Genomic DNA, 504110 nt, shown 5'->3' with positions numbered 1-504110 from the left:
ACTTAATGCCACTAAATAATACAGTTAATTAAAATGGCAAGGCCAGCATTGTGGCACAACACATTAAGCTGCTGCTTACAATACTGTCATCCTGTGTGAGAGTCTTCTTCCAGGCCAGATTCCTGTAAATCCACCTGGGAAGGCAGTGGAAGATGGCCCAAGTACTAGGAACTCTGCCAGCTACATGGAAGACCCTAACAGGGTTCCTGGCTCCTGCCTATGGCCTGACCAAGCTCTAGCTAGGGCCAGGCCAGGCCAGGAACCTAAAACTCTATCTGGGTCTCCCATGTGAGTGGCAGGGGCCCAAGCACTTTGAGCATCTTCTACTGCTTGTCCAGGCACATCAGAATGGAGCTGGAATGAAAGTGGAGCAGCTGGTACTTGAACCAGCAACACTTATTTGGATGCTGCTGTCGCATGGCAGCCATTGTACTTTGCTGTACCACAATTCAACCTCTACCCCAATTTTTAAGAATTTAGTCATGGCAAAAACATCAATACCTTATTGAGGACGATGGAAACATTTTCAATAAGGAGAATGGAGGTTGTTTCTAGACAACCCACAGCTCCTATCATCTAGTTTCAATCTGCATGCTATATATTCTGTCCCCAAAATAGTTTAGTTCTGAGACATGAATGATTTTTCTAGAGACCACTTCAGAAATACATATAAAGCAGAACACCTGGCTTTATAAGAGTGTTCCCATAATATTCAATTTAAATCAAAGTTTAACTTCATCATAGATAATACAATATAGAAGTTAAGAGTGCTCTGAGAAAAGAAAAAAAAAGTGCTCTGAGGATTAGCTATATGGTTTGGGACCCACTCTGCATACAGGATCTGAGCTTCTTTACTGTGAAACAGGCACAATAAATGTGTTCAAATTTTTTGGTTGTTAAGTACACCCAGTAATGTATAAATAATAAATTGTACCCAGAGCCCGGCGCAGTATCCTAGTGGCTGAAGTCCCTGCCTTACATGCTCTGGAGCCCCATATAAGCACTGGTTCTAATCCCGGTGGCCCTGCTTCCCATCCAGCTCCCTGCTTGTGGCCTGGGAAAGCAACTGAGGACAGCCCAAAGTCTTGGGTTGCTGTACCCATATGGCAGACCTGAAAGAAGCTCAGGGCTCCTAGCTTCAGAATGGCTCAGCATTGGCCATTGCAGCTGCTTGGGGCGTGAATCAGCAGACGGAAGATCTTCCTCTGTCTCTCCTCCTCTCTGTATATATTTGACTTTCTAATAAAAATAAAATAAATCTTAGTTATAATAATAGTAAATTGTACCCAGCACAAAGCAACCAGTATAAAAGTCTACTATTATCTACATCATCACATGATTATCTTCATCATTAACAATTGCTACTTCCATGCTTGTCCTCATGAAAGTTGCATTGAATCCGTTAAAAAAAGGTATTCATGTCCTTTAAACTCATCCTGTCCTCATAGTTTGCTATGTAAATGTTGCATAAATTTTTATATTTATAGATTAAACATAGATTTTCTAAGAATAATTACTACTGTGTAATTTTTAGATATGTGTTCTAAGCATCACTTCATTTGGCTAGTCACCCCCCCTACATGCACCAGGATCCCCATAGGGACACCAATTTGTGTCCCAGCTACTTCATGGTTGTGGTCTGGAAAAGCAGCAGAGGGTACCCTTATGCCTCAAGACCCTGCACCCACCCAGGAGACTGGAAGAGGCTCCTGGCTCCTAGCTTCAGATCAGCTCTGCTTTAAACATTGCAGCCATTTGGGTGTGAAATAGTGGATGGAAGATCTTTCTCTCCTTTTCTTGTAAATCTGCCTTTCCAATAAAAATAAATCTTTAAAAAAAATTTAAGCAATAGTTTGTTTTCCTCTCTATATTTATGTAGAAACTGTAGTGATCCCAATTGGGTAAATCTCATGGATCTTTTTGTAACTCACCGCCACAGCACAAGTAATTTTAGACTTAGAGGCCAAACCTTTGAATTCATCTCGAAGCCTCAGGCTCACTGGTTTGGGACACGTGGATGAGTCACTGGTTCTGTTTCTTTATCCACATTGCAATGTTTTCTTGATTCCTACCACTTCCTTGTCCTATCAGTTACATGGAGAAGCATATTAAAACCTCCAACTATGAGGATGGGCTTACCTGTTTCTCCTTTTGGTTCCCATTTCTTTCCTTTGTTACATGGAATTAATGGCGTTAAGATTTCCATTGTTACTTTTGGTGTCATGCTCATAAAGGAAAGTCAATTTCTGTAGTTTAAATATTTATACAATGGGACCCTGAGCAATAGCCTAGTGGCTAAACTCCTCACCTTTCAACCTCCAAAGATCCCATATACATACCAGTTCGCGTCCCCACTGCTCCACTTCCCTTCCAGCTTTCTGCTTGTGGCCTGGGAAAGCAGTAGAGGACAGCCCAAAGCCCTGGGACCCTGCACCCATGTAGGAGACGCAGAAGAAGCTTCTGGCTCCTGGCTCCTAGCATCAGATCAGCTCAGTTGCACTGTTGTAGCCACTTGAGGAGTGAACCAGCAGATAGAAGATCTTTCTGTTTCTCCTTCTTGCTGTAAATCTTTCAAATAAAAATAAATAAAATCGTCTAAAAAATACAAAGAACGAAAAGTACAACTTGGCTCCAAGTGCTAGCCTAAACACATTCAGTGCTTCACTGGTTATGTCATCCTGTTACATTAATGACTATGACTATGAAATGCTTTATGTCTTAATATCTATCATGGCTATTGTTAGTGTGGTTGTTCTAGCTTTCTGTTGTTTGATTTCTGCACACAGCATCATTTCCCTTTTTTTTTCATTTTTAAATACATGGCCTCTTATAATTTTTCAACCAACAGGGACAATATTAGACTTTTGAAATATTTTATTTGAAAGAGTTATAGAGAAGGAGAGTCAGAGAGAGAAATCTTCCATCCATGGGTTTCTCCCCAAATAGCCTTAATGGCCAGAGCTGAGTCTTTCCAATGCCAGGAGCCAGAAACTTCTTCCAGGTCTCCCAAATAGGTACAATGTCCCAGTCTATTTTTAAATAATAGATTTATTTTATTTCTGAGGATGCTTATATAGTTAAAAAAAAAAGGATGCATACTCATGTGAACCACTGATTAGGATGGGAAGGATTTAGGAATCGGGGAAAGTGGATGATGAAACTGCTTCCAATCTTCCTTTTTATTCTTCCAATTTCTGGGGGAAGAGGAGAGAGACAGGAAGAGATGGCCCCTCCCTGCAGCCTAACCACACCAGTATCTGAGGATCTGGGATGGCCACTCAATGTCATCCCAGGTTCCCCAATGTAGATTATGTTCTGAGGATACTGCTTAAGTGGTTTGGATAGTTCTGATATGCAGGTGATTTCATTGCACCAATGATGAGGAAATCCCTCCAAGTTCCATTGGCTGGCATAGTCCACCTTAGAGTCTCAATTTACCCAGATACTTGCTGTCAAAACTTGGCAGGAGTGTTGTATATTTTATCTACCCTCCATAGTACTAGACATCCCTTGCAGGCCTCAATGAACTAACTGGTTGTCATGTCCTCCATCAGCTTCTGGTCATGTCATCTACTGCACAGGCTTCAGCAACCATGGAGATCCAGTTCTGGCACATGCCTTCCATGGTCAGACCACAGATCCCATGAATTTCCCTGTAGTTGGAGTTTTGAGTCCAGTAGTCCAGTTGGGGAAGGGGCGGTCCCCAAACAAACCTCATTCAAGAAGATGCCAGATCTGATTCCTGTGTGTTACAGCCAGTACGGGGTCAGGCTCAGTCCATCACCCACATCAACCCACACAGACATTTGATGTTTGTATTCACCTGGTCAGTTTTGTCTCCAGCCCCATTTCACATGCAAACCAATGGATGCCATGGCCCATTCCAACCCTGCCCAAAACACGCTCAACCTTCATACACACAAGCAGGAACTGCAGTCCTCTTGGAACAACCTCCAATAACCCCCACCAGGCCTGCCCCCAGCCACATGCCAATATGTGCAGCAAGCTGGTCTCGTCTGTCCAGCATCCCATTAGGCTCTTGTACACATCAATAAGTGCTGCAGTCTAGCTCAGCCCAAGCAGACTGATTATCCAGAACACATTTATGCTGATGGGTACTACCGCCTGTCCAGCCATGCCTGCCCCCAGCCCTGGTCCTCATGCTCACCAGTGGGAGCTATAGCCCATCAGAGAGGTGCCCACAGTTTCCCTACTAGACTACTCCCAGCCCTAGTTCTTGCACTTTCCAGCTGGTACAGCAGTCCAGCCAACCAGATCTGTCCACGTTACTATCACTTGCCAGCTGATGCACATTGTTGGGTGCTTGACCTAGCCTGATTTGGTCCACCTTATGTCCTGGTAGATCCAGCAGCCTTACCCACCCAGCAAAAACCCATTCCAGTTCTTATTGTTGAGTCTTAAATTCCAGCTATGCCTGGCCCACCACCACCAAGGTCTTGCATGGCTGAATGGGTGCCAGGACCTAGCCCTACGCATACTACAACCACTCTGGCTTTTGTGAGCACCAGTAGATTCTGGAGTCTAGCTGGGTCTGGCTTACCCTAAACTCAGTCCACACTCATGTTGAGGAATACTATAGCCATGTCCAATCCAGATTGCTGCACTCATTCTGGCTCTCACATTCATCAGTGGAAACTACAGCCCAGTCAGGAAATCTCTTTAGCTCTGCTACCAGGACGGCTCCCAGCCACAGATCTTGTGTATGCTGGTGGATGTTCCAACCCAGGCTGGCATGGTCTAACTCCCATCTTGGCCTTTGTTATCAAATGTTGCAACCTGACCTGGCCTCATCTGCCCCCATCCCAACTTTGGCTGGTGGTTGCTGATTCCCAGTCCTGCCTAGCCTACCCTCATCCCTGGCTTTCATGCCAACCAGTATGTATGATAACCTAGCCTACCCTGTCATGGCCTATACCCTATCCTGGATCCCGTGCATGCCAGTGTGCTGTGGTGTTTGGCCTGCCCTTGCCCAGGATAGGTTCTCCCTGTCCCACAACAGAGCCAAGCCACACAAATGCTGACAAGTGAAACAGCCTTACCCGGACTGACCAATACCTCAGTCCTGACTCACATGCTCACCAGCGGGAGTAATGGCCTACCAGGAGACTCCCACCAGTTCCCTCACCAGGCCCACTCACAGACCCAGATCTCATGCATGCCAGTGGATGCTAGGCCCTTACCCAACACAGTCTTCCTCCTCAGTCTTGGGCTTTGTGTGTGCTACAGGATGTTGCGGCCTGGCCTAGCACACTCCCAGTTCTTGGGTGTGCATGTGGTGCTACAGCATGTACCACTCAGCCTGTTCCCACTGCAGTGCCCATGAGTGTTGGTGAGCTCCGTGGTTACACCTTGCTCAGCCCATCAGCACCCCTAGCCCTCAAGCAAGCCAGCTGGTGGCAGTCCCACAGGGGTGAGCCCATGAGCCCTCCCAGAATCTGCTTCCAGGCCCAGTTCTCTTATGAGCTCGTTAGTGTCATGGCCAAGCCTAACATGATTGAGCCCTGCTAGGCAAGCCCGCCACCAATGACTTAAGTGTGTGCTGGCAGACATTTGTTGATACCAACTAGACCACCTCACGTCTCCCACGTGGGGTGGTGTATCCATTCAGCCCCATAAAGGTCTTCTGGTTTCGCGATGTAAAATTCTTAGTTACATTTTTCCCCCAGCAGTTTTGATATGTCTATCCAGTGTCTTCTGGCAGCCAATATTTGTATTGAGAAACTAGCCATTAGTCATATTGTTGGTCTCATTTGTAAAATATCATTTTTCTCATGCTTCTTTCAAGATTTATTTTTATCTTTGTCTTAATTTATCTATGTCATGTCTCTGTGTTTGCTCTACAGTTCTACTTAGGCACTGTTCTGCTGAGTTCTTAAAGGATCTATGTTATAATGCAGCATTTTTCATCTTTTTGTTTATATTAATTTTTACAGAGCTAACAGTATGGATATCCAAACAAAAAATATACTTACACACTTAGAGATAGGTAATAATCAGTCAAGAGTAAAATGTAACCTCTCACAGGAAACTCCAAGGCCAGAAGAGAATGGAGCAACAGACTCCAGATTCTAAAAAAAAAAAAACTGTCAGCCCAGGGTAACGTACCCAACAAAGCTTTCCTTTGTCTTTGGAAATGAAATAAAATTATTCTACAGCAAAGAAAACCTAAAATAATATGCCTTTCCCAAACCTGCCCTACATATGATACTTAAAGATGTTCTCTTGACAGAGGAATAGCACCCACCAAAACCAAAGGCAAATATGAAGAACATCCCAGTGAAATAACAACAGCAGAGTAAATCAATGAACAACCCATTGCTAAAATGACAGGGCCAAATTACCACCCATTCATGCTAACCCTGAATGTAAATGGATTAAACTCATTGATCAAACACCATAGATTAGTTGACTGGATTAGAAAAACAAAACCCATCTATTTGTTGCCTACAGAACACATATCTCACCGACAAAGATCAGTGGAAACTCTATCTCATGAATTTTATTTATTTATTTTGTTTCATCTCTTCAAAACACTGCTTTCCCAGGCCACAAGCAGGGAGCTGGAAGGAAAGTGAAGCAACGGGGGCATGAATCAGTGCCTACAAGGAATTCCAGTGGTTGCAAGGCGAGGATTTAGCCACTAGACATCATGCCAGGCCTGAAACCTAAATTTTTTTACAAAACATATTGAAAAGACACTAGTTGGAAGTGAGAATTAAAAAATAAAATTAAAAATAAGTAAGAACTCTTTAATTTCATTTTATAACCAAATGTTTTCTGTTATTAAATCTTGCTGCTTCTGTCAATGTTAACAAAAATAATAGCAAGAAAAAATTTTTTAAATTTTTAAAAAGTCTTCTTAGAAATCTGCTTCACATACTTTTCTATAGAAAATATTGTGCCTCTGTATCAAGCTCTGAACTCCTCTAATAGTATCAGTTAGACCCTTCTAAAACCTCATCAGTTATAACTGAACCTCCTAAATTATGACGTATTTGTTTAGTGCAAATAATGTTTTCCAGCAACAGATCCAGCCAATTCTTTGGAAATAGTTCCATGTGTTGTAATAACAGGCCCATCCAAATCATAGTATAAGTCACAATCCCCTGCCTAACAATAATTACATCCAGACCCATCCTGTGGTTTCATCCCTGACCAATTCTGGGACTCAGTCTTGGATTCCAAGTCAGGAAATGAATCTGGCTTTTTGTCACCTACAGTATGAAGAAGTGCAATCTTTTCTTCAAGGTCTACATGGTCTTAATAACTTGGTCTGTGATTACTAGTCAGCTGTCTTTTCTCATCAGAACCAATGCATAGCAATCTTACCTGATTTGCATTCCTTGAACATACCATGCTTTCTAATTCCTGTGTCTTTTCTCTTGCCTTTTTTTTTTTAAAGAGATAAAGACAGTGAAATCTTCCATCTACTAGTTCATTTCCCAAATGGTCGCAAGGGCTAGAGCTGAGCTGATCTGAAGTCAGGATCCAAGAGCTTTTTCCTGGTCTCCCATGTGGGTATAGGAGCCCAAGGACATGAACCGTCCTCCATTACCTTCCCAGTCCAGAATGAGGGAGCTGGATTGAAAGTGCAGCAACCAAGCCTAGAACCAGAACTCATATGGAATATCAGTACTGCAGGAAGAGGATTAAGCTACTGAGCCACCATGCAGGCCCTGAACTTACATTCACTTCAGGAAGCTTTTCCTAACTTCTCTTCAAAGGCATTCATCCCACCTTCACTTAATAATCACTTTATGGATTTTTACAACACTGGTTTCAGTGTTTTGCTTTTGCTATTGACACATTTGTACCCTGCACTAAACTGTGAACTCCCTGAAGCCAAGCTGCACACTTCAATCTTTATAATCACACAGCCTAACTCAGTATCTGATATATCAGAGGTGCCAAAATCCTTCATGTATCTGTTATTGGCTGCCGTGGCTAGTCACCATGTTCCATATTGGCAGTTCAAGTTAGGTAGGAGCCAAAAGCTCCTTGTGCTCAATGAGTATACTATATGGGGAAGAGGCAGGCTATAATTAAGTGATAACAGCTTTAATAAATATATACCTTCAATAAGTGCTCTTAAAAACATACAGAGGCAAGAAGTTGTCAAGGAAATTTCCCTATCAAAGTACTATTTGTCACCATTTGAAGGATGAGTGACTGAAGGAAGATCCAGCCAGAAAACGAGGAAGTAAATAGCAAGTACATAATAGAGATTATCCTCAGAACAACAGTCAGGCATTCAAGGTTTTTAAGGAGATTACTGGCATTATCAGACTGATCTACAGAGATGTTCCGGCACCAGGTTAAAGAATAAACATGGAAAGGCATACTTATTGACAGAATTAGCAGGATCATAAATAAACTAATGTAAATAGATAATTCTTGAGAATTCACATTATATGAACTACATTTAATTAAAATTTGAGTTTTATTAACATTTAGTTTAGCTCTGTCCAGTTTGAATATAATATGTAGATCATGTACCTAACTTCTGTTTTTAAAATTTCTATTTATTTAATGAAGGGCAAAGTGATAGACAAAGATATCCCATCTACTGATTCCCCCTGCAGATGCCTATGCCAGGGCTTAGTCAGGCCAAAGCCAAGAATTCAATCTGGTCTCCCAAGCAGGTGGCAGGTATCCAATTATCTGAACCATCACTGCTGCTTCCAAGAGGATGCTGCAGCATAAAACTTGAGTCAGCAGTTGGGATCAAGAATCAAACCTATACACTTTGACACAGAACACAATTCTTACACACAGGCCAAATGCCTTTACTCACTTAGAGAATTTCAAATTGTCTAATAGTTGCATTTTAAAAGTAAAGATATAGTAAGAATGTGCATATATCACATATGTGATATGTATCCAAAATGCCATCATTCAAACATATAATCAGTTATTAATCAGATATTTCATGTTTTTGAAGATTTATTTATTTACTTGAAAGGTGGAGTTACAGAGAGAGAGAGAGAGACTAAGAGAGACTGATCTTTCATCTGCTGATTCTACCCATCACCTGAATGGACAGAAGGCCAGGACACAGCCAGAGCAAAGTCAGAAACCAGGACCTTCATCAGGGTCTCCTCCTTGCCTTGCAGGAGCCCAAACCCACGTTCCACTGATTTACAAAATCATTAGCAAAGAGTTAGAGCTGAAGTGGAGCTGCCAAGACATGCAGCCCTGCAGAAAAACACTTTATACCTTAATGCCAGCCCAAAGAAATTTTACATTTTTATGAAATCTTTGAATTCAGTACGTATTTTATACTTAGAACACATCTCAGTTCTAATAATCCCACCAATTGCTATCACCTTAGAAACCGCCATGGCAGTGCCTACACTCAGTGGTTCCAACCCTGTGCATCACAGAAACCACCTATAAGCACTTATTAAAAGCAAAGATTTCTCAACAACTCCTTCCATTTTATTGAGTATTTCTAAAGATACATTCAGAAATGTGGCTTTGATCAAGTATACCAGGTGATGCTGACAGTCACAGACAAGCATAGCATAATTAATACAAAGTTATAAGTATTATGAAATCTTTAGTTATCCTGAAATACATTGAGCAATGTTATTAGAAACGTAGGAAGAAAAATATTTGGGACAACTCTCAAATAATTCAGAAATTCCCATCTGTACAGAATTGCTAAAGTTTATTATGGAAATGAACGATTCCTGAAAAAAAAATAGTAAGCAAAGCTCTTGCCTCCTGGAATTCCAAAGTTCAACCCTGACAATGCTATGTACATGAGAAGCAGTAATGGATTTAGAATCTAATAAGAAATATCCAAGAAAGCTTATTTGACTGGCAGGATCCCAGAGAGACAGAAGGGACTTGGGTCTCTGTGGTGAGGTAAAGAATGATCTGGACCAAAAAAGGAGGCATTAAAAGTGACAGTGATGAGCCTGGCAAGGTAGCCTAGCAGCTAAAGTCCTCGCCTTGAATATGCCAGAATTTTATATGGTCACTGGTTCTAATCCAGCAGCTCTGCTTCCCATCCAGCTTTTTTCTTGTGGCCTGAGAAGGCAGTCGAGGATGGCCCAAAGCTTTGGGACCCTGCCTCTGTGTGGGAGACCTGGCAGAAGCTCCAGGCTCCTGGCTTCAGATTGAGCACAGCTTCAATCACTGCAGCCACTTGGGGAATGAATCAACAAACGAAAGATCTTCCTCTCTGTCTCTCCTCCTCTCTGTATATCTGCCTTTCCAATAAAAATAAAATAAACCTTTTTAAAAAAGTGATAGTGTCGGAATGGAAGGATAGAATCTTAGATTGTGAACTTTTCTGCAACAACTTGGGCCATCTCAGGGCCCACCTCAACTCAAGGATGACATAAAATCTGCAGAGCCAGCCTAGCATCTGCCCAGGAAGGAAGGAAACATCAGAAAAGCTGGCAACTAGGGGTATATGTAGGCCTGAAACTATTTTCTTCTCTTCCTTCCATCTAAAAGTCTAGTAGATTACTAACAGCTAGTAGATTACCAACAGAAGCTAGTGGCTCTTAGAAAAGGGATGGAAAATGAAAGGGCTCCGAGGGTTAAACTGGAAACAAATGTTCTTCAGGGGAGTGCAGACTGGGTCAAGTAGAGCCAAGCTTTCAGCTCTAAGGCTCATCTGACTCTCCTTATCGTTTCCCTACTCTTCCTCACGAAAAATATCACTAGAAGAATCACAAGCCCAATCCTTTCAAATATGAATTATAACCATGGTTGCTTATAGTCCCAAAGGAATATGAGATAATAGAGGAAATTGTTTCAATATCTGAGGAGTATGAAGTGTGAAAAACTTTAAAAATTTCAATACTAGAGAAAATTAATAGACAAAAAACCAGAAGGGTTTTATATGAGTGAAAGAAAGAGCTCTCAGGAGTTAAGGAAAAACATTAGAAATGAAACTGAATAACATGCTGGAAACAATGGTTTTTAAAAAACAGTGAATGGGGGCTGATGTTGTGGAAGAGCCTGTAAAGCTGTCCCCTGCATTGTCTGTACCATTTGGAGTCTCAGCAGCCCCACTCTTGATCCAGCCCCCTGCCAACATGCCTGGGAAGGCAGTGAAGATGATTCAAATGCTTCTGCCCCTGAACTCACATAGGAGATCTGGAAGAAGCTCCTGGAAACTGATCATCCAGCTCCAGCTATTGTTCCCACCTAGAAAGTGAATCTGTAGATGGAAGATCTCTCTATGTATCTGTCATTCAAGTAAATAAATAAATCCTTTAAAAGATATATATGGTGACTGATGAGGGCAGTGTTTTACAAGAGTGAGTAAAGTTGTTACTGATGCCAATGGCATGCCCGGTAGGTACCTGTTTGTATCTCAGTTATTCTACTTCCAATCCAACTCCCTGCTAATGGCCTAAGAATAGCAACGAAAGATGCCCCGAGTACTTTGGCCCCAGAAACCCATTCAGGAGGCCAGAAAGAAAATCTGGAAGAGTGGAGACGCTAAGGTGGACTATGCTGGCTAGTGGATTCTGAAGAATTTTCATGGTGCTTGGAATGGTGAGATCAGCAGCAATTCAGAACAGTTGAACTATGGAAACCACTTGAGCATGCCCCACATCGGGGACCCTGGGATGGCTGGGAGGCTGGGTGGGGCTTCTCCCTTTGTCTCTCCCCTTTACCTCAGATGCAAGAAGGAAAAAAGACAATGTGGAAACAATAGTCTTACCCACTTTCCTGTATGTAGTCCTTGCCTCTTTGAGCCCTAATCAACGTAAAGATCAGCTATATATATATATGTTTTAATTGTTGAATCATATTCGGTGTCTAAATCCATGCAGATTCCTACTACTATGGGCCACTAGGGCACGGTTTCACAGCAACACTTCTCTCATAGACAAAACTAAAGCTTGAAAAGGTCAAACCTGGTGTGTTGGACTTAACTGTTAATACAGAGGAGGGTGAGTCTTCGTATCTCACTGCCGTAAGTTAAGCACAGGAGGGCTGGACCCTTCCAGGTCAAGCCTGCGCGACGCCCCGCCCCCGACGCTGGAGTCTGGGCGTGGTCTCGAGCAGCCCCGCCCAGCCGTAAAGAGCTCTAAACGTCGTGAAGCGGCGAGGTGCGGCAGCGTTGCTTTACAGCAGCCTGGCAGTCTCCGCGGCCGGCTTCCGCGGCTCCTGAGCACGTGGGAAGAGGCCGGGCTGCTGCGGGTGATTGTTCCGCCCGCCTTGCAGGACGGCGTGACAGCGGATGCCTTCGCTCGTCAGCTGATGGAATCTCTTGCGGAAAATGAAGGGACCCCAGAGAGAGGTCTCCAGAGGGTTGCCGAAGGGACGCGGCCATGTCCGGAGTCAGGTGGGGAGAGAGACGGGGACTTGACTGGGATGCCGGAGCTGGATGGACAGAGCGCCAGAAAGACCGAGGCCGGAGAGGGAGCACGTGGACCAAAGAAGGAGGAGATGGGAATGGACTTGGCGGTGGTGAAGCGGTTAAGCATGGACGGGTCGGGTGGCCCTTACGTAAGGCGGGAGGCGGACCGTGGGGCTGAGGTGAGGGACAAGAAGGTAGTCGAATCGGAGCTGAAACCGCAGGTGGATCATGCTTTGGTGGTAAAGGAAGACAGGGCGGATGAACTGGATGATGTCAAGGAAGAGAAAGTGCAGATGAAGGAGGAGGAAGTGGGCTGGCCAGACGTGAAGGGGAAGCAGGAGAACCAGGTGGAGGTAAAGCAGCAGGTGTTCGCCGGTCCGAGCATAAAAGAGGAGGGAGCGGTGGAAGGGGAGCAGGTGAAAGACAAGGCAGTCCTGAAGAAACAAGTGGTGGATGAGTCCAAGGTGGAAGAAGAGACGCAGGTGAATCCGCGAATGGGCTGCAAGCGGAAGCTGGCCATGTCAAGGTAGGGCGGGGAGAAATCGGGGAGAGGGGCTACCCCTGCGCGGACCCCTTAACTGAAAATTCGGCTAAAATGCACTTGAGCTCAGCTGGGAAGCTTCCATGCAGGTATGGATTTAATTCCCTTAGCGCGCGATCTTGTGACAACCTAGGAAAGCAGTAGCTGTCAGAATCATGGAACATTGGTGACTGGAACACAGTGGGCCAAACGGGAGAATCTGCTGTGTCGTTAGGATTGCGAACTCTTAGAAGAGCAGGTGAAGATGGTTGATGGGTAATAGCAGTTCTAGAATATTTTGATTGCCATTCTAGGTTAGGCTTGGAGCCGAGGAAGAAAGATGCCACAGATACTTTAAATTTGGCTGGCTCTTATACATCGGGTTATTTTATTTCTTGCGTGTATGCTGCTGTTACAGTATAAAAGCGTAACCCGTGGATTGGTTACCATTAGCTTGCCAGGAATGACAGTTTAAAATACTCTAAACAATTTCATTCTTTAATTGTAGTAGAAAAAAAAGAGTCCAAAACAAAGTGATTTTTAAAATAGCTTGCTTCCACATTTTCTTACATATCCTTAGATATGATCAGTGTAGTGGTTACTTGGACACAGTTTCAGAGGGTTTTCAAGGAATATTTGAAAGGAATTAAGTAGTTTACCAATTACTTACACTTTTTTCCAATATATCTAGAACTTGTGACAAATCAAAATTTATAAATAGATTAATAGAATTAATACTTCATAAGGCAGTAAGTAATGTGTGAACTTTTCTAGGTGTGAAACTTGTGGTACAGAAGAAGCAAAGTACAGGTGTCCACGTTGTCTGCGCTATTCCTGCAGGTAGATGGTTATGTCACTTCTTTGCTTACTACCTGTGTCTGCATCCTCCTTGCACAGGCTCTCAAAGCACATCCTCTTTGTTTATTCAGCTTGCCCTGTGTCAAGAAACACAAAGCAGAGCTGACGTGCAATGGAGTTCGAAATAAAACTGCGTATGTCTCAATACAACAGTTTACTGAGATGAATCTCTTAAGTGGTAAGCCACTTTATACACGTAGATTCATGTTTCCTGGCTGTTGGCAGATGTCATTTGTTTATTTCCTATTTTGAAATTTTTAGATTATAGATTCTTGGAAGATGTGGCAAGAACAGCAGACCATATTTCTAGAGATACTTTCTTAAAAAGACCAATAAGTAACAAACATGTGAGTATTCTAATGTCTTCCTGTTAGAATTTCTTCTAATTAGTTTTTTTTTTTCAGTTAATGAATCTGTATTAAGTGATTGCTATTAATAGTTATTCGAATGCAATAGTAATCAAAAAACTTCTGGAGTTCTTACTATATTGAGAGGGGAAGAAATGAGAGAGAGACAAAGATGAGTAGAGAAACACAATTTCAGAGCAAGCTAAATGCATGTAGAAAATAAAGTTCAGGGCTTTGATGCCATGGCTCAATGGCTAAATCCTCGCCTTGCAAGTGCTTGCATCCCAAGCTGGTTTGTGTCCTGGTTACTCTACTTCATGTCGAGCTCCCTACTTGTGGCCTGGGAAAGCAGTGGAGGATGGCTCAAAGCCTTGGGACCCTGTTCCTATGTGGGAAATGTGGAAGAAGCTCCTGGCTGCTGGCTTTGGATTGGCTCAGCTCTGGCCTTTAATCCATTTGGGGAGTGAACCAGCAGATGGAAGATCTTTCTGTCTTTCCTTCTCTCCGAAGTTTGATTTGCCTTGCCAATAGAAAGAAATAATTCTAAATAATCAATGAAGTTCAAGAGCTTAAAGAGAATGAAAATGTTGTTTGTTGGAAGATTATCAGAATGCTGTTTTCAATACAGTAGTCAGAAACGGTGCTGAGGGATATTTCAGTTAATGATCTGAATGACAGGAAAGAGATCCTCCAGTGATGTTGGGGACCAGCTGTTCTACATAGAGACAAATGCAAAAGTAATTACCTGAGAACGAAGGTGGGTAGCTCAGGCGTTCAAAAGGAGCAAAGTGACTGAAGCCTAGCATAAGGAGAATGAAACAGGAGCTTGGAGAAATCAGAGTGTTCTGAATGCATTCAAGGAAAAATGGAAAGTTACAGTTATTGCTGCATGAGTCCATTCTAGTTTTGAAGGAAATATTGTCAGTATTTATTGTTCTGATACATTAGATTTTCTTACCCTTTTTATTACAAGTGTTTATGTAAATTTTGGAATTTTTTCAGCTAGTATTGTTCTAAAACATTGTTCTTGGTCTTTTCAGATAACCTCACAGAATTGTGGTTATTTTAAGTATTAATTGTAGAATTTTATTACCAGTTAAATAACTAGTTTTCTTAGTATTTGGTACATATATGGCATCACATATATCTCCAAAATGCTGTTCATCAAGTTTAAACAGTTAAAATTCTACCTGAGGACAGATTATTTTCTTTTTTTTGTGAAATAAGCATGCATGTTAAAAAACAGGTAGAAATACAGTTGAATGGATTGCTATAAAGAAAACATGTATGTAGCCACCCGCGTGTAGAATTAGAACATCACCAGCTTTCCAGAAGTTCCCTGCCCCCTCCTGTGCTCGTCTTTTATCTCTTCTCATTGCTGAACACTTTCTCTTGGGTACATGGCTCAGTTTATCTGCTCTTTCCTTCATGGACTTTATTTTCTGTGTAATGACAAAAAATTTAGAAAACATGGTACTACAAAGTTCTGTTTATTAATTACAGTTCATATATGTACAGGTTTTTCTACCATTTATATTTGAGGAATTTCTTTGCTGTGGTATATTCGTATCTTCAGATTGACTAAAACTCTTTCTAAAGTGGTTATACCTTGGTTAAACCAGTTTATAGACCTGCCAGTAGTGTGTAAATCTATATGTATAGCCATATTCTGCCAGTTTCTTAATTTGATCAGAACTTTTATCAGTCTAATGACTAGGTAATTTTTTTGTGGTTTTTACAATTTTTTGTTTTGTGGTTCTTCTGAAGGCTTATTTGTTTATTTGAAAGGCAGTTACAGGGATTGGGAGCTATCTTCCATCTGCTAGTTTGCTAAACAGCTACAATGGCCCAGTCTGGGCTGGGTTGAGAGCTCAGTATTAGAACTCCATTTGGGTCTCCCACATGGGTAACAGGAACCCCATTCACATGAACTGCCTGTTCCCATGTTACTATGTTTTTGTAATCACTAACCTGTATCTCTTTTCTTGTATTTTTTAAATTAAAACTTTGTATCTGATAGAAAACTCCTGTTTTATACTTTTTTGAGAGTGTAACTATTCAGTGCTATTTACATTTTTTCAGGTCTTATTAAATATCTCTGTATATGTAATTTTCAGAGTAGATATCTTACATGTGTTAGAATTCTTCCTGAGTGAACAACAGTGTTAGAGAGATGAAGGAAAAGAGGGAGAGACACTCAAAGGGAGGTTGGGCCAACTGGTGCTAGGAGCTTCATCCAGGTTCACATATGAGTGTGGGGGCCCAAGCACTAGGGCCATCCCCCTCCACCCTCCCAGGCACACTGGCAGGGAACTGGATTGAAAGTGGGGCATATAGGACACAATTGGCATTCATATGGGATCCCAGTGTTGCAGGCAGTGACTTAACCCATTATACCACAATATGGGCAGAGTAGTTATGCTTTTGAATGTTGTGTTAAAGTGTTTTAAAATTAACTTATGTTTGTTTTGGTTATTAGATGTACTTTATGAAAAATCGTGCCCGAAGGCAAGGTATTAATTTAAAACTTTTGCCCAATGGATTCACTAAGAGGAAAGAGAATTCAACATTTTTTGATAAGAAGTAAGTTTCTTAATTCTTTTCTGATTTGATGAAAATATCCTTGAAGATTTGGTGTGTTACAGAATATTCCTCTCCAAAGTGTGACTCTAAAATTTACAAAATAACTTGGAATTTCATGTCATGTGACTAGCAAAAATGTTGGGCTTTCGTTGTGTATGTGTGTCCTTTGAGAAACTGCTGAGCCAAAAGGTCAAGAAGCGATTCAAGTGTTAATATGCATTGCCAATCAGGCATCTTGTGCCATGTGCTTTTTACAATTTATTTTCAATAGGCATGGGTTAGAGTTTGATTTTTACATTTTCAACCAGCTCCTCGGTGGTGACTAAACTTCAAGTGGCAGTGCCTTGAAATCTCTTAAACTTGTCTATTTTTGAGTCAGAACAGTTCAGCTTCTTCCATTGTTCCTATGTTGGGATTCCAGATAATATTTCACTTCAAAGCCAACTTTTTAAATACTTATTCTGGTATTGAATGAATATGTGTCTATATATAATACAACAGATTAATTTGCTGCTCTTTGAAAGAGTTGGATATAGACTCCAGTGTAAAGGAGAGAATAGCATTCCAAAGCGTAAGGGTACTTCAGAAAACTTACGGAGAAATGAAAGTAATAAAAGACCCTTTAGGTACAAAAACTTCTGGAAGTCCATTCATAGATATGTGCATTTCCAGTGAACTTTTTATGTCTCCTCTCTCAGCTAGCTTTCCATATCAACAAATTCCTTCAGTCATGTCTTAAAAATACTTGGGCATAAATAAATGCACCTCTCTCAAAATGTACAGATTTTTTTCTTTTAATAATAATTTATTTTGTTTTTGATGACGTTCACATAGGTAAGGGATGCATGCCCATATGGACAATAGACTAGGGTCGAGGAGTGTGGGAAAGTGGATGAGACAGCTGCCACTAATCTCCTTTTTTCTTCCTGTATGTGGAGAGAGAAAGGAACAGGGCCCCCTCCCTGTAGCCCAACCACATCAGTAACCAGGAATGGGGGATGGCCACACAGTGTTAGCCCAGTGTCCTGGACGTGGAGCATGTTCTGAGAGTACTGTAGAGATTTTGATAGTTCTGAGATGCTGTTGATCTCATTGCTCCAAGGTTGAGAAAATTCTTCCAAGGTCTATTTGCTGACATGGTGCACTATAGAGTCTCGATTTGTCTGGATACTCGCTGCCAAAGCATGACTAGGAGTTCTATCTAATTTGTTCTGTCCTCCATAGTACTAGATGACGTCCCCTGCAGGCCTCAATGAACTGATTGTAATATCCTCCATGAGCACCTGGCCATGTCATCACTGCACAGGCCTCAGCAGCTATGGAGACTCAGTTCTGACACAGGCACTCCACGGTTTTGTAATTTTTGTTGTGGTTGGAGTTCTACCATCAGGTGATCCAGCTGGGGGAGTCCCCAAAGAAACCTTAGCAGAAGTGACCCACAACCTAATTTCCTGTGTGTGCCAGCCAATGTGGGGTCAGGCTCAGTCCATCACCCACATCAGCCTACAGTGGTGGCTGCAGTGACCTAGTCAGTTCTGTCCCCAGCCCCATCTCTTACACAAATCAGTGGATGCTGCGACCCAGCCTATGCTGCCTGCCACACACTCAATCCTCACACACACACACCAGTGGCAACTGCAGTCCAGTTGAAGCAACCCACCCCACCCCGGTTCCCGCACATTGTGGTATGTGCAGCAGACTGGTCCGGTCTATCTTGCATATATCAGTGGTTACTGGAGCCTAGCTCAACTAAATGACCCCACTATCCAACCTACATTCATGCCAGCAGGTGCCATTGCCTGTCCAGCCAGGCCTACCCTTAGCCCTGGTTCACATGCTCACCATTAGGAGCTGTAGCCCATTACAGGGGTGCCCATAATTTCTCCACTAGGACTGCTCTCAGCTCTGCATCTTTCATTTTCTAGGTGGTTCCGCGGTGTAGCCCTACAGGACTTGCCCCCAGTCCCAGCATCTGCTAGTTGATGCTGTGGCAAATCCCAACCAGCCTGCACTTAACTCTGGCTCATGTGAGCTTCCGAGGATGTAGTTGCTTACCCCAGCTTGGTTCTCCCCATAACCCAGCTCACATGCAGGTGTACGAGCCTTGTAGTCCTGCCCAGTGGGAGGAGTGGGAGCAGTGGATCAGCAGGGGCACCCTGCAGCTCACCTACAAGCTAGCCCCCCCATCCCAGATCTCACGTGTGCTGGTGGGAGCTGCAGACCAGATTGGCATGGCTCCCCTCACCTTGGCATTCACCTGTAGCTGCTGTGGCCTGGCTCAGCCCGGCCTACACCCAGTTCTAGCTCGTGCTAATGGGTGCTATCACCCTACCTATGCCAACCAGCCCCCGGTCCCAGCCCTAATGTGAAATGGTTAATGCTGTGGTCCAACCCAGCTTGTCCTGCACCCTGTCCTGGTTCTCACATCTGCTAGTGGGTGTTATGAACTGGCCCAGCCTGGCCCGCCCCCTAGACCTGACCCAAATGCATGCCAGCGGGTACTGTAACCTGGCTTGGTGTGAGTTGCCCTCAGCCTTGGTTCTTGTACTCACCTGTAGGGCCTGCATCCTGAATAGGTGTTCCCTAAGTTCCGTTATCAGATCACATCACAGTGGCAAATCTCATGCATACCAGTGGGTTCTTGGCCCAGCCTGCCTTGGTTCACCTTCTGTCCTGGCAGATACAGTGGCCTTGCCTAACCAGCCCATTCCCATTTCAGCTCTTACTGTTGGGTGCTGCAGCCTAGACCCATCTCATATGATTCAGTAGTTACTGAGACCTAGCTTAGCCTTTCCTATATGCACTCTGGCTTTTGTGAGCACAGTAGGTGCTGGACCCTAGCTCAGTCTGACACATCCCAGACCCAGTCCACACACATGCTGAGGGATACTTCAGCTGTGTCCAGCCTAGTTCACTGCCCCATCTGGCTCTCACACTCACCAGTGGGAACTGCAGCCTAGTCAGGGTATCCTCTTAGCTTCTCTGTCAGCCCAGCTGCCTGCCACAAATCTTGTGTATGCTGGTGGTTGCTCTGACCCAGGCTGGCATCACCCATCCTAGACTGTGCCATTATATGCTGCAGCCTCACTTGGCCTGGGCCACAACTCCATCCCAACTTTGGCTGGTGGTTGCTGCAGCTTAGCCTTTCCCAGGCTGCACGCATTCTTGGCTTTCATGCCAACCAGTAACTGTAATAACAACCTAGCCTAACTCAACGTGATCTGCACTCCATCCTGGATCCCATGCTTGCCAGTGTGTAGTTTGGCCTGGCCCTGCCTGGTTGGCCCCTACCAGAGCCAAGCCATACACCTGCTGACAAGTGAAACAGCCTTACCCGGACTGACCAATACCTCAGTCCTGACTCACATGCTCACCAGTGGGAGTAATGGCCTACCAGGAGACTCCCACCAGTTCCCTCACCAGGCCCACTCATAGACCCAGATCTCATGCATGCCAGTGGATGCTAGGGCCTTACCCAACACAGTCTTCCTCCTCAGTCTTGGGCTTTGTGTGTGCTACAGGATGTTGCAGCCTAGCCTAGCCCACTCCCAGTTCTTGGATGTGCATGTGGTGCTACAGCATGTACCACCTAGCCTGTCCCCAACTGCAGTGCCCATGAGTGTTGGTGAGCTCCGTGGTTACACCTTGCTCAGCCCATCAGCACCCCTAGCCCTCAAGCAAGCCAGCTGGTGGCAGTCCCACAGGGGTGAGCCCATGAGCCCTCCCAGAATCTGCTTCCAGGCCCAGTTCTCTTATGAGCTCGTTAGTGTCATGGCCTAGCTTAACCTGGTCCACACTCTGCTCTGACACTTACTGGCAGGTGCTGTGGTCAAGCTTTGCCAGGCAGGCCCACCAGCCATGACTTTTGTGTGTACCAGTAGGCCGTGGTTGATGCCAACAATCTCAGTTCAAGTCTCCTGCATGGCCGGGTGTATTCATTTGGCCCCAAAAGGTCCCCTGTTTCCTTCCTTTAAGCCACCCAGTTTTAGCACTCTCATTTACCTGCAGATGCAGTAGCCTGGTTGATGGAAGTCCCCAGATTGCACTCCTCACCTGTCACGTTCTCCCTCAGCAGTCTTCTCATACATCTACAGACCTGCAGCCTGCTAGTGTGCAGATCGCCAAGCCCGGTCCTCCAGTGGTATGTCATGCCAGTCTGGAGCCCTATCTGCCTACTCAAGGCCCATGCACACTTTGTGCGGGTCCCCAGACTCTGTGTGCTGGCATACAGGCATCTGCCCCCCATGTATCTTTAAAAAAAAAATAATATGCTGGCAACCTGATATTTGTAGCACAAGTTTACATTAACCGGGCCCAGCATGCCTGCCAGCAGTATAACATCTGCCTAGGTACAAAGCAACCTAGGGCCATTGCCTACAGCTAGGGAATTGTACAGATTTTATACATTATTCTCTAAATAGCACAATGTAACAGTAAAACACATTAATTGTAATGAATCCTGGCATTTGCAGGCAAGGATTTAGCCATTAAACCATAATGCCAGGTCCAGAATACCTGTGTTTTATCAACCATTCACATGAAGATAACCAGGTGTTAAAATATGTGGTATGTGCTAGAAAGGAGAAAGAAGAGGATGCCAGATCTTTACAAAGAGTTTTGTCCAGCTTCTACATTCTCAAATTTCTGTTAGGAGACTGGTTTTCTATGCTTGTTTTCAGCCAACTTTCACAGATGGTATAACTCTGACCCAGGCAAGCCTGAATTTGTCTATTTTTCTACCATTTAATCCTCATTTGGTGACCTGGAGTGTGATCTAACTTACTTGACTGTTGAGAGCATTAAATGAAGGAGTAACTGGCACATAGTAATACTCAACTGTTGAAGATCTGCATGCTCATGTCTGAAATACAGAAACTTATGCTACATTTACTGTATACTGTATCCACATGTGTTGAAGGTCTGATACAACTTTCTTTTCTTTTTTTAAAGACTTATTTATGTGTTTATTTGAAAGAGATACAGAAGGAGACGGGGAGTGAGTTCTTGCATCCATCAACTCACTCCCCAAAAGGCTGAAATGGCTAGGGCTGGGCCAGGGTGAAGCCGTGAACCCTGAATTCTGCCAGGGTCTTCCATAAGAGTGGTGGGTCCAAGCACTGGGATCATCCTCCACTGCTTTCTCAAGTGCATTAGCAGAGAGCTTGATTGGATATTGTGCAGCCAGGACTCAATCCAGCACTTACGTGAATACTGGCGTTGTGGCTTTACCCACTGGACCACAATGCCAGCCCCTAAACAATATTTCTATAGTAAAACCTGCAAATGTTCACACTACAGTGAGCAGATAGACTGTAAACTGAGTCAATCAGGTTAGACTGCCAAGGCAGCTATAACAAAGAATTATCTCAAGGATTTGGGGATTTTAAAATTCCTGGTGTCAAATTTTGGCCTAATATACATTCCTACTCCAACATCTAAAATCTTTGGACACACATGACACCATAAGTAGAACATTTCACAGTTAATCTGATATGGGTTGCAGCCAAAGCACAGGTGCACTAAGACTGCTGTATATATGTCTGTGATGCATCAGTGAAATTTCCTGTTATTTCTACCCTATGTTCTAAAAATCTGAAACAATCTGAAATCTGAAGCCCTTCTGGTTCCATGACAGGAGGTGTTTGACTACTATGACACTGTCTCCTAAAATCATAGGCAAAATAGAAAAATGTGAAGCTTTCTAAGAGTTAAAAACAGTAATTTTCATTGAATAATCAAAGTGGTATAGAGCAATATGTGAAGTAAGCACTGTGCTTAAAGGAGATGAGTGTTAAAGTACTAGTGAGTTGCAAGAATGTCGGAAAGGGTAGCTTTGGTGGACAAAGAAAAGTTAAGGGATACTTGTATTAAGTTGAACCAAAGCAGAATTGGTGTTATCTTTGTTAGGAATGTATGAACGTACCCAGTAGAAGACTTCCTTGAACTCGCTTTGGAACGAGTATCAAGCTACTTTGAAAAATTGGCTTTTTTCTTTTCTTTTTTTTAAATAATGGCTCTTCCAAAGTAATTCCCTCATCTTTTGTAGGGTTTACAATTTTATCTTTACTTTGACCCATAACTAATCAAAAACTTGAAAGAGAGCAGGTATTGTGACACAGAATTTTAAGGTGCCGTTAGGGCTGCTGTGTTTCATTTCAGAATGTGTGGGTTTGCAGGCAGCATAATTCTTCAGTTGACTACCATCCACCTGGAAGCACTAGAATCCCATATGGGCACTGATTTGTGTCCAGGCGGCTTTACTTCAGATCCGGCTCCCTGCCTGTGGCCTGGGAAAGCAGTGAAGGATGGCCCAAAGCCTTGGGACCCTGCTCCCACATGAGAGACCCTGAGAAACCTCGTAGCTCCTGGCTTTGGATTGGGCCATTGCAGCCATTTGAGGAATGAACTGGTGGATGGAAGATCTTTCTGTCTCTCCTTCCAATAAAAATAATCTCTAGAAGAAAAGGAATGTCTAGGTTTGAGTCATATGCCTGCTTCAAATCCAGCTTCCTGCTAATTTGCACCCTGGAAAGCAACAGATACTTGGATGCTAACCACATGTATTGATTTCCTGGCTCTGGCTCCTGGCTTTGGCATGGGCCAGACATTTACTTCCATGATTTGGGAAGTAAAGCAGTAGCTAGAGGATCTCCTTCCCTCACTTCAAATAAATATGTAAATAATAATTTAAAAAAAAAAGTGAAAGAAATGTGGGAGATCTACGCGAAGAAAATTCAAACTTCACTGAAAATAATGCCTTGTTGATACACTCAATATCAGTACCCAGGGGACAAAGATAAGGAAATTATTGCATTGTAAAGTGTACTTTCAAGGAGAATGTCTTAGCCTATTTTCTGATACTATAACAAAATACCACAGTTTTAAGTAATTTAGTATCGCAAATTTAGTTCATCTTCTGTCTTTGGACACCAGGAAGTCCAAGACCATGGCTTCAAAAACTACTTAGCCTTTAGTTAATGTCTTGATGCCATAACCAGCTAGAAGGCACCACATGGTGAGAGGAAGAATGTAGATTGAGTCTTTCTGTTTCTTCTTTTTTTTTTTTTTAAGATTTATTTTATTTTTTATTGCAAAGTCAGATATATAGAGAAGAGGAGAGACAGAAAGGAAGATCTTCTGTCCGATGATTCACTCCCCAAGTAACCACAATGGCCGGTGCTGTCCCCATCTGAAGCCAGGAGCCAGGAACTTCCTCCGCGTCTCCCATGTGGGTGCAGGGTCCCAAGGCTTTGGGCTGTCCTCAACTGCTTTCCCAGACCACAAGTAGGGAGCTGGATGGGAAGCAGGGTTGCCGGGATTAGAATCGGCACCCATATGGGATCCCAGCACATTCAAGGCAAGGACTTTAGTCTCTAGGACACTGTACCGGGTTCTAGTCTTCCTCTTAAAAAACCACTAATGTCATTGAGATTCCCACCGTATGATTGATCCTAATTAGCTCCCAAATACCCCATCTCTGTATAGTGTCGGTATGAATTTGGTGATAATGCTACCAGAGGAAAGTTGGGTATTGGAACAGGACAATTTGTACTTTTAATTTTTAAGCCAGGCTCATTAGTGCTTATTTTAAGAATAAAATACATTTAATATAAGATTTGAGTGCGAACATTATAAAGTTTAGTTGTAAATTTTTTTAGAGATCTGTTTGAAAAGCTGGCAAAGAGTGTGGAAAGACAGATCTTCCATTTACTATTTCACTCCCCTAAATGGACCCATTGGCCATGGCTCAGCCAGGCTGGAGTGATGAGCCAGTAATCCCATCCTGACCTCCTACATGGATGGCCAGGCTCCCAAGCTTTGGGGCCATTCTCTATGTCATCCTAGGTGCTTTTACAAGAAGCTGGACCAGAAGCAGAGCAGTTGAACTGGCACTCTGATTTGGGATACCTGCATTGCAAGCAGCAACCTGACCCTCTGTGCATCAACGTTGGCCCCTGGTTACAAATTTAACTTTTAAAAAGTATTCTGGAACTATATTATGGAATGTTGCTGCCTTTTTCATTTCTGTTTAGTGTTTGGAGAGCGTAAATATCAAACTCAGAGACTGGTTGGTTGTTCTCTGATAACAGGTTTGATTTGATTTGTAAATCCCTCCTGTTATCTTCCTACCTGTTTTAGTCAGAGGTCAAGTTTAGAGGTAGTACACTTTGACTTTTCAGACTTTGGGACATTTGCTGAGTTTACTGATAGAGCATCTCTAATTAGGAAATCTAAAATTTGAAAAGCTCTAAGGTGACACTTGTGAAGTCTCAAACACTGGGTTTCAGATTAGGGATTTTAACCTACGTGTTTAGTTCACCTCCTGATTTGGACTCTGCAGACTAACCAACCTTTCCTCAGATCAGAACCCAGCTTTTGACTTTTTTATATCTTTCTTCATGACCTTGACCTGCAGTTATAAGCCACTCAGTCTTTCTGCTTACCATGTTGCTATGGTTCTCAATCCATCCTTTTATCTAGGGCTCATTAGTTCTTGAGTTCTTGCCCATTGTGAAAACAGTGTGAATTAATATTAAGTCTTTCAGTCTGCTTTAGAAGCTAAGCCACTAGGTGGCCCTCTTGGAAAGGAATAGCAAATCTTTCACATATTTAAAAATATTTTGTTTTTGGATAAAATTACAGCATTCTAATTATACTACAATGGTATGATACATCCATCCACTACTGTATTAATGCCAGTAAAACTTGATTCCTTCAGTAATTATGTAATGATGAACTTTAAAGTATAAAGATACATGGTCTTTAAAATATTTAGTATAGGCTTGTGCTTTCCTACAAACTGGCTTTAGACAAAAAGCAAAGAAAGTGAAGTGACAAATTTAGAAATTATGTTCATAGGGGACAAGTGAATTTTGCTGTGAGCTTTTGTGGATTATGCAGTATGTGCTCAGTACAGACTTGTTGACGGATTGAAATGTTTAGCCCTGTGGTTTTTCTGCTGTTACAGTGCTGAAAGAATCTCTGAGCAGCAGCAGGGACATAGAAGAACAAAGTGGAAGAATAGAAGCATAACGATCCCCCAGTCAGGGCTTTACAGGCATGGCCAGCGGGCAGTGGTGCAGCAGTTCTTGTGGCATAGTTTCACAGAGTGTGTGATCATCTTGACATCCCCAGCCTGATTCAGGGGAGTCCTTAACCTTAATGGCCACCTACTCGGAATGTTGATAATTCTGTGCTCGTACGAGTCATCAGTCCAGGGATTACCTCCTTTGGCCATTGGCAGAGTTTCTGATAGGTAAGATTTGTCATGTCCTTTCCTGGCCTTGTACTGTCTGCTGCTCTCAAGTATTGTATCCCAAAGCTCCTCTTGAAGCTTACTTCTTCTCCCCATCACCTCTCATTTGAAATTACTGCCTTACAGGAAGAGAGAGGCATAATACTTAAAATAGCTTTTATTAAGTAAGATAATGTGATTCTTCAGTATATTTGCTTTTTAAAAGAGGAGTAGTAATTGGGCCCCACGCCGTGGCCTGGCGGCTAAAGTCCTTGCCTTGAATGCACCGGGATCCCATATGGGTGCCGGTTCTAATCCCGCAGCCCCACTTCCCATCCCGCTCCCTGCTTTTGGCTTGGGAAAGCAGTTGAGGACAGCCCAAAGCCTTGGGACCCTGCACCCGCACGGGAGACTCAGAAGAGCTCTGGGCTGCTGGCTTTGGATGGGCACATCACCGGTCATTGCGGTCACTTAGAGAATGAATCATTGGGTGGAAGATATTTCTATCTCTCCTCCTCTCTGTATATATCTCACTTTACAAAAAAAATAAATCTCTAAAAAAGAAGAGGATTGATAATGTAGCTAATATATCTTGAATGTCTAGTTTTTAAATATGACAAAACTTTATGTGTGTTAAGAATTTTCTCAGCAAATTATTTATTTCTGTGCAATTTGCCCTATCTGTAAGATGGCAGCAGTAGTGTCAGCTTTATATATAGTAATGCTTAATTTAGAGTGTGTGTCAAAATTAACTGCAGTTGTTTCAAAATGGAGATTCCTAGATTTAACACAGAATGCTAACCCATTGGGACTTAGGGCATCTTTACTTTTTAAAAAACACCAGATAATTTCAACATTTACTTTTTTTTTTTAATTTATTCATTAGTTACATTGTATTATGTGACACAGTTTCATAGGTACTGGGATTCTCCCCATCAACATTTACTTTTACTGGAAGCCAGTAAGTCACTGACTTCATTCTAATTAAGTCCATCAGTGGGGGGACATGCTGGTAAGTTCTTTCAACATAGGATGGATAATGCCGTGAAAGTACACAAGCAGCACAGAGGAGGGAAAACTGCATTAGCCTTGTGGTGGAAGAGTGCCATCCGTTGAGAGTGGAAGACAAGAAAGACTTGCCCAAAAGGAGAATTTGAGAATATTTTTGAAGCACAAGGAATGGCTTTTATGTCTAGTTTTTTTTTATTATTTCTGTTTGATTTTTAAGGTTTGTTTATTTGAGTCATAGAAAGGGACAGATAGGAAGATCCTCCATCTACTGGTTCACTCCCCAGATGGCCTGAGGTCAGGGGTAAGCCAGTATGAAGGTAGGAGCCTCGTCTTGGTTTCCCACATCAGCAGCAGGAGAAACACTTGGGCCAGCCTCTGCTGCTTTTCTCAGGCCATTAGCAGGGAGCTGAATAAGAAACGCAGCAACAGGAAGAAAACTGGTGCCTCTGTGGGATGACAGCGTGACAAGCTTTATGCATTGTGGCATAGTACATGCTGGGCCCTATGTTTTGGTTTCTGTGTAGGCAGAAGGAAAGGATTGTCTGGTGGCAAGAATATCACATAGCAAATTTAGAGTACCATAAGTAATTTGTTGTTTCTAGAGCTGCAGTGGGAGTTAATGAGTTTTAGTAGATGCCCTGAAGAAAGTCTCAATTTGCTGGAGTTAAGGTAAAGTTTTACTTTGAGTAGAGAATCTTAAAGTTCTTCAGTTGATCCATATCCAAGTATGAATTATTATGGTCTGTTCCTACCTGATTCCTAATGTAGTCAACTACATGGACCCAAACTGGTCACTCTCCTCAACCCAGGCTGTCTGGCATATTTCCTAGCCATCTGTGAAGGTGCACATGCTAGCGCCTCTTCTCTGCATGTCTCCTTTGCATGAGGTCCTGTACTACATATTTTCTCCATGATTAATATAAAACGGATGCTGACCAGTGCTGGTATTCATTTTTGGTATGCATGTATCTACTCTCTTTTCTACATTCTAGTGTTTGTTAGAAGGGACTCTGTTGGCATTTGAAATTGATGATGATTTGTTACTCTGTAGGACTTCTGCATTTTAGAAGACTAGGTAGCATTCTTTCGCTTTCCCTATTAAATGCCTCAAATGTTCACTCGTCTTGGAACAATCAGAATTATCCCGCTACTTCAAAGTCCTCCACTCCTATGACCGCATTGCCAACAGAGGACTGTTTTAAGTGCTCGAGTATTTATCAGTTACTTGAAGCAAAACTGTGTTTTTTTTTAAGTTCATTTAATTTCAGTCTTTACCTGCTACATCCATTTTCTGAATCTACTGTCTACTAAAGCCAATACCACGTAATTAACCTGTTTTCCATTGTGATTATATAGTAGTAGTACTAATTTTTCAAACAGCAGACTATATAACTAGAACTTTTCATAACTAGTATTTTCACAATGGTGCTATACAGAAGTATGGTTTTAATTTTCCTAAATGCTGGTCCTTTTAATCTGTACTACATAGCCAAATAATCTTTCATATCATATTTCCAAAAATACTTTATCAGAGGAATAATCCTAATAGAATAGATTCTATGGAATAGTTTTATTTATTTTTGAAAGACTTTGAATATTCATCTTTAGATACATTTCAAACATTAAGTGCTTGTGCGGGGAAGGATTGTGTCAATATTTTATTTGAATTTTTCCCTTAGATAGTTTCAAGATACTGTACATTTTATTTTTTTTGTTTGTTTTGTATTGCTGTTGATATTGTACATTTTCTTTCAGTTTTAAATTTATATTTATAGCTGATAGTGAAATATTGTTTTTCTCTTGAAATTCTATTAGTTATTATTTGCCACTTCCACATGTTGTAACAGTTATCAATTTTAGTCTCTCCTTTTCTGTTTCTAATAAATAAAGCTTTATTCCTTTGTATAAGTTAGTATGTTTTCATCTTTGTGCTATAGAATAGTCTATATTATGTTACTTTGAGCTATTTTAATAGTGCATTTTGGCTCTCATACATTCTGCCTGTGAATGTCCTAAGGTAGACTGAACTGTGTGGGAGATCGCCCCCGGATCTCTGTCTGCTACCTGGTGGGCATAACGTATGGCCTACGTGCCCATGGTCTGAGGCAAAACTTCCAGGCTGCGTGCAGAATGTGATCTGTGACATGACTAGAGGGTCTAAAGGGTTAGATGACATGCCTTCTAGCCAATTGGAATGTCATTTTTGGGTTGGGAAACTGTCGGGAGCTGCCCTTCTGCCTACCCCTTTCCTTGTCGATATAAATTGTGCTTGCTTTACAATAAATGGACATGCCCCAACAGAAGAATACATTTGCCTCACCCCCTTGGTGATCTCGGGACCTGCCAGCAGGAAACCCCCCCCAAAAAACAGTAACTTGATATGTTTATGCAAGTTATTCTGTTTAAATAGTATAATAAAGATATTTATTTCTGACTCTGCATTATGTCCTCTAGAAAGCTTAATCCTCATGGTTTGGGGATGTTACTGATAACAGTTTGAATTATAGTGAATACTCAGAAGTGTTTCTCAGCAGTATTGAGCAGGAAAGCTGAAATTCACCATGATTAGACCATCGTTGGGTCATCAATACTGAGCCATTATGTCCTTTAAATGTGTATTGCCCTTGTTAAGCTAATAGCACACACATTTTGAGGGTGGAATGATATCCATTCATCAGAGTACAGTTATAGGTTAGGAAGGATGTTGCTGCATTGGGAGATGATCACCAGCCTGCTTGGGCTGTGAACCAACTGATGGAAGATCTCTTTCTCTGTCTTCTCTCTGTAACAGTGGAATTCAAGTAAAAACAAACTTTTGTTGTTGTTGTTAAGAACATAGTACTATCAGATGAAATTTGTAAAAAGGAAGGAAGAAATGAAGAACTTACTGCCCTAAAAAGTTTAGCTTGGGCTCATTCTTTCTTCATTCACTGTGTCTTAATGCCTAGCAAACTTTCAGGGATATATGAATAAATACCGGTTAGTCGATGATACAGTAGAATGAGAATTGTTTTTTTCTAAATACACATATTCAAGCCCCTTAAAATTTTGTATTAGAAATTTTTAAATTTTTAATTTGTGCCATATTTCTTAGGATGAGAGCTCTGAGGCTATCAAAATGATTAGAACCCTAGTTCTGTTTCTTCAGTAGTTTCTAAAGTTTAAAAAAAAGGAGATATCAAATATTCCTAATAAGGAAATATTTGTAGTTTTAGGAAGGGTTAAAATTCACTTTTATTACTGCCATCCAGTGCTTTCCATGGAAACATCTTTGATTTTGCTGATTTTAAAAGATAAATAATTGTGTGAAAGATGTACTTTATTCAAACATGATCTTAAGAAAGAATTCTTTCATAATGTCAAGAAATAACCATTGTTGGGCCCAGCGGCGTGGCCTAGCGGCTAAAAAGTCCTCACCTTAAATGCCCCAGAATCCCATATGGGCGCCGGTTCTAATCCCGGCAGCTCCACTTCCCATCCAGCTCCCTGCTTGTGGCCTGGGAAAGCAGTCAAGGATGGCCCAAAGCTTTGGGACCCTGCACCCGTGTGGGAGACCCAGAGGAAGTTCCTGGTTCCTGGCTTTGGATCGACACAGCACCAGCCATTGCGGCTCACTTGGGGAGTGAATCAGTGGACGGAAGATCTTCCTCTCTGTCTCTCCTCTTCTCTGTATATCTGACTTTGTAATAAAATAAATAAATAAATAAATCTTTTAAAAAAAAAAGAACCATTGTTAAAATCTAGGGCATCTTCATCATAGTTTTAAAGCACATGTATAAATCTGTATTTTAAATATAAATGCTATCATATAACACCCATTTTCCAATACCCATTCTGTACATTAGTGCATATAGTTCTGCCTCATCTTTTATGAGTGTTCAGTATTTCATTGTGTAGATGTGCCGTGATTTATAATGAATTTTCAGGTTATGTACAGCTAAGTTGTTTCTAATTTTTTTTTCTGTTGCAAAAAGGGATGCACTGGACATTTTGTTCCTGTCTTACTGCTTGCCTTATTATTTCCTTGGGTTAAATTCCTCGGAATAACACTGATAAAACTGTGATAAAACTGTTGAGACAAAAATACATACTTCTACTGTAAGTTACTTGTAGCTTTTGTGAAGTTGAACTGCTAGAGGTTTGTACCAGTGTATACCCTGATTGGCAGTAGAGTATCCATCTTGTCACAGTTCCATAGCAACCTTAATTGTAAAACTTTCCATGCAAGTCTGCATTTCACTTCTTCCTTACTTTTGGTTGTTGATGAATTTGAACATTTTATAACAGGAGTAGTGCCATTTCAAAGAAAGTGATTTTTTAATTTATATCTTCAAAATCATTAATTATTTTAGATTGTACTGCTACAGAGTATGCCTCTAGGCGACATTGGTCCTTGTTTGGTGGAGATGCTGTTAAAGTTTTTTGTTTGAAGATTGATTTTATTTTACTTTGTTTGAAAGGTAGGGTTATGAAGAAAGAGGGAGAGAGAGATCTTTCATCTATTAGTCCATTCCCCAAATAAAATTGCTCTATAAGTCGGCTGGCCCAGGGCGAAGCCTGAATCCTGGCCCTCTGTGCAGGGTCCCAAGCTCTTGTGCCATCTTCTATTCTCTTCAAAGACACATTAACAGGGAGCTAGACTGAAAGCGAATGAAGCAGCCTGGACTTGAATTTGAATTGGTGTTCATATATCAATAGAATGGGTAGTGATTAGACATGCTTTGCCACAATTCTGACTCCAGAAGTAACTTATGAGGAAGGAAAATTTTGGTAAAACTATAACGAGGTAAACATTTAAATTTCTGTTGTGGATTGAGTATTTCAACACTAGATTTAAAAGAAAAAAAATGATGTCTAGTACCTCTAAATTTAGGTGTTAGATAGGCATATGCTCATTTTTCTAAAGTTAGACTTTTAGTGGACTGTAACTATTGCTTTTAGATCATACCAGAGTTTGGATCTGAAAGCAGAAGGAGTCTGGGTCAGTCACTCTGCTTAGCAACCAGTTTGTTGTCTACTGTTTTGCTACTGAATGCACGTACTCATGCCTCAGAAGTGTCTGCAGCCAGCTGGACTCAACTGGACAATACTTCATTCACCTCATTTCCAGACTAGTCGGGCAAAGACATCAGCTCATTGTGTTTAGTCATGAGGAAATTGATTTGTAAACTTCAAGTAGTAGCACACTGATCTCAGAAGCTCCTGAAACTTTGAGAAATTGCCTCCAAACTCAGGAATGTGAAATTCTTGGAATTCAGAACTGCTTCACTTTTTTTTTTTCTTTCTTAACAACCTTTACAAGTGTAGTCTTTCAAAAACATAGCTTCCAAAGTCCTAGAAAAAATAGATGCTAGTAAGAGATTGTCAATTCTCAGAATATTTTCTAAATAATTTTTAAATGAAAATTTACCAAGTTTGATTTGCAAGCTGTCATTGCTTACCTTGATCTTTACATGATTATTTTCTTTTAGAAAACAACAGTTTTGTTGGCATGTGAAGCTATGCTTTCCTCAATGTCAAGCTGAATATATAGAAAAAAGGTAAAGTATATCATTGTCTATTAAGAACTGAATTCTTTTTTGAACCCTATTCTTAAAATATATGTTTATATAGAACAAAATTTAAGTTGTGGATATTTACTCAATGAATTATTAGCCATCACTATAAGATGAACTACAACTGTGCAGATATTGAGGCAACCAAGTTAAGCAAGAATAGAGTATGATTCTGCTTATGAGCAGGAAAAGTAAAAACCTCCAGAAAATGCAAGTTTACTTTTTAGGAATATCTATAAAGTAATGGAAGGCTAAGGGATGTAATGAAATAGAAATCATGCTTCTAGTTAAGGAAAGGGGTACAAGGAGAACTAAGGGAGCCAAAGCGTCTCTCTGATACTGACTAGTTGTATAGTGAGAAATGACCCCAACAGTTCTGTGCAGAAAGTACTAATAACATTACGTGTAACTATCAGAAAGCACATTATTTTAGAACCATATATTTATATTTATACTTTGAATGAATTTGCATGAGATTGTCTGCTTTTTTATCTCATAAATATTTTCACCATTTAAAAATTTAATGGTTGCATACTAAAAGGGCAGTTTTAAAGTTGGTAAGTAAGTATGGCTACCAGGTGTCCATCTTATAAGTAAATGTCTTTAGCGTAGTCACACAGATTCTGTTGAAGAACTTGGTTATTTGAAGTTACATACCAGAGAAAACATAGAAAAATAAGTCCTTTTACAGCAATACGTGGCCAGGACCCAGCACAATGGCTTGGTGGCTACATCCTTGCATGTGCAGGGATCCCATAAGGGTGCCGGTTTATGTCCTAGCTGCTCCATTTCCCATCCAGTTCGTTGCTTGTGACCTGGGAATGCAGTAGAGGGAACATAAACATACACAGGATAGTTGGAAAACTTAAAATTAATATCAGTTTTTTAATGAGGTCTTATGATTGAGAATTAAGAAACATGAATATGTACTGAAATTAACATCAGCTTAATGCTTTTTTGATTTCTTTTATTAAAGCTTCAGGTATATTTCATACTGATTGCTTTTCATGTTTGAACACAGGTGTGAGTTAAAAGAGGCTTCATTTTTATGTTTGATTTATAAGAAGCTTCTCAAAAATAGAAAAAGAAAACATGTTGAGGAGAAAAAAAAACGACCTTGTGAGTGTGCTCAAGAAGTCTCTTATATTTTCTTAATTTTTGCCAATGGTAAAACAAGAAGTCATTCTTTGATTATTTAAAGAATGTACAAAACCAACACAAACTACCACTTATAATTCTAACATCTTCAGTAGAAAATTATAGATTGTAATACAGTTTTCTTCTTTGTTTAATAGGGTACCAGATGATAAAACTATTAATGATATCCTCAAAACTTATATTGATCCTGAAAAATCTGATCCTGTAATTCGTCAAAGGTATGGTTCAAACTCAAGTAACTTTCTTAAGTAACTGAAAAACTTGAAATGTTTGTTAGATGCATGTTGTAGTAAAGCCATGACTTGATGAAAATTTGGCTTATCATTGTAGTTTACTTTCTGTGACATGTCCTTGGTATTTACCGAAAATTAGCCAGTATCAGTAACAAGAGCAGCTAGCACTCACTGCTTACTGTTTCAAAGGCTCTTCAAAGAAGATAATATTAAACTTATTAGTTAAAATTCTCATGCAACTCAGGTATATTCCTCTGTTCATTTTGCAGATGAGAAAACTAAGCCATAAAGTGGTTAAGTAACTTTGTATAGCTAGTAAGGAGGGAACCCAGAATTCAAATCAGGCAGTTCTGAGACAGTGTGCACTCTTAACCCTATGTTAAGCTGCCTTTTTGAGTTGGACCAAAAACTCTGGAAATTAAAACTTTCCAACTGACTGTTAAAGACAGGAAATTCTGTGTCAGCCAAGTGTTTTTAGAACTAAGTAAGGTACACTTTGCCTCATGTCCAGAAATACAGCATGAATGAAAGTGCTTCAGATAGAATGGTGAAAAAAATTTGGTCATGGATACTGGCATTAGAACAGTTGGCTTTGTCCATTGTTAGCTATGTGATCAGAAGCAACTTACTGAGCTTTGAGGTCCTAGGTTTTGTCATCAGTGAAACAAGAGCTAGGTAAGTGTTGTGTTGCTGAGAAGAAATAGTGAATGTGAAGATCCTTGTACAGGGCCTAGCATGCAGTAGGCAGTACTCCAAAAAGAAAACAATATTATTAGAATCTAAGTTATTAGCATGCCTGGGCAGGATAAAGGTGACTTTATTTTAATTAGATGGTAACTGCTTAGGATGCGAATGTTTGGCTTGGTTCTAAAGTAACCTGGTGTTTCAAAATTTAAACTGAATGGCTTCTAAAATGTCTGATGCAATTCTAATTAATTTTCATTCTTTTGATTAAAGGTGATGCCCACACTGAACTAAACACATGTCATATATCAACCAATATCTTTGAGACAGTTGTGATAGTTGGTTTTCCTTTCTTACCACTAATAACTTAGTTATTCTTAGTTTTACATTTGTCATTGGGTACATTTTTTAATTTAATTGTCTGAAACAGGTATGTTTTACTTTAAGATGTTTAATTGTATAGAGGGAAAATGTGGTTTTATTTAAGATCCTTTCTGAAACATTTTCTGTGCTAGGACAGATGCATCTGAAGAAATATTAGGTGTTGAGAAATGCTTACTCCTCACAAGACAGTCCTGAAATATACTAAAAGCCAATTTCACTTCCTTCAATATGGTGTTTTTATTTCAGGTTGAAAGCCTATATTCACTCTCAGAATGAGGTGCAAGTTTTAATGAAGGTTGAAAATATGCAGCAGAATTTAGTAAGGTAAAGTTATTTCTCTCCCCATTTCTTCAAATATTTCTCATTTAATTTGATTAAGGAACAAATTAGCATTAAGTAGCTAGTTATACTGAGCATCTGGCTATCAGTAATGTGAAATTATAAAAATAAGTTTTTAAATTTGAATTCTGAAATAATCACACACCATGCTATAAAAATCAATGGAAAAATTGCATTGGTTAGAATATTTTAAATTACCATCATATATGTCTAAAACATTTGTATATCTCATCTCAACATTTTTCAAGAAATACTCTGCAATACAGTTCCAGTTTTCAGGTTTACACTGTAGAAATAGAAAAATTCATATAATCACTTAACTGTTGAATAACTTGTATTGGGAAGAAGGAACACAGCACAGAATTATAAAGAGAGCCAGGTTCTAAGAAACCATTTGAGTAAGAAAGTTTTTAATATTATTGGACTTTTCTCTTGCGTTAATGGAACAAAGTTTGGACTACTCTGAGTGAGCTCAAAGTTTTAAATGCCACTTTGTGTATCCACATATTGCATTACAAAACGTTGATCTTCAGTGGCCTCTGAAGCTTTTTTCCTCCTTCCTAATTAACAAAACTACTAAATCCAATTCAAGCTGGATCTAACTGCTTCTTCCATGATTTGATTTTTCTAGTGTAGCTTTGAGCAGTGTTGGGAAAGTTCAGGATTGCCAGCCATATAAGGCCCGTGAAAACATTTGGCCTGGCCCTGCCACAGCAACTGTTTGTGGGATTCAAAATTCAGTAAATCTATAGCAGCCTACTTTTCAAGTTGATAATTTTGTGTGGTCCGTGCATGTTATGAATACCCAAATGGCCCTTGGCAGAAGGAAAGTTCCCCACCCCTGGCCTTAGAGACTTCAGCATTCAAGTTGTGAAAGCACGGCAGAGTTTTAATCCCAGCTCTGCCTGCTTCTAATTATGTTAACTTGAGCAAATTACATTGCCTCACTTGCCTTAGTTTACTCATCTCTAAAATTGGAGTGATGACAACAACCATAGGCTGATACGAGATGTTAAAATAATTAACACATGGTAAGTGCCTGTTATTATGATAGTACTTACAATTACTACTACTACCAACACCAGTATTACATTTCTACTGTTACTGCTGACAGATGAGTTCTTACAGAATATCTACACAAAAGATGATAGGACTTAGAGCTAAGAAGGATTTTTTAAAGATTTATTTATTTTTATTGGAAAGGAAAGGCAGATTTACAGAGAAAGAGAGAAAGATCTTCCTTCTGTTGGTTCAACCCCCAAATGGCCTCATGGACAGAGCTGAGCCGATCCAAAGCCAGGAGCTAGGAGCTTCTTTTGGGTCTCTCCCACGTGGATGCAGGGTCCCAAGGCTTTGGGCTGTCCTCGACTGCTTTTCCAGGTCACAAGCAGGAAGCTGGATGGGAAGTGGAGCAACTGGGACACTTACTGGCACCCGTTTGGGATGCCAGCGTGTACAAGATGAGGATTTAGCCACTGGGCCCATTGCACCAGGCCCAAGAAGAAATCTTAAACAACAAATATTGACTGCTTTTCTTACTTAGTGGAAATACTCTCAACTTTATATTTTTATCATGTCATTTATGGAAAACAAAAAAAAAAATGTGTTTCCTATCATAGGGTTCTTTTTCCTAGATTTCTAAATTCATTGTATATACATGTTATGCTTTGAACTCCACCTCACCTCACCTTCTCTTGAAAGATTTGGGGTCCCTTGGGAAAGAAAACTCTGGATCTCCCTGAAGAGTGACAGAAGTCACTGCTTGTTCCCAGAGTTTCCAATGTCAAAACGTTGGAGTCCAAAGCCAAGGCCAGGAATCCAATCCTGGGACATGGGAACCCCAGCTCCTGGGCTGAAAGCCTGCTCCAGTAATCCTCTTTTTAATTTTCTGGTTTTTTTCTTCCAAATTTGGTTCCTTTCTTGACATGTACTGTAGTTTATCTAATTGGTTCCTTTAACTGTTACTCATGTTTTATACCATGGTGCACATTTGATGAATATAGTGTGACTTCCCTCTCCCTACGTTACTGAGAAAACACCTCTGAGAATCTTTAGGAAAAGTGAAATCACTCTTTGGTTAATTGTCTCATCTCCTCTAAATCATTAACTAATATGCAAATATACTCTCCCAGTCTTGTAACAATTTGGTGACAATCTCTATCCCGCCATCTCTAATACGTCTTTATCATTCTGGACAATTGCCAGATCTTTGTCATAGACATCCAATGCAGGGATGATATAAATGCCTTCAGAAGAAATACAAAAGGGGTGATATAAATGTGCTTTACATCTTTGTTCAGTAGGAAGACCTGAATACCTCATCATTTCCTTTATATGCTTACCTGACCTTGAATGATTGTAAGTAGTAATCATCAGCTACATGAATAGGATTGTTTATTTTACTTTTTATGCATCTGAAGTGCCAGATTGCTGGCATCAACTAAATCATGGATACCTTATTTACCTATTCTGATACTAGATAATTAAACTTACTTACCAAAACTAAGTGCTATGCTTTCAATATTTGGTATTCCTCAAAGGCCCACATGTTCAAAGATAGGTTTCCCCGGTTGGCATTTTTGGGAGTGGAACCTTTAGGAACTGGGACCTTGTGGGAGGCCCTGCAGTCGTTGCAGTCACCACCCTTGGAAGACAATTCTTTTGCGTATAGTAGAGGAACCTGAGTTATGGGGCCTGCGTTGTTGCATAACAGGTAAAATTCACTGCCTACAACACTGGCACCCCTTGCTGGTGCTGATTCAAGTTCCAGCTGTTATACTTCTGATCCAGCTCCCTGCCTAGTGTGCCTGGGAGGACAACAGAGAAAGACCAGTGTACTTGTGCTCTCCTACCCTCATGGGCGACCCAGAAGAAAGTCCTGGTTCCAGGCTTTTGGCTTCTGTGTGGCGTGGCCCTTAAGGCTGTTTGGAGAGTGAACCAGCAGATGAAAGACTTGTCTCTCCCTCTGTTTCTCTATAGGCTGTGCAAAACAAATCTTTCGTTGTTGTTGTTAAAGACAGACAAAACTGACATTTTGGTTTGACTCCTGTCTTTACATGATATTTCCAGTGCATACACTCCACCATTGCCATTTGCTGCCCTCACCGAAGGCCAGACTAAATGGGGATAAGTGATCTTGGGCTTGTACATCCGTTTATAAAATTAGTTGTCTCCAATTTTTTTGGTAGTGATGCAAAACCAACTATTACACTGAGAAAAGCTATTTTTTATATATAATCCTTAAGAAAAAATTTCGTATTTTCTTGTGATTTTTCTTGTTTGTGCCAGTTCACTGAACCAAATTGACCTGGGCAAAATATCCTTTTCTTCCGAAGTTCAAGAAAATAAATATTATGTGTGGAACATGGTAATTTGGGTAGATAAGTTTGCTTCAAAAGCTTGATAGAAAAATGGGATTAAAAAGTATGAGTTTATTTTGGCCCCCAGTTTTTTTCATGATGTATGAAAAAATGCATATTAGAAAAAACTGTGTATGAATTTCAGAAAATAACTACTTCATACCAAAATAAATACATAATTTTTATTTTTATTTTTCTATGAATTTGTTCCAAGTGTAATCATTAGTCTTGTTGTTGTTGTTGTTCTTATTACCTAAAGAAACACTGAAGCAGTCTAACTTTACAAAGGGAGGTGTTTGTTCAGCTTACACTTTTGGCAACTGAAAGTCCAACATTAAGAGGCCCCTGATTCAGTTTTGGTAAGCACCTAACAGCTATAACAGCCATGTATACAAGATCAAAAGATCATATTATGTAATAGGAAGTCATAGAGTGGAATCCCATTGTTCCTTCTGAACACAGGCCCATATGGACCCAAGGATTTGCAACAGATGTCACAAAAAAGTTCCACTTCCTGACCTTAGCCTAGCAGTTAGCATTCTGGTTAAGATGCCCTGTAACATTTGAGTGCCTGGCTTCAGCATCCAACCCCAATTCCTGACTCCAGCTTCCTGCTGATGCAGACTCAGAGAGGCAGTGGTGATGACTCCAGTGGTTGGGTTTCTGTCACCCACATGGGAGATTAGGAGTGCCTTCCCAGCTCCTGACCTACACTGTGCCATTCATTGCAGGCATTTCATGGATGAATCGGCAAATGGGAATGCACATTTGCACGCTTACTGTCTCAAATAAATGATAAAAATTTTAAAATCCATGATTCATGAATGGTGGTGGTATCGTTGAAGACAGTAGTATCAAATATTCCAGTTGAGGTAGATTTTCTTTTGGAGGTTATTCTAAATTGACAAATGATACTTCTTTGTGTTAGTGATATTATTACATCGATCTGAAGACATAGTTGTCTTAATTTCAAAAAATCACTCAGTTTTCTAAGTATTTTTAAATCATGAATGATGAAATTACTGTGGAAATATATTTAGACATTTCTAAATCAGAAATGTTTTTAAAAGTGTTCTGTATATAATGTGTTCATAGGTATGATAATTTACCTTTGATTGTATACATAATTACAGTTACCTCATTAAAGGAAAATATATTCAGAGAGCATCTTAAGGTTGTTACAGATCGGGCCTGGCATGGTATCCTAGCAGCTAGTGTTAACCTTGCAAGTGCTGGGATCCCATATGGGCACCAGTTCTAATCCCGGAAACTCCGCTTCCCATCCAGCTCCCTACTTGTGGCCTGGGAAAGCAGTTGAGGACGGCCCAAAGCCTTGGGACCCTGTACCTGCATGGGAGACCCGGAAGAGACTCTAGGCTCCTGACTTCAGCTCAGCTCAGCTCTAGCCATTGTGGCCACTTGGGAAGTGAATCAGTGGACAGAAGATCTTTCTGTCTGTCTCTCCTCCTGTCTGTATATCTCACTTTGCAATAAAAATACAGTAAATCTTAAAAAAAAAAAGATTGTTACAGTCATCAAATCATAGGCTCTAATTGAATAGAAGTTCTGTGTAAGAGGATTTACGTAATTTCCTGGAAAATGCTTAGAAGGCAGAAGAAACATAATGTATAGTTTCCTGGTGGAAGCTTAATTTGAAATATATCTTACATTTTAGTTTTCTTATAACATGGAAGTCTTTTTACCAAATACTTGATCTTGCCAATTTCCACTGGTTTTGTTTTCCATTCCTGGAAGGCTTTTGGCAGTTATCTCATAGTATACCTGATCAATTATAGCAAGTTCACTAAGCATTTTCCAGATTTTAGATTTGTGGGTTTGACCTCATTTTAAAATTGTCGTCCTACAAGGCATGTTCAGGGGCTTGCTGCTGATCTTTGTGAGAATTTTCTTTCCAGAATACTTAGGAGTTTTTCTTTCCTGATAAAACTTACTGTGGTTCCTTAAATATTATTTATTTACTTAGAAAGCACTTAGTTCCCGCCACAATCCAGGTACTATTTTAGATGTTTTGACTGTACCAGTAAGAAGAGTTTCTGCCTCTGTAGAGCATACACTTCCAGTGGAGATCACTCACGTTACAAGGTTCTTCTTTTGCCCGCCCACTGCCTTACTGACTTTGTCTTCACAGAAAGTACACTAGTGGTTTTGAACTTAAAAAGCCTGTATTGGTAATGACAAGGCACCATCAGAGTGGCAGCCACTGCATTTCTATTCACAAAACCGCAGGTTTGTCCATTTAATTGCAATTTTCTAAATCTGTTTTATTTTAATCCTAGATTTTAGCTATTGATAGTTACTTTTCATAAAGTTTCTTTCTGTTGCTGCTTTGAGGTTTGCATAACATCCTGATTTTGACTGTTTAAGAAATTGTAGGATGAATCTTGCAAATGAATCAAAAAGCCGTTGATTTAGGCCAATGTTGTGGCATAGCAAATTTAGCCACCACTTGGAATGCCAGCACCTTATATCAAGTGTCAGTTTGAATCTTGGCTGCTCCACTGTTATTCCAGCTTCCTGCTGATGAGCCTGGTGAAGTAGTGGAAGATGGCTCAAGTGTTTGGGCTCCTGCCACCCATCTGGCAGAACCCAGTGGACTGTTGACTCTGGCTTCAGTGTAGTCCAGTGTTGCTGTTGCGGGCATTTGGGGAGCGAACCGTTGGATGGAAGCACTCACTCTTGATCTGTGTCTTTGCCTTTCTCTCACTGTGTTTCTGTATGTGTACCTCTATGTTTAAGTTAGTCTCTTTTTAAGTGTTGATTAACCATGTAGAATATTTTAGTCATATAAGTAAAACATAAGTAAAACTTTGTAATTATGCATGAGTAAGGCATAACTCTTCTGTGGGAGAAGACACATAAATGCTGACATACATAAAGGCTACACAGAGGGTAGTAGCTGTTCTTGCATCTTTAAAGAAAGTATTCTAGTGTTATGATATTTAATTTACTAAATGTGAGTAGTTATGGCAAGAGAAAAGTACAGAGACCCCAAGATACAAAAGGACTTTAAATCACAGTTAAAAACAAGCAAGTAGGTTATCTGAGAAGGTTGAGTGTATTTATGTCTTCAAAGCAATAATTCATTTTTTTAAATGAAGTTGAAGAGTGTGTCCCAAGATCCACCACTATACCAAGTTTGTATTTCAATAAATCAGTAGTAGGTGTCTGTAGAAAGCAAGCCAGAAATTCAGTGAGATTTAGTAACCATTTGACTAAATAACCGGTGGGTACCAGTGGGGTCTGAGGCTTTTACATGAATGCTATGGATGAAGAAATGACAGTCCCAGACAGGTGTAGAGCACGTTGAATTTATACAGATGCACCTTTGTTTTCTGGAAATTATTTTCAAAAGAGAGACTTTTTTATACCAGTCCTTTATTATTAGATTATTTTTTTTGTAGTGGGATTATAGTACAGAAAGAAATAGTAATATTTTCCTTCCAGAATGTACAGTCTGTGGAGATGTAGACCTTTTGTTTTACTTAAGAGCCTCCTGATTAGACCGTGTGGGCCAAATCTCTCACCATTGCAGATACTAAGTATGTTAAAAAATAAGTTAAGTCACTGCTTCTTAAACTTTATCGTAGTTTATGAGATGTTCTTGCTTTCGTCCAAAACAGTCTTTATTGAAGATTTTCTAAGAAATGACCAGATGGAAAGTGACTAAGCCTCTTTTCCTATCTGAAAACAGGAACTGAAGCAGCAGGCATGATGTTGAACTGTTGTGAAGATAAATTTGAGTGTCACCTACTTATTTAGCATAGTTCCTGGCACACAACAAATCACTCTCACTGGATAGATGCTTGAGTATTTTTGGTAATAATTTTTAAAATATTCACAAGTAACTTCATCTTTGTGAAATCACTCAATGAATGCAAAATTTTGTTTGTATCTTAATTCTTGAGATTATTTTCTTTAAAAAGTGAGGAGATATATCTGAAATAAAGAGTTCCACATGGCTGGCAATTGATCGCGTTATCTGTTTTTATTTTTTCTTAGTGCAGTTTCTTGTAGCCAAATAATTTCTTGTGCTGGAATTCTGGAAAGTTTGTTCAAGTTCACGATTAGCTATACTCCCAAAGGGCCACTCACCATTAACAAGGAAGCAGATTCACAGTCATGTTAGTTTACTTTTTTAACATAAGTTAGATATTGAATGAATATGAGGTTTCAAGAGCTTAAGTTATTAGCTGTTACTTATGTACAAATGACTCCCAAACCTAGATATAATTTCAGCTTTTCCAAGTCTAAAATCCTAGTATGCAGTTATCTTCATTCACTCTTCTGTAAGTCTTCATCTATAGATCTCACTATATCACATCCATTTCTTCCTGGGAGGTGTGTGTGTCTGTGTCTTCTTTTAAATGGGCTAACTCTGTGTTATCTGTCTTACTGAATGGGCTGGCAGTGCATGTGTATATGCTTTAAATGACTTGTTTACGTGTTGTGGACGGTTCTTAAATGAGTTTTCTGTGATGTGTGTATCTGGTATTAGACGCACCAACTAAATAGTCAACAAATCTTGGTACTCATTTCTGTTAGTAAGCCAGATGTAAGAACTTGCAACCTATCAGCTTTGCCTTCTTGACTTCTCCCTTGTCATCCTTCCAAACATAATTGATGTCCAGAATGTCTTTCTTTCCCTTTTGCCACCCTTCCTGAAATAGCAGCTTGCTCCATGTCTCTGCTGTGTCTGTTAGAAACCAATTCCTTCCCCTAAACTGGATGTATTTTCCTTATTCTTGACTCTCATGAGCTGTTCTTTTAATTCCTCCAGTCCTGTCTCATATTTTGTCCCGATAAAGCATTTGGAGGATAAATTTCCTGCTTGAGGACAGTGACTGCCTTAGATATCTTTGCATTTCTGCAGTGCTATATGAGTGACTTTCCCATAGTAGGATTTTCATCTTAATTATAGATTCTGTGTATACCCACTGTTTGCTGCATGTTGATGCCATTTCGGGATACTAAAGCAAATGGCTAGCTAGTAAATGTTACTGTTTTTGTGGGCTCTATGGTCAAAAACAGTTCTCCCACTGTAGCACATACGCAGCTATAGCATAAACAACGGGCATGGGAGCTGCTGTTACAGTGCAGCAAGTAAAGCTGACACCTGCAGCTCCAGCATTTTATGAGTGCAGTTTTAGTCCAGAATACTCCATTTCCAATCCGTTAGCTCTGCTAATGACCTCGAGAAAACAGAAGATAGTTCAGGGGCTTGTGTCCCTGCCACTGTTATCAGTCCCTGGTGGAGTTAACGGGTTTTTACCCCAGTATTTTCTGTTAGTGGTCAGGCAGTTAGAAAAGCACGCGCACGCGTTCTCTCTCTCTCTCTCTCTCTCTCTCTCTTTCTCTCTCTCTCTCTCTCCCCCCCCCCCTTCCCTCTCCCCCCCCCTTCTCTCTCTCTCTCTCTCACTCTCTGTAGCTCTACCTTTAAAATCAGTAAGATAGGGCCAGGAGCAGTAGCCTAGAGGCTAAAGTCCTCAACTTACAAGCATCAGGATCCCATATGGGCACTCATTCTAATGCTGGCAGCCCCGCTTCCCATCCAGCTCCCTGCTTGTGGCGTAGAAAAGCAGTCAAGGACGGCCCAAAGCCTTGGGACCCTGCAACCACGTGGGAGACCTGAAAGGGACTCTGGGCTCCTGGGTTCAGATTGGCTCAGCTCTGCCCGTTGCAGCCGTTTGGGAAGTGAATCAGTGGATGGAAGATCTTCCTCTTTGTCTATCCTCGTCTCTGTATATTTGACTTTCCAATAAAAATAAAAATAAATCCTTTAAAAAGTTACCTCAGAAAAAGAAGTACTGCCCATCAGAGATCCTAAGATGGCATCAAGTGATCGTCTGCCATCCCTGGGTATTGATGAGGTGTTGAGGTATTGTGGGAGGCTGCTAGGAACTACCCTTTTCCCTCTCTTCCTCCCTTCCCAGATATAAAAAGAAAAAAAAATGGGAACCGTTGTCTTATCTACTTTTCCCTGCATACCTCTACCCTTCCCACCCTAATCAGTGTCCACGTGGACGTACACCCTTCTCAACTAAACATCATCAAAAATAAATAAAGTGCCCACCCAGAGAGCAAGATTTTTGATAAATAGATTGATGAAGTTTGTGTTTTCACTTATTGTAGTTAAATGCATTGAGCCACTTCCATGTACTAGTATGTGGGGTGTGTAGACATCCAGAAGACCATTCCTCAGAGGCTGACACGGTAAAACTGCTACCTGCAGTTCCAACATCCCACACTGGTACGTGCACACTGGCCCTACTTTCAACTGTTGGCAGCCATCTGGGGAGTGAACCAGTGGATGGAGGATCTCTCTTTGCCTCTGTCTATCTTTCTCTTTCCCTTCCTCTCCCTCTCTCCCTTCCTCATCCCTCTCTTAGCTCTTTCAGGTAAATAAGTAAATCAATCTTCATTAAAAAAAAAAACAAAACACAGCCATCAAGGAGCAGGTCTAGAAGGAAAAGTAGATATGTGGCAAATACTACAAAGATACCTCGGTTTTTTTTTTTTTAAGATTAATTTATTTTTATTGGAAAGTCAAATATACAGAGACAAGGCTAGACAGAGAGGAAGATCTTCCATCCACTGATTCACTTCCCAAATGGCTGCAACAGGCAGAGCTGTGCCAATCCGAGCCCAGAGTCCCTTTCGGGTCGCCCACGTGGTTGCAGGGTCCCAAGGCTTTGGGCCGTCCTTGACTGCTTTCCCAGGCCTCAAGCAGAAAGCTGGATGGGAAGCAGGGCCACCGGGATTAGAATGAGGGCCCATATGGGATCCCGGCGTGTGTAAGGCGAGACCTTCAGCTGCTAAGATAGTATGCCACGTCCCAGATTGCTTTTTAAAACAAAGGGTGCCCAAAGCAGGTATGAGTATCTTTGCATGGGCATTCCAAACATATATTAATGGAAAGACATGCCAGTTAACCTTTACTTCTAGAAATTGACACAGAAATCTGAGATTTTAGATTTTAAACACAATTTAAGCATTATCTAGGTTTTAATTTCATAAATGTTACAGAAAATTATTGCCCTTCCTGGGGGTACTACCATGCTGTTCTCACACAGATTCTACTAGCAGTCTCCTGCTGTGCTAACTTTAATGAATAATTTTGGAGCACTTTTTGTTTAAAAAGCAATCAAAGAAAAGTATGAGCTATTTCTTTGGGGTAATTTTATTTTCATGCTGAGAGGATGTTTTTTAACTTAAAAATATATATATGTATGGGCCCGGCGGCATGGCCTAGCGGCTAAAGTCCTCGCCTTGAAAGCCCCGGGATCCCATATGGGCACCAGTTCTAATCCCGGCAGCTCCACTTCCCATCCAGCTGCCTGCTTGTGGCCTGGGAAAGCAGTGGAGGACGGCCCAATGCATTGGGACCCTGCACCCGTGTGGGAGACCTGGAAGAGGTTCCTGGTTCCCGGCTTCGGATCGGCGCACACCGGCCGTTGCGGCTCACTTGGGGAGTGAAACATCGGATGAAAGATCTTCCTCTCTGTCTCTCCTTCTCTCTGTATATCCGGCTTTCCAGTAATAATAAAAAAATCCTTAAAAAAAAAAAAAAAAAATATATATATATATATATATATGGTGATTTTGCTTTCTTTGTATCTTTATGGTTCTTTAATAGGAAATATTTTTAAATCATTTTCAATGAAATTGAAAGGTAAGATTTTTTTTTCCTATACCCTTCTAGAGAAGCTGATTTTGCATACCTCCATTGAAGCTCAGTTGACCTCTTTATGGCTTTCGTGGACACCCTTTTAACCAGAAAGCAGACACACTCCTCAGCCATACAATAGAGCTAACCTCTTAGCTTGGGCTGCTCTTCAGGCTATTATTCCTAAGCTCTGCCTGCCTGGTACACCAGTTCTCAAACTTACTTGGTACCGATAGGTCTGTTACCTGCCTTACTATAATGATGTCACTCCTTGCTTTTCACCACCCTCAAAGGTTCTGGTTTAGTAAATCTGATGGATGGATAAGCCTACATTCCTTAAAGTTTGTTCCCCATAGGGCATGCTGACGCTGATAACTTATTTCTGAGACCACACTTTGACAAACCATGACCAAGCTAGCAAACTTCTTAAAAGCATTTTTGGACTCCAGATATATCTGACATTTTTAAAAATATAATAAATATTTTCTAGATGTTTATTCATTTCAGTTGTTGCATTTATGCAATGAAGTATATCAATATTAGAATGGATTTTCTTTAAATCATATTTTTACTTTTTTTAAGATTTATATTTTTACTTTTTTTTTTAAGATTTATTTATTTTTATTACAAAGTCGGGTATACAGAGAGGAGGAGAGACAGAGAGGAAGATCTTCTGTCCACTGATTCACTCCCCAAGTGAGCCGCAAAGGCCAGTGCTGTGCCGATCCAATGCCGGGAACCAGGAACCTCCTCTGGGTCTCCCACATGGATCCCAATGCATTGGGCCGTCCTCCACTGCTTTCCCAAGCTACAAGCAGGGAGCTGCATGTGAAGTGGAGCTGCCGGGATTAGAACCGGCACGCATATGGGATCCCGGGGCGTTCAAGGCGAGGACTTTAGCCACTAGGCCACGCCGCCGGGCCCTATTTTTACTTCTTAAAGGTTCAAATCAGGCCCGCAGTGGTGGCCTAGGGACTAAAGTCCTCACCTTGCACATGCTGGGATCCCATATGGGTGCTGGTTCTAATCCTGGCAGCTCTGTGTACCATCAGGCTCCCTGCCTGTGGCCTTGGAAAGCAGTCAAGGATGGCCCAAAGCCTTGGGACCCTGGATCCATGTGGGAGACCCGAAAGGGGGTCCTGGCAACTGGCTTCAGATCGGCACAGCTCCAGCCATTACAGTCACTTAGGGAGTGAATCATTGGATGGAAGATCTTTCAATAAAAATAAATAAGTTAAAAATAATAAAGATACTAATCTATGCCTGTTTGCTGATTAAACTAGGAAAATTGGATTATCTTGTTTTGGGCTTACAGAAAATAATTGAAAAATGCCCTTCAAAGATATCCTAAATAGGAAATGTATATGTGTTAAAAGCTAGGGTTAATTTTTTTTCCTGAGGCACAGCATGATAGCCTAGTGACTACATGCTTGCCTTAAATGTACTGGCAGTCCATATGGGTGCCAGTTCATGTCCCAGCTACTCCACTTCCATCCAGCTCCTTGCTTGTGACCTGGAAAAGCAGTGGATGTTGGCCTAAAGCATTGCGTTCCTGTACCAATGTGGAGACCTGGAGAAGCTCCTAATTCCTGGCTTGGGATCAGATCGACTCAGCCACTTGCCACCACTTGGAAAGTGAACCAGCAGATGAAAGACCTTTCTCTCTGTCTCCTCTGTAAATCTGCCTTTCCAATAAAAATAAATAAATGTTAGGAAAGAAAAAAAAACCCTCCAGGACCAGAACTATGGCATAGTGCTTAAAGCTGCCTCCAGCTGTGCTGACATCCCATACAGGCAGGCAGCAGTTCATGTGCCAGCTGCTCCAACTTTTTTTTTTTTAAGATTTATTTAATTTTTTTTATTTTGACAATCTTTACATAGTTAATTTGGGTAAAAACGTTCAAGGGCTATAGGAAAGTGGGTAAGACTATTATTTCCATATTGTTTCCTTCATGTATCTAAGGTAAATGGGGATATTGAGGGAGAAGCCCCACACAGTTTCCCACCCACCCCAAGTCCCGGATGTGGGGCATGCTCTTAGATACTTGCTCAGGTGGTTTTGATAGTTCACCAGTTATGAATTGCTGCCGATCTCGCCATTCCAAACACGATGAGGTTGTTGAAGAATCCACTGATTGACATAGTCCATCATAGCGTCTCCATTTACCCAGTATTTCGGTGCCAACATATAGCTGAGGTGGTTGATTGACTTGTTCTGTCGTCTGTCTTTTCTTGGTTAGGGTTCTGAGTCCGGCAGTTCAATTAGATTTATTTAATTTTATTGTAAATTCAGATAAACAAACAGGAGAGACAGCAAGGAAGATCTTCTGTCCACTGGTTCACTCCCCCAAGTGGCTACAGTGGCTGGAGCTGAGCCCATCTGAAAGAGTCTCCCAGGGGCGTGTGCAGGGTCCCAAGTCCTTGGGCAGTTCTCTGCTTTCCCAGGCCACAGGCAGGGAGCTGGAAGGAAAGTGGAGCAGCTGGGATATGAACCAGCACCCATGTGGCATCCCAACAAATGCAAGGAGAGGACTTTAGCCACTAGTCTGCTATGCTGAGCCCAGAACAGTTTAATTTTTTAATCATCAACATTTATAGTAAACTGTTTTTGTGTGTTTAGTAAGGAAACTGTGTAATATAAAATGAAATTTTTTATCTAAAAACTTGCAAAATATTTTAGCTGTCAAATATACTAAATGCTTTTAATGCTAGTTGTGTTATAGAAGATCTTGCACTCAATTGTATATTCTCTTTAGAAGAAATAATGACATGTACTTGATTTTAGTTTCAACCTCCAGTGTAGAAACTTTTCGCAGGTAGGTTTTTATAGGCTCCAGAAAGGTTTGTATTTTACATTTATTCCCATATCTGCCTGCTAATGTCTGCTCGGTACTGTGGAACAAGCTGACTTTCCTATCGCCATCATACATATAGACTGTTTTCCTGGAAAGTCTTTACCCTTTCACCTCTGTTGATATCTGTGGTTCATTATTGTAGTCCTAGTACAAAAACAGTGCCTAGAATATGGTAGACTGTGTAATATTCTTGAATAAGGAATAAATGATCAGTTAGGTATAGGAGCTGACAAGATCTGCTTTATTGTCCAAAGTCTGCATTTGCTTGAATTATGTTAAGAAGATATCTAATTGTTTAACTTACCAGTTTTTCAGGACTTTAGTGTCTCTCCAGAAAGACCTTTCCCTCCCCTCAAAAAAAGTTCCTGCTAACTCTAAAATGCTAGGATATAGTTAATTCATGAACTGTTTAACCAACCTTTGAGCCAGCGTTTCTCTAGTGAACCTAATCATGTTTTGTAGAGTGTTACATCCTAATAAAGGTTAAAAGTGTAAAAATCTATGTTAATCAGTCATGTGCATCAGCTCGGGAGGAAATGTATGCTTTGTTGACAGACTGATGAAAATTCCCTACACTAACATGGAGAAGCAATTTGAAAAAAAATCAATAGCATATTAGATGCTTGAAACTTGCCAAGAATATAGAACTTAGATGTTCTTACCATAAGTGAAAAGAAAAGTTTAATTATATGAGGTGATAGGTATGTTTATTAGCTTGATTGTGCAAAATCATTTCATAATGCAGATTATATCAAAAAATTAAGTTGTTAGACCTTATATAATTCCCGTTTTAACCCAGCAGCCTAAATACTGAAAACATTGTGCAGCGTAAAAGAACATTTCAGTGTGGTTACAAAACACAAGGTCATGTTTATTGAGTACCTACTTAGCTGTGGATTTCTAGAATGACTCTTGTCACAGTGAAATTCAGTAGTTTGTGTGATGCCCTCAATAAACTATAGAGTTTAGTTCTCTGAACTTTAATTACCTAGCAGATTGCCTGTATGTGTTAAACACTAAATAAGTATAAGAAGAGTCAATTGATGAACAAGTACCAGGCACTATATTTATGTTTTCATATGTATCCTATTAGCATATATCCTGTGTTTATGCTTTATCAAATTGTACTCTGGTTCTGAAAAATTAGTTTAGCTGAAAAGGCCATGTTACATTTACAAAGCCAAGATTTTAACTCGAGTCTGTTCATAAAATTAGTGTTTTGTGTTTTTTTCTTCCAATTGACAACTTATCAGATCATAAATATAATTTCTGATGAGTATGTAATTCTGTACTAGGAATACTCAAGTTACTTTTTGAAGTATAAGATCTATTATTGGTACTAATTTGACAATTTACAATTTTATGTTATTTCAAAGGAATTTGGTGAGTGAGTTAGTGTTTCATGTATCTTTGGTTCCAGAATACTAATGAACTTCATTATGCTAGAATGAGCCATACTTTAAAACATTTAGCTGGGACTGATACAATGACTCCACAGGCTGACCTCCACCTACTAGCACCTGCATCCCAAATGGGCACTGGTTTGTGTCCCAGCTGCTCCACTTACATAGCCTGAGAAAGCAGCAGAGAATGGCCCAAGTCCTTGGGTCCCAGCATCCATAGGGAAGACCCGGAAGAAGCTCCTGGCTCCTGGCTTTGAATCAGCTCAGCTTCAGCCGTTGCAGCAATTTGGGGAATGAAGCATCAGATGAAGGATTTCTCTATTTCCTCTCTTAAATCTGCCTTTCAAATAACAATAAATAAATGTTTTTAAAAAATTTAGCTGTCAGATTGCAATCATCTGGTCTGTATTGTATTAAGGTTATTTTAAACCAAAGTCTCAGCTTTGTGCTTGAAGAATGAATTATTTGTACTTTTTTACCCAGAAATCTAAATTGAAAAATAAATACAACTGTACAAGTATGTAGGTTTAGTGCTACCTCTGTGTCACTCTGCCTTTCAAATAAATAAAAATACATTGTTAAAAAAAAATTCTTAAATTTTAGAGCTCGAAGGATCCCATGACTATGGTGGGCTAGGGATTGCAATTAGATGGCTAAATTTGAAGAAGTTTCAGCTTTTCATGTTTTTGGGGATTAAGAGGGATGGTAAAACCAAAAAGTAGCAGTAGTCAGAAAGGAAATTGACTTGTTAGCACCCCATCCTTTTAAAAATCTGTCCCATTTTGAGTTTCAAGGAGGTTTGCATGTGGGGGGCAGTTGTTTTTAAAACTCCCTTATTTTATGATAAAACACAGACAAAAAAGTTCAAGAATTTCATCTGTTTCTTTGAAAGTTAGTAACAGAACCAAGGTTAAGAGTGCACCCCCGAATATCAAGACAGTGTTGTCTATGTAATGTCAGTCTCACACCTGTTTAGCCTGCTATTTGTAATAGCCCTGTGAAACTGCCCAAGACAGAGGTCACCAATGAACCTGTGAGGGTGAGCAAGTGAAATAACAAGAGAAAATGCCTGAGAGTTTAAGGGTAAAAGAAAAGACAAATGTTGGTATTTTACTTCTTAAATTAACTAGTGTGTCTTGTGGTAGCAGAATCATTCTAATGGAAATACCAGAGCTGATGAAAATTCCAAAAAGATAAAGCTGTCCCTTAGGGATTAATGACTTATTGCTGGCAGGGGAGCTAAAGCCTAAATATTTTAGGCAGTGCAAACAAAGCTAGACTCCTAAAACTTGTCTTATGATACTAGAAATGCAGATTTAAGGCACTTTGGGCCTCTTTAAAGTAAATGTGACAATAAAAGAATGGCTTGAAAGTTATATTGGCCATGGTAAGGCTATACTTAAAATGCATAGAAAGGAAAATGCGAAGGGTGTTCAGAAAGTTCACAAAATGTGCTTTATGAAAAACTATGGATTTCAAATTTTTTAAACCGAAATAATTTTTAGTTGCTTTTTTCACAATCTTTGAAGTCATAATGTGCTCAATGCCTGCAATTTCTTATTTGTAAGAAAAATATATTGGCTATCCTGAACTAAAGCTGATTTCTTGTTTGTTAATTTGAAAGGCAAACTTAGAGAGAGAGGGATGAATAGTGGTCCTCCATCTGCTGGTTTACTCCCCAGATGACTGCAGTGGGCCAGGGCTGGGCCAGACTTAAGCCAAGAGCCAGGAGTTTATTATGGGTCTCCCACATGGGTGCTGGGGCCTAGTGGCCAAAGTCTTTGCCTTGCATACACCAGGATCCCATATGGGCCCTGGTTTGTATCCCAACTACTACATTTCCCATCCAGCTCCCTGCTGTGGTCTGGAAAGCAGTCTAGGATGCCCCACAGCCTGGGACCCTGCACCTGCCGGGGGAACCCTGCACCTGCCGGGAAGACCCAGAAGAAGCTCCTGCCCCTGGCTTTGGGTCACTGCAGCCACTTGGGGAGTGAAGCAGTGGATGGAAGATCTTTCTCGCTGTGTCTCGTTCTCTCTGTGAATCTGCCTTTCTAATAAAATCTAATAAAAATAAATAACTCTTTAAAAATGTGCTCAGGGTTATGTGATGGGTTTTATTGAATAAATGAGCTAACTTCCTGTGTTTTATTATGTAACTCTAAGATGGGACTATCATTATTCCTATCATCAAGCACAAATTCCACATCAGTGAATGAGCTAGGATTATTGCTCAGTGACTTCAAACCTATATAACCACTAAATGTTACTGTTTCATTAAATTAAATTTTATGTCCATGAAAAGTTAAGCCCATATAGTTTGATAACTTTTCTTAATGAAGAGTTTACATAATTTGCTTTTAAATTGCTGGTATTAATGGTTGGCTGAGTAACTACTAGTAAAGGAAAAAAATCTAAGACACTGAGCATTTAAGCTGAAAGGGTATTAGTGTGAACTCTGACTTTTCAGGTAGCAGGCTAAAAACCTACAGCCTAAAGCATGCTGCTGCTCACTAGCAGGCAGTGTTGTCTCTATTAGAAAAGGGCAGCATTCTGATACTAGCTAAAATCCGGTGATGCTGATCAACACATGTAATGGGCATTTAGCCTATCAGAATGTCTAGTTCAGTGACCAACTCCCGCCTCCCTAACTCCAGGTTGGCAGCATTTGTGGCTCAAGTAACTGGGTTCCCATATGATACCCATTTAGGAGATGTGGATTGAGTTGCCAGCTCTCAACTTTGGCCCAGCACAGTCCCGGCCATTGTGGACATTTAGAGAGTGAACTAGCAGATGGGAGGTCTCTTTTATCTGTTTTTTGTTGTTGGTTTTTTTCTGTCTGTCTCCCTCCTGTTAAGTAAGCAAAATTTGCATTTCTTTAGCATCAAAATGGTGCATTAGTTGTTTTAAATCTTTACATTCCGAGTGCCTTATAAAATGCCTGCTTGACACATAATATTGGAGCCAAAATCCCCCCAAGTAAAAAAATGTAATTATTACAGTTTTAGAATTGAAAGAATGTATAACATGTCATATGCTTGTATTTTTATGTTTCTCTGAACATTTTCCTATGTTGGCAGCTTGTTTTACACAGTATCAGCAATAACATTAGACTCAAATTGCCATGTGACTTTTGAACCTTTTTTGTTATGCCTGTTTCAGCTTTGGGTATCTAGAGGATTTTAGCAAAGATTTAGTGTTAAAAAAGTAAAATAGCCGAAACATGAAGTGTACACTGAAAATTATATACAAAAAACTGAAGTAAGAGGAAAGCATTCTTAATTTTTTGAAATGTCTCTTTATGGAAACCTTATGATGCAGTTACATGCACAAGATAAGCTGTGCTTGCAGGATAAAGAGAAATGATGCTTAAAAGATGTGAAGCTATGGGATCTTTTCTTCCTTAGAGTTGCCCTCCAATCACTTTGGCAGGAAACCTCTCTCTCCCTTTCTTAAATAAAGTTTGCTTCAAAAAAAAAAGTAAAAGACTAAGAACATCTGTATCATATTACCCATGGACAAGAATGTATATGTGTATATATTCTGTGATCTCTGGACCCTCGGATACTAGTTTAGAAAAATTACATTTCAGCGTTTTTATCAACATAAAGCATTGAGTGATTCTAGATTTTATCATTTAATTCCAGTGGTGAAGTAGGTGGTCAAGGAAGCAATTCGTTTTCATAGTAGGTTGACCTGGCTTTGCATTTTGTTTATCATTGCTATTCTGTTTGAACATTGTTGCATGGCACTGATTTGGAGCACAAAAAAGTTACTACACCAGAGCACTTAGCAACTGCTGCTTATCTGCTGAGATCTGGTGCAAATAATTTGTTGCTAATTCAGAAACATGCAAGTTTGTAAATGATTTATTTACTCTTTAAATTGCACAAGATTCAGCTATATCCCAGAGATAACCTCCGTCTTGAGCACTCTGTTTCAGCGTGTTAAGGGTGGCTTTGCAGCTGTCAACTGGGTATGCCATGGAATGTGCATTTTGCACATAAATATCATGTGTCATTTGTAGACATGAGTAAGAAAGCTGGGGACGTTCTGCACTACATCTCTAAGCTTGTTCCCAGCTTCCTCCCTGTTGACTGACATGAATGTTCACATGCCAACATATTCCCACGTGCACCCACTGATGAGCTAGCTAAAATTCTGCCTTTCTCTCCCACCCCAGAAAGAGTTATAGGAATGCCTCTTTAATCAACCCAGACTTTGAGATTTTTAAGTAATAACATAAGAATTGTACAGTTTAATGAATGTTAGTGTCTACCTGTGGTAGATTGAACAGCTGTGCCATGGTATGTGACTTATAAAGTCAGTTTTAGTTTCAAAATGAAGGAGTCCATATTTCATTGCATGACATTACAAAGTTACAGAAACCAGTTACTATTGGCATTATTATAAGAGTATTGTGTAACCAGGTCTTTTTGCTACCTTATGATACTAGAAATTATCACCTAATAGGGTTTTTGTTTTGTTTTGCTTTGTTTTCAAGTAAGGTTTAAAGTTAATATATTTGAAGAACTTGGATATTCATCTATTTCTTCTTTATATATGACAGAGAGATTCATGGCACAATAAATATAGATGTTATAGAAGACCAGCTATTCTGTTAGTAAATATTGATGACTTGTCCTAGAGTTCTTATGTAGGCATATCTTACATATTTTTTATTTAAAGATCCTCAATAATGCCTCTTTTTAAATTTTTGTAGAAGTTATTAAACACTTTATCCTAAGGTAATAGCTACTGAATTAATGTTGTCGCCTTTAAATTTTTTAATGCAGTGTGCTCTTATTTTGCTTTTTTATTAAAAAGGTACTATGAACTGGATCTTTGTAAAAGTCTCCTAGACAATCTGAGGAACAAAGTGATCATTGAATACCCAACATTTCATGTGGTGTTGAAGGGATCCAGTAATGACATGAAAATTCTTCAACAAGGTAGACATAAATTTGTTTCTGCAGTGCTTAAAGTATCTAGAGAATCTGAAACATTTGTAAGACTGACCTTACATCTTTTCGTATGTTTTTCTCTTATGTTTTCACTTTTCTGTAGTTGACTATATTTGTTAATAATGTAAGGAAACAAATGAGTGTGCTGCCTCTTCTGTCCTGCTGGAGAGCGTCTAAGCTTGTGGTGCCCATTTTGCATGAATGAGTAAAACTGAATGTCAAGCTGTAAAAGATAACGGCCTCACTGGGATTCTGCTATTTTCTCTCTCAGTCATTCATTTCCTCATTTATTGATGAAGCCAGTAGTCTTTAAGGAGCAATCTTAGTCCAAGATCAGATAAGCTTATTCCCTAATTAAAACTCCTTTTAAAAAAATTGTTGAACTTGAAAGAATTATATATAGAGAGAGAAACAAAAATTTCCATCCACTGTTTCACTCCCCAAATGCCTGCAGTGGCCAAAGCTGAGCTGATCTAAAGATAGAAGCCAGGAGCCTCCTCTGAAACTTGAATGTGTGTAGGAGTGCAAGAACCTGAGTCATACTCCTCTACTTTCCCAAGCCACTGCAGGGAGCTGGATCAGTACACTGAGCAGCCAGGACCTGGACTGGCACCCATATAATGTCAGCACTTCAGGTGGAAAATTAGTTTGCTACATCACTGCACTGAAACTCTTGACAGAATCCTAATTGATGCATTACAGAAAGGTTTTATTGTCCTTCTACCTTATAACAAAATGTAAGGTGGCAAGAAATATTTTGTTGTAGAATTGTAGTTGTATTTAGACCAAGCTACTGCCATTAACCCTCAACATCATCTTTTACACATATTTTCCTCTTGATTTTGTGTCCTTGGCCATATGGAGGATGGTTTGAGTTAAAGAAGGAAAGAAACATAAAGGCCTATCAACAGAAAGTTTTTTTGGAAGTGAAGCAACTGGAACCATATCAGCGCCCATGGTCACATGAAGACCTGCACCATAGGCAGCAGCTTAATCTACTATGCCACAGTGCTAGTAGTGGATAAAATGACATTTCTGAATATAATTCCAGAGCATGAATAAAATTCAGTTAAAAGATGAATAAAGCTATCGGACACTACTTTGAGCTAAGAACTACAGATCCAGGCCAGGTTTCATTCTAAGCTCCCTCTGAGAAATGTGAAATCCTTTGCCTTAAACTGAACTCTTTAGAACAAAACAAACAATATGTATAAACACACACACACACACACACACACGCATTGCTTGAAATGTCCAGGTTTCGCTGCTAAACTGGTGCATGGGCTGTCAGAAGCAGTAAACTTACATTATAAAATATTTTCTGGGGCCCGGCGGCATGGCTTAGCGGCTAAAGTCCTCCCCTTGAGCGCGCCCGGATCCCATATGGGCACTGGTTCTAATCCCGGCAGCTCCACCTCCCATCCAGTTTCCTGCTTGTGGCCTGGGAAAGCAGTTGAGGACGGCCCAAAGCCTTGGGTTCCTGCACCCGTGTGGGAGACTGGAGGAGGTTCCTGGTTCCTGGCTTCAGATCAGCGCAGCACCGGCCGTTGCGGTCACTTGGGGAGTGAATCATAGGATGGAAGATCTTCCTCTCCGTCTCTCCTCCTCTATGTATATCCGCCTTTCCAATAAAAATAAATAAATCTTTAAAAAAAAAGATATTTTCTGTATATGTGCATAGCTTTTTATTGCTGGTAAAAGTTAACAGAATACATTTTTTTCCCTCAAGGTAGCCTAAATTTTGTCAGGGGCACAGACTGATACCAGATTGTAATCAGCAAATATGAATTATTCAGTTATAAATATGAGCCTCTAAATCTTGTATTTGTTCTTTATATTTTTCATAATTTGAGGGACAGTTTTGTTTCTTAAAATACATTAGGGGTTGTAGCTTTAAATGACCAGTTCCATTTTTTTTAGAGCTTTATAAAACCTTACTTTTTCCTTAATATATTCCCTCTCTCTAAATGTTAGTTTCAGGGAAAGTTGTTAGTAATGTCAGTTACCAGCCAGGGCAAACATTGTCTGTGTAAATAAACACAGCTCACACAGCTCCTCTTTCACCTTGTTTAGAAATGCATGTCCAAGTAAGGCTTCCTGTAATGAAGCAATAAGAAAAACCCACTTTCGTGTAGGTTCTTGGAGCCTTATTAAATAAGCTTTGATCTTGGTAGATAATGTTAAACTTATTTACAAGAAAACAGGCAACATGTACTTTTAGTACAGAGGAATTATTTAGAACTGCTGTAGCAAAGAACTGAAGATCTGACAGGATTTTAAGACTGCTGTCAATGTTATCATTGAAGCTAAACATACCTTGACAGTAGTGCCAAATCTTCCTATATTCACATACAGTCTTGGAAACTATTCAGGGTGCCTCTTCCTTTGTCATTCTCATAGCATCAGATAATTTGCAGGTGATCACTTAATGAGGGAGAGGATTATATATGAACAAGGCATTTTCTTTGGAAAGCCTTAAAATTCTCTCTCCAGAGGCAAAAAAAAAAAAAAAAAAAAATTGGATTTTGATCCTGAGTTTATAGTACAAGGTGTCTCTTTTCTAGTTGGGGGAAATGTGTGTCTGGGCTGGAATTCAGTAGTTTCCACACTCGATGGTTGTTACAATGTTTATTATGATTTTAGATTGCCATAATTTATTTTTTTCAAATGTCCGCCTGTATAAATCGACACTGGGCAGGATTTTTTTAACACCTTGTCTATTGCTTTTTAAGGAATGAAGGGAAGTGACTGAAAAAGAGTAAGTAGTTAAGGTGGGCCACCAGATTAGATGTAATAGTTACGGAGTACCTACCTTGCTGCCAGTAGGAAGTGCTCAGAATGGTTTGGCTTAGGAGAGGTATTTGAGCTAATGATTAAAATGCTGACGTTCCGTATCAGTGTACCCCAGTTCCATAAGTGGAGCCGAGTCTTGACTCCAGCTTTTTGCTAACTGCAGACCTTGGGAGGTAGTGGCCGTGCCTGAAGTTCATTGGGTTGCTGGCTTGGCAAACCAGGATTGAGTTCTTACCTCCCAGGCTTTAATTGCATCCCATTCTAGCCATTTCAGACATTGGAGGAGTGAACTAGCAGATGGGAACTCATTCTGTCTCTGAAGTAAATAAATGGAAAAGAGGAACTGGCTCTGTGGCACCGCATGTTAAGCTGCTGCCTATGGTGCAGGTCTACATGTGACCGTAGGTGCTGCTTTAATTTCAACTTTGCTTCACTTCCTAAAAACCTTTCTGTTGATAAGCCTGGGAAATGCATGAATAATGGCCTGAGTGCTCGAGCCCCTGCACCCACATGAAACCTGGAAGAAGCTCCTGGTTCCTGGCTTTGGCTTGGCCCAACCCCAGCTTTTGCAGCCATTTATGGAGTGAACCCATTAATGGAAGACTGCCCTCTATAACTGTGTCTTTAAAATGAAATAGCACACCGGGTCTGGCACAATAGCATAATGGTTAAAGTCCTTGCGTTTAACATATTGGGATCCCATATGGGCACCGGTTCTAATCCCAGCAACCCTGCAACCCTGCTTCCCATCCAGCTCCCTGCTTGTGGCCTGGAAGTGCAGTTGAGGATGGCCCAAAGCCTTGGAACCCTGCACCCGTGTGGGAGACCCGGAGTAAGCTCCTAGCTCCTGGCTTCAGATTGGCTCAGCTGCAGCTATTGTGGCCACTTGGGGAGTGACGGAAGATCTTCCTCTCTGTCTCTCCTCCTCTCTGTATATCTGCCTTTCCAATAAAAATAAATGAATCTTAATAAATATAACTTAAAAATAGAAATAGAAAAACTTGCATCAATATAGTGCTTTTAAATATGGTGCAAATTGCTTGACCCTTATCTCTCACGTGGGTGGCCAGTGTGCACACTTGGGTCATCTTTTGCTGCTTTCCCAGGTCATTTGCAGGGAGCTGGATCAGAAGTGGAGCAGCAGGAATACAGACTGACCTCGGTGTGGGATGCCAGGATCTCAGATCGAGGCCTTACACATTACACCACAGCACCAGCCTAGACTAGCAGATTTAAATGACTACATTTCAATTTAAGGAAAGAAGAGCAAATTGCTGTTAAATAATATTACTATACATGTTTGCGAGCCAAAAATCAGTGAACTAATTCTGCTAAGCTGTCCATTTCTTTTTGGTCCAATAAATCCTTCCTTCCACTCATTTTTCTCTCCTCATTCCTTCTTACCCTCTTTTCTCCCTTTAAATGGGAGTCTCAGACTCATGAACACAGACATAAACTTTATGGCAAGTAGGTGTTACAATTGAAATTGCATACATATTACATATAAATTATGGAGGAAGCGTAGGAAAAAAACTGCTATTTAGAGAGAGTTTTCTGGGTAGAACTTAATTTGGTGCATTACTCACAGGAAAGACACACAACTTTGCTGTTACAACATGAGACCTAGGTACCATCAGTTGAATATAAGACAAAGTCTAGGGTTACAGTTCCAGTAGGAATGTTCATAAGTTGTGAGCCCTTGATTATTCACTTTGTGAATCCAGTCTTACGTTCTCAAGGAACTCAGTGTGATCCGTCTGCTAGTTAGTCTGCTCACTCAGGCAAGAGAGGAGCATCCAAGGAGTTCCCTCTGTTCTGAGTCATTTCCCTGTGAAAAGAAGATGGTGATTAGCTAGGCTTCTGCCAGCCCAGTGTCACTCAGTGTAAACTGACCTACAGTTGTTAAGTTCATACAGAATATCGTGGAAAAATCTGTTTTGCTACGTGTGGCCAGCCTGTGTGATACTGGTGACCCAGTGGCATGAGAGTGCGGTCAGAACCCCACGTTGCAGTGACCATTCTCAAGTCTTCCACACAGTGAAGAGGGATGTTACCTCACAAGATATAATTGCCACTTTGACATCTCTATCCTGGCCATGATTGTATATTCTAGCTGCCATGAACATGACACAGTTTGTCTGTCCTCGTGAGCTGTGCTGTTGCTATGCATCAGAAGGGAGGAGAGAAGAGGAAAAAACAGAACAGGCTAAACAGAAACAGTATAAACATTTGACTGTATGTTTACTTCTTTTTTTCCAGTGAAAAGTGAATCTACCAAGAACTTTGGCAAAGAAAAATTGAGCACTCTTTCTGGAAGAAATTGAAAATTCCCAGACAGTTGGAGAAGGACAATGCACTGTTAGACTGTTAAGTGATTGTGATGTTGTGGTTGTAATTTTTTGGTTTTTTTTTTTGAAAATTAAACAGTCCAAATTTTAAAAGTGCATTTTATAACCTTTTTAATAAACTGACTTGTAAATTTTCCATTTATGTTTATAACCCCTTTTTGCATCTGAAGAATATAGTGTGTGCTAAGTCTTGGCTTTCAGCTATGCTTAATTCTACAGGCTGAAATTTTTAATTCGTCAGTTCAATACACTACCAAACCCCTAGTGGTAACCTGTGTTAACTGCAAAGTTGGAATTCCCCTTAGTGGAATCTCTAAACAGAAAGATGGTGTCAAATGCACCATCTTGTCAAAGAGAACTGCTCCTCCCTCAGCATTCTATATGTGGGTTTTTATACATAACTTAACTCTATTAAGACAGCTTTTGTACTTAGGAAACTTCCAATACAGTGTCTTGTGTAAAGGCTGAATAAATTCTTGCAACCACAGTTTCCTACAGTCTACTCAGAAAATCAACAACTTCACATTGTTTGACTCTTGAGTGCCAACAAATTTGACTCTACTTTTTCACAGAATAAACATTGTCTTACAAATTCATTCCTCTGATCCCAGCCCAAATCCATTCACATGACCACACCAGGGATGTTGTAGTGACCAGTTGATGTAGTGTTTTGATGTGTTAAGCAATAACTTAACAGAATACTTGGAGCTCTTCAGTGTGTTATAAAATGTATATGTACTTATGTGAGTGTGTGTGTGTATATATATATACATATATATATGGCTTAATTTGTACCTTCTGAAAGTTCACATTAAAATTAAGGTTTCCTGATTTTACTGATGTTTATGTAGTTATGACGTTACAACATAAATATAAAGGATTATTAATCTGTATTGCATCTGTGTTCTTAATGTTTAAAAAGCAGTGATAACATTGGATATTAATAAAATTCATTTCCAGGGTTTTTTTTTTTTTTAATTAATCTTAGGAGGTTTATTCCAGCAGAGCAGGAGCAGGACCAAGGTGGTGGGAAGGCGAAGTGGAAGGGGAAGAAAGGGGTCGGGGAGGCTGGAAGGAGCAGAGAGAGCAACCCGCACCTGGGGGGCTGTTTTATGCCATTCAGGTGAGTCTGCAAGGTGGGGGGGGGGGGGGGGCGGGCAGGGATTAGGAGGGATTGAGGGCCGGCCCCAGGGGATTGATTCCTGAGACTGACACAGGTGATTGCCTAAGGATGATTGGTAAGTGGACGGGGTTGGAGAAGAGGCTGGGAGATTGAGGGTGGGATTCTCAGGTGAAATACTGGGTTACATCTGATTGGTGAAAGGCTGGACTGGCGCGAATTTCATGAGCTATGAGGAAGATGAAGCGGTTCTGGGTCCAGGGTGGGATATTCGAGTAACTCCTTACATTCCTCCCTTTCGTTATATATAAAGGAAAAGGGGGCATTTCCTCTTTGGCTTCTTCAAGCTGAGATTTCTCTTGGCAGTGGTTGCAGCCTGGTGGGAGGAGTGGGAGATGGAAGGATGCTCTTAGTCCTGCAAAAGAAACTGGTTAATGGTTTGATTAGAAAAAAAAAATTTATATTTGAGTGGATGACACAGGAATGGAGGGAGGGGTTATTACTAAGAATGCTTTTGAAAAGGTGGCTTTTCAGTTTAAATACTGAGTAAATTTTAGACCAATAGGAAACGCGAAAAAGAAATGACAGTCATTAAAGAAACTTAGAGTAGAGTAGTAAGTTGAGTGTTGATACAAACTCATGGAACACAAAAAAATACATAACTAGGGTTAGAAAATAGAAAAGATAATCCAAAAACAATGGTGGTAAAAAGATGTCATAAAATTACTAATAGAAATGTGATTAATCAAAAGGAGGGCCTTGCAATTTCAGAGATTCATTTACATCCTAAAGCAGCTTTTGCCAATCTTCTAGGATGATAAAAATTTACATGGAGTTACATACACTGTAATACTGAATATCAAAACTAAATAGGATTTCAAGGGATCCAAGTTTAAGGTAAAGATTCAGTGTGTCTTACTGGAAACAGGCAAGAAATAGAGTGAATTGAATCAAGTATGCCATGAAGTTGTTATTGGGAAAAGTAGGGTAAAGTACACAAAAACATGTGATCTGAATGTCAGGGTGGAGAGGAATTTGCTAACTGAAGTCTGTTGTGATGTAGTCTCATTTCCAAGAAAAGCGTTGAGTTCTATCCTTTCTAGACTTTAAATTGAAAGCTGGTCAAAAACCAGAGGATTTGTCCTGTACTTTCCTCTACCCAGGAGGGAAAAGAGAGATTAAAAAATTATGCATGAGCTAATGCATCTCTGCCAGCTCTATTTTCTAGAATTCCGTTAAACTTTTCAATTACAGGCTATTTTTTTTAGGAAAGAATTTAACCAGCAAAGTTCACCTAAATATAACTACCACTTCATCTGATTAATATTCACATTCATCCCCACAGGGTTTGCAATAAACATGTGTTTTAGTGAAAAAGCATGTCAGAGACTTGGAAAGGGTGAAATTGGAATAATTCACCGAGAGTCCTAGAATTCTGTAGGACCTAGAGGCCCTCTCCATTCTTAGTTCTTCACAAATTCTGATGAATAAACAATTCCTTGACCCGAGTTAAGTTCAGAATTCTGTATTTTATTTATGAATCCCATTTTAAAAAGAAAAATTCCACCTGGCTTTCTTTGTTTTTTAAACAATGATTTTAAAGGGAAGATAGGCCTTTCATAAATACTAATTGTTGCCTGTGCAATTAATAGTCACAGAGTACAGTAAACAAAACTTGCACCTGTTCTATTATAAATATGAATTAAAGACAATGATTGTAATAGATATTGAAGATTCCAAAGCGTAGTTGAGCAATTTTGTTTCTCTGCAGGAAGCAGTGAGATTCAGGTTTCACAGTACATAATAAAATGTTAAGCACATAGCTGTAGTGCCAACAGTTTCCTTTATACATTTTATGTAATTAGGTTGACATACATTGTGTGTCACATCCAATTTCATATTGCTAGATTTCTATTACATGATATGCTTCACCTGAATTAATACTACTAACTTTTCCATAAATTGCTAGCCTACTCTTATTTAATTATATTGTACTAATTGTGTCAATTATATTCAGGTAGATATTAGGACTTTTGATTTTTTTTTTATTTCGTTTTATTCAAAAGACTGAAAACCCAGCAAGAATTGATCCAGGCCAGAGCCTGGAAGCCAGAATACAATGTGGGTGGTGAAATGGATCCTTATTCTGGAGTTCTTACCTGCCGTCTCTCAAGGTATGTGTTAGCAGGAAGCTGGGTTGAAAACAGAGTCAGACCTGGATGTGAATGTCCCAAATAGCATCTTGAGCATCTTAAACACCTGCCTCAGGTGCTTTTATTTATTAACCAATCCTTCAGTTCCAAGTGATAAGAATTCATCTCAACTGTCAGCATGAAGGACAATTTACTGACTTTTAAACGGGAGTGCACACATAGTTATAGCCAAACATGTCCCCAATCTTGGCTCTGATTTTTTTTTCCCCCTTGCTTGGATTAATTTTCGTTTCTAAGCAAGTTGATTTCTGTAGGGATATTTTCTTTGCAGTGAGTGTGAAGGGTGAGGTGATGATGGTAATAGACACTTTCAACTTAACTCATAACAAAAGCATGGCAGCAAATGATATAAAACCCTGGAGAAATACTTTAATTTTTTTCCATACTTGGTCGCATTCCATCCCTGAGCTGATCCAGAAGGGGACATTATGAGAAGAAAAAGGAGCAGGCAAGGGAAGGTGGTTTTGAGAAAACAAAGTATCCAATGTTCACTGTACTCTGAGTAGAGTTTTCTAATTTCAACTAACACAAGGAGCAAAGATCAAAATTAGCCTGCAAGTCCTCATTGGCTTTAACTAGAGATTTTTAATTCTTCCTGATAATTCAATTATACATTTGAGATAACATCATCAATTTTTTTTATTTCAATTTGTAATTTTTTTAATGCTGTCCATTTATGCTGCTGGTTTGCTGCACACATCAGCTGCTTTCCATCATTAATTTGGATCTTTTTTGTCTCATCAGTTTTGAGAAACACTGATTTTTTTTTAAGGTTTATTTAATTTTATTGTAAAGTCAGATATATAGAGAGGAGAGACAGAGAGGAAGATCTTCCATCCATTGATTACTCCTCAAGTATCCTCAACAGATGGAGCTGCACCAATCTGAAGCCAGGAGCCTGGATCCTCTTCCAGGTCTCCCACACAGATGAAAGGTCCCAAGGCTTTGGCCCATCCTCAACTGCTTTCCCAGGCCACAAGCAGGGAGCTGGATGGGAAGCAGGGCTACCGGGATTAGAACCAGCGCCCGTATAGGATCTCGGCATGTGCAAGGCAAAGACTTTAGCCAGTAGGCCACAGCACTGGACCCTGAAATCTCTTTCCTCTATGATTGATCGATTGATTGATTGATTGATTGATTTGAAAGGCAGAGATAGAGACGGGCAGTGTTCTTTTATTCTCTGGTTCACTCCCAGGTCTGAGTCAGACCAAAGCCAGGAGTCAGGAGCTTCTTCCAGAGTTCATCCACAGGGGCAGAGGGGCCAAAGAACCACAGCCATCTTACCCTACTTTCCCAGGTGCATTAGGAAGCCGAGTCAGAAGTGGAGTAGTTGTGACTCAACCTGGCCACCCATATGGGATGGCAGCACTGCAGGTGGTAGCTTAACATACTGCACTACAGCACCAGCCCTGAAATACTGATTTCTAAATGAAAAGTGTGCCTGGCAGGGCAAATAGTCAGAAATGAAGAATATTTGAATAAAAATTGGATTTAAACCTTTGGTTGTCTATAGTTCACAACAAAGTGTTTTCTTTCAGTTGTGGTTATTAAAGTGATACATAGCATGTATCTGCGTTTAATTAAAATAAACTATAGTGTAGCTATTTTCCATGCTGCAGTATAATGGATTGCACTCATTTTGAACTTTAGAACCAAATTCATCCTTTGGCCTTTATAAAAAATTACATAGCTCCATGATCTCCAGTTTCATTTCTTGCCAAATAAAATACTAAAATTTCTGGTGCCCTTCAATGGTGTGACATTAACCTAATTTTACAGCCTTCTTTCTTACTCACTTTTACTCATTTTTTTTTCTTTCTTTTCACTTTGGTTTTAAAAAAAAAAAGGGGTGGTGTGGAGGGAAGGGTTCGGTTCTTCTTCTTGTGGATACCAGTTTTCTCGACACCATTTACGAAGGAGACTGTTCTTTCCCCACCGTGTCACTTGGTGGCCTTGCCAAAGGCAACTGACTGTATGTGTAGGTCAACATCTGGTCTCTTTCCTGTTCCATTTCTCTGTGTGTGTGAATACATGCTACTTTGATTACTGTTTCTCTGTGCAGTAATTTTAAATCAAGAAGTGTGATGTTTCCAGCTTCATTTTTCTCAGTGTTATTTTTGCTATTTGGGAGCTTTTGTAGTTCTATGTGAATTTTAGAATTTTTGTTTTCTATTTCTGTGAAGAATTTCATTGGAATTGTGATAGGGGTTACATTGAGTCTGTGTATATCACACTATAGGCATTTTTAACTGTTCCTCCAGTATATTAGCAGTATATTATTCTATTCATTTGTTTCTTTATTATTTCCAATGGAAATCTGTCACCTTCTTGGTTAATTTTATTCCTACATATTTTATTGCATTTGAAGATATCATGATGATATATTTTGTTTTTCAGGTAGTTCATTGTTAATGTAATATAGCTGAGTTTGGTTATCTTGATTTTGAATCTTCCAGCTTTACTGAATTTTATTTATTAGTTATAAAGGTTTTTCGGGGACTCTGGAGTTTCTGTGTATTAGATTCTGTCATTTGCAAACAGATTATTTTTTCCTCTCTGATTTGCATGCCGTTTCATTTGCTTGTCTTGTTCCTGATCTTTGAGGCCAAGATTCACATTTTCACCATTGAGTGTATTACCTGTGGACCTGTATACCCTATGTTATGTTTAGGTATGTTTCTTTTATATCTAATTTGTTGAGTTCCATCATAACAGGATGTTGAATTTTGTGAATTTGCCTTTCTTCATCCATTGAGATGATCTATGAATTTCATCTTTTATTCTGTTAATATACCACTTTCATTGATTTTTGTATGTCGTGCCATCTATACATCCCAGTAATAGATTCCGTTTGGCTATGGTGTACAATCCTGTTTATGTGCTGTTGAATTTGGTTTTCTAGGATTTTGATGAGAATTTTTACATTGTTTATGGATGTTGGCCATTTAAAAGTTTTTACTTCGAGGAGCCAGTGTTGTGGCACAGCAGGTAAAGGCCACTGCCTGTGACACCAGCATCCTAAATGAGCTCTGTTTCAAGTCCTGGCTGCTCCACTTCTCAACCAGTTTCCTGCAGATGAGCCTGGGAAAACAGCAGAGTATGACCCAAGTGCATGAGCACATTTTCCAAGCTGGGAGACGCTGTAGAAGGTGTAGGTTCCTGGCTTGGGCCCGTCACCGCCCTTGCCCCAGCCATTGAGGCCATTTGGGGAGTGAACCAGTGGATACAAGGTCTCTGTCTCTCCCTTTCTCTGTAACTCTACCTTACAAATAAACAGGTAAATTTTTTAGAAAGATTTTGCCTTTTTAAAATATTGTCACTTTGTTACACCATTATCTTAGGGATTTTTTTTTTTTTAAGTTTATATAAGGAACAGAGCAACAGAGGTCACATTCACTGCTTGATTCCACAAATGCTTACAACAGCTATAACTGGGTGGGCCTACTGCCAGATCAGGAGCCAGGAACTCAATTCAGGATACAAACCCAATAGCCAGCCTCTCAGGGCCTGTGGTGGCAGGAGGTGCCAGTCAAGGTGACCGCCAGGAGTCACACCATGATCATCCAGTGTGGAGCCATGGGTATCTGAGCCAGCAGCTCAAAACCCACCCTGAGGATACAGGCCCTTAATTTTCTGTTCTTGTTATGACTTTTATTCAGCATTGGTTTCGGTGTAATACTGGCCTTGTAAAGTAAGATTGGAAATGTATGCCTCTTCAGTTCTTGGAAAGAACTTGAGATGTATTGACCTTTTCTTAAAAACATTTGATTGAATTCACCAGTGAAGCCATCTGGTTCTAGGTTTCTGTGTTGGGACACTTTAAATTACTGAGTTTTTTACTTACATTATTAATCTATTTAATATTTTCTATGTCCTTATGATTTCTATTTCTTCAGTCTGGATAGATATTTCTAGAAAAGCATATATTTCTTCCATTTGCCCAATTTGTTGGCATATAGTTGTTCATCATATTATCTTACGGTTCTGTGTGTTTCTGTGGTATTAGTAAGCTCACCGTTTTTCTTCACCAGGGTAATTAAAAGTTTATCTTTAAAAATTGATGAATTGATTATTTTTATTGTCTTTGTAGGCCCTATTTTGCTTATATCTGCGCTCATAAATTATTTCCTTCCATCTGCTAACTTTGAGCTTATTTTATTCTCCATTTTCTAGTTCCTTGCAGAACAAAGTTATCTTATTTGCCATATTTTTCCTTCCTTTAGTGGAAGTGTTTATCACTATAAACTTTCCTCTTAAAAGTACTTTTACTGCATTCTATAAATTTTAGTATGCCATGTTTCCATTTTTGGAGGGTTTTGGGGGTTTTTTGTGTGTCTGTATGTATTTATTTCCCATTTGATTTCTTCTCTGACCTTTTTGATTCTTGAATGTGTTTAATTTTCACATATTTGTGAACTTTCCAGTTTTCCTCCCTGTACTGATTTCTAGTTTCATACCATTGTGGTCGGAAAAGACGCTTGATATGATTTCAGTCTTCTTGAATTTGTTAACGTTTGTTTTGTGGCTTAACATATGATCTGTCCTGGGGATTGTTCCATATGTACTTGAAAAGAATGTGTGTTCTGCTGCTGGTGGATGGAATGTTTCCTATGTGTCTGTTGCATCTGTTTAATCACAATACTGTTGTTCAGGTCCACTGTTTCCTTATTTTCTGTCTGGATGATCTATTGATTGTTGAGAGTAGGCTGTTAAAGTGTTCTACTGTTATTGCATTGCCATTTAGTCCTGTTTTCATTTGCTTTATGTATCAGTTGTTCTGACATGTATCAGTACTTACAGTATAGTTGGTGCAATGTAAGTTTAGCACCTTAAGTTTATTTAATCAGTGTCTTTTTGACTCTTGTGACAGCTTCTGACTGAAACTGTATTGCAGCTACTGTAGGTAGCTATCTATTACTGCCTTTGCTTCCCATTTGTATAAAATAATATTTTCCTGTCCCTTCATTTTCAGCATCTTTATCTTTAAAGCTAAAGTGATTTATTTGTAAACAGTCTATTATTGAATCCTTTTTCATTATCATTATGGTACTCTGTCTTTTTATTGGAGAATTTAATCCATTTACGGTTGAAGTGATTGCTATTCTAATTGTTTTTTATTTTATACTTTATTCTTTTCTTCCTCTCCTTCTGTCTTGTTTGTAACTTGATGAGTTTGTGATGGCATGCTCTGATTCCTTCTCTTCATCATTTGTGTATCTGTAACAGGTTTTCTGTGACTACCATGAGACTACTACAGAATAATTATACCAAGCAATTTTGGGTTGATAACAATGTAATTTAAATCATATACAAGGTTATTAATGTTATAAAGTTTTTCTATTGCAATTTATTAAAAAACAGTTATAGCTATATTTTAGTGTGTTTGTCTTTATTATGTTAAAAGTATTTTCTAACTCTACAATATTAATAAAATTAGAATATTACAATATTAATAAGATCTTGGGCCCGGCGGCGTGGCCTAGCGGCTAAAGTCCTCGCCTTGAACGCCCCAGGATCCCATATGGGCGCCGGTTCTAATCCCAGCAGCTCCACTTCCCATCCAGCTCCCTGCTTGTGGCCTGGGAAAGCAGTTGAGGAAGGCCCAAAGCTTTGGGACCCTGCACCCGTGTGGGAGACCCGGAAGAGGTTCCAAGTTCCCGGCATTGGATTGGCGCGCACCGGCCTGTTGTGGCTCACTTGGGGAGTGAAACATCAGATGGAAGAGCTTCCTCTCTGTCTCTCCTCCTCTCTGTATATCCGGCTTTCCAATAATAATAAATCTTAAAAAAAAAAAAAAAGAAGAGCTAGGCATGACTGTTAGATTTATCCTTACAGATGGATTTTATACATTTGTATGTTTCTGTGTTGTCAAAGAGTTGCTTTTTCATTTCATCTTGAAGAGCAGCTTTTAGTATTTCTTGTAAGTCATGTCTAATGGTAACAAACTCCCACAGTTTTTCCAGGTGTTTGTGTTACAGAAGGTTTTCTGGTTTGGGGTTTTTTGTTGTTGTTGTTGTTGTTTTCTTAAAATTTTAAATGTCTCATCTCATTCTCTATTGACCTGTAAGGTTTCTGATAAGAATGAGTTGCTAATCTTTTGGGAACCCCTTGTATGTGATGAGTTCTCTGCAAGTTTTAAAACACTTTGACAGTTATATCATACTTTGTCTTAGAGTAAACCTCACTTAACTTCAGTCCATTTGGGGACTTTGGATATTCAAGAATCTGATGTGTACCTCTCATCCCAAGTTTGAGAAAATTCTAGTCTTTTATTTAATAGTCATTTTGCTCAATTCTCTGCTTTTTCTGGAACCCCTATTATGGATAAACTGTTTTGCCTGGTGGTGTGCAATAAATCCCTCAGACATTTCTAAATTCTTTTGCTCTTTTGCTCCTGTGTCTAAGTTACTCTAAATGATCCGACTTTGAATTTACTGACTCTTTGTTCTGTTGGTCACTCCTAACATTGAAACTATTGGAATTTTTCACATCTATCATTGTATTCCTTAGTTCTAAGATTTCTGTCCTTCAATTCATGGACCTCCATCTTTTTTTTCTTTTGTTTTTTTGGGGGGTTAATTCTTATTTTATTTTGATAATCTTTACATAGTTAATTATGACACAAAGGGTCAAGGGCTTCTGGAAAGTGTGTAAGACCATTGTTACCACATTCTCTCTCTCTCTCTCTCTCTCTCTCTCTCTCTCTCTTTTTTTCTGTATCTGGGTTGAGAGGGAAGACAAAGTGAAACCCCCCCCCAACCTCTCACCCATCCCAGGGTCCCAGGGTCCAACATGGGGCATCCTCCAAAGGCACTGCTCAAGTGGTTTTGATAGTTCAGCAGTCCTGAATTACTGCCGATCTCACCATTCCAAGCATGGTGAAATCTTTCCAGAATCCACTGGCGGACATGGTCCAGCTTAGAGTCTCCATTTGCCCAGATTTTCACTGCCAACACATCCCTGGAGTAGCTGATAGATTTGTTCTGTCCTCCATTCTCTATTGTGGTACTAGGTATCCTCTGCAGGCTCCAATGGACTGCCACATCCTCCATGTGCACCTAGATATGCTGTCCACTGCTCTGTCTGAGCCTCTGAGGAGGTTCAGCTTTGACACATGCTCTCCATGGTCAGACCATGGAACCTGCACTTCTCTTCATGGTTGGGGTTCTGAGATCACTGGTTCAGTTGAAGGAATCCCCAAAGAAACTGCCTCTGAGGTCATCCCAGAACTGATTCTTGCGTGTGCATGCCAGTACAGGGTCTGGAATTGCTGGGTCAGTTCTGTTTTCAGCTCCATCTCCTACACAAACCAATGGGTGTTAACGTCCAGCATGATACTGCCAAGCACACACTTAACCCTCACACAAACCAGTGGGAGCTACAACCTAGTTGGGGCGACCCACAATAACCACCACCAGGCCTGCCCGCTACCCTGGTTTCCATGCTTGCCAGTATGTACAGCAGACTGGTCTAGTCTGTCCCACATCCCATTCAGCTCTCCTACTTGTCAATAGGCATTGAAGCTTAGTTCAACCCAACTAGTCCCTCTATCCAGTCCACACACATGCTAGTGGGTACCATTCTCCCAGCCATGCCTACCTCAGTGCTGGTTTTCATGCTCTCCAGTGGGAGTGGTAACCCAAGAGGTGCTGACCACTCTTTCCATACTGGGCCCACTCCCGGATTATGCACTCTCCAGGTGGTTCTGCAGTTTAAATTGACAGTTTAAATTTGCCCCAATGCCAGCATCTTCCAGCTAGCTAATGCTGCACCAAAGCCCCCCCAATCCTCACCCACTCTGCTTTATCGTTGCACCTTTGGAGTAGTCAGGCCAGCCTGGCTTTTCTCTGACCTAGCTCACATGAGGCCCACAGGTGTTGTATCCCTGCCTGGTCTGTAATGCTCCCATCCCAACTCACACGCTCCAGTGGGAGTGATGATCCAGCAGGGGAGCCCTCCATATTCCCACTACTCTGTTTGCCCCTTCCCCTCTGGTTCTCATGTGTGCTGGTTGAGTGCTGCAGGCTAGTCTGGCAGGGCCCGCCTCGCCTTGGCATTTGCCAGTGGGTGCTATAGCCTGACCCAGCCCAGCCCAACCACCCCCATTTCCAGCTCACACTGGTGGGGGTTACAGACTAGCCCAGCTCAGCAGGCACCAGTCCCAGCCCTCGTGTGTACTGGTACATGTTGCGACAGAGTCTGGCCTGACCCCCACTATTTTGGTGCCGGCCGATGATGTGAACTGGTTCAGCCTGGTCCACCCCCGATCTGTGACACATATATGCTGTTGGATACCTTTCCCTGGCCTGATCTGGGTTGCTCCCTATCATGGTTCTCTTACACTTACCTGCAGGGACTGTGTCCTGACAGGGAGTTTCCAAAGCTCCTTCATCAAAACCTCTCCCAATGTCAAATCTCGCACACACCGGTGGGTCAATGGGCCAGCCCTACTTAGTGCACCTCCTCTCCTGACAGGATCACTGGCCTTTCCTGACTGGCCTTCAACCCATTCTGGTTCTTACTGTTGGATATTTCAGCCCAGCCAAGACTGGTCCATACGCAGACACAGCTTACATATGGCTCAGTGAGGGCAGAGACCTTGCCTAATCCATCCTACACCTACCCTGGTCCTGCAGAGCTCCAGTTGGTGCTGGAGTCTAGCCTAGTCCCATGCACACAGCCCCAGTCCACACTTGTGCCAAGGGACATTGCAGCCATATCCAGACCAGAACACAGATCCCATCCCAGCCCCTGCACTCACCAGTGGGAACCCCAACCCAGCCATGGTGTCCCCTTCCTCCGTAACCAAGCCTGTTCCCAGCCATAGATCGTGCATATGTCAGTGGTTGCTCTTACCCAGCTTGGTATAGTCCCTTTACCTGTCTTGGCCTTTGCCTTAGATGCTGTAGCCTGGCCTAACCCGGCTTGCCCCCATCCAGATTCTCACTGGCAGTTGCTTGAACCTGGCCCTCCTCAGTCTATTACCATCCCTGGCTCATGCAAACCAGTAGATGTAAGAGCCTAGCTCAGCATGACATGTGCTCTAGCTTGATTTCTGTTCTTACTGGTGAGCTAAGGTTTGCTTGTCCCTGCCTGGTCGACCCCTTTCCGTAATTAATCCACACATTAGCCAGGCGTTGGAGCTACTTTGCCCAGCTTGCCCAACCCCCAGACCTTAACCGTGTGATCATGTGAGAGTTATGATCCACTAGGGGAGTTTCCCAAGTCCCCCCACTTGTCCCACTCCCTGACCCAGATCTCATAAATGCCAGCTGGTGTTAAGCCAGTGCCTGGCATTGTCTACCCTTCCATCTTGGCCTTGTATGAGCTGGTGAACATTGTGATCTAGTTCGCCCCACATCCTGTTTTAGGATGCACATGCAGGTGCTGCAGCCTGGACCTGCCCCAACTGTTATCTGTCCCTTTACCCATGAGTGATGGCAGGTTCTATGGTCACACCTAGCTCAGCACATCACCACCCCAATCTTGGGCTAACTAGCGGGACTTGTATTCTGTGGGGGACCACACATCCCCCATAGAATCTACCCCCATATCTGGTTCTCTCACATGCTGGTTAGTGTCATGGCCCTGTCTAATATGACCCGTCTCCTGATCCGACATTCTATCAGGTACTAGAATCTTGTCCTGCTAGACAGGCCCCCAGCCCTACCTTTCACATGGATTGGTATGTGGTGGTCAGCATTGTCCGGTGGTAACAAGTCCTACACCAGACTTACCTGCAGGCTCATGTATCAATCTGACCCATACAGATAGTACTGTCTCTGCCCTTCTAACTACTAAGTCTCAGTACCCTCACTTACCTTCAAGTTACCCTGTCATTGGGAGTCCCTCAGATTGATTCCTCACCAACACACACAGTGGCCACATTCATGGATGTACCTAGGCAGCAATTCCACACCCCCAAAACCCCATAGCTTGCTGCCAGCACACGGAATCTGATGCCAATTGACACACTGACTGCCCTAAGCCCAGGACTCGCTCATCCTGTTGGCAGTGGCGGCTGTAGCCAGGACCCCACGCATTGAGCTCAACCTGACTTGGGTGTTCCCAGCAGCTGCCAGGCTGCTGGAAGCTCTCTGCTCTCAGGCCCTGAGGTCAAACTCCTCTAGGTCCTGCCCATTGCACGATGGTGGTGGCCGGAGGAGCCAAGGCCCCCCTTTGCTCCCAAGAGATCTCCTCCCAGCGTACTCACCAGGAAGGGAGAATCCTCTTGGGCCCAGGCAAGCCCAGGACTTGCTCACCGTGTGGCAGCAGTATCTGTAGCCAGGGCCCCAATCATTGAGTTCAAACTGGCTTGAGTGCTCCCAGCAGCCACCAGACTGCTGGAAACTCTCTGCACCCCAGATCTTCATTAGTTTTTTCTACCTGGTAACATGTTTCCTTGATTATTCTTCTTATTAGTACTACATTACTAATTTTTTAAAGATTTGTTTTTTATGGGAAAGTCAGATTTTGCAGAGGGAAGGAGAGACAGAAAGATCTTCCATTTGCTTCACTCTCCATGTGTCCACAATGACCAGAGCTGAGCTGGAGCTGAGCTGATCCAAAACCAGAAACCAGGAGCCTCCTCCAGGTCTCCCTTGTGGGTGCAGGGTCCCAAGGCCTTAGGTCATTCTCTACTGCCTTCCCAGGGCACAAGCACAGAGCTGGAAATGAAGTAGAACAGCTGGGATTCGAACTGGCACCGATTTGTAATCCCCGCACATGCAAAGCAAGGGGTTAGCCACTAGGCTGGTGCACTAGGCCCATGTTTCCCTGATTTTTTATGAGCTTTGTATCTTTACATTGAGATATATTTATGTTTGAGATCATAATAATGTCTTCAAAATCATGATCTCAGGAATAGCACTGGTAAGCCCAAGCTTGAGTTATAGCTGGGCCAACTTAACATCCTTGGACAAAGCAGTTTTTGCTGCCAGGATATCTGGTCAGGTTGGACCATTGGCTGTGCCTTAAGTCAGGTAGGCTATTGGCTAGGCTCCATCTACAGTTGCCTGTTCCATGCAGGATCGTAAGCTGGAGTCCCATGTTCAGTTGGAGCCACAAACTGGGATCCCTGAAAGATCAAGGCCCACTTCTATCTCCCCTCATGGAATGTGCACCCCAAACTTCTGGGGAAGCTGAATTCTGTGGGCTCTCTTGTATACTCGCTGAAGGAACTATAAAGCTTGGTGGATCCCTGGGAATGTGCCAGCCTGGCATTTTTAATGCCCCTTCTTATTGTTTGTTTTGTCTTTGTGCTCCAAAGGTGTGCCTTATCTGTACCTTTATGTCCTAGGATTATCCAAAGGTGTGCCTTATTTGTACCTTTATGTCCAGGTATTCTCACAAAGGAGTTCGGGAAGCTAAAGTCAGGGACTTCTATCCCACAAATTTGGTGAGATTCAAACTGGTTCCAGATTCTTAACCACTGCTATCTATAGGATTCTCTTCAAAGTCACTTACACTTTTCCTGCTGGCTTCTTCTTGATCAGAAGGTGTTATGGGAGGATTCAGATAAGCGATGAAGTCAATGATTTATAAGTTAAACTTGAGAAGTTGCACTTGTCCATTCATGCCTCTAGATTTATCCAGGTCCATAAATGCACAAATGGTGTCAACTGCATCATGACTATGGACTGGCCAGTGGCAGTATTAACACTCCCAAGATTTCCAAGGTGCTAAATTCTGAGCCCTTGTGTCAATTCAATAACAGTGTAATTGTCCCCATTTTGCAAAAGGGAACAAAAAGGAGCTACCATCCTGGCACAGCAAGTTAAGCCTCTGCCTGAGAACTCCTGCATCCCATGAGCACTAGGTTGAGTCCTGGCTGTTCCCATTTGATCTAGCTTCCTGCAAATGCACTGGAAGTTAGCCCAAGTGCTTGGTTCTCTGCCACCTGTGGGAGAGCTGGTTAGAATTCTAGGCTCCTGATAATGTGGCCTGGCTCAGCACCTCTCACTGTGGTCATTTTGAGAGTGAGCCAGTCGATAGAGGATGTCTGTCCTCTTTTTCTCTGTTCTTCTTCCTCTCTCTATGACTCAATCTTCCAAATAAACAAATCTTGAAAAATAAAAAAAAATAACATGAGCTTCCACCATACTGGGGAATATGCTCAAGATCATACTTGAGCTGAGCAAGCCATGACTGAATCAGAATCAAATTGGATTTCAGAGATCCTAACTGTCAGGTTGCACGTCCTCTGAATGGGCACTGTACAGGTTACTAGGCTATCCAGAATTCACACTGTGGTTTTTTTTAAATAATTTTTAACAAATGCCTAGTTTACTGAAAATTAAAAATGGAAATAAATATTTCGATAGTCTCATACAACTTTTGGGGGGAGGGAGTATGATTTTTCTGTACAATTTGTGAAGCAGCCTTTTTTCATTTTTTTTCCTTAATGGTAGGCAACAGATTATTTTTCCTAGTGCTTTAGCCCTGTCCTAATATTCTACCCATATTATCCATGTTTTTGCTGGTTTGGACATAAAACTGCAGTCATTCTGGGATTCAGTCACTTCAATTCATTTGAAATCATATGTTCATATTAATGGCATTTTCATTTAGTGGGTTCCAAGTGTATGGATGGCAGGTCTGTTTCACTCTTGTTGCTGCACTGAGCACAGACCAAGGCTGTTCCTACGGACCTCTTGCAATATGGCTACCTAGAACCCCTTGCTTAGGAGACAAAGGAAAGGATGCAAAGATACAAAGACAAATGCAATAATTGTCACATTGACATTATGCTGAACCACAGGAGGGTCATCAGCCTGAAATATCAGTGAATTCAATTGCAGTTCTTGTGTGCTGCCTCTGGACAAGACAGACTTAGAGTTTCAACCTTGAGAGCTGCTAGAAAAAACACACGAGAAAAGGCAAGTGTAATTTCAAGCCCTGTTGGAAATCTTGGGAATGGCTTCAAAATGGTATAGGAGTGATTTGAGAAAATCCATGAGAACAACAGTGCAGAGAGATGAAAGACCTTGAAAATGTATGTCTTAATTTCATGCAATGGAACCAAGTGTTTTTGATCTGAACTATACAAGAAGTAAACTGAGTCATGTAGTTTTTCAAAAGAAAAGCTTCCCATCTATCTCAGATAATGCAGGGACTATCACCTAATGGATTTGCTTTCTGTTTCTGGAAATTTCACTTCTCCCAAGTTTCTGCTAGGTTATTTTTACTGTGAGAAGATTGTCACATACCACCTCTTCATATCATGATTCTTTTGGCTCAGTGAAGAGTTAATTCCAGTTGAAGTCCATATGGTATAAATCTGTAGTGCAAAGATAGTCCCTAGGGCCCAATAACTTCTTATTTTTCCTAGAACCCTGTGGTCCTACTCTTGACTGTGCTGCTCTGTGTTCTTAAAGAAAAACAGTGGCGTCTACTCTGAGTTTTGAAGTATCAGTGGCTGGTTAACCAGACGCTGTGATGCTGTGCTTTTAGGGCCTTTGCCAACATGAAAGAGACAGCAAGTTTTTCCATGTTTCTGACAGATTGGAAGGTGTTTTCTCAAATTCTCTGCCTCAGATCCGTCCTTGGAAAAATTGGTCAGTTATTCAGCCAACATCTTTGGCCTCTGCGGCTAGTACAGCTTGGAAGCCTATCAAGAGTTTCTGCCACATTTGGACCCTCACAAACAAAACTTCTAAGCGTTGGAAAAGGAAAACTGCAGGTGGTGAAAAAAAGCTAAATGAGAGCAGGCATCCAGACTTTCAGGTAATGGACCCTGTAAGAAGGAAGCTACTGTTGTGGCTGACCTGTATGTGGACAGTCAAAAGGAAAAGGCTCCAAATGTTCTTTCCTCACATTCCTAAGTGGCAAGGAGAGTAATTGGGGAGGTTTGATTCTAAAATTTTAAAGCAATTAAATTCTTTGCCCTGACCAATTTGTGTACCCCTTAAGAATGAGAGGAAAAACAATTCTTAACTCATCTATAAGTACATTATGCAAAGTTCTGTTGCAGCCTACCAAAAGGTACTTTGTAATACTGTGATCTCCTTTGCAATTTAGTGGCATTCTTTTTCTTTTCAAAAAAATAGTACTGAGTCTGTGACTCTTTGGCCAAATGATGGCACAAAGGCTAAATTAAAGAACATGATAAAAAAAAATCTAGTGTTCCAGGCTTAGCGCAGTGGCCTAGTGGTTAAATCCTCTCCTTGCAACCACTGGCCCATATGGACACTGGTTCATGTCCCGGCAGCCCCGCTTCCCATCCAGTTCCCTGCTTGTGGCCTGGGAAAACAGTCAAGGATGGCCCAAAGCCTTGGGACCCTTCACCCGTATGGGAGACCCAGAAGACGTTCCTGGCTCCTGGCCTCGGATTGGCTCAGCTTCAGCCATTGCAGCCATTTGGGGAGTGAACCATGCCAGAAGATCATTCTCTGTCTCCTCTCTGTACATCTGACTTTCCAATAAAAGAATAAATAAATCTGTTTTGAAAATATCTAATGTTCCTAACCAACATTCCTTGAGTTCCTTCAGGAAACAGCCAGACCCTACCTTACTCAGTCATCTGCTGCGGATGAGACTGAGCCCACCATAGCCTAAACTGATGAGTTTCCCAGTCTTATTAAGCAAGTGTTTCCTTTAAAACTATGCAGGTGACCCAAGCTGGTGCAGTCTGAGGGGACTAGAAAAATAACCTATTTCTGTAGTTCCCCCAGCATAAATTCTGATAAAGTGGTACAGCTGAAAGTGGGTTAAGTTAACCTGTTCTGCATTGTGAAGAGAGCCAGCCTGGGATAGTGAGGATTCAGAGGAAGTCAGCTGGGTCTAGATTAAACTATCAACCCCTGTGGAATGTTCAGTTACATTATCTAGTACATTTTTGTTTCAAGTTTGGATGAGCTGGATTTTTTTTATCAACTACCACAAATATAACCCCAGGAAATACGATCCCAGACATGTGATAGCTTCTGGGCTGTAAAATGGTCCAAATCAAGATCATGAGAATTTCAATATCCTGGGCCCGGCGGCGTGGCCTAGCAGCTAAAGTCCTCGCCTTGAAAGCCCCGGGATCCCATATGGGCGCCGGTTCTAATCCCGGCAGCTCCACTTCCCATCCAGCTCCCTGCTTGTGGCCTGGGAAAGCAGTCGAGGATGGCCCAAAGCTTTGGGACCCTGCACCGCATGGGAGACCTGGAAGAGGTTCCTGGTCCCGGCATCGGATCAGCACAGCACCGGCCCGTTGCGGCTCACTTGGGGAGTGAAACATTGGATGGAAGATCTTCCTCTCTGTCTCTCCTCCTCTCTGTATATCTAACTTTCCAATAATAATAAAATCTTTAAAAAAAAAAAAAAAAAGAATTTCAATATCCTAATTGAACGTATTGGTGAGTGTCCAATCCAGCTCCTTACTAATAGATCGGAAAGGTAACAGAAGATGGCCCAAATATTTGGGCCTGTGCCGGCTAAATGAGACCTGGATGGACTCCTAATTTTGGCCAGGCCCAGTCATGGCTGTTGTGAACAGTTGGAAAGTGAGCTAATAGACAGAAGGTTGTGTGTGTGTGTGTGTGTGTGTGTGTCCCTTCCCCTTCCCTCTTTCTCAAATAAATAAATCTTAAAGAAATAAATGTAGTCACTAGTGTGTAGGCTGGGCATGCAACCATAAGACCAGGCCCAGGACCTGCACCTGGTGTGCAGTCTGTGGATTGCACAGAGAGGTGAATTTGAGGATGTGTCGTATTGAGGCCCACCAAGGGAGTACTTTACAGATGTGGAGTGACTTCTGAAGACTCGATGGACTATGCCACTGCATTCACACTTGGGGATTGACTTCGTGGAGCTTCCATGGATCAGACGGCTTCACTTGCAGATAAATGAGGGGGCTGAGACAGTAGTTTGGAAGGGAAACAAAAGCATGTCTTAGACAAAAACACCTACCCAGGTGGTAGACCTGGGCTGGGCTGGGTATATAATGCACTACCCACTAATGCACACAAAAGCTGGGACTCAAGGGCCTGTCTTTCAGGACTTGGCTACAGTATACACCAAGTCAGGGCAGATGATGGGCCATGCAGGGTTGGGCCATGACACGGGCCCATAAGAAAATTGGATCTGGAGGAAGATTCCATAGGGGATTTGTGGGCTCACTCTCATGGGACTCTGGAACCACCTGTTTTGTGTGAGAGCTGGGTGCGGTGATGAACCAAGCCAGGCATGACCACAGAACTAACCAACATGGGGACTGGAATTGGGAGCAGACTAGGCTGACCCAGAATGAAGCACTCATGGGTACACTTGAGAATCAGCTCTAGGGACAGGGCAAGCCACAAAACCCACCAGCACATAGGCAAAAGCTGAGACATGGAGTAAACTATGCCAGGCAGGGGCTTTACACCTGCCTGCACCCAGAAGATCTGCGTCTGGGAGCAGATCTGGTGGGGGAATTTGGATCACACCCCTAATAGTTTATAGCTCCTACTTATGAGCATGAGAGCCAGGCTGGGCCAGGTCAAAGGTAGGAATAGGTGCGCCAGGCTGGACAAGGCAGCAGCACCTGTCAGCATACTTGTGGGCCTGGTCTGTGGGCAGGTTGGGCTGAGTTAAGCTGTAGCATCCATGGGTGTCGACAACATCCAGACAGGTTGCAAAGGGGCTGAACTAGCCTCCTTGGACATGCCAGCATGTGCAGTAATCAGCACTGGGGATGGGCCTGGTTGGGGTTATTGGAATTCGCCCCAACTAGGCTGCAGTTCTCACTGGTGTGCATAAGGGCTGAGTTTGTGGTGGACTAGATTGGGCTAAACCCATCAGTTTACATAGGAGAGGGGGCTGGGGCCAGAGCTGAACAGCTTTATTCACTGGTGTGTGCATAAGCTGATGTGAGTGTCAGACTGAACTGGAACTCAAATTAGTTGATGCACACAACACTCAGCTGGAGTCACCCCAGGTGAGGCTTCTTGAGGGACTCCCTAACTAGACCACTGGACTCAAACTCTGGCCACAGGGAAAATCACAAAATATGTGGTCCAGCCTTAGAGTACATATTTGTTGGGAGTGAGCCTTCTCAGTTGCTGACGCCTGCCCAAATGCACACGAGGGACATGAGAGCCAGCTCATCTAGGCCAGCAGAGGATGTTGAGTGCCTTGTCAGAGGATGGAAGGTAAATTGGACACTCTCCTGGCCTAGCTTTGGCAGCAGATGTCTGGGTGTGTGGATGCACTAATGTGGACTTGGCCAATCAATAGGACTTGGAATGGTCTTTCTCAACCATGGAGCAGTTAAGTCACAGAATCTCAGAACTATCAAAACCACCCGAGTTACACCCTTGGAACATTCTTCCTCACAATGGGGTCTTTGAGATGACATCAAGTGGCTGTCCCCCAACTTCTGGGTGCTGATGTGATTTCACAGCAAGGAGTGGCTCCCTTCCCTCCCCATCCCCCTGCAGATACAGAAGAAAAAGAAAAAATTCGGAAACATTTGTTCTACTCACCTTCCTCCAAATCTCAATCCTCCTCACTTTAATCTGTTCCCAACATGGGTGTGCATCCTCTCAACTACGTAAACATTAAAAATTAAAATTTTTTAAAAAGTAGATCCACCATTTGATAATACTGCCAGGAAGATACAGAAACTCCAATTTACGCACATGCACACTACGTGTTCTCATTTTCATTTTAACCACGCTAATGGGTGAAAAGTGATAATACATGGCAGTTTGAATTGCATTTCCTTAGTGACTAACAATTTAAATATATCTTTTAAAAAATAAACATAATATGTTTGAGGTTCCTTTAAGAACTCCTACTGGAAGTTGAACATAGCACTTCTGTTTATATCCCATTTGCAGAACCAGGCCATCTACCAACTTAAAGAATTAGAATGAATGTCTTAATTCTGCATGACCATGCACCTACCTTAAAAAAAAACATGGTTCTTTTTACTAAGAAGGAGGATTAAATAGCTAGTAATGGACAAATAACATTCTTAACCACACTTGATCATTTGCAGTTCCTAACCTTGTACCTGTGTTATTCTGTTGTTTAATGTACCTCCTACACTGCGCATTAAAAAATTTGGACAAAAATTTCAGGCTGTCAGAAGGTACTGGTTACAGTTGAAGCCACTGCAAATGTCTCAAGAAAAGAAACAGATTTATTTTGAAAGTAACTCCTTTCAAAACCAAGAAGAAAGGAAGGAAGTTTTGCTGCAGGAGACACTTTCTACCTGTGACCTGTAATCCAAGACAACTGAGAGCGGTAAACTGGACCTTTGCACGGGAAAGCCAAGATTCTTCCCAAAGCCAAATTAATTTGAATGAAGGGAGAAGTAAAATGGGACCTGGAATAAGTGAATCCCCTCTAGGTTTCATTCCGTTCTTCCTGTTTCTCAAAAAGTTCATCTACGCCCCCCTGAAGAGGTGCAGTTGGTGCGCAGCCTTCCAGCCAGGAGTGGTTTCCGTATTCAGGTCACTGTGTTGACCCCAAACGGAGGTCAGTGTGCAGGCAGAGCGCTAAGTTACCACCATCTCAAACCTCTTTCCTGGATTTTGAAAACCATGAACAAACCACATTTCTTTTACAGCTAACCCATGAAGTTGACCAGTGTGCTAGAATTCTCCACAGAAACAAAATAAATAGGATACATAAGGAGGAAAAGATTTATTTTGATAAGTTGGCTCACATAATTGTGGAGTCTGGTAAGTCCCAAGACCTGCAGGGTTTTTCAGTAAGCTAGACACCCAGAAGAGCCAATATTTGCTTAAAACCAGAAAGAAATCCCAGTTAAGACTCTCAGGAAGCAAGAATCCTCTCTGACTTAGGATGGCTAGCATTTTTTTTTTCCTATATAGCCCTTCAGCTGGTTGGATGAGAGCAAATCACATTGAGGACAACTTGCTTATTCAGTGTCCCAATGTAAATGTTAATCTAATATAAAAATGCAGAAATACCCGGAATTATAGTTGACAAAAATCTGGGCATCCTATAGCCCACTTAAGTTAACATATAAATTTAGTCATCATGTGGATCAAGTAATTGTATCCCTGCCACTTAAGTGGGTGACCTGGTGGGCATTCCTGGCTTCTGGCTTCAAACTCAGCCCAGCTTTACATAGTGAACCATTCAATGGAAGCACTTTTCTCTATCTCTGTTTTCCTGTCCTGCCCTCCCTCTTTGTGTGTGTGTTTCTGCTTCCCAAAATTAATATTTTTTTATGAATTATTTTGCATTATGTGACAGTTTCATAGGCTCTGGGGTTCCCCCCCACCCCTCCCCATGCCCCTCCCCCACGGTGGACCCCCCCACCCCATTGCAGCATTACAGTTCAAATTCAATCAAAATTCTTCCCTTGCAAACAGATGTTAAGCACATAGTCCAGCTGCTCATTGTCCAGATGGACTGTACAGCTTCTTGGGGAGACTATTTAGCTCCCAAAATTAATATTTTTAAAATTAATCATCACAAGCAATGCTATATAAATGGGAGCTGCCTGAAATGGTAAGGAATATCCTTTTTAAAAAAAAAAAAGATTTTATTGTTATTGGAAAGCCGGATATACAGAAAGGAGGAGAGACAGAGAGGAAGCTCTTCCATCCGATGTTTCACTCCCCAAGTGAGCCGCAACAGGCCGGTGCGCGCCGATCCGATGCCGGGAACTTGGAACCTCTTCCGGGTCTCCCACACGGGTGCAGGGTCCCAAAGCGTTGGGCCGTCCTCGACTGCTTTCCCAGGCCACAAGCAGGGAGCTGGATGGGAAGTGGAGCTGCCGGGATTAGAACCGGTGCCCATATGGGATCCTGGGGCGTTCAAGGCGAGGACTTTAGCCGCTAGGCCACACCACCGGGCCCAGGAATATCCTTTTTTTTTCTTTTTTTTTTAAGATTTATTTATTTATCGGCCTGGCACGGTGGCGTGACGGCTAAAGTCCTTGCCTTGCAAGCACTGGAATCCCAAATGGACGCCGGTTCTAATCCCGGCAGTCCCACTTCCCATTCAGCTCCCTGTTTGTGACCTGGGACAGCAGTTGAGAATGGCCCAAAACCTTCAGACCCTGCACCTGCATGGGAGAACTGGAGGAAGTTCTTGGCTCCTGGCTTCAGATCCGTGTAGCACCGGCCGTTGCAGTCACTTGAGGAGTGAATCATTGGACAGAAGATTTTCCTTTCTGTCTCTCCTCCTCTCTGTATATCTGGCTTTGCAATAAAATTAATAAATCTTATTTTTAAAAGATTTATTTATTTATTTATTTATTCATTTGTTTTTATCAGAAGGGCAGATATACAGAGAGTAGAAACAGAAAGATCTTCCGTCCACTGGTTCACTCCCCAAGTTGCCGCAATGGCTGGAGCTGAGCTGTTCCAAAGCCAGTAGCCAGGAGATTCTTCAGTTCTCCCATATGGATGGTGAGTCCCAAGGCTTTTGCCATCCTCTGTTGTTTTCCCAGGCCACAAGTAGAGAACTGGATGGGAAGTAGAGCAGCTGGGACACGAACTGGCATCCAAATGGGATACTGGAGGATGCAAGGCGAGGATTTAGCCACCAGGCTACTGTGCCGGGCCCATTAGGAATTTCGATACTAAAGAAATCCTCAGCTCTGAAATGAATACTTCAGGAATGCCCAACTGCTATTTCTCCGATTCCCATCCCCTATCATGCATACTCACCTGATGAGACCCATAATGCAGTGGATTGGTAATGCTCTTCAGGTCTGTAAAATGGTCCTTTCACACACATACAGGACAAGGAAGTTCCTGGGAAATGAAATCAAGGAAGCCCCAGATTTTCATTTCACTACAAAATATCAAGTCTGTCATTTATGTCCAAAAGGATTACTATAACAAGAAGAATGTTCTATGTCCTCCCCTTTGCAATTAGGAATTTTTATTTCAGTTCTGTTTTCTCTCACCTATCATGTACAGGGTGTGGTTTAAATTATTTACTCACAGATCACTGAACCATGAAGAATCACTTAGCATGACTTATCCACTGATGTGAAAATATTGGACCTGGATCTACCAACATAATTAGATGAAGTTTCATTTTGTCTTCCGTTGGGAAGAGAATGTGACTGTTTTATTTGTGAAAGCATAGATTGATGTTACGCAGCCAAAGGCTGGATTGTCCAACATGGCTTGCTCATATCTGGGGTATTCTAAACTTCTTTCTTCCCATTCTCAACTATATTGGTTGGCCTTGATACATGACTCTCAATTACTCTTTTAACTAGTATTAAATCCACAGTGAAATTGGGTTTCTAGATATGTACTAGGAATCCTGGAACTTTCTCTTCCTCACTGGGCTTATCCATGTGGGGATATGAGCTTTAGAACTGCATTAACCATTGTTGGTGTTACAAGGGGAATTAGCCTAAGCACCAGAGTGGAAGTGGAGGTGAGATACAGATCCCAGAAAAATTTCACAGTCCTGCCAGAATAACTTTTCTTCATTTGTGACAATAACAATGAAGTTTAGGATCATTGCTGTGGCAGATAAAGCTGCCACCTGTAGTGTCAGGATCCCATTTGGGCATCTGTTCTACTTCCCACTAGCTGTTCCATCTCCCATCCAGCTTCCTGCTAATGTACTTGGGAAAGTAGTGGAAAATGGGCCAATTACTTGGGCCCCTGCACCCATGTGGAAGACCCAGAAGATGCTCTGGACTTTGGGCTTCTACCTTCACTCCAGGAATGATGGAATATGAAGGTTTTCTTACAAACCTAAAAAAAGGCGTGGCGTTTACATAAAAACAATAGATCAATGTGACCTACTATAGAAGAAATTGATACAGACTAAACACACTGGTGGGTTTAACATGATTCAATGTGAGATTAGGAGAAACTTAGATCATTCCACTTCTCCAATCAGTGCTCTGAGCTTGTTCAGCAAATACCATTGCTGCTTGATATCAGAAGCAGAACACTGAATTACACTATAATCAAAGATCTAACTCAGCATAAAATTTCTTACTGACTTCTCCTTGCTGCGGAAATAGACCTATTTTGGCCTGTGAACTAATCCAGTGTACTGGTTAAAGAAGTGATTTGGGAGTTAAATAGACCTGAGTTTAAATCCTAACTCCATGATTACTAGTTACATATCTTCACATAAGCTATCCAACCTCTCACCTCCAGCAACAAAATGATCCCTATTTCATAGACTCGTTAGGAGTTACACAGGCTAACACGTGTAATGATTTGGTTCATAGCATTCAATATACTATGACTACAATTGTTTCTAAACCCATCAATACACATACAAAATAATTTGAAAAATTGAAAGTGAAACCAACCAATGGAGTCTCCTATTTTGTGACTTGCATAATTTCTTTTTTTTTATTTTTATTTATTTATTTTCAATAGTTTTAAATTCTTGAGGGATACAGCATCACTCAGATTCTGTGTCCAATGACCTTCACAGGCAGGTTGATTCAGAACTTGGCACACACCATGCCACTGTTTCCATGAGCACGAGTTACCTTTCCCCAGATGACTCTGGTTTTGTTAGGTTTGCCGCCAGGAGTCACTGTGTTGTTCTTTGCTTTGTACACGTAGGCACACCTCTTGGTCAAGTAGAATTCAGTTTCATCCCGGGCATAAACACCTTCGATTTTCAGCAGGGTCGTGTGCTCCCTTTGGTTCTGGACACCTCGCTTGTAGCCAGCAAAAATGGACTTGCACCACAGCCTTCCAGACATTGTTGCCTTCTAGAAGTCCTGTTCCCAGCAGGCCTCCACAGGCTCCAAGATGGCAGAAAGAGACTTGCATAGTTTCTGTCCTGAAGTACTCAGTGGATGATATGCTGTGTTCAGTGAAGAAAATTCCCAACCTTCTTGGAACATTCCCTGTTGGGAAGGAGCAGGCCTGTGAGAACATCGAACAGCTTTAATGGAGATATTTCTTTCTCAGATAACTATCATAGCTATCTGAAAGGCACAGAGCTAGCCTTCTCATTAAGAGGCCATTCACTGGGCGTGTCACCTCCAGCAGTGTTAGAATCTGATATTTGTCAATGAAAGGAGTGAAGAGACAGAAATAAAGTAATAGACCAGTTGCTCTCTCCCAGTATATTGTTTTCTAAATGCTATGATCCGTTATTCTACCTGAACACTGTTTTGTAATGTGTAGAAGTTGTTGGTGCATGTGTCTGGGCACGCATAAGTCTCCAAGGGTTGTGCTTTCAAGCACACACCAGGCATGCCAGAGTTGGGTGAGAATAGCTCCAGCTGATCTGGGGATTATTGTGAAGCGGTAGTTTTTTTTTTTTTTTTTTTTTTTTAATCAAATCCCAAATTTCAATCAGGCAGGAAAACACCTGGCTCCTATCCAGTGAAATGGGCAGTCCAGTTGGCTTCCTCCCCTCTGCTTTTTGGAAGAGGTTCTTTTTTTCCTCTTCATCAACAAATGAGAAATCGGTGCTTTAGATATCCATGGGCCCGAACTAATGAGTCTTCAAGACTTCCAGATTTATACCTTCCCCTGACCCCACAGAGCACCAACTCTGCATTTTCCTGTAGCATTCAGTGCAATTTACTGAGCCAGGAATACTTACAGACACTTTATTCACATGGAAGTTTCAGGCTTGTCACTCATCTTTAGATATTCAAAGGGGTGTGTGTGTGTATGTGTGTGTTTCCCCCTTGGCCACCACAGCAGATGGTGTGAAATTTTTTTACTTTTTTTTTTTTTTTTCCTGTCTGCACAAGGTCACAGTCAGCGCTGTTCCTGCCCTAGGAGAGGCTGCACATTCGTCACTTCGTCTCCCTCCCATTTCCTTCAGTTGGGATCACACAGCCCTTCCTGAGCTATTACCATTTTTCCATTTCTTCTTTGCTCCCCTCCTTTCTTTTAATAACTCTGGGAGACAGGGAGGCACCTTGTAAAGCTAATTTCCTCCAAAGCTTTCAAAGCAAAGGCATCTCCCTCAGCCCAGACACCACCACCCCCTCCACCCCTCTGCGACTCTGCTCACCCCTGGGCTAGGCCTTAGTCACCCTGGGCTGTGCCCGCAACCGAGAGCCCGCCAGGCCCCAGCTCTGTCTGGGGGACACAGTGAGTCGCTCTGTCCACTGGCACTGTCCGTGGGGACCCTAGATGGGTAGAAACCCTTTATTTATCTGCCGCGTCGCTTCCTCCCCCTTTTCACTTCCTAACTCTGCTTTCCCCCTCCCCTCCATGGCCTTCTGCTTCTCTCTGAGACTTTCAGGGGCTGGCCGTCTGCCTGTGCCAGGGATGGCATTTCCTCTTCAAAGGCCTGCAGCCACCGCCACCCAGCTCCACTAAGCACACAAACCTTTGGAATGGCTGCGGCTTCGCTGCCTGCCTACCTGCAGAGCAAGGGCCGTTTTTCAAACACCCGGGTGGTTTCTTGGGACGAAGCTTCTCTCAATCCTATTTTATTTATGTGAAAACGATCTGTGGCTTTTGAATGTTTGTGTTAATGGGACTAAGCTGAAAGTGTTCCCTCTTACCGGAGGGAGGGCACAGCACAGCTGGGGGCCAGGCCCGGCTCAGTCAGGAAGAGCTGTCCCAAGACGAATAAGTCTCCAGCCAAGGAAGTCTGGAGGCTCAGAGAGGAATTCATTGGGGCCTTCATGGCAGAGTGGTCAGGGCTGAGATTGCAGGCTGAGCCATGGAGCTCAGCAATGCGTTTGATGAATAGGAAGGGCTGGACCGGAGACACCTAGATTTTTGTAAATATGTTTTTTAAATTATGAATACATTTGCTACAACTCTGTATGGTTTTCTGCAGGTTGGGTGTCTGATATTTCTCTGAGTGCTTCCAGCCCTCTAAAGCCCTCCTGGCAGTCCTCAGAAACCCAGGACCTGGCTGATCCCTGAATTGTTTGACTGTAGGTGACAGGGCATCAGAAAGTATGGGCAACTTCTAGATCGGCCTATGAATCTGCCTCTGCTGTTGTTTTTTTCCCTCCTACTCTCTCCCTGGTACCTAAGGGTACCTCACAGAGCAAAGAAAAGAAACCACAACACTAAATGCCTGCTTGTTTCCATATCCTGTTACTAGGTAGCCTGGTCTTAGGGGAAGGAAACGAAGTGAACAGCAAGAAGGTGGGAGAGGAGTGTGTGGTGGGAGCAGGGTCCTCAAATCCAGAAGCAGAGTCAAGGGACTCATTCAGGCTGTGCTATTTTTATGGGTGGATCCTACAGTTCGACCACCATTGCCACGTAGCCCATGCAGCTCTGAGTCTAACGGCCCTGGGAAACTGTAACCCCGTCAACAAAAGTGGAAGATTGATTAGGGCAATATCTATGTGAGTATGAGATGATGAGCAATAGCTCTCCCTCTCTCTGAACAAATGCAATTGAACTTAGTTGGGAATCTCTACAAACTAAACCAAGTGATGGCTCCACAGGGAATGTTGCCTAGACACCCAGGATCAGGTTGTTTTTAAAGTCTGTAGGTAAGTGCTTCAGAGGAGAACTGATGCAGGGCTTATAAGGAATACAACAGCTATAGTTAAAGACAAAATAATTCAGCGTTCCCTCTTTTAATTTTGTGAGTTTAATGTTGGTGATTCTGCCTAGTCAGTCTGCATTTTCTCATTGGACAATATGCTTTAATTTCTGAGACCACTGGTGACTACATTCTAGACCTCTTCTCTGAGTCAGACGCAAAATCCCTACTGCATACCTGATTTAAGAATCACACAAGTGCTTGATGTGACCCAAAGCCAACTCCTCCTTTTCTTCACTTGCCCTCAAGCCAGGTCCTCTTGGTTGCTCACTGTAGTCACCATTCACCCAATTGCTCATTCCATAAGCATCAACACTGTCTTTGTCTCTTTCCTGTTCTGTACCACTGCACTGGTTTGAATATGATTTTACTCTCAAATTCACGTGGGATTTTAAATCCCAAAGTACTAAGTTAGTGGTATGAAAAGGGTAGACACTTAATCCAATTATCATTCTTAGGAAGTGAGGCCTGGGAAGGAGCCTGTTAAGTTACTGGGGGTATGCCCTCAGAAGACAATTCTTGTGAGAAGGTTATTATAAAAGCCCAAGTTGAGCCTAGTCTCTCTCTCTCTCTTGCTGGCTTGTGATTCTTCTTCTGCCTAAGATCTCCCATTGTCATCTATTCCCTTCTTTGAAGCCCAAACCACTGCTGCTGGATGATCCTGGACTAGAATTACCAAAACTCTTTTCTTCATAAGTACTTTATTTCAGGAATTTCATTATAGTAACAAAAAGGTGACAAGAGACCAGCATGGTAGCCTAGCAGCTAAAGTCCTTGTCTTGTACATGCTGGTATTCCATATGGGCACCAGTTCTAATGCTGGCAGCCCCACTTCTTATCCAGCTCCTTACTTGTTTCCTGGGAAAGCAGTCAAGGACAGCCCAAAGCCTTGGGATCCTGCACCCACGTGAGAGACACGGAAGAGGCTCTGGGCTCTGGCTTCCTATTGGCTCAGCTCCAGCCATTTGGGGAGCCACTTGGGGAGAGAATCAACGGACGGAAGATCTTCCTTGCTGTCTCCTCTCCTATCTGTTTATCTGCCTTTGCAATAAAATTAGATGAATCTTAAGGAAAAAAAGCTGACAAATAGAACCACCAAATCTTGTGCATTCTACCACCCAAGTGTATCTCCCCTGCCCCCAATTTCCTTTAGCCTTTGAACACCTTAGTGCAAGCTACCATCTTTTCTCTGCTATCTACTGTTGGGGCTCAAAATGCAATATCTCTGAAACCAGTTAAGCCACCATCAGCATCTCATATCATTGTGCTTCTTCCAATCCCAGCAGCTCCACTTCCAATCCAGATTCCTGTTAATGTACCAAGCAAGGCAGTAGAAGATGATTTAAGCTTTTGACTCCTTGTCATCCATGTGGAAGACAATGATAGAGTTCCTATCTCCTGGCACTTGTCTTTGACATGGCCCAGACAACCATCTGGGCAGTGAACTAGAGGATGGTTGGGATAGTTTGTCTCTCATCTCTCTCTCTGCCTTTCAAAAAAATAATCTTGAAAAAAAAAAAAAAACGAAAGAAAGCAAGAAAGAAAAGGGAAGAACAAGATCCCAAAGATTGGTCCATTGATAAGTTCAGAGCCCTCAGATCCGCTTCAGAATTCAGATCCTCGTGACTTTTCCTGGATTCTCCCCTTTCCAGAACAAGCAGAGAGGCTTTCTGCAAGATTCCTGTACCTGCCAACCAGCTCAGCCCAATGACTGTAGCGTATTTTGCTGAAACATCATTAACAAAATACTAAATGCATAAGAAGAAACATAAGAGGCGATCGATACACCTGGAAAGACTTTTGTCATACACCACTTTTTCAGTCCCATTTGTCCTCCCAAAGACAATCACCTAGAAGTCATTATCTGTTCTGTAAGTCAAGCAGGCTTTGTTTTAGGCCACTCACTGTATGTTCCTCAAGCCCACTGAGGTCCCCTAAAGGGGAACCTAAAAATTATCTGATTTCCCATATTCTCCTCTCTCCTATTGAAAAAAATAAAAGCATGTAAGTTTCTGAAAACTGTTGAGCTGGTGGGTGGTCACATTCCAGTGATTTTCCCCTGCGCTATGCTATTTCTCCTTCTGTAGGTGAATAAGTTTATAAGGCTTTTCTCCTGTTTAATCTGTGTATTGTCAGCTTGTACCAGCAAGCCTTCATGAACAAAGGGAAATTTCCATTCACCCTTACACCATCTACAGCCCTGGTCCTCTGTTCTCTTAACCTCTGTTCTTACCCCCTTACAGTTCTTTCTCAACAAACTGGTTTGAATAATGTATATAAAATATAATTTGATCATGTTTCCTGTTCATCCAAAACATTTGAGTGACTTTCTTTAGCATCTGAGATAACATCTAAGATCCAAATTCTTACCTTGATTACTTCTTTCATCCTGGTCTGTCCCCAGGGCAAAGAGCTTGTCTTTCTACTTCACTGCTATTTCCCCAGCATCTAGAGCAATGGCTAGATTGGGATTTCTATCTGTATATACCAGTTGGACAAGCAAGAATGAGCAAACGAATGAATGAATACACAGGACTTATATGCACTTCAGGATGAATAAGGAGATTGGAGAATGAGTAAAGATCAATATTAAAACTTCTCAGAGTAGTTTTCTTTGTTCTTAAACATAAATATTTTGCTCCTAGGTCTGGTATCCTGGAGTGCACTTGAGAAAACACTGCACAAAACAAGGAATGGGCTGGTTTCCATTATTCTGCTCCATGTGCTCCCATTCTGCTGTGGCTGTGGGAACTGGCAGGGTTACAGGATAAAAAGGAAGAAAAAGGCAATTGGTAAGCTTACTGTCAGAGACCATTTTGATTGTTTGGTTTATTTAAATTTTTTTTTTTTGGCTGATCAGCAACTATTTCACTTCTTAACAATAAGTCAATTTCCTTTTGAAGGAAGATCTCCTTCCTGTTGACCCATCTGTTGGGACTGTAGCTAATAGCCTGACCTCCCTTGAGGACCAAACTAGTCCCATAGGATGTTTATTTCCTAATATTAAGCTCTTAGACACACAGACCCAGAAACTAAAAACATTTGCTGAGTGAAGAGGACCTCCCAGCCACATGCTACTGTGGGACCACCATGTTGGTTCCTGGCAACCTATCATCCATTAACAAACCCAAGAATGGGCTTCTAATAATCTTCTAGTACATTTTTTTCTCCATAATTTTATCAGAGTTGTTTATGTTGCTTGCAGCTATTAGAGTGGTGACATTGGTAAAGGAACACTATCAGAGTAAGTTCTGGCATCCTTCAGTGCTTTGAGCCAAAAACAATTATATGAATACCAAAAATGAACAAACAAAAAACAAAGCATAATATATAATTTGCCTGCTGAGTATTCAATTATAGCTGAAAAATACATGATTTTATGATTTCCAAATACCTAGAAATTAGAAACTCAAAAGATTACTGTTCGGATCAGTCACCTGTATTTAGAGGGAATAAACTCAAACCACACATTTAGCTGTCTTTTGTAGTAAGGTGCACACCCAATATAGGCACACAGATGGCAGAGTAAGAGAGACCATCCGTTCCTCGTCTTGTGCAGTGCTTGCTCCTGGATAGTCCAGTAATAGGATCAAAGCATTTAAGCATTAGAAGGAGAAAAAACACTCTGAGAAGTTTTCGCATTGACCTTCACTCATTCTCCATTCTCTTTATTTATCCTCAAATGCAAAGAAGTCCTGTGGGTTCATTCTTTCTTGAAACCACTATAAACAGAATAATCCTGTACTAGACACTGCTCTGGTATAAAGGAATGAAGATAAGGATGATAAGTACATATCAGTTATAATGAGTACCATGCTCTTGCCAATCAGTTATACTGAAAATTAGACTGATAACACCCATTCTCTCTGGAAGACAGATAGGCAGTGCCTGTCAAAGTGAAGCATGCATTCCCTTTGACCTGACATTGCTGTTAGAAATAAATAACAGCAAAAATAAGGGGAGAAGTGTAAGAATTTGGTGTGGTATTGTTTAAAATACCGGGTATTAGAATCATTGTAAGTGTTCCTTAATAGGCTGAATACATTAATATATTTTCAAAAGTTTTTTTTCTAAAAAATTTTTTTATTGTGATTCTACAATTCATTCTGCAGTCGTTAAAAATACCTAATTGATATATATGTAAAAGAAATATAGTCCATAGCACACTGTTTCATTAGTGGCTAAAAGTAAGATACAGAATAATTTTAATAAAAAAAAACCTTAAAAAGCAAAAAGGTTAGGCATATGATCTAATCATTAAAGCTGTCACTTGGGATATCCACATTCCAGTATTAGAGTGCCTGCGTTCAAGTCCTGGCTCGGCTTCCAAATCCAGCTTTTTGGTAATGTACAACCTGAAAGTAGCAGATAGCAGTTCAAGTAGTTTGGTTCTTGCCACCCATATGGACACCTTGGGTTGAGTTCTGAGATCCTTGTTGTAGCCTGGCCCCTATTTTGCTGTTGCAGGCATTTGGTGGGGTGGGGTGGGGTGGGGGCAGAGGGGAGAAACTAGCAAATAGGAACCTTCTGTATCTGTCTATCCGCCAGTATCTATGATCTACATCATCTAACAATCATTTATGTCTATCATCTAGCTATACCTATATTTATCCCTGCTCTTCCAATAAAATAAGTAAATGAATTTTAAAGCCATACACAGACTTTATAAAAGCACATGTATTCACCCAGGCTGACCAAAGGAGCTCATTCTGCAATCCACTCTTGGGCTATGTGGAAATCAATCCCTACAGGTGTTGGAATTGTGCATTTGGTTATTTTTATTAGCTCTGCCCATCTCACCTTGAATACCACCTCCTGTTGTCCCTGAACATTTAATTTGCTGTCTTGTTATGGTTGCAGTGAGATTCCTCTGTCTAATGAGCTTAATGATTCTGATGTAGGTGTCATCAGAGGATAATTAGAACCTCTTCAGTTCATTGAAATGTCATAACACCACCACGTACGTGCTTTTCATGCTGCCTTGTTTGGGCAGAAACTGCATTCTATTTCATTTCTAAATACATGATTTGTGAAATATACTATATTAAAAGCCAGGAAAACTGAAATAAGAGAAAGATAAACATGCAGAAATAAAATTAAACCCAGAGTGGCACTATTGTATAAGCTACATGCTACCTAAAATTTAATAGATTTGAGAAGTTAAGGAGAGGTCATATGTTGGGTTTGAGTCCTCTAATAGCCAATGCAAAGTGGACATGAGCAGATTCAGGATTAAAGTGACAGCCCAGGTTTTTATGAGCAAAGAAAGAAGGGAAATTCTCAATGGGCCTAAGTGTGTATACATATGTGTATGTATGTTATTCTTATACAAGTATATGTACAGTGTTTTTGAGAAACTTTTATACAGAACATTGTGATCTTAACTGACTTGAGGGCTGAATCCTGAGTGCTGCCGGATGTCAGTTAACTTACCAGTATGTTTTTTACAGAGGCAGGAGTTTGCTTCTCATGTGAACTACTGGAAGTTCTTGGCCCCCTGTGAACTGTTTCTTTTCTCAAAGCTGTAAGCCTGAGGAAGAAGGCTACTTTGCTTAACTTCTTGATTCTTTTGGAACTTTCCCCAATGTTTCTGTCATGTGGCTCCAAGTTCAGCCCTAGTCATTTTGGACATGATTTTGCTTCCACAATGATATACGTCAGCAACCACAGACTGAGCTTCTTGTATTTTTATATCAATATGATACCCTTTGTTTATATGTTCCTCAGGTTTCACTTTCGCTTATGTAATGGGCATTTTTCAGTCATTACCTCATGCTGGGATCTCCTTTTCCTTTGTGCCTCCTGATGCGTCATTTTCTTGACTCTACTCCCTTACATCTTGTGGGTACAGTGCTCTCAGCTGGTGGGCGGGAGTGGGTGGAAGCCTGATTACATGAGGACTTCTCCACCCTTCCCCACACAACAGCTGCTTGGGTTTGTCACTGAGGCATATTCTGTATTCAGTCTTTTGGCATCCCCCAGAAAGCACATTGACTTAAAACTACAGCAGCTACTCTTGTCATTTAACTCCATGGTGTTGTAAATGTTTTATTACTGTTCCTGTTGTTGATTTTGATTCATGACTTTTCATTTAAGGGGAAGTATAGTAACTGTGTAATAGAAACTATCATAACCAGTTGTGAAGATGTAATGCAGTATATATCTCTATTTCCAAACCAAAGATGAACTCCCAAAGAAACTGATAAATATGTCCTGAGACTAGGACACTGGACTGTCTACCATTGTCCATACCTAAAATGAAAGATTACACTTGAATAACAGGATGATGGATATGTGCCTGTCTATGAAGCCTGTCTATACACTACTGTAATAATATGGGGAAATCAGTGAGGGGAGGGGATTTTGGAAGGGCAAAGGGGAACCCAAGAACCTATGGAACTGCATTGTAAAATAATGATGATGATGATAATAATAAATTATAGCAGCTACCAAAAGTATCAGGGTTAGACATGCTTGGAAAAATCCACTCAGTAAATCTGAATGTCTACTAATTCCTGAAGTCTTCCATAGAAAGGTGCTTCAAAAAAGTCATGAAAAATTGAATTATAAGTTTTCATTTTGTTGAAACACAAACATATGAAGACTCCTCAAAAAGTTTATGAAAATGAATACTTTGAAAAAACTATCCATGGATTTCAAAACATTTTATACCAAAATACCTTATTTTCGCTTAATGTTTGGAAGATATTCACTTGTATATTTTACATATGTATATTAGATATAGCTTATAGTTACACACACAGATGTAAATTCCAAACACACACACAGAAAGAGATACATACATATACACCTGTCTACTTGGACATGTGATGAGCGTCTCAAGCTTGACACCCTCCTAACAGAGCTGCCGCTTCAGATTCCCACCCTACCCCACTCACGTGTTACTCTTTTACTTGTCTCCACATTTTGAATGTTCGCATCATGCAGTCAGTTGCTCAATAGAAAAAAGTGAAGAATCATCCTTAGTTCCTCCTTCCTTTACTTATACCTTTCGTGTCTACTTCAAAATATATCTGAGTCTATCTGCTTCCCTCCATAGTCATGGTTACCTTCCTGGTCCACACTGCTGTAATTCCCACCTGGACAAGTGAAATCATCAAGCAGGGTGCCTGCTCCCTTTCTTAGCTATCCTCTCCCCACTCCCCAGCACCCCCTGCAATCCATCACCCAGAGTAACCAGAGTCACAGGACATTATTCTTAGGTATGAACCTCTCCATTAACTTCCTGTTGCTGTTAAAAAGTTATCCCATTGACTTCTCCACCTCTCAGCCCACATCTCAGCTCACTGTCCAGGTCAGTCTCAGACCTCCATGCCCAGTGACTTCTCACTGAACTGAGGACCTCTGCATTGGCTGTATCTGAGGTAAGAATCCTTTCACATGACTTCTCCTCCTCCTCCTCCTCCTCCTTGTTTTTCTTAAAGTTTTTATTGGAATGGCAGATTTACAGAGAGAAAGGAAAACAGAAATATCTCCCATCCATGGTTCACGCTCCAAGTGGCCACAATGGCTACAGCTGAGCAGATGCAAAGCCTGGAGTCAGGAGCTTCCTCCAGGTTTCCACCTGGGTGCAAGGTCCCAAGGCTTTGGGCTGTCCTTGACTGATTTCCCAGGCCATAAGCATAAGCATAAGATGAGATGTGGAGCAGCTAAGACATGAAACCAGTGCTCACATAGGATACTGGCAGTTGAAGGAGAGAATCAGCCAGTTGAGTCATTGAGCCAGGCCCTTTCATAAGACTGCTTCACTGAGATTCTATCCACTAAATTTCAATTCACATTTTTAAATTTCCTTTATGCCACTTCTTAAGTCTAAATGTATCTTAAGTTTTCTTTTATTCGTGTATATTGTTATCCTCATCCAGAGTGCAGGAGTTTTTTTACTCACTGCTGAATTTGAGGTGAATACTTTTAAAATATGTATGCGAGGTAGAAGATAAGCAATTGCTAGAGCTCCTGTGTCAACCCAACTCAGCAAATATTTATTGGGCATGTATCACCATGTGCCAAGAACTTTTAAGGCAGTGTAGATTCAAAGATGAAAGAAATCCTGCTTTATCCTGCTTACTCCTGGAAATATTTTCACCATTCTAAAAACCATCTTTCTCATAATCTGTTTCCTGACATCTGTATTGTTTCATCTTTCTCATTCCTTTGCCAGTCTCCTTGTTATTGCCATATCCAAATTTCTTCAGATTTATCTTCCAGTTCCCCAATTCTCTTTTATCTGTGTCTATTGTACTTTTACTCACTCACTACATTTATAGCTTTAATAATTTTACATATATGGATATTTATACATGTACATTTCTAGAAATATTATGTAGTTCTCAATTATGTTTGCCCCTTTTTAGATCTTATTTAATTTTTAAAGCATGTTTAATTATTTTTCTTTTTAAACATTTTAAGCAATTCACAATAACTTACATAAGGTCTACTGTTTGTTGTGGTTTTTGCTTTTTCTCCCTTGTGGTAACTTTTTCTTAATGTGGTTTCTCATTCAGGATTGTGACCTCATGTTCAGTGCTCTTCATCTGTTAGACTCCTGTGTGCCTGTCCTTCTGGAAAAGATCTGCTTCTGCCAGGTGTCCTGGGCTGCTACCCACCTGAGACAATTCTGAATTAATTTTTCAAGTGAAGTTTCCCAGTTCATACAGGTAATTGAAAATTATACCATAATCCTGTTTGCAGAAACGTCTGTGACTTTAACTTTATGTGCCCAAACCAAGGCAGACATACTTGCTTGTTTTCTTTTGTTCATTAGGATGGGTCTTTCTAGTCCTCCCTTTCACAAAGTATCTTTTTCTTTTCTCTCTGAGTCTCACTTTTGTGCAGAGCTTCAGTTGCAACTCTCCCTCCTTTGAAGTCCCTAGGTTTTTGTCTTCCATCCTTCAAAGAATGTTTAAAACAAAGCCTCTAGGTTAGTGAAATAGGCCAACATCCAACACAGGGAGCACTTCAGTGGCAGTTTACGATTCTGCATCGTGTGTGTGTGTGTGTGTGTGTGTGTGTGTGTGTGTGTGTGTGTGTTCCCCAAGGAGATTTCTAGGATTTACATGAGAGTTTGCTATGCATTTAAAAGTACATACTTTGCTCCATTGTCTAGGACATTCAAACGTTTTATCTGCCTTGTAACTAAAAGCACAGTATGCCTTACCTTCTGTGAGCATGTAATTTAGTTCTGGGTGACAGAATCATCCATTCATCCAGTCATCAACATGAAGTGAATGTTTTTCTAATGTAGTAACCAGGTATACACAAGAAGGTGGTGAGCGGCATACCCATAGTGATGTGCAGCTGCAGAAATCAGAGACCAATCATTGGCGGAAAATCTGAGAAGCCTTTACAGACAACAGGTTGGGTGATGGTGATGTTGATACCTACCTTTTCTCTAGTGCCTACTCTGAACCAGCCACTGTGGCAAGTTCTTCACATGTTATGGTCACCATACCCTTACAACAAAGCATAAAACTGGAACTAATTGTATCCTTTTTTTATAACCAGATCACAGAAAATCTGAATAATTGACCCAGAGTCATGCAAAAAGTAATTGGCAGTGTGTGGATAGAAATTCAAGCTGTCCAAGCCATGGTCTAAGGCTTTTAAGTTACTATGATGCAATGTGCCCAAGTAGATAAGGGTTGACGACCTACTAGGTTGTTCTGAGGATTATTGCTATAATACTATAAGGAAAGAAGGATAACACTATGCATAGTACATGATAGGTACTCTATAAATGCTTTCTTCCCTCTTTTATTGTATCACTAACTTCATAAGTTCCTTCAAGGATGGATTTGTGTTGTATACAAAGGCATATGTCACTTGCAACAGAACCCATTATTAATTAGTAATTGATCCTTGGAATAATTAATTGATTGAATTAATTGAGCACTTACTGGCTTTGGTACTTAGGTTTGTACTGCACAATAGTTTTCAAAATACTGTTACATCTACCAGCTCAACATTACATCTATGAGTACAACAATCCTTGCAGGAGGATAGGACTGATGTCTGACTTTCAAGATGAATGTGAATTCTGAGGTAAGAATAGATAAACACTAAAAGGAACTACATGGACTTGGATTTGAGAAAGAACCAGAGAAGGCTCATACGCCAGGGTTCTGAGAAGTTTCAAGAGTGAGTTGGTAGCAAGAGGTCAGGCATTTTTGTTCTTTTTTCTTTTAAGATTTGTTTATTTTCATTGGAAAAGCAGACTTACAGAGAAGAGAGAAAGATCTTCTGTCTGCTGGCTTACTCCCAAGTGGCTGCAATAGCCACAGCTTATCTGAAAACAGGAACCAGAAGCTTCTTCTGATCTCCCATGTGGCTGTGTAGGGTCCCAAGGCTCTAGGCCATCCTTGACTGCTTTCCCAGGCCACAAACAGGAAGCTGGATGGGAAGTGGAGCAGTTGGGACGCAAACTGGTGCCCATATACGATCCCAATGCATGCAACATGAGGATTTAGCCACTTGATCCATGCCCTGGGCCCCTGGTGTATTTGTTCTTTGATCTCATTGGCTTTAACCATGTGGTTAACCACTTGAAAGTGCTTAGGTAGTCTTCAGTGTTTGAGTCTCAGCTGTCTCATCACTTAGTGCCTGGGTGTGAGTTCTCCCATCACTTGATGCCATCACATTTTATCACCTGGATCCCCCGTCAGGCTGGTGAGCTCCCCAAGAGTAGATGTTTCTTATTCACTAGCTATAACTTAACCACCCAGCACCAGCTTGACACACAGAAGATGCTCAATATCTATTGAACACATGATTCAATGATTTGGATAAAAAGAGGAAAGAAGGGAGGACAAAAAGGTTCAATGGCATAGATTCACATCTAAGACAGCAAGCAGAGACAATGACAAAGCTGAGCAAGAGATGGTTCTGCTCATGATGGAGCATTCAATGACCTGGATGTGGTTGTGTCTGATTATAAAAGCAACTCAAGATTCAGGGACTCCTCAACAGCTTTCTCTGCAGCTTTATTTCTGGACATGCGCAAAAGTTAACTTTGCCCTTGGATTTGCCCAAAGAATTACAATGTCTAGACAGTTGTGAGATTTGGATTTGTGGAGCATGTATCAGTGAGGTTTTTACACCAGTGAACACAACCTTGTTGCCTCTCATCAATGAAATAAGTCTCCCTTTCTTTGAGGGCCTCTTGATTTTACCATTCAGGGTTCTGTTCGTTTGACCAACCACCAGCCTCCTTACTAACTTCAACAGTTACGTACAAGTATAGGTTCACTCTGCTCCCTCTTCTCCATAACTTTCCTTCTCCTTGCCCAGGGTCTAGCTCCCCAGGGTTGCCATGGGCCACAATGCTGGGAAACAATCCTTTCTTCTGTCTGAGGCATCACAGCACAGATTTAGAGTTGGCTCAAACAATAATGTGATTTAATCGGTTAATCAACTCAAAGCTTACAGAAACAAGATGTGTTCACCTCCCAACACAAGGCGATGTTGGAGCTCTTGGTAGTCAGAAGGCTTAGATCAACGCATTCGGCTCCTGGGTGCAGGTAGGGTCAATTAGATCATCGGGAGCAGGATCTAAATGCATATCCCAGAGAAGAGCCAGTCGTCAGCTGTAGCTCATCTCACTTTTGCGGCGTCTGCTCACCCAACTAGGAAAATGACCTAATTGTGTACAGACAACAGCAATTGTACAGGGAAAATAATACAGTAATACAAATATTCAAACCAAATTGGAAAAGCGAAGTAAGAAGGAGCCAGAACACATGAGCTCATTCCACTTGCAACCTGGCCAAGACAGCATCTGGGTGTGCATCCTCTGTCCAGCTTTTGTTCCCAAACCATTCCGAATGTGTCTTTGCATTCATAGGATAATGGCCCTGTATTTGCACAAAACCCTTTGTGTGAGTGCCTGCTGAGGAACAAGGTTTCTCACAGTGTCCTTTTAGAGCAGATGGGGATTTCCCCAGTGGAATGCTTTCATAGGCTTCCGGGTCAAAAGGGCCCTTCTCTCTCTGAAGGAATGGGTGGAGGAGCAATAGACCTTTGGCCAGCCTATATGTTTTAGTTGTGTGACCAGGCCAAGCCATCCTCGTTTTCCTTCCTCACTGGGTCCTTTCCACTTTAGTTCTGAAAACAAAACAAAAACCTCGGTTGATTAAACAAAGAGCTTTCCTGGCTGAACCTTGGGTCCCCTCTTCAGGTTTGGACACGGAAGGGGAGGGGAGTACACTCCTCTCCACTCCCTGCCCTAAAGCGGGTTCCAGTCCGCCCGCGAGTCTGAGGGATGACGCGGTCTCTGCTGGCACGGCTTTATTTGGATTTGTGCTTGAGGTGGCCCCCACCCCATTCTCTGGAAAACCATCCTGTTTGATAGGTTTCCAAGTCTCAAGTCCCTCTGAGGAGGAGTCTGTCACAGCAGAATTGGTGGTCTCTTTAAGCCATAAGTCTCTCCACCAGCCTCCCCTGGGTTTGGGAGGGGTTGGGATTAGGAAAAAGCCTTCTGAGCACAGAGCACCCTCAGAGCAAGAGGAAACGCAGGTTGTCACGGTCCCATCTCAGTCCCACCATTGCTTCCACCGCAGGTCGCGGACGCTTCCGGCCCAGCTCAGCTCAGCGGGCCCAGGAGCAACTCTGTGCCCACTACGGCTCGGCGGCGTTCCTGACTGTGCAACCGAGCACTGCTGGTCCCCGCGACAACTGCCGCCATCTCCGCCACCTGTGCGTGCTGCACCTGCTCCTGCACCTTCGTGGCTGGTGCTCTGAGCTTTAGGCCTTCCTTTCAGGTATCTCCTGTTGTCGGTGTCTAGAAAGCGTTCAAAAGCCCGGGCTAAGAGGAGAAAGGACAATCAGATGGGAGAATCAAGCACCGCAGAAGGAATGGCCTGATCTGACCTGATCTGGCCTACAGCACAGAGGACCTCCAAATCCGCTCCTGCCCCTGTCGCAGCGCCCAGAGAGAGCTCAGGCAGGACTCTGGCCCGGCAAGGATGAATTCCACAGAGCCCTGCCAAGGGCCACACACCCTGGGTTCAAATGCCTCTCCTGCGCTTCCTAACCTGGCGGCACACCAGGTGGTAGGGCAGCTGGGCTCTGGGAGCCAAGGCACAGGGCACGGCCCTCGGCCCTCGAGTGCAAGGAATCCTGAGGAAGCCCGCGGTGGTGGCCAGGATGGGACGTCACCACGTCCGAGCCGCCTGGCCGGGAGGGGGCGCCGCATCTCTCGCACCCAACTTCCTGCTCCGCGGGTTGCGCCGGGCCGCCCCCGGGGACCTGACCTGGCTTTGTCGTGTGAGCGGCTCTCGGGTTGCCCAGGGCCATGGGGCGCGGCCCCAGGTCTCCGCGTGCGTCAAGCGGCAGCAGCGAGAGCGCGGGGACCCGGGTGGCCTTGGCACATGGGCCGGTGTCTCCCAGGAGGTTCACGCGGGGCCGGCGGCTTGTCTGTCACAGCCTTGGAGCTCTGCTTAATCCCAAGTGTTGTAACCCGGTTTCTGATGTTCCAAAACCGTTACCTGTAGAGGAAAGAGAAGGAAATTAAAAAAAAAAAAAAAAAGGCAAGAACTCAACTTTGCATCTGTCTTGGTTGCCATGGGTTTGGTTCATTGTATACGAATGCAATTTCTTTTCTTTTAAAAGAAAACAACAACAAGTAAATTAGTGAAACAAGCTGTGTACTGCAGTGGACAGAGATTACACCATGTTTGTGTCGCAGTGTTGCTATGGCAGTGCATATGGTTTTATTTCATGGAAATCTGTAGAGAAATTGACAGAAGTCTTATGCGTGTGGGACAAAGTCTCAGAAACATTCCAAACACGGGAATCAGGAAGACTCTTTACAAGAACTTAAAACCTAAAACACAGGGAAGCAAGGGCGTTAGATTAGGAGGATTAACCCAGCCCTGTTACTTTCTAGCCATGTGTCCTCAGGTGACAGGGAGTAACCACCCACTGTATACCACAGTGCTCAGGATGGAAGCAAGGTGGTAAGTCTCTCTCCCTGTCAATGCTAAGGACTCCATCCACACATCAGAGGTTCTGAAGTGGGGACAGCCATCCCAGTCACACTGGAAGGATCTGGGTTCCTATGTCACATGGTCTGTATTCAGAAACCAGAGGAAACCATTCTGTAGAGGTTATGCTATCATCGAGGCCTTGAAGTTTGGAGCGCTTTTGGGAAGCCAAGGTTGTCCTATCTTGGCTTTGTGGAGAGTTGTTATTAGACTGGACCATCACAGACAAGGATGAACTGGAAGATCTTCTGCTTTGAACTCTACAGGTATTGGGTTTGCACTGCAAGCTGGGGCATTTGTCAGATGTAGCTCTAATGGTGTCTCAGCATGGGGCTTTGCAATCTCTCCTTAGTGCTACAGCAGCCACCTAACCCTGCTCTGTTCCAGCACATTGGGGAGGCCAAAAGACCCATCTCTGAAGTGCTTACACCTGTTACTGGCTCCAACTGAATGCTGTTGGAGGACTGGATAATTACTTGAAGCAAGTTAACATATACATATTCACACTCATGCTTGGAGATTGAAATACAAAACACCTGTTGGAATGCTCGCTATCCCCATGATGCACATACTTGAGGTTGGCAAGACCATTCTAAGAGCTGGTACCAACCTGAAGTTGTTGACTCTAGCCGAGATTCTGGGCTTCGACCTGGAAAATGAAGATCCTAGATTAAGTAACTTTGGAAGTCCCTTGGGAACTAATGAGCTACAGCCAGATGTCACCTGTCTATCTTGAAGAGGGCCCTTTCATACTGCTGAGGTTCTAACCTACATTAGGAACAATGGGGAGAAAAGCTGGTATTCTGCCTCAACCTGGCATCTTAGTTCCTCTTAGCCACTGGGTAATCACTCCAAAGTCAGCATCTGCAATCAGCAGCTCACCTTGCTTTTCCTGGAGCTGCCCTTCTTCGTTGGCTCACACTGTAGACTCTGCAGTTGGTCAGAGCATTCCTCCCGGTAAGAGTGTGCAGTGCTGGTTGACTGGGCTCTTGCCTTTGCTCCTGCTTCTTCACCACCTTCTTTGTGCTTCAAGTCTCTGTTTAAAACGAATGAATTGGGGGCCTGGCGTGAGGGTTCAGTGGCTCAATCCTCATCATGCGGGCGCCAGCATCGCATCTGAGCACCGGTTTGAATTCCTGCTGCTCTGCTTTCCTTCCAGCTCCCTGCTTGTGGCATGGGAAAGCAGTTGAGAATGGCCCACAGCCTTGATACCCTGCACCCATTTGGGAGACTGAAAAGAAGCTCCTGGCTTTGGATTGGCTCATCTCCAGCTGTTGCAGCAATTTGGGGAGTGAGCCAGCAAATGGAAGATTTTTTCTGTCTTTCTCTCTGTAAATCTGTCTTTCCAATTAAAAAAAATCTTTTAAAAAATGATATCAGGGACCTCCAAGCTGCTTACTACTGAAAGAAGTGTTTGCCTCTTCATCTGCTGTTCTGAATATCTCCAGGAAGGGTAATACAAGTTGCTTTTAAATCTTTCCCACAGGAACCCACTTCAGTGAGTCTGTTATTTTATGCCTTCAACAGTGTGTCTCTGGTTGGTTCAATAGCTCAGCTGGTTAATACTCAATCTCCAAGTGCCAGCATCCTGTATGGGCACAGGTTAGTATCCCAGCTGCTCCACTTTCCATCTAACTCCCTGCGTATGGCCTGGAAAAAGCAGCAGAGGATGACCCAAAGCCTTGAGACTCTGTACCTTTGTGGGAGACCCAAAAGAAGCTCCTGGCTCCTGCCTTCATAACTCAGCTCTACCCATTTAGAGAGTGAACCAATGGGTGGAAGATATCTCTCTCTCATTCTCCCTGTCTTTCCTTCTCTTCGTAAAATCTGCCTCGCAAATAAAAATAAGCAAACATTTAAAAACAAATTAAGGGACTAGTGGGTTAACCTGCCACCTGTGATACTTGCATCCCATATTGGCTCTAGTTCCAGTCCCAGCTGCTCCATTTCCAGTCCAACTTCTTTCCCATGTTGGAAAGGCAGTAAAAGAAGTCCCAAGAGCTTGGCCTCTACCCTGTACATGAGAGACCTGTATGCAGTTCCAGACTCCTGGCTTCTGTCTATCCAAGTTCTTGCTGTTGTGACCATTTGGAGAGTAAATCAGATAACATATCTCCTCCTGTCTCATCTCTCCTTCCTCTCTGTGCATTCTTTATTTCAAATAAATCTTTCAAAAAAATGAATGAACAGTGGGAAGGTAAGGTGGGTAATGATGCAGTATATGCCAGTCTGTGTATATTGCAAGTAAAACTTGTTTTTCTGGCAAAATGGCTAAGATGTGTGTTCAGACTAGAAATAGGTCATAAAAATCTCTGTCACTCTTCTCTCTCCCTCTGTGTGTGTGTGTGTGTGTGTGTGTGCGCGCGCTAGGGTCTAATAGGAAATTGGCATTATCTTTAAACTCCATATTGCCATGAGATTTTGAATCCCTCTCAAATATTTTAATGTATATAATTGCTATAAATTTTCTGTCATAAATAATTAATGGTAGTAGTCATTTCAGTAGGGCAATGGTTAGACACATTTAGGATATTTGTGTATCTAACTGGCAAATGATATGAACTATGAATCTAAAAATGGGATTACTAATGACTTTCAGGGTTCATAACTTTTCCCCTTTATTCTGTTTTCCAACTGTTTTGATCTTGAGTTATCCATGACTAGAGGAGAAGGAATGGCACTGCCCCTGGATCTGCCATTAAGTGGCTATGTGACCTCGGACAAGCTTTCTACACTCTCTGAACCTAGATTTCCTCTGGAAAACAATGGCAGGCCTTGGGTCCTCTAAGATCCCCTGCACTAATGGCCAAAGATCCTCCTGTCTTGGAGAAGAGGACTCTGCTTCCAGCTCCTGTTGACTCACTGTGCTTCTCTTGCTAAGAGTCTGCTTCTCAGCCTGACCTGACCTAAAACTCCTCATTCCTCATGCTCCAGGCTCTTCTTCTGGGATTCCAGATGGAAGTTTTTGCTCAGGCTTGCGTTCCAAATCCCAGAGTCACTGACAACCTCCTTCCCTTTAAAGACTAATTCCAGAACTCTTGCCCTTCCCAGGGTAGATCATATTTTCTCTGTGTTTGCCCTGTTATCTGATGTTTATCTTCTGTTCAGTCATTCCGTTTCTTTGCCATTTTCAAATTCCAACCAGTTGAGCTTTGTGCACCTGTGAGAGCCTGCCCTGAAGGTACTTCTCATTTCTGTTCTCTTATTGAAGTGGCCAGGAAGGAACAGCTGAAGACTGACAACTCAGTATCCAAAAGAAGTTGCCAAAGGTTCCTGTCCTAGAGAAACAGCAACCCTGGAGATCTGGACCGAAAGTGGGCTCTGGCCTTGGCACACTCTTTGTCTCAGAACCACTGTGGTGGTCAGTGGGCTCCCCTTCATTCTTCTATTGGCTGCCATGCATATAACTAACTTTTGATGGATGCAAGATTGGAAAGCCACTGAAAAGTAACATACCTAATCCACTACTCATCAAAGAAACTTGCTGTAACACATTGACTTGGACTTCATAGAGTTGGATGTTTTGTTTCCAATTTTTTCCATAATCTCTTTACAATCTTTTTTTTCCCCTGTTAATATTTGTTCTTCATTTCTTCTTTTTTTTTTCTCTCTCTCTATCCTCAGTGAAAGCCAGGGAAAAGGTTTTGAGATGTCTTGATTTTTCAGTATCTTTTTTGTTAATAGAATACCTGAATGAGATCATGACCAGTTTGAAAGGAAGTCTGGCAGCCACTACAATTCTTTCTTACATAGGCTAACAGGCCAATAGAAAAGAGGTCTTTTGAGGCTCATGTGACAAAACCTTTCAGGAGAAGTCCCCATAATTGCATAGGAATGCAATGAGTGGAAGCAAGAAGAACCCTGTGATTTTGGTGAGATAGTTTGTAGAACTATGCAGCATGTCCTTGCCTCCCCCTCTTCTGCTGGACCCAGTGCAAGCAGCATGTGGTCCATGGGGAAGGCCTTTTCTGAAGGGCAAACCACAAGAATTCAGCTCTGCATGTTGCCTGCTGAGCCAATCAGAGCAGTGATGATTGGCCCCACACAGATGTACAGATGGGTTCTGCTGCACAACAACTGCTAAATGCAATTAGATACTCCTGACTTTGCCAGGCTAGGGGTGGGGGTGAGGATGAAGATGGCTTTGAAGATTGTTGGAAATTTCAAGTTCATAAGCTTATAAGTAGACAGATTGTCCATCTGTGCGTTATTGATGCCTCGTTCCTTCACCCGTGTGTTAGGACTCCTTTGCCACACTGGGGTTTTACCCTGGGTCATAGGACCCAAGAAAGCAGATGGAATGCATTAGCCACATCTCTTTTCTGAGGCTCTTTGCTGATACTAGTTAAATCTGCTTTGCTCTTTACTTAGAAGTAGTTTGGACTCTAAAAGTAGCGTTTGCAAAGAGAAGGCAAATCGGTGCTTCCTCATCATTCCTTGCGTGAGGGGAATCTGAGATTTGATTTCCTGGTTGAGTGGGTGAGTCCTCAACGAGCATGTCTTACTGAGTTGTAATTGCAAAACTGCTCCTGGGAAAGAAAGACTCCTGTCCCCTTTGCCCTCATCACACCCACATCACTTTCTACACAAATCTCCACACAGGGCTTCTGGTTTTCATCATCAGCTACAGCTGGAGGTGAATTGGGGCCATATGTGGACTCTCGGAGGCATTTACAAAATCATTGAAAGAAATCCAAGAGTTGTGAGGTCAAAATTAGGAAAATGAATGTGTGTATGTGTGTGTGTGTGTGTGTGTGTGTGAGAGAGAGAGAGAGAGAGAGAGAGAGAGAGAGAGAGAGAGAGAGAGGCAGGCAAGCAAGACCTCAAGCTAGCAAGAATGGCAAGGGCCTCAGTGTACCCCAAGATTTTACATGCTTAATGGTTACAGTCACATGACTGAATAGCACGCATTTGGTAAGCAAAATATGCCAACCACAAGCATCTATGTAGTGTGATTCTTTTAATAAAAACTACATAAACAGACAAAACTAATCTAGTCTGTTGCAAAGTCAGGACACTACTTACCCTCAGTTGGGAGAAGTATGCATAAGGTATGGAGAGGAGCATGAGAGGGACCTTGGAAACTTGTAGTGCTGGGAGTTGTTTCTTCTCAGAGAATTGGTCATGTGGGTCTGTTCAGTTTGTCGAAATTTGTTTAGTTGTACATATTGGTATGTAATTTTCTGGGAATGTGTTCTAGTTCAACAAAAAATCATCAAGTCAGCTCCCTCTATATTCTGACATGGAATTATCTCCAAGGTCTCTGCTTAAGTGAAAGGCAAGAGACATGATCAATGTACTATTACTTGTATGAGAAATACAAGCATATAATTACGTAAGAGGACTCCTAAAGTTCCTGGAAAATGCACACTATTTTTCAATTTCTTTTTTATGAGCTTTAAATATTTTTTTTATTGCTTACATGAGGTTGAGAGACTGAGAAGGATAGAAACAAACACCCAGGCAGGGAAGGAACTTCTGTTTGCTGGCTCACTTTCCAGATGTCCCCAGTGCCCTGGAATGGCCAAAGATGAGAGCCAGGGAACTCAGATCTCCCATGTAGATATCAGGAACACAGCTATCTAAGCCATCACTTCTGCCTCCAAAGGTCTGAGTTAGCAGCAAACCAGAGACAAGGCCGGAGTCACGCATCAAGCCCAAACACTCTAGTGTGGAACAGAAGCATCTTAACCTCTACACCAATTGCCATTCCTTTTACCGCTGTTTGAAGCCGCCTGATATGGGATGCATGGAGCATCTCTGGAAGGATACAAGGGAGAATGGTTGTTCCTAAAATGTGAGGAGACACAGGAAGAAGCAGAATTTGCTTTGCTTGTCAGGTCCTTTAGTGCCTTTTGAATTTTGTAACGTGTCCAAACAGTTTATTCAACAAATTATTTGTTAAATAATTACTAATTAAATATGTCAATAATTAAACAACTAAGAAGGTATCAATGGGCCAGTGTGGTGCTTCATTAGCTAATCCTTCCTGTGTAAGCACCAGCATCCCATATGTATAACTGTTTCATGCCTTGGCTGCCCACTTCCCATCCACTCCATGACTAGTGGCCTGGGAAAGCAGTGGAGGGTATCTCAAGTCCTTGGGACCCTGCATCCGCAGGGAGACTTGGAAAAAGCTCCTGGCTCCTGGCTTTGGATCAGCTCAGCTTCAGTTGTTGAGACCATCTGGGAAGTGAACTAGTGAATGGAAGATCTTTCCCTTTGTCTCTTTTTCTTCCTGTAAATCTGCCTTAAAAAAAAAAAAAAAAAAGAAAAAAAAAGACATTATCCTAGGTGAAATAAGCATTCATAAAAGGTTAAACATTTTATGATTTCACTTTTGTGAGGGACCTCCAGTTATTACATTTGGAGAGACACAAGGCATAACAGTGCTTGAAATTGGGAAGTCAGTGTTTAGTGGGTGTTGAGTTTCAATTAGTAAGAATGAAAAGGTTCTGGAAATGGATACCACTATTTGATGGCCTTCCAACAATGTGGAAGTTGTGAATGCCATTTAACTAAACACTCAAAACACATTAAAATGGGTGGGCATTTGGTCTTGGTTTACAGCACTGATTCGAACACAAGCGTCCTGGAGTGGGAATCATGGTGCAACCAATAAAACCACTGTTTGGAACACCCACAGCCTGAATTGATATGCCAGTTCAAGTCCTAGTTGCTCTGTTTCCAATCCAGCTTTCTGGTAATGCACATGGGAAAGAGCAGATTCAAGCACTTGGACCCCTGCCACGCGTGTGGAAGGGTTGGTGGAATTTTGGTCTACTACTTCAGCTTGGCCTACACCAGCTGTTGCAGGTATTTGGGAAATGAACCAGCAGATGAAACACTTTGTGCATACACGAGCTCTTTCTATCTGCTTTTAAAGTAAATGAAAAGTAGTATTTAAAAAAAAAAAAAACAGATCCCAATATCCTATATCAGAGTGTCTGGGTTCAATACTTGGGTCGGGCTGCTGACTCCAGATTCCTGCTAATGCGGATACTCAGAAGCAGCAATGATGGTGCCAACAGTTGGGTACCTGGACTGAGTTTTCAACTCCCAGTTCAACCCAGCTCAGTCTTGGCCATTGCAGGCATTTGGGGAAGTTAACTTGCAGATGAGAACACTTTCCGTTTTTAATGCCTCTGAAGTAAACACATTTTTATGAAAGAATATAAATTAATTTTTAAAATTTGTTAAAACAATTCATTATGTATACTTTGTTATGATGAAAAAATTGTAATACATTAAAGCCAAACAGCTATTTTAAGATCACTGTAATTTCACATATATTGGCTATCCCCTTTGGAAGCTGTAAGATATTAGGAAATACTTAACTTCCCCATGTCTTCCCTTCTTGGTTTCCTCATCTGGAAAGTCAAATAGTATTGATGCCTATCTTAGGGGATTGTTGTAAGAATTAAGTGAAGGAACACATAAAAAAAATCTTAGAACACTCATTGGTATATACGTACATGAGAAATATTATTTACAATTGTCATTTTTAATTATTGGTTGTAAAACAGAGGCAAATTACCAAATTCTATGTATAATACCACCCCATTTATATTTTGTGCAAAGGGGAAATAGGGATGCCTATGTACACATATACTTACAGCACTCCCTCAAACATTTGCCATGCCTTTACTAAACACTCCCTGTATATGTGGCATTGTGCTGAGGACTTGGCAGACAGTGTCAGGGTTGGGACTGGTGACGGCAGTGGCATTGTTTACACAAATAGATCACAGAGGGGGGTGACAGTTCAGAGTGAGCCATAGCAGAATACTGAGGTAGGCAGCCATGCAGAGATGAGAAGGATGTAGCATGGTGTAGGATCCCAAGCTGGACAGACTCCTGTGGGTCAGACAAGTGAGAGGAGGTTGAGCTGTTCACAGCTAATTCTAGAAAGATGGAAAAGAAAATGTTGATGGTGGTTTTCATTAGGGTGTTGTGCTCAGGAAGGTGGAGGGTGGGCAAAAGGAACTTAATTGCCCATCTCATTATATTTTCAACATTTTAATTAGTGACCACAAGCATGTAGTTTAGTATCAACAAGAAACCTGATTAATAAAAAATTAGTGGTGGAATTTTAATGATTTTTAGTAAAGAATCCAGTAACTTTTCTTTCTTTCTGAAAGCACCTGAACTGCCCTGCTACTTTTCATGAAGTAAGAAGATAACATGATTGGCTGGAGTGAAAGGAACCTTCTGCAGTATGGCTGCTGCAGGGGGTGTCCCAGCCAGGCTGGACCCCAATGTTTGGGACTCAGACCATGGTCACTTGGTGACCAAGTCCTAGGTTTTGGGTGGTCAGTGCACCCACAGGGTGGCTGGCTATGCCTGCTGGCCACCTGGTGGCAAGATCTGGGGACTTTAGGGTATGTAATTGTTGCCTAAGGACAGCCATGAACAAGGTCAATGTGAGTGTAGGTGAGGAATGAATCCTGGGAGATTCCCAGCAATGTGGTCACGAAACTTTCTGGCAAGTGTGGGGACTGAGACCTAGTGGTTTGGAGGGGAGAGTCCATAAGATCTGTTTGGGTCAGACTGATTAATCAGCCCACATGGGAATCCCGAGATGGGATGTTAGTGTAGAGCATCACTGAATGCCACATACCAGTCCACACGAAAACTATGGCTGCAGGCCTGTCTGGTAGGGCAAGATACCAGTAACTGACTGATTGGTGGAACAGGGGATGGGTCATACCTGGCAGGGTCAAGACACTAACCGGCACATGACAGAACCAGGTTCGAGGGTAGAATCTGTGGGGGAAGTGTGGGCCCAGCCCTGTGGAAATGCAAGTCCTGCTGGTTAGCTCATGAGTTGGGATGGTGATAGGCTGAGCTAGGTGTGACCATGGAATCTGCCATCATTTACAGGTAAAGGAACTGACAACAGTCTGGGCAGATCAAGGCAGCAGCACCCAAATATGCATTCTAAAACAGATGTGGGGTGGGCCGAGCTGCAACTGGAAGGGGGTGGACTGAGCAGGGCCGAGCAAACCTTAACTCACAAGCAATAACAGGAATCAGGACAGAGCACGTCATGCTGAACTAGGCTCTTAATCGACTGGTCTGCATAAGCCAGGGATACTAGGCCACAGCATCGAAGGCAAAGGCTAAGGCAGGTGAGGGGCTAAGCCAACAGGGTCAGAGCAACCACTGGCACATGCATAATCTAGAATTGGTTGGGAAGCTGTGAAAGTACACCGTTGCTGGGTTGGATTTCCCACTGGTGAGTGCAGTGACCAGAGAGGGGGCGGTGTTCTGGTCTGGATATGGCTGCAATCTTCCTTGGCACAAATGTGAACGGGGCTGGGTGCACCAAGCTGGGCTAGACGGCAGCACCATCTGGGACTCTGGAGAACCTGGGAGGATGTAGGATGGACTAGGCAAGGTCTCTGCCCCTACTGAGCCATGTGTAAGCTGTGTCTGGGTATGGACAAGCCTTGATGGGCTTAAACATCCAATAGTAAGAACCGGAATGGGTTGAAGACCAGTAAGGAAAGGCCACTGTTCCTGCTAGGACAGGAGGTGCACTCAGTAGGACTGGCCCATGGACCCTCCTCTGATGGAGGAGCCTGGGCAACTCTTCCAGCAGGTCACAGTCCCTGCAAGTGAGTGCAAAAACCACAATAGGGAGCAACCCAGACCAGGCCAGAGAAAGATACCAACTGGCATACATACGGCATAGGTCGGGGGCAGATCAGGCTGAACCAGTTCACATCATCCGCTGGCGAATCCGAGCACCAGGACAGAGTGTGGGTCGGGTCAGGTTCAGTCGAAACACATACCAGAGCACATTAAGGAATGCCAAGGTGAGGTGAGCCATACCAGATGCGGCTGTAGCGCCCAACCAGCACACCTGAGAACCAGGGAGGGAGGGGGCAAAGCTGGCAGGGGGAATGTGGGCTCCCCTGTTGGACAGCACTCTCATTTGAGAGTGTCATTTGGAATGGGGGCAGACCAGACCTGGCAAGGCTACAACACCTGTGGGCCTCATGTGAGCTAGATGAGGGGAAAGTCAGGCTCAGCTGACTATTCTGACTGGTGCAAGCAAAAATTAGAGAGGAGAGCATGGAAACCAGGACAGGGGCAGGGGTGGCTAGACAGAAAGGCACTTGCCAGTATGTGTATGGGCTGGATAGTAGAGCTGGTGGGGTTAAACTAGGCTTCAATGCCCACTGATATGTTTAAGAGCTAAATGGAATGTGGGACAGACTGAACAAGTCTGGGGTACATAGTGGCAAGCTTGGGAACCAGGGTAGAGGGCAGGCCTGGCAGGGGTTATGGGGAGTCTCCCAGACTAGGCTGCAGCTCCCACTGGTTTGTGAGAACTCCCACTGGTTTATGAGTATTAGGCTGGACTGCAACAACCATTGGTTCGTGTGGATGACAGGGCTGGAAACAGAACAGACCCTGCAATTGCAACAACCAGAATGTGCATAAGCTGATTGGAGCACGGACTGTACCAGACTTTGTGCTGGTAAGCACACAGAAGAATCAGATCTGGGATCACCTTAGATGAAGTTTCTTTGGAGATCCCTGCAACTGAACTGCTGATCTCAGAACCCCAACCATGAAGAGACTATGTCAGCCAGTGGATTCTGAAGGGATTTCATTGTGCTTGGAACGGCAGGATTAACAGCAATTCAGAACAGTTGAACTATCAAAACTGCTTGAGCAGGACCCTCGAAGCATGCCCCACATTGGGGACCTGGCATGGGAGGGAGGCTGAGTGGGGCTTCTCCTTTTGTTCCTCCCCTTCCCCCAGATACAAGGGGAAAAAATTAGTGTGGAAACAATGGTCTTACCCACTTTCCCGTAACCATTGACACTTTGTGCCTTAATCAACAACTTAAAATTATCAAAATAAAAAATGCATTTAAGAAAAGAAGATAACATGATTTACATATGTTCATTTGTCTAAAATGAAAATGCATAAGAACGGCTATCTGCCCAGCCATCTTTTCTTTTCCTTTGCATTAGTTTCTTCCAATTCCTTGGAGTGATGCTCATGAATCATCTCTTAGAACTGTTTTTACTTTCTTGAAAAACTTTCAAATTCATGCAGGATTCTTACTTTTTCTGTCACTGCAATGTGAGTGCGAGGAGAGTTGGGAGGCAGGCAGGAACACCTGTAGGCACTGAGGAGGCTCTGCATTGAGTGCCCTCGGCTTTTCCAGGAGCTCCCCCGGGCCTGACTGGGCTGCAGAGGAGGCAGGAGGCATTCCCTGTGCAATGTTCTCAAAGGCAAAGAAAGATTTCATTTGTCCAATAGAATCCTGGCAGGTGTCAGGATGCCTAGATCCAAACCCTTGCGTTGGGATGGATTACTGAGAATGTTGTCTAGGACGGACCTCAGAATGAACTTTGACCTAAGGTGCAGGATGAAGAGGGCCAAGGGAGGCTGTTCCAGCAGTCTCATGCTGGAATTTTCAATCCTCCAAAGTGAGCTTGGAGTAGGTGGGAGGGACACACAGGGACTCCATGGCCTATGTGGCCACAGCAGGTATCAGATGACCATCACCAACTGGGAAGCACATACCACAGTATGCCCAGCCCACATTCACAATCACCTTTGCTTATTCCCAGGATATTTGGTGATTGTTTCTTTCTTTCTTTCTTTCTTTCTTTTTTTTTTTTTTTAATGAAGGAAAGGGCCCAGGACAATGGCTCAATGGCTGAATTCTTGCTTTGCAAGTGCTAGGATCCCATGTGGGTACTGGTCCATGTCCCAGCTGCTCCAATTTCTTTTTTTTTTTTTAAGATTTATTTATTTTTATTACAAAATCAAATATACAGAGAGGAGAGACAGAGAAGAAGATCTTCCGTCCAATGATTCAACGGCCGATGCTGTGCTGATCCAATGCCGGGAACCAGGAACCTCTTCCGGGCCTCCCACGCAAGTGCAGGGTCCCAAATCTTTGGGCTGTCGTCGACTGCTTTCCCAGGTCACAAGCAGGAAGCTGGATGGAAAGTGAAGCCGCCGGGATTAGAACCGGCGCCCATATGGGATCCCGGTGCGTTCAAGGCTAGGACTTTAGCCACTAGGTCACGCTGCCGGGCCCTTAGTGATTGTTTCTAAGCAGGGAGTACACGTTAGATGGCGTTGTGTCTTCAGTGCTTGGTCAGATGTGATAGGGGTTTTCTACTCTTTCCAACTGCAAATCTGTCCTTGACACTGTGTGTACTGTTGTGCCAGGACCTGCCATGGCACAGAGTGGCAGGTGCCACCCACTGCCAGCCTCCGAAGCAGCTCCGGGACGCCTGCTGCAACCCACTGCTGCCTCCAGCTGTAACGGTGCTACAGCTCAGTGGCAGCTTGTCACAAAAGTGGCAAGGCGCCACGGTGGAGACTGCTGGCCACATAGCCGGGCTTATATGAGTCCTGATTCGGCTGGGGCAGTGTCAGCCACTGTGATAGTGCTGCAGCTCTGTGCACAGCTTGGTGGCAGGTCTGGTGGTAGCTCAATGGCAGGCTTCGCAGTAGGCTCCAGTCGACAGCAGCTCTGGTCTCTCAGCCTTGGGCCTTCCCCAAATGAACCAGCAGGAGTCGGACTTTGATGCAAGCGCACAAGGGCAGTTTATTTAGGCTTGGCATGTCTGAGCTTGGGCTTCCAACCATACCTACCAATGCAGTGGTTCTTGGTTGAGAGCCCCAAGGTAGAAAATTGCAGGGGTATTCCACACAGTCACACTTACGGTTAGTTAACTGTATTTCAGTCAATCAGAATTGCAACTATCAATCCCTCGTTTACATGGAGTCTTACCTCTAAAGGGGACTTTGCCTTGAAGAATGTCCTGTCATCGTGACTCAGCACTTGTGCAACTTCAGATTAGAGTGCTCAGAGTTACCTAGGCTAAAACAGGAGTCGCTTAGGCTAAGCAAATGGAGTCACTTAAGCTAATTAGGATTCTGAGGTCTTTCAGTATCAACTCCACCTCTCCCAGAAAGCTCCACACACAGATGCTATCCTCTCAGGGCTATCCAGGTAGTCCTGTTTCAACGGGACTTCCTCCCCTCTCCACCATGGTGTGTTTAGGAAACTCACCCTTCATCAACCATGAGTTATAACATTAGCAATAAACTAGGGTTGGTTGCGCACTGGTTAAATCCAGACCATATTCCTTATCACACTCCTTTGAAGTAGGGGTGGTGGTTGTCTCATTTACAGATGAGGAAACTGTAAATGAGACAAATGAGACAACTCAGGCTGGCTTTCATGGTGTTTCCTTTCTGCCAAGGGTCTCTACTTCCCCAGGGCCGACCCGCCAGTTTGGTGCCGGCCCTGCCGGTCAAAGCAGCCTGGTGGCCTGGCCCATGCTGCATGACCAATCTCCTGAACTCCTCCTCTACTTTCATATCATGAGAAAAAAAAGAAGCGTCCCCAGATTCCTGCTGCCGGCCCAGTCTGTGAAGCCTGTGGGCTGATGTTTGAATAAGAATGACTAAAGGGGAAAGCGGCTTTGTGAACTTCAGACTGTGAACTCAAGGAAAAGAGTGAGTCAGGCCTCCGCATTCCTGAAATACTTGCAGGAGGCTCCATGACCTCAGACAATAAGAACCTGAAGCAGAATGTCCTTGGGAGGCCCCGAGCCAGGAAGAACACGAGGGCAGAAGCCCAGCCTGTACTTCTCTCTCTGCACCTGGTCCCCACTGCGCAGTGTGTGGGGGTGGAGACAGCTGCCCCAAGTGCCTTGTTGCACATTGGCCCAGGCTAGGGGTGCTTGCTCCCCACCCCCAGACTGCCTTTTCCCAAGCCCTCAAAAGCTTATCCTGAGCATCCTGGGGCTGCTCAGGCCCCAGCTGAGGCTCTGTGGTGGGAGCTTCCTGAGTTCTGTGTACACCTGCAGACTATTGGCATGTACAAAGGAACTGCTTTTTGTGATTCATCCCAATGCACTATGACAGTTACCGAGATTGACTGCTCTCAGCCTGAAAAGGGGGCGGGGCGTTATGTGACTGCTGGCCTGGTGAGTATCTGACCTTGGCCTTGCCATAAAACTTAGCACTTTTCACATTCCTCTCAAATGATGGACCTCTGTCACAGAGGATGACCTTGAACCGCAGGAACCATTCTCAGCGAGGAATGGGCACACATCCACTAAATCTGCTCAAATAATCACAGACATTTTTTTTCTCTCCCTGCCTTGTATCCTTTGTCCTGACCAAGCTGAATCCCATAGGTAGCATGAAGTAGGACATTCACAAAAGGAGAATGTGTCATCCGCCAAGTGAAAAAAACAGTGTGAGTATGTGTACCTGTGTGGACAGAGCAAGCCAGAGGCTGCTGCAGAGGCTGCCCCCAGGCGAGTTCATTACCCCGGGGCAGATGGTCCAGAAGAACTCTCACTTGACACATACGCAAACTACATAAGAGACCTGCGATTAGGGAGGGAGTGAGAAGTTGTACTGGGAACCCATTTTGTGGATGAAAACAGCAGAGACAGAGCAAATTCAGAGAAATATGAATCTTCCAGGAGCTGCACCGCTGTCCAAAAGGAGCAGCAGTAAAGGGAAGATGAAGTAAAAACCACAAGGCAGTGGCTCACAGCCCCAAGGCCAAGCTTCAAACCCTCCTGCCTCCTGGCCACTTGAGAAAACTGCTTCCAGTGTCTTCCCAATACACTCGTGCAAACTGTTGAGATGGCTGCCAGCATGCATGTAGAGGAGAAGTCCTGGCCTGGAGATGGGAGGGTGGGGACCGGAGATCTTGTCCGTGTCTAGTCATGTCATACGACTGCCCAGGCAATTTGTTCAGTATAGTGAAGGGCATGGGCTGGTGAAGGAGTTGACAGGAGTTCTTTGCTGTTGTATGCCATCCACACGAACCTTCCCGGTGACCCATCTGGTTCTTGTCCTCATGTATTGCTTCCCCAAGTGACAGAGCTCTTACCCAGTAGATTCATTCTCAAGAGAAGAGTGAGAGAATGTGAGCAAAGCCTGTTGCAAAGGGCACACAATCAGACAAATGGGATACAAATTACCTAATTTGTTGAAAAGCTGTCTCCAGACTGGTAATAGCAGGGGATGCCCTCTTTCTCCACCCATCCTTGCCTCTGTTTACACGCTGGTCCCATTACAATCCATCTCCAGCCCCCATGAGATCACTGGAGATCTTACCTTTATTTTGGCTGGCTAGGAGAAGCTTCCTGAGGAAATCCTGCTGCCCAAACCAGACCTACCCTGTTCACCTCATTGTACCTTCCAGATGCTTTCTGCAATCTCCTGGGTAGTTAATGATCTCCTTCTGGGCAGAAGAGCCCTTTAATCATTGACCACAGTAGATAAAGAAAAAAGCATAGCTTTCTACTTGGAGGCCAATTAGACTTGCAATCCAGACAAGGATGCAGTTCAGAAAGCCAACTTCAAGTTCAAATCCAGCTTTTTTTGTAAGGGTACCCTGCCTTACAGCTATGTATATGAAGTCTGGAAGTCTTATCAGACTCCAGATATTTAAACATCCCAGCTCCATGGTGTGCTCAACACTCTTGGGAGCTAGCTGCACAAAGCCAAAGGAACCAAACTACCTGAGAACAAAATGAGATTCAGACGTTTAAAGAATTCCCAAGAGAGGTTATGTTGCCTGTTTCAGCTTCTGAGTTTGTTATTAAAATGTGAAAAACATCTTTAAAAAAACCCAGAAAATCATGTTTTCTTAAATCAAAAGTACAAACTCCACAAGAAAATATGGTATAGCGGGGAAAAGCACATGTTTTAGAATTGACGAGATCTAGGCTGAAATCAGTCTTGCCTTCAGCTGTGTTAGGCTTTCCAAAACTTACTGAATTTCATTGAAACTTACTGGACCTTCTCTCTGAAAGGGGACTGACAAGCCTGTCCTTTGGGTTCTTACATGAATCATGAACACGTAAAGAACAACTTGACACACATTAGAAAATAAAGACACTACACCAGAGCAGGCATTTGGCACGGCAGTTAAGATGTATGCCACACTGGAGGGTCTGGGTCTGACTCCCAGTTCTGCTCCAGATCCCAGGTACCTGCTGGTGCAACCACAGGAGGCAGCCATGATGGATTGGTAGTTGAATCGCTGCCACCCATAGGGGAAACCTGCATTAGCTCCTGCTTTCCAGCTTTGGTCTGGCTCAGTCTCCAGGCTCTTGTGGGAATTTGGGGAGTGAATCCACAGAAACAACATTTCTGTCCCTCTGTGTTTCAAATAAATAAAAATGAGCATTTTACATGAGAAATTTTTAGAAAATAAGGAAATTAAAGTGGTATTGCATCATCATCATCACCCAGCTTGCTATATACAGAAAAGCAAGAATTTTGTCAAAAAATGAGAAATTTCCCTCTCCCAAGCACAGCAGCAAAATTGCACGAAGATAAATGAAATAGACTATAACACTGCAGGCCCCCCAATGAACCTCATGTTGCAGTGTTTATGACTTTGTATAGTTTCTATCCCCCAGGTTTGAACATGTGGTTTCATCTGAGCAAGGAAGCTTTCACACAGGTGAAGTAGAGGTTGAAGAGATGCCCATACATTGCAGCTGTCCAATTGGAACACTCCCTCTTGGAAGCCTAACCTGGGCTGTGAGGAAGTTCAGGCTGGGATGCTGAACAATGAGCAGCGAGACAGCCCAGGGTGAGAGGTCATCTGGGATGGTCCAGCCTTACCGGAGGAGCTGCCCAGAGAAACTCTGCTGACTGCTGGCATTGTGACAACTAATCAAGAAATGTGCTCTTAAGACACCAAATTTTAGGGCCCGGCGGCATGGCCTAGCGGCTAAAGTCCTCGCCTTGAATGCCCCGGGATCCCGTATGGGCGCCGGTTCTAATCCCGGCAGCTCCACTTCCCATCCAGCTTCCTGCTTGTGGCCTGGGAAAGCAGTTGAGGACAGCCCAATGCATTGGGACCCTGCACCTACGTGGGAGATCTGGAAGAGGTTCCTGGTTCCCGGCTTCGGATTGGCGCGCACCGGCCCGTTGCGGCTCACTTGGGGAGTGAATCATCGGATGGAAGATCTTCCTCTCGTCTCTCCTCCTCTCTGTATATCCGGCTTTCCAATAATAATAAAATCTCTAAAAAAAATAAATAAATAAAATTAAAAGACACCAAATTTTAAAGGATTTATTTATTTATCTTTATTGCAAAGGCAGATAAGATTATGGAGGGGAGAGACAGAAAGATCTTCCACTCCCCAAATGGCCCCAAGAGCTGAAGTCAAGTCAAACTGATCCAAAGCCAGGAGCCAGGAGCATCTTCTGGATATCCCATGAGGGTGCAGGGTCCCAAGGCCTTGGGCAGTCCTCTACTGCTTTCCCAGGTCACAGGCAAGGAGCTGAATGGGAAGTGGAGCAGCTGGGACATGAACTGGTGCCCATATAGATCCTGACACTTGTAAGGGGAGTATTTCATCATTGAAATATGATGCCAGGCCCAAGCCAGCGAATTGTGAAAGGGTTTGTTACACACACACTAAGACCTAAATTTACATCAAAGAAAATCAATAGCACAAATAGAAGAGTTAAATTCTCCTAGTAGAGAGCATATGAAATGCCATAAATCACAAGATATGCCATATAGCTATAAAACTCACTCTGTTTTCAGTCCACAAATGTATTGTCTCATTGCTCATACAGTTATGGGACATGAACCAGCACCTATATGGTGCCCATTTATCACACCAGGCTCATAGATATTTTTATAAAGATTCACTGGGCCCAGCACCATGGCTTAGTGACTTAAGTCCTTGCCTTGAATGCACCGGGATCCCATATGGACTCCGGTTCTAATCCAGGCAGCCCTACTTCCCATACAGTTCCCTGTTTGTGGCCTGGGAAAGCAGTCAAGGATGGTCTAAAGCCTTGGAACTCTGCACCCATATGGGAGACCTGGAAGAAGTTTCTGGCTCCTGGCTTAGAATCAGCGCACTCTGGCCGTTGCAACCACTTGGGGGAAGAGACTAATCAGATAGAAGATCTTTCTCTCTGTCTCTCTTCTTCTTTACATATTTAACTTTTCAATATATAAACTAGGGGGCCCAGCATAATAGCCTGGTGGCCAAAGTCTTCACCTTGTATGTGCAAAGATCTCATATTGGTGCCAGTTTGTATGCCAGCTGCTCTACTTCCCATCCAGCTTGCTTTTGTGGCTTGGGAAAGCACTAGAGGATGGCCCATAGCATTGGCTCCTGGCTTTGGATTGGCTCAGCTCCAACAGTTGCGGCCACTTGAGGAGAGAACCAGAGGATAGAAGACTTTTCTATCTCTGTAAATCTGACTTTCCAATAAAAATAAAAAAGAATCTTTGGCCTGGCATGATAACCTAATGACTAAATTCTTGTTCTTGTATTGACCAGAATGCTGCATGGGCAGCAGTTCGTGTCCTAACTGCTCCACTTTCCATCCAGCTCCCTGATTGTGGCCTGGGAAAGCAGTGGAGGACGGCCCAAAGCCTTGGGACCCTGCAGCAGTAAGGAATACCCAGAAAAAGCGACTGGCTCTTGGGTTCAAACTGGCTCAGCTCCAGTCATTGTGGCCACTTGGGTGTAAACCGGTGGTCAAAACATCTTTCTCTCCATCTCTTTTTTTTCTCTGTAAGTCTGACTTTCCCATAAAACAAATAAATATTTATAAACAAATAAATAAGAAATAAATAGATTTACTTGGGATGTAAAAATTGTGAAATCCATGCATATTAGGAGTCTTCATAAAATTTGTGAAAAATACATTTTTAAAAATCCACATGAGGATGAGAATCAAGATTGCGGAATAGGGTAAGGACAGGTTTAAACAGACGGAGAAACATTAGCCACTGTGAAGCAGGGAGGACACATTCCAAGAAATAGGAGAGGACACAATGACAGCAGAGGGGCACTTGGAGACTGACAGACACAGGAAAGCAGCGGGCACAGTGGTGTAGTGTTGCAGTGACTGATACCCCAGCAGCATTCAGCAACCAGTGATCTGAACTGCACAGACAGCTGGAACTCCACCACAACAAGATGGAAAGGGGCATTCACTGGGAGCTAAAGAACTGCCGGTCCTGCTGGTTTGTTTGATTTGACCAGGAGCAGAGACAGAGCAACAGGTCTCAGACTGGCAGTGCAGGGTGGATTTTACAGCCCAGTCAGCCCCCTAGAGCTGAATTGGGCATCATTTTGCTTAAGGAGGCAAAGTCTATGGACTGCGCATGCACTGAGCTGGGATTGAACTCATTTCTGGCTCAGTGAATTGGAACAATGTGGCATCCTACAGGTTCCACCCAAGATAGATCTGGGTAGCCCTCAGATCTGATGGCCAGCAGATCAAGAACTCTAGTAGTGGCACATCAGGTATCATTTTCTACGGTGTGGCAAAGGTTTTAAGACTGCAGGGGAAAACAGTGAGCTGCACGTGTGCTGAGCTTGGCGAGAACTCAATGAGCTCAGTACATTGCACTATTGCCACAGGGAAAATAATACTGACTTTGGCATTGTACATGTCAAAATAGGTTCGTGTGGCCCTCAGACCTAATGGCCAACAGGTTCCTGCAAGACCACCACCAACAGCAACGTAGTTGTACTGAATACTTGGTGTCTCCCTAATCCTGGGACCTGCTCCAATCGGAAGTGGGAGAAAGGTTGTAGAGACAACGGTGCAGCCTTAGCATGGGGAAGCAGAGAGTGGTGATCCAGGAGCTGCTGCTACAGAGACCATGGCAGAAGTCTAACAAAAGAAATCAGACCTGAAACTGGCTAGAGGGAGGGGCACAAGTGACTGCAAACAAATAGCCATATACCAACCAGAATAAGCAAAATCAGATTGTAGACCTGTGGGTGATGTAGCTTAAAAACTTGCCCCAAGGAGAAGACTCCAATAACTAAAGTACAATGACCAAGGGTAAAAGAAGAGACAAAGGCACAATGAATATTCCTGAAGACTTCCCTGCAAAACAGCAAAAGCCTTTTGCCAACTTCAGAGTTAACTGAAGGAGACATTGAGAAAATGGGCGATACAAAATTAAAAACACTTGTTATTTAAACTTCTTATCAACGAGAAGCACTAATAAAGAGTTCAAGGAATTTAAGGATTCTATCACACAGGAAATAAATCAAATGAAAGGTGATAAATCAGAAATTAAGAATGCATTGGAGCAAATTAAAAGTACAGTGGAGAGTCTCCAAAACAGAATGAATGAAGCAGGGGAAAGAATCTCAGAATTGTAAGATATTTCCTATCACCAGGGCGAACTCAACAAAAAGCTGGAAGCAGAACTGGGTCAAGCTAAAAAAAAAAGATTCAAGAATTGAAAGGCACAACTAAAAGGCCAAATAAAAGAGTTATGGGAGTCCCAGAAGGTGCAGAAAGAGAAGCTGGGTTTACAAATTTTTAACTTCTTTTTCTTCCTGTTGTTGATTTTTCTTGGCTTTTCAATTAAAGGGATGTACAGTAACTGTATGATGGAGACTATTATATTCAGTAGTATGTTATTTAACTTTATGGTGTTGTAAATTTCTATTTTTATTCATGTTGTTGTTTTTCTATTGTGGCTTTTCATTTAGAGATGTATGGTAACTGTGTAATGGAGACTATATCCAATGTGCATATCCAATGCAGTGTGCATATCCAATGCAGTGTGCATCTCTCCTTCAGATCAAAGATGGACTCCCAATGAAACTGTTGACTATATCTTAACAATAGGATGCTATACTCTTTGCCATTGTCCACGCTCCCAATAATGGACATATGGCCATTTATGAAGAACTATATACTACAGTAATAAAATAGGGAAACTCAGTGTGTTGGGGGGAGGACTAGGGGAGGAGAAATTCCAAGACCTATGGAACTCTATTCAATAATGATAATTAAAAAAAGAAGCTGAAAAAAATCCATGTGAGGGCCCAGAGTGGTAGCATATTAGGTTAATTCTCTGTAGCACTAGCCTCACACAGGTGCTGATTTGAGTCCCAGAAGCTTCACTTCAGTCCAGCCCCCCTGCTTGTAATTTAGGAAAGCTGCAGAGAATGACTCAAGTTTTTGGACTCCTGCACCCACATGTGAGACTCAGAAAAAGTTCTTGGCTCCCAGTTTTGGACCAGCCCAGCTTTGGCCATTGTGCCATTTGGGCAGTGAACTAGCAGGTAGAAAACCTCACTGTGTCTCTCCATCTCCCTGTCTATAATTCTGACTTTCAAATTAAAAATAAATAATTAAAAAAACCCCTGGGAATTAGGCAGGAAAAATGAGTTTGAAAAAAAATCTTGTGTGAATTTTAAAATGAGAAAGTCATATAACATTCCATCTTAAAAATTGTTTGAAAGCCTGGCACCATGGCATAGTGGGCTGAATTCAGTTTTTGATGCCAGCATCTCATATGGATGCTGTTTTTTTTTAAATTATTTTTATTTTTGGTAATGATTATGGTTGATCAGGATGGGAAGGATCGAGGGTTAGGATAAAGGAGGTGAAATCATTGCTTCCATGTTTTCTATTTCATCTCTCTGGGAAAGGGGATAGATAAAGTGGGAAGCTACACCCAGTCTCCCAAGTGTCCCAGTACCCATGGATGGGAAACCACCACCCGATATCAACTCAGGGTCCCAATGTGCTTGTTCCAAGGATTCTGTGCAAGTGGCATGGATAGTTCTGAAATGCTGTCGATTTCACCAGTCCAAGGGTGTGGAAACTCTCCTAATGTCCATTGGCTGACATAGTCCACCTCAAGTTTCCATTCACCCAGATTTTTGCTGTCATTGTTACCTTGGGTAGTTGTTCAATTTGCTCTGTACTTGTTCCTCTCTACAGTACCAAATGGGCTGCCGTATTCTCCATGTGCATCAGGGTCTCTGTCCACTAATCTGCCTTTTTCACATGCAGGCAGGCCCAAACCCCAGGCCGGGTGACCCAAATTCTGCCAGGTCCTCTGCCCACAGGGATCATAAACCTGGCACCCACCATGCAGGCAGGCCAACAGACCAGGGCCCCACCAGAATGGATGCTGGTTTGTATTATGGCTACTCCATTTCCAATTCAGCTTCCTGCCTAAAAACTGGGAAAGCAGCAGAAGACAGCCCAAAGCCTTAAACCCCTGTGCTTGTGTGGGAGACCTGGAAGAAGCTCCTGTCTCTTGGCTTTGGATTGGCTCAGCTCCAGTTGTTGAGGTCATTTGGAGAGTGAACCACCGAATGGAAGATCTTTTCCTCTCTGTCTCTTCTCTCTGTAAATCTGCTTTTCAAATAAATCTTTTGAAAATTATTTGTTTGAGAGGCAGAAAGAGTTTTCATGCGCTGGTTCATTCAAATTCCGATAATGACAGAGGCAAGGATCCCAGCCCAGATCTCCTGTGTGAGTGGCAAGAACCCAGGGTCTTGAGCTGTTACCAGCTGCCTCCCAGGGTGTGCATTAGCAGAAAGCTGGAACCAAGAATCAGAGCCCAGTGCTCTGTGATGTGAGATTTGGAAATCTTTCTTACTCCGCTGGATGCCTGCGCCTTCTCACACTTGTGATTGTGTGTTATAGCCCCACCCTGCGGCCATCCTCAGGACTCCCTAGGGATCATCTCTTTCTGATTCATTCTGCAGATTGTAGAGCTGTGGGGGAGAAGATCTCTTCAACAAAGTCAGGCTCGGGCCCGGCGGCATGGCCTAGTGGCTAAAGTCCTCTCCTTGAAAGCCCCGGGATCCCGTATGGGCTCCAGTTCTAATCCCGGCAGCTCCACTTCCCATCCAGCTCCCTGCTTGTGGCCTGGGAAAGCAGTCAAGGATGGCCCATGTGGGAGACCTGAAAGAGGTTCCTGGCTCCTGGCTTCGGATCAGCGCGCACCGGCCATTGCAGTCACTTGGGGAGTGAATCATCGGACGGAAGCTCTTCCTCTCTGTCTCTCCTCCTCTCGGTACATCTGACTTTGTAATAAAATAAATAAATCTTAAAAAAAAAAAAAAAGAAAGAAAGTCAGGCTCAATTCCTTGTAGACTGCTGAAGCACCAGCAGCACCAGCACCAAGACAGGCGTGCAGGCTCCCAGGCTTGTGGGAAACAGGAAGCCTAGATGGTTACTTGGATATTCTCTTGAGTCACACCTTTAATAACGGTGGGCCCACTCAGTTTAAGGAAAGCCTTCTGTGTCACCATGGAAAGTCCCAGGCTAGTCACTGACGGGGTTGCTGGGTCTTGGCACACACTGTGTCACCACCTGCTTGCCCTTTATGCTTCCCTTTTGATCATGACCCAGCTTCCAGATTCTACCCAGTGTAAAGTCATCCTTGACTCCCTTAGGTGAGGCAGTGTCCGGCCCCGACTCTGCCAAGCAGCCCAACCAACTGCAACCAGATTGAATTTCAATCATCTCTATTCCTCCCAGAGAGATGGCACAGAACCTGGAATGCCTCCCATGCACAGCGCATGCTGAACCTCTTCTCCTCACATGCCCGTGGCCTGTTCATGTGGTCTCTGCAGTGGCTGTACCTGCACTAGGACTTCAGTCTACCTCTCGGAGGTTGAATTACAACTTCATTCTAAAGGAAATAAAACATAGCAACACATAGTTTCCAGTCTCCCCCCTCCACATCCAGGGGCAGAAGCTTGTTCTCACAGAGCTTGAGAAGACTGGGAGCGCTGAAGGAAGAGAAGTCAGTCATAGTGAAAGCCCTAATAAGCCACAGCCCAGCACACAGATTCTCCCAAGCCGAAACTCAATACAAAGGTGTGACTCACTCTAATGTCAGTTCCATAGTCTATTACAGATTGGAATTTTATTTCAGGAGCTTAATAATGCACGTAGATTTCCAGAAGAAACACAGACCTCCAGAGAGCTGGGCATTGCAGAGTGGCCAACAGCTCTGGGACCAGGCCTGAAGGCAAGTGAGTGGGTCTGGAACTGCTGTAAGACCACAGAGGGTTGTCATTCTAATGTTCTGGACCAACCTAATCGTGCTGAGTACAGACTCCAAGAATCCCACTATTTCTCTCTCTTTCTTTTCTTTTTCTTTCTTTTATTCTCTCTCTCTCTTTTTTCCTCTTTTAAGTATTTACTTATTTTTATTGGAAAGGCAGATTTATACAGAAAAGGAGAGACAGAGAGAAAGATTTTCCATTTGTTGGTTCACTTCCCAAATAGCTGAAACAGTTGGATCTGAGCCTATCTGAAACTAAGAGCCAGGAGATTTTTCCAGGGTCTCCCAAACAGATGCAGGGTCCCAAGACTTTGGGCTATCTTCTGCTGTTTTCCCAGGAATTAAGCAAGGAGCTGGATGGGAAGTGGAGCAGCCAGGACATGAAACAGTGTCCAAATGGGCACTTGTAAGGGGGAGAATTAGCAAACTGAACTGTCTCACTCCAGGCCCAACTCTTGCTTTTTTAATATTCAAGGTTAGTTGCAGCAAGAAGAGCAAGTCCTCTACTTGATTGCTCAGATTCCTTTCCTGTAGAGAGAATGTGGGATTTGTGCCAGCCACTCATTTATTCAAGGGTGTGTTACTGAGCACATTCTATATGCTAACACTGTGCTAGTCCCAAAAAAGTGCAGAAGATGGTAAGGGGTGTCCCTTACCCTCTAGGAACTCATCATTTAGTTGCAGATCCAAGACTCTCAATTTCATTGATTCTAGAAAATATCTTTTTTGTTTTGTTTTGTTTTTAACCCTTTAACAACTCTGAAATCAGGATGCATCTCACTGAAGATGACCTATCAGTTTAATTGGTAAAAATTTCTTTTCTTAGAGAATTTTTTATTTGAAAACACACACATGTGGAGAATCTTTCAACTTTCAGTTTACTCTCCAAATGGCCATATCACAGCCAAAGTGGCCCATTATAAATTTGAGGAACCCAGCCCTCCACCTGTGTCTCCCTCAAGGGGTGCAGGGGCCCAAGCACTTGGGTCATCCTCCATTGCTCTTCCAGACACACAAGCAGGGAGCTGGACTGGGAGTGGAGCAGTCAGAACTGAAGTTCATGTGAGAATATGGAATGTTCTCATTGCAGGTGGCATATTAACTGGTTGCACCACAACATCAGCTTCTGGTGGGCTGTCCTTAGTAAAGTCATGTTGTACCTGGCATCTGTCAGGATCTTGCACAGATAACTCTTAGTGTATGAAAATGCTGATTAAAGGTTTAATTACACACAACTCCAACGGGGACTTAATATTTAAAGGATAAAGTTGTCTCTCCAGGAGAATACCTCTCGCAGGGTCCTCTCTGCAAAGAATGTGGGTGGTGACCTTAAAATGAGGTCTTAAGTTTTTCAGGGAAGCTGCTGTGAAGTGGGTTCACCCTTCCTCCATCTTGGGAGAATGATGTGATGCTATTCACTCCCAATTTCATTCAGTGTGGAGCCTGAGAAACCTAGGGGAGAGGGAACAGGTTCAGGGCAGCCTTCAGAGCTGTGACACCGTAACTGCTGCTTCAGGGGCTCTTAGACAGTATTCCTGGTCATCTGTCCCTCCTGGGTTCTGTTACAGTAACTTTGTGTATATCTGTACACATGTGTGTATGTATATTAGAGCTAAATATGGGTATAGAGAGGTGTATGTCAAATGAGTGAATTTCTGCGATTGAGGTCAAGATTGATTACAAAAACAAAGTGCCAAGTGAATGCTAATCTTAGCTTCTTAGCAAAAACTCAGAAAAATTTCTTATAATCTGTCCAGTGTTTCAGGGGATTTCTTCCCTTTCTTTTTGTGGCTTCACCATTGCTCATCCCAAACCAGCAGTGGCTCCTGCTGGGTACTGAACAATTGCCACATTCTATTTATTTAATTTAGGTCTTGTTTATGTAGCGTGTCCAGGGACCTGACCTCTGACTTATGAGAGCATAGAGAGAATATCCAGCTTCTAGGCAGGGCCCAAGAGTGATTGTGGGATTCACTATGTCCCTGGGGGCATGTGTGACACCTGGGATGGTTTACAGCAAGTGTGTTATCGTAGATTATAAATCAAGTCCTCTAATCTGTTATCACTAATATACCCTGTAAGGACTGTGAGTGACATTTTCATTCCTCCCTATGCAGAACGTAAAGACACTTGCCATATAGTTATACCTTCTCTTGGCATCAAGTTTGTTTGAGAGTGTCATTGTGGTAGGTGTTTGCATCTGGAAGATTAAATGAGGTTTAGGGGCAGCACAGAGCTGCCCAACCATTTTGTTTACATGTCACATTACTGTAGGCATTGGACAAGAAAGCTGTGCCCAGTTAGAGGTAAGCAGAAGCATTGCTCCAGAAAGAATCGGAAGCTATTAAGAGACTTTCCTCTTCCAGGAATCTGAATTGTGGCACAAACATAAGAGCATCAGGTGGCAGGAAGCAAGTCAGCCAGGCCTCTTCTCTCTGAGCCATTTGCCCTTGCAGCTGGGTCCAAGTCGTAACTGGAGCAATCTCAAGCGTCCCACCAGTGAGTTAGGACAAGCTGGGTCCTGTCAGCCTATCATTTTTACGGTTATGACATGGAAACCATACTGTGCCTTGGCCTGCTGGTAGTGTAGAGGACTAGTGACACTCAGCTGTGTCCAGCTCATATTTGGAGGTGCCAGTGCTAACTCACCCTCTGCAGGCTGGCAACTCTTACCTTTGGAATGACAGGGGATTTCCAAAGGTAATGCCCATGGGAAGAATAAACCTGTCCCCGTCACTGGACATGTGTTCTAAAGATCCCCGAGGGAGGCTGCTTTTCTTCTATGAGCCATAAAAACAAAGATGTAAAAAGATGGCTACTGCTTAGGTCTTGTTTGAGGCTGTGCATTTGGTGATGCTGGGAGGATCCCCCAGGCTTTAAATACTGATGCTTACTACCTGGGAGGGAACTTCAAATAACAAACTCCTATTCATCCTTCAAGATCCAGCTTGAATGTTTTATTATCTGAGAAACTTTGATTGTGTCTCCATTCTGATATTACTGGATATTCAGGCACTCTTACAAAGCCCCAGAATTATTTGTGTACATGGCTGTTTCTGCTAGATGTGGCAGCCTTGGGGCCAGGGACTATGGCTTACTTTGTCCTTGTTTGTCAACCATAGCAAACCGATCTACATCCTTTTGGGGGCTATATTATCTTTAAATGTTAGGCAAAGGAGACAAAAAATCATGTTCCTGCCAAATATTTGTTTATTACTGCATTCATTCACATTGAAAAGTATTTTATTTTCCTTCATAAGTGGTTATCACTATTATTTATAAAGTCTCTAGGCCTAAAAAAAAAAGTCAAGTGTGTCAATTAGGATGGCTTTAGCTGCAGGGAAAGTCTGTTTCTAACTAAAATAGCTTCAGCAATAAGGAGTTATTAATACACCAAAGAGGAGATCAGGTGATTCAGCAGCTCCATGTGCTCCTTGCCCGCTGCTTCTGTGTCCTCACCGTGTCAGGGATTTCTTCCTTCTTGGGTTCTTGGCAGGTAATGTCTAACAAAAAAGAAAGGCATTTCCTCTCTGGATCACTCTTCCTTACCAAGGATGTGCTTTCTCAAACATTTCCCGAACCTGCCCTGAGAATGTTCTGTCATCAGTATCAATGGTCAAGATGGAGTCCAGTAGATCACCGAAAACAAAAGGAGAGCTTCATGCTGAACTAAACCAGGCCTGATGCAACCTTTGGTGTTAGACACACGGAGAATGCCTTCTGCAAATGCAACTTTAGGGCTCCACCAACAAGAAGAAAGAGGAATGAGGGAGGTAGTTGTTGGGGGACATCCAAAGGCACCAAGCATTTAAAAAAATTGTGGCACTCCAGTGACAGAATAAAGGTCCACAGAGATTAAAGGGCAGCTACACATATTGACATGATTTTCAACTTAAATTATAAATATAGATATGCGTAATCTTGTCTTTTGACATCTTTACTATTTGTTGATAAATGCCAATTCCAAAAATCTGTTGTAGTATACACTGCGCGTTTAGCAGTGGCTCTTTGGGCTTCTGTGTTGTGTGTGGGTAGGGACCTTTGTTGTTGTGTTCCATCTTAAAACATTTAATTTGTTAAGTCTGCTTTCCTTTTGTAAAATCACAATTATATCAACAGAAAAGCCAAAACCCAAACACGAAAGAAAACATTTAAAATGGCCAAGTAGCACCTTAAATGTAACCAAGACAAGGAATCCTTTCCAAGAACAAACTAATTTGAAGAAGGAGGAATCGCTCTGATTTGTGCATGAACTCAAAATTTAAACTCCCACCATCAATGAACTCCTTCATTTCAGCTATCAGATCTCCCTAATAATAAAATTTGACCATGCTGAATCATTCTCTTTGCTGGAAAAGGATGTCACTCTTAGTGTGGGATGCTGACACTGCTGAATATCAACTTAGAATGTCATTGGTGGAACCACACTGGCATCAAGAACTTGTCCCATAGCCAGACATGCCTGAAACCCAAGTGCCTTCCTGTGCCCCAAATACCTCTGTCAGGACAAGCTCGGAGAATAAATCTACTGAGCTCTACCATCTGTTGCTAATGGCTAACTCAGCGTAAGTACTTAGACAAGTCCTCCAACTCTCTGGAGCTTATTGAATTCCTCTAAAAAGCAAGCATTATTTATTTGACAGTCCTTTAACAAGCACTTTGAGTTGGTTTTTTAAAAAGATTTTTTAATTTGAAAGGCTGATCAAATTTACAGAGAGGAGAGACAGAGAGAAAGATCTTCCATCTGCTGGTTCACTCCCCAAATGGCTGCAACAGCTGGGTCTGAGCTGATCTGAAGCCAGGAGCCAGGAGCTCCCTCTAAGTCTCTCTCGTGGTTGCAGGGCCCCAAGGCTTTGGGTCATCCTTCACTGCTCTCCTAATCCATAAGCAGGGAACTGGATGGGAAGTAGAGCAACCAGGACCTAAGCTACCATCAATATGGGATGCCAGTGCTTGCAAAGTGAAGATTTAACCACTGAGCAATGGGTAACTCTCTTCCATCTTCTTCTATACCTAATTATACCTGTTATGGCATATGTTTGTCTGTGTGGTTGTGTTAGTTGGTTTTGCAGTACTAAATAGTCATTAAGGCAGGCTAAGCAGGAAGAAACAAGGTTCATTTAGCTCACAAATTTGGATGTTGAAAGGTGTAACAGGGCATTGGATGGACTCTGATGTGTCACATCATGGCCAGTGACAACGGTAGGAACACATGTGCAAGGGAGAGATCACATGTCAAATGGAAGGTCAAAAATAGTACGTGGGGTCAAGTTCAGGCTTTTTTTTTTTAACAACCCCTTCCTGAGTACAGCTAAGGAGTCTCAGGGAAGCCATCTTCATCCCTTGTCAAGCAGCAACCAGAATGACCCACAGACAATCAATTAGGTTCTAGCTCCTAAAGGTCTCAACATTGTACACTAAGGACGAAGCCTGACAAACAGAGACCCTTGGGAGAAAGTTCATCCAAACCATAGCAGTGCCACTGGTTGTCTCCAAGTCTATTCTCTCCTCTACAATAGCAAAATATTGCATTTTTGGTTGAGTACCTAGAAGCCCAGAACAAAAGATTTATTTGCTAATTTCCCCTGTAGCTAGGAGAGGCCATTTTAGTCTCTAAAATCTTGAAGACATTCTCTACTGCCAACTCTCTACTGCCTACCTGGATTATTTCATATGAAAGAAAAGTAACCTCCTATGTTGCTAAAGCCTCTGGTATTTGGTTTTGTGTTGCTTGTGACTGAACCTAATACTAAGTCATTGTTGCTTACATGAATGCTTCCCTTAAGCAAAGTGAAGGAAGCAAAATTCTCCAACAACTGCATAGCACTGGGTCTAGAACATAGTAATGATAGACAATTGTCTATTAACTGAACATAGGAATGAAAAAAAGAATGAGGGCCGGATCGGTGGCCTAGCGGCTAAAATCCTCGCCTTGAACGTGCCGGGATCCCATATGGATGCTCATTCTAATTCTTGCAGTTCCTGTTTCCATCCAGCTCCCTGCTTGTGGCCTGGGAAAGCAGTCAAGGATGGCCCAAAGCCTTGGGACCCTGTATCCGCATGGGAGACCTGGAAGAGGTTCCTGGCTCCTGGCTTCGGATTGGTGCAGCACCGGCCATTGCAGTCACTTGGGGAGTGAATTATCAGACGGAAGAGCTTCCTCTCTGTCTTTCTTCCTCTCTGTGTGTCTGACTTTGCAATAAAAATAAATAAATCTTTAAGAAAAAAAGAATGAGTAAGTGATTAACAGTTGGTTAGGGGAAAGTCTAAGGTCAAGTAAGTGGAAAGCATTGTACCAATGAAGGGGACCTTCTAGTTAAGCTCCAGCCTAAGACAGTCATTCACTATATATCTTAAGGGACAGCTACTTTATGCCAGGTCCAGTGACAGGTGATATTTTTAGAGTGGTGGAAAAAGGAGATGAAAGTTTTTACTCTCACATAGTTTTATTACAGAGTGAAGAAACACTTTTCTTTTGACCAGGTGGTGCTAAGTGCTGTGATTAAAAGAAAATTATTGCTATAGTACAATACTGCAGATTGAGTAGTGAGGTAGGGTGGCTAAAAGCACAACAGTTTTGCTGAGTTTTACATGGCAAGAAGCATCAGAGGTCAGGGAGGAGGCCTTTGAGACACAGAGAATAGCTAGTGCAATGGCCCTGAATTGCCACTTAACTATTTCTCCAAAGAAGGGAAAAAGCATGTGGAAGAGTAGAGAGTGAGGGGAAGTGGGAAGGAATAGGCAGGAGCCAGGATCCACGTACCAAGAGCTGAATCTTGTTCCAAAAACAGTGGGAGTCATGAGAGCCTTTAAGCATATGACAGGGATGTTCTGTTTGCATTTTAGGAGTCACTCCAACTCCAGTAAAGAGACTGAATTGTTGGATGGTCAGAATGGAAGAAGTAAGGTTTTGGTTTCCTGCTTCTTTGTATGTGTGAGAATATATAAAACATGATGCTTTAAAAATTGCTGCATTAGTTTTCCACCACCTTGTGAGGAAGAAATAATTCAGCTGGGCAGTTCATCACTGACTCACAAGACATCAACTGGGACAACTGAGGCTGAGGACTGGTGATTCAGGTCCTTGATCGCTTAAAGCAAGTGTGATGCCCAAGTGCTGCTAGACCTTCCTCCTTCTGCACGTGAAAACTCACTCATTAGGGCCTATGCCAGGGGCATGTGCTTCTCTCAGTCTGCTGGTCTCAAGGTGGGTGCATATCTTACTTGGAAGTTCACCTCCAAGTGAGAGAAAGTAAAAGTCCTAGTGGCCTATTGGGAACTGGTATCACTTCCTCCATATTCATTCTCAAAGTAGTTAAAGATGGTGGAGAAACAGACCACACTTACTGATGGGGAAATAACAGGGTCATTTGCAGCAGGATATGTCTAGTGGAAGTTACTATTGCAGCTAGCTTTTGAAACTACAATTCGCCACAAGTGTGGTGGCCGTCTCAATAAGTCAGTCAAGTCAGCTTAGACTTGAATGTTTTCGCTAGAGAAGAGAAATGGGTGGATTTAGGGAAGAGGAGCAGAACAGATAGAAAGTAGGGAAAGTATGAGCAAATGAATCTGAATACTTTTGAACTGACTACAGTTGATAAGATCTCATGGATAAGTTTTGCCCTCCAGGAAGGAAGTGAGTCACAGATGTATTTGATCTATTCTCAAACACAGGCATCAGTGTCAGGTTTCAAAATGGCCACCTGTTGGTTAGAGCAGGGAGTTAATGTGGTGTAGAGCTACACAGCAAGGTGACAGTGTGAACCTAATGGATTGCCAGGTCCTGTACCCCAGGTGGCTTTTAAAGGAAAGGAGTTTTAACAGCATTACATTTGCAAAGTTCTCATGCAAATGAGTGCATTTGACCATGGAAAGATCTAACCAGTCTGTATTTCACTTCTTCAGTTACTTAAGGGGATGCTATTAAGGTATGTAAGTTAGTGTACTAAAGAGAGTTTAAAAAGAGGGGTTTTGGTGACCAAAATGCTGGAAACTCTTCATATTTTAACAAATGGGAGAATCATTGAGGAACTTGCCCAGGGTCACCCAGAAAATTACTGGCTGTGCTGGTACTACAAGACATGTGTTCTGATTCTAGTATGCGGTTCTTTCCACAGCATCACCTGCCATCCTGCCCTGGGATTATAGCTTTCTGCTGTCCTGAGGTCATACCAAACCTTCACTATTGCTCAACTGACTTTCAGACAGTGCCAGAAGGCTGAGAGAAAACTGTGAACAAATCAGATCTGTTCCCCCTGCTGGAACAAAATAACTCTAAGACAGGCTTAGCTAATTTTGACTCAACTGCGTCTCTTTGTGGACCAGATAGTACATAACCATGTGAAATCATCACAGTGCAACTCCGTGCTGAGCTGCTAAACATCTCATAGACTAGTTATTAAAGTTCACAGAATGCCATTATTCTCAGGATTCTGAAGTCACCTTCTCAGTTCTCACATGTCTACCAAAGCTCAGGATCATCAGGCTGTTTGGATTGGAAAATGAGAACAAAGAGTCTTTGGTGGGGATGAAGGAAAACATTCCCTAGATGTAACTTCTACTTCACATCTGCAACTGCATGATTTTTGTTTTAGTTTTCTCAGATTTTTGAAGTGGTCAAAACCCCACTACAGACGAGTAAAACTGACATGTCCTAAATATCATAATTCCAACTGCTTTTAATATCTTCAGCATTACCAGTAGTCAAACAGAATGGACATCATTTGCTTCTATCTAATTGGAAAAACATTAATTGAACAATCTCATTGGAATAGAATTTGCATTTTTTGTTGCTATCATAGCATTTACTGGGAATGACATGAATAATTGTAAGATCTAATGTTTACCATTCTATGTTTTGCAACATATTTAAACTTACTTGAGCAAATATTTTCTCCCTTCCTCATTTAAAGGATTTATAAAATACTACTCCTTGCTCTCCGCAAAAGAAGCAACTTGCTGAGCTCTGGAGCTTGGGAATATGTAAATCTCACCTAAGGATTTAGATGTCTCTTCAACAGGATTGCACCACAAAATCTTACACCTTCTTTATGTTTCACATGTTTTATTGCACTGACAAGTTTAACTTTATCCGAGACTGGGCCAGGTGGTGTTTAAATCCCAAATAACTAAAACTTTGAATGCCACAGGCAAGAAAGACGGACTATTCAGTAAGTACAAGTTGCAATGTTTCAGGCAAGACATTGTCAAAATCAGCGGACTGGAGGCTTTGGCCATGGATTTTACTAGCACATTTATATTATCTTTTACACGTTTCAAAAAGGCTTTAAAAACAGATGCTTCAGCAGTGTTTTTCTGTAGGTTTTCATGAAGGTATCAATATTAATCTATTTTGAAAATCCTCTCCAGGAGTTCAGAAACTGTCTCCCTTCTTCCGAAGCACTTTCTCTTCTGCCGCAGAATTCAAGTGCTCTAGTTACCAAGTGCAGACTGAAATATTTCACTATGGATTTGAATAGGAGCCAAGATGGACGATGAAAGGAAAACTTCTCCCTATAAAAGGTTTATTGTGAGCGCTTTCTAAAGAGGTAGATTCCTGTAACACAGGCTACCAGCCTTTTCACAAACCCTGATGCAAGCTTCTGCACCTCTCCTAGACCTAGGCTTCAGGTCTTTCTCTTGTAGGAATGCTCCACATCTGGCCTTTGAGCTTCTGGATAGCCTACTCTAGCTAACTGCTCCTTCCCCCATCCATATAATGTATATTATAAAAAAGGAATGGGGGTGGGGTGGCTGGGTCCTCACACTATTGGAAAAGTACTTGAAATTCCTCACATTCCTTTGCATTTAACAGCGTGTTTACCTAATCACTAGCTTATTAGAATTAACACAAGTCATTGCTTCAAGCTCATTGATGAAAACAAACTGACTTCTATGGATTCCTTTTTTTTTTTTTTTCTGATACCGGTCCAGACTTCTGAAGTAGTTCTGATTTTACAATATATTAGAAAACCATAGTTACAGTCAAGAAGTCTTTTATAACACGTAATCTAACCACAATCCGAATTGCTCCTGGAGTTATATGTGTGCAGCTGGAACAGGGAGTTTTCCTGAAAACGTTTCTCTCCTTTAGGTATGAAATATGCACAATAATCTAGTGATTAAAGTGATAAATGATTCTGTGACACCTGTCTTAGAGTGACTGAGTCCCTCAGACCTTCACTATCACCAGAGAGCACTGCATTTTAAAGTCACAAATGTAGCTTCTGATTTTCTGGTGCTTCTCCTAAAGTCTGCGCACAGCCCAGGCTTCTTACAGATTATTTCACATGTAAAGACTTTCATTACTGAAGATACAGAAAAGGAACCATTGCCTTGTTTAATAGCTTACTGCTATAGTCCAGTCAGGCCCCTTAAACAGCTCCTGCCATTTTCCAAGCACTCTGTTATTCCTGTGTGTATGGCTGAATATGCAAGTAACATGAATTCTGGAATATTTAAAAAATTGAATGACATACACTCAGATACTAGGTAAATATTTCTTTATTAAATGATTAATTCCATAAATAAATTCTTTTCACTGAATATAAAATTAAAATCATTTACAAATTATTCCAGTATTACATTTCCCTTCCCTCCCCAAAAGCTACATTTCGATAAATAGAAACATTCAATCTTAAAACACCTGATTTCTGTTTGCTGTGTGGAGTGCAGACAGCTGCCTCTCGTGGCCACTCACAGAGTGTCACCTCCGGGAAGGGATGGGATGTGCTCCCCAGACAGCATCTATCAAAGGGCAAAGGCAGGCTGTCCATCACATCTTACCATCTTTTACCATTGTAGACATGAGAGGGAAAGGGTCTAGAGGAAAAGACACTGAGCAAATAATTTACAAACAGAAAACAGAACATCATCGACACCACAAGCTCCAAAATGAAGCAGTAACATGTGCTCCAATACTATGAAGCAAAGGATTCTCCAATTGCGGCTGCATGACAGGCCATCTGCACCAGCACACTCGGCAGTTGTGAAACACCTCAGTACAACTCAAGAATGAGCAAGGCATCCCTTCTCCTAGGAGGCCCTGCACCGCACCACCCCCGCCCACATCTCCTCCATGATTCCCACACGTTTCTCTCTCCTCTGTCCACCCTGGCCCTGACACTTAGTCCCGGAATTTGTGAATGTCATTGAAGAGCCTGTAGAAGGGAAAGGAAGCTTCGTTGGCATGTGGGCAGTTGTAACTGCACTTGCAGGACTGGATCATCATGACATTCTTGGAGAATGTCTCCCCATCTTCGCAGAGGAATCGCATCTTCACCGTCCTGGTCTGCTGGGGCATACAGCATCGGCCATCCACACACGAGCCGCAGTACTTGGGCCGGTATTTCTTGATGCTTGAACACCCGGCGTAGGTAAACTTCACTGGCTCAGGAGACTTTTTGGTCTTGCTGCATTTCTTGCCCTTCTGTAGGAGAGAGGAAGGACAGAAGGTCAGGGTCAATGATCAATAGAACAATTTTTGCTTGCCAAAGAGCTTGACATGCCACCCGCCTGTGCCAGCTGGGTCTCCTGCTCCAACTCTCCACATACTCACCTTCAGGCTGCTGTATGCCAGCTGTCCACAAGGTCGCACTTCACAGATTCGGGTCTCTTTCACCAGGCGGCATTCCGAATTGTCATTGGTGACACGCGTGGAGATGCCAGTTCCACAGGTCTTGGAGCACTGCGACCAGGAAGTTGTCTGAACGATGCATTTCCGGCCGTGTAATGGATTGTAAAAGATGCGAGGCTCCATGCCAAAAACTAGACACACACAGGAGGGAGGACGTTTCAGAGGCAAACCAACACTCATGGATCCCACACTCTGCTCCACAAAAGCTTCAGCCCAGAAGCGTATTCCCAGCACGGGCTCCCAAGCCTCTACTCACCAGGCAGTCTCTTCAGCGGGCCACCTTTGCCAATAGCGATCAGCTCGTTGTTCCTGGTTAACTCCACCTCGGAGGCATCGAAGCCCAGGCCCTTGCCCAGGAGGTCGTCCTGCTCTTCCTGATCTTCATCCAAGGGGTCCTTGATGCTGTCCTCATCGCAGACCCACTCTTCGCAGCACTGCCCGGTGACTTTGACCAGTCGGGGATTGGGACAGCCCAGGTTGGGGAGGGACAGCTCTTGGGGACACAGAGGAATGCAGCCCACGGCACCATCGATGCAGGTACACTGATGTTTACAGTTGGGCTGGAAACTCTCCCCGTTCTGGTAGATGCGAGAGTTGTATTCACAGGGTCTGCCTTCCGACTGAGCTGCAGGAGCAGGGAGAAAGAAGGGGATAAAATGAGAATTCCGAAGCATGGGTCTCCAACACACACACGCACACACTGTTCTTGCTCTCAAATTCGATGTATGCTAAAGTTCCCTGCGGGTCCCGGGAGACTGCAGCCCAGAACAATAAGTTAGTCAGGAATCACTTTTCCGTATGCGCTTTTCGCTGGGCCCAGACGCACTGAATCGCATTCCAGACTGCTGAAATCATGGGCTTTTCTGCCAAGCTACCAACAACAACGCATCACCATACATGGTCTCAAAATTACTAAACTGCTGGACTATTGGGGACTGTTCCCTCTTTTTTTCCTCCAAGGGACCAAACCGCAAGCGGTCTTACCTCTGCAGATCCCCTTCAGAGCGGTGGAGCTGGCGCCGAAGTTGCATTCCAGCCCCTTGGTGTGGTCGCAGGGCTGCGTTTTGCTGCAGTCCTCGTTGAGCTGCTTGGCGCAGACCTTACAGCAGCCACAGCCATCCCGGACCAGCCCGACGCCCGGGGCGCACTTGGGTGCCTCTAGGGGGCAGTGGCAGGCGGCGGGGCAGGTGGAGAGCGCCTGCAAGGGGGAGAAGAAACGCGTGAGACTCGGTGCGGGGCACGGGGGGAGGAACCGGGGGTCCGGGCGGGCTGGCGCCCCTAACTTGGTCGACGAGAGGGGAGGTCTCTGATTTTGGCCAACCCGGCGGTCCCCCGACTTATCTTTAGGGTGAGTAAAGTCAGTCACCTCCAAGCACACCCTCCCACGGCCGCCGTCCCCAACTTTCTAGTTCGGACAGTTCCTGTCTGGGACAACGTGGGGTGAGGGGACCGGCCAGGCAAACGGTGGCAAAAGTAGAGTCCAACTCACCAGCCTGGTCAAGTGCAGGAGGGTGACGGCGCAGGCGAGTGCCCTGGCGGTGCGGTAGTTCATTGTGGCGCACAGGAGAAACCGGGGTTAGAGCGCGGCGGCGAAGACTTCAGCCACTCGGGGCGCAGCACACGGGCCGGCGCGGCGGGCGAACGACGGGATCGGCGGGGAATCCTCCTCTTCAGGTCCTGGCTCTAGAGGCGCAGAGGCAGCGGGCACAACTCTGGGGCGCTCTCGCTCGCGGTCTGCCTGATCGCCGGGAGCCCGCCTTTTTATACGGGCCCGCCGAGGCGCCGCGTGTTGCAGTGACGTCGGCGCTGTCTGCGCGTTCCAGAATTCTCAAACATCTCAGGAATGTTGGTTGGCGCGGGCTGCTGCCAAGCACCTCCCCTGGCTCCACTGCACCCTTTTTTCTTTCTTTCTTTCTTTTTTTTTTCTGGGTCCCCGACCCGTCAAAGAAAACAGTTCATTTTCCCATTTTAATACCGATTCCTATTGGGGAGGGCTCTTTGCGCGGGAAGGGGGGCATGATGGTGGCGATGGCAGTTGGGAGTGTGTTGGGGGAGTCGAGGGGGCACCAACCGAGGACTTTTGCTTGGACTTGGGAGGGTAGGAGGAACAAAAGTCGTTTTGTTTGGTGATGCCGAGTTGACTGGGCAGCCGCGGAAACCCTTGCCCGAGAAAGCGGCGAGTTGTTTGCTTGTTTACAGCGAAGGTGAGAGTCAAGTTACCTGTTTAGAGAGTTGCACCGCGGGGATGGACAGTGAGCCTGGGAGCCAGGAATCTATTTGTGGACTTGAAATCTACGGCATTCTGTTTATTAGCTATGCCAAGTGTATTGCAAACGAATACCTGCAGGGGCATTTATGAATGAGAACGGGGGTGGAATAAACTTCCCTCATGGTCTGGAAAATGCTCAGGCAGAGGTCTCCCCGCCCCCCCCCCGCCTCCATCAGTTCCTCCCCCCACTTTTTTTTGTATGCTGTTTGTTTTCAGAGGTTCCCGCTTTAGTTCCAGCCCACTGCCTGGGCTGGAAGTCCGAGAGGAAACAAACGCAGGGAGTTCCCGGGGAGGCCGACTTCCTCACGGATGCAGGAGACGGGGTAAGCCCTCCAGGCTTCCCTGGGCGGGCTGCAGGCGACGTTGGCCAAGCAGCCAGCCAGCAGCGGATGGGGACCACCGGGGAGTGATTTGGTTCCAAATCGTCACCTGTGAACCGTGGTGCAAGGCCAACCCGGGATTCCAGCTGCTGCAGCGGGCTCTGCTACCGTGGCCTGGAGGCTTTGTGGGGTGGGGTGGAAGGTCTGGAAGCTTTGGAGCTTTGTTCTAACAAAGTTTGGCAGCCTGCCTTTCAAGGGAATCCCAACACCCCTGTCTCTGGGAAAGTAAGAGATGTAGGATGTTCCATATTCCCTAACAACAACGCTGGCAACTGATTCCACTTGCAGCACAAACTGTATACTCGACAGAGCCACCCAGTTTTACACAGTTATTGCTAGTGTGCCTGTTTCAAAAGCAGCCTTCTCAGGAACTTTTAATAAGACACACAGAAGTCATTATTGTCAGCACTGTTGTCTCTAGGAAAACTTTTCTCTGGAATATGTAGAGCTGTTCAGGAGTCCTGATTTTGTAGCCTTGGCCCCTGGTGCCTGACTTTCCCATAAATGAGTGATACAAACATAATGAATGGGAAGCTATTGGGAAGAAACCATTCTCCAAGGAGGAGAACTTTTGCAAGAAAAAGTTTCATTCATTCAAAAGTATGCTTTCTGAAGAGGCCTGTGCCAGAGGGAGGGAGTAACTATCTGTAGGGCTCAGGGGTCGGGGAGAATTTCTGCTGTCAGGCGCTCTGCAGAGGGAGGCCACGCTAGGCCCTACACACCACTCAGGCCAACTTGCCAGTGACTCTCTGGAAAACACTCTCTTCCTGTGTTAGCGTTTCATGATCCTTTCTCTCCTAAAGAGGTGACTGGGCTGGGCAGGAGGGAGAAGGCTCAGTGCTGGGTGGGAGGAGGTGGAGGGGAGAATGGAGAGGATGGTTCCTGGCTTCTGTTGTGGCGTCTTTTCTATTTGACTTCATGGCTGTAAGTATTTCCAGATGGTGAATCAGACACCAGACGTAACAATATTTCCATATTTGGGTATAGCAGTAGCCTGCGTTTTTAACATTTTTCTGCCTCTGTTATCCAACCACAAAGCATTCTTGACAGTTTCAAATGTTGTTAAATATAGACTTAACTTCTGTTCCCAGTGCAGGAAATTCTTTGGAATTCCTTGTTTTTCATGCAATCTGTCTATCACGCTTTGAAATAAAATTACGGTGGCTGAACCAACTGGCCATACAGACCTTATTTCTTTCTGACGGGCAGGTTGAGGGTCACGGCCAAGGCACCCAGGCTGCTGCCCAGCCATCAGCACTCATGCCATTCCAGAGATGCCTTGAGAAATCAGATTAAAGGTTTCCAATGAGGGTCTTTGGGTTTGTTTCTGGCCTTGGATGAGGGGATCCTAGAGGAGGATGAGTTGGCCCCAGATGACAAACTTAGAGATGCTGCGGGGCGGGGGGGGGGGGGGGGGGGGTGTTGTGGGAGGGTGTGGGAAGCTGGAGCCACAGGGCCAGGAGGTGGGGGAGCCGGAGAGAGTGCAGTAACCTTGGTACACAGCCTTGCCACTTCCATATAGCATGTACTGCTGCTGCGCCAGCTGCGCAAACACGCCCCCCACTCCGGGGGTGGGGGGGACACAGGAGCAGCGGCTCCTCTCATCCTGCCCAGGGAGGTCCAGAAAACCCAGATGGCCGGTCGCCTGTACTGGGAGCTGCAGATCAGCTCAAGCTGAAAGACAGGAGGAGGAAAGGGCCAAGTGTCTATGGGTAAGTGCCGCTTCGGGTGCGAATTCTGCGCTGCTCTAGGGCTCCCTTCAGCCTTTCCGCTCAATAGGGGGCCGCCCCAATGCCTTGGGGTGCAAGCTACGGAGAAGGGGCTGCTTGTGGCCAGCAGCTCCTGGCTCAGGGCTGAGGATGGGGGGCGGTCAGCCACCGTCTGCTGCCCTAGAGCGGTTCACTGCCGGGCTAGGACTGAGAATAGCAGCCCTAAACCTGGCCACTCTGACATCCAGCCCTAGGTTAGCTTCTGTCCAGATCACCTGCGGGGAGGGGGGCATACCGAGTTTAACAAGTGCCTAAGTGGTGGGGATGTTGCTGGTCCTTGAAGCACACACTGAGAACCACTGCTTTGAGTGTGTGTGTGCGTGTGTGTGTGTGTGTGTGTCAGATGCTTGCTTGCACACCCCTTCTTACAACTCTACTTTTGATCGCCTCCTTCAATGAAAAAAAAATGTATGTGGTGTCTGCCAAGTTTAAAGGGCCAGGTTTAAACGCCACCTCCGTTTGCCTCCTGCACCCTTCCCTACCTCCACCCCTGTTGGCGTGATCACCAAGTACCCCCGAGCAGCCGGCATCACGGCGGTAGCGGCGGGGGCGGGAACTGCGTGTCTGCCGGGCGGACAGGGACCCCTGGGGGGACCCTGAGCTGCGGGGGTGCAGGAGGGGGCTGCGTCTCTGGCCGGAGGCTCGGGGACACGCCGAGCAGCCCTCTGCCGCCGCCCCCCGCCGGCTGCCGGCCCGAGCCTCCTCCCCGCGGTTGCCAGGACGCGAGGTTTCCGGCGGCGCGAGGCGCAGGACGTTTCCAGCTCCGGCCCATATTTGGTGAAAGTCTTTCAAGACTCCGTCATCCAACTCCGGGGGGCGGCGGCGACGACTGCCTGGGAGCGGGGCTGGGTTACCGGGATGTCGTCGCGTTCCTGAAAAGTGTTCCCCGGGCGGCTTGTGCGCGGGCCTGCAGCAGCGCGGGACCCCGAGCCGGGGGACGAGGGGGCGGCCGGGCAGAGCACGGCGGCCCCAGCCCCTGAGCGCCCCTCCGGGGGCCCGGCCGCCCTGCGTGGGAGGCTGGCGCGGAAGGCGCCGCGGCCCGATTGTGTCACTTTTCCCGTCCACCCCCTGCTGACTCGTCCTCCCAGAGGGCCAGCGAGTTGCTGCGCGCGGCCAGCCCTACAGGGTCCGCCCAGTCGCGGGGGCGTGGGGACGTGTGTCTGAGGGCGGTGTCGACTCGGCCGGCCCGGCGCACCCGAGCGGGAACTTGGAATTGAGACTTGAGGACAAGTCCCAAAAAGCCTGGGTTCCATCAGGACACGTGCTGGAGCACTCTCCGGGCTCCTCCCTGTCTCGCGCAGCTCCTCCCTCTCTTTCCTTCTCAGGAAGTTCCGTGGGCAGGCTGCGGGAGCCCGGGATGGGAAGCCGCGGCGCTGCTCTCGGCTGGCCTGGGAGCCCGAGGAAGCCGGTACGGCTCTCTGTACTTGGTGCACTTGGTGCGCTTGGTAGATGGTGCAGGAGGCAGCATCAGCTGGTAAAAACCAGACCAGTCCCCTTCCAGGGGCATGAGGGAGACGCCATCCCCTCCTAGTAATAGCAGCAACAAACACAGGGCCTGTATGTCAGGCACCCTTTGCATGTTGTCTTTATATTGAAGTTCTCCAAAAGCTCCGTTGAGACAGGTTCTCTTGGGGCACCGTTGTCTAGGCAATGCAAGAAAGGAGGCACCGAAGACAAGTGAGTTGCGAAACGCCGTCACCGAGAGGGTGGCCGAATTGGATCTGTCTCCAAGCATCTTGGTGCAAACTATAGGCTTAACCACAGGTTACACTGCCTGCCTCAGACTAAAGGCTCATCTCTTCTGGAATTTTATCTTCATTTGACTGTATCCCAACTTTCCCCAAAGAGTCTAGGAAGAATACACCAGAAAGGCGAAATAGTTGCTTAAGGCAGCTGTGCCAGTCCCCAAGCATAGCCTGGCACACTGGCTCTTAGTGGGTTGAGGGGAAAGGCTGTTGCATTTGGATGAAAAAAACCTTAATCCAAAGAAGTTTAGAAAGTAGATTTGGGGACATCTTCGCAGTCTAGCAAGCATGATATTTAGGGCCTTTGGGGGCTTTTTGGGGATGTCCTAAGATGCATTGATCAGGCACTCCCGCTTCCAGAATCAGGCTTGACTAAGTGACATCTGTCTTGAGATCAAGTGCCCAACATTGCTTACTTGACAGTTCATCTGAGTGTCTCTTGTGCACCAAGTCTGCTCTAACCATTTTTTTCCCTCCCTACCTATTAGTTAGGAGTACAATAACCGATGTATTCAAAGACAGATTATCTTTTCTGAATCCCAGATTTATTCAGAGTTTATGAGGTGTGGTGCGTGTGGGGCCAGTGGGACAAGGCACTGGTGGCATAAGACAGGAGGACCTCGCAGTGAACTTCCCCTTGAGGACTCTGGGGTGTGTTGCAGGAACAAGCAAATGGTACTCTGTGGGCACTGCTGCCTGAGGAGTTGGCATGGCACCACCCATCTGGAAGGGTTACACAACAGCTGTGAGCAGGAAAGGACATTTTGCTCAGAGGGAACAAAGCACTGTGTGATCAGGTAGTGTGCTATGTCATAGAATTCCTTTGGGGGACTAGAAGTTATAAGGGGTCTGCACTTGGGACTTGGTCTGCAGGCAGTGGTGAACCGTGTGAAGGTTGTGCGTTGGTTTGTGCCATCTGTAAAAGGGTACACTTGTCCCAGCTTGGAGGAGATGCGTTCAAGTACCTGCTGGATTCAACCAGATTCACCAAATGCCATGCCTTAGGAGAACATCTATGGGAGACTGAGTACTTTGCTGGCTAGAAATGTGGATCCAGTGTTTGTCGGTGTTCTCATTTTTGAAAGAGATGCAGCTTTTTGGATTGTTATGTTCTGCCTTCACATTTTAAAAATGTTGGCAATTACTTAAAATATTAAGATGCCACCTAGAAAAACCAAAGAAGACGGCATCTGGAGCCAGCTGTCATCTTCTAACTGAATGCCCAAGAACTTCTCCTGCTCTGGCCTTTTTGTAACGACCAGTCACCCATGAGGTTTTGGGGAATAGCACCCTGGTCTCCACTTAATTGCCAGGGTGACTGGACTTTGTTTACCGATCAGGATTTCCATTTAGTTCTTGGTTGTACTTCAGCAAAATTGGAGTGTTTGTTTCTTTTTTTTCCCTGCTTTATCCACTATTGCAACTCCCTTTTTGCTCTCCCTCTGACTTAGTGTTGTAGGCAGCTGACCTTGCCTTGGCAGCATGATGTGAACTATTTACTTATTTATTTTAAGACATTGGTATCCATTGGGAACTATATCTGTTTATTTCCGCTACCTGGCAACTGTCCAAAGGAAGCCTGGCATTTCTGTCTCCTTTACTTTACAAACTCCTTGCTTTGTGATAACCCACTTTTCTATAAAGATCTGGAAGGCACTTCTCCCTCTTCACCCTGCAGTGCATTTTCTAGAGATGACTGAACAATTTGAAGAATGACAAGTATAAGTCACTATGAAATGGCCTGGCTCCGGATGCAGGGAATTGAGAACTTCTACCTCCTGTATTTCATTTCTGGAGATATCTGTTTCTTAATTGCTCTCAGAAAACCATGCTTTCCACATTCAGAATTTAGAAAGCAATTGACTTGGGCACTTTATAAGCAACACATTTGTATTCTGTGGAGATACTGAAGCTATTCATTTGCACCTGTTTTTTTTTTTTTTCCCTCGTCCTGACTATTAAGTGTAAGGGACGGTCCTAGCGGTTGGACAGATTATGCGAAGTAAGAGATGCTTAATGCTTGCTGTGTTGCCTGGCTCATGGTAAGTGCTTAATAAATTATAATTATCCCTATTCCTAAGCACCACCATTATCTTAACTTTACTTCAATTATCACAGAATGAGGTAGCTTATTCTCTACAGAACATTCTCTGTTCCTTAGAATATGAACTCCAGTTTGAAATTCAGTAAAATTCTTTGATATATGGTATAGAGATAATATGATTAAGAAGATCTTTTAGCCCAGGGTTGTGGCTTGCTGTGTTCTAAGCAAGTGTGTAAATGGGCATTGCGATCTGGCCCATAGGCGGTGGGCGAGCCACATGGGGTTTTGCCTTGGTTGCTTCATTTATAACTTAATAAGATTGTCCAGCTCAGAGTCAGGCATGGCTATCAGTTGGGTTAAGAAAATGTTAAACCTTTAAAAAAATTTAAAACATCCTGCTGGCTGCTATGTGGCCGCAGGATCTGGGAGCCCCAGTCACTGGGACCATCTGTGGGCTGAGATGCTGTCCCCATGTTCTAGGTGGAGTATGCATCACCATTTCCTCTGATAGCTAAAATCTTGTGGTCTATTTCCATTTAAAAAATGACAGAACTTAAAAAATGACAGAGGCTAATCTAGAAATTGTAGCTGGGGTAAGGCACGGTGTTTTGGGGGTTAAGCAGAGTGTTTTGGAGGCCATTCTTTCCAGGCAGAGCATAGTATGTGTCCTTTGAAATTGGCCTTAAACATTAGGAATTTGGAGCTAGTGGCATAGTGTGGCATAGTGTGTTAAGCCACTACCACCTGCAGTGCTGGCATCCAATTTGGGTACCTGTTCAAGTGTTGGCTGCTCTTCTTCCGATACAGTTCCTTGTTGATGCCCATGGGAAAGCAGTGGGAGAAGGCCCAAGTGCTTGGATTTCTGAACCCATGTGGGAGACCTGCATGGAAGAAGCTCCTGGCTTTGGCCTGATGTAACCTGGTTCATGGTGGTCACCTGGGGAGTGAACAGACAATATCTGTCTCTCTGACTGCATTTCAAATAAATAAAATAAATCTAAAAAAAAAATTAGAAATTTGCCTGACACTTCCTGATTTTCCTTTAAAAACTGGCTGTGAATCTATCACCTAAATGCTTCTCAGGCGATGTCTTCAGTTGATTTGTTTTTTTTCTTTTTTTTTTTTTTTTAAAGATTTATTCATTTTATTACAGCCGGATATACAGAGAGGAGGAGAGACAGAGAGGAAGATCTTCCGTCCGATGATTCACTCCCCAAGTGAACCGCAACAGGCCGATGCGCACCGATCCGAAGCCGGGAACCTGGAACCTCTTCCGGGTCTCCCACGCGGGTGCAGGGTCCCAATGCATTGGGCCGTCCTCGACTGCCTTCCCAGGCCACCAGCAGGGAGCTGGGTGGGAAGTGGAGCTGCCGGGATTAGAACTGGCGCCCATGTGGAATTCCGGGGCGTTCAAGGCGAGGACGTTAGCCACTAGGCCACGCCGCCGGGCCCGTCTTCAGTTGATTTGTGAGCTTCAGTTTGTCAATGAGAGTCTGCTAACAAATGAGTTAAACAACAAAAAAGAGAAATCCTTCCTTAAGGCTATTGCCTGGACTTGTATCTACTTGTATCCACTGAATAAAAGGAGAGGGATGTGTCAGAACAGAGGAAGAACTTCTCACAGATTGAGAGATGTTTCCACTGTGACTTAGTCATCACCATCGATTTTATTACCTGAGGCAGACCGAGTTGCCACCTCCCACGACCTGTGGTCACTCTCTTGACAGAGCTTCTGGGCACAGAGCTCTGCAGCCACCCACCATGCACAGCTTGCCTGTGTTTACCCAAGGTGGGCCCAAGACTTATAAGTGTGGTGAGTGGGGGATGCCCAGGGTAATGGAACTGAGCAAACAGCATAGAGCAATTTGAGGTCAAATCCCTCATATTTTTCTGAAATCTTTTACCATTCCCCCCCCCCCATACTTTTTGGTTAGGCTTTAAACTTTAAAAAAACAAGAGAGCTGTTTATAAACAATTTATTCTAAAAGACAAAGATATTGTATGTTAAATGCTTGAAATTTCTGAGGCTCTGGAAAGGCTACAGAATACACAAGCATAGTAAAGCATTCCAGATCTGGAATATGGATGATTCAGTTCTGTCTCATAAACATGATATGTAGGGCAGGCTTCCTGCGAGGTAGTGGTATGGAGGAGATTAATGTCTGCACTTTGCCATCGTGGCTTTCACAGCCTAGGGGAGATACAGACACTTAAATGGATAACACAATGTAGTGCATCCATGTTGCAGAGCAGTGCAACTGAATTGCTTTGGGAGTGCAGATAAGAGATATCCAACTCTGAGTTTGGCTGTGAAATCTTGCTTGACTTGTTGATTTTGATGGATGGAAGGGAATTACTCCCTAATATGCATGTTCCCTTTGGAGCTGGTGGCTGAAAATAACATGTGCTGCTGCTTCATGAGTAATTACGAAATGCCTGTAAAGTAAGAAACTTTAGGTAAGCATCTGCTGTGTTTTGAATGGAATATGGCTCCCAAATTCACATAGTGACAAGGCTACTCAGAATGTGGGCCCGCTATGAAGTCCTCAGATCACTGGAAGTGTGCCTTTTGCAGTTCTTTTGGGAATATCGATTGTAAAAGCCAGGTTGGGCTGAGCCTTTCTTTACTTCCTGGTTTATCATGTAAGTTTCTTCACATCTATAACCAGGGAGCCCAAATGATGTTGGACTGTGAACCTCCAAAACTGTGAGTCAAAATAAATAAACTCTTTTCCTTTTTTAGGACCCTGTCTCAGGAATTTAAGTTACGGTACATAAAGGCTCACTCTAGAGGAAATTGGAATCAAAGGGTGGGGTTGTTATTCTTTCATAAAACGGAGAGCAGCTTTGAAAGTGTTTAACTGGCAGAAGTTGGGATGTGTCGGAGAAGCAGGCTAGAGGAACATAGGATGCTGTGAGCAGAGTGTTATGGGAAATTCTCCAGACTTAGAAGATCAGAAAGCTCATAGAGATGTGGACAGTAAAGCTTTTAGATGGAAAGGAGGATTCTGTTGGGATTTGGACTAAAGCTAAATGGTATAAAAGAACCGGACTGTATTATGTTTTTCGTGGGACTACCTGGAAGGGTGAACATAAAGGTGATGGCATAATTTGTGTGGTGGAGCATCCAGGCTGAAGTATGGGTGGTATTGGCTATGTTTTATAGTTTATATATTGGTATGTGCTATAGTGAGATTCAGGAGCACAAATGGAGCAGAATAGAAAGATCTGGAAAATGTACAGGTTGGTGAGACAGAGAAGGGAGTTTATTCAGGACAGGAAAGTGAAGTGGAGGAACCATTTACTAAAGAGGTCAACAGAGATGAAATGGAGCCAGGTGCAAGTAGTCAAAACAGTGAAAGACTTCAAAAGGCATTTTAGACATCTTCGGGCTTGCTCCTCCCATCACAGGTCGAGAGGTTTGGAAGAACAGAGTTGTTTTGTGAACTCCCAGAGCACTTTCAGTGAGCTTGCCTAAGATTTCCTGGGGCTTCATTTCCCTGTAATCATGTGGCGAACTAAGCCAGGACTGTTGGCATTGGTAAAGTGAACCCAGGTGTGGCTTGTATTCATGACAGAGCTTGGTGATGTCATTCACATGATGAAATCTTGTGTCTTTCACCAATATTTTAAAGGAAAGTCTGGGAGGCCAGAAAGAGCTATGCTGCAGGACTGGAGCCCTTGTGTATTTTTCCTAATGGGATGATGCCTAGTGAAATTTTGAGAACAAAGCTGCAACAGAGAAAGCTAGAGGTACCAGCAACATGAGATGTGCCCTCCCTCGTCTCCTTCCAGAAAAGCTCCAGGCAGTGGGTCACACTAGCCTTGGAAAGCCAGGGACATTGGTATCCAGCCTCAGAGAACAGCCTCAGTGTGGGTAGAAACCAACAGAGCCATGGAGGCATGGAGACCTTTATTTAAATCTCAGAGAATGCTTCGGACAACCTGGAGGTCTTGGAAGAGACCTGTTGCAGGAACAGAGCCAATACAGACACCACCATTATGAAAGCCCTAAGTGGAAATGTGGGGTTGATATTGCTGCAGAGAATTCCTACCAGGGCCAAGGACAAATGGAGATGCAGAGATGAAACTCTAAACATTGAGAATTACAATAGGAGCCTTGGAAATTTGCCCACCACTGTTTACCAGATGCCAAACATGTATCTCTAGAATGTAGTTTGCCCTGTTTTTTTGTGACATGTCTTTGGTCCAATTAATATATTTTATTTGTCTGTTACCTGTTTGGGGGGGAAGAAAATGTATCCCCGGTGCTTGTCCTGCCATTGTGTCTTGGAAGGCCGAACTTGGTTTTGATTTTTTTCAAAGGCTCACAACTAAGGGAGCTTGCCTGGGGTTTTCAGAGAAGACTTTGGACTAGTGAATTCATGTTGGATGAAGTTGAAGACTTTGGAACTATTGGAAATAGAATGATTGTATATTGTCCATCAGAATGCTATGAGTTTAGGAGAGCTGAGGTGGAAAGCTGGGGTTTGAGTTGGATGTGGTATCTGAACTCATTCAGACAGGAGGATGCAAATGTAATACAATTATGATGCTTAAGCGTCTATTCTGGGCAGCCCTTTGGAGGTATTTTTCATGAGATATTTGGTTATAAAAGTTGATTTAGGCCTAGCCTGTCTGTCTATTTCCTGTATTAACTAGATCCTTCTTTCATACATTCCACCACATGCATTGTTTGGTTTCAACATCTGGTGGAATCAACAGGGCCTCCTAGTATTGTACTCAAAACCTTCAGGATTGTAAGCCAAAACAAACCTATTTCCTTCTGCAATAGCCTGTGTCAAATATTCAGTTACAGTGATGCACAGCTTATTCTTACGGCCTCCTAAAGAGCATTAAGTGCAGATGGTACTGGCACTTTGGATGCTATTGAAAATTTCTACCACCATGGAGCCCTCCTTCTTGGAGGGCTTAAACTGATAGAGCCCCTGCTACTGCCAAATGTCTCACAGGTCACCTTCACATAATGTTCAGGTGAATGATCTGCAGTGAACTTTTGGCATCTAAATTTAGGAAAGGAGATTGAGAGAAGTTAAGCAATTGGCTCAGGATGAGACATTTAGGATGTAATCAAATGAAGATGCTAACACAAGACTGATGGACTCTGAAGCCTGGGACCTTTCTGCAGTCCTGTTACACTGCCATGACTTGTTGCGTTTCCACTCCTTTTGTGTTTGCTGTTTTCTATGTTCTTTGGTGGGTTTTCCCACCACTTTATCTTTACAGCCCCTACCTTTTCCTGAGCACGTTGCTGTACATTGATGAAGTCTTTGAGCCGCTGGTGACTCTTTAGCTTCTAAAAGGAGATGCAAAATTAGAGTGAATAGGATCATTACCATCATGCCATCATCCTCATCAACATCATTATAATCAGAGAACAACCTGCACTTACACTTGATTCTTCATGAGGGACTGTGTGGGGTGATTTAGATGCATGTGATCTCTGATTTCCAGAGGCGAAGGACAGGTTCCAGAGGATTTAATGGAGTATAGTCAGAAATGATGAAGGAAGCATGGTTTTAGGATTTTTGTGTTTCAAAGACAGGTGGGAGGTGTGTGGCAACCTAAGGCTTCTCTAGAGTATCCTGTTATAGTCAGGAAAACTGCTTCAAGAAGGTAGTCTGATGACTATATGAAGAAAGTATTGGACAAATGCCCTAGTTTTTGTGTGTGTTTGTGTGGGGGGAGGCAAGAATGGGAGGTGTGGAGAATAAACAAGGGAATGAGGGTTCACGAAGGAAAGTGGAGCTTATTATGCACATGGCAGCTCTTTTCAGAGGCTTTATGGCTGCATTGAAATTAGGAAGAAACTGGAGTTTGAAGGGTGTCACTTGCTATACTATCACTTTGGTTAACCATTTAATGTCCCCAGTCATCAGTCCTTTATTGATAAACAGAAATCATGTCATCTCACAGAACTATTGATAAAATGATCAGCTGTTTGGAAACTGGGATGTACCATACACATGTTTGTGATCAGTGTCAGCTTGAGATCTATGGTTCCTAAAGCTCCTACAGAGTGTTTGGGAGAAGAATAGAAAGTGAAATGAGGAGCAGAGAAAGCCTGCAGGCAGATGAGGATGGGGTATAGTAAGTGAGGATGAATAGAAAGAATTGGCAAGGGTGAGATTGTAACAATCAGGAGACGCTAAGAACGTGAGTTTGAACTGTAGCATTCCCATTGCCATTTCTTGTTATTACAATTAATCCAGACTTCACCAACCCTTCTTTCCTCTAGGCTTATTGGCTTTGTAGGTCATTGCTCTGCCATTTTCAATTGAAGAGAAATCTTGGAGTCCCAGTCTAGGACGGGTAACCAGGAAGGGCCAACTTTCAAAGCTATGCACCCTGCAAAAGCTGTTTTTCAAGGGCTACAACTTGGAAAGATGGAGCCAAGTGCAGGAGGTCGAGGATGTTGAAAGACTTGCAAAATGATATGCAGTGAGAATCAAGGAAAATCCCACCTGAAATCACCTGACCAATTAATTATTGGCCATCTGAAACCAATGCAGTTACCATGCTAGAAACCTAATTAGATGAACCACATCCTAGAACAAGGGACACACAGGTTTTGATCCTTTGTCAACACCTCTCTAAGAGAACGCATTTTGGTAATAGCAATTAAGGTGTGCCGAGTTGTGAATCATCAGTGATCTGCTTTTTTCCCAGAATACTATTGTAAAAGGACTGGCACATTGGTTCAGATTTGGGACACTCCCTAATTTTTATTGCAGGTTGGAAACAAATCCACTTTTTGATATGTTTTAAACATCTAATTTTAGTCAGGAAAGAGATAAGACACCTCTGTTTTTTTATTTCAACTTGGAGTTAAAAGTCTTTTGGGGGGTCTGGTGAGATAGCAAAATGGCTAAATCCATGTCTTGCATACAGTAGGATTCCACATCAGCGCTGGTTCATGTCCTGGCTGCTTCACTTCCATTCCAGCTCCCTACTTGTGGCCTGGGAAAGCAGTCAAGGATGGCCCAAAGGCTTGGGAAACCTGCACAGATACATGGGAGACAAGAAGAAGCTTCTGGTTCCTGGTTTCAGATCAGCTCAGCTTTGGCTGTTGCAGCCACTTAGGAGTGAACCAGTGGATGGAAGATCTTTTCCTCTCTATCTCCTTCTATCTGTATATCTGCCTTTCCAATAAAAATAAATAAATCTTTTTTTAAAGTCTTTTTGGTTTGGTTTGGTTTTTATTATGATTCTAGGCTGTCACCTCAGGTTTTATCTGCAAACTTTCATATGTCTAAGGTTCCACTCTTGCCAGTGAAAGCACACCAATGAAATGATTGCATCATTCAAGGGTTTGAGGATGCAAACATGTCTAAGCTGTCATCTCCGATTATGAGGGTGACACATTTTGACAGAGTATGTGTATATGCTGTGTGATATCATGATAAAGGTACAGTATACACTACCTGCCTCAGAAGCCCTGCCTGAGTGCAACTTCATGGTAGGGATGAAGTACTCATCACACGTAATGGTACAGGATTTTGTACAGCTCTTGGAATTTCAAATGTTACCTGAGCTTGGAAGAGCAAGTTACACATTTCTCTGCTTGGGTTTGATTGACTATTCTCAGGACTTAGGATCAGCATATGACTTGAGGATCCTACTAACAACTCATTCATAAGGAGTTAGATTTTTTAGTTGTTTGAGAACCAGGGAAATGGTTGGAGCGGAAAGCAGGACAGAGAAAGAAACAGCTACCATCACTTGATTTACTTCCCCCAAACCCACAGGAGCCGTGGCTGTAGAGGGGCTGAAGTTAGGAACACAGTCCAGGTCTTCTACATGAGTGTAGGCATCCAGTGATTTGCTGCTTCTCAGTCTGTGTTACTAAGAAGCTGGAGTTGGGGGAATCCCAGAGCCTATGAAACTGTGTTATAAAATGAAATAATAGTAATGAAACACACACACCCCAAAAATAAATAAATAAATAACTAAACAAACAAATAAACAAACAAATAAATAAGAAGCTGGGGTTAAGAACTGGAGCAAAGTAGTGGGAATGAATGGGTATCTAAACTGCTAAGCTAAATGCCTGCGTCTAGAGGTAGGATACTTTTATTTTAAATGTCTTTTCATTTCCTTTGGTAGCAAACTCAGACTTTTTAGTATTTATAGCTTTTTAGGCAAACATATCTTCTGGTGCTCCAGTGAAACGTAATGGATGTATGATTTATATTCTTGACCTTAACTCAAATGATGCATGGAGAATCTCCGTTTTCTGTCACATAGTTTTAAAGGTGAGCTTGGTTGATTAAAGTCTTTTTCCTGGGCACTGGATCACAATGGAAATGGACAGGAAGGGAGAGAGTATGTTGAGTAAGAGGATTTCACTCCAGGATTTCATAACATTTTGTGGCATTTTGGAGTATTTTAACTCCAGCATTGCTTGTATGTGTGTCATCTGTCTTATTTTCTTTCTTTTGTTGACTTTGGGTTTAGTTGTCTCTTTGTCTAGTTTCTCAATGTAGAAGTTGAGGTCATTGATTTAAGATGTTCTTTCTCATTTAAGAATCCTATAAGTTTGCCTCTATTCCTGTATCCCACAAATTGTGATAGTTCCATTTATTTCAAAAAACTTTCTAATTTCTTTCTTGATTTATTTTTCTCTTGTGTTATTATTAATGTCTTGCTTAGGATCCAAATATTTATAAATATTTTGCATGCATCATTCTATTATTTATTTTATTTTAATTTCATTGTGGTCAGAAAATAAACTGTATATGATTTGAATTCTTCTCAATGGTTTGAGACTTGTTTTATGATTCAGAAGATGATCTATATTAAAACCATTGTCTCTTCCTCTGTGGATGGAATGTTTCCAGTTGGATTGAGGTGATTTATGGTGGTGATATTCAAGTCTTCTGAGCCTGCTGATCTTTGAAAAATTGACAAAGGAGGCTTGAGATCTTCAGCTACAACTGTTAGTTTGTCTATTTTTTCCTTTTAGTTCCAAGTAGAGGCTAAACATTCAACATAACTGCATTCCCTGATTCAATTGACTCCTCTATAATTACTAAATGGCCCCTTACTATGGTTAATTTCTCAACTTGAATGCAACTTGGAGTGTACCCAGATATTTGGTCAAAAAATATCCTGAGTAAATCTGTGTGGATATTCTCAGATAAAACTAACATTTGAATCAACAGACGGACTAAAAAAGCTTTCTCTTCCTGATACGGGTAGGCTTTACGCAATTAATAATTGAAGACCTGAATCCCCTGCTAACAAAGAGGGAATCCCAACTGCCTGACCATCTTCAAGCCAGAACATGGTTCTTTTTTTCTGTTTTCAGACTCAAATGGAAACATCAGTTCTTCCTGTGTATTAAACTGAAACTGTGCCAACACTCCTGCTCTTCTGTGTGCCAGGTGTAGATTTAGAGACTTTTCAGCATTCATATTTGTGTGACCAATTTTTTTATGATAAATCTCCCTCTTAACCCCCTCCCATTGACACAAAGAGACATAGTTCTGGAGAACACTAAATAATTTAATATGCTCTATTCATCCTTGCTGGTATTCTTTGTGCTGAAATCTCTCTTCTTTTGAATAGTGTTTCATGCTATTTTTTAGGTTGCTTTACTTTCATGATATTTGTTTTTATATTTAAAGTGATTTCATTTGGCTTTTTGTTCAACATGATATCCTCCACATTTTGCTTGAGGTGTTTAGACCACTCACATTTATTGTGGTTATTGGTATAGTTAAGATTTATCTATCACCTTTCTTACTTTTCCCTGTTTTTTTCAATTTGATCTTTGTCCTTTATTTCTATTTCTTATTCCATTTATGGTGATTTTTGTTCTACTTGTGTTATTATTCTATTTGTCTCCCTTTAGTGCACTAAAGTTTTTTATTTCATAAATTTCATTTCTAAACATGCTATGAACTCCATGACACATTGTTAATATTTTGCCTCAAACAGCTATCTTTCTAAAGAAAAATACTCTTTTATATTTATTCACCGATTTACTGTTTCTGGTTCTCTTCATTTCTTTGTTTACATTCATAGTCATAGGCCCGGTGCAATAGCCTAGTGGCTAAAGTCCTCATCTTGCACACCCCAGGATCCTATGGCGCACCAGTTCATATCCCTGCTGTTCTGCTTCCCATCCAGCTCTCTACTTGTGGCCTGGGACAGCAGTCGAGGATGGCCCAAAACCTTGGAACCCTGCACCCATGTGGGACATCTGGAAGAAGCTCCCGGCTTCAGATTTGCTCTGGATCTGCCCAGCTCCGGCCACTGCAGCCACTTGGGGAGTAAACCAGCAGATGCAAGATCTTTCTCTCTGCCTCTCCTTCTCTCTGTAAATCTGCCTTTCCAATAAAAATAAATCTTTAAAAAATTTCATATGCTTGAAGCAGTTTTTTTTAATGTTTCTTGGGCAGAAATATAGATGGACCATTCTAGTCTCTGCTTCAGTCTTCGCAAGGCCTTATCCTCTATGTGTCTTTGTCTTTGTGTACAAGTTTTTCCTTCCTTATAAGACATCAGATATTGGAATAAGGTTAAACTTGTAATTCTCTACAGACAACCCATTTCCAAATAAGATCACACTCAAAGGTACCAGGGATTAGCAGTGTAGCATATCTTTCTGAGGAAGACAATTCAGCCCATAGTTGAAACTTTCATTCTCTTCTTGATCAAATGATATTTTAAATAAAGCAAAGAATGACTGGTCTTTATAGCAAACTAGTAAATGACCCTACATTATTAGTTTATCTTTAAATATGCTCCAATGTTTCACTGTCGCAATAATTTCTAAATTGACACCACATATTTTTATTTTCTTAATTATGTTTTATTAAAACAGTGATATTATTGCTTTAAATCTTCTCTTATCTTTTGGCTTTTTTTCAAAACCCATTTTATATTTTTGACTCTATTTCAGCCTGAATCTTAGAGACACCTTAGGAACTAGAAGGGATTCAAACTGAAAATTGCAGTAATAGCTGCTATGTTTCTATCATCAAAATATCTTTTTGCCTAAGGATAAAAAAATGTGTAATTAATTAGGGCTTCATTATTTAGATGGGTCAGAAGTAACTCTGTCAAATTGACTGATGTTTAGTTTTATCAACTACTTTCAAAAATCCACAAAGGAAGGTATTTATCCAGTGAATTGTAGTTCATCAGAGTTAGTACCACCTATGACAGAAACATGATCAAAATTAGAAGAGCCTTCATGAAAGTGTAAAAGCTCAGCTGACACAGGGTAACAGTAAGTTGTTTAACCATACTTATGCATCCAGAGGTTTCCTGTACCGGAAGAAAAATCTCCATCATTACATCTAATGTTGTTCTGTTTTAATAATGATTTTAAAAAAGATGTATGTATTTATTTAATTGAAAGGCAGAGTGATACAAAAAGATGGAGAGACACACACACATCTGCTACTTCACTCCTCAAATTCGGCAATAGCCAAGCTTGGGCCAGGCCAGACCCTAGAGCCAGTAACTCCATTTGAGGCTCCTACATGGATGACAGTGACCCAAGTACTTGGGTTGTGATCTGCTGCCTCCCAGGCACATTAGAAAGAAGCAGGTTTGAAGGGAGTAGGCATCACTTGGACATCCCATGTGACGGTTTAGCCCACTGTGCCACAGTGACGACTTTTTTTTTGCTATCAAATTTTTTTTTACTATTTATTATATTTTTGGCAATCTTTACATTGTTAATTAGGGTAAAAAGGGTCAAGGGCTATAGGAAAGTGGGTAAGACCACTATTTCCCTATTGTTTCCTTCATGTATCTGAGGTAAACGGAATATTGAGGGAGAAGCTCCACCCAGTCTCCAACCCACCCCAGGTCCCGGATGTGGGGCATGCTCTGAGATCCTTGCTCAAGTGGTTTCGATAGTTCACCAGTTATGAATCGCTGCCAATCTCGCCACTCCAGGCACGATGAGGTCGTTGAAGAATCCACTGATTGACATAGTCCATCATAGCATCTCCATTTGTCCAGTATTTCGCTGCCAACATGTAGCTGAGGTGGTTGATTGACCTGTTCTATCTCCCGTCTTTTCTTGGTTAGGGTTCTAAGTCCGCCATTTTGACTGGGGGGGATCCACAAAGAAACTTTGAAGTGTTCCCAGACCAGATTCCTTTATGTACTACCAAGTACAGGGCCCGACACAGTCTATCACCCCGATCAGCTGGTAATTTCAACTGCTGGGTTGGTTTTGTTTTCAGCCCCGACTTCCACTGGAACCAATGGGTATTGCAGTCCAGCCTGGCTCTGCCCGTCACATACTCGGCCCTCACGTAACCCAGTGGGAGCTGCAACCCAGTCAGAGCGACCCACAATAATCCCCACAAAGCCCACCCCTGACCTGGTTTGCCAGTATGTGTAGCAGACTAGTCCAGTCTGCTCCATATCCCATTTGGCTCTCGTAAATGTCGAAGGGTATTGTAGCTTAGTTCCGTCTAACCAGCTCAACTATCCAGCCCTCAAGGATGTGGCTGAGTGCCTCTCTGTCTAGCCACCCCTGCCCCTTCCCTAGTTATTTTGTGCCCTTCCATGGGAGTGATAACCCAAGAGGGAGGAGCCCACTATTTCCCTCCCAGGTCTCTCTCACTCCCAGATTATGCACTCTCCAGATGGTTCTGTGGTTAGACTTGACAGTATTAGCTCCCAGTGCCAGCTTCTGTTGCGGCTCTCATCCACTCTAATTTTGTTTGCACCAGTAGGAATAGTCCGCCCATCCTGGCCATCCTGGCTCTTCCCTGATCTGGTCCACTTGAGGCGCATAGATGCTGTAGCCCTGCCTAGTCTGGTCTGTCTCCATCCTAGCTCATGCTCTCCAGTGGAAGTAGCTGTCCAGCAAGGGAACCACCCCACTTATTCCCCTGCCGGCTCTGCCCCCTCCCTTCCTGATTCTCACGTGTGCTGGTTGGGTGCTGTGGTCACATCTGGCACAGGCAACCTCACCTTGGCATTCTGTGTTGCATACTGCTTTTATCGCGACCGAACCTGGCTCAACCCACATTCTGTTCTGGTGCTCGGATTTGACAGTGGATGACACGAACTGATTCAGCCTGGTCTGCCCCCAACCCATGCCAAACGTAAGCCAGTGGAACACTTTCCATAAACTCTTCTGGGCTGTTTCCTTCCATGCTTCTTGTGCTTATTTGTAGGGTCTGTGTCCTGTCAGAGGAGTTGTTCAGGCTCCTCCAACAGAACCCCTCCTGGTGCCAGGTTTCACGCATACTAGTGGGTCCATGGGCCAGCACTACTCAGTTCACCTCCTGTCCTAACAGAAACAGTGGCTTTTCTTAACTGGCCTTCAACCCATTTTGGTTCTTGCTGTTGGATGTTTCAGTCCAGCCACAGCTCGTATGATGACTTTTTAATGGTGAATTTAGTTTTACTTATTCATTTTGAATGTATATTTAAGAAGTAGAAAGAGAAACGATGGCATTCCCATCCCACCATCTGGCTCACTCCCCAAATGCCAGCAGTGGTCAAAGCTTCCATGTGGGCCTCAGAGTCTCAATTACTTGAACCATCACTGCTGCCTTCCAGAGTCTGAGTTACCAGAAAGCTGAAGTCAGAAGCCAGAGGCTGGCAGGAAAACCAAGCACTTCAATGTGGTCATGGACAACTTAACTGGTGTCTTAACTGCCATCCTTTTAATTTTAAATGTGGCTTTTTCCTTAGTAAGAAGCATGAGAAAAAAGAAGTATCCTGTGACCTAATATAAATATTATGTACAAAATCCTTAATAAATATCTGTGCAAGAGATCACAGTAGGAAGCAAGGTGGGAAAGAACAACCAAATGAAGCCTGAAGACGTGGCTCTTCATGTCCGTGCTGATTGCCCTGTGGACAGGGAATGTCTTTTCCTCTGGCTGTCCTTGGCATTTTCTCTTTATCATTGATGTTCAGCAATTTGATAATCATGTGCCTTGATGTCACTTGTCTTTATCCTGGTTGGGATTCATTAAGATTCTTGGATTTGAAAGTCATAGCTTTCTACAGGTGAAAAAGCTCTGTTATTTCCATCCCTGCTTGTAAGCTTTACCTTGAATATATTCTAATTTTCTATGACCTAAAATGGCTTAATTCTTACCTGCTGTTCAATGCATTCTATGAACTCTTCAGATATTATATTCTTTATTCTTAGAGGCTGTTTTTGACTGCTTAAAGATTTTTACCACTTTTCATTTTATTTATTGTTTTACTTTAAGAACTTTTATATAGCTAATATAGCTTTATTAATCTTTTGATCTCATTTTCTCTAAGATTTCTTAATCTGTTTCTACTGATTGAGTTTTTATTCTAGGTAACATTTCCTTGCCTCTTGAATGTCTAGTAATTTCATATTTACTATTCAGTGTATTATGAACCTTGTACTGCTGAGTTTCTAAGCCGTTATTTTTCTTTAATTAATGCTGAGCTTTGTTTTGCCAAATATTTAAGTTGCATGCTGATCAGTTTGACCTAGTCAAGCTTATTTTAAAGTTTTTTTCTATGGCAGGCATATCTTTTACCCAAAGATAGTCAGGCATATAACTAAGATTTGATTCTGCTGGTGTCTTACTGAGCAAACAAGGAAATCATAAAGATTTCTATATTATGCTACTCAAAGTAAAAATTAAAGCACTCAGTTTAAAACAAGATGGTCATGGATGGCTTCCCTTAGAATGTGGTGATTTGCAGTAAATGAGCTTTTACAATTCCCATTACTGTGTAATGGGAATAAAATTCTTTTAACAGTATCGATACACATTGTCAAAATACTTCCCAGAAATTCACAATATTTTATTCTCCAATCACATCTGCCTCATACCCTTGCCAGTGTTACCTCTTAGAATGAATCAGGCAACCTTTAAAGATATTTTTTAAAATAATTATTTATTAACTGGGCCCAGGGTGATAGTCTAGTGGCTAAAGTCCTAACCTTGCATGCACTGGGATATCATATGGGCACCAGTTCGTATCCCCAGTGCTCCACTTTCATTCCAGCTCCCTGCTTGTGGCCTGGGAAAGCACTGGAGGAAGAGCCAAAGCCTTAGACCCCTGAATCTGCATGGAAGACACAGAAGAGCTCCTGGCTTTGGATCGGCTCAGCTCTGGCTGTTGTGGCCACTTGGGGAGTGAACCAGCAGATGCAAGATCTTCCTCTCCATCTTTCCTTCTCTCTGTAAAACTGCCTTTCCAATAAAAATAAATGCTTTTATATATATATATTCATTTATTCATTAATTACATTGTATTATATGATGCAATTTCATAGGTACTGGGATTCCCCCCACCCCCTTCACTCCAAACCCTTCCCCCATGGTGAATTCCTTCACCTTGATGCATAACCACAGCTCAAGTTCCGTTGAGATTCCCTAATTAAAAGTTCACACCATACAGAGTCCAGCATCCCACTTGTCCAGTTCAAGTTCAAAGACCTCTTAGGGAGGCCCTCTCAGGTTTGAAGGCAGAGCCAGCAGAGCGTCACCTCGATCAATTAGAAGCTCCAACATACCATCAGACTTTTTTTTTTTTTGCACACTGACAGGCAGGGAAAGAGAGAAGAGAGAGACATCTTCTAACCATTGCTTTATTCTACAAATGGCTGCAACAGCCAGGACTGGGCCAGTCTGAATCCAGGAGTCAGGAGTTTCTTCTGGGTCTCCCACATGGATGCATAGTCCCAAACATGTAGAGCCATCTTCTACTGCTTTCCCAGGTGCATTGACAGGGAGCTGAATCAGAAGTGGAGCACCCGGGACTTGACCCAACATCAAAACAGGATGCCAGTGTTGTAGGTGGCACCTTTACCAGCTATACCATAGCACCACAGCCCCAACAATCATGTTTTTGAAAACCAGTTACATGGGACAAAGCTCTCAGCCAATGTTAATTGAACAAAAGTCGTGCAATAAATTCTGTGTAAATCCTGATCTCCTTTCACATAAAAATCCTAAAGCCCTTGTTAATATGAGTTATTTCTGAATAATGGGATTGTGGATGGTATTAATATTCTCACTGCTGTTCATTATAACTTGTAAATTATCTTAATACAACTCCAAAGTTTTTTTTAAGATTTATTTATTTTTATTACAAAGTCAGATATACAGAGAGGAAGATCTTCCATCCGATAAATCACTCCCCAAGTGACCGCAACGGCCAGTGCTGTGCCGATCCGAAGCCAGGAACCAGGAACCTCTTCCAGGTCTCCCACGGGGGTGCAGCGTCCCAAGACTTTGGGCCATCCTTGACTGCTTTTCCAGGCCACGAGCAGGGAGCTGGATGGGAAGTAGAGCTGCCGGGATTAGAACTGGCGCCCATGTGGGATCCCGGGGCTTTCAAGGCGAGGACTTGAGCCGCCATGCCATGCCACCAGGCCCCAAAGTTTTTATATTACAATATGAGGCACCTGGTAATTGGGCATATAGAGAAGAAAGGGCTTTACTCAAAACATGGGTAGAGCTAAGGGGCCAGGAAGTCCACAGACCAGAAACCATATGTCTACCATGAATTATAGCAAGATGTCTGTTTTTCTGTTCTGTATTCAGTAGCACTCCATTAGGAATACAGCTGTCTGAGCCATTGAAAGGAATGTCTTGATGGCCCATTCCGCTTTACTAGGGAACTTGAATGCATTCCATAATAATCAGCTTATGTCCGCAGCATGGGGGCATCTATCTGCCTTTGGTTGATTTTGCTCTGACTAATTTGAAATAAGTATGTTGTTGTTGGTTCATGCCTTATATGTAAACTGTGTTAGTCTGCTAGGATTCCCACAACATAGTTCCATGTAGTTGACGGCTTTCAACTACAGAAATTTACTATCGTGTAAGTCTGGACACTAAAAGTGTGAGATCAAGGTGTCTGCAGAATTGGCTTTTTCTAAAATCCCTCCCCTTGGTTTCTAAATAGGTTTCCTGTCCCGATGTCATCACATGTTCTTTATATATTCTTTAGCATTGTGCCTCTTCTTTCTCTATCCCTTAAACAACACACACACATACCCCATTAACTCTGCTGGACACGTATTATCTAATTCCACATATCCAGATGCGACACCTAGCTAATGCTGTCTTGTGAGGTTGTAGTATCTGCTTCACTAAGCAGTTCTTCCAGAAAGATTTGATGACTAAAAATATAGATGATGTGTCTGTCCTTTGTACACCAGCTCTGTCATCCTCATGTGGGAACACGTACTTTGAGTACTTACTCAAGCAAGGACTTGTGCTGATCTGCCTCGGACATTAATTCTGGCTGTAGTAATACTTTGGGAAAGGAATATGATCCCAAAATAACCACCCGGAGAAGTGTGTCATGAAAGGTCACGGCAGTGGGGCAGAGGATGTTGTACAGAGGAGTTCTAAAAATAGTGCAGGAGATCAAAGAGCCAGCAGCGATGAGGAACCTTTTTCGGCTTTGGTTCCCAGAAGGAGGAGATGGAGAAGATGGTAGCACTCAGCCTGCTGGAGCCTTCTGCTGTACCTGACACTCACACCCCAGTTGTGGAAGTGCAGCAGGTGGTGGAAGGGCAGTTAGCCCATTTCTTGCTGCTGAGTCCTGACTGGTAATAAATCATTCTGATGACAAGTGTATTTTAATAATGCTTAAAAATGTGTCAAGATAAGTAGTGGTATGCAGAACTACTTTAACTGCTTCATTGCTCGTATTTGATCATGAATCCTTGATTTCGATTTTCTTCTGGACCAGATCTTTGGATTTTACAAGTTCAAGTTGACGTTCATTGTATATTTCATGATAACCTCATGATTAAAAGTTAGTGTCTGCAAAGCCAAGCACTGGATTTTTGTGTTTGCACAAGAGGTTAGGGTGATGGTGTCAGGAATTAGATGGGCTAATAAGTGGTTAGATCAGGTCCCAGTGGGAATGAGAAAAGGAGGCGATTCTTTTTAAAAGCAGACAAAATGCTTCCTTCTGGAAGCTGTGTTTAGCCAAGAGAAAAGTGCCAATTTTACCCCCCTCCGCCCCCTCCCCGTTCCCTCCCCGTGGTTCTACTTTTGTCAGGAGAAGAGCAAGGAAACAATGATCACACTTAGGCCTTCTGGTGGGTTTCTGATTGATTGTTACTTGTCTCTCTGCTCCACCTAGATTGTGCTTAAAAGACCCCCACTGTAATGGGTTTCTCTGGTTTTCCTCCTTTGGAACCCCCCAGATTCCCTTCTCCTCAAGCTGTGCTGGGGTGCAGGGGAGGTTCTGACTTAACTAAATCTGGTTCCTTTCATTGTCCTCTCCACATGGAAATTCTTTTGTGTGAGACAAGAACCGAGCTCTCCCTCCCTGTGTCAGTCGTGGTAGGATTCTCCAGGTCAGCTTCCAACAGCCACCGCTGTGTGTTCTGTAGAGTTGGGGTGTGAGCAAAGCTGGTTGCTCTCGAAGAAACTAAGATTTTAGAAGTACTGTCCAATCCCATCTCCCCAAATACAGTTCTGAAATAATGAGGTCATAAATGAAGACATTGTTTTTAACATGAATGAATGAATTTTGGCTGATGAGTGTGTGTGTGTGTGTGTGTGTGTGTGTGTGTGTGTGTGTGTGTTTTATTCTAAAAGCTTGGAAATCAAAAAATCTGGGCTAAATCTCACAGCTCCGCCCCTCCCCCACCTCCATTTAACCAATGATAAAATAAGCATCTTGACACTTGGTTGAGAGACAATAAAGTGTGTGGAAATGCTTGGCAACCACACTGTGAGTGCCAGTCCATGTCTCTTAAATCGCGTGTTGTCAGAGTGCCAGCCTGCATGTTCTAGCTGGATCCATTCCTTTCCAATGAAGGAGACTTGTTTTAATTAATTCTACAACTATTTTCTGTGTCACTCCAGTGTGCTAGGAGCAGTGCTAGGTACAAAAATCTTTCCAAGATGACTCAGTCCCATATCCTGCCCTCAAGGAACTTAGAGTACTAGGAATCAACATCAAGCATTGAAAAAAAAAATACTGAGTCGTTTCTCTAACTTATCTTCAAATGACTGCCTAATTGGTCATAATCTATGTGACTTCAAAAGCAACTTAGTAATTCAGTCTGAAATATCTAAATAACAATGCATCTGTTAATTAACATGCAATTGTCCGTCATAGATGAATTGAGATTCATGTGGTTAGTCAAGAATGTTGGGGGGATGAATGTGAAAGGCAAGGTGTTTTGACTTCAAGGTGCTGCAGTGATTAAGGCTGACTGGCAGCTCACTAATCCCAGCCCTTGTTCAGCCTTCAGTCTTCATTAGGCTTTCCATGCCAAAACTGACCTGAAAACAATTGATTCAGGCTGACTCTGAGGCTAATTTCTCCACTTGTTTTGATTCACAGCTTTCTTTGCCTGAATCCTTGAGTGAAAGGCTCTTCTAACATTTTATTTGCAGTGGAGCTAACAACTCCATGACATTATTCCGAACACAGAAACAAAGCCAAAACTTCTCTAGATGACCAGGGAATCCTGATATTTGTATGTCAGGAGATAGTATGACTGTAATTCTGAAAAATTGGTTGTTTTGATGAAAATAACTCAACTAATGAAAAGTCCTAGACATTTGAAAACCATACCAAAAAATTTGTAAAAACAATCTGATGCTTACAAAAATCTTGCACATTTTCATTGAGGTCTATGTCTACAAAAATATTCTTAATGAAAAATGCCAAAGGTCTTCTCAAAAGTCAAGTCATGATACTGATCCCTTCTGGTAGCAGAAAAAGACTGTCTTAGAGATTAGAAATCTCAGCTGCTTTTCAGGAAAACTGTGAGAGCCTGTATTTTGGTCTTAACTCTGCCTCTCGTCTGGACATTAATAGATTTAAATCAGTATGAGAGATCTCAAATATGGTCCTTGGGAGAAAGAAGCTATTGTGAACTCAGAAAAGAGGAATGCTTCATTTGCTGCTCAGAATAATGATTGAAAACTATTAGGGGGATCTGTGGTTTTAGCGAATGCGTTCCACACAATGGTGGGAAGACAAACGTGAATGTGAGTATTGTGTGAACAACAAGTACACGCTTTGGGGTCACGATGCCCATGGCAGGCTCAGAGGCCTGGGCCGTCTTGTGAGGGAAGACAACTCCCAGTCAAGTCCTCACAAAGTCACCAGCCTTCTACCATTCTGACAAGATGTCTCAGAGAGGACAGTGTAGTTCTGCATCACTAGTTCAACTCTAGGTTTGCTGTGACTTCCATGGCCCTCAGGGACCTTATGCCTCTAGCGAGCAGTGCTCCCCAAATTGCAGACACTTCCCAGACTCAGTTCATATAGCAAGTATTTACTGTAGCATCATTCTTTCTCTTAAGTTTAATTTATTTGAAAGCATATTGATAGTGGAGAGAGAGATTCTCTCTCTGTTGGTTCACTGCCCAAATGCCCAAAACAGCCAAGCATGGGTTATACCAAAGCCACAAGCCTGCTTTCCCAGGCAATTATCAGGGAGCTGAATTGGAAGAAGCTACAACAACCAGAGCTGGGCCCATCCAAAGCCATGATACAGGAGCTACTTCTTGGTCTCCCATGTGGGCTCAGGGACTCAAGACTTGAGCCACTGTCTGCTGCCTACCCAGTCCATAAGGAGGGAGCTGGATGTGAAGTAGAGCAGCTGGTACTAGAATCAGCGCTCATATGTGATGCAGGCTCCACAGACAGAGAGGCTTAGCTTACTATACCACAACGCTAGCCCCCAGTCCCTACCCCATAGTTGGACACACACATCCCACATCACCATATTAGAATGCTTTTACTTTTGATACAGCTTCCTACTAAGGCATCTGGGAGGCAGCAGGTGATGGATCACTTGCTTGCATCCCTTCCTCTCACATGGGAGACCCAGATGGGGTTTCCAGCTCCTGACTTTGGCCTTACCCAGTCTGAGCTCTTGTGGGCACTTGGGAATGACTCGGAGGATTGACAAATTTTCTTCTTCTCTCTCTCTTTTTTTAAAGATTTATTTATTTTTTTAATTGGAAAGCCAGATTTATAAGGGAAAAACAGAGAGAAAGATCTTCCATCCACTGGTTCACTCCCCAAGTGTCTGTAACAGCTGTATCTGAGCCATGTGGGATCCTGGCACATGCAAAGCAAGGACTTTAGCCACTAGGCTATCTCACTGGGCCCCAACTCTCACTTTTCACTCTCTCTCTGTGTGTGTGTGTGTGTGTGACTCTGCCTTTCAAATGCTAAAAATGAAAAGTAAATGAATACATAAAACATTAAAAAACAGCACAGTCATATCACATCTCATGGATTCTGTGGTTAGGTACAGGGTAGCTTCTTTTGAGTCTCTTTCCTGCCTTTACTGGAGGAGACCAAGCTCAGCTGGCAGCTTGGCTGGTTAGGAGGGTCCAAGATGAGTGCACTCGCATGCCTACCTGTTACCCTGGTGGAGATGATTGAACATGAGCTCAGCCAGGTCGTCCATGGGAGCACCTCCACACGGTCTTTCCAGCAGGACAGTGTCAGGGTGACTGAATAGCTCCCTTAAGAGGAGAACTCCAGCAGCATTGGAGAGCTGAGATTTTAGACAAAGGAGCTAACCACTGTATGTAGGGGATAGTGTATCCTGTTGACTGGAGAGAAGAGGCTTGCTTTTGCTCTTGATCTGTAAGAATCACCATTGTGACTTTGTTAGCAATGGTGGCTTGAACTGATAATATTCATCACTAGACTTGAAACATTGTTTCAGCAGTGACTTTTTCAGATGTGTTGGAATTGGATACCTGGGAGGACAAATCATCCTTTTGAGATTTCAGCTCCACTGCTCTTCCACACATCTGTCCAAGCGAACTGATACCTTAGTAGTCCAATTTTTTTTTTAAGATTTGTTTATTTTTATTGGAAAGTCAGATTTACAGAGAGTAAAAGAGACAAAGATTTTCCCTCCGCTGGTTCACTCCCCAAGTAGTCACAACAGTGAATCTGAGCCAAAGCCAGGAGCCAGGAGCTTCATCCGGGTCTCTACATGGGTACAGGGTCCCAAGACTTTGGACCATCTTCCACTGCTTTCCCAGGCCACAAGCAGGGAACTGGAAGGGAAGAGAAACAGTGGGGATATGAACTAGTACCCGTATGAGTGTGAGGACTTTAGCCACTATGCTGTTACTCAGGGCCCAGTCTAAACTCTTTTAACTTCCTTCCAAATTTACACCAAAACTTTGTTAAGAAGAATCATAGCTGTGACTTCTGACTCTCCTTGCTGCTGTTGCCACATGGTGCTCCTCCCATTCTCTGGTGCCCCATGCTCTATCACTCTGCTACATCTTTATCTGTGATTGTCTTTGTGTCTTCCTGTACTTACCAGCTAACATTCAACCGAATTGCCACCTTTAGAAGGTATGATGCAGTTAGGTGCTGCCTTCAGATCTTGGTGAAGGCCTTTTTTAGGTTCTGATATTTGTGCTTTTGTTTCTGTGAATAAGCTGATCTATCTGGAGGAGAAGACCACTTTCCACCATCCTTATATATCATCTACGTGTCTCATCGGACCTGGCACATAGGACCAGTAAATGTTACATGAAAACAACAGTCAGAACTTCTTGTAACTCCTGATGGTCTGTTTTTGATCTAGAAAGCCCGATGCTCTGAATGAGCAAAGAGCTGGTAGGAAAATGCAGACAGTGATGGTTCAGTCTGTGCAGAAGAGGCTCAGTTTCTGTTGACATCAGGTTAACCGAAGTAATCTGGGAAATCAGCCGGTGAAAAACAGCAGGTCCTGGAGTAGTAGACTCTATTCACAAACCTTGTTTATTTCCGATGAACCTCTCCGCAGAGGTATGATGAGCAGTCCAATTGCCATGTCTCTCACACTCCAGCAGCTGTTAAAACTGGCAGCTCCTTCTTTGGTTTCAGCGTGCAGAGCAGCCCTGTGGAGTTCTCTGGATTGTCAGTGACACTCTCTCCAATGAAAGGCTGACATTCACCAGTCTTTTTGGCCACTCTCAACCTCTGTGATCTCCTTTTCAAACTCAAGGTCACACATTCATAAAATCCTTCCTGATACTGTGTGGACAATGGTGGGGAACTCAGCTCATACTTGTGCTAAGCCCTAAAGAATGCTCCTTGGGTAGAGCTCAGCTTACTTGGGACAGCTTTGTTTGCATATTTTGTTGGAGCCTGGGTATACAGGGATGTTTTCTTTTCTACCAAGAACCCTGACACGAACTGTTTTATATAACCAAGTCAGAATAAACAACTGTTGTTACTGCTCTCACCGTGACTTGAGCAGCTAGATCCTGTATGTGCAGCTTAAGTTTCAGGTTAGAGTGTGCAAGCTCAGGTACTAACTTGGGTGTGTTTGTTACTTACCTGGGTGGTTCACTGAGCTTATTAACAGTCTGTAACATTTTTTTAAAAAAGATTTTTTATTTTTATTGGAAAGCTGGATATACAGAGAGGAGGAGAGACAGAGAGGAAGTTTTTCCATCTGATGATTCGCTTCCCAAGTGAGCCGCAACGGCCGGTGCTGCGCCCATCCAAAGCCGGGAACCAGGAACCTCTTCCGGGTCTCCCACGTGGGTGCAGGGTCCCATCCTCAACTGCTTTCCCAGGCCACAAGCAGGGAGCTGGATGGGAAGTGGAGTTGCCGGGATTAGAACCTGCACCCATGTGGGATCCCGGGGCGTTCAAGGTGAGGACTTTAGCTGCTAGGCCACGCCGCCGGGCCCATCAGTCTGTAACATTTTACACCCTTCTGATAACAACATATTGATTTAATTTTGCCATTAGCACACACAACACTGCCTCTGTCACTAAATGTCTGTTTCACATGTTTTCACTTCTAAGCTGACACTAAAAGTCTATGAAAATGGTCCCTTTTGAAATGTAATGAATTAAGACTAAGTCATCCTCATTCCTAATCCTTGGCTCCTCCTAGCCGCCTTTTTGAGCAGGAGCTCCCCTATTCCATGATAGGATCACTAAGGAACTGGAGTGGTGGTTTGGTGAGTGGGATGAGGGCAGGGGCCTCAGAAGTAGACACGGATGGGTGGAATGCTGCTGCTGCAATCAGTCCTTGTGACTGGAGCCTCTGTGGGCCTCCACTTTTCTTGGATCACAACCCTGTTGTGGATGTGGTATAGATGCTCAGGAGCAATTCATTTCTGCCTTGCGTCCTTGACAGCTCAGTAGATCTGGGGAGCAGCAGAAGAAGCAGGAACTTTCAGCTACAGTTGGGAAGCAGTGCCAGTTGGGCTGGCCTGAAATTAGAATACATTACTATGTAATTAGGATTCAATTGGTGGTAATTTGACTTGCAATTGCCTGGGAACACATTTATGAAATCAGGCTTGCTCAGAGTGACTTACTCTGACAGTTGCCAAAATTTTCAAGAGCTCCATAATTCCGTAGAGTGTCTGATAACATAGACTATTCTACTGTAGAATCTAAAGGCTGGAATGACTTTGAGTTCAAGTCAACAGATTCCCAATCCTAATGCTGGCAACATGAACTTGTCTATCTATGCAACCAAACTATTAGTTAGTCATTCTTTCAAGGACAGAAGAATACACTCATTTGCTAAAACATATTCCTTATGATAGAGTGAGAAACAAGAGACTGACTCTTAAATAAATGAGGATTTTCAGAATTTCTTTTGTTAAAGCTTGATCATGATTCTACTCACTCTTTCTCCGCCTGTCATACTTGAAGTTTTGAAACTTTTGTAGGTAGGTATTATAAAACGCAAAGAAGATGTCAGATATTTGGCTAGATATCCAAGAATCCTGGTGATAGAAAACAAGAGGAAAGGGAGGAGCCCTGGATGATACAAGCAAAGACCAAATGAAAGTTTTCCCTCTTCTGCCCTATGAGCTTGCTCGCCTCTTGCAAGAGCTCAGATGAGTGGAGTATTCCTCTGCTGCTGGCGTTAATGTTCCCAGGGACCTTTTCAGTGTCCTCTTCTTTCTCATTCCCCACCTACCTACCTAACAAATCCTGGCGGTAGGCATCAGCAGTCCTAACTTCAGCAGGCTCTCTAGGTGATTGTGACGGGGATAGAGTTTAAGAGCCATTAGCCTGGTATGAAATCTGAAGAGAGGGCCATAACATTTAAAGTACATGAATTCTTATTGCTACAAAGTTTGAAGAGAGAAAAAAAATGATCAGGCTCTAGGGTGCTGAGATAAATCTTCCATTCAACTAACAGGCTTTATGAAAGCTAATGCTATCATAGAATGATAGTTTTGGAAAGAATCTCAAAATATCGTTTTTATAACCTATTGCATTATACAGGAATGTTTTTAACTGCCCAAGTTATAACCTAGCAATGTCTGTGGAACTAGTTCCATGAAATATTTATATACAAAAGGATTTTGATTCCCAAATATTTATAGGGTACCCTGGGTTACACATAATGAAAAGGGTGTCCTTGCTGAAAAATTTTATGAGAACCTCTCTAATTTTTTTTTCTAGTGTCCTGCAGGACATCTCTGAGCCTTTAATATGTGGCTGTGTAATTACCAAAAAGGGTATGTTCTCTTTTGTATATGAAGGTTCTTTTAATTTGTGGTATTTCTCAGAATTTAAACAGGGAAACTTTCCCCCCGCCCCTGGTGGAGCATTTCCTAGGGCCAGAATTTTCACAGAATCCACATTGGGATGTTATAATCTAAATTATAGGGATGGTGGAATTTCTGGCTTAGACCTATCTCTAGAGATCAATGCATTAAACATTCTGAATGTCCAACTTCCCTAAAGTCAGACATCAAATTTTCTGGAGCCACTTTAAACCAACAGTTTGGGTTATTACTAACCCTTGAAAAATCATTTTTGAATATATGATGTATGGATAAATACCCGCCCTCTGTACACATTTACGTGAATGTGACTAGTGAAATGTTTTACACTGTTAGCCAGAAAGTGGCCCAGCACTGGGTAATAAACAGAGCAAGCTTTGAAGGCAGATCCCAGCTACATGAGTTACTACTACAAAACAAATGTGAGTTTCTAAAAGTCTCCACATCTTAGTTTCTTATTTATCACATGGAAATAATAATTATAACTACATCCTGCATGCCAATGAGAAGGTTACAACATAATCTCCATAAATAATGTTAGGCATTGTTTTTGTTGACTAAAAATACATAACGAACTAAAGTCACAACCAAATTCATGGTACATTTTAAAATTTTGAATTTTATTAAGTCAAAATAGGCATATTTCTCCACATATATTTGGTTCAAAAACACATTGTATGTAAGTTCAAGATCTTAGTTATTCATTCAATAATGTGAAAATTAATCTGCAAAATGATTGTTAGCAATAGTATTGCAATGTTGGGGTTTACAGACTACAGGTTAAGAGCCAATGGCCTATGTCAACCTGTGTTTATCTAAAAACGGACAGTCTATTTTAAAATACATTACACAAGGAGAGAATCCTCAGATGTCTTTGTTCCATTATTTCAATGTTTAAATTCCTTTGCAGTTGATTCTAAAAAAGACTTCTATTTATTTGAAAGATAAAGTTACAGAGAGAGAGAGAGACATGGAAAGATCTTCCATCCACAGCTTCACTCCTCAAATGGCCACAACAAGAACTGTAGAGCTGGATAGTTAAACTGGATAGATGGGACAAGGTCTTGATACCCATTAATATGTATGAGAGCAGAGGGGATAAGTGTCAGACTGGACTGGTCTGCTACACATACTGGCGGGCCAGGGTGGAGGGCGGGCCTGGTTGCGGTTATTGCAGGTCGCTCTGACTAGGCTGGGCTGCAGCCCCCACTGGTTTACGCAAGGGCCCAGTATGTGATGGTCAGAACCGGGCTGGACAGCAGACATCCATTGGTTCCAGTGGAAAACAGGGTTGAGGCGGAACCAACCCAGCAACTGCAACCACCAGCTGATAGGGGCGATGGACTGTGCCAGGCCCTGTGCTTGCTGGTGCATACGGGAATCTGGTCTGGGAACAAATCACTCAAAGTTTCTTCTGGGATCCTCCCAATCGAGCTTTCAGTCTCTGAACGCTAAACATCAAAAGACAGAGGACAGAACAAGTCAATCAACCACCTCAGCTATATGTTGGCAATGAAAAGAAGGGGCAACAGGTGACTATAGGATGGACTATATCAATCAGTGGATTTTCCAACGACCGCATTGTGCCTGGAGTGGTGAGAATGGCAGCAATACGGTTCTGTGGAACTATCAAAACCACTCTGCCGGCTCTACCTTCAGACCAGAAATGGTCTCCCCAAGAAACTGATGAGCTTTTCTGGAAAATAAGATGCTGGACTTTCGCCTGGTAGATGCATGCAATGAAAGAATCTCAACTGAATTTGATCTGTGGTGATGCAACAAGGTGGAGGAATACATCACGGGGGGAGGGGGGAAAATCGCAGGGCCAATAAAACCATGTCACATAATGCAATGTAATCCAAAAAAAAAAAAAAAACCCAGAAAAATGTAATACAGCAACAAGGTGGAGGAATCCACCATGGGGAGAGGGTGCAGGAAGGGTTGGGGCATCCCCAGAGGCTATGAAACGGTGTCACACAATGCAATGTAATTAAAAAAAAAAAGAACTGTGGAAATTTGACTCCAAAAGCCAAAATTTCATTGAGCTCTCCCTTGTAGGTTCGGGGACCAAAGCAGTGAAGCCATCTTCCACCATTTCTCAAGCAATGAGCAGGAAGGTGTGTCAGAAGTGGAGCATCCAAAACTAGAATCCATGATCATTGGGATGCCAGCATTGCAGCTGGTTGCTCACTGTGCTGTGCCACAATGCTAGCCCCACTTTGCAGTTAATTTTGTATGGTCTGTTTGGGCATGTTAAAAACCTGTTTCTTCTGCTCTGCTTTTCTTCAGACCTTGACAACTGTTCCTTGTCTTTCTGAACACTACCATGTTATTCCAAGTAGAACTTCTTCCTAGAAAACCAGTTTATCAATCAAGTAATAAAAATATAAACCATTTGTGTCACTTGAAAAAATTTGTAAGATCAATACCAACACTATGACTGATTGTACTTGTGGGAAAGACAGTTGATATTCAACAAAAGGTCAGGGTCCATGTGGGAGCTATTTGTGGTGCTCTGTGGAGGTGGAAGCATGTATAGTACAAGCATCCTGAATTAAGAATCGGGATCTGAGTTCTGACTTGGGTTCCCAGACTTTGTAACAAACCAATTGTGCTATGAGAGACAGTTACGTCTCTGTATTCTAGTTTGTATGTGTAAAATGATGAGTTGAGTTAGATTCTGCCCAATGCCACTTATGCACTCCCACAGCCCTCTGACACAGGCACTGGTAATAGTAGCCCCATTTTCAAGATGAGGATACTAAGGGTCAGATGGGCTGCTTACTATAATGTAGTGTGTGTGTGTGTGTGTGTGTGTGTGTGTGTGTGGTAGCACCCATCTTCTCTCTGGGCTTTTCCTGCTCTAACTTCTTTGCTTTGAATTGCAAGGCCAAATTTCTCCAACAGGAGTGTGGGAAAGGGTTTAGGCTGGACCTTTTGGTGTGGGTGCAGGCAGAGATGGGGTTACACGGTGAGGCTAACTCAGTCCTCAGAGTACATGGCAATTTATTGCGCAGCTCCCTCCCTGAATCGCAGAAAGCCTATAATATGAGGTTATTCCTGTCTCCAAACACTAGCTTTATTATGGAGATCAGCTGAAAATGAAGCTATGTTGTTGTTTCTTCTTTAACCTTTTCAAGACATTTCTTTTCTCTTTTCTTAAAAAAAGGCTTTCAATCATTTTAATTGCTTTTTGCTACATTTCCTTTTATCAAATACAGCTCTGTCTATTACCATGTAAACAAAAAGACTATTTTCTCTTCACTTCTTACAAACCATAACTCTGGAACTAATCACAAATGGGATATTGTATTTGGGCTTTTAATAAAAAATGACTGTTGGAGCCGGGCGCAGTAGTCTTGTAGCTCAGTTGCAACTTGCATGAGTTGGGTCCCATATGGGTGCTAGTTTGTATCCCAACTGCTCCACTTCCCTTCCAGCTTCCTGCTTGTGGCCAGAGAAAGCAGTTGAGGATGGCCTAGCGCCTTGGGACCCTGTACTTGTGTGGGAGATCTGGAAGAAACTCCTGGCTCCTGGCTTCGGATCAGTTTAGCTCCGACTGTTGTGGCTGCTTGGGGAAAGAGCCAACAGATGGAAGATTTTCCTCTCTGCAAATCTGACTTTCCCGCAAAAAAATAAATCTCAAAAAAAAAACCAAACCCAAAGTTAAAAAATGCTGGCTTTTTTGTGCTTCTTTTCCATAAAGAGTTGCAAACTATTCTGTGTAGGATCTTTATCTCTGGTCCGCTTTGCTTGCTTTGGGTGTTTGTGAGGCCTTCCTTGAACCTGGCTGGCATCAGGAGAAGGAAACTGAAAAAATAATGTCTTAAGGCTACTTGGTGCTGTTATAACAGATTGCCCAGACTGGGTGGTTTATAGTGAACAGAAATGCACTGGCTCACAATTCTGGAGTCCAAGTAGCTTTAGTTCAAAGTTCAAGTTCAGCTGCATCGTCCTATGATGGGAAGTAACAGGGTGAGAGAGAGGGTGGGTGGGAGAGGGAGACAGGAAAAAAAGCAGGAGAGAGAAAATTCAAAGGAGGCTGACCTCCACCTCTTCTGAAGACTCCATTCCCTTGGCACCTCCTGCAGTAGTGGCATTAGTCCATCAGCGAGAACAGAGGCCTCATGGCCTGATACCTGCTAATGTTGCACTTTCTATTGGTGGGATAATGGTGCTGAAGTTTGTCACATGTGCATTTTTGGGATCACATCCAAATGTTAGCAAATAGTAATTAGCAGCTGCTACTGCATGCTTCCTTGTAGTAAGCTCAACTCAAGGGGTGTTGTGTTAATTCCTGTAATCCCCCAGCCCCACGCATGTGGGACAACTGTTGTTCCCATTTTATAAGTAAGGAAATTGATACAAACAAGGGCACAGAAATGGAAAGGGTTTGTCCAGTTCCATAGTTAATTCTTTAGCAAAGTTAAACTCAAAGGAAAGTAGAGCACCAAAACCAAAGCCTCTAACACAAGATGCGTCTTTTGCCATCCCAAAAGGCATGAAGTGAAGACCACATGGGAAGAACAGTATCTTTTCTTCCCATTCTGCTCCTCTCCTTTGAACTGAACTGATTTCCATGGAAGTTACTTGAGTAAGGTGAGAAGATTAATTATTAAGACTAAGAGAAGGGCCCAGCACGGTAGCCTAGTGGCTAAAGTGCTCGCCTTGCATGCGTCAGGATCCCATATGGATGCCGGCTCTAATCCTGGCAGCCCTGCTTCTCATCCAGATCCCTGCTTGTGGCCTGGGAAAACAGTGGAGGATGGCCCAAAGGCTTGGGACCCTGCACCCTTGTAGGGGAGACCTAGAAGAGGCTACAGGCTCCTGGCTTTGGATTGCGGCCGCTTGGGGAGTGAGTCAATGAATGGAAGATCTTCCTCTCCATCTCTTCTCCTCTCTGAATATCTGACTTTCCAATACAAATAAAAAAAGTCTTTGAAAAAAAAAAGACTAGAAGAAGATTAGGAACAAGGGTTGGACAAGAAGCGGAACATCCTGAATATACATGCTCGTATCTCAATCACCACTTTCTGCAATGCAGGGCTGTTTCCAAACCGATTTTCCTAGTGAAAGAGGTCATTGACAGCCAAGCAGGCCACCAGCCCTGGCAGGGTTGGCCTGCCATTGCAATTACAGTCAGTAATGAGACGTGCAGAAATTAATAGCTTATTGCTGTTACTGGCACATTCTAATAATTAGAAGACTAAAAATTGGGTCTTATCTTCCGAATAGCAAGACAAACTGTGGGAAATTATTGTGTCCTTACCACCTCCGCTTTGTCTTAGGCTCATGATAAAATTATTCATCTGCTGTTTCCTTGTTCTCTGCTAATAGCAAGGTTTTCCATTTCTGAGGGAGAAGTTGATTAAGGCCCGGATTTTCTGTTTCTCTACTCTCTGCTTCGAGAGCTGGTTGACTTTTTTGAGCTCCTTTCCATCTACGTTGGAAAAAGGGTCATTTTCTGCAGGGAGTCATGGCTTAGCTCTGCTTTGTGCCTGTCTGCGCGCCAGGAGAGCTGGGCGGGGGCTGCTGAATGAAGCAGAGGAATGCTTGAGTGGCAGGGGCAGGGGGTTATTGACTTTACTTAAAATATTTCTTGAAAATATCTCATATAATGTTAGGTTTTGTAGATCCCTCCTGCTCTCGTCTGACTCCCCACTTTTAAATAAACGTGCAGAATGAATAGCTGTACACAGGGGAGGTTAGCAGAATGAACCCCACTGTTGCTATCTCCACAGGCATGTGTGCGGGTGTGACGGGGTGAATAGGCCCTTTGGGAATTTGAAGGGGAATCCTCTAGAGCCAAATTCCTCAACCAGGGCCAACTTTCATCAGCTGTGTAAATAATGTGGCAATGTGTTGAGGCCACAGGCAGTTTCCTGATAGTCAGCTACTGTGCCCAGGTCGTTAAAAGGATTCGTGTTCCATCCTGATGAGAGTTGGGTCTTGTAGTCCCTGATGAGTGGGTGGGTAGAACTTTCCTCCCCATTGCACTGACTGAGGGAGGTAGGGTGATTACCCGAGGGAAGACTGACTGTAACAGCCACACCTGAGGAGCCTTCTGAGCATAGGAAGACTGCCACTGCATACTAGGGACAGAACCAGCCCTTGCTGGCACACATTCATTTCAGCCCAAGACATTCCTGGGGGTAGGTGTAGAACATTGCGCCCTCAGAATTGTTTATTTGGTTGTTTTTAAAAGATGAAGCCCAATGCAATTTGTGCCATCTAGTTGTTTTTTTATTCCTCCAACATCTGAAGGACGGCAGCAGCTCTGCAAAGGCTTTTTTTTTTTACCCATCAAGCAATGCTATCTTCGTATGTCTTTCCTGGGAGCTGGTTTGCAGAGGACTTAACTCAGTTCTTCCCTCATCCCAACTGCTCCCCGCAAATCCCTGCAGAAACTTCACAGCTTATCCCTGCTCCTGGATCTAAAGTTATTTTTCATTTCCTTTCGCTTATTCTGCAGTCTTCATTATTCTGACATCCAATTTGTTTGTTAACATATAGGAATGAGGATGTAGACAAAACAACTAGGTATTGGCAGTCCTCAGTGTACATTAGTACACAATGCATTCCTGAAAATATGAACAAATCTGCAAGAATTAAATAATAGGCTTGCTTATTCTAAGTGGAGATCTAGTATCAAAGGACTAAAACTCCCATGAAAGCCACAAAGCCTCTTGTTTTTAAAGGCAGTTTTTAATCCTAGTCTTTCACTCACATTCACTGTTTTAATTCTTTTTGCTCACCACTGGACACCTGGAGTGTTGGCTAAAACCCGCCACCATCCAGTTGAAGCAAATTTCTCAGCTTTGGGATTGGCCACTGCTTTCCAAGTTCAACTTAATTGTATAAAGTATGTGACTTACCCTTCTTGTCAATAGTTTCAATATTTAATTTTTTCATGTTCAGTCCTGGTTTTATAAATAAATATATTTGGGTAAAAGTCATCAGAACCTTCACAAAATTACATAAACAAGAATTTTGCATAGAGTGCTGTCATCAAGTGGTACTTTGGCCAATTTAAGTGCATGTATTTATCCTTTTAGTAATTGTGGTCTTTCAATTACCATTTCAGGTCACCCAGATATCAAGAGTACATGCTGGGGAAACCAGTGTATATAGGTGCCAGTTTGAGTCTTGGTTGCTTCATTACAATCCAGCTGTTTGGAATTCCCACATAGCTTACTAGAGTGCCTGGTTAAAGTTCCTGCTCTGTTTCTGATTCCAGCTTCCTACTAATGCAGATGTTAATAAGTGAAACATCATGGCTCAAGTAATTGCATCCTTGCCATCAAGTGGAAGACCCAGATTGAATTTCTTGTCCTGGGCTTTGGCCTGGCTCAGCCCCATTATTGCAGGCATTGGGGGAGTGAACCTAGAGGTGAATGATACCTCGTTCTTTCTTTCCTTCCCTCTCTCTGTGTTTAAAATATATAAATTAAATTTTAAAAATATTTGCATGTTTTCCTGAAGTGACCAACATTTTAGCATTGGTCAGTGGGCCAGAGCCACACAACTGGATGGTGCCGAAGCAATTGCTTGTTTCCTGTGTACATTGTGAATAATGTCTCACAACTGTCTTGCAGAAATTGATCACCCAGAAAAATTCTAGCATCCTACATATACTTCTGTTATTTCCTATAAAACGATAGGATGTTTGGGCAAAAAAAAAGTTTCAATGTGTTGAAGATGTCAAAAATAAGAATTTAAGAATCATTTTGGAAAGGAGGAAGGAAATGGAAACCAAGGAAAGATTTAGTTCTTTCCTTTATTAAAAAAAGGATATAACAACAGTATGCTTTTAAAAATGTAGGTATATTTTTATTTGAAAGATGGAGTTGCAAAGAGAGAAAGAGAGCTTCCACCCGCCAGTTAATTCCCCAAATGACCACAGTGGCTGAAGTTAGTCTGGGCCAAAGCCAGGAACTGGGAACTTATTCCACGTCTCCCTATGGGTGTAGGGCCCAAGGACTTGGACCATCCTCCACTAATATTCTAGGCCGTTAGAAGGGAGGCGGATTGGAAGTAGAGCAGCTGGGACCGGAACCAGCACCCTGATTGGGATGACAGTGCTACAGGAAGAGATTTAACCTGCTATGCCATGGCACCAGCTTCTAGGACTTGTCTCTTTTTTTTGGAAAGGAAGATATACTGAGAGGTGGAGAGACAGAGAGGAAGATTTTCCATTCACTGATTCACTCCCCAAGTGAGCGCAATGGCCAGAGCTGAGCCGATCTGAAGCCAGGAGCTCTTCTGGGTCTCCCACATGAGTGCAGGGTCCCAGGGCTTTGGGCCGTCCTCCACTGCTTTCCAAGCCACAAGCAGGGAGTTGAATGGGAAGCAGGGCTGCTGGGATTAGAACCGACGCTCATATGGGATCCTGGCATGGCAAGGTGAGGATTTTAGCAGCTAGACTACTGTGCCGGGCCCGGTCTCTTGTCTTTTATCACGTCTCTTGGCCCCTTGTAAACCAAATACGTAAGAACTATTATCTGGAGTTTTATTGAACTTCTTCTATACTTTAGTATTTAAACATAACTGTGAGGAGTTGTATGGTAGACTCATTAAGAACACAGACTTTGAAGAATAGTAGAATTTGGGTCACAGCTCTACTTTCTTTTCTGCGTGATCTTGGGTGAGTTCCTGAGCCTTAGTATTTGTATTCATAAACTTCAGATAATTGTGTGCATCTCTCCAGGAGATAATGAAGATTAAACATAAATATGTACAGATTTTTGTGAAATCAGTCAGTATTAGCTGCTGTAGAGTACAAGAGAGATCACATTGGATCCAAGTGTAGGGTGTTAGGAGGAGCCTTTTTTTCCTAAGCTTGATAACAGCAGCTCCTGCTACATTCCAGGAGCCACTGCACTGAGCAGTGAAAGTCAGGGGTTTTTAATCTCTCATCCTCCAATCAGATTGAGAGCCATGCAGTACACTCAAAGTTTCAGACAGGAAGGAAAACTGCATTTCCATGCCCTGTTCACTTTCAATTAACCTGACAAGCGGTGTGTACTGTCAATGGCGGTGCCCTATTACATAGTCAATCTGTATATGCTTTGATGAAGAGTTTCTTGATATGGTTTAAAATCTTCAATTCTCTGTTGCATATTTAGCAATTATTGAGCAAATAAAAATGTTAATCACGGGAAAAAGGGAATGGAAGTGGTTGGAGAGGTTGTGTATGAAATTTTCATCTGGGTTATATACAAGGTAGATTTGAGTATTAGTGCTGTTACTTCCTCTTGTTTGTGAGTGGCTTTTCATAAATAAGGGCCTTGGTTGAGGGTAAGAATAGTCAATGGGCTGTGTTCTTAAAAAGACTGGAAAACTATTCATCTGGCCTTGGGACCCTGGCATCCTAAAATCAATGAGCAGGATTTATGATGTTGAGAGATTTTCAGAAATTTAGATATGAAGTGGCACAAGCCATGTATAACTCATGTGATGAGAATTCCTAGCTAGAAGCTGGAAACAAAAGGATCCAGAAAGGAATTTTGAAATGATGCAGAATTCTAATTTTCTCAGAAGCTAAGCAAAAATAGGCTGAAGAAACACAGTTATATCTCATAGATTGGGCCCGGCAGCATGGCCTAGTGGCTAAAGTCCTCGCCTTGAACACGCCAGGATCCCATATAGGCGCCGGTTCTAATCCCGGCAGCTCTACTTCCCATCCAGCTCCCTGCTTGTGGCCTGGAAAAGCAGTTGAGGATGGCCCAAAGCTTTGGAACCCTGCACCCGCGTGGGAGACCCGAAAGAGGTTCCTGGTTTCCGGCTTTGGATCGGCACAGCACCGGCCGTTGCCTTCACTTGGGGAGTGATTCATCAGAAAGAAGATCTTTCTCTCTATCTCTCCTCCTCTCTGTATATCTGACTTTGTAACAAAAATAAAATAACTCTTTAAAAAAAATCTCATAGATCCAGTGCATGTCCAGTTGAACAATGTCTATTCTTGGTGTCTTTTCGAAGGTTATGTGACACAAAATCAGTCTGTTAGACTCTCCCATCAATTTCCCATGGAAGTTTTCTTGCAGTTGCAGTACTATGGACTACATTCAGGCACCAGAATACAGAGATCGGGGTTAAAGTCTAACCTCTGCCATTTCTTGGCTTTGTGGCCTGGGGGAAAGGATTTTGTAATAATTCAGAGCCTCCATTTACTGTTTTATGAAATCTGTTTGTTAATATCTACAACAAAGTAGGGTTGTGAGACCTCAATGGGAAACTGTCTTCATCCATCAGACGGCTCTAACTGAAATACCCTAGACCGAGATGTTAACAACAAGCATTTCATTCGCAAGGTTCTTGGGTCAGGGAAATCCAGATGAAGATTCCAGTAAGTACAGTACTTCCTGGTTCATGTAGGACCATTTTTGTTTGTGTCTCCACATGGCCTAACAGACAAGGGAGCTCTCTAGAATCATTTCTATAAAGACTCTAACCCCCTTTATGAAGTCTCTGCCCTTGTAAGCTATTCACTTTCTGAGGGCCCAGTTTCCAAACGCCATCATATTGAGGATTAGTTTTCAGCAAAAGAGCGTTGGAAGAACGCAAATCTATTCACTGTATAGCAATGTGTTTACAATTTTTTGCAAGCTTTGTAACTAAAATGAAGGGTTTTCATGGTAGATCATCATAGGATTCTGCTCTAACCTATGAAACATAAACAAGCAAATGAGCCAGTAACACCCATACAACATCCTTTACTAATGTCTGAAACTACAATTATGAGGAATCCCACAAAAATGTCTGTGAAATATGACCTTTCGATTAAAAAAAAAAAGTAATACCACTTTCCTATGAAATACTAGGGTCAGAGCTAAGGTATATTTATAGAGTTTCAACAACTCCTCCTTCCATCTTCTTTCCCCACCACCCCGACGCACAGGCAGTGACAAAAGCAAAAAGGACAACTTTTGTTTTGGCAGACAGAGAATTTCTTCCAATTTTTGTTTAAAATGATTTATACTTTTAAATGAAGGTGGATTTAACTTCAGTTATAGAGTCTCCTTAAAAGCAAAATTTGATAAAAAGCTCATCACGTTGACAAAGTGCCACCATGTAGTTTTGTCAGTTATAATTTGACTGTGACAGAGAACAAAAGGCTTCTGAAACATGCATCACAATTCTTGGCTGAGTAATAGTGAAATGATTGGGAACCATCAGTATTTATTTAGTTATATGAATAACAGAGGAAAATCATCCAATTGTTAAATATTTTCTAAGAGCTTATGATATGCTTGACATTACTAGGCCTCAAAGACTAGGTATGTGTGCTGCAGGGGGTGGTATTGAGCTGATCTTTCAAACATGTAGCTTTGAGTATGTGGCATAAGGAGGGAGTCACAGGAATCATGCAGGAGCATCCAAGACCAAGGCACAGATCTGGACAAAGAGGACAAACATGGAGAGGAAAAAGGGAAACAATTTTAAACTCCAGGACAAAGAAAAAGGAATATAATATATTGGAAAGATGGTTGAATTCATTTAATTCATTTAAAATGAAGATGATACTCAGCATTCCTATTTCCAAAATTTACATGATTTTTCTCATTTTAATGTTTTTTTAAATCAGGAAAGTCTTAGTCCGTACAGACATTTAATGTGATCGGGATGATATTCTGCCAGCTCTACCTTCAAAGCAGAGATGGTCTTTCCAAGAAATTGTTGAATTTATGTGGACAATAAGATGCTGAACTCTATGCTTGGTATATGTTTGCAAAGAAAGAATCTTGACTGAATTTGAACTGTAATACTGCAACAAGGTGGAGGAATCCACCATGGGGGGAAGTTACTGGGAGGGATTGGGGGAATCCCAGAGCCTATGAAACTGTGTCACATAATGCAACGTAATTAATTAAAAAAAAAAAAAAAAGACTTGGACATCTTACCTTTTAAAAAGAATCATAGAGGTTTTTAAAATTTATTTACCTATCTATTTATTTATTTATTTGGAGGAGGGGGGATTGTTTTTAAAATTTATCGATTTAAAAGTCAGAGTTGGGGAGGGGCAGGCAGAATAGAGAGACATCTTTCACCTGCTGGATTACTCCCATATGCCTGCAGTAACTTAATCTGGACTAGGTCAGAGCCAGGAGTCAGGAATCCCATTTGTATCCACCATGCAGGTAACAAAAGCGCAAATATTTGAGCCATCTTCTGTTGCTTTCCCAGGTGCAATAGCAGGAAACTAGATCAGAAGCAGAGAAGTTGGCATATGAACTGGCACTCTGATATGGGATGCCAATATTACAAGTGGTAGCTTAACCCACACACCACAGTACCAGCCCCTGGCTTATTGTTAAGAAGGTTCCCAAATTTTCTAGTGCGCCCTAAGGTTTCATGACTACTATTCATTTGGAATAAGTTAGAAAATTGAGCATAAGTATGGATCTATGTAGTTAAAAATTAATTAGGTATACTAAAATCTACAACTACTTGCATCTTATACAGATATATGTAAGGAAAAGTTTTAAAAGGAGTACATAGCTCTGAAAATTTGTGAAATAGTAGAGAACTTTCTGAAGACTGAATGAATGCCAGGATCATATCTAAATATTTTTTGAAGGAATATAAGAGATCTAGGCAACTGCAAGCTGTGTATTTAGTTTTCATGGCTGAATATAAAGCTCATCAGTGGGAATATTTGCCTAATGTGAGTGCGGTAAATGAGTGACTGTTCTTCACCTCAACTTTGAGAGGATGTGCTGAAACCAGAGCCTGAGGGATTTGGGTTAAAATATAAGAGTTTTATGACTGGGAGGAATATTGGAACAACTTGCTATGAAATGTTGTGCAATCTGATTCTGCAGAGGTCTTTAAAAATAGGATAGATTTTCATGTGCAGGTCATGTCTGGTGCTGCCCAAGGTGAAGGGAAGCCAGCATGTCTTATTTTATGCTTCATACTTGTATTAAGGAGACCTTTAAAAATATATTATCCCACTCCAAATGTTGGAAGCCAAGCGTCACTGATATCCCTATAGTGCTTTGCCCTTTCATTACATGTCCATGGGGAGCAGGGAAGAATTGTTAGACATATCAGCTCCCACCGCCCTTTCCTTTTTCTTTTGCTTTGGTATACTATGTTTTTGGTCACATGTGTACATAACAAAATTCAGACAAGTAGTCACAGGAACCGTTTCTGGTAGGCTTTGGCCAATCAACTATGTGCTATCTATATATAATGGATAAAAATTATAGGTGGAGAGAGGAGGCAGAAGGCCCAGAAGCTCTCGGCAGCTGTGTTGTCTGGTCAGAGAAGTAAGCAAGTCGCAGAGTTTGGACATTCAGTTCTGAGCTGTTATTCCTGAGTCAACAGGATTTTAATTATGTATGTGGCTTAGAAGAGACGTTTACATAAGAGGAACATATTGCTGTCAAATGTGTTTGTGATTTGCTCATGGTTCAGATTTGGAAAGAAGCCGAAAGTCATGACTGAAGGTACATGACTGAACTGACGGAATGTGGAATAGTGAAACCCCTGCTAAGGCAGGAAAACTGCCATCGTCCCTCAGTTCCCATTCCTGCTTCCTACTACACTCCCTGTTCTTTTAGGGTTACCTTGTTGCAAAAATTCCTTTTCTCGCTATAGCCATTCATTTGAAATTCTATCATTAAGGCAGAAACAAAGACTGTGTTAAATAGGTCTTTTTCTCCTGTCATATTGTAGAAGCCATTTAATTTTTGCTTCTAAATTCATTGGATTGTGTCCTTTAGTGCTTTTGCTAATTCTCCACCTTCAAGTGCCAGCATCCCATATGGACGTTGGTTCATGTCCCAGCTGCTCTGCTTCCCGTGATGTGCCATTTCTGTGGCTTGGGAAAGCAGTAAAGGATGGCTCAAAGCCTTGGTACCCTGCACAGCCATGTGGGAGGCCTGAAAGAAGCTGCTGGCTTCAGATTGGCTCAGCTCCAGCTCCAGCTGTTGTAGCCATTTGGGAAGTGAACCAGCACATGGAAGACCTTTCTCTCTGTCTCTCCTTCTCTCTGTAAATTTACTTTTCCAATAAAGATTATAAATCTTTTTAAAAAGTTTAAAATTTATTGCATTGAACTTAGATGCTCTATGAGACATACAACATATGTTCTCAGTAATAGTGTGTAACAATTTCTTTCTCCAGATTGGATTAGAGGAGATCAAGGTGCCTGTGGTAGGCAAAGAAATGAGCTTTCATAAGAGTACACTTTTCTACCTGGGACTTCATTCATTCATTCGTTCAATATTTACTAAGCACCTGCAATGTGTCAGCTCTATTAAGTATGAGTATTCTCATTTTGTTTCAAGTTGGTTTTTTTTAGTGTATCTTTGCTTTCTTCACATTCATCTGGGTATGCTACACTACAGTATGACATATTCTACTTTGAATGGTTAGTAGTGATTGAATATTTACCAGACATTATCTTAAGGATTTTTCTACATTGTGTTGTTTAATTTCCACAGCATACAAGTTTATGAAGTAGACCTTAGTAGCAACCTCCTTTGACTAGGAAGACAAACAGGGTAGGTATCTTACGCAAGGTCACATACCTAATGAGTGAACCTAGGCCATGAATCTTTGAGCTGCTGTTCCTAATTCTATCTGTCATGCTTCCTGGCATTAGTTATACCAGGCATTTTTATTTAAATATTTTCTTTAGGTGCCAATTCTCAAGGCCACATCTTATGCCTCATTAAGTTGTCGTTTTTACCTTTTGATTCAAATTCTTTTGCTCCCGTGAAAAATCCATCTGTAGTTTGTTTTTAAGAGTACAATTAACTTAGAGTCTTCAGTGATTAGATTTTGCAATACTTCCTTAAATATTGTCTTGGCTCTGTTTTTAAAGCATTCTGATAGAACCAAATCAATGTAGCATATTTGAAAAGTTAATGTAAAACAAATCACTTTAGAACATAAAGTGTATTTTGCTCTAGCATCCATATAGATAAAAATAAGTCTTTGGTGCGTTGAGCTGCTCTAACTACTACAAAAACCCACAAGAGTCTGGGGGAAAGGAAGAAAAGAGTAGAATGTACCTTAGTGTGCATGGCATAGATCTTCAGTTTAGAAAGAGATTATGAAACACTTTCAGTGCATTTCTGTAATCTTGTAAGGACAATAACTTGAATCATGTTTCTTTAATGCCAGTAATACTGTCTTAAAAAAAAACCTTCCTTTCAAAATAAACCAGATCTATCAAACCAACATATCATTTTGGAGCAATTAAAGGTTTTTAAGGTTTTTAAGGTTTCCCCCTCTGGAATCTTATTTCCAGTTGGCAGATTTTGAAGGTTCACCAAGGACAACCATTTAGCAGATGTCATGTACCTTTTAATGTAGGGTTTGTAAAAAGCAGATGATCACTTTGTTAGATTCTGGACCTCGTGGTTTGCTCTATATACTCCAGAGAGAGCATCCAAAGTGGCTAAAGACACACAAAAATGAGGTTTTCTCCTTCAAATCCTCACTCTGCCACTTGCTAGTTGGTATGCAATTCTGGGCAAGTTCCTTAAACTCCAAGAGCTTTGATTTTTGCTTCTGCAAGTTGGGAATACCGACAACATCCTTTTCATAAAGTTGTTACGAGATGAGGCATAAAGCAGGATGCCTGGCCCATAAGAAATAGCTGATAAATGTTAGTCTCCCCATCCCAACTATGGTAAAATTGAATGCATATCATGTTGAGCTTATTTTATTTTTACAAGACCTTCATAGAGTTTGTTATTAATACAGTAATTCATAGCTTCACAATACTAGTGACATAAAAGGCTTTTAGTGTTTTCCATTTGCTCAAAGCACAAATGGCTATTTTTCTCTATGTAGACCTAGAGGAAAATGTCACTTTATATTTTAAAATCACTTACTTTGCACTAACCTTTATAAACTTAAGTCCAGTGTTGTAATATAGTGGGTAGAGATGTTGGCTGAGATGGGTGCTGGTGTGTGTCCCGGCTATTCCACTTCCTGTCTATCTCTGTGCTAATGGCCTGGGCAACTAATGGAAGATGGCCCAAGTACTTGGGCTTCTGCCACCAATGTGGGAGAGCTGGATGAAGCTTCTGGCTATACCTGGCCCAGATCAACCTGTGTGGTCATCTGGGCAATAAACCGACAGCCGGAAGATCTCTCTCTTTGAACATCTTTCTTTCTCTGTAACTCCAAAATCCAAATAAGCAAATAAATCTGTAAAACAAAAATTTTATAGAGGCATTATGCTGGTTGGATCATGCTATAAATCTTTTAGAGAGAGTGTGAAGAATGCAAATGGACAGTTTTTGACTCCTGACCTCTGCAGCCAGGGTCTATAGGACCTGCAAAGCAAATGCACATGGTTCTGGATGAGCAGTGGCTAAAGGGGCTGATAAATAAGTAAATCAATAAATCTTTTCTTTATTTTCTACTTATTTTTTAAAGATTATTTTTATTGCAAAGTCATATGATGTCAAATGATTCACTCCCTATGTGATCACAATGGCTAGTGCTGCACCAGGAGCCAGGAGCCAGGAGTCAGGAGCTCTTCTGGGTCTTCCATGTGAGTGCAGGGTCCCAGGTCACAAGCAGAGAGCTGGATGGGAAGCAAGGCTGTCGGAATTAGAACCGATGCCCATATGCCGGCATGTTAAAGGTGAGGACTGTAGCTGCTAGGCCATGGTGCCGGGCCCTTCTTATCATTTTATGATACGGTTCCATAGGCCCTGAGATTTCCCTCATCCCCTCATCAATTTCCTCCGCCCCTCACTGAGTTCCCCTATATCATTACTCTAGTATGTTCCTCATACACAGTCATATCTCCACCATTGCAGGCATGGACAATGGCAGAGAATACAGAATCCTATTGTCAAGATATAGTTAACAGTTTCATTGTAAGTCCATCTTTGTCTGGAAGTGGAAATGCACACTGCATTGTATCCTCACATCTGGATATGATAGTCTCCATTACACAGTTATATACATCCCTTTAAATGAAAAACGACAATACAAAATCAATAACTGGAAGAAAAATAGAAATTTACAATGCCATGAATTTATATAACATGCTGCTAGGTATGATAGTCTCCATTGCACAGTTACTATACATACCCTTAAATGAAAATCCACAAAACAAAATCAACAACAGGAAGAAAAAAAAGAAATTAACAACACCATGAAGTTAAATAACGTGCTACTGAACTACTGAAGAAATAAAAATCAAGAACCTTCTTGAAGAAAATGATGCTACTCTATGAACTATGCATCATTGAATAAATTAAGGGAAAGAGTTTTGAAATGATGAAACTAACAAAAAAATCAAAATCCATGAGATATAATATCTGCTGATCTTTGTTGGTGAGAAGAGTCTCCTGTAAAGTAAAAAATAGATGGGTTTTGTTTTTAATTCCAGTCTACTAATCCATGATGTTTGACTGATGAGTTTAAACTATTTACATTCAGGGTTAGTATCAATGGGTGGTAATTTGGTTCTATCATTTTAGAAATGAGTGGGATGTTCTTCTCATTTGCCTTTGGTTATGGTGGGTACTATTCTCTTTCTCTGTCAAGAGAACATCTTTGAGTATCAAATGTAGGGCAGTTTTGGAAAAGGTATATTCTTTTAACATTTCTTTACTGTAGAAGAATTTTATTTCATTTTCAAAGACAAAGGAAAACTTTGCTGGGCACATTATCTTTGGCCAACAATTCTTTGTTTTTAGAATCTGGAATATGTCATTCCATTCTCTTCTGGCCTGTAGAGTTTCCTGTGAGAGGTCTCCTATGAGTTGAATTGGCATTCCTTTATATGTCAGTTGATTTTTTTCATGTGCATATTTAAGGATCTTTTTTTATGTTTGCTTGAAGAGAGTTTGATTATCATGTGTCATGGTAAGGATTGCTTTTGATCAAGCTTGTTGGGAGTTCTGTGCCCCTCCTGCATGTTGTCTCCCAATTCTTTCTCTAGATTAGGGAAATTTCCCCTTATTATTTCATCAAATACATTTGTAAACCCAGCTTCTCTTTCTGCACCTTCTGGGATCCTAAAACTCTTTTATTTGGCCTTTTAATGGTGTCTTTCAATTCTTGAATACTTTTTTTGGTCTGATCCAGCTCAGGTTCCAGCTTTTTGTTTGTTTCCCCCTGGTGACAGGAACCATCTTCTAATTTTGAGATTTTTTTCTTCTGCTTGCCTCATTCTATTTTGGAGACTCTCCACTGTACTTTTAGTTTGCTCCACAATATTCTTCATTTCTGATATATCAGCATTCATTTGATTCATTTCCAGTGTGACATATTCCTTGAACACCTGCTTTACATGTTTCTCATTGTTGATAAAAAGTTTTGTAACAAGTGTTTTGAATTCTGTATCCTCCATTTTCTTGATGTCTTCCTCAGTGAACTCTGAGGTTGGCAAAGGGTTTTGCTCCTTTGCAGGGGAGTCTACAGTAATATTCATTGTGCCTCTGTCGCTTTTTTCACTCTTGGTCATTGTACTTTTGGTTATCAAATTCTTCTCCTTGGGGCAGGCTGTGTCACCCACAGATCTACAGTTTGATTTTACTTATTGCAGTTGGTAACTGGTTCTTTATTTGCAGTCACTTGTGCCACTCCCTCCAGCCAGTTCCAGGTCTGGGTTCTTATGTTAGATTTCCACCATGGTCTCCGTAGCTCCAGCTCCTGGCTCACCAGTCTCCACTTCATGTGATGCCATGCTAAGGCTGCACCGTTGTCTGTATGATCTTTCTCCCACTTCTGGTTGAAGTAGGTCCCAGGATTAGGGAGACACCAGGTGTTCTATATAGCTAAGTTGTTGGTGGTGCTGGTCTTGCTGGAACCTGTTGGCCGTTATGTCTGAGGGCCACACGGGCCTATTTTGACATGTACAATGCCATAGTCAGTATTATTTCCCTGTGGGACCTGTGCAATGCAATCACCTCGGTGAATTCTAGCTGAGCTCAGTGCATGCACAGCTCACTGTTTTCCCCTGCAGACTTAAATTATTTGCTACACTGTAAGAAATGACGCCTGATGTACGACTAAAAGTTCTTGATCTGCTGGCCGTCAGGTCTGAGGGCTACCTGGATCAGTTTTGGGTGGAACCTGTCGGATGCCACGTTGTTGCAATTCACTGAGTCTGAAATGAGATCACTCCCACCTCAGTACATATGCAGTCCTGCCCCACTGCCTTGCCTTCTTAAATGAAATGATGCCTAATTCAGCCGTAAGAAACTGACTGAGCTATGAAATTTTCCCTGTTCCCACACTGCCCATCTGGGATCTGCTGCTCTGTCTCTCCTCCTGGTCAAATCAAACGGACCAGCAGGATAGGCAGTTATTTGTCTGGGTTCACCTCCCAAGCTCCCAAGTCCCTTCCCACCTGGTTGATGGTGGAGTTCCTGCTGCCAGTGCTATTCCAATTGCCACCCACTGAATGCCGCTGGATCATCAATTATTGCAACACCACATCATTGCGCCTGCTGCTTTCCTGTGTCTGTCAGTCTCCAGGTACCCCTCTACTGTTTTTCTGTCATCTCCTAATTCCTGGAATGTGCCCTGGTGGCACCACATTGGTGGTTGCAATTGCTGGGTCAGTTCTGCCTCCAGCCAAGTCTTCTGCACGAACTGATGAGTGTTGCAGCCCAGCCTGATCCTGCCATAACACATTCAGCCCTCACACAAATGCTGGGGAGCTGAAGTCTAGTTGGAGTGACCAGCAATAACCACCACCATGCCCGCCCCCTGCCCTGGTTCCCAGTATGTACAGCAGACTGGTCCAGTCTGTCCCACATCCCATTCAGCTCTCCTACAAGTCAATAGGCATTGAAACCTAGTTCAACCCAAACAGCATCACTATCCAGCCCACACACGTGCTGGTGGTTGCCACTCACTGTCTAGTCATGTTTGCCCCGGTCCTCGTTTTCATGCTGTCCAGTGGAGTGCTAACCCAAGAGGGAGCTGACTATTATTTTCCTCCTCGGCCAACTCCAACTCCCAGATCTTACACTCCCCAGATGGTTTTGCAGTTTGACTTGACAGAATTTGCCCCCAGTGCCAACATCTGCCAGCTGATGCTGTGGCAAAGCCCAACCAACCCTCACCCACTTTGATTTATGCTTGCACCAAAGGAACAATCAGCCCAGTCTGGCTTCTCCCTGATCTAGCTCACGTGAGGCCCACAGGTGTTGTAGCTCTTCTTGGTATAATCTGCCCCCATCCCAATTCACACTGTCCAGTGGGAGTGTGGTCTAGCAGGGGGGCCCTCAACATTCTCCTTATCAGCTTGGTCCCCTGTCTTCCTGGTTCTCATATGTGCCAGTCAGGCATGACGCACTTCACCTCAACATTTGCCAGTGGGTGCTGTGGTCTGGCCTGACCTGGCCTGGCCCACACCCCATTCCAGCTCACATTGGTGGAGGTAACAGACTAGCCCAGCCCAGCAGGCACCCAGTTCCAGCCCTTATGTGTACTGGTATGTGTTATGACCAAGCCTGGCCTGATCCACACTCTATTCTGGTGCTCGGATAGATCAGCGGATGATGTGAACTGGTTCAGCCTGGTCCACACCTGACCTGTGCCAAATGTATGCCAGTAAGTATCTTTCCTTGGCCTGGTCTGGGTTGCTCCCTGTTGTGGTTCTTGCCCTTACCTGCAGGGACTGTGTCCCAAAGGAGGAGTTTCCCAAGCTCCTCCATCAGAACCTCTCCCAATGTCAGACCTTGTACATACCAGTGGGTCCGTGGGCCAGCCCTACTTAGTGTATCTCCTCTCCTGGCAGGAACAATGGCCTTTTCTGACTGGCTTTTAAGCCATTCTGGTCCTTACTGTTGGTTGTTTCAGCCCAGCCAAGGCTGGTCCACACCCACACACAGCTCACACATTGTTCAGTAGGAGCAGAGACCTAGCCTTATCCATCCTATACCTACAGTTGGTGCTGGAGTCTAGCCCAGTCTGGCACATCCCAGCCACAGTTCACACTTGTGACAAGGGACACTGCAAGCATATCCAGGCCAGAACACAGCTCCCACTCTGACACTCTGCACTCACCAGTGGGAACTGCAACCTAGCCAGGGAGTCCCCTTCACTGCCCAACCTGGCCTGTTCCCAGCCTTAGATTGTGCATGGTTGCTTTGACCCAGCTTGGCATAGCCCCTCACCTGTCTTGGTCTTTGCCTAAGATGCTGTAATCTGGCCTGACCCAACCTACCCCAGTCCCAACTCTCACTGGCAGTTGCTTGAACTTGGCCCTCCTCAGTCTATTCCCATCCCTGGCTCATGCAAACCAGTAGGTGTAAAAGCCTAACTCAGCTTGACCTGTGTTCCAGGCTGATTTCTGTTCTTACTGGTGAGCTAAGGTTTGCTAGGCCCTGACTAGTCTACCTACCTCCAAAACCAACTCACACATTTGTCAACAGTTTGAATTACCCTGTCCAGGCTGTCTGATCCCCAAACCTGGACCACGTGTTCACCAGCTGGAACTATGACCCCAATATGGGAGTTTTCCGGATTCCCCCACTTGGCCCACTCCCTGACGCAGACCTAACATGCTTCAACACATGGTAGCCCCTTGCCCAACATAGCCTACCACTCTGTCTTGTCCTTTGTATGAGTTGGCAGATGTTGCATCCCAGCCTGCCTCACACCCTGTTTCAGGATCATATGCGGGTGCTGCAGCCTGGACTTGTCCAGACTGTTCCCAGCCCCAGCACCCATAAGTGTCAGTGGGGTTCCATGGTCACTCCTAGTTCAGCCTATCACCAACCCAATTCTTGTGCTAACCAGTGGGACTTGTATTTCTACAGGGTTTTCCCACTTATCCCCCACAGAAACTATCTCCCCAGACCTGGTTGTCTTGTGTGCTGGTTAGTGTCATGACCCTGCTAGTGTGACCCATCTCCTGTTCCGACATTCAGTCAGATACTGGGGTCTAGCCCTGCCAGACAGGCCCCCAGGCATAGCTTTTGTGTGGGCTTGTGTTGGTGGTCAGCAATGTTTTGCACTAACAGCCCATCTCAGGACTCCCATGTGGGCTGGTGAATTAGTCTGACCCAAACAAATTACAGACTGTCCCCTCAAAACCACCAGATGCCAGTCCCTTTGCTTGCCTTCAAGATCAGTGACCCCATCTCTGGGAGTTGCACAGGACTCATTCCTCATCACCAGGCACAATTGGCCTTACCCATTGGTATCCCTAGGCAGTAATTACATACCTCAAGACCCTAGAGCTCACTGCTGGAAGGCGAGCAGGCAGAGCCTGGTGCCACTTGGTACCCAAGGCCCAGGACTCACTCACAACATGGCAGCAGTGGCTGTGGCCAGGGCCCCAACCATCGAGTCTGACCTAGTTCAGGTACACTCAGTAGCAGCCATGGTGCTGGAAGCTCCCTCCACTAAGCCCAGTGGCTCTTTGGTTTTTAAAAAATGGATCTTGACATTGTTGCACTACGGACAACTAATTTTCATTTATATGATCATGAAAGTGTTTAAAGGGCCATACAGAGCAATGTTTCTTAAACACATATTTGAAAAATTCTGAAATAAAAATATTTAAAATAGAAGTAGAAAGTAAATGTTATTACACAATAAATATGATTTAAATGCTAAATGCCTTTATTAAATCATTAACTTCATCCTTAGCAAATTAGCACTTACAATAAATAATGGAGGCACAGAGGTAAAACCAGCAACAGGACTCGCCAATTCCATGAACAGCATTAATAATTAATCATGTAAAACAAAAATTGCAATTATATTGGTGTTTTTACAGTGTCCATTCTTTCAGCTACAAGTACTCTAAGCTAAAACACAGAATAAAGAAGAGTTCGCAGGTGATCGCTTTTTTAGTGCAAGATTATAGCCTACTTAGCACTTAACTTCTCATTAGCCTGGGGTGAGTGGTGTGTGATATAACTGGAAGCCTGGAAGCTATTCCAAAACTATGAGACAATAACATACTATCCCTGTTTTGAATGATTTCTACTTCAGTCTCTCCCTGATAAGAACCCATCTCCTGGAATATTGAAACCCTGCATCAGGGACCCTGCAGGCTTCCGGAAACTCTCCAAACCGAAAACATTCCAAGCATTCCTGAAGGTCAGTTTCTTGGGATCCCGCAGGAGTGCTGGCTGCATGGTTGCAGTCACGGCTGCACAGGCCCTTGGTTAGCAGACAGCAGGCCAGGCTGCCTCCCCTCCCCTCTCTGAAAGGTTTGCTGTGCTGGGCAGGCTGGGAGTCTTTCCAGCTTGCTCAGAGAGGGGCAGATGAGGACACTGGGACCCTCGCTAAAGAAGCCTCCATCTGTGTGGCTGAGTTTCCAGCAACACAGTGAAGCTACACAGAGGTGGGAGACTTGGGAGAGGTGTGTTTTCTTTGGAAAACAGGCATTACATGAGGTTTCCTTTAGCAAAGTCTTGTTCCCCCCTTTCCAAGTCCAAGAGAGTCTCAACATTACTTTTAATAAATTCAAGAAATAGAAATTCTACACTGGAACTCTTATTAGCTGCCTGTCTTACAAAAATAATTTCAGGCCACACCATTCTCCTGTTTTTACCCTATTAATAGTTGCAGTTCTGCCCCTTTCCTGCCTGCTTCCCTCCTCACTTTGCCTCACATATACTTCATTAGAATCTCCTTCTCTTTTTGACCAGGGAAAGGGAATTTCAACTGCACCAAAAGGGAAGATTTTCAACAAGGAGAAGATAAGATCTAAGTAGCCTTTCAGATCCCTTCTCTTACTGCCATCTCCCGAGATTTAATTTGCCTAGAATTCTCCCTAGCCTTTCCTCCCCTTGCTCCCCTTACTTCCCCCCAAAACTCCTTCTTCTGGTTCCCACATTCCCTGATAAATACAGCCGAACCCCCTCAACTTTCTCAGAAAACATAAGGGAAGGTTCTGGCGCCGTAACATACGGTTGTCAGTCAGGTATAATAAGACTGCAGTAACGCTCCTGGGTTGGGAGCACTGACCTAGTGGGGTTGATCATCGGACCTATTCTTTTCCGGGGACCCATGAGACACTGAAAACAGTGGTACTCTATATTCAGCATGAGACTGATAGCTGGTTAGCTGTCACTCAGAGCCCTGGGGTGCACCAAGACTGAGGGTGTGAGGAAAGAAGGCCGAGGGCTATACCACATTCCAGTGTATAGAGTGAGAGATGGGACTCTCTACACATGTAGCTAAAATGAGAAGACAGTGGGTGACACCTTCTCTGTTCTAGATAGGACACATGTCACTGTCCTTTGGCCAGAACTGTTATTTTTTTCCAGCTCCATTTGCCCAATGGCTTTTTGACTTTTGAAGCTGTGGCAGAATTTTTAAATACCTGTTCTGAAATGCAGAAACTCATCTAAGACAAATCCTGTAAGATGTCATCACCCCCAAAATACCTCTGGTGGATGCTAGGGAGCAAGAATCGAAACAGAGGTAGCAAATTCACAATGGCTTTGCAGAGTTACTACAGAGTGTTATAAGGATGTCACAAATGACTAAAATTAGTTTATTGCATAGCATTAGCTGCTGCTGACTCAAGATGGTGATACAAGCAGTGCTAAGCTGTGAGCTCATCAGGAAGCTCATTCCCTTAAAATTACTGTCTGGCAGGGGGAGACCCTGCATTCACAGCAGTGGGTGGAAGATGGGGTATAAATAGCCTCTTGTTACAGCACCACTCAGGAGCGCACGTCCTACTTATCTGGTGTCTGAGCCTCCAGGCCAGTCTCTTGTCTCTGGGCTCAAGAGTGTGGAGTGAGTACGTGTTTGTGTGTGAATATCACTCTTTTGCTATGTATTAATCAGAAAACAAATTCAGAGGTGTGGTTCATCCAGCAACTCACTGACGCTAAAGACAGTTTTTAGTCCCATAATACTTTCTTTTAAAAAATATTTATCTTATTTATTTGGAAGGCAGATTTAGAGAAACAGAGAGAGAGGGAGAAAGATCTTTTATCCACTGTTTAACTCCCCAAATGGCTGGAAATGCCAGGGTTGGGCCAGGCCAAAGTAAAGAATACAAACTTCATCCAGGTCTCCCACGTGGATGGGAGCAGCTCAAGCTCTAGGGCCATTTTCCACTGTTTCACCAGGAGCATTGGTAGGGAGCTGGATCAGAAGTGGAGCAGCTGGGACTCAATCAGTACTTGTATGGAATGTCAGTGTCATAAGTGCTGACCTAACAGAATGCCACAATGGCATGCCTCTTCTCCTTTCTCCCCATCCTTTTTCCCCTTAGGATTCATTTATGTGAAATCAGAGAGAGAAACAGAGAGAGATTTTCTGAGACTTAAAATGTCCTGTGAGGTGGAGGAAATGTGCTATTATCTGACCCAAGGATCAATGGTCAACATATTGGAGACCTGTCCAGACAGACATAGACAAAGAACAGTGTGAAGATATAGGTGGTGTTGAGGTGAGTATTCTACTGTGGAGAAACGGAGTACTTCCTATTGAAGGTCAAATTTATCAGAACTGAGCTGTATCCAGAGTCTACTCAAAATTATTGCAGTTTTTGGGTTGTTTTACTCAAATTATTAACTTCATAAAGAAAGTCTGAGGGGTCCAGCATGGTAGCCTCATGACTAACATTCTCGCCTTGCACATACCAGGATCCCATATGGGCGTCGGTTCTAATCTCAGCAGCCCTGCTTGCCATCCAGCTCCCTACTTGTGGCATGGGAAAGCAGTTGAGGACAGCCCAAAGCCTTGGGATCCTGCAACCAGGTGGGAGTCCCGAAAGAGGCTCCAGGCTCCTGGCTTAGATTAGCTCAGCTCTGACTGTTGTGGCCACTTGGGAAATGAATCAACGGATGGAAGATCTTCCTCTCTATCTCTCCTCCTCTCAGTATATCTGACTTTCCAAAATAAATAAATAAATAAATAAGAAAGTGAGAGAAGTCAACTATATAACTAAATTGGTTAATCAATCCAGGGTCAAAGTAGCTGCATGTTTTCTGCATCAGCCTGTCGTGCTCTGTCATGCTAGCTGATTATATTTCTTTTCATCCCTATCACAGATTTTCTGTGATACTCATTTCAGAATAGAAATGGATATCCCTAAGTGTGGTGCCAGGCTCAGTTTGGTTGTAAATAATTCTATTGCTCTGTTGGTGCTTGTTCTCTGCCACTGATAACTTTGCCCCATCTGTTGAATCCATTTTCTGCCATATTAAGTCCTGGGATGATTTCTTCGGTGACACAAGAAACCTATGCGTCACTGATTTGCTATTTTAAAGCCCTGGCATGTTTCCTGTTGGGACACTGTGTACTTCGTTTCTAATTAGGCTTTCCTTCTTACTCATATTTGGCCTTAGTTTATCAATAAATTACACAATCAATAATTGGGAACAGGATCTCAGAACATTCTGCAAACATGCTTCTCAGTGATGCGTGTGAAAGAGGAGTGTTCAGGGAGAACTGGAATTCAAATAGCGATGGGGACAAGATGGCTATTGGGCTTGATGACATCATGGTGGGAATGACAGCTGGATTTTTGCTCTTGCTAATAGTGCTGCTCTGTAGCCAGCTCTAAGTGTTTGGTAGAAACCTGGATTGGATTGCTGGCTGCTGGCTTGGGCCTCCACTGAGAGCATTTTGAGCATGTGGAGAGTGCCCTGTGGACGAGTTTTCTCAGTACCTTTTTTGCTGTATCTTTGCCTCTCAAATAAATAAAAATGCATTTAAAAACCAATAAAAATTTTACTTCAGACATCAGATGTCAAGTATCTTTAGAGCAAGCCAATGAGGATATGTTGAGCACTGGGCCCACCACTTACAGTTCAGTACACCTGCATGAGTGTCTGGGCTTGAATCCTAGCTCCATTCCTGACCTACCTTTCTGCTAAAGGACACCCTGGGAGGTGAAAGTATTTTGATCCTCCTTGTATGATATACAACTTTGCGAGTATCTGCTACAGTGTTCTGTCACCCTTCAATCTCCAGCAGCATTGATGTGAGCTACTCAGAGCACTCTTCTAGTGAAGCAGTGGCCACCTGGGAGGAAGAATCTACTATTCAGCAGAGAAAAAAATGCCAGTTGTAGAAGGAGCACAGGCCATGTAATTTTGGCAGTCACCAGGGGTTGTGGTGGTTCTACACAGGAGATTCACTAAGGCTCATTGGTTTTATTCTATTATCAGTTATGAGCCTTTTGTTCATTGCTTCTGCAATCTTGTTGCCCATATGGGACAAGTACATTTACAGATTTATCTATGTCTGTCATTGTCATCTGACAAAGAAAAAACCCCAACATGTCTTCTATCGAAGTGCAGTGATTTTCTGCTCATGGGAAAGAAATTTTCTGTAAGCTTATTCTTCTATAGGGAGCTTAACATGAATTGATTTTGAAGAAATCAGTTTTCCCATGAGTAATAAACCTTTTAATTCATTTTTTAAAAAGTAATTGGATCCCAGCTACTGAGTGGGAGACCCCAAATTGAGTTTCCAATTTGTGTCTTCAACCTGGCTCAGCCTTGGCTATTGTGAGCATTTGTCAAATGAACAAATGGGAATGAGTACATAAAAATTGAATGAATAAATAAAATTTAAAAAAATCAAAAATGAAAATAACAAGAAAGAAAAACAAACCCAACACATTTGGCTTATGTTATGTGACCAAAATTGAGAAAAGTCTTCAGAAGTTTTTTTTTTTTTTTTTTAAGATCCTGTTGTAATGCCTTTGTCTTCAAGGAAAATGTTCCTGACCATTCCTCCATCCCTTCAGCTCCTACACTAGCTTGAGATAACCCAAGTGGAATACTCAACATGGAGCCTGTTGCAAAGAAAGTGTTCAGAAAGTGCTGGTTACTATTGTCTCTGCCTCTTGGGAGCAGAGATCACCTTCTACCTATCTCTTTATTATCCTAAACATTTAGCTGCCACCAAACTAGAAGGTCCTGGAGAATTTGACACTTCCTTTTATCCTCAACTGGAACTGTACTTTCTGATTACTGGATAAATGTGTGTTGAGTGAAATAATACAATTTCAGTCTTTCTTATGCATTTTTGTCCTCTCATACCTGGCAGTAGATAATCAATCTTTGATGAATGGACAGAAACCAAAATTTCCATTAATAACTTTTTTGAAAGGCCACTGAAGTTCAGTCCTGTGTTCAAAGGATTAGCTTTTCTAATATCCTATTAATGTCAAACATGTTAACAACAACATCAACAAGATTACTTCTGAAGTGAGTATTATGAAAGGTGTGCTTTTCATTTGAATAACTGGCCACCTGGCTTCCCCAGTTTCCTATTCGAAGAGTAATTGTAGCTGATGTTTAATGTGCATTTGTTTCAAGCCAGGCTCTCTCCTGGGCACTTTACACATACTCAATTTAATTTTTGTTGCAATCATTTCCAAAGTGAGGTGTTGACTTGCCCCAGGTCATGCCCTTGGTAAATACTGCATTGTAGCCAGAGCTTGCCTGGGGTGGCAGGTGAACAGTGGTTTGATTTCACTTTTCATTGAAAATGTTCAAATGAGAGGCAGAAACGAAGCAATCCAGCCAAAATGCTATCACACAGAGTCTCATATGTCGTTCTCAAATTTGGTTGAGCTCGCAGCTAGCTGTCCTTTACATCCCTGGGTCCTAGCTAGAGAGTGCAAGGAGGCAAAAGTTACTGCTTGGTTTGTCAGCACAGGAAATGTTCTCCTAGCCACTCAAGGGCACCTATCTTTGTAAATAGCCACTCTGCTCCATCAGGTAAGCATCCCCTCTTCTCACCCACACCTACTTTCCTTCACCCTCTGATTCCTCCCAGGTATTCCCTTGGCTTTGGGTTTTCTACTTTCCTACCTTTCTTTAGTTGCCTTAGCTGTACAAGTTACTTGAGATTCTTGCTAGAATCTCAGCGGTTCTTGCTAGAAACCTTCCCTGTTTATACACTGGAGACATAAAAAGAGCTAATACTTGTTCCAGATAGATGTCAACACCTCTTGAACTCTCTGAACATCCATCAGTCATGGTTCATATGGTTCTACTTTGTAAATAGTGGTTTAGTTGTCTCTGCTACCAGATTGTAAGCTCTTCAAGGGTAGGAAACTTGTTCTTAGTCATTTCAATTCTATGAGACATACAAGGTGTCTCATGAATGTTTATTGACTGTATATATGATTGACTAAATGTAAGCATTCATTTGCATATTCATTCTACTCTAAAATTATGACAGAAGCCAACCACAGGGGCTGTGCACTTTTACTTTTATTTACTCAAAATTGGGCAAGAAGGACATGGCCAAAGATAACAAATAGGAGATGTTGCTTCTCTCTCCCTATGTATTAGAAAATATCCTACTGCTATCCAAAGCCACCACAATAGGAATAAATCATTTTTGATGATTAAAAAAATGTAAGCCTGAAAAACTTTGTGGCTGGAAAAAACATTTCTAGCAGCATTTTACTTTTCTCTTCTGTGGGTGTGTTGTGTAAATTACGTGTGGGGCAAATGTCTGATAGGGAGATGGAGTGGTAATTACTTGTTCTCAAATGTTTGGTTAACCACGCCTTTTAATCCCACATACAGTAGCTTAGCACAGAATTAAATTCTGTCCTTTAGGTAGGATTAATATTTGGAGTTTCTGGTTTCTTTCATTAAATATTTTTATCCCAATATTTGTGTTTTTCCATCTAGAATCAATGCAGTGTGTGTGAGAGTGTGTGTGTGTGTGTGTGTGTGTGTGTGTGTGTGTGTGTGTGCTAGGGAGGGGAATATAAATAGCATGGAATTTTTATGATTCAACTCATCATTCTTATTGGTTTGTGGTTGATTTTTATGGATACCGACTTTTTAAATTACTCATCCATAATTAGTTACAGTAACATAGAAAGAATTGCTAGATCATTTTCTCCCTTAATGGATTCTAGTATCTTCCCTTTGCCAATACTTAGAGGTTTTACTTTTGTAAGGGGAAAATAACTTCCTGTGGTCTTTACTTTAAAAATGCAGATACTTCACGAGAAAAAGAAGAAATCGTTAGGGAGGAAGGATTTTCTTTGCTGCCATAAATAGCAGGAACGGGGGTCTCTTTATATGAGTGGTCATACTAATTTACTCTTAAGTTGTTAACACCTATGTGGGCCTAGAAGGGACCAAAAGCTACTATTTACTAGAGAGGAAAAGAATTCAGACTTGGTGTCTCTCCTCAAACAGCTTTCAATGAAGAAAGGGATGTTTATATTGACAGTTGCAAAACAAAAACAAAAACAGAAAAACACAAGACAATTCTTGCATGAATGTCTGTCCAAGGCACATCAGAGCTCTGGCTGAGGGTGTGATGGTGGGTGGGGGTCAAGGATATGGATTTGCAGAGGCGGGAGTATCTGAGCTGAAACCCACAGAAGGAGCAGGAATTTGCCAAGGCAGCAGAGCTGGTGACTTTGTGATCGGAGAAGGCAGTGGAGACACAGAGGGTGAAAAGCTGGTTGTCGGACTCTTCGGGGCTTTATTGTCTGTAACAAGTGGCCTGTGATCCAGATCGCAGCTCATGGAAACACCTCAGACAGAGGCAGTCCAAGGTGAGGTCCTTTGGGGAAGGTTAGAGAAAGAGAGAGCAGGTTTGTTCTGGCAGCTGCGTGCCAGGGAGACCAATGTAATGGGAAAGTTGCCTCTATGTTTGCATCAAACAATGTGAGGGCAGATCTGGAACCGCAGTGGTAGGAATCAGAATGTAAGCAGTAAGGCAGAGGCAGGGCTAGACAGGTCACAGGGTGCTCTTAGCGCTGTAAGCCACAAAATCTGCACTGACTTGACTTTCCATTCAGTGACCACAGCCACCTGCACCATTGTAAATAGAACCAGAACTGTTGAGCTTTGCACTGAAAGCAGAGAAAAATGAATTAGACCAACATTAGATTATTTGCTTAATATTAAATGGGTTATTTTCAAAATAGTCGATTTTGGAGAAGGGTATCTGTCCATTTAATAAATGCTTGCATTTGTGCCTAGAGAGGTAACTGTAGTACTTCCAACAGGAAATGAGCCGAGGCTCACTTAGGGTGCTCCATTAGCCTTACTCTATTTTCTCTCAAAGTCCCTCACCAATATCTTCCTAGGCTTTTTTGCTTCTGCTGTGGAGTCAGTAATGTGTTTAGAAAATGATCCACATTGTAAGTATACACACCTTGATGTCACATCTATTCTGGTAGCCGACCTCTTCTGTTGAGTGTACATTGCCATTTTTCTGAACTTGCTTCTGTAAAAATGCTTGTGTATGTTTTTGATGTTCTTCAAAACTTTAGGAAATCTGCTGCAATCACACAGATCTACTACTATCTCCTGTGTCCTGGTGACAAAGTCCCTTTCTTCTCTGATAATTCCTTCTTTGAAATTTCTAACCTCCTCTTGCAGGTCCTGACACCAAATTATATTTCCTCAAGATGTTTAGTCACTGTTCCAATTGCTTCTTGTTTTTCTTACAACATTATGAACTGCACTAAGCTTACATATATATTTCTTAAATCATCTTAAACGTTTTCATGTACATAATTTGAACATTTTTAAGTGGCATCAACCTTAATTGGGCATGATTTCAGCAGATGATATTCGAAACTTATGAACAGAGAGTGGAAATACACTTCCGTCTCTCTGCCCAAATCTTGTTTTTAATTTGAAAACTTTTGGGTTTTTGTATATCCCAAACTTTTTGTGTGTCATTGGGATATCATTCCTGTTTCTGACTTTTCAGTACAGCTCTTTGATTTAATGTACTTTCCGTGCACAAAAAAGTACAGAATATAACAAACCAGAATTTTAAAAGATATCTTCTCATATGTATTTCAGATACTTTACATAGGTCAATTATCAGAGCATCAGAGTTCAATACCCAGATGGCTTCTAACTCTAGTTTCTTACTAAAGTAGACCTTGGGAGGCAATTGTGATGATTCAAGTGATTTGGTTCCCATCACCCACATTGGTGATCTGGATGGAATTCCTGGGTCTTAGGTTGGTTCCCCAAATGGGTTTGCTTTGGGCATTTGGGAATTCTCTATATCTGTCTATGCCTCTCAAATAAAAGTTTGAAAATAAATAATATTTAACTTGAACTTCAGAATTTTGCTATTTTCCAATCTGAATTTCTGTGATTGCATTTTAACAGATTATTTTTGCTATGATTATTGATATGTTTAGAACTATTTGTAGCATCTTATTTGGAGCTTTCTATTTTACATTGCAATTTTCCGTGTTTTTCTCCCTTATTTTGTCATTTTGTAAGTAACTTTATTTCCTTTTTTATTTCCATACTATTTTGGAAAAAATTATGTATCTTCCTAATGTGACTATCAGCTTAAATACAAAAGTGATATGTATTATTTTTAAAATTACATGTAGTGGTTAAGCCTCCTCCCACGAAGCTGGCATCCCATACTGGTGCTGGTTTGTGCCCCTCCTATTCTACTCTGATTCAGCTCCAGCTGTTCCAGCCATTTGGGTGGAAGTGCTTTTTCTCTCTCTCCTTTCTGTAACTCTTTCAAATAAAAATAAAATATATGTTTAAAAAATTACTTTTTACTCTTTGTTGATATCCCATCACTTTTCCCACACAAATGTACGTCTTCCTTGTATTCTCCATTCCTTCTTTTATAAAAATTTGGTTTTAGTATTTTCATTCTTTTACAGTTTTTTGTTATGTCGTTGACAACCCAGATATGTGATATTGTTCTAGCTCATCTTTATACTATTGATGTGACAGTGATGATGACAGCAGACATTTGCTGAGTGATTACTGCCTGTCAAAAGCTTCATTTCTTTAAAGTTTATAGCAATTGTATGAGCAAAGAAATTTCATCTTACAGATTGAGGGGCCTGAGGCTTAGAAGTGTATGCTAGATAAAGTAATGACTTCCAAAGGTGTTCCCATCTAATTCTGTGCAACCTCTGACTGTTATCTTACATAGCAAAAGACTGAGAGTGTGATTAAGACTAAGGACCCTCCGCATTTACTTTTAACATATTGGTTACTCATTACTATGTCAATTAATTCCATAATGATGTAAATTTTTGCTGATGGTATGTTGGAGCTTTCAATTGACTGGGATGATACTCTGCTGGCTCTGTCATCAGACCAGAGAGGGTATACCTAAGAAGCCGTTGAACTTGACTGGACGATAAGATGCTGGACTCTATGTTTGGTATACGCTTGCAATGGGGAAATCTCAACTGAACTTGAGCTGTGGTTATGCAACAAGGTGGAGGAATCCACCATGGTCGGAGGGTTTGGGGAGGGGTGGGGAGAACCCAAGTATCTATGTAACTGTGTCACATAATACAATGTAATTACTGAAGTTAAATAATAAATAATTAAAAAAAAAAAAGACTAAGGACCCTAAGATGGGAGAGATTATTCTGGAGCTGCCAGGTGGGCCCAATCTAATTACTGCAGTCCTTAAAAGCAGAACATCTCCTGGTTGGGTGAGAGGAGATGTAATATTAGAAGCAGAGTCAACCAGCAGCCGAATGGGAAGGATTCAGCACCAGGTAGTCATTTTTGAGAGCTAAGCGTTTATGTTCAAGAAAAAAAATTCCAGGGGCTAATGGCATAAGCTCTCAGCCAACAACTGGCAGGGAAACTGAGCCCTCAGTCCTACAACCATGCAGAATTGAATCCTGCCAACACAAGATTAGCAAAAAAAAAAAAAAAAAAAAAGATTCTCTCTGAGACAAGAGGAAATGCAACCCTGCCAACCCATCCAACCTAATTTATACTATAATTTATACTGGATTATGAAATGGTAGCTTTGTGTTGTTTTTACTTCAAAAACTGCAGTAATTTGTTATAAGTAGCAACAGAAAATGGATACAAATGGTCATGACTAATAAGCTGTAGAAAAAAAAATAGGAACTTGGAATCAGGTACTGTGATTCCAGGGTGGTGTATGGCTAAATCATAATACATTTAACCAGTCTATTGATCTAATGACCATTAGTTCATTGAGCTTACTTCCCATTTATAGTATTTCAGACAATTGACAGATTTCTTCACATCTATGTACTCATTCACTTTGGATGGAATTTTTATAGGGAGATTCCTAAAAATGACATTATTGGGTTAAAGGGTATCCTCCCCCCAGCAACATATACTTCAATGCAGGGCTGAGCAAAGATCTGAAACCAGCAGAGAGAACTAACAGAAGAATGAACAGATTTGGAATATCGGTGAACATCTCAACAAAGCAAGTGAAATGACCATCTAAGTGGAAACATCTATCTCCTTAACTCTAGCTGGTTGGCTTCCAGAAGTTGGCCTGAGAAGAGACCCTCTGCTCTGTGCTCTGTGAGTCAATTCATTCCTTCTGGGCTTTTATTTCTAGTTTCTGTCCTTTGATCTTTCCAGAAGCACTGACAAAAAACTAAATGATCCTTTCTTTGAATGCTCCTTGTGCCACAAGTTCATTCAGAACACTGTATCATGGGCTTTGCACGATGGCTCAGTGGCTAAATCCTTTAAATCCTTGCCTTGCAACCATCAGGATCCCATATGGACACTGGTATCCACTTTTTTCATGCTCTTTCCTTTGTTTCAAAACATGTTTTTCTCATGTGCTACTGCCTTTGGGACTTTTGGTTTTTTTTCTTTAGGCTGTGATTTTTAATCACTGGAGTTGTGAAATCTTTTGAGTCAATTGTTATGCATGTTTTATGTGCTGTACTCAAGGGCTCAATCCTGGGACATTAGAATAAACATCCGCTCAGATGTGAAATGGAAAGATGTGTAATGAGTGAGAACTCCTTTGCTTGTTATTTACCCATGGAAAAAATAGAACTCTGATAAACCTTAGGGCAGTGAAAAAAGTAGTAACTTCTATATATTGGGCACTTGCCATGGACCATTATGTGAAGTAGGTGCTTCTATTATGCCCATTCTAATGTAGAAGGAATAGAGGTTTGAAGAAATAAGACAACGTTCTCTACACTCTCTATAGGATAGGAGGAGGATGGCACTGAGATTCATACATAGTCTTGTATCTCCAGTTAGTAATCTTGACCACCATACCGTGTGCTCTTTGGCATTTCAAATTATTCATAAGCAGTAATTCCAGGAACATTTGCCATCAGGAAAAATTAGACGCAGAGTTACTTTGGAGTGGGGAGGTAGGAAAATCACCGGGATTGTAGGTGGGGGAGAGAGTCCAGACTGTAACCTTAACTGGTTGAGCAAGTCGTTGAGCCAGTCATTTCTCCAGCCGGCCCAAGCTTGCTTTTTTCTCATCTGTACAAGTGCCAATCTTTTTGCATCTTTAACAAAACTTAATTTCCTCTTCTTTAATTTTTCCTATACACAGATAGATGAAATCTGCCACTCCCGTATAATTTGTGACAGTTGAGACCAGCAGCAGGTGACTCAGTTGGCACAGGTACATTCGTTCTAAAAAGGGGGGAGGGGGAAGGATAAAGCGATGATTAAATGCCACCCCCTGGCAGATAGCAAACTAAGCATAATGACTCAAGTTTAAAGCCTAGAAAATCTTGGCGGAAACAGGGTGGATATATTTTGTCTCCAATTTTTTTTTTTGCGTGTATTCATTGCTGACTGTAGAAATATGCATGAGCAAGTGGCTCATCGTTAATCATCTCAGAATTACTTAGGCTGTTTTGAAGCAATAATGCCATCAGACGTTGTTCAGCTAGATAAGAGGCCCATCCATTGAAAAGACCTGCTGGGTACGGTGCAGTGGCCTAGCGGCTAAAGTTCTCAACTTGAACACAAGGGATCCCATATGGGCACCACTTCTGATCCAGGCAGCCCCACTTCCCATCCAGTTCCCTGCTTATGACCTGGGAAAGCAGTCGAGGACGGCCCAAAGCCTTGGGACCCTGCACCTGGGTGGGAGACCTTGAGGAAGTTCCTGACTCCTGGCTTCAGGCTGACACAGCACTTGTCACTTGGGGAGTGAATCATCAAATGGAAGATCTTCCTGTCTGTCTCTCCTACTCTCTGTTTATCTGCCTTTTCAATAAAAATAAAATAAATCTTTTTAAAAAAGAGAGACTTGCTGACTCTCTTGAACTTGTGTCTACTGTAGCACAGAGCTTTTCTCTATCCCATGTGTAAAAAGCTGGGGTGTATGTTCCTCCCTTTTCAGACTGTGACTGCGTTTGGATATAGGACCTGTAGAGAGATGACTCAGGTAAACTGAGGTCAGATGTGTGACCCAGAATCCAATAAAACTGATGTTCTCAGAAGAGATCTGGATACAAATAACATATAGACAAAGAGTAACTAGAAAACAACTAGAAGGCAAACATCTTCAAGCTAAGGAGATTATCTTCAGAAGAAAATAAGCCTTTCAACATTTTTATTTTGCTTGCTTTCATATGCCCTAATCTGTGGTATTCAGTTTTGGCAGCCCTAAAAAACTAATATGCCATGTTTTAAATTCAAAGTAATCTTAAAATTTATTCTTTAGTTTCCAGATGTTATTCACACTTTCCCTCTCTCTCTCTTTCTCTCTCTACCTCTTTAAATATCATTCCTCCTTTGCTTGAGGTAGGTTTTTACACTCTAGTAAGTTATATTCAAATATTTAGCTTCACTCATGTAGTAGGAAATCTGAAGAGTGCCCAGTGTTTAGGATGAACTCTGATGAGTACCCTGAGTGCAATTTATATTTCTATTCATGAGGAGAATTCTTGTCTTACCACTGCTCAACCTTTGTGTGTGAGTTCTCAAATAGATTGATATGATAGCTGATGCAACAAATCAATGTTTTTTACACACACACACATATATATTTCTTAACTTTAAATATACTTCTTAATCTCCACTCCTACCCTATGAACTACTCTCCTTTTGCCCACCTATCTTTGGTAAAATATCAGGAGCAAAGCCACAGCCAGACTCAGAATCTCAAAATAGGAATTTAAGGAATCATTCTTGTTTTGTTTAGATTTATTTGAAAGGCAGAGATACATATACAGAGAGAGAAAGGAAAAGAGAGAGGAATACACACACACACACACACACACGCACACACAGATGGATCTTCCATTGTCTGGTTCATCCCCATAAACTGCTGCAAAAACTCTGACAGGACCAGTTCAAAGCCAAAACTCCAACTGGGGTCTCTGAAAGGTGTAGGAGCCCAAGTATTTGGGCCATCTTTCACTTCTTTCCCAGATACAATAGTGGAGGACTGGATCAGACCAGTGCCCATAAGGCAAGCGGCAACTAAACTAGCTACGCCACAACACTAGCCTCTAGGAAGCCATTTTGTTTTTTTAATGTTTACTCATTTTATTGAAAGGCAGATTTATGAAGAGGAGAGAGAGCGGGAAAGATCCTCTGTCTGCTGGTTCACTCCCCAAGTGGTGACAGCAGCTGGAACTAAGCTGATCTGAAGGTAGGAGAGAGAAGCTTCTTCCAGTTTCCCACATGGGTACAGGGTCCCAAGGCTTCGGCCATCCCCTACTGCTTTCCCAGATTGCAAAGAGAGAGCTGGATGTGAAATGGAGAAACCGTGATACAAATCAGCACCCATATGGGATCTTGATGCTTGCAAAGTGAGAATTCAACCACTGAGCCATCACACCGGGCCCAAGAAGTCATTTTTTATCCTTGCTTTTCCCTTGCTTCTCATATATAACTCGTTACCTACTTTTATTGATTCTTTCTTTGAAACATTCAACAGAAGGTACTTCTTAAACTATAATGTCAACTTTAGATTGGAAATATCAATATAGACTCATGAATAATGAATATACACATGCACACATAGATACACAAACATGAAGAGTCTTTAAACAGCTCATGAAAAATGCATGCTATGCAAAAGCCTTGGACAGGTTTCAGTCATTTTGCACCAAAATGAACCTTTTAAAATTTATTTATTTATTTAATTTGCTTAGGGACAGAGATATAGAACGACATACAGGAAGCTCTCATCAAACTTCTGCAATGCCCGGGGCTGAGCCAGGTCGAACCAGAGGATGAGACCTAAATTTGAGTTTCCATGTGGTTTGTAAGGAATCAATTACCTGAATCCTCACTGGCTGCATCCCAGAGTGAATATTACCAGGAAGCTGGTACTGGGAGCAAAGCGAAGCATTGGACTCAGGCACCCCAATGTGTAATGCAAATATCCCAAGCAGTTTCTTAATCACTTTGTCAGCTACAACTGTGAACCTATCTTAATTTCTTCTTTGCACAAATGTTTTTGTGTGGATCACAGAAAGAGCATAGAAACAATGACATTCATGTAAAAATAAACACATCCGAAAATAAAATATTTGGAGAAAAATGGAATCATTTTGTTGACTAGAGAAACTGTAACGTAAGCTTTAGACACTATTCTCCAGAAAGCAAGAGAAAGCTCAGTGATCTGTAGGGGGCACGTCCCAACGACACAAGAACTAGCTCGAAAGGGCTCCCACTAGACACATTTTGGACAATTTGGATGTAAGTGTATTGATTATAAGGCATTGAATATATAAAATATTTGAGTCCATAGTGGTACCCCAAAAAGTGAAATGGAGGCGATTACTCAATATATTCTTATTCTGAAATTGTTAGTAAGAGGAAAAGAACTAAACATTTGCTTACCTTTTTAGTAGGAAATACATGTTATCCTAGTTAGCCAGGGGAAACTTATCTTTTAAGAAAATGACCCCCCCAAAAAAGAGTTATAATACAAAATGACTATGTTTTGACCCCTAAGGAAGTCATTGGTTCAGAAAAGGGCCATCAATGGTGGAAAGTTGCTCTAAAGCTGGAGCTTCACATTGTCATAAAAGGCACAATACCGATTGTTTCATGACTGCAAAGGACCTAAAGGAGAGATTTTGGCCAAGTGGTAGACTGTAGATTTAATAACATTGGATAATGTTCCTCCTGATATGATACACATGAAATTCATGAAATAGTTTATGAAGTACTCTTCACAAAAGTGTTTAAACTGAGTCAACTGAGTCAAATTAGGCTGCTAGTCCTAAATTCCAATATACAAATCTCAATAGGGACTCAAACAGCATTCAAATTTCATGGACATCTGTTGAAGAATTCCAAATATGAAATACTTAACAGGACAACTTTTTAAAATTTCTCCAAAACTCATTATCATGAGGTGGGGGAAGAAAAATAAAGTAACCATCCTAGATTAAGAGACAGTGAAAAGGCATAGCAGCCAACCACAATAAATGCAACTTGGTGGGCTCAGTTTGAAAAAAGCAACTGATGACATCCAAAGAGATCAGTACATGTACAAAAGGCAAAGTGATAGTCTCTACATCATAAATCTAAGAGGACCTGGGAGGATCTTCTGTGGGTGGCTTGTGCCATTGCCATCATTGAAAACCCTGCTGTTAATTAACGTGGTATTGAGTGACCAATATGTTAGAAAATGCTAGTTCTTAACCACATCCTGTGACTACTTTCTTGACATCTCAGTATATACACAACTGGCTGCTATAAATCTTAAAATGGTTATATTCAGTTGTCTCATTTCTATTTTCATTTTTATATTTAGCAGCTTACAGTATTGAAGCATGATTTTTACTGAACTTCGTGAATTTTAGGATAGTCCAAATAGGCTTATAACTCTAACAAGTCATATGTTAATGATCGAGGGGCAGAACAATTTTAGGAGGGGTGTGCAGAGAAATCTTCAATACCTTAGTGAGGAGTAACTGATCTTTGTGTCCTACCTAGAAAAGTATATGGTAGTCCAAGCTAATTTTTTCCTGTCTGTTCTAAGCTTTCCTTATTGCTCTCTGTCTGTCTATCTGATCTTATTTGGGGGCTCCAGAGTGACCCTGATGGTCATTGCAAGAGAAGGTGGAGAGCCAAAGTTGAAACTAAGTAAGGACCAGAGAAAGCTCCTCTCCTGAGTCCTGAAGGAAGTTTACTGTTCTTCTGTTTCTGAGGACTGCATCATGATGTTGTTAATTTCCATGTTTCTTCCTGCTGTTGAAGTTGTGTAGTGGCATCTTATTGGAAGGGATGATATCCAGACCAAGGATGGTCTCCCAAGGAAACTGTTGAATTTATCTGGACAATAAGATGCTGGTCCATGCCGGCAATGAAGGAATCATGACTGGTTATGAACTGTACTACTGTAACAATATGGAGGAATTTAATATAGGAGGAGGGTTTGGAGAGGGGTTGGGGGAATCCCAGAGCCTATGAAACTGTGTCATAAAATTAAATAAATAAAAAAAAAGAAAACCCTGGTGTTATCAGTGTGAGATTCTCGGGAACGCTGGCCTGATGCCATGAGGAGGTTTGCTGCTGCCACTGGAGCTGCTTCTTTTGCTGGTGGCTTCACACCCAGAGCCTTCACTCACATATCCAGGCACCCTTCCTGGAGCCGCGTCTTCTGGTGGTTATTGGTCCTAGGGCTGACCAACAGCCTCTCCCAGGGGTATCTTCTGTGATTTTGCTTGTTGTTGCTCTGTGTAACACGGACTTTTCTCTATACTGTCTGGGCATTCCCATCCCATGGAACAATAAGGCGCTTACTCATTGGATCTCATACAATGTATGTTGGCCCTGGGACTGCTATGTGTGCTAATACCGTTTCCCACAAACATCTGGAGAGACGATGCCTAATCAATATTTCCACAGAAATCTTAGAGACTGAAATAAAAGAGCAAATCACTGCTGAAAAAGCTGTGAATTTCAGGGTGAATGGACTGCCCCACCTCCTGAGATTACTACTATTCCATATAAACTTGTAGATGGGTCTGAAGGCATGCAGATGCCCTCTGCGCCTATTTTCAGCAGTTCCCTGTTGAAGACTGGAGAGCCCAACTACCACTGCAGAAATGTCTGCAGCTCTGACTATTTGGGCCACCAAGTGGGTGGGAACAACTGAGGTATCTTAAGTTCTGAAGTGAACATTAGAAATTTGCTTGCCAAATAAGTACATTTCTTTATTATTTATTTTTTGAAAGGTAGATATACAGAAGGAGATACAGAGAGAAAGATCTCCTGTCTGCTGGTTCACTCCCCAAGTGGCTGCAGTGGCTGGAGCTGAGCCGATCTGAAGCCAGGAGCCAGGAACTTCCTGCAGGTCTCCCAAATGGGTGCAGGGTCCCAAGACTTTGGCCATCCTCCACCGGGATCCCAGGCCACAAGCAGAGAGCTAGATGGGAAGTGAAGTAGCTGGGACATGAACCGGTGCCCATTTGGGATCCCGGAGGATGCAAGGTGGGTAGTTAGCCATTAGACTATCATATCAGGCCCAATAAGCTCATTTCTAAAGAAAACAAAAAAGAAAAAGTCATTTAAAAGATAAACAACTAGGGAAATCCTGGTTATGAGTTACATCTCCCATGATATATGGATGTTACATGATACTAAGGAATTAATATTTTCAGATGTGGTAATTGATGTGATAAATATAATAAAATCCTCATTTTTAAGATGCATATTTAGATATGAAGTATATGTATATATATATATATATATATATATATATATATATATATATATATATGAAGTATAGCTTTCAAAATATATGTACAGGTTAAGCGAATGGACAAGTCCATCCTATTTATTGTAGACACAACCCAAGACCCTTAGAGGAAACCTGAATTAACCCACAGCACTGAGCTCTATATAGATACATGCTAGGTTGTCTTCCTACCAGCATAGTTTTTTTCTAATTGAAGCAAGAACTTTCAAATGTTTATTTAGAAAGTACCTTATAGCTTTTCTTTTGCATTTCCGAGTTGCCAGTCTCATGACTTTTGCACTCTGGAGCCATTATAAAGTAAAAGGAGGATTACTTGAATACAGCCCTATGGTACCTCACAGTTAATCTGATAACTAATAAGGTTACTCAATGACTTAAGGGCAGATAATGTATACTGGACTGAGATAGGTCATGTCCTAAGTAAGACAGGACTGGGTCAGATTTCATCCTGTTCCTCAGTACAACGTAGGTATCAGTCAGCTTTTTATCACTACGGTAAAATACCTGAAACAAGTAACTTTTTAAAAAAGAATAGATTGATTTGGCTCACAATATTTGAGGCTCAAGTTTTAAATTAAGTTGTTGTATTGGTTTGCTGTTTGTGAGAATGATGGATAACAATGGGAATGCACACAAAAGAAGAACTACATGGTAAACTAGGCAGAAGAGGCTGGCAAAAAGCTAGATTTTTTAACAACCCTCCTGTGAGAATTATGCTACAAGGATATGTGCCAATGACCTAAGAATCTCCCAATTTGCCCCACTTCCTGAACAATATAATTCAATCTCTACCCTCATAATACTTGCTTCTTTGGCGCTTATATAACTGAATAAGTTTTGGGGCCAAATCCTATACAAACCATAGCAGCATGGATTTAAAACTTATGAATTATTATGTCTGAAATCTTCTGCTTAAAATTTTTGGACTAAGATTAATCATGGATAACTTAAATTGCAAAAAGTGATACCTTAGGTAAGAGGAGACTTGCGTGTGGTAAAATAGTAACAATTGTTAAATCTATGCTGTTGCATCTGGTAGAGACCATATAGATATCTATTTTATTATCATTTAGTTTTTCTAGATAAAACATTTAATATTTTCATATTAAACAGCTTAGGAACATTTCTTTATCTATATCCTCTCCTTTTTAAAATTTATTTATTTATCTAAGAGATTTGGGGAGACAGGGAGAGAGTGTACCCCTCTGCTGGTTTACTCCCTAAATGCCAACAGCAGCTGGGGTAGATTAGGGACAATGCTTGAAACTCAACTCAGGCATCCCACAGGGGTGGCAGGAGCCCAAATGCTCAAGCCATCTCCTATTCAGGCTCAGAGTTCCTAGGTCTGCATTAGTAGGAAGCTGGATTCAGGCGATAGAGCCAGGTGTTGAACCCGGGTACTTTGATGTAGGAGGGTGATATCTTCACTGCTGGGTTAAATATTCAGCCAATATTTCTTCTGTGACTCTGTGCTTCATGTCTACTCCAGTTCTACTCTTCTACTGTTCATCTTCTCCTGGCTGAATTACTGCAGTGGCCTCCAAATAATTGCTGTTTCCAGTCTAACTGCAGGAGAGTCATTTGCTAGAGAAAACTTCTGAAAAACAAGTCCTTACCTCTTTCCTACCCTGCGTTACTGGACTGATAGCCACTGCCTCATCATCATAGTTAAGGGGAAAGTTTAACAACTAAGACAAGTCACATCATTGCCCAAAAGTACACTCTCATCACATTCTTGCTCAAGGTTTTCTCCTGATACCTCATGCACTGTGTTCAAACAGGAGTCACAACCTCAGACAGCAAAGGAAGCAGGTTTGTGGGGAGCTGAGAAGCAAGACGGTCTGTGAAAGTGGCGTCTGCCACTTGGGACCTTGAATTAATCTGCTTTACTTTCTTCTTATCACTTCACACTATCCAGTATCATACTAATCAATAGCTGATATTAGTTTGTAGATTTATTGGATGGTTCAGTATAGCACATGTCCTATCTATCTGTGTTCCACACACTGAAAGTAGAAACTGATACATTCATGTTCTTGGTATGTACCTGTCAAATTGATGAATGAACTTTATAAATAAAAGGCGTCTATAGAAAGCAGTAGACTTAAACAGTTTTAAAACAAAGGAGTGTTATCAAACAACGTGTTTAGTTTTCAAATTGCTCATTTGTTTGGTTATTTTTTACTCCTTTCTTCACACTTCATAGTGTTCTGTACATAGAGCAAACAGCAATTTAGTGAGTGCTTGGCCCATGAAAGCCACCACTAGGGGGAAATCAGTCTACCAGTAACTGTGGATAGTGAGAAATTCTGGCCTAGGAAGAAACAGACCCAACCCCAGGAGACAAGAGCAGGGAGGCAGGCTCCTCTCCTTACCATGGATTCCTGGTAGCTCTGCAGAGAAAGGCAATGCTGTCATTTGGAAAACATGAAAGAGAAGCAGCAAGGGAGGGTTCTTTTGTGCAGACCCAAGGCCGTAGCACTGTGGGAAGGATGGCAAGATGAGCGGTAGTGACCAGTGGAAGGAGTGGTAATGTGTTGTAGGTGGCCATGGTGCTGTAGTGTTTGAGGGAGGAAATGACATGGGAAGCAGCCCCTTCCAGATGGAAGGGAGCAGTGATTCTGTGATAAGCAAGCAGCAGGTAGGAGGGCAACTAGCCCCATATGTGCTCTCAGGTGGCAAGGTGGAATTCAGGCGACTGGGATTCCAACTTTGAGCATGTGTGATCAGAGCCATCAGTAAGCTTTTGTGTTCTTCAAGAATTAAACAAGATGCATGACTATAGCATTCATTGCAATGCAAACGATGGAGTCAGTGACTGTTGGGCAAGCACCATACCAAAACTAAAACTGATTAATAAACCTAGTGAATAAAATCTAGGGAAGGAGCAATCAGTTTGAAATTGCCCATGCCTTCAGATAGTTTACAATATGGAAGGGGCATGATCACTCACAAGGTAGAAACTGAATGGAACTGTTGGAAGTAGTGCCTGTAGAATGTCAAGTATGTTCACACAAGATAAATTCCAAGGTGGAGGACTAAATAAATGTTATGAAGTGGCCTTGGGTCTAAAAAGAGTGAATATAATGTAGACATAGGAAGACATTTATAAAGGTGTTCTACCTAGAAGAAATAGTTTAAATAGCCGTGAAAAAGATAATGCATAGTTTGTACAGAAAACATCTCTATTTGGGTGAAGTATTAAGCTTGAGAAGAGGAATTGAAAAGATGGATAGAAAAGAGATTTTGGAGGATCGCTGAATATCAAATTTCAGTTGTTACTTGCAAGGAAATATGCCTGCAAGGAATATTCTGAGTAGAAGATAAACACTCTCCAAATGAACCTGTAAACATCTGACCTGAAGAACAATTGATGTGCCTGAAGTGCACCAGGCAACGCTGCAGGTTTTGGATACAGTGATTAATGAAGCAGACAGAAGTCCCTGAGGTCAGAGAGAGATAAAATGGAGACAGGCAGATTATCTAGGACATGCTTTCGATTTGTTCAGCTGAGAGGTTGGAAGGACGCAAACTGAATCATTTCTGAAAAGTTAGGTAAAAGTAGCAAGGCAAGATACACTCAAAACATAGGACCACGAGATCCTAGCCACTGATTGTGAGGGAAACTGGAGGACTGGAAGTAAACAATGGCTGCAAATGTGGACCAGGGATTTAATATCACTAATTAAAAATAACAGTCACACCTAGGAACAAAAGTAAGTTTTGAAGGAAAGAAAATTTTATTTTCCACATACTGATTCTGCTGTTATCTGATCACTTGGTCACATAGCTTCAGCAGATATTTAGAAATGCAAAAGTGCTTCAGAAAGCTTTGGAAAACACATACTTGGAGAAATCCATGCACGAATTTCAAAATTTTTGCACAAAAATGAAGTTATCTTGAGACTCATGTTTGCTACAGTGGTTAAGACATTGTAAGGTATAACTACAACCCATGTCAGAATGCATGGGTTAGAGTCTTGGCTCCACTGCTGATCTTGGTTTCCCTCTAGCACATGCCACTTGAGGCAGCCGATGAAGGTTCAAGTGCATGGACCCTGGCAGATGCATATGGGCTCCTGGCTTTGACCTGGCCCAGCCCTGACTATCGCGGGCATTTGAGGAGTCAACTAAATGATTAAATGTCCCTTCATTTTTTCTCCCCTCTCTCTCCATTTTGAATAAATTAAACAAATGTGATTTACTTTACATAAATGAATAAATTATCAATTTATCTTTAATTCAATTTTTCAGAACTGTTTGAAGTAATTTATGTGAATTGAGGCTTAAGAAATAGTTCTGTCTTGAAGGCATAGACTTGTAAATCATAGCATTATATGGAATGATGAAAAAAAGAGTACAAACTAAAATAAAGGATTATTGCATCCTGTGCAGCCAATATATCACAGAAGCAGAAAGAGGAGAAAATAGACAGGAACAGTAAGAAATTTAGCAGGAAAATCAAGGTGATTTTTAGGAGTGGATATGGAAAAAAATTGTCAAGAGGAGATAACGGATAATCAAGTCCTAAGTGTGTGAATTTCCTTTCTTTTACTATATATACTCTCTCTCTTTTTTTCCACAATGAAGTTACCAGTGTCATCCTTCTTGCCACAAACTGCTGTAAAACTGGACGAAATGTACAAAGCAATTGTTTTCAGACAATGGAATTTAAGCAATGCTGGATGTTGGTGCCAGATACAGAGAAATACATGAGATCAACTTCTTGGTCATTCCGTCAGGAATGGAAAGGAAAGGCCAAGTTGATAACAGTGCCTAGTTGAGCTATTAGGCATGGATCAATGCTCAAAGTTGTTGAGGTAGCTCGAATTTGTGGATCAGAGTAATGAAGAGGGAATTGCTACACAGAGAAAGAGGTCCAGAAATCTGTACAGGAGTATCATCAGTTCTTAGTCAAATACTAAGCTTGTTCTCTACTCAAAACCCCATAGGGCCTTGGGAATTCCAGAAGATGCACAGAGTTGACTTTGTAAGCATGCTGAATGGAGTGAACTCAGTCATTCACTGGTGTTTTCAGTAAAGATGACAGAAAACTATGCATTAGCAATAAGCTATCCAAATCCTATAGCAAAGACTAGTTTAAATGAAGCTTGAAGACAGCCTTGTAAAAGCCAAACTGATACCGGGATGGGTGTTTGGTGAAGGAGTCAAAACGTCAGTTGGGATACCTACATCCCACATCCCTCATCCCATATCTCATATCCCTGAGTTTCATACCTAACTCCACTCTCAATTCCAGCTTCCTTCTAGAGATAGAAGGTAATGCATCAAATGGTTATGTTCCTGCCACTAGCTTTTTTTTTTTTACTAATTATATTAATTTTTGATGATAGTTGATTAGGGTGATAAGGGTCAAGGGCTACAGGGATGTGGGTGAGATCACCATTTCCACATTCTCTTTTTTTTCCTTCCTGTACCAGAGGGAAGGCAGTTGGGGCTGGTAAATAAGCAGAAAAGCCAGACCCAGTCTCCCAAATGCCTCTGCACCCTGGGACGGAGGACAGCTACCCGACACCACCCCAGGGTCCCTGATGCAGGGCATGTTGTGAGGGTACAGCTTGAGAGGTTTCATTATTTCAACAGTTCTGAATTACTGCCAATCTCACCACTCTAAGCACAATAAAATTGCTCCAGAATTCACTAATTGACAATCCAACTTAGCATCTCCATTAGCCCAAATTTTCAATGAAAACACTTGGCTGGGATAGTTGATCAATTTATTCTGTCCTCCATCCTCTGTTATGGCACCAGGTATGCTCCACATGCTCCAATATACTGCCATATCCTCCATGTGTACCTGGATATGGTGTCACTGCTCCGTCTTAGACACTCAGGAGCCCTAGCTCTCATATTTGCACTCCACGGTAAGACCATGGAACCTGCAATTCTCTTCATGAATGGGATTCTGAGTCCAGAGATTCAGATGGGGAGATTCCCAAAATAACTTTGAAGTGATCCCAGATTTGGTTCTTGTGTGTGCATGCTGGTACAGGGTCCAGAAGATTCCGTTGCCAAATCACCTTATGCACACATTGGTGGTTGCAATTGCTGGGTCAGTTCTGTTTCCATCCCTGTCTTCCACACAAACCAATGGGTGTTGCAGTCCAGCCTGATTCTGCCCATCACACACTTGACCCTCATGCAAACCAGTGGGGGCTGCAGCCTAGTCAGAGCGACCCACAATAACCACCACCACGCCCGCCCCCTGCTGTTGATCCCATGCTTCCCAGTATGTACAGCAGACTGGTCCAGTCTGTCCCACATCCCATTCAGCTCTCCTACAAGTCAATAGGCATTGAAGCCTAGTTCAACCCAAACAGCATCACTATCCAGCCCACACACGTGCTGGTGGTTGCCACTCACTGTCTAGTCATGTTTGCCCTGGTCCTCGTTTTCATGCTGTCTAATGGGAATGCTAACCCAAGAAGGAACTGACCATTATTTCCCACGGGCCAACTCCAACTCCCAGATCATGCACTCTCCAGGTGGCTCTGCAGTTTGACTTGACAGAATTAGGCCTACGGTGCCAGCATCTGCCAGCTGATGCTGTAGCAAAGCCCAACCAACCCTCACCCACTTTGATTTATGCTTGCACCAAAGGAACAATCAGCCCAGTCTGGCTTCTCCCTGATCTAGCTCACATGAAGCCCACAGGTGTTGTAGCTCTTCTTGGTATAATCTGCCCCCATCCCAATTCACACTGTCCAGTGGCAGTGTGGTCTAGCAGGGGAGTCCTCCACATTCTCCTTATCAGCTTGGTCCCCTGTCTTCCTGGTTCTCATATGTGCCACTTAGGCATGACGCACCTCACCTCAACATTTGCCAGTGGGTGCTGTGGTCTGGCCTGACCTGGCCTGGCCCACACCCCATTCCAGCTCACATTGGTGGAGGTAACTAGCCCAGCCCAGCAGGCACCCAGTTCCAACCCTTATGTGTACTGGTATGTGTTATGACCAAGCCTGGCCTGATCCACACTCTATTCTGGTGCTCGGATAGATCAGCGGATGATGTGAACTGGTTCAGCCTGGTCCACGCCTGACCTGTGCCAAATGTATGCCAGTAGGTACCTTTCCTTGGCCTGGTCTGGGTTGCTCCCTGTTGTGGTTCTTGCCCTTACCTGCAAGGACTGTGTCCCAAAGGAGGAGTTTCCCAAGCTCCTCCATCAGAACCTCTCCCAATGTCAGATCTTGTGCATACCAGTGGGTCCGTGGGCCAGCCCTGTTTAGTGTATCTCCTCTCCTGGCAGGAACAATGGCCTTTTCTGACTGGCTTTTAAGCCATTCTGGTCCTTACTGTTGGTTGTTTCAGCCCAGCCAAGGCTGGTCCACACCCACACACAGCTCACACATTGTTCAGTAGGAGCAGAGACCTAGCCTTATCCATCCTATACCTACAGTTGGTGCTGGAGTCTAGCCCAGTCTGGCACATCCCAGCCACAGTTCACACTTGTGACAAGGGACACTGCAGCCATATCCAGACCAGAACACAGCTCCCACTCTGACACTCTGCACTCACCAGTGGGAACTGCAACCTAGCCAGGGAGTCCCCTTCACTGCCCAACCTGGCCTGTTCCCAGCCTTAGATTGTGCATAGTTGCTCTGACCCAGCTTGGCATAGCCCCTCACCTGTCTTGGTCTTTGCCTAAGATGCTGTAATCTGGCCTGACCCAACCTACCCCAGTCCCAACTCTCACTGGCAGTTGCTTGAACTTGGCCCTCCTCAGTCTATTCCCATTCCTGGCTCATGCAAACCAGTAGGTGTAAGAGTCTAGCTCAGCTTGACCTGTGTTCCAGGCTGATTTCTGTTCTTACTGGTGAGCTAAGGTTTGCTAGACCCTGCCCAGTTCACCCCCTTCCATAACCAACTCACACATTAGCCAGCCAGCCATTGGAGCTACTTTGCCCAGCTTGCATGATCTCCAGGCCTGGACCATGTGATCAGCAGTGAGTGTTATGACCCACTAGGGAAGTTTCCCAAGTTCCCCCGCTTGACCAACTCCCTGACCCAGATCTCATAAATGCCAGCTGGTGTTAAGCCAGTGCCCGGCATAGTCTACCCTTCCATGTTGGCCTTGTATGAGCTGGTGAACGTTATGGCCCAGCCTGCCCCACATCCTGTTAGGATGCACATGCAAGTGCTGCAGCCTGGACCTGCCCAGACTGTTCTTGGTCCCTGTACCCGTGAGTGATGGCAGGTTCTATAGTCACACCTAGCTCAGCCCATTACCACTGCAATTCTTTAGCTAAGCAGCAGGTTTTGTATTTCCACAGGTTTGGGCCCACACATCCCCCACAGACTCTATCCCTGGACTTGGTTGTCTTATATGCTGGTTAGTGTCATGGCCCTGCCTAATGTGATCATCCCCTGATCTCGCATTCTATGAGGTACTTAGATCTAGCCCTGCTAGACAGATCTCCAACCTTAGTTTTCAAATGGACTGGCCTGTGGTGTCAGCATTGTTCAGTGGTAACAAGCCCTACTCAGGACTCCCATATGGACCGGTGTATCAGTATGACCCAAGGAGATCTTAGGGTCTTTCTTCTCCAAGCCACCTGGTCTCAGTACCTTTGCTTACCTTCAAGTAAAGTGACCCTGGTGTTGGGAGTTCCTCAGGATTGATTCCTCACCAACATGCACAGTTGCCTCACTCATGGATGTTCCTAGGCAGCAGTTCCACACCCCCAAAACTCCAGAGCTCACTGCCGGGTGGCCAGTTGGCAGATCATGTGCCAATTGGCACACTGGCTGCCCAGAGCCTAGGAGCTGCTCACCCCATTGTCAGTGGCGGCTGTGGCCAGGGACCCAAGCATTGAATCTGATCAGGCTTGGTTATTTCCAGCTGCCACCAGGCTGCTGGAAGCTCTCTGCACCTCTTCTATTATTTTCAAAGTTTTATTTTGTCTTTGTTTGCCACCATGATGAAAAACTCAAACCTTTTACATGATCACAAAAACTGCTTGAGACCACTTATGGAGCTACGTTCGTGTGCTCTATGGTTCCATCAAATTCCTAGCAATTAAATTCCTAGCAATTAATTTGGCCACTGTGAGTCTGTAGATATGGCCATTTTTCCAGTGCACTGGCTTTTGCTTTCGGGTCTTCAGAAGCCTGGGCCTGGGCTCAGTGCTTCTCTGAAGCTCCAAGCACACTACTGTCCTTGAAGGAAGCTTCTGTTTCCAGGCATCTGTTCAATTGCCTGCTTTGCAAGTGCTTTCCCTTCTCCAGAAAAGAGTTTTGCTCCTTTCTCATTGTCAGTCACTTCCTTTGGCTTTAGTCAGGTTTTAGTAACTGATTTTGCAACTGTTCAAGAACAGTCAAATGAGATTTCATTTGCTCTTAGACTTTGGGTGAATCAGTAATTGGTTCAAGCCTCAACTTGCTCATCTGGAAAATGGAAATAATTCTAATGAAGATTATTTTGAGAGCTCAGCTAAGTACTATTCTTTTTTAAAATTAATTACATTTCATTTTATGACACAGTTTCATAGGCTCTGGGAATCCCCCAATCCCTCCCTGTGCCCTCCCCCCATGGTGGATTCCTCCACCTTGTTGCAGTATTACAGTTCAAATTCAGTCAAGATTCTTTCTTTGCAAACATATGCCAAGCATAGAGTCCAGCATCTTATTGTCCAGATAAATTCAACAGTTTCTTGGGGAGACCATCTCTGGCAGAATATCATCCTGACCAACTGAAAGCCACAACATAACATCAACAACAATTTACAACATTATGCATTTAATGACCAATATGTTAGAAAATGCTAGTTATTAACCACATCCTGTGACTACTTCATTGACATTCCAATTTTAGTTTATACACAACTGGCTGCTATACACCTTAAAATGGCTATAGGGCACTATTCAGCTGTCTCGTGTCTATTTTCATTTTAGTATTTAGCAGTTTATACTGTTGAAGCATAATTTTTACTGAACTTGGCAGATTTTAGGATAGTCCAAATAGGCTTATAACTCTAACAAGGCATGTGTCAACAATTGAGGTGCAGAACAGTTTTAGTAGGGGTGTGCAGAAAATCTTTAATGCCTTAGTGAGGAGTAACTTATCTTCGTGTCCTACCTAGTAAGGTATATGTGAGTCCAAGCTGGCCGTTTCCTGTCTGGTTCTAAGCTTTCCTTGTTGTTCTCTATCTGTCTACTAATTTTTTGGGGGGGAGGGGTGTTCCAGAGCGACCCTGATGGTCATTGCAAGAGAAGGTGGCGGTGCAAAGTTGGAACTAAGTAAGGACCAGAGAAAGCTCCCCTCCCGAGTCCCAAAGTGAGTTTGCTGTTCTTCTGTTTCTGAGGTCTGCTCAGGGCTCCCGGCTATTGTTCCGATGATATTAGATCCTGTGAGGAAGGGTCTGGGCATCTTCTATCCCATGTGAGAGATCCAAGAGGGAGTGGATGGCCTCAGAGATCTTGGCCTGCAAGGGCAGTCCAATTCCCCCTGGTCTCCTTGGCAGTTGGGGTATAGTCCTTGATGCCCATACTTGGTGCCCATACATAGTCCTTGGTGAGGATCCGGGTGTCTCCAGGTTTGGGATAAGTACTATTCTTGAAATTATCAGTATGACACGCACTGATCCTCTACTCGATATTTTGTGAATCTAACGCAGATCATGTTTGTTTCATATGAGAAAATGTGTTAGCTTTTCCTAACTTTACCTAGAATATGTGAGAGGAGATTGTTTGAAAACAAGGAAATTTGCCTTGACCTGCAATTTTGGAGGCTCACAGCCTGAGAGCTGTAGTCTTATTAGCCTGACGTCTGATGAGGGCAAAGTGCATGCAGGGGAAAGATTATATCATAATCCAGAGAACACAGAAACAGGGAGCATATATTTCTATATAGCCAATATTCTTTAAAAAATCATTTGTTTATTTACTTGAAAGGCAAAATGGTAGAGGGAGAGACAGAGAGAAATTGTCCCTCCTCATTGGTTTACTGCCTAAATGACCACAACAACCAAGGCTGGGCCAGGCCAGAGAGTAACCAGGAATATCAGGTAGGTCTCCCAAGTAGATGGCTTGAACCCAAGGGCTCAAGCACTTGGATTGTCTTCTGCTGCCTTCCTAAGTTATAACTGCCTAGCAGGATAATTGAAGATGGGTCAACCAGGACTTGACTTGAACCAGCACTCTAATATGGGATGCCAGTGTTGCAGGTGGAAGCTTTACCTGTTGTGCCACAATGTTGGACTCAGAGAACTACCTTCTGAGGGTAGCCCCAGGGACCTAAGAACCTCTCAATAGAACCACCTCCTAGGTGCCATTATTAAATCAATTTCCACAATTAATCTATCAACCATTCATATTAGCCCATTAGTTGTTAGGATAAAATTTTGGGGTTGAAACACCTACCTGAGTGTGGGGAGCCAAATGCTGTGCAAACCACAGTATTGAGAAGCCTTATACCTATGAAACTCGAGTTCCAGCATAAGAACTATTGAGACAGACAAATGGTTTGAGGAAATGGTGGCTGAAAAAAAAAATCAAATTTGATGAAAAAATTAATCCATGAATCTAAGAATCTCAATAAATCTCAAACAGAATAAAATCAAAGAAAAATACTCTTGGCATATTAGTCAAAATTTGAAAGGCAAAAATAAAAAGTGTCAATAACAGCCAAAGAAAAATGATCCATTCTCTGGAGGGCCAGGGGAACAGTAATGGTCACTTTTCAACAAGACAGAGACAATTGAATAATGATGGTGTGACAAAGAGACACAGACAGAGATCCTTCATCCACTGGTTCATTCTCCAAATGATATCGAAGACAGGGACTGTGCCAAGCTGAAACCAGGAGCCAATGGGCTCTGTCCAGATCTCCCATGTGGATGGCAGGGATTCAAGTCTTTAAGCCATTATCTGCTGCTTTCCATGTGTTAGAAGGGAGTTGGATCAGAAGTAAAGCAGCAGGAACTCCGATAGAAATTCCTATAAGGGATTTGGGAATCTGAAGCAGCAGCTTAACCTACTGAGCCATGGCACTTTGCCATAAGCATCTTTTTTTTAATAAAGTATAATTTGAAGAGATGTATTTCCTTTTAGAAAGTAATTTGTAAGGCATTTGGGGATTATCTCACCAAGCGGAATGCTGATAATTAAGTTTGAATTGTCGGTAATTCTAATTTCATCTCCAGAAAGCAAAATTTAAGACTACACAATGAGTCTTAACTTGAAGAAAGAATTTTGCTGCCTCTCAAGGTCATCTGGTCATTGACTTAATAATGTATGACATGAGAGATTACTCTTTTGTGATCACATTACATTTTTGGATTGTTACTTTTTATGTAGAAAAGTGAGATGGTTTTAAATCTCCAAGAGTTGTATTCAAGGGCAGGCATATGGCCAGGTGTTAAGATCCTCACATCTCACATCGGAGTACTGGAGTTTAATGCTCAGCTGTGCCTCCTGACTCTAATTTCCTGATAACACAGGCTTCAGGAGCTAGCAAGGATGGCTCAAATGACTGGGCTCCTGCCACTGATGTGGGAGACATGGACTGGTTTCCTGACTCAGCTTCAACTTTGCCTCAGTGTGGCTGCTGTGAGCCTTTGAAGGGGAACCAATAACTAAAATCATGAACACACACCTCTCTCTCTCTCTCTCTCTCTCTCTCTCTGCATATATATAGTTCTCTTAAATTTAAAAAATTACATTCAGGGATCATCATATGGAATAACAATGTTGAGCTTCTGTTTGCAAAGCCCACACTCCTTAATGGGAACTGGGTTCAGTCCCAGAGGCTGCTCAACTTCTGATTCAGCTCCCTGCCAATGCACTGAGGAAAGCAGAGAAGATGCAGAAGTCCTTGAGCTTTGCACACACCTAAAGGACCCAGATGAAGCTCCTGCTTCCTGGTTTTGGGCTGGCACAGCCCTGACTGTTGCTGCCATTTGGTATTTGTTCAGTAAACCAAGCACATAGAAGCTCTCTCTGTATCTCAATCTGTGGATGGAAGGTCTTTCTTTGTGTCTCTCCCTCTCTGTATTTACTGTTTCAAGTAAATAAAATACACCTAAAAAAATTCAGAGGCCTGGCACAATAGTCTAGTGGCTAAAGGCCTCACCTTGCGTGCACCGGAATCCCATGTGGGTGCTTGTTCCTATGCTGGCTGCCCCACTTCCCATCCAGCTCTCTGCTTGTGGCTGGGAAAGTAGTAGAGGATAGCCCAAAGCCTTGGGACCCTGCACTGATATGGGAGACCTGGAAGAAGCTCCTGACTCCTGGCTTTGGATAAGCTCAGCTCCAGCTATTGTGGCTACTTAAGGAGTGAATATGTTTGCTGATCATCCACAAGATGTTAGCAGTTATTATATATCTCAATGAAAATATATATGGACATTATATTTTAAATATTTATTTCTTTTGGACATTATTGTACTTTTCAATAATAGTAAGGTTATCCAAGAGTTCTTCTATAATGAGGATGGAAAGTTTAACATCTGAAGCGTGCTTAGTGTAAGAAAAACCTGGGGCCAACTTAACCATCAGGACCCCTTCTTGCTGTAGAATAGGAGAGTGGTGGTGTGTAAAGGACTACCCTTTGGATTTATTTTCATCCTCAGAGTATTATGTATCACACAGTTCTTCATCTTTGGCCGTACTGTGACTTTGGAGGGTACTGTCTGTGTGGTATATATCCCAGTAGAGTGCACAACTCGTGACCATTTTTTTATGGCTCAGTGCTATTCATGACTGTTTCTTTACCTCATGAGCTTTATGACACCTTTCATTTAGATAGGCCCTTATGCCTGTGATTACTGTGTGCCAAGTTGTTGATTCTGCAGCTGGCCTTCTAGCTGTTCATTAGCCTGAGCTCCCAAGCAGCAGACACAGTTGATTGTTGGAGTTGTGGTGTTAGGTTAACCAATCTGGTGGTGTCCTAAGGACTTCTGGTATATGGAAATATTTTTCAGGGCCATCATGGTGGAATGGCAGATTAGGCCTCAGCTTGGGAGTTGGCATCCCACATGGGCACTGATTCATGTCCTGCCTGTTCTGCTTCTAATCCCACTCCCTGCTACTACACCTACAGAAGCAGTGGAAGATGCCCTGGATGCTTACACCCCTGAACCTACTTGGAAGACCCAGTAGTAGATCCTGGTTTCCACCTGGCCCAGTCTTGGCTGTTGCAACCATTTAAGGAGGGGACCGCAGACAACAAATTTTTTTCTACTTCTGCCTTGTGCCTTTCCCTCTCTGGAACTCTGCCTTTCAAGTAAATAAAATAAATGCTTAAAAGCATTTTTTGCTTGAATTAAAAAGCAGAAAAAGCAGAAACCCAAGCTGTGAGACAGGTCTGTGAATAGCTTTTGTTGTTTTATGCAGAATGTCCTCAATGTTAGCACCTGCAAAAAGACAGATACGTTCTAACAGTTCCATAATGGTAGTGTTTGTGCAAAGTGGTGGCAGGAAAACAAAACAGTTTTATCTCTCCCTGATTATTATTGGTAGATGATATTCCTGTGAGGGTTTTTGGCATTAAGATACCACATTTAATTGCTATTTTTGTAGACAATGTTTTTGTGGCTCAATCTAATAGAGGCCGGACAACTTCTGTTCTAAGAGACAGGTTATTTATTATTGTTGTTGTTTTATGACACAAATGATCAAATTTCCCTCCCCCACAATTAATTTCCCCTCTAGTATTACAATGGGTGGTCCTTCATAAACAGCCATGAGTCCATCCTGCTGTTATTAAGGCATTGTGGGCATGGACAATGCTTTAGAGTCCAGCAACCTGCTTTTAGGATGATTTCAGCTGTTTTACTGGGACTCCATCTTTGGTCTGGATGAACAGAGAAATACTGCACTTTGTCTCCACATCTGAGCATATCAGTCCTCAGTACACTTTCATTATATATCCCCTTAAATACAAAGCCAGTGAACACAGTCCACAACAGGGAGAAAAAGAGTAAATTTTCATCAACATGAAGTTAACGATCATGCTACAAAAATACCCATGTGTAGCTGGAATGATTAAAAATAAAACTAAAAACCTCCTTGTAGAAATTGATGCTACATGACCCATGTAGCTCTGAAGAAATTACAATTAAAATTAGAACATCATTACCTATGAGTTATAGCAAAACAGTATTGAAAGGGACATTTACAATTTCAGGTGTTTACAAGCAATCAAACCAAGAGACAGGTGTATGTTAATTAATTCTCACAATACCATTGTGAGTCTGCTACAAATATTTGGAGTTAACACACATCCAATCTAAAAATTGAAGTGCAAAATGCATGATTTGTCCTATTCTCCTTGCTGTTTGTTCAGTGTCATTACTCTCCTGTTCACAAGGAAAATATATACTCTAAACCCAGAATATTTGACAGTTGTATTCATCCAATCCCTTGAGAATGAAACAAGGCAAAACACAAAGTCTGCTGATTTAGTTTTGCTGAAGACATTTTTAGATCCTTCTAATGATAATTTACCTTTGTAGCGGACCCTTTGTGGATTGCTTTCTGTTCTGCCGGAAAGATAATTCCATTCCAGGAATCTATTAGAGGCATTGAAATGTGTTTCCCTCTCTCTTCCTCCACATCTCTTCATGTGCAGTTTCATTTCTACAGAAAGGGAGCTCTGGCATCTTTGGCTGATATGTCCTAGTAGGAATCATTTCAAAATAAAACATCAACACAAGCTTAAAGCTGCGTTCAAGCTAATTGAATTTTCGGTTGCTGCTTATAGGTAAAGGTAAACACGTGTAATTGACTCATGCTTATTAAAATGCACTTGCATTCAAGTGTCCTTATAAATTAGTGCTCCTAGATGGAGTTAAATTATATTGACAGAAAACATCCACTTCTTCACATTTTCAAATTTCAAGAAGGTTTCAGAACTTGTCTTTTGCATGGTTGCTTTTTTTGGAAAAAGAAAAAAAAAGTAATTCAACCAAAAGTGATCTTGTTTTTCCTTGATACTCTAAGCCAGAAGCAATTACTTTTCATTTCAGGATTAACGGCTGTAATGTTGCCATTCGTCGCGGAGGATCCTGGTTTCAGCATGTCGCCTTGGTTGCCAGCCAGTCCACGGTGTGCAGGTAGCAGCTGGGGTTGGGAGTGTCTCTCTAACCCGCATTCCTTGGCCATGAATTTAGCAACCCTGTTTATCTGATGAAGACCTCCCGGTAGTGTATTGCTCATGACGTCGTCACACAGACCTTAATGAACGATATGGAAAGGTACTGATTTTTTCCTCCTGATATGCCAACCAGTCCTAAGTTTCCCAGCACCTCATCCCTGTCTCATCCTCTCAAGGCCAGTAACTGAGTTCTGACCATGAAACCTGTCCTACATAACCCAAATCCTAACAACGAAGCTGCAAGTCATCTCTGTGAGCCTGTCACCCAAGCTTGCTCAGGGAATTTTTGACAATTACTTGAACATTTGCCTACTCACTGATTCTTGCTTCTCTGAATAATTACTGTCATCTTACATAGCTATCTCTCCCTATTCTCGGCGATTGATTGCAGCACTCCCATACCCCATGGATTCCAAAACCAAGGGTGCTCAAGACCCTAATATAAAACACATCAAAATTGCGTCTACCTTTTGTACATCTATATAATTTAAATGATCTCTAAATGACTTATAATATCTAGTATAATGTAAATGCTCTGTAAATTGTTGTTCTACTGTATTATTCAGGGAATAATGACAAAGACAAGGATGCGCTTATTCAGTATAAATGCAATTGTCCCCCAAATATTTTCTTTCTGCAATTGTTTGGATGTGAGCATGCAGAACCCGTGAATACAACGAATTGCTTGGATTTTTACAAATTCTTATTATTTTATTTCTATCTGATTATCTTCATTTTTTTTGATAGGCAGAGAGATGGAAACAGAAAGAGAAATCTTTCATGCTCTGGTTCTCTTCCCAAATGCCTGCAACATCCAGGACTGGGTCAAGCCAAAGCCAGAAGATCAAAACTCAACTCGGGTCTCCCACATGGATGGTAGGATCCAAATACATGAACCTCACATGCTACTTCCAGAGTGAGCATTAATAGGAACATTAATAATAAGTAGAGCTGGGACCCAAACCCAGGCACTTGCAATGTGGAAGGCAGGCATTCCAGATGGCGTCTTAAACCACCACAGCACATGCTCCATCCTGTGAGCTCTCAAACTGCAAACACTTGCACCATTTTCAGCACACAAATTCCCTCTTTTAAAACTCTTGACTTTACTTGGGTAATTGGAATAGCTTTGTAACATGCCTTTCCCTTTCTCATTTTTCTCTCACATATATTCATTTTGCCTTCCCTAACCAGAGTGTCAACTCCTTGGGAGAAGAAATGTAGAGAGATCAAGAAAGAACTGCACAGATATGCTGTTGAGAGTGTGGGGAGAGGGTGGTGCTGGCAGTGGGGTGGATTACTTTTTGCACTAAGCAATAAAGAAATGTTTGCCCTGACATGTTCTGGATCCTGGAGATGGAATACATGCCTCCTCTCCTTTTCCCTGCCTGCCCTCTGCTGGAACTCCAAACAAGCAATGAAATGGCTAGTGCAGGACACAATGTGGGTGAACAGAAGCTTATCAGACTGAAAAGCAAGTAGGTAACTGTGAGCTGTGAGTCCACAATCTACATCTGTAAGGTTTCTCCTTATATGTCTTTGATAACTAGCAGCTTCCCCACAAAACCCCTCACTGATTCAGTGAGATGGACCAAATGAACTTGCATGTCCTCTTCCTTCTCTGTATTTGCATTTCCAGAATCCAGTGGATGACAGGGAGTGGAGCTGTTGTAGAGGCTTTTCCCCATTCACTATTCACTACTCCGCCCCTTGCCTGAGTTTTTCGCTCACTCCTTTATGAATCATTGCCAAGTCGGTAATGCAATGCAGAAGATAGTTTGAAATCCTACACTGGTTTCCTATCTTTGAAGGTAGCAAGACATGACAGCTGCTGGAGCAATCCAGTTGCCATTGGAAATAAGAAGCCTGAATATGTGAGCACTTAAGTTCTTCCTCTTGCTCCCTCATGGCAGGGTGGACAGTTCCCCATGCTCGCTGTTGGTCAGGTGGCTAGATGGCTAGATAGTATTAAAAAAAAAAGGAAGGAAAAACTTCTTTTACTTTACCTTTTTTATTATTAAGAGAGGGCACATTGGGGAAGCAGAATCCATTAGCTGAATCCATTTCAGTATCTATGCCTAATTAATTTAGGCAGCTTTAATGAAATTTTAGTATGTAGTCTTTAAGAGCTATTCTGGTAAATACCCATTCCATAAATACTAATATGACTTTATATGTACAATATTCCTTTTGGAAGGGTGAATATAAATTATTATCCAGATGTTAATCTGATGCAACTCAACCAGACAATGCAGTGATGCTTCCTTCTATTTTGAACACTATTCAATACCTTTGGAAGTGGGAAAAAATTGCTCAGAAATGACCATCTAAACTTTAAATCAGTGGAAAAGTCAGTTGGGTTGCCTCTCCAGACATAATTTTGAAAATCAGTTTCACCATACTATGGACCAAATAATTGATTTATGCATTTCATTCTGTAAATTAAACACTAAACTTTGAATTATTGGAGGAAAAGAGCACAATTGGCCAATAAACCCTTCTCAGAAAATGACAGCATTTTAATTTATTGTATGCATTAACATTTATTCCTGCCTAAGTTTTCATTAATCAATTTTCCATTTAAAAGATGTCTCTGGAAACAACAGAAGAGAAATGTTGAGTTCCAAAAAATATATATATTGTAAAAGGTAGCAGGTCTAGCATTCTTAGTGCACTTGTAACTAAGCATAGTCAATAATCAAATGGCTTCACATCTTCCTAGCTATCTACTTTATAAACTGACTCTCTTTGAATGTCAAAATTTAAAACAGAAGATATTTGAATTTGCTGTTTAGAGGTCTGCTCTATTTGTTCAGTGTTACAGCAATCTCTAACATTATTTTAAATTATTTATTTCTCACTTTAACAACCTTCTAAACTGCTGCTGGTTTATGATTTTGTTTACAGTACTGTGTTTCAGTAGTTGGCTTAAGATTGAATCAATATTAGAATTTTACAGTGTTTTTTTTTAAAGATTTTATTATTATTGGAAAGCCGGATATACAGAGAGGAGGAGAGACAGAGAGGAAGATCTTCCATCCAGTGTTTCACTCCCCAAGTGAGCCGCAACGGGCCGGTACGCGCCGATCCGATGCCAGGACCCAGGAACTTCTTCCGGGTCTCCCACGCGGGTGCAGTGTCCCAAAGCTTTGGGCCGTCCTCAACTGCTTTCTCAGGCCACAAGCAGGGAGCTGGATGGGAAGTGGAGCTGCTGGGATTAGAACCGGCGCCCATATGGGATCCCGGGGCTTTCAAGGCGAGGACTTTAGCCGCTAGGCCACGCCGCCGGGCCCTACAGTGATTTTTTGTATAGTTGCTTTGCAAAATATTTTAAGCTTAAGCTCACTCCAAAACAGAATCACTACCACCAAGTAAATGTAAGCTTCAAATCATTTATTGATTTCATTCACTTAACAAAAATGTATTGGATGCATATTAGGACTGATTTCTCCACTGGTGCTATGGATCTAAAGATCCCCTCTAAAGCTCTTGTTGATATTTAATTGGCACTGTGATAGTATTAGTGGGGGGATCTTCAAGAAGTGATTTGAGCATGAGAACTCTGCCCTCAGGAATGGATTAATGCTGTCACAGTGGGAGTGAGTTATTTATGCAGACAAAAAAAAAATCTTCCGTCTTACATGTGCTCATTTGCATGGAACTCACCAAATTTTTCTGCCATTTTTTTCAGCTTCGCAGCCTCCAGAACCATGCATCAATACACTGCTATTCTTTATGGATTGTCCAGTCTGTGATATCCTGCTATAGCAGCACAGCATGAACTAGGACAATAGGCAAGGCAGGTATTATAGCCAGGGTCCGTGATACTGTTAGAGACCTGTGAGCATGTTTCAATTTTCAGAAGAGAAAAAGGAAAATCAAGTAACTTTTTAAAATATTGCTTTTATTGGAAAGACAGATTTACAGTGAGGAGAGCCCGAGAAAAAGATCTTTCATCTGGTGATTCATTCCCTAAATGGCTGTATTGACTGGTGCTGAACCATCCGAAGCTAAGCCAATCAGAAACTGGGAACTAGGAGCTTCTTCTGGGTTATCCATATGGGTGTATAGTGTCAATGACTTGAGCCACCATCCACAGCTTTCCCAGACCACAAGCAGAGAGTTGGATGGGAAGAGAAGCAGCCGGGACATGAACTGGTGCCCAAAGTGATGCCAAAGGTAGACGATTAGCCAACTGAGTCATTGCTCTGCCCCCACCCTCCAAAATAAAAATAATTTTTTGTGGTCATGCCATAGTATCCCCAGAGAAACTGATTGCAAGCCTCTGCAAACACTAAAATCTATAGCTATTCAGTCTCTTATTTAAAATGGTGCCATATTTACACATGTTCTATGCACATCATATAATATACCTTATCTCTAGATTACCTATGATAATTAATTATATGTAAATAGTTGCTAGTTTAGGGAACAACAAGAAGAAAAATCCATACATGTTCAATGCAGATGTAATTTATTCCTAAGTGACAGAAAACAAGAAAGAGAGAGGGAGAGAGAAAGAGACAGAGAGTTCTCTTCCTCTTTCACTGACTCACTCCCCAAATGCCCAGCATGGCTGAACTAGGTAGAAGGCAGGAGCTGGGATCTGAACCCAGGTCTCTCACAGGGGTGATAGGGACCCTACTGTTTCTTCTACTACCTGCTACTTCCCAGGATCCCCATTAGCAGGAACTGGGACTGAGAGGAAGAGAAGGCACTTGGACCACGGCACTTGGGTATGAGATATGGGCATCATAATCTACATAATAACTGCTAAGCCAAATGCTTGCTCCCAGATGCCTTTTTTTTTGAGAAATATTTTTTGAGTCTGATTGAATTTAGCAGAAACATAATCCATAACTATGTAGGGCTGCTATATCATGTTAGTGTATTCAGCTTTATATTAACATAGTCATGAAGTATAATTTTTGATATTTTTAAAAGGAAAGTAAAATTCCACAGAATAAAATTTGCAATGTAGACCTGTGGATCATAGGACAGATTTTGTCTATGGTAGATTCCCAGGATGAAAATATGAGTAAGACACAGTTCTACATCCTAGAAAAGTGAACGTAGTTCATAAGCTGATTGTTTCCTTGAAATAGTAATTATAGACTGAAGAATGCAAAGATAGTACTACAAAGATTTATTTGTTAATTTGAAAAGGCAGAGAGAAAAAAAAACTGCTTCACTTCACTTCCCAAATGGCCCCTAACAACAGGCCTGGGCCAGGCTGAAGCCAGGAACCAGAAATTTTATCTGGTATTCAAGCACTTGGACCATCTTTCATTGTCTTCTGTATTGGAGGTGGAGCAGTCAGGACTTGAACTGACATTTGGCTGATAGAGGATACCTGTGTTGCAAGTGGCAGCTTAACTCACTGTACCACAACACTGACCCTAAAATATTATCAAGAACAGATTTCACCTTCTTTCAGCTAACCCAGGATTTTATATATATAAAAATATACATTTTATATAAATATTAATATTATATTATAATTACATAAGATATAAAATATATAAATTATATATATTTATTTGTTTATCCTATTGGACAGAATTACTTTATATGTTTGTTCATTCCAAACACTGCTAATACTGACATCCAGGTGAATAAGTCAAATTGTTCATATTTCCTAAACACCATTCATCAATGGAACCACAAATCCAGGTCCTTACTATTGATGGAGCTACAAGGAAAATGAGATTTAGTTTTCTGTAATTTAGTAAACATACTCACTTTTGTTCTTCTGAATTGCTTTCAGGCTTCAGAAGCAGAACAGAATACCGACTGCATTTTCCCTCTTTATGAAATTTGCTCGTATGAAAGTCAGCATCTATTTTTTGCCATTACGGTTTCAAAGGCTACTTTTGGAAGAGTCAGAATGAACTGTTTAACCTAAATCTTCTCTATTAATATTCGAACCATTTTCTCATTTTTACTGTCAATTAGAAAATGACTTTCAAATATTTTCTATTTATAGAGCAATTTTCCCTGCATTATCATATTACACAGACAAAAGCCCTTTGAAAATTATGGGCCATCACAGAACACAGGAAAACATGGCTGAGACAAACTTGACCCCAAATCTGAATTCTGCTAATCAGTCTGGGTGACTTTGATCACTTAACCTCATCTCATTTACATCTCCGTATTCTCATCCATAAAAAGGGGATTGTTATGTGTATCTCTTAAAGTTGATGTCCAAAATTAAAATAACAGAACTAGTATGTTAAGTGTTAGATGAGTATATACAATACAATTGATACTCAGTGAGTAGCTACTACTATTCTTGGCCCTATTTTACAAATCAGGAAACTGAAACACAGATATTATAAGTGCCTTAATTGGTGTTGTGGGAGCTAAGAGATCCAATTCGTATAGATGAATTACAGTTTTTCTCATGGCAAAGCTTTATTGAGAATGAAATTGTAGAACATGAAGGTGCAGAGTCAGCATAGTATAATAATCTATTTATGCTTGCAAGGATCTTACAAACACATATTGTGTTTAAGTTGGGCCATTTGGCTTCCAAATGACAGAGGCCACATTTTTCCATATCAAGTATCAAACAAAGCTTGTTGGGAGATTGTTCTAGGGGTAGCTGTGTTCTAGGGCTTCCTCTCTGCAGTGCTTGACTCATTTTTCCAGTTCCCCTTTCATATGAACTTTCTCCAGATCAAGGGGAAATTGGCTTATAGCAACCTTGTCTCTCATCACATCCTACCAATTTTTTTTTTTTTGCTACAACAAAATAGAACTTCTTATCCTTTTGTTCCAGCCTGAAATCAATTCCAAGAATCACTTGAATTGGATTAATTGAGGACACATACTCTGCATTATGTCTTGCATGGGAAAATGGGGCAACACAATTGGTCCAATTAATGATCAGTCATCATCCTAGTCATTAAAGGAAGATTTTTGCTGTAGAAGAAGGTATATTGGGCAAGAAAAATAACAATAGTTGTTACCTTCTATTAGTTATCATAGGTAAATTACTACTTTAATTAGTTAATTAAGAAAGAGTTGGTACAAAGAGTCAATAGACTAGAATCTCAGAATGGACAATGTCAAAGTGCATATGTCACACAGATGGCTCAGCCTAGCAAGGAAGTTCACCACACTGCTGTTTTCCAATTATATTACCTCATAAACCACAGACTTGTATGTACTTACCACACACACACTTGAAAAAGGAAAGTTATAAACACTTGGACATTGTCTAAGAGGAAGCAGAAATTTCCAAGGATTATGACTAGAGGCTGGTCCACAGAATATCGTGCCTGCTATTTGAGAAATAGAACTATGTCTTTTTCTATTGCAAAACATTATTCTAACAAATTGAATAATGCTTTGGAGACTAGGCTGGAGGGCAGGAACTGGAGGCAGGCTTCTAAATTAAATTGTATAATGAGTGAACTTTTAATGTATTCACTGGAGTTATTTCAGCATTGCATTGATTGCTCTCATTTCCAGTGGTTCAGTGACCATGAACTGTTGTATCGGTGGCAGGACCATGATATTATGTTAGAGAACTGGAGAACAAGTTTCTGATATTTTATCCAACATAATTTTCCTCACACATTTGACACAGTTCCTGCAATTTTGACCTTCTGTCTAGTCAAGGCTATCTTGACTACTTTCAGGTCCTTAGTATGGATCCTTTTGAACTATTTTTAACCTCAGAGTTTTCCTGCTGCGTCACAAATTACTCTTTTCCTCTTTTCTCTTTTAAATCTCTACTCTTTTCCAACACTAAATTCTGCACTCTTCTACCTCCTTGGGAAACTAACTACATCCATTGTTTCATTTTCTGTTCACATCTTCAGTTATTCCTCTGTGCTGCATCTTTCTAGAGTTCTCCACCTACAAGGCTGCCCCGCTTAAGATTCCATTATGTGATACTGTGTATCAAGAAGTGTTTTGTTACTCTACAGTAGGGTATAAATACTGGGTAATATAATTAGCCTGTCTTATTCACACCGTAATCATCTTTTAAAAACTGTTTCTGTATTTTAAAAAAAGATTTATTTATTCATTTATTTTATTGAAAAACAGATTTACAGAGATAACAAGAGACACAGAAAGATCTTCCATCTGCTGCTGGTTCACTCCCCACATGGCCACAATGACTGGAGCTGAGCTGATCCAAAGCCAGAAGCCAGGAGCTTCTTCCAGGCCTCCCATGCAGGTGCAGGGTCCCAAGGCTTTGGGCTGTCCTCAACTACTTTCTAAACCACATGCAGGGATCTGGATGGCAAGTGGAGGAGCCAGTATATGAACCAACACCTACATGTGATCCTGGTGGCCGCAAGGCAAGGGTTTATCCACTGAACCATCACACCAGGCCCATGGTTTCTATCTTAAAGTATGACCTCTGTTTTCTTAAACGCTATTTTGGGGGTTCATACTTTTATTTCCCTTTCTTCCTGTATATGATATAGCTATGACAACCTTTGTTTGTTTCTATAGCCTTACTACCTTGGTTCACCTCCTTTCTTCAGCGTTTCCCTCTAACTCTGAATATGAGTGCTCTCCACTCTTTTGTTCTCTCTCTCCTTTACTTTCCCCCTCTCTTGCTAACTTCATCATTCTCACAAATACTCCTTGAAACAACTACAGTTATTTTTCTTCCTTTCAACTACTTTTAAATCCCTGCTTACAATTTTAACCGACATGCCATACTAGCTCCCAAATACATCTGCATATATACATACATATATAAATATACATACATATATAAATATACATACATATATAGAGAGAGTTTCTAAAATTTTTTATTCATTTGAAATGCAGAAAGGCAGATGTGTGGGGAGAAGGAGAGATAGGAATGATGCTTACTAGAGACTGAATATTTGTTTCTCAAAATTCACATATTGAAGTCCTAACCAACAATGTAACACTATTTAGAAATGGAGACTTTGAGAGATAGATAGGATTATATGAGGTTAGGAGAGTACGGCTCTACTGTCATGATAGGATCTGTGCCCTTACAGGAAGAGACCCCAAAGAACCTGCTGACTGCTTCTCTGCCACACGAAAACACAGCAAATAGGTGGCCATCTAGAAACCCGATCAGAACCTGACCATGGCACCTTGATTTTGGACACCTAGAAATGAGAAACACTACATTTGGGGTGAAAAAAGAGGATAAAATAGTCTGTGTTTACACTAGCTTGTGTGTGTGTGTTTAAAACCTTGGATTATATAACTGAAAAACTAGTAATATTGATTATCTGTTTTTCAGGAAAACAAACTGACTACAGTCGTTGTGCAAAGAAGACTTTCTCTGTATATATTTTTATGCCCTTTTTGATGCTTAAATTTTGAATGCACTCCAAGTTCAAGAAATTAAGTAAATAAAAATTACTTTTAAATAATAACAACAACTTATTTGGAGTCACAAGATCATCTAGGAAGAAAAAGTTTATTTTATTGAACAAAGAATGTTCAATAGCAGAGCAATAGCAGAAACCTACATCTGATTTGGTTGAAGTGATAGCAGCAGGTGCTCTGAATTCTTTCTTGCCCAGAGCTTTAGCAACCCCCATGACACTGTAGCCAGTTTCTATTGTCTACTTCGCTTTCTTTGGATCTACATTGTTTACTGCCAGAGAACTTGAAGTGAGCTATCCATTAAACCCATATTCAATTGAAAGGAAATGTCCATAATCTCTTACAATCTCACTAATGCCCAGTGCTCTGAGTAAAATTGCCTTTTCAGCAACTGCATACTGGGAACCTTACACACAAGGATGACATCTGCTAAGGAAAGAATCCAGTCGTTCTTTTGAAAGAAGCTAATGTCTCTTGTCAAGGTCAAAGACACAACTTTCCTCACAACCTGCTTTGGACAATTATGTAAAAAACTTGCTATTAGTCTACTTCAACATGTCACTTTGACATATAATGCTAATCTTTCATTGCTGTTACACATCTGTTGAAGATTTGTTTTCCATTACTTTCAGGTTCAAATCTAAACTCCAAAATATGATAATCAAACACCTTGGCAAGCTGATCTCTATACATTTACCTGCTCATTATGGGATCTCTGCCATAATCACAACATGCCTTTGTTCTGGCTTCTTTGTAGATGCCATTTCTGCTACCTGAAACACCCCATCTAGCTTGACTCTTGTTGATCCAGCTCCAAACTGAGGTGAGCGTTTTTCTTAATGGCACCTATATTTATTGTATTCCATTGAGACTCTTGGTGACTTTATTCCTCGTCAGCAGACTCTAAAAGCTCAGGAGCCAAAATACACCATTTTGATCTTGCAATGCTGGCATTCGGTAGGCATTAACAACTTAATGAACGAGTGCATGGGAAGTCTGACTGAGATTTTCAAGACAGAAATATTTCAGTATCTATAGTGAAGCCCTAATCAGGAAATAGGGAAAATCTTTCATGAAAGAAATTTAGCTCTCTGTGGTTTAAGAATATTATTCAGCCTTAGATGGACTTGTAAGAGCTAAATTATTGTCAGCACAATTCTCTGTGAGTCTTTTGATTTTTTGGAAAACCTTCAGGTTTGTAGACTCTGGGACATATGGTTTTGAAACTCTGCTGGGCATCTCCATAGTAAGACATTTCTTTGATGATGAGCTTTGCTTAAGCGTATTTTATTTCTACCATTCTGTGACAAAAATGACAGCTCTCACTCTTACTGGATTGTCATTCTTATCTGCAGAAAACTACAGTTTTTTATGCTTTGTAGTAGTAAGTTACACATCTATCAAAATCACCCTTATGGAAATGAGCCTTTGGTATTTGCTTGCCCAGGAGCGAGAGCGACAACAATATAAATTCTACTACTTTATGGTTGGGAGGTCTTCTGCATCTTCCTTGAAGATATTCTTTTTAAATATTGTGAAATGTACAGAATACAAATCCAGAAATTTCTAGATGAAATAATCCAGAGGCTGACTGAGGTAGGGTTTTTTTTTGCCACTGATTTACTTTTTCTAAAAAAAAATATTTTTGATAATGTTTAGAGTTGATCAGGGTGGGAAGGATCAAGGGGTAGGGAAAACCAGGTGTGATCATCATTTCCAAATTTTCTACTTCTTCCTCCTGTTTTTTGGGGAAGGGAGAAGGTAAGGGGATAAACCATACCCAGCCTCCCAACTGCCCCAGTACCTAGAGATGCTGATTTGGAGTCACAAGATTTTCTAGGATATCAATCCTGAGTCCCAATGGGTACATGCTCTGAGTGTTTTGCCCAAGTGGTTTTGCTAGTTCTGTCTTACGGTCCAAGTGATCTCTGCCTAATGGTCCAAGGTTGAGGAAACCATTTCCAGTGTACATTGGCTGACATGGTCAACCTTATAGTCTCCATTCACCCAGATTCTTGCTGGGGTAATTGCCTAATTTGTTTTGCTCTCTTTCCTCTGCTATGGTATCAGATGTCCTCTGCAGGCCCCAATGAGCTGCCATATCTTCTGTGTGTGTCGAGGCCCGAAGTCCACTGCTCTGTTTTTTCTACTGAGGACAGTTCTTGCTGGTGGACCCAAGTGCCTGGGCCAGATGATTCGGGTCCTGCCGGACTTCATACTCCTGGAACTCATGTGCCTGGTACCCACTGTGCAGGTGGACCCAAGGACCTGGGCCTGGAGACCTGGGCCCTGCTGGACGCCCAACATCTGGGGTTCATGGACCTAGCATCCACCATGCAGGTGGGCTGAAGGACCCAGGCCCTAGCAGACCGTCGTCCCAGGGCTCATGGAACTGACACCCACCATGTAGGCAGACTCAAGAACCCAAGCCAGGTGACCCAGGCCCCATTGGACCCTCAATCCCTGGGGCTCATGGACATGTCAACCACTGTGCAGGTGGGCCAAAGACCTAGGCTAGGCAACCCTGGCCTTGCTGGATTACTGCCCCTGGGGCTCACAGAACCAACACCCAACACTCAGGCAGGCCAAAGATCTGAGTCAGGCAACTCATCCTGAACCCCCGGCTCTTAGGACTCAGGGACCTGGTATTCACTGTGCAGGCAGGCCCAAAGACCTAGAGGTAGGTTTTAACTGTGACAATAAGGTGGTAATGAGACAGACTTTAGAGGCTAATTTGCTTTACCCTGAACAAAATTAATACAATAAATACCTGAACCACAACTAATCAGATAAGTTTTTATAAACATGGCCTCATAATAATTTGTTCTTAGAGTTAATTGACTTTAACTGTCCTGTGCATTGTGCTGTGTTAGTTTTCATTTTCTAAGGCAGTGAACACTGTCCCAAGACTGAGTTCAATATGCATTTGAACCCAGTCCTGGAGCTAAATTAGAGCATTTGATCTTAGTGACAGTGACTTGTAGCTGAAGCAAAACTTAAATTTCCCAGAAGCTGTTAGACCTTAGTATAGATACCATTCGTTACAGGGTTTGGGGATAGAAACAATAGGGTCCTGAAATGTTTCTTACAGTCCAGAATTTTAGTTGTTTTACAGCCACCAAATCTGCAAAATCTTTGCATTTACTCCCCCCCAGAAGACACTGTCTTAAATTAAATAATTAATTAAGCTCTTTTAAAAACTAGTAGTTCTCCTGAGGTTTGCTTCTATTAATTGCTTTTTTATGCACTAAAGACAGCTGCCCTTTTCATCATTAATATAACGGTGCACCTATTTCATTGATGTAATTATGTTTTTTTTAAAGGGAGTTTTACATTATTTATTTGAAAGACAGAGTGACAAAGAGAATGAAAGGGACAGAAATACTCCTTATTTCTCTTGGTTCACTCCCCATATGATTGCCATAACCAAGACTGGGTGAGACTAAAGCCAGGATCCCAGAACTATGTGGATCTCCCTTATAGATGTCAGGGAACCAGACCATTGGGTCATCTTCCATTATTTTTCCAGACACATCAGCAGGAAACTGGGTTGGAAATAGAGCATCTGGGAATCAAATAGACACCCCAATATGGGATGTTCACATTGTAGCATAGGCAGAGGCTTTCTCCTAGGTACCACAATTCTGACCCTTTACTCATGCAATTATTTATCATATAGCTTACATGTCTGTCTGTGCTGTCATTGGGGACAACTACGAGGTCCCAGAAGTCAGGAACTGAGTGTCCTTATTTTCTGTGGAGTCTGCACCACAAAAATTGATTTTCAACAGATAATAAATATTTGAGTGTGATGATGATGGTGGTGATGTGGTGAAGACAGGCATATGAGACTGACAAAACTTAAATTTAATATTAAAAGGCAAAGTTGTTAAAGCTGTGGCTGTAATTTTCATTCTTACACAGTAACCTGTATCAGTTATTAAGAAGAGTTTAGTGTTATATAAAAGCAGTTACAGGGCCCGGCGGCATGGCCTAGCAGCTATAGTCCGCGCCTTGAATGCGCCGGGATCCCATATGGGCGCTGGTTCTAATCCTGGCAGCTCCATTTCCCATCAAGCTCCCTGCTTGTGGCCTGGGAAAGCAGCCGAGGGTGGCCCAAAGCTTTGGGATCCTGCTTCCATGTGGGAGACCCAGAAGAGGTTCCAGGTTCCTGGCATCGGATCGGCACAGCACCGGCCATTGGGCTCACTTGGGGAGTGAATCATCGGATGGAAGATCTTGCTCTTTGTCTCTCCTCTCTGTATATCTGACCTCGTAATAAAAATAAATAAATCTTTAAAAAAATAAATAAAAGCAGTTACAAAAATGTTTAAGATAGTCAACCTACAATAGCCAACCCTCTAAGATCCAGGGGTCTCAATTGTTTGCTTGATTTTGTTTAAGCTTTCGGTCTTTGTGATTCTAGCCACACTTTCAGCATGAGATCAGTTCATTTTCTACATATTTTTTAATAGAGTTACTGAGAGAAGGTGGTAATGATGCTAAAGCTTATTTTGGGGAATTACTGCAATACTTCAGTCTTGACAGTCAACTGGCATTAATAAATAAGTGCGGTTGAATGCATTGTTGGTTGGACTGTAGCGAATTTCATTTTTCTGTCAGAAGATCTGCATGTTTGGCATGACAGTAGAGCATGTTGTGTCCACATGAGAAAATTCAACAGCCCATCTTGATGGACTAGCAGCACTCGAAGAAGGAAGCTTTAAAGACGAAGCTGGGTTACCTAGGACCGAAAAATCTAACCTTTGTGCTAGTCCTCCCTTCTGTCAGCCATGTCAGCAGAAAACTGTCAGGGCTGATGTCAAATGAATCATCTTTGGCAGCATTCATTTCCCCCTAAAACGCTTATCTGTTACTTCATGGAAATTGCTGCTTGCCCTTAGTGGTTTGCAGTATTCTCTCAGACATTGCACATAATTCATTTTGCCACAAAAACTGAAAAAAAATCAAACATTACATGTAAATTTAACTTCCATATTAAAGATAAAAGTTTCTCTTGGACTGAGTGTGTGTCAATGAACTCAATAATTTTGTAGTTAAGTTTCTAAAGTGCAGCCTTTTGGTCACTTGCTGCAGTTTTCTTCCAAGAGAAATTAGGAAATGCTTCAATTAGGGACAACATTTAACTTGCACTGACAAGTGCATTTTTACCAGCTCTATTAATATTACTTTGACCTAGCCAGTCCCCATGGATATATCATGATTTATATACTTCAGATTGTTTCCAATTTTCAAAATAATGAATTGGGATCATCATTTGATGTAACAATTCCATCCCTGTGTCCCACAGCAGGATGCCCAGATTCAAACCCTGACTATCTCTGATTGCAGTTTCTTGCTAATGCATACCCCAGAAGCAGCAAGCTCACCTAGTAACTTTGCCAGGCTTAATTAGATGCTGGAGAGGAATCTGAAGAAAAACGGTAACTTTAAAACAGAGACATTTTGGTTACGGAGGGGAACAATTTGAGTGTGGGCTGAGAGAGGCAATACAGAAATAGGGAATTGCTGAATGTGTAGGATGCAGAGAGGGGAGTGTAGCAGAGTTTCTAACATGAATTTTGTGTCACAGTTTTGCCTCCTGACAGAGGTGTTGAACCATCCACACAATGCTTTGGTTCTCCCACTCTTCCAAAGAAGTGCTGTGCTGTCACATGCTCTATTTTCTCTTTTAATTGCTCATCGTTGTTCCTATGAGAATAGACATGTGTTCTTGAAATTTAGTTGAACTTCTGCTTTAGAGCAATTTGACAAGGAAATGTGATCTTCCCAGGTTACAGTTTGTGTGAGATGGTAGATCATTCATTTCCCAAATCAGTTCTAGATGAACTCTTCCAGGCCCTGTGATTGGTCTTGTCCAGTAGGATCTTCTCCATCAAGACCAAACTGTCAGAAGCTGTGGGATCTACTTTCATACTGAAGAGATCAAGACATGACCCAGAAAACTGGACTAGCAATATTTAGTTGTCTGGTGTTCCAGTGCGCCTCACATGGACTCCACCTCCAAAATGCCTATTACCATAACTGCTAGAATTAACACTGCCAGTTTTGATTTGCAGCCAAAGCCCTCTGCTTTCAAACTAAGTGAACACTATTGTAATACCCAATAAGCAATTAGTGATGCAAAAATTGGTCATGGTAATATTAGTGTTCATCTAATTTGTTTAAATTTAATTAGGCAGTTAATTTCCGTCTGGTGTCTTTATAAAAGAAAAACAAGAGGGAGACAAAGTAATCTCAGATTATTAGCACTTGAAGCTTTTATTTTTTTTTGTAAAGATTTATCTATGTTTTATTGGAAAGGCGGATATACAGAGAAGAGAGACAGAGAGGAAGATCTTCCATCCACTGATTCACTCCCCAAACGGCCGCAATGGCTGGAGCTGAGCCAATCTGAAGCCAGGAGCCTCTTCCGGGTCTCCCACGCGGGTGTCAATGGACATTGAGGCCTAGTTCCACCCAACCAGCCCCACTATCCAGTCCACACACATGCTGGTGGGTATCATTCACTGTCTAGCCATGCCTGCCCCATTCCTAGTTCTCATGCTCACCAGTGGGAGTAGCAACCCAAGAGCGAGATTCTCATGCTTCCCTACTGGGCCCACTCCCACTCCCGGATCATTCACTCTCCAGGTGGTTCTGCTGTTTAGCTTGACAGAATTAACTCCCAATGCCAGTATCTGCCTGCCTGCCAGCTGATGCTGTGGCAAAGCTCAACCGACTCACAGAAACTCTGGCTTATGCATGCATCAGTAAGTATACTCAACCCAGCCTGGCTTTCACCTAATCCAGCTCACATGAGGCCAACAAGTATTGTATCCCTGCCCAGCCTGCTCTGCCCAATTCCAAATCACTCTCACCAGTGGGAGTGGTGGTCCAGCAAGAGAGTCCCTGCAGCCCCATACTGTGTTCGCTGCCCCTCCTCTCCCAGTCTTATGTGTGCTGGTTGAGCACTGTGGCCCAGTCTGGCATGACCTGCCTCACCTCAATATTTGCCACTGATTGCTATAGCCTGACTGGGCCTGGCCCACCCCCAATTCCAGCTCACGCTGGTAGGGATCACAGCCTAACCGACCCCCGCTGACTCACAGTCTTGGCCGTAATGTGAACTGGGCCTATCTGGTGTGACCCACACTCTATTCTGCTGCTCCGATTCACCAGTGGGTGAGAAGAACTGGCCCAGGCTCGCTTGCCCCTGACCTGTGCCAAATGTATGAGTACCATTCCCTGGTCTGGTCTGGAATGTTCCCTACTGTGGTTCATGCACTCACCTGCAAGGACTGTGTCCTGACAGAGGAGATTCCCAAGCTCCTTCATCAGAACCTCTCCCAATGTAAGATCTCATGCATACCGGTGGGTCTGTGGGCCATGCCCTACTCAATCCACCTCCTGTTTTGGCAGGAACAGTAGCCTTTCCTAACTGGCCCTCACCTATTCCAGTTCTTACTGTTAGGTGTTACAGAACCAGCCAAACCTGGTACATACCCAGATACAGCTCACACATGGCTCCAAAGGGGTAAAAACCTAACCCTGCCCACCTGTACCAACCCTGGTTCTCATGAGCACTAGTGGGTGCTGGAGTCTAGCCCAGTCTGGCACACACCAGACTCAGTCAGCACCTGTGATAACGGACACTGTAGCCATGTCCAGACCAGATCGTAGCCCCCACTCTGGGCCTTGCACTCACCAGTAGGAACCCCAGGCCAACCAGGACTTCCCGTTAATTCCCCAACCAGGTCTGTTGCAAGCTATAGATCTTGTGCATGCCAGTGGTTGCTCTGACCCAGCTTGGCATAGCTTCTTCCCTCTCATGGCCTTTGCATTTGGATGCTGTATCCTGGCCTGACCTGTCCTACCCCCAGTCCCAACTCTCAATGGTGGATGCTGGAACCTGGCCCTTCTCAGTCTTCTCCCAGCCCTGGCTCGTGCAGACTGGTAGATGTGATAGCCTAACCCAGTGTGGCCTGCACTCCAGCCTGGTTTCTGCACTTGCCAGTGGGCTAAGGTTTGCCCAGCCCCATCTGGTCTGCTCTCTTCCAAAACCAACACACACTTGCCAATGGGTAAAGCTACCTTGCCCAGCCTACCCAACACCCAGTCCTAGACAATGTGATCATCAGTGAGAGTTATGACCCACTAGGGGGACTTTTCCAAGTTCCCCCACTTGACCCACTCCCAGACCCAGATCTCGCACATGCCAACAAGTGCTAGGCCCTTACCCAGCATAGCCTATCCCTCTGTCCCAGTCTTGGTATGAGCTTTTGGATGTTGCAGCCCAGCATGCTCCATATCCTGTTTTGGGGTACACATGATGGTGCTGTAGCCTGGACATGCCCAGCCAGTTCCCAGCCCCAGTACCAATGAGTGTCGGCAGGTTCCATGGTGACACCTAGCTCAGTCCATCCCCACCCCAACTCTTGAGCTAACCAGCGGATCTTGTGTTTCCACAGGTTTCACCCACACATCCCCCACAGAATCTACCCCCAGACCTGGTTCTGTTTGTATGCTGGTTAGTGTCATGATCCAGCCTAAAATGACCTGTCCTCTGTTCCGACTCTCAGAGTCAGGTATTGGGATCTAGCCCTTCCAGACAGTTTCCCAGCCATAGCTTTTGTGTGGGCTGGCATGTGGTGATCAGCACCGTTTCATCCTAACAAGCCCAGCTCAGGTCTCCCATGTGGGCTGGTGCATTTGTCTGACCCATAAAGGCCTTCCAGTCTCTCCCCTCCAAGTGTCAATCCCCTCACTCACCTGCAAGTATAATGTCCTATCATTGGGAGTCTCTCAGGAGTTATTCCTCATCTACATGTATGGTGGCCTTATCTATGGATGTCCCTCGGCAGTAATTCCTCAGCTGCTAGAACAGTGGCAATGTCCAAGCAAGTCCCTAGGAAGTCATTAATCACCTGGACATGAACTCTCAGGTTCCTACACATCCCCACCAGTCCCAACCACCAGACCCTTTATAGGCCTACTTCCCCAAGATCCCAGAGCTTGTCATCAGGTGGCCAGAGTGCTTCGTCTGGCACCATTGGCACCTGGCTGCCTGACCCAAGAGGGTGCCAGCCACATTTACACATTTGGTATGGTGGAATTCCTGGATCAGGAGATTAGGCTGTGCTTTCTGCCACCAGCTGGAGGCAGCTGATGGAGAAGAGGCTCCCGTTCATGTGCCCAGCCCAACCCAAGCTTTTAGAGTCCTGTAGTATACAAGTTCATACATGTGTGTGGAGCACATACATTCCACTCCTTCTCATATACAAATATGAGTGCACAGCAATTTTAAATGCAGATAAATACTTTTCTTTTACATTTAGATTACTTTAAATTTGAATAATCTTTTCCTTCAAGATATTTCTCCCTCCACAAGCATTTACTTTTTTTAAAAATTTTTTTACATTTTATTGTTTTCTTTTATTATTATTATTATTATTTTTAATTCATTAATTACATTGTATTATGTGACACAGTTTCATAGGTACTTGGATTCTCCCCACCCCTCCCCAAACCCTCCCACCATGGTGGATTCCTCCACCTTGTTGCATAACCACAGTTCAAGTTCAGTTGGGATTCCCCCATTGCAAGCATATACCAAACATAGAGTCCATCATCTTATTGTCCAGTCAAGTTCAACGGTTTCTTAGGTATACCCTCTCTGGTCTGAAGACAGAGTCAGCAGAGTATCATCCCGATCAATTAAAAACTCCAACATACCATCAGCACAAATTTACATCATTATGGAATTAATTGATATAGTAATGAGTAACCAATATGGTAAAAGTAAATGCGAGTTCTTAACCACCTTCTGTGACCATCTCATTGACATTTCAATTTTAGTTTATATACAACATATAACAAACCTAACATAACATGTTATACATAACATCGTGTCATCTTAAATTAAGGCAAACATGTGGTATTTAACCTTTTGGGATTGGCTCATTTCCCTTAGCATTATGGTTTCCAGTTTGGCCCATTTGGCCACAAAGAACTGCATTTTGTTTTTTTTTAATAGCTGAGTAGTATTCCATGGAGTAGATGAACCATAGCTTTCTTATCCAATCGTCTGCTGATGGGCATTTTGGCTGCTTCCATGTTTTTGCAATTACTGATTGTGCTGCTATGAACAAATGCAATTGACATTTAAAAATACTTTTATAAAGGCAATGGTGCAAGCTCTGGGAAAATGAAATAAAGGAGTTGTTATGATAGTTTGGAGCCACACTCACCTAGGTATACTTTTTCAAATCTGGCACATTCATACAGGACTTTGTTTTTTATAGGGTACTTTGACTATTTCATTAAACCCTAATGTAGTTCTAATAAGACAGATGATTCTTGCATCAAAGGGTTATCATACTGTGATATGAAAACATAAAAAGCAGCATAATAGGAATATAGGAAGAACCATATTAATGCAGAAAGGGTTTTTGGGTGAAAGGAGTCGGAGCAAGGGATGGCTTGAACTTTGAAGCCTGAGCCAACAACACCTTTGAGTGTTTACAGCATGGCCATCACTGCACTTTTTGTGTTTATATTATTTGAAGGCAGGGATTTTTGAGTGTTAGTAACAAGCATTCTACCCAGAGGCAAATGTCTCTTTGGTAATTATTGACTCCCATATTATAAAGGCATTTGTGTGACACTTGAAGTGAAGTCCTAGCAAAAAGTCTATGGCCTATTTATTTAAGAGTTTTGAAGAGAATGCTTTATGATGCTGGCAGAGTGAAGAGAACCAACCAGGGGCATTGAGACACCCAGAGGCCAGCAAAAAAGAGAAGCCCTAGGGAAAGGACAGCATTAACAGATCCCTGCTGAGAACCAGAGGAGTACGCAACAAAACTGTGGTGGTAGAAGGATGCGTCTGAGCCAGAATCTTGCTCAATCATGATGAGAAACATGAGGAACTTTCTCAACCTCCTTCTCTGGCCCTCCAGTCTTCATGCACATCCCATCATCCAAATCCAACAAAAATGGCATCCAGATGATGGGATCCAGGAAGGTCAGTAATCTGGGGTTTAGAGCAAGGTAGGAAATTAGAAATCATGGGTGTTGGGTACAGTTTGAACCAAAACCCCCAATGACACAATCCCAAATAATATAATCCTATATGTTAAAATGCCAGAAGACCGAAATCTCTGAAGTCTAAAATTCTGAGTTATAATCCCAGGAAAAACAATACATTGCTTAAACAACATTTGTTTACATTTCTAAAAGAGGGATTTATTTGAGAAAAATGGAAGTGTAACGCATGGAAGAAAGGCCACTTTATACAGTGAGATAAGCAATAATAACACACAAATTTTTGCAAGCACAGATGCACAGGAATAATAATTATAAGCAAGCAAACAATATTCACAAATAATTAGAATAAAAAGCAAAATATATAAATGAAAATTACTATGCTTGGTAACTGTGCATTGAGTTTTATAACTGTAGTCCTCTGGAACATCATGATGGACAACCAGAGTGTTCTGATTAGATTAATCAAAACTGTGGTTCTCCATAGTAGATGCAGTCACTCAGAGCTGGCATCTCAGGAAATGGCATCGCTCACAAATGCAAAAAAGAAATCCCTCTTCTTCCTGACAAAGATTCCATGTTTTTCCGGATGCCCGGAATGCTTACATGTGAAATCAGCATTATGGCAAGGCACTTTTGCAGAGTCAAATTCACAAATTGGAACTCTCTAGAAGTGTTTATGCAATTTATACTTCCAGCATTGGAAAAGATGTGAGGATGAAATAGATGGGATAGTAAATTGTACAAAATAATGCTCCAATTTTTTTAAAGATTTATTTATTTTTGTTGAAAAGGCAGCTGTACTTAGAGGAGGAGAGACAGAGAGGAAGATCTTCCCCCAAGTGACTGCAACGGCCAGTGCTGTGCCAATCCGAAGCCAGGAGCCAGGAACTTTTTTCCAGGTCTTCCATGCGGTTGCAGGGTCCCAAGGCTGTTAGCCATCTTCGACTGCCTTCCCAGGCCACAAGCAGGGAGCTGGATGGGAAGCGGAGCTTCCGCCATTAGAACCGGCACCCATATGAGATCCCGGTGCATTCAAGGTGAGGACCTTAACCACTATGCTATCGCATCGGGCCCGCTGCAAATTTTAAATAGCAAAAACTTTAAAAGGAAAATAAACTTTACAAATCAGCATGTGAAAAAGTATGTCACAGGGATAGGGCAAATGCACAGAGGAAGTCCACAACTGGCTGTTATTGTCATTATTATTTTGAAGACTTGTGTTGGGACGAACTGCGTTTTAGTTTTAGGGCATGATTCTTCTTGGAAAATACAGTCACATTCATTTTCTATGCAGTACTGTCCTTTTTGAAATTCTTTCACGATTTGGTATACATGACATGAGTGTTCCTCTTAAACTTTCGAATCTTTTGTGCTTTTTCCCATGTTGTATAGGGTTATGGAGCTCTATTCCATGCACACTCATAAACACATTTGGTGGAAACAATATTGATCACCCAACAGCATCTGTCATATGAATGCCTTCATAGCCTATTCCGCACATTACTAGTTTTGAATCAGTCAGTAGCCTGGCTGGCTTCTTTAGGCAAATGGCACTTTAATTCATTTAAAGATCCTGGAATTTCACCATCTTGAAGAAATGCCAATGCAATTAAATAACACACACTTAAGTTGAAGTCTTCATCATGGCCGTGCACATGTGGCCAATCCACCCACTTGAATTTTCCAACATCTCATGAATAACACTTTGAAATTATCTTTAAAAAGGCTAGACCACCAAGGGCTCTCTGCAATGGCTCAGTGGCTAAATCCTTGCCTTGCAAACACTTCCTGGGATCCCACAGGGGTACTGTTTCATGTTACAACTGCTCCTCTTCCAACCGAGCTCCTTGCTAGTGGCTTGTGAAAGCAGTTGAACATGGCCCAAAGCCTTGGGACGCTGCACCTGCATGGTAGACCCAGAAGAAGCTCCTGACTCTTAGCTTTGGATCAGCTTAGCTTCAGCCATTGTGGCCATTTGGGTAGTAAGCCAGTGGATGGAAGATCTTTCTCTCAGTCTATCCTTCTCTCTGTAAACCTGAATGCCTTTACAATTAAAACATAAATATATCTTTTTAAAAAAAGACTTGACCACTCAGAATTCTAAACCTGCCATGGCTTGGAGATTTAGTCTATCCATTTCTACTAAGTCCATCAAATCATCAAACATTTATGAAGTCATCAGCTTTCCCAGGTCATTGCTACATAACTAAGCAAGAAAGCTTCAGAATTTTAGGATCCAATGGGGCATGAATTATGTGGATTTAATAAACAAAATTATGGGTGTGGGTGGAGGCAGAGAGCACTGTGCATTAAGCTATTGCTTGGGACCCCTGAATCCCACACCAGAATTCTTGCTTTGAGTCTTGACTGCTCCAACCTTCTGATTCGGATTCCTGGTCATGTGCTTGAAGGTCGCAGATCATGTCCCAAATACTTGGGTTCCTGCATAAATGCAGAAAGCTTTAAAAGGAAACATAAAATTTAAAAAATATATACTTGAGAGCTTTGAAAGTGTCACCCATTAACCAAAATGAAGCAATCCTAGTTTCTTCAATTAGATTTGATGGCAAATAAAAAGTTTGTCTTTTCCGACAATAAGATCCCTAGCTAGGAATAGTTCAGCATTTAACACGTTTTGCAGCACTGCAGAGACCTCTTTATCAGCAAGTGCATGGTTCAGGAGGTCACTGACCTTGTTGAATTCTTTGTGTTTTCTGGCAAAGGATGTTTTTTTGAAGGCAAGCATGGTACTGTGTGTGAAGAGGTGGGAATAGTACATGATCAAAAAATTTGGTAACTATTCTGTATGCAACTGGAAATGCACCAACTCCTTTCCCCATAATTTGGCTTCTTAACCCTCTTACAGAACTTCTATATTTTTCCCTCAAATGGTAATAACAGTGTTCAGAATTTTAGCTGTCAGAATTTCAACATTTTGGATTTAATCTTTGAAGAACACGGTTTGGGGGATTTCTAACATTTGGGATTGTATCTTTTAGTATGATGATTGGTATCACTTGGGTATTCTAACATTACACAATTAGGATGCTCCAGGACAAGGAATTAAACTAAAATTTGTCCAAATATAAAATGTATGTTATGTCCACTATTTTTATGTATTTCTGCACCAAACACATTGTAGGTGCTAGGTAAATACTTGCTTAATGAATCAAATCCCAGGTGAAAGTTTTGAGGCTACATGTCTTGGCTTTAAGTACTAGAACTCTGATTCCTCTGAAATCATATTCTAGCCTGTAACTCATTGCCATTTGACAAGACATCACTCACTCTTTGGAATGAAGGAAATCTGCACTAAGGAACCTTGTTGTGATGGCTTATGCTTAAACACTCAAAATTCAGTGCCAAACTGAAGATTTATGGTACTTATGGATCTGATATTTCTAGTGCTTGATGGAGACAAAAGGAAGTTTTGAATCCCACCTTCTATTCCTAAATATTTACTCCCAGAAAAAACCTTCATTTGCTAGAATGGAGTTAAGAAATGGTAATGGAAAGGTGCTGTGGCATAGTAAGTTAGGCTAGTGTGTTTAGTGCTGTCATCCCACATGGACACTGGTTTGGTTTGTGTTCCAGCTGTTCCACTTCTGGTCCAGCTCCCCTCTAATGTGCTTGGGAAAGCAGTGAAAGATGGCCCAAGTACTCAAGCCCCTGTTCCCACACGGAAGACACAGAAGAAGCTCCACTGGAGGGTGCACCAGTGGATGAAAGATTCTCTTACTTATTCCATCTCTCCCTGTCTTTATAACTATACCTTTCAAACAAACAGACAAATCTTAAATGGAAGAAAGGGAGGAAGGAAGGACAGGACAAAGCTGGAATGCTGTTTCAGTCCTGAGATGCTGCCATTCTGAAGATTTAGAGTTGGGGTTGTGGCACCAAGGGTTAAGCTAGTGAGCCATTGGAAGAAAACCTTTCTGTCTCTCTGCCTTTAAAATAAATAAATCTGCTTTTTCTTATTTCTGAACCCACGGTAGACCATAGTTCCCAGCCTTTGCTCACAGTTACTACAGCTGGTGACTGAACTCCAACCAGAATGATGTGAGCAGAGGTTACCTGCCTCCTTGCCAGGCAGGCCCATGAATCTTTTTAGGCCTGATGACAAGTGTCCTTTCCCTTTTTTTCTGGTGGAGCCAAGTGAGCAGGCTGAATTTAGATGGTAGATATTGAACTGGAGCCAAAGAGGAAGAAAGCTGGATTCCTAACTGCTGATTGGAGAAGAGTTGAAGATCAATCAGCAACATCTGTGTTAAAACAGAGATAAGTGTCTATTAGCTCTGTGCCATCATAATTTTGGTTTTCTCATTTGTTTGCTTCTTGTTATTTTGCTAAAGCAACTAGAATTACCTTAGTATTTAGTGAATTGAGCTGATCTACCTATTGTCTCTTGAATGTGGCTCTGGCTTTCACACATAGTTTTCCTAAGAATTATCATCCTCTCATTCAGTTACTTTCACCATAAATTTTTTCAATGCCTACATTGATTCTAGTCATCCTCCAGCTGCCTTTGTCTTTCACCATTGTCACAGAGCTATCTCGTTCTCTCAGCCTTTGCAGCACTGTTATCTATCCCTCCCAGACACACTTACCTTGGGTCTGGTTTTAGGTGTCTTGTTTTTCTAGGAAGATTTGTGTTCTCTTTAGAGTCAAGGATTATGTTTTCATGTTCTTTATGTTATTCTAAAGTGCATGACATGGTCTTTGTCATGGGAATTTTCAGTATATATTTGTGAAGAAAACTCTAATAAAGGTTTATTTTCCTAAGAAACAGTCTTTTGTTATGAAGCACAAAAGAATCTAAATTACAATTTACTGGATTTGCCATCTGCATTCTTCCTCTGAAAAGAGACAGAGAGCATGTTTATCATATTTCTAATGGCACAAGTCATAAATAAGGCAAACAATGGGAGAATCAAAGCTAGACATATTAGAATGAGGCACATAACATCTAAGAGGAAAACTACAAAATTACCTATCCAACTTCAGCATGAAGACATCAACACCAAATTGATAGGGTGATGTTTTATTTTTTGTTTTATGAGTTATATTTATTTGAAAGGCAGAGTGACAGAGATATACCTTTCATCATCTGATTGACTTTCTAAATGCTCACAGCAAATAGGGCCAATCCAGGTTTCCCAGGTGGATGACAGGGAACCAATACTTGAGTCATCACCATTTGCTTTTCAAGGCATGCATTAGCAGAAAGCTGGAAGCGAAAGCAGAATTGAGATTTAGACACAAGTGTCTTATTATGGGTTGCAAATATCTCAAGTAGGGGCTTAGTCACTTTGCCAAACACTCATTTTTCTTACAGATTTTAATTGGTTGTCCACAGTTAGGCTCAGGACACTGAGACTGTAAAGCATTCTGTCTCTAACAAGGCACAAGCATGAACCAAGATTACTAGATAGTAGCCAACTGGAAGTGAATCTGACTTTAATGTTGGGTAACAAGAGAATGAAATACCACGTATTAATTGGGGCAAAATAAACATATGGGCCAATTTTTACCTATAATATTGGTGAGAATCCACTATATGAGGACACTATCGAATGCTGTCTTCAAACTGGTGCCAAAGAACAGCCCAGGTTCCCTGAAAGTTTTGCTATAGAAGTGAAGCCTAGTAGGTGTATGGGGAAAAGAAATTCCTTTCCCTGTGTTATTTTATGGTTTTCTGGAATAATACGATTAAGATGAAATAGGCAAAGGCATGCAAATTTATTGACATACAAAAGGGAAGAACCACAGTGCTGGGATTTCCAACCCATTAAGCATTATCCAGAAACACATATGCCTCCTTTTTTATGGGGATGGAAAAATGGAAATGGTAGACAATTTTGAGAGTTTCCAAATCATTACTAGGGGATATCAATGGTCTCAGAGGTAGAAATTCACTTATAAAAAGACTCTTTGGTGTTTGACTAAGACCTAGGAACAGACCCTGTCTTAGAAAGAAAGCCCATCCATCCATGGGTAGTTAACAGTCCATAGTTTGCTTTAAAGACAGATAATGAGATTCAAGAGTGTGGGTGGAAAACAGTCATATTCTTTTGGTCCAGGTCTTACTGTGGATAAGGAGAACTCCAGAGCAAGCTTTTCGTTTACATTAGAAGGTCAACACACCAGAAAGTGCCGTAACTACAGAGCAGCATCCTCTGAGCCCCAACACAATTCTCAACAGTTTATTTTCCTTTTGATCTTATTCTCCAGGATCAGGGTATAGCTGCCCATCACTTAAGAGCCTGCATTTTTGTACCTTCAAGTTATTGCCAAGGAGAAGCGAGACAACAGATCCCAACTTCCCTGGGCACTGTTCGGACAATTACTGTAGGATGTTCAGGCCAACCCATACATAAGAAATGCATGTTTCCTAAAAGTTTGGAATTGAATTCTGTCAATAAGGCTGCAGTCAAAGCCTTGGCACTAGATGGTCAAAGAAGAAATAGTCTTGGCATGGTACAGAAGCCTAGTATTTGCAATACAGATGCTGCTGTGGTCTTTAGGTCAGACCACACAGAAAGTATTGTTTCCTATCTGGCAAGCAGAACTTAAAATAGAACCAGGCAAACTGGTGTGTATCAAAAAGTAGGTGATTAGAATGTTGAAGGGACTTAGAAACCAAATCACTAGTTACTCTTTGGTTGTTCAGACTCCAGGATTTAATATAGTAAGCACTGGGGGTAGAGAGGGTGATGTCAACGGTTTAGAGATCAGAACAGTCTTCAGATATGTGAACACTGTTTTCTGAAAGGATTTTAGAATATTTAGATAATGCTAGAAGGCAGAACTGGGACCAACGGGATTTAAGTTCAAAATAAATTTTTAAACTATTATAGTGCATCAAAAATGGAAGAGACTTTGTAAATAAGTAAAGTTTTAAAAGATTCACAGAAAGACTAATGTCTGCCAGGGCTGTTTTAGCTGAGGTTCAAGAGCATCCGGTGGGAAGTGAGATACAAAGGTTTTTAAAGCTTTATTTTAATCTAATGTTCACTGACCTACTCAGGCTTTAAATTAGAAGTATGTTACACAAGAAAAGAACGTTATTACCTGGGATTATTTTGGAATTTCAGCCAGGTTTTAAAAACAATCTCAAAAAGAATACAATTTACAGATTACTTAATCTGACATTAATTGGTAGGTGGGGAGAGGAATAGTATTATCACTATGAAAGAAAGCATGCTGGCAACACAACGGCTGTGCACAGGAGTCTGAATCTTGTTGAAGGGGTGGGCTGGAAGGATGGAAACCTTGTTTCCGAAGGGCAAGGAGCGCACTGGTCTAAGACCTGAACACTTGTCCAAGGTGAGCACACTAGGAGTGGCTGGGGCTTACCTCTCTGTCTCTATATTTTGGAGACAAACACAGCAGAATCACGTGGTTACTAAGAGCTGATTGCTTTGTTAAATACACTTTGTCCCATGTGTTTATTTCTCTTTGTTTCCTGGGTTATCTCTCTCCTTCAGGGATTGGAAGAAATATATTCTTTTAATGATATGGAATCTCATATAGAGTATAAGATCATATTGGGGGAGGTCCAGGTAATGTGAATTTGATAGAAAAAGTATTCTCACACCAGGAGCCTAAAAATTGGCAACAGATGCTGGACACGGGAGAGTGTTATGGAGCACCCTCAGAACTGTCTGGAGGAGTTGATACAAACCTCCCAAACTGGATCTTCCTGCTGAACGCACAGCAAACCAATTACTGACACCAAGGTAGTAGGAGAAAACAGTTATCGCAGAGCTCAGAGTAAGGAGCAGAGCAGGTATGACTTCACCTTCTCCACTCAGTGAGGGGCTAGGATAAAGATTCCTTAAATTGAAATTGGGGTTGAGAGATGCATTTTCATGTTCAGGTTTCTGGTTGGTCTAGTTAGTGGCCCCTCTTGACTGGTCACCAGTATGTCGTTCACTTCTGAAGATGCCCTACCTGTCCAAGATTCCTGGACAAAGAAGTTCTTCAGGGGCTTTTTGGTGGTCACAAGGTGAAGTATGGGATAACCGCTTCATGAATAAATACTTGGACTACTTTTTCCCTCTCCTGACCCTGAACCCCTATTATACAGTAGTGCCATGGTGTCGTAGCCTCCCTCCTTTGCCGTGACATCCTCCCTTTCCTTCAATTTATCGAGTTAATTTTAGTAAAATCAGGGCTAAGAAGCTTCAGGCTAGGGGAGCCGGCAAGGCTGGGAATTAAGACCTGATGGTTTCCCCAATCTACAAACAAGGAGTGAATGCTCAGCTACAGGAGAGGGGAAAAAGAGATCCAAGTACTTGTGTTTGAAAGAACCGTCTCCATGTCTCGCTTCTTGGCCAAGAACCCCTTCCTTTTTCTCTGCCTTCCTCAGCGTGCTCTCCAGGTCCTGACAGGCGACGGTGAGAAGCGTGCACCTGCAGCGCAAACACACAGTCAGGTGTAGGTCAGCGGTACTTCGGCACGAGATACCTCGACCTGTGCGTACCTCTGGTCCGCACCGCTTTCTCGTTGGCTTTTCCCGGCTGCCCGCCTCACGCGGTGCTCGCGACTCGAACTCCCGCCTGCTCCGTCGCAAAACCTGGGAGCGCCGGAGTGGGCGCGCGGGTTGCGCGCGGGCCGGCGCCCGGAGCTCTGGGCATGCTCAGTGGCGCGGGCAGGGCTCCGGGCGCGAGCTGGGCTCCTTCTGCACCACATTCATCCGCTGCCAAGGGGAGCCGCCGGGCGCTCTCAAGGCTCGGCGCGCGCTGCCCGCTACCGAGCCGACTGCCGCGACCCCTCGTCCCCATCTAAGCCGCGTCCCGTTGCTTTCCGGAGCCATGGCAGGGCTCGGCCACCCCTCTGCCTTCGGTCGTGCCACCCACGCCGTGGTGAGGGCACTGCCCGAGTCCCTCTGCCAGCACGCGCTGAGGCGCGCCAAGGGCGAGGAGGTGGATTTCGCCCGCGCCGAGCGCCAGCACCAGCTCTACGTGGGTGTGCTGGGTAGCAAGCTGGGGCTGCAGGTGGTGGAGCTGCCTGCCGACGAGAGCCTCCCGGACTGCGTGTTCGTGGAGGACGTGGCCGTGGTGTGTGAGGAGACTGCCCTCATCACCCGCCCCGGGGCGCCGAGCCGGAGGAAGGAGGTAACTGCCGGCCGGCGACGCGAGGGGCGCGGTCGGGGGCGCGCGGCGGGCCCTTGCGGAACCGGGCCCGGGCGAGTTCCCAACTTCCCATGGCGAGGCGAGGGTGTGTGTGAGAAAGTGAGTCAGGTAGATAAGTCAGCGTCTTGGAGGTGATCACGCTGAGTAAGGTGCGGTGCCAACTCGGCAGGTGGATGGGCTGGGGAAGCCATCTCTCCAGCATTTTTATTTGTAAATACTCCACATGAGCAAGGTGCCACTCTCAGTGTGCCTGGGAAGCGGGGAAAGGGGTGAATCTGGACGTCCCTGAGGGAGGGGCGTGCCAGTCGGTGACACTGAAGACCCCCACCCCCTACCCCGCAATACTGCTGGCATCGGATGATTTACTGGGGTGTCAGCCACGTCGACTTGGGGGCACCTGGAGTTACTTTGCAGAGGTGGGGAGTGAAACACTAAAACAGGCACTGGTGTGAATGAATTTGCTCAGAGTATGTTGCTGGGAACCGTGCCGAATGTGTGCGTGAGAGCTCTCTAGGTCTGTGAAGCTGTACTCTCTGTGGGATGTCGGGTGTGTGCGTCGATTCAGAAATGGTTGTTTCCCAGATCCATAATTTTATTGATTTTTTTTAAGTCTTGGGTATGGAAAGAGGTTTTCTATGTTCTCAAGGGGAGAGTGACCACTTTTAAATGTTGCAGCTTGTGAAAATGGCTGTGGTTGTATGAAACGCAATGTAGGTTAGTGGGGGAGAGAGAGAGAGAGAGTAGATTTGAAAATGCCATCTGGCTTGGGAATCTTCTCACAGGCGGTTCAGTGTCTGGGCCCAAGACTGCCATTGCTGCTGACACTCAGTGGCAACACACCAAACAGGTGTTTTCTTTCGCGTCTGGAGGTTTGGGACTCCCCCCGCCCCTTCCTATTCTGTTTTTATTCTACTCTAAATTCTCAATGCCTCCCAGAGCTTATGATGAATATATACTGGTCCTACTGGAACTCTGCTGTTTGTCTAGTGAAACCCACATAGCCTGAGAATAAGCTTATTCCATTTGTTTCTCATTGAGATTACCTGCATTCTTTTCCTCTCACTTTAACCAAAATCCCAAAGGGTAATAGGTCTCAATCTCTTATTTCCATTGCCACCATTTTTTCCATTTTAAAATGCTATGGAATGAGAAGCCCCATTGGAATACTTTTGGGTGTGTTCTAGGCCATATGGCAGAGCTGTAGTTTGTACTGAAGAGTAAAATAAGGTTCAAGAACTGTTTGAAGATGGAATTCATTCAATAAGAGTAGGCCAGGGCTTGCAGGAGAGACTCACTACACTACTCAGTTTCATTTTATTCCGATAATAAAGCCTTCACAGCGTTAGCTTTCCGGAGACTAAAGTGAGCAGTTGTCTTTGTTCTCTGCCAGATTTTCAGGTGCACCTTTTGTATTGGTTTCATTCCAATAATGTCCTGGTTGGCCCAGCGCCCAAGGTTGGTTAGGGTAGTAGATAAGTACGTTTGACTGGGCCTACTGATTGTATGACCACGAGGAACTATCTCTTGCCTCACTTTTCTCACCTGTGAGGTGGATATTACAATACCCACTGCATTTGCAATAAATCTGTGAATCGATCTGAAATTAATAGAACAGGATGTTTAATCAGTGTTGACTACGATGGTTAACTTGGGTTAAAAAAGATTTACTCTTTGAATAAGTGTCAGCATACACTAATGTGTATTATAAGAGATGACCAATCCCTCACAGGGAAAGAATTTCAGACATGAGACAGAGTAGCAGTAAGCCTACTAGCCAGTGTAATGGAAAGAATACAGCTGACAACCCAGGTGGACGTCAGTAAAGAACTAAGATTCAGTCTACTTTTAGAAGTTTTTACAGATTGAGCCCACCACTTCCCTGTTCTGTATATTGCTGTGTGCAGGACTCTCTGGATCTGGAATTCATGGAATTTCCCCCAGGACTTTATAAGCATAGTGTTATTGGACCTGTTAGCTTCCCTGGTGCAGGGCAGGGAGATTCCCCCAAGCTGCTTTAGGTAGAGGGCTGAGACCCCCCTAAGGTTGCTGGATTTGGGCAAGACTTCCAAGGCTCACTTATACAATTCCGCCAGCAGTCAGTCACCCCCAAATTCCTGTTTTCTTAACCACTTTGCTCACACAAACACTAATGTTTACTTGCCACGTGTTAGAAATGTTTGCCCTAGAAGGGGTAAAGGGGAGTCATCTCATGTCTTAAGCTCCCTGCTAAGCTTTTCTATGACGCTGCACCCTGGTTTGGATCTCCTTGCTGGTATATGGTCTCTTTCTCAACAACATCCATGCCATTGCGCATGATCTGAGTCACAAGCCAGGTAAGTGAATATGGACCATCTAGTAGGACAGGATGCTCTTGGAGAACAGGGTAATGTCTTCTTTCACAGCACCAGCCCCTGCCTTAGCAGGTGTTAGTGCTGGTTGAATGAATGAATGAATGCTTGATAGCTAATAAAGATACACTAATAGCTTTACTATTAGTATTGCTATAGGTATTTTTAAGCACACACACACATATGTATAGCTTGCCCTCCTGTTTCTGAAAAATCATCACAGACAAGGCATTGGCTTAAAGTGATTGTCACCATCCTCTCCAACTCCAGACTCATTATTCTTCATTCTGTTCTCATGCTGAAGCCAAACTGACCTTTTGAAAACTCATATCTGATCTTATATCTCTTCTGATGAAAACTATGTTTTTAATGTTTGTTTTATTTATTTGGAAGTCAATAGTTGCAAAGAGGGAAAGATAGAGAGGGAGATAAATCTTTCATCTCATGGCTCACTCCCCAAATGTATGCAACAGCCCGGGCTGGACCAGAGCAAAGTCAAGAGCCAGAAGCTCCCACATGGGTACAGGGGCCAAAGGGCTTGCATTGTCCTCTGCTGCTTTCACACGTGCACTATCAGGGAGCTGTACTGGAAGTGGAACAGCCGGAACTTGAACCACTGACATGTGGGATGGTAACATCACAGATACAACACTGGCTGCATGATGAAAATCCTTGAGACAATCCATTAAGCTTAAATAAACTTGGGCTCAGCTTTCATCAACTACCTTCAGCTGCTTCTCTGAGCCTCCACCTCTCCTGTCCCCACTCAAAAACATGTCCCGGCACTGATCTCAAGCCAGGTTCTCTCACTGAAGCTCACCATGCTACTGCTGTTCTATACAGACATGTTTCCTGCAGTACATGATGCCTCGTGCTCCTTCCCTTTTACTTATTTGAAAGGCAGATTTACAGAGACAAGGAGATACACACAGAGAGAAAGATCTAGCCACTGGTTCATTTCCCATATGGCCACAATGGCTGGAGGTGAGCAGATCCAAAACCAGGAGTCAGGAGCTTCTTCTGGGTCTTCCATGTGGGTGCAGGGTCCCAAGGCTTTGGGCTGTCCTTGACTGCTTTCCTAGGCTATAAGTGAAGCAGTGGGACACAAACCACTACCCCTCTGGGGTCCTGGCACTTGCAAGGTAAGGATTTAGCCACTGATCCATCACGCTGGGCTCTTTAAGTACTCTTAATATGGTTAATCGTCTGAAGAGAAATCACCCTGAGAAAAAGCATCATGTTTTAAATTAATCCCACTCAACATTTTAGGAAGAAAAGTCAACTTCTAAATGTCAGAGTTCTGTAAAAACTATCTGAAAGCTGGCTTATTAATAGTGACAAGGTATGAGATTCAGTATTTTTTTAATTGAAGTTTTTTGTAGACACAATACATGTCTGCAGGACCAAATACAAAATGTATAATAAACTATGTAGCCTTACCTCCTATGACCATTCTTTTATTTTTTAAAATATTTACTTTCATTTACTTGAAAGACAAAGTGATGCAGAGAGAGACTCTTCCACTGGTTCACTTCCTAACTTGCCACAACAACCAGGGCTGGGTCAGGCCAAAGCCAGTAGTCAGAAATTCCATTCAGGTCTCCAACATTGGTGGTTAGGAGCCCAAGTATCTGGGTCATGATCCACTGCCTCCTAGGATGTGTTGGAAGGAAGCTAGATCAGAAACAGGACTTGCCCCAGCACTCCAGTATGAAATGTAAATGTCCCGATGTGATGCAGGCATTACAAGCAGCAGCTCAACCCATTGTATCAAACCACCATCCTTGCACCCAGCTACCCAAATTCCCTCTTCAGAGGCCACCCCTTATACCTATTTTCTTTAGTTTCTTTCTACAAGGTTTTTACTACCTAATAAATGATTAACTAGAAAATCTGATTTAAATAAAATTGTGAAATATATCCGGTGCCTTTTAGTGCATCTTTAAAAGGTATTATATCTTTTTCCAGACACTAAGTATTAGTATGTGAGATAATTCTGTTCAGGAGAAAAATCAGACAAACACTTTATCACAAAGTGATAATATCTTTAATTATTCTTTACTTGAGTATTTGCATTTTTGAGACATCTTTAGGAAGAAGGCAATGCTTAGCACAGGGAAGGTTACAAATCCCAGAGGAAGAATTAGACCTCAAGTGAGAGGAACAGTGGTGCAAATGGAAGGAGTGGACAGTGTGTTTTAGGGAGACATTTCCTTTATATTAGGGCACTTAATCTTTAGGAGCTACATGTTTGGCAACTGAATTTATTCTCTAAGGAAGAACATAATTATGTTCCAGGGCCCAGATGAAGATCAAGATAACAGAATGAACAAATGTGTGGTTTTTTTTTAAAATATATATATGTATGTATATATATATATATATATATATATATATATATATATATATATACACTTAATTTTTTTACTTTGAAAGGTGACAGAGACAGGGCGACAAAGAGAGATTTTTCATCCTGTTTGGTTCATTGTCTAAATGACTGCAAACACTAAGTGTGGACGTGGCTAAAGCCAGGAGCAAGGATTAAGGCCACAGTAACTGGACACATCAGCAGGAAGCTGGAGGAGAGAGCAGGTGGGAGTCAGACAAGTGCTTCCGTAAGGGACATGGGCATTCCAAGCAGTGACTTAACCTCCTGCACCACCATGCTGGGCCCAATGACTAGGTTTAGACCATAAATCCCAAAAGATTGTAAGAAACCTGAGATTCAGGTAACAGAATAAAGTACCTTGTCCTAAGGCACATGTGGTTAATCAGTTGCAGAAATGAGGTTTTCATGAAAGCAGAAAGGTCATTTTTGTTTGACGAGTTTGTTGCCAATTATGATTAATCCTAACAGAACATTAAACAGATGTGGAACGACTTGCTCAATCCAGTTTTACACATTAACAACCTACAGTCTAACTTGGACACTAAGTGAATCTTTTCTACTTTCCTCTCTCCTAAATGAGAGTCACTTATTTTCCTTTTTAGGTAGAAAGTAGTAATCAGTCATTTACATGAACCTCCTAAATTGCCTAGGCATGGTTTGTGCTTAATTGTGTGTTATTTACCAACAGAGTGAATGATTGGTTTTTAAAATGTACACATTTCCTCAACTGTTGTTTACTGCAGGTGAGAAGACTGCCCTAAACCGTAATTAGAAATTGCTCTGCCTCTTCCTGAGATGGAAGGCTAGAGGCTTTTCACATATATGACAGCAGATTAACAGCTCTGGGTAAATTATTAGCTCATCCTAGTTAGAACAAATGCTCCATTTTAGAATGTTTCTTTTCAGCTCTTTCACATGGCCTTGACAATCGCATTTGGAAATTGATGTCTCTCAGAGACCAGGATGCATCCAGTAATGTAATCTGTTCCCATGCAGTTGAGCTTGAAGGCCTTGAAAACAAAAGAACACAATGAGGAGTAGGGAGTGACTTCCATTAGATCCTAATAGCTGAAAATGAGCTTTCTGCAGAGGTTCTTAGAAACATTAAAGAATCATTATAAGACAAGGAAGACAGGGCTAGATCCCTTGTAATTCAGATATGCCAGAAAATTGCTTTTGCATTATTTGAATTCATATTAAGCTGAGATTTCTTCCAAATTAGTTTTATTGTATAATGGTAGGTACGTATTTATTACTGTAAATCACAACCACAGAGAAATCTACTTAAGACTTTGGAACAAACATATTTACTTTCCATTGCCTTTGTCTTAAGTAAATTATTTGTGACATCTTATAACTTCCATATAAATTTGGAGATGGATCTTTAAAAAAATGAAAGCTGATCATTGTTTATTTCGTGGACCTTTGTTATTAAAAATCTCTAATCAATTCAGAAAGCCTCACTTAAAAAAAAAAAAGATTTTACTTGAAAGGCAGAGTTAGAGAGAAAAAGAAAGTGAGAGATTTCCCATCAACTGGTTCATCCTCAAAATGGCCACACCTTTGGGTTGAAGCCAAGAGCCAGGAGCTTCATTCTGCTCTTGCACATGGATGGGAGGGGCCCAAGATTTTGAGCCATCTTCTGCTGCATTCCCAGGTCATGAGCAGGGAGATAGATCTGAAGAGAGGAACAGAATTCAAGCCATCGCCCATACAGGATGCTGCTGTCACAGGCAGCAACTTAGCTGATACACCACAGTGCTAGTCCCACACCTCACTTTATGATGGGAGTTTCGGGTATGTGGTTATGTTCATGGCCCCTTTTTAAGGGAATAATGGCTAAAGATAAAATAACTAAAACCTAAATAGAAGAAGGCTCCATGCATGTTCTACTTCAAGCAGTCTGTAAATTGTTATTTACTGTACCTGCATCCCCTGATGTTCCATCAGAACCTTTGAAGTTAACATCCATTACTTTCCTTAACTGACATTAGATATTAAATCTGTCAGAGTGCACAGGCTCATTTCATAAGCAGGCACCTTTCATCTGAATGGACTAGCACGTGTAACAGCACACAATGAACCCCATTTAAAAATGTATGTGGGTAATGCCATCCTTATTCACTTTATCATTGTCAAATAATTTAATAATCCTCATCGTCTTCCTGAAGCTGAGGGCTGGAGGAGCAGTCACATCACGTGGGAAGGAATAAATCACCAGACTAGATTCTTGTTTCTAAGTGTTTACATTGTCCAAGCAAGCATGACAGGTGAAGTCGGCACAGCAGTATGAAAGTAAAAATGCATAGTGTTGCAGGGTTGGTTGAATTTGGCCCAACAAATCAACATGGGCAAGAACCTGACTCAGTTTAGATTGAAAATGGAAGGAAATAGAGTATTTTAGTTGTTTTTGCAGCTGGACAGGCTTATGGGTAAATTGTCATTCCAGTGATGTGTATATCAGTATATGACTTGATTTGAATACATGTAAGTAAATTAATCTCTGATTTCGTGAAAAACAATTTTGCCTTTATTCCTTTGTTCTGATTTTAGGAAATATTATGGTTTTTTAATTTGCATGTGGGAGTAATTAATTATGAGTATGTAAAAAATAATTCTGCCTTTGAAAGTAGAGAGACAGTAAAGTTCTGTCACTTCCTTATGGACTGTGACAAGTGTTTATTATATGCCAAACCTAATGTTTAGTGCTGATGAGATGGAGGTAAATTCAACATCTCCACTGCCCTAGAGAAGCTCCTAGTCCAGCTAGGAAGCAGACCAGCATCAGACACTTGCAGAAGGGGGGCACTGGCCCCTTGACGGAGCCGGAGCCCTCTCTGGTGGCTTTTTCACGCTCTAGGAATGGGCCTGAGCCTCATCAGAGCTTCCCAGAAAGAGTGATTATTAAGGGGGAGTTAACCAGGAGAAGGCAGAGAAGTAGACTTACAGAATCACAGAGCATGATGAGATAGGATAGAGGTGACTGTGGAAATTAATTTCGTCCATGTTAGAGAGATTGAGGGTTGTAAAAAGCCCACTGTGCCCTCAGAGCTCTTGATATTTTAGACCCTGTAATGATGCCAACTTTGCCCAGAGAACAACATCCACAACTGTATTTTTTTTATTTTGGAATCAGGAGAATTTGGTCTCCTAGGGAACTTCTTTCCTGTTACCCTCATGCTCCATAAGGATCGTCCACCCCTTCCAAGAGTCCTGCTTAGCACACTTTGGTGGGAACAGTGCAGCTGTAGCTGAAGTGAAGGGGACTGAAGTGTCTATCAAATGAGACTCATTTCTTGCAATTGCCATTTGGCTTCTGGCAAGGGACTTTTATTTGTTTTGTAAGTTATCAATGTATTCTTTGCTAGGCAATAATTTTTCTTATAGGCCCATCAGTTGTCTCATTAAGATGTATCAGGCAAACCTGATACCATGTAGTTTACAGTTATATAAACCATTATTTGTGTCTGTAGCAAGTCATGAAAAACTAATCTCTATTTGCTGTTGAAATGTGTTCTTTACTAAAATATCTTTAAATCTTTACTTTACAAGGCATTGAATCTCACACTATATTAATCAGTTGCAGCCTGAATTAAAAGTGTGTCTATAATCATGAGCTAAATGCTGTGCATGTGTTTGCTGGAGGAAACAGCCTTATGGAGAATACAGCACTGTTTTAGGAGCCAGAAAAACCTGTTGTCTGCAGTAATATTGAGATTCTAATCTATGCCACATTGGTTATGTTGGCTTGGAAAGTTTAGAGCTGGAAAGACATAAAGAGCTTAGGGACAATGGGAGGATGAAGATAAGTAATTCAACAGATGGGATGGGAGATTGATGAAAAAAATACTGGATTTTATTCAACCAAGGACATTATATTTGTTCTATTTAATTAACCAATCATATGAACCCATGCCTTGCTAATGATAATCCATTATGAAATGAAGTTGAATTTGTTAAATCTGTTTCCACAGCTTTGCTTACTCAACCATTTATAGTACATTCAATAAGTAATTTTTCTAGTAAAAGAGTTTTACTGAAAGCCAGTGAGACAGCATAAGGTCCACAGACCTACATAATTTCTGTCATCATAGAACACTTTTACCAATGTCTGCCAGTTGATGCTTCTGTGGCAAATGTGAATCAAAAGATTGAACAAATGGAGAGCAAGTGGTTGCAAGGTAGGGAAGTTTTCTATTATAACTATACGTTTGGGTTTCTCATGGCAATCCTTTGTTAAAAAGAGGAAAGAGGATTTCTTTATTTGAAAGCAAAGTGACAAAGAAACTGAGATATATCTTCCATCTGCAGGTTCATTCTCCAAATGACTAGAACAGGTGAGGCTAGGCCAGGTTGAAGCCGAAAGTCAGGAATTCCATGTGAGATGGGGGTATCCCAAGGAATGATTTAACCTGCTGTATCGCATGAATTTCTCCACTTTCTACATCCCATTCCTAAAGCTAAACCTTTAGTTTTGTTTTCCAAATCTTGACTTTTGTTCTCCAAAATTGCATGAGTGAAGACTGGTAAGTTAAAGGTATGGGTTCAAATGTAGTCTTTCTATAATGAGCTGTGTAAACAGCAAGATGAGTCCAGTGAGATAGAGGAGTAATTATAAAATTTTTAATATCCATTTATTTTACTTGAAAGTCAAAGTTACACAGAGATAAACAGATCTTCCGTCCCTTAGGCTATCCTCCATGGTTTTCCCAGGCCGTTAGCAGGGAACTGGATCAAAGGTGCAACAACCATGGCTAGAACCAGCACCCTTATGGGATGCCAGCTTCAGGATAAGAATTGACTTGCTATACTATACTGGCCCCATGGAGTAATTATTTTTTAAAATGTGGAGGTACACATGTGAACATTTTCAGATTGAAGCTATTCCCAATGCTGAAATTACTGAATTCATCTTGGTTCACTTACACAATAATAATGGAAGAAACACACCTATTTAATTCTCTTAATTTTTGTTTTCTTTGAGTCATAAGAGAACTACCATTTCACAAAATGAGAATAATCTAACTTCAATTTAACTTTAGATCATATTTTACACCATTTATGATGCTACCATGTTTTCTAGTTCAAGAGTTTCATATGGAAGAATTTAAAACTAGCATTTTATTTTGAAGACTCATATCCTTTATGCCTTAGCTTTGAGTATTTTATAACTTCCTCTATGTCATCTTAATCTAAAATCAGCTACCTGGCTTTTCCCTTCTCTAAAGACAGTGTTGCAGACTGAGGGGTCCAGGTCAGAAAGATCACTAATTTCTTCACTCAGGAAGTTGGGTCTATGCTGCTTACATGAGAAATTTTGGTTCCTGGGTTTGGTGTGGCCAGCTGCAATTCTTGTGGGCATTTGAACATTCAGCTAATAGGTGGGAACTCTGTCTTTCCAAATCACTCTGTCTCCCTGTTTCTTAAATCAAATAAATAAGAAAATATCGGCATTTTCCCCTATTATCAAGTGACATCTGAATTCCACCCACTTGGAAAATCTCCCAATAATTATGATTTCCCATTTGTTTAGACCCCTGTTCATTCAGAAAAGTGATATTGGCATCTTATTCTCTGTGGTTTGGTGAATGTGTTTAGGGACTGTGAGGAGTAGGAGTTTTGTATTCTATCTTTCCTTTTCAGGTTCCTTTGTCTAAACCAGTTAACAGATGATTGCATTGATAAGACAGGAAGATAGAAGCAAGTATTTGCCCTACCGGTTAAGAAACTGGTTAATATGACTATTTCCAACATAGAAGTATCTGGGTTCAAATCCACATATGAGTACTTGGGTTCAAATCCCACCTGTGGCTCTTGACTCCTGCTTCTGCCAAGGCTTGCCCTTGGAGGTGCTTGCAGATGATTCCTCAAGTAGTTGTAGTTGTGTCTGTGCCCTGCGCAGGGAGACCTGGAGTAAGTTCTCAGCCCCCTGTTTTGGCCTGGCATTGTATAAGCCATTGTAACTCAACAGATAGAAGCTTTGTCTGTCACTCTGCTTTAAAAAAAAAAAAAGAAAAAAAAGTAGGAAAACATGGTTTCCCATTGGAGCTTGAACCTTTTTGCAGTTTTTCTTAGGGTAGATTGAATGATGGCAGATCACAGCCTGAGCTGCTTCTCAGCTGGTAGCAAATGGTTGCCTCCCAGCAGCCACCAGTGAAGGCAGAGACCTACATTATCTCTACCAGGAGTCCCCAGGCCCCAACATCAGGAGTTGGCCCCAATATGCATGAAATGGGACTTGGAACTCAGATGCTTTTCTTAGTGCAGAGAATGCCAGGATGAGTCCAAATACTGAATATGGTAAAACATCATAATTTTCATGTCATTTTCAGATCACTGCCTAAAGGCCTAGATGTGACCTTGGAAATCACTAGCTTCACCATCTTTGCAATTTGCAACATTAGATACATGGAAATTCAGGCTTTTTATAAGATGGACCAAAAGGCATTTTATCCCCCATGTAACCTGTTTGAGCTATGTTTGTTAGTTACAGTGCCCATGAGAAATAAAACATTTGGACTGGCATTTAGATTGGGTTCATTCTGACAGCATGTGTGAATGTTTTGTGATGGGTTAATCTGTGATTACAAGAAAACAGCATCTGAGTTTCAGTGGTAACAGCTGAGCAGCCATAGTACTACAAGTGGAACACTTCCTCATACATGCTATTTTGGCTACTCCCACCTTCCCAACAGTGCTTTTAAACATTTAGGTGACATCAATACAGAAGCAAACCATGTGGTTGTATCTGGAGAAATCATGTCTGTAGAAAATGTGCCTGAAATTGTGCAACTTGGACTTGTGATGACATGAGAACACAACATGCAGTTGTCATATTCCTGTCTGCATTTTTCTTCATGAACACTTTGCTGAATAACTGAACTCTGAGTGATTTGCAAGAAAACTGAGGTTAATATTGCTTCTAAACTGACCCCTGAGAGAAGCTTCTTGGTGAGGAGATGGAGTAATACATATTTAAGACACAACATTTTCTTGAAAGTAATTGCACAGAAACATAAGCTATAGTCCACTGGCCTCAACGCAGCCAAGGGCTCAATTATGATTCGAAACACACTCCCCGGAGCCTTCACCTGCCCCCTTAGGTCAGTCTAATGACTGGAAATTCTGCAAATGTAACAGCTATTGTCCCTGGCCTATTTTTAAAACAGTCACATGCACACATAGACACACAAACATGGATTATATATATTCTGAATCAAGGTTAGGTAAAATCCATTTACTCACAGTGCCTTTCTTGTGAATCATGCTCGGTAGTAATGTGGGTTATCAAAAGTTCTAGAGGAATTCTTTTTTAGCAATCACTATATTTATTTATTTGAGAGACAGAGCTCCCATTTACTCTGCCAAATACCTATCATAGCCTTGCTGGATCATACTGAAGCTGGGAGCTGGAAACTCAGTCCAGGTTTCCCCCATGGCTGGTCAGAACCTAACTACCTAATGAAGCAGCTGCTGCTTCCCAGAATCTACATTAACAGGAAATTACAATTGGGAGTGAGAATACAGCCAGCATTAAAACTCAGGCATTCTGATACAGGATTGTGGGCATCCCAACTGACATCTTAACTTCTAGGCTGCACAAGAGGAATTCTTATTGTTACTTTTTGGTAGTATTTTCTTTTTCCTCCTCTTCCTCTCCCAGTCTCCCTTTTGCTCCTCCTCCTCCTTCTTCTCCTTCTCCATTGCCTTTCCCTGCTTCTCCTCTTCCTCCTCTGCCTTCTTCTTCCTCCTTTTTCCTTTTTTTTGGCAAATCACAGAAATACAGTGGGCAAAAGGGAAAGGTGCATGAGTGAGAGACGTTTCTGCTTTCAGCTTATGTCCATGGGGAGGGTGAGGATGCCCCTCCCTTTTGTCTGGCTTCTCATGACCCAGGGAAGAGGAGGGGCTGCATAATACTATTTTCTATTCCCAAGTCCAGGGGAGTACAATCTAGGCAAGGGGACATTTAATTGAAAAGTAGGCACACTGTGTTACATAGGATAGGGAAGGTCTGACCTCGATTCATGAATCTAAGCTTGCTACCTGTTTGTTCCATTTCATTCCTTCCCAGGATTTCTGACCCCTATGTTAAGGGGTTTATCTCATTTTCTCTACTTCTGTAGCTGCTTTCTTCTGATTAGGGATGTAGGCCTTGCATTTCCTGGGTTCATAAATCTCTCCCTATCTCATCTAGTGGTTCTATTTCACGAGCCCTAGAAAGTATAGCTGGTGCCAGTGGCTGCCATTGCTACTTTGAGAAGTCACTGGCCTTTTTCTGGTTTTCTGCGGACCTCAGTTTGTTCGTAAGAGCAGGCTGACTTGCCCTTCATATGTGCTTCCTGAGCACGATCCTCTCCTCTGCACACAAGTCAGCATTAGAGGCGACACAGCATACATTGTGTGTTCCAAAGCCAGGATACACACTCTAGTCTCTGGCCCCTGAATCTGGAGATCCTGTTGCTTCTGGGATCGTGGGGATACGAAAACCTATGTTTCTCGGCAATGCCAAAGACTATCAATGGGGGTTCCTTCTAGAACCCCAGACTCAGGCCTCTGGTCTAGCACAGTTGTGACCACCTAGGTCACACCATCAGGTCCCTGCTCTGCTTTTCACAAATTATCATACTGTCATACAGTGGATGTGGCATGCCCAGGACACATCAGGTACTTGGCCTGCCATAAGTCATCAGTGGACTCCTCACCCTCTCACAGGACCCTGGCCTAAAATAAGCCCCTGGCCAAGTTCAGTGCTATACTGCAGGGGCAACATGCCCAGAATCCCAGCATTGGCCTCTGATCTGCCACTCCCAGACAGGCACTTTCGTGTGCCGCAAGCACAACCTTTATAAGAGTTCTTAAGTTGCATTGTTTTGGTCATCACAAGCCAGGAGGCATCTGATTTTTAAATATTATGTCTTGGGCCTGGCACAATGGCTCAATGACTAAATCCTTACCTTGCAAGCACTGGGATCCCGTGTGAGCACTGGTTCATGTTTTGGCTGCTTCACTTCTCATCCAGCTCCCTGCTTATGACCTGGTAATGCTGAAGAGGACAGCCAAAAGTCTTGGGATCCTGCACCCTCATGGGAGACCTGGAAAAAGATCCTGGTTCCTGGCTTCAGATTGGCGCAGCTCCAGTCATTGTGGCCACCTGGGAAGTGAACTAGTGGATGAAAGGTCCTTCTCTGTGTCTCTCCTTGTCTCTGTAAATCTGCCTTTCCAATAAAAGCAGATAAAATGTTTTTTAAAATGTCCACATCAGAATCTAGTGCATTTTCATGCTTTGTTGACCCTGGTCTCTTCCACTTTGTGCTTCTACTTTCTGCTGTTTCATGTACCTACCCACATGCACCTTCTGCTTGCTCCACACTCCAGACCCATGATCTCTCCAGTGTCAGATTCGTACAGATATTTTGCTCATTGTCAGCTGCAGCTTGCGCACCTCCATGTAGTCCAGTCATCTGGAGATGCGTGTGTTTAAACCCTCTGAGCAGGCAGACTGCCCAACTCTTATGACATACCTGGAGCCATGGTTTTCTGCTCTTGTGTGCTCTGAAGGCTGGAACAGGACAGCTATAAATTCACACTATAGTCCTATTATTTATTAACTGCATGGCCTTGAGCAAGTTGAGCTTCCCTTTTTCATCATCTTTAAATATTGGGGGTGATTCACTCCCCTAGTAGTTTGTTATGATGACTACATGAAAGAACATGCATAAGGTACTAAATACATGCAGTGTATGCTTGCCATCAGTGATCAGTCCCTCCTCTCTTTGCTGTTCTCTTATTTGTATTTTTAGTAAGAGCTGTCATTGAAATCCTTAGGGATTGAAGTTTTGCTTTCTCCTGCTGTTTTCTTTTCCTGGAAGTTAGAGCCCTCCATTCCTGGGGCTGAAGGCTTGCCTGAGGCCAGCAGTTGGAATACTGACTCTTGTGTTTTGCATCACTGTGCTTGAAACATGCCTGGAGGGTGGTTAGACCAGTAGAGGAGTCTGCTTGAGTCTCAGTTGGCAGCTGAACCAGTCACCTAGCATCTGTGACCCTGTTGACTCTGGCTTCTTCCCCACCTCATGTTTTTAGATGTAAGTCATCATAATTAACTGAATCAATAGATATCATCCTATCATCCTATAATCCCACTTCACCCTCTGATCTTCTAAGTGGAAGAATACTTAGATAATTTCTGCCTTTAAGATTACCACTTGATTTTGAACTAGGCAGTGTATGGGTGTTCAGATTTGAATTCATATTTCCAGTATCTTTGCACATTGAGTATGTTTTCAGTTGTTACAGTAAGTTTTAAATTACTGTTACAAGATGAAATTCCCACATGGAATTGAGTCTTGATTCTGCTTCTCATTTTGTTATCGTGGGCTCTTTGCAAGTTTCAGTATCGTGTGAAATGTCTTTCTGCCTGTTTCCCAAGCATATTGAAGATCAAAGTGTTCTGAACACTGGGATGCCCTGTGCACATGTGATTACAGTGGTAACATTGTTATGATGAGCACAGACAGTACATTGTGGTGATAGTAACACGATTGTTTATGGAGCTGACCAGATGATCTCTCTCACTGACCAGATCTGACCAATATACCCTTTACCACGAATGTGGTACTGCTCCTGGAGACAGATCTTCATAGAAAGAGGCGGCTCTCAGAAAGCTTCAATCCAGTCAACAGACCCAAAGATCCTATTTATAAAATAAACTTGGTCCACCACCCATGAGAAAGGGTAACAATATTTTTCTTCATTTAATATCCGATTGAGTGCTTGGCTTGATGGAAAACTGAAGGGATAATCAAATATGATGCCTGCCCTGATGGAACCCACAGTCTAAGTGGGGTGATAAAGATGAAATAGATACTCACAAGCATATGTATGGTTTAAAAATGGTGATAAGGGCTTCAAAGGAAAAGCACTTGTTTCATAAAGTTGTAAAAAGTTGATTAACAGACTTTAGCCACAAAAGGCTTGAGTATCACTTTGAGCTAAGACCTCTTATGAAATAGTAAACAGTACATGTTTTTGGTCTAATGGATTACCAGAGGTGTTCCCCAGGCAGCAAAGACATAGGTTGACAATGAGCAGGACCTGAGCTAGAAGTCTTAAAGCCTCTTACTTAAAAGTGGTATCACTGGAGGCTAGCTGGAGACCACTGCTAGCTTCAGGATCCCCATATGTAAACTGAGGATAAAGCTGACCAGAATGGAGCAGAGCTATTAGTCTTCTCTAGCAGTGGTGCCTCTTTACATCACACCTCACATCTGTGGGAACAGGACTATAGCCTGCTCTGAGGCTGGGGCTCTGGCCTGCCTCAGTTGGCTCTCAGAATTTGGCTAGCAGGATCTTCAGCACTGGCACTGCATGTGCCTGGCGTTTTGCTCCATTGTAAGGAACTTGGTCACACAACACTCCTGAGAAAAGTCCTTTGTTTATTAGAGAATCAGGAGACAGACCGTAGTTAAAATCTGTGATTTCATAGTAGTGAAACTGAAATGGTGTGCCCAGAGCCAGGATATTTGGCCCCCACCTCACAGAAGAGGCATGAATTTTCATGTCACTGTTAACAAATTTTGGATTAGTGAGACCCTGTTGGGACAAATACCAAACAGACAAGATGCCCCCTAAGAAGCAGGTTTCCCATCTATTAGTAAGACATCAGGAGGAATGAGAGAAAAATGCTTCTTGTTGAAGATGATTTTCAGCTTGGCAGTGATCCATCACTCGGCCTGACATCCATGAGGCCAGCTCAGAAACCTTCCTGATCCAGGAAAACCAGAGGGGCTAGCCCTGGCTCCAGCCATGCATCTGTTCCAGGCTTCATGTTTATTGGCAAAAGCCTGCTTCAAACCATGAAGCAACCTGAGGGAAACCTGGACCTTAACTTGCAAGCCCAGGAGGGGTTGCTGAGAAGAGTTGCACAGGAACACTGGAAACAACCCCAGGTCCTGGAGGAAACCTCTCAGGCTCTTTAGGAGTGAAAAACCAGGATTAATTCCATCCTAACACCACACTAACTTCAGCTCAGGCTCCCCTTAGACAACCAAGGGGAAAATTATGTTAAAGGCATAAGCACTTTGACACACAGATTGATGCTATCAGAGGTTGCCCTAACTCTGTGCGTATTTTATTTGATAACACAGACTTCTCACTTGATTAGCAACAAACAATAATACAAACCATAATACAAGTAAATGACAAATTGTAAAATTTCTGCACACCTCAGTTTTGGTTGATGAGTGGAGATGCACATGTTTGCCTGGTTCTTGTCCCTGTGTCTAAAAGAGGGCAGGATAATGTACCTAGCTCCATGCCCAATGTCCCTGATACCATAACTAAGACTATTCTTTGATGGCTTAGGTAAGCCCTTGGCTCCTACTCTGCTCTCTTCAGTCCTGCTTCAGTTCTGCTGTATATTTGCAGCCAGTGTTATATCCCCTTAAGAGAAATTAGTTGATTTCCCAAACTGTTGCTCCTGTTTGTGCAACTCTGATTTTCTTATGAATATACTCAGCTTTCTGTGTTCTTCAGTTCTGCATCTGAGGGCACAACCAACTGTGGATGGAAAATAATTTTTAAAAACTGCATCTGGGGGCCAGTGTTGTGGTATAGCAGGTAAAGTCACTCCCTACAGCACTGGGATCCCAAATGGTTACTGGCTTGTGTCGTGGTTGCTCCACTTCTGGTCCAGCTATCTGCTAATGGCCTGGGAAAAGCAACAGAAGATGGACCAAGTGTCTGGGCCACTGCTGTCAACATGGGACACCCAGATGAAGCTCTTAGCTCCTAGCTTAAGCCTGGCCTAATACCAGCCATTGTAACTATCTAGGCAGTGAACTAGCAGATGGAAGATCTTTCTCTGTGTCTCTGTCCCTATCTTTATGTCCATGTAACTCTGAATTTCAAAATAAATAGATCTTTAAAAACTAAAAACTGCATCTGTAATGAACATGTACAGATTTTCTCCTTGTCATTATTCCTAAGCAATAATATGTAACAATTATTTACACAGTACTCAGCTTGTATTAGACATTATATGTAATCTAGAGGTAACCTAAAGTTTATGGGAGGATGTGAATAAGTCATATACAAACATATGCTGGCTGTGTCCTTTTATATAAAAGACTTGAGTATCTGTGAATTTTATATGTGTGGAGGTCCTGATGGAGTACAGCTCTAGCCGCCCTCTCCCAGAAGGGCTCTGGAACGCTGCATCAGTGCTCCAGTCCCCTAAGGCCCTGACTGCAGCCAGCTTTGCCTTTTGGATCCTGCAGTCAGCGTCCTTCTCTACCACCAGCACACTGCCTCTCAATTTTTCAGTGTCACATCCTACATGTTCCTGTTGCCACACTTCCCAAAGATTCAGCCCCACTGCTTTGGACTTCCATCCATATATCTCCCTTGTGCTTGGTCCAATTTGCAGGTTTGTAGACCCCTTTCAGAGTAGCCCACCATCACCCAGCTAACGCTTTAATGTAGTATAAACATTACTACAAACAGTATAATTCATCAACTACTGTATTTATTTGTACTGGCAGTTAAAATCCATCTTCCTCACCAGCTGTCTTGGTCCTGTTCCAACCTCTGGGAGCACTTTGGCTAACAGCAGAGGAAATAAAAGACCCTTGATCAGTAGGTCAGTTGTTCAGCCCTGTTGTTGCCCTGATGCAATGTGGTCTTATTCATTTCATTCTCAGATTGCCCTTGATCTCATTGCCTGGATTTACTCTTGATCCCGTTTGTTGAAATCCTGAAATCCTGGATCCTCCCCCTAAAGACTCCAAGATTGACCTCTAATCTTTGTAGAAGGGACTCCCTAAAACTTACTATGAAGACTTCTAGTGCCATGTTCTGCCAGTCTTCTCATACATCTGCTTGGTGAATGCACTGGGCCAAATACCAGCACCTGCCTTCTAGTGTACTGTGCCCACTAGCATTGCCCTTCTACAGTGGGGGCACCATACCAGATGTTGTTTTGACTCTTCTTATGCCCAAAATTGGAACCATTGTCTTGGTCATTGTGCTTGTGATGCTGGACCATTCTGCTGCTGGACCCAGACCCAGTGTGTGTTCTTATGTTGTAAAGCATTTATTAAGGTCAACCTATTCAGAAGTTTGGGATGATTTTACTGGATACCCTCATAATTTTTTCTTCTCTCTTACCTCCTGTTATTACTAGCTATCCATTCAATGTAGCTTTTCTTATTCAGTCTAATTGGTAAACTTGTTTTTGGAACCCTCATTAAGCTGACTTTAGTTGAATTTTGTAAAATGTCATTTTTCAAAAGGAAGGTTATTTTATTTTGTTTAAAGCAGATTAAAATATGATTTATTCAATGATCAAAACAGATTTTATGGATTTCTTGTGTTTCATGCTGTTTTTGTAAAAGAAAAATTGTTCACATTACTGCAATTCCATACAGTGCAAAACTAGAACAAAGGAAGTGATGCAAATCCCTTAGCAGAAAGGTCAGTTGAGTCACTGGCGTGGCCTGAACCCTACTGGGAGCAGAGGCCATGGTCAATGCACAGCATAGTCCGCTGATTGAAACACCAATCATCTCTGGGGATGGTTTTCATCTGAGTATTTGCTCTGAAGGGCAGTAATAGAGGGATATTCACATGTAAACAAAGGCCAGTGGTGTGATGAGGAAATGAATACTTCACAGACCTTTAAAATAAACCAGATTCCCAGAAGCCCTCACTCTTCATAATTCCTGTCATTCTCCATCTTTTATAACAGAGATGATGGGAAAAATTGAAGAGTAGGCTTAGTAACAATAAAAAACACGAACTCTGGTTGATGGTCCAGGACAACAACTTCAGAGCAACTGACTTTGATTTTGTGAGAAAGGATGTCAAAGAATCTGGCCCTTGATGGGAGTTGGCTAGTGTTTACTGCTGAATATACAGTGCTGGGCAAGGTCCCCATGTCTTCTCAGGTTAACTTGCAATTGATTCCTCTTTTTGATGATTGAATGAGAAAAAACAGGGTAGTTTTGCAGTGGCAAAATCATGCCAGTGTTTCTATCAAGGATTAGCTGTTGATGAGGAAATTCAGAGAGCAAAGGCCAGTGTAATGTTTGGCAAACATTGTGCATAATTAAACCTGACTAAATCTGTAATTCCTGGTAATTCAATTTGAATCTTTGGCAAGCCATGGGATGAAATTGGATCTACCTCCAGGCTAAGATTAACAATCATGTTATGTGTCAATGACTTTACATTCTAGTCAGTTTTTTAGGCTGCAAACAGTAGAGAACTATCTGCTACCAGAGAAAATAGCAAGATTGCAAGGATAGCTCAACTTCATTCATCCACAAAATCATTAGGAACGTGGAGTCCCCCTCTTTGTGCTAACTTTTCTGTCTGTGGATTTGCTTCCTTTTACTAGCCTTTTTCCTTTCATAAGTTGAACTTCCTTGCGGCCTGAATGTCCTCCTACAGCGGCCCACCCAGTTTATCTCACATTCCTTTAATCTAGCTGTCATAGCATTCTGGCAAAGGTTTCTGGTTTCTCAACTTAAAATTTTCAAATGGAGAATTTAATGGGCCCATAATCCCCCCCCCCCTTTTTTTTTTTTTTTTTTTTTGGAGCCAGGCAACTAAGTCTGGTTGTTTGCAAGTAACTGGTCAGCCTATGAATACGCTAAATTTGAGTGTGCTCAGCCACCTTGATTCAGTCAATCACAGCTTCAGATTGCATGTCAGGAAAGATCTGCTCACTGGGCAGATTCCCACAAATAAATAAAGAGGCAATTATTGGTGTCTCCTGTATGCCTTCTTCTAGTCGGTGAATCCAGAAGAAAAAGTACTCTAAGGGAAACTACCACCCGCTTCTTTTCTTCCTTTGAGTTTTAAAATTCAGCAGTGATCACTTCATTTCCCATTTTTGGAAAGGTGGCCTGCTCCTTATCCCTTTGACGAGAACCCTTCAATACAGACTCAAGTGAAAATGCAGATATATTATCAAATGTTTTTTGTTGGTTTTTTTCCCCTGTCTCTGAGAAGAAAAAGGGCAAGTAGGGAGACGGGGAATTACACAGGGAAGAAACTGACTACAGTTGGAACCCTCAGTTTCCACATGGCCATGACTAAGCCTTAAACTACAAGATAGGGGAGCAGGGAGAGGGAGATGGGCTTGGGACAAGAATGGAAGGATGTGGGATAGTAGGCCTCATAAGGTGGGAACTCCACCTTAGTGTCTAACCTGGTATTGCCAAAGGATGGAGCAAAAAATGACTTAAATGCAGATAACCTGCAAAGCCATGCTGGCTTGCAAGGCTCCTTTTTCCTGAGAATACATTGGAAAACAAGTCTGTTAGCAATTGCCTGAACAGAACAGCTCAGCATGAGTGTGTCCACTTGTAACTAAGCCCTATCAGACATTCACCAGAAATCAAGTATCTGAGTGTTTTAGACATGTTCATTATTTTGAGTTTGCCATTGTAACAAGTGGTCAGAGTTGCCCATTTAACTGCTGCAGTAAATTCATGTAACATGATCTTTTCATTGATCATACACCCTTTAGAAAGAACTAAAGAACTTCATCCTCCTCAAGATCTTCACTTACTTTTTGTGACCCAGATGAAGCTCCTGGCTTCTGGCTTCAGTCTTGCTGAATCCCGATTCATGTGGCTATTTGGAGGGATGAATAGTGAAATTCTCTTTCTCTCTCTCTCTCTCTCTCTCTCCCTCCCCTCTTTCTCTCTATAACTCTGCCTTTAAATAAACAAATACATATTTTTAAAAGTATTTTATTTATGGATTTTATTTCTTTGAAAGGAGGAAAGGCAGAGACAGATGGGCAAAAACCTTCCATCATCTCTTGGTTCACTCCCCAAATATCCACAGCAGCCAGGGTTGAAGCCAGGAGCCGAGAACTCAATCCAGGTTTTTCACGTCAGTAACAGGGACCCAAGCACTTGCGCCATGACCTGCTGCCTTCCAGTGTGTCCATTTCTAGGAAATTGCAATCTGAAGCAGACATTCTGACATGGGATGCAGCCATATCAAGTGACATCTTAACCACCACCCATGCAGCCACTCCTTCACTTATTTTAACATTAATCGTTTCTCCTGTCTGGCCTGCAAATCCACGGATACCAAGGTTCTTAAAGATTTGGACAATATGCATCGTTGGCACAAACCACTCATTTATCTTTTAACCTTTTCATTTGGTGATCCAAGAATCTGCTTGTTAAACTCCTGAATTCATCCTGTCAACCCTGGCTTAAACATCTTCCCGGCTGGAGACTTTTAGACTCGTGGAGTTATCATGTAACTTCTGCTTTGATCAGTATATACTACCCTAATGTGTGTGATAGAATACTCCAGTTGTCCATGAACTAGGCTATAGCACCTGTGACTTTTTCACTTTTGAACCTCCAGCTACAGTGTAGGATGCAATAGGTGCTTAATGAATGTTAGCTAAATTGGGTTAAGTTTGTTCAGTATAATTAGCATTCCCACTATTCTCAGTATCCATTCTATGAGATCCATTCATGGAAGGCAACTTTGCTGTTGCAGTAAGAGCACAGGACATACAGCCAGGATGGCTGCACTTAAGGCTAGTCTTGTTCTTTATTAGTGAATGACTTGGCTCACTTCTCCCTGAACTTCAGTGCTGTCATATATAAAATATAGTTATAGATTCCTGCTGCCTGTGACTTCTGCAAAGATGAAATGAAATGAAAAATGTGAAGAATGTTTGTAATGCTGATGTGTAGTTTATAAGCAAAACATCATCAGAACCAATCTTCTGGAATTTCAGAAACTAATCTTCCTTAGATGTGATCCAAAACAGACTTCTGCCACCCAATCCTGCACTCTGGCGAATGTCATAGAGGAAGTGTTGCTTTAGTAAGGATAATGAATATGCCACCCCCAGTATGGTGCCAAGTCTGAGCTGTGATTGCTGTGATTACTACCATTAGGTTAATGTAGCTTTTCCACAGGCAGCTGGGAGGAGAGCAAGTCCCTTATCCCAGAGAAGTGGGATGTCTTCAGTCCTCAAGCAGTTCCATCCCTTTCTCTCCCTAAACAAGCAACTGATTTCCTGTCCCCTGTCTCAATATTGCCATTCTTCACATGGGTGCTGTAAGTAAGGATGACTTTGATCCCAGAGGCATGCTCGAGGGGATTGAGCCGGTGCTTTAGTTCTCTCATTATCTGTGTGTGTCAGACACTGGAGCTTCCGTGGAGGTGGTGAGGCTCTAAAAATGTCTGCCCCTATCTGCAGGGGTGATAACCTGCTGTATTTAGAATCTGGCCTGTAGATGGAAATCTTTCAAGCACTTGATACCATCGAGCCTTGTTAATTTGTGAAAGAGTTTTTTATTTGCCCTCTTTTTTTTTTTTCTTTCAACCGTTCTTAATTTTCCAATGCTGCTTTTTGTTGGTTTTAAATGTGCTCACCAGAGTCCTGCCAGCTTGAGTTGGAAGGACTGTATTTCCAAGCTTGCTGGACATTAGTTTTTTTTGGGCTCTGCCCAGACTCTGACAGAGAAGGTAGTGTTAAGCGGGTTGATGGTGTCTAGACAGTAAAATCAGAAACTGTGTAATTTATGTTGTATTACAGACATCCACTTCCCGGATTGGAAAAAGGAAACTAGCTTTTATCTAAGGAAGTTACATTAAAAACCACAGCCTCTGGGTATTTCTGACCTATGAAAAGTTGCAGCTTGAATCATTTTTACATAACATTCTCCAGCGCCTGAATAGACAGGAATTATTGAGAATAGCACAGTGTTGGGCCAGAGATGAGAAATAAACTTCAAGTTTCAGGAGGTGATTCACAAAAGTGTTTAGGATCTCTTCCCGGTCCTTCACTCTGTTCAGGCCCCTGTAGGTTCATAAGGCAACTGGATATTGCATAGCAGTGGCAGAGGGTTATCGGAAAGTTGGGGAAGTGAGAGGTAGCCAAAGAGAATGGTGTTATTCGGAACTCTAAAAATTGAAGATCCAACATAAGGATCAAAAAGCAAAAGAGAATAAGGCATCAAGGAAAAGCATACTGCTAATGGCAAACAAATCTGGTCATTTTTCAATTCTTCGATTTTAGAATATTTTTATTTCCTTTTAAATTAGTCAGTGTTCATAAATATCAGATGCTCAGCATTTACAACTGTTGAAAATAAAGATAAACCTTTACTAAACTAAGAAAAATTTATGTAGAAGTAAAGGAATTTAAAAATCCTTCCTCTTCCTTCCTTTCTTCCTTCAATCCTTCCTTCCTTCCATTAAACATGGCCAGACATCCAAGTCTTCAGTTAAAAGTCTGATTTTCTTTCAGAGAAGTGTAAACTCTGTAGAGCTGGGAGATGAAATATCAAAGGTGACTCCCTGAACTGTTTTAGTACACGTGTATTTAAAATGCTGTGGTGTTAGCATTTTGAATTGAATTTTTACTTTTCTTTTTAAAAAGACATTTATTTTTATTTGAAAGGCAGCTCTACAGAGAGGAGAGAGACAGACATACAGATCTTCTATCCACTGATTCATTCTCGAAATGGTGCAATAGCTGGAATTGAGTCAAGCTGAAGCCAAGAGCTGGGAGCTTCTTCCATGTCTCCATGTGGATGCAGAGGCCCAGGGACTTGAGGTATCCTTTGCTGCTTTCCCAGGCTATAAGCAGAGAGCTGGATGGGGAGTGGAGTAGCCGGGACATGAATGGGCACCTATATGGGGTGCGGGCATTGCAGGCAGAGGATTAGCTTGTTTTGCCACCGCACTGCACCAGCCCCAAAGTGCTTTTTAAACACTCCTTTAAAATTATTTGTATCTTGGGCCCGGCGGCGTGGCTTAGCGGCTAAAGTCCGGGCCTTGAATGCCAGGGATCCCATATGGGCGCTGGTTCTAATCCCCGCAGCTCCACTTCCCATCCAGCTCCCTGCTTGTGGCCTGGGAAAGCAATCGAGGATGGCCCAAAGCTTTGGGACCCTGCACCCATGTGGGAGACCCGGAAGAGGTTCCAGGTTCCCGGCTTCGGATCAGCACAGCACCGGCTGTTGCGGCTCACTTGGGGAGTGAATCATCGGAAGGAAAATCTTCTCTGTCTCTCCTCCTCTCTGAATATCTGACTTTGTAATAAAAATAAATAAATCTTTAAAAAAATTATTTGTATCACTTGAACTAGAAAAATTAATCCTCTAACTTTATTTATCACAAAGGAATTATCTTGTTATCTCTATCAGATGCTAGATGACTAGACTTAAACTCAGTTTAATAGTTCCCAGTGGATTGTGCTGAGTCCTAGGAGGTGCTTATTAAGTAGCAGTTGAACTTCATCTTGAATTTTTAAAAAATTTTACATGGGAGGAACTGTTTAATGTGTACTACCTAGACAATTAGAGTATGTTTTAAAGGGCAGATGATTAGGAAGTAGAGAAGAGTACAATATGTAATCTCTTGACTGCTAAATATTCATAATACACATCATATGCAAAAATCACTGTAGACACCAGGGTTATACTGCAAAACCCTTTTCACAATTGTATAGCCACTTGACAGGAAGTCTTAGAGATCAGGACTGCATCAGATACTTCAGAATCTGGTCACTTGTTCACATGTCATTTCAGTTGGAGATATTTAGATTGTTCACCTCCCAGGATGCTATTGTCCATCCTTCCATCATAGCAGAGTTCTAGCATAATGCTGAGAACTTGAACGTTTGGTGAGAAATTCTTGATTAGTCAGAGAATTGTCTGTATACAGGGTGATTTAGAACCAGCATAAATTAGAACATTAGTATTTTACCACTGCAATGTGAAGATGCAATAACTATAGAAATAGTAGCAAATGTTAATATTTGTCATTATCATCAACTCACTCAATATTTTTAAATTTTTCAATTGTACTTAGCGGGGTAGGTATTTGAACTTGCAGTTAAGCCATTGGTGTACATTTGAGTACCTAGGTTCAATCTCTCTCTCTTGTTCCAGCTTCGTGCTAGTGCAGAGGCAGTAGAGAGGGCTCACATGGTTGGGTTCCGGTCACCCATAGAGGAAACCTGGATTGAATTCTTGGCTCTTCCCTCCATCATAAAGCCATTGTGGACTTTGGAGCAGTGAAGCAGAAAATGGGAGTGCTCTATTTTTCTGTATCTCAATTTAATAATGTTGCTTACAACATTGTACCAATTATTCATTTGAAAGGCAGAAGAAAAATCTGTCTCTCAAGTAAATAAATAATTTTATTTATAATAACAATTTTATTACTCATTCGTTTTAAAGAGAGAGACAGTGCCTTTCCATCGATTCACTCTAAATTCCTGAACCGGCTGAGGCTAGGCTAAGGCTGAGTCTTGAACCCAGGAACCCAGTTTTCCCACACAGGTGGCAAGAATCTTGTTACTAGAGGGAAAAACAGGTGCTGTGAATAGATCCCAGGTGGGATGTGGCATCTTTACTACTGGGTTAAGTGCTTGCTTCAGCTCTCCTGATCTTTTCAACTGTATGAATTTATGTTGCTATTTTTACATGCACAAGTTGAAGTTCAGGGATGAAACATGCGAAGATCAGAAACTTACTAATGACTAAATCTAGGTTTCAATCTAAATTCAAATTTTCTCTGAGCACACATTTCATCTTAATTACCACTCTGTTCTGAAAATTGTATTCACCTTCATCACTAGTTTCTCATGAAAAGTTGATTTTATTTTGGTCACCCATAACCTGTTCAACAACACTCTCCAGGTGTCAACTAATTAGCCCTCAAAATCTAAGTGTCCTTTAAAAATAAATCTTTCTCCATCAACATCTTGATCCCTATTTTGCTTTTTATTGCTGTGTGACAAATTGTCCCACAGTTTTAGTAGCTTAAAGCAATGACACCATTGAATTTGCTCATGGACTTGGCAATTTTGGCAAGAAGTGGGCAGAGCATATCCCTGCTTTTCTTGTTGTCAGTTGGGGTAGTTCAGCAAGGAGTGGAATTTAATTGACTTGCCTCACAGTTGGTCCTGGGGAAACTGAAGTAGCTGGAAGCTGGCATGACTGAGGCTCCACTGCTTCTCTCCTCACTTCTGTGTGAACTCACTGTGTGGTCTCTGAAGCCTGGTGGTTGCCAGTCTTACATGGTGGCTCAGCAAAAGAGGAGCCGGCAATGGGGAGAGGAACACCAAGATGGCAGCTGCCTTGCCTTCAGTAACCTAGCCTTGGAAATGATACAAAATGGTTTCCACCACATTTTTTTTGTTGTTGTTGGTCGTTTCAGAAGAGAACCACAAGGGCAGGGCCCAGTTAGGATGAGTGTCAAAGAATTTGTGAACTTGTTCTATTTCATTTTTTATTATATTTTTTACACTGTCTGCATAGTTAATTAGGGTAAAAAGGTTCAAGGGCTATAGGAAAGTGGGTAAGACTATTATTTCCATATTGTTTCCTTCATGTATCTGAGGTAAAGGGTGATATTGAGGGAGAAGCCCCACCCAGTTTCTCTCCCACCCCAGGTCCCGGATGTGGGACATGCTGTGAGATACTTGCTCAAGTGATTTCGATAGTTCACCAGTTATGAATCGCTGCCAGTCTCTCCACTCTAAGCACAATGAGGTCGTTGAAGAATCCACTGATTGACATAATCCATCATAGCGTCTCCATTTGCCCAGTTTTTTGCTGCCAACATATAGCTGAGGTGGTTGATTGACTTGTTCTGTCTTCTGTCTCTGTTCTGGTGCTTGGATTTGCCAGTGGATGACATGTACTGATTCAGCCTGGTCTGCCACCGATCCATGCCAAATGTATGTCAGTGGGTAACTTTCCATGGCCTGTTCTGGGCTGTTTCCTATCAAGCTTCTTGCTCTTACCTTGTTGCCCAGGCTCCTCCATCAGAACCCCTACGAATGCCAGATTTAGCGCATACCAGGGGGTTCATGAGCCAGCCCTACTCAGTTCACCTCCTGTCCTGGTAAGAACAGTGGCTTTTCCTGACTGGCCTTCAACCCAAGCTGGTTATTGCTGTTGGATGTTTCAGCCCAGCCATGGCTCGTCCATACCCACATACGGTTCACACATGGTTCAGTAGGGGTTGAGACCTAGCCTAGTCTGTCCCACATCTACCCTGGTCCTCCAGGACACCAGACGGTGTTGGGGTCTGGCCTGGCTTGGTGCATCCAGTCCCAGTCCACACTTGTGCCAAGGGAGACTCCAACTGTTTCCTGATCAGAACACAGCCCCCATTGTGAACTTGTTCTAAAACTAACAAAGTACCTGGGAACTTTACTTGAATGGCTTCCCTTGATATCCCTCTCAGCTTTAAGCAACAGGACTGGCCCCCAAGCAGAAATGTGTAGGAAGTAAGAGTTGTAGGTGTTGTAGACAACACCTACTACTCCACAGCTGTAATCCTCACTTCTTTTTGGAATTTCTCTTCCTGAAGTTATGACCTGTCAAATTCAGATCTTTGCTCTGTGAAACTCAGATCTTTCTAGCATTCCCCTTCCATATCCTCATTGTTATGCTCATCTGGGTACCATTACTGGCAGAGCCAGCAAAGATCCTGAAGCATCAACACCTCCTGGAGCCTGAGCCAGCTCTGGCCAAGCCTCACTTGGTACCTGTGTTGATTGTCGTGGTACAGAAGTTCATGCCACCCAGTGATACTTGCTGCCCCTCACGCAAATTGATGATATGCCACAGCTTTCCTAGGGTGTTTTAACCAAAAGTTTCATTGCCTACTTTCAGAAACCTCACTCTGATGTTCTCTGCAATATTCATCAACAGGAATAGTGCTAATAAAAGATACTAATTCTGGTGTAACAAACACCTGTTAGGAAAGAAGTTGATTTGTCTACTAGAAAGAATATACTGTTTTAAGGACAAAACAGGGTTTTCTCCTATTTCTTCCGTTGATGATTTTGATGTGCTATAAAGTAAAACACAGTGCTGTGATAAAAATCTTGCTATGTACACTTCTTATGTTTGCAAAAATACATGATTAGGGCATAACATTTAATGCTGAAAGCTTCCAAGAGCTTTGAAAATGAATAGGAAATATTATTTATTTAACAAATAACACAAATTATTGTTGTTTTGTTTGGAATGGCTTCTATCATACTATCCAAGCATCATATTTTCATTTCGTTCTTGAAGCTGAAATAATCTGCAGGATTTACGGTATGGGGGTCAATGGTTCTATACCTTGGTTTTAGTTGTGTTGTAATTCTCACAGTGGTCAGTGAAGGAATCAGCCAAGTACCTCTTCTGATTTTAAAATATTGCTCTTGGTTTTGAGAGTGTGATCATGGCCCTGAACTCCTGACTCTGAATCACTTCATCACAGGTGAGCGGCAGGCCTGAGGTTGCTTCATCTTACTTTCACATGCAGCTCTCCCCAGCATGCTGTCCAGGAAGGTGCAAAAATGTGTGTCAGGCATCCCGGTAATTACAGCAATGAGAGGTTTCAAGACTGAGTTCAGACACCCTCCCTAGTGGCTTTTATTTTTTTTTTTTAAGATTTATTTGCTTATTTATTTTTTATTACAAAGTCAGATATACAGAGAGAAGGAGAGACAGAGAGGAAGACATTCCGTCCGATGATTCACTCCCCAAGCGAGCACAACGGCAGGTGCTGCGCTGATCCGAAGCCAGGAACCTGGAACCTCTTCCAGGTCTCCCACGCAGGTGCAGGGTCCCAAGGCCTTGGGCCGTCCTCAACTGCTTTCCCAGGCCACAATTAGGGGGCTGGATGGGAAGTGGAGCTGCGGGGACTAGAACTGGCGCCCCTATGGGATCACGGGAGCGTTCAAGGCGCGGACTTTAGCCGCTAGGCCACGCCGCTGGGCCCCCTAGTGGTTTTTAAAGGACTGTTTCCTGTACACCAGGCAGCAGCAAAGGTGTTTTCTCCCTTAACCATCTGACAGGTGTTAACATCTAAATTTATCAACCACAAAACTGAGGCTGCAGGAAATGAAGGTATTTGTCCATGATTGCGCACTAGTACATGTTGAAAGTCTTATTCCCAACTGGATCTTCTGATTCCACCACCCTGTACATTTAACTTGACAATCTGCTTATAACTATTGTACCTATTACCTTATAGCCTAGAAAGCTGCTGGTTACGGGAATATGCCTTTTTCTGCCAGGTAGTATTGCTATAATGTAAAACGCTTTTTCAAATGTATTGTGAGGTTACAGGGTTATTAAGAAAAGAATCCAAACAGAAGTCTTAGAACTTGCAGGTAGAAAGAGCATTCTGGAGCTCAATAGCCTTACGTTTCCACATAATAAATATCTTCTTATAATTAAAGTGCACTCCTGAGAAACATTGGAATTGATGGTCAGGCCCAGAATGAGGCAGAGAGGAAAGATTCAGTCTACTTCCCACTGCCTTGGCTTAGTCAGAATTATTTTATGAACAGGCCAGTGGGAGACTTAAGCAGTGTTTAATGAGATGATAAATAATGAGCAACTGAAACAGTAAATTCTAAGAGGAATATCACCAAGCAAATAAAAAATTCATTTAAAGTTGGAAGCCTGTGAAGGTATTTGGTGCAGCAGCTGGGATACCCGTATCTCAGATCCAACTGCCTGAATTTGAATCCTCATTCTGCTCCTTATGGTAGCGTTTTCCTCATGTACACACTCAGAAGCAGTAGGTGATGGCTCAACTAGTTGGATTCCTGCCACTCACATGGAAGATCTGGATTGAAGTCCCCAGTTCATGGCTTTTGTTTGGGCTAGTCCCAGCTGTTGTGGACATCTGGGGGAGTGAAACAGCTGATGAAAGATCTCACCTTATCTCGCTGCCTTTGATAGATAGATAGATAGATAGATAGATAGATAGATAGATAGATAGATAGATATAAATGAGTAAAATTAAGTTTAGAGACATGGATGATGAACAGCATTTCTCTCCCCGCACATAGAGTTTGACAAAGAAAGGGTGATAAAGCAGAAATTCCAAGGTTGGTGCACACATAAAGGTTTGTGAAATCAGAATTCAAAGCTTTGTAAGCTGACATGGGAGTGTCAATGAGATAATTTCTTCCCACAAGGATTCATGGTAGTTGAGATTCTAGTCATGATTCCCTTTTTTCACTTTATGTTTAATTTTCATCCAACCAGGTATTTTTGTTTTAAGATTTATTTATTTTTACTGGAAAGGCAGATTTACAGAAAAAGAAGGAATAAAGATCTTCCATCCACTGGTCCACTCCCCAAGTAGTCGCAACAGCCAGAGTTGAGCTGATTTGAAGTCAGGCGCCAGGACCTTCTTCTGGGTCTTTCATGTGAATACAGGGTCCCAAAGCTTTGGACCATCTTCTGCTGCTTTCCCAGGCCACAAGAGGGGAGCTAGATGGGAGGAAGAGCAGCCAGGACATGGACTGGTGCCAATATGGGATCCCAAGCATGCAATGTGAGGATTTAGCTACTGGGCTATCACACTGGGCCAACAACTATGTCTTCACAACAGAAATCTCATGCAGTGTCAGCATGTTCAGCCTGCACCATTCTCTACTAGATTGGAGATAGGAGTACAGTGGGAATGAGGTTCCTATCTAAAAAGGCTGGGTCTAGTAACGCAGCTAAAGTAGAACATGAATATGAGTGTTTCTTAAGAGAATTGAAGGTGGTTGCATTACTTTCAAGTGTGTATATTTTGTATAGTTTGTTTTTTAAAACAGATTTATTCATTTATTTAAAAAGACAGGGTGACAGAGATAAAGAGGAAAAAAGAGAGATTTTCCTTGTACTGGCTTGCTTCCCAAATGCATCTGACAGCCAGATCTAGGCCAGGCTAAAGCTGGGAACCAGGAGCTCCTTATGTTCATATTGGTCTCTCACCTGGATGATAGAAACTCAACTACTTGGATCATCTCTCTCTCTCTCTCTCTCTCTCTCTCTCTCTCTCTCTTCCACACACACACACCACATACACACACACACACACACACACACACACACTGTAAGCCATTCTTGTAGGATTACAATAGTATCTCATTATGGTTTGAATTTGAAATTCCCTAATGCCTGGTGATGTTGAATGTGTGTATATTTGCCAGCAATATTACTTCTTCTTCTTTTTTTTTAAAGATTTATGTATTTTTATTACAAAGTCAGATATACAGAGAGGAGGAGAGACAGAGAGGAAGATCTTCCATCAGTTGAATCACTCCCCAAGTGAGCGTAACGACCGGTGCTGTGCCGATCCGAAACCGGGAACCTGGAACTTCTTCCGGGTCTCCCATGCGGGTGCAGGGTCCCAAAGCTTTGGGCCGTCCTCCACTGCTTTTCCAGGCCACAAGCAGGGAGCTGGATGGGAAGTGGAGTTGCAGGGATTAGAACCGGCGCCCACATGGGATCCCTGGAGCGTTCAAGGCGAGGACTTTAGCCGCTAGGCCACACTGCTGGGCCCAATATTACTTCTTGAATGAAATATTTGCCCATGTCTATCCATTTTCTGGTGGGGTTTTTGTTGTTGTTTTGTTTTGTTTTAGTGTTAAGTTTTGGGAGTTCTTCAAAACTTCTAGATAGTAATGGAATATATGGATTGCCAATATTTCCTCCATTTTGAAATCTGTTTTTTTTTTTTTTTATTTTCTACATAGTGAGTAAAGATTTTAATTCTGAAGTTGAATTTATCAGTTCCTGTTATGGATCATGATTCAGGCTCAAGTTTAAAATTTTTTGCCAAAGTCTAGGTTGTAACGATATACTGTTATGTTTTTCCGAAAGTATTACGGTTTTGCATTTAAACCTGTAATCCATTTTGAATTCATTTGTATATGAAGTATGAGATTTAGGTCAAGGTTTAGTTTTTTTGCCTGTGGATGTCCACTTACTGTGCACCACTTGTTGAGAAGGCCATCCATCTTCCATTGAATTACTTTTGCAGTTTTGCCCAAAATTAGACATATTTATATGTTTTATCTCTGAGTTCTTGATGTTGTTTTACTGATTTGTATATGTCCCTCCACCAATACCTTATAATCTTCACATCTTTGGTTATTTAATAAATGTTGAAATTGAGTACACTGGTTCCTCTAGGCTTGTTTTAGTCATTGTTTCTTTTCTTTGCCTTTCCCTTTAAATTTTAGAATAATGTTGCCCACAGTCCTGAGATTTTAATAGGAATTATCTTATGCCTCCCTATGTCTTTGAAAACAGAGAATTAAAAAAATGAACTTCTTTGTTATTTGAAATTACTCTTTATTATGTGTGTATCAGAGGCTGAAACAGAGAGAGAGAGAGAGAAATAGACACATATATGGAATTCCTGTCCACTGATTTATTCCCCCAAATGCCCACCCCAGGTCTCCCACGTGGGTGAAAGGAATTCAACTATTTGAGTCATCATTGCTGCCTTCCAGGGTGCAAGTTAACAGAAATCCGGAGTCTGGAGCATGGCTAGAATTTGCCCCATTTTGATTGGTAATGTGAGCACTTCAGGTGATGTCTTAATTCCTAAGTTAAATGTACACTTCCATGCTTACTATATTGAATCTTCCAACCCATGTGCATGTATTCATTTAGATCTTTGATTTCTTTCAGAAGTAGTTTATAACTTCAGCACGCACATCATCTATGTGTTTTATAAATTTTCCTGTAGCTACTACATCTTCAAGCAATGTAAATAGTATTGTGTTTTCTATTTCAATGTCCATGTGTTCAATGCTAATATATAGAATCAATCTATTTTTGTCTGTTTTATTGTACTCTATAATTGTGTTGAACTCATAGTTGTACGAGTGTTTGAGAGGTAGCTGTAGTTTTCTTGGAATTTTCTGTATAGTCAGTAGGGACAGATTTGCTTCTTCCTTTCCAGTAGGTATCCCTTTTATTTCCTTTTGTTTAAAAATTTATTCATTTATTTGAAAGGTAGAGTTACAGAGAAAGAGAGAAAGAGAGAGCGAGACAAAAGAAGAGAGGTTTCCATCTGCTGACTCAGTTCTCCAAATGATTCAAGGGCCAAAGTTTTGTCTGCTAAAAGCCAACAGCCAGGAGTTTCTTCCAGTTTTCCCACGTGGGTGGAGGGGCCCAAGCACTTGTGCCATTTTCTGCTGCTTTCCCAGGCACATTAGCAGGGAGTTGAATTGGAAGTGAAGCAACCGGGACTCTAACAGGAGGCCATATACAATGTCACTGAATGTAGGTTGTGGCTTGATGGGCTACATCACAATGCTGTGATTTCTTTTCTTGCTAAATCGCAGTCAATAGGATTTTCAGTACTCTGCTGTTTAGTAGTGAGGAGTGTAGTGAATGTCCTTCCCGCGTTCCTGCTGTTAGGAAGAATGCATTGACTCTTTCATCACTAAGTGTAATATTATCTGTAAGTTTTTTAAAGCTCATCTTTATATCAAACTGAGAAAATTCCCATCTATTCTGATATTTTTGAGAGTTTTTATGATGAGTGGTATTGAATCTTCTAAAATGCTTTTTTGTATTAATTAATATGGTCTTGCCATTTTGTTCTCTACCTACCTTGCTAATATTGTGTACTATGTTGATATATTCTGAAGTATTGAATCAGCTGACTTGACTATGCTGTTAGTGCTTCCTACTTAGTTCTGAAATCTATTTGTTAACAATTTATGGATTTCTGCCTATTTTTATGAAGCATGTTACTCTGTAGTTTTCTCTGTGTGTCTGAACTACTATATTTGGCCTTGATATTTGGATAGTGCTAGCTTAATAAAAATGAATTGCAATTTTTTCTGTCCTCTCTTTCTGAAGGAGATTGTGTAAAATTGGCACTAATTCTCCTTTAAACATTTGGCAGAACTTTGCAATAAAACAGTCTGTGCCAGGGAAATTTCTTTTAACATATGAATTAGATTTCTCTGAAAGGGTCATACAAATTATTAATTTAATTTTGAGTGAGTTAGTAGTAGTTTATGTTTTTCAAGCACCATTTCATGTAAATTTTCGTATTTTAAAGGTTGTTAATTTATTACATAATTAATTAATTTGAAGAAGTTACAGAGAGATGAGACAGATCTTTCATCTACTGGTTCATTTCTCAAAGCACCGCAACGACGAGAGCTAAGCTGTTCCAAAGCCAGGAGCCAGGAGCTTCTTCTGGATCTCTCGTGTGAATGCGGGGGCCCAAGCACATAGGTCATCTTCTGCTGCCTTCTCAGGCACATTAGCAGGGAAGTGGATTGAAAATGGAGCAGCTAGGGCCTGGCATGGAGCCTAGCAGCTAAAGTTCCCACATTGCACGTGCGAAGATCCCATATGGGCACCAGTTCTAATCCTGGTGGCTCCAGTTCATATCCGGCTCCCTGCTTGTGGCCTGGGAAAGCAGTCAGGGATAGTCCAAAGCCTTGGGACCCTGCACCTGTGCAGGAGACCCGGAGGAGGCTCCAGGCTCCTGGCTTCGAATTGGCTCAGCTCCAGCCATTACAGCCTCTTGGGGAGTGAATCAATGGATGGAAGATCTTCTCTGTCTCTCCTCCTCTCTGTATATCTGACTTTGCAATAAAAAAAAATCTTAAAAAAAAAAAAAGTGGGGCAGCTGGAACTGGAATAAGTGCCCACATGGAACGCTGGTGTTGCAGGTGGAGACTTTATCTTACAAGCCTCAGTGCTGGCCCAAACTTTCATATTATTGAGTGTAGAATTATTTGTAGTACTACTGTATTACTCTTTATATGTTTTCAGAGTTTGTAGTAAATCTTATTTATTTATGTTATTTGAACTTAGTAGTTTATAGTATTCAAGCAAGATTTTGCAGAACTTCATGCATTTTAGGATAATGAAAACAGAGTTATAACTCTAACAAGCCATATATTAATGATTGAAGGGTAGAAAAGTCTTAGGCAGGTGAGCAGAGAAACCACCAATAACTTAGCAAGTGAGGAATGACTGAACTCTACATCCTACCCAGTGAGGTCTAGGAAAAGCCAAATCAGGAGCCTGATCAGTAAGGTACAGGCTGAGCAATTATAGGCCAGCCAACTTTTTCCTGTCTGTTCAAAACTTTCTATATTAGTCTCTGTCTGAGCTAATTTCGGGGCTCCTGAGCAACCCTGATGGTCAGTGAAAGAGAGGATGGGGAGCCAAAGCTGAAACTAAGCAAAGAGGAGAGAAAGCTCCTCTCCTGAGTCCACAAGGAAATTTACAATTGTTTTGTCTCTGAGAACTACCTGGGGCTCCTGGCTATTGTTCCAATGTCTCCAGTCCCTATGAGGAGGGTACTGGGTTGCTTCAATCCCTTGAGGGAAATCTGATAGGAAATGACTGACCTCAGAGTTCTGGGCCTGGGGGGGGGGGGGTGTCACCCAAATTCCCTGTGATCTCTTCGGCAGTAGGATATGGTCTTTGGTGCCCATACTGACAATCCTTGATGAAGTATCCACTGCTTCTGTAGCAAAAGCCCTTGGGGGCCTCTGGGGGTCTCCCGGACTAGGATATTCCTCTTATCCTCCTGCCCCACTGCCCCAGATCCCCTTCTGTTCTGTCTACATAACCTCCTAAATCGTATTTCTTAAAAAAAAATTATTCTTATTTGAAAGACAAATTTGCAGAGAGAAGGAGAGACAAAGAGTGAGTGAGATCTTCCATTTGCTGGTTCATTCCCCAGCCATACTGAGCCAATCTGAAATCAGGAGCCAGCAGCTTCTTCCTGGTCTCACACATGAGTGCAGGAGTTGAAAGCCTAGGACTATCCTTCCCTGCTTTCCCAGGCCATTAGCAGGCAGATGGGTTGAAAGTGAAGTAGCCAGGACTCAGATCTGCACCTATATGCCAGCGCCAATGGCAGAGGATTAGCTTGCTGTACTACTGTGCCAATCCCCTATATCTATTTTACTCTTGACATTTTCTCTTTTCTTTCTTTTTTGTTTGTCAGTCTTGCTAAAAGTTTGTCAGTTTTGTTGCTGTTCACAAAGAACCAACTTTCTGTTATTTCTTTTGGGTGTTTATTTGTGTTTTTTTTTTAGGGATAATTTATTAAATTTATTGCACATAGTTTTGAAATAGCCACTGTTGTTAAAATGTTTTTTTCTTTTTTAAAATTTATTTATTAATTACATTGTATTATGTGACACAGTTTTATAGGTACTGGGACTCCCCCCACCCCTCCCCAAACCCTCCCACCATGGTGGATTCTTCCACCTTGTTGCATAACCACAGTTCAAGTTCGGTTGAGATTCCTTCATTGCAAGCATATACCAAGCATAGAGTCCAGCATCTTATTGTCCAGTTAAGTTCAACTTCTTAGGGAGACCTTCTGTGGTCTGAAGGTAGAGCCAGCAGAGTATCATCCCAGTTAATTAAAAGCTCCAAATAACATCAGCAACAATTTATAACGTTATGGAATTAATTGACATATTATTGAGTAACCAATATGTTAAAAATAAATGCAAGTTCTTAACCACATCCTGTGACTACTTCATTGACATTTCAATTTTAGTTTATGTACAATGGGTTCTGTACATCTTAAAATAGCTATAGATTACTGTTCAGCTGTCTTGTGTCTATTTTCATTATAATATTTAGCCTTTTATAGCATTGAAGCATAATTTTGCTAAACCTGGCTTTTTTTAGGGTAGTCTAGCCTGACTTATAACTCCAACAAGACATATGTCAACAGTTTAGGTGCAGAAGAGTTTTAGGAGGGGTGTGCAGAGAAATATTTCACGTCTTTCTCACACTTTCTAGGGTGGTGAAAGATTTCTCCGCTCTTCCACCCCATTACGGAATAACATAGTGCTGGGGTCCGTGTGATGGATATGGAAGACAGGAAGGTGTGAAGAGCATTGTTCCATTGTAGGCAGGGCCGCAAGGAACTTCCCACTGTGGCAGGGCTCTGGGATATCGCTTTGACCACCTGAATGCAGTCCGCTCCCATTGCTGGACACCGGACTTCCCCACTGAGTCTCCAATAATCTATCTAGGCATTGTCTGCCCCTGCAGGTTAACGTGTAGTATCTATGCGAGCTTGAAAGTTGATGTTGCTGATATTGCTTTTAGCAAAAAGGTTTTTACCAATTGCTGTCACAGCTGCCTTCATTGGCAATATACTGATCAGGGGTGTTAACTCCCCCTTTTGATCCTATGCTAATCAGAGGCATAGCAGAAACCTATGCTTAGGATCTTCCTTCTCTATTGACCATATGCTAATCAAGGGTGTTCCATCCCCAGGTGGTGGGAACCTGTGTTAGAGCCTTTTCTCTTCCATTGATCTTATGCTAATCAAGGGTGCTAACTCTCCAGAGGTAGAGGAAACCCTTTCTTTCCCTCTTTCTTTGATCTTTGGGTCCTGCCTCCGGACACATTCCTCCCTTAGCTGATTCAAGAGGAATGTGTTACTGATTGAGCTTGCCTTAGGTGATACATACGGCAGAATTAGCCGTAGTAACACCCACTTACTTGATCATGACGTAAAAAGTCTGAGCCAGAGTTTGACGGATTCTGTATAAATAAAGCGGATGGCTTTATTGCATGGTCCACTATCATTAAGGAATTCTGGTGGTCCGTCTCTTTCTTTGCGCCGACTCCACGCACCCTTCACGAGTTCCGAACCTCAGCCAGAGCTGGTCTCCGGCAACATAGGGTATTTTTTTTTTTTAAATCTTTTTTTTTTTTTAAGATTTATTTTATTTTTATTACATAGGGTATTAAAAGTATATTAGGTTTTACAATTCTTTGATATAGATCATAAGCAGTCTGACTCACATTTATTGTTGGTTCGTTGGTTACTTCACAATATCTGATTGCATGTGAGATAGGCTGTTTGAGGTTGAGACAATATTACAAACTTAACTGGCTTCTGTTGTTATCTTTTTTTTTCTTCCACGCTCATAATCTTAGGGTGATTTTGTACCTCTTACTCTATGTTCCTGATGTGACAACTTAAATTATTCAGTTTAGACTTTTCATTTTTTCTTATGTAAGCTCTTATGTAAAAAGAAAAGAAGTCTCAAATAAAAATGTGTGAGGCACAGCTAAGCCCATGCTCAGAGATTTCTTCTTAGCATCTTTTTAGCTGTATCCTACAAATTTTGATATTTTATACCTTCATTTTCATTCATTTCAATGCATTTTAACTATCCCTCTAGATATTTTTTTGATCACTGATTATTTAAATGTGTATTGTTTTCTTTCCAAGTGTTTGAAACTTTTCTATTTATCTTTACATTATTAATTTTAAGCTTGCCTCTATTGTGATCATAAAAAATACTATGTGTAATTTAAATTATTTTACATTTTATGGCCCAGGATTACTAAGTTAAGTATTTCTTACTGCTTGTTCTGTGGATACTCAGAAGGAGTGTACTTTTTGCAGTTGTTGGATCTTTTATAAATATGGATTATATGCTGTTCATGGTTGTGTTGAATTCTTCCATACCTTTGTTGAGAAAGCTCTGATTTTCACTTCATCTCTCAAGGATATTTTCATGGATTTAGGTTGCTAGGTTGAAAGTTCTTTTTTATTTTACACTTGAAAAATATTGTGCCATTTCTTTCTGGTCTCCACAGTTTCTGATGAGAAATCTGCTCTTATTCAAATGATTTTTCTCTTTGTGAATTAGTTATCGTATCTCTTTTGCTGTTTCCGAGACTTCTTCTTTTTTCTTTTTCTTTTTTGTTTTTTGATCTTTAGTTTTCAAAAATTTGTGATATTGTGATACTGTTTGGTGTGGATTTCTTTACGTTTATCTTACTTGTAATTCACTTAACTTTTAGAATCCAGGAGCTGATTTTTTTGTCAAATTTGGGAAGCTTTAATCCCCTCTTTATCCTTTTCTTGATTCTGATGATACAAATATTAAGTCTTTGGTTATAATAGCACAGGTTAATTTGGTTTCTCTTTGTATCTTCTATTTTTAAAATTTAATTAAAATGTATGTTTAACATTGTTTATATAGTTCAGGGCGATCCATGCCCACATGGGTCTCTGCATGGAGGAAAGTGTGGGTGGAACAAATGTTTCCATTTTTCTTGTGTATCCACAATGGGGAAGAGGAGAGAGCACTCCCAATGTCAAACCACACCAGCACGTTGGGATGGGGGACAGTCATGCCTTAGAGACCCAACTGTGGAAAAGAGTATTCCAAGGATGTTACTTGAGTGATTTTAATACTTCTGAGATGTTATCAGCTTAGTTGCACCAGGGTTGAGAAAGTCTTTCTAAGGTCTATTGGCTGACCACGTCCAATAAACTTAGTGTATCCACAGTCCAGGAACATGTTGCCAAGCTTGCCCAGGAGAAATGTCCAACCTGTTCTGTTTTCTATCCTCTGATAAGGCACTCAACATCCTCTGCTGGCCTAGATGAGCTGGATGTCATGTCCTCTGTGTACATCTGGGCATGCTGACTGCTGCACAGGGATCAGCAACTGAGGAGACCTAGTCCAAACACATGCACGTCGAGGTTGAACCATATGTATTATGATTTTCCCTGTGACTGGTGTTTGAGTCGAGGCATCTGGTTGGGGATTCCTCCAAGGAATCTGACCTGGGCTAACCTCAGATTTGACTCGTGTGGGCCAGCCAGTGCAGGGCCAGGTTCAGTCTGTCACCTGTACCAGCCGATGGACATTCCACATACTGGTGGATGCAGCTGTCTTGTCAGTTATACCCCTAACCCCATCTCACACAAACTGATGGGTGCTGTGGCCTAACCCAGCTCAGCCTGCCACAGGCCCAGTCTTCATGCATAGTAGGTACTGTGGCCTAGTTGGGGCAGCTCTCAATAGCCTGCAACAAGCCGCAGTTTTTGCATGGCCCAGCATGTGATGTACCCTATCCTAGTTCATACACATCTGATCCCACTCTTTTGCTCAGCCATGGCTGTCATGCTCACCAGTGGGAGCTGCAGCCCAACAGGGAAGTGCCCACAGTTCCCCTATCAGGCCAGCTCTCAGACCTGGATTCCAGCCTGCCAGTGGTTATTCTGTTCCAGGCTGACATAACTCATATACAGTCCTGGCATTTGCCATCAGTGCTACAGCCTAGCCAAGTTGGCCTAACCCATAGTGATTCTCATGCACAAATTAGGTGTACATGAGCCTAGGTGTAACAGCCTAGCCCAGCTTGACCTGTCTAAAAAAAAAAAAGCCTTCCCCCAATCCCTGCTCTCAAGCTCACCAGTGGAAGCAGTGTCCCAGCAAGGGAGCCCCTGAAATCTGAAATCCCCAGAGTTTCCCAGAAGGCCCATTATTCACCCTGGACCTTGCACGTGTTCGTGGGTGCTTTGATCCAGACTGGTATGGCCCACTCACAGTCTCCCAGCTGGTGTGGTTCACACCCTATTGTGCTTCTCATTTTTGCCAGCAGATTCTAAGGCCTGGCCCAACCTGTCCCCAGCTCAGGTCCACACAAACACTGAGTGCTGGAGCTTTACCTGGCCTGGACTGCCCCCAACCCTGGCACCTGTGCTCCACAAAAGAGAGCTGTGGGGTAGTAGGGGAGTTTCCTAAGTTCTTATACCAGGCCTGCCCCCAACCCAGAATCTCATGTGTGCCAGTGGGAGCTGCAGCCAGCCTGGCATGGCTGGCCCCAAGTCCTGGTATTCACTGGTGGGTCCAGCAGCATAGTCTAATTTGCCAGCACCCCTTCCATTTCTTACTGATGATGCTACAACCTAGCTCAGCTGACCTACCCTCAGATTCAGATCTCATGTGAATCAGTGGTTGCCACAGCCTAGTCCAGCCTGTCCCACACCAATTAGGGCTCTCATGAACACCTGCAGGTGTTGGAGTCAAGCCCAGTCTGAAACACCCCCAAACCCAGCCATACACATGCCAGTGGGTGGCTAGCCTGGCTCTTCCAAACTCCAACTCCTGCAAGTGTTAGGTGAGTTCTTAGACTTAGCCTATCACCAGCCCAGCTCTTGATCCACAAACCCATGGGTACTGCAGTCCCAGAGGCAGGTCCACAAGTTCCCTAGAGAATCTGCCCCCAGCTCCATTTATCTTGTGTTCTAGTTGATAATATGGTCTAGCCTAATGTGGTCCAACCTCTGCTCCAACAATTATGAGTGGACACTGCAGCCTATCCCAGCCAGGCATGCCTGCCCCACCTAGCTTTTGTGTATGCGAACAGGCAGCAGGCAATGCTAGGTAGGCCAGCCGAGGTTTACCACCTAGGCAGGTGCTTTGGCCTGACCCAGACTTGTCCTCTGGCTGCCCCCTCCAAGCCAATTGATTTCAGCTCTATCGCCTTCCTGTGAGTGCAATGCCCCAGTCTGTGGAAGTGTCCAGAAGTCATTGCTCCCTTATCAAACACGCTTTCATTCACACCAGCTCCAGTATGTTCCCAGATACCCTTCTACAGGCTATCTGCAGCATCCTTTCCACCCCTATCTGGGAGAGAGGGTGATTGTCCTTGCTCAGTGTTCCCCATCTCCACACTTACTTAAAAAAATAATAACAATAGGCAACCATGCTGGCATACTGGTATAGTTAGCACAAATTTGACATTAACCAGGCCCAGAATGCCCACCAGCTATTAGCTGCTTTTCTTTTAATAATGTAACACTTGCTTAAATACAAGGCACCATAGGCAGTTGCTTACAGTCAGGGGAAAATAACTTTTAGAAGATAATGTTGTAGTGGTTGCAATGACCTGGTTGTAAGAGTAATTCGATTCTCATTTTAAATTAACTTTTTCTCATAAATAGCTAAGGGCATACTTCTCTGCTAAGACACCAAAGTAAGTAGGCCAAGGAGAACGATCTGATTGCTTCTAGAATATGGACCAACAAAGAACAGGCATCGTGGTGATGGCAGTAGGAAGGAGGGAGGACGACACTATAAAAATCACCATGAAAGGAGGGTGGGAGTTGACAGGATATTTTGAGTGCCAGCTGTATTCAAGTCCAGAGCTCAAAGGTCCACTGACAGTGGTCACAGGCCTTGCTTGACAATGACTCAGAGAAGCCAGAGCTGGTCTAGATCACAAATAATTACAGCATCATACAACACAGTGGAAAGCATCTGAAAACATCCATCCACTACCATCCATGAAACTCGTGAGTGGCATCTGCGAGAAACAGGTGTCTAGGAAATAGCAATAAATTGCTGTGAATTTCCAAAATTAAATAAACAAGTCGAATGACTGTAGTAAACAGCCTTAGATTAAGATTTTAAAAATAAAGTACAAATGCTAAGGTCAAGTAGGACAAAGTGAAGAACTGTCACTGGGAAAACAATCAGAGAGATTACAGAGCTGCCTGAAGTAAGATGCTCAGTTGCCTGACACAGTCAATGTTGGCCCCAGTGTGAGGACTGATGCTGTGTACATTGCCATGCTGTGCAGCCCTTGTCACTCTCCTTCACTTAGCTGCATGAGCTCCACTGATGACAGGAACTGTGTCTTTCATTACTGGATCCCCTGCCCTTAGCAAAATGGCTGCTCAGCATACATCTGTCTAAATCCAGATGCCAGGAGAGCAGACAATTAACTCTATTGGGCCTTAAACACAAAGACTGTGAAAGAGACATCTGCAGCTCCTGAAAGCTGCCATGATGACAACTGCTGAGCCACAGGAGGCTCAACTTTGGGTTTCACTGTCATTCTGAGGCTCCCTGCTGGCTCTGCTGCTCCAGATTCCTTAGAAGTGTTCTGGTCCAGCTGGCTTCTGCTCTGAAAAGAAGGAATCTTTAGAAGTCACAGAAAGATCAGCTGACACTTCAGCCTGAGCACCATGGAGGCCAACCCAGGGCTGGGAAGAGACTTAAAAAGGGATAAAAGAAGAAGAAGCCCTCTGCCGCCAGCCTCCACTAAGCTGGAGGAATTTTCTACACTGATATCATTAAGGCTTCCTTTTCAATTATCCCACCCAGGTCAAACATAGTTGTAGAATTCAGGAGAGAAAGAAGGCTTTTTTTTTCTTTTAATCCCTAAATATACCAAATTCCAGGCATAGTGCCAATAGCAGGAAATGGAATATATTTTTAAAAAATCAATTTAAAACATTTGAAAGTTTTAAAGCCTGGAATAGTATCTCATTTACCAGAAACTGCCTTTATAATTCAGCTTCATCTGACAGCAAGAATTTATAGAGTGTGGTGTCCACTGCTCTATGCTAGATGCTGTTTGTGGAGGGATACAAATGAGTGTAGAAATTATCAGTCACTATTGGATCACACTGAACTTTAACTTTCAGTACTATACTACCCATTCTCCATCATCCTCTTCTAGCCATTCCCCCATAACATACTGCAGTGTTCTTAGCTCAGGGCAAGTTCCCTCCGCCCCCAGAGACTGTACTTCTGATCATCACTGTTCTGTGTGTTTGCTTGATTATTGCTTCCATTTGAGAAGTTTTCCCTTCTTGTCCACTTCTAATGGGTGTGCTGTAGTTTGGACACTGTCCTTGGCTTTCATCCAAATTCTGCCTCTTCCTTCCTCATCATATTGAGTACATCCATTGAGAGGACTTTCCATCTGTGAAAAACACAAAACTGTTCCCTAGGGAATGAGGAAACCTGGAGAGGTGAGTGCAAATAGTGTGCATCAGATAGTTTGAGGGAAGGTTACTTCACTAATGTAGTCTAGGAATACAAGTATACTATAAAATATAAAACACTTGCGTCAGCGTGACAATTTTGGTGGGAGAGTCAATGCCATTATTTAAACTTGAGCATTCTGTAATATTACATAGTAGAATTTACAGATGGTCTTATTATATGACTTTTACCATCATCAGGCTACTATTGTCTTTGGAAGAAACAAGGAAATGTAGCACACTTTAACAACTGAATGGACTCCCTGATAACTAGGAAGTAAAGGAAATGCATTTTCAGTGTTAAAATATAAGGCTTCTGGGTCCTACTCCTGTGAACCTGTGCCTTTGCACATATTTTTTACAGCTGCTGATGTACTTGAAAGCCAAATCTGATCTTTGAAAGTTGGGATTCCTGCAAGCTGTGATAATCAACTAAGGTTTGGAAATGGCTTCAAAAATCTAATGCTCTGGCACTTTAACAAGGCTTCTGAAAAAAACAATTGAACATCTGGAATCAAGTATTATGTGGAAGTCCAAGACTAACACAGCAAGAAACATTTGTATCCATAACAGTTAAAATGTAGCTCTGCCCTTCCCTTCAAAATAAATGGACTACCCTTCAATAGAAATTCTTTTATAAAGATTTTGAGGTTGTTTGTAACAGGTTAACTCAGCAATGAAAGCAAACTGTAGAAAACTGGGTGCTCCAGATCCCTCACTGAAAATATTTCCCAAATTTGCATCTTTATTCATTTTTCTTTTCCAAAATTCAAAGCTGAAAAAGAAATGATCAAAATCAAGCTTCCTTCATTTAACGTTTCCAAAAGGCTGCGGAGGGAGAAGTCAGGAATCTATAGAGTTTCATCTTCTCCTAATTGTTTCAGAAGCAGGTGTGGGGCAGAAAGGAGTGGCAGCTTTCTTCACCCCACTTCAAGGTCTCAGCGGACATATCTGTAACAAGAGACAGAGTGACAATAGAAAGTGTATGATCTACTCACTTAATTGAAGTTTTACATGACACAGGAGACTTCAGAAATGAAGATCCAAAGACCTGGGGAAATTATTTTTGTTGTTGTTTAGGCTTGATGGAAAATGGACAACTTGGCCTAAGTGTGATTGAATAAAAGCATGAACAATTGACAATATGTTGAAGTGGAAGAAGCCTGGCAAGCTCTCTCTGTTTAGATTCTTTTTGACTTCTTTGTGGAGTACTCTTTTATCCTGTGGGAATGAACCACTATGTAATGAGAGGCTTGGAGGGAGAAGGGAGGGTGTGACTTTTGTAGCTTTTAAAAAAATTATCTTAGTTGCCACAGTCCCAGCACTGTGCTACCTGCTGTGTCATTCTTGTTTTTTTTTTAAGACTTATTTATTTTTATTGGAAACTCAGATTTACAGAGAGAAGAGAGACAAAGATCTTCAATCTGCTGGTTCGCTCCCCAAATGGCTTGCAACTACCAGAGCTGAACGGATCTGAAGCCAGGAGCCAGGTGCTTCTTCCAGATCTCCTACATGGTTGTAGGGTCCCAAGGCTTTGGGCCATTCTTGACTCTTTCCCCAGGCCACAAGCAGGGAGATGGAAGGGAAGTGGAGCAGCTGGGATACAAATTGGCAACCATATGGGATCCTGGCACGTGTGAAGAGAAGACTTTTAACCACTAGGCTGTCACATTGGACCCAACTTCTGTAGCTTTTATGGCTTGCTTTGAGACACAGAAGTTCTAAATTCTGTGATATACATTGGGAAAGAGAAATTCTGGTTCCTTTGACTAACTCCAAGGGGAAAAAGAGGAAAAGATCAAGGCAGGAGAATGTCAGAGAAAAGATTGTGCTTCTGAGGTCTTGTGCTCTCCTTTAGTTCAAGGTACTCAGCATACCAAAGCACCAACCTTTGGGGCATTAGCTTCTGAGTTCCACAAGTACAAATAGAATGAGTAAATATGAATATTTCTTAAGTCTCTAAACAGCCAGAGTAACTGAGATCAAATGCAAAAAGAAGTGGATATTTCGGGGGTAAGTGTTAATTCTGGCAATTAAAATAGTTACTTCCCAAACCAGCATGCTTGGGTTGCCAGCACTAGCTCCTCATTCCAGCTTTCTACCAGTGCAGAACCCGGGAGGCAGTGGTGATGGCCCAGGAGGTTGAGTTCCTGTTTACCCATGCGGGAGACTGGGATTACATCCCTGGCAGAAAGATCCAGCCCAGTCCTCTGTGTTGCAGGCAGGTAGAGAGTGAACCAGTCATGGGAATTTCCTTGACACTCAAATAAATGTAAAAAGTGGCTATTTCTGTTCAATATTCACTAATTTTTTTTTACAGTTTCAGATTGTTTAAAATAACATTAAAATGTGTTGCCCACTAAAATAATAACAGATAACACTAATTTGTTAAGCACTGAAAATTTAACTTTGAAAATAATTATCATCATGTTTTTTTTCTGGTGAATAATTAGTGCCTTGGAATGGTAGATATGGCATAGAGCAAGACAAGTGGGACAATGAAGTAGAAGGGAGATGTCAGAAACACCTTACACAGGGACATCACTCATGACAAAGAAAGATTGCAGATCAGCAGATAAAGGTAGAACATTCAATAATGGTGCCAGGAGAGTTAATCTTCCTTTAGGGGAAAAAGAAAGAAATGGCATCTCTTCCTCATATGATATGTAACAGCACATTCCAAATGGAAATGAGGTCTTAAAAGTCTAAGGCAAAACTCCAAATTGTTCAGAAGACATCCCAAGAAGAGGATCTGACCACATTACAATTAAGAGTTCTCTTCATCAGAAAATACTGAAGGGTAAAAAGGCAAGCCACAAACTTGGAGATGATATTTGCAACACATGTAACCAAGAAATGATGTTTCCAGAACACATAAAGACTCCTTTGAAAAAGTAAAGGACCCAAAAGAAAAATGGGCAACTTTTAGATACAAGCACTTCAAAGCGACAGAAAGCCCCAAAGAGTGCCTGGTATGTCAGAAGTACTCAAACAATATTTGTTGAGTGAGCAAAAACATAAATGGGCCACAAACATGGAAAGATACCCATCTTCATTGGAAGTCAGGGAGTAAAAATGAAAACCACTATGGGATACAATTTCATATTTGCTTCACTGGAAATAAAATAAAATATTTGGAGTGTTGGAGGGGATGTGGTGCAATTAATCTATTGCATGTGGAACATAAATGGGAACAACCACTTTGGAAAATAGTCTACTACTTAACTATAGCTGGAAATCTTACGTATCTTTTATGTCAGTTTAACTCCTACATCTATTTGTGTGAGAGGCTCTCTCACACATGTGTCCTGGGATTGCAAGTAAGTCTATTAATTGTAGGATTGCTCAAACAAAAACAACTCGTATATAAATTAGGATGAATATATATAAAGTGAGATTTACTGAGATACTGGAATACATAAAAGAAGTCACATATAAATACATGTGTGATTCTATGTATATAAAGTTAAACAGTCAAAATAAATACTGTATTTGGAGGAAATATGTAGGTGAGTAAAAAAGTGAGAAAAAACAAAATGACTTGACAAAAATTCAGATCAGTAGTTACTTCTTTGGGGAGATTGGAGGCACATAAGCATCTTCTAAGTTTTGTTTTCTTAATTTTATAATATGTATATGAGTTTATTTTATTAGTTTTCTTTAAAGTGGTCAATTGTTTCATAACAATATTCTGCAACAAAACACTTTTTAATACTTATTTTAAAATGTGAGCTGCAATTTTTGTTTTTTTTCCCTTACTTGAAAGGAAAACTGACAAAAAGAAGGGAAGAGATGCAGAGAGAAAGACATTCCATTTGTTGGTTGACTCTTTAAATGCTCGCGACTAAAAGTGAAGCAGACTGAAGCCAAAAGCCAGGAACACCATCCGGGTCCCCCAGGGGAGTGGTAAAGACCCAGATACTGAAGAGTCATCTACTGCCTTCCTGGCACATTGGCAGGAAGGGGAATCAGAAGCAGAGGAGCTGGGATTCCAACCAGAACTCTGATATGGAATGCCAGTGTCCCAAGTGGCAGCTTAATCCACTGCACTGCAATGCCTGTCCCAGTGAGCTGCATTTTGAAAGGATGAATTTTTTTCTGAATCATGCCAAAGGAATTACTTATCTACACATATTCTACCATGAAAATCTTAGTGAAACAAAAAATCTAATTGATTTGTGTTGTTAATGCTTTTGAGTTTGCAGATTTTTTTAAAGATTATTTATTCATTAGCTTAGTTTTTATTGTGAAGTCAGATTTACAGAGAGAAGGAAAGACAAAGAGAAAGATCTTCTACCACTAGTTCACTTGCCAAATGGCTGCAATGGCAAGAATTGAACAAATCCGAAGCTGGGAGCCAGGAGCTTCTTTGGTCTCCTATGTGGGTACAGGGTCCCAAGGCTTTGGGCCATCCGCTACTGCTTTCCCAGGCCACAAGCAGGGAGCTGGAAGGGAAGTGGAGCAGCCAGGACACAAACTGGCACCTACATGGGATCCTGGCACATGCAAGGTGAGGATTTTAGCCACTAGGCTACTGCACAGGGCCCTTGAGTTTGCAGATTTTTGTAAAATTTACTTTAAGGTATGGAGAAACTGTACATGTGTGTATTTTTAATCTTTTACTCTAAGAAAATTACTGATGTTGTCACAGTCTTTACATGACTGTGATTTTAGTTTTCTTCTAAAACAACATTTAATTAGTTTTTATTATCTACAGGAAAGCTCTCATGAAATAATAACACTTCTAAATGATATTAAAAAGAGGTATCTCTACTTCTACAACAATTGTAGGACGGTGTGGTCACATCTGGAATAGTTCCAAGAATTGAACTGGTGTTTTCAAGCCAAAGTTCTCACAGTAGCTTTTATCAGTTTTCCTACATCATGAAAGACAACATCGGACTTTATTTTCTCAAGACAATTTTTGAGGCTGCAAACCAACTGTGAAATGTTCAAATTAGCAGATTGAAAAAAAAATCCCTTATTTGGTACAAGGACTCCAGATACCTCTAAAGGATATCCGAGGGCCCTACAGCCAAACTGCAGGGGTTGGAAGGCTACATGGAACACAGCATGCTGCCAAGGGCTGGCACTGGCCAGTGATAGCCACCTCCTGGTCAGGTTGGACCAGTCAGGTTGGGTGAGCAGCAGGTGGATGGAAGGTAGACAGGCCTGGATCCACTGACACAGAAGTAAGTGTGTCCAATATGCTTGTGCTTCAAGTAATTTTGTTACATAGCCCTCCATCATGCCAGTCTCTGAGCCTAGCATCGCCCCTCTGCCCCACCCCACTAGTACTGACAGGTTCCTTCCTTAAGACTAGTGCTCCTAATTGCTCTGACAGCTGATTGGTGTGACATTCATGCTTTCTGGGAATTTAAGCAACTGTGTCTTTTGAAAATAACCAAGGTTGGAATACAAATCCCATCTTATATCAGGGAAATATGAACACCCTGAAAATATCCACCTTTGTTAATTTTCATCTAAACAACTTGACCTATGATCAGTAGTATCACCTTGCAGTATTACCTTACACCAAAAAAATAAGAAATCTCTGTAATCTATTTACACTACAAAACCACGTTGCTCATTAACTGGGGAGTATATTCAGGAGATAACTGCAAAATAACTGTGAAAACTCAAAGTAAACAGATAATTCGTTATCAAGCTGAAATCCTTTAAAAGATGTTCATAAAGAATGTCTCAGAAACATAACCATTAAGTATGTTTACATACCACATACCATTCAGCTAAGGATTACAAATAACTCGTGCCTAGCGGAAAGGCTGTTGGAAATGGTGGCAGAAGATAAGCTTTCACAGAGTTTGATGAGGATGGGCATAATGACCAAGGCTGCAGAGCTCTTTGGAAACATCAGGATAAGAGGCAGAAGCAGCAGTTCCATCTCTTTGAACCCCATTTGTTATTAAGCTTGCTGCTGTTACAATAGATAAGATCCAAGACCAACCACAAAAACATACACTGAGTTCAGCAAGGGGCTTATCTCAGCAGCTGGGTAACTGTTCAAAACTGTCCCCACCAAAGCATTTTCTCTTTCTGTTCTAACAGTTCAGTCTCCCTGCAGTGCAACAAGCATTGAAAACATGAAAGCCCAATCTTTCTTCTGTCCCATTAAAATAAGCCCAATAAATCTCAGCAAAACCAGAAATTTAAGAAGTTTTTTTAAAAAAACCAATTTATTTTTGTATGGTTTTCATTACATAATTTGACACATATGGGGATTCTAATTTATAGGAACAGAAAGTAGAAGACCATTAGTTTGGCCTGGAACAGAGGAACTTTATGATCTAAATTCTGGTGGCTTGTAATTTATGGATCACATACCAGAGGAAAGTCTCACATTTCATGGGAACTTAATATTTCATTTACATATTTCAGACAGATGCCAAAGTGTTCAGGAGTCAACAAAGGTTTTTATAATTTCAACCTCTCATTCAAGCAGACTCAAAAACGCATTTCTTTAGATGTTAGAAGTGCCCTTTGCAGTAGCCAGGAATGCTGCCACTGCTGTATTTTCAACACAATGCCTGTAGCCCAGCACTTTCCTGGTCCAGGGAGTTGGTTCCTAAGACAGGGTACTAAACACTTTGGTTGTCATTTGTGCAATGCTGTAGTTCCTGCTCCATAACTGAGGTCACAGGTGTGACCTCCCAGGTTTGGCTTTGTGCATGCCCTCTGCTCACACACAGTTGGGCTTATAATTGCCTTAGAAGCAAAGTGCCATCCATATCTCCGTAAAAGCCTAGCCTGTGACTTAGCTCAACCATTTCCTCTGGAACAAACTAGGAAAGGCAGCTCCCCCCCTTTTTTTTCAAGATTTATTTATTTTTAATGCAAAGGCAGATCTACAGAGAGGAGAGACAGAGAGGAAGATCTTCCATCTTCTGGTTCACTCCCCAAGCAGCCACAACGGCTGGAGCTGAGCCATCAGGAACCAGGATCTAGGAGTCTCCCCCACATCCCACATGAGTGCAGGGCAACTCTTTACTAGTAATTACTCTATGCAAAGTTTCACAGAAAAAACCCAAGTTGATGCCTGGAAGGTAAGAACACTATTAGGAAAACCGAAGTTGTAAAGGTATTGCAGCCTTGAACAACTAGAGGGGAGACAAGTTTGCACTAAATTTTACATGAATGGTGTCTCCTGGATTTGTGCAATATATCAGCCATAGAACAGTGGCAACATGAAAGTCTGGATACCATATTTTTAAAATAAACTTTGTTTGTAGGAGTTTTAGAGTTCCAGAATTTTGTGAAGCTAGTGAAGAGAGTTTGCCCAGACTCCTGCAATCAATTTCCCCTATTACTGACATGCTACATTAGCATGGTACTTTCATTGCCATATATTGGTACATGGTTTATGACCAAGTACAAGGAGAAGGGAAAAATAAATCCAGGATACCTACCACATGGCATTTATTTACCATGTGTCCTTATGTTCTCTTGGCAGTAATTATTTTTCAAATGTTCCTTATTTTAAAAATCTTGACACTTTTAAAAAAGACTAATTTTTTTTGAAAGGCATATTGCAAAAAGAAGAGGAGAGACAGAGAAAGAGATCTTCCACACACTTTTTCACTCCCCAAATGGATGTAACAGCCAGATTTAAACCAATCCAAAGCCTCTAGGAGCTTTTTCCTGCTTTCCCATGTGGATGCAGGGGGTACACGGATTTGAACCATCCTCTGTTGTTTTCCTAGGGGCATTAGCATGGAGCTAACGAGAAGCGCAGCAGTCAGAACATGAACTGACACCCATATGGGATGCCAGTGATGCAGGCAGATTAGTGTGCATACCACCACAATGGCCTCACCTTGACAGTTTTGAAGAGTACTGCCCAAGATTTTGTGCAATGTCCCTAACTGGATTTGCCTTATGTTTTTATCGTGATTAACGCGGGTTTATGTTTTTCATCATATTATCTCAATATGATACAATAGCTTGTTGCTGCTGATGTTGATCTTGATCACCTAAGACAGTGATCATCCTGTTTCTCTCCTACGAGGTACCCTCCCTGTCCCCTTTTCCATATGGTCATGATGGGTGGATGGATGGAAGAAAAGAGGGAAGGAGAGAAGGAAGGGCGCTACATGCAACCCATACTTAGGAAGTGAGAAGTTTTATTCCACTTTGTTGAGGATTGAGGGTCAACGTAAATAATTCAGATTTCTTCTACATGGGAGATTTGACTTTTTCCTTATGTATCCATTTACTCAATTATTCATACCACTATGGAGAGATATATTTTATCTATTCAAAAGGTAGAGTTAGAGGGGGCGGGGGAAGGACCAAGAGAGAGTGGTCTTCCATCTGCTGGTTCACTCCTCAAATGACTGCAATGCCTGGGGTAACTAGGAGTTTCTTCTGGGTCTCTCAAGGGTATGGGCTGTCTTCCACTACTTTCTCAAGCACATCAACAGGGAGCTGGAACGGAGCACCTGGGACTCGAACTGGCTGGCATACATATGGAATGTTGGCACTGTAAGTGGCAGCCTAACCTACTACATCACAGCACCAACACACAAGGATCCTTATTTTATATTTTGAATTATAATGCAATAGCACTTTAGTTGTGGCTCAGAGTGTCCCATCTTAGACCACTGGGAGCTCTTGCAACTAGATCCAGTAAGCCTTTGATCTACTCCATCACTGTGTGTGATTTTTGGTTTGTCTACTTAGTACTCCCTTACTCTGCAGCAGAACAAAGCACTCCATGTTCATCTTGTATTAGTTCCTGCTCTAGACCCAGAATCAGCCCTCTCCCCTGGAGCTTCTGGCTACCTTTATTGACAAATGGTGTTAGAAACCAAAATCTGGGGGCTGAGTATGCTCATTGCTCCTGGGATGTTGTTATTTCTGGGAACTCTGTGCTGGTATACAAAGAAGTACATACACTCCTATTCTTGTATGCATACAACCCATGTATAAACATGTATCTACAAATTTCCCTGAGTATTCAACTGAATTTTCAATATGATAAACATGAGCATATAGCAACCTTACCAATACTATGTCATTATAGCTTTTCTTGCTTATCTTTCTACAACCTGTCACCCATTTACTTAATTGATCAATTCCAGTATAGATATACAGCCATATCAGAATCATTAACCTGTATTTTCAAGGAAAACAATTTTACCATGTATGGTGTTCATGTATTGTTTCTTTTGCTTCTTAATCTTAAAGATTTGATTCATTTTATAAGCTGCTTAGATAAGTAGCACTCCCCACTAGTTTTAGTAAGGTTGCAATACTTGTAAATATATACAATGTTATATATGAATAACTTGAGTATTATACAGAATAACTTCACTGCCCCCCAAACTACCCTTAGCTTCATCTGTTCAAGACACTGGCAACCACTGACCTTTTCTCTGTTGCTATGGATCTGCCTTTCCCAGAGTATTGTATAATTCGTGCAGTATGTAACCTTTTAGACTGGCTTCTCCCACCTAGCCATATGCATTTAATATTCATCTATGTCTTACAAACTTATCACTCATTTATTATTGCTGAATAATACTCATTTATATGGATTACTACAACTGGCTTATCCATCCACGTACAGAAAGACATCTTGATCTCATTTGGGTCTGGGAGATTATGAATAAAGCTGCCAGAAATATCCATGGGAAAGTTTTATGTGAAAATAAGTTTTCAATGTATTTAGGTAAATACCCAGGAGCAAGATTTCTGGAATGTAGAGTAAGAGTATGTTTAAATTTGAAAGAAACCATCAAAATGTTTGTGCCATCTCACTTCTTACCAGCAATGAATGAGAGTCTCTATTGCTTAGGTAATCTTGTCAAGCAGTCCGTAGGTTTCAGTTTTTTGGACTTTAGCTATTATCAGAGGCAGGCACTGTCATCTCATTTTAATTTTTTAATTTCTTAACAATGAAAGATACTAAGTATCTTTTCATCTGCTTATTTTCATTTGTAGATCTTTGAGGAGGCTGTTCAGAACTTTGCTGTTTAAAGATTTATTTATTTATTTAGTGGATGTTCACTTTACCTGAATATCCAGGGAACATTCACCTACTTTACTTAGGTTTTCATTTTCTCAAATTCTAATCAGAAGCTAAATACAACTGAAAACTAGTAAGCATTAGTTTTACTGCAAAGGAGCGGATCATTCAGATTTATTCCAATAATAGTATGTAATCCTTAAACAAAGCTTTTCTTCATTTAACAGAAAAAGAAGAGAAAACCATATTGCAGTCTTTCCTTATGTTCATTGCACAAAATGAGTTCTGCTTTAAGACCTCATTTTTTTTTTGGATGATGGTTCTGTTCCTTTTCTTGTAGACAGCTGCCTTCTCATTGTGGTTCCATACAGCCTTTCCTTGCTCTGAGTGCAAGAAAAGAGTGAACAGCTGTCCAGTGGGTGTCCCTTCTTAGAAGGACACTAATCCCACCATGAGGGCCCAACCTTCATGACTTCATCTGAATCTCATTATTTACTAAAGACCACATCTCTAAATATCACCACCCTAGGGTTACAGCTTCAGTGTATGAAGAGGACATAGGTCAATGTATAGCATTGTCCAGTAGGGAAATGACAATCTTTACAGCAAATGGTGCTAGAAAAATGATGTTCATAAACAGAAAGTGACACAGATATTTTGCCTTTCATAAATAGTAATTCAAAATGGCTCATCAGACAAAATTCAGTATGCAGAACTCTAATAATTAAACACCTTGAAGCGTTCAATGTTGTGGCACAATGGGATCAGCTGGCACTTGCAGCACTGATATCCAATGTCAGAGAGCCTGGAGTCCTGGCTGCTCTGTTTGTGGTCCAACTCGCTGCCTGGGAAAGTAGTGGAAAGCAGCGTGAAGTACTTGGCCCCTGCCATCTATGGTGGAGACCTCCATGAAACTTGGGGCTCCTGATTTTCTCAGGGTCTCAGCCCCAACCAAACAGCCATCTGGGGGAGTGAACCAACATATGAAAGATCTCCCTCTCCTCCTATTCTTTTGAAATAAATATTTTTTTAAAATTAAAAGCAATGCCTTGAAGATAGAAGAAAGTCTAGGTGGTCCTGGACTTGGCAACAAATTTATATATGACACCAAAAGCATGGTCCAGGAAAGATAGTCTTGTCTTTATTAACACTGAAAACTTCTGCTCTTTAAAAAAATTGTTAAATAAAGACAAACCAGAGATTAGAGAAAATATTTTCAAACCAAATATTTGACAGAGGACTTACAGAGAGTGTACACAAAAACAATGCTTAAAATTCAACAATAAGAAAGCAAAAGGTCTAAGGGGCTGGCAATGTAGCATAGAGGGCGAAGCTGCTGCCTGCAACACTGACTTCCCATCTAGGTGTAAGTTGTGTCCCAGTTGCTACACTTCTGATCTAGCTAATGGCCTGAGACAAACAGTGGAGAATGGCTGAAGTGTTTGGTCCCTGCTACCTACGTGGGGGGACCCAAATGAAGTTCCTGGTTTTGGTTTGGCACGACACTAGCACATCTGGGGAGTGAACCTGTGAATGAAAAATTCACTCTTTCTCACACTGTCCATAAATTTTTAAGAAAAAGTTATTAAACTTGGGATCTTAAAGTGTAAAATGGTAACTATTGAGTGTCAAAATTCACCATGCTAGCTCCCTGATATCAGGCTTCCTTCCTTCTTTTTTTTTATTTCTTTTTTTTTTAAAGATTTAGTTATTTTTATTTGAAAGGGAGATATACAAAGGAGGAGAGACAGAGAGGAAGATCTTCCATACAATGGTTCACTCCCCAAGCAGCCGCAACGGCTGAAGCTGCGCTAATCCAAAGCCAGGACCCAGGAGCTCTTCCAGGTCTCCCACGTGAGTGCACGGTCCCAAGGCTTTTAGGCCATCCTCAACTGCTTTCCTGGGCCACAAGCAGGGAACTGGATGGGAAGTGGGGCCGCCGGGATTAGAACCGGTGCCCATATGGGATCCTGGGCATGTGCAAGGCGAGGACTTTAACCACTACGCTATTGCGCTGGGCCCTCTTTTCTATTTCTTGATGCTACTACAAATGGTATTGTTTTTAAACTTGAAAATCCAACTGGTAATTGTTAGCATATAGGAATATATTGGCTTCTGTGTGTCAACATTGTGCTCTGAGCTCTTTCTGTTCTTTTTTATTAGCTTCAGTGGTTTGACTAAACTTTGTTATTTATCTGTCATTGTTTTTGGAATTTTCTTGTAGAGACAACCCTATTATTTACCAACAAAAGACAGTTTAAGTCTTTCCAACCTAGATATACATTTTATTTCTGTTTCTTGTCTGATTGTATTAGCTCGGAGTTCTAGCTAATAGCAAAGGCAGAATAACAAAGGCAGAGCAAGACATTTTTTGCCTTATTCCAGATCTTAGAGGGAAAGCACTTAGTTTGTCATCTTTACATATATACAAGTTGTGGGTTTTTGGCATTGATAATTTTATGATATTTATCAAGTCAAGGAAGTCAAGTCAATTCTTTATTGTTAGTTTGATAGGAGTTTTTATTTTTTTGCATCATGAATGGATGCTATATTTTTGTCTATTTTTCCCTGTATATATTGATATGGTCATGATTTTTCTTCTTTAGCCTGTTGATGTGATAAGTTACATTAATTTTCATGCCCAGAATAAGTGCCACTTGTTTATGATCTATGATTGTCTCTATGTATTACTGAGTTCACGTTGGTAATGTTGAAGATTTTTCTGTGTATGTTCATGAAAATTATTTATCTAATGGTCTTTTCTATAATGTCTTTATCTGACTTGGGTTTTAAGATGTTATGAGCTGACCTGCTAGAACTGATTAGAAAGTGTTATTTCTGCTTCTGTTTCCTGGAGATATTATAGGATGTTTTGTGTCATTGCTTTTTTGAGCGGTTGGTAGAATCTACCAATAATATCAACTGGGCTTGGTGCTTTTTGTTGGCTTTTTTTTTTAAGCTTAATAATATACTGGAGTCAAAAGATGGCATATGAACTGTGACACTAAAGTATAGAATGGACTATACAATGTGCTATGACCTCAAACATTTATTTTTCTATATACATTTGAACTAAGGTGCTGTTTTCAACCTGTGATATAAGTACAATAAAGGAGATCTTTGTAGATGTAGATGTTGTCCAGTGAGCATGCTTTAAAAATGTGGTTATTTTTTTCCTTATCCATAATCTCCATTTACTGAAATGAAAAAAATGAGTAACATCTTGTCCTTTCCTTTTTAGTTCACAGGAGTGTGTAATTAGAATGTCAGTCAATTTTTTGAGTCCCTCGAGGCCTTCAGACATGCATGTGTCACCCATTTAATGGATATTTTGAAGCTCTAACATTTCAAATTAAAAAGAAAGACAATTTTTAGATTTCTCATATTCTCTTCCATGAATACACTTACTAGTTTTCTAATTATAAAAAAAGTCACAAAATAAAAGAGGAAACAGCATTTAGCTTTCCTCTAAAGTACATTAATGTAAATCAAGAAGCAATATAAACATACGGGGAAAGGGTAAGAATTAGTTATGTACACTTTAATGAGAATTATCATAATCATTCATTCTATTATCACCGCTGTCTATAAACCAGTGTATACTCTCTTTTTAACCTATGCTCTGCTAAGAAACCTTCAATGTTATAATTATTGAGATTGTAGTATGCTGTTTTCAAATTAAGCACTTATTTGCAGCTCATTTTCAGAGAATCTTTCATGCTATATTAACGACTAGATGAAGGTGTTACATTTCTTTTTTTTCTTTTTTCTTTTTTTTATTTATTTATTATTTTTAATTCATCAATTACATTGTATTATGTGACACAGTTTCATAGGTACTTGGATTCTCCCCACCCCTCCCCAAACCCTCCCACCATGGTGGATTCCTCCACCTTGTTGCATAACCACAGCTCAAGTTCAGTTGAGATTCCCCCATTGCAAGCATATACCAAACATAGAGTCCAGCATCTTATTGTCCAGTCAAGTTCAACGGCTTCTTAGGTCTACCCTCTCTGGTCTGAAGACAGAGCCAGCAGAGTATCATCCCGATCAATTAAAAGCTCCAACATACCATCAGCAAACATTTACATCATTATGGAATTAATTGACATAGTAATGAGTAACCAATATGTTAAAAGTAAATGCGAGTTCTTCACCAAAAGGTGTTACATTTCACGCTGCAGTTCTTTCAAGTTGAAACCAAAATCTCACTTCAATATTGTGGTTTTAGATTTGCAGTTTTCAAAGATAACCCACTACTTCTTATTTTCCTTTCCACATTTTCACTCATCTGTCTTTGTAAGCTAACAACTTTTTGATAACTCAGTTTTTCTTGAGCATTTTATTTTAATCAATCTGAATTTGTATCCTTACACTTAAAAAAATATTCATTTATGTAAGAGAGAAAGCAAGACAGAGAGACAAATACAGCCATAGACAGATAGAGAGCTATTATCTGCTGACTTGCTCCCCAAATGCTTGTAACAGATGGGGCAGGGCCAGCCTAAAGCAAAGAACTCAATCCAAATCTCTCATGTAGAGGAGAGAGATCCAGCTGCTGGAGCCATTGATGCTACCTCCCAGGGTACACGTTAGCAGAAACCTGGAATTAGAAGTAGAAGCAGCACCTAAACCAAGGTACTCTGATATGGGATGTGGGCATCCTATAAATCATCTTGCTTGCCCGGCCAAATACTCTTTTAGAATTTTTATTTATTGACTTAATTTACAGAGGAGAGAGAGTGTGAGAGAGATTCCTCCATCCCCATCTGCTGGTTCATTCTCCAAATGCTTGCAACTGAAAACTCATTCCAGGTCTCCCCTACAGACGGCAGAGATCCAACCACTCAAGTAATCATTTCCCAGTGTCTGCACAGCAAGAAGCTGGAATTTGGAGAGGTGTTGGGACCCAATACTCCTGGTGGCATCTTAATAAAGTGAAATCTTAAACATTAAGGCAAACACTGTCCTGTCATCCCCATTCTCTAACTATTCACAATATCTCTGACACTTATAATTCTTTGATTGATAAAATACAGCTAGTCTTCCCTGGTTTGAAGTAAACAAACACAAAATACCAAACATGTAAGTGTATGCATTATTAAACAGAAACATCAGAGTATTGAACACTTGATTTTCAAGCCTGATAACCATCAAGAGATAATGGTTATGTCTCTAGTCTCAGATTTTACATCCATGAAATGATTCTCTGCAGTATTCTAATCCAAGAAAAGAAAAAATAATGAAGTTTTTCAAGGCAGTTTAAAATTTTCCACCAACACACACATACACACACACAGTTTTGTTTTGTAAAGTGTTTGTTTATTTATTGAAAATATTTATTTATTTATTTGAAAGTCAGAGTTATACATATGTATTTAGTAAAACTATATATATATACATATATATATATAGCGAGAGAGAAACAGGGACCGAGAGACAGAGACTTTTTCTAACTGCTCCTTCACTTCTTGAGATGGCAACAATGACCAAGGCTGAGCCAATCTGAAGTCAACAGCCAGCAGCTTCATCTTGGCTTCCCATGTGGGTACAGGGGCCCAAGCACTTGGGCCATCTCCCACCGCTTTTTCCAAGCACAGTAGCAGGAAGGTGGATTGGCATTTGAGCAGCCAGGACATGAACCGCTACCCATATGGCATGCAAGCGTCCCAGGAAATGGCTTTACCCATCCATTTTGTTATTAATACAAAGTTAGTTTATGATCTTACAGAGCTCTAAGTTATGCTAACTTTGAATCTTACATCCATGTCATATTAGCTGATTGATGAAGAACAGTTATTTAATTAACCTGGGTTTTACTTTATTTGAAAAACATATCTTTTTAAAATTCGTGCTTCTCATATTTTTAAATGCCTTTCCTAGTGGAATTTGCACTGTATCATCACTAGTTGCCATAATTTCATTATCCCCTTCATAGGATTGTTGTGAAAATTGAGCTAGTGAATATATATGAAACACTTAAAACATGTCTTGCATCATAATGATAGTTTCCTAAAAGTTAGCTGTTATCTTTGTTATCATCATAATAAGCAAATGTTTAACTTCATAAAGAATTTTCTCTATATGTTTCCTTTATTCCTTGACTCATTAGAACCCAGAAATAATACATTGAAGTTATAAAACATTAATATACTAAGCATGTTTTCTATCTGTACAGTGGTGATATTTGCCACTTCACTGAACAGTAATGATAGGAAAATCAAATAATGTAATTTACATGAAAGTGCTTTGTAAACTATCAAGTGCTACACAGGTTAAAGATAATATTATATAGCAATTGGCATAAGTCCTTGTACTCAATACATGTTAAGTGAATTAAGTGTTCATTTATTACTATAGCGATTGCACAGACACTATTCAAGCAGTGCCCCAAATACTTGAGACCCAAGACACTGACCTGTTGTAAGTAAGTAACTGCCAGTTAACTCAAACAGCTTCTAATTTAATATTGTCTATCAATAAGCTATCTGGAATCTGAAAGTGTTAAAAAAATTACATTTTCCTTGCAAATCTGCTTGAGGCAACACTTCTAAACCTCCATCATATGTTAAGAATGAATGTAGTTCAAGTTCCCTATTTTACAGTTGAGACAAATAAGGCTGAAGGAAATTAAGTAACTTCTTTAGAGTTACAGTGGAGTGTCAGTTTCCATTTTACTCTTAACTTTAGATAAACAGGCACTGGGTGCTTCCACATCTAAAATAGAATTTGAGATTCCAATTGTCATTTAACCTCTTCTCAGCTCTGCAGTGGCAGAAGAGCTCATTAGTTTTGCCTTCCCAAGTGAGCACTGAAAAAAGTGAGAAAGACAGCGAAAGACAACCCAAAGAAGAGGACGGCCTGCCTTAGCATGTATATGCAAATTCATTCATTTCTAAATTGTTCACGTGAAACTCCATTTTTTAACTGTTCAAAAGCCTGCTCAGAAGGAGCAAGCTGGTTATGAAATGTTTAGGGATTTGTTTCCCAACTGGTTCATATGGTAATTTGGATTCAAACAAGATTTTTACAGTGATTAGATCTCTATACAGGAATGGCATGTGCAAAATGCATGTATCTTGGAGACTATGCAGAGCCATCTCAGAGGAACAGACCAGAATTATTATCCATCGCCTTGCAAGATCGTTAAACTGGGCGAGTTTACATGACTGTCTGCTGTCAACTGTTCTGAGAAAACACATAATGTAAGCATCTTGTTTCTCTCTAAGAATATGACAGAAATGAGAAAAAGCAGAAGAAATAGGAAAAGCTACCTTGGAACCCTTGATATTTCAGCATTTTTTTTCCTTTTTGTACCACTCTCAGTCATCATCTTGTGTCTCCTCATGAGTTATCTCCCCTGCTATTGTTGGTGAAGGTGTTAGGAAAGGCTCTGATGCTTTAGGTGTCATGTGCTTTCTCTGACACCAAGAGCTGAATACAACTGAGAAGGATATCCAAGGTACTAAAGCCCAATCTTTATGTTCATGGCACATCAGTCCTACTGGGTATAGAAGGTAAAAGAAGACAATGGGGCTAACCCAGAGTCATAGGTAACTGACACTGGTGACTATCTGTATTAAGACTCCAGGTATTTTGTGTTGCCCAAGGTCCTTCAGGTTCTCCATTTGCCTTTCTCGAGACCTCTTAGAACCAAGGCTCAGGAGAGGAGGGTTATTGCATGTGCAGGAGTTGGCTGCAACTGATCAATAATAAACCGTGATGAGGCTGTTGCCAAAATCAGTGAGAAGGCAGTGGAAATGGTCTGTTCCCCACTGGCTTCCTGCATCAAAGACTTCAGACAAGTCACTCCAGACAACATAAACAACCAACAGTGTACCTGCTTACTTCTACCTTCCTGGCCAGCAAAGCAGGCAGGGATTTGTTCAGGATGTTCAAGTATTTCAGCTCCAGGTTGTTACAGTCTTGCTGGACCACAATTTTCTGGAGAAGGCTTCTTTTATTATGTTGAATGAAAGATGCAATTTGTAGCCATGTGGCTAGAAACAGAACATGGCCAAGTGGAAGCAAGCAAAGAAAGCCACAGTTGGAGGGCAAGAAAACTGGGAGGGCTGTAGGAATGGGAGACTTTTTAGTTCTTCTAAGAATAGTTAGGACAACTGTGTACAGCGGGGTGCAGGGAAGATACTTTGATTTCTTTTTTTTTGTTTTGTTTTTAAAAGATTTATTTATTTTATTTTCATTACAAAGTCAGATATACTGAGAGGAGGAGAGACAGAGAGGAAGTGGACCTGCCGGGATCAGAACCAGCAGCCATATGGGATCAAGGCGAGGACCTTAGCCACTAGGCCACGCTGCCGAGCCCGATACTTTGATTTCTTCATGTAACAGTGAGACAGAAGTTCCAGGTACTAAAGGGAGCTATGCAACTAAAGTTAGACTTCTTGTATGTCTAATAATCAGCACAACCTTCCTCTTGCTCTCCCATTATCTATCATTAAAGCTATATGACAGCATCTGTAAACACTTCCATACGTTTTTCCTTGGGCAGTAACACATTTGTTCTTATTAGAACTTGTTCTGTTACTGGGAAAACAACCTGATCCCCACAAAGCTGATGGTTCCAGAACAAACACAATTTCTTTTTTTTATTCTTTTTTTCTTTATTTATGATAATCTTTACATAGTTAATGAGGGCAAAAAGATTCAAGGGCTATGGGAAAGTGGGTTAGACTATTATTTCCACATTGTTTTTTTCCTGTATCTGGGGTAAGGGGGAGATAAAGGGAAAAGCCCCACCCAGTCTCCCATCCATCCCAGGTCCCTGATGTGGGGAATGCTCCGAGGGTCTTGCTCAAGTGGTTTTGATAGTTCAACAATTATGAATTGCTACCAATCTTGCCATTCCAAGCATGATGAGGTTGCTGCAGGATCCACTGATTGACATAGTCTACCTTAGAGTCTCTGTTTGCCCAGTTTTTCACTGCCAACTTATGGCTGGGGTAATTGATTGAATTGTTCTGTCTTCTGTTGTGGCGCCAGGTATCCTCTGCAGTTTCCGATAGACTGCCATATCCTCCTTGTGCAGCTGGTTATGCTCTCCACTGCTCCATCTGAGCCTATGAGGAGGCTTGGCTCTGACACTTGCACTCCATGGCAGACCATGGGTTCTGAATCTGGCAGTTCAATTGGGAGATCCCAAAAGAAACTTTATCTGAGGTGATCCCAGACCAGATTCTTGTGTGAACTTGGCAAGTACAGGGCCCGCTACAGTCCATTGCCCCAATCAGCCAATGGTTGCAATTGCTGGGTCAGTTCTGTTTCCAGCCCTGTCCCGAGTTGCACTGGAACCAATGGGTGTTGCAGTCCAGCCTGATTCTGCCCAGTACACACTCAGCCCTCACATAAACCAGTGGGAGCTGCAGCCTAGACAGAGTGACCCACAATAGCCCCCACCAGGCCCACTCTCTACCCTGGTTCCCAAGCTTGCCAGTATGTGCAGCAGACTAGTCCAGTCTGTCCCACATCCTATTCAGCTCTCATACATGTCAATGGGCATTGAAGCCTAGTTCAACCCAACCAGCTCCACTATCCAGCCCACACACATGTTGTTGGTTGCCTTTCTGTCTAGTCACCCCTGCCCCTGTCCTGGTTTTCATGCTCTCCAGTGGGAGTGGTAACCCAAGAGGGAGAAGCCCACTATTTCCCTCCCAGGCCATTCCCATTCCTGGATTATGCACTCTCCAGGTGGACAAACACAATTTCTTAAATATCTTTCCTACTTATAACACCATGAGATAAGAACAGTCCAGCTAGGTGAGATGAGTGACCTCAAAGTGGCCCTCTACTTCGGGAACCCCCTCAAGGACCCAATCATGATGAACTTTCCTGCAACCCCAGATGCTTGGCCGATGTTAGCATCCTCAGCAGTGATTTATCAGCATTGATTCAGACATGACAAGTTTAACGGTTAAAGATCTTGTTCATCCCGAAGTAAAGCAACAAATATTCCCAGAAGTCTCAGGAAAAGTGAGGTGACTTTGCAATTAGGAAGTTTCAAAAGAATTATTCCCACTTTAAATTCCTATCCTTCTGAGACCCTTCCCCTCCCACTGCCACTCAAACACAATACCAAACACTTGTTTGTTACTCCTAGCGCAGGAAGTAATGTCAGGCTCAAGAAAAGTAGGTCAGATACTATCTACAGGGAGCTTGTGGTGGGTTCCTTCTACCTCCTATTTTCCTTTCCCCAGCAGCTAACACAATCCTAGCCTAGCATGAAGTGATTCTGCAATTGACCTGCAGGAAATCAGTGACAGTTTCCCATATTGTTCCCAGACTTATGACTCTGAGATGAGGCACTCCTAAAGATAGACAAATCTATTTTATTCGTGTGGATTATTCATGGATAATTACTATTCTCAGTGGAGACTAGTAATTCCAGTGCCTGGAATGATGAAAGAACATCACATCCCCCAAATGGCACAATTGGATTGCACTCAGGAAATGCAGTTATTTTAATATTATTGTAAACCAAACATAATTATGAACGTAAATTTTACCAGGAAAATACCACATGACATACTGCAGAAACAAATGTTAGTGACTTTTAGTTCAGTTGCTGATTTATCTACTCTAGTTTCCATTACTTAATTCAAATATTTAGTATTTGTCATCTAGAAATTCAACAAATTTTCTCAGTTTTGATTCTAATATTCCACTGTTTTGAAGATATAGTGCAATGAAAGGAAATCAGGGCATGACTGAGACTTGGATTGACCCCCACAAACCAAAATGAAAATCAAACAAAATTCTCCAGATTTTATAACTCTTTGATTTGGTTTTGGCTTAAGCACAGTAGTGAGGACTACAAATGGTGGACTTGACTCTACTATATGAAGCCGATTGTATATGACAGATACCAGACCATGTGACAAACAGTTTTGGGCTTATCAAACCTCAACCCTGCTTTCTTTATATGTATGGCTTTTGATAAGGTCCTCTATGTGCTACTCAATGGGTTTTTTTTTTTTTTTTCATGAAAATTCAGAAGGGGTGAGTAGAATTGTGACCAGCGGGTAAAACATCAAAAGGAAATTGGAAGGGTGCCCAGGGTAGCAGTTCCAGAGAAGGGAGCAGCAGAGGGGACAGAATAGATTGGAATGTGGCTGGGGAAAGAAGAGGGAAAGGTTGCTTCTTTGCCTTTGCTCACGAAATCTACCTCCTTTTGAAGATTTCTGGAAAATACATCAATTATCTGGTTTATATCTAACGAGATTCCTGTCCTTAACATTAAACAGTGATAACTGCAGTAATGTTGTGCAAAGCATACAGTCTGAGAACACTCATAGGCTTTTTCTGGAGAAGACTAATGAATATACTATGTGGTAAAGAATACTGTAGGTATTATTCCTAATCCAAGAACTAGACAAATAATGTGTACAAAACTCATACTAAATTATTGAGCTGGAAAAATTGAGCAAAAATTTTTAATCTCATTCTTCCACATTTTGCATCATTTTCTCATGAAAATATTAAAACCATCTGTCTTCTCTCAAAAAATGACAACCAATGTTAACAACTATGCAGTGTAAAACAGATGTATTACTTGTTTTTTTTTTTTTTTTTTTTTAATTTTATTTTAAATTCATTAATTACATTGTATTATGTGACACACTTTCATAGGTACTGGGATTCTCCCCACCCCTCCCTAAACCCTCCCACCATGGTGGATTCCTCCACCTTGTTGCATAACCACAGTTCAAGTTCAGTTGAGATTCCCCCATTGCAAGCATATACCAAACATAGAGTCCAGCATCTTATTGTCTAGTCAAGTTCAACGGCTTCTTAGGTATACCCTCTCTGGTCTGAAGACAGAGCCAGCAGAGTATCATCCCGATCAATTAAAAGCTCCAACATACCATCAGCAAAAATTTACATCATTATGGAATTAATTGACATAGTAATGAGTAACCAATATGGTAAAAGTAAATGCGATTTCTTATCCACCTTCTGTGACCACCTCATTGACATTTCAATTTTGGTTTATACACAACATATAACATTCATAACATAACTTGTTATACATAACATCATATCAAATTAAGGCAAACATGTGGTATTTAACCTTTTGGGATTGGCTCATTTCCCTTAGCATTATGGTTTCCAGTTTGGCCCATTTGGCCACAAAGAACTGCATTTTGTTTTTTTTAATAGCTGAGTAGTATTCCATGGAGTAGATGAACCATAGCTTTCTTATCCAATCCTCTGTTGATGGGCATTTTGGCTGCTTCCATGTTTTTGCAATTACTGATTGTGCTGCTATGAACATAGGAGTGCATGTTGGTTTCTCATAAAACAAGTGTTCTGGATATATTCCTAGGAGTGCTATTGCTGGGTCATACGGTATGTTGTATTTGAGTTGTTTGAATGTTCTCCATACTGATTTCCATAGAGGCTGTACCAGCCTGCAGCCCCACCAGCAGTGGAGTAGGGTTCCCTTTTCCCCGCAACCTCGCCAACAAGTGTTGTTGGTGCTCTTATTCATGTGGGCCAGTCTTACTGGCGTCAGGTGGTACCTCATTGATGTTTTAATTTGGATTTCCCTTATTGCCAGGGAACTTGAGCATTTTTTCATATGTTTATTTGCCATTTGGGTTTGTTCCTTTGTGAAGTGTTTGCCCATTTCCCGTGCCCATTTCTTGAGTGGCTTGTTTGTTTTGACATTTTGGTTGTTTTGTAGCTCTTTGTATATTCTGGAGATCAGCCCTCTATCACCTAAGTCGTGTGCGAAGATCTTCTCCCATTCTGTGGGTTGCCTTTTTACTTTGTTGATTGTTTCTCTAGCTGTACAGAAGCTTCTTAGTTTGATGAGGTCCCACTTGTTTATTTTGGTCTTGATTTCTACTGCATCTGGAGTCTTTTTTAGGAAGTGAGGGCCTACCCCTAAGTGTTCCAGTGTGTTTCCAACATTTTCTTCCAAAAGTTTGAAGGTTTCTGGATGTAGGTTTAAATCTTTTATCCATTTGGATTTGATCTTAGTATATGGTGAGAGATGTGGGTCTATCTTTTTGTTTCTGCAGGCTATCAACCAGTTGTCCCAACAGCATTTATTGAACAGACCTTCCCATTTGCCTGGGTTGTCGTTTGTCTTTTTGTCAAAGATTATTTGGCTGTATTTGTGTGGGTTCCCATCTGGTGTTTCTATTCTACTCCATTGATCTTCTTCTCTATTTTTTTGCCAGTACCAGGCTGTTTTGATAACCACTGCCCTATAGTATGTCCAGAGGTCTGGGACTGTGATTCCCCCTGCTAACTTCCTGTTCTTGAGAATGGTTCTAGCTATTCGTGGTTTTTTGTGTTTCCAGATGAACCTTTGAATCATTGTTTCCAGATCTGTGAAGAATGTTTTGGGCAATTTGATTGGGATTGCATTGAATGTATATATTGCCTTTGGCAGTATAGACATTTTAATGATATTGATTTTACCTATCCAGGAGCATGGGATGTTACTCCATCTTTCTAGATCTTGTTCAATTTCTTTTTTAAGTAGTTTGTAGTTTTCCTCAAATAGGTCTCCAACATTTTTGGTTAGGTTAATTCCCAGATACTTCATGCTTTCCTTTGTTACTTTGAATGGTATCTTGCTGGTTAGATCTTTTTCCAACTTGGGGCTGTTAGCATACACTATGGCTGTTGATTTTTGTTCATTAATTTTGTACCCTGCCACTCTACCGAACTCTCGTATAAGTTCTAGTAGTCTCTGTGTTGAGCCTTTTGGCTCTTCCATATAAAGAATCATGTCATCTGCATATAGTGAAAGCTTGACTTCTTCATTTCCCATTTGGATTCCTTTGATTTCTTTTTCTTGTCTTATGGCCTCAGCGAGTACCTCTAGAACTATGTTGAATAGCAGCGGAGAAAGCGGACATCCTTGTCTTGTTCCAGATCTCAGTGGGAAGGGTTCCAGTTTTTCTCCATTCAGTATGATGCTGGCATTGGGTTTTTCATATATTGCTTTGATTATGTTGTGGATTTTTCCATCTATGCCTACCTTGGTTAGGGTCTTTAGCAGGAAGTTGTGCTGGATTTTGTCGAAAGCTTTTTCTGCATCTATTGATACTATCATGTGATTCTTGTTTTTCAGTTTTTGGATGTGGTGTATCACATTTATGGATTTGCGAATGTTGAACCATCCCTGCATTCCAGGGATGAATCCTACTTGATCTGGATGAATGATCTGTCTGATGTGTTTTTGAATTCTGTTGGCTAGGATTTTGTTGAGAATCTTAGCATCAATGTTCATCAAAGAGATAGGTCTGTAGTTTTCCTTCTCTGTAGGATCTCTGCCCGGTTTTGGGATTAAGGTAATGTTGGCTTCATAGAATGAGTTTGGAAGGGTTGCTTCCTTTTCTATTGTTTTGAAGAGTTTGTAGAGGATTGGGGTTAGTTCTGTTCGGAATGTTTTGTAGAATTCTGGAGTGAAGCCGTCTGGGCCTGGGCTTTTCTTTGTTGGGAGGTCTTTAATCACTGATTCAATCTCTGCTTCAGTTATGGGTTTGTTCAGGTTGATTGTTGCCTCTGGGCTAAGTTTTGGCAGGTTGTGTGAGTCTAAGAACTTTTCCATTTCTTGGTGGTCTTCTGATTTGTTGGAGTACAGTGCTTTGTAGTAATTTCTGATTATGTTCTTAATGGTTGTAATGTCTGTTGTTATGTTGCCTTTTTCATCTTTGATGTTGTTAATTCTTGCTTTCTCTTGTTTTTTCTTTGTCAGTCGGGCCAGCGGGGTGTCTATTTTGTTTATCTTTTCAAAAAACCAGCTTTTTGATTTGTTGATTTTGTGTATGGTTTTTTTTATTTCTATCTGGTTGATTTCCTCCCTTGTTTTGATAATTTCTTGTTTCCTGTTGTGTGTGGGGCTCATCTGCTGCTGCTTTTCCAATTCCTGGAGGTGTGTGGTTAGTTCCTGTATTTGGCGCCTCTCTTGGGCCTTGACATGAGCTCCAATTGCGATGAGTTTACCCCGTAGCACTGCTTTGGCAGTGTCCCACAAGTTTTGGAATGTTGTATCAGAGTTTTCATTGGTTTCCATAAATTTTTTGATCTCATCTTTAATTTCTTCCCTGACCCATTGTTCGTTCAATAGCATATTGTTCAACCTCCAAGAGTTTCTATATTTCCTTGGGCATTTTGAATTGCTGATTTCCAGTTTCATTCCGTGGTGGTCTGAGAGGGTACATGGTATGATTTCTATCTTTTTGAAGTTATTTAGATTTGCTTTGTGTCCTATCATGTGGTCGATCCTGGAGAAGGTGCCATGTACTGCTGAAAAAAATGTATAATCTGTGGTCTTAGGATAAAAAATTCTATAAATGTCTACCAAGTCCAGTTGTTCTAATGTTTGTACGAGCTCTGTTGTTTCTTTGTTGAGTTTTTGTTTTATTGATCTGTCTATAGTTGTTAGTGGGGTGTTAAGATCGCCCACTATTATTGTGTGTGTATCTATGTCACCCCTTAAGTCTGTAAGTAGTTGCTTCACGAAGCTAGGCGCATTGGAATTAGGTGCATATATGTTCACGATTGTAATTACTTCTTGATGGATCAGTCCCTTCACCAATATATAATGTCCTTCTCTGTCCTTTTTGATGTCTGTCAGCTTGAAGTCTAGGTCATCTGAGATTAGAACAGCTACACCAGCCTTTTTTTCTCGTCCATTGGCATGAAATGTCTTTTTCCATCCTTTCACTTTAAATTTCTTACAGGATTTTCTGGTTAGATGTGTCTCTTCTAGGCAACTTATAGTTGGGTGCTGTTTGATGATCCATTCCGTTAATCTATGCCTTTTGATTGGTGAGTTTAAGCCATTTGTGTTTAGAGATAATATTGAGAGGAATTGGTTTTGGGCTGCCATGAGTGTAAGTGTGCAAGTGTGTATTTGCGACTATTAGAGTTTTTGATTGGTTGACTTTTCTTGTATGGATTTTAGTGGGGAGGTCTTCCCATTTGCCATCTTTGATTTTGGTTTGTATTTTTTCTTTCTGGGTTTAGCACCTTCCTGAGGAGATTTTCCAGAGCTGGTTTCGTGTTGATGTATTCTTCGAGTTTCTCTTTACTGTTGAAGTATTTGATTTCATTCTCAAATATAAATGAGAGCTTTGCTGGGTACATTATTCTTGGTTGGCAGTTGTTTTGTTTCAGGATTTGATAGGTTTTACCCCATTCTCTCCTTGCTTGGAGCGTTTCTTCTGATAGGTCGGCTGTGATCCTGATTTCCCTTCCCCTGAAAGTAATCTTATCCTTTTTTCTTACTTGTCTTAGAATGGTTTCCTTGTATTCACTTGAAGGTAGCTTGAGGACCACATGTCTGGGAGACAATTTGTTTGGGTCGTATCTACTGGGGGTTCTTTGTCCTTCCTGGATTTGTGCTAGATTTATATTTCCAGTATTCTGGAAGTTCTCCTGTATTATCTCATTGAGCACTCGTTGCAAGCCTGTCTCCTTTTCCACTCCTTCGGGAAGGCCTATTATTCTAATATTTGATTTTTTGAGGTTGTCTTTCATTTCCTGTATGGACCTATTGGCTTTCTCTAGATTTGTCTCCAACTGTTTGATGAGCTGCTGCCTTTCATTCTGATTGTCTTCCAATTCTGATAATCTGTCTTCTGCTGTGTTCATTCTGTTGGTTAGGCTTTCAATTTTGTTCTCTATATCAAGGATTCCCTTTTTGACTTGATTTATTTCTGCAGTGATATGGTTTTCGAATGCCTTAGACTCTTCCCAGCGCTTTTCACTCTCTCTGACGAATTTCATCATTAGCTTCTTAAAGTCCTTATCTGATAGTTCCTCTATGTCTTCATCTTGCATCTCAGATATTGGGATTAGTTTTTGGTTGTATTGGGAGGGAGTGCTTGATCTTTCCTCTGGGTCATTGCTTTTTCTGATACTTCTCCTCATTGTGTTTTTACTTCTTGTTGTTTTGAGATTTTAGCGGTGATTCAGCTGAGCCGGCTCTGGTTTGGGGTCTCTGGCTGAGCCCAGCAGGGCTTACTGCCTGAGTCACCAGCTGCTTTCAGGGTCTGTAGATCACAGCCCCGAGTTGGGTCAGGAGGCTTTGTGGGCCAGCCCTAGTGCCAGGCCCCTTCCCCTGTGGCTCCCTCTCAAAGGCAGTTCCCTACAGATTCACTCTGCCGAGCCGCGCCTGGGCTTTGGATCACAAGGCTAATACAGCGGGGGTCTCTGCCTCAGTGCTGAGCCGAGACTCTCCTTCAGGGCTTGAGGTTAGCACAGCAAGGGCTCCTGCTGCTCGGAGCCTAAAATCCCCAACCCCGGCCTGTGCTGGGCTGGAGATCTCCGCGGCCCCAGTGCCAAACTCGGAAGCGCTGCTCCGCCGAGGGCTGCAACACCACAGGCAGGTCTTTCCGAGCGGGCTCCTGCTGGGAAAACCTGTCCGGCCAGTTCAGCTGAGCCCACTCCGGTCAGATGTATTACTTGTAACCTAAGCTATGTTAACTATGAAAAGAAAGACTAGGGAAACATTAAATTTCAGAAGGAAATAAGATATTAATTCTGATTTAGCTAACTCAAAATCCATGTGTTATGTGTTAAATATGTTTGATGTTTGATTTTGAAGAAATGTACACACATAAACCTCAGATAGTTCTTTCAATTACTTAGATCAAAGGAAAGATTAGAAGAAATTAAATCAATATTTATATATAGTATTTTTTATGAATGGAAATACATTTAAAGAATAATGTTATAAAATGTCACCAAAGCAATCTTTGCCCATTGCGATTTCTTTCCCTATTTTCTGCTTACACCATGTATTAGTCACTTTCTCGCTAATAGAGCTCTGAGCCAGGCTGTTTTATCATAAGAAGAACTTTATTTAGCTTACACAGAAGTGTAGACAGTGTTGTGCAGGCTCTGGAGAGGCTCTTGGGGTCTGTGTGAATTTCTATGTCTCCCTCTCCCTATAGAGCCTTTGAATTCAACCTTGGGACCCTATAGTGACCTATCTTAATGCCATCACTTTCCAAAAGCCCCCACCTCTAAATATTCTATAGTCAAATTAAGTTTCCACTCTCTTAGTATTATTAGTATTAAGACTTTTGGAATCAAACTCCTGCATTAGTTATGTTCCAACAAAAGCATACTTCTTTTCTACCATGCTTTGTGAACTCAATCCAGGTCTCTCACGTCTGTGATAGGACCTCATCACCTTCTGTCCATTAGCAGGAAGCTGGTATGAGGAGTGAGACCAGAGCTGATATGGGACTGTGATGGGGGATATGGGTATATTAGCCAGCATCTTAACTTCTAGGTCAAATGCCCACTCCATTTATTACTTAATAGTTATTATATTTAACATTGTGCTCCAGCTACAATTTATTTTTATACCATGCCCTAGTCTTCAAAAGTAATTAAAAACCTATATATCATTGATTTGGGTTGCCTCTTACCACATTTATGAAATTATTGTGCACACTTGAGTCTGCTCTTAGACTATCCTGTTTCCCTACTTTTTATATCTATTCTTGTATTAGGACCATTTTTGTTATTACAGCATAATACTATGTTCCAATGTTTTGTTTTAGGGACATTCACTAGCTATACACCATTGCCCTTTCTTCAAAGTGTCCTTGGATATTTTCATGCATTTGTTTTAAAAGCACATTTCTTTTTTTAAAAAAAAAAAAAGATTTATACATTTTATTACAAAGTCAGATGTACAGAGAGAAGGAGAGACAGAGAGGAAGATCTTCCGTCCAATGATTCACTCCCCAAGTAAGCCGCAACGGCCGGTGCTGCGCCGATCCGAAGCCGGGAACCAGGAACCTCTTCCGGGTCTCCCACGCAGGTGCAGGGTCCCAAAGCTTTGGGCCATCCTCGACTGCTTTCCCAGGCCACAAGCAGGGAGCTGGATGGGAAGTGGAGCTGCCGGGATTAGAACCGGCGCCCATATGGGATCCCGGGGCATTCAAGGCAAGGACTTTAGCCACTAGGCCACACCGCCGGGCCCAAAAGCACATTTCTTTATCTTAAAAGGAGAGGGAGGGAGGGAGAGAGAGAGAGAGAGAGAGAGAGAGAGAGAGAGAAATCTCCCATCACTAATTCATTCCCCAATACCTAAACAGTGAAGGCTGGGCCAGGCTGAACTCAGAGGCATGAAACTCACATGCAGGTCTCACATGCAGGTGTCAGGAACCCAACCATCCCAGTCATCCTCTGCTCCCAGGATGTAAACCATCAAGAAGGTGAAATTGGGAGCACAGCTAGGGAGTAGAGCTAGGGCCTGAACCCAGGCACTCCCAAATAGTATCTCAACTGCGGCACTAAACATCTGTCCCACTCCCACTTATTTTTCAATCTATGTGAAAGTCAAGTCATTTGTCAGTGAAGAAAACTTGGCATTTAACTAAGTTATACTAAATATATTGAAATTATGGAACAATCATTTGACCTTGTGGTCAAGCTGCTGCTTGGAATGCCTGCATTCCACATCAGAGTGCCTGGGCTTTGCTCCCTGGACTACTCCTGGTTCCAGCTTCATGCTAACATGCACCCATGGAAGCAGCAGGTCCTGGATCAAATTGTTGGGCACCTACCACCAATTTGGGATGTTGGACTGAGTTCTTGGTTCCTAGATTCAGCTCAGCCCAGTCTTGGCTGTTGTGAGCATTTAGTGAGTGAACTAGAAGTCAGGAGATCTAGCTCTATGCCTTTCAAATAAGTAATTAATATTTAATATTAAAGAATACTGTTAACTATGTGGCTTGACTTAGTAAAAATGGAAATCCCCCATACTATGTAGTGATATGCAATGATCACTAGAGGTAAATGTTCTTTTGTGTTATTCTGTGTGTTATTAAAAACAGTTTAATAAGAATATTCCTTATGTGGGTCCTGTATATTTTATAATAAAAAAGTTCCAAGGTATTTTATATTTGTGTAAGTTTTTTAAAGACTTATTTATTTTTATTGGAAAGGCAGATATACTGAGAGGAGGAGAAATGGAGAGGATGATCTTCCATCTGCTGATTCACTCCCCAAGTGGCCACAATGGCCAGAGCTGAGCCAATCTGAAGCCAGGAGCCTTTTCCAGGTCTCCCATGTGGGTGCAGGGTCCCAAGGTTTTGGGCCATCCTCGACTGCTTTCCCAGGCCACAAGCAGGGAGCTGGATGGGAAACAGGGCCATCGGGACATGAACTGGTGCCCACATGGGTTCCTGGAGCATGCAAGGCGAGGATTTTAGCCACTAGGCTACTGTACTGGGCCTGTGTACAATTTTTTTTAAAAAACACATTTGCTAACAGCATGAACACCGTACAAATTAACAACTGATCTTACCATTTGATTTTCCCATTAGCTTTAGTAGTTCTCCACCTGATTTGTTGGGGGTCTATTTTTAAACTCACTTTTTAGTTGTTTATTGTATTGCTGATAAATATAGTAGTATAAGTGACTGTATTTTGTACAGTGACTCCTTATCTACAATAATTCTTAATCCACCTATTAATTCTAGTGAAAACAAATAATCATGATTTTGGTTTCTTCCTCTCTAATGATTATGCATTCATCCAATCAATAATTACTGAATATCTACTGAAATATTATGCAGATAGTGAAATAGTGCTCAGAAATAAAAATGAATGGCTGAATGATACTGGCAACAACATGAAGGAATTGCAAAATAGTAAAGGTAAAAAAAAACACTCAGATACAAAATCCTTTAGCTGTCAGTAATATGACAGGGCCCTTCCTCCCATCAAAGTAATGTCAGAAGAAGCCAGCTGAAGCAGACAGTGTAAACAAGGAATGAAGTCATAATATAAAACCTAAAGTGGCTTCAGGCTGCAACTGAAAACGAACCATTATCCCCCAAATGAGAGAAAAACAAGCTTTTAATTTAATAAAGACAATCAACAGTTGCCAAATGCCAAAAGTGGGCTAGCAAGGATGTTAGAATTTTATGATAAAGACTGTGAATCAGCTATCATAGAAACACCTCAGTGCAATATTATAAATATGCTTGAAACAAGCAAAAAGACAGAATGTGGCAGCAAAGAAATAGAATATGCACCCCAGTTGTAGGCGACTGCTTAGGTTGCCTTTTACCTGGGCAAGTATTATACTGATGGGGGCAGATTCTGTAGGGGACTTGAGGGTTCACCTCTATGGGATTGCAGTACCTGCTGGTTTATGCAGAGAGCTGGAGGTGGTGGTGGGTGGAGACAGGTTGGATCACAGAATGCATCTGACACTCTTAGAAGCCAGAACTGGGAGGAGGCCAGGCTGGACAGATTGCAGCACCCATTGGCATATGCAAAGCACAGAACTGAGGGCAGACAGCACCTGCCGGCAAACATGAGATCCAAGTCTGGGAGCAGGTCTGGTAGAGGAACTTGAGGAACTTCCCTGCTAGGCCGCAGTTCCCACTAGGGAACATAATAGGGCTAGGGTGGGCCAGCAAGGCTGCATCACTCCTCAGCATTTATGTGGGCCAGGTCTGGGGCAGACCACGTTGGAACAGGCCTCAACATACTCTGGCAAACACGAGAGCCAGGACAGGGTATGGACTGTGCCTGTCTGGGCTAAGCTGCAACACACCAGCAAGAGCTGAGTTTGCAGGTGGATCAAGTCAGACTGGGTCAAAGTACCCTCTAGCTCATGCAAGATTGGGAGCTGTGAAAAGGCCTGGTAGGCAACCTTGGGGGACTCCCTTGCGAGGATGCAGCTCCCACTGGTGAGTATGAGAGCCAGAGGTTGGGGGCGTGGAGGCACCAGGGTAGTTGAGGATGTAGCACTCGTCAACATGTTTGTGGGCTGGGTTTGTGGGCAGGCCAGACTAGACTAGCCTCCAACACCTGCTGGTGCTCATGAAAGACAGAATGGGTGTGAGTCAGGCTGGACTTGGGCTAAGACATGGCACCCACCAGTTCACATGAGATCCAGGTCTGGGAGTGTGCCAGACTGGAAATGGGCTATAGCACCCGCTGACGAGAGCTGGAATAGGTGCTGGCATCTCAGGCTGAGCCACAGAACCTGCCAGTACATGTGATATCTGGGGCTTGGAGCAGGGCTTGTGAGAGAACTTAGGGAACTCCCCTGCTAAGCTGTAGCTCCTGCTAGTGAGGAAGTGAGACAAGACTGGAGGCAGCTCATGCCAGGTTGGATTGTAGCACCTGTTGGTGTATGTGTGAGCTGGGTCTAGGGGTGAGCTCGGGTGGGCCAGTTCACAGCATGCAGTGGAACAAGTGAGAGACAAAATGTGGCACAGGCCAGGCCCAGTTGGACTTCAACACCCACGAGTTCACATGAGGGTTGGGAGTGGGCCAGGCTGGGCTAGGTTGCTGCACCCACTGGCAAGAGCTGGAACTGGGAGATGTTTCCATCTCAGCCAGTCTGTGGCTCCTGTTGGCAAGTGCCAAGACTGGGCATGATTCATGTCAGACTGAACCTCAATACCCCTGGCAAATACAAGATACAGACCTGGGAGTGGACCTGGTAGGAAAACTGTGGGCACTCTCCTGCTGGGCTCCAGCTCCCTCTAGTAAGCATTAGAGCCAGGGCTGATGTGGGCTAGGCTGGCAGCATCACTTACTGTTATATGGGGGCTGCAGGCAGGGCTGAACTAAGCTGCAACACCCATGAATATGCATGAGAGCCAGATGGGATGTGGGATGGACCAGGGTAGGCTATAGCAATGCCAACACTCACAAAAATCAGGACTGGGGGCAGGCTGTTGGGGGTTAGTGGGCTCACCCTAATATGCATAAAAACCAGGCCTATGGCAGGTTGGGCTGGGCTAGATCTCAGCACACATCAGTTTGTGTGAGAGATGTGGCTGGGGGTGAGACTGCCAAGGCAGCTGCATCTAACAGTATGTGGTATGTGCACTGGCTGGTACAGGTGACAGACTGAACCTACCCGTGCACTGGCTGGCCCACACAAAAGTCTAAGGTTAGCCCAGGTCAGGTTCCTTCTGGGGAAATCCCCAACCAGATGTCTCGACTCAAATGCCAGACACAGGGAAAATCACAATATATATGGTTAACCTTGGAATGCATGTGTTGGGACTGGGTTTCCTCAGTTGCTGATGCCTGTGTGGTGGACAGCATGCCCAGATGCACATGAGACACATGGCATCCAACTCATCTAGGCCAGCAGAGGATGTTGAGTGCCTCATCAGAGGATAGAAAGCAGAACAGGTTAGATAGTTCTCCTGGGCAAGCTTTGCAACATATTCCTGAACTGTGAATGCACCAAAGTGAACTTGGTCAGCCAATAGACTTTGGAAAGATTTTCTCAACCCTGGTGCAACAAAGCCAATAACATCTCAGAACTAGCAAAACCACTCAAGTAACACCCTCAGAACACTGTTCCTCACTTTGGAGTCTCTAAGGCATCAAGTGTTAATGTTTGATATTGGGAAGTGGCTCTCACTCCCTTCCCCCTCTGCAAACACAGGAAAAAAAGACCTGAAACATTTATCCCAGTACCCACCTTCCTCCATACCTTAACCCTCTCCACCTTAGTTGGAGAACCACATGGGTGTGCATCCCTCTCAACTATTTAAACACTATTAAAATAAAATTAATTTTACAATAATAAAATAATGACACAACAGCAACAAAAATAGCTCAATAAAGAACTATTCAATAAATTTTTAAAAAGTTATTTAAGGGCGGACATTGTGGCATGTTAGGTAAATCCTTCACACTTGAGGTTAGCATCACATATGGGAACCAGTTCATGTCCTGGCTGTTCCGCTGCCAGTCCAGCAGCTTGCTAATGCAACTGGGGAAAAGAACAGAAGATGGTCTGAATGCTTGGACCCCTGCCACAATGAGGGAGACCCAGAAAAAGCTTTCGATTCCTGGCTTCAACGTAGCCAAGCCCTAACCATTGTGGTCATCTGGGAAATGAACCCTTTCTCTGTTTCTCCATCTCTCTCTAGCTCTTTCAAATAAGTTACGAACAGGTATTTAGCCTGGCAGTGAAGATGCCAGTTAGAACATCCACATCACATATCCCACATTGGAGTGCCGGGGTTTGACTCCTTCCTCCACCTTCCTGCCAGTACAAACTGTGGGAAACATGGTAATTGCTCAAGTAATTGAGTTTCGTGGTGCAGATGTTTGGCATTACAGTTAAGATGCCACTGCATCTTAAGATGACACCTGCATCTCTTACCACAGTGCCTGTTATTTAGAAACAGCCACTCTCCTGTTTCGAGCTTCCTGCCAGTGTGCACAAGTGGTAGTCCATGGTAGTTGGGTCCTCCCTGCTACTCACAAGGAAAACCCAGATGTGTAACGCTCCTGGTTGTGAGCTGGTCTAGCCTTGGCTCTTGTTGGCATTTGGAAAATGAATTAGCAGACCAGATTTATTCTCATTCTGTCTTTCTCTGTTTCCCTCCCTCCTTTCTTCTCTGCCTTTCATATATTTTATATTCATAATTTTAAAAAATAACTTTCAATTTGTTTCCTGCAATTACATGAGTGACCTAGATTGAGTTTCTGGTTACTGGCTTCATCCCAATCCTGACTCTGTAGGAATTTTGAAGCTCATTCTGACTCTCTCTGTCCCTCAGGAAAAGAATTGTTCAAATTTTGCATGCTAAACTCAATCATACTCATTACTTAAACAGAAAAATAACCAATATTAATTGTATTTTCCTTTGTTTCTCAAGTAGATAAGTATTAAACGCTTAAATTGCTCACTTCCTTTTTGTAATTTTATTGAAAAGACAGAAAACCAGGGAGAGAGAGAGAGAGCCATCATCTTCTGGTTTGCTCCCTAGATTCTTGCAACAGCCTAGGCTGGGTCTAGCCAAAGCCAGGAGCCAAGAACACCCACATGAGTGTATCAGCTACTGTCTCCAAAGTTGTTCATTAGCAGAAAGCTATTTTGAATGTGGAATAAGTATAGAGTGTCAATGATGATGCAGGGGACAGGCATTAGCTCCTTCTATAGCTCATGAAATGGGTCCATTAGATGAGATAGGGATATTTGCATGCCCAGGACATGCAACGCCTACACCCCTAACCATCTGGAAGCCAATTGATTAGATAAATGAGAAAATGAGACAAAACCCTTAAGAATAGGGGTAAGAAATTTCAGAGAGAAATGAAAGGTAGAATCAGATAGCAAGCTTGGATTCACAAGTTAGAAGTCATGGCTCCTTCAGGCTGTTGTAACACAGTCTGCCTGCTTGCCAATCAAATGGCCCCTTTCTCCAAGTTGCATACCCCCTGACCTAGGATTGGAAGTTGGTATCCTGTAACCAACCACTCCTCTTGCTCACAAAAAGTCAGGCAACATGGTGGGGTGCCCTCTCTCTCCCTTTGGACACAAGATGAAAGTGGAAATATCTCTCTCCCGCCTTTCCCCTCCCTGCTCACTTTATCACTTTTTCTGTGATTGATTTCCTCACCTTTTAAATAAACTTGACCAAAAAAATAAAGTGGAGTAAGTAGTTGGAACTTGAACTGAGGCAGTCAGATATAGGAAGCAGGTGTCTCAAGTGGCAGTTTAGCCACTGTGCCACCTGTCCACACCTACGATTAAATTGATATTTCTTTATATATACTTTTTATAATTATTTGATACGTACAAAAGGAGAATTATTATGATGGCAATACTATGGCAAATTGCTTCAGGGGTGCTTTATAATTGTATTTTATCTTTTTATTCATTTATTCAAGAAACAGATAGAGCTAACATCCAATCAATTCAAGCCCCAGATGCCCCAACAACAAGGGGACCAGAGTGAACATAACACAGGCCTATCATATAAATGGCAGGAAACCAATTGCTTTGGCTATCACCTACTGCCTCTACATTAGCAAGGAGCTGAATTCAGTAGCTGAATACATCAAACCCAGTCATTCTGACATGGGATATGGACAGAGCATCTTAACAAACATCTTAAATGCCAGGCTAACCACCTACCCTTTATAACTGAAATTTTTAAAGTTTTATTCTTGATGATATTTATGTAGCTGAGAAGGAGCATGCCCATTCCTGCTCTAAGTGTTGGGTGCTGCAGTCCAGCCATGCCTGACCCACACCGAGTCCCAGCTCTTGCATGCTTCAGTGGGTCCCAAGACCTAGCTCAGCCTGTTCTGCACCTACTCTGGGAGCCTAGCCCAATCTGGCACAACCCAGACCCAGTCCACATCCATGCAGAAGTATTCTGTAGTGATGTCCACCCTAGTTCACCACCCCTTTTCCAGCTTTTGCACTCACCAGCGATAACCACAGCACAGCTGGGCCATCCCCTTAGCTCGCCAACCAGGTCTTATTCCCTTATGCATGCTGGTGGTTGTTTTGACCCAGCCGGGCATAACCTATGCCTTGTTTTGGCCTTTAACATCAGATGCTACAACCTAGCCTGGCCAGGCCCACCCCAAGTCCCAACTCTTGATAATGAGTACTGCCATCTAGCCTTGCCCAACCTACCCCTGTTCTTGGCTTTCATGCCAACCAGTAGGTGTGATAACCTAGCCTAGCCTGGTATGACTGCACTTCATTCTGGCTCCTACACATGCCAATGTGCTAAGGCATGGCCTGGCCCTGCCCAGTCCACTACATGTCCTCTGTACTCCAGAACCAGTGCACACACTTGCCAACAAGTGGAGATGCCTTGACTGGCCTGACCAACACCCAGGCCTGAATCACATGCTCACCAGCAGGGCCACTCACCCCGACCAGGGCCACTCCCACTCTCAGATCTAACGTGTATCAATGGGTGTTAGGCCTTTACCCAACATGGTCTGTCCCTTCTGTCTCAGCCTTTGTGTGTGCTGGTAGATGTGGCAGCTGGCCCACCCCATGCTCTGTTCTTGGGTGCGACTATGTGTATTGCTGCCTGGACAAGTCCAACCTGTTCCCAACCCCAGTACCCATGAGTGTCAGCAGATTCCATGATCATGTCTAGCTCAGCTTGCCATCTTCTCAGCTCTTGAGCAAACCAACTGGTATAGCAGAACCCACAAACCGCCACAGAATCTGCCCCCAGATCTGGTTTTCCCTCATGCTTGTCAAGATCATAGCCCAACCTAATGTGACACATCCCCTGTTCCAACTTTCACAAACAGGTACTATGATCTAGCCAAATTTTAGTGTGCACTGATGGGTGGTGGTCCGCAGTGGTTGATACTAGCTGACCCAGTTCAGGTCTCCCACATGGGTGGGTGCATCAATCTGACCCAGAAAGGTCCTCTAGCTTTCCTCTTCCAAACTACTCAGCCTCAGCCCTCTCGCTTACCTGCAAGTACATTGGCCTTGTCAGCAGGAGACCCCAGAAGTCATTCCTCACCTTTAATAGATTCCTTCGGTGGTCCCCCCTCCCACACATCCTATACCCACTTCCCTGACCAATCCATAGCCCCCATGGCCATGATCACATGAGTTCCCCAGCCTGTTCTTCTCATGGGGTGGCGTGCTGGCCTGGAGCCCTGCCCACCCACCTGAGATCCCAAATTCAGTCCTCTGACACACGTGATAGCCTGGGATACAACCCCTCTGCCCAGCTGGGATTCAAGCATGTTAGCAAGTCCCTGACCCCAGTCCTCCAGCACACCATCACAGCATGTCAGCATGGAGTGCTCTGCCAGCCACTAGCCCAAGAGCCCAGGCCCCCTAAGTGCCTTGCAGAAGTGAGACCATAACTTGACACACACAAAACAAAACAACTTCAATGTAAGGAAGCAATGTGCCAGTCAAGTTGCAAGGTAGAGTGAGGATCCCAGGTGGAGAAAGTGAAGATATCTTAGACAGTAGGTCTACATAACATTGGGAATTTTGATGTAATTAGAACTCGAGGTAACAGGAGAAAAATTGAGAGCTGTGAGTGACAGGCTGTAATGGTTTATGCTTTATAGCTTAAGGGAAATAATGAAGACATTTCCTTTGGTCTTATCTTGCTCTGAAGGAAGATCTCTGAAATAGAATGAAAGGTCGTAACTCTAGATACAAGGAAACCACTCCTTCAAACCTGTCAAGATTCTACACCAGCAGGAACTGGAAGGAAAGGATATTTACATTTATTAGATTGTTCCATGAAGGAGGGGTCATGTGCATTCTGTTCAACTTGCCTCATCACCTATTGTGATCTTAAATTGATTTGTCTCCTTCCTTGTAAGATCCCCATTCTTTTTTCTGTGAAAGGAACCTCAAAACTGGCTGGAGGAATTGCTGTAAGGTCCCTAATACTGGCTCCACTCACCTAATGCACAACAAATCAATGGCTGATAACAGGTAATGAAAGAAAATATAGATTTTAGAAAAACATGGGGCAAAGAGTTAGGCAGCCTTCTCTTAATTCCCAGACTTCCAGAGAGGTTATATTAGTTACAGATTAAAGTTAGCGCTCAAATACGCATGTTCAGCTTGTGTCCATGTTCCTGATTGATCTACAGTGCTATGTCCCTCTTTTTATTCGTTAATGATATCCTGTTATTTAGGGTATTTGGATGATGACAAAGTGGGCTGCAATCAGTCTGGGCACTAAATGCAGGTGGTAATTACTGTGTGGTTGGGGATTGGGGTTCCTGGAAACCCCTCAAGACATGATTGAACATCAGGATGTTGTCTATATAAGGGAAGTAAATGACCTTATGAGTTGTGTTAATGACCTCATAGGGCTAATTATACCACTCCCTTAATTCAATGACTTGATTTTAGTACGGGTGAATTGCAATCTTAGCAGGACAAGGAAACTTTAGGCTAAGGGAAGAAGGCTGAGTGGTCATAACCTAGTGACATGTGGCACTGAATCCAAAGCACTGTACAGGGACTTGGTGCTATTTCCATCTACATGAATGTGATTGCCCAATGTTTAGAAGCCTCTTCATTGTTTATGATACACTTGGACATATATATGTGTCATCAGTGAAATAAATAAAAATTACACTGAATCTTCTTACTTACCAGTACTTTTCCATACACTATTTCATTCTGTTTGCCCTTCTAGGTTAGTATCAAATAACACATATTTTTAGCACATATGTGTAATTTGTTCCATTTCAGAAAGTCAGATACATGCTATTTTTAAAACATTAGCCATTTTAAAAATAAAGTATATTTGTATGTACAAAAACGATAGTTTCCAAGGAATCCCTTTTATAAATCTAAGTTACAAAGATGGATGTTTAGAAAATTGGTGATTGGGAGATTCACTATAGTGGGATAAGGTAAGGACATGTTAAAACAGACGGAGAAATATTAGCGTTATGAAGCAGAGAGGGCACATTCCAGGAAATAGAAAAGGACAGAACAGTAGCAGAGGGGTACCTGGAGACTGACACAGGAAAGCAGCAGACACAACAGTGTGGTGTTCCAGTGACTGAAACCACAGTGGCATTGAGCAAATGGTGATCTGAATGACACTGAAGAGGAAACTCCATGAGCAACAAGGTGGGAAGGGACGTTTACCAGGAGCTCCAGAGGTGAACCCAGACAAAGAACTGCCCGTCCTGCTGGTTTGTTTGATTTGACCAGTAGGAGAGACAGTAGCAGATCCCAGATGGGCAGTGTGGTAACAGAGTGAATTTCATAGCCCCATCTACCTCCTGGAGCCTTATAGGGCATCATTTTGTTTAAGGAGGCAAGGGCTATAGGACAGGACTGCGCATGCATGGAGTTGGGAGTGAACTCATTTCTGACATAGTGAACTGCACCAACATGGCATCCGACAGGTTCCACCCAAGACAGGTCTAGGTATCCCTCAGACCTGACAGCCAGCAGATCAAGAACTTTACTAGTCACACGTCAGGTGCCATTTCTTACAGTGTGGCAAAGAATTTAAGACTGCAGGGGAAAACAGTGAACTGTGCATGCGCTGAGCTCAGCCAGAACTCACTGAGCTCATTGCATTGCACTGGTCCCACAGGGAAAATAATACCGAATACGGCATTGTATGGGTCAAAAGAAGTCTGTGTGGGCCTCAAATCTGATGGCCAACAGGTTCCAGCAAGACCAGCACCACCAACAACTTAGCTATATAGGACACCTGGTGTCTCCCTAATCCTGGGACCTGCTCCAACCAGAAATGGGAGAAAGGTTGCTCAGATAATGGTGCAGCCTCAGCATGGTATCACAGGAGGTGGAGAGTGGTGAGCCAGGAGCTGGAGCTACGGAGACCATGGTGGAAATCTAACATAAGAAATCAGACCTGGAACTGGCTAGAGGGAGGGGCACAAGTGACTGCAAATAAAAAACCAGTTACCAACTGCAATAAGTAAAATCAAACTGTAGATCCATGGGTGACACAGCTCAGAAACCTGCTCTAAGGAGAAGAATCTGATAACCAGAAGTACAATGACCAAGAGCGAAAGAAGCGACAGAGGCAAAATGAATATTACTGAAGACTCTCCTGCAAAGGAGCAAAACCCTTTGCCAACCTCAGAGCTCACTGAGGAAGACATTGAGCAAATGGGGGATACAGAATTCAAAATACTTGTTATAAAACTTCTTGTCAGCAACGAGAAACACATAAAGAAGGAATTCAAGGAATTCAAGGAATATGTCACAATGGAAATGAATCAAATGAAAGCTGATATATCAGAAATGAAGAATACTGTGGAGCAAACTAGTAGTACAGTGGAGAGTCTCCAAAATAGAATGAAGGAGGCAGAAGAAAAAAAAATCTCAAAATTAGAAGATGTTTCCTGTCACCAGGGGAAAACAAACAAAAAGGTGGAACCTGAGCTGGGTCAAGCTAAAAAAAGTATTCAAGAATTGAAAGACATTATTAAAAGGCCTAATTTAAGAGTTATGGGAGTCCCAGAAGGTACAGAAGGAGAAGCTGGGTTTACAAATGTATTTAATGAAATAATATGGGAAAATTTCCCTAATCCAGAGAAAGAATTGGGAGACAACATGCAGGAGGGGCACAGAACTCCCAACAGGCTTGATGAAAAGCAATCTTTACCAAGAAACATGATAATCAAGCTCTCTTCAATCAAACATAAGGAAAAGATCCTTAAATGTGCACGTGAAAAAAATCAATTGACATTTAAGGAATGCCAATTCAACTCACAGGAGACCTCTAACAGGAAACTCTACAGGCAAGAAGAGAATGGAGCGACTTATTCCAGATTCTAAAAGCAAAGCATTGTCAGCCCAGGATAATGGACCCGGCAAAGCTTTCCTTTGTCTTTGAAAATGAAATAAAATTCTTCTACAGTAAAGAAAGGTTGAAAGAATATACCTCTTCCAAACCTGCCCTACAAATGCTACTTAAAAATATTTTCTTGACAGAGAAAGGGAATAGTACACACCAAAACCAAAGGCAAACGTGAAGAGCATCCCAGTAAAATAACACAAGACTACGTCAATGAACAACCCAGTGCTAAAATGACAGAACCATATTACCACCTATTTGTATTAACCCTGAATGTAAACAGTTTAAACTCATCAATTAAACATAATAGATTAGTAGACTGGATTTAAAAACAAAACCCATCTTTTGTTGCCTACAGGACATGTCTCACTAACAAAGATCAGTGGCAACTATATCTCATGGATTTTGATTTTTTTTGTTAGTTTCATCTCTTCAAATCACTTTCTCCTGATTAAATTCTTCAGTGACTCATAGATCATACAGTATCATCAATTTCAAGAAGGTTCTTGATTTTCCTTTTCATTTCTTCAACGACACATTAGTCAATCAGTAGCATGTTATTTAACTTCATGGTGTTGTTAATTTCTTTTTTTTTCCTTCCTGTTGTTGATTATGTTCTGTGGCTTTTCATTTAAGGGGATGTATAATAACTGTGTGATGGAGACTATCATATCTAGCAGCATGTTATTTAACTTCATGGCATTATAAATTTCTATTTTTCTTCCTGTTGTTTTTTGTTTTGTGGCTTTCCATTTAAGGGGATATATAGTAACTGTGTAATGGAGACAATCATATCCAAATGTGAGGATACAATGCAGTATGCATCTCTGCTTCCAAAGATGGGCTTACAATGAAAACTGTTTACTCTATCTTGACAATAGGATATTGGACTCTCTGCCATTGTCCATGCCCACATTGATGGACATATGATTGTGTATGAAGAATTATACTGTAGTAAGGATATAGGGAAAATCAGTGAGGGGGAAGGGAACTATGCATGGGATAAGAGAAATTCCAGGGTGTATGGAACTATATCATAAAATGATAATAATAAAAAGAAATATTTTTTTTTTAAAAAAGAAAACTGTTGATATTAAGACTCTGGCCAAGGTACCCACATATTTTGTTGGAGGACCTGAGTTCCATAACTAGCTCCAGCTTCTGGCTCCAACTTCACCCGAGGGGCAGTAGTGATGGCTCAAGTGGCTGCATTCCTGCCACTTGTGTGAGAAACTTCATTGAATTTCCAGCTCCTAGAACTGGACTGCCCTGATCCCTGCCATGATGGAAATTTTGGGATTGATGAGAATTTTGCCCCTTTTCCTATGATTATCACTCAATTAAGTAAGTAAATAAATAAGAAACATTTGTGCAGCAATTCATAAAACAACATGGCAAGGAGAAAACATATAATCATATACAGAGTTTAAAAAATCATGCAACACTGAAATTAAAAGGAGTTGATTTTTGCTGCAAGAAATGAAATCTTGAATATTTCATTCATAATACAGATTTCCTGTGAAATTTTTCCTTCGGATTTATTTATTTGAAAGATAAAGTTACAGAGAGAAAGATAAGAAAGAAAAATCTTCCATTCATTGGTTAACTTTCTGAACAGCCACAATAGTCGGGGCAGAGTCAGGTGGAAGTCAGGAGCCAGTAACTTCTTCCAGATCTGCCATGCAGGTGCAGGGGCTCAAATGCTTACGTCATCTTTCACTGGTTTCTCAGGAGCAGTAGCAGGGAGCTGAAGCAGAAGTGGAGAAGCTGGGAACTCAAACCTGCACTCACATGGAATGCACATGTCACTATGTGGTGGCTTTACACGCTATTCCATGGTGCCAGCCCCCTTGTGAAGTTTTTTCAGTTCCTTTCATGTGCATGGATTTGAATGTTTTCCCCATCAAAAAAAAAAATCCTCTAATTCTGTTTTCCATGAACTTTAAGAAATGCTTTTGTGTTTTATATGTGTCCTTATGGTCACATAGATGTCTAGAAAATGGTATGAAATGGAATAACAAATTGATAACAGCTATTAACTGTGGAGGAAAAACTTTGTTTTGTCACACACACAAAAAAAGAAAAGGGCCCAGCGTGGTAGCCTAATGGCTGAAGTCCTCACCTTCCTTGCATGATCCCATATTGGTGCGAGTTCATATCCCAGCTCCTCCACTTCCCATCCAGGTCCTTACTGTGGCTTGGGGAAGCAGTTGAGGATGGCCCAAAGCCTTGGGACCCTGCACCCACATAGGAGAGGCAGAAGCAGCTCCTTACTTCAAATGGACTCAGCTGCAGCTGTTAGGGTCACTTGGGGAGTGAACCAGCAAGATGGAAGATCTTCCTCTCTGTCTCCCTCTCTCTGTAAATCTGACTTCCCATTAATAGTAAATAATCTTTGAGAAAAAAATGAAAAAAGGAAATATGATAAGGAATAGGGAATCAGATAGTGAAAAAGTAGAGCTTTTTAAAGGCAGAAAAGTCCCTGTTCTGTGCTTATTTGCGAAGGACTAGAGAAACTAGGCAGCATGTATTAGTCCAACACTGGGGAAGAAGGATTTTGTTTTGTGAATTACTTTTATTACAGCCACGAAAATTGTGAATGATGAATAAGTGTGATGGATCTTATATTCGATTTGAAGCTAGAAAATGCCTGCCTTTGAAAAGCTTCTTATCAAGAATGCAACATGATCTCAAGCTACCAATTTAAAATTCCATGTGCATCATCCTCCTGTTTTAAAGCAGAGGAAATAATACTTACCCCTAAAGAGGATGATGGGGAAGGCCAATCACAGATGTAAGCAAAGGAACTGAGCTCTTTTGAATTTTATACAAGTAAAAAGATACAGTGGAATGTCCTGGTACAATTTCCACACAGGCATGAGCTACCAGACAGTGGGTGTCACATAACATTTACCAATTTTAAGTGTTCAGATTATTGTTTAGGGTAATCTTGTGTATTCTTTGGATCAATATTACAATATGGGAACAATCAGTTCTTTCAGTTTCAGCTTTCAAAAGGCCTCCTTTCAGACCATTGAATAGGCAACCATTATGTTAAGTGCTTAAAAACACAGTGGAAATCTCCAGTTAGAAGCAACCCTTGTCTAGTTGGTTGAAAATGATAACCTGAGAAAGTCTACTGATTATCCTAAAAGCAAGAGATAGTAAAATCTAGCTGTGTTTTCAGATGCCCGAGAGTTGGTGCAAAGCTGAGAGTTTAACTTTCCGCTCTGATAGGGTTCTAGAAGAGGCCAGGGTGCGTGTTCCCGTCCTGTCTAGCAATGTAAGTTTATTCAGACCTTTTGGCAGACTTTCCTGCACACTCAAGCTAAATCCATGAATCATCCATTGTTGGCCAGCTCGAGTCGCAGTTGCTAAGAGATTTTTTTTTGTCAAGCATACTGAGGCTTTATTATGGTCTGTAAAAAGGGCAAAATGTATTCAGTTGTAAAATGCCCCATCTTTCATAAATTAGAAATTAAAACGTTGCCAAAGGGTTTTTTTGTTTTTTTGACACTGGGGCAGTGGGAATATCTATGGCAGCTGGGGCACTTTCTACTTAGGAAAATGTAAGAAAAAACTTTCTGTTCATAACCCTTCAGAAAAGCGAGCAGATGGAGTGGAAAGATTTTTAAAGTAGACAAAAACTCATCTAGGAAGGCCTAAGCTCTTCTTATCAAGAGTGTAACATGTTCTCACAGGTTTCAGATCAAAACCTTTCAGTGTTTAAAAAGTATGCTCTCATTTTCCTTGTTTCTCTGAGTTAATACTTTTTTGGAACTTGGCATATTATTTTAAAACATATAATAGCTTTTTAAATTAAAAAATCATAAAAGAAATGTGAAATTTTAGCTTGCTCTTGAAAGTTTAAAAGACATTCTATTTTCTATAGTAAAAAAATATATTGCAGGGTTGGCACGGTAACCTAGCGACTAAAGTCCTTGCCCTCAAATGCGCGGAGATCCCATATGGGCACCAGTTCATATTCCAGCAGCCCCGCTTCTCATCCAGCTCCTTACTGGTGGCCTAGGAAAGCCACCAAGGATTGCCCAGTGCCTTAGGATCCTGCACCAGTGTGGGAGACCCAGAAAAAGCTCCTGGCTCCTTGCTCCGGATCGGCTCAGCTCCAGCCATTTTGCAGTCACTTGGGCAATGAATTATTGGATGGAAGATCTTCCTCTGTCTCTTCTCCTCTTTGCATATCTGACTTTCCAATAAAAATAAATAAATCTTTAATATATATATATATATATATATAAAACATACTTAAAAATGGGCAAGATAGATTTTGAGTGGTTTTACCACAGTACTTGGTAAGTAGGTGAGGTAACACATAATTAATTAGCTTGATTTAGGCATTGTATTATATATACATATTTCATTATAATGCTAAATTTTATAATGTATATTTCTTATTTGACAACAAAAACACATTTTAAAACAAAGTATATGTTTGTTATCCATACTGATTGTTTCAGATCTAAACAAATAGTTGTTTGTGTTCATTTTTAATTTGGATGATGTCTCATTGAAAAATTCCATAGTTTGTCATGTAGGTTAATATTTAATTTTAATGACAAAAATGGGATATTTTGGACTGTGAACTTAAAAAGAGACAGTGCAATGTATCTTTGAAGATAATGTATGCTCAGGGGCCAACCTGTGGTATATTAGGTTAAATCTCTGCCTTTTGTGCTAACATCCCAGTTCAAGTCCTAGATGCTCCATTTCCAGTCCAGTTCCCTGCTAATGACCTAGGAAAGCAAGCGAATAACCCAGGTGTCTGGGCCCCCACACTCTCAGGAAAGCTCCTGGCCTCCTAATTTTGGACCAGAACAGCTCCAGCCATTGTAGCCATTTGAGAGTGAACCTAAGACTGGAAAATCTGACTCTATTCTCTCCTGAATGTAACTCTTTCAAATAAAAATAAAAATTCTTTTTGTAATTTTTTTTTAATTGAAATGTCAGATTTACAGAGAATAGGGGATACAGAGAGAAAGATCTTTAATCTACTGGTTCACTCCCCAAGTAGCCACATGGTCAGAGCTGAGCTGATCCCAAGCCAGGAGCTTCTTCGAGTCTCCCACACAGGTGAAGGGTACCAAGGCTTTGAGCTATTCTTTACTGCTTTCCCAGGCCACAAGAAGGGAACTGGATGGGAAGTAGAGCAGCCAGAACACAAACCGGTGCCCATATGGGATCCTGACGCATGCAAAATAAGACCTTCAGCCACTAGACTACTGCACTAGGCCCAAAATAAATAATTGTTAAAGAAAAGATCATTTGGGTTCAGGCTTACTGACAAGGAAAACTTTGCTCCTCTATTCCTTAGTTTGCCAACATAAAATGCTGTTTCATGAGTACTGTGTCAAACATTTGGAAAGAAGCTTATGAGGTAGGACACGGTCTATGGAGTTGGACTGGGCTGGCTACTCCATGTTGCAAATGATGTAACCTTGAACAGCTTCCCCTCTTTGAGTCCTGCTTCCACATCTGAAAAGGAAGCCTAGGAACACACCCTCACTGGGGCCTGGCGGCGTGGTCTAGCATCTAACGTCCTCGCCTTGAATGCGCCAGGATCCCATATGGGTGCTGGTTCTAGTCCCGGCAGCTCCACTTCCCATCCAGCTCCCTGCTTGTGGCCTGGGAAAGCAGTCGAGGACGGTTTGGGCAGCGCCGGCCATTGCACTCACTTGGGGAGTGAATCATCGGACAGAAGATCTTCCTCTCTGTCTCTCCTCCACTCTATATCTGACTTTGTAATAAAAATAAATAAATCTTAAAAAAAAAAAAAAAAAAAAAGAACACACCCTCACCAGGTAGCTTGGGACTTGAAACGAGGAAACACAGCAGGCCTGGGCCATCATGGCTCCTGTAGAAGTGTCGGCTCTTGGCATTTCCACTGTTATGGCAGGCTAATGTTCATCATGATGCTCTGAAATACTCAGGTTTTCAGTTGGCAACGAAGTGTTTTGTTTTACTTCTGATTTCAGCTGAGATGTTTTACAGTAGGTGGGCAAGGACATTCATCTCTTGTTGGGGCCTGGGAGAAAAGGATGTGGAAGAGTGTTGTACCTTGGCTTGCTTTGTTGCAGAGAAACTGAACCTATAGGATTCCTATGTTCTTGCCTCTTTCTTCTCAACAAGAGAGGTTCTATCTTGTAGAGTCCTCCTAGCCTCCCTCCTAGCTTCTGTTTCTCCATGCTGTCTCAGGTTCACTGCTTGTTGCTGTGACGCAGGGCTTCCTTTATGACACTGTGGACCCAGTCAAGACCAAACATGGAGCAGGAAATAGACTGTGCCTTGGTGCTGGTGTTGATCCAGAACACTTTTTTAAAAAAGATTTATTTCTTTTTTGATTGGAAAATCAGACTTGCAGAGAGAAGGGGAAACAGAGAAAGATCTTCCATCTGCTGGTTCACTCCCGAAGTGTCCACAATGGCCAGAGCTGAGCCAATCTGAAGCCAAGAGCCAGTAGTGACTTCTGGGTTTCCCATGTGGGTACACGGTCCCAAGGTTTTGTCCGTCCTTGACTGCTTTCTCAGGCTACAAGGGGGTGGGGGTTGCTGAAAGGGAAGCAGAGCATCCAGGACACAAACTGGTGCCCATATGAGATTTCAGCAGCAGATGTAAGGCGAGGACTTTAGCCACTAGGCTACCATGCTGGGTCTGCAATCCAGAACACTATTTAAAAAAAAAAAAAAAAAGACTTTAAACCAAAGCTCACAAAGAATAAGGAGTGATCCTCCGACCCTCCCTTGATAAACTTAAGCTTCCTGACACCTGTGTTTGTTTAACGGAAGCATCTCCATGTCTGTACTAACAATCTGACAATGTACAACCTTTGTAGAACCAAAGATGATGTTTTTACAGTCTGTTTTTTAGTGTTTGAGAGAAACACGATCTTTTCCTCAGGTGTTTGTGTATTTCCCTCTGTCATCCTAGATATGGTTGAAACCCTGTATTGTAATCTTTGTTATGTTAGATTGTAACCGAATGGAATCAAACCAGAGACCAATCTAGGTAGGTCTTAGCTATTGAGCTAAACTGAAGAAAATTGCTAGCATTTCAGTTCTTGAGATGGTATGAAAGGACAGCTACAGAGGACTGACAACACCTTCTGGGAACCACTGCATCAAAAAGTGCTGGCCTCATGCAACTTAATGGCAGCATCAGCAAAGAAACATGTCTGTTCTTGTCAAGAGAGAAGGTGAGATAGGTTTGGAAACAATCCAAAATGGGTGTCATACCCAGTCTCTCATAGAACAGATTGTTGAGTTGGTCATTCCCTGGCAGATATGAAGCAGAACAAAATCCAAAGGAAAGTTTAGGCTTAATTCCTTAAGACATGATGTTCCCGCCAAGCTAAGAAAACCGACAAACATTGACCCAAATATGGTAATGGAGTCCATTGAGAGCACACTGTGCAAGGGCTCCTGCGGATTTCTGTTAGAAACTTCCTTTGCCATGATAACTTCTGTGAAACTCAAGTGAGAGAGAGGGAGGAAGAATTTTCCTCACTTTTTAAATCATGGCTCAGAAGTGTGTTATAAAATACCAAGAACGGAAAAGCCATTACGCGGAATATAAAGAAATACTTGAGTCTACAATATCATTGAACTCTTGGACTCAGTTTCAGCAGACATGCGTTGTATTCCCATGAGAGTCTGGAAAAGTCACTCCTGTTTTTTTCTGTCTGGAGTTGCAGTTAGTTATTTGCTCCATGGCTCAATCCGGGTCAGACTGTTCTGCAGTAACAGACATGTGGATGTTAAAACAGGGAATCTGTTGAAAAGATTGCGGAGGAACTGCTTTCGTAAAGCAGTCTTGGATGGCAGTTTGATGGCAGTCAGCTATGGTAAGGACAAATGAAGCTTGGGTAGTACCTTCCAGAAGGTGATCTTTTAGGATCTGTCACCTGCAGTCCTATAGACAGAAATTTCATATAGAATGGCTGTCTTTGAATTGGTGGTGCTCTTTAAGATGTGGGTTTTAGAAAGGGAGGTCTTTGAATGCTTAATGCTTATGAATTGTAATATTGATTTGCATTTTTCCTGTTTGTGAGATACAGTGTGCATTTCTTAGAGTGTCATAAACCTGATGTTATTTTCCTTTTGTGTAACCTTAAAACCATTCTAGAAACTTGCTTTTAAAACTAGTTATAGAAAAATTCCTTAGCCTACAAAAAGTATTAAGGGAAGGAATGAAGTTCATTTCATAATAATGATTTAAGATACAGAAACTGTAAGGTGCTTTGTCAACAACTATATTGTTAAAATATAAGTAGATTTTGCCATGAGCACAACATGTATTCATTTGTAAGCAGTCACACAATGGAAATTTTATATTTTTCACCAATTGAATTGTTTTTATAGTAAACAATATAACATAAAACAAACTGAAAAGGGGAAAAGAAAAAAAGAAGAAAAGCTATGTTAAATTACAGAATAATGATCCAAACAAAAATTTGAGCTGATTTAATACATCATTCAGCATTGCAGGAAAACAGATTTTTTTTCCAACTAAGGATAGACTTTTTTTTTCTTTTGTGAGTTGCTTTGTTTTTCCCTTAATGAGCTTAAGACTTGCCTGTATCAGAGCCAACCTTAAGAATTCTTTGGTCAGAAATGTTTAATGTAATATTGACTAGGGAGCAACTTGGAGTTGAAAAGTACATCAGTTATTTCAATTTTTTACTTCAGGCTATTTTTTAAGTGTGAAGAGTTCCAACCGAAAAATAGCAAATGCTCCAGGACATTGTGCCTGGAAATAAGATTCCTGAAGAGTAGGGCTTGGGGTATTTAGGTCGCCCTTTGTAGAAATGAGCCTGGCAGTACATTTCAAGTACACTGTGCCTCACATGTTTCAGATATCATTTCTCATACTGCTCCTTGGATGTTAATTATTTTGTTTTGTTTCACTTTTTTTTCCCCTAACATGCTATTTCGTAAGTCTTGGCATTTGCATGTCCAGAGGAAAAATTCTGTTACACTTGCTATCTCTACTCACCAGCTCAAATACTAGAATGCCCTAAGGGAGTATCCCAAACTCCAGCCAACACACACAGATTCCTTCTTATCACTGGGAACAGACCCTCCTCCATGGGTGTGTACACAGATTTCTTAAGAGAGCATGCATCTGCTGATGTTAAACTAATATTTTTGGAGCAAAAATGAAAATTCCTCGGAGGTTTTTATTAGATGTATTTCCTAGAAATGAAAGTTTAGGTCAGCTGTATTCATCAGAAAACCCACAAAACACAATCATCACTATTTGTAGCTGAAATGGTAACTTTCAGAAGAAAGTATCCAGTTAGTCAAGGCTAAAATTCATATATACTGTCTTTTTAAAATATATATATGTATAACACACACACACACACATATATATAATGTGTATGTAAAAGATGTATAGTAAATGTATAAACTACTCCCACTTGCTGTAGGTGAAGGACTAATTGAGGGTAAAATGTCACACTTAAGTTCTTGCTGGGAAGGATTTTTTTTTTCCTATTTCAGAGGTGAACTTTATTAAAGACCATATTTACTGCACTTGTGAAAAGAAAACTCGAGTAGGGTATATTCAGGCAGGTGGTTGATGCAGTGGTTATCAACCAGCACATCCACATCCCATGTCCAAGAGTCTGGTTTAAGTTCTGGCTCTGCTCTTCATCCCAGCTTCCCACTAGTGCACATCCTGAGGAGCAGCAAGTAATGACTCAAAGTAGTTGAGTCCCAGCTACCCGTGCAAGAATCATAGATGAATTTTTTGAGCATTGTCTTCACCCTAGCCCCTAGCACCAGTTGGTGTAGGCATTTGGAAGTGAGCCAGTGTGAGTGATCAATGTCTCTTTTTCTTCCTCCAACTTTCAAATATTATAGTCAAATTTTAAATTATGTGAGAAGTGGTTTTTGAAATAACAGCAATTCTTTTTTGCAAATTTACACACACCCATGTATCAGATTTTACAATAAAATGATAGAAATGCTAGAACAGCTCAAAAGCTACTTTTAAAAAAAATTCAAGGTAAAATGATATTTCCACCTCATGGTAACTTTTTCCTTAAGGAAAATATTAACTGTGCTAATCTGTATTTATCTGATTGATTTAGTCATTCTCCAGTGGTTCAGAAAGTGACTTAATCTAAGTTAAAAAAAAATCAGTAGTAGAAGATTTCACTTTTCCTTAATTTCTAGCTTTTGTAGTAGGCTCCCTTTTCTTTAAGCTCTTGGGAAAAGGAAAGATTTTCATCATTTTATTCTTAGATAATGTCTGCCCAATATTTAACATAGCTACTTTCAAGCACTGAAGGTCTGCTTCAATGCAGCAGTACACCAGGAAAGAGGGTGTTAGTCTACTATGTTTAGCAGAGTTCATCGTGCGGCTCAGTATTCTAGCATTTGGTAGATAGAAGCTTTTGCCCATGTCTTTGAAGAGGGTAATCACATCATGTCCCTGGCTCACATCTCTGCTGATATTTTTCTGTTTTTCATGTAGACGGGGACCCAAGTGTGTTTGGAGTCATTGTCTGCTATCTCCCAGGAAGCAGAAACTGAAAGTGGAGTAGAGGTTAAATCGGGCACTTCAATATGAAATGCAGGCATTTCATGTAGCTGCTTAAATTGCTATGCCACAACACCTGCCCCTCGTGTCCATTTCCAAGATGAGGAAACTAAAGCTCAAAGTACAAGTAGCTCACTCAGCCAACCAGTGGTTATTGAAACAAGGATTCAAATCAGCTTGCAGAGCTGCAAGGTTTGTGAACACAACCATTTGGCTACACACCCTTTCCGGGATTCTCTATTTGAATACCTTTTGGTGAATCCTGGGTATTTTATCAGTCAGGAAATACAATGCTCTGTACTGAAAGTATAGACAAGCAACTTTGTCAGGGGCATAGAGAGGGTGATCCTTCCTTCTGTTATTTTCAGGGTGCCATTGTTTGCCCAAGAGTGTTAGTTAGCCCCTAGAATTTTTCTAAGTGCTGTGTCCGGATCAGAAGGAGCTGCCTGCAAATTATTTTCACGACTTTTTATACAGAATTTAATTTTGTGGTATGCTAAGGGTACTAATGAACCAGTATAACACAACTTAAAAATGGAAGGAAGAGAGAAAGGTAGGGAAAATTAAATTAGGTATGATTTTTTGTCTATATTTCCAGTTTTTCATTTTTCAAGCAAAGCATTGAGCACATTTAACATTATGTTTTATAATTGCTTTGCACTTAACCACTCAGATTATAATTTCACAATGATGACATGTATTACCTGTAACTTATTTTTATAAGCTTGTTCAAGAAGCAGTTTATTTTTTCTTCTGAACTGCAGTAGTGACAGCCACAATTGCTAAAATGTAGAGCTTGCTGTGTGTTGGCTTTGTAGTAACGCACTTATGCATATAATTTTAATCATCACAGCACTCTCACCTGATCATCACTGTTACCATCTCCAGAGAAGGAGCCAAAAGTAGAAGTTGAGTAATAGCTCAAGATCACACAACTTGTAAGAAAGTGTGGTAGATTCAATGCTCACATTGATCTCTACTGATTCAAACATTCATGACCTCGACCGGCTCTCCAAGTCTGTCCCCATGCATGCTAGCCTGGTAGCAAAGTAGGCTGCCAGAGGAAAGAGGCTGTGCCTTGGTTACGGCCTTGTGGCCCAAACATGGCAGAACAATCTGAAGCTGAGGCTTGAACATTTCCAACTTGCAAAGATTCTTTTAAATTTTGTTTTAAGATGAGATATTTCAGGGCTGACATGGTGGTGAAACAAGCTAATCCTCTACCTGCAAGCGCTGGCATCCCATATGGATGCCAATTTATGTTCTTGTTGTTCTATTTCCCAGTAAGCTCCCTGTTAATAACCTGGGAAGACAGCAAAGGATGGCTCCAGTTTGGGGGCCCCTTCGCACCCACGGGAGACCCAGAAGAAACTCCTGGCTACTGGTTTAAAACCAGTCCAGTTCTGGCCCTAGAGACCATTTGGGGAGTGAATCAGTGAACAAAGTTCTCTCTCTATCTCTATCTACCTACGTGTGTGTGCGCGTGTGCGTGTGTGCATGCATGTGTGTGTGTGTGCATGTGTTTGTAATTTTGTCTCTGAAGTAAAATAAAAAACCTGATGAGGAAGTTCTCCTAAAGCAGATCACTAAAGAGCTTGTTCATTAAGCTTAACTTGGTATCTGTTTTACTGTTGCTTTTTCCTAAGATGATCTTATCTTTCTTCATTGGATCTAAATGGGGTGTTTCCCCTAAGTCATTCTGAATTTGTTTTCAATTTCAAATTAGAAAAGTTTGCTGGCCATAGCAATGGTTCCATGTTTCCTGATCCTTTGCTGTGAACCATTGACACTGAGTCTTCAGTTAAGGTGTTCTGGCAGGCCAAGTTTCTCTTACAAGAAACTTAAACAGATATTTCAGAGAAGAAGAGGAAAAGAATCATGGTGATTGTGATATGGGTCTCTGTGAGTACTAATGGCCAAAATAAATTTGCTTATTAGTCACTTTGCTGTGGGTCAGTTTCCCAAACAGTCAGTCCAGAGATAGACCATTGCCTGGTTACGAATGGTCTCCTAATTAGCTTCCAAGCTTTGTTAAAGTTAACTGCTATGGGCCTGGCGCCGTAGTCTAGCAGCTAAAGTCTTCACCTTGCACACGCTGGAATCCCATATGGGCGCCAGTACCAATTCTAGCAGCCCTGATTCCCGTCTGGCTCCCTGCTTGTAGCCTGGGAAAGCAGTCAAAGATGGCCCAAAACCATGGGACCCTGCACCCGCATGGGAGACTCAGAAAAGGCTCCAGGCTCCGGGCTTTGAATCAGCGCAGCTCTGGCCATTGTGGCCATGTGGGGAGTGAATTAATGAACAGAAGATCTTTCTCCCTGTCTCTTCTCTCTGCATATCTGCCTTTCCAATAAAAATAAAATAAACTTTAAAAAAAATAATAAAGTTAAGAGCTACATCACAGTTGGCAGTTTAATAGCATTTAAATACATCCTAAAAGAGTTTTATCACACACACTGCTCTTTCTGATGCCAGCATGACCGAGATCACCAGGAATCACTATGTTTGTCCTCACAGAAGTAATTTCTAGAACATCCATTTATTTTGTTGGGAGGAAAAAATGTCGGTCCTCATTGTTTTATGAGAAATTGAGTCACTTGAGTTATGAGAAATTACATAATGTTGTCACAAAGGTTGTTAGGGAAGTATAGTAACAGCGTATGGGCTGAGCTTTCTGCTTTTATCCTTGAAAGATTTACAACTACTGGAATTTCCCTTTTGCTGTAAACAACTAGAAAACTGAACTAAGCATATGTATCAGCAAGTTTAGGCTGTACACAACAGGGTGAGTAGGACTGTGATCCCTGAAGACAGAGAAACAGGGGAACTGCAATCTCCAGTTGCTTTAGCTTTATAGTCTAGCTTTCTAGGTCACAGGAGAGATAAAGGAGACAGAATAGACCCAGTGGTTTTGCTGAGTTCTGTGACAAAAATAAGAGTAGAGGAGATGAGAGACTGCACCAGGAGAACACTGCAGAAATCTGCAGAAATGTTGCTTGAGTTTATTTCTGTGTAGACCAAAGTCTGGAGAAAGAACCACCAGAAAATAAGCCAAACAATTCCCAGAATCACACAGGAATGAGATTAGTTATATTTGCACAATCAGAATGGAGAGAGCACAAAAGACATAGAACCATGAGAAAAAGCTTGGGAGAGCCAGGGTCTTAACAGTGATGGAAAATCACTGTTTTATTCCAGGATCTTCACCACAGGATAAAGACTGCTCTGTATTTGCCATAACAAAGATGATAGTAAATCTTGAGTGGATCAAACTGATAGGAAACATATTGAACTACCCACCAAGACAAAAGCCCACATGTTTTTTTGAAAAGACAAAAAATTCTTGAGCTATAATGCAATAATTTACAATATCAGGAAGCTAATAAAATTAAGTGATTCAAAGAAGTAGGAAATATGACCCCCTTTTTAAAAAATTTTTTTACTTTTGATAATGTTTACATAGTTGACCAGGGTGGGAAGGATTGAGGGTTAGGGGGAAGTAGGTGAGACCATTGTTTCCAAATTTTCTTTTTCTTCTTCCTGTATCTTGGGGAAGGAAAGAGATAAGGGGAGAAGCTACACCCAGCCTTTCAATTGTCCCAGTACCCAGGGATGGGGGACAGCCACCTGATATCAACCCAGGGTCCCAATGTGGAGAATATTTCCCAATTTAAGAAAAAAAATCAGTTCAATGGAAAGAGATATTAATGAGAGAGATGATAGAAATAGTAAATAAGAACCTTAAAAACAGCAATCATAAAATCTTGTAAATATGCTGCAAGTGTAAAGACAAGCTCAGTGTGATGGCTTAAATTATGAAGGATACTAAAAAAAGACTTGTGAGATTTCTAGAACTGTAGGTGATAAATTGAAAATATGCTAAATGGGATTAACAGCAAATTAGACACTGTAGTGAAAAGATCATTGAACTTGAAGACTTCACAATAGAAATTTTCCAGGGTCCAGAGCAATGGCTCAAAGGCTAAATCCTTGCCTTGAATGCACTGGGATCCCATATGGATCCTGGTTCACATGTCGCAGCTGTTCCACTTCCCATCCAGCTCCCAGCTTGAGGCCTGGGAAAGCAGTGGAGGATGGGCCAAAGCTTTGAGACCCTGCATCCATGTGAGAGACTGGAAAGAAGCTCCTGTCTATAGATAGGCTCAGCTCCAGCTGTTGTGTCTCTCTTTCTCTCTGCACATCTGCCTTTCCAATAAAAATAAATAAATAAATATTTTTTTAAAAAGGAAATTTTCTAAAATGAAATACAAACATAGAAGCAAAAGCCTGAAAAAGAAAAAAGAGTTGAATTTTGTGAGGGTACAAAATATTAAAAAAATATAATGAATTTTTTACAGTTGATGAAGGCTATATGCCCACAGACTTAAAATACTCAAGGAAACCCAAGTTAAATAAACATAAGGAAAGCCTAGTCAAAATGCTTCATAATCAAAACTGAAAGTCAGAGTAAAAAGCCCATCACATGGGAACAAAGATAAAAGTGACAGTAGAACTCTCACTAAAAACAAGAAGATCGTGAGTCAATGTAATGCCAGTCTCTAGCAGACAACTGCCAATCTAGAATTCTGTATCCTCGAGAAAATATCCGCGGGCTGGCATTGTGGTGCAGTTGGTTAAGCCACCACCTGTAATTGGCATGGCATATCAGAGCTACAGTAAGTGAACCAACTTCTCTGCTTTCAATACAGCTCCCTGCTAATGTGCCTGGAAAAGCAGCAAAAGATGGTCCTGGTGCTTGGGCCTTGCCACCCATGTGAGAAACCTGGATGGAATTCCTGGCTTCCGACTTCAGTCTGGCCCAGCCTTAACTGTTCTAGTCATTGGGAAGAGCTTTCTGTTTCTTCCCCCTCTCTATTACTCTGTTTTTCAAATAAGTAAAATATTTTTTTAAGAAAAGAAGGAAATTATCTTTCCAGTTCACAATTCTTTCTCTGATAACCGTGAGGCCAGACGTATTCCAAAATTCAGAATGTTTCCATGGGAAAGGCATGCAGTAGGTTAACTGTTTCTTTACACAGCTACCTGTTTGAGACTGTGCCCTTTAATCAAGCACATTTATATATGTGCAGCAAAACCTAATCACACTCATTCTACCTAAAATATTGTTCATCCCAGATGAGTAACAGTCTATCCGGATGGGAAAATTAACTCTACAAAAACATTCACGTAAGATCAGTTCAGATATGCCACCAAACAAGCATTGGCACTACATTGTTCTAAAAGAAACTTTTGGATTTGAGAAGTTTGGAATTTGGGAAATATAGAAGATAGGTCTTGTCCCTAATCCCTTTTCTACATACTGTCGCTGTATCTAATCTCTAATATTACCAACATGATTTGTCATTCAAGTTTCCCTGAAGGTATAGCTGAGATCATGTAGGTGATAGAGCCATGTCAAAAGAGTAGAGGTCCTTGATTAGTCTTTGATGTGATTGAGGAAACCAAGAGGAAGAAGAGAACTTGGACTGTCTAGGCTCTTCCTGTCCGACACTATCTACTGCCATCATGTAACACAAAGATTCCATTGGCTGAAAGCCCAGGGAGCTTCCAATCTCCTGGAATCCAGGGATGGACAATGCAGGTCTTCAGTAGAGTGGAATCTTGCATCCTACCAGGAACTCAGGGTTATAGCACATGCACTGGGTGTGGCCTCTGCATTTTTGTTGATGGAACTGTTTTTGCCACACCAGTGAGTAAAGGGAGAGAAATAGAAATTCAAATAAAAACAAAATGAGCTACAGCATAGGTAGTACAAAGGGATCTTTGGTTACACCCAGAAAACATGTCCACAAAAGACAGCTTGGACCATATAACAAGACTAGAGGAATTATGACTATTTCCACTTTGATAGTATCAGTAATTAGGAATCTGGGACTGTGGTGAAATAATTTTATATCCTAGAAGATGCCAGCCCAGGATACTATGTAAGTATCCATGTAACTTAGACAAAAAGAGGTAGATGGGACAGGAGAAGGGTCTGAGTTGAAATCTAAATGAATAGGAGAAATTTCTGCTTTTAAACAACATGTCCAGTTACAAATAAAGCAATTTTTGTACAGCAGAATTTGTCAATCTTAGGATTATTAGTTAAAGCCATGGGCCTAGTGTGTCATCTGTTAAACAGGGTAAATAGCACCAACTTCACTCAGTTATATAAGGTTTCAAGGAGAAAGTTGTGGTGAGAAAACATGAATTTGGAAACATGAAAAGTGAACTTGGGTTTTTTAACTGACGAGATTTCTGTTGATGTAGGAAAATTACTTTGGCTACAGTGTATACACACTGGGAAAGCTATTAGAACACCAATCACTCAGCCACAGGAGATGAGGCTGTGTGTCAGGAAACTGCAGTACACATGGGTTTCAAAGTGATCCCAGCAGGAGAAACATGCAGAAGGGCAAGGAATTAGGGAGGAATTCAAGATGACCCGTAAGTGATTCAGAGGACAATGATGATGTGTAACTGAGGAGGAAAGTCTGAATACAAGCATGTTTGGGGGACAAATGAGTTCAATTTAGAGCACATTGAGTTTAGGGCAAATAATACTCTTAAATAGGGGGAAAGTCAACAGTTACATGGTGGTTAAGAGTGAATGTGTGATGTGGTTTTGGAAGCCAGTTCCTGCACAAGATATATAAGCATTCAGTGCCTTGATTCACTCTTCTAGGAGAATAGTGTTTAAAATAATACAGAATAATTCATGGATTGTTGTGGCACTTAAATAGGAGGGTATACAGGAGCAGGAGTTAAGAGAGACCATTATTGAATATAACTGTTACAACTACTGTTGGTAGTGGGTGGAGCACTGTTCACACTCTTGGAACCAGAAGTCACATCTCCACAGAATAGCTCAGCTGGTTCATCTATGAAGCAGGGGTGAATTCTTCATAATCCTCTTTCATAGTTCTTATCATTAAGTGGCTACCTCAGGGTTGAAAGCAAAATTTAGTACTGCTAAACCATAATGGAGTCATCAGTTAAGCTCAATATCTTTTTCTGCCCTTTCTCTTTCTGGCCAAAGACATACTTTTGCATTCAAAATTATTAGAATATACTTGTATATACAAAGGAAAATGTTTCAAAGGATATACTTTAACTTGTTCACAGTGATAACCTCTGGGGAATGGGATTAGAGGGAAGAGGATTTATGTGGCTGTCTGTATACTGGGTGGGATATTGTGCTTTTATTTCTGTATTTGAATTTTTAATAAATATGTATTATTTATAAAAAATTATTAGAAAATGCAGAAATAATGATAGTCAAAGCTTTATGAAATTTACCTCCAAAGAGTTCTTTTTTTTTTAATTTAGAATTATGCCAGTGACTCATTCTGTTTACCCGTCCCTGTGAATTTTCCCCAGGATTTCAGTGAAATGTATAGCACCTTCTCTGCTTTCTTCTGTTATGCTTGGTTGACTGATGTCAACAAAAAGCTTTCTGGACATTTGCTTCATTTGCAAGAATAAGGTGCGTCATTTGCCAGTATTTCTACCTAAACTATAACCCTAAAATATTTCTTTTTTTTTAATTTAGAACAAAGTGGATACAAATGTAATAAGCAGATGATTCTAGGTAGTATTTCCACTATAATTCATACAATACTGAATGTTAGGATTGCTAATTCTTCTATATTCAAGACAGCCTTGTTGTTACAGACAACACAATACAATGGGATCTATTTTTCATGAATGCAATGCTTTGCTGTGGTTTTAACAAGCACTCTTTTTTTATTTTATTAATTTCATTGCATTATCTGACACATTTTTTTATGCACTGGATTCCCCCCGCTCCCCCAAACTCTCCCCCACCCACACGGTGGATTGCTCCACCTTGTTGCATTTCCATAGTTCAAATTCAGTTGAGATTCTTTCATTGAAGGTTTTGACCAATCATAAAGTCCAGCATTGTATTGTCCTGGTAAGTTCAGTGGCTTCTTGGTGAGACCATCTCTGGTCTGAAGGTAGAACTAGCAGAGTATCATCCCAATCAGGTAAAAAACCCAACATAATATTTACAACCATTTACGACATTATGGCATTAATTGACATGTTATTGATTAACCAATATGTTACTAGGGAAATGCAGGTTCTCAACCACAACCTGTGACTTCTTCATAGACATTTCAATTTTGGTTTATATTCAACCATGTTCTATATACCTTAAAATGGCTATAGATTGCTATTCAGCTGTCTCTTGTCTAACCCTAAAATATTTCTATAACCCTAAAGTATTTCTATCTAAAAATAAACTATAATTCTAAAATATTTATATAACCCTAAAGTATTTCTACCTAAAAATAACCCTAGACTCACAGAGTACTACTTAACTGTCACTTTTTCTTCCTTCCGTTAAAGAGTTTCTTTTCCAATGTTCTCCAGTTAGGAAACATGCTAAAAGATTTTTTGAGGCAGGGTTAACACAACTGGCTAATCCTCTACCTACAAGCACCAGCATCCCATATGGGTGCCAGATCATGTCCCAGTTGCTCCACTTCCCACCCAGCTCCCTGCTTATGGCCTCGGAAAGCCATAAAAAGTAGCAGAGCATGGCTTTGTGAATGCATCTGATTTTAAATTTTCTTGCATAATAATTGAAAATCAATCTGCTTGTATGGCTACCTACACATTATATAAGATTAGGGAATTTTTTTAACATAATTCTTCTATAATGTCACAGATGACCATGGGCTGTTACTCATTTTTTTTTTGTTGAATCATATTATTGTTGCTTTAATATTCACATCCTCTCTACCATAGCTTTAAGCATTATTTAGAGTTGGTTTTTAATGTGTTGTCACTAAGGTGTTTCAGGAGGAAACTACAAGAAAAACTACTTCACTAAATCTAATCTTTTTTAAAGATTTATTTATTTTTATTGCAAAGTCAGATATACAGAGAGGAGGAGAGACAGAGAGGAACATCTTCCGTCCAATGATTCACTCCCCAAGTGAGCACAACAACCGGTGCTGCACCGATCCGAAGCCGGGAACCAGGAACCTCCTCCGGGTCTCCCACACGTGGGTGCAGGGTCCCAAAGCTTTGGGCCGTCCTCGACTGCCTTCCCAGGCCACAAGCAGGGAGCTGGATGGGAACCGGGGCTGCCGGGGTTAGAACCAGTGCCCATATAGGATCCCGGGCGTGCAAGGTGAGAACTTTAGCTGCTAGGCCACAGTGCCGGGCCCATACATCTAATCTTGATCACACTAAAAAAGATGCAAATATTTTTACAATCATAAATTAACCAGGAACTGAGTTTCATTTTTATTCAGTTGGATTTTTCTGGTTAAAAAAAAAACCATTCAGAGTTTAATTGGTAATTTATTCCAAAGCAATTGTTCTACTCTAGCCATACCCATTGGAAAACTGGACAGACAGGCATCTGATACCTTGGGTTTGAGGGAACTTTGTCTTTCTTCTAAAACTCTAAAATGAATATAACACCAAATAATAATAATAATAATAATAATAATAATAGTGTCTGCTTGATTAAAAATGTTTGTCAAATTAAGACATTTGTTTCCTTAATACTAGTTTTTTTTCAAGTATGCATTTTCAATTAACCTTTAAATGAAGGATAATTTAGCTGGAGGGGTAGACAGGGTAAATAGTGTAGTAGTTATTCTAACTCCTAGAGCAGGCATTTGGCCCAGCAGTTAAGATGTCCACATCCTCCATTAGAGCGCCTGGGCTTAACTTCCAGCTCCAGCTCTTGACTCCAGCTCCCTGGCAGTGCAGACCTTGGGAAGCAGCACTGATGGCTCAAGTAATTGGGTTTTTGCTACACAGGTGAGGGCTTGAATTGTATTCCTGGCTCCCAGCCCTGACAGGCACTTGTGTAGTAATCAGCAAAATGGAAACATTGTCTTTCTATATGCTCTCCACTCCCTGCCTCAAAGATGTAAATAATTTTTAAATGTTCATTTCCATAGGATATCAATTCATCTTTATGTGTTTTCAGATATGCCATTTATAAGAGGGACAGATAATTAGTTATGCTCATGAAAATCAAAGTTCAAAGTTGTCAATCCAGGGTATAATATTATTTGTGCTGAGACTAATTTAAGATTCCTACGATTCAGTTTTGATCCCCAGAATAAATGAAGGGAAAGGAAACCAAAGCTTTCCTGGTGTTAAGGAAAACCCTTGCTTGCTAACTTCCTATAAATAGCAGTATTGCCCCCACCATTAATATAGCAGAATCAGGACCTTGCCATTGCACATTTGGGCTTGTTTTTATTTTTAAGAAATGTTGAAAAATTTTAGAAATGAGTGTTTTTTTTTTCCTTCCCTGTTTTCCCTTAATACCTCATAGATCCTAACCTTTTTGTTTGAACTAGTTTAGTGTGTGTTTCCCTTACAATTGGACATTGACCCCAAATAAGTTTGGTTTTCTTTTTTTTTTTTAAATAATTTTTTTATTTATTATTTTGCTTCATTAATTACATTGTAATATGTGACACAGTTACATAGGTACTTGGGTTCTCCCCACCCCTCCCCAAACCCTCCCACCATGGTGGATTCCTCCACCTTGTTGCATAACCACAGCTCAAGTTCAGTTGAGATTCCCCCATTGCAAGCGTATACCAAACATAGAGCCCAGCATCTTATTGTCCAGTCAAGTTCAACAGCTTCTTAGGTATACCCTCTCTGGTCTGAAGACAGAGCCAGCAGAGTATCATCCCAGTCAATTGAAAGCTCCAACATACCATCAGCAAAAATTTACATCATTATGGAATTAATTGACATAGAAATGAGTAACCAATATGTTAAAAGTAAATGCGAGTTCCCAGCCACCTTCTGTGACCACCTCACCTATACTTCAATTTTAGTTTATACACAACATATAACATTCAAACCATAACATGTTATACATAACATCATATCATCTCAAATTAAGGCAAACATGTGGTATTTAACCTTTTGGGATTGGCTCATTTCCCTTAGCATTATGGTTTCCAGTTTGGCCCATTTGGCCACAAAGAACTGCATTTTATTTTTTTTAATAGCTGAGTAGTATTCCATGGAGTAGATGAACCATAGCTTTCTTATCCAATCCTCTGTTGATGGGCATTTTGGTTGCTTCCATGTTCTTGCAATTACTGATTGTGCTGCTATGAACATAGGAGTGCACATTGATTTCTCATAAAACAATTGTTCTGGATATATTCCTAGGAGTGCTATTGCTGGATCATACGGTATGTTGATTTTGAGTTGTTTGAATATTCTCCATACTGATTGCCATAGAGGCTGTACAAGCCTGTAGCCCCACCAGCAGTGGAGTAGGGTTCCCTTCTCCCCGCAACCTCGCCAACAAGTGTTGTTGGTGCTTTTATTCATGTGGTTTTCTTTTTCCATGGTCTTCTCTAAAGAACTCTGCTGATAGCATATTAAACTGGATTACAAACTTAATGAGCAAGTACTTTTAGTCCCAAGCAACCTTGGAAGAAAAAGAACAGAAAGAGTAATACTACATTGAATGAAATTGAGTACGTTGGTGTAAAGGAAAAGAATGTAACTGTATGGTTGACGTGATCAACATCTTCTAGTACGTTTATTAAGCAGTTTAATGGAATATAGTTATTCAAGCACAATAATGGCTTCAGTTGAAATGCCTGCTCTACTCTTTTTCCCATACACTTTGGAATGAGTAGAATGTGACAGTTGAGCTTTCAACAAGCTTCATGAATTTTAAATCCTTTTTAGTTCTGTGTGGACAAGGAGTTGGCAGTCTCATGGGGTGTTAGGGATATCAAGTGGCCTCAAGATAATGAGAGCTCAGGTGGACCAGCTGCATTTTCGTTCTGTTCTGCACACTTGTAAGAACAGAGGATCTCTCTCTGTCCAACATTTAATAATTAATCATTCTGCAATTATAAGGTTATTTTCTGAGCATTTGGTGCAAGTCTTAAAATCTCCCTGTCATAGACAAAAGCATTCACTGAAGCCTCAGAACAACTTCTTCGACAGCTAAAATTTTCCTTTTTGTTCCTAATTCATGTATAGAAAAGAAGGCCCTATTGAATTATAATCTAACTGATCCTGAAGAATTTTCAATGAATGTTTAAATGTCTTATAAATTTGTTCCCAAATTCTGTGATCACCATAAAAACCTGGATCTTAGCTTAGTGTTAAGTCCTGAAGTATGCTAAAATTCAGTGCAAAGGGCCTTGGTTGTTGCATTTGGAATTAGCTAGCAACAGAAGATTGTCTTCAGGAGACTTTTCCTCATGAAGCCTACTAGGAAGTAATCTCAGTACAAATAGTATGAGGTTATTCTGAAATTGCTTTATAATAATCCCGCCTGTTTTATTTAAACATGTGAGTGTATACTTATTATTTTATAACACTATGAGCAAATAGAATGTTCTCATCAGCATACTGACTTGAAATGTCTGATCATTCATGTAGCAAAGTATTAGCTACATGACTAGAGATTGGGAAAATCACAAAGGTGATTAATGGTTCCATCTGACATGTATCTTCTTTTCTACCTTTTCTACATTGAACATGTGATACATGTTACTCTATTTACCTCAAGCTCAGAGTAAGGGCTTTCCACAGACCTCCTCAAGAATCAGTGTAAATTCCCTGATGTTTGGAAACATCAAAGAAAAGTATGTAAGAAACCTGGAGAATAAGATTTCCAAGGATGTATGAAGACCCAATAGTGAGAACCTGGATAGAATAAGTCAACAGTAAAACAGGAGCTGAAAAACTAACCCAAAGGACACATATGATACAGCTCCAAGTGATGCGTTTTCCCATGTATGGAGTCACATTAGTATTTGCATTTTTAGAATAACAGAAAGTATGTATTGACAGGTTGTGTCCTCTATAATACTTAGATATATCTGTAGAGCCAGAACCAGCTGTGATTACTTTATTTGTAGGCAGAGCATTTGAATTTAGATATCTGTGCTATGGGATCCCAAGTATCTCCAACTTCTGCCAAGGACCCATCAACTGAGATCCAGCAACCAACCTTCACTTTTTTTCGTTTTTTTCACATCTCCTTATTAACAGGAAGACTTAAAAAATGATTGTAATCCCAGTTTGTTTGCATAATCTTTTAGCCACTGAATTTATCCATAGCACCATGTTCCTGGAACTGTGTGTTATTTTTTGTCTGGGTACTTACAAGGAACTCAGTTCACTGCACAGATGCAAATGACATTAATTACTATAGAGGCAGCATGTTAAATTGTGACCTGATGACCTGAAAGAGTAGAACTACTTCTAAAAAGTTTCTGAGATACTATCCAGAGACATTACAGCAGCCATAAAATCAAGTAAACTATATCATGTCAATAAGAAATATTTTAGTTTCCAAAGTATTTGTGTACTACTAAAAATAATTTAATTTTAACAGTATAAACAAAATTATGTGCATTGGGGATTTATTTCAAGATTTGAGTATCAGTTTATGTACTAGTCCCACTAGGAAACTGAGTAGCTTTGTGCCAGTAGATTGTGTGCTTTGTTAGATTATAAGCTTTGTGCATCTTAAAATAAACACATTCCTGTTGTGAACTAGAAGGCATCTGATCTATCATAAATCTGCTTGAGAGACAGTGTATCTTAGCCAGCTCAGCCATGGTTCAAGGAATAAAAACAATAAATAGGGGTAGTGACATTTATAAGGACTAATTTCATCACTGTCTGCCAAATAAGAAGAGATTGTAGATGGTTAAGGTTATTGCACTCTGAGATTTACTCAAAAACAGATGTGAAGTTGTATCTGTGTTAGATCATCAATGGCTATTCCTTGAGTGAATGTTTTATACAGAAATTAGTTGATATTGAGTGAGGAAATGAAAACAGAAACTTTTTTAAAAAGGAAAAAAACTGTAATTGCAAAAATGTATTTTGGATAAGGAGTTTGGGAAAGGTAAAATTCATTAGTTGGATGATAATTAGTTTTTCTTGGTAGAGCATTGGATTGTTTCTTTTTTATGATTTATTTATTTATTTTGAAAGTCAAAGTTAGAGAGAGACAGAGAGACAGAGAATTTTGTGGGTCACTCATTTACTTCCCAGCTGGCCACAATGACTAGTGTTGGGCCAGGCTGCAAGGAAGAGCCAGCAGCTTCATTCAGGTCTCCCACATAGGTAGGTCGGTTCCAAACACTTGGGCCATCCTCTGCTCCTCTCCCAGGCTATTTGCAGGGTCTGGATCAGAAATGGAACATTCAGGACACGAATGGGTGCCCATATTGGATGCCAGCATTGCAGGAGGCAACTTTACCAGCTGTGTTGGCCTCTGGCATGTTTCTGTTCGCAAAATATTATTCCAGCTGAGGATCCCAGACTGGATAACATAGAAGAGAAATCATTTACTTTTATTATTTATGTATTAATTTGCAAGAGTGAGAAAAGAATGCAGCAGAAAGCAAATCATGGACCAGGACTCCATCTGGGCCTCCCATGCGGGCACCAGGGGCCCAGCATTTACAGTTTTCCGGGGTACAGAAATGAAAGGTAGCTGAATAGGAAGCAGAGCAGCCAGGGCTCATCCTAATCCTCCAGTATGGGATGTCAGCATTGCAAAGAGCAGCTTAGCTCGTGTGGCACTTCAGCTCCTACCATTTTTGTTGTTGTTGTTTGTTTGTTTGTTTGTTTTTAAAGATTTATTTATTTATATTAGAAAATCAGATATACAGAGAGAAGGAGAGACAGAGAGGAAGATCTTCCATCCATTGATTTACTCCCCAACTGGCTGCAACGGCAAGAGCTGAGCTAATCCAAAGCCAGGAACGAGGAGCCTACTCTGGGTCCCCCATGCAGGCACAGGGTCCCAAGTCTGTCTTCAACTGCTCTCCCAGGCCACAAGCCAGGAGCTGGATGGGAAGCAGGGCTGCCAGAATACAGACCGGCACCCATATGGGATCCCGACAGGCAAGGACTTTAGCCACTAGGCTACTGCGCCGAACCCAAGCCCCTACCATTTTTGTTACCACATTAGAACCTGGACACATTCCCATGGATGATTTCTTGAAGCTAGTTGTTGGTACATCTTTGGTAGGAGATACACCTTCATGTCCATAAGCATACAGACACTCAGTTGATTTCTTGTTTCACCAACATATTTTAAATATGTCAAGCAAATGGAATCAGGGACAACTTCTCAAGCCTGTGGATAGCCTTTCACCAAAACAGTAATAATACAACATATCCAAAACCATCCTGCATATTGTGTTCAACCCCTGTGCAATACTGAATAGCCAGAAAGTATCATCTTACACCTGTTGTGGAGAAGGCTTATTTCAATTGGTGAAACTTAGCAAGCACAGAATTTTTTTAAAAAAAAATGCAGCCTTGCTCATTTTTAGAATAGACAGAAGTCACCGAGGCTGCCCTAATGAGGACTTTTTTCAGTCAAGATATTCACTTGCTAGAGTACGTGAATAAGAATGTTGTAATTAGCACAGCAGGAATTTTGCCAGTCCTGTGGTATTTTTTAGCATGGATGTGTTTTAGTCTAAAGTGTGTTTGAAAGCTATTCTTCCTATCTCCTTGCTTATTTTATTGGTTCGCTTAATAAGCTCCATCTTATCTCCTCTTCAAGTGACCACAATTTCAAAACTGATTGCTGATAGTTTCTGAGGAGGTAAAATCTTATGTTACTGCTGTGTTTTATAGCATTTACAAAACTGATTTTAACAAGAAAATGTACGGGCAATCAGGGACAAGGAGCACTAGAAGCCTTTGCATGCCTGTTACCTCCCCCAATCCATTACAATCCACTTACTGGTCTCTGGATCTTTACCCAAATGAACTCATATCTGTGTAATCACAATGATTGTACACTAAGTAGTCCTTCCTTCCCTTGGGGGGATTTTTCCATCCGTTGTTGCAGACAGCCCTTATACCTTACAACAGTGTCTTTCTATGAATGTTATTGTTGAAAGTACTGGACAAAGCAGGTTTTTTACTTCATGCAGGTCACAGTTTGAGATAGTTCTCCTAGGATCTTTTGGTTTTAGGCACTTTTTTGTGGCATTTATTCCCAAGCCTTGCTTCCCCTGTAAGTCTGTCCTGGATATTAGGAGTTTTCAAGATGAATTTGGAGGGGGGGGTGTCCAACTCAGCCCATAATGCTTGCCCTCTTGATTTTAACCTCATCCTGGTGACCTTCAGGCTTTTGCACTGGCTTTTAGAGCATCATTCTCCCAGTTGGTAACAGATTGGTCCTCAGGATCATTGAGGTTTCAACATAGATGTCACATTTTCAGAAAAATTGTTCCTGACCTCCCACTTTTTAGTAAAATTACTCATGTCATATTGCATTTCCCAAGTTAAGCATTTGTGTAGCATTTCACTACCTAATACCTTTTCTGTTTAAGTTGAATTATCTGTCTCTCCATACCCACCAGAATCTGCAGTGATGTATTTCTAGAGCCTAGAACTATGACAAAGATATTGAACATGCTGAATAAATATTTGTTGAAACACTACATAAAATGAATGGAACTATTGAAGAAGAGTCATGGTTAGTGGTTCCTGGAACCAATAGGCCCAAATTAATCCTCTTACCCAGGGTTACTTGGAAATAAAGATGAATTTTTCCACAATTGAAATGCCATAGACGTGTTTTTAAAAGGTACCCCTTGAGTCTGGCGTTGTATAAAAGGTAAGGCCACACACTGTACCATTGGCATCCCATATGGACACTGGTTTGCATTCTGGCCACTCCATTTCCAATCCAGCTCCCTGCTAATGACTTGGAAAAAGCAGCAGAAGATGGCCAAGTGCCTGAGCCCCTGCCACCCAAGTTGGAGACCCTAACAGGCTTCCCAGCTCCCAGCGTTAGCTTGGCTTAACCCTACATGTTGCCGCCATTTAGGAGTAAACCAATTGATGTGAAGATATCTCTCTATCTCCATTTCTCTCTGTCTCTCTCTCTCTCTCTCTCTCAATCTCTCTCTCCATTTCTCTCCTTCTTCCTCTCCCCTCTCTCTGCCTTTCAAATCAATTTTTGAAAACCTTTTTCTTTAAAAAAGCATTTTTTCAGAAGTTATGCTTGACTTTAGTTGTTCAGTTGTCCAGTAGACATGCAGTTGAAGCCATTCTTACATGGAGTCCAGTCTTATGGTAGTAGGACACTCTAGGGAATGTGGGGATACACACAAAACAAGTCTCCTTCAGTCAGGATCTATAGTTGGGGTGGGAGCAGGCATATATTGGAAGGCTTCTATGGCTGCTGAATGCCTACAGTGTATTAACTGTATGCTGAACATGCAAAATATTTCTCATACTTTTAAGTTTGTCTTTATAAATGGCAGTGTGCTACTTCCTCTGAATTCATAGAAAATTATGGGACCCAAGTGTGCCCAGTGCTTATTTTGGATGACACACACTGCAAATTTCTATGCTTTTCAACTATCTGGAAATTTAATTTAAAATTTGAGAAACTTGTCAGTTTCCTGGTTTTTAACATACTAAATTTTGCATGCCTTTTGGCAGCTAACACTTTCATTTGGCATCTGGCAATAAATCCTATTTTTGTTTGTTCTGTACAGTCAGAAAGTGGATCTGAGGTACTCAATGGATGCATTGTGTCACTATCATCAACAAGGAAATGGGCCACTTGAATTGTTACATCTGTGTCAAGAAATCCCACAGGCCAAGCAGTGCGCCTGCCTTGCTTTTCACTTAGGAAACTGAATGTCACTTCTATCTGTCTTCCAAGAAGTTGCCTTGTCATAGAAGAGCCTTTCAAGCTAGGGGACTTCATCATCATATTCTCTCCAAATAAAGAGGGCTCTTCCCCAGTTTTTTTCAGGGTATACTCTGGCCCCATTGGCTTTTCTTTCTGCACTTTTGTCTCTGCTTCCTTGACACCATGGACCCTCTAGATCTGAACAGCATAATCTTTTTTTATAATCAGGCCAGTATTCTTAGTGTTATGAATAGCTGTCAATGACATTTAACCAATATTTTTATCAGCCAAGTTAGCAGGCATTCTCAGTTAACAATCACATGTCACATATTATCTAACTTTTGATATGAAAAATTGTAGTGTATTCCTAGAGAAAGAAAAATTCTGCATTGTTATTTCTACATCAGAATTTATGACTCTTTTTTTTAAAAAGAGTCTGCTTACGATCTACATCGAAAAACTGTAAAACCTAAAACACCCTTAATACCCTATGTTACTCTGTAATGCGGAGGGAATGCAGGGAAATCTTCCATATCCCTAAAAAGTGTGAGGAAAACGTGTAATATAGCCTATCAAGATCAAATCTGGTAATTCATAGACCACAGACTCGAGTCGGCACTAGACCATAGTAAAGCCACAAAGGCATGAGGGGGGAATCGGGAGCGATCCTAACAGCCTCTTAACAGGAGGTCATGTGCGTGGAGCAGGTCAGGTACTCCAGAGTGGAGCAGGAGGACAGGAGGAGGCTCAGATCCCAACCCTGAAGACTCCCAGATCTTCACCACGGACTATCAACATGAGCAACAAGGACTCTATCCCAACTGCCAAGGAGACCAGGGGGAATTGGAGTGCCTTCGGAGGCTGAGATCTCTGACGTCACCCACCCCCATCTGGAGCTTCCACAGGGGATGGAAGAAGTCCAAGCTTTGCCGTGCAGGAACAAGCATCATCAGAATGACAATCAGAAGCCCTGAGCGGTTCCGCAGAAACAGAACAATAAACTTCCTTCGGGACCAGGGAGGGGAGCTTTCTCTGGTACTTGGCCTGGTTCTGGCTCTGAACCCCCACCCTCCCTCACAATGACCATCGGGATCACTCCTGAAACCCCCTCAAAACAAATAAACAAACATACAAACAAACTTTAAAAACCTAGAATAAACAGACAAACAACAACAAGGAAAGCTTAGAGTCAGACAGGAAATGGCCAGCGTGGAATTACTCATACTTCACTAGGTGGGACACAATGACTAGTTACTCCTCACTATGATATTGAAGATTTCTCTGCACACCCCTCCTAAAACTGTTCTGCACCTTAATTGTTGACAAATGTCTTGTTAGAGTTATAAGCCACATTAGACTATACTAAAATCCGCCAAGTTCAGCAAAATTATGCTTCAACACTATAAACTGCTAAATACTAAAATGAAAATAGACATGAGACAGCTGAATAGTACCATATAGCCATTTTAAGGTGTATAGCAGCCAGTTCTGTATATAAACTAAAATTGAAATGTCAATGAGCTAATCATAGGATGTGGTTAAGAACTTACATTTTTTTTAACATACTGGTTACTCAAAACCATGTCAATTCCACAATGTTGTAAATTGTTGTTGATGTTATGTTGGGGCTCTTAATTGATTGGGATGATATTTTGCCAGCTCTACCTTCAGACCAGAAATGGTCCCCGCAAGAAACTGTTCAATTCATCTGGACAATAAGATGCTGCATTCTATGCTTGGTATATGTTTGCAAAGAAAGCATCTTGACTGAATTTGAACTGTAATACTGCAACAAGGTGGAAGAATCCACCATGGGGGAAGGGCATGGGGAGGGACTGGGGGATTCCCAGAGCCTATGAAACTGTCACATAATGCAATGTAATTAATTAAAAAAAAAGGAGAGAAAAAAGACTTATTTATGACTTTTAGAAATGTCTATTATTACTGACTCTTTGGATACTACATGTCAGCATTGTTGTAAGTAAATAAGTTGTTTTTAGATGTAGCTACCAGTATACTCAATCCCAACTGGTTAAGGAAATGAAAAAAAAAATCTCATACAACAGCAGCTCCAGAGCTACTAGAGTCATCATCCCAACTGTGTCATCAAGGACTCAGGCCTTTCCATCTCTCCTTGCCATCGTGCTCACTTATGGATGCTTTCTCAGTCCAGTGCCACAACCTAAAGGACAAGGTCCAAAGGAAGAAAAAAGAATATGTTTCTTTCTATGGTTCCAGAAAACTCTCAGCCAACTTCCCCCTCAGTGGGCAAAATGAGTCCCTCCCACTAATCTTAAACAGGAGAGAGTGACCATAACTGAGTTAAACTAGGAAGTACCTGAAGGGATATGATGATAATAAACAACATAATCCATGCAGAATCACTTGGTATAATATTTGACCTTTAGAGAGAGTGTAACATGCTTTATTTATGATGAACAGCGTTGTGTTTATTGTACTACCATCAGAAAAGCAGAACAGTTGTAAATGATGAGCAGCAAATTCCTGTACTTCATTCATACTGATCCTGTGTTGAGGGGATGGAGATGAAGCACAAGGATCATCTGGGAAGCCTATCTACAGTGCTAGGTTGTTAGGACAACGCTCACACACTTAGGAAGAGCATAAAACATCCTGCTTCTCATAGGAAGGGATTGGAAGAAGTCAACAGAACAGGATTCCAAGGAGTAGAACCAAAACAATGCCTTAGTATGTGCTCAAAGGAGGAAAAAGCAAGGTGTCTTAGAGTGCTATTCAGTAGCTCATTGTAACCGCCCTTCTCAAGGTAACACTGGTCTTGGAAAATGGGAGGAGAATGATCCCAAAGTTGATGAAATCTAGTCTACCACATGTTATATGAGAAAATACACACAGGTTTGCAACTATGCACAATTGACATCTGCCTTCTCATAGGACAGACAGTGTGATTATTCTCCCTATTGGCAGATAATTAGCTATGGAGAAACTGTGTGGTGATTTGCTGCAAAAATGAAAGTTTCAAGGTTAGTGACAAGCTGATACTCACAGACTTTGTTCCTAGACAGAGGCTTTCCTACTGCAACAGAGACCTTCCATTCTCTCCTGAGGGCTCTCATCTATCTGAAATTCCATAATCACTTTTTGGATTTTCCCTGTCTTTACCCATGAAACCACCCTCTTTTCCTGATTACATTTGGTTAGACACCAGAATACTTTACTCACACACAAATATCCAGGGTGTTTTCAATAAAATTTCTGGGATTGCAGCTAGTGTCACGTTTATGAATGCCAAAAATTGTTTTGGGACTACAACTCTCAGAACTGGAAATGACCTCATTTTAAGGTCAACCCCCTCATCTTACAAGTATGGAAACCAAGATGTTAAATATCCTGGTTAATTTTTAGCAGTTGTCACTCGAAATAAGCCAGTAAGTTCAGAAATCCAAGAAATCAATGGGGAAAATACCAATGAATATTTGTGGAAAATGATTCAAGATATCTTCTTCATGTAAATAGTTATTATTACAAAATTTACTAAAGGGAAAATGAACTCAGTGGTTATAAAACTCTCATACATGTTGACTGTTCTATAAACACCATGAATTCCCAGAATCATCACAGAGACTACTGACATTTATTTGACTCTGGTAAATTCTTGAAGGTTTTAGTGATTAGATAATTTCCATTTCTATAGACTATTTTCATAATCTAGTAAGTCCTTCGTTAATTTTTCCAACACTAAGAAAGGTGAGCTGTTCCAGATGCCTCTTTTGTTTCTAAGGGATTCCAGATGACCTAACAACAGGAACAGATCCTGAATAACATGTTGATTACTTAGCTTAAATTACTTTGCTTCCTCAAAATGTCCTTGATGACCACCCCATCTGAATCATGTTCTTCTATTATTCCTCACAGCAAAATGGAGTGTTCCTCCAGGGCTCTTAGCATAGTGTGTAACTGTTTGATTTACATGTGTGTTTAATTTTTCTCACCCAAAGGACTATGTGGCAGAGGTTACATTTATTTATTTATTTTGCTCATTTATTTTACTTTACTTGAGTGACAGAGAATGGACAGTCACTGCAAGAGAGAGAGCCAGACAGAAAAGCAGATCCCACTCACTTAGTCACTCCCCAAAGGCCTGCACCAGCCAGGAGGGAGTCAGGCCAGAACCATGAACTGAGAAGTCAATCTAGTACTCCAATGTGGGTGGCAGGGACTCAGCTGCCTGAAACTTCACCTGCTGCCTTTCAGAGTAGAAGAAAAACTGAGAGCAGAGCCAAGACTCCAACCCAAACGTTCTGACTTGGGATATGAATGTTAAGTGTTAAAAGCCAACACCATAACTGCTAGCACAAATTCCAGCCCCAGCTCCATCTGTGTCTATATTTTGGTGGACACTGCCCACTGGCTAACATTGTGGATACAACTACATTCAGTATTTGCTGACTGAATGAAAATGGGGAGGACTAGAAAGATCTAAGGTACATGTTTTAATTTACAAATACTTATGTATGTATATTTAAATATAATTTGTGTGAGAATGTATTATATTCATTGTAAAAGAGATAGTATTCAACTCCTTTTCTTTGCATGTTAAAAAATATCTGTATAATATTTCTATAAATAATAGACTAAGTTTAGGGTGTGCCTAGGACTCTAAAATGTTGGTTTCCTGAGCATTTCTTGAGACTATCTTATGAAATAATGTGCCGTGTTCTGAATAAATAGCTTGTATACATTTAATTTAGCTTTTTGCTTACCTAAGATCTTTACAAATAAATGTTATATTACATTTTTAAACTTTGTTTTCTTTTACAGTTTTGTAGATATAGGGCTTTCCCCTTTCCTTTCTTTCCTTCCCTCTCCCCTCCCCATTGTCCCCTGTGTTTTACAGTAGTATAGAAACTCAGTTGTCTTCTTGATTCTTGTGTTCTGCTCTCTGTGTCATGACACTGTAGATAAAGCAATTGTAGAGAATCTAGAATTTTGCTGTAAAGGTATATTAAACAGTTCCACTGAGAACCCACCTCTACTCAGAAGTAGAGATGCTCTTTGAGTCCTGGTACTCTGGTCTCCACTACACCATTCGTCCATGAGGTTGCAAGTGTATACTTGTTTACCTCTATAACTTTTCACCTTGCATTTTGGATGAAAGTTGTGTTATACTAGAGAGAATGTATGACGTTTGTCCTTTTGGGATTGGCTTATTTCACTGAACATAACGGTTTCCAGTTGGGGCCACTTTGTTGTAAATGGTAGAACTTCATTCTTTTTAATGGTTGAGAAGTATTCCATAAAGTAGATGTACCATAGTTTCTTTATCCATTCCTCTTCAGTGGGCACCTAGGTTGTTTCCATATCTTTGTTATTGTTGATTGTGCTGCAATGAATATAGGGATACAGGTTGCTTTCTCATGTGGATATCTCTTCTTTTGGATGTATTTCCAGGAGTAGGATTGCTGACTCATATGGTAGTTGAATTTTTGGTTGCCTGAACACTCTCCATACTGATTTTCATAGTGGCTGCAAAAATCTATAATCCCACAATCCCACTAGCAGTGGAGTAGGATTTGTATTTCCTCACATCCTTGCCAGCAGGTGTCATTAGTAGATTTCTGTATGTAGGCAGTTCTCACTGAGAATAAGTGGAACATCAGTGTGGTTTTATTTGTGTTTCCCTTATTGCTAGGAAACTTGAGCATTTTCTCATGAGTCTGTTACCCATTTGAATTTTTTCTTTGAAAAGTGCTCATTTCCTTCACCCATTTATGTACAAGTTGTTTGTTTTGTTGTGTTTCTAGAGCTGTTTGTACATACTGGATATTAGTCCCCTATCTGTTGCACAATGTGCAAAGATTTTCTCCCATTTTGTTGGTTTTCTCTTTGCTTTTTTGATCATTTCCTTTGCTGTATAGAAGCTTCTTAGTTTGATGTAGTCCCATTTGCACAAATGCATTTTTAACTCTTTATTTTTTATCTTTTATGATATGGTCCTATAGGTTCAGGGATCCCCCTCTTCTCCTTCCTCCCACTGATTTCCCTTATTTATTACAATAGTATAGTCCTTCAAAAACAGTCTCAATTCCATCATTCTCCTATTCCAGTGTTTCCTGACATTGTAGGAATAGACAGTGATAGAAAGTCCAGCATCCTATTGTAAAGGTATATTTAACAGTTTCACTGGGATAAATACATTTTTAATACATTTTATTATTGTTGTTATTGTTTTATAATACAGTTTCATATTCACTTATCCCCTCCCCAGTTCCCTACACCCCAGTTTCCCTATATCATTACTAACGTATAGTTCTTCATACTCAATCTTATGTCCATCATTGTGGGCCTAGACAATGGCAGAGAGTCCAGAATCCTATTGTCAAGATATAGTAAACAGTTTCACTGTAAGTCCATCTTTGTCTGGAAGCAGAAATGCATACAATACTACATCCTCACATCTGATTGTTAGTCTCCATTTCACAGCTACTGTACATCTCCTTAAATGAAAAGTCATGTTTCAAAATCAACAATAGAAAGAAAAGTAGAAATTTACAATGCCATGAAGTTAAATGACATGTTACTAGATATGACAGTCTCCATTACACAACTACTGTACATCCCTTTAAATGAAAAGTCATGTTTCAAAATCAACAATGAAAAGAAAAATAGAAATTTACAATGCCTGAAGTTAAATGACATGTTACTAGATATGACAGTCTCCATTACACAGCTACTATACATCCCCTTAAATGAAAAGCCACAAAACCTAATCAACATCCGGGAGCAAAAAGAAATTAACAACACCAAGAAGTTAAATAACATGCTATTAAATGACTAATGTGTAGCTGAAGAAGTGAAAATCAAGAACCTTCTTGAAGAAAATGATGCCACTGCATAATCTACGAGTCATTGAATGATTTAATCAGAAGGAAGTGTTTTGAAGAAATGAAACTGACAGAAAACAACAAAACCCATGTGATATAGTTTCTGCTGATCTTTGTTGAAGTGTGTCTCCTCCAGACAATGAACAGATGGGTTTTGATTTTTAATCCAGTGTACTAATCTATGATAACATATCCAGCAAAGCTTTCTTTCGTCTTTGAAAATGAAATAAAATTCTTCCACAGTAAAGAAAAGCTAAAGGAATTTGCCTCTTCCAAACCTGCCCTACAAATGATACTTCAAGATGTTCTCTGGACAGAGAAGAGGAATAGCACCTACCAAAACCAAAGGCAAACAGGGACAAATACATTTTTAAACATAAAATCTGTTTTTGATTTGGGTTTCCTGTATTAGTTTTCTATTACTGTGTAATAAGTTATTTAAACACAGCAACTTAAAGAACACCTGTTGATTATCCCACAGATTCAGCAGGTCAGAATTTTGGATGTGGAACAGCTGGATTCCTGCTCAGGGTTATACAAGGTGTCCACAGGGCTTTGGTCCTCTTCCAAGCTTGAGAAGCTCTCTAGAGGAATTCCATTCCTTGTGGTTGTAGTGACTAAAGTCCCTGGGTTTCTGTTTGTTGCTTGTTGTCAGGATAAAGTTGTTCTCAGCTCCTACAGGCCATTCTATGGTACCCCTGCAAAGCAGGGCTGTTTGCTTTCTTCATGGCTGTCTGAACATCTCTGACTCCCCCCCTTTCTAGGCTAGTTTAAACCCACTTTTAAGCACCCTCTTGTTAAATTTGGCTCATCCATAGTCATTTTGGCAAACTGAAGTCAACTGCCTTGGTACCTTAATTAAATCTGCAAAATATCTTGTGCTTTGCAATGCAGTCTAATCACAGAAGTGTTATTTCCCTTCAAATTTGCAGTTCCTTCCCACAATCAGAGAAATGGGTTTATTTGGATGACTGCAAAATGTTCACAGAAAATGGACTTGAAAAGACAAGGTTCTGGGGGCCAGCACTTGGGTAGAAGTTAAGACCCTGTTTGGGATGCCCATATTCCATAGTGCCTGGAATTGAGTCCTGGGTTGGCTGTTGATTCCAGCCTCCTGCCAATGCAAACTCCGAGAGGTATAAGATGATGGCTACAGTAGTGAGACCCTGCCGTCCATGACTGTAACCTACATTCCTAGCTACATGCTTTGGCCTGGCCAAGACTCAGCTGTTGTGAGCATTTGGGTAGTACACTAGTGAATGGGAGAGCTCTCTCTGGTAGTTTCCTTCTCCTTTTCTCTCTTTCTGTATCAAAAATCTTTTTTTAATTTAAGGTTAAGTTTATTTTGATGCAAAAATGTTATAAAATTTGTATACAGGTTTTTTTTTTTGTAATACACATTTCAATGAACTTTTTGAAAACCTTTCATGTGTATGGATATTAGGAGTTTTTTGTTGTTTGTTTGTTTGTTGTTGGCTTTTATTTTCTGGCTCCCAAATCAACATCTTTTAATTTCATTTTTGGTGAAATTTTTATACTTGTTGCACAGGATATGCACAGTGGGGACACCACTTTGGGTATCATTTTAGAATTTTCCTTACCTTGCATTCTGACATTAAAATCTTTGTTGTCTTTCTAAATTCCAGTGTGTGTATAGTGCCTTGGTTTAGAATGTGCCTGAATGTCCGCATGCTTTCATTGTCTCACTGTATTTAAAATGCATTGTTGACTATTTCAAGATGATTCTGCAAATATAATTCCTTTTCATAAGCTGAAAAGCTAGTGGCTGGCTCTAAAAATTAATTATCCTTAGTTTGTGTATTTTAGGGAAAGCGGACTTTAGAATGTTTGGCAACCGGACCCAGGTTTACTCTGCTTCAGTCTGTAGCCTCTGCCTTCCACTCCTCCAGAATGCCTGAGATCACGTTTTTATTCAAATAAATAGATGACAATATAATCTGTTTTTGAAAACATTACAGCTCTTCCTAGTCATTCGGACATTTCTTTTCACTGGACCTTGTAGTGGCTACTTACATTATCATTCTATTATTGACATTATATAGGAAAGTATAGCATAAACTCCACAGCACAGTCATCTAACTTCATGTCTTACCTCTGCTAGCTCCTTGTTATGAGACTTTGGGTAAGTTATTTACTCTGTCTTAATTCCAGCATCTGTGAAACAGAAATAATACTGGGACTTGCTTCTTCAGGCTAAGACTGAGATCAGTCAAATATGAATGCTTGGTAAAATACCTGGAACACAGGAAGATTATGCGCTTTTATTATTGTTCATTAAATTGTTCCTAGGAGGCTTTTTCTTAGAAACAATATGAAAGTATGCAACATGGGAAATTTTTTATGCTGAATCATGTAGTACGTTAAACTTTTTCTTGGTCTTTTTAAAAAGTGGTATTTTACTTAATTTAGTAATTTAGCCCACACATATGGAAAAGCTAAGAAATAAACCGCTGAACAGCCCTAAGGCATTCCAGAATTGAGGAACAGTAATTAATGTGCAAGCTTTTCTTTGGTGAACATTGCTGGTGTGGTTTATACATTTATTCCTATTTCTTAGTGTTCCTAATCACTCTGCAATTTAGTGTTCTGTGATCCTAATATACAGACATTTCATTTCTCTCTGATGTAAAGTGATCATGGAATCTTGCCCTTGACACAGTGTCTTTGAAAACACACAGTGGACTGAAATGCACATAACTGGAAAGCAGAAGGGATAAGCATGATCTCCAGTCCTTGATAAAGACTGTGCTGCAGGATGAGACCCCAGCAAAGTCATAATCATGGTTGAGTGAACATGGGGGCAGGCTTGGGAAGCTTGCCTCAGCAAGTTAGTCAACCTTCCTCAGCTTCCATTTACTCATGTTCAATGCATATCTCATGCCAATTTGTCCTACCTTTTGGAATTGTATTATTGTCAATTAATATTCACAAGGTATACTGGCCCCCATTAAACTGTTAGTTTCCCAGAAGCAAGATATTCAATAGGTTACTCCAGTCATTGCAGTGACTGGAACAAGACTGGACCAAAGTAAGAGATCAGGAACTCAATACAGTCCTCCTCCAAGAGTGACAGGGACCCAAGTCCTTGGCCATCACTGCTGTCTCCCTGGATGTGCATTAACAATAAGCTAGGGGGTTAGCATTGCAGTAGGACAAGCTGCTGCTTACAAACTGGCATCCCATATGGATGTCAATTCAAGTCCCACTGTTCCACTTCCAATCAAGTTCTCTGCAGACGTACCTGGGAAAGCAGCAAAAGTTATTGAAGTCCTTGGGTCTCTGTACCCATGTGCAAGACCTGAGTGAAGCTCCTGGCTTCAGTCTGGTCCAGCTCCAGCCATTGTAGCTATTTGGGGAGTGAACCAGTGAATGGAAGATCTCTCTCTCTCTCTCTCTCTCTCTCTCTCTCTCTCTCTCTCTCTCCCTCTCCCTCCCCCCCCCCCCTCCCACTTTCAGGTAAATCTTAAAGAAAAAACAGAAATCTGAAGTCAGGAAAAGAACCAGGACTTGAACCCAGACATTACCCCAAAACAATCCTTAAATACTAGACCAAATGCCTGCTCTCCCTTCCCCTTTCAAAAACCTCTGTATTGGTTTAAACTTGGCATCCATTTTAACTGATGAACTGAGATGTTGATCACACAAGAAAAGGTATGTGACATCTTACTGTGGACATTAAGTGCTTTTATAAAATTAACCAGAGGTCCTGTCCAAGTGGCCACAGTGACCAAAGATATGCTGATTATCCAAAAAGAATAAAGTGTGATTTTTTAAAATGAGGTATGTCCTTTTAAATGTGCCATACTGAATTGGCCAGGGACACCATAGTGTGACTATGATGCACCAACAAGTTCCTGACAAGCTGTGTCTTGATGTGGTAGAAGTGTCACATCAGTTCTTTGAGTGGCCTCCTCAGGATTATCTACATGTCACACTTAACAGCAAAAAGTAAAACAATGCCAACAACCAGCTGAGAAAATAAAATCTTGTACCAACCAAGCTATATTATGCCTCTTCACTTCTTGGGTGTTAAACAAGAGTATGAATAGAAAGACAGTGTGATTTTATAGCTCTCTTAATGTGCTGATTTATAGAGTCTTGGAAAAGTGAAGCAGCCCTTGAAAGCATAGTGACAATGGTGGTGATAACAGCTTCCATGGCATGGAAGAACCCTGGGAGGCTGCGTCTTGTCAGTCACAGCTGGTCATGCCCACAACTGCACCTGTAGAAATGCCCTCTGGCAACCCACTGAACAGAAGCAGCCAGAGGGAAGCAGGAAGCAGTGAGGCTAACAGGTTGTTGTATATTCCTTATGGAGCTACAGCCCAGAGCAGTCCATCCGGCCTCATGTGCAACATTCACAGCATCCAGAGCGACGGTGTGGGACATTCAGCTTGGGCAGTGTTGGAAACACACAGCAGAAATCAAGAATACTAAACTATTTACAGTTCTATTACAAGCTGGAATGAAAATAGCTTCTTAGTAAAACTGTAAAATCTTTATATTAGTTTTTTTTTGCTTTATGTTGTGGAAAATATGGGAGGTTTTATGTTGTTTCAGTATTTTGTTGAGAAGGGACTTCACAAGAAGAGGAGTTGAGTGCTGCATTTCAGACATGTCTTGTTTAATGTTGTGACTGTTGTATTTTTATTATTTCGTTTTAAAAGGTATCTGGAATCCAAACCAATAACTGAGTTATTTTGGGCACAAACTAACAATAAGGCCACCAATGTGACAGGTACTGAGATAGGTGCTTAGCATGAATTATTTTATTACATAATCCCTGATTCAGACAAAAATTATTCTAGTTGCACATAGGAAACTGGAACTCTGAGAGGTTAACATAGCCCAAGTAAATCAATCCATCCACATCACCAATAAGGGATGAGTTGGTATTCAAAACTGGGGTTCTTTCCACCAACGAGGAGGAGTGAAGTGAGAAGACAGAATGGTGGGTGTAAACATGCTAGGACAAATGAGGACCATCACAGAGGTAAGAAGAGAGTGTAACAAGAAGCATAAAGGAGATCAGGCATTTGGAAGCAAAAAGGATTTCCTCACACCGGTGCTTTAGAACACATTGTCCTCCATCACTGTCGTCATTGGTGGCGTCTTGGCTGACACTCTTTAGGCCTATGGGACACCTTGCCAGACAGGCCACTTCCTACCTCATATACAACCTCTAGAGGTCTAGTTCAAGACAGAGATTATACAGGAAGTCTACCTCATATCCTGACAGCATCCAGGAACAGAAAGGAAACCAGAGTTGAATGTTTGGAATTTAAATTTTGATGTGCCCCAATGTGTGTGCTCTACTCCGGCTTTGCAGAGAACACTGCAATTGTAATTCACTAGAAAGCAGATGGGATCTGTCATAGGGTGATAAAACATAGGGAGCACAACCAAATGTAAGAAAAAGCAGCAGCCTTTTCCATGTGGGTCAGTTTCATAGCACAAATATCTGTCTCTGTGTATACACAAGTTGGTATGCACCAGAATAGCAAAAGGCAGAGCTAATATTTATGGAACAGCTACCACATGCTAAGCGCCTGACAGATACTTAATGAAGAGAGGAGCTTTGGAATTCGATGCTATTTGAACAGATACTTGAAAGAAGGAACCTGAAGCTCAGAAAGCTAGAAAGCACTAGGTCACTGGCTAATAAGTAGTAGAGCTAGGGTTTGAGCCTCAGGCCCTCAATCATAATGATATATTATACTGGCATTCCTAGAACAGTGGCGAAGAGGCTCCTGGTTCCTGGCTTCAGATGGGCTCAGCTTCAGCCATTGTGACCATTTGGAGAGTGAAACAGTGGATGGAAGATGTTTCCCGCTATCTCTTCTTCTCTGTATAAATCTGCTTTTCCAATAAAAAGAAACGAATCCTTTAAGTTTATAAAACATTTTGAAAATATTTTCTTAATTTAATTTGAAAGTGAAATTACAGAGAATATTTTTCCATCCACTGATTCAGTCCTCATCCAGAGCCTAAGAAACTGTATCATAAAACAATAATAAAAATATTTTTTAAAAATGTGTTTATGAACTTAATTCTGAAGGTAATATAATGTCAACATCTGTGATATGGAACTATTCGGATGACTTGGTTTATGTACATGTGATGGGCATTAAAAAGAGGGAGTACTGCTCTTGCACAAAAACCAGGTTTTTTTTTTTTATCACTGCAGCTGTTTTAACTTTAAAGAAACCACAAACATTTAATCCTCTGAAACCTCAAGTTGGAAAGACAGAAGACTTTCTTATAAAATACAGTGTGTCTAAAAGTGGTATGGCTAGCAGTTTCCCTACTTGGTTCTTTAATTCTTAAGAGTGGAATAAAGATGCTGAATAGAAATGTTACTTAGTTACAGATAAACTTTTCAGACCAAAATCTATTACATATCTGCATACCTACTAGCCCTTGAAACATTTGTCACAGAGACATTAGTATTGGTAATACAAGTAAAAGGGAACTCTAGCTCAGTTCTCAGGATCCCTGTGTAAGCTACTGAATAATTTTCTGTGGGCTTTGAAGAGGAGCTGCCAGAATGAAACAGTTGTGTGTTTTTCCCAATGGCCCAAGAAATTATGGTGAATGTTTCTTTTTTCACTTTTTATGCTTTAGCAACAATTCTGTTTCCTGTTACGTAGGAAAACTATTCTGCTGCTTTAAAAAAAAGTTGGTGAATATATTTATTACAATGCTAGCAGCATTTGGCCCATGGAAATGATTTTTATTGTTCTGAGTCATTCTGGTTCGTGGAATTTTTGCATGAGTTCCTGGGCAAGGATGAGATGATATATTTGTTTTACTTTATGTCCTCAGTGTTTTTCTAGATACGTTACTATTGTGCTTGTTGTCAGTTATTTCCATATTTTTATTACCGTAGGAGTAACTCCATTACAGTTATGGCTCCTACATCCTTCATTGACAATTCACTGTGAATACTCAGCATGGTGCATTTTGGCAGAACTACCTGCTTTGCCCAGTGTGGTGCCATCTCTTGTCTTTTGTTTTGTTTTGTTTTGTTTTTCCCTTAGTGCCTTTCACAGACCTTCAAACATATTTAATTTGTTTTGCTGAGCTTCTGGAAGACCTGAAATTAAACTGTGTGTCCCAAAGGGCACTTTGAAATATTCCCTAATTTAGATTATCTCTGTGCTTTAGACATACCCTTGTATCATAGGAAGTCCCTGAATTCCATTTTTTAGAAAAGACATTCTCTAGTTTCATTGCAGCTATTCTATTTGTTAATGACCTTTAGGTTTTCAAAAATAGACACTCCTATTAACTGAGAATAATTAAAATTGTTTAAATGTAAGCCTTGATATTTTGCATTTTAGAAAAACCTGGAATAAAAATCATGTCCTGTGTGTTGAGATTGCAAGTGATTCGTTACTGTCATTGATATTTTTCCATGTGTGACTCCAACTGATAAAGGAATTCAAATTAAACTCTGTGCTTTTTTGGAAAAAGTAGAGGGCTCAGGTGGTATGTTTCCCACCTCCTTTAACTTGTGTGCCCTGATTAGTCTTGCAACGACTCCTTGACTAACCATCTTCCAATAGGACTCTAACTGGTCACCTTTTTCACAAAAGAAGGAACTAATACTGACTCAATTTAAGACTAGCAGGAACAAAATGAACAGTCCTGCTTCACTCTCCCAAATGCCTGCAACAGCCAAGCCTGAGCCAGCCCTAAATCAACATCCAGAATTAACCTACGTCTCCCATGGGTGGCTGGGACACAACTACTTGGTTCTTGAAGCTTCTCTGGATGCACCTTAGTAAGAGGATAGAGTCAGGAGTGAAAGTGCAGCCATGACTCCAACCCAGGCACTCCAACGTGACTTTCAGACATCCCAAGTGAAGGCCTGCCCCATGTGGGAAGCTTTAAATGAATAATTCTTCTCTTATAAATAACTATGGCTGATCCCAAAAGGTTAAATACCACATGTTTGCCTTAATTTAAGATGATATGATGTTATGTATAACATGTTATGTTAGGTTTGTTATATGTTGTGTATAAACTAAAATTGAAATGTCAATGAGATGGTCACAGAAGGTGGTTAAGAACTCGCATTTACTTTTAACATATTGGTTACTCATTACTATGTCAATTAATTCCATAATGATGTAAATTTTTGCTGATGGTATGTTGGAGCTTTTAATTGATTGGGATGATACTCTGCTGGCTCTGTCTTCAGACCAGAAAGGGTATACCTAAGAAGCCGTTGAACTTGACTGGACAATAAGATGCTGGACTCTATGTTTGGTATACGCCTGCAATGGGGGAATCTCAACTGAACTTGAGCTGTGGTTATGCAACAAGGTGGAGGAATCCACCATGGTGGGAGGGTTTGGGGAGGGGTGGGGAGAACCCAAGTACCTATGAAACTGTGTCACATAATACAATGTAATTAATGAATTAAAAATAAAAAATAAATAAAAATAAATAACTATGGCTGATCCTATATCATACTAAATATATTCATACTAAATATAATTAAGATGCGTATGCATGTGTGCATATAAGAGCATGATTTAGTGTCCGGACATTTTAAATAGTTGATTATCTTATTAGAGAATAGGAAGTTATTAATCTGCATCATCTAATTTTTAACAGGTTGACATGATGAAGGAAGCATTAGAAAAACTCCAACTCAATATAGTAGAGATGAAAGATGAAAATGCAACTTTAGATGGTGGAGATGTCTTATTCACAGGTATGGATCTGTTGAGTTTTTTTCTATCCAGAATTATTTCTAAGGGGTGGACACTTGAGTAAATGATAAGAGGCTGCCTGCATTCCTACTTCCCGTGTCACATCTCAGTGTTTGAGATGCAGCTCTGATGCTGATCCAGCTTCTTGCTAATTTGCACCATGGGAGGCAGCAGCTGATAACTTAAGTACATGCATCCCTGCTACACACGAGAAAGCTGGAGTGAAGTTCCAGATCATTGTTTCAGCCTAAGTCAGCATTGGTTATTGTAATTTGAATGCCCCCAGTGAATAGAAGATCTCTCTCTTTTGCTCTCTCTCTGTCTCTTTCAAATAAATTTTTTTTAAATGTGTGTTTCTAATAGTTGGATTTTTTGAACAAATTAGTAGCTGCTAAATTCAAGTAATTTAGAAAATATAGAAAAGAGAGAAAAAAAATTTGACCTTCCAAACAGACTCATTTAAATAATTTCACCGATGTCCTTTTAATACATTTGTGCATATGTATTTGCATCATCTTATGGGATTGTTCTCTGTATGTATATCATCAGTACATGTCTTGCTTCAATTATGTTATTTATACTGCAAATATCCATTGTGTGTATATTGGTTCAAATTTAAAGGATTTTTAAGTCAAGACTAGTGTCACTTACAAACAATTTTCTTTACAGATGGCAAGATTGATTTAAATAATTTTGCATTCAAATTGACTTGGTTTAGTGCCAGATAAATATATTAACATAACTCAATTTCTGACTCAGTGCCATGTGCCTATGGATGGCTGTCACTTGGTATGCTGGCTACTTCCAGCAGCCCCACTCTCACTGTAGACTGCATGAACAGTCACCTGTGCTGCCATTACCATTAGCAGGTTTCCACTTCTGGGTTTGGTTTGCATTGCCCACTGAAATCACAGAACAAAGAGCCCAAAGGGCTCTTGCTTCACTCTTAGCTCTGCTTGTTCCAAAGCAGATTCAGGCATTCTTTAAATCTGTACAGTAAGTTCTCCCTCAGAGTATTCTTTGCGTCTGTCATTAACAGTACTTTGATTCTTTCTGTCAACAGAACAACAGCCAGTTCCTCTTAGCAAATAGGCTTTTGTGGAAAAGTTGAATGTGGAACTCAGACTTCCTTCCATAAAATACAACTCTTTTCTTTGCTAATACAAAGATATATGATAATAATAATGCTGCAGCTGGGCTCGGCAGCGTGGCCTAGTGGGCTAAGGTCCTTGCCTTGATCCCATATGGCCGCTGGTTCTGGTCCCGGCAGCTCCACTTCCTCTCTATCTCTTCTCCTCTCAGTATATCTGACTTTGTAATAAAAATAAAATAAATCTTTAAAAAAAAATAATAATACTGCAGCTATAGACAACTACCTAGGTTGCCTTGTACCTCGGCAAGCATTACATTGCTGGAAAAAAAGTCGCAATGGTGGCAGGAATCCTGGGCCTAGTTAATGCCAAATTTGTGTTAACTATACCAGTGTGCCAGAATAGTAGTCTATTCTGATTTTTATTTTGTTTTGTTTTGTTTTTTAGTATGTGAGGAAGGTGGGGAATGCCAGGCTAGGACATACCATCCAGACTCTAGGCAAGAGGAAGGGTGCTGCAGATTGTCCAAGGAAGAGAATCTTAGGGGTGTACTATATTTGGAGACCCACATGGACATCCATCCATCCCAATTATGTAAACAATATAAAACAACAAATTATAATAGCAAAGCTAATTATAAGCAGGAACTTATAATAGTAGTTAAAGTGTCAACATAAACAAGTTATGTTGACAGTTACACAGTCATCCCAGCAGCTGAACTGAACACACCTTCTAAAATGTGCTCCAAGAGAAGGGCACTTAAATGCTGGGACTCCTTCCTTCATCCAAAGTCTATCCACATCATCTCCAGCCTGAATTTGTACTCTATCTTCTTGTTAGATTTTCTGAAAGATGGCTTGCCTTTGATAGTATCTGTGGTCTTTTTTTATTGACTGTAGTCAACACATGAGTTCTTATGTTATTAATGATTTTATTCAAAACTGAAATGGCCTTGGGATATCTCTCTGCTCATTTACATCTAATGTTAAGTCCTGCCTTCTAGCTCCTTCTTTTCCTTTTTATTTTTTTAATTATAGGAAATAATATATTACGTGGAAATTTGCTGTATTAACTGCATTAACTACATAGTTCATGTGGTATTATTTACATTCACAACATTATACAACTATTGCTGCTCAGTTTTGGAACTGGGAAGAATTGGGTATGAAACAAAATCTGTTGTGCTTTCTATGTGCTCTGTGTCCTGTTCCTTCTACAACTCAGAGCTTCATTAATAATTTATCAGGAAATAGACAGAAGGAGAATTGCTTTCCAAAGCCAGCTCCTGCTGGGAAATCCGTCAGTCAAGAAACAGCTACTGGCAAAAATGATTTCAATCCTATTTTTGTTAAACAGACAACAGCAACTTACTTTCACTTCTGTTTACTTATATTGTGAAATAGAGTACATTAAAAGCATTATAAAAATGTTATGTACACTTTAAAAAACAGTAATAAAAAATGAACACCTGGGTTCCACCAGCAGGTTTAAGATATACAATCTTGTTAAGACCACAAGAAGTCCCTGGTGGTCCCTTAGTCCCCACTTCTGTCTGTTCCCAACTTAAGTGCCCCTGCTGTGAGTAGTCTCTGCCTGACCTTCCTTCAAGCTTTATTTCAATGTATATATTCTTAAATTGCCTGTTATTTAGCTTTGCTAGTAATATATATATATATACATATATATATATATATACATGTATATATATATGTATGTGTGTGTGGTTTTTCTATCTTTGAGATAAGTTCATGTGCATAGCTGTAACTAGTTTTCCATGTTGATTACTACTCTGCTAAGAATACACCCCAATGTATTTATTCATTTTTTGCTGATGTGTATTTGGGTGTTTTCTATTTTGTGTGTTATCTTTCTTTTTTTAAAAGATTTATTCATTTTATTACAGCCAGATATACACAGAGGAGGAGAGACAGAGAGGAACATCTTCCGTCCAATATTTCACTCCCCAAGTGAGTCCAACGGCCAGAGCTGTGCTGATCCGAAGCCGGGAACCTGGAACCTCTTCCAGGTCTCCCACGCGGGTGCAGTGTCCCAAGGCTTTGGGCCGTCCTCAACTGCTTTCCCAGGCCACAGGCAGGGAGCTGGATGGGAAGTGGAGCAGCCGGGATTAGAACCAGTGCCCATATGGGATCCCGGGCGTTCAAGGCGAGGACTTTAGGAGCTAGACCACGCCGCCGGGCCCCTAAGTCAGTTTTAATGGGTTCCTTTTAACAAGATTTTGTCTGTTTACAAAATATTGAGTATAACATGCTTCAAATATTATTAAGATATGTTTAAACTTCACAACTCCGATATCCTCTTTACATTTGTGATATCTATGCACTCCTTTTTTTAACCAGCGATTTGTCAATTTATTTGTCTTTTCAAAATCTAGCCAGACTTTGCAGAACTTTGTATCCTAAATGTTTACTTTCTGTTCCTATCCTATTTCCTTTCTTCAGATTTCTTTACTTTTGTTCTGTTCTTTCACCCCAAATCTCAGATTGTGTATTTATCTCAGTCATTTTGAGCCTTCATCTTCTCTGACATAATTATCTAATGTAGCTTAACTTTACTTCTATGTACTATTTAACAGACTCATTTTGATAGGAATGTTTGTTATCATTTAATTTTGACTGTTGTTGAGTTTCCCTTATTTAACTACTGAGTCATTAATGGATAATTGGATTTCTTTAAAAAAATAAAAGCTCTTGTTGTGTTAGGTCTGGTGGTGAAGATGCTCATATTCCCTGTTATTAGCACCTGGATCTGATTTCTGGCTCTGTTTCTGATGCCACGTTCCTGCTACTGCAGACCCTAGAAGGCAGCAGGCAATGGTTCTAGCAGTTATGTTACTGCTACTCGTTGGGAGCCTGCCTGCCTTGGCATCCTGCTTCAGCCCACCTTTGTAGGCAGTTGGGTCATGAACCAGCTGATAAAACCACTGTAGCTCTCCCTCTCACCCTTGCTGAGCTTCTCAAAAGAACTTACTGGCCATTATTGTGAGTTGCTGAAACATCAACTCATTACTTTCACAATTCATATGAATTTTATTTCTAGTGAATCAAAGGCTTAATTAAGGGAAGATTTTCTTTCTAGAATTTCAAAAAAATAAATCCAGATCCCTAGTAAAGTAATTGATCTGTGCACTGATGATCAAAGCTTGCTAAAACCATGGGCTTTTAAAAAAAATAATTATCACAAGTCCCAAAATTATTGTATAAAATTTTGATGGGAAACATGTGATGGAGAATCAGGCCGATGCCACCTGAACCCACTGATCATTCTAGTGGGTTCCCTGAAAATGTAATCAGTTACTCCTCACGGTGAATACAATAGAAGCATAGCCCCATTATAAAGGCATCAGGTCCAAAAAAGAGAACTAGAAAGAGAATCTAGCTAGCAGTTTACTGAAAGTACAAAGGATAAAGGAACAATATAAGCATTGAGTGATATCATGAAGCTATAAACCAAATCAAAAATATAGTAAACAGAATGAGTTAGGAAGGAAAATATAGAAATGGATTGGTATAGAAGAAAATGACCAGATACATACAAATGAAAGAAATAATTTTAAACTTCATAGTTCCATCATTTTCTTTTATGACATCAGGTCACTTAGGGAGCTGTGTCCAGCTCAGCGCTACAAACAGAAATCCATTTAATTTTAAAGAGACACACAGGATACTTTTCTCTGTAATTTCATACTTCATAAAACATTTTATGAAACCTGCTTATTAGTGCACTATTTTTCTTAAAGTTGTATATAAGTCTGATTTATAAATCTATTTTTATCTTTAATTAAGGAAACTTAATATTTGTCATTGCAGCAAACTTTTTTATAAAATAGAACTTTTGGGTCTGGTGCCATGGCTTATTGGCTAAATCCTTGCAATGCACATGCCAGGATCCCAAGTGGGTGCCAGTTTGTGCCCTGGCTACTCCATTTCTCATACAGCTCCCTGACTGTGGTCTGGGAAGGCAGTAGCAGACAGACCAATCCCTTGGAGTTCTGCACCCAAATGGGAGACTCAAAGAAGCTCCTGGCTCCTGGCTCCTGGTTTCTGATTGGCTCGCCTCCAGATGTTGCAAATTTTCTCTTCTTTCTGTAAATCTGGCATTCCAATAAAAATAAATAAATACTACTAAAAATGATACTTGTATCACATAAAAGACCTCTTTATAGCATAAATTTGGGTTTTCATATATAGTAGCATTTCCTTTTTTTAATTTTTTATTATATTTTTGATAGTTAACATAATTGACCGGGATGTATGCCCATGTGGGCCTGCGAATAGGGTGGGGAAGGTCGAGCTATAGGAGAAGGTAGGTGAGACAAATGTTTTAGCTTTTATCCTACTTTTTTCTCCTGTGTCCACTATAGGGGAAGGGGCGGGGGCTGCTCTTTTTGTCAAATTACATCAGCACACAGGGATGGGGGAGAGTCATTTGATGACAGTTTAGAGACAGAGTATTTTGAGGGGGTTACTTGAGTGGTTTTGATAGTTTTGAGATGTTATCAGCTTTGTTGCACCAGAGTTGAGAAAATCTTTCCAACGCCTATTGGTTGACCAAGTCCTATAGACTTAGTGCATCCTTAGTGCGTCCACAGACCCATGTTGAAAAGTATGACCGGGAGAGATGTCGAATCTGTTCTGTTTTCCATCTACTGAGGAGGCACTCGAGGTCCTCTGCTGGGCTAAATGAGCTGGCTGACATATACCCTGGTGCATCTGGGAATGCTGCCCACTGCACGGGCATCAGCAACTAAGGAGGCCCAGTCCTGACACATGCACTCTAAGGTTAGACACATATATGTTGCGATTATGCACTCCCCTCCTCTGCCACCCCAAGAAACCTGGCCTGGGGTGACCTCAGACTTGACTCTTGTGTGGGCCACCTAGCACAGGGTCAGGTTTGGTCAGTCACCTGCAACAGCCAGTACATATGCCACACACTGGTAGATGTAGCTCCTGGTCATTTCTGCTCCTAGCCACATCCTCACACTAATCAACAGGTGCTATGGCCTAGCCCAGCTCAGCCTTCCACAGACCCAGTCCTCACCCACACCAGTGAGCACCTCAGACTAGTTGCAGTGACCCTCAATAATCTCTACCAGATCCACTACTAGCTCCAGTTTTTGCATGCGTAAGCATGAGCTGCAGCCTAGCCTGGTCCATCCCGTATCCCATCTGGCTTTCATGCATACCCATGGGTACTGTGACTTAACTCAGCCTACCTGCCCCTAGACCTGGCCCACACTTATGCTGTAGGGTGTTGCCACCTTGTGCAGCCAGGCTCACCCACAGCCCTGGCTCTCATGCCACCAGGGGTAGCTGCAGCCTACTAGGGGAGTGCCCACAGTTCCTCTCTCATGCCTACTATCAACTTCCAAATTCTGTCTTGTCAGTGGGACAATGTGGTCCATCCTGGCATGACTCAAACCAAGTCCTGATACTTACCATCAGATGCTGCAGCCTAGCTCTGCTGGTCCACACCTATTATGGCTCTTGTGCATGTGAGTAGATGCAGCAGCCTATCCCAACCTGTCCCTCAGACTCAGCCCACATGCCAACCAATGGGAGCTACAGATCTGCCCAGACCAGCCTGCCCTCCGTCCCAGCTCTCACGCTCATTAGTGGAAGCTGCAGTCTTGCAGGGGAGTTCCTGAATGTTCCCTACCAGTTCCACTCCCAGTCCCAGCTCTTACCAGATTGGTATGGCCCATCCTTCATCCCAGTTCTCACTTATAGGTGCAGCAGCTTATGCTAGAGTAACCCACCCCTGCTTCCAGCCCTCATGTTAACTGGCAGGTGTTGTGGGCCAACCTGGTAGGGCCTGCAGATTGGCCCAGTCTGGTCTAACCTGGCATGCCCACAAACATAGCCACATGTATGATGATAGGTGCTGCAGTCCAACCTGGCCTGGTTTGCCCCCAAATCCAGCTCTTGAGCTCACCAGTGGGATCTTCAGCCAAGCACAGGAGTTTGAAAAGTTCCCCAATCGGAACCACTCCCAGGTCTGGAGTACTGGCAGGTTCTGCAGCCCTGCCTGACCTCAATCCTGGCACCCAGTGGCACAACTGTTTCCTAGCCCAGCAAACCCACACCTATTCTAGCTCTCACCAGCAGGTACTATACCTAGCCCCGCCTGACCCACCCCAAGACCCAGATCTCATGTGAACCAGCAGGTATCATGGTCTAACCCAACCCGTCCTGCACCAATTATGGCTCTTGTGAGTTCCAGTGGGTTCTGGGGCCTAGTCCAGTGTGACACACCTTCAGATCCAACTCATACACATGCTAATGGGTGCTGCAACTCTCCCCAGCCTGGTCTTCCCCCAGTTCCAGCTCTCATGCTCACCAGTGGGAGCTGCAACCAAGCAAGGGAGTCCCCCAAGTTCAGCTACCAGACCCATTTCTAATCCCAGATCTTGTGTGTGCCAGCAAGTGCTTTGATCCAGCCTTTGACCACCCCCAGTCTTCTCTCAAAGGTGAATGTTGAATTCTATCCCAACCCTGCATGGCCAATACCCTGTCCTGGCTCTTATGTGTGCCAGACGGTGCTATGGCCCAGCCCAGCTCTGCTAGTACCCATATCTGGCCCATACACATACCAAAAAGTTCTGTGGTCCAGCCTCACTCAGCCCATCACCACCTCTCACTCTTGTGAAAAGCAGCTGGTGTAGCACACAAAGGAGAGCCCACCAGGCCGTTACAGAATCTATCTTCAGATGTGGTTCTCTCATGTTCCACTGGATACTGCAGCCCAGCATGGTGTAGCCCATGCCTTGATCCAACACTCATGGACAGGTACTATAACCTAGTCCTGCTATGCATGCCCTACAGCTCCAGCTTTCACATGTGCCAGTGGATGATGCCACTTACCGCACTCTAGGTCTCCCACATGAGTGGGTGCCTTGACCTGACTCAGAAATACCCTCTGGTCCCCCCAAAAAACTACCTATCTCAACTCCCTTGCTGTCTGTGAGTGCAGTGGCCCAATCATAGAAGCCCCACAAAGTCACTCCTAACCTGTTAAACATGCCCTCAGCATCCCCCCACTCTAACAGTTTCCCTTCTGTGGGCAATCAGTAGCCTTTCTGCTACACACAGTGGCATACTACATGCCTGTGGTCCCAGCCCAAAGTTCTCCTCTGCTCTCTGTAGCAGTGCACAGAGTTCCCCACATATCATTCCCAAAAAGATAGAACAGGCAACTGTGCTGGCACACTGGTATAGTTAACACAAATTTGGCATTAATCACATCCAGGATGCCCACCATCTGTTTGTTCCTCTCCCAGAAATGGAACACATAGGTACAAGGCAAACTAGGCAGTTATCTATAGCTACGGATGTAGTAATGTTTCTTAAGGGACAACAGAAGTATGCCATTCCCTAAAAACATTCCAAAAGACAAATTGTCAGTGTTCCATGAAAGACTCCTGTGCCTGTCAACATCAAGTCTTAACTTTGAAACATTTTCATAACATCACTTGGCCTATGTCATTTACCCCTCCTATAAGAATATTATGAAGATGAAAGTTACAGCATTTATAAAGTCAATCCAACACTCACTTCTGCATGGTTGTTCGCACACCTTACTGTATACTCAGGGTCAAAGTGAAGCTGATTTTTCTTTCAATGTTTTTCCTTCATTTAAATGGAATTATGTCAAAAAGAATTAGTGAAGGATGAGAAAGTATTGCTTAACCCCATCTTCTGTACTTGTTCACCTATAAGTAAGACACCATTTTTAACCTAGTGTTTTACTTTCAAAGTAGAAAATTGCAAAATTTCAGAAAGCCATGTCCTAAATATTTGTACTTGGTAAATAGGCATCCTTTGCTTTTTTTTAATTTGAAGTGAGTAATATACATTGTTTTAAAGACAGAGCTCTCAGTAGTCAGCATTAATTCACTGTCCCAGATGGTTTCTTCAGACCTTGCTATAAGAAAAGAATCCAATTTCATCACAACATTTTTTAGGGTGAGCTAGGAGGAAGAACTGGTACTATGGATGCCATAACTACTACTTTATCTTTGATATGCTCAATTCTGTTGTTTCCTAAGTACAAGTTCATTCTTCTTTGTGGTAAATTAGATACAACATTTTACTCACTTGTAAGTGTTTAGTTCAGAGGTGTTTAAATACATTCACGCTGCTTGCAGCCATCACTGCCTTGAGTCCTGGCAACCTTTCATCTTCCCCTCTGCAGCTGCCCATTGAAAACAATTCTGTCTACCTTGTCTCTCAGCACCTGGGAACTACCATTATACTTTCTTCCTCTATGGATTATGAAAACATTTTCCTGTAATGCCAATAGTTTGAAATCAGGTTTTTTGTGGTAGTTTTTTTTTTTAAACGGTAGGTGGTTTTTTTGTTTGTTAGTTTGTTTTTTTGCCGGGGGGTTCCATTTGGTTTGGGTTTTGATTTTCTCAGTAAAGCGGGTGATTTTTGTTTGTTTGTTTGTTTGTTTGTTTAATGAAGGTGTCCTGGGTCCTGTGTTTTGGGACAGAACTATGTGAATTTCAGGTCATTATTTATAGGGAAGCAGTATACACTCCCTGAGGCCACTCACTCACAGTGTTCCACGACATCTATTATAGGAAGAGAATTTTTCGTGGGCCTTTCCAAGAGGACAAATCAACGAGGTGCTGAAATCCTAGCTGATACTTTCAAGGTAGGTAAAGGATGATTTATGCCTAACACAGAGTAATAATGACTTAATAAATATTCATGGACCCTTGGAATAATATATCATGAGTAATGATATTTGTGTGTCATCAGTCTCACAAACATTTCCTAATATTCATAAATTTGTTGAGGGTCTTAGAGTTGTCTAGTTTAAAGTTCTCAGTAAACAGACTTTCTTGGATTTTCACAACAGCAACAGACAAAGTTAGGTATCTTGGGTTTTCTCCTTGAGCAAAATCATATGAACCTTTGGCATGTGTTCTTGGCACAATCAGTGGTTGCAGGGGAAAAAATCTGATTGTCTTAATTGACTCTGAAATAAAATGTGGATTTTTCAAATTGGAATCAAAGGTTACCTCCAAAGAGGTGCCTACTATGTGCTAGAAACTGCTTTGATGTTACACAAACATTCCCTCATGTTCCTTTTATTATGCTGGACTTTAATAGATCAGCTTACCAAATTGCTTAGAAATGAGTACAACTAGGCTGGTGTTTAGTGCAATAGCTAAGAAACCACTTGGAATATCTACATTCCATATCAGCGTGCCTGGTTCCATTTCCAGCCCCACTCCACTTCTGACCCAGTTTCCCACCAAAACACACCCTGGAAAGCAGCTGATGAAGGTACTAGTACTTGAGTCTGTGTTATCCATAAAGGAGACCTGGACTAACTTCTAGGATCCTGGCTTCAACTACCTTTCCTAGTCCAAGTTGAAGGCATTTGAGCAGTGAACCAGACAATGTAAGACCTCTTTGTCTCTCTGCTTTTTGAGTAAAATGAAAATAAACAACCAAAAAAAGTCAAAGAAATATAGCCCTCAAGAAATTCTCTGAGAAGAAACAAATCTCCAGCAGAGGCTGTTTATGTAGGATATTCAAACACACCACCCCAGAGTAGCCTATGCTACAGGTCACAGAGCCAACAGAGCTTTATTTGGAAATAGCAAAACTTCTGGACCCTAGGTTTCCTACCAAACATCCTTGTCCTGCCCACAGAGTATGTGCAGTTCAGGTGGGTTTTGAAGCAGTTTTATTGGTGTTATTCTGCAGCATCAAACTGGTTTGTTTTGTTTTGGGACCTGTATAGGACTATGCCGTCTCCACAGTCCCGGTGGTTGATTCCCTGCATCTGAAGAGTTTCTGCAGCATGGCTGGGCCAAATCTGATTGCCATTGGGTCCAGTGAACCTGCACAGAAGGCCCTCAAGGTAAGTATGAGACTGTATTCCTTCTCAGTGCTCTGCCTGCCACAGGGCTTTCCCAATCCTCTCTGGTGATGGTCAGCAGGCAGGGCTGGTAGGGAAATAATGGCCTGGCCCTTGAGGTTTGTTTGATGTACAATACTGTGGTGCCAAATTCATTAGGAACCAGGAACACCAAAGTGTGGTGAGCCATTTAGTCACACACCATGTTCTTTGAAAGGCTATGACTGAGAATAATAAACTCCAAACTCCTTATAGTCATGAGAGGCTGGAAGAGAGGACACACTAGCCAATAATCTGCCTCATAATGCTTTCTCTCTGAAGTGAGGGAGTTGGGCCACAAAGGTGTGCCATAATGTTCTTATCCATAGCTGAGCTATTTCCTAATTATCTTTCTGAAATTCAAGATTCAGAAAGACCTTCAGAGTTTAACTTCTCATTTTTATTTGGAATAATGATGTTTTAGGACAGAGAGTCTCCCCATTTGGTAAAGGAAAACAAGAAATCCCTGAGAAATGATAACTGGCACAAGCCACACAGCCAGATCAAGATCAAAATCCCAGATAAGAAGAAAATTTCCCACGTTAAAGTGCTCTCCATTTCAGAGATGCTTTCCTTCTCTGTACCTCTGGGCCTGGAAGGTGTCTAGACACTGGCAAGGACAAAGACATTGTCTTTCTCGGCCACTGTGATCCTTTGTGGAAGTAGCAGGCCCTTCTTAAATACCTGGTGAATGGATGAGCAAATGATTTAAGTGCTGTTGTCTCCATTTTGTTGATGAGAAAACTAAATCGAGTGACTTACCCCAGGCCTCAAGGTCAATACTAAATAGTAGACTGGAACAGCAGCTTGCTTCCTCTTTTGCGGCCCTGCATGTCAGCATGTGTGACTTGCTCAAGGACTACATCCAGAAACTCCTGAAAGGCAAAGACAACAAATCTGTGTGCACCAGTGTGATATTTCTTGGCTTGCCTTCCCAGGTCTTCTCTTTTTCTATGTCCATGCTAAACCTGATACAGTTTGGGAAGCAGTCAGGGTGCTAAGATGAATTCTCCCCCTGCATTATCAGCACTGCTATCAGCTGCTCCCTTGAAATGTCTTCCTCCTCTTTCCCCAACTGTCTCTCATTGTATTTCTAGGGCTTTTATTGATTGTTGCTGAACAATCTGTCACTGCATTTGACTTTGTCATGGTGGGTTTTTTTCTTCATTTCCTTTAGAGTATGTCTTTTGTTCTGTTTCATCTGGAAGATTGTGTCAACTTGCTGTGTGTAAAAAAAAAAAAAAAAGATGATATCTTGAAAGAAAGCATTTGATAGGTATTGTCTACCAGAGGCCCCAGCAAGATGATTTTTCTCCTTAAGGAATGAGTGTGGTACCGATCCATGGCAGCTGGTGTGGTCTCAAATCAATTATAGGACAGGAGAGAGCTGAAACTAGCCTATACAATGCCTTCGTGTAGTGGGCAAATTAGAAAAACTAGCCCCTTCTGCCATGTTGGGTAGAGGAGGTCCCTACCTCAGCAGGTTCCCTGACTCAATAGGCCTCTAATTCAATAGTCTAGAGAAAGTAACACATACCAAAATAAGAGATAACACAGCACGATTAGTTAGCTCTAAGTTACACAAAATAAACTCTGTCTGCTATTCAAAGTTTAGAAGAAAAGGGAGAACTCAAGGACTGTGTATTTAGAGACAGCCTCTAGGAGAAAATGGCACTAAATGTTCATTAAAGGATGGGTGGCATTTTACAGGGTGGGCTTCAATGGGAGTTTCCAGATGGGAGCATAGCATAAGTGAAAATGGATGTGGGTTTCTGGAAGTAATGCTTGAAGTGGTACACATGAGATCTGAGGAGATAGAAGCTTAAAAGTGAGGACATTAGGATGATAACTGTGAAGCAGGAGTTTGGGCGCCCAGCAAGTCCCCTAGTAGAAGGCTTCCTATTACTTCAGAGAGGTTGTACCAGCATTCCTTTTGCAGAAAGCAACTCGGAGAGTAGGACCCTGCTGTCAGAAAAGAGGACCATCGATGGCATAGCAGAAGCCAAACCCCAAATCCTTTGATTGGCTTAGCCACTCACTCCTGTTTCTTCGTTATCTCCACATTTTAAGTTTTTCAGAACTCTATCTTTTCAGAGCATCCTGAGGACTTTATAATCCTCCTTCCTGAAGAGTTCATTTGAGTCAGTGTTAATAATGATGTTCATTCTCAACTTGAAACCTTCTGTGTCAGAAGCTATTAATAATTCTCACAAGCGAGAAAGACATTCTTTGGAGATCATATTTTCCATCAGCAAATCTGCTGCCTGAACCGTGGGCCTGTGGAGCTGGCGAATGCCCACCTGCCATGTTCCTAGCATCAAAGGTGTCCTCTTACCTTGTAGTTAAGGCAGCAGGACAAATTGATCTGGGGAATAATGAGGGCCCCCTGAGGGAATGGTCTGAAGTTGGAAATAGATGTTTTAGTGAAAATCAGATGAAGGAGAACTGAGCAGCGCATTTATCTGAGAGCAGTTTGACTGTGTTAGAACCAGCAATAGAGTTGCTAATGAGACATAAAAATTGATAGGCAGGAAGACAGTAGAGACAGAGACCTTCTACATAATTTGTAAAATTATTATTGGTTTTGTTTTTCCCATTTTATGGGTGAAAGTACTGAGATCTGATGAAAGATTCATTCTCAGAAGGATCTCAGGACTCTAGAACCAGGGTCCCTGTTCCCTGCTCCATCAGCCCACCCTACTCATATTTATTCTTTTTTTTAAGATTTATTTATTTTTATTGCAAAGTCAGATATACAGAGAGGAGGAGAGACAGAGAGGGAGATCTTCCATCTGATGATTCACTCCCCAAGTGATCGTAATGGCCAGTGCTGCACCAATCCAAAGTCAGGAGCCAGGAGCATCCTCCAGGTCTCCCATGTGGATGCAGGGTCCCAAGGTTTTGGGCCATCCTCAACTGCTTTCCCAGGCCACAAGCAGGGAGCTGAATGGGAAGTGGAGCTGCCGGGATTAGAACCGGCGACCATATGGGATCTTGGCACGTTCAAGGCGAGGACTTTAGCCGCTAGGCCATTGCGCCAGGCCTTTCGTTCTTTTTCCTATGGACAATTTTTTTCCCGGTATTTTACCATTAGTTTGTTCTTGCTGAGTTCCCTCTCCTCTTCCCTTCTCTTCCAAACTACTCACCCCTTTCCCAAGTTGTTCTAGCATCTGGAATCTAACAGCTCTCAAAGAAGACCCGCTTGGGTCCCAGGTATCTGTTTCTTTCCCTTGCAAACCTTGCCCCTGTACAGAAGCCCCTGGCCACTTGGTATCTCTCCAAAGGGCCCATTATTTAACTACCGGTGAACCATGCCTTTCCATGCCAAACACTGAAAGCCCCATGACTTCCTGCATCTGTCACTGGTCCCTGCTCACTGGCTTCCTTCAGCAACTGAAAGCTACTTCATGCATATTCATGTCAAACCCAGAGCCCAAGAGTTTCCGGGTAGTCTTATTGCATTTTCAACACTTTGCCATGGGTTGCAATCTATTCTTGGTTAATGAAGTGGATGCTTATGGAGGTAGTCATCATATCTGTCTAGTTTGGAGCAGATTCAGTAGTGTGTGTATTGTCTATTCAAATGAAACCATCCATGCAGAAAGATTTTTAGCAACTCTCTGCTTAAATACCCAAAACACATTTAACATAGGGTACCAACCTAGGGAAGGAAGAACAAATGATACATTGCTGTCTTTTACCAATAATATTGCCAAGCTGCTGGAGAGTGGGTGATTTTGAACAAACTCTTTAAGATATTTAATATCAAATTTGATCCTAGAAACACTATCATTTAATCAAAATGAGTCTCTGCTGCATCCTGCTCTTTGTATGGTTTGTCTTTCACAGATTTCATCATTCTCTTTATGACTCTGGACAATCACCACCTTCCTCCTGCCTCTAGATGCTAAGAGTAATTAATTCATGCACAGGTATTAGAGCTGCTAGCACTTCTCCTGAAGGGATGTTTGCTTGTTCCTCATGAAAACTAACTGTAGCTGCTGCACACAAGCATCATTATAGCAAATAGAAGCCAATCTCCAAAGAGTACATATGCTGTTACTTCATTCATTTAAAGTTACAACAAAGAAAACTACCCTGTACTGGTAGCAGTGAGAATAGCAATTACTTTAAGGATAAAAGGAATCATGGTCCAAAGGGATGCTTGGTATCATACACCTTCTTCTTGATAATTTTATGGAACATACACATATCACATTAGAATAATAATTCTGTAACAGCTATGTCTTTGTAACTCTCAGACTGCTGCTTCTCCCTCTACATGATGCCTGGCTTTTCCACAGACTAGTCTGTTTTTAATCTTTTTAATTAAGGGAAGAAAAGGCATTATAAAGCATAAGTCTGTACTACATCTCACCCTGTTCTTTGCTACATCCATTCCAAAAACCTAGATTAATTACATGCTGTCCATCACAGGAGGACAGATTGTAATATCTGTCCTCAGGAGGGACTCCCAGTAATTCTCAGTAATGATCTTGAACCCAGGCTCCTTGATGTCAGTCAATTCTCTAGTTAATGAGACCAGGAGAAGAGGTAGAAGGAAGAGGTAGGATGAAAAATGAAGGGAAGGAAGAAAAGAAGAAAAGTAGGGAGAAAGGAAGGGAAGACTAAGAGAAGGAAGGAAGAGAGGGAGATAGGGGGAGGCAATGACCTTTAGCTAAAACTTCTGAAGTTGATCAGAGGAGAGAGCTGCTGGCCCAGCGCTGGGAGCCATATGCTGGCACACTGTGCCATCTGCTGGCTGGGCAGCAAGAGGAGCATTCCCACTGTCCTACCCCCTACAGGGGACCAAAACCAATTCTGTCATCCTTTTGCCATCCACAATTTTGTTAAGTGGCCTTTCTTTAATTTGTTAATAATTTGGTTCTTTTGTATCACAATTAACTATTATTTTAAAATAATTTCAATAGCAACACAAAAGGGATGTGGTGAAGAAAAAAATAAAAAGCCAGCACTCTATTTTGTGTCTTTGTCATATAAATGGAACTCAGGTGCAACAAGTGTAATTCCCATTGACTTATAACTTTAAATTAAAATGCTCACAATACATCTCATGAAAATGTCTTTTAGGTTTCCTATCTACTTCCTGAAATAACTAACTGCATTTATAAAATTCTGTGAATGAGAACAAGAGCTGCTTTGTGGCTGATTAAAATTGCATTGCACACAGCCTGGCTTTCTTTTGAATGACTAATGATATAATAGAGATCACTCAAAGAATATTTCCTCTTGTTTTGACTCAACTTCAGCTTTGATTATATTTCCAAAAATGTCCATGTTATTTTATAGACAGTCAGATGAAAAATGAAGACGGAAAAACCCTTAATGTGTTTGGATTTTGCATTTTCTTTTTATTGCCTGGAATTTCCTTTAATGACAGGACAGCAGCAATAGCAAAACCCAAAGACAGAATGGGAACTAACTAGTATCAACAGGGTGACTGAAATGGAAAAATAAAGACTGCATTTTTAGTCATTGTTGTCACAGGGAATTATAGTGTGTAGCCACAAGATTTTCCACTTTGGATCTCTGCTGTGAAAGGCATACTGACAATCCCATTGTATGTTTAATTTAGTCATATTATCTGGTTGTCCATCCCAGTTGTATTCAAAGATCCACAAAACAATGACGTTTGTTAATCTACCATGCCTGTATGAAGAAATTAAAATACAAAAGCAAATAGCCCCTGAGTTTGTACCAAGTGTTTATGCTCCTCCGCCTGGCAGCAGTTGCTTTATTTAACAATATTCCCAGAGTTGGATGCCAACAAGGCTTGGATTGCCAAAATAAAATGTTTTGGCATGATAAGGCAATAAATAATTTCAAACTGTGAGACCGAAATGGTCATGCTGAAGCTTAGCAGTTGTCGCTAGGCAGAAAGAAGGCAGAACTGGCCAAGTGGGACAAAGGGGATAGCGATACACATTTTATTTTCTTTTGGGCTTGGCAGTAGGTCAAATGGGGGAGAAATTATATTGAAAGAGCAATTCATTCTACCCATTATGGAATGGAACATCTACAAGTATTCAGCTGACTCTCTGGCTTGTGATTGGGAGATCCAGGCACCTGTTAGATGCTGAGGTAAATGACCTTTTAAGGGGACTTGCAAGCCAAGATTCTTGTTTTTGAAAGGAAAAGTCTGTACGGAACCTTAAATAAGTGGTTCCTAGTGAGAACTGTGAGCTGTGGTGTAAAATCATCAGAGGAGCTTTCTGAAAATACACTGCTCCAGTATCTATTTCAGAAGATTCTGGAGTTCTGAGTTTGACATAAAGCCCAGGCATCTGCATTTTGTAAAGTTCATTGGCGATTTGTGAAGCACAGGCCAAACTAGAGCCTTTGCCCTCAAGGATGCGTGCAACTTCCAAAAGCACTTGGTTAGAATCCTGGATGATGTGCCTGTGAAGAAGCCAACACCCATGTCATATGCAAAACAACATATTCCACATAGAGTAGCAGCAAGCACAGAGCAAACAGCCAGATTAAAGCCAAAAAGAATGGAGACTCATTACATTTTTTACCACTGAGAATTCCACATTGTATAAACATGAAATAAAATGGATTAAAATGGGAAAAACTCCTTCAATCCATTTGACATGCCATAATTCCTCCTTAAAATATTCCAAGTCACCTCAAACCACTAATGTTACCATTTCCTGAGAACAGGAAGCTTACGAATTGACTCATGTTTCCTTATCCCTCCCCCCAGCACACACAGAAGAGCTCTAAGAACAGGACCTGACCTTGGTGTGTCAGGATTTGTGCCAAAAAGAAAACAAAAATGCTAGCATTATCCTGATATTGGAGAAGCACTTTACTTGCCCCCCCCCAAAAAAAAACAGTTTTTTCTACTAAAGAAGTAAGTAGTTGCCTACAGGGCCAAATGGCTAATAGGGCTGAGCAGAGAACTGAGGCTCTCAGTTGACAAATTTTTCAGATTTTCATTCTGGCTCCGCTTCTAGCTCTCCCTGTGTGAACCCTGTCTCTTGCATCTGGTCTCTTCTTGGAAAAAAAAAATCAGTCTCACTAGTAAATAAAATATCACCCCTTCCCATTGGAAATTCTGTGACAGCCAGTTAAGGTGGAACCTGTGTGATAAACATGGGGATGTGCAATTGCTTGGTAAAAGTAACAACCACATAATGATAAAGCACCACCGGTAAGGATTGTTCCAAAGTGGGTTCCCTGGAGATTCTCAGCTACTGAGATACTGTCCCCTCAGCTGCTGTAGACAATGCGACATCTACATGCCTGTTTGAAAAAAGAAAACTACAGAAGGCCAACTCCATTCTATCTTCTTTAAATTTCACATGTAACCATGAAGTTGCAAATGTAATGAATGGCATTAAAAGTTTATGGGGGGGTGGGGGTGGAGGCAGCATGATGGCTCAGTAGCTAAATCCTTACCTTGAACATACTAAGATCCCATATCGGTATTGATTTGTGTCCTGGCTGCTCCTCTTCCCATCCAGGTCCCTGCTTGTGGCCTGGGAAAGCAATGGAAGATGGCCCAAAGCCTTGGGACTCTGTACCCACGTGGGAGCCCCAGAAGAAGCTCCTGGCTCCTGGCTTGAAATTGGCTCAGCTCTGACTGTTGCAGCCACTTGGGGAGTGAATCAGTGGCTGGAAGACCTTTCTGTTTCTCCTTCTTTCTGTAAATATGCCTTGCCATGAAAGTAAATAAATCTTTTTTTTTAATTGATGGGCAAAACGCTAATATTTGCTTAACCTCATGTCTTTTTGTGAGAAAGTTTATTTTAAAGATTTATATTTTTTATTTGAAAGTTAGAGGAAAGAGAGAAGAAGAGAGAGAGAGAGGTCTTCCAACCATTGGTTCACTCCCCAAATGGTCACACAGGCCAGAGCTGGGTCAATCCAAAGCCAAAAGTCAGGGGCTTTTTCCATGCCTCCCATGTGGGTGCAGGGGCTAAAGGTCTTTAATCATTCTCCATTGCTTTGCTAGGCCATTAGCAAGGAGCTGAATTGGAAGTGGAGCCAGCAGGACACACCAGTGTCCATATGTGATACAGGCACTGCAGAAAGAGGCTTAGCCATGCTCCAGCTCCAGCCCTATGAAAAGAAAGGTTCTTTAAAGGTGATTTAAAAGAAATCACAGCTGAAGTGTGGACTTCCTCATCATGCAGCAATCGTCATTATTGAACAACAAATATGTGAAAGATACAGTACCAAGCAGAGGGATACTGAGATGGATGAGAAATCATCTGTACTCCCTAGACATCTCTGACTAAACTAGAGAAGCTGTAGAGAACATTATAAAGTAGATACTGTCACAGTGGAGTGCAGGTAAGTACCTGGCTCAGGATCCTGCTGGGAATGCTGGGAAAGGTGATGGGAGCTCTGTAGGAGGAATGACGGGAGCAAGTGCAAAGTCTGAGTGGACCTGAATGAACAGAAGCCGTGGATTGACAGAAAGGGTTGTTACCAACAGGGCACCTTGGCAGCTCTCTCTTTCCTAAGCTAGAGGTGACCTGGGCAGGGAGAGGGAACTAAGGTCCGTGGAGAAAGTAGTTCAACTTACATCTTGGCCAGAGGAATGATGTTTTTTTAATCTGCTCTGTTTCAGCAGAGGAGTGAAAGCTGAAGGTGGCTTCCAGAAGCTGTCTGGCTCTGTGCCAGACACAATAAAACTAGTTAGAAGCCATCATATAGTCCAGGAATAAATGAAAAGAGGGGCTAGGAAGGTGGCCATAAAAACAAAACATGGGCAGTGTCGAGGGTGAAGCCTGTTACAGGGGAAAGATGTGGCAGCTGATGGGCTTCAAAGAGAGTAAAAGGAATCAGACCAACCTTTGATAGGTAATTACAGAATCCCTGCATTGTGCCAGGCACTGTAATAGGTCCAGGGGGACAATGATGAACAAAATGACCTCAGAAATGACTACCAAAATAGGGTGTTTTGGTGAAATTTTGGGGGAAGTGTCTGAACTCTGCTTGTCATCATAAACTCATTTCTCTCCAACTCCTCCAGGGAAACAAACTGTTGAAAATTAGTGAACCAAAAGATGTTTCTGGATTTCTCTGACCTAGATTCACACTTTGGGATTGCAGCACTGCTAAGACATGTCCAGCAAGCAGCAGCCCTGGTCGACATCCAATGTCTAGGCTTGTAAGACACTAAGGGCATTGGCATCTACCTCCGTTTCCATTGGCAGCTGTGGAATTGGGGCTCATCCAAATTTAGAGTCTCTGTCGTTTACCCTTTTCTGTGTATGTTTTCAAACTTCATCTACTGGGCCCCTACCCCCTCCAAAAGCCACCTTAATGATGCATGGATGCCTTCCAACTCTAGCAGTGTCAGATTGTTTCCTGACTGAGTGGATTCGGTGAAAGATTGGCAAAACCAAGCAAACAAACAGACCCAGGAGGATTTCTGTCTTGTGAGCTGAAATCATCCAGCCCAGTATGACCTGCATGATACACTAAACCACGCCAACACCAGTACCTTTGGTGTTCAAGGGATTAGGGAATGTGTCAGTTGAGCTGGAAGCAGGATGGTTGAGTTTTAGGTTACTGTTTCTCTGTGGAAATCGTAAGTATTAAATGCCTTCACTGTTGATGAGTATCCTGTTGCCTGGCGGAAGGTTAATAATAAAGAACCTGGTAAAACACAGACACTAGATTAAGACTGACATTTTAATGGTGACTTATTCTTCAGCCTCTGGGGGAATGTCTCCACTACATCATACAAGGCTAGAATTTGGATTATCCTTAAAGATAATGACGTGGGAGGGAAACAAAGTAAAAGTAAATTTGCTACCACACTCCTGCAAATCCATCCTGCAAATTATCACTCTGCTCTTAATAATCACTTCTAATTTCAGCTTGTTTTTTTTCCTTCAAGGAGTCAGATTACTCCAACAGTCTTTATGAATATTTCCAAATCTTGCATACTAAGTATGTCTCCTGGATGAGACTACTGCTACTGTTGAGTACCCACGTTACTCATTGCCTACTCTGTCTACAGATATAAAAAGGTAGCTGTGGGGCAGATATAAAAAGGTAGCTGTGGGACCCGGTGCGATAGTGTAACAGTTCAGGTCCTCACCTTGAATGCGCCCAGGATCCCATATGGGCGCCGGTTCGTGTCCCAGCAGGCGCACTTCCCATCCAGCTCCCTGCATGTGGCCTGGGAAAGCAGTCAAGGACGGCCCAAGACTTTGGGACCCTGCACCCACGTGGGAGACCTGGAGGAGGCTCCTGGCTTTGGATTGGCTCAGCACCAGCCGTTGCAGCCACTTGGGGAGTGAAACATCGGATGGAAGATCTTTCTCTCTGTCTCTCCTCTCTGTATATCTGCCTTTCCAATAAAAAATAAATAAATCTTTTTTGAAAAAGGTAGCTGTGGAGACAGCTTACATAAGCCATTCTGTTTTCTCTCTTTCTAAAGTGAGACCAAGTACAAAGTTGTGAGCACATATCCAAAAGCTACCCAAACAGTTCCAAAGAGAGAGAGAGAGAGAGAGAGAGAGAGAGATTGTATTAGAAGCTCAAGGAAAGAATGAAAGGATCTGAATTTTTTAGATTTTGTGGTTCTCAGTAAAAAATCAAAATATCTTTTAAGTATAAGGATCATGTAAATTCAATCAGAATGGTCTATGTTAGTGATTCTCAAACTTCCCTCTATCCAAGAATCACATTTAGTATGTATATAAATGCACATCACATCCTAAGGGGCTCCATGAGAAATTCTGATCCAGAAAGACTAGGAGGGTGCCCAGAAGCCACAGCATGCTTCTGAAACAGGTAATCCTCCAACCACACTACAGTGAACACTGACTGTGTCTTGAATTCACCAGACATAACTTCCCATATTAGCATTGGAGGGCAGGGAGAGAAAATGTATCCCAAAAGTCAATTGCTATGTCCTTGCAAAGAAAATGTCTCCTAAAATCATTCAAAGTAATACCATATTGAGTAAAAATAACTGGCACTTTAGAGAAATAGCTCTCATGTGCAGGAAAATCATACATAATCATACCCTAGATTATGGAAATACAAATGCTTATGAAGTGCTAACTGTTCTCTAAAGAATAGGATCTTTTTAGTGGCAAGTGCTTACAGAGTGAAAGATTATTCATCCTGTTTTCCACATAATGCCTTTCTCTCTGCTGGTAACATTTTCACATTAACATACAGTGTCTGCAATGAGTTCCTACTACACTAATTCTCTTTAGTCACATTGACCCTCAGGGTTGAACAGAGAAGTTTGTCTTCCTCCCCAGATCTCTAGTTTAGTGGCATGAAAACAAACATGCCAAATTCTACAGGTAGAACTAGTGGCAGAAAAAAGAAAAACCAGATCAGTTTGAGTCCATCTCTGAAGCTAGTTAGGGAGAATTTAAGGATTGGCAGTCCTTCTTCATTCTTCCTGAAGGTTCAGCTCCAACTGAGTGTGTTTTACAAAGGACACTGCATGGGGAGTCTCTGAAAATGTGAAAGATGGCCAGAGAATGGAGAAACTTTTTTTGCAAAATTAGCTTTGTTGAGATACAGTCTCCACAGAACAAAATGTATGGTTTTTGAAGTTTTAATTAAGTAATTAATTTGTTTGAGAGCTGAAATGACAGAGGAATCTGAGATCTGTTGATTCATTTGCTACACAATTTTAACAGAGCTGGTCCAAGCTGAGACACGGAATCTGAAAGGTAATCTAGGTCTGTCATGGCAGCAACCCAAATTACATGAGCCATCACCTACTGCCTCCCCAGCATGTTCACAGGAAGCTAAGATAGAAGCACATGTGGTACTCAATCCCAGGCACTCTTGTATGAAATGCAAGTATCCAAAACAGCAGTTTAAGCCCCTGAAGCACAATGAAAATTCCTTATTATGTTTAAATGTACAGTTCAATGAGTCCTAACAAATGTCTGTCATGAAACCAGCAGAACTTTAGCCTGTGTGTTTTCAATAGTTTTGTAGATAAAAGGCATAGTTTAGAAGACCTGTTTGAATTATATAATTGTACCTCACCTCATTTCATAAAAACAGTTCACAAATATTGGAAATAGAAGGGGGAAATGATATAAGGGACCTGCATTGTAATATAGCAGATTAAGCTAGCTCCTGTGATTTCAGGCATCCCATACAGGTGCCAGTTCCAGTCTGGCTACTCTACTTCTGATTGAGCTGTTTGCTAACACACCTGGGAAAACAGCAGAAGATGACCCAAGTGCTTGAACCACTGCCACTCTCATAGGAGACCTGGATGAAGTTCCTGGCTCGTGGCTTTGGCCTGACCCAACATTGACTGTCACAGCCATTTCAGAAGTAAACCAACAGGTGGAAGATGATTTTCTTGCTGTCTCTCCCTCTTCTCTCTCTGTAGTTCTATCTTTCAAATGAATAAATAAATCCTTAGGGGGGAAAATGATATAAAAAAGAAAAACAAGAGCAGAAATTCAAATTGGAGCTGAGTTTAAAAATGCACACCATGAATTGTCTTTGCATAGAATTGTTTTTACTCATAGAAAACTGTAATCTTAAATTTCCATTCACCCAGTGAATTATCTTTTCTTGTATGTTTCAGAAAGTCAATGAATTTTGGCTTCTGTTTGGCTAATTCAGTTTGTTCTCCTGCTTCCCAATTATTTATTTATGATATCATGTACCATCAGAGTATTTCACAATCCTCAAATATTGTCTGCCCAGGAGGAAGCAAAAATTATGTGATCTAAATTTTCTTTTAACTACTACTATGGGTCATCTTTCATTACTGGCTCAGGATCACTAGCAGGGAGCTGGATTGGAAATGCAGCAACCAGGATTTGAACCAGCACCCATATGGGATACCAGCATTGCAGGTGGCAGCTTTACCCACTACACAATAGTATTCCAAAATTTAAAGCTGGTGTTATCTATGGCAATAATGAGGAGGTGGAAGATGACATAGGGTCACTTTCTAAAATCATCCATTTGTGCTGAAATCCAGGAACCATGCCTTTTAAAACCACAAAGTCTCATGAATAGGCCGGTGTTTTACTGGCACCAGCTTCTATGAGATTACAAGAACTGATTGTCAGATTTTCAGAAGTTCTTTACAAATTGATTGTTAAATGTAGTCATTATTAAAAATTAAAGTTTGGAGGTGGATATTTAACTTAGTTTTTAAGATGCCCATGTCCCATAATAGAACTCCTTGAGTTTGCTACCCAGCTCCAGTTCCTGGCTCCACCTATCTCCTAATCCAGACCCTGGCGGGCAGCAGTGACAGCTCAAATGGGAGACCTGTATTGAGTTCCAGGCTCCTCCCAGAACCCTGATTTTTCCTGGCCAAATCCCAGCCATTGTGGAAATCTGAGGAGGAGTGTTTTGTTCATGGCTATATATGCTTGTCTCTCAAGTATAGAAAAACATATTTAGAAAATAAGTTATGTACACTTATAATTAAATTGTCATATTAAAGATAGAAGTAATAAGCATTTGACATTCATCACATCCTAACAATGCTGCTACATCTTGCATTTGTGTGGTGATTTATAACTGTGCGTGTGCTCTGGAACATTTTTTTCCCAGCTTCACATTTGGTGGTATCATGTTGGCAGCTCAAAACTGGCCACCACAACAGTATTTCCAGCACAATTATCAACAAATGCTAGAAATCATTGCCTAGACAGAAGAGATGGGAAAAAAATTGATAACAAAGGTTAAAATGGAAAATGTATGACATATGTAGTCATTATATTTGAGGGAACGTTATGAAATACTCTTCCAGTATACAAAACTGTTACATAGTTCAAAGAAGTCACTCCTATATCACTATCAAGTTTCACTTTCATATGTCTTCATTGTTTCAATTGCTTTTTATTATGTGAATTGTCTTATTTTTCAGATTGGCTTATTTGAAAGGCAGAAGGAAGAGACAGGAGAGGCGATTAGGAGAAAAAAAGACAGAACTCTTCTATTTGCTGGTTCACTCTCCAAAGTCCTACAACACTGAGGCCTGGACAAGACCAAAGCCAGGAATTCCACCCCAGTCCCCAGTATGGGTGGGAGAAACCCAGATCCCGAGGCCATCACCTGCTCCCTTCTTAGGTGCAAAGAGTAGGAAGCTGGATTGGAAGCAGAGTGGCTAGGACTCCAACTGGCCCTCAATATGGAATGAGAGTATCCCAAGCAGTGACTCGGTCTTCTGTGCCACAGCATCCGACCCTGTTTCACATGCTTTTCTCATTAGTGCAAACGAAACTACCAACTAACAACCACATTGAAGTTACCCTGATCTGTTCTTTGTCTCTGTGGGTTAGCATAAATGTACAAGCTCTGCAAAAAATCAGCACAACCAGATATGTGAGAGCCAACTGAAAAATCTAACTTCTAGTGAAGGATATGAAGTGTTTTATTTCTATTGATAAGTCATGTACTACCCAGCCTTTATATCAGTACATTTTGTAATAGACTTATGTGAATAAATCATGAATACATTTTCCCCTGTGTTTACCAGCACACCCCTGCTTAGAACTGAAGCTCTCCAAGCACTGAACAAGTGTGGAAGACTTTTTAAAACTCTTCAGGGAAGTGTAATTGGAGAGTAATATTATTGGAGGTCCCAATGATGATTTTCTTTCTCCTCTACAGGGGGAAAAAAAGAATGCCAGAGATGGGCACACAACCTTCTGTAAATCTCCACAAATGGTCAAGTAGACATTGAAGGACTCAGAGCAAAGTATTCACAATTATTGCAAATATATATATATATATATTTTTTTAAATATATATGGTTTGATGCATGCCTACTAATGAGACAGCCAAAAAATCATGTGCTCACATGGAGACTATGTAAGCTGTTCTCAGGTCCCAGGCATGGCAGCCATGCATGAATTTTTGGTGTGAATGGTCTGAATTTCTTTCCTCTCCACCATGGCAATCAAACACTAGTCAGTGATTTCACCAACAGATATTCCCAACTCTTTGTCCCTGCTGTATGTGCCCTCAAGCCCCAAAAAGCTATTTTTGTCCATAGGACAGTGGGAGGCTTTCTTGGTCTTCCCCAGAGGCCACTGTTTCAGAGGATTTCTCCAGAAATGACTGATGTGACTGCATTTGTTGATCAGCAATAGACGAAGTTTATCTTCCACATGAAGTTCATGTGAACTGAGCAAAAACAGCAGCTCCAAATACAGGAGATAATTTGTGAAGAAAATGGTAATTGACTTTGAAAGGAATATTTGGCAATGAAAGTATGCCCAGACTAGAAAGAGCCAGGCAACCTCCTTCTCAGGCTCTGCACAGCTCAGCAATTCAGAGAGGAAGTTTAGAAGACCATGTCTTTCAATACAATCTGTAGAAAGACTATAAAACATGAAAATATGGTCTTAGTTCTAGAATATTATCCACAGTTATGAGGCTCAATCTTAAGAGAATTGACACCTTACACACTGTTACACACTGTCAGGCCCTCAGTAAGCCCTTAATGGGTATATGAATAAGCAAATGAATGGTTTTTTGATATCCAGTAGCAATTAAGAATGTATTTTGGCATCATATGCATATATTGCATCTCTATATATTCTATAAACAACTGCCTTTACTATTATTTCACTTTTGATATGTTGAGGTGCATATATATGAGTACGTCATAGGGCATCAATTATAAGTCAAATACGTGTTTTGAACATTTTCTAAAGATGTCAAATAGCTACCTTTGCTTCCATATTTGGCCAATAAATCCTAAATTGTGTAAAACAACTTTCCTCGGAATTTTTTTTTACATACTTGCTGTAATACACAGTATGAGTAAGAAACAAGAGAATGGAATTGCATTCCAGTCTTTTGGATGAGAAAATTCCCAGAAGTGTTGGGAACTACCGGAAATGCCTGTTTGTGAATACAGCTAGCCATGCAGATCCTCTTGGGCAGTGAGCCAGATAGTTCCCACTCTGTTTGGTGACAGCTCCCTTCTGTGGAGTAAGGCCAGTTCCACCATGCCCACATCTGTGGAGCAGACCATGGTGACAAAGTAGCCAACATGATCCTGAGCCCTTTCCTCTCCATGGCCACCAGCCTGATTCATTGAAGAGGTGCCTATGATAAAAGTGAGGTTGACTTTCTTTTTCACAGCCTGCAGGTCCTTCCTATCTTTATCCTACTTTAATATGGGTTTTCTTTTCCTGAAGGTAGAACATATGACTATGTTCTCGCCATATCTCATTCCTATCTCACTGCCATAGCCCTAATCCAAAGATAGTACTGTAGAAAAGTTGTTCAGTTGAACCCCAGCACAAATTGTATCCAATGCCAGCAATAATATTAGCATAAAATTATTTTGCCCCAAATTGAAGAAACATGTGAAACAGAAGTTGCTCACGTCTTCTCCCTAAGTCCTATAAAACTTGTGTACATTATTCACTTAAGTCCAGGTTTCTCAGGATATGGAATAGTGCACAGTAAAAAGAGGATTTCGTAGTGATGTACAGAGGGTTTAGCTGCACTCTCCTTCCTATTCCAGCTCGGTGCCCAGGGAGAAGCAGGAAGTACAGTTGCACAGGATGAAAGGACACTTTACAAAGAGCTCTGGAATGGCACCACCTGTCCCAGACTTTTTAGGGGAAAAAAATTGTGGAAACATAGAACTGAATAGCCCAACAACTGCATTCCAGTGATATTTGGAAGAATGCTCATCTCTCAACAAAGGCACTACGCATCTTCCAAGGGGAAATGAAACCATGTTTTTTCTCAGCTTTACCATGGCTCAGTTCTTGGGGGCCTTGCACCAGGCCAGTGCAGACCTCACAGAGACAGGGTGTTAGAGAGAAGGCCACAGCCCTGAAGCCTTTCCATTGTGGTCCCCTCCGAATGGCAGGTGCCCTGTATTGTGCGTATCCACATATCTTCTGAACTCAGCCAGAAATAAGTGACAAGCTATCTCATGTGATGATCCTAACCTGTAAGAAATAAAAATGATCACTTTAACAGAAGTAAAGAAACCTATTCTTCATTCCACAACACACACACACACACACACACACACAGAGGAGTTTAAAGCACCTTTGGTTTGGGGGACATTTCGAATGTGGGAGAATATATCTCATTTATTATCTGTAATTAGACACTTCCTAAATCCTTTTCATTTAGAAAGACTATGCGTAATAAAGCTGCCATAATTTTTTTTTCTTTCCACAGTTAACCAGAACCACTGTCTGCTCTAATGGGTCCTGTTCCTTATTCAATGTCATTTCTTTTGGCACATTTAAAAAAAATCTGTATTAAAGTGAATAACCATGGGGCTTTGATAAATTAATTGAGAAGTGTCTCCTAAGGTCGCTTTAGTGGTTTTATTGAGGCGTTTATTTCAAGAGTAACTCTCAGTAGAATTTATCACTGAATTACTTCATATATTCTCAGTATTAAATTACTCCCCCACTAAAGATAACATGATTCTTTTCCTGTCTGTAATGAAAAGAAAAAGAAACTATCCTAAAACAATTCTGGGCTGGGCACTGGCCCTCATGTCAGTAATTTTATAACTGTCACTACCAACAGCTGTAAATTACAACTCTAAGGCACAGAGAGGAAGAAACAGTGATAGGAGTCAAGGATGGTAGAGGAGGCTTGCAGTTAGAATCTCAAATGTCATTAACAATAAATCAGTTAGAAATTGGGGTCTAGAAAAAGGACTGTTCCGTTTTGGAGGTGAGGGTGGAAGGTGGGGACAGAACCCGCAGACAGCTAGAGCCTAAGCAGGGCACCATGGAAAAGGAAATCTGGTCTCCCACAAATCTTCATTACTCCAGTAAAGCTTGGTACTTTCTGAAGTAGCCACAACCTTGAAGATTTTCTTGCTTCCTCACTAATAAACAAGAAGTCAACACTGATAACGGTCCTTGATAACGCTTCCTGTGGAATGCACAACATTCCATGTTTCTGCTTCATAGTCGATGGACATGCCTGAGTCACCCTGGCAGGTGGTGGATTGTCCCAGACTACTTAACCAATAAAGGGATCCTTGGCCCTCAGGCCAAGCTCCCTTTCTCTTTCAACTTGCTTTGTACTGATGACGTGATTTCTTTATAAATAAAAAAATGCAGTGAATCATCTGGAAAAAGCATCTGGTGCTTAGGCGTGCTGAGAGCACCTCGCCTGAATGTATTGTGCCACAATATGCTCCTCAGAATTCTCCTCACTGCCTAGAAAACTAAGCTAATGGGAACACCAGATATTTTTTTTAGTTGGTTTTACCAGTGTCTATACTTCATCAGGTAGTAGCAGTTGTATATGCTGTATTTTCTGAACTTCTATAAGGTTCTTGAACCTTATAGAAGTCCTAGTTGGCAGACCTCTGGCCTAGAAAACTGTCTCCCCAGGATTGTGGAAGAAATCCTGAACTTCTCTGCTAAACAAAGTCCAACTCATGTGACAGGAGGACAGCCCAGTTCTGACCAGCAACATGAATAGACAGATCATCTTGGTACGACTTCCATAGCACATGATAAACACATTTGGACACCATGTAATCCCATTCTTGCACCTGAAAGAAACTTGATGGTGAGATTGATCAAAGGCAATGGCTAACAAGTTTTTCACATCCACATCTTGGATAAGGAAACAACCCCAATTAGACTTGCAAAGAAGTCAATTTACCAACTGAGTTTAGAAACTATTTTACTAGGACAGGGACAACCAACTGGTAGACGTTTTATGTGCTCAATTTGCTATATACAGTTCTTTGTTTTGTTTTAATGCCTCAAGGTGCTACATATTGTCTAATTCACTCCCAGGTCCACCACTGTTATTGAGTAAAGTGTCTCATCTATGTTGCTTTAAGAAAAAGAGAAATCCTGGGCCTGACATGGAGCCTAGCAGCTGAAGTCCTCCTCCTATACACGTCAGGATCCCATAAGGTCGATGGTTCTAATCCTGGCAGCTCCACTTCCCATCCAGTTCCCTGCTTGTGGTCTGGGAAAGCAGTCGAGGATGGCCCAGGGCCTTGGGAGCCTGCACCCGCGTGGGAGACCCAGAAGAGCTCCTGGCTCCTGACTTCGGATTGGCTTAGCTTTAGCCGTTGCGGCCTCTTGGGGAGTGAATGATCAGACTGAAGATATTCCTCTCTGTCTCTCCTCCTCTGTGTATATCTGCCTTTCCAATAAAAATAAATGGATCTTTAAAAAACTGCTTAGTCTTTTAATAGAAAGATCTAAATGATTAGGTCCACATTTTTTGGTATTTGGTTATTTTCATTATTTGAGGGTGTTGGATTTTGAATATTTTGCTTGTGTTAAATGTTAAGAATGAGACATCAATATTTAAGCTTTGTTCCTGACTTGCTTTGCTTTTCCTCTCAAGTTATATTATGCTAATAACAAATGCATCGTTTGAAGAGCTGTTCTGTCAGTTTTACTCAAAATGCAACCCATGAGCCTCATTTCTCAGAATTCTCTGGAGAGTTCCAAAACACAAGTTTCTATATCCCATCCCAAATTTGCCACATCAGGATCCGTGAGGGTGGTACCTAGGAATAAGAATTCAATATTCTCTCCAGGTGACTTTTACACTCACTGTGGGAATCACCTTCCAATATATAGATAAATTTAACTTAACTGCACACAGAGGAGCAATTTGTCTATGTTTGTGCATAGTTATTGCTAAATGTGAGTAGTAATCATTCAGTTACTACTATGATCTCTCTTTCCTGCAAGCTAAAGTAGATATTTTATATCTGTAACCTTTTATGCTTTATTAATAGATTGCATGAGCAAAAGCCTGAAAAATATGTAATAGTCTTCAAACCCTAAAAAGAATTAGAGACACATTTTTTAGAAGAATTAGCATGTTTGCAATTCTTTCCAGGAATCATGGCTTCCTCAGGTTTTCCTCTTCAGATAATAGAGTAGAAATAAGGAATGAGAACATGGACAGAGAACAATCTGAGGCTTTGGCTGCAAGCTTAGACCCCCTCATTCTTCATATCTGCCTACAACTTTGTTAAAGTCTGCTTTGCTCTCCTTCTAGATCATGCAACAGATGAGTGACCACCGCTATGACAAACTCACTGTACCTGATGATGTGGCTGCAAACTGTTTATATATAAATAGTCCCAGCAAAGGCCATGTCCTGCTGCACCGAACTCCAGAGGAATATCCAGAAAGTGCAAAGGTAAAAAAACAAACAAGCAAAACAAAACAAAACAAAACATTGTCTCCTGGATGCTGCAGTGGGGCAGGTTTGCTGGAGATGCTTTCATGATGCAGTAACCAGAAAGGGATTCTTTTCTGCTCAGACAAGGCCAACCACAAAGAGAGTAGCACAGATCATGAAAGTTAAGGCCTTTCTCACTCAGGCTGTTGGTCACTGATGCATGCACAATAGTTGAATACCTCAGAGTTTTTCAGTTAAGCCCTGGGTTCACATAAGCCTGTGCTTCAACTGTAATTAAATTTACGTTCCACACTCAGATCTTCATTCAGCTTAGAAACCTGCAATTAGATAACCAACCGCATCATGGTTTTCTGGAAAATCAGAGCTGTCCCTCTACAGTCATTTGTTTTTCAGAGCAGAGGAATATGAGTGACGTTGAGAGGTCAGGATTGCAGAAATAGAGGGCAGTACGTGCCAGGTTAGCAAAACAATTTTTGGGGGAAACGATAGAGCAGGAGGGAGTGCAGTACACTTGGAGTCAGCTGGCTGCTCCCTTCTGGTAACTCTACATTTGTGTTCCAACAAGGGAGGCGTCTCTGGATCTGGAATTCCTTCCTGGCCATAGGGCACTCTGCCAGACTCATCTGGACACTCAAATAATTCAGGGTTATCCTGCCAAGCAAGTAGAGCAGTGCTTATCCCTGATTTCTTCAGGTATCCATGCCTTCTAGTGCTTCAACATTTTCGTCTCTCCCTGCAGAAATGAAGTATTGAGGCTGAGTGTTGGACAAGAGCCTTCAGTAACCATTGATGGGTTTTCCTTCACATCTCACACTTTGAGAATATTAGAAAATATGTTATGCCACCTTTTTATATACAGTTGTGTTTTTTTAATCATTCATTGGTTTAAAAGCAGAGTGACAAAAAGAGACAGAGTGAGAGAAATTTTCCACACACTGGTTGACTCCCTATATGACTGCAGCTTGGAGCAGGATCCAGAACTGCACCAGGTCTCCATGTGGGTAGCAGGGACCCGGGTACTTGGGCCATCTTCCTCTGCTTTCCTAGGTGCACTGACAAGGAGCATCTGGACTTGAACTGGTGCTCTAACATGGGATGGCAGTGTCACAAGTGGTAGATTAACCTATTGCATCCCTCAACATGCAATATTGCATAATTACTAAGTTTACCTTCCAATCACAGACTCCCTCTTAGCAGAGAAAAAGACAAAAGTAGAGCAGGTACATGAATAATTTATCCCTGTTTCCACAGCTGAAAGTCTGAACCTGAAAAAAATACAGGACTCAAGGCCCAGACTGGGACCAGTTCTTGGGTGAATACCAGACCTTATACTTGAATGTGCATCAGAGTTGTTTAAAATGCCGGTTCCTAGGGCCTGTGTTGTAGGAATATTTGCAAGCACTATTTGCAAGGCTTAATGTGTCATTCCACATTAGAATGCTGATTCAAATCTTTGTGGCTGCTCTGCTTCTGGGCAAGCTTCCTGATAGTGCACCCTGGAAGGCCTTGAAAGATAGGCAAAGTTCTTGGAACCCTGGCACACACATGGGAGCACTAGGTGGAGTTCCAGGCCCTTGGCTTCCACCTAGTCCAGTTCTGAGTCTAGTGACCATTTAAAGAGTGAGCCAATGGAGAAAAGATTCTCTTTCTGTGTGTGTGTGTGTGTGTGTGTGTGTGTGTGTATGCAAGCATGTGTGTTCTTCCCTCTCTGTCACTCTGCCTTTCAAATAATAGGCCTTTGAAAAAACACACCAATATGCCAACTCCTAAACCTCCACCTTAGAATCTGAAATATCAGCAAGCCCACAGATCACAGGATTCCCTTTGAGAAATACAGGTCTGGGTAGCGCATGCCTCTGCAGGTACACTACGTATCACCACTGTGTGATCATCCATTGCTTGCTGTGTCAGCCTGGGTACATCAATGATGACATGAACATTCACAGCCTCCTACTTCCTGAAGGATTCCCCTGAGCTAGGCCTTTGCCAAGCTCAATCCACTGTTCCTAGAATGTTTTATTTAGCCTTATAGCCATCCTATGAGAGTTTGTAGCTCCCTTAGGAGGGCTGGGTTATCCCTCCAGTCTTACAAAAAGGTACATTGAGGCTGGGTGGAGATGTGCCTGCACTGGCAGAACCAGGTTTGGAACTGACTGACTGTGTCTAACTGCTGCACTCCTCCGCCCTGTACTGAGGTTAAGGAACACAGTTTCCTAAACAAACATGGCAGGTGGTATTGAGGCAGTGTGTTATTAAGCAACTCTGTTGTTTGAGAAGAGCTTTGTTTGATCATCAGACAAAAATCCGTGGACCGAAATTTGAAGTTCTGACATGTTTTCTTTCTGTGGTCAAAAGATGCTGTAAAACTCACACCTGTAATTTAGAAACTGCTTGACCTGAACTATTCTAAATTATATTTTGTCAAAAACATTCCGGTGGTGCTGGTAAGGAAACGTTCTAGTCAAGAGGGTTTTAAAAGCAGAGAGTGTGTCAGGTGCAGACAGAGCTCCCCTGACTCTGACCAGTTGCTTCATGCAGCCCTGAAAGAGGCAGAGGAAAGGTAGTCCAGCAACACCCACATTGCTAACACCTCTTGACTTGGAGGCGAAATTGCAGGGCTAGCAGCTAGCCAACTGCTACTGGCTCTCTGACGGTGGGTATGTGTCTATGTAGGGTCTGAGTCTCATACGTCTGTTGAGGTTAAATGACTGAGAAGCTCAGACACAAACCCAGTCAAGTCTGCGTAACCCAGGGCCGCAGAGAGCAAAAGCATAACCATTGTTCTCATGCTTTCCCTCTGTAGGTTTACGAGAAACTGAAGGACTATCTGCTGATCCCCGTGAGCATTTCTGAACTGGAAAAGGTGGATGGGCTGCTCACCTGCAGCACAGTGTTAATTAACAAGAAGACCACCTCCTGAGCTGCAAGAGGCCCACCCTGGTTGCCTTGCAAGACAGCGCCAGCAAGGCCCATGACTGTCCCCTCCCCTCTCCCGTTGTTTTCCTTGACAATCTACTGTGCCACTGTGCTACTAACTTGTTTACAAAAAAAATATGAGTTTAATTGTATCCTCACCCCCCACTTCCCCTCACAGTGGTACTTAAAGCTGTGGACCTGCTAAATGAATTAAGCAACCTAGAACATGGTAGTGCTAATGAATCATTGAAATATGATTAATAATAGTAAGGACACACTCATTTTCATGTTTGTATTATCTGTGTAAAAATCGTTTAGTTGCCAATATAATGCTGAAGAAAGTCTTGATCAGTCAGATAAGCTGCTTTTTTTTATTAGTATACCTTTATCATGCATCATGTTTGGTTCCTGTGAAATTTCTTCGTCTACAGATTCTCCCTGTTTTCCTCCTAGACTCTGGAAACTTCTTCCCCCCCAGTTACTTTCTTTGGCCTTTTGCATTTCTATCACAGCCACCTCAGTCTTGAATACGATTTAAGGTCTTGCTTCCTGGCTACCTCCAGCGCAGGTTCACTGTCTGCCCTCAGTATCCTCTGCCTGCCAGCTGCAACCACAACCTCCCTCTCTCCTTGCGAGCAGACAAGCTATTCCAGTGACCCAAACCCCAGAGGCTGTTTGGGAGAGTGTCAGTCACAAAGAGGCTTAGACGTAAATTCCAGAATCAGGGCACCACACCTGGGAAGGTGAATACAACACCAGATGATTTGTTGCTAAGGGATTATGGATCAGGAAGTTTAGAAACACCTGCGGGTATAACATCTTAGAAAGTCTTAAGTCACATTCCATGAATTGTTGCTTCATGACTGACCATAAAGTTCCTTGAAGGAAAGTCTTATTCTTCTCTTTCGCCTCATTTCTCTTTGCCTCTCCCTTGATTTCAGCCTATTTTCCAGCCTTCTACGCCTCCTAATTAGTCTAGAAGAGCCATTCCTTCCAAAGGAGATGTCACATGCAAACATGGTTACAGATGGTTGAGTGTGAGCTGCAGCTCAGTGTTAAACCAACCTCAGACAGTGGACGACCACACTTGGCAATGCCCCAGAGATTGGCTATGGAATTCCAATAAAGCTTCCTCTTCTCTAGCCTTCTCATTGCATAGCTCCCGGCCAACATGATTTCTAACAAAGAACAATGCCACGGGGAAGCACAAGATCCTCCTCTTACGTACAACCAAAAGAATCCACCAATTGGCATCTATTTTCCAGGAAATGGCGACTGGCTCTGGCACATTGTCAAGCTTCCCGGTCATTGCCATCTTTCCTGGATTGCCTATGACTTGTTGGTTAAGGACCAGAGAAATCAGTGTGTGTTTCTTCAGGGTTTGCTCTACTCACCTCTGAGGTCATAGACATTCCTGATGTTGATGACCAAGAGAGAATGGCCTCCATTCATGTCATCTTTCTCTTAGCACCCACAAGTGAGAGACCCTGGGGAGAGCCAAGACGGCCTTAGCCACTCCCTTTTGTCAGTGACGTAATAACTTTATCACAGACATTTGAAGAAATTTATTCTTCCTTTGCTTAACTTTAAAGTCCATATCACACTGCAAATATCTAACAAAGTACATCCTTTGAAAGAACCCCACCTTGGTCACCATTGTATTTCTTTTTTTAAAAAATGATCTATTCTATTTTTATTGGAAAGTCAGATATACAGAGAGGAGGAGAGACAGAGAGGAAGATCCTCCATCCATCGATTCACTCCCCAAGTGACCACAATGGTTGGAGCTGTGCCAACCCGATGCCAGGAGTCTGGAGCCTCTTCCAGATCTCCCACACGGGTACAAAGTCCCAAGGCTTTGGGCCGTCCTCCACTGCACTCCAAGGCCATAAGCAGGGAGCTGGATAGGAAGCAGGGCCACCGAGACTGGAACTGGAACCCATATGGGATCCAGCGTGTTAAAGGCGAAAACCCTAACCACTAGGTTACCTTACCGGGCCAGCCATTATATTTCAAACCTTCCCTTCAAAGGATGAATATGTTCTTCCCAGAGAGATGGAATATTAACCATGGGCTCAGGTTAATAAAAGAAACTGTCTCTTTAGAACTGTGTCTGCCCTTTTGAGTTAAATCAACCCTGCATTGCAAAAGCAGAAAATCTCCCCATACAAGTTCAACATCTCACAAACAGCCACAGGAGAAACAGCCCAGTCAGTCAATTTGGGCTAACAGGCATGTGGTTTTTCAATAGTTTCCCTCTATCATCCCCAATTAGAGAGCTGTTTTCTGTTATGTTTAGTCAATTACAAGTAAATAGATTTCTCTGTGTAACAAGGTCTGCTGCAGAAAGCAACTTTTCATTTTTTTCCCTTGCCTTTGCTTCTTTCTCTCTTCTCTTAGTCTTGAAAAAGTCATTTAGAACCTGGGTGCCTCTTCCATACCTTACTCCCACACTGCTAGGACACCTTCCAGGCCAGCTCCCTTGGACTCTCTGTGTGACAGGATGATATGAAAACCTAAAATACTCGCAGCATAATAAAATTACTGCTTTGATGTTTCCATCAGCGTAGGTTATTTTTGAAAAAGGAGAAATACCTTTTATATAGGTTCCTCCTGTCTATTGTGATTTGTAAGAGGGATAAACTAGCAGGAACTGTTTTTCAACATTTTAAAGACATGATACATTATATTTAAGTAGGTAATGGTCAAGTCAGATTCAGTTGGTATGATTCAATTTAATAAGAGTGACATAGAGAAAATATATTATTTAGCATTATCTCTTCTTCAATAATGGATTGCTATAGAAATCAGAAAGCAGACCCTCTAATGAGTATTGACTATTCTTTTTAAGCTATTGTACACAGATTGCTAAGACTTCATCTCTAAGGAGGACAATAGTCTGTAGAGGAATGTGTGACTTACTTACAGTTGCATGTTGGTCTTGGCGATTGCTTACTCTTCAACATTCTATAGAACCCAGACACAATTCCAACATGGTGTTAGATACCTGCATTCTGTTTTTCTGACCATCTTGTTCTCACCAACGTATGGTTATCCACTCTGTGTGCCAAAACCAGAAATGCCTTTTATGGCCCTGTAATGCAGAGAAGGTCTGCCCTGATTGTACTCTCTTGCTGTCCAGTCCTACATATGTATCAGTCACGATGGAATAAAGTGTGAGCTGTACTGTGAGCCACTGCACATGTCTCTTTTTTGCAAAAGGAATCATTATGAGAAAGGAAGTTATCCTTTCTCTGCTACCCCACAGGGGGTGTTTTCTGTCACCCTACAGATCACAGAATTAGTCAAACTATAAGTCACAGAATTAAATCAACTGCTGTCAGTACTTGGATTAGAATGGCACCTGAAGTGACACACACTTCAAAAGTGTGTGTATTGGGCCTGGTGCAGTACCTAGTGGTTAAAGTCATCACCTTGCACACATTGATATCCCATATGAGTGCCAGTTCATGTCCCAGCTGCTCTATTTCCCATCTAGCTCCCTACTTGTGGCAGTAGAGGATGGCCCAAAGCCCTGGGACCTGCAAAGGAGACCTGGAAGAAGTTCCTGGCTCCCGGCTTTGGATCAACGCAACTCCAGCCATTGTGGCCACTTGAGAAGTGAACCAGCAGATGGGAGATCTTTGTCTCTGTATAGCTGATTTTCCAATAGAAATAAACAAAATATTAAAGAAAAAAGGAAAATGTGTGTATCATGGTTTGGCATAGAACGCTAAGCCTGCATCTATGGCACCAGCAACCCATATGGGCACCAACTCATGTCCTAGCTGCTGCATTTTTGAATCAGCTTCCTGATTATGGCCTGGGAAAGAAGCATAGCGTGGCTGGATTCCTTGAGTCCCTGCACTTGCATGGAAGACCTGGAGCAGGCTCCTGGCTCCTAGCTCCTAGCTCCAGAGCAGCTCAGCTTCAGACCCTGCAGCCATTTAGGAAGTGAACCAACAGATGGAAGATTCTCTCTCTCTCTCTCCGTCTCTCCCTCCTTTTTTCTAGGTAACTCTGCTTTTCAAACAAAAAGAAATCTTACAAGAAAAAAGAATGAAAAGTGTGCATGTGACCCATGGCAGGTCAGGACAACTTGATTTCACCTTGCTCCTTCCAAAATGTGTCTATTTTTTTTTAATGTGCTTGGAAATAAGGGCAATAGAAAGTAAGAGAGAGAGAGAAAATGAAGGAGAGGGAGACACAAAACCTAAGAGATATTCTATCTGCTGGTTGGGCCAGGCTGAAACCAGAAGCCTGGCGCTCTATCCAGGCTTCTGACGTGAATGACAGGAGCTCACATATTCACACGGTCGGTCCATCATCTGCTGCTTTCTCTGGCGCATTAGCAGCGAAGGCTGTATTGGAAGCATTCAGGCAGGCCTCCAACTGGCACTCCAGTGTGGAATGTAGGCACTGCAAGCAGCAGCTTAATGCACTATGCCATAACTCCAAAACATTTTCCCCAGTATCTTTTCAGGATTTATTTATTTATTTGAAAGAGACAGTGACAGAAGAAGAGATGGAAAGAAACAGAACGCATGAGCAAGATCGTTCATCTCATTCATTTACTCAAATGGCAGCAGCAGTCAAGGCATGGGCCAAGCAAAGCCAAGAGCTCAAGACTCCCTCTTGGTTTCCCACCTGGGTGACAGGGACCCAGGCTCTTAGGCCATCTTCTCCAGCCTCCCAAATCCATTAACAGAAGCTAGATCTGAAATGCAGAGAAGCCAGGACTCAAACTGACACTTCAATATGGAATGTGGGTATCCCAAGTAGCAGCTTAAGGTGCTGTGCCACAATGCCCATCCCCCTTTTTCCTGTTACTGTGAACCATACTGTGATGCAGCCCTGGACATGGTCAGATGATTGCCTTCTTCCCTCACACGAGAGTTTGTTTTATTTGCTTTACATTAAGAATCTTAGAAAACATGAAGGTTTTTATTAACAAGCCATTTTTTTATTTCCAACAATTTATCTCAAGAGGAATGAACTGTATTGATTCCTTTTCCAAATTGTAAAACTAACAACTGTACCAGGTAAATGTAAACTCCAAGTAGTACCAATAAAAAAATGGTAAAAATAAAAGGAAAGAAAAACTTGTTCTGAATTTTACCACCTGGAGCTAGAAATGATCACGGTTAACATTTCAGAAGATATCTACACATTTATGAATAGAGACAGATATAAATAAGGTATAATTTTACATAATCCTGCTCTTCTGTAGTCTGCTCCCTTCACTTAGTAATACATGGGCATATTTCCATTGCAATGAATGGAGATCTACATCATCAATTTTAACAATCCCAAATATCTGACAGTATGGTTATTGGAACAGCCCTTTCTGAATTATACAGGGTATTGTATTACAGATGGTCAGTATGCCCATACTGCTGTTAGCCAGAGGGCTTTGTGCTATCAAAAATGTGCTGCTCAAGCCTTCACACAGCCCCAGAGTTAGTTCAATCTGCTGTGATCTCATCATAACACAGCGATACTGTGAATGCTCACCAGATGCACAGACTGGTATCAGAATTCCTTAGAGATGGCATTGATTGAGTCACACTTTCTCACTGCTGTTGTTGCCTTGATTCAGTCTCCATTATAAAGATTGGCATCTGTGATGCATCTGGAAAAGGCAAAATGCCAAATGCCATCCCTGAAAATCTGGCTTTGGTAGCAAAAGAAAATGGAAGCCTTTCTCCCCACGACTCACAAGAGCAGAGGGGCATCCGAGCTGAAAGAAGAGTTGGGGGGGCAGGGAGGAGGGGCCAAGTTCATCTCCCTCCCCACTTTCTAAAACTGGAAAGAAGGAGAAAAACATCCACCCCTGGAAAACTGCAGATTCAGAAAAGGGGGTTGTGCTGAATGAAGAAAGGCGGTCAACAGCATATTGAATAACCATGTAACATACTTGCTGCCAGGCTCTGGGGTACAGTTCCAGCTTTTCCGGGACAGTCTAGGACAGGCAGAAAAGGAAGACCACATGAGTGCACAATAATACGGAGCAACATCAGGCAGGAAGCACTTTAGAAGCACTTTAGAAGACTGTGGCGGTTCCTGAGAAAGGGAGACCAAAGAGAGTCAGGATTGGTTTTGGGCTTGGAGAGACAACCATAGCTCCAGTAGGTGGAGGTGGATTTGCAGGCACTCTAGGCTGCAGGAATAGCATAAATAGAAGTAGACATGAGGCAGCACCTTGTGCACATCACAAGGAAGTGATTTGTTGGATCCAAACTTGCTGTGTCAGGAGTTAATGAGGATAGTGATGAAGATATTTACAATGTATCTTTCTTGCAAAGAATCCTTCAGTTCTTTGATATCATTTGCATGAGAAACGTTCCTTTAGGGCAGGTGTTATTTTGCAATGGAGTAAGCTGATTCCTGGGGATATAATGAGGATAGTCCCTGATGAATTTGCATGCAAGAAGGAAGACAGACAAAAAACAAATTGTGATTTAGTGTGATGACATTAGGAAAGGAGAATGAGGTGCTCAAACTAAGTAAGTGGATTCAATTGGCTGAGATACAGGGTAAAACAAATATTACACACAAACATGGGAAGATAGTGCAATTGGGATGGCAAATGCCCTGCCTGACCTGAAGGCAGTCTGTTCCTCAGACTGAAATTGGCAGTTGTGAAATCTCCTGAAGACTCTGGGTCAGGGAGCGGTGGCATTGGAGTTTGCTCTGGCAGCATTATGGAGATGGATTGGGACAGAAAAAGACTTGTATTTCTCTAATTTCACCAAGTTTGATGCTTTATTCAAACATTTCTTCTTACCATCAAGATGGAGCCTGAAGACCTAGCAAGAAACTGTCTCGATTTTCCTTCCAGGAGACAACAGAAATAAGGTCTTCCCCTCCCAACTCCTATGTTTTTTGTTTTTTTTTTTAAAGATTTATTTATATCTATGAAAAAATAGGTTTGTGTCCTGGCCTGGTAGGGATTCTGTAGAGTCTTTCTGACCAGGTTGCTTCACCTGCCAGGGCGTGTAAGAGCCAGAGCTAAGGTGGGCTGGGTAGAGTTACCTGAAGCATCTTCCACAGCCGGACTGCTCCACCCACCAGCGCATGTAAGAGATAAGGCTGAAGGTCAGTTGAGCCAGGCTACTGCATTCACAGTGCACACAGAATTAGGATTGGGGGTGGGTCGGCTAGGGAGGCATGACCAGGAATGAGCTTCTTATACCTCATAAATGCCTCAGACAGACAGGACACCCAGTTTCAAGAAACAGAGCCCATAAGTGTATGGTCCATCCTCAGAACACACAGTGTATGACAGCCACCTCCACTGCTGACTCCCATGCAATGGTGAAGATCCTACAAAGATACACACCAAAAATAAGGCAGCCTGCTCTTCCAGTCCAATAGAAAATTTCAAGTACCTCTTCAAAAGGTGCAAAAAACAGCAAGCTACACAACTCTTCAGGTCTAGTCTGTGGACACTCTAGTCAGGGACAGCCAAGAGGCCCTAGAACTTACATAACAACAAGCAGCCCATAGGAGGATAGAAACTGTCACTACCTGTCCAGTGAAGCCAACAACCTCTCAGAGCAGTCAGGGTGATGAGGGAACACAGACATAGCCACTGAATGGAAAGTTTACAGCTAGCCAGAAGGATCCATTAGATGGACAGAAATGGGACAACAAGACAACTAGCTTAGGGTTGCAAGCTGGAAGTCATACTTTCCCTGCTATATGTAAATTCAACCAATATACCACTCAAGTAACTCCCTCAGGACATTCTTCCCCTAGCTGGGGTCCTGGAGGCAGCTTCATAAGACCCCTCCCATTCGTTGGCACATGTGACAGCAGGAAGTGGAATGCCTTCCCCAGCCCTCCTAACCCCCATAGACACAGGAGGGAAGGCAGGAATGTCTCTCTCTCACCCACATTTCCCCTACCTACAACACATTCCACCCCATTTTATGGCCCACATGAATCCATGTTCCCCTCATATTTGTAATGAACTTTTTCAAAATAATAAAAAAATAAAATTAAAGAAAAGAACCATGGGATTTTCTGCAAGAAAAATGCATTATAAATGTCATTATTATCATCATTATCCTCATTAACTCCTATCACAGCAAGCTTGGATCCATCAAAATGTCATTCCTTTTTGAAACATCAATCAGCTGCTCCAGAAATAACTTGGGACTTTCATTGTTGTTGCCTCCAAGCTGTCCTGACAACTTCCATGGTGAATTCACAAGTTTCCTTGGGCCGCCCGCAAAAATACTTACACAGGAAAATGTTGGCAGATACAAATGTTTCCTCTCTCCCTTCCCCCTCCAAACACTCATTTTCAACTTAGTGAAAGCTGGGCCACATATAGCACAAGATAACAGAGGTTATAGGGCTTTTAGAAGACTGTGTAAGTGCCAAAAATGTTACTGTCTCTATAAATAAATAAAATATTCAAACAAGTATACCAGTGAACTGGTAAAATAATGCCTGGGCTGGACTATGACAAGAATATCTAAAATCAATTACGAGTGTTTCGATTGTTGGAAGCCCCTCCATAAGCCCAAAGCTTAGTCATGTAGCCATGAAGGCAGAGAAAGAATTTACATAAATAACGCAAACCAAAGAAGGTAGTCTGCTTATTTCTTTTTTTTTTTTAAACATTTATTCATTTTATTACAGCCAGATATACAGAGAGAAGGAGAGACAGAGAGGAAGATCTTCTATCCGATGATTCACTCCCCAAGTGACCCACAACGGGCCGATGCGCGCCGATCCGATGCCAAGAACCTGGAACCTCTTCCGGGTCTCCCACGCAGGTGCAGGCTCCCAATGCACTGGGCCGTCCTCAACTGCTTTCCCAGGCCACAAGCAGGGAGCTGGATGGGAAGTGGAGCTGCCGGGATTAGAACCGGCGCCCATATGGGATCCCGGGGCTTTCAAGGCGAGGACTTTAGCCACTAGGCCACGCCACTGGGCCCAGCTTATTTCTTATACATAAAATTTCCACACACACCCCCAAATGTATTGAGTTATAAGTTAACAAACTGAAGCAGATAGTATTTCAGATAAATGATTTGGCAGGAATTTTTGGTTTGGTTTTGGTTGGGTTTTTTATTTGTTTTACTGATTTGGAAGGTAGAGCAATCAAAGAAGACAGCTTCCATCCATTGGTTCACTCTCCAAATGCTGGCAACAGCTGTGGCTGGGCCAGGCTGGAGTCAGGAACTCCACTCAGGTCCCCATGTGTGTGTCAGGGACTTAGGTGCTTCATACAATCATCTGCTGGCTCTCAGAGTATACTTAATGGTTTTTGTTCCATTGGTTTTGTTCGCTTTTTGTTGCAGAAGCAGAGAGAGAACTCCTTTTTGCTAGCCCCCTCCCCAGTGGCCAGGTCTATGCCAGTCAGGAGTTGGGAATTCAGTCTGGATTTTCCATGTGGGTTGCAGGGTCCCAAGAATTTCTGTCATCAAAGTTTTCACTCAGGGCCTGTGCTAGCAGGAAGTGGAACCCGACTCCAGAGCCAGAAATCAAACTCAAGCGTTCCAGTGTGAGACACAAGCATCTCACCCATTAATGGCTAGCTGCATGTGTCCAACTTGATATTTTTATATACAGCCTCATTGTGAAATAATCTCCACAATTATGTTAATTAACATATTCCTCACCCAACATAGCTACCATTTTCTTGGTTTTGGGTGCGTATGTGAGTCTTGAGAATATTTTTTTAACCTTTCCTGTTAGCAAATCTTGAGTGTACAATATAGAATCATCAACTATAATCTCATTGCTGTATTCATTAGCTCTCTAGACTTACACCTTGCATGACAATATTCTGTATCTTTTGACAATGACCAATATCATCCAGGTTTCCCCCTTTAAAAGTAACTTTCAACTCTCTGCTCAAGGACAGGGAGTTTATTGATTATCCAGAACTTTAAAGAAAGAACTCAGATGACAAAATGTTTGTAACTAATCGGGATTCTCTGTGTTGTGTGTTGAAATTACCCTCTAACCCACAGGGACACAAAGATTGTACATATTTCATGCTGATATGAGAAACGTTCAAGAAACATACAAGCTCTGATTTCAAACAACAGCATAGCTTTGTAGAAACGCTAGCTTTGGGCCCAGCACGGTACACAGTGGCTAAAGTCCTCACCTTGAACGTGCCAGGATCCAATATGGGTGCCGGTTTTGATCCAAGCTGCCCAGCTTCCCATTCAGCTCCCTACTTGTGGCCTGGGAAAGCAGTTGAGGATGGCCCAAAGCCTTGGGACCCTGCACCCACGTGGGAGACCTGGAAGTTCCTGACTCTTGGCTTCAGATCCGTGCAGCACCGGCCGTTGTGGTCACTTGCAGAGTGAATCATCAGACAGAAGATCTTTCTCTCTGTCTCTCCTCCTCTCTGTATATCTGACTTTGCAATAAAAATAAAATAAACCTTTACCAAAAAAAGAAAGGAAGGAAGAAAGAAAGAGAGAGAGAAAGAGGAAGGAAGGAAGGAAGGAAGGAAGGGAGGAAGGAAGGAAGGAAGGAAGGCAGGCAGGCAGGCAGGCTAGTGTTTCTACCTCTCAAAGGAGTTTGTGGGATGCTTGGGTTTCCAACAGGGATTTATAATTCCAGGGCAGGATTTGAACAAAATCATCTATTGTGTTTACAGGAAACCCAGATGGGCATAGTCCCCTGGAGTTAATGTCGGGACAGTAACAGGGGACACCCCTGAAGGAAGAGGGTGATCTCTTCCTTTCTGTGCCTGACATTGCTGCCAGGGTGAGATGCTGCCGAGAGTCTGGTAGAACAGAGAAGTCATCTTTAACAGGTGCAAATGAAGAGATTGGTGTGAAGGTGTTTCAGGAGTGTGAGGATTAGGTGGGGGAGGCAGAGGCAGTGAGACACTGAGCAATCAGCTGTCAACAGCACTTCTAGGCCCAGAAGGACAAACAGGAAATTGTGCAGGACCACAACCCCATACAGAGAACCATACAGAGCAGGACAGAAGCATCTCAGTTTCTGTCTCTTTTCTCTCTGATCTGCTGGTCTCCCCCTTGGCCGAACCCATAGAACACAATGAGATGCCTGCAGTAGGCGTCGGCCTCCCAGGGCAAAAAGCCAGCAGAGAAGGGCAGAGGAAGGATCTGAAAAGGACAGAGGGTGTCAGCACAGTGCCAGGATGAAAATGAGCTTCAGACCATCAGACACACACCATCACCAACCGTCCCACAAAAGCAGCGTTTAAATCATGACCCCTGGCAAATTCCTCATGCAAATGGCAGTTCAGTGGTCTGGTACTTCCTTCCTCAATAGAGAGAATGATTGAAATGGAACCAGCCAGAGAACATGAGCATGCGTGGCTGGAGGGTGCAAGATCGTTGCACTCCAAAACCGTGTGTCTGAGACCTCTTTAGTAAGCACTATGTTTGTTCTAAAATTAGACCAGTCTCCTGGGCACCTGGCATCTGAAACCACAGAGCTGCTTTTTTTGCAGCACTCCTGTGACCTTCTGGTGACATAAAGTTGTTCAGGATCCTGACAAGCCTGTGTTCTGTGCCTCCTTCTGTCTACCTGTCCATGCAGCCCACCTGGGGTGGCACAAGCTGCTTTGGTGTTACATGATCATGTTGCTCATGGAGATACTAACCAGTTAAGCTGACAGCAGTGAACTCCCCTTTTGCTGGGAGTATTTAAAGAGAAACTGAGAATTCATGGACAAGTGTGACTATTGCAAGATTGCTCTAACTGCTGACCTCTACTATGGATAACATCTGGATCACAGGAATATATTTATCATGCTGGGATGCTATGATTAGGTCTTTGTTCCCATCCTGAGTGACCTTACTTTTCCTTTAACCCACCCCAGTCTCTCAGATGTCCCCATTTACTGGGTGAGGTGAGGACAAAACATTGTGGTCACCTAGCAGATGGCAGTGAGAAGATTTCCACCTCGCTGGTGACAGTGGGAGTTCTGCAGATCCACTTCCTAGTGAAACTGCTGAGAATTCTTTCTAGAAAAACCATACATTTAAAGTCCCTGCAAATCGTCATAAATATATATAGCAAAGGGAGAAAATTTATACACTTGGTAAGAGCACTGCGAGTCTATGGCATTTGAACTGAGACCACACTTTTCCTTGCCATTCCTAGTTCAGTAGAACAGAAACTCCACTCCAGACACATGAGCTAAGCACACAAGGACAGCTCTCCTTGCAGACGCCAATCAAAAGTTTGCCTTCTCAGTAAGGGGAAAGACATCACCATTGCTCATTCTGCCTACTCCCAGCTCCCCCCATGCTCCACGTAAATGTGGTCAGCTGGTGGCATTTCTCTCCTTCCATCTACCCTCCTCTAGTGAGACGAGGCATCTGCCTTGAGAGCATGGCACCACCAAAACCGTGCAGACAACGGCGGGGGGGTGGTTCTAGCTACAGTCAGACACAAGCCAAAATGATGTACTGCCTCCCTTCCACCTAGCACCCAGCCACCAAAATAGACGTGTCTCTCTAAGAGAGGTGGCCGTGCTCTCTACCCAGCTCCACAGAGATGGCTTTAGGGAGATGCTTGTAGAACAAAAGGCTCCAAATCCCTCCTGCAAAACTGGCTTCATGTGCAACGGAGTATAATGTTCCACTTTAAGGGTACTCTCCAAACAGTGGAAATTGTGGTTTAAAAAAAAAGTCAATGGGGAGGAGACGGATACATTCCTTGTGTATATATAAACAAAATTGCAGTCTTCTAAATCAGAAAGGAAGAAATAAAACTACTACTTGTATTTACAGAGGGCATAATCTTCCTTTATTTATTTATTTATTATTTTATTTTTGATGATCTTTACATAGTTGATTAGGGTGAGAAGGGTTGAGGACCAGGGAAAAGTGGTTGTGATCATTGTTTCCAAACCTTTTCCTTCCTCCTATATCTGCCAAAAGTGGGGAGATAGGGCAAAAGCCAAACCCAGCCTCCCAACTGCCTCAGTGCCCGAGATGGGAAACAGCTACATGACGTCATCCCAGGGTCCCCAATGTGAAGCATGCTACGAGGGTTCAACCTAAGTGGTTTCAATAGTTCTGAAATGCTGTCGATCTCACTGACTCAAACATGAGGAAGTCCTTCCAATGTCCACTGACTGACATAGTCTACCTTAGGGTCACCCAGATATTTGCTGTCAACACTTAGCTAGATTAGTTGTTCAATTTATTCTGCCCTCCTTTCTCTGCTATGGTACCAGATGTCTTCTGCAGGCCCCAATGGACTGCCATATCCTCCCTGTGCATCTGAGTATGCTATCTACTGCTCCATCTGTTCTTCTGAGGAGGTTCAGTTCTGTCTGACACATGAACTCCACAGTCAGTACACAGATCCTGCAATTCTCCCCATGGTTGGAATTCTGAGTCCAGTGATTCGGTTGGGGGATCCCCACAGAAACCTCGTCTGAGGTGATCCCAGACCTGATTCTCCTATATGCTTTTATGTGGTCTGGCTTAGTCTGTCACCCACATCATCCTATATACACACTAGCAGCTACAATTGCTGGGTCAGTTCTGTCTCCAGCCCAGTCTCTTACACAAATCAATGGATGTTGCAGCCCACTCAGCCTACTACACACTTGGCCCTCACACAGACAAGCAGGAACTGCAGCTAGTCGAAGCAACTCCAAGTAACTCTCACTAGACCCACCCTGAGCCTTGGTTCCTGTGCTTACCTAATGTGCAGCAGACTGGCCCAGTCTTTCCCATATCCTATCCAGCTCTCACACACATCAATGGGTGCTTCAGTCTAACTCAACACAACCAGCCCCACTTCTCAGCCTGCATTAATGCCAGCAGGTGCCACCACCTTCTAGTCAGGCTGACCCCCAGCTCATGCTCACCAGTGGTAGTTACATCCCATCGGTGAGGGGCCAACAGTTTCCCTACTAGGCCCACTCCCAGCCCAGGATCTTGTATTCTCCAGGTGGTTCTTCAGTCTTGCTTGAAAGGACTTGCCCCCAGTTCCAGTACTTGCCATTTGATGCTGTGACAAAGCCCAACCAGTCTGTCCTTACTCTGGCTGATACCTGCACCAGTGGATACAGTTGGCTAGCCCAGCCTGGCTTCCCCCAACCCAGTTCACATGTAGGCTAACAGCTATTGTAGCCCTGCCTGATCTGCTCTGCCCCCAGCCCCAGTTTCACTTTCACAGTGGAAGCAATAGTTCATGAAAGGAGACCACGCTGCCCCCAAATGGGCTTGTACCCCTCCCCCCAGGTCTCACATGTGCTTGTGGGTATTGCAGCCCAGTCGGGAATGGCACACCTCACCTCAGCATTTGCCGGCAGGTGCTGCAATCTATCCCAGCCCAGCCACGAAGGCAAAATTTTCTAAATGGAAAAACTGTTAAAACTAATCAATTAGCTCAGCAAGATTTTAAAATATAAGATCCATATTTTTAAAAATGAGTTGTACTTCTTGACACTTAGAAATGAACAACCAAAAAATAAAATTAAGAAGACAGCTGCATTTACAATAATATCAGAAAGAATAAAATGCTCACACATAGGAACCATTTTAATAAAAACGTGCCATGCTTACTCTGAAAATTACAAAACATTGTTGAAAGAAATTAAAGTTCTAAACAAATGCGACAATCTCTTTTCAAAGTCTTTTAGAAGACTTAATTTTGTTAGGATGACAATATTCTTGACACACAAGGGAGACCTGTGGTTTATTTATTTTATTTACTTGAGAGGTAAAGAGACAGAGTTCCCACCTGCTGGTTCACTCACCAAATTCCCACAATAACCATGACTGGAAGGGGCTGCAGCTGGGAAACAGGAACACCTGCCATGTGGGTAGCAGGGACCCAACTACTAGAGACAACACCACTACCTCCTAGATCTGGAATTGACAGCAAAGCCAGAACTCCAACTCAGGCACTCAATATGGGATGTGCACATTCTAACTGGCATCTTAACTGCCATACCAAATTCCTGCCCACAAAATAAACCTATATAATCCCATCTTTCCATGAACTTTCAGAAATACCCTTATATATTTAAATGGAATTATTATTAAGAGTCCATAAATATATCTATATGTCTAAACCAACAGATTACTGACAAGAAGAATGAGACCACCAGTGGAACAAAGAATTATCTTCTCAATAGATGTCACTGGGACAACTGGATTCCCACGTGGGAAAGAACAAATTCAGATTCTTTCATAACATCACATACAAAATTAACTCAAAATGAGTCAAAGACCTAAACATAACAGCTAAAATGTAAAACCCTTAGAAGAATATATACTGGTAAGTCTATGAGCTCAGATTCACCAATAGATTCTTAAATGTGGGGAGCGGCCAACCCCACATGGATGAGGGGCCGCAAGATGGAGGCTGGCCGAGTGCCAGGAGGCAGGATTTGTCCTGCCAGTAGGCAGGCAGGAAGTCACAAGGATAGGCTAATGCCCCTCCCCCCTGCAATTGCTGGTCTATCAGCGCCCCGTGGACCACAGGAAGAAGTGATTGGTGGAGAACAGTACATAAGCAGCCCGCTTTCGGCAAGAAACTCCTTCTTTTTTTGGTTTGTCTCACACCTTGTTTCGTCTGCCCTTTCGTTCACCTTCCCTTTTTTCATTCGTTCGTTTGTGTGTGTGTTTGTTCGATGTGTGTGTGTGTGTGCCAGTTGTGGTGGCGGTTCCTGTTTTCACCAGGCCCTAGAAATTCCTCGTCATTTTAGTGTCGCTGCAGGGTGGCGACACTTAAACATAACAACAAAAATACAAGCACAAAAAAATTAAGTTGGATGCCAACCAAATCAAAAACTATAATGCTTCAGAGAACACTCGCAAGGAAGTAGAAAGACAAACCAGAGTGGTAGAAAATATTTGTAAAGCATCCATCTAAAAAAGGGCTTACATCTAAAATATGTAAAGAACTACAACTCAGCAACAGAAGAGACAAACTCTGAAAATGAACATAAATTAATGAAGTTAAATAATAAATAATTAAAAAAAAGAAAATGAACATAAGACCTAAAGATAGCATTTCTCCAAAATACATATGCAAGTAGCCAATAACCACAAGATGTTTGACATCTTAGATATTAGGGATGTGCAAATTAAAATCACATAGTAACTACTGCACATCAACTAGAATAGCTGGCATCCAAAACTCAGCGAGTAACAAGATATTGGCAAGGATGAGGAAAAATCAGGACCCTTAGTAACCCAGTGAGGTTCCAGAACAACCATTTTGAAAGAGAGACTGGCAATTCCTCAAACACTTCCCTGTTAACACACAAGCCAGCAACTTCACTCCTATGTATACATCCAAGAAGACCTAAAAGCATAAATCCATCGAAAGTGAAAATGTGAATGTTTATAGCAGAATTATTTAAAATTGCCAACAGATGTAAACAACCTAAATGTATCCCAACTGACAAATGGATAAATAAAAATATCTAGACGATGAGCTATTCAGTTGTAAATTGGAATGAATTACTGAACATCCTATCTCATGCAGAAGCTTTCAAAATGGTATGCTACATGACACAAGCCAGTCACAGAAGATCCCGCACGATGATTATGTGTATGTGAAAGGACCAGAACAGGTGGATCTGTAGGCATCTGCAGGAGGAGGTTAGGGTAAAAAAAGAGGACAACGAAAAACTCGGGCTTTCTGAGGTGCTGAAAATGATGTCAATTGCATGAGGAATATGCTTAAAATCGCTGAATTGCAAACTTCTAATGCAATACAATCTTCTTAATAAAGTTGTTTTTGTAGTGATAATACTTTTTGTCCTCTTCCTATCTCAAAGGGAAATTAAGGGCATCAAAGGAGAAAGGATTTATGTAAAAGTGCCAGCAATCCAAACAGTCCCAAAGGAATGGAGCCTACTGTATGATTAAATTAGAGTAATCAGCCTTTCATCAGCACCTGTCTGTACAGAACTCAGACACTGATATTCCTATAACATTCTTGGCCCCCAATTAGAATCCTGCTTCAGCAGAGCTCAACCCTGAAAAGAGTGCTGTGCGATTATCACACATGGAATGCTTCTTACCATTGTAGCCCATCGGAGGGGGAAAAATAATATTTCCTTTATTTGTTCTCCCAAAACTCCACTCAAGGATATGTAATTGCCACACACACACAAGTCCCTCATACTGTCAACCCTGGAGCCAACACAGCCCTCACAATGTGGAAAGTTCCAATCCCTCTGCGCTGAAGAGAGGAAAGCAAAAGGAGAGGAGAGTCAGTGCTCCCAGCGGCACATTGGAGAGCAAAAGGGACAGACACTGTTTTGGGGCCAGATAGGTCTGTGAGCAGAACACCAGAACTGGGAAACAGGCACCCAGCTGAAGCTTCAAAACTACCACATGTCAAGCATTTTCAGAATGTGTAGTGTTTTCTTGCCTTTTACTTGTCCATGTCTATCCACCCATATGGGGAGGTGGTGGTGGTGGTGGTGGTGGTGGTGGTGTGTGTGTGTGTGTGTGTGTGTGTGTGTGTGTGTGTGTGTGTGTGTGTTCCCCCTCCCTCAGAGGCTTCCCTTCATTTGACCTCAAAAACAAGGAAAGCAGGACTTGCCCTGTTTGCAGACATCTGTATTTTTGCAGAGAAATTATGGAGTCACAGTGCCCTCAGGTGGTCATTCGTATTTTCTCAATCTACTTTTTTGCATGAAGTGGGGCAATCAGTCGGCCCCACTGGGTGGGCTTTGTGGCCAACTGAAGCCTTTCTTTGTTTTTTTTTTTTTCTTATGCTATGCCTAGACTGAGCCTTCCTAGGATCTGGATAGGAAGTTGAGAGTTTGTTCTCCTTTTGGAAAAAAGGAATCAGCTAACACCAGGCTAGCTGTGGGAGACCAAAACATTCCTTGTGTCTGTTCAGTCTCATCTTGGGGTAAAAGATGTATTCACATGGGACAGTCCTGTGGTGGTTGTTTGGGACCCTCACCTGGACCCAGTGTTTTAAGAGACAGGATAGAGGGCCTGGCATGATAGCGTAGTGGTTAAAGTCCTCACCTTGCACACACTGGCATCCCATATGGTTGCCGGTTCTAATCCCGGCGACCCTGCTTCTCATCCAGCTCCCTGCTTGTGGCCTGGGAAAGCAGTGGAGGACAGCTCAAAGCCTTGGATCCCTGCACCCACATGGGAGACCCGGAAAAGTTCCTGGCTCCTGACTTCAGATTGGCTCAGCACTGGTCATTGCAGCCGCCTGGGGAGTGAATGATCGGACTGAAGATCTTCCTCTGTCTCTCTTCCTCTCTGTATATCCGCCTTTCCAATAAAAATAAATAAATCTTTAAAAGTAAAATAAAATTTTAAAAAAAGAGGATAGAGTCTGAGGATCATGAGAGCCAGCAGTGAGCAGGAAAGACAGAAGGGGAGATGGAAAGGGTAGGTAGAGTGTGTGGAGGGCAGGAGGGAAAGGAAAAGGGGAATGGGAGTGGGGGAGAGGCTGTCTGCTAGACTCCAGTGCTGGGGTCCGTGTGATGGGTGTGGAAGACAGGAGGGTGTGAAGAGTATTGTTCCATTGCAGGCAGGGCTGCAAGGAACTTCCGGCTGTTCGGCAGGGCCCAGCGGATATCTCTACCACCACCTGAATGCAGCTCTGCCTCCCTTTGCATGGACACCGGACAACCCCACTGAGATCTCTGTAATTTAGTTAGGCATTGTCTGACTCTGTGGAGTTAATGTTTACTACCAATGTGAGCTTGGAAGTTGATGTGGCTGATACCATTTTAGCAAAAGGGCCTTTTATTGCTGCCCCCATTGACCATATGCCAATCAAGGGTGTTCTGTCCCCAGGTGTAGAGGGCATCTATCCTTTCCCTCCTTCTTTGATCTTTAGGTCCTTCCTTCTGTGATGTCTTTCCTCCCTTAACTAATTCAAGACTAAGTTGCAGAATGAGGATTGCAGTAGGAATCTGTTACTGATTAATAGGCGCCATCTATTGAGAACTTCCTAACCATGGTGCCAGGATGGATAACATCCTGCCTTAGGTAAAACAAACTGCAGAATTATCCTTAGAAACACCCATTTGGCCATGATGTAAAAGTCTGAGCCAGAGTTTGACTGGTTTTGTATAAATAAAGAGGACAGCTTTCTCGCATTGTCCACGATGATCATGGAATCCTAGTGGTCCGTCTATTTTCTTTACGCCTCATCCACGCACCCTTCTCGAGTTCCGAACTCAGCTGGAGCTGAACTCTGACACTCCAGGGATTGACTCCCATCAAATCTCATCTAGCCAAATCCTCAGAAAAACACCCAGAAATAGCATCTGGGCCCTCGATGCCCCTGTCAATTAGACACAGAAAATCAGCCATCACATGTAGCCTATCAGCCACCCAGTTCTTTGGTTGCCTCTCACCAGAAGCTCAAACATCCCCAGTCCCTAGCAACAAGATTCAAACAGAATGTCTTGGACATCTGAGATGTGAGTAAATAGACATCTGAACTAACTCCAAGATTTGGGGCCCAACTTAAAGTAGCTGTCTCGCTGTACACACCTGGGTCTTTTGCCAAGGACAGGGGGTTCCTTGAGTTAGAGCCACACAGGTCATGGCACTCCTGGAGCTGAGCAAAGATCTTACATGGAGCAGGTGCTTAGCAAGGGCTGAACAGACCAATCACTGAGAGAAATGGGACCAGCCAGACACGTGCCCAGTGAGCTAACTGAACATCACTGCTGTTACCTCTACTCAGGATCTGCGAAAGGTCTTCCCAAATCCATGTCATACAGCCACTTCAGATGGAATTCAGAGACTCCAGTCAACCCCCAGCTTGGCCTATTGTCACCATAATTATCCAGAAACTGTCAAAACCAAAGCACTCCTTTGGTGACAGCCAGGAAGGCTGTGTGCTGCATGTCGTCTGCAAGGAGGTGCTGTAGGCCTGAATGGAAGCTCTGATTCAAAGCACCCGGCAACCTGTGACCTCGCAGATTTACCCTGATACTGGGTGATAGGCTTCCAGAATGATTTAGCAAAAGGGAGAGACCCATACTGACACCTTCAGTTTGCACTGGTCAGGAAAAGCAAGAAAGGTGGATGAAACTAGTGACAAGTGATGGCGGTCCAGAGGAAGTGGCAGGGGAGCGGATGGGAGCTGGTAGATGGTGTAAGGCTTCACAGAAGCAGGAAGAACCCAGTTGTCTGCAACTGCCCAGAAAAATCCAGCCCTCAGGTCTGTCATATCTCCCATCAGCTCAGAGAGACACAAACTTGAGACACAGGCTCAGGAGATAGAACCGCTCCTGAATCCTGGCTCTGTTATTTCCTAGCTTGAGCAGTTACAGGTAAGCTTAGAGCACTGTTCCATAACCATGATTTCCATAGGCTGCCAGATTCTCCCAAACAGTTGTAATGATCATTACGAGGAGGGATGCTGAAATGGCCTTGATCTTCTGTAAAATACAGACCTCCCTCAGGATGCATGATGCCAAAATTAGCCAATGTTTAAGTCCCTTTTATAAAATGACATTGCATTTGCCTATAATTTATGTCCATCCTCATATGAACTTTTAACCATCTCTAGGTTACTTATAAAACCTAACACAATGCAAAAACTGTTTAAAGTAGTCATTACGCTCAGTACAGACTCAACCCCGGTAGACTATGGAAAACCCCAGTGAGCTGTGAGATGGATGAGGCCTGTGACATAGTGAGAGGCACCAGCAGGCAGTGTCTGTCTGCACATACCACTGTCTCTGTGCATTCAGCACTCACAGCGCAAGCAAGTTCAAGCCTTGCTTTTTTGAAGGTTTCTAGAATGTTAGAATATTTTTTTCTTGAATATTTTCTGTCTGCTGTTGGTTGATTGTGCAAATGTGGAATCCGTGGATGTGAAAGGATTCTGTGAACGGGATCAAACTAGAAAATGTTAGCATTTTTGTCACACACATTCTAAGTTGCCACAGTGTGCTTTTTATGTCAACACAGCTTCAGAATATGTCCTCAAGTGACAAGTGACTACCTCATGACCCCCCCCAAGTCAATCCTATAGGAACAAGAAAAGACTCTTCAAACTTTTCATGGAAAATGAGTATTATGGGGAAAATGCATGTTTTGTTCTAAATTTTATACCAGAATAAGCTTATAATTCCACTTCCCATAAACTTTTTAAGGTACACTTGCATGTACTCTTGGAAGTCAAGATTAGGAAATCACTTGCCTTCCCTAAGCATCAGATTCCTCCTCTGCTAAAGCAATAAAAGCAAAAGCAGCTGTGAAATACTGTTTGCCAGGCACTGAGCTAGATGTTTTGGTGAAGTATCTCATTGAAGCCTGCAGCAACAGTATAACGCAGGTCCCTAGCACTCTGTGCCTTAGATTCTCAAGTTGGAAAGCAGAAATAATAATGGCTGTCTTGGGGGTGGTCTGTGGAATCCTTGGCATGAGTGGTACTCCGTAAATAGCAGTTAAAACTGTTATAATCATGCTGAGGAGGACGGAGATGAGGAAGTAGCAGAGTTAGAGGACAAAGGGTAGGAAAAAGTCATGGCCTCTACTGGATTCCATGACGCATTTGTGCAGTTGCTTTCCCTCTCAGCTATGGGACCTGAATGTTTCAGCAATGACCCATGTGTGGTTTTATTCATCTCATTCAGCTTAGGTAAAGGGGGCCTGCTTTGGGGCCAGTAATGTGGCAGGTGAAGCTATTGTCTGCTGTACAGGCACCTCACAGGGCACTGGTTCAAATCCAATCCATCTCCCTGTTAGTGTGCCTGGGAGGACAGTGGAAAGTGGACTAAATACTTGGGTCCTTGCCACATACATGGAAGAGTTGGATGGAGTTCCCAACTCCTGTTTTAAACCTGGACCAGCTGTTCCAGCCATTTGAGAAGTTAGTCAATGGATGGAATCTAGTTATCTGTCATTCCCTTTCCAATAAATAATTATTTTTCAGGAAAAAAAAAAGAGCCACAATACTAGGAAACTTGGGAATGCTTATGGGTGCGAGAGCAGACTAGGCAGTGGAGGAAATGGTGTGATGGAAACTGGCATTTTTCCAGTGCTGTTCCTTTTCCCCACCTTCCTCCCAGAAAGTTTGCCTAGAACTTGGCCCCATTTCCCAACCTCCCTCAGAGCTCATTCTACCCATAGGAATAAATTCTGGCCAATGGATGTAACTAGAAGGGCCATGAACAATTTACAAGCCACATCTTTAAAACAGAAGCCAGATGCACTTCTCTTCTTTTTTGGCCTTCCCTCGTGCTGAAACCCAGGCCTGGTTCTGGTGAGTCAAAGGCAACCTCCTGGGATGGCAAAGTAGCCAGGAGCAGCCTAGCTTCCCTGTTGACCTCACCCTGAGCCCCTCACCCATATCGGGAGCTTTCTTTGACAATTTTACAAATGCTTGTCATAATTGTTTAATCTCTTGGTGAAAGCAGCATAGCCAGTTCCCATTTAATCATGTCCAAAATAAACCCTATATCCAGATCCAACGAGGGAAGCACTGTGGCTGGAATCCCAAGCAACAGGAAACCAGATCCAGAGAAATGTTGACAGCTCTTCTAGGGATTCTCTGAAGGGACATGGGGCTGGTCCTCAGGGTTCCACAGGAAAACATGCATTCCCAGGGTTCAAAGTATCAGCAGTTGAGGTGAAAGAGAAAGGAGATACTGCCATCATAGACGGGGAAAGCTCTGAGCCCAGGTGGACAGCACATCTGCTGCTTCTCAGTGTCAAGATAGCAGCTGTGGCTGTGCAGTAGCTTATTCCTAGGGGAAAAGAAGATCCAACTTCCTCACCATGCATCCTGGCTTCCTCACCATTGTTGGCCTGGCACACAAAAGGAATTCAGAAAGTGTTGTGGGGGTTGGGGATGTTGGCATGGTGGCATAGCAGACTAAAACCTCCACCTGCAGAGTTGGCATCCCCTTTGGTTTCCGATTCATGTCGCAGCTGCTCTACTTCCAATCAAGCTCCCCACTTGTGGCCTGGGAATGCAGTGGAGGATGGTTCAAGTTCTTGGGCCCTTGCATCTACTCGAAAGACCCAGAAGAAGCTCCTGGATCCTGGGTTCAGATCAGTTCAGCTCTGGCTGTTTGTGGCCATCTGGAGAGGGAACCAGTGGATGGAGGATCTATGTCCCTCCTTCTCTCTTTCTGTAACTTTGCCTTTTCAATATAAATAAATAAATAAACCTTTTTTAATTTTTCTTTTTTATTCATAAAATGAAACAGATTTTATATATACATGTTTTTAAAGATTTATTCACTTATTTGAAAGGCAGAGTTGCAGAGAGGAGAGACAGAAAGACAAAGATCTTCCATCCCCTGGTTTACTCCCCATTGGCCACAATGGCTAAAGCTGAGCTGATCAAAGCCAGGAGCCAAGAGCTGCTTTCAGGATATCCCACATGGATGCAGAGGCCCAAAAACTTGGGCCATCCTCAGCAGCTTTCCTAGGTGCATTGTTAGCAGGAAGCTGGATTTGAAGTGGAGCAGCCGGCATTCAAACCTATGACCATATGAGATGCCAGTGCTCCAAACAATGATTTTGTTCACTATGTCAGTGTTGTCCCATCATATATACAGTTTAAAGAGTATAATGACAATTTCTCTCCCCACTCACTCCCACTCTCCTGCTCTCTTTATTTTCCTTTTAATATTTGCAATTAAATACCTTGCATATAACAAACTAACTAAAGAATTCAGCAAGAGTAAGTAGAAAAAAAAATCACTGTTCCTCAAATAATAATAATCAAAATCTCAAAATATCAATTTTGTTCATATATATTACACATTCTTTTTGTACTTTGTATATTACCACAAATCAGGGAAAATGTGATATATCTCATTTGGGGACTGACTTGTTTCTCTGAGCATAATAGTAGTCAGTGGTATCCAATTTTGCTACAATAGACATGATTTCATTCTTTTTTTATACATTGGTAGTATTCCGTTATTTTCTTAATGCAATCATCACTTGATAGACATTTGGGTTGATGTCAATCTTAGCTATTGTGAGTTGAGCTGCTATAAACATGGGACTACAGATAGCTTTCATATGTTGATTTCATATCCTTTGGATAAATTCCCAGGAGTGGAGTGGCTGGGTCATACAGTTGATCTAATTTCAAATTTCAGATCTCAAAGCTAAAAACCTTGATGAGCAGGATGTGATCCTAGAAGAAATGGTCATGATCCATACTGCCTATACATCAGTCAGAGCTGAATCAATCAGAATCCAGGAGTCAGAAATCAGGAGCTTCTTCCAGATCTTCCTTGTGAATGCAGGGTCCCAAGCGTTTGGGCCATCTTCTGCTGCTCTCCCAGACCACAAGCAGGGAACTGGATGGGAAGTGGAGCAGCTGGGACACAAACTGATGCCAACTTGGGATCCTGATGCTTGCAAGGAGAGGATTAACCAATTGAACCATTACACTGGGCCTGTATATCAGGTTAGTTTTAAAAGTTTTACTTTGAATTCACTCGAGATTTGTAGAAAGACTACATAAGTCATACAAAGAGCTTTTCCTAAATCTCTTACCCCACTCTATTCATGCTAACATCTGCAGTGACCTTAGTACAGTGATTAAGAGTGGGAAACTAACAATAGTTGAATATAATTTACTAAGCTACAGATCCTATTTGGCTTTCACCAATTCCCACAAACATTTTGTTCCAGAATCTACCCAGGACCCCACACTGCATCCACATGGCATATTCTCTTATCTCCTCCAGTCTGCAACTCAGTCTGTCATGAACAAAGAACACTGGCCAATGCTCTTTGTTCATGGTGGTCCCTCAGTTTAGGTTTGCCTGGTATTTTGTGGTGACTAGAATCATATTAAGCATTTTGGGCAAGAAATACAGTGTTCCCATCAAATCAAGGGAGTTGTGGTGTTGCTATACCTTATTATTGGAAATGTTTACACTGCTAGCTATGCCATTTCTACACTGTGAGCCTTCTGTCTTTCCTTCTATAATTGGTACAGATTTTGCATACAATATTTAGACTTCTTAGAAAATCAATCATGTGGGTAGCATCATGATTTAGTAGGCTAAGCCTCTTCTGATGGCACTAGCATCCCGTTTAGGTGACAGTTCATGTCCCACCAGCTCCACTTCCGATCAAGCTTCCTGTTTATGGCCTGGGAAAGCAGCATAGGATGACTCAAGTTCTTGGGCCCCTGTACCCACATGGGAAACCTGATTTCTGGCTTTGGATCAGCCCAGCTCCAGCTGTTACGGCCATTTAGGGAGTGAACCATCAGATTTAGGATCTTTCTCTGTGTCTCTCCTCTCTGTAATTCTGCCTTTCAAATAAAAATAAAATAATTTTTTCAAAAGACAATCCTTTTCAATTTATTACAACTATTTACCTCTCATGTGCTTAATGTCCTAATGTGGTATTGTCATTACCTTGGGGCATAGTACCTTCATTCCAACTGTTCCACAGTAATTGGTTGTAGTGGCACTCATTAAGTGTTCAATGAATAGGAAAATTATACAATGAGATATAACACCAATTACAATATAGGAATCTCGGTTGGATCTTGATTTTGAAAAAAATAGATCATACAAAAATATTTTAAGACAATCTAGAAAATTTTAATATCATTGAGTATTGAATGGCATTAGTAAAGTATTGTTATTTTGCTTGGTGCAATAAGGCATTGTGACTGTATTAGAACTATCTTTTTCTCATAGGCCATACATAGTGAAATATTTAGCAGGAAAGTGACATTGTGATGGAGATTTTTTAAAAAATGATCCATTGGGCCCAGTGCAGTGGCCTAGCGGCTAAAGTCCTCGCCTTGAACGCGCCAGGACCCATATGGGTGCTGGTTCCAATCCTGGCAGCTCCACTTCCTATCCAGCTCTCTGCTTGTGGCCTGGGAAAGCAGTCGAGGATGACCCAAGGCATTGGGACCCTGCATGCATGTTGTAGACCTAGAAGAAGTTCCTGGCTCCTGGCTTTGGATCGGCACATTGTGGTCACTTGGGGAGTGAACCATCAGACAGAGGATCTTCCTCTTTGTCTCTCCTTCTCTCTGTACATCTGACTTTGCAATAAAAATAAATAAAATCTTTTTTAAAAATCCATTTAAAAAGGCAGAGAGAGAGCTATTACAAAAACAGCAACTGTTGGTGTGGATGTTTGGTACAGTGGCTTAGATTCCCCATAGGATATCTGTATTCTCTTTCAGGGAGCTGGTTTGGAGTCCCAGCACCGTTTCTCCTTGTAGCCTCCTGTGGTGAGATGACAGATTATGACTCAAGTTCTTGAGTCTGACACCCACCCAAGACCTAGACTGAATTCCAAGCTCCTGGCTCTAACCTGAATAAATCAGCCCTGGAGATTTCAGGCATTTAGGGAGTGAGCCAGCAGACAAAGAAGCTCTCTCAGAACCAACATTGTGGGTAAAGCCACTTCTTGCAATGCCAGTACCCGAGATGAGCACTGGTTCATGTCTCTTCTGATATGGCTCCCTGCTTCTGTTCAGGGAAAAGCAGAAGAGGATGGCCCAATCCTTTGGGCCCCTGCACCATGTGGGAGACCTGGAAGAAGCTCCTGGCTCCCAACTTTAGCCTAGCCCAGCCCCAGGTGTTGTAGAAATCTGGGGAGTACATCAGCAGACGGAATTTCTCTGTGTGTCTCTTCCCTTCTTTGTAACTCCGACAATGTTTCTGTCTTTCTCACTGTGTTTCCTTGCCTTTCAGCATATTCAGACATAAAAGTTTTAAAAATGCTTGGTATACATTTGCAAGGAAAGAATCTTGATTGAATTTGAACTGTAATACTGCATCAAGGTGGAGGACTCCACCAGGGGGGAGGGGCGTGGGTAGGGGTGGGGGGATTCCCAGAGCCTATGAAACTGTCACATAATGCAAAATAATTAATAAAAAAAAAGAATGATAAATTTCAATAATTATTAAAATAGATGTTGGCATACAAAGTTCCATTACATTTTTATAATTCTTTGTATGTTTAAATTCCCAGAGTGAAAGATATTAAAATCTACCTGCTTATCTCAATCTGCTTCACAAAACGCCACACATCTATGCAAACTGTAATGTATTTGGCATTCTATGGAAACTGATTCTTTCTCACACTACATGAAGAGCCAAAGCACTATCTCCTCAGAATCTAGGTAGTGGCTCCCGACATGGATGCTGCTGCCTCTCAGTGGCTTTTTCTGAGGCCCACTTCCCACTTGGGTAGCTCTCTTCTCAGGCTAACTCCACACTCAATGGCTAAAACCTCAGCAACCTGTTGGCATGTATCCAGGAGCGTTTCCTGGTATTTCAAAGTATAATGCCATATTCCATGACCATACCTTCCTCTCTATCCATTTCATGCCCGTCTTGTGTATTTTCCTCTCTTGTCCAGCTCCTTTCATTAATCTAATGGTAACTCTGACCCTTCTAAAGATATTAAATGCCATCTGATTCTGGTATCCCCCAGGACCTGCTGGGGTCTGAGGAATGATGTTACACTTTCCACCCTGAATTCTAAACTAATTGAGATATAAGATAAAAGTGCAAGAGTTGCAGGCCAAAATATCACACTTCCTACTAATAAAGTACAGTTGGAAGACACAGTTTCCATCTCTGGGCAAATTGAACCTCAGCTTCAGAGCAACCTTCCCAAAGAGGGCTGGGACCTACCTGCCACAAAGAAGCTGAGCAGAACATGGCCTGAGGTGGTGGAGCCTTCTCCCAAGAGAAGGAAGTGAGGCAAGGACCAGATTTCCCAGGTTTTCTTCCCAAAATCACCACACAGAGAAAAAATTCTGCCACAGGCCAACCCTAGCCAAGGACTGTCCTTTTCCCTCAGTGTCTTCTAGGGGCCAATGTTTATAGGATGACAGTTTACTTTCAGAAGAGCATCTGGACACCCTATAAGCTTTTTGGGCAGAGTTAGTAAAACACATCTCTACCATGCCCTTTCTTGTATTTACCACACACTGAGGCTGTGTGGTAGCATTCACACTTCCCACCACTGCAGTCACTTCTTCCATTCACCTAACACCCAATACCTACCCACCCCAGCTGCAGTCTGAGGGCATGCAGAGGACAGTGGCTCAAGTATCCCATTTACTTGCAGCTGCTTCAAAGATATAAGCTGTCCTTTTGTCCTAACATAGATGCATTCTGTTGGTAGCTTCGATATTTTGTGACTTTGATGTCATGAAGTGTCCCATGACCCCACAACAATAAATGGAAAACCTAATGACAGCTCGTGTGTGTGTGTGTGTGTGTGTGTGTGTGTGTTTAAGTTTCCTCCATTCCTATGAGTCATACCATTAAATCAATACAGAGTTTCACTCTAAACCCTTAATCAGTTACATAAATGCCAAGGAGCTCCCTCTGACCCTGTGTTATGTTAAAAGTTTTCCTTTGTTCTGTGAAACTTTTGTTCTTGGATTACACATTTCCAGGGCTGACTGCCAACCTCTTTCTTCACACTTGGTGCTCTGAGAGGGGAATGTGTGTGTGTGTGCATTCTGATCTGCAAAGTCACCTTTCCTGTTTTCTCAGCGACCTGAATAAATTCCAACTTTCCTCTGGGCTCTGTGTTAGTGTTTGGTGTGCTTGATTAGCTGAATTGCTTAAAGAAGGTTCCAACTCTACAATTTTCAAAGACACCTGAGTCATACACTGGAGACCAATGGAACTGATTCCTCACAGACTTGGCCTCACCTTCAAAGATCCAGCTGCTGGACCAGTGGTTAAGAAAACAGGGCAGGTAGGCACCTGCCATCATTTTCCCAACCATGCTTCATCCACCCTTCCACAAAGTTCATGCCATCTCTGTTTTTAACAACTTGTTTCTCTCTGTGTTTTGCCTTTGTCTGTCTGCAAATTCTTCCAAGGTAAACGTTCTGTATTATCCTGGGATTGATGCCAAGACACAGTAAGTTAAGCCTCTGCACAGTAAGTTAAGCCTCTGCTTGTGGTGCCAGCATGTGCTTGTGGTTTGAGACCCAGCTGCTCCACTTCTGATGCAACTCCCTGCTAGGGTGCCTCAAGAAGCAGTGGAAAATGGTCCAAGTCCTTGGGCACTCACATGAAGAACTCAGAAAGAGCTCTAGGCTCCTGATTTTGGATTAGTCCAACTCTGGCCATTGCAGCCATTTGGGGATGGAAGATCTCTCTGTTTCTCCTTCACTCTCTGCCTTTCAAATAAAAAGTAAATCCTTTTAAAAATAAAGCTCCATGTTCTTCTTCTTTTGATCTCTTCCAGCCAGCCTCTGACTCCTAGGGGATCTTAATTTACATCTGGGGAAAGGTCAAAGGAAAGAAAGGCTAGGGAGACCCTAGATTTCTTAAATGTGTCATCCATCTACAAAGTTGTTTCCACACATTCTCCCATGGACTATTCCTTCTTACTTTCATCCCCAAATCCACTCAGCATCACCCACTCAGAACTCCCTTTCTTGACATCTTTCCTAAAGAATCCACAATAAACATGTTTTCCACACACAATCACTCTATACCTTACTTCCCTGTCTTATCATCTTCATAAGTCTCTGGTCGGAAATCATTTTAATTGGATGCTTACTTACATAACTGTATGTATCCACTTCCCTCCATTATAGTTTCAACGTGACCAAACGCAGGTTAGGATATTAAATAGTACCTGGGACATGGTAGACACTCAGCAACTAACAATTGAATGAGTAAGTGGAGAACAAGAAGAAGGAGGAAGGCAGACTCCCTTTCCCTTTTGTTCTATTATGAAATTCTTGGTTCCAGGTATTGGACTGGTCCAACACCAGCTGCAGAGAGTAAATCAGCAGATGGAAGATATCCCTCTCTTTCTCCATCCACATATCTCTATCACTGTGTGTATGCCTTCCAAATAAAATGAAAATAAAAATGTTAAAAAATGCGGAGGCATAGGAGGTTCCATAGGGAAAGGTGAAGGCATTCTCTCGTCTTTTGCTGATATGCCCACCTCATATTTCAGTGTGTAGTGCAGGGCCCAGAAGACATCCATAGTGAGAGAACAGTTGAGGAACGTGAAAAATGTCACAAGCCATGTATTTTTCAGGGGCAAAGAACCCTCCAATGAATGTGGGGATCCAGAGTTGTAGAGCCCTCCTATTTAGGCAAGGAGAGGCTGAGCTTCCTCTGGAAAAACAAGAATCTACCCTACTGATTCCACAGGCACTTAAGAAGAGAGAAGGGTTTCCCCAAGACAGGGAGTGACACCTGTGACCATCACAAGACCTTTGGAGTTCCTGGAGCCAAACCTGGGAAGCCAGGGGCTGGAGGCTGCAAGACTGTAGCTCCCGCGGGACAAGCGGTCCTAACCACGCCACTGTTCCATGCCTCTGCTGTCTTCCTACACTATGTATAAGATGCCCAAGGAAGCAGAAGACATTTCCCAATTCCAATGGGGCAGAATATGATGAGTCTAGTTTAAGTCATCCACATACTTTATTTAATCAATCACGACGGGGGGTAGAGAGGGAATACTGAATTGGTGCGGTAGCTCCCGCAGGATTTAGAGAAGGGGACGTGAGGTCAGTTCCAGGAGACACTGGCCATTTTTGTCCCAATCGACAGATGGTATTCTCCAGGCACCATGTCAGAGGAGCAGTTTATTATGGTTTCCTTTCAAATCTCCACATGTTTTCCATTCATGTTCTCTGTCATTACGCCATCGCCCCCTTGCACTGGGTAAAATATAAAAGGCTGCCTTTTAAAATACTGGCTGGGTCATTGAGGCCATTAAACACTTGTTTCCAGTGTTAGTGAAGCTAAAGCAGAGATCAAGGGTCAATGACAGAGAAATTTTTAAACCTACATTGACCTAAGAAGCCAAATGCTACAGAAACCCTATGGGCAGCTTGCCACCTGCCTCTTTCATCAATTTCACAGCCCAAGAAAACAACTTCTGGAATGCATTCCCATGAATCTAATGACCTCAACAAAACCAGGAATGGTGCATTATGAATGTACCCCAGATAGGACTCTCCTGGGGCACCAACAAGGGCTACTCACGTAGCACCCCATGGTCTCTCCTTGACTACTACTGATTCACTCAGTTGCTCTACTGAATTGTTAGTTCAGGTGTCTGTGTTAACAAGATAACACTGAGTGAGATCACTCCTAAGTTCTTTCGAACATGTGGTTGTGTTTTCCAGTCGAATTTGTCTTTAAGTAAACTGTTCCTCTACAGGAAGGCTAGTCAACGCACTAACGGAAAGGGAAGACACAAAACAAGGAAGCTTCAAAGAGAACTGCTGCACCACACTTTAGCTAAAAAGTTAATGTAATCATGAACACTTACAGAGATGATGCTTCCCCTGGATTAGTATTCCTAACCTGAGAAGTAAAAACAAGTGTGTATCCACCCTGATTTGTTAAGAGCACTAGAGCCCGTTGTATTTGCTCCCATCTTGTGTGAGTAGTTTATGAAGACCTTCCAGGTGAACCCATTTTCTATCTTGGAGCTTTTAAGCACCCTGCACTGTTGAAAGGGGGATTCTCACATGACATGAGTAGAACAAAGGGCTGGACACAGTCCTATGTCACAAGTGGATAACTGACCACGTGACAGTAGTCAACAACTATTGCTCACCAAAGCAAGTAGGACATCCCATGTGACAGGTGGATGTGAACGAGCCTGTGGAGTTGTTGGCTACAGACTACATTCCAACAGTGAGCAGCTCTCTTTCCCTGAGGTTGTGCCCCTCTTTCTAATCCCCAGCCTTTGGAATCTGTAGTCAGGAGGGCAAAGGTCTCTGCAATTGTGCAGTTATGCTTCTGGCAGTTTCTGTCTTGCACCTGCTCCAAGGAACTTTTGATCTCAAACACTACACATTTGCCTTGCAGTCTGTGCTTCAAGAGTAACATCCTTCCGCTATAGCAATGGATGACTCATACTGAGTGTTCTGATCTGAAACAAAGGTCTTCATGGTGCAAGTGAAGAATACCAGAGCATACATAGCTGAAGGAAGGGTTTGTGAGAAGAGATTTACAGTATTCTGATAAAAACCAAAATGACTGTCCCAAGGAAGCCTGTATCACACAACTAGTGAGAGAACACACTTCTGTAGAAAGATACAGGAGGCTTTCTCTAAACCCCTCCCCCAACTGGCATGCACAACCACACACACACACATGAAACACAGGTTCTAGCTACAGTCAGCCCTTGTCATAACTTTTGAGCTACACTTGGATAAATACTAACCGGAAACAAATGAAAAAAATTTTCTTCACAATGAATAAATAGGACAAACATGACTTTCTAACTACTATGAACCTGTAGAGATAAGTAAGCATTCATATCTGGGAGCAAGCATTTACCATAGCAGTTAAAACACTGGTTAAAACTCACACATCCCTCCATGGAGTGCCTGAGCTCAGTTTTCAGCTCTGTTTCCTGACTCCAGCTTCCTGCTTATATAATCCCTGGAAGGAGGAAGGTGATAGGTCAAGTAATGGGGTCCCCTGCCACTTAATATGAGAGACAGGATTATGTTCCCCCAGGGCAGCCATTGTGGATATCTAAGGAGTGAATCAACATACAGGAACTTTTGCTCCCTGTTTCTGTCTCTCTGTCTCAAGTGAGTAAATACATTTGTAAAGAACAGTACACCTCTCTGGAGCAGACACTGTGCCACACCAGCCAGGATGGCCATTTCCACCAGCTGCCACAAACCCTGAAGGCCAGCGGGCACACATTGCCCAGGGAAGGGATCTAGGACAAATCAGAATGGGAGACACACAGGGTTTCTTTGACATGTATAAAATGGTTTCCATGCACCAGGCCACTACACCCACAGGTAACCGTAGGAGATGAAAAAGGATGGTTTAAAAGGGGGAATCTGGAGGGCCTCCCTGGGTCAAGCCAAGTACTCACTTATGTGCATGAATCAGGTCTGGTGATTGGCCAGGCCAGGCTAGGCCACAGCACCCACCAATGAATGTAGGAACAGGGCGTTGGCCACACTGGACTGGGCCACAGCATACAGCAGCACTCATGAGAACCAGAACTGGCGGCAGGCCTGGTAGGGGATCTCTGGGGACACCCCTACTAGGCTGCAGCACCCTCCAGTGCACAGAAGAGCCAGGACTACAGGGGGGCTGATCGAAGCTAGCCCACAGCACCTGTCAGCACATGAAAGAACAAGGGGCTGGGTATGAAATGGAGAGGTTTGTAGAGAGTCACCCTAGAAGAGGTCACAGCACCTACTGATGTGTGAGAGAACTGGAGCTGGCGGTGGATTGGCCCAGCATACAACCAAGGCTAAGAACAGTCCACGTAGGAGTTGTTGGAGGTCACCCAACTTGGATGCAGTGTGCACAAGAGCCAGGCTTGGGGGCAGGCTGGGCTGGACTAAATCACAGCAACTGCCAGTTCACACCAGAGCCGGACTGGGGGCAGGACTGACCAGGCAGATTGTCTCACTGGCACATGCATTGCTGGTGCAGGATGTGGGCTGAACCTGACCCTATACCACTTTGTACACACAAGAGCCAGCTCTAACCTCAGAGAAAATCACACAGATATGTGGTCTGACTCCAGAGTGCATGTCATAAGACTGGGTTGCCTTAGCTGCTGACCATTGTGCAAGAATGGAGGGCATATCCAGATGAACACAAAAGAAAAGACATGCAGCTGATCTAAGCTAGCACATAACTCTGAGTACCTCATTAAAAGAAGGACAGGGGCCCGGCGGCGTGGCCTAGCGGCTAAAGTCCTCGCCTTAAACGCCCCGGGATCCCATATGGGCGCCAGTTCTAATCCCAGCAGCTCCACTTCCCATCCAGCTCCCTGCTTGTGGCCTGGGAAAGCAGTTGAGGATGGCCCAAAGCTTTGGGATACTGCACCCACGTGGGAGACCCGGAAGAGGTTCCAGGTTCCCGGCTTCAGATCGGCGTGCACCGGCCCGTTGCGGCTCACTTGGGGAGTGAAACATCGGATGGAAGATCTTCCTCTCTGTCTCTCCTCCTCTCTGTATATCCAGCTTTCCAATAATAATAAATCTTTAAAAAAAAAAAAAAAAAAAAAAGAAGGACAGAAGGACAGTTTAAACAACAGTCCAGGCCAGGCTCCACTACATGCAACTAGCCAGCAGGCCTTAGAAAGAATTTCTCACCTCTAGAGTAACAAAGCCAATAACTTCTCAGAACAATCAAGAGCATTCTTCCCTACATCAGAGCCTCAAAGGCAACATCAAAGGACCATCTCCACTCCCACACACTGATGTAGTGTGACAGCAAGAAGGAGTGCATTCTCTCCCCTCACCCCCACCATGGACACAAGAGGGAAAACTGAAACATTTATTTCACTCATCTTTCCCCTCACCCTGATACTTTCCATCCTAATCGGAGGCCCACATAGATCTGCAATACCCTCATCTTTGTAATATGTATTACAACACACACACACACACACACACACATATATATATATGTACACATATATATAAAGAAATTAAATAATGTGTAGAAAATGTTCAGTGGCCATGGGTGTCTCATCACTATATTGGTTCAAGACATTCTATTCTCTCAAGACAGCTCTAAGCCTGAAAGCTCAAGAGGTAACCATATCTTCTCTTAGCTGTTAAATTATTCTCAATGTTGCACTTGCCCTCTGTCATTTTATCATGGAGTAAATATGTGCTAAAAGTTAGGGTAAGGTGTGTTCTGAACTGTGACAATCTAAGGAAAAGATCCGTTCTTTCTTGGGTGCGAGTATCAAAGCAGAGAAGAGTGTGCTGTCCTACAGTCTCCTGCTACATACTGGTAGCAGTAGCAGTGGCAGCACTCACACAGAGAGCTGTCCAGTGTACGGTCTCACGAGGATCATGAGATGGCCAGGTGAGGAGGAGACTAGGGCAGAAGACTACCAGGGACCAGTCTTGCTTTCACACAAAGTAGCCTTGCAGATGCTTAGACCAAAAGACAGTTCCCAGTCACCAAAACTAGAGAGGCTGCAAGCCACCACAATTGTGCCAGCCACCACAATTTTTATATTTAACAGAAAATGTGTGGGGCGGGGCAGGGCTACTGGCACAATGGAGTAGTAAGTTAATCCTCCCCCGCTAGCATCAGCATCCCATATTGGTGCCATTCATGTCCTGGCTGCTCCATTTCCAATACAGCTCTCTGATTATGGCTTGGGTAGGCAGCAGAGGATGGCCCTAGCTCTTGGGATGTTGACCCACATGTGAGACCCAGAACTCCTGGCTCACAACTTTGGATCAGTTCAGCTCTGCCTGCTGCAGTCATTTGGGGAATGATCCAGCAGATGGAAGAACTCCCTCCTGTCTCTCCTGTTCTCTCTGTAAAATCTGCCTTTCAAATTAAAAAAAAAAAAGCACATAAAACTTTAAAGAGAGTAAGGGGAAGAGAGAATTTTGGACTGACGCCATGGTATATGGGGTTAAGCAACACCTACAGTGCTGACACTACATGTGGGCGCCAGATTGAGCCCTGGTTACTCCACTTTCAGTCCAGTTCTGTGCCTGGGAAAGCAGCAGAGCACAGCCTAAATGTTTGAACCCCAGAACCCATGTGGGAAGCCTGCAGAAAGCTCCTGGTTCCTGGCTTCAGAGTGGAACAGCTATAGCCACTGCAACCATTTGGGGAGTGAAAAAGCAAGTGGAAGATGTGTGTGTGTGTGTGTGTGTGTGTACCTCTCTGCCTCTGCAGTTCTGTCCTTCAAGCAAACAAATTAGTTTCTTGAAGGAAATTTAAATGTTTGCAAGCATGGGGGATAAGGTTAGAGCAAGTTTCCACCTGCCATCTCTATCAGTGTAACTATACCTTCCATCAATGCCTGTTGAACTGAGATGCAGTTCCACTCTGACACTGCTTATGAACCCCCCAGGAAAACACCCTTTCTATGGAGTCAGAACATGACTCACAATGATGCCAAACAATGCTGACACATAAGGCAACCCCACATGGGTGTGCAGCAAAAAGGAGGAAGCAGTTTCATGTCAGTGAACACTAAAATATCCCAAGGAGAAGCCTGACCCCAAAATGTCTACTTTGATTAACAAACTACTTTGTCACTTTTTTCTCCCAATAAAAATAGAAGCTTCCTTCCTGAATATTTATATTCTCATATTCTACCTCCAATTCTCTTAGGCACCACCATAATCTTTCTATAAGAACTTCGCTGCAAATTTCCAGGAACATATTTTCTCAAGGCATTCTCTCATTAAATAAAGGCTAATGTGAGGGCATTTTTTTTTAAAAGCTTGTGGAAAGACAGAATTGAAAAATAAGTGGGTTCAGACATTTGGCCTACTGGTTCATACACACAAAAAGATACTTCTCCAATAAGAATGCCTGAGCTAGGGCTTGGCAGTGTGGCCTAGTGGCTAAGGTCCTTGCCTTGATCCCATATGGCCGCTGGTTCTAATCCCGGCAGCTCCACTTCCTCTCTATTTCTCCTCCTCTCAGTGTATCTGACTTTATATTGAAAATAAAATAAATCTTTAAAAAAAAAAAAAAAAAGAATGCCTGAGCTTGAATGGTACCTTATAGCCATTTTAAGGTATATAGCAGCCGGTCCTATATATAAACTAAAAGTGAAATGTCAATGAGCTAATCATAGGTAGTGGTTAGGACTTGTTTTTTTGTTTTGTTTTGTTTTGTTTTGTTTTTGTTTTTGTTTTGTTTTTGTTTCTGTTTTTTGTTTGTGTTTTTTTGTCGTTTTTTTTTTTTAACATATTGGTTACTCAAAACCATGTCAATTACATAATATTGCAAATTGCTGTTGATGTTATTATACTGGGACTCTTAATCGACTGTGATGATATTCTACCAGCTCTAACTTCAGACCAGAAATGGTCTCCCCAAGAAACTGTTCAACCCATCTGGACAATTAAGCAGCTTGACTCTACGCTTGGTATATGTTTGCAAAGAAAGAATCTTGATTGAATTTGAATTGTAATACTGCATCAAGGTGGAGGAATCCACCGGGGGGGGAGGGGGAAGTATGGGGGGACTCCCAGAGCCTATGAAACTGTCACATAATGCTAAATAATTAATAAAATATATATATATAATAAAAAAAGAATGCCTGAGCTTGAGTTTTGGCTCTGTTGCTGACCCCAGCTACCTGCTAATACAGACTCTAGTTGGCAAGAATAATGACTTAGGTACTTGGGTCCCTGTCACTTACACAGGAGACATGGATTGAGTTCCTGTATCTTAGCTCCTGGCTTTAGGCTTGGCTCATTTCTGACCATTGCTGATATTGGGGAGTGAACTCGTGACTAGAATCTCTCTCTATCTCTCACTCTCTCCCTCCCTCCATCCTTACCTACTTCTCTCCCTTCCTCCCTCCCTCTCTCTCCCTTTCTCTTATTCTTTCTATCCATCTTTCTCAAATAAGTGATTATTCTTTTAAAATAGAAATTGGAAATTCTCATTTTTTCCATAATACATTTTTCATTAACTCTTTAAATACTTCCCACGTTTTCAACCTCCACAAGACATAACAGACAGGGCCTGGCACAATAGCCTAGTGGTTAAAGTCCTCATCTTGCATACGTCAGGATTCCATATGGCCAACAGTTTGTATTCCAAATTCTCCATTTCCCATCCAGCTTTCTGCTTGTGGCCTGGGAAAGCAGTCAAGGACAATCCCAAAGCCTTTGGACCCTGCACCCATATGAGAGAAATAATCAGCAAAGATAAGAAGTGCATAAAATTGTTAGATTAAACCTGACTTTGATAGCAACTCAGACAGCCATGGGTGCTTAGTTCTGGGATTGCAGAACCAACACCAAGTAGATTAAGTCATGTGAAACCAGCTCACCGCCCGAAAACTGTGGTGCTGCAAGTTCATCCATTTCTACATTCAGCAACTTTGCAGAAGAGCAAATGAGGTGTACACCTGCCTAATCAGAAATACACCCTCAACTACTTATTCCTTTGCTAGAGTGAGTTTTATTTCTGAGGGTAGGTCAAGGGGTTGTGGGCACAGCCCCGAGGTACTGGCTTCTCGGGAGGCAGAATGAGGCTGAGTTTCCTCCAAGCAAAACAGCTGACGAAGAAGCTGCATTGCGGCTTTGAGGAGTCACGGTGAGTTAAAAACCAGAGCAAATCTCAACCAGAGTGGAATAGTGGTCATTGTTAACAACTATTGTCTGTGTGGTTTGTGCAAGACACTAAGCAGGTTACATCCTTTCTATTAATTAATCACTAAGATAAGAGGTTGCTATGTCTTTTTCTTTAAATGTTAGTGTTTCCCAATAGTCTGTCTTGACTCCTCAGCTTTTTTTTTCCTGGGCTGGTGAGGAATTAGGAACAGAGTCCTGAAACAACTTGTCTGAACTTGAATATCAAACAGTAAAGGAATGACTCAAGCACAAGCAAAGTCAGGTTAAACCCACGGAATGAGGTACGAGGGAGGTAGGATAGGGAAGGGGCAAAGACAGATTGGTTCACGTGGATTAGAACTAAGGTCAGGAGAAGTACACAGCACTGAATTCTCCTTTAGCTGCTTCCTGAGGTGTCCTAGAAATAAAAACAGCCACTGAGATGAACCACACAAGTAATGGAAAAATTACACTGACATGAAGAATTGCATTCTTCATGTTAAAAATGGCATTCTAGGGCCTGGCGTGGTAGCCTAGCAGTTAAACCCCTCTCCTTGCATGCACCACCATACCATATTGGTGCTGGTTAGTGTCCCAGTGACCCCACTTCCCATCCAGCTCCCTGCATGTGGCCTGGGAAAGCAGTAGAGGATGGTCCAAAGCCTTGGGACCCCGAACCTGCGTGGGAGATCCAGAAGAATTTCTCCTGGCTTTGGTACGCCTCAGCCTCAGCTGTTGAGGTTACTTGGGGAGTGAACCAGTGGACAGAAGATCTTCATCTCTGTCTCTCCTCTGTATATCTAACTTTCTAATAAAAATAAATAAATCTTTTTTTTTAAATGACATTCTAGAGCATGGTGTGATGGCTCAACTGGCTAAGCCTCCGCCTTCAAATCCACACATCCCATATGGGTGCTGATTTGCTGGTACATATCCCAGCTGCTCCACTTCCCATCAGCTCCCTGCTTGTGGCCTGAAAAAGAAATATATGTGGCCCAAAGTCTTGGGACCCTGCACCCACATGGGGAACCAGGAAGAAGATGAGTGGCTCAGCTCTAGCCACTGCAGCCATTTGGGGAGTAAACCAGCAGATGGAAAATCCTTCTGTCTGTCTCTCCTCTCTGTAAATCTTTTCCAATTTAAAAAAAAAGCATCCTATTTATTCAATCCCTATTATGTCCCATTCTGTGTTTAGAACAGCAATAAAAAGATAAACAAATGGTGGACATCAGGCACTTCATTTAATATCCAACTTGGAATGCCCACATCCATATTGGATTGCATGGGTTCAAGTCCAGCTCTACATCCAATTTCAGCTTCCTACAGATGCACACCTTGAGAAACAGCAGATAGGTGGTGGCTGCAGCACATACGTTCCTGCCATCCATGTGAGAGGCTCAGATCGGGTTCCAAGCTGTTAGTTCTGGCCTCAAACACCCCTGGCTATTGCAGACGTTGGCATTTGGGAAGTGAACCATCACACAGAGTTCATTCTCTCTCTCTCTTTCTCTCATGTTATGGAGAGCAAGGGAGATCACACCAGACACAAGTGTGGGTTATATGAAAGAGTCTTTATTAGTAAAGCTAATAAAACACCTGCTACTCTAGGAGCCACTGGCACATCTGGAGTCTCACTTTCTTAATTGATAGCTGCAGTTGCTAGGCAACTGTTCATCTGGTGACAACAAAAATTAGCAAATGAAAAATCACAGTGGCAATCCAGTCAGAATTGAAACCCTGAGTCAAAAAATGGTCATTACCATGAAATCTGTCCATTGAACTGAAAATCTATGTTCCAACTTCTGCAACAATTTAAATTATCCTAAGAGACATGCAGCAAACAACCTGGACACACTTACAAAACTGCAGACATTCACCTTTTCCTGGCTTCTCTGCCCACATTCTCTGCTAGGCTTAACCTCTCCTAGAACTCTTGAAAGCACACAAAGTAGGAATACAAAACATCTTAGTATTTACATCTTTGCTGACTCACCCAGGCAGTAAATAGAGGATGAGGAATACCGATACACGTGGGACATGTTCCGGGGCTACCTCTGTCCTCAGAGTCCATCCATGAGAAGTAAGAGAGTAAGAGAGCAAGCAGGTATGCGAGAGTATAAGAGGCAGAGCACAAGTGACAAAGTGCATGACTCAGAGAGTGAGCAACTTTTACGGGGCTTCAGAGGGGGAGTGCTTACGCAACAACACAACACTCCCCTCAAGCCCCAGGTAATGATGGGTACGCACTCTTTGAAGAACAGATGGGCAAAGAGCATTACACAGGTTGGGCGAAAGAATGACGTCCAAACTCATGACCCTGAACTATCTGCCTAAGACCATATCACACTCTCTTCCCCTTTCAAATGAAATAAAAAAATTTTTAAATGAATTTTTAAATTTTATTTTTTAAGATTTATTTCTTTTTATTGGAAAGGTAACTTTACAGAGAAAAGGAGAGATAAATATCTTCTTTCCATCCACTGGTTTACTCCCCAAGTGGCCACAATGGCCAGAGCTGAGCCAATTCAAAGCTAGGAGCCAGGAACTTCTTTCCGGGTCTCCCACATGGGTGCAGGGTCCCAGGGCTTTGGGCCATCTTTGACTGCTTTCCCAGGTCACAAATAGAGAGCTGGAAGGGAAGTGGAGCAGCTGGGACGTGAACCAGCACCCATATGAGATCCTGGCATGCGCAAGGCAAGGATTTAGCCACTGAGCCATTGTGCCAGGCCCCAAAAATGATAAATTTTAGGGGCCCAGCACAACTGCCTAGTGGCTAAATCCACACAATTAAATTAAAAATTAATTAAAATTAATTTAAAATTAATTAAAAATCAAACTGTTACTTTTTCAAAATCACCACTGCTTAGACTTCCAGTGAATATTTTAATGGGTCTGAGCTGGGACCCAGACACCCACTCCCAAGTCATTCTAAGAAGCAGCCCAGACTGAGAACCACTGATTCTAACCTAGCTCCAGGGAAGGGAAATGGCTGATTCTGAGGCAAGCCACATGGGCAGTCTGTGGCTTACCCAACTCTCCTCTCTGGGTGCTCGGTAGCTCCTCCTTTAACTATTCCTTCCTGAAATTATGCCCATGTGAAGTCTGGCCTGCGTCAAGCCTGGCCCACTTCCTCTTTTTTAGTTTTTTTTTTTTTAAGATTCATTTAATTCTATTGTAAATAAAATTAACTAATTATATATATGGAGGATGAGATACAGAAAGGAAGATCCTCCACCCATTGATTCATTCTCCAAGCGGCTGCAATGGCCGGAGATGCGTCAATCTGAAGCCAGGAGCCAGGAACCTCTTCCAAGTCTCCCACACTGGTACAGGGTCCCAAGGCTTTGGGCTGCCCTTGATTCCCTTCCCAGGCCACAAGCAGGGAGCTGAGAGAAGCAGGGCTGCTCAGATTAGAACCGGTACCCATATGGGATCCCAGCACGTGCAAGGTGAGGACTTTAGCCGCTAGGCTATTGCACCAGGCCCACAGTTCCTCTTTTTAAAACTTGCATTGGTTACCCTTCCAGTTCCCGGCCACCCTCACTGCTGCCCAGAGAACTCAGCAGGAGCACACGTTGCCATCTGCAATTCTTTCTTCTCTCTCAGGGTGCCATCTGACAGAACCAAGGGAAGGCTCCTTGGCTCCACCCTTCATTCTTCACTGGCCTGAGCAGAGCATACCTAGGAGAGTCACATAGACCATGATGTCCTCCCTACTTGCTTGAATATTGGCTTCCAGTGCGTAATGTTGCTGCCACCCCTCAGGGGCCTGCTCCATAGATGACCTAACTAGGCCCTGAGTAGTGGGGCCATTATTGGCTTCATAGGATTGCAACAACAATCTCCAAAAAGAACAATTCTCCAAAAAGAACGATCCTCCAAAGGCAGGCAGAGGAAGGGCCCCCCCTTCTCAGTCTCTCTCCTCCATCTCAGCAATGTACTAGTTTTGAGTTTATATTGGCAAGTGTTCTTAGAACCTTTACTTGCCCTGTACCTACCATCCTGCACCCTCCTGGTCCCACCCTCCTACAGCCAGGAACCACTCCTGGAGACAGGATTTACTACTTTTCACAAAGTGTTTCTATACTTGAATTTCACCGCCTATTGGCTTGCCATTAAACTCAGGAACATCTTTTTTAGAACTGGTCACATTTTTCTTCCAACTATTTATAGAAATTTTTTAATTCGGGATCACTCAGAATTGGTTGCTCAATATAGTATCTGGTATTTGGCAAGAAGTTTGCAATAAATTATAAAGCAGCAATTAAAGCTCTACCTATTGAAATCCATCCACCTAGGTTAAATCCTCCTTTTACATGATCTTTATCAAGCTGAAATGGCTTCCTCTTCTCTCCTCCTACATTCCTCTAACAGCTATTTTTGTTGAATGCTTTTTGTAACTTTTTATTGCTTCATTTGTCTTTTATTTGAAAGTAGCTACAGAGAAAGAAAAACATATTCCATCTGCTGGCTTACTTCAGCCAGAACTGGAGTAGGCCAAAACCAGGAACCCAGAACTCCAACTGGATCTTCCACATGGGCAGCAAAGATACAAGTATGTGAGCTTCATCCACTGCTTCTCTAGATGCACACTATGCTCATGAGAATAGATGGGATTGACAGTAGAATGCAGCACTCAAACCAGGCACTTAAATAAGGGAAATGGGCATCCCAAGTGGTGGCTAAAGCGGCTGCTCCAAATGCCCACTCCCAACTGAAAGCTTATAAGTTGTTCTAAGACCACACAGACAATAATGAGCAAAATCAGAATCCAATGGTATTGGATTAAACAGCACCTCCCCTAATTCCACATCCTCCAGAGCCCAGGATGTGACTGAACTGGAAAATAATAACTTTACAGATACAATCATGTTAAAATGAGGTCATGATGATGTGGAGAGGGCCCTAGACTCAATGATTCATGTGGGATTGTTTTTTTGTTTGTTTGTTTCTTGTTTGTTTTGAAGATTTATTTGTTTTTATTTGGAAAGCAGATCTGATTTATAGAAAGAAAGAGACGGAGAAGAAAATCCTCTATCTACTGGTTTACTCCCTAAATGGCCACAACTGCCAGACCTGGGCCAATACAGAGCCCAGGAGTCCCTTCCAGGTTCCCCACTGTAATCACAGGGTCCCAAGGGTTTGGCCCATTCTCCACTGTCTTCCCAGGCCACAAATGGGTAGCTGGATGGGAAGTAGAGCAGCTGGGACATGAACCGGGGCCCATATGAGATCCCAGCATGTGCAAAGCAAGGATTTATCCACTGAGCCGCCGTGCCTGGCCTACAACTGATGCTTTTATGAGAACAAAATCTGGACACAAAAACATGGGAAGAAACACAGGAAAGGGCAGAGTGAAGATGGTTGTAGGCACAGGAGTTCACAGCCACCTGCCAAGGAATGCCAGTGATCATGAGAAGCCAGGAAGAGTCAAGGAAAGATACGCTCCTAAAGCCTTCAGTGAGGGATGGTCCTACCAATGTGGGGCTTCCAATCTCTGAAACTGTAAGACAGTTAGCGTTTCTTGTTTTAACTCACCTCATTGTGGCAGTTTGTGAAAACACCATAGGAAACCAACAGTAACCTATGTCTAACAGATGCCCAGCATCCTTATTCTTACTTTTTCAAGATTATATTTATTAAAACAAACAAACAAAAAAGGTTGTACTTACTAATTTGGAGAGAGAGAGAGATGCTCTGATTCACTTTCCAAGCATTTGGGCCATCTTTCACTGCTTCTAACAGATGCATTAACAGGGTCCTGGATGGGAAGTGGAGCAGCTAAGAATGGAACTGGAACACATATGATGGCTTAACCAGCTATGCCACAACACCAGCCCCCAAGTATTCTCATTTTTAGACACCCAGATATGCAGCAGTATGTTTACAGCATCTGTGCTGCACCCTGAACAGACCACTTATTAGATGCCTTTGTAAGGATACTTCAAAATTTCATAGAAAATATACACTATGAAAAAAAAACCTTATGTATGGATTTTAACCTTTTTTGCACCGGATAAAATTATCTTCTAATACCATTTGCCTGTAATTTTTTTAAATACTCTAATAGTCCCTTGAAGGAGGCAGATAGTGGAAGCTATGTTAGGGTAGAGGGAAGAGGTAGAATTACTGCCAAAAAAGAGAAGAATGAGTATGTCTGCTTACTTACAAATTTGCACAACTTTCATGACAAGCTGACTCTGTGATTCTGCAGAGCAAGGAAAACAAGTTTACCAATGAATAAAATATGATGCAGGAAGTAAGCAAGGATTGCAAAAGGCAGGCCAGTCACTGACTGCCTCTGTGATTACACATGTGGCATTTAGATGCAGCTGCCTTGATCCATGTGAATGACCTTGGGAGCACTGATGCATTGATTTAAAAACAAAACATCTACCTTTCTTTCTTTAAAAAAAAAAAAAGTGCATTTATTTTAATTAGAAAGACAGATCAGGGCCCGGCGTGGTGGAATAGCAGCTAAATCCTCACCTTGAATGCACCAGGATCCCATATGGGCATCAGTTCTAATCCCGACGGCCCCACTTCCCATTCAGCTCCCTGTTTGTGACCTGGGAAAGCAGTCGAGGACCGCACAAAGCCTTGAGACTCTGCACCTGCGTGAGAGACCCAGAAGAGCTCCTGGCTCCTGGCTTCGGATCAGCGCAGTATCGGCCGTTGTGGTCACTTGAGGAGTGAATCACTGGATGGAAGATCTTTCTCTCTGTCTCTCCTCCTCTCTGTATATCTGACTTTGCAATAAAAATAAACAAATCTTTAAAAAAAAAAAGAAAGATCAGATTTTTACAGAGATAAGGAGACAGAGAGAAAGATCTTCCATCTGCTGCTTCTTTCCTCAAATGGCCACAACATCCAGAGTTGATCCAAGCTGGAGCCGGGAGTTTTGTCTGGGTCTCCCACGCGGGGCAGGGTCCCAACTTTGGGTCATCCTCTACTGCATTCCTAGGCTGTAAGCAGGAAACTGGATGGGAAGTGGAACTGCCAGGATATGAATCAGCACCCACACACAATGTCAGTGCTTGCAAGGTGAGGATTTAACCATTAAGCCATTGCATTGGGCCCAAAATATTAAACTTTCGTCTCTTAAAAATTCCCAAGCTCCTCACCTGATCTCACATACTCCCTGATCCCCACTCCACAATTCTCACTTCTAATTGAGAGCAGACACTTCACTTTCTAGTTGACTACATAAAAAAAGGAACGAATACAGAAAATGGAAGATTCAAGGCACTAGAAATGAAATTATGTCAAGAGCAGGGAAAGAGACATGTGGCAAGGGACATGAAAGGTTCAAGAACCAGAGATGTCTGTCATCAACTTCTGTAATCAGAAGTTGCAACAGGGGACCAGCACTGAGGCATAGCAAGCTTGTCCTGCACCTAAGGCCCCAGCATCCCATATAGTCGATGGTCTGAGTTTCAATTGCTCTACTTTGAATCCAGCTCCCTGTTAAAGTGCCTGGGAAAGTAGCAGAGGCCAGCCCAAGACCTTGGTTTTCAGTACCCATGTAGGAGAGCCAGAAGCTCCTGTCCTCCAGCTTTGGACCAGTCCAGCTCTGGCTATTGCAGCCATTTGAGGAGTGAACCAGTAGATGAAAGATCTCTTTCTCTCCCTCTGACTTCCAAGTAAAATAAGCAAATCTTAACAACAACAAAAAAGCGACAATTCACTGATAGTTGTCCACTCTTGGCAGTGAGCGCAGAGGGCTCACTATTATTCCTTTTAGTTTGGTGAATTTTAAATGTCTTATTTTAAAAAGAAAAACCATACAAAAGCAAGTTCAAGATGGCAGCACCAAAACTGGTGCATTAGACTGGCAGCTTCCAAATCACTTGCCTTGGTGGCGGCTGAGACCTCTTCTGCAGCAGCGCTGAGAGGGCTGTGGTGAAACAGCCCATTCCCAACACAGTCTCTTTGAACAGAATCTGTAAACACACACACACACACACACACACACACACACAGACACCATAAAACACTGCCTTGTACTTTGTCCTCCCATTCCTGAGAAATTAAAGGAAATGATCATTCAAAAAGACTAAGGATGGCTAACACGTAGATGACAAACTTTGTGACAACTTCCCTATAACTGTGAAAACTTGGAAACAATCTAAGGTGATAATGAAGAGGGTTCCCCCTGCTTCCTGTCCTGGTCTCACACTCAGCCTAGTTGGCTGTGATAGCCCCCAGCTGGTCTCTCTGCTTCCTCTACAACCTACTGTCTGGTAGCAGCTGGAGCAGTCCTTTGAAAACACAGTAAGACTGCTCCTTTGCTTCTGTTAAAACGTTCTTGGCACCCTTACTGCTGGCCCCAGCTCTGAACCTTCTGGGGCTTGGATTGCTGCAGTAGCTCCCTCCATGGTCTCCACTCCTCCACCTCCCTCAGCACAACAGCGAAAGTGCTCCTTTTCCAATCATAAATTGGATCATCCCACTTCGCTGCTCAGCACCCTCCAGTAGCTTCTGGTCTGACTCAAAGTAAACCCACATGATTCACAGCAAAGCCAGAATGAACTTGCAGGTTGGCACAGAGCAGTTCATCTATTTCTTGGGCCTATCAGAGGCTGTTTGTTGGCTGCTCCCTGTGCTCACACCCTCTCTTTCCATAAGCCCTGAATCAATTCCTCTTCACTGAGCACCCTGCTTCAAGCCTTACCATTCCATAAAGAATCCCCTTCCTGGGTTTATCTTTACCTGTTAGCATTCGTCATCATTCATCATCTTCTATTGCACTAAATAACTTAGATAAAATGTGTCAAATGTCTATCGCCCCTGCCCTAAACAAACTTAAATATAAATTCCTTAGGCATCTGTAGATTTTTATCTGTTTTGCTCATGGTTGCCTCCCCAACACATAGAACAGTTGCTAGTGCATAATAGGCATCTGTATGAGTTCATTTTTCATTAATATAGAAACACCAAAGGCTCAGTACCTTACGGAGAAGGAGTGGTTCCAGGGCTTGGTGCTGGCATCACTTCAGCTCTAGTGCGGCCCTCACAGTGGGTGGCATCACAATGGCAGCAGCGTAAGGATGGGGAAGAGCTCCCCTGGTGAGAACTGAAGCCAGAAAGAACATACACTAACAAACGTCCTGCCAAGAACAACCTCATTCCTTCTGAGGGCACACCGCCCCCCTCTCCGACCTGGTACTATATGTAGCCTTTTTTTTTCATTTATTTGATAGGCAACGAAAGACTGTGACAGAGATATCTTATATCCACAGGTTCACACTCCCAAATGTTTCAACATTTAGGGCTGGGCTATGTTGAAGCCAGGAGCTGGGAAATTCAGGCAAGGTCTCCCTTGTGGGTGGCAGGGATCCAACCAGAACCAGAACTTGCATGTTGCCTGCCACATACTATAGCACTCATACTTACAGGAAGCTGCATTCCAAAGTGGAGCTGGACACTGGCACCTGGCCTTCACACTGACTGTGGCCATGTCCCACAGATTCTCTAAGTTGTTTTTTTTTTTTTTTTAAGACTTATTTATTTTTATTGGGAAGGCAGATCTACAGAGAGATCTACAGAATGAGAAAGATCTTTCATCCACTGGTTCACTCCCAAGATGAGCCGCAATGGCCAGAGCTGAGCCAATCCAAAGCCAGGAGCCTCCCAGGGTCTGCCACACAGGAGCAGGGTCCTAAAGACTTGGGTCATTCTCTGCTGATTTCCTAGATCACAAACAAGATGCTGGATTGGATGTGGAGCACCTGGTACATGAACCAGCATCCATACAGGATGCTAGTGATGGCAAACGGAGGATGAGCCAGATGAGTCATTGCACTGTCTGCACTTTGCAGATTCCTTACCACTGCACCAGTCTCTCACTCTCCACCTGGTCCCACCCCGGGGATCAGACTTTCAATACCAACACATGAAACTTTTGGGGGAGCAATGACATCCACACCACAGCAACATTCAGTTTATTAAATCAAAGAATCAGCCACTAATGTGATGAAGAGAAGATTAAGTAATCAGAAAAAACTACTTGCACTATGTGTCACTATGGGGAAAAAACATACTCACGATATGATTGAATGTTAATGTGAAAACCAGAATCCCTGGGTTATCAAAACTACATTGGCCTGGCTTCTGCAATATTGTTTTTCTCCAATTCTGCTGCTTTCCCTTCCCTTAGCTGGCTTTCTCCAGTTTGTCCTGGGTTGTCTTATCATTTTTGACTCGACACTGACTGGTCATCACACTTCTCCAATAAAATGAAGAATAGTTACAATGTCTAAAAAAGACTCAATGGATGAATATTAAGAGAATAAATAATAAACTACATACTATGTGTCAAATAGCTTCAAAAACTTTATATATACTCCAACAGCTCTGGAAGTCAAGTACATCTCCCGCACCAGATTAATAAATAAGAATAGAGACTAGCAAGGTGGTGCAGCAAGCTAATCTTTTGCCTTGAAACATCAGCATCCCATATGGGTGCTAGCTCAGGTCCTAACTATTCCACTTCTGACCCAGCTCCATGTTTTTGTTTTTAACATTTATTTATTTTGGGGCCTGGCACGGTAGCCTAGTGGCTAAAATCCTCACCTTGCATGAGCCAGCATGACATATGGGTGCCGGTTTATATCCTGGCTGCTCCGCTTCCCATCCAGCTCCCTGCTTGTGGCCTGGAAAAGCAATAGAGGATGGCCCAAAGTCCTGGGACCCTGCACCCGCGTGGGAGACCTGGAAGAGGCTCCTGACCCGTGGCTTTGGATTGGCTCAGCTCTGGCCATTGCAGCCACTTGTGGAGTGATCCAGTGAATGGAAGATCTTTGTTTCTGCTTCCTTTTGTAAAGTTGCCTTTCCAATTAAAAAAAAAAAAAAAAGGAGCCAGCTGGGACACAAAGTAGCTCCCATATGGGATCCCAGTGCCTGAAAGGTAAGGATTAGCCAATTGAGCCATTGTGCTTCCCCTCCCTCAGCCCCTTCTTCCTTCTCTATCCCCTCCAAGCACAGCTCCATGTTTTTATCCTGGGAAACCAGCAGAGACTGGGCCAGATATTGTAAACCTGCACCCACAGGGTTGGCTCCTAGCTTCACATCAGCTCAGCTCTGGACAATGAGGTGATTCGGAGGGTGAACCAGCAGATGGAAGAGCTCTCTGTCTCTCCTTTTCTCTTTGTAAAACTGTTTCAAATAAAAATAACTAAATCATTTTTTTAAAATGAGAATAACATGCTTTTTAATGCATGTATGCAATACATCAGGAATAAAATTGGTACTGTGGTTTATTTTTCTGTTTCACAGATTTCTTTAATATTACAGTTATGCTATGTGTACACACACGCTTCTGTTCATGACCAAAAATACTTCACACACTTGAATGAGCAAACACAGCCACCTGAAACTGTGCAGCACGGTCTGAGAAAAGGAGAACACTTGGTCGTGAAAAGTAGAGACTCAGCTCTACCAGAGGAAGCAGTCTGCATGGACCCAGGCCCGGGAGCACCGCTGCCACAGCAGTCTGTACAGACCGAGGCCCGGGAGCACCGCTGCCACAGCAGTCTGTACAGACCCAGGCCCGGGAGCACCGCTGCGGGAGCAGTCTGTACAGACCGAGGCCCGGGAGCACCGCTGCCACAGCAGTCTGCACAGACCCAGGCCCGGGACCACCACTGTAAGACGCGCGACTCCCCCCACAAACCTTGCCTTCCTGCGACGCCACCTAGCGGCCGCTCTCCGGCTCCTCCGGGGGCGTGCCCTTCGTGCCGTCCCCGGGGCGGGTCCACAGGGGCGTGGCTGGCACCTATTGGCCGCCGCAGGAAGGGGCGGGCCTTTCCGGCGGACAGCCCGGCCCGGGGCTGGCGCTCAGAGCTCCGCGCTCCCCGCTGCGGCGCCCGGGTCTGCCAACTCCGTCGGCTCGCGGAGACGGAGCCGGAAGCGCGCAGGTTTGAACCCCGAGCCCCTCTTTTTTTCAAGGGGTAGCCAAATTCCCCTCCTCCTCCAATCCGCTTCCCCTTCTCTCCCTCGTCTACTCCGAGACCGAAGTCCCCACTTGGGGCGGGGCCGTGAGGTCCAAGCTCTGGGACCCGGAAGCGGCGCCGTGTCCCTCCTCCGCCATGGAGTCCACCGCGCCTTCCCTCACCGAGGAGGACCTGACTGAAGTGAAGAAGGACGTGAGTAGCCATCTGGGCCCGGCTGCGCCGCAGACAGGGAGCCGGGGGCGGGCTCCGGCCGCATCCCCTCACGGGGGAGGAAAGCGGAAACCCGGAGTGGGAGGACGAAGAGGAACCTGCAGGGCGGAGGAGCGGAAGGTCCAGGCAAGCGAGGACAGGCAGCGAGCCGTGCATCCGCGTGGGCCCCGCGGCTGCCTGTTAGTGTCCGTCCAGACGCAGAGTTTGAGATCTTTGAGGATCTGTCCGACGCAGGGCTTCACCCCCCTCCGGCACGACCCCCCTGAACCCCGGGCGCTCATCTGAAGAGAAGTGCGGCTCCGACCCAAGCAGGCTCGTCCCGTCCCCCCGATCCTAGTCTCCCCCAGAGCCCAAGCTGCTCCAGACGCAGGATCCCCGTCGGTGGAGCCAGTAATGTGACACTTCAGCAGAGGGGGCTCTGGGAAACTCAACAGCTGAAAGCGTGGCCTGGAATTTCCCCTAGTAAGCAAACGCCCACGTATTTAAATAGGGGCAGAGTTGTGCACACGTATCACTGCTCCGTTCACCTAACTAATCGGCCTTGAGGGTGTCCAGTGGCTAAGGCTGGCGCAGAGCGACCTAGGCATTGTTGAGGTTCCCTTTTCTTTCACCGGGTGAGACCCTTCTGGGTTCCACTAGAAGGTTGTGTATGTTCACAGATGAAAATAACAAATTTGAAGTGCATTCTGCACCTGCAGAGCTTTTACCAAATCGTCCTTGGCGGACAGGACAGCAGCCTCTTCGAGGGCCTCTGTCTCAGGTGGCCTCCCCAAGCTGCCCGTGGATGTTCATGAATGACCCTGAACTTGACAGTTAGCATTGGTATGACTCACTGGACATGGCTGGTGCTGTGCCTTGGTTTCCCTCATGCAGCAGAGGTTTATGGAGAGTGTTGTTCTCAGAAGAAGAAAACCAGACTGCTGCCTCACGTTCTAGTTGAAGTGGGCCCCCAGGATAGGGGATGATTGCTGCAGGTTGAGTACTTTTTGGATGAAATGCTTGGAACCAGAGCGCCTCCAAATGTAGGGTTTTTTTCCTTGAATATTTACATATCCTTAAGGAGCTATCTTTGGGATGGGACTTTAGTGTGAAACATGAGATTCCTTTATGGGGGCTGGCACTATGGTGTGAGGGTTATGGGCACCTGCAGTACTAGTACGGCATATTGGAGCACCGCTTGGAATTGTGGCTGCTCCACTAGCAGTGCAGCTCCCTGCTCATGATCTGGGAAGGCAGTGGAAGACAGTGCAAGTAGTTGGACCCCTGACACCCGGGTGGGGGGCCTGGGTGGAGCTGCTGTCTCCTGGCTCCCACCTAGTCCAATCCCAGATGTTGTGGCCATTTGGAGAGTGAGTCAGGCAATGTAACAGATCTCATCTCTCTTCTGCTGTCTGATGCTCTGCCTTTCAAAAAATAATTTATTTTTTAAAAATCATTTACATTTCAGGTATACTTTATGCACATAGTCTGAAGGTAATTTCATGTGTTACTTTTGATATACCTGTTTTCAGTGACCCATTACATGAGGTCAAGTGTGGAATCTTCTAACATCACATCAGTGCGGATATTAAAGCACCTCAGATTTTCACATTAGGAATACTCAGCTTATAGAAAATAATAAGTATTGTCTCTTTCAGAATGATTGCCACTAAAACCATGAATTTCAAGAGATAGGCCTATATTCCACAGTTTATAATGTTCTTACTTCATCTTTACTACATCTCTTAAAGGAAATAGTTGCCAAGCTCCCTTTACAACTGTTAGAACAAAGCCAGAGGGATGTCAAATGGGAGGAAATAAGACCCATATACAAACTTTTGGGAGAGTGGCCTCCCATCTTTATTTTCTCTGATAGTTCATTGATGTTATCCATTTCTATGATTTTCACTTGCACCTGTGTCAGAAATAGGTGTTTTTTGGAGTAAGGGTTGCAGGTCCAGTATGGGATACTCTCATCCCATTAGAGTGTCTGGAATTGGGTCTCAGCTTCCTGCTGATGTGCTGGGGAGGAAGCAGATAATGACTCAAGTTCCTGGCTTGATGGAGTTGGCACTGACTTTGGCCTGGACCATTGCTGGCTCTTGCTGGCATGTTAGGAGTGAGCCAGTAAAGGGAAGATCTATTTTCTTTCTGCCTTTTTAAATAAATAAAAAATAATACATTTTATTTTGTTTTAAATTATTTTATTTTGATAATCTTTACATAGTTGATTAGGGCACAAAGGAGGGCTACAGGAAAGTGGGTTTGACCATTGTTTCCACATTTTTTTTTCTGTATCTGCGGTAAGGGAGGAGCTAAAGGGAGAAGCACCCCCCACCCCAGGGTCCCTGATGTGGGTCCTAGTCCAAGGGTCCTACTCAAGTGGTTTCGATAGTTCAGCAGTTCTGAATTGCTGCCAGTCTCACCATTCCAAGCGCGATGGAATCTCTCCAGAATCCACTGGCTGACATTGTCCACCTTAGAGTCTCCATTTGCCCAGATTTTCACTGCCAACACATGGCTGGGGTAATACATTTTCTTGAAAGAAATAATTATATAACCTAGAGGAGATCTTGAATAGGTTTCAGGAAGTTTGTGGAAAAAACATATGTTCGGTTTGGTCTGGTTTTTATATTTTTTCCCATGATATTTTCAGCATTGTCTGTGACTTCAGAACATTTTAAAATGTCATCCACTTATTTGAACTTTCTTCTCCCTGAACTCCAAGTGCTTATTTCCAAATTTCTACTGGAAATCTTACTTTTAGATCCTGAAGATTGCTCCCTTTGTCAAAAGTTGAATTTTGGGGGCCTGGTCTGATGGCTTAATTGGCGGCCTAATCCTCCACCTCCAAGCACCAGGATACCATATAGGCAGTGGTTTGTGTCCAGATTGCTCTACTTCCCGTCCAGCTCCCTGCTTATGGGCTGAGAAAGCAGACGAGGATGGCCCAAAGCCTTGGAATTCGGTACCCATTTGGGAGACTCAAGAAGCTCTTGGCTTTGCATTGACTTAGCTCTAGCTACTGTGATTATTTGGGGAGTAAACCAGCAGATGAAAAATTATCTTTCTATCTCTCCTTCTCTTCATAGTCTGCCTTTCCATTAAGTCTTTTTTTTTTTTAGAAAAAAAATTTAGTTTTTAATTATCTCTTTCCCAAAGCTGCCTGATAAGTTGATGACTGGTATATAACAGACCTTCATCTGTAAGTTTTGTTTTCTCTTACCTGTGGTCAGTTGAGGTCTAAAAATAGTAAATGGAAAATTCCAAAATTAAGCATTTCCTATGTTTGTAAATACACATTGTTCTGAGTAGCATGATGGAATCTTGTGCTGTCCTGCCCCATCCTGCCCAGAGCATGAATCTTTCCTTTGCCCAGTATATCCATGCTGTATACAGTACTCACTCATTAATGGCTCAGTAGCCATCTCAAGTTACCAGACCAACTGTGGCAGTGCCACAGTGCTTCTTTCAGGCATCCACTGGAGGTCTTGGGGCATAACCACCTCAAATAAGGTGGGATACCTGTACCCACACCCAGCCCTCCTCCTGACAGTTCCCACCTTCTGCGCTGCTTCTAGTTGTTTTTCTCACCTTTTTGACTGATTTTCATTCAGTTTAATTCATGGAAGATGCATGCTGCTGTCAGACTTGATGCTGTGGTTGCTTCTAACAGCTCAAAAACCAAAACTAAGAGCCAATCCTAATTTGAAAAGAGTTTTGTTTGTTAGGAAGAATGAGAGCTCCTGTCTGACCGTCCCTTCTAGTGGGGCTCTATCCAGGTCTCCTGTATGGTAGCAGGGTTCCAGTTTCTTCAGCCGTCACCTGCTGCCTCACAGGGTCTGCATTCTGCGTTAGGCGGAAACTGCAGTCAGATGCCAGAGTTGGGACTCAAACTGGTATCTTAGGCACCAGACTATATTCTTGGCTTTGAAATTAAAAAATGAGGATAATAAATTTTGCATTCACCCAACACTTGGCACTATGGTAATTGCAGTGTATAGAGATTGTTGAATAAAACATACCTGATTCTGGGAGCTAACATGGTGATACAAGAGGTTAAATGACTGCCTGCAACACCTGCATCCCTTATTAAAGTGCGTGTTTGAGTCAATCCTCCCTGCTAATGATTTGGGAAGATAGCAAAGGATGGACCAAATACTTAGGCCCCTTGCCACCCACATGGGAGACCTGGATAGAGTTAAGTGTAGGTTCCTGGCTTAAGCCTGGCCCAGTCTCAGCTATTGCAGCCATTTGGAGAGTGAATCAGCAGATGAAAGATCTATTATCCAGTCAGTCTCTGTCTCTCTTCCCTTTTCCCACTTGTTTCCTCCTACCCGCCCTCCCCCATTTTCCTCTGCTTTTTTTTTTTAATATCTAACATTTTATTGTATTCCTTTTATTTGTTTTTTGAATTTTTATTTTGAATTTTGAATGTTATGGTACAATTCCATAGAATCTGGGATTCCCTCCCAAATTCCCACCCCCAACTGATTTTCCCAATGTGTATGTACATATATATGTATATATATATATATAGTCCTTCATAGGAGTTATAATTCCATCAGTCTGTTATTTAAGTGTGCTCCCACATTGCTGATACACGCAATGTCAGACAGTCCAGCATCCCTTTGTCTAGATATGTCTGACAGTTTCATTGAGAGTCTGTCTTTGATTTGGAAGTAGGGATGCATATTATAACGTATCTTCACATCTGAATATGGTAGTCTCTATTATTCCATCACTATCATTGTATTCCTTTTAAAAAGTAATATATTCCAATGTGGGGGGAAGGTTTGGGGAGGGGTTTAGGGAATCCCAGAGCCTATGAAACTGTATAAAAATAAATGTAGTTTTTTAAAAAAGTAATATATTCGCAAACTTCAAACTTTAAAGGTATAATAGTATGTTGTGAAGAAAAATTATTTTCGGGCCCGGCGGCGTGGCCTAGAGGCTAAAGTCCTCGCCTTGAACGCCCCGGGATCCCATAAGGGCGCCGGTTCTAGTCCCGGCAGCTCCACTTCCCATCCAGCTCCCTACTTGTGGCCTGGGAAAGCAGTCGAGGACGGCCCAAAGCTTTGGGACCCTGCACCCGCGTGGGAGACCCGGAAGAGGTTCCTGGTTCCTGGCTTCGGATCGGCGCGCACCGGCCCGTTGTGGCTCACTTGGGGAGTGAATCATCGGATGGAAGATCTTCCTCTCTGTCTCTCCTCTCTGTATATCTGACTTTGTAATAAAATAAATAAATCTTTAAGAAAAAAAAGAAAAATTATTCTCTTGGCCACCCAGATCCCTACCTTGGAAGTAAGCGGTGTCACAAATATATGACTGTATTTACAGTGTATCTTTTCAGATTTTATACACATAAAATCACCCAAATAGTGCACTTACACAGGTTGCTTTTGAAGTAAATAAAATCTTAAAAACAAAACAATATACCTGTTTCTTGCCAGTTAGGCAAACATACAGGTCATTAGATTTAAAAACACACAAATGTAGAATTACAAATTATAAGTGCTATGACAGGGAAAAGCATGAGCTAAGGCAATAATAGGAAATCTCCTTAATATAAAATGGCCAGTGGAGGTTACGTTTTAATCTGGTTCCTGAAGGATATTACAGAACTGGGGAAGAAATTCTAGAGAGAATAATTTGTCATGGACCGTAAAATCAGCTGGACCTTTATGACTTAAGGCGGTTGGAAAAGAGGTTAGCCTGGAGTAAAGTTAAGAAGGTAGACTACAGCCAGTCTGTGCAGAGCCTGAGTTTTCTCCTGGTGGGGAGTTATTGGTTGGGTTCTGCACTTTTCTTTTCTTTTCTTTTCTCTTTTTTCTTTCTTTCTCTCTTTCTTTCTTTCTTTTTTTCTTTCTTTCTTTTCTTTCTTTCTTTTTAAAGATTTATTTATTTTTATTGGAGAGGCAGATATACAGAGAGGAGGAGTGACAGAGAGGAAGATCTTCCATCTGATCATTCACTCCCCAAGAGGGCGCAACAGCCAGTGCTGCGCTGATCCAAAGCTAGGAGCTCTTCCAGGTATCCCACATGGGTGCAGGGTCCCAAGGCTTTGGGCCGTCTTGGACTGCTTTCCCAGGCCACAAGCAGGGAGCTGGTTGGGAAGCAGGGCTGCCAGGATTAGAACCAGCAACCATATGGGATTCCGGTGCATGCAAGGCGAGGACTTTAACCACTATGCTATCACACCGGGCCCTGGTTCTGCTTTTTCAATTTTCCCTCCTGAGTATTTTGTGTATGGAGAAAAGCTAGAGTGGAAGCAGGAAGAAGTGTCGGGGAGACTCCTGGAATTTATGCGGAGGAAAGATGATGGTGATTTGAATGGAGCAAAATTTCAGGAGCAATTTTGAAAAGAAACAGTGAGCTCAGTGACAGAATTGAGGGTTGAACTGGAGAATGGGATCAGGTTAGTAAGTGGAAATGTCAAAATAGCATTGAGATCTACAAGTCAGGAGTTCAGAAGGTAGCTCAGAGCTAGAAATGCAAGTGTGGGATCAAATGAATTCACCTAGAGGCCAAGGTGTGGCAGAGTAAGTAGTCTTTTGCGGGGGAGGGGACTCTTTATTTATTTATTTTTATTGGAAAGTCAGATTTACAGAGAGGAGAGACAAAGGGAAAGATCTTCCATCCACTGGTTCCCTCTCCAGGTGGCTGATCCAAAGCCAGGAGCTTCTTCTGGATTTCCCACACAGGTGCAGGGTCCTAACGCCTTGGGCCATCCTTGACTGCTTTCCCAGGCCAAAAGCAGGAAGCTGGAAGGGAAGTGGAGCAGCCAAGGCACTAACTGGTGCCCAAATGAGATCCAGTGGTTGCAAGGCAAGGACTTCAGCCATTAGGCTATTATGCCGAGGTCCCAGAAGGTAGTCTTAATACCCCGTTAAAAGGTGTGGCCATCATCCCAGCCCCTGTTTCTGAGACAGGCGCCAGGTGGCTGGCCTTCCTCCCCACCAGCCTGCCTGCATCATGATCTTCCCTGACTGCCTGAGCCAGGATGTCAGCCTCCCTCACCCCACCCAGAAAGTGGTGGCATCCGTGACAAGCTAAAGTGCTCTGTGCCTCTGAGACCTTTCATTACCTTTAGCTCCTCTGATTAATAGATGTGAATCAGTTGAATTATGACTGTCATAGTCTCTGACATGTATTGATGCTATGTACTGGCACCTTTCTAAGTTTTTTGCATGTATTTATGTATTCTTGCCAAGGAGGAGACAGGCACAGAGAAGTCAGTTACCCAAAAACACTTACCTAGTAGAGAGGTGCTGAAATACGATCAGTGACATCAACTTACTGACACAGTTTATGGAGACCAGTGTGGATTTCTATTTCTTGCTAATTACATTTTGTACATACAAGCTTGTTTCCTGTGGTATTCTTGATTTCTTCCATTTTTCCAACACTTGCTACTGCTCTAGGCGCACACCCCCTTCCAATTCCCTGAGGTTGAGTTTTTTTTTTTCCCGAATTGTTTCCTTCATATATCTGGTGTAAAAGGGGATTTTAAGGGAGAAGCCTCACCCAGTCTTCCACCCACCCCAGGTCCCTGATGTGGGGCATGCTCCGAGGATCTTTCCCAAGTGGTTTCGATAGTTCAACAGTTATGAATTGCTGCCAATCTCGCCACTCCAAGCACGATGAAGTCGTTGAAGAATCCACTGATTGACATAGTCCATCTTGGAGTCTCCATTTGCCCAGAGTTTCGCTGCCAACATATAGCTGAGGTTTACTTGTTCTGCCCTCTGTCTTTTCATGGTTAGGGTTCTGAGTCCAGCAGTTCGACTGGAGGGATCCCCAAAGAAACTTTGTCTGAGGTGTTCCCAGACCAGATTCCTGTATGTACTAGCAAGTACAGGGCCAGGCACAGTCCATTGCCCCGATCAGCTGGTGGTTGCAACTGCTGGGTTGGTTCCGTTCTCAGCCCCATCCTCCACTGGAACCACTGGGTGCTACAGTCCAGCCTGGTTCTGCCCAGCACATACCCAGCGCTCACGCAGACCGGTGTGGGCCGAAGCCTAGTCGGAGCGACCCACAATAACCCCCACAGCACCCGCCCCCTGCCCTGGTTTGCCAGTATGTGTAGCAGACCAGCCCAGTCTGTCCCACATCCCATTCAGCAATTGTACATGTCAATGGGTTTTAAAGCTTAGTTCTATCTAACCAGCTCAACTATCCAGCCCGCACAGATGTTGGCTGCCTCTGTCTAGCCACCCCAGTCCCTGTCCTGGTTTTTGTGCCCTTCCGTGGGGGTGGTAACCCAAGAGAAAGGAGCCCTCTATTTCCCTCCCAGGCCACTCCCACTCCCGGGTTATGCACTCTCCAGGTAGTTCTGTGGTTTAACTTGACAGAATTAGCCCCCAGTGTCAGCTTCTGCTGTGGCTAAGCCCAAAAAACCCTCGCCCACTCCAATTGTAGATTATACCAATAGGATCAATCAGCCCAGCCTGGCTTCTCCCTGATCCAATCCACATGAGGCTCACAGGTGTTGTAGCCCTGCCCAGACTGGTCTGCCCCCATCCCAGCTCATACTCTCCAGTGGGAGTAGCTGTCCAGCAAGGGAACCACCCCTTATTCCCCTGCCGGTTCTACCCACTCCATTCCTGGTTCTCACGTGTGCTGTTGGGCGCTGTGTCACATCTGGCACAGGCAACCTCACCCTGGCATTCCATATTGTGTACTGCTTTTGTTGCGACCGAATCTGGCCCGACCCACACTGTTCTGGCGTCCGGAATAGCCAGTGGATGACGTGAACTGATTCAGCCTGGTCTGCCCCCAACCCTTGCCAAATGTATGCCAGTAGGACTCCCTCCATGACCTGGTCTGGGCTGTTTCCTTTCATGCTTTTTGCGCTTACCTGCAGGGTCTGTGTCCTGCCAGAGGAGTTGCCCAGGCTCCTCCATCAGAACTTCTCCCAGTGCCAGATTTAGCGCACACCAGTGGGTCCACGAGCCAGCACCACTCAGTTCACCTCCTGTCCTAGTAGGAACAGTGGTTTTTCCTGACTGGCCCTCAACCCAGTCTGGCTCTTGCTGTTGGATCCTGCCCACTTCATACTCAGTCCTCACGCAAACCAGTGGGAGCTACAGCTAGTTGGGGCAACTCCCCATAACCCTCACCAGGCCTGCTCCCTTCCCTAGTTCCCATGCATACCAGTATGTACCGCAGGCTTGTTGGGTCTGTCCCACATCCCATTTAGCTCTCGTACTTGTCAATGGGCATTGAAGCCTGGTTCAACCCAACCAACCTACTATCCAGCCCACACACATACTGGCACCTATCTTTCTGTCTAGCTACCCCTGCCCGTGTTCTGGTTTTCGTGCTCTCCAGTGGGAGTGGTTAACCACGAGGGAGGTGCCCACTATCTCTCTACTAGGCCACTCCAACTTCTGGACTATGCACTTTCCAGGTGGTTCTAGCGTTTGATTTAACAGAATTGGTCCCCAGTGCCAGCCTCTGCCATCTGATGTGGCAAAGCCCTACCAGCCCTCACCCACACTTCTTTCCTGATTTGTTTTCTTTTCTGTGAGTTGAAGATTGCTTGACCCTACCCAGTCTGCCCCCTTCCGGTTGCATCTCGGCCACCCACATCCTATTTTAGGATGCACCTTCGGGTGGTTCTATCTTGATCTGCCAGATTGCCATCAGTTCCTTTACCCGTAAGTGATGGCAGGTGCCATGGTCACTCCTAGCTTAGTCCATCGCCACCCCAGCTCACGAGTTAGCCTGAGGGACTTGTATTTCCATAGGATTGGGCCCACCTTTCCCCCACAGAGTTTACCTCTGGACTAAATTCTCTCATGTACTGGTTGGTGTCTTGACCCTGCCAAATGAGACCAATCCACTGCTCCACCACCCAGTCAAGTAATGGTACCTAGCCCTGCCCAACAGGCCCCCATCCACAGCTTTGGTGTGGACTGGTGCGTGGCAGTCAGTGATGCTCTATGCTAACAGCCCATCTCAGGATTCCTAATTTGGCTGGTAAATCACTCTGGCCCAAAGAGATCTTTTGGACATTCCCTTCGAAACCATCAGGTCTCAGTCCACTCTTGCCCTAAAGTTTCCTGACCCTGTTACTGGTAATCACCAAGAATTCATGTCTCACCTACACTAAAGCTGGCCTTATTCATAGGTGTCCCTAAGCAGCTATTTCATATCGTAAGAACCCCAGAGCTTGCCGCTGGGTGGCCAGCAGGCAGAGCCTGGCACCAGTTGGTGCAATGGCAGCCCAAAGCCAAGGACTCAGTCACTGCCTTTTGGCAGTGGCATTGGCCTGAGTCCCCAGCATCGGATCCCGCATCCTGCCACTGCCACCACGCTGCGGGGAATTGCAAACCACCCCCAGCCCCAAGGCCCGGAATCCTGGAATCCCGAGGTCGAGTTTCAATTTCTCTTACAGACCTCAAAGACAGGTGAGGCTTTTTAAATTAAGATACTTTGTTAATGATGTTACCCTAGGGAAATGGAATAAGTCATTATAAACATGGGAGTTAAACAGATTGTGAGAACTTCCTCCCTGTCTTTAATTCTGAATTCCTTGCTAAGTGGTAATTAACAGTGGACAGTACTGTTGGCTCCCAGCACGTGGGCCTCCCTTGTCAGTGGCCTGGTGGCTTTTTAAAGGTGAAACTGGAGAAGGGTTGAACTGATGGAGGAGTGTATGGGACGTACTTGTATCCGCACAGACCTTCATCTTAATTAGCACGTCTTTTAGGGTCCCTGAGCTCAGACCCCTGCTTCACAGCAGGTAAGATCCTGAGCTAACAATCCATCACCTATGTGAGTGCCTTAGGCTTTGGGAAACAATACTAAAGCATGTACTGTGTCTCTTTCAGGCTTTAGAAAATTTGCGTGTATACCTGTGTGAGAAAATCATAGCTGAGAGGCATTTTGATCATCTACGTGCCAAAAAAATACTCAGTAGAGAAGACACTGAAGAAATTTCTTGCCGAACGTCAAGCAGAAAGAGAGCTGGAAAACTGTTAGACTACTTGCAAGAGAACCCCAGAGGACTAGACACCCTCGTTGAATCTATTCGACGAGAAAAAACACAGAACTTCCTGATACAGAAGATTACAGATGAAGTGCTGAAGCTGAGAAATATCAAGCTAGAACATTTGAAAGGTAAGATGTCCTAGGTTCCTAAGAGTTAATCTAAGTGTAATAAGGCTTTTTAAAATGCAAAAGCAGGGGCTGCATTGTGTCACAGAGGGTTAAGCTGCCACCTGTGATGCTGGCATCGCATGTAGGCACTGGTTAGAGTCCCAGCCATTCTACTTTGGTTCCAGCTCCCCTGGGAAGGCAACAGAAGTTGGCCCAAGCATCTGAGCCCCTGACATTCCCATGGGAGACTCCAGATGGCTTCCTAAGCTTTTGGCTTTTGTGTGGCCCAGCCATTTAGGGAACGAGCCACAGATGGAGAATCTCTAACTCTATCTTTGAAATAAATCGATCTTTTTTAAAAATGCAAAAGCAAAGCAGAATATATGCACAAAAGCAACAAATGAGAAGTGACCTATTGCTTCAGGGACAGTCATTAACACAGCAGGTAAGATACCACTTGAGAGCCCCACATTGCCTATGGGTGTGCCTGGCTTGGGTGCTAGCTACACTTGTGGGTCTAGCTTCCTGCTAGCACGTACTGAGGGTCCCTGCTACCTGTGCAGGACAGTTGCCTGTACTGAGTCCCAGGCTCCTGGCTTCAGCCTAACCCGGCCTGGCCTGCACAGGTCTTTGGAAAATGAGCTGATGAAAGATGTCTCTGTCTCCCTGCCTTTCAGGCAAAAGTAAAATTTTTTAAAACTCAAAAATAAAGGTTTAAGCTTCAGAATTAATATTTGGTTTGCATTTTTTGCCTTAATACTGTCATTACATTGCAAAGGTAGAATATCACTCAATATTTTCTTTGTATTTGTATAGTAATAGCATTTATACAAAGTTTATTATGATGAAACCCCAAGTCCATAAGGGTTTATTTATTTATTTTAAAGATTTACTTATTTAATTGGAAAGACAGAGTTACAGAGAAATATCCTATATCTGCTAGGTCACTTCCCAAGTGGCTATAATGGCTGGAGCTGAGCCAATCAGGAGTCAGGATCCCCCTTTTGGCCCCCAACGCAGGTGCAGGGTCCCAAGACCCTGGCTGTCCTCCACTGCCCTTATAGTCCACAAGCAGATTGTAGGATAGGAAGTGGAGCAGCCAGGACACAAACCAGAGCCCACGTGGGACCCCAGTGCTTGCAAGGGGAGGATCAGCCAACTGAGCCACTGCACTGATCCCAAGGGTTTATTTCTTAAATCAGTAGAATGTAAAATTAACCTATTCAGAATCTCTGGGAATATTATGGATCACACAAAAGGACAGTATATAGGTAGAGAATTTTATTAAGTCCAACTCGGCTAGTTTGTCTTCTACCAATTGATCACAGATGCAGTTGGCATATGTTTGTAGGAATCATGTTGTATAAATATACCTGACTTTAACCACTAGAAATACACTCTGCCTGACAAGATGGGACAGGCGTAGGAACTGAGATTATAGGAATAACAGAGTTACCTCTGCCATTTTCCCGGGACTCGTGGCAGGCACATGCCTCCTGACAGGAATGCTCGCACAATGTAATCCCCACCTTTCCACTTCCTCTCCTTCTCTAGGGCACATGTACATGTAGCATAGCTCTACTCCAGCCATTCCAGGTTCTGGGAATACACAAATACGTAATTTAGGGTTCTGCCCTTAGTGAGCTCTTAGCCTAAGTTCTTGCTGGTTTTAGCACACATTGGAGATTTCCTCCTTGTGAGCCACACATAAGAGAATGATTTGTGTCATTTGGGATAGAAATAATGAATACAGGACAGGTATTGGGCAGTGTATTAAACCACTAGTAGGAACTCCTGCATCCCATATCAGAGTAGCAGTTGAAGTCTTGGCTACTTGTTTCCCGTCCAGCTTCCTACTGATGCATCCTGGAAGGCAGCAGGTGATGGTCAAGTGCTTGGGTCCCTGCCACCCGTGTGGGGAACCTGTATGTCGTTCCAGGGTCCTGGTTTTTGCCTAACAGTTTTGACTGTTGCAGGCATTTGGGGAGTCAACCAACTGATGGAAGATCCCTCTGTGTGTGTGTCTCCCTCTCTATCTGTAACTCTGTAACTAAAATAAATAAATAAATAAATCTTAAAAGAAAAAAAACCTGGAAGTGATTGTCAGCCATACCCTTGGATATGATGAGATGCTTTGATGGGACAGACACGATCAGTTAAGCAGTGAGGGTGGAAAGCTGTCACTTTGCCATGAGGTCATCCTGGAGTGTGGGCCTCCTTAGCTGTTCAATGCCTCTGTTTCCTCATCTGTAGTAGTGAGATACTATCCCAGGTGACCAGTCAAATCCCCCTAGCTGATTCAGGCCTCACTTGTTGCTGATTCTTGCTGATAAAATTTTATCATATGCCCTGTTCATTTGTTATCAGCTTAAATTTTCTGTATCTGAATGCTAAAGGATGTTTATTGGTTGTGAAAACTGTTTGTTATTTTATGAAAAATTTTAGGGATTGCTTTATTGTTTTGGCTCCTTCAGTGGTTGAGTCTTATAAGTACATTGAAATGTGAATCATAGCATGCCATTTAACTTCATTCAGACTGTATCCTTATCTAGAAAATGTGAATACTTTGTGACTTTTCTTAGCATAAAGGCAGGTAGATTTGAAATGGATTATGATGAATACTTAAGTAGCTGTTTAAAATTCGTTTGTGTGGCAACTGGCTGGTAGTCTTTGAAAAGCTCCAAAGGTGAAGGTTGATCGCAATTGTATTGTTTGGGGTTTTGGTCATTTTTTATTACATCTGGATCATTCACTCATAGGACTGAAATGCAGCAGCTGTGAGCCGTTCCCGGGTGGAGCCACAAATATCTTGTCCAGATCCAATTCCGATGAGAACAGCTACTCTGAGAAACGGAGAGCCTCCATCATGTACCATCCGGAAGGAGAGTCCAGCACAGCTCCCTTTTTCTCAACAGATTCTTCTCTGAATTTGCCTGTCCTAGAAGTAGGCAGAACTGAAAACACCATCTTCTCTTCAACCACACTTCCTAGACCTGGGGACCCCGGGGCTCCCCCTTTGCCGCCAGAGCTGCAGTTAGAAGAGCAGGTTCCTTGTTCGAACTCGAGTGAGATGTTCCTTCCCTTGCGGTCCCGCGCTCTTTCGCGGCAGTGATGGTGCCTTGCAGTTTCAACTGTTCAGCAATGACAAAAAGTGTCCTAAGGGAGATAGATCTTACAAAACTTCTTCAGTGGTTTATTTACATTTGATATGTGCCTTATAAAATGCAATTTTAAACACACTTTGTAAATAGGATATTTTAGAGAAAAAGAAATATACTTTTAGAATGGAGCAATATGTAAATCATGTTGATCGTGTGCTTTTCTGTATTTTTTGTTTTTAGGTGCTTTGTACTCAGATATTTGACATTTAAGACTAATTTTAATGAACATTTCTGTATTTGAAAATGGATTCTGGAGCTTAAAATGACTTTTCTATATGCATTTTTACCAGAAATTTTCTAACGGTTCTTTCTAACTATGAAGCAATAAATTCTCAGCATTAAGCTGTTCCTATCTTGAAATAAACCCAATCACTGATGGCAAAACTGCCAACATACTCAGTTGGTCTTACAGGCTTATACAGAGTCTCCTTAGAATACATGTGGAACTTGAGCCCCTGAAAACCTCACTTGGCTTAATTTCATGTTAACACTGCTTTCTAAAGATTTTCACATTCTTTATCATTTTCATTCTTACCAAAATTGTCCTGTCATAAGCCCCATGTGATGTAATTTGATGAGATTTTAAGAGATGTTTTCAGGCCCAGCACAGTGGCTTTGTGACTAAAACCTCACCTTGCAAGCACTGGGATCCCATATGGACTCTGATTCAAGTCCTGGCTGCTCTGCTTCCCATCCAGCTTGTGGTCCCAGCTTGTGGCCTGGCAAACCAGTCAAGGATGACCCAAGGTCTTGGGACCCTGCACCAGTGTGGGGTACCTGGAAGAGGCTCCTGAGTCCTGGGTTCGAATCTGTCCAGCTCTGGCTGTTGCGGCCACTTGGGGAGTCAGCTAGCAGATGGAAGATCTTTGTCTCTCCTCTCTGTAAAACCTGCCTTTCCAAAGAAAATAAATAAATCTTGAAGCTTTAAAAAAAAAAAGATGCTTTCAGGTGGGTGTTTGACACCATGGGTTAGCCCTTTAGCCCCAGTCAGCCCCAGGGTTTGAATCCCAGCTCTGCCTCTGATCCAACTCCTGCTAATGTGCACACTGGGAGGCAGCTGGTGATGGTTCAAGTACTTAAGTTCCTGTTACCCACATAGGAGACCCAGATGCTGTTGCTGCTTCCTAGCTTCATTCTGGCCCAGTCCTGGCTGTTCTGAACATCTGGGGAGTGGAAAAGGTATAGCAATTTGTAGAAAACTAAGTAGTGATATTGAGTTGAATTTTTTAATGACTCAACCATTAGAAGATTCAGCATACTGGCTTTTTTTAAAGTTTTAATACTTCATTTTTTTATGTAGTATAAGCAATTTCTGAAGTTTAAGGAGGAGTGTATTTTACCTGCAGCCTAAGAAATAGTGGCAAGGGTAGGCATTTGGAATGGCAGTACAATGCCGCTTGGATGCCCACACTGCATACTAGAATTACTGGGTTCAGTTTGCCGTTCCACCTCCAGTGGCAGCTTCCTGTTCATGTGCACCCTGGGAGGCTGCAGGTGGTGGCCCAAAGTGGTTGACTCTGTACCACTCACTCCAAAGACCTAAATTGGGCTCCTGGCTCATGATTTCAACCTGACCCTGCCCCGGCTGTTCAGAGGATTGGGGAAATGACTCAACCAATGGTATTCTCATTCTCCCTCTTTTTCTCACCCTGTCCTCCCATCATAGCTAATATGGTGGGCACTGTGGCACCAACTGTTAAGCTGCAGCTGGATACACTAGTGTATTATGCCAAGAATTAAGTCTTACTCTACTTCAGAATCCAGCTTCCTCTAATGTACACCCGAGGCAGCAAATGACTCCAGTACTTGGGTCCCTGCCACCCAGTTGGGAGACCTGAGCAGAGTTCCTGGTTGCCAGCTTCAGTCTGGCAGACCCCAGCTGTTGCAGGCATTTGGAGAGTGAAGTAGCCAATGGAAGAATCTTTCAAAAGAAACACTTTCATAGCATTAAGAAATTTTTATTATAATCAGAGATCATAATTCCATAGTTCTTATAGGTCAATTTTAACATTGAACTTTTCCATACTGTTAAATAACTACATAGACAATACTAGTTACTATTTTCTTTCAGAATAATTTTTGGAACAATTGGAGGTTTATAAAAAAAATTGAGTAAAATAAGTTTCCAAATATACCTTCCTTTCCTCATCCTGCATTGATGTGGATCATTTGTTACAAGGGGTGAACCAGTTTGAAACATTATTATTAACCAAGGGCCATAGTTCCATACATTTGACAAATGGGTATTATCATGTATTATGACAAAAACCTGGCAGCCACTTTTCTTTAGTTCTGTCTTTCATGAAATGTCATATAGTTGAAATCTTATGTTATAGAGTCATTCCATACTGGCTATGCAATGTGCACTTTGAGTTCTCCAGTTCTTTTGTGACTGCTCTACTTCTGATCCAGCTGCTTGTGAATGCACCTGAGAAAGCAGTGAAGATAGCCCTCTGTCTCACACTCACTTTCTTCCCTTCCCAGTCCCCAGGCTGCACCTTGTATCAATTAAGCGAATGTCTGATTGTGTAAGACAAGATTACCAGATTATCCTAATATGCTACAAAATTTGAAAACAAAGCCTTATTGGATGCCACATACTGAGTTGGATATTCTGTGTGTGATTTTATTTCAATCCTACTAACCTTGCAATATGTTTCATTGTCACTTTTTTTTTTTAACACTAAACACTCACATGAAGGAATGCTTTTAATGTGAGCTCTTCAGGATGAAAATCCAGGGCTGCTTGATTTGAAGATCAATGTTCTAGCTGCAATTCTGCACTCTCCTATTAGCTTTTCTTAAAAGTGGTAAAGGAAGCATAGATTTATGTACTTTTTCCACTCTTAATTCAAACCTAAATCATAAGCTCAAGTAGCACAGTGACTTAGGTTAATCAACTCTACCTGCAGCACTGGCATCCCATATGGGCGTGGATTCACTTACCAGCTGCTCCGCTTCTGATCTAGCTCCCTGCTTGTGCACTGGGAAAACAGCGAAGGATAGTTCCAGTCTTTGGGCCCGGGCACCCACATTGGAGGTTAGCATTTGTGTCTAACTGAGCTCTGCCTCCTGGCTCACCGTGGCTCATTCCTCTGCTCCCATTGTGACCATCCTCCGCAGGCACCAGACTATGGAACCACCTGAACCTGAACCTCAGAGGTGCAACAGAAGCAAACATTTTCTTTCCTCTTCTTGGGTACTTCAGTTAAAACAATGAAAAGCAGCATAAAATACTGAAAACCATGAAACTTGAGTTCACTTCAATATGGAGGGTAGATTAAAAAGAGAGGCGGGCCCAGCGGCATGGCCTAGCGGCTAAAGTCCTCGCCTTGAATGCCCCGGGATCCCATATGGGCGCCGGTTCTAATCCCCACAGCTCCACTTCCCATCCAGCTCCCTGCTTGTGGCCTGGGAAAGCAGTTGAGGACGGCCCAATGCATTGGGACCCTGCACCCGCGTGGGAGACCTGGAAGAGGTTCCTGGTTCCCGGCTTCGGACTGACGCACACCAGCCGTTGGAGTCACTTGGGGAGTGAATCATCGGACGGAAGATCTTCCTCTCTGTCTTTCCTCCTCTCTGTATATCTGACTTTGTAATGAAATAAATAAACATTAAAAAAAAAAGGCAAAAGGCCTTAGTGTTGTGGTGCAGTGAGTTAAGCTTCCATTTGCTGTGCTGCCATCCAATGTTGGAGAACCTGCTTGCTTCTTGGCAGCTCTGCTTTTGATCTAGCTTCCTGTCCATCTGCTTTGAAAGACAATGGACAATAAGGTCTAACTACATGGGTCCTTGCCACCCATTTGGGAAACCTGGATGGAGTTCCTGGCTCCTGGCTTTACTGGTCCAGGCCAGACTGTTTCAGTCATTTGAGCAGTGAACCATTGAGTAGGAAATCAGAAATGGACTCTGAACTAGGAAGAGAAATAAGGTGTATAAAAGACAGGAGAAAAATTTGAAGGAGGGGGCCTATCTTATTAGAAGTCAGAAGTGATATTTTCTTTTCAGATATATTTACTTATTTGAAAGATGTAGTGGTGGGAGAGGGCAGAGAGAGATCTTCATCCTCTGGTGCTTTCCCAAAATGGTTGTAATGGCTGGAGCTGGGACAGCCCAAAGCCAAAGGCAAGAAGCTTCTGCATCTCCCATACGCAAGGACCTGGGCTGTTTCCAGGCACATCAGGAAGAAGTTGGGTTGGAAGTGGAGCATCTGCAACTTAAACTGATGCCCATATGGGATGCCAGTACCACAAATGGCTTTACCTGCTATCCCACAACATTGGTCCCATGGTTTTTGGTTTTGACATCATGAACTTTGGTTGCTCAAACTGGGTAGCCTAACTTCAGTGGCATTCAACAATGGGCCACTTTTAGGGCCCAGCATGGTAGGCCAGCATCTAAAGTCCTTACCTTGCATGCGTCAGGATCCCGTAGGGTGCCTATTCTAATCCTAGCGACCCCACTTCCCATCCAGCTCCCTACTTGAGGCCTGGAAAGCAGTCAAGGACAGCCCAAAGCCTTGAGACCATGCAATCCCTGGGGGAGACCCAGAAGAGGCTCCTGGCTCCTGGCTTTAGATCGGCTCAGCTCCTACCGTTGCGGCTGCTTGAAGAGCGAATCAATGCACAGATCTTTCCTCTCTGTCTCTCCTCTCTGTATATCTGACTTTACAGTAAGAGTAAAATAAATTTTAAAAAATGGGTCACTTTTAGAACTCACAAGGTAAGTGTGACTGTCTTCTGAAAGTATCAATTTTATTCAGCAGTAAATTATTTTAAGTATCTCAGTCTACTGAAAGGGCCGTATTAGCAATAGCTAAGCAATGATTATATAGCTTTTCAAGGCATGATATTGCATTTTCATCCTCCAATTTTATACCCTTGGAACTTTGGGCCACAACTGTATCAGCTCAACCCCTGGAGGAGCCAGAAACTGCACTTAGCCACTGGGATGTTCACCATGTCTCAGCCAAGTGCCAGTAACAGCTCTGGACACTGAGGCTCAGGTGAGCTTCTCTGGTTAGCAGCATTCCATGCATTTCCTCACAAATCTTTGCCAAGACAAGACAGTATACAGGTCATCTGGCAGAAGACAACTGGATGCTCTCAACACACAACTTGGCTGGGCTCCATTTAATGTGCCTCTCCCTTTTGTTTGTTTGTTTGTTTGCTTTTTTTTCCTTACAGGATTTTACTGCAAGTGACTACAACCATGAGTGTAACAGCATATCCTTCTGATGAATTATTAAGCCTAAGGACAGCCCAAGACAACCTCAAACTCAGAATTTATGTCAGAGGATGGTTTTTTATTTATTTTTTCAAGTTATTTTTTATTTTATGAGGATGGTTTTGGCAATTCCTAAACTTTGCACCTTGAGATTATTACTTGTCTTTAACAATATGGCTACTTAGATGGGGGAAAATTGGGGAAGACTAGTAATGATACATGCCCTCACAGGTTCTTACAGCCCAGCAGCACTTACTGATGTTTTACTCTGTGACAAACACTGAGCCAGGACCTGGGAAGGAATATAGAAATGAACAAAGCATAGTCCAGCTTCTCGCATTAAGGTGGTCATAGACATTACCATTGAGGCCTTCAGAAAGAGCAGTAGGCGAGACAGCTCAGCTTGGGACCCTCCCCTCGAGTTTAGCTACAGGGAGGGATGGCAAGTTGTACGTGAGTATCAGTCCTCTATAGAATACTTGACATTCTCACTGAAAGTATCTGATGAGGATAACACCAACTGATGTAAACCCAAGCAGCAACGAAATCAACATAATGGACAAGGACAAGTACTGTGGTGCAGAGGACTAAGCTCCTCTTGGGAAGCCAACACTCATGGTGAGCTAGAGTGCCGTTAAGTCCTGCTTACTGTCAAGTGCTGGTCCAGATTCTCACTCACACACCTGAGAGACAGTAAGTGATGACCTAAATATTTAGGGTCCAGGCACCCATGTGGGAGACCCAGATGGGGTTCCTGGCTCCTGGCTTCAGCCCAGCCCAGCCCTAGCAGTATTGTAGGGAGTGAACCAGCAGACAGTAGATACTAGCAATTTAGCACACTCTCACTCTCTTCCCATACTCTAAAATAAATGTCTAAAAACACACTATTTTTTAAAAGAAATAAAGACCCTTATATAATGACCAATGCCCATGTTTACAGACTCTTGTTTCTTGTTATTTAGTGATCTAGAAAAGGCTGCAAGCACCAACTAGGCGCATTGGGAACAGACTCAAGTCAGCAGTGATCTCAAGCAGATGACACTGGACATGCACCTCACTTACAGGTGGTGCTGAGGTTACATTAAACAGAAATCTTGTCCCTGGCAATGAAACTTCTTTTATTTACCTATTTATTTTTTGCTTGTTTTCTTTGGAAGGTTCACTTTTCTGAATCAAACAACCATCATGATATTTATCAAAAGGATTTTGAAAGGACTACTGTAACCTATGTACCAAATCTTTCCTGAGAATGCTTGTTCATGTCAAAAATTTGACTTTTCTTCTTTTCAGCACTGGAGAGAATCCATGGAGATCATATAAGCACAATCGTTTTTCTGTTTTCAGTGAAGATACCTGAGTTGAACGCCTGGGTCTATCAGATGTCTGTTCAGATGTGCCAATTGTAATGGGAGACTCAGTAAAAGACTTATTTAAAAATATTTATTTATTTACTTATTTTTATTTGGACAGGCAGATTTACAGAGAGAGGGAGAGACAAAGATCTTCCATCTGCTGGTTCATTCCTTAAATGGCCACAATGGCTGGAGCTGAGTTAATATGAAGCCAGGAGCTAGGAGCTTCTTTCAGGTCTACCACGTGGGTACAGGGTCCCAAGGCTTTGGGCTGTCTTCGACTGCTTTCTTAAGCCATAAGCAGGCAGCTAGATGGGAAGTGGAGCTGCCAGGACATGAACCAGAGCCCATGTGGGAACCCAGTGTCTGCCGGGGGAGGATTAGCCCATTGAGTCATTGTGAACTCAGTAAAAAACCTGAATCCCAGTCCAACAGTTTGTCACTGGAGCTGCCATCTCCTTCTCAGCTTTACCTGGAATGTAGCTGTCCAGCCACTCAGGATGGCTGAACCCCAGACCACAGACTCAGTGGACTTACCAAACCCTTTTGCTGGTACACAGGACCCCATCTCATGATGTCTGGGCTGTGAGCCCAGAACCTTCCAGGCTGGCGTTACCTCTGCTGGACCACAGTGCCCATGGCTTCCCAGGTATGGCCAGAACACTTGTATCAGAGGTGGTGCAGATACTGGAGAGGCGGTGCTTGGCCAGCTGCACAGGGCCGGCCTAGAGACAGTGGGGACGGCATAGAACCGTATTGCAGCAGCAAACAGCTCTAAGTGGTGGCCAAACATGTACACTGATAGCAACTTCACTTAGGTGTCATTCTCTCTCAGTTCACGAGAAGAGTTAGAGAGGCAGCGAGACACATGGTTGGTTGTACCACTTACTAAGAGACAGGACAGTTGCGAAGATAAGCAATAGGAAAGACAAGTTTCTACTCATATAAGCGGGTGTTTCAGAAACTAGCAGGATACCCGTGTGGATGTGGTGGCTGGAGCCTGGGGAGAAAGACCAGGTGTGGCAACCCACAGTTGGAAAGCTCAGCATTAGGTAGTTCATGTTGCAGATCCGGATTAGGCTCGCCGGCAACTGTGTAACAGCCTTCGGCAAAGCGTTAGTAAGTACCTGTGAAGAAAGTCTAACATGTTGCAAGAAGGCAAAGCAGGCCTGGACAGGGGCTGTTACAGAGGAATCCGTCCAGGCCACAGAATGCAACCAGGCCTTGGGAAAGCGCAGCCTGCAAGGCGGCCGGGGAGCAGGGGCGCAGCGCCGCCGCCAGGGGGCGCTCGCCGCGAGGCCCTGTATCCGGCTTGGGATGCGCTCCGGCGCCGCTTCCTGCTTCCGGTGGCGTGCTGGGTCGCTCCGCGCAGCCGTCATGGCCGCGGAGGAGAAGGACCCTCTGAGCTATTTCGCAGCCTATGGGAGCAGCAGCTCGGGCTCTTCGGGCGAGGAGGATGACAGCGAGGCGGAGGAGACGAGTCGCCGGGCCGCCGATGCGGAGGCCAAGCCGGCGGGCGGCTGCGGAAACAAGTCGGAGAAGCGGCTGCCGGGCCCCGACGAGCTGTTCCGCAGCGTGACTCGCCCTGCCTTTCTCTACAATCCGCTCAACAAGCAGATAGACTGGGAGCGGCACGTGGTGAAGGCGCCGGAGGAGGTGAGGCCGCCCGGCCCGGGCCCCGGGCATGCCGCCTCGGGTGGGGGGTGTCGGGCCGGCCCTGCACCCCGCATCCCCGCGCGGCAGGACTAACGGTGGTCACTCCCACCCGCCCCCCACTGCAGCTTCTCCCCGACACCCCTTCCCTTTGACGCCGAAGTGCCTGCCGTGCTGCCTCCAAGACACTGCCTGCTGCAGCCTCCTGGAAGGGGTCGGCCTTGGCGTAGTATCTCTGAGACTGGATTCTTCTTTGGTAACTAAAAAAAAAAAAAGTTATGAGCTTTATTCTTATAGGGAACCCTTTGGCTTTTCACGTAAACGTATTGTGACTGTTTGTTTCTTTATAAACAAAACCAAACATGTTGCTTAAAAAAAATCTTTAAAATATTAGTAACAATGAGCCTGAAGGCTAAGCGGCCTGCAGGCAGCTGCCTGTGCTGGCGTGCATGGTGGGGACCTAGGCTCGTCACAGCACCTCCTCCTCTGCTTCCTTGACAGCCTCCAAAGGAGTTCAAGGTGTGGAAGTCCAGCTACGTGCCCCCGCCCGAGACCTACGCGCAGGAGAGGAAGCCACCACCCCCAGAGCTGGACATGGCGATAAAGTGGTCCAACATATACGAGGACAATGGCGATGATGCCCCACAGAATGCTAAGAAAGCCAGGCTCCTGCCGGAAGGGGAAGAGACGCTGGAGTCAGGTAAGGGGGACTAGCCAGCGTGTTGGGGGCCCTGTGATGGGGGCATGGACGGTGGATTAGCTACTGAGCAGAGTGGCAATGCCGCCTGATGGTCTGGGGAGACTTTTGGATCGAAGGTATCTGTGGCATCTCAGACAGTAGGGTTTGCTGTGTTCCGGTGAAAGAAGGAAATTATTCAGGTGTTAAAGGGAAAGCTGTGGGATCTGCACTAGCAGCCTAAAGGGTGCATGGAACCTTGTTACTATCACGACAATGAACTTCTGGATTCTTATGATTGTGGCTGCATGGTGCTGAAGAATTTATGTGAGAGCAGTTTAGGTGCAGAGGCAGAATTAGTGTGGCGATAGGAATTTAACTGAGCATTGCTGTTACATGGTAACAGGAGAATGACTCGGATGTTCTGTCTTTAGTGATAAGATCCTCTCTTACTTGACCCATCGCAGTTAGCTTTGCCTCCACATTCTCAACCTCCTCATTTCTGTCTTTCGCAGTACATCTTTAATTACGTCTTTGAAAAACATTTGTTTGATTTATTTAAAGGCAGATTTGCCTTTAAATAAAGTAAGGGAGAGGGACATGGAGAGCTTCCACTTGCTGGTTCACTCCCCAAATGGCTGCAGGAACCCGGGCTGGACCAAGCCAGAGCTGGACAATGGCAGCCAGGAACTCCAGAATGTGGGGGCTCCCCAGCACGTGGGCTGTGCTCTCTGCTGCTTTTCTGGGGACATTAGCAAGGAGCTGGATCTGGAGTGCAGCAGCCGGGACTTGAACTGGCGTCCGTACGGGGTGCCGCCATGGCAAACAGCAGCTTTATCCGCTGTGTCACCACACACTGGCGTCAAGTCTCTTCCGTTTGAAGGTCATCTCTGCTTACTTAACTTCCCTGCTTAAATCCGGTCTCCGGTGTGGTAGAATCAGAGCTGTGTTTCTCTGTTTTTGATAAAAATCAGTTCAACAAGATACAGGCCTTTTTCATGTTTGTCACACTGTTAACAGAAAATTGTATTCATTGACTAACTGATGATCCAAGTGATTGGACTATCATTTTTTAAAAACATTTATTTATTTTTATTGGAACGTCAGATACACAGAAAGGAGGAAAGACAGAGAGGAGGATCTTCCATCCACTGATCTACTCCTCAAGTGGTCGCAACAGCCAGAGCTGAGCTAATCCCAGGAACCTGGAGCCTTAAAAGGTGGTTCATCTCCATCTTCTAAGCACAATGACGTTTCACAAGTACCATATGCTGATGTGTACAGTGCAATAAAATACAATTCAGATCATTGACTCACCCAAGAATTTACAAATTAGAGTTGTAATCATTAGTTTACCAGGCAAGTACAAGAAAGACTAGCTGTATAAACCAATTTATATGGTATTATAGTTCAAATAAGCCAAAGCTTTTTTTTAGTTTAATTATCATCAAGTTTATCTTTTGAGATTATTTTCTGTAGTCGCAATAAACAATTGGAAATATTTTCTAAGCCAATCATAAAATTAATCAGTAACATTTACAGATGATCCTGAGACACTTCTGCCTTTATTCTGAACCACCTGTTGGTAATTATTGTCCACATCAACAAATGACTGCTTTTGAGTTAGATATAATCAGCAGAAAGGAATTAAAGGCTGAAAATCTTAAACATATTTTCTTGAAAGAGTGTACAGTTTGTTACTGGATGTACTGTCTCTCTCTTTTAAGATTTATTTTTATTGGAAAGTCAGATATACAGAGAGGAGGAAAGACAGGAAGATTTTCCGTCCGATGATTCACTCCCCAAGTGTCTGTAATAGCTGGAGCTACGGCGATCTGAAGCCAAGAGCCTGGAGCTTCTGTGTCTCCCATGCAGGTGCAGGGTCCCAAGACTTTGCACTGTCCTTGACTGCTTTCCCAGGCTACAAGCAAGGAGCTAGATAGGAAGCAGGGCCTCTGGGATTAGCACCCATATGGGATCCTGGCACGTTCAAGGCGAGGACTTTAGCAGTTAAATATGAAGGCCCTTTCAAGCATCAAAATGCTTTATAGATCACTATATGATATTGAATTTTGAGTATCTGTTGGTTAAGGAAACAAACTCAAAGGCAACAATTAATATATTATAATAGCCAAACTAAATTTTTATTTTAAAAATCATGACATTTCTGCATGTTGTTTATTTTGTCTAAGAAGCTTTAAAAATAATACCATGTTTGTTTAAAGAGATGGGAATTAGCAGCCAGTATATATTTTTATTGGATTTTTAAATAATTGAACAATAGTCCATTTTTACCACCTTGACAACATTTTCCTTATATTTGTTTTTTAAGATTTATTTTTTTTGAAGGGGGAGAAGGCAGATTGACAGAGAGAGATGGAGAGATCTTGTGTCTGCTAATTCACTCCCCAAATGGTCACAACAGCCAGAGTTGAGCCAATCTAAAGCCAGTAGCTTCCTCTGGGTGTCCCATAAGGGTGCAGGGTCCCAAGGCTTTAGGCTGTCCTCTACGACTTTCCCAAGCCACAGGCAGGAAGCTGGGTGTGAATGAAACAGCCGGAACATGAACTGGTGCGCCTTTGGGATATTGGTCCTTGCAGGTGGAGGATTAGTCAGTTGAGCCATTGTGCCAGCTCTAAACACTAATACTGTTTGAACATTGTAAAGGGCACATTTAATGAAAAGATCTGAGCCTGGTGCGGTAGCCAAGTGGCTAAATTCCTTGTCTTGGATACGTTGGGATCTCATATGTGTGCCGGTTCGGTTCTGTGTGCCTCACTTCCCTTCCAGCTCTCCACTTGTGTCCCGGGAAAGCAGTAGAGGATGGCCCAAAGCCTTGGGACTGTGTACCCCCATGGGAGACCTGGAAGAAGCTCCTGGCTCTTGGCTTCAGATTGACTCAGCTCCAGCCACTGTGGCCACTTGGGGAGTGAACCAGCGGATGGAAGATCTTTGTATCTCCTTCTCCGTATATCTGCCTTTCCAATAAAAATAAATATTTTTAAAATAAAAATCTTTTATAGCCCATCTATAGCTTTTTGTTGTTGTTGTTTTTCATGTGGGAGAGAAAACTTTTTTTTTGTTGTTGCCTTTTGAATGTTCTGACTCCGAGGAGTGAGCAGGTGCTAACACCACAGAGTAAAAGCAGGCAGCCCAGCCTGTGTGTGCTTTTTAACTTCGGAATGAAGACTGGGGACTGTGTTAAAAGAATGAGAAAGAAAGGTTGTTTGGAGGATGAAAGGTTTGTTGTCACCAAAATACGTCATGGTAGATATTTTTTTTCTAAGAAAGCAGTATGGTCCATTATTGCAAAATTTAGATCACATTTAAATATCCATAATGTATATACTGTAGATGATTTGGGATTGTCCTTTTCAGAGTCGTTTTTTTTTTTTAAGATTTTTTTTTTTTAATCACAAAATCAGATATACAGAGAGGAGGAGAGACAGAGAGGAAGATCTTCCGTCCGATGATTCTCTCCCCAAGTGACCGCAACAGCCAGTGCTGCGCCGATCCAAAGCCGGGAGCCAGGAACTTCTTCCAGGTCTCCCACACGGGTGCAGGGTCCCAAGGCTTTGGGCCGTCCTCAACTGCTTTCCCAGGCCACAAGCAGGGTGCTGGATGGGAAGTGGAGCTGCCGGGATTAGAACCGGCGCCCATATGGGATCCTGGGGCGTTCAAGGCGAGGACTTTAGCCACTAGGCCACCGCGCTGGGCCCCCTTTTCAGAGTAATTCTTATGGAAATAAAATCACTTGTTTTTTAAGCTACCTGAACATGGCACTACAGGGTCACCTGGATTTTTTATCACTATGATTGAAAAATATTTTGCATGTTTTCCCTTGCACTTAACATCAGAGTTCTAAAAGTTAGTCTTTGTTGGTTTTTTTTATAGGGAAGCTTTGAAACAAACAGTTGATAAGGGTGATTGGGTAATAAAGACAATTAAATTTTAGTGCTTTGTTGTTTTTTAATTACTTATTAAAATTTGTCCTTTCCCATTTAAAGATGATGAAAAAGATGAACATACTTCTAAAAAACGCAAAGTAGAACCAGGAGAACCAACGAAGAAGAAAAAGTAGAAACCAACAATTGACAAGGACTTCTGGACTGTTAAACTTGTTCCAGTGTGACTTTGGGCTCATTAACTTGATATTGTGGATTATTATGACAAAGCATCTCAATATGTTAATGAACTAATACATACTGCCTCAAGAACTTTCCACTGCAGAATTCATTTTTTTATTTAAGATTTGTACGTATTTAAAATTCAGTGGAGACCTGTGATTGTGAAATTGACAACATTGGGAAGCATTCTCACTGAAACAGAATTGGTGGCATACTTTGAGTTCTGTCACATTCAACATGCCAATGTTCTATTTGAACCTTTTATAAAGGAATATATTTTTTAAAGTAAATATGTTGTACTGTGAACCTGTAGGGTGCTTTTCAGCAGTGTACAGTGTAAATAGATCATGAAAATAAAATGATTTATTCAATACTACTTTATAGCATTAGCATTTGAATATATGTCCATGAAAAGTATTCTCTGCCATCTCCTATTTTCACTTGTAATTATTTTTGCCATATAATTACCTAATATAATTACCTAAAGGTAATGCCCTTTGTGTGCCAGATGCTTTGTGCATGTATTACCTGTCAGCCTCAAACTATGGTCAAGTAGGTGTTCATAGCTTCACCCGTTAGTAGAAAGATCTTGAATAATTTAGACAAGGTTACACAGTCAGTGACAGCTGCAACTGGAACTTAACTTGGACACATAAACTATCGCATTGAACCACTTGTATGTAGTTATCTTTTAGGGACTAGAATTAATTATTGTCTCTCCCTCATATCTTATGTTGTACTTAGTGCAGATCTTCTATTCCTGATTATTTGTAAGGCTCTATGCCTTACGACTTTTCATTAATTTCTCTATTAAAAGGTAAGTTTACTGAAGATAAGAATTTTGAAATGTTTCTTGAAATGTATACTTTTTTGTGATCTTTTTCTCCATGAACATTTCCAGATCCCTTGTAAATGCATGTTTCAACTCTTCTGTGTACCAAAACAATGTTATCTTATAATTCCATTTTTCCATGAATGTTGTGAAGAGTAGCCATCTTATGTAACCCTACTTGTACATGTTTTCTCTAGCCAGTTTATATTTTTATTCTTAGTTTTTATTTGAGAGGTTAGCAGGGCTCCCACCTACTAGTTTACTTCTCAGATGCCTGCCAACAGCCAGGACTAGGCCACAGCACGAGACAAGAACTCAGTCTGGGTCTCTCACATGAGTAACAGGGACTCAGCTGCCACTTCCCAGGGTGCACATTGGCAGGAAGCTGGGCCCTAAACCCAGGTATCCCAGTGTGAGGTAGGTATCCCAAGTGTCATCACACGTGACACTGAAGGCCTGCCCGCCTCACCTCATACTTTAGTGCTTCTCATATAGTAATACTGAACAGTGAACCAAGGGGTAGGTGGGAGGATGGTATCTGCTGTAAGTTCTACAAACCAAAATACAGTGCAATTATTTGTAGCATTTTGGGTGATAAAGTTGCATGTGCATGAATATTGATACAATTATGCCTTCAAGAGAACATTAACTACAGGGTAATGTTCAGTATGTTAAAAAAGAGAGATTAACTTCAGTTTAAATCTCCAGACTTTTATTCTTTCATGCTGGATTCATTGAGTCAGGAATGTGAATCAGATTAAAATTCATAAAAGGAATTAAAAATGATTGTGTAAGCCATGGACTTTTGTGATAAGGAACAGCAGTGATGTATCTCAATCAGCTTTGAAAAGTGGGTTCTGGGGCCCAGGGCCATAGCGTAATTGTTAAGATCCTCGCCTTGAATGTGCCTGGATCCCATATGAACGCCGGTTATAATCCCGGGCAGCTCCACTTCCCATCCAGCTCCCTGCTTGTGACCTGGGAAAGCAGTCGAGACTAGCCCAAAGCCTTGGGACCCTGCACCCGCGTGAGAGACTTGGAAGGAGTTCCTGGCTCCTGGCTTCAGATCGGCGCAACACTGGCCATTGCGCTCACTTGGGGAGAGAATCACTGGACGGAAGATCATCCTCTGTCTCTCCTCCTCTCTGTACATCTGCCTTTCCAATAAAATAAATCAATCTTTGAAAAAAAAAGTGGGTCCTGTAGATAAATTTTCATCTAGGTTTATAAATATTTGAATCCTGAAATATTAGAAAATATGAAAATACTGCTAAGCAACAGTTTTATGATTAAACTTTTTAAAAGGTTCATTTTTGGAAAGACATTTACAGAGAAAAAGAGAAAAATCCATCCCCAAATGGCTGCGACAGCTGGAGCTGAGCCAATCCAAAGCCAGGAGCTTCTTCCAGGTCTACCGTGCAGGTACAAAGTCCCAAGGCTTTGAGCCATTCTTCTGTGCCTTCCCAGACCATAAGGAGGGGGGTATATGGGAAGTACAGCAGGCAGAACATAAACAGGTGTCCATAAAGGATACTGGTGCTTACAGGTAGAGGATTCAACAATTGAGCCATAGCACTGGCCCTAGATTAAAATCTTAAGAATTTTGAAATTGATGGTGTCACACTAGTGACTGGTATCAACTGGAAGCATGAGTAAAGTAATATCAAATGAAGTAAATTGTGATTGTGAGGTTGAGTCCTAGGCTATAGAGAATGTATATGTAGAGGTCTTGATGGAACAGTTACCACAAGTCACTGTGAAGTTGACATGAAACCAGAACTCATAACCATCTTTTTTAAAAGATTTGTTTTTATTGAAAAATCATAAAGAAGGAGACATATCTTCCAGCTGCTGGTTCACTCTCCAGGTAGCCGCAATGGCTGAAGCTGAGCTGATCCAAAGCCAGGAGCCGGGAGCTTCCAGGTCTCCCACGGTGGTGCAGAGTCCCAAGGCCATTCTCTACTGCTTTCCCAGGCCACAAGCAGGGAGCTAGAAGGGAACTGGGGAAGCCAGGACAAGAACTGGTACATACACGGTGAGGACTTTAGTAGACATAGGCTACTGCATGGGAACTGAAAACCAAATCTTAAAAAATAAACACATTAGAGCCAGTTTGTCTTAGCTGTTTGTCTTGTGGGTTTCTTTTCCAAATCTGACCAAAAAAAAGTTTGTGTAGGGATTGCTTAATCTCTGAGTTATCCTTGGCGGGAAAATGGCCTACCTTGTCATTGTATGTGTTCATTACCCTGTTAGTGGATTATTCTTTCTCTAGTTGAGATGTCCTTGGAACGTTTGAATGAATGTCCATGTGGGTACTGATGTAAAGTTTGGTTCCACTAGTAAAATTACAGTAAGGAAGAATCTTATTAAAATTATATATTCTTACCCTGTTTTCTTTCAGTTTTATAGCTTCAAGTCCTTGCTATTTGCGAGCACTTTTTTAAACCCTTTTTAAAATTTATTTTTTATGATGTTTACATAGTTGACCTGGGTGGGAAGAGTTGAAGCCTAGGGGAGTGTGGGTGAGACCACTGTTCTTGTATTTGAGGGAAGAGTGGAAATTAGGGGAGAAGCTTCACCCAGCCTCCCAGTTGCTCCAAGACCTGGGGAATGGCCTCACCCAGTGTCATCCTAGGATCCTAGATGTGGAACATGCTCCAATGGTCCTGCTGTAGTTCTGAAATGTTGATTTCAACTGATCCAAGGATGAAGAAATCTTTCAAGGGCTTTGGCTGACATAGTGCACCTTCCGTTTGGCCAGATATTTGCTGTCAACACTTGGGTGGGGTAGTTGTCTAATTTGTTCTGCCCTCATTCCTCTGCTGTGGTACCAGATGTCTTCTGCAGGCCCCATTGGACTGCCATATCCTCCATGTGCATCTGGGTATGCCATCTGTTCCACTGAGGAGGTCTGGTTCTGACATACACTTCACAGTCAATCCACAGATCCTGCATTTCTCCCTGTAGTTGGAGTTCTGAGTCCAGTGGTTCAGCTGGGGAGCATCCCCACAGAAACGTCACTTGAAGTGGTCACAGACCTGACTCGTGTGTTTGCCAATATGGGTTCCAGCTTAGTCTGTCCCCC

The 504110-nt window shown here is 42.2% G+C and overlaps 5 protein-coding genes, 1 long non-coding RNA gene and 1 pseudogene across 9 annotated transcripts; 4 read left to right on the top strand and 3 right to left on the bottom strand.

The window, feature by feature from the left end:
- The first annotated feature begins 12129 nt into the window (after positions 1-12129).
- ZNHIT6 (zinc finger HIT-type containing 6) lies at positions 12130-61604 on the top strand. Its single transcript, XM_004582196.3, has 10 exons — positions 12130-12878; positions 13647-13712; positions 13802-13908; positions 13992-14077; positions 16557-16660; positions 32378-32446; positions 33757-33837; positions 35167-35244; positions 55385-55509; positions 60574-61604. Exons 1-10 carry the CDS (start codon positions 12253-12255, stop codon positions 60636-60638), a joined length of 1407 nt encoding a protein of 468 aa, XP_004582253.2. The 5' UTR covers positions 12130-12252; the 3' UTR covers positions 60639-61604.
- A 24669-nt stretch (positions 61605-86273) lies between these two features.
- Positions 86274-86703, bottom strand: LOC118758590 (large ribosomal subunit protein eL33-like; annotated as a pseudogene).
- Positions 86704-137757: 51054 nt separating this feature from the next.
- Positions 137758-140654, bottom strand: CCN1 (cellular communication network factor 1). The gene is made up of 5 exons (XM_004582081.3): positions 140397-140654; positions 139892-140105; positions 139164-139532; positions 138830-139038; positions 137758-138700 (listed from the first exon to the last, which is right to left on the bottom strand). Exons 1-5 carry the CDS (start codon positions 140457-140459, stop codon positions 138398-138400), a joined length of 1158 nt encoding a protein of 385 aa, XP_004582138.1. The 5' UTR covers positions 140460-140654; the 3' UTR covers positions 137758-138397.
- Positions 140655-142994: 2340 nt separating this feature from the next.
- DDAH1 (dimethylarginine dimethylaminohydrolase 1) lies at positions 142995-424323 on the top strand. Of its 3 annotated transcripts, none has more exons than XM_058658769.1 (6): positions 142995-143268; positions 388584-388683; positions 398378-398451; positions 399553-399672; positions 419695-419838; positions 422645-422822. In XM_058658769.1, the coding sequence occupies exons 1-6, from the start codon at positions 143080-143082 to the stop codon at positions 422759-422761; spliced, it is 744 nt and encodes a 247-aa protein (XP_058514752.1). In that variant the 5' UTR covers positions 142995-143079; the 3' UTR covers positions 422762-422822. The 3 variants fall into 3 exon arrangements, with proteins under 3 accessions (XP_058514752.1, XP_058514746.1, XP_058514756.1); XM_058658763.1 differs by lacking the exon at positions 142995-143268 and adding an exon at positions 259160-259595 and having other exon boundaries at positions 422645-422823; XM_058658773.1 differs by lacking the exon at positions 142995-143268 and adding an exon at positions 352571-352689 and having other exon boundaries at positions 422645-424323.
- On the bottom strand, positions 254586-472567 carry LOC131478560 (uncharacterized). Of its 2 annotated transcripts, none has more exons than XR_009244548.1 (3): positions 472424-472567; positions 469701-469825; positions 254586-254738 (listed from the first exon to the last, which is right to left on the bottom strand). It is a non-coding gene; the product is annotated as an uncharacterized LOC131478560 (long non-coding RNA). The 2 variants fall into 2 exon arrangements; XR_009244549.1 differs by lacking the exon at positions 254586-254738 and adding an exon at positions 304585-304700.
- BCL10 (BCL10 immune signaling adaptor) lies at positions 472565-487302 on the top strand. The gene is made up of 3 exons (XM_004582082.4): positions 472565-472895; positions 483731-484019; positions 486758-487302. Exons 1-3 carry the CDS (start codon positions 472839-472841, stop codon positions 487108-487110), a joined length of 699 nt encoding a protein of 232 aa, XP_004582139.2. The 5' UTR covers positions 472565-472838; the 3' UTR covers positions 487111-487302.
- A 7713-nt stretch (positions 487303-495015) lies between these two features.
- C2H1orf52 (chromosome 2 C1orf52 homolog) lies at positions 495016-500566 on the top strand. Its single transcript, XM_004582083.4, has 3 exons — positions 495016-495393; positions 495892-496090; positions 500074-500566. Exons 1-3 carry the CDS (start codon positions 495055-495057, stop codon positions 500145-500147), a joined length of 612 nt encoding a protein of 203 aa, XP_004582140.2. The 5' UTR covers positions 495016-495054; the 3' UTR covers positions 500148-500566.
- The last annotated feature ends 3544 nt before the right edge of the window (positions 500567-504110 follow it).

The sequence above is a fragment of the Ochotona princeps genome, chromosome 2 (genome assembly GCF_030435755.1).
Source record: "Ochotona princeps isolate mOchPri1 chromosome 2, mOchPri1.hap1, whole genome shotgun sequence".
NCBI classification, from domain to species: Eukaryota; Metazoa; Chordata; class Mammalia; order Lagomorpha; family Ochotonidae; genus Ochotona; species Ochotona princeps.
Note: the sequence above shows the minus strand (reverse complement) of the source record. Positions and strands in the feature narration are given on the sequence as shown.

What these genes read in the sequence shown, in the direction of transcription:
- ZNHIT6 (XM_004582196.3), top strand. Translation starts at nt 12,253, where the DNA reads ATGGAATCTCTTGCGGAAAATGAAGGGACCCCAGAGAGAGGTCTCCAG. An exon ending in TGTCTGCGCTATTCCTGCAG is followed by an intron (nt 13,713 to 13,801) that starts GTAGATGGTTAT and finishes TTGTTTATTCAG; the next exon opens with CTTGCCCTGTGTCAAGAAAC. An exon ending in GACCAATAAGTAACAAACAT is followed by an intron (nt 14,078 to 16,556) that starts GTGAGTATTCTA and finishes TTTGGTTATTAG; the next exon opens with ATGTACTTTATGAAAAATCG.
- CCN1 (XM_004582081.3), bottom strand. Translation starts at nt 140,459, where the DNA reads ATGAACTACCGCACCGCCAGGGCACTCGCCTGCGCCGTCACCCTCCTG. An exon ending in TCTGAAGGGGATCTGCAGAG is followed by an intron (nt 139,533 to 139,891) that starts GTAAGACCGCTT and finishes CTGCTCCTGCAG; the next exon opens with CTCAGTCGGAAGGCAGACCC. An exon ending in CCCGCTGAAGAGACTGCCTG is followed by an intron (nt 139,039 to 139,163) that starts GTGAGTAGAGGC and finishes GTGTGTGTCTAG; the next exon opens with TTTTTGGCATGGAGCCTCGC.
- DDAH1 (XM_058658763.1), top strand. Translation starts at nt 259,293, where the DNA reads ATGGCAGGGCTCGGCCACCCCTCTGCCTTCGGTCGTGCCACCCACGCC. An exon ending in CGCCGAGCCGGAGGAAGGAG is followed by an intron (nt 259,596 to 388,583) that starts GTAACTGCCGGC and finishes AATTTTTAACAG; the next exon opens with GTTGACATGATGAAGGAAGC. An exon ending in TCCTAGCTGATACTTTCAAG is followed by an intron (nt 398,452 to 399,552) that starts GTAGGTAAAGGA and finishes GGACCTGTATAG; the next exon opens with GACTATGCCGTCTCCACAGT.
- BCL10 (XM_004582082.4), top strand. Translation starts at nt 472,839, where the DNA reads ATGGAGTCCACCGCGCCTTCCCTCACCGAGGAGGACCTGACTGAAGTG. An exon ending in TGACTGAAGTGAAGAAGGAC is followed by an intron (nt 472,896 to 483,730) that starts GTGAGTAGCCAT and finishes TGTCTCTTTCAG; the next exon opens with GCTTTAGAAAATTTGCGTGT. An exon ending in CAAGCTAGAACATTTGAAAG is followed by an intron (nt 484,020 to 486,757) that starts GTAAGATGTCCT and finishes ATTCACTCATAG; the next exon opens with GACTGAAATGCAGCAGCTGT.
- C2H1orf52 (XM_004582083.4), top strand. Translation starts at nt 495,055, where the DNA reads ATGCGCTCCGGCGCCGCTTCCTGCTTCCGGTGGCGTGCTGGGTCGCTC. An exon ending in TGGTGAAGGCGCCGGAGGAG is followed by an intron (nt 495,394 to 495,891) that starts GTGAGGCCGCCC and finishes CTTCCTTGACAG; the next exon opens with CCTCCAAAGGAGTTCAAGGT. An exon ending in GGAAGAGACGCTGGAGTCAG is followed by an intron (nt 496,091 to 500,073) that starts GTAAGGGGGACT and finishes TCCCATTTAAAG; the next exon opens with ATGATGAAAAAGATGAACAT.